This window comes from Pan troglodytes, chromosome 4 (assembly GCF_028858775.2).
Source record: "Pan troglodytes isolate AG18354 chromosome 4, NHGRI_mPanTro3-v2.0_pri, whole genome shotgun sequence".
Classification (NCBI taxonomy): domain Eukaryota; kingdom Metazoa; phylum Chordata; class Mammalia; order Primates; family Hominidae; genus Pan; species Pan troglodytes.
Window position 1 is genome coordinate 108,036,598 of NC_072402.2, and position 576,716 is coordinate 108,613,313.

At 36.1% G+C, this 576,716-nt stretch overlaps 2 protein-coding genes, 1 long non-coding RNA gene and 2 other non-coding genes across 17 annotated transcripts; 2 read left to right on the forward strand and 3 right to left on the reverse strand.

Annotated features, from left to right (window-relative positions):
- The first annotated feature begins 23,870 nt into the window (after positions 1 to 23,870).
- LOC134809967 (uncharacterized) lies at positions 23,871 to 26,640 on the forward strand. Its single transcript, XR_010156966.1, has 3 exons — positions 23,871 to 23,959; positions 24,807 to 24,874; positions 26,600 to 26,640. It is a non-coding gene; the product is annotated as an uncharacterized LOC134809967 (long non-coding RNA).
- Positions 26,641 to 110,328: 83,688 nt separating this feature from the next.
- TMEM232 (transmembrane protein 232) lies at positions 110,329 to 437,030 on the reverse strand. Of its 12 annotated transcripts, none has more exons than XM_054684513.2 (16): positions 436,796 to 437,030; positions 432,976 to 433,088; positions 372,223 to 372,344; positions 365,839 to 365,975; positions 340,862 to 340,973; positions 339,493 to 339,598; positions 336,808 to 336,965; positions 326,375 to 326,474; positions 323,859 to 324,025; positions 317,113 to 317,246; positions 304,791 to 304,914; positions 303,736 to 303,985; positions 267,091 to 267,269; positions 227,215 to 227,462; positions 117,442 to 117,535; positions 110,329 to 113,408 (listed from the first exon to the last, which is right to left on the reverse strand). In XM_054684513.2, the coding sequence occupies exons 4-16, from the start codon at positions 365,961 to 365,963 to the stop codon at positions 113,232 to 113,234; spliced, it is 1,974 nt and encodes a 657-aa protein (XP_054540488.1). In that variant the 5' UTR covers positions 365,964 to 365,975; positions 372,223 to 372,344; positions 432,976 to 433,088; positions 436,796 to 437,030; the 3' UTR covers positions 110,329 to 113,231. The 12 variants fall into 12 exon arrangements, with proteins under 12 accessions (XP_054540488.1, XP_063666599.1, XP_054540490.1 ...); XM_063810529.1 differs by having other exon boundaries at positions 372,198 to 372,344; positions 436,796 to 437,028; XM_054684515.2 differs by lacking the exons at positions 432,976 to 433,088; positions 436,796 to 437,030 and adding exons at positions 378,806 to 378,942; positions 425,124 to 425,170.
- Positions 212,497 to 212,581, reverse strand: MIR548F-2 (microRNA mir-548f-2). Its single transcript, NR_035883.2, has one exon. It is a non-coding gene; the product is annotated as a microRNA mir-548f-2 (primary transcript).
- On the reverse strand, positions 383,294 to 383,426 carry LOC112209349 (small nucleolar RNA SNORA51). Its single transcript, XR_002944090.1, has one exon. It is a non-coding gene; the product is annotated as a small nucleolar RNA SNORA51 (small nucleolar RNA).
- Positions 436,157 to 463,308, forward strand: SLC25A46 (solute carrier family 25 member 46). Of its 2 annotated transcripts, none has more exons than XM_016953610.3 (8): positions 436,157 to 436,322; positions 440,122 to 440,164; positions 441,803 to 441,860; positions 444,337 to 444,414; positions 446,222 to 446,322; positions 453,523 to 453,579; positions 454,753 to 454,810; positions 459,259 to 463,308. In XM_016953610.3, exons 1-8 carry the CDS (start codon positions 436,313 to 436,315, stop codon positions 459,835 to 459,837), a joined length of 984 nt encoding a protein of 327 aa, XP_016809099.1. In that variant the 5' UTR covers positions 436,157 to 436,312; the 3' UTR covers positions 459,838 to 463,308. The 2 variants fall into 2 exon arrangements, with proteins under 2 accessions (XP_016809099.1, XP_517867.2); XM_517867.9 differs by lacking the exon at positions 436,157 to 436,322 and adding an exon at positions 437,041 to 437,476.
- The last annotated feature ends 113,408 nt before the right edge of the window (positions 463,309 to 576,716 follow it).

Here is a 576,716-nt window from a genome sequence, read left to right on the forward strand (position 1 = left end):
GGAAAGGGGTGGCATCAGTGATTCAGGACTGTTTTTATGAGTGCTCAACTGATTTTTGATACTTACGAAGTTTTTTTTCTTTTCTATGTAGATAGCTGTTAACTTGCTGTCCTTGTGATGGTGTGGGGGTGATTGGTGGATCCTATTCTGCCATCTTTCTTTTCCCTCTCTCTCCTAAGGGTTTTCTGTCATTCTAGAGCAATTAAAAATGAGGGGACTTCCAGTTCCAAAATGGCCGCATAGAAGCAGGCTTGAACCGCCCCCATCAATAATCCCAGAAAACAAAAAACAAATATACAGTGCTGAGATTAGTACTTGAAATATCCCCAAACTCAAACATAAATATAAGACAATTCCTGGGGCCACAGAGAAGTGAAAAAACATAGAGATGATTGTATGAGAACCAAAATTCCACATCCATGACACTCCTCCTTCCCATTCTGCCCAGTACCAGATGTACAGAGAATTTTGCCCCAACTCACTGCTCTCACCCTGAAAAAAGTGATATCAAGGTAGACAACAACTTTCTCACCTTCTCGAATTCCCTGGCAGAATATTTGTCCTTGCCTTAACCCATAAGAAACATCTCAGGTGCCAGAAAGGAGAAATATCCCTGAAAACAGGCAGAGAAAAAGCGGGGAGGCAGAAATACCATCCCCAGTCCTGGAAACTCTGCTTTATAACTCAGCCAAAGGGATGCCAAATCAGAGTGGCTGTTTAGCAGCAGCATACTGTAGGAAGTTTGTTTCATAGGTCCCCAGGAGCAACTCCCTCACCAGCCTTTTCACACTGCTGGGACATGCTATTTACAATCCTTCCCCATTTGGAAAGGTTAATGTTCAAATCATTTACCAGAGGCAAAGCAAACCTGGACTTAAGGATCTGGCTGGGGGTGGAGGCAACGACCAAGAGATAAAGGGATCTCTGTGAAAAACATATCCAATAAAAAGCAAAACAAGGCAGACAGAGAAGACTAGAATAAATTCTTTAATACAAAGACATAGACATACATGCACAAGAAACAACAGCAAACAGGAAACCATAATCTCTCCAAATGGGCAAAGCAAAAAACCAGTAACTGACCCTGTTGATATGGCTATATGTGAGCTCTCTGACCATGAATTCAAAGTAGTAGTTTTAAGGAAATTCAGTGACCTCCAAAATAACACAAAAAAAGCAGTTCAGAAATTTATCAGAGAAACTCAACAAAGATATTAAAATAATTTTAAAAACCAAACAGAAATCCTCGGAACTGAGAAACACATTTGCTGTACTGAAAAATTCACTAGAGGCTTTCATCAGCAAAGGAATCAAGCAGAGAAAAGAATCAGTAAAATTGAACACAGGCTACTTGGAAACACACAGTCAGAAGAGAGAGAGAAAAAAAGTAAAAATGAATGAAGACCTCCTGCAAGATACAGAAAATTACCTCAAAGAATTAAATCTAAGAATTATTGATGGTCAAGAGGGAATTGATTAAGAGATGGGGTAGAAAGTTTATTTAAATAAATAATAACAAAAAAATTTTCAACTTGAGAAAGATAAAATATTCAGGTACAGGAAAGTCAGAGAACACCAAACAGATACCCAAACAAGACAATCCCAAGGTATATAATAATCATGTTCTCAAAGGTTCAGGACAAGAGAGAATCCTAAAAGCAGTATGAGAAAAGAAGCAGATAATGAAAAGGAGTTCCAGTTGGTCTGGCAACAGACTTCTCAAAGGAAGCCATACAGGCAAGGGGAAAGTGAAATGACATTTTTAAAGTGCTGAAAGAAAAATACTGTCATTCAAGAATATTGTACCCAGAAAAGTTATCCTTCAAATATGAAGGAGAGATAAAGTCTTTCCCAGACAAACAAAAGCTGAGAGAATTCACCACCATCAGACCTGTCTTACAAGAAATACTAACCGGACTTCTTTAAGCTGAAAGAATAAAACAACTGATATGGTTTGCTCTGTATCCCCACTCAAATTTCATGTCGAGGCCGGGCGCAGTGGCTCATGTCTGTAATCCCAGCACTTTGGGAGGCCAAGGCGGGTGGATCACCTGAGGTCAGGAGCTCGAGACCAGCCTGGCCAACATTGCAAAACCCCGTCTCTACTAAAAATACAAAAATTAGCTGGGAGTGGTGGTGGGCACTTGTAATCCCAGCTACTCGGGAGGCTGAGGCGGGAGAACTGCTTCAACCCAGGAGGCGGAGGTTGCAGTGAGCTGAGATCACTCCATTGCACTCCAGTCTGGGCAACAAGACAGAAACTCTGTCTCAAAAAAAAAAAAAAATTCATGTCAAACTGTAATCCCCACATGTCTTGTCGAGGGAGGGACCTGGTGGGAGGTGATTGGATCATGAAGGTTGTTCCCCCATGCTGTCCTCATGATAGTGAGTTCTCACGAGATCTGATGGTTTAAAAGTGTGGCACTTCACCCCTCTCCCGTGTCCTGCAACCATATGTAAGACATATCTTGCTTCCCCTTAGCCTTCTGCCATGATTGTAATTTTCCCATGGCCTCCCCAGCCATATGGAACTATGAGTCAATTAAACCTCTTTTCTTTATAAATTACCCAGTCTCAGGTAGTTCCTTATAGAATTGTGAAAATGGACTAATACAACACCAATGTTCAAAAATAAAATAATAAAAAACATACAGAACATTTAAAGTTATAAAACCACTGGTAAAATTAAGTAACTGGACAAACCCACAATACTCTAATATTGTAATTGTGGTGTGCAATACACTCATAACTCTAGCCCCAAAGATAAATCCATCGAAACAATAATAGCTACGACAACCTATTAAGAGATAGGTAATATAAAAATATGTAAGTTGAATATAAAAGTAAAATGTTGGGGAGATGGAGTTAAAGTGTAGACTTTTTTTCATTTTCCTTTTGTTTCTATTATTTTTGATCTAAGATAAGTTGTCATCTCTTTAAAATAGCATTATATCTACAAGATGGCTTTTGCAAGCCTCATGGTAACCACAATGCAGAAACCTGTAATAGATTTTCTAAAGAAAAAATGCAACAGTTTAAAACATACTTCCAGAGAAAATCACTTAGCCATTAAGGAAGAGGATAAGAAAGGAGAAAGAAAGAGATAATTTACAAAACAACCAGGAAACAAGCATAGAAATGGCAGTAGTAAGTTTTTACTTATCAGTAATAACATTTTATATAAATGGATGCAATTTTCCAATTAAAAGGCATACAGTGGCTAAATGGATAAATAAGACCATCTATATGCTTCCTATAAGATATCCTCTTTATCTGGACACACAGACTGAAAGTGAAGGACTGGAAAAAGATATTCCATGCAACTGGAAATCAAAAAAGAGCAGGAGTTGCTATACTAATACAAGGTAAAATAGACTACAAATCTAAAATGGTACAAAGAGACAAAGAATTTCACTACATAGTAACAAAGGTGTCAATTCAGTAAGAAGACAAAACAATCCTAAATATTTATGGACTAAAAATTGAGGCATCCAAGTATAAAAAACAAACATTAAAAAGTCTGAGGGGAAAGACAGACTTCAGCATGAGAATAGCAGCGGACTTTAACACCACACTCTTAGTAATGGACAGATCATCCAGATAGCAAATAATAAGGAAACATCAGAGTTAAACTATACAATACATCTAATAGGCCTAACTGACATTTTCAGAACATTTCTCCCAACTACTGCAGAATACACATTCTTTTCTTCAGCACATGGAACATTCTTCAGAAAAGATACCTTAGGCCACAAAACAAGTCTGAAGAAATTCAAAAAGTTAGAAATTATATCAGGTACCTTTTCTGACCAGAATGGAATAAAACTACAAATCAATAACAAGAGAACCTCAGAAATATCACAAACACATGGAAATTAAACATGCTCATGAATTATCAATAGATCAATGAAGAAATTAACAAAATTTTTAAAATTTATTGAAACCAGTGAAAATGAAAATACAAAATATCCAAATCTATAAGTTCCAGTACTAAAAAGGAATTTTATAGCAATAAACATGTATATCAAAATAGTAGAAAGACTTCAAGAAATAAATCTAATGATGCACCTCAGTAAACCACAAAAGCAAGAATAAACTGAACCCAAAATTGGAAGGAAAGAAATAATAAAGATCAGAGCAGAAATTAATAAAATTGAAATTTTTTTAAAGTACAGAAGATCGATGGAACAAAATTTGATTTTCAAAAAGCTAAAAAAAGTACCTTTAGCTAGATTAAGAAAAAAAAGAGAGAAGACTCAGATAAATAACATCAGAGGGAAAAATAACAACTGAGACCATAGAAATACACTAAATCATTAAAAATATTATGAACAGCTATTTGCCAAAAAATTGGAAAACTTAGAATATATGAGTAAATTCCTGGACACATATAACCTACCAAGATTGAACCATGAAGAAATCTAAAACCCCAATAAATCAATAATGAGTAATGAGATAAAAGCTATAATGAAAAATCTCCCATGAAAAAAACAAAACAAAAAGCCCAGGACCTCATGGCTTCACTGCTACTGCAAAATTCTGCCAAATGTGTGAAAAAGAGCTAATACCAATTCTCAATCCTCAATCCTCAAACTCTTCAAAAATATAGAAGAGGAGGAAATACTTACAAACTCATTGTACAAGCCTGGCATTACCCAGAAACCAAACCTGGACAAGGACATGGTGAGAAAAGAAAACTACTAGCCAATATCACTGATGAACATAGAGGCAAAAATCCTCAACAAAATACTAGCAAATCAAATTCAACAATGCAATATAATGATTATTCACCATGATCAATCAGGATTCATCCTAGGGATGCAAGGATGGTTCAACATATGCAAATTGATAAAACTGATACACGACATTGACAGAACCAAGAACAAAAACATGAATACTTCAATAGATGCCAAAAAAGCATTTGATAAAATTCAACATCCCTTTATGATTAAAAACCCTCATCAAACTGGGAATAGAAGCAAGATACTTCAAAATAATAAACTATATGTGACAAACCCACGGATAACATTGCACTGAAGGGGGAAAAATTGAAGACATTTCCTCTAAGATCTGTAACAAAACAGGGATGCCCACTTTCAATGCTTTTATTCAACATAATCGGAAGTTCTTGTCAGAACAAGTAGGCAAGAGAAAGAAATAGTGGGTTTTCAAACTGAAAGAAAGGAGTCGAATTATTCTTGTTCTCAGATGACATAATCTTGTACTTAGAAAAAAATCAAAAAAATCTGGCAAAAAACAGAGCTTATAAATGAATTTGGTAAAGTTGCAGTAATACAAAATCAACATGCAAAAATCAGGAGCATTTATATATGGCAACAGTGAACAATCTGAAAAAGACAGCAAGAAAGCAACCCATTTACAATAGCTACAATGAATATAGATTAATTAGGAGTCAATTTAACCAAAGAAGTAAAACATCTGTACAAGGAAAACTATAAAACACTGATGAAAGTAATTGAAGAGGACATCAAAATAAATACATTGCATATTAATGAACTGGAAGAATGACACTTCTATCAAAAGCAATCTACAGATTCAATGCAACTCCTATCAATGACATTTTTCACAGAAATAGGAAAAAAAATCTAAAATTTATATAGACACCAGTAAGAGCCCAATAACCTAAGCAATCCTAATCAGAGAATTAAACTAGAGGCCTTACACTGCCTACTGTACCTACTGTAAAATTTACTACAAATCTAGAGTAAAAAGATTGATTAGCATGGTACTGGCATAAAAACAGAAACATAGACCCATGGAACAGAGTAGTGAACCCAGATATAAACATGCATTTACAGCTAACTAATCTTTGTGACAAAGGCACCAAGATCATGAAATGGGGAAAGGACAATCTCTTAGATAAATGGTGCTGAGAAAACTGGATGACCATATGCATAAGAATGAAAATAGACTCATAACTCTCACTATACAAAAAAATCAAATCAAAATGGACTAAAGGTTTAAATCAAATACCTAAAGCTATGAAACTACTAGAAGACAACTTTGGAGAAATCCTCCAGGACATTGATCTGGACAAAGATTTCTTGAATAAGATCGCAAAAAAAAAAAAAAAAAACCACCCAGCACTTTGGGAGGCCGAGGCAGGTGAATCATGAGATGACAAGATCAAGAACATCCTGGCCAACATGGTGAAACCCCATCTCTACTAAAATACAAAAAATTAGCCAGACATGGTGGCGCATGCCTGTAGTCCCAGCTGCTTGGGAGGCTGAGGCAGAGGAATTGCTTGAAACCGGGAGGCAGAGGTTGCAGTGAGCCGAGATCATGCCACTGCACTCCAGACTGGTGACAGAGCAAGATTCCGTCTCAAAAAAAAAAAAAAAACAAAACAGGAAACCAAAGCAAACATAGATGCATGGGATTACATCAAGCTAAAAAGCTTCTGCATAGCAAAGGAAACAACTAACAAAGTGAAAAAAAAAAAAACTCAGAATGGGAGAAAATGTTTGCACACTAACCCATCTGACAAGGGACTAATAACCAGAATATATAAGGAGCCCAAACAATTCAATAGCAAAAATTCAAATAATCCAATTTAAAAATGAGCAAAAGAACTGAATAGGTATTTTTTCACAAAAAGACATCCAATGGCCAACATTAATATTTTAAAATGCTCAACATCACTAATCATCAGAGAAATGCAAATCAAAATCACAATGTGATATTATCTGACCACAAAGTGGCTTTTATCAAAAAGACGGGCAATAACAGATGCTGGCAAGGATTCAGAGAAAGGGGAACCCTCATACACTATTGTGGAAATGTAAATTAGTAAAATTACTAATTAGTACAACTACTATGGAGAACAATATACAGCTACCTCAAAAAACTACAAATAGAATTACCATATGATCCATAAATCTTACTGTTGGGTATATACCCCCCAAAAAGAATATATCAAAAGACATTTGCACTCCTGTATTAGTCAGTGTTCTCTAGAGGAACAGAAGTAATGGAATATATATTATATATAACTAATGGAATATATATAACATATATTCCATATAACTAATGGAATATTATATATATATTCCATATAACTAATGGAATATTATATATATATTCCATATAACTAATGGAATATTATATATATATTCCATATAACTAATGGAATATTATATATATATTCCATATAACTAATGGAATATTATATATATATACACACACACACATATATATGAGTTTATTAAGTATTAACTCACATGATCACAAGGTTCCATAATAGGCTGTCTGCAGGCTGAGGAGCAAGGAGAGCCAGTCCAAGTTTCAAAACTGAAGAACTCGGAGTCCAGTGTTTGAGGGCAGGAAGCATCCAGTATAGGAGAAAGATGTAGGTTGGGAGGCTAGGGCAGTCTCTCTTTTCACATTTTTCTGCTTGCTTATATTCTAGCCATGCTGGCAGCTGATTAGATGGTGCCCATCCAGATTAAGGGTGGGTCTGCCTTTCCCAGCCCACTGACTCAAATGTTAAATGTTTGACAGTACCCTCACAGACGCACCCAGGATCAATACTTTGTATCCATCAATCCAATCAAGTTGACTCTCACTATTAACCATCACAAGTCTATCCGTTGTCAACGTGAACCCTTACACATCTTCTGAGATTATACATAATCTTCGAATAAAGACAATAAGCTCATAACTGCGTCTAACATAATACAACTATCCTTCGTACAAGCAGAAATGCACCAATCCCCAACCCAAATACCATTAAATAAAGTTAACAATACTTAAACGCTGAGGTGAAGCCAATAAATCTTATGTCACATGATAAAGGAGAAAGGAAATGAAATGAAGATATTTCTTAGTACAAGCATATGAATGCACAAACATGTTTTTAACAAAAGGAGGAAATATGACAATTACAGTCCTTGTTTCTGCAGTTGACCATGTGGTCATAGCTGGTATTAATGACTACCTTCTTCTAATATCCATCTTTCAATCCATCTTTTAATCCATATTTCAGCTAACCAAGCAAATAAACTATTAGAACCTTTTTTTTTTTTACCTCTCTGAGCTGCAACATTAAATGCAGAATCCCTACTTAGTGGTCCCAAATCAATAAATTCAGCCTAATTCATCCCTATGTTCCTTCCATCATTATCCCACACCCTTAATATCCATTCTGATGCTTGTTATTGGGGAGGAGGGAGGGGGGAGGGATAGCATTGGGAGATATACCTAATGCTAGATGACGAGTTAGTGGGTGCAGCACACCAGCATGGCACATGTATACATATGTAACTAACCTGCACAATGTGCACATGTACCCTAAAACTTAAAGTATAAAAAAAAAAAATTAGAAAACTCAAGCAGTTCTTTTTGAGTGTAGCTCACCTTCTCATGGGTCACATTCTCAACCTCCCCTCTAGGGGCCCACCAGGACTTCAGTGTAGTTATAGGTCTAGAAGTAAACAGGGGTGCTGGGGGTGGCTCCTGAGGAGAATCAACATTATCTTGCCTGGCAACTGCCTAAGGGGAGGCCATCACTGTTCGGCTTCAGGCAGTGCAAGGTTTATCTCCTCAGACAAAGGTGGAAAGGGTGATGGCAGCATGGGTTGGGGAGGGAACGTTACCACTACTGGGGATGGGGAAGCTGTTTCTTCTGGCGAAAAAGTTTCATCAGAGTTTATAAGCTCAGGGTCCCCAGCCTCATCAGGGTCCTTGAATACATCCCCATTCCAAGTTGCAGGGTCCCATTCTTTTCCAATCAATGCCCTGACTTTAACAGTAGACACCTGGTAAGGCTGTGCATGAACCTTTCATTGCAGGTCAGCCACTCTCATGATAAGAGCTTGTGTCTGAATTTCCACAATTTTAGCTCTTTCTCTACAGGAGATAAGATGCTGACTCACGGCAATCTTGGCATATTTGAGGCTCAGTATCTGCTTCTGAAGCCAGGAGATAGAATCCCTGAGTTCATCATTTTCTTTCATCACTTTGTCCACTGAACTTAGGAGCAACCAACCAGCTTCATTATATTCCTTGGTTCTCCACATATGGTCAAAGGTATCATATGTAGAGTCACTAAACTCCTTGTCTCTCATGAGAGGTGAATCAGGAGTGTCAAATGCATTTATTTTGTATAACTCTCTAAATAGTTCATGCCAAAGATCATCAATATTCTCCATACTATTAGAATTAGAGTCCTTAGCATTTTCGGGTCTAATAATATTAAGCAGCCAACTCCAGAAACCCCAAAACCAATAAAAGAACTTCATCCTTAATATTCTGTTCCTCCAGAACCACTCCTGGTACCAAAATCTGTATTAGGGTTTACTAGAGGGACAGAACTAATAGAATATGTGTATATATAAAGGAGGGTTTATTAAGTATTAATTCACATGATCACAAAGTCCCACAGTAGTCTGTCTTCATGCTGAGGAGCAAGAAGAGCCAGTCTGAGTTTCTAAATGGAAGAACCTGGAGTCTGATACTCGAGGGCACAAAGCATCTAGCATGGGGGAAAGATGTAGGCTGGGAGGCTGGGCCAGTCTCTCTTTTCACATTTTTCTGCCTGCTTATATTGCTGCCATGCTCGCAGCTGATTAGATTGTGCCTACCTAGATTAAGGGTGGATCTGCCTTTCCCAGCCCACTGACTCAAATGTTAACTCTCCTTTGGCAACACCCTCACAGACACACCCAGGATCAATACTTTGTATCCATCAATTCAATCAAACTGACATTCAGCATTAACCATCACAACTCCCATGTTTATTGCAGCATTATTCTCAATGACCAAAATGTGGAATCACCGTAAGTGCACATCAACAGATGAATGGATAAAGAAAATGTGATATATCATGAAAAAATGCTCATCATCACTGGCCATCAGAGAAATGCAAATCAAAACCACAATAAGATACCATCTCACACCAGTTAGAATGGCAATCATTAAAAAGTCAAGAAACAACAGGTGCTGGAGAGGATGTGGAGAAATAGGAACACTTTTACACTGTTGGTGGGACTGTAAACTAGTTCGTCCACTGTGGAAGACAGTGTGGCGATTCCTCAAGGATCTAGAACTAGAAATACCATTTGACCCAGCCATCCCATTACTGGGCATATACCCAAAGTATTATAAATCATGCTGCTGTAAAGACACATGCACACGTATGTTTATTGCGGCACTATTCACAATAGTAAAGACTTGGAAACAACCCAAATGTCCATCAATGATAGACTGGATTAAGAAAATGTGGCACATATACACCATGGAATACTATGCAGCCATAAAAAGATGAGTTCATGTCCTTTGTAGGGACATGGATGAAGCTGGAAACCATCATTATCAGCAAACTATCGCAAGGACAGAAAACCAAACACTGCATGTTCTCCCTCATAGGTGGAAACGGAACAATGAGAACACTTGGGCACAGGGTGGGGAACATCACACACTGGGGCCTATCCTGGGGTGGGGGGAGGGGGGAGGGATAGCATTAGGAGATATACCTAATGTAAATGACAAGTTAATGGGTGCAGCACACCAACATGGCACATGTATACATATGTAACAAAGCTGCACGTTGTGCACATGTACCCTAGAACTTAAAGTATAATAAAAATAAAAAATTAAAAAAATAAATTGTGAATATCTTCACAACTTCCAAAAAAAAGAAAATGTGATATATATACACAATGGAATATTATTCAGCCATAAAAAATAGTGAAATCCTGTTATTTGCAGCAACACTGATGGAACATGAGTCATTATGTTAAATGAAACAAACCAAGTAGCCTGTAATCCCAGCATTTCGTTAGGCCAAGGTAGGTGGATTGCTTTTGCCCAGAAGTTACAGACCTGCCTCAGCAACATGGCAAAACTGCATCTCTACAAGAATATACAAAATTTAGCCAGGTGCGATGGCGTGCATCTGTGGTCCCAGCTACTCAGGAGGCTGAGAAGAGGGAGGATTATTTAAGCTTGTGAGGTGGAGCCTGCAGTGAGCTGAGATAGCACCACTGCACTCCACCCTAAGTGACAGAGGGAGACTCTGTCTCAAAAAGAAAAAAAGGAAAGAAAAATACTACAGATTCTTAGTCATATGTGGGAGCTAAAAAGGTGGACCTCATGAAGACAGAGAGTAGCTTAGTGGTTGCCAGAGGCTTGGAAAGGCAGGGAATGGGGGTGATGAAGAGAATTTGATAATTGGATACAAGTATACAACTGATAGAGAAATAAGACCTGGTATTAGAACAGTAGGGGGATTATAGTTTAAAATAATTTATTGTACATTTCAAATTTGCTAGAGGAGAAGAACTTGAATGGTTCCAGCATAGAGAAAAGACAAATATTTAAGGTGATGGATATTCACAGTATACTCATTTGATCTTTATGAATTATATGAGTGTATTAGATTATCACATATACCCTGAAGCTATGTATATCTCTTATACATCAATAAAAAGTTATTTAATTGTTCATAATAGTCATAGTTACAGATTTTTTTAATTTTATTTTTTTATTATTTTATTTATTTAATTTTATTTATTATACTTTAAGTTCTAGGGTACATGTGCACAACGTGCAGGTTTGTTACGTATGTATACATGTGCCATGTTGGTGTGCTCCACCCATTAACTCGTCATTTACATTAGGTATGTCTTCTACTGCTATCCCTCCCCACTCCACCACCCCACAACAGGCCCCGGTGTGTGATGTTCCCCTTGCTGTGTCCAAGTGTTCTCATTGTTCAATTCCCACCTATGAGTGAGAACATGTGGTGCTTGGTTTTTTGTCCTTGCGATAGTTTGCTGATAATGATGGTTTCCAGCTTCATCCATGTCCCTACAAAGGACATGAACTCATCCCTTTTTATGGCTGCATAGTATTCCATGGTGTTTATATTTTTCTCCAGTACAGGCAAAGATTAGGAGAAATCGCTATATTTCAACATCAGTGAGATGTTTAACCAATAGTAGTTACTTAAAAATAGATTTCTACTTATACAATAAAAATAAACTTTTCCTTTAAGCCAATTTTAAAATTTCATGAATCAAAGAGAATTCCCAACTGATATCATTTATTGAACAATTTATTTGTGATAGATATCATGCTAAAACATTATATGTATAAACATACAAACCACAGGCTCATCTTGACAATATATTCATAGAAACATCAATCCAGTGTTCAAAACAATTAGAACATAATTTAAATAAATTATTTCCTCAAAAAAATTCAAAACAGAACTCATGGTCATAAAACACAGTAAAAATTCTTAGAATCATGCTCCTCACTCTCCTTCTAATGTCTTTCCACTGGAGCACCTGCCCCCGAATTGTCTCTGAAGTTTTTCTCTCTCTACATGAAAGTCCTCAGAACTCTTTTATAACTTCAGCCATGTCATCCCTTTTGTCTGTTATTTCCAATTTAATTTCAACTCACTCCCTAGTTTTTATCTTCATGTGTTATCTTGAATAAACACAGAGGCTATGACAAAGTCAAAAATTCACTGTGGTGGGCAATACTAATGTTTACTAATATATGTTTCTCCTCTATTTCCAAGTACGTACAATATTATACTGCGCAGCTCCTGAACTTAGGTGTGGCCATGTGACTGCCGTGACCAATATAGTGAAAACAAAAGAAACATGCATTAATTTTGGGTGGAAATATCAACTATGGGTGCTTGATTCTCTAGCATTCTGTTTTCCTGCTAGCATGTTGTGAAAGCATGTGTTGATATAGAGGTGCCATAAGATCCAGAGAGCAGAAAATGCTGAGCCAACAGTAGAGGACAGCTCCTCAGAGAGTTGTCTGCACACAACTTAGCTGAAGATGGTGGAGGTTGTTTGTTATCACAGAAAACCTAACCTGTTTTTACTTATACATTTATCCCTGGTGGGTAAGGGAAGGGAAGGGGCTCTAACTATTTATATGTTAACATTCTTCACACTTGCATCTTCTCATTGAATCATTAAAGCAAACCTACAAATTTACCACATTTACATCTGTTTTGTAGATAAGGATACAATAGCTCAGGGAAATGAAGTTGTACCAGGGCAGTAGCTTCTAAAATGACAGAGCTGGGGCTTACACCCAGGTCAGAATTCATTCTCCTAGACTTTACACTCTGTTACCTCCAATAGTATTTGTTCATTTGCCAAGGGAAGCACTAAACACTTTTCTAATTGACATCGCAGTCCTCACACATCTGATGAGTACCAGTTGTGTTCACAGCCTCATCCCAGATGGTTGCATAATCATAATAAATTTAATGATAGAAGAGGTGCTTTTTTGATTTCATAGAACTTTTATTATCTTCTGGTTACAATGATGTGAGAAAACTGAATAAAAACAAAAGCAATTAGCCTATACTTGATAATATTTTAGACTTAAAAAATTGTTAAAAGTAGATCTCATGTTAAATGTGCTTACTACAATATAAAAAACAATGTTTATTACACTTATTTATAGCATATCTTATAATTATTTCCAAAGATAATGCTGAGAGGCTACCCAATTTATGAATTAAACATATCGTAGTAGTGGTAGACACATAACTAATCAATGAAAGGCATAGTTAAGCAAATATAAGCAGAATGAGATTGGGTCATTTGGAATGTGGTGCCTTCAAATAACCTGTATCATTTCAATTCCCCATTCTAGTTGACTGATTCAGTAGAAATTTTCAGGTTCTTTGGACAACTTACTCCAATGGTCCATTCTACTGACCTTTCTGTCAGCTGCTTTTAGAAGTCACAAGTTTCTTTCAAACTACTCCAAGTCTTGCAGTAACCACACTTCACAAAGTTTTATGAATCATCAAGTTCTTGTCTCTGAAACAAAAGTCTAGTTACATTCATTGTGAATGCCTTTCTTTAGCTGGGTAAAATTGAAACTTTCTGTTTTTATCTCTTCAAGCATCTACCAGGTTATTTAGAGGCCCAAGAGAAATCAACAGAAATGCTTGCTGCTCTATACTTTGGTGGCTCCAGTTACTGCAGTTAGTGAAAAGGATGCATTTTCCTGATATGCTACCTATTTTTAAGTTTTACCTATGCCTTCCATATTCAATATACAGTGATTAAAAAATAAATGCTATTTATAGATGTATATTGTCTACTCCAAATATTTTCATTCAATATTTTATCTTTTCTAAAGTGTATAAGTTTAGGTAGATGTTATTATAGTCCATGACCTCTGGCATCTAGACTTGGTATTGCATTTGATAAAAATTAGCCAAAAATGTAATCGTTGGAATTGATTGTAGTTTCTGATAAAATAATCCTTTATCAGCTTGAATCATAGTTTAAAGAACATCAGAACAACCAACTCGAATTTACAAATGTTATTAATGTTCTGGGTGTTCTTATAAAACAAGAAGAGACATTTCAAATTTAGTACTTTCACCCTAAAATAGACTCTTTAAGTTGTACTTAAAATATGAAGTGTAGATTGATATGTGAAAACATCTGATTAAATGCTTGCTGGTTCAGGGGTGGTGAGGGCAAAATAAAAAGTCAGCAGAAAGTAGCAATGATGACTGCCTACAAAGACAAACTCAAGTGGTTTTGCATTACAGCCCCACACCAACTTTTTTCTGACTGTGCTTCTTTACAGGATATAGGTTCAGAGTCATTACTTTGCTGAGTGGAGGGGGTCAATATTATGGTAGTAACTGCCACGTAAAAGATCAAGGAATCTAAGCTGGGTGCTGGCTCATGCCTGTAATCCCAGCACTTTGGGAGGCTGAGACAATAGGATCCCTTGAGCTCGGGAGGTATAGACTTCAGTGAGCGATGATCTCACCACTGTACTTCAGCCTGGGTGACAGAGCAAGACTCTGTTGCTAAAAACAAACAAACAAACAAACAAACAAACAAACAAAAACCCAAACAAACAAATAAAACAGCAAAACGCTAGGCAAGGTGGCTTACACCTATAACCCAGCAAACTGGGAGACCGAGGTGGGTGGATCACCTGAGGTCAGGCGTTCAAGACCACCCTGGCCAACATGGTAAAACCCCATCTCAACTAAAAAATACAAAAAAAAATAGCCAGGTGTGGGGGCGCATGCCTGTAGTCCCAGCTACTCGGGAGGCTGAGGCAGGAGAATCGCTTGAATCTGGGAGGCAGTGGTTGCAGTGAGCTGAGATCATGCCATTGCACTCCAGCCTTGGCAACAAGAGTGAAACTCTGTCTCAAAAAAAAAAAAAAAAAAAAAAGTTCAGGGATTCCAAATTCACACAGTGCTATGTTCTCATTTCGCCTATACCACCACAGAAAGCTGGGTGTAGAACATTGTGGTCATAAAAACATGATGAAAACTCTATAAACTTTGCAGTGAAATCTATGTACTTATCAACAGATTATTCAGTTGGCATCATCTGCATATCTGAACATCTCAAAGCTCCCAAGGAATCTAATTTATAAGAAAGATAACTCATGAGACATTCGCAATGAATAGGAATTGAGTATTCTTCATATGATGTTAACAAGCTGTTAATAGGAGTCACATTTTAATTCAGACTTTGATGTGTGCTTTGGTAGTCTATTGCTGCATAAAACTTACTGCAAAACTTAATGATTTAAAATACAAACAATTATTCACTCTGGAGATTGTAATTTGGCCATTTCAGTTTTTCAAACAATGGAAATTGTAAATTGGGCAGGATTAGGTGTGGTCAGTTTGTCTCTATTCTATATGGTGTCACCTGGAGTGGTGCAAATAAGGCTGACAGATCCATGTCTAAGCTCACTTACTCAGTGGCAAACAAATTGTTGATGGCTGCCAGCTGGTAGCTCAGTTGGCTCTGCTGTCTACAGGCCTTGATTCTTCTTCCTATGGACTTTTCCATGAGGTTGCTTGGGCTTCCTCACAGCACAGGGGCTGGGTTCCAAAAGGAAGAAAGCAGAAACTGCTAGTTTTGTTAAAGTCTAGGCCCCAAACTGGCACAATAGAATTTCCACTGAATTTAATGGTCAAAGTAGTCCTAGGCCAGCTCATATGCAAGAGGGTGAAGGAAGGAATAAACTCCACTTGAAAGGAGAGTTGCCTGCCTGTATAAAAAAGCACTAAATTAATAGTGCCATCTTTGCATGTAAATCCCCACAGTGTAAACAGAGGATACTAGATGTGAAAGTAGGAATGAGTAATATTAGAAATTTGATCTTTGGTCAATATAGTCTTCAGTATTTATTTCAGAAAATTGTACAAACTCCTTCTTTGTTGAATAATCAATTTCTTCATCATAAATGTCAGTTACTAGTGATTATTTGAGATAAATAGAAGGCTGAAGCCCATCACAAAAATCTATCAGTTACAGAGAACACAACTAGTTTGAAGAGGAGGAACTTGAAACCATAGTATGACTCTCCACTAATACCTTCTGATATGATAGTGTGCAGGAATGCCTAAGAATCTGACTAGCTTTTTGGATTTTCATATTTCTCAATATAACCATAACTAATATTAGGTACATTTTTTGCTACAGATTGAAAAAGAATCTTTAGAAATCAAGATATGAAATAGCAATATATGAAACACAAAATAGCTGAGTTTGCAGGATTTTTAACTCAGAACAGAAGAATAAATGCCTGCATGCACAAAAGTAATCAGGTTTTTGCCAAACTCTCTTACAGAATTTTATCTGAGAGGATGGTTTCTCTCTAGGCAAATCTAAAATGAACATTTTCTGGTGAGGCTCCTGGTCTCAGTGTCAACTTGGGTATTTCAAGCTTGATATAATGTGGTTAGTGAACTTGAGAGGGTTATATCTGGGTCTCTCAACCTCAGCACTATTAGAATTTTGGGCAGAGAAATTCTTTGTTGTAGGGGGCTGTCCAGTGCGTCGTGGGATGCTTAGCAGCATCCCCGGCCTCTACCCACTAAATGTCAATAGATTTAGTGGGCAACGAAAACATCTCCAGACATTGTCAAGTGTCCCCTGAGGGTAGAATTGTTTCTGGTTAAGAACCACTGGGTTTTAATAAATTTATAACTAAAAAAAGTATTTTTCTCTGAGGCAAGTTTTTTTTGTCGCAATAGTGTTCCTCAGTCCTTTCATAGTTGAAGACATCTTCATGAGATGTATTTGCTTTCATTTAAATAGGAAAAGATTCTTTCAACTTAAAACTTAAGTTGTTATCTCAGGAAGTAGAAATGGATATGTTAGCTTGTTTTAATGCATTTCCCCTCCAAGACTACTTGTGGATACCCCCAATAAGTGATGTTTTAATTCAAAAATTTTAAGAAAGAACTTCATAAAATAGGAAACATAAGGCAAGAATTTATGGACCATACTGTTGTAAAGAGCCTTCACTATCAGCTGTCATCAGACACATACAACAATAGCGCTAAGAGGAGTTTAGATAGCATGTTGTCCAAACCACTTATTTACAAATGAAGAAATTGGGACTTAGGGACATTGTTTGACTTGGTTACATCTTCAGAGTTAATCACAGGCAGAAGCAAAATTAGAAACCAAAGCTCCCAATTTTCAGCTCAGTTCTCTTCTTACTACCCCGCTTTTCAAGGGAGCCCTCTCTTGTTATCTTCATGACATGGTATTTTTACATAAACATGTGCTGCTGTATTTTTAGATAGAAGCATATAACACTGTGGGTGTAAGATTGAGAAATTAGAGGAAGGCATCAGATTGCAAGGAATGCTTATTTTAAGGAAATTCCATGTCTGTGGAGACTGTTATAATGAGGCTTAATAGTAGTAATGAACACTTGTGTGTATGTATATACATGTGTCTATATTTGTATGTGTGTGTGTGTGTGTGTATATATATATATATATATATATATATATATATATATATATATATATGTGCTATATCTACTTACAAAACTATCTCTTCCTCTGTTCTCCTATCCCAGTAACTGCTTTTGACACCAGCAGCATAGTGGAGGTATGATTTACCACCTATTTAAGACACAGTCAAATCTAGTTCCAAAGTTATTTGCTAGCATAACATTTACACCCTAACTTGAATATAGTTTGATGGTTTTCCCAGATAAATTAAGCCTTAGGAGTGAGATGAAAGGAGAGCCAAACAGCAACCTGTCTTGCAGTGATGAGGAGAAGTGTCCAGAGAAAGGCTCCCTTGGGAAGTCTACAAGCCAGCACTTTCTTCTCCAAAGTTCTGCTGTCTCTACTTTCTAGATTCCTCCCAAACCTTTCTGTCACTGTGCTGCCCTTTTGCTATCCCTGATGCTAGAAAACTTTATTCTTTGAGTTCATTCAATCCATTTTGTATTTACTCTTTAAAATTTAGAATACGTCTTTTTTAACTTTTAAAAATATTTAAATAACAGATAAAAATGTGTATTTTCAAAGTGTACAATATGATTTGATGTGTGTGCACATTGTATAATGATTACCATAACAAAATTAAGTTACACATCCATCACCATCCACAGTCACCAGTGTGCATGTGTGTGTGTATGTTGAGGACATTTAATATATGCTTTCCTATCAAATTTCAAGTAGATAGTATATTATTATTAACTATAGTCACCATACTGTATATTAGATCTTCAGAACTCAAAACTAAAACTTTGTATGCTCTGCCCAACATCTCCCCATTTACCTTACACTCTAGCCCCTGGCAAACTCCATTCTACTTTCTTGTGTGCGTTTGACATTTTTAGATCCCACACATAAGTGAGATCATACAGGATTTGTTTTTCTGTGTCTGATGTATTTCACTAAGCATATGTCTTCCAGGTTCATTTATGTTGTTCTAAATGGCAGATTTTTCTTCTTTTCTTTAGCTGAATAAGATATCGTTGTCTGTGTGTATATGAACACATACACACACACACACACACACACACACACACATCAAGGACCTTGATCAATACAGGTTTGAACAGCATGGGTACTTAGATGTGGATTTTCTATCCAATATAGGTTTGAACAGCGTGGGTACAGTTATATGTGGATTTTCTTCTGACTCTGCCATCCGTGAAACAGCAAGACCAACCCCTCTCTTCCTTGTCCTCCTCAGCCCACCCCGCTTGAAGACAGTGACATTGAAGACCTTTATGATGATCCACTTTCACTGGGTGAATAGCAAATATATTTTTTCTTCCTTGTGGTTATCTTAATAATATTTTCTTTGCTCTAGCTTACTTTATTGTAAAAATCCAGTACATTATATATATATATATAACATATAAAATATGTTTTAATTGACTGCCTATGTTATCAGTAAGTCAACAGTAGTCTTTTAGTCTTTAAGTTTTTAGCCAGTCAGAAGTTATACATGGATTTTGGACTACACAGGAGGTTGGTGTCCCAAACCCTGCATTGTTCAGGAATCAACTGTATATATTCTATATTTTCTTTATCCACTCATCTTTCACTGAACAATTAGGTTGTTTCCATATTTTAGCTATTGTGCATAATGCTGCAATGAACATGGAGTGCAGAGATTTTATTTTTATTTTTAAACATTTAATTTAATTTTAATTTTATTTTATTTTTGAAAGAGATGGAGTATTGTTCCATCACCCAGGTGTGATCCTGGTTCACTGCAGCCTTGATCTTCTGCACTCAAGCAATTCTCCCACCTCAGCCTTCTGAGTAGCTGGGACTATAGGTGCGTACCACGACATCCAGCTAATTTTTTTATTTGTTTGTTTTTTGTAAAGATGGTGTCTGGCTACGTTGCCTGGCTGGTCTCAAACTCCTGGCCTCAAGCAATCTTCCTGCCTCAGCCTCCCAAAGTGCTGGGATTACAGGAATGAGCTATCATGCATAGCTCAGATTTTTTTGCATGTATGTGTGTGATACTGATTTCATTTTCTTTGGATATAAACCCAAATGTGTGATTGCTGGATAGTATAATCTTTTTTTTAATTTTTAATTTTTTGAGGAAACCTTCACATTGTTTTTCATAATGACTATACTAATTTACATTTTGACCAAAAGTGGATAAAGGATTCCTCACATCCTTGCCAGCACTTGTCATCTCTCGTCTTTTTGGTAATAGATATCCTAACCAGTGTGAGGTGATAGCCTATGGTGGTTTTGATTTGCTCTTCCCTGATGATTAGTAATGTTGAGCACCTTTTCACATATCTGTTGGACATTCGTATGCCTTTTTGAAAAAAAAAAATATTTGCAGGTCCTTTGCTCATTTTCTAATCAGATTATTTGTTTTTTGCTGAGTTGTGTGAGTTTCTTACATATCTTGGATATTTACCCCTTATTAGATATATGGTTTACAAATATTTTCTATGATTCCATGTTTTATTTTAATTTTGTTTGTTTGCTGTGAAGAAGCTTTGTAGTTTGATGTAATCAAACTGCCCTATTTTCTACTACTTCCTTCCTTCTGCTAACATTGGGCTTACTTTGTTCTTCTTTTCCTAGTTCCTTGGAGTGTGAAGTTAAGTTGTTTATTTGAGATTTTTTTTCTCTTAATGTAGGCATTTATCACTATAAACTTCCCGCTTAGAACTACTTCTTTTTGCATATTGTATGTTGTTGTATGTTGTATTTCTATTTTCATTTGCCTCAAGATACTTTTTGATTTTCATTCATATTTATTCTTTGATCAATTGGTTTCTCAAGATCTGTTCAGTTTGCATGTATTTGTAAATTTTCCAAAATCTATCCTGTTATTAATTTCTAGTTTTATACCATTGTGGTCTGAAAATCTACTTGAGATTATTTCAGTCATCTTAAATTTACGGAGACTTGTTTGTGGCCTAGCATATGACTTATCCTGGAGGCTGTTTTGTGTACACTTGAGAAAAAGAAAAGCACTATATTTTGCTTTGTTGGAGGGAATTTCTGTATATATCTGTTACTTTCATTTGTTCTATAGTATTATTCAAATCTGCTGTTTCATTATTTATTTCTATCTGCATGATCTATCCATTGTTTAAAGTGGGGTATTAAATTCCCCTACTATTATTATATTACCACCTATTTTTTCTTAATTTTGTTATTATTTGCTTTCTATATTTAGGTGTTCCAATGTTGGACATATATCCTTTTAATCAACTAATCCCTTTATCAATATATAGTGACCTTTCTGGCTTTTGTGATACCTCTTGATTGAAAGTCTATTTTGTCTGATATAACTATAGCTATTTCTGCTCTTTCTTTATTAGTATTTTCATGTAATATCTTTCAACAGTCCTTCACTATCAGCCTATATATGTCCTTAAGGCTAAATTGTGTCTCAGGTAGGCAGCATATGGTTGGATCTTGTTTTTATTTATCTATGCAGCCACTCTGTGCCTTTTGATTGAAGAATTTAATTCATTTACACTTAAAGTAATTAATGATAGGCAAGAAGTTACTACTGCCATTTTGTTATTTCTTTTCTAATTGATTTTTAGTTCCTTTGTTCCTTTCTTATTCTCTTGGTGCCTTCCTTTGTGAATGTTTTTTGAAGTAGTATGCATTGATTCATTTCTCTTTCTCTTTTTCTTTTTGTTAAATAGACTTTTGAAATGTTGGGAAAAACATTTTTAGAGAGTAATGTAATAGACATTTAATATGGTCTTACATATAAGGAAAAAATGGAAACAATTAATACTCCATTATAGTAGAAATATGGTACATCCAACTATGTGGAGTGTATGGGACACTCTACAGCCATGAAAAAAAAAGTCTTCAAAGATGTAATTGGTTGAAAAAATGCTAATTAAAAATGGCGTGTACTGATCCCTGTGCATGAGGAAGGGGTTGCAAAGATTATTTTCTATCCTTATAAAAAGAAGTTTTCACATGGGAGAAGGACATTACTAGGTCATTGGCCATTGTGCTAGAGGGTGGAGTTTTTATTATGGAGAAAGAAAAAGACAGTAATTCTGACATTTACAAAGAAAGCATCCTTTAAATTTCTTTGCTCTTGGAATTCTTGTTTCTCTAAATTTTGTCTTTTAAAAGTACATGAGTATAGGAGTTAGGAGCTAGGAAACAACGAAGTCTATTAGTCTAATCCTAAATTAGAGGGACTGACATAGTCCCTTGACGCCTATCAGATATAGTGAAATTCACTGGAGATGGGGTTATACAAAGAGGCTTAAAGTTAAAGCCTAACAGTAATAACAAGAGCAGATGCTCAAGGTTTTGAGAATTTATGGTCCCTGCTGTCTCTCAATCTCATGCATGATATATTTTATATAAAAAAATTAGTCTACTAAACAGCGTGCATGATACAAATAAAATATATCAAAAATGCAATGGATATAATTCAAAGCATTTATAGTGGTAATCTCTGATTGGAGAAAATATAAATAGCTTCTATTTATTTCCTGCATTTTCTATAAGGATTTTTTTTTATCAAGACAATGACATATATGCAGACTAATACACACAAACATACATGCCCACCGAATAAAAAATAAGTGAGGGTGGAGTCTACTTCAAATTATGTGGGTATAAGTTTAGAGGTAAAATCAAAAGCCTTAGCTCAAATATGTTAACTGCTTATCCAAAAAAAAGCATGCTTTGATTCTGCTTGAATATTAGTTTAGAACAGTGTTCGTGTGGTTGTATAATTTTATATAGAGTGTCCATTTCTTTAGAATTTCTGTACAAAGCAAGACTCATTGTTTAGGGTCTGTCCAACATTACACCCTTATTTAAAAAGGTTGCTTGGTTCCTGCTCAAGGGTGAGATAAGCAGCTCACTGAACAAAGATAAAGATCTATTTGCTTGGCTCAGCTCTCTTAGGGCCAGTGATATAGGAACTGGAAGCCAAAATGTCAGGAGAGCCAGGATTTCTCCTAGTTTCACACCTTGGTGAAGCCAAATGGGTTATTTTCAGTCTGATTTGGAGGGGCACAGTCACAGGAAGCAACAGACACATACAATGAAAGCAGATTAGGCTGGTTTATTGTGGGTGACAGATAATCTTCTCTGTATCACCTCCTCCAGGGCCCGGAGGCATTTGTAGCCAGATCCTTAGTGTGTATGGCTTTCCATATCTAAATTTCTATCCAGTAATTCCATCCTTTCTCTCTTTATGGAGGGGTCTCGGTTGAGCTACTGTCATAATTCTGCACAAAATCCTAACCCTTTAGTCTCCAGATGAAAAGCTGAAAATTGAGACAAAGAACAGAAGGAGGGAAATCGAACCTCTTCATGGCTTAACCCTGAAAAATTGTAGTCTATTTCCAGAAATCTTCTAGTACCACACACTGTTCTGGGTGTTCAGCAACTATTCTTTTGGGTCCTCAGAAATTCTGGGGATTCCAAATCATCTCTAGATCCACGATGTTTCGGAGATACCTAGGGAAGCCTGGAGTGCTACAGGCATTGCTCTAAACACTCATATCCCATGCCAACCTCACCAGGAACCTCTGAGGCATCACTAACCTGGAGATGGTCTTATTAACTCAGGACTGAGGCTGATGTCATGTTAAAAATCAGCCCAGGAAGTACACTTTGTCATCCCATGAGATCTTTAATTTAGTGATCATCCATGAATGATTGTGGTGACCTGAATTCTGGCGATGTATATGTGGAAAGCACAATATGGCCGGCAGAATTCTGAGATGGGCCTAGACCCAAGATTCCTGACTTCTAGTATACATGCCTTGTATAATTGTCTTCCATTAAATATGGGTAGAATCTGTGAATATGATGGAATATCACTCCTACGATGACATTACAAATCAGTTGACTTATCTGATTTGGACTGACCTAATAAAGTTAGCCCTTAAAAGGCCATGGTCCCTTCCTGGAGAAAGATTTGAGTGTAAGAATACAGAGGGCCAAAGCGGGGGGCAGAGGAGGGTGGTATGTGGCAAGAAACAAGGAGTAGCCTCTAGTATCTCAGAGAGTCCCCTGTCCAAACAGCAAAACAACAAGGACTTCAATTCAAGAGTTCCAAGAAACTGTGCACCTTGCAACCAACCAGAGTGAGCATGGAAGAGGGCCCCAGGCATTAAGAGGACACCCCAGACCTAGCTGACTCCTTGATTCAAACTGGTGAGCTGCAGATAACACACATCCAGATTCCTGACCCATGGAAACAGTGAGATAAATATGTATTGTTTTAAGCTGCTACTTTTGTGATAGTTTGCTATAGAGTAATAGAAAACTAACACACACCTCATAATTCATTTAATTTATGACCCCAAAACTATACTAACAATGTCCACAAAAATGATTATGCAGCTTCTCCTTATATACTGCTATGGTATCAATGTTTGTGTTCCCTCATCCTCAAATTCCTATATTGAAATCCCAATTCCCAAGGCGACAGTAAGGCTTAGGTCATGAGGGCAGAACTCTCATGAATGGGATTAGTGCCATCCTAAAAGATCCCAGAGAGCTGCCCTTCCCCTTCCACATGTGAGGGCACAGCTAGAAGACATCACTGATGAACCAGAAAGCAGGCCTTTGCCAGACACCAAATCTGCTAGCACCTTGCTCTTGGACTTCCTAGCCTCCAAAACTGTAATGAATAAATTTCTATTATTGATAAGCTACCCAGTTTCTGATATTTTTGTTATAGCAGCCTGAATAGACTAAGACAAATAGCTTCAATAACAGGGAACTCATTCTCTTTCAAAGCAACTCATTCAATTGTTGAAATTTTTAATTATCAGGCATTATGTTTCTTTTCATTCTGAATTGAAATCTGCTCTGTAATGTTTACTCATTGATCTTAGATCTATATTATGAGTAATGTAAGACAAATTCCCAATCTTCCTCTCATATGTTTGTTTTTCAATGATCTAAAGACAGCTATCACAATCAACCTAAATCTAATGTACTTCATTTAAAAATCCAAGCTCCTGACTGATGCTTCCTCATTTGATGCTTTTTATAGCTATTTCACCAGCTTGTGCATTTGAGTTTGTCAGACACTTAAAACATGGACCTACAACACCGCCCAAGGTATGGTCTTATAAGTACAGACCCTGTGCTTTCATCACCTCTCCTTTCTGCGTGTGTAGCAACTAATGATTGTCAGTATTTATCTTAGGGTAGCTGCCCTGGAAAACAGACCTCAACACATAGTTTCACTTGCAAATAATTCAGTGGGGAGTACTCCCAGGGAGAACATCAGTGAGGTCCTGAGGAAAGCAGAGTGAGGCCAAGGAGGCATTGAAGTGTAATGCAGGCACAACAGAGCCTCAACCTGTTACACAGGCAGCTCTGGAGCTCTGATGGCCTTCAAGATTGTCCCAAATTGAAGCATGGGGATTGGACCTTTATATCTCACATCAACTAATAAATCACTGATGAAACTGCTCCCAGAGAGGAGATATAAACTTGCATGATGTTGACAGCTTTTGCTGAGGTCAATTTTTAATCTTTGAGCCCTTGGCTGGCAATACCCCTGGCAGCAGGGGAAGGAGCATCTCAGGGGATCTTGGTGGCACCTGACAGCAGTCTGTAAAGTCCATTTATTATGCTCCTAAGATCCATTGCTTCATATAAAACTTCTCTCCCATTAGAGAAAAAGCTTGTCCAGGGTTCTGGTTGGTTTTCCTTCCTGCAGAAATAAAAAGAAGTTTAGTGGCATGAACCACAGCCTCTTGCCACTAAAGTTCATCTCAGAGGGGCAATGCATTCTCTTTTCTTTCTCTTGTATTACTCAATTTAGATTCTCCCCACCCTCAGTTAGCCCCCCTGTTGGTCTAGGTGAATTATTTGATAAGGTGACTCAAACACTCATCACTGAAGGGTTGGAGTCCCTACTCACCTTACTTCTTTCAGGCTTTGTTTGCTGCAATTGTCTATTTATTGTTGAAATTATGCAGAAGAGTAGCAAGATATGCCCCAATGAATCACCTGAATTCCCAGGTGTTCTTTCTTACCTTCACTTTGAAAGAACAAACCTACCTTTTCCTTATAATTGGGGTAAATTATGCCTGAAAGGATGTTAATTCTTCCTTGCTTATTTGTCTCTTGGCACAAAGAACCTGAGGCAATAGAGTGGCAGACATAGCTTAAAGTTTAACATGATTCCTTCTGCATCCACTGGTAAAAGTATTTCCTCTTAGGAACCAGTACTTCTATAGACGTGAAGCCTAGAATTGTGAAAAAAAAAAAAAAAATTCTCCAAGTAGGTCACTGGGAATAAAAGTAAGCAGGACCACTGCTTTTATCTCTGTTTCACATTCGAGGACATAGCGCCTTCCAGTGGTCGTTCATTTAGAGCATATACTCTGTTCTGGTGGGTGAGTAGCAGAGCACCATAAGCAAGATGGAACCTCAGCTGTGCCTTCTAAAGGCCATTTGATTTCTCTGTCATGTTGCTGGTTTCCAAGGGCTGTTATATGTGATAGGATTAGTGGCTTCTATAGCCATATGCCCATTGCCACATATCTATTTCTATAAAGCAGTATCTTTAGGTAGATGCATGTTGTAAAACATCCTTCTTCAGTGAATTAAAACTCTGTAAATCCTCTGATAAGCTAAACAGATAAGACTCTCTGGGAATACATACCAAGAATATATGTCAATTTTGCTCAAGATAAAATGCTGACCCTTTCAACAATTCCACCAGAATGAAAAAGCTTCAGTATAATAAACCTGCCAACATTAAGGGCTAGTTAGGCTCCTCATGGAATGGTACCATATCAGTGACTCAGCATTGGTCTTTTTTTCTGGCAGGTTGGACATTTGGCAGTGGCAAAAACTAGAATGGCTTTTGTGAGTAGAGTCCTATGCATAGCCTCCACTCCTGCCACCAAAATGACTGCATGAATGTTAATTGCAGATTGAAATTGATTGATTAAGCAGGTTAAAATCAACTGGCTAAGCCACCATGTCAAATTGGTTGGTGGGTCTCTTTCATAGTAGATAAATTCTGGTGTCCGTTAATATGCAATCTGAAGATCTTCACCATTTTGCATGTTTCTGTTGCTGTATTCACATGCTTCTTTTGAGATTTCCTTGTCACAATCTTTTAATCTTCTGTTTCTCCATTCAGCCCCCAGATTAACAAACTAAGCTACTCTTCACTTTCAGTGCATTTTTATATATTATTATACCAGGCTACTTCTCTACCTACGGAATGTAAATGACCAAGTTCACTACTTGAAGTTTTGTCTGTTGAAATTTCCTCTTACTATTGTCTTTCAACACCATATCTGAGTAGGACTATAGTGTAGCTGCAATTCATTTCTGACTTATATCAATGTATTCAACCAACTCATCCATGAACAAGTCTTACATGGCTTTTTCCCCTCCATTTGGTTCCTTTGGCAGAGGATTGAGTGAACTGTAGTCATTGGTATATGATATTGCATAGTCCTTACTGCAGACTGGTCCTCTTCTTTAGAAAATGAATTCTGGGCCCCAGAATGGGCTAACTTCAAGAATCTGAGCAAGGGATCATGACTTTTCATTGAGGTGACTGCCTTCAACTTTCTAATCTTCTACTTTTCTTTTCTTTTGAATATACAAATTAAATAATACTTGTTGAATACCATATATTTTGCTCCTAGCAACCGCATGTTCCATACCTTTCTATGGGTCAAGTTATGCTGGTTCCCACTCTGAGTATGCCACTAATTTAGGTAATTGTGTCTAACTTGCTTCTACTGGATAAATATCATCTGACCTCTATTACTTAGAGGATTTTTTTAAGTTCCCATTGCTCTCAAGGAGTAACAGCTTTTGTTACAGTCAGCCCTGACCTAAAGAAGAAAGGCATGACTGAGCTGCTAAATATTCCCATTCCTTATTGTTTTTAACAAACAGGATGAATATACTTTGGGATCTATTTTTAAGTATAGACAAAATGACTTGCTGATTAATTAGATGTGGGAAATAGGATAAAGAGAGGCAAAATGGATGACTCCTAAATTTTAGGCTCGGGCATGTGGAAAGCTGCAGGAAGAGCAGGCTGGATAGAAGGAGATAGTGGAGGAGCATAGAAACTTGTATATATAACATTTATTTTTTGACTTGAAGATAGAACTTTGCACGTAACCTACTACATTTCATCATTTTATTTTTGTTCTGCCTGGTTGGGCTGGCATATTAGGAAAGTAGTCATCCGCCTTTAATTAAAACTTATATACCAAAGCCTGAGTCAGAATCAAACCAATGTCTGGTATGGTAAAACATGCGATAAAGGAGCAAGTTGTTTGCCTGGCACTCTTTCAGTTCTTCCCATTTCTTAACATTCCATAAGGCTCTGCTTCTTGGGCTGCTGGAAGCAACTGTTTCAGGGGGAGTCATTTTGAGAAGAAGGCAGAGGAAGAAGTGCCACCGTTGACATTGTAAATCATGGATTTTCAAGGAAATTAGATAAGACACAACCGTGAGGAGCACACTCAACTGGAAATGGCTCTAATATTATTCAGGGGCTACAAAATCTGACCTTCTCGGCTTAACTCATTAATGGGGCAGATGATTCTCCTTACTGCACTGCTAAGCTTTCCTGAAAGAATTAACCATCAAATTCACATACTAGCTTGTCAGCAAGCTTTCCTCATACTCTGACTGTGGGGTAGACTGAGCCAGATGCCTCATTAAGAGTCTGGCTTTAAGACAGAGCAGATTATGTTGGAGAACCAGAAATGGTTACACCATTTTACAAATGGAATGATGAGAGGGTGAGGGGAGGTTTTTGTTGTTCTAGTTGTTAAATTCATATTGAAAAATGTCAGCAAGCCTGGAAAAGAGGGGTGCTTGCCAATTTGGGGAATAATTAAAGGGAAATCTGCCCTGTGACAGAAAGATATCGCAAAAAGATTGACTCTGGCAGCACCTGTACCCATTGGCATGCTGATAAAATTATTGCAATCGGATTGAAAATAGATCCTACAGGTGGAGGTGGTTTTTAATGGTCCAGCTTTCCACCTCTAAAAATGTTCATTTGAGCCCATTTATAAAACATTACACAGGAAAGACCCTTTGCTGAAAGCCTTTGCAGCCTCCATCAACCTTCCCTCAGACAAATGTTGACAACTCCCTCAAATTACCAGCTTCCATTCAAAATATACCAATTAAAAATATATTTTTTATTTATATTCATTTATTATTTTTGCATGCAAAGCTCTCTTTTAGGGGGCTGGAGATTTGGATCTCAGACTCTCTGACAACCGAGTCTTTTCACACTTGGCAGTTTCTTACATTATATGATGATACTTTTAATTCAGAAAAATTTTAAATGGAAATTATCCAAAGCAGTCAAACTCACATGTTTAAGTAGCCTGACATGGTTAGTATAAAAGAGCCATTCTCAGAGGACAAAGATCTAAATTAATTCATACACTGGGAAGAAGAACTACAGATAGCAGCTAAATATTAGGAGTTGGGCAGTTAAAATTGGAAGAAACCTTTTCTCATTTCATGCAGTGCTATTTACTTTACATGTATTTTACAAGTCCTGTATTAAATAATTATAGAGCAACTGAGAAGCAGTCAGGTCAAGAAATATATTATTAAAAAGGGTTTATACCTTTGAAGGTGTGGTAGGGAGACGAATCATTCCCCAAAGATGTCCACATCCCAGTCTCCCTAATCTGAATATGATACCTTACATGGCAAAAGGGACACTGCTGATGAGGGTAAGGCAGTGGACCTGGAGATGGGGAGATTATCCTGGATTGTGTGGGTGGGCCCAATCTAATCACCCGAGTCCTTAAAAATCAGAAACCTTTCGGGTTAGGTCAAAGAGAATTGTGAGAGTAGAAGGGTCAGAGAGATGTGATGTTACTGGCTTAGAAGATGGAAGAGGTAGGACATGAGCTAATAAATGCAGGTGGCTTCTAGAACCTGGAAAAGGGAAAGAAATGAATTGTCTTTTAGAACTTCCATAAAGAAACACAGCCTTGCAGTCAGCCAGTGTATATGTGTGTATGTATATATACACACACACAAATACACATACACGCAGAATAATTGGGATTTAATGTGTTTATGTAACAGCAACAACAAAACTTATTTAAAATTCCTACTCTGCTCCAAGAATGGTGGATTGCATTGATTGTAAAGCCTTTTTTTCCCTGGGCTCCTTAATAAACCCATCAAGGAATACATTTACACGCAGTCTTATATAGCTACCAAGCCAGAAACTTGGCAGTCATCCTAAACATCTCTCTCTCCCTCATTCTTACCTCTAATTCATCATCAACCTCTGCCAGTGTTGCCTTAAATATTGTGCTCGACCATTTCTTTCCATTTCTAGTACCACCCCCACATTTGCTTAACCACCATTATAGTCTACCAGGACTATAATTAGCTTCCTGTGCTGTCTGATTTTGCTCCCACAAAGTAGATCTCCACATGTATCACACATGCATTGAGAGTTATCTTTTCAAAATGCATATCAGATATAATCCTAAGTAAAATATTTCAATGATTTTTGTATTGCTTTTAGGATCAGGCTAAAATATCCTGAATTTCTCCAAAAATGATCTGCATCATGTGACGGTTTCCTACTTCTCCGTGTGTGTGTGTGTGTGTGTGTGTGTGTGTGTGTGTGTGTGTGTGAATGAATATTTCGGCTAAAATTTGAAGTGTTGACATTTTGGTCTGGATCACTATATACAGCAAGGAGACAATGCAAGAAAACTTTCCTATGAATTAATTTAGTCAGAGATGCCCCTGATAAAAATGCTTCGTATTTCTCTTTTTTAACTAAATTTTATATGGTATGCATTTTTCTGTTTCATTAGAAGTTTTTCACATGCAGTAAAGGAGAGTAAGAGAGACATTGGAGGTTGGCATGATTCAAGTGAGCCCCCATATGAGATGGTAAATAACAATGGAATCTATAGATCTTATTGTCACTGCCCAATGGGTTTACCTTGCCCGCTGCCTAGACAGAGCCAATTTACCAAGACAGGGGAATTGCAATTGTGAAAGAGTAATTCATTGCAGAACAGGCAGTGTGGGAGACCGGAGTTTTTGAGGGTCTCAAATCAGTCTCCTGGGGCATTTGAGGGTCAGAGTTTTAATGATAATTTGTCTGGGGCTTGGGAAGTAGGGAGTGCTGATTGATTGGGTTGGAGATGAAATCATAGGGGGTCAAAGTGAGTTCTTCTTGCTGACTTCCGTTCCTGGATGGGATCGCAGGACTGGTTGAGCCAGATTGTAGGTCTGGATGGTATCATCTGCTGCATTGGAATGCAGGGTCTGCAAATTATCTCAAGCACTGATCTTAGGTTTTGCAACAGTGATGTTATTCCCAGGAGCAATTTGGGGAAGTTGAAACTCTTGCAGCCAGAGGCTTCATGGCCTCCAAACAGTAATTTCTAATCTTGTAGCTAATTTGCTAGTCCTACAAAGGCAGGTTGGTCCACATTCAAGAAGGGTTTTTTGTTTTGTTTTGTTTTTGGGAAAGGGCTATTTATCAATTTTGTTTCAGAGTTTAAACTATAAATTAAATTCCTTCCCAAGGCTAGTTTGGCCTACACCCATGAATGAACAAAGACAGCTTAGAGGTTAGAAACAAGATCGGGTTGGTTAGGTCTGATCTCTTTCACTGTCATAATTTCCTCAGTTCTGATTTTCGCAAAGGTGATTTCATTGTCAAAACAAACCCTAGGATTCTGCAGCTGCTGTAGTTGCTGGTGTCTATGAAAACCATTTCACTAATTAATCTCATGAAAGTTTTCCTCTTCCTGCCAAAACAAAATGAAGAAAAATAAGCTGCCATTTATTAAAAGCTTGAGTTGTGCCAAGCACTGTGACATTTGAAGACTATCTGAAGTATGTAAGAAAAGATAGTAACTCTAACCTCTGTCATTCTTCAAAAGATGAAGCTAGGTCTGCATTTGTCATTCCTCTTAAGAGGTATAAACCAAAAAAGTATCTGAGACAGGTCTCAATAAATTTAGAAGTTTATTGTGCCATGGTTAAGGACCATGATCCATGACACAGCCTCAGGAGGTTCTGAGAAAATGTGCCCAAGGTGGTTGGGCTACAGCTTGGTTTTATACATTTTTGGGAGACAGAAGGTACAGGCAAAGATGTAAATCAATACATGTAAGGTATACACTGAAAGAAAGGAGCAGTCTGGAAAGAAACAATGTCTCAAAGCTGGGTTGCGGAGGGAGGCGGCCTTCCAGGTCATAGGTAGATTTAAAGATCTCCTGATTGGCAATTGGTTGAAGAGTTAAGTTCTGCCTGAAGAGTTGAAATTAGCTTGAGTTAAGGTAAGGTTGGAAGAAGGTGCTGTGAAAGCCAAGGTTCTTATCATGTAGATGAAGCCTCCAGGTAGCCAGCTTCAGAGAGAATACATGTGTAAGGTTCTCTGGAGAGACCTAGTAAGGGAAGGTGATTCTCTACAGAATGCAAATTTCCCCTATAAGAGAGAGTTTTCAGGGACATTTCAAAATACGTCGAATAATATATTTTGGGGGTAAAATACTTTGATTTCCTTTTAGGGCCTGTTATCTGTCCTGTGTTGCTGTACCCAAATCAGGTCGAAGTTGGTAACTTATTGCTACAAAGAGTCTGTTCTGTCTGTCTTGGGATTTCTATTTTACTGTTAATGCTGGTCAGTTGTGTTACCTGAACTCCAAAAAGAGGAGGGTATAATGAGGCATATGTGGCCCCTGCTCCCTTCCTGTGGTGATGACCTGAACTTGTTTTTTTTTGGTTTGTTTGGGTCCCCTTGGCCAAGCAGGGGGTCCATTCTGTCAGTTGGCAGGAGTTAGAATTTTGTTTTTGGTTTATAGAGGCAAATTCACGGAAAAGCCAAGGGGCTAGGGAAGATTACTAGGGTAAAATTCCACACTCCAAGAGAACTAACTGGCTGCCCTTCTTAATCAGAGACTAGAAGCAAAGGGTAAAGAACTAGAAGCAAGTAGTTGAGAATCTTGTGCTGATGGTCTCGCAGTCCCTTTGTCAATGACACATTGATTTGATGAGTGTGGTCCTTATATTTTCAAATATTAATTGATTTATTCCATCTTGTTTCAGAAAGGTTTTATGGTAGTCTGTAAGCTATGTACATTACAAGATAACATTTATTGAATGCAGGTAAAAAATTAAAAAGAACAAGTTGGGAGGTCATAAAATGAAATGAGGAATAAAGTAGAGAAAAATGATTCCCTAGGACATTTTTAGATTCTAAAGCACCAAACTCTGCCAAGAAATCAAATGTCCCTGGTGGTGATTTAACCCCTGATAACGATAGGCTAGCAGGGTTTAGGCCAGCAGTTGGGACCTCTATTTTTGGAAGGCTCCCAGGTAGACAAATTTCTGTCCTGCTTGCTCCTCAAGCATCTCGCACTATCTCTTTCAAAAAATTCAGCATACTTATGGTTGCCTACATACTGTCTGGTTTTTGTGTGTATTTAACTATGAGTTCCATAAAAATTGGTCAGGAAGTTTACTAGTATATTCTGTCATTTACCACAGAGACAACAACAACAACAAAAAAAAAACCCAGAAATATAGGGGAGTGTTAAAGTGGATTTAATCAGAGCTGGGAATAATATTTCTTCTTCAAAAATGACACTTCATAGCTGTATAATATGCAATCATGTGGATGGTGCCAGGTTGTGTTTAAACAATCTCCTATTGTTGGACATCTTGTTTATTTCCAATAGTGCCATGCTGAATATCCTCACAAATCTTTACTTCCATCACATTTAGACTGGATTTCTAAAGTGAAATCATTGTGTTGAAGGATATGAACTTTTAGAAATGAATTACTGCCTTCTTTCCAATGAGTAACTGCCTTACAATTCTATCTGGCTGTTTACACTCTACTATTTTTTGTTATTCAGCTTCCTGCTTCATGGATATTTTTAATCTAGTGAGCTTCCAGAAGCTTCTGCATATTTAAGAGGCCTCTGACCCTATGCAGTGACCCTCCTGGCTTTGTGTCCACCAACATGACACACTTGAGGTAGACAAAATAATGTTCCCACCCTACCACCTCCACCAAGATGTGCCTGTCCTAATCCCCAGAATCTGTGACTATGTTATGTTGCATGGGAAGGGGAAATTAAGGTTGTAGATAGAATTACATTTGCTAATCAGTTGACTCTAAAATAAGATTATCCAACATTATCCAGGACACAGTGTAATCACAAGAGTACTTATAAATAAAAGAGAAAAGCAGAAATGTTAGTGTCAGAGTCGTGTGATATGAAAAAGATTTGAATGGTCATTGCTGGCTTTGAAAATAAAAGAGGGTCACGAACCAAGGAATATGGGGGCCCTCTAAAAACTGGGGGGAAAAAAGCAAGGAGACAGATTCTCCCCTAGAGACTCTAAAAGGAACCAGGGGTGCCAAAACTTGATTTTATCCCAATGAGACACATGTTGGGCTTATGATCGCTAGAATGTAAGATAATAAAGTTGTGTTGTTTTAAGCCACCAAGTTAGAGGTAATTAGTAACAGCAGCCACAAGAAAGGAATATAACACTCCAGCATCCAAGTCCCCAGCTCTGTTTCACCTCACCGATACCCTCTTTATCTAGGAAAAAAACTTTTTCTATTTCAATAGCAAGTACTCAGCCAATTGTCCATGCTGCTGTACCATCTGTTTTATGGCTGTGTCCCTTAAGACATGAAATAAAAAAACAAATACAGAGGCATAGGATTGTCAGATTTAAGCTCAAAACTCTAATTTGGAATTCACATTTATTGATTTCTGACCAGAAGATCATGCTGATATTGACAGACACCAATCCTTGGCCACAGCCCCATTCCTTTGGCTCTTGTCCAGAGCTGCGCCTGCATTGATAGATGCTAATCAGTACTTATTCTCTCAAGGCGAGAACAATCTATTAGCACATTTTTTTTAAAAAAAACCTGTGTTAGAAGCATGGTTCTTCTCCTTCACAGACTCCAAACTGAAAAATCCTTACACATTTTCAAATACAAGCAGCTGACTTAGGTATAACAGATGACTTTAAACAAGGTGATTGCTTAGCTAATGTTTGTAGCATCCTCTCTGTCAACAAATCTCAAGGAGGGGATCAGGTCTTGTTTGAGTCTCCCTGGGAAATAGATTTTGTTTTACGGGACTCGTTGTTGCAAATCCCTGTGAACTCTAACATCACTTATGGGTAGCAACTAAAGTATAGGAATTTAACTTATGCACACAGTTCTTGCCTATCAGCAATGCTCTTGGTTCCACTGCTCAATCAATAATGCTAGTGTCTGATCCAAATTCAACTCGTGTTTGATGACCACCACAGTGTAACACTGTTACAGGAACTTTCACATTATCTCATTAATTCTCACAATCACCCTCATTTTACAAAGAAGAAATTGTGATTCATACGGGTTAAACAGATTTCTCCAGTTCACATAAGCTAGCAAGGGACAGAGCCAATATTTGAACTTCTGGTCTTTTGATGTGTATTGAGTGCTCTTTTTACTGAACATGGTCCTTACCTCACAACACTTAGACTAGGGAGGCATGAAGCCAGCTCCCCTCTGCAGCCTAGCCCAGATAGCCCTGGCACTATCTAAGTCCTCTTTCTGTTAATTACCCTACTCATGGGGGTCCCATGGGGGTTAACGCAGGGCAGAGATGATTGGTGTACACCACAGGGAAGAAAACAGAAGTCTCAGCAGCTGAGAAGCAGGAGGTATGCCAAGAGAAGGAAAGAACATGATGTTTTGCAAAGGGGAAACTGATTTTTCAAATTCAGCTGCAGAGGGGGAATTGTGCAAGTATTTTACCATCAATAATAGAAACAGTATTTAAATAAGTGGGACTAGAATCACAGTATTACAGAACTGGAGAGGACCTTATACATCATCCAATTCCATTCCTCACTTCAAAGATAAGAGAGCTAGGGATAGGAAATATTAAGATTTGTGGTCATAATTTTACATGACAGAGGCTTGGAAATCAAACAAAGGTCTCCCACATTTTAGGACAATGTTTTTGTTTACATGATGTCATGTCTTCTAAAGAACTACTGTTGTAAATAGTAAAAATACATAATTTATCTATATATCTTGCATGTATTTTAATGAAAAGATATCATTTCTTCATAGTAATATATCCTATTAAAATGACTGAAAGACGTAATAGAGCTCTTTGTGAATTTGCAGCCACTTATTATAAAACCCAGAGTACAATTGTAAAAAACAGACAGACTTGATTTGTCTACATGAATGGAATCCTCTGACTGTATTCTTTCTTCGAAGAAAACAATTTTGTGAAAATACAGTCTGGGTCATATATTTAAAGACAGATATATCTTATCTTTCATTAAGGTAGAAATCACCACTGTTAATGAGGATGAAATGGCAACTAAAAGTATAAACATTTTGTTTCCAAAGCAGCAAAATTACCAATAACTTTCTCTCCAATCTTTATGCTTGCTATATGTAAATGTACAATGAGAAAAATAAGCCAGAATAAAGAACAGGCAATCCTAAAACAGTTTTGAAAAAACTCAATGTGGCCATCTATCTTCTTAAGTTGACTACAAAAACTTCCACTGCGGATTCCATCATTGATCTATATTAAGGACTCTAATGGTTTCTGAGTGGAGGCAGTAAAAATAAAACAAAAACTGTGAATAATGAAGATGAGAACTTTTCATGGTACACTGTATTCTGTTAAATTTAATGTAAATGGCTACTGAATTTTCCTACAATTCTGATTTAAATGCAAATTAGAAATCTTCATCTTCTTCAGGTATACCGTTTGGAGTTTGTAAAACAGAATGTTAATGGTAATTTTCATAAAGCTGATGGTAAAAGCTTGTCCGGGAATATAACTCTTATAACTTTATTTTAATGAGGAAATAAATTTTCAACTCCACATAATTCTAACTTGGAATATTTCACTTTAAGTATATAACTTGCTTTAAGCTTGATGAACATTTGTACCTGGGAACGTTCCAGGTCCCAGTTCACTAGTAAGTGGTTTATTCAGATGTCTATCTCATTGTTGAAGCCCAAGAATTTTTGTTCAGAATTTGCTTTAATCTAGATAATTTTTATAATCAGAACTTCTCCAGGATGGCAACATCCTTTTCCTTTATTCTCTGTGGATAACAGTTTTCAGTCTCTACCCACTGCGATAATTGTCTGCAATGGAGATGAGCAGGGCCCATTTATTAAGACACTGCTGGCCAGGTGCGGTGGCTCACGCCTGTAATCCCAGCACTTTGGGAGGCCAAGGTGGGTGGATCATGAGGTCAGGAGATGGAGACTATCCTGGCCAATATGGTGAAACCCTGTCTTTACTAAAACTACAAAAATTAGCTGGGCGTGGCTGCTGGTGCCTGTAATCCCAGATACTCGGGAGACGGAGGTAGGAGAATTGCTTGAACTGGGAAGTGGAGGTTGCAGTGACCCAAGATCGCGCCACTGCACTCCAGCCTGGCAAAAAAAAAAAAAAGAGACTGCTTGCGGAATTCCTTGGTTTGGAAATAAGCTATCCTAAACTTGATGCAGGTGAGGATTATTCCCTTGTACATGGTGAGCCTAAAATCTATTTTCTTTCATCTGAGCCTATAGAAGATATCGGGCAGTTACTTTCCTTTCAGATCAGGTTAATTCTTTCTAGATGAAATAGGTAACAGTATTTAAATTAATTTAATTAACATATTTACAAGCAGAATCTTACTACCCAGTAAAATGCAGATCAGTTGCAAGGAAAACTGGTCCTATTCAAAGTCCAATATAATTCACTGCAGAGCTCAATGGCATTTTACTTTTTATTCTTAATGAGTCAATGATAACACGCAATTGTATCACCCTCCAATTTGGAATTTACCTGTACGATGTTTGCTATAGTTCGGTGGTATGCATGGATACACGTATATGTGTGGGCCTGCATATCCTGGATATCCAGGATAGTCACAAGTATGTATGTGAGTGCATGTACTTCAAGAAATATATATCTGTGTGTACATTCTTGCATATCTGGTAAACATTAAGTTAAAATGTGAACTTGAAAACATGCTATGGAGTCTTGCTCTGTCATCTCGGCTCACGGCAACCCCTGCCTCCTAGGTTCAAGTGGTCCTCAGGCCTCAGCCTCCTAAGTAGCTGGGATTACAAGTGTGCACCACCACGCCTGGCTAATTTTTATTTTTATTTTTTTGTATTTTTGTACAGATGGGGTTTCACCATATTGGCCAGGCTGGTCTCAAACTCCTGACCTCAAGTAATCCACCTGTCTCAGCCTCCCAAAGTTCTGGGATTACAGGCAAGAGCCACCATACCCGGCCCCCTTATTTATTATTTCCAGAAACCTTGTAATTTTTTTTCAGTTTCTTCAGTATCCTAATGAGGCTGCTGTTGTTTACCATCTCATATAGGAAACAAAGTAAATATGGAGTGCCTAAGGGATGTAATTACATTAAATGAAAGGAAGATGGGATATGAGGAGTCAAGTTGTTTTTGCTGTAAATTCCTGGTAGTGCCAGGCTGAGTCCTAAGTCTTGGTGGAATGGAGACCTGTTTGGCAAGGGTCTGTCCTTATGGTGCCAGAATAGGAGAGCAAAAGAGTGAAAGTAGATAGCAAGCACTCTTCTCTGGGGAGTTCAGCTCACTTCTTTGATTCCTTTTTTTGGCCGGATCTCTTTATTGGCTCAAAATTTTATTTTTATTTTGGCATGAATGATTTATGACTTAGAAATTTTGAAGGTATTATTCTAAATATAAGAAGATAGTTTAAGATGTTTCTACTGTTTGGTTGCAAGAAAACACTAGAAATGTCCATAAATAAAACATAAACAGAAAATGTTCTTCAGTCATTAGAAAGAGAAAACAGATTGTGCTAATATGTATGTATTTATAGTCACTCTATTAATTTATTGCCACACTGAAACCTCAGAGGTACAGGTTACAGATGATAATCCACCCAAATTAGGAAAGTCTGTAACATTCTTATTGGGATAGCATTGAAGTAAGAAGACTAGAACGAAAAAATAGCAGAAAAACATTAATAAAAACTACTCAAAAAACCACATTATAGTAAAAATAAATAAAATCACAGCATTCTGAATTTGCAACACTGTGGGATAAATAACTGGAATATGTTTCCCACAAAAAACATCTAAAATAGCTGGGTATACTATAAAAATATGAATAAAGGATAGTTTGGGTAGTCATACTAATTTCAGACCAAATAGAATGCAATAAAAAAGTCATTAGTAGAGATAGAGTGACACTTCCTAATGATAAAAGGTTTAATTCACTGAGAACATATAACAATCTAAAATTTTTATGCACTTCTTAATGCAGCTTCATATTTTTTAAACCCCAAAGTGTCAGAACTACAAGAATAATCAGACAAGTCCATAATTTAATTTAGAGGTTTTTAACATATCTCTCATCCTGACTGATAGATCAAGCAGAAAAAATAAATCTATTCTAAGAGCATAGAAATTTTAACAGGACAACTAGCAACCTCAAGATAACAGGACATCCCAACCAACAATGACAGAGGCCTCACTATTCTCAACAACAGGTGAAACTTTTATAAGAAATAACCATGTACTGGACTATAGAGTAAGGGTCAACAACTTTCAAATGCTTGGTTAGAAAAAGGATAGCAAAATAAACTCACACAGAGAAGTAAGAAAATAATATGCATAAAAATAGAAGTTTGTAAAGTTAAAAGAGCCATGCAGTTGGAAAGACCAATAAAGCCAAGGTCAGCTCTTTGGAAAACCACCAGCAAAAACAATAAATACCTCTCTTGTCTCTCATTCCTGTAAATGATGCAATTTGGACTCTTGGACCCTTGGCCGGCAATTCCTTTGTCACTGGACCTTCTCCTCCCTACTGGTCCTTCTTATCACTTATGGTCTCATTTACTCTTGGAAATTATTTGGGTAAAATGTCTGTCTTTCACACTGGTCACAAAACTCTTTTGAAAATAGTGATGAAGACATATTTGTCAGAAGACATAATTTTTATACTTGGGTACAAACACTATTAGTCATGGTGGCTTTCAAAGGAACAACTGCCAAAAACCTGTTTCACTTCTTAATTTCTCCTGAACATACTTCTTTGTTTTGTGGCAGGGGATGGTGGTATTGATATCTTAATGTTTACCTCCCATTAAGTGATGCCACACTACATCTGAGAGGCAATGTATAACAATGAAAATAGTTCAGGACTTTGAGCTACTTGGGGTTTGTCACTTAAGGGCTTTCTCCCCTTTGGGGTAATTATAAAGCTCTGTGTCTCAACTTTCTCAACTTTAAAATGATAGTAGTAGCAGTTACCTTGCACAAGGGTATTGTGAATATTATATTAAGCAATGTATGCCTAAGACCTGGAATGTAGAGACTGCTAAAGAAATGGTGTCCATGCATTTTATAAGAAAAAACATTTACCTTGCCCATGTTTCAAAAAAAGCCCTCAAAAAGCTGTTCAAATATATCGAAGATTTGGAACATAAGTTTATATACAATTTATCCCTAATTTTTGTGGTTTTATGTGATTTCAAATTTTTTCTGCTTCTGCCCTGTCCTTTACAGTCTAAATACTACAAATATTTAATACCAAGAGATTCTACTCCTGGTTCTTCAATCATTGTAAATTTCTCTATTTGCATTCTACTTTTTGAGCATGATAATGTCAGTTGCTGCTGGATGGTGAGTTCACTAAAGTTACTGGAGCAGCTTCAAAGTTCAGGAGAAGAGCCAAAGGTCACACAGATTCTTTCCCATATATATTTTAATTTAGGTTTTACAAAATCTCACAGTAGCCAAATGGTAGCCATGTAGTTTGTTCAAATGCTATCACTTTTCAAAAATATTTGTAACAATTGGTTGGTGTTCTGATTATTAAAATCTTCATTATTTATTTATTTATTTTGGGGGTTTGTGGAGTATACTAATATATGTAACTTAGCCAAGTACAAACTCTTCTAGAAAGGCCCACAATTAATATTCCTCCAATATTCATTCACAGTTCCTAGCAAGCATTATATATAATCAGTGCTCAATAAATACATGTTGATTGACAAAGGACTAATCAGACACCTACTAGACTACAGCAAGGCAGGTTAAGAGGAAAGGGTGAGAGCTAGAAGGCAGTATACAGAGGAAAGGAGACTGAAAAAGATTTCAAAGACTGAATGTTTTGGAAAATCCTGCAAATAACTGTGGAAGTGTGTGCTGGTGAGTGATTGTTTGCAGGTTGCTGATGATGTGGAGTGTAGGTACAGTATAATCCAGAGCTGCCATCAGGCTGATTTAATTTTTTTCATTAGCAGTGGCACAGACTATAAAATATTTATATTCAAATTCTAACTATGTATGCCTGGAGTAAATAAATAATTTATTGTATAAGCAATACATTATTTACTACGTTATTCTAAATATATATACTATTTGCATTTTACTGAAAATAAAACAGGTAGACTGATGATCTCTTACGGTTCCAAAATAAAAAATGAGAGAAAAAAAATCAAAACTTCAGCTGTAGTGGGATTTTCTATAAAGCAGGAAGTAATAGCAGAAGGTAGCCCCCAATATATGGAAAAAACAAGTAAATTAGCTTTCTTATAGAAAATACTAATTTTACCTGACACCCCAAATACTCAACCATTAATTATCTGGATTTTCTTGGAAAATTTTGAGTTGGGCTTCTGGATTAGAAAACTCAGCACCACAGACAAAAATGTTTCGAAAATTATTTAATTCCTTAAGAATTGTTGGTGACTTCAAAGAAGTGAGCAAGATAATACCCTATTTGGGTTGGATGCTCAAATAAAGCATGACTATATGGGCTGGTTCATTTTTTGAAATCACTCTGCTGGTTGCAAATCCCCAGCAATGTCTTGGAGGAAAGCTTCTTCCCAAATAAACTTGCTTTCTCCTTAAGCATATTATCTGTTGGCTGACAAAGCAGTTCAGACTCATTTCTTGACAAGCAGAGTTCTGAGTCAGAGCCATTTTTGGTCCCATCTATTCCCAGCATCAAGCATAGAATCATGTCTTCTTGTCTCCACATGCAGGCCTGGGTGTTCCCCCACCATGGCTTTGGGAGTTAAATCTGGTGATTGAGAAGTGGGTCCAGTCCTTGAGATACAACATGGATATTAACTTGGGAATTAGTGATCCTTCCTAATGTGCAGAAAGAGCTTATTTCAGCTGCATAGTAACAAGGACACGGGTTCTAGGGGCAGACATTCCATGTTGCCTCCTCCTGTTTTACCTGTGTGATGGGGGCAAATTAACCTCTATCTGCCTCAATTTCCTCATCTCTAAAATGGTGATAATAATATTACATGCCTCCTAGGTTTGTTATGGGGATTAAATGCGTAAAACTACAAAAAAAAATCACTTAGAGGCTGGGCATGGTGGCTCACACCTGTAATCCCAGCACTTTAGGAGGCAGAGGCAGGCAGATCGCTGGATGTCAGGAGTTTGAGACCAGCTGGGCCAACATCTCTAAGAAAAATTCAAAAATTAGCTGGGCATGGTGGTGTGCCTGTAATCTCAGCTACTTGGGAAGCTGAGGTAGGAGAATTGTTTGACCCCAGGAGGCAAAGGTTGCAGTGAGCCGAGATTGCACTACTGCACCTCAGCCTGGGTGACAGAGAGACTCCACCTCAAAACAAAACAAAGCAAATGAACAACAACAACAAAAACAAACAAACAAACAAAAAACAAGTTCAGCCCCCTCTTGCTCTCTCTAATCCTCTTTGCCATTCTGCCATGTTATGATACATCAAGAAGGCCCGTACAAGATGCTAGGACCTAGGTATTGAGCTTTTCAGCCTGTAGAACTTTGAGACATGAATGTTTTTCCTTATAAATTACCCAGTTCGTGATATTCTGTTATAGCATCACAAAAACATCTTGATAATTTATGTGTCTTTTAGCCAGCTCCCTTTGTCAATATTGAATAGATAAGCAATTAATTTTCTTCCTCCCACTTTGTCTAGAAATTGAAAAAATATTGCTCTGATATCCCTATGCCACAGGCTGATGCATTTACCTAGTAATTTGTAAAAAACAGTGCCCTCTGAAAAGAGAATCTCCTGAACTTCTTGGTAATCTTTCTATGGTACATTCATTTTTGGGTTTTCCTTACAAGCTTCCTACCAGTGAAAGCTTACTACAGACAATAATCCTTGGATGGTAGGATGATTGACAGCAGAGCTCTTTCCTAAGAACGACTATACTCACCTCTTTTTAGGAACTCTAAAATCACTATGGCTTCTCAGTCATTCATGGGACAATAATAACACTGATACCAGAAAACCCTCTGAGAACATAGAATCCGATGGGGGTTGAGCTGGTTAGCCCTTGTGGCAGCCAATGGGGGATAATGGGAGCAGTGGCAATATTTCTCCCTGGGCTTTCCATGGGCAACCCAGGGCCCAGCCTGGGCTTGACCTGCTCCAGTTGCTAACCTATGAGTGGGCAGGGTGAGGGGCTGCCTGCACCACAGGCAGTCATAGGTGCAAAATCTGTGCTGCCAGTTGAGAACCATTAACGGAGGGGAGGGAAGAAGCCCACTTTAACCAAGTTCTGCAGTATCCGCAGCTTGAGTGTAAGAGGTGAGGGTAGATGTCAACAACAAATAACCTGTCCTATTGACAGCTCATACAGAGACTTCCTTGCCCAGTCCAGGCCTCATATCTACAAGTAAAAGGGGATTGCAGAGGAAAAGCTTAATAAAACATTTTGATCTGTTCTAAAAATCACTTTCGGCTTTTAATTTCATTCTCTCCTTGACATTTACCCTATTCTGTGCCTCAACAAGTCACTGATGTCACTTTCATCAGTATAGGACTGGCCAAAAAGGAAAAAGTAATGGATGAAATAAGGAGCGAATGAGGTTCATGGATGGGATGGAGCAGGGAGCTCTGCTGGGTATAATATTTCATGGTACTAACTATGTTGACATTTTGATGTAAATGACTACCATGCCAAAAATCCCTGTCTCAATTATTTTTACTTTTGGTGATTAAGTATCTGAAAAGAATTTATGTAATTTAATATGTATTCATTAGTAGAGATGATGCTTATGTTATTCAATTATTTTCCACCTAATTTAGAAATCAAAGTACTCATAGCTTTTTGCCATCTCTTCTTCTCTTTTTCCCTTTTAAATATTTGATCTGCAAGAGTTAAAATTCTTTAAGGTAGAAATGTTTTTTTAATTTTCTTTTCTGTGCTTTTATATACTTTCTAAATATTATACAAAGGACTTCCATCATTTCAGTAATCAGAAAAAACTATTAAAGTCATAATGAGAGTGCAAAAGAAAAGCTCACAATACTTCCCAGGAGGTCCTCATCTGGCTTTTTTTCATGAAAATATTTTTTCTCTGCATGTAAGTCACAAGAAATTGCTCAATGTTTTGTTATTCTTATTTCTATCAATCTGTCTATTTTGCATAACTCTCACCTCATCCCCTTACCGCTGTTCCTACTGTTGAAATAGGGTAGTTCATGGAGGGGAAAATGAAGATGCTATTTTTTGATGGTGCTATGAAAGACTTCTTCCAGTATTATGGCATTGATTGTTCTTCTGAACACTTACAGCACCTCTTTCCCTTACCCCATCGGCCCAATTCACATTTTGTGGCCGAGCAAGAACTTAAAAAGGAAAGGTATGCACTTTTTTCCCATCTCCCTCACCTTAAGTGGCATCTCTCATCTGGCACAGGATGGGCAGGGTGATGCTCTAAGTCATGCTTAGTATCTTCCTCCCACTGCCACAATACATAGAAAACACATCTCATTCTTGATTGTACTCAGGTCTAGTTGTTAGTTCATGGCAACCTATTTTCTATCTTTTTATTTCTTTCTTAACAGTTAAAGAGAGCAAAGATGCCTTTTTCTATACTTCTTCACCTTTCTTTTTCTGCTGCTGATTTAATGTCTGGGCTAAGAGTTGCTTAGGGGAAGGTTGCTGCCTTGTTAAGTTTCTTTTATTATTATTATTATTATACTTCAAGTTTTAGGGTACATGTGCACAATGTGCAGGTTAGTTACATATGTATACATGTGCCATGCTGGTGTGCTGCACCCATAAACTCGTCATTTAGCATTAGGTATATCTCCTAATGCTATCCCTCCCCCCTCCCCCCACCCCACAACAGTCCCCAGAGGGTGATGTTCCCCTTCCTGTGTCCATGTGTTCTCATTGTTCAATTCCCATCTATAAGTGAGAACATGCAGTGTTTGTTTTTTTGTCCTTGCGATAGTTTACTGAGAATGATGATTTCCAGTTTCATCCATGTCCCTACAAAGTACATGAACTCATCATTTTTTATGGCTGCATAGTATTCCATGGTGTATACGTGCCACATTTTCTTAATCCAGTCTATCATTGTTGGACATTTGGGTTGGTTCCAAGTCTTTGCTATTGTAAATAGTGCCGCAATAAACATACATGTGCATGTGTCTTTATAGCAGCATGATTTATAATCCTTTGGGTATATACCCAGTAATGGGATGGCTGAGTCAGATGGTATTTCTAGTTCTAGATCCCTGAGGAATCGCCACACTGACTTCCAGAATGGTTGAACTAGTTTACAGTCCCACCAACAGTGTAAAAGTGTTCCTATTTCTCCACATCCTCTCCAGCACCTGTTGTTTCCTGACTTTTTAATTTAAGTTTCTTCTCTGCTTTCTCCCTAGTCTTTCTTTTGAGAATCAGTCCTTGACTGGAACCTCACTCCATGGAGCACTCGGGAGGGAGTGGGAGGATCCCAGTTTCTTTGGTTCCTCTCATTCTTTTTTCCTCTACATCTTTTAGAAAGATATATAATGGGTGTGGTGGCAGGTGCCTGTAATCCCAGCTACCTGGGAGGCTGAGGCAAGAGAACCGCTTGAAACCTGAAGGCAGGGTGGCAATGAGCCGAGATTATGCCACTGCACTCCAGCCTGGGCAACAAGAGCGAAACTCCGTCTCAAAAAAAAAAAAAGATATATAACATGTCTGGTTTTTCTCCCATTGAAGAGTTTTCACAGACATTAGGAAGGTATTTCGTAATTACATTTCCTGGGAGGAAAGAGAGAAGAGCTGCATTTAGAAAGGCGTGGTGGTTTACGCCTGTAATCCCAGCACTTTGGGAGGCTGAGGTGGGCGGATCACAAGGTCAGGAGTTCGAGACCAGCCTGACCAACATGATGAAACCCCATCTCTACTAAAAAAAAAAATACAAAAATTAGCTGGGCGTGGTGGCACACACCTGTAATCCCAGCTACTCAGGAGGCTGAGGCAGGAGAATCGCTTGAACTCGGGAGGAGGACGTTGCAGTGAGCCAAGATCACACCATAGAGCAAAACCCTATCTCAAAAAAAAAAAAAGACTGGGAGAGCTACATATACTGGGGACCTAAACATTCCACACTGTAATGCCTGAAAACCCCTCTGAGGGAACAGGGTCCTGATCCTCTGTTTAAGCGACATTTTACCTCGTAGCCATGGCATAATCAGAGTAGAGTGATCTACCTTTCTGTTGGAACACTGTCCTCTCACTGACTTGCCTGGCTAATTTCCACTTATCTTGCAAGAATCAGCTGAAAAACCTACTCTTCTTGGAATTAATCATGCCTTCCTGCCTTAACTCAGGTGAATGCCTTTCTCCATGGTCTACTCCTATTTAGCAAGATGACCATCTTCCAAACACCCACAACACCCTCTTTACCATAGTCCTCGTCTTGGATTGTATGAAATTATTTACTTTTGCCACCAGACTTTGAACACTTTCAGAACTTTTCAGCACTTTATTTTCTTTTCATCCTGGAAACCTAGCATGGAGCTTAGAGGACAGTAGGATCTAGGTATTTGTTGAATGACGATTGAGGCTGTGGTCATTCTCTTGCAGCATAAAAAGACATAGAACCCATGGTAGGGGGCAAACATTATACTGTGTCTTAAAAGTTCCTTCCTATGACTCAAATGGCCAGTGAAATTTTTTTCTTGTTGAAAATGTAAGATGCCAATAGAGTGTAGTTTTCCTGAAAATGAAATCCCCATATAGTGGCTGGACCTCCACAGCAAAGTGCCCATCGTGGAAAAGGCTAAACTGTACCACTGAGCTCTTCATCTTCAGTTGTCAGCCCTCAGCCATCTCATGCAACTTTCATTTTGGTTGTCTTTGTGATTCTTAATCTCTCCTGTTGGCAAGAAGAGGGTGAGCAAGAAAAATGTCTCTGATGTTCCCCCGCAGCTTGGCAGTCAGTTACAGCTTTGGGAATCCGAAGACCGTCCCAGTGTTCTCTGTGCAGTGGCGTAGCTCCAAGTATTTTAGCTCTGAAAAATGAGTGCAGTTTCTGTCTGTGGGCTAACATATGCACTTTACACACACTCTTGCATTAACTATGTGAAGAGAGTGTTCCAGAATAAAAATGCCAGAACTGAACAGACTCCTTGAGTTCATACTCTCATTTTTCAACAGAAGAATGTGAGTCAGAGAGATGGAGTGATTTTCTCAAGGTCACACAGCATTCAGCAATAAAAATGGGAGGAGGAATAGGAGCCACGTCCTGTACCCAGTCTGATGTTTGTTCTAAATACCACACTACTGTCCTTTCTAGTCTAGAGAACAGCTGATGACTTAGAATTTTGTGGGGAGAAGGGAACAAATTTCCCTTTACATAAAGAAGTGGGGTGCCTAATTCTGCAAGGAGTGGTATGTGACCTCGAGCAGCTATGAAACCTCTCTGATCCTTAGTTTCCTTATCTTTAAAGTGGAACTGACAATAGCTACCCTACCAGCTGTTTTGGTGATTCGGTGAAATCATGTCAGCTCAGTGCCTGGCTCAGAGCCTGGCCTTAGGGGATGCTCAGTGAACAAGAGCCGTTATTACAAACAAGCATGTTGTCCAGCCCTTCTCCCATTCCAGATCCAGAAAGCTTCCCAGTGGGCAATCAATGCAGTAAGCCGCTGGCTGAGGGGCAATTGAGCAGGACACGTTTGAGAAAGGATTGAGAGCAAATCTAGTATGTAAGAAAACAACCAAATTCCCATAAAGCCTAATTATTTGTGCTGTTTATTAATAGCCCTGTTCCTCCCCCTCTCCCCCAGCAACAAATTAGGATCTGACTTGAGGTACGGCTCTGATTAGGGAGGGCCTAGTGCATTTCTGCAGGGGGTATCTCCTGCATAATGTATCTTGGCATCCAAAGGGAGCCTGGATGGCTGCCCGCTCTCAGCTTCCCTTTGTATCTCCCATCATTGCCCATAAAAGCCTTCATTATGATCTGGGTCCCCTTTATTGCACATATAAATAAAATCTGACAGAATTGTACGTAAATCCTTTAGTGGCAAAAGCTGATAGAAGAGGGCAAAAAATAATTTTATGCATGAAGAATCTCATTAAGTAGCTTCATGGAAACAAAAGGAGGTGGCATCAGAGACTGGAGGGTGTAGGCTTCTCTAGGCTGCATCTCTCACAGCTTTACCCTGGAAAAGACAGTCCGCTTCTGCTTCTACTGTTGACTCCAAGAGTCACAGGTGGTGGCAGAGCTGCACTTTCTGGGAAAGGCTTAGGTTTCTGAGGCAGGCAAGGCCCAGCTCCCTTGGGAGCTTCTGCCTTCCACTCCTACTCTTAGGAGGGGTTCCAGGCACCCTGAGTGAGGTCCTCATGCAAGGCAGCAGGCATTGTCCCTGGAGAGATTGCATTCCCTGGGCTAAGAAGCCACATGCCTTCAATATACCTGGCACCAGCTTTAGATCCTCCTGTGTAGGACCCTCTGGTTCTAATGTTAACCACCTAGGCTGCTCTCTCCTGAGAATGGGATGAATGAGTTGAGGAATGGAGAAGTGAAATGCAGCAGAGGGCACTTGGAGGATGGCTCCAGCAGAGCCAGGATCCATCTGCTGGGGTAAGGAAATGTACAGTCAGCTCAGATGCTCTGGCAGTAAGGCCCAAGTTTCAATGGTTGATTCTATATTCATTCTTGATTGGTTGATACCATGTTAAATCACTGCATTTTTCTGCTTTTGATTCATATTGTGTGGAATCAATGATCCATTCTACATGGCCTGTTTTCCCTCCTAGAAAAGAAGCTGCTGACATAAAGGCAAAAGTCATCTGTTCAGTCTGTCTTCTCAAAACATCTTTCTGTTTTAAGCCATTGTATGCCCCAGCCTATGCCATCCATCAGTATATGATAGGCTTACATCTAGATGTAAAATAATTCATTAAAAGTTACTTGTGATTTCAGAATACAAAGATCATCTCATACAGAAATAGCTTATTGCAGATAAGTTTGATTGGTCAACTATGAAAGAACAATACATTATAAACACACTGAAATTATGCAGAAAAGATACAGTTTTAAGAAAAGATTACATTCTTAACTGATTTTCCAGCATTGCTGAGTGTCTCATAAGGAAGAAGCAATCAGATACAATGGGAGCTGTATTAGTTATCAGAGAAAACAAGCAACCACAACAATAATAAAAACAAGGAAAATAAAATAACAGGAAAAACATCCCTTCAATAACAGTCCCTTATTGGTGTTAAACTGCTTCATAGTAATTCCATCTGTTATATGGTTTGGTTGTGTCCCCACCCAAATCTCATCTTGAATTGTAGTTCCTGTAATCCCCATGTGTCCTGGGAGGGACTCCGTGGGAGGTAAATGAATCACGGGGGAGGTTACCCCATGCTGTTCTTGTGATAGTGAGTGAGTTCTCATGAGATCTGATGGTTTTATAAGGGGTTTCTCCCCCTTGCTTGGCACTTTTCCTTCCTACCACCCTGTGAAGAACGTGCATTTCTTCCCCTTCACCTTCTGCCATGACTGTAAGTTTCCTGAGGCTTTCCCAGCCGTGTGAAACTGTGGGTCAGTTAAATCTCTTTCTTTATGAATTACCCAGTCTTGGGTATTTTTTCATAGCAGCATGAGAACAGACTAATACAGTAAACTGGTACCACAGAGAGAGGGGTGCTGTTATAAAAATACCCAAAAATGTGGAAGCAACTTTGAAATTGGGTGACAGGCTGAGGTTGAAACAGTTTGAAGGGCTCAGAAGAAGACAGAGATATGTGGGAAAGTTTGGAAGTTCCTAGAGACTTGTTGAATGATTTTGACAAAAATGCTGATAGTGATATGGATGGTGAAGCCCAGGCTGAGATGGTCTTAGATGGAGATGAGGAACTCATAGGAACTGGAGCAAAGGTCACTCTTGCTATGCTTTAGCAAAGAGACTGGTGGCATTTTGCCCCTGCCCTAGAGATCTGTGGAACTTTGAACTTGAGAGAGATGATTTAGGTTATCTGTCAGAAGAAATTTCTAAGCAGCAAAGAGTTCAAGTGGTGGCAGGGCATAGAAATTTGGAAAATTTGCAGCCTGACCATGTGATAAAAAAGGAAATCCTATTTTCTGGGGAGAAATTCAAGTTGGCTGCAGAAATTTGCATAAGTAATGAGGAGCCAAATGCTAATTGCCAAGACATGGGAGAAAATGTCTCCAGGACATGTCAGAGACCTTAGTGGCAAACCCTCCCGTCACAGGCCAGGAGGCCTAGGAGGGAAGAATGGTTTCGTGGGCTGGGCCCAGGGCCCCACTGCTCTGTGCAGCCTAGGGACTTGGGGCCCTGTGTCCTAGCCACTCCAGTCATGGCTAAAAGGGGCCAAGGTACAGCATGGACTGTGGCTTCAGAGAATGCAAGCTCCAAGCCTTGGAACACGGTGTTGAGCCTGAGGGTGCACAGAAGTCAAGAATTGAAGTTTGGGAACCTTCTCCGCTTAGACTTCAGAGGTTGTATGGAAATGCCTAGATCTTCAGGCAGAAGTTTGCTGCAGGTGCTGGGTCCTCATGGAGAACCTCTACTAGGGGAGTGCAGAAGGGAAATGTGTGGTGGCAGCCCCCACACAGAATCCCCACTGAGGTCCTGCCTAGTGGATCTGAGTGAAGAGGGCCACCATCCTCCAGACTCTAGAATGGTAGATCCATTGACAGCCTGCACTGTGTGCCTGGAAAAGTGGCAGATACACTATGCCAGTCCATGAAAGCAGTCAGGAGGGGGCCGTACCCTGCAAAGCCACGGGTGGAACTGTCCAAAGCTGTGGGAGCCTACCTCTTGCATCAGCATGACCTGGATGTAAGACATGGAGTCAAAGGAAATAATTTTGGAGCTTTAAGATTTGACTGCCCTGCTGAATTTCAGACTTAGTCTTGCATGGGGTCTGCAGCCCCTTTGTTTTGGCCAATTTTTTCCATTTGGAACAGGTGTATTTACCCAACGCCTGGACCCTCACTGTACCTTGGAAGTAACTAACTTGCTTTGGATTTTACAGGCTCATAGGAGGAAGGGACTTGCCTTGTTTCAAATAAGACTCTGTACTTGGACTTTTGAGTTAATGGTAGAACAGAATAAGACTTTCAGGGATGGTTGGAAAGGCATGATTGTGTATTGAAATATGAGAACATGAGATTTGGGAGGGGCCAGGGGTGGAATGATATGGTTTGGCTATCTCCCCACCCAAGTTTCATCTTGTAATTTCTAGTTCCCATAATCCTCATGTGTCATGAGAGGGACCCAGTGGGAGGTAATTGAATCATGGGGGCGGTTACCCCATGCTGTTCTCATGAAAATGAGTAAGTTCTCATGACAATGAGTATGTTCTCACGAGATCTGACAGTTTTATAAGGGTCTTCTCCCCCTTTGCTGAGGACTTCTCCTTCCTGTTGCCCTGTAAAGAAGGTGCCTTTCTTCCCCTTCACCTTCTACCATGATTGTAAGTTTCCTGAGGGCTTCCCAGCCATGCAGAACTGTGAGTCAGTTAAACCTCTTTTCTTTGTAAATCACTCATTCTTGGGTATTTCTTCATAGCAGCATGAGAATGGAGTAATACAATATGTATACTACGGAAATACTTTAGAAAATACTAAACATGCTAACATTTCCCTGTACTTGCACGTCAACAGGGCAGAAAGCATGTTAGAAGAATGATCAGAAGGGCATCAATTTCAGAAGCAGCAGGAAGTGACACAACTGAGTTTGAATCCTGGTTTCATCTGTTATCAACTAGGATACCTTGTGTAAAATAGCTAATCTCTCTGGGCATTGGTCTCCTTATAGTTCCTCTGAGGATTGCAGAAAGCTATCCAGTGCAGTTTTAATACAGACTCTCCAAAAATGACAGCTCTTATGAGCCTTTAGGGAGCCGAGATTGGATGTATAAGGTGAGCCAGATTGTAATCTCTGGGACTCTTCCAACTGTGTGCATCTGACTACTCCTTCATCTCACTGAATATTTTTGGTTCCATATGTCATGCCTTCACTTTGATAACAGTACCAAAGGGACTAGAATAAACAGCAAATACATTTTGAAATGTCAGACCAAGAGCATTGTTTGGATATGGTTTCCAAATTTCTTTCAAAGAATTAAATTTTCTTTCTTAACTATGCTTGCTGATCAATGCACCTGCTTCATTGGTTGGGAACGCCTTTGACTTTATAAAACTCCATCTTCATCAAAAGCCCAAACTTAATTGCCTTGTCCTCAATTGCTGGATTTGCCTTTTGTTTTTGTGGTTTCTGAAAAGATAATATTTTAGCTATCAAGACCTTATTTAAAGTGAATTTAAAGTGAAAAATATCTAGCTATTGCCCCTGCAACTTATCAGGGAATTATTCATTTGTCATTAAATAAAGACAGTTTTGCTTAACCCTTTGAAAAATGTGAATTTTTTTTTCCAAGTGCTTTTTCATGGCTCTTCACCTCATCAAATCATTGTTTGACAGAGCTAGAAGGAATGTCATGGTTTTTCGAACTTGCTGTACATCCCACCTCTTGTGGGACCTTAAAAAATATAGAATCTTGAAACTTACCCCTAAATATCTAGGACTAAGACTTAGGGAATTCTTTTAGATTACCTATGTGCAGGTATCCTATAAACTTGTATAGTCCAAATCCCACATTTCACAGTTGAGAATATTAAGGAGCAGAGGAGTTAAGGCAACTGTCAAAGTCACAGAGCTGGATAATGGCAGAAAAGGCTTCTAACTACCAGGGCTGTTCTGAATGCACCACTTGAATACTGTTCCTAGGAACACCTTGTTTGATGCTATCTGTATAAGATTTTGAAAATTATTTATTTAACATATGACTGAAGATTTAGACTATGTAATGCATATCCTCATGGAAAATATATTACAATATCAAAAGGGCAAAATACCTAGGTGATAGTGGAAGATGCCTCCAAAAGAATACAAGTCTGGAAAGGATGGCATGACAGGAAATCTCAGTTTTTCTTTTCTAGCAGTTCCTTAAACGTACCTTCTTTAGCTGACTGACATATTGTGCCTTAGGCAATGTATAGCCAATCAGGATATCTTTGCTTATTTAGCAACCACATCTGACTCCTGCATTGATGATACAAATACCATAGAACTAATTCTGTAATTGACCACCAATGACATGACTGATTTTGCTAGGAAGAGGAACCAGGGATGCTGTCTCTTGGCTCTTTGAGAAGTCAGATCATTCCAGGTGGTAGAATCTGGGCACTTTCCCCACTTCTTCTTCCATTTCTGCCTTCTCTTCTTCTCTTGAGACTGGATCTAGGAGAAGTAGCTGGGATAGATGTAAGTGCCAGAAATTGTTCAATAGCCACGGAATGCCTGGAGTTAGAGCTGATGGCAATCCTTGATCCCATCCTCAGACTCTTTATGCACTCTGAGTTGGCAACTGTAAACTCCTGTACTTTGTTCTTCTCCTCTTTTTCTCAGGTGTCCTTTACCATGATGATGGCAGAAACTAATTCCTTTGTTATGTCTTCAAAGTTTGAATGGTTTGAGTTCCCCTGTAGAAACTCAAAGACAATTTTTATATTAAAAGCTTATTAAATTTGGAGCCTCCATTTCCTCATTGGAAAAATGTGAGAATTCAGCTGTTAGTACAGTGCTTGGATACAAATACAAATAAAAGAAACTTCTAATAACCCTTCATTGTTATTAATTATATTAACAATTTTGATGCAGAATTTTTTCTTATGAAAGATTCTAAATCCTTTCACCATATGCAGAAACAGATATGCTTAGCCTGCAGAGTTAGCAGCTTTTTAATCTACATTCCCAAAGCATCTTGTGTTAAAAGAGCATATTTCCATCGCTATACTTTTCATAATGCATTGTAGTTACTTGTTTTGAGGTCCTCCTGACTTTGAGCTCCTCAAGGGCAAATGCCATACCTTATTCACTTCTGTATCCTTGTCATCTAATGCAGTGCCTGGTACATAGTAGGTGTTCAGGAAATGCTGAACAACATTTCATTCAGGAAATGTTGAATGAATGAAGACGACCTCTCAGGCTCAAGAAGACACTGAGTAGTCATGGCAACCAACAGAAGGCTCCCAGTTTAAGAACCATAAGCACTCTGGACATGGAGTTTTGTTTTTCCAAATTACAAAGGATTGATGATCAGCTTTGTTCTCCTGCCTGCCTTGTGACTCATGCTGCTGTGGGTTAGATGCCTTGGCAGAGATAAGGCAAAAAGCTATTTTGTCAAGCTTGGCAACTTGCTCTAAGTATGGATAATGAGTCCACTCAGGTTTTTTTTTTTTTTTTTTTTTTAATAAGGCAGACTGGGCTTTCTCTTGCTTTCATTGGAGTCAGATAGTTGTAAGTTTTTTTCAGGCTTCATTTTACTCCCTTCTGTTATAAGGGAATAAGGAAATCATTGTAGTGGGAACTTACATTAAGCTGGTCCTCTAAGGCTATGTGGCCACTTCCTACAAAAGGGATTGTTTGCAAGAAAGCTTTTCAGGATTTAGAGCTTTCTACATAGACACACTATATTGGCTCCTTGGTTTAATAGTGATACTAGGAAGGCACAACTGACCTATGCATTTGTTCAATAAATATTTATTACGGTTTCAGTAAATTAGGCCAAGATTTTCCCCTACAGTTACTTTTGAAGATAAAGCACCAGGTAAGTGGAAGAGCCTTAGCAGTTCTCTAGAGATTTAGCAGATATTCAATTCTCTTTTGCCAGTGTAGAATCAGCAAATGTTGCAAAGTAGATTCCTAGAATCCATCAGGGGTCACATCCTAGGGCTTTGGCAGGCAATAGTGGGCTGCACTAGATGATGTGAGGGGAAAAAAGCAAGCAGTGCCCTCTGCCCTGCTCGTGCTCCACCCCAAATGCATTTATGCACGTCTTGCTGACTCAGTATGAGCTCAAACAGAGCCTGCCCATTTTGATTAGCTCTTTTCTGTTAATGATTTCCAAAGGTAACAGGAGAATTGCAAATAAAGGAACAAATGAGGAAAAGAAGATACACTCTAAGTAGTTTTTAAACAATTCATCTGGAAAGCTTATGCACAGCTGCCTATGAGTCTGAAGGCCATTACCTGTTCCTGGAAGGATAATATCTCCACTTCCTGTTCACTGCATTTATCTTCTCTACTTGGCAGGAGAAAACCATTCTGCTTTGCCTTGCAGGAGACCAGGGACCAATTTTCATCTCACCTGCTTTCATCTACCACCTAGTAGGGTGCTGGGCATGTAGTGTTCAGTAAATATTTGTATACTTTACTCAGTGGTGCTATTTTCCCCAGCACTAATCAAAACAAGACAAAGTCATTTGAAACTGAGATATCTGAGGTAGGCTCTATTTAGAAATGGTGGCTTTGAAGATGCTAGGCATCCTTAGTGTAAGGATGTACCCTACTAGCTATGTCATAGTTATCATTTCACATTAGGTGAGTATATTAGGTTGTTCTTGCATTGCTATAAAGAAATATGTGAGACTGAGTAATTTATAAAGAAAAGAAGTTTAATTGGCTCATGGTTCTGCAGGTTTTATAGGAAGCATGGTGCTAACATCTGCCAGGCTTCTGAGGAGGCCCCAGGAAGCTTACAATCATGGTAGAAGGCGAAAGGGTGACAGGCACATCACATGGTAAAAGCAGGAGCAAGGGTGGGTGGTGGGGAGAGGTGCCACACACTTTTAAATAGCCAGATCTCAAGGGAACTCACTGTCACAAAGACTGTGGCAAGCGATGATGGATCTGCCTCCATAATCCAAACACCTCCCACCAGGCCCTACCTCCAGCATTGGGGATTACAATTCAACATGAGATTTGGGTGAGGACAAGTATCCAAACTCTATCAGTGAGATTGTTTATGACCACAAAATTAAAACACTTGAACAGTTGCTCTCTGCTGTTTACAATAGCCTGATTGCCATTTGTGATGATTGGTAAATAACAGAGCATCTGATTAGGCTCCTATCCTGCTGCTACATGACAACAGAGAAATTACTTATCTTAGTTGGATATTTATCTTTTATATGTACACTGAGAAGAAGGTTGTAGTAGATGATCTCTAATACCAGAATGGCTAAGGTTTTCTGTGGGTCCCAACGCCACTCTGTTAGCAAGCCGTGCTTAAAGTGCAGTGCTGTTAAAAGTTGGGAGGCCTCATTCTGGCCCAGAAAATGAATGCCTAGATTGAATACTGATATATGTTGTCCATGGAAGGTTGAGTTTGCAGATTGAGGGCTATGCATATGTCAGCCAACCATGTTTCAATCCTCACTAACTGTGTGGCTGTGGACAAGTTACTTAATTGGTTTTCTCATTTGTAAATGAGCATAATGTTAGAACCTAACTTGTGGAGTTGTTATGAAAATTAAATATGGTGATACATATAAAGCACTGTGACTGAAACTTAAAATGTACTCAGTAAGTGTTAGTCATTTTTTTTGTGGTTGTAATTTTATATTTTGATTATATACCTAATATCTCTTTGAGCTCTGATATTTAATTATGATAAGCCAACACTTGCACTGGATGAAAAGTAGTAGATTGGCCTTATGCTGTGCATTGAAACACTTAATTTTGGATAATCTGTTAAGGAATGTCATTAGTGGTTTGCCACTGGGGCTCAGGAGCAAAGGGATTCAAGGGAGTACAAAAATTAGATATAGAGAATTATTTTCTCCTTGGTGACAAAGGTTCTTTGCTTGGCCACACTTTTGTCAGGCTTTTGAACTTTCCCCCTAGCCCCATCTGTGTACTTGCTTGAAAAATCAAGTTTTAGCAAGAACCCTGCTTAGTTGGTTTAGTGGTTTAGCAAGAACCCCCCTCCTCCATCCTCAGTGTGTTATCTCTCCTGATATCTGATCAGGTCCTCATCCTCTACTATCCCTCCGGTGATGACCAGTTACCCTGGCCTGTCTTCAGCAAGAATCCTGTGAGGTCAGTTTAGCCAGAATCTCCCTTACCCTTGAAGTTTCCTCTTCATAGTTTTCCATCCACTGACCCCTACACTGCTCCTTGGCTATAAATTCCCACTTTCCCCATCCTGTATTTGGAGTTGAGCCCTATCTGTTTCCCCCACTGCAAGACCCCATTGCAGTTGTCCCTATTTCTATCGTGATGGTCCCGAATAAAGTCTTCCTCCCAGTCTCTACTAAAAATACAAACAATTAGCCAGGCGTGGTGGCGGGCGCCTGTAGTCCCAGCTACTCATGACCCTGAGGCAGGAGAACTGCGTGAACGCGGGAGGCGGAGCTTGCAGTGAGCCGAGATCGCGCCACTGCACTCTGAGTGAGACTCCCTCTCAAAAAAAAAAAATAGAAAAAAAAAATCTTCCTTACCATGCTTTAAAAAGTATCATTGATAAGTTTTCCTGAACAATAGGAGGTTGCCAATAAGTAAATACTATTTCTATATCAAGTAAACTTTCAAGTAACTTCTACATCAGGTGAACTTTCAGGAGTTTCAGGACTTTCAGGTAATGGGTTCATTTTCTGCTTCTCATGTATTTAATACATAAAATACATAATTAGTGAATACCTCCTATATTTCAGACACCGTTGTAGTCACTGGAGATGCAGTAACAGTTAAAACAGACAGGATCCCTATCCTCAAAGAGCTTAATTCTAGTGGGAGCGATAGGCAACAAACAAGCAAACAGATGAAAAAAATCAGTCTCAGACAGTAATAAATGCTATGATGACAGTAAAGCAGTCATGTGATAGAGGACACTTTACACTGGTGGTCAGGGAAGGCTTCTCTGGGGACAAATATTTACATTAAATACTGACTTATAAGTAGAAATCAGCTACTTAAGGATATGAGAAAGATGGTTCCAGTCAGAGGGAACAGCATATGCAAAGGTTTTCATCTGAAAGCTTAGTATAATCGAGGAACAGAAAGAAGCCCAGTGTGGCAGGAGCAGAGTTAGCACAGGGAAGACTGGTGAGGGCTGAGATGGGGGGTTAAGTAGGGGCTGAACAGGCTTGCACATTATAAACCCTGGTAAGGAAATTTGATTTTATTCCACAAGTATTGCAAAGACATTTGAATGTTATAAACAGGGAAGTGACACAATCTGATATACATTTCTAAAATATCACTTTCACTTCTTTGTGGGAAATAGATTTTAGTATGCAAGAGTGACATCAGATTAACTAGTTACCACTAATCCAGGCTTGGAAGGTAAAAGAATGGATGGATTTGGGGTATATTTTCACCAGTGGAGGTGAAAAGATTTGCCTCAAACAGTGTTTAACATCTTACCTAATGTGACGTTTGACCCACGTCTGTAGACTTCTCTAAGGCCCTAAGCCCACTGTTTCCTCATGTACTTAAAGTATTTAACTTGGTGGTCTAAAAGCCTGCATGTGTAAATGCAACTTTTCTATTTGTTTGGAAACAAGAAGTTGCTCACCTGCGGCTAGCTCACACACTGAGGAATGGAATCAATAGGTGCTGCCAAAATAAATGTCATTGTTTGGAGTCTTGGAGATGTCACTGTGACTCTTATTGTTCTTACATATGAAATAAATTATTTAATGTTTACAGCATGTAATTAAATGCCTACTAAAATCTTCACTTGTTAGAGAGGGAACATAAAGGAACCTGAGTTCTTAAAGACCTCTGAACACTTATAGCCATCCCCCTGCTTGGCTGTTCCCACATGTGTGCACTCCTTGCTTCCTACATTCCTTCAGCCCAAGAGAGATTAAACTAGTCAACTTGAAACCCGACTTCCCCAAAGGAGACTTTAATCACAATATTCAGTGCTTTTGTCCCTGCTACACTGACTTTAAGATATGTTATCTGGAATTTCTGCCACCCTGGAGGAAGGATTCAGAGCTCCAGTTCTTTTTCTTCCCATTTGAATGTGGGATACAATTCTACTTTTTTTTTTCCTTTTGTATCTTGTTTTATGCTTTGTTAAAAAATTTAAAAAATATTTTTAATTTAATATTTTAATTGACACACAACAATTGTACATATTTATGGTGTACATGGTGATATTTTGATATATATAATGATAGTGGTCACATCAGGGTAATTAGCATACTGTGCTTTTATCTGCCTGTTTTATCTGATTATGTTTACATCTATCTGTAGGCATGTTTCTCCATCATTGTGTGATTTTCATTGTGAACGAAGCTTGGCTGTTCATTTATAAAGTATGGAATGCATAAAATATAGTTGAAGAGTCAACTAATCAGTATATGTATTACTCAGACCTTTAAATTTAGGTTTTAATCCCTAACCTTTCTAATAGAAGAAGACAGACCATTTTGGAAGGATAATGGGTAGTTCTTGGAATAGAAGGAATGACTTGGAAAATGAAAAGCTGAGGTAAGACAGGCGATGAGGACTACTGCTGAGATCACACCTAGGAGGAATCTGGTTGGAATGCCACCACCTGCACTGTCCCTGTATCTTGGCCCCTGTACCCACATTGGCCCCACTGCTGCAGGACTATCAGACAGTAAATACCACTGCTGTCCTGACGCCTCCTCACACAGAGCTGCCACTGCTTTCGTGATGCTACTGTTTCTGTCTCTGCTGCTTCTGGACTATTCTTTGTCTTTTGTGTGTGTGTGTGTGTGTGTGTGTGTGTGTGTGTGTGTGTGGTTTTTGTTGTTGTTGTTGTTTTTGAGACAAAGTCTTGCTCTGTCACCCAGGCTGGAGTACAGTGGTGCAATCTTGGCTCAATGCAACCTCCGCCTCCCGGGTTCAAGTGATTCTTTTGCCTCAGCCTCCCTCGTAGCTGGGATTACAGGTGCGTGCCGCCATGCCCAGCTATTTTTTTTTTTTTTTTTAGTAGAGATCGTGTTTCACCATGTTGACTAGGCTGGTCTCAAACTCCTGACCTCAGGTGATCCACCCACCTTGGCCTCCCAAAGTGTTGGGATTATAGGCATGAGCCACCACGCTTGGCCTGTTCCTAGTTTTTTATGTCACTATATCCACATTGACAGTTCCAGGAGGCAGCACCCCATGCCTCAGATGGCAGGAATCATGAGAACTAAACTGGTATTTTTGGCTTCTGTAGTGTTAGGCAGCACTTTGCATCTCAGTCTTTTTTTCTGGGTTGTTAATATATCTTTTAGATGTTTGGTGAAAGTCTGTTGGGAGTAACTTTTTTAGTTTAACGTTGTCTCTATTTTATATTCTTTATCTAACAGTTGCATAGGAATATAATTGACATAATAAGCTGCATATATAATTTAATACATTAATATATTAATATATATATACATAATTTAATACATTAATATATACAAAATATATAATTTAATACATTTTGAGGTGTGTGTGTATATATATATATGTACATATTTATTACCCTTAAAAGATTCCTTGTGCTTATTTGTATTTCTTCCTTGCTGTCCCTTGTGGCTCCCCAAAGCAACCATACAGATTAGCTTGCATTTTTTAGAACTGTATGAAAGTGTCATCACACACTATCTATTGTTTTATGTATGAATTCTTTTACTCAGCATAATTATTTCAGATTCATCCATGTTGTGTGTATTAATAGTTCTTTCTTATTACTCAAAGGTATTGACTCAAATAAATATACCACAATTTGTTTGTCCATTTATAAGATTATGAACATTTGGGTTGTTTCCAGTTTTTGGCTATAAGAAATAAAATTCTTATGAAGGTTTGCTTTGTAAGCACATATGATTTTATTTTGTTGGCCCAGGAGTAGAATGTCTCAGTCATATGGTGGCAATATGCTTAACTTTTTAAGAAACTACTGAAGCAGGATATTTCCTTGACCCCTTTGCTGGTAGGAACTGGAATGCAGGGGCACTGGAACTAATCAGCTGCTTTGGGGCCAGCAGGAACAAATTCCACTCACTCAAACCCATTGTTCTTCACCCCTCGTGGGAGGGGGAGCACACAGGTGAGTGAGTATAGGAGCTGGGGTGAGCGCTTTTGGGCACTGGCAGGAGAAAACTCCATGTGGACCCCATGACAGCATCTGGGTGAGGGGGATGCCCACTCCTCCTGAAGCCCCGGAAGGAGTGTTACAGTGCCCTTTTAGCTTTGCCATCTCTGGACAGCTTAAGTGTTAGTAGCTCAGTGGAGGCTCACTGTGACAGCCTTTTGCACCTGCGTCTAAGTTCTTGTCTGCCATCCAGAAGGAATGAGGTTGCACAAACGAACTGAAGATGGTAAATGCTGGGGATTTTTTTTTGCCAATGAAAGTGGCTCTCAGTGGAAGGGGGAGCCAAACAGGGGATGGAGTGGGAAAGTAATCTGCTGAAGTGTGGCCATCCCCAGCCAGACTCCTCTCTGAAGCTACGCCATCAAGCTGTCCCTCTGAAGTCAAGCTGCTTCTCTCCAATGTCCAACCATAGTTTCTAACATCCAGCTGCTTCTACTCTCTCTGCTGACTGAGCCTAGGGCTTTTATTGGTACATGATGAGGGTGGGGTAGGCCATGAGTGGTTTTAGAAAAGACAACATTTGAACAGGAAAACAGGGATATAAGTTCTCACTTTGGACCATGGTATCAGGCTTTTTGGCTTAAGGGTGGGGTTCTTGCTGGAGACCAACGCCCACTTCTGCCCAGAATTTCCCAGACTCCTTTCCCTATCACTACCAAATTATTTTCAAAAATATTTATACTATTTTACCACCAATAACAAATGAAAGTTCTAGTTGCTCCATATCCTCCTCAACACTTAGTAATATAAAAAATTGGTGTAGTCAGGCTGTCACAGCTCCGGAAACACTTACTTACAGTTCATGAGCCAGTAGAAAAGATAGATTTCCTTTCTAATACCACATATAAAATATTACAATTCTACTATTGTGCCAGTCACTGTCCCATGATGTTTTTGGTAAAGACAGGAGAGAGACTTTACCTGAATGTTCCATTATGACCACAGAAAATGGGGAAGGAAAGTTCCCCATAAGAATGGAAAACTTGTTACCAGAGGAATGGAGAGAAATTCCAGATAAACCAAACACTAGATGTTTTACTATTCTTTCAAGCTTAAGGAGTGTGAAAACTGAAGGAAACCCTAGTGAGAATATCCAGTAAAGTTTATAAATAATACATAAAGTAGACATAAAGTATTATTTATGTATAAATAATACATAAATTTGGCATTTTATGTTCACAAGGAACACAGCAAGAAGGGGAAGGGTAGTTCACAATAAAAAGCCTACAGTGTATAGTGCCACCTAATATGAATCCTGTGTGCTGACCAGGAAGTGTTCAGTGGGAGGTAAGAAATGAGTCTTGAAATAATTCTCTGAGCCAAGGAAAAAAACAATACAATGGCTTTTAGTGTTCCCTGAAAACTAAAGAGTGCCTGCTGAGAGTCCAAACTTCATTACTTAATTGATCCCTATTAGTAATGATTAAAAGGTTCTGTCAGTGAATCATGTATGTAACATGGAAAACAAAAAGTTTAAGAATGATTTAATTACATCCAAATTAAAGCAGTCCCAGTCTTGGCCTTCAGAAATCTTCTGTGTCATATCTGTATAATTACAACTTTTCTTTCTTTTTTTTTTTTTTTTTTTTTTTAGAGTCTCACTCTGTTGCCAGGCTGGAGTGCTGTGGCATGATCTTGGCTCACTGTAAACTCTAACTCCCTAGTTCAAGCGATTCTCCTGCCTCAACCTCCCAAGTAGCTGGGATTACAGGCATGTGCCACTATGCCCAGATAATTTTTGTATTTTTAGTAAACACAGGGTTTCACCATGTTAGCCAGGATGGTCTTGATCTCCTGACTTCGTGATCCACCCGCTTCAGACTCCCAAAGTGCTGGGATTACAGGCGTCAGCCACTGCACCTGGCCACATCTTTTCATTTAAGTCTAGTGCTTCTTTAAGAATATGCTCAGCTAGGGGGCTATATTGGTTATATAGTTTACTCAGTACAATAGATAACTCTGGTGATTAGGGTAGTATTCAAGTAGAAATATGGACTGTTATTTTGAGGTACTAATTTGTCTTCTGCTTCTGTAAGCCTGATTTTCTTTCTGTATATTTTTATCTTTAATATAGCAGTGACAGGTCTAATGTTGTTGTCGTTATTATGTAATTACAGCTTGCTGATGTTTTGCAGAAATAAAGCCCATTGCATGATGGAGTAGAGATTGGTGTGGGATATTGGTGTCTCTCAAGTGTTTCAGAACTTAAGCCTATTAAATTGTTCCCATTTCTTATGAGGTTTAAGTTATTATCTCATGAAAGTTATATGCAATTGTTGCTGTTGTTAAGAAGTATTTCATTGACAGATATTGTGAGTGTCTGAGTTCTGAAACAAAGGTAGAGAAAACGATTTGACTTACAATGTTTCAAATGAACTGAGTTGACATAGAAATTCTTTAGCTCTGTCTTATCCACCTGATTTCTCTCTATCTCATTAAATTGCTGTGATAGACTTGCTTACTTTTAAAAGTCTTGTCTGAAAATACAAGCATTGCTCCCAGGTTCTCTCAGATATAATCATTCTTTATAGTCAGGCTTAAGGGCCTTGGCTTTCATTGCTTCCTTCATCCAAAATTCCAAGGCCAGTGTTTTGTCACATGACTGAAACAGCCTTCAGTTACAGGGGCTAGATGGCATGGCCATAACCAGATCACAGGGACTGAAAAGACAAAGGTATGTTATTTTATGTGCTCTAACTTGCTTGGTTGATTCTCTTATTCATTGCACACTGAGTGGCTTCTTTGCTTTGAACTTCAGGCTTCAATGAATCAGAACAGAAAGTTAGATCCGACATAGAAAACATTGTGCAAATGACTTCCTAAAGGAAAACTACAACTGCAATTAACACAAGCCTTCCAAGGATTTCAACAATCCCTCTGGAAAGTTATGTCAAACAAAAAAGGTACTTCTAAATAAACCCATTCCAGGAACACTAGTGAGCAAAGTCTTTGAACTGGATGTCTCAGGAGTTGAATTTTCTCAGTAAACGCCATCAGCAGTTCATAGAAAATTTTCATATAAAAGTTGAACATTACAATGATACTTTTCCCCATACATTTCATTGAATGATCGAAGATGCTTGTTACCTTTATCATATGATGACTCAGCTAAATATTTCTCAAGGTCTATGTGCTTAAAATGGATACAATTGAGGGAGTTGAAAAAAGTAGAAATAAAAACTATTCCCTTATAATCTAGTAGTAAAGCTGAAATAAGAACAATCAGAAAAACAAGGAACCAATTATAGTAGTGTAACAGTAAAAGCATGGAACTGGGATTCAAGACCTCTGGGTAGAGCTTCATGCTCTGCCAGTTTCTTGCTGAACAGCTTTGGTCAAACTACGTCATCTTTCTGAACCACAAGTTCCTCATACATAAAATTAGAGTGTTAGATTAACATTATGGGATTGGTTTCCTCATGCAACCATATTTCTTGAGGCACAGACAATAAAAAGTGAGGTCCAACATATTTTTGTTCCCACGTCATTTCTTACGTGGATTACCAATAGCATCCTATAACCTAGGAGCTTAGCTTCATCCAATTAGGTTATATTCTGACATTTCCCAAATGACACTATCAGGACAAGTAACGATCACTGTTGACAAGGCTGACACCATATCCTGAATCTTCTCCATTTCTGCCTTTATTATAGCCTGCTTCTTCCTCAGCTTCCTCCACAGCCAGAGGTGGTCACGTTACTTGTCTAATTACCAGAGATGCCACCAGAAGTTTAGTGGAGTTATCTGGGAAAGTTTTCTTTCCTTCTTGTACTTCCTTCTCCCCTTTCATTGCTGTTTTAAACACTCACATGATGCCTGAATCTGAGGCAACCATCTTGTTTTATATTGAGTCACTAAACCTACCAATGGTCACCTACATCCATACTTGCTGTTGTGTAAAAGAAACAACTCACCTGCTTTTATACCACTGTAAATTGGTTTTTATCTTACTTATATTTTAAACTATGTCTAACTGATATAGCATACTATGAAGTAATATCCATATAAAACTTTTCATTATCTGAGGGTAACTGGTACTTAAAAAAGGACACTTAAGGGGAAGTCATATAAATCAGGGACATAATATCACAGTGAGTAGGGATAAAATGTTTAATTGGGATTCAACCTTGGCAAATGAAACTAAAAAAAATGGTGAAAATAATTAATAATTAACATTTAGGTTATAATTTAACTATAGGCAATGAGACCATTGTGATTTTAAAAACAGCATTATAGGAATATAATTAAACTATCACAAAATTTCTCCATTGTAAATGTACAATTAGATAATTTTTAGTAAGTTTATACTATTGTATAATTATATCCATAATTCTATTTTGGAACATTTCCATCATTCTAAAAAGAAATTTCCTTCATGCATGTTTTCAGTGAGTCTCCACCCTTGCCTCAATTAGCTTTTTGTCTCTACGGATTGGCTTTTAAAATTTTTTTAGAAATTTTATGTAAGTTGAATAATATGTAGTTTCTTATTTGTAGGTTCTTTCATTTAATGTAGAGTTTCTGAGATACATCTATGCTGTTGCATGTATTAGAAATTTGATCTTTTACTGAAGAATAATCCATTGTTTATATGTACTACATTTTGTTTATTCATTCATCACTACACAGGTATTTAGATTGTTTCTATTTTTGAGTTATAAAAAATACTGCTATAAACATTTGTGAACACATCTTTGTGTAGACATGTTTCCATTTCTTTTGGGTAAATACCTAGGAGCAAATTTTCTGGGTTACATGGTTAGTGTATGTTTCAATTTCAGAAACTGCCAAACTGTTTTCTAAAGTGACTGTACCAGTTTGCATTTCTATTAGCAAAACATGTCTTCCAGTTTCTCCACATGCTCCCTAAGGCTTTTGACTGTCTGTCTTTTTGTTTTAGGCCATTTTTATGAGTTTCTAGTTTTGTCTTGTGGTTTTAATTTTTATTTCTCTAATGTCTAATGATGAGAATTTTTTATGTACTTATTGTCCATTTGTATGTAAATTTTGCCCATTTTAAAATTGCTTTTTTAAAATTTTTGAGTTTTTAGAGTTCTTTATATGTTTATACAAGACAAAACATTTAATAGATACATAATTTGCAGATTTTTTTTTCCATTTTGTGGCTTGTCTCTTCATTTGCTTAATGGTATGTTTTTCAGAGGCTATGCTTTAAAACTTTTTTGATAATGTTCAATTACTCAATATTTTCTTTTATGAATTGTTCTTTTGGTGTCCTAACTAAAAAATATTTCTTTAAAGTAATTTCACAACAATTTCCTTCAATATTTTATTCTAAAATATTTATAGTTTTAGCTCTTTCACATAGGCCTATTATCCATTTTGAATTCATTTTGTGTTTTGTATGAGATGAGGGTTTAAGAGGAGTTTAAGTTCTTTTTTTTTTTTTTTTTTTTTTTTTTTTTTTTTTTTGTTCAGATGTGGCTATCCAGTTGTCCCAGCAGTTTGTTGAAAAGAGAATTTTTCCCCATTGAATTTCCTTGGCACCTTTGTCAAAAATAAGTTGTCCATAAATATTAAGGATTTATTTCTGGACCCTCAATTCTGTTTTATTGATGTACATGTCTGTTCTTATGCCAGTGCTACCTGAAATAGACTGTGTGTCCTCCAGTTTTGTTATTTTTCATAATTGTTTTGGCTAACCTAGGTCTTTTGCATTTCCATATAAATTTTAGGACCAGCTTGTCAGTTTCCACAAGAAAGCCTGATGAAGTTTTGATAGAGATTGAATTAAATTATAAAATCAATTTTGGGGAAACTTGTCATTGTAAAAATATTTGGTCTTCCAATATTCTAATATGGTATGTCTATCACTTTTTATGTCTTTAAAAATTACTCTCAGTAATGTTTTGTAGTTTTCAATGTACAGGTTTTATACTTTATTTAACTTTTAAGTTCAGGGGTACATGTGCAGGTTTTTTACATAGATAAATGTGTGTCACGGGGGTTTGCTTTATAGATTATTTCATCACTCAGGTATTAAGCCTAGTATTCATTAGTTATTTTTTCTAATCCTTTCCCTCCTTCCACCCTCCACTGTCTAATAGGCCCCAGTGTGTGCTATTTTCCTCTATGTGTCCACATGTTCTCATCTTTAGCTTCCACTTACAAGTGAGAACATGCAGTATTTGGTTTTCTGTTCCTGAGTTAGTTGGCTAAGGATGATGGCCTCCAGCTGCTCCATCCATGTCCTTGCAAAGGAAATGTTCTCATTCTTTTTTATGCCTGCATAGTATTCCATGGCACATATGTACCACGTTTTCTTTATCCTGTCTATCATTGATGGGCATTTGGGTGGATTCCAAGTCTTTGCTATTGTGAACAGTGCTGCAATGAACATACATGTATCTTTATAACAGAATGATTTATATTCCTTTGGGTATATATCCAGTGATGAGATTGCTACGTTGAATGGTATTTCTGTCTTTAGGTATTTGAGGAATCGCCACGCTGTCTTCCACAATGGTTGAACTAATTTACACTCCAATTCTTTTTTGTTGGAAATTTTCCTAAGCACTTTATTCATTTGGATGTTATTTGAATATAATTTTCTTGATTGAACTTTTGGATGTTTCTTTTGGATTCCTAGGAATGTAATTACATATTACATTCCTAGGAATATAATATGTATCGATTTTGTATCTGGCTACTTCGATTTTGTTATGAACTCTACTAAGGGGTGTGTGTGTGTGTGTGTGTGTGTGTGTGTGTGTGTGTGAATTCTTTAGAATAGTCTACACGCAGGAGGATTATGTTATTTTACATACAGAAAATTTTAATTATTCCTTTTCAAAATATATGCCTACAATGCCTTTATGATCTGACCTGGGAAAACCTACCCCATTGTCTCTGTCCATTATACTCATTAGTCATTACTTTCTGGTCACACTGACCTTTATTTCATAAGGTGTATCTACCCTCATTTCTGTCTTAGGGCATTTGTATATGCTATTCCTTTTTGCCAGCAACACTCTTTACCCAAATATTTTGTAGCTGCCTCCTTTCATCACTTTCATCATTTATGTCTCAAAAATCATTACTTCAAAGTTAAGTTCCCCGGCCACTTTAAGAGAGTTTCACCACTAAAACCGTTCTACATCATTCTGTAAACTATTTTATTTAGAGCATTTACAACCCCCAAATAATTTTATTTATCCTTTTACACATTTATTTTTGATCATATTTATTTTACGCAGAAAATAAATGTGTAAAAAGATAATAACCTTGAACCTGAATATAATTTCCTTTAAGACAGTGACCTCGTCTATTAATTCCACTGTTCAGTCCCAGGGCTTAGAGTAGTGCCTGAATCATATTGGATGTATTTCCCCACTCCATTTTTACTATATGATTGACAGAAGAAGTAAAAAGAGAGAAAACATTAAAGCATACAGATGAAAACTTTTCAAGAGAGTGACGTGCATACTTTTGTTTAGTTGTTAACTGTGAAATTAACTGGAAATTATCACATGAATTAACAATTCTGAAGGGAGAAAATGGCGTCATATAAAGGCAACCTGACACATTTGGATTATGTGTTGGAGCTTAGAAATATGACAGGATTTAATATCTTAGTGTGCTCATGCATGGTCATGGGGATTGTCTGTCACACCTTAGAGTTTTAAGGGAGGAATACACAGTTGCATCTGTGCATCTGTGCAGATTCTTTTTGTGAATAAGTTTAGGAGTTAAGAGTGCAAGCTCTACATCTGGAAGTTTCTGTAAAGCGCAGACCAGCTCATGACATGTGGGCCTGTGGCTTGACTTTTGTTCCTCTGACCTATACCCATCATTTTCTGGCTGCTCAGCCTGAAGCTTAAACAAAGTATCACTGTCCTGGGATGCAAGGCCGCAGGGCTAATGCTGCTGACACAGAGCCTCAGGGACTGCTCTAGCACACCATAGCATCCACTGTCGGGCCCACCAGATTATTTACTAGTTTCCTTGGTGTCATTGTCTTGACAAGTAACTCTGGGAATTCAGTGCATTTTTCCCCTTCAGCTAGATGCCGCCAGAATATTTGACTCTCTGGATGTGTCGGGCAGGCTCTGTAATTAAATGGCTCAGCATTTCTGTTTGTCAGGGTGATATAAAATAAGGGGAAAAAATGTTTGCTTTGTGAAGCTCTGCCATAAAACCTTCAGGAAGGATTATACATCATCAGGCCTTTGGCTCCCAGAGGAAAGTGCTCTGAAAGACAAAACATCTTTAGTGTCAATTTTCAACTAGGAGAAAATTGAATGAAATGAAGTTTGACATATGGAATGGTTTTCATAAGCTGTTTCAAATGTGAGTCACAAGAAAGGTCACTTTGAGGATATGGCAGAAGATCAGCTGAGATGTTTCTAATAATTTGAATAGAGCCTAGAAGCTGACTTCCTATTGTGTGCTCATGGGCCATGCCATGGACCACATTCAGTTAGGAGAGAACTGGACCCATTAATCATTTGTGACAGCAGAGTTTGAACTTGTGTCTTATGGTTGATTCTATAGAACAGGAGGCTGAAACTGGCTTGGAAAACATTCGGGTAGACTATATCTATCTTCATTTACCGAAGGGTATAACTTAAAAATAGCCCTTTCACTGAATACTTCCATCCTTGCATAATTAAAAAATTCTCCTACACCAGCAACTTTTCTATATACGGCTAATACCATAGAATAAAATACAATGACTGCAATTGCATTTTTAAGTCATATTAGAAATTCAGTCTGTTACAGTAATGATGATATGCTATGATGAAACATAGTTACTGCACAAAACCAGATTGTAAGAAAAGTGTATTTTTTTAGGAACTATTGCCATGTATACATTTTGGGGGTATTAATAAATTCATATGATTAAGACACAATTTCATAAGGTGTCTATATTGGCTGTAGCCCCAGATTCATTTTGTAAAGGAATTAGGATTTCCCAAGCCTAGTGCCATGCATTTCTTTGCACAGTTGCAGATCAAACTAATATACCCTCTTCCTCTTTACCTCCTCCCCAATTCCTAACCACCGTTTTCCCCAAACACACACAATAATATGTGGATTAGTTTCTGTTTTCTTGCAGTCCATGGAAAGTTCAATTAAAAGAGATGACATAGCAGCATAATAGCTGTCATTCCCAACTCATGACCTCAGCAAAAGCAAGAAATGAGTGAGTTAATCTTCCCTTGGAGAGGTGTGGGTAGTAGCTGGAAAGGCAGACTTCCTTCCAATAGGCTGGACATAAGAAAATAAAAGGAAGATTTTCATCTGATACTTATAAACATATTTTACTGTCCCCTCTCCTAAGGTCTGAGCCATTATAGTAAGCATAAAAGGAAGAAACTTCCTTTCTGGATTTTTAGAGGCCTTGAGGATAACTTGTTTTCCAGGTGAAAGAAGCCCACCACCACAGGCAGAAGTAAAAACATGCAAAGATACAGAAGTGGATTGGCTACTTATGAGAGCTCCCTGCATCGTATTTCTTGAGGCTGGGCTTTTCCTGTAGTATCTAGAGCAACTCTGTGAGAGCCTCTGTGGTTGTGTTTCAGGCTCTCCCATGGCCCAAATGCTAATCCTCAGTAGATTTAAAGCAGCAGGCCCTTTAGTATTAGTCATGCTGATCACTTTTAATTGAAAAAGAGAAAGCACTCATTTTGCACAGTGTGTCACAGGGTATATCCACTAATGGAGCTGCTAGCAGGGAAGCCAGAGCATTTTCTACATGTTTCTCCCCTAAGAGACCTGTCCTCCTTTGATGGAATCCACATTCTTAGAGGAATACACATAGAGTGGAGAGGAAGAAAATGGGTCACTAGCCTGCTAGCTAGAGCAATCAGATCATCCCTGATTGTCAATGTGCAGAAGGATGTCACAGCCATATGGCACTCACTGCTGCCTCCCTTAAGGGAAATCAAGCTATTGGACAGTGGCTTTATTGTGCTATACTAACAATATGTACCATTTTCTAAACAGGGAGACTAAAGTTTCTCCATATATGATCCCATTTCCTCCTCATGGTGGATCTTAGTCCTAGGCCTATATGGCTTGTGCCTACCTTCAATATTATCCAAAGAGTTTCCCTCACCATGCTCTGGCCAGGTTGATCTTTCTTGAAAAATGCCTCTAGCCCTCTTTTTCCATCTCTTTCCCTCTTTCCCCTCATGGCCTTGGTACTTCCAGTTCTCTTAGCATAGAAATTTTTCTGAATATTTATGCTTAGCTGGTCCCTGCTTTTCTGTCCTTTGCTCACACAGCATCTTCTCAAAGGGCATTTCTGGACCACCTGATCTAAAATCATCTCTTTCCTCACCATCACTCATGACCACCTATTCCTTTTATTTTCCTTTGTTTCACTTTTCATAGACTGAAATTGTCTAGTTTGTTTACTTATTGTCTGCCTTCCTTCTCAGAATGTAAGCTCTGTAAGGGGAGAGAGTTTATCTGTCTTCTACCTCACTAGTGTGGCCCTATTGTCACAACTTTGTCCTGCACATAGTGTTCATCTAACATTTGTGGCAAAACAAATCTGCAAACGGGTATAATTATTATCAGTGAATAAATTAGGAAATTGCATTTTATAGAAGCCAACTGACTTGCTTATTACCACTAAATGGCAGTGAAGGAATTTGAACTGAGGTTTAGCTAGACCAGATTCCAGGTGCATAGGCTGATTGCAGAGCTACGATCCTCTTTTCTCTCAGAATTACCTTGCCATTTCTCCGAGAAATTTAATTCATTCATGTAGCCTATCTGCTGAAAAAAAAATTGGATCAGCAGCCAATTATTTATCTAAACAATTTGTTTTAGAATTCTCAGAGCTCTATCTGAACGGTATTTTTCTCCAGTGACTTGGAATTTTAAAAAATAAATAAGAAATAAGCAAATAAATTTTAAAACATTCTTCTCTCCTGACTTTTGCTTTTGGGATTTGTAAAACCCATAATACTTCTGTTCTTTTTTTATTTTACTGTATTGATACATAATATTTTATATAACATGGGGTACATGTGATTCATAGAATGTATAATGATCAAGTCAGGGTATTTGGGGGTATCCATCACCTCAAGTATTTATTATTTATTTCTATGTGTTGGCAACATTTCAAGTCCTCTCTTCTAGCTGCTTTGAAATATACAATACACTGTTGCTAACAAGTCACCTGGTTGGCTATCAAACATGAGAACTCATTTCTCCTATCTAACTATAAGTTTATACCCATTTACCAACCTTGTTTTGTTTTGAATAACAGCTTTATTGAGATAGAATTCATATACCATAAAATTTATCATTTTAAAATCTTCAATTGAGTAGTTATTAGTATATTTACAGAGTTTTGCAACCATCACCAGTATTTAAAATTTTCATTACCCCTCAAAGAAACTCTGAACTCATTAGCAGTCTTTCCCCATTTGCCTTTCTCTGCAGACCCTGGAATCCACCAATCTACCTTCTGACTCAATTCTGGACATTTAATATAAATGGAATCATGTTATATGGACCTTTTGTATCTAGCTTCTCTCCTGTAGTATATTTCCAAGCTTTATCCATATCAACATATTTCAGTATTTAATTCCTTTTATAAGATCAAATGATATTTTATATGCCACGTTTTGTTTAGCCATTCATCAATTAACACACATTTTGATTGTTTCCACTTCTTGGCTGTCAGGATGTATGGTGCTGTTAACATTTGCATACAAGATTTTGCATGGACATATGTTTACAGTTCTCTTGAGTGTATACCTAAAAGTGATTACTGGTCATATGGTAACTATATGTATTTACATAGCCAATCATTTAAGGAAATGCCAAACAATTTTCTAAAGCAGCTACACCACTTTATATTTCCATTAACAATGTATGAGGGTTCCAATCTCTCCACATCCTCACCAGTGTTTGTTATTGCCGGTTGTTTTGTTTATAGCCATCCTAGTGGGTATGAAGAGTTATTTCATAGTTTTGATTTGCATATCCCTAAAGACTAGCAATGCTGAGCATCTTTTTATGTGTTTGGCCATTTGTATATCTTCTTTAGAGAAATAATTATTCAACTACTTTGCAAGATTTAAAATTGGTTATTTGTCCTTTTTAAGTTTTAAAACTCCTTTATATACTCTGAATACAAGTTCCTTAGCTATACAATTTGTAAGTATTTTCTCCCACTGTGTAGGTTATCTTTTTATTTCTCAAAGAAAGATAATTTTTCAAACAGTTTTAGGTTCACAGTAAAATTGAGCAGAAGATATAAATAATTCCCATATATATACTGTCTTCTTCCACCCTTGCATAGCCTCTCCTGTTATCAACATCCTTCACCAAAGTAGTACATCTTTTACAATTGATGAACCTCCATTAATATATTATAATCACCCAAAGCCCATAGTTTGCACTGGAGTTCACCCTTGGTGTTGTATATTCTACAGGTTTGGCCAAATGTATAATGACGTGTATCCACCATTATAGTATCTTGTAGACTAATTTTACTACCCTAAGAATCTTCTGCTCTCTGCCTATTTATCCTTCCTTTCACACTAACTCCAGGAAACATTTCTTTGTTTACTGGTCCCATACTTTTGCCTTTTCCAATGGGTTTCTTTCACTTAGCAAGTAATATGCTAAGTTTTCTTTATGTCTTTTCTGGCTGATAGCTCGTTTCTTTTTAATGCTGAATAATATTTCATTGTCTGGATTTACCAGCTTATTTATCCATCTGCCTATTGAAAGATATCTTGTTGTTTTCCAAGTTTTGGCAGTTATGAATAAACATCCATGTGCAGGTTTTTCTGTGGAGATGTTTTCAAATCATCTGGGTAAACACAAAGTGGTACAATTCATGGATTGTATGGAAAGAGCATGTTTAGTTTTGTAACAAACTGTCAAACTGTCTTCCCAAGTGGCTAGACCATTTTTCATTCTCACAAGCAATGAATGAGTTCAAATTGCTCCACATCCTTCCCTTGGTGTCAGTGTTCTGGATTTTGGCCATTCTAATAGGTGTGTAGTGGTATATCGTTGTTTTAATTAACATTTCTCTGATGACATATGGAACATTTTTTCATGTTTATTTTCCATCTGTATATGTTATTTGGTGGGATTTCTCTTAAGGTAATTGGCCCATTTTTGAATTCGGTTGTTGGTTTTTTTTTTTACTATTGAGTTTAATGAGTTCTTTTTATATATTTAATAATAGCCCTTTTCCAAATATGTCTTTTGTAAATATTTTCTCCCAGTCTGTGGTTTGTCTCCATTCTCTTGATAGTGTCACAGAGCAGAAGTTTTAAATTTTAACGAACTTCAGTTTATCACTTCCTTCTGTCATGGACTGGGCCTTCAGTGTTGCATCTAAAAATGTCACCATCAAACCCAAGGCCATCTAGATTTTCTCCTATATTATCTTCTAGGAGTTTTTTAGTTTTCCATTTTAGATTTCACTGGTCCATTTTCAGTTAGTTTTTGGAAGGTTTGTGTCCAGATTCATTTTCTTTTTTTTGCATGTGGATAGTCATTTGTTGAAATTACTAATTTTTTTCATAGTATTGCCTTTGTTCCTTTGTCAAATATCATCTGACTATATTTACTTGGGTCTATTTTTGGGCCCTCTATTTTGTTCCATTGATTTATTTGTCTATTTTTTTCACCAATACCGTATTGTTTTGATTACTGTAGCTTTATAGTAAATCTTAAAATATGGTAGTGTAAGTCCTCCAACTTTGTTCTTTTTGTCCCTTCAATATTGTTTAGCTTCTTCACATAAACTTTAGAATAAGTTTGTTAATATCCACAAAATAACTTTCTGAGATTTGGGTTGGAATTATATTAAATCTATAGATCAAGTTGGGAAGAACTGACATCTTGACAATATTGAGTCGTTCCATTCATGAACATGGCATATCTCTCCAATTATTCAGTTCTTCTTTGATTTCTTTTAACAGAGTTTTGTAGTTTTTCTCATGTAGATCTTATATATATTTTATCTGATTTATGCCAAAGATTTATACCAAAGTATCACATTGTCTGGGTTGTATTTTCACTTTTTTTATTGTGTCCTAGGAAGTACAAAAGTTGATTGTTTCTTTTTTCTTAGTGAAGTCCATTTGTCTACATTTTTTTTTTTTTGTCGTTTGCACTTTTGGTACTGTATCTAATAAATTATTGCCTAATCCATTGTTAAAAAGTATGTACATTTATGTTTTCCTATAAGAGTTTTACAATTTTAGCTCTTACATTTAGTTCTGTGATTCATTTTCAATTATTATTTTTAATTAATACAATGAAGAAGTCCAAATTTCTTTTTTTATTTCTTTTTTTGGGGGCATGTAGATATCTAGTTGACTAAGCATCATTTGTTGACTATTTTTCTCCATTGAATTGTCTTAACACCCTTGTCAAGAATCATTTGACTGTAAAAGTAAGGGCTTCTTTTTCTTACATAACTGTTTCTTATCCTTCTATCTTCTCAAACTTTGTTGACTTTAGAGTAACAAGTTTGAGATCTGATATGGTTAGGCTTTGTGTCCCCACCCAAATCTCATCTTGAATTGTAATCCCAGATGTTGGTGGGGAGACCTGGTGGGAGGTGATTGGATCATGTGGGTGGTTTCCCTTATGCTATTCTTGTGATAGTGAGGGAGTTCTCACGAGATCTGATGGTTTTATAAATGGAAGCTTCCCCTGGCCTTTTCACTCTCTCTCCTACCTGCCATCATGTAAGATGTGCCTTTTCCCCTTCTGCCATTATTGTAAATTTTCTGAGGCTGCCCAAGCAATGCAGAACTATGAGTCAGTTAAACCCCTTTTCTTTATAAATTACCCAGTCTTGGGTATGCCTTTATAACAGTGTGAAAATTGACTAATACAAGATCCCTCTCCTGGGAATTTCAAACCACATTCTCTGTACAAAAAATACTTTATTACTAGTTTCTCAAGTTCTACCTTCAGTTGGATTCTCCCCAAAACAGACTCTAAGAACAGGGCCTAAGTCCAAGTTGCTTACTTATGTGGTGTAGAAAAGAACCATTGGTTGAAAGCAGGGAAAGGACACATGGAAGGAAAAGCAAACAATAAAAGGGTATTAGTAAGTCATCTACCAGAGTGGGCAACTGGAGATCAGTATTATGGGGAAACACTGAGAAAAGCCAAAACATATTTTTCCAAGTTATACTACTTAAGAGATGAGGAGGCCAGGCGCGGTGGTTCACACCTGTAATCTCAGCACTTTTGGAGGCCAAGACAGGTGGATCACCTGAGGTCAGGAGTTCAAGACAAGCCTGGCCAACATGGTGAAACCTCATCTCTACTAAAAATACAAACATTAGCCAGGAGTGGTGGTGCACACCTGTAGTCCCGGCTACTTGGGAGGCTGAGGCAAGAGAATCGCTTGAACCTGGGCAGCAGAGGTTGCAGTGAGCTGAGATCACGCCACTGCACTCCAGCCTGGGTGACAGTGAGACTCCATCACCCCCGGCCAAAAAAAAAAAAAAAGAGATGAGGAAAATGGGGGTACTTTATACAATTTCTGATCACCACTGATAGAGGCTTACTCCTGAGGATATTAATTCCCTTACATTTCCAGCCCACTGTGAACAGGAGCAAAGTGGTTCTCTGCACTTCTTGAGGAAACTTTTAGGCCCAGGGATGCAGATATATATTGTCAGTTAGAAGAAGGTTGGAGCACACAAAACAGTAGGGTGAGAGGGATATGAGAAAGGCATTGACAGTGTCTGTCCATGAATAAAGAGGTTTTCTTTCTCACTGAATGCTTAAAACCCAGGCCCTCCCTAAACAAGCACAAACATCAATTTCTGGAGGCAGCCAGAAAGAATGGGAAGAAAGAAAATAATGTCAAGATATTACACTGTAGCAATATACCATTCTGAACTAATTGCTAGAGAAAATAAAGCTTATTTCAAATGCAATGCAGCAAGAGGATAAGATGCCTTTATATTTAAGGTCATTGTTTAGTCAGGATTCTTGGGTTGCAACTGAAAAAAAACTATATTTGCTTAAAGGAAACATAATTGTATTGTCTTATCTAATAGAAGTATGAAAAGAGTAGGGGGAAGCTGGCCTATGAGACATCTGGAACTAAGGCGTCAGATATAATTATAATTTTGTCTGGGCATTGTGATTGTGGCTTTTTAAAATCTTCAGCTCCTCTAAGCAGAAGGAACATGAATTTCTGCTACTTTTGGCTCACATCTTTTTAGCTACCCAATTAGAGAGAAATTAGGACTTTCTTGGCAACTGCAATTTACAACAGTCCCAGGGAATAACCCAACTTGCCTACTTTGATAACATATCCTGTCCTAACTATTCTGTCCATGCTACTTTGACGTGGTTCATGGTCCTATCTCTGTGGCCAGAGAGTAAAACCTGTTACTGGAAGAAGAGAAGAAATAAGACTGGGCAGTTGAATCAACTGATAGGAAAAAAAGTTGTTGATACCTGGAGGCAAAAGATCAAGGGCTACACAAAAACAAAGAAATAAACAAAGACACCTTTCTGTCCCCTGAGTCTTTTGTGCACGACTATTACATCTCAGGAACCTTAGCTTACCATGGGACACTATTTCAAGTACTTATAGAGAGATCCTTCTTCTTACAACTCCGATCTTTCTGTCAAATCACAGCTCTAGCAAGGTTACATCATGCCATGGGACAGCTCATTTATTTGATAGGATTGTAAGGGGGGAATTAAAAATCTTAACAACATGAACCAGTCTCATCTATTTTTACCCTTTTTAAACTCCTCAGATACTGGCTCATTTGAAAAGAAGTTACAAATTTCAATGATGCCTAGTTACCAAGAGCAATTCAGCTGTTTTAGAAGTCAGGGAGTGACATCAAATATCAAATAATCAGTCCTTGAGTAAACATTAGGATGAGAAAGCTAATAATGCTTGGGAAACTCTGGAGGGTTCCTTCATTGTTTCCAGATAATTATCTCTATTCATAAACCTCAGGAATCCACCATACTGCAACAAAATCTACCACCTTTTTTGAGGAAGGGGGAAGTATTATGACCTGAATGTTTGTGTCCCCCGAAAATTCATATGTTAAAACCTAATCCCCAATGTGACCGTATTAAAGGGTGTGTAAACTAAAAATAAAATTCTAAGGCATCCCCCAACCATCTGAATGGACCCCTCCTCTCAGTCAAGGGCATTTCAAAGTTAACCTAGAAAATCTGTTCAGGCCGTAATGGAAGGGGGTGGGGCAGACATGCCTCATTACACCCGCTTCCCTTTTGGAATTTAGGAAAAGCCAACCAGCATTAACATCAGCACAGATCTTAAGTCTGATAAGGAACATTTATAATCTATTGTCTCTGAAGCCTGCCACTTGGAGGTTTCATCTGCATGATAAAACCTAGGTCTCTACAACCCATATCATAACCCATACAGTCCTTTCTATTGATAATAAGTTTTTCAACCAATTGCCAATAAGAAGATTTTTACATCTACCTATTACCTGGAAGCCCCCTGCTTTGAGTTGTCTTGCCCTTTCACATCAAACCAATGTAAATCTTACATGGATTTAATTGATAGGTCATATCTCCCTAAAATGTGCTCTAACTATTATTGCTAACTATTAGCACTAACTAATAGTGCTCCCTAACACTAGGCTGTGCTCTGACCACTTTGGGCACATGTTCTCAGGATCCCTTGAGGGCTGTGTCACAGGCCATTTGGTCACTCATATTTGGCTCAGGGTAAAATCTCTTCAAATATTTTAGAGCATTTGATTCTTTTTGTCAACTGGTGGGACCTTTAGAATGTGATTAGGTCATGAGGGCAGAGCCCTCAGGTATGGTATTAGTGCCATTATAAAATAGACCCAGGGGAGCTTGTTTGCTGCTTCCTATGATTTTGTGAACTAGGAAGTGGGCTCGTGCCAGACACTCAATCTGCTGGCAACTCAATCTTAGAGTTAGTTCCTAGTTTCCAGAACTGAGAAATAAATTTCTCTTGTTTATAAGCCTCCCAGTTTATGGTATTTTGTTAGAGCAGCCCAAATGGACTAAGGCTTTGCTTGTGAGGGAGAAATCTCAAGTAAGAAAAAATAAGAACGTCAAAACTACTTTTACCAGTGATGTGACAAACATAGCAAGTAGTTACATGCTAATTCAGGCTTTCACTTTTAATTAGGACTTGAGGAGGCCGAGTTCTGCTGTCTTCAGTCTTCATAAATGAGCACTCATGATCAAAGAGCTACCTTCTTTAAATAATTTAAATAAATATCCATTTTAATTAAAGTAGATATTCAATATTGGATATGAAAATAGTTTTTAAAAAAATCTTTAGATTTCATGGCTGCTGCTTAAATGAATAGGTCCCTGTATAGAAGAAAATGACATCTGGCATAGTCCCTGTTCAGGGCTAAGGATCAAGTGTGCACTCAGCCAGAAGCCTTCTGTGATCCCAGAATCTCCCTGGGAGAGAGCAGGTGGGAGGGAGTCCCTTCCAGTGTTGCCTGGTGGGTCACTCCACAGATCTTAATAGCTGCCAGAGGACAAACCAATCTGGTTCTGCTCTTCTGAAAAAGGGCTAGTGTTCTCCCTGACCTCAAATGAGAGTGCTTTGGAATGCAGCAAAGCATTTGATGAATCATTAGACAGACCTTCAAAATTGTGTGAAAAGGTCCCTGCTGAAAAGATGACATATTGAAACTATGCAGAGGCCTGGATGTGGCCCACCTATACCATAAGAAGCAATAAGCCTTCCCTACCCTGACTTTTAGGGTGACCAAAGAAGCCTATAAGAAAAGTTTGGCAAAGAACCACTGGGTGCAAGATTTCAGCTATTCTCCACGTTTTCAGTAGTTACCTCTCACTTTGTACTTTATTATTAGCACTCTCTCTCTCAGTTGTCTGGTACTTTCTGTTTTGCTCCCAGATCTCCAGGCCTGTAGGACACAGAAGCTGTAAACAGCAAATCCAATCACAATCACATTCAAAGGGAAGTTCAGAGAGAGAGAATTGTAAAGGAGAGATTAGATATCATAGAGAAAATTTTATTTAGTTATGTTTTCTGATTCCCATATGCCCATAGGCTTCACCGTAGGCTTCTGAAAAAAATAAACTATGACTTTTTTTTCTTCTTCTTTTTGAAAAATGTTTACAGATCCACCTTAAACTCACCAGTCAATGGTGATTTTATTTATCTAACATTCCACTGAGGTGGAAAGAATAGATTAAATATTATTCATTTTATGGATGGCTTCCATTAACCAATGAAAAATATTTATAAAAATCCATAAAAATCAATCCATGAAAATACCCTTCTAGATGTTTATAAAAAAAATTGTACAGCATACTGTGGTCCTTTGAAGATTCTCATTGAGCTCCCATTCACTGGACTGGATTTGCATGTTGTCCTTTTCACGTTCTTTGTCCAACTTCTCCTTGGCTCTATAGGTCAAACTCCTTTTCGCTGATTAATGTTTGGCTATCCATCACCAGCTTTACTCTTGGAAAATTCTCTGAGAAGGGCTTTAACATCTGTTTCCTTGTGAAGTGGCAGCACTGTCTGGGGTAAATACCCAGGGCTCATCATCTAGTGCCAAGAGGATTGAAGACATGAACACATGTGTGTGAGTTAAGGAGCGGGAAGTTTAATATGTAAAAGAAAGGAGAGAGGAGAGCAGCTCTTTCACGGGCGCACAAGAGAGGCGTCTGAAAAGGGAAATGTGGCAGACCGCAGCAGATTTTATTGGCAGGCTTCAGGAGGCTGTGTCTGATTTACATAGGGCCCGCAGGTTGGTCCGACCAGTTGTGACATTTATAGAATGTACTGGGAAGGCTGGTCACCCCATCCTAAGCTTATTATACAAGTGGGCTTTCCACTTGGCCAGCACCATCTTGTCTGTGCCTTACTGTGCACGCGGCTGGCAAAAAAGAGAAGATTGAGCCACCATTTTGAACATATCTAGTCCCAGGTAGTGTATTCCTATCGGCACAACTGCTGGCATTCGCCTGTACAAGCTTCCAGCTTGCTTGTCTATGTCTGAAGCTCAATTTTACAGGCTGCTTTTTGTCAGAAAAGAAAATGATTTTGGGGTTGCTTTTTATTAAAAGGAAAACCTTACCAAGGACTTTCGTACCCTCACTATCTGCCTAAGTAATTTCTTTTTAACTCCTATATCACTTGCTTCATGCACTATGCATATGGGCAAGAGTTGCTACATCTTTCAATCACATCTTCCCAATCCAGGAAGCTTCTTTATTTCCCTGCCTGGCCCTAATCCCATAGAAGGGGGATCTCATACAAAAGGGTTGAAGGCCATATAAATAGCAGTATTGTTCAAGGAAAATAAAAATAAATAGAACCCAAGACCCTTAAGCAGTGACAGGTAAAGCAGTACATGCAGAATCGGGGTGGGGGCAGGCAGAGGCAGAAAACTACTGATGCAGGAAAGATGAGCAAGGTATTTTAAGGATGACAGTCATTTAGGCTGGGTACTTTCATGTGAGTTAGAGGATGGTGCAAGATTACTTGTGTTGGAGGAGAGAAAAATAGTGGAGATGAAAGAAGTTGTCTTGGGGCTGGGTGCAGTGGCTCATGCCTGTAATCCCAGCACTTTGGGAAGTCGAGGCAGGTGGATCACCTGAAGTTAGGAGTTCAAGACCAGCCTGGCCAACATGGTGAAACCCCATCTCTACTAAAAGTACAAAAATTAGCTGGTCATGTTGGCACATGCCTGTTATCACTGCTACTTGGGAGGCTGAGGCAGGAAAATCTCTTGAACCTAGGAGGCGGAGGCTGCAGTGAGCCGAGATCGCACTACTGCACTTCAGCCTGGATGGCAGAGTAAGATTCCATCTCAAACAAACAAACTAACAAAAAACAAAAACAAAAACAAAAACAAAAAAAAGAAAAAGGAAAGAAGTCTCTAAGCAGAGGCGTATTTACCATTGGAAACATTAAACAAAATTTTTAAGAAACCTAGGAGGCCGAGATATGAACAGATAGATTAGGGTTGTATACTTTTCCTAACACTGGCAAAAACCAAATTAATGTGTGGCTGAGCAAAGAACTCACACATTCATGGCCAGAGGATAAAGAATTTGAGAAAATTCTCTTTTGAAACAGATTCAAGACACTTGATAAACCTCGGTGCAAAATTTGTGTTGAAATCAAAGTAAAGTTGTTTGTTCTAACAATTGCATTGGATTCTGACATAAATCTCAGCTGACATAAAAATTCACCATCAATTGCACACAAACTTATTGCATGACCTTGCATTAGAATAAGCCTTTCAAAGGACTGAATATACTGTAAATTGAGCAAGAATCAAGCTCTTTTCTAGATGCCAATATCAGACAGGTATGAAGATTACCATGTTTCCACTGGAGCTTGGGAAAACACAGACACTAGAAATAAATGGCCCATTGGCTGTCACTGCTCAGAGCTCAGATTCATTCGTTTCTTTGCTACAGTGAAATTCTTAATAAAATGTCAACAAACATGAAGAGCAAGAAGTCAGGTCTGCCTATATTATGTGCAGAATAAGAGTCCTCTGTGATGGCACTACTCTCTTCCCCCAAAACATTGACAATTCTGGTACATATGTGTATCTGTCAGAGAATGGATCATCCTGTGAGAGAGAAGGACTGACTTCTGCAGAATTTTACCTCCTGACTTTGGGGTATACCAGGAGATAAAATGTGGCTATATCTTCTCTCACTACACCCATAACCAATTGAGCTTTTTATGTCTAAACCACCCTCTTTCCCTCACTTTCCTAGCTACTGCCCTCTCCCACATTCCATGACTGTTATTTCTCTATCAAACATCAGAAGAGAAGAATGGGAATTATAAGGTTTGACTGATACAATCTCACTGCAGGAGTCGTACCTCACAGAAGAGAATGGTCAGATACTTGGCCAAAACAATTTTCTCTACTCCCTGCCAGTGAAAAGATTTGGAGGACAAGTCACAATCTGCCACTTCTTACACAATATAAAGTGACTCTCTATCACCATCTCTGGAGATAGACCAACCTCGGCATGGTGTCGCAGTCCAGCCGAAAATTAGATCTTTTACATGGGAAAATCTGAGCTGAGTCCAACACATCAGAGGCTATTGATCTCTCTTGCATTCTCTTTACACCTTCAGCTTGTCTTTTTATGGGCACTAAGGAAAATGATGAAGTAGATAGGATTGTATGATGGGTCATCACACAATGATGACCAAGAGTGGCCAAGAGAGTAATTGAAATATTCTCTTGTGAGTGCCTTACCTGTAAGTCATAGAAAAGCCAAAATAAGAATCCATTGAATATCAGAACCTGCTTTTGTATAACATGAAGAAACTTACCTACTCTGTTGGCCTCACAACTCTGAATTCCTTTTAAAATACATGGTTTTGATCATTTGATATTTTGGTAAAAATGGTACTTTGGTGATTATAGCATGATAGCACAAAAAGCCACGTCCCTGACTAAAGCAGAGAACGTGTGCTGACAATGCTCACCTTTGGGAAGATTCATCTATCATTTGCATGTTAACAAGTTTCAAAGAACTGGCACCATTTCCTCCAGTTCCATTATAATACACACACTCTAGGCATTCATTGCCTCTGACAGGAGTTAGAACCAGTGGGGTTTCTTCAAGACACTGCTGTTACAATGATGCCACAGTGGTTTAGACCTTTTGTTTGTTTATTAGTTCGTATATGTGTAGCACTAGCTGCTTGCTTTATTTTAGTCCCTCTGTTTGGCAATAAACTATCATGGCAGGGATGGCCTTTTTGCTGCATAGCTTGTAAGTATGTCCTGAGGCTAATAAGCATGGCATATCTAATGAATAAGATGAGATAACTCTGTCAAACACTGCTGGAGAAATGCTGGTACATGTCTATTAGCAAAGAAGTCTGAGGCTCCCATTTGAATGTGTGTGTGTGTGTGTGTGTGTGAGAGAGAGAGAGAGAGAGAGAGAGAGAGAGAGAGACCTCTGTGGGACGTATCCATATCCTGCATTCATTAATTCATTTCTTCCCTCATGCAATAAATATTTATTGAGCCAATGTGTCAAGAACTGAGGATAAAATGAGAAAAAATGAGTGATTTTCCATATCCTTATAGAATTTATCATGTAACAGAAAATATTACTCAAATAATATAAAAAATAGGTAATATTAATTGGACAGGAAATATAGCATGCTGAAGTAAGATTGGATCATAGGTTAAGTAATAAGAATGAAGTTAGTTAAAGGATTTGGGATGGAAAGTTGTAATTATGGACTAAAGCATATTTAAGAATATTGTACATATCGTATTTTCTTAATAAAAATAGAATCTATTGATTCAGTATAATTAAATTAGATTGTTTCATTCAGAGGAAGAACATGTCTTGTCCATAAAGATATTTAGAGATCAAGTCAAGATAAAAGTGTACAAATAGTACTCCACTTGTAAAAACAAAAGAATGAAAATTACTGAGCTGGACTATACAGCAGTTTGGACAGGGGTAGAGTAATAAATCAAATAGCAAGGCGCTTAGTGAATAGATAAGAAACATGCAGAGTCTGCAGGCTTACTGATAAACTGAGCTTGGTACATGACATTGTGTCTCCTACATATGCATCATATGGCATATGCATTGTTAACCTAACTAGAGAAATGGAGAGCTCATATTTCTTTGTATGTTCTACTAGTTATTTCCACTCTTCTAGACTATTCTAATGGTATTGCTATTGCAGAAGTTTTATTACTTCTGATACTGAAAGGTAGCAGGGACCATTCTTTCCAGGTGGCATTATTAACTTGGGGTTGCTAACAATTTTGTCAATTTGGTGCCTTAATTGCTCTCCCAGTCTCCTGCCCCCCAAAAGAGCACAAGGAGGTATGGGAGGAAGGAGAAGAGTGAATAAATAGACCTGAGTCAAAACCTTAGTAAAAGGAGCCAATGAGCAAAAGGAACAAGGCAAGCCTAAGAAATCAAGCATCTTGGTAAACGGATAAAAATGATTTGGTAGAAGGAAAAAAATTGAGCTGGTGACTCCCTCCAATTTGGTAATATGCACTGATTTGTTAGTTCAGGCTGTTATGACAAAATATCATAGACTGGCTGGTTTAAACAATGGAAATTTATTTCTCACAGTTATGGAGACTGAGAAGTCCAAGATCAAGGTGCCTGACAATTACATTCCTGTGTAAGGCTCTCTTACTGGCTGCAGATAGCTGCATTTTCACTGTGTCCTCACATGATGGAGAGAGAATGACCTCTGGATTTTCTTAATCTTCTTATAAGGATATTAATGACATCATGAGGGCCCTACTTCATGACCTCATATAAACCTATCTCCTGAAGTTTCCACCTCCAAATACCACCATATTGTGGGTTAGGGATTCAAAATATGAATTTCAAGGGACATGAACAGTCAGTCAGTAACAAAAATTTAAACCTTTCAATGACCTAACACGGAGTCCCTTGGTCAGCATAACACTCTATTTGTATGTCTGTATCTAGGAGAGATATTGCTTGTTGTCCCACAATATCTCATTTTCTTTCTGACAATAATAATGCAATACCTAATATTTAAAAGTGAGTCACTTAATGTTCATGAATTTGGTGATTTTCTAGATAGTTCTCTCTCATTGACTACTAATTTAATTCTGTTACTGTGTCAGAACACTGAATAATTTCAATTATTTTAAATTTATTGATGTTTGTCTTATAGTACAGAGTATAATATTTTGGGGGAATAGACATGTACACTTGTGTATTCTGCTGTAATTGAGTAGAATGTTCTAGAAATGTCAGTTAGGTGAAGTTAGTTGATAGTATTGTTCAAGTCTTCCACATCTTTACAGATTTTCTGTCTACTTGTTCTATCAAATGCTGAGAGAAAAGTGTTGATGTATCCAACAATAATTTTAGATTTTTCCTTTAATTTTAGTTTGATCAGATTTTATGCATTTTGTAATTTTGCTATTAGGTGCATAAACATTAAATTGTCCTTGAAGAATTGACCTCTTCATCATCATGTAATATACCTCTCTATCCTGCATAATATTCCTTTCTCTGATGATATTAATATAGCTACTTTAGCTTTCTTTTGCTTAGTATTTGCATAGTATATCCTTTTTCATCTCTTTTATTTTTAGCCTATGTTTTTATAATTAAAATTGACTAACTATAGATAGCATATAATTGAAACTTGCCTTTTAATCCAATACAACTTTTAAAATCCATAACCTCAACCATTTATCCTTTCTTTGTCTTACAAACAATCCAATTATACTGTTAGGTTATTTTAAAATGTAAAATAGGCTGGGTGCAGTGGCTGATGACTGTAATCCTAGCATTTTGAGAGGCCGAGATGGGTGGATCACCTGAGGTCAGGAGTTTCTGACCAGCCTCACAAACATGGTGAAACCCCATCTCTACTAAAAATACAAAAATTAGCCAGGCATGGTAGGCGGGCACCTGTAATCCCAGCTACTCCGGACACTGAGGCAGAAGAATCACTTGAACCCGGGAGGCAGAGGTTGCAGCGGGCCACAATCACGCCATTGCACTCCAGCCTAGGAGACAAGAGTGAAACTTCGTCTCAAAAAAAAAAAAAAAGGAAAATAAATTATTGTTGACTGTAGTCACCATGTGGTCCTATGAAATACTAGATATTATTAATTATATTTAAATATATTTTTGCACTCATTAACCATCTTTATTGCCACTTCCCTCCCCACCCAAAACCTTCCCAGCCTTTGGTAATCATCATTCTACTCTCTTTCTCCATAAATTCAATTGTTTTAACTTTTAGCTTCCACAAATAAATGAGAACATGTGAAGTTTTGTGTGTTTCTGTGTTTGGCTTATTTCACTTAACATAATAACCTCCAATTGCATCGATGCAGTTGCAAATATCAAGGTCTCATTCTTTTTATGTCTACATGGTACTCCATTGTGTATATGCACCAAGTTTCCTTTATGAAATCATCTGTTGTTGACCACTTAGGTTTCCTTCACATCTTGGCTATTGTGAATAGTGCTGCAGTAAACATGAGAGTGCAGATTTCTTATCAGTATACTGATTTCCTTTCCTTTGGTTATATACCTACCAATAGAATTCTGTTTTTAGTTTTTTGAGGAACTTCCAAGCTGTTCTCCATAGTGGTTGTACTAATTTACATTCCCATCAACAGTTTTTGTAGACACTTATAGCTATAAACTTTACTGTTAGTACTGCCTTGACTGTATCCCATAGGTTTGCGTCTGTTGGGTCACAACTGTTTGTTTCAATAAAATTTTTTCATTTCCTATTTTATCTCTTCGTTGACCCACTGGTCATTCAGGAGCATATTGTTTAATTTCCATGTGTTTGTATAATTTCCAAATCATCTAGTGTTACCTTCTATTCATCATGTGTGCTGGTTTGCTAGAGGGCTTTTTCTGAAAGAGGAAGTGTCTGTTCCACCTTCAATTTTGGGCCTTCCCAAAAGGCCCTCTATGCCTCCAATAGGGTCTCTCTGCATGCTCTTGCTCACCTTCAAGCAGTAGTCCACTGTTACTCAAAGCTTTCAGACTGGTGAGGGAAGAAGTGTGGGGGTAGTTTGGGGCATTCTCTGTTGTTTTGCTTAAGTCTCAGTGTTCACCTGGCATTGTTTTTCTGAGTCTTTTGGGTTAGGTAATTCTAAGTGATCTTGTCTCACTCCTAACTGTAGGTCTGAGACCAACAAGTTTTTCTATTCCTCCCTCAGGGGCATAGAGATTTATTGTTGCTGTTGTTCCCCTCCCATTGCATTTTCATTAATGCATTAAAAGCATCAGATTTTGTTGCTCTCTTTCTAGAAGTTTAAGGCCTTTGTTTTACAGAAGAGACAGGGGAGAGTAATCTGTGCTTTCTCCTCAGTGGCCCCACTGCCCCAGGCCTGCATCATCAGGGACACATTTTTCAGGATTTTTACTGATCTTCTGTGTGAACAGAAAAGTCTGTGATGAGTGAATTCTTCTGTCTTTGTGCCTTTCAGGGGTTCTATATTCTCCTTTCAGCCCACAGTTGACCTTTAGCAAGTAATTTAAAAATTAAGCTCGAATCTTCTTACCTGTGATAGTGTCTATCCCAGTTAAGCAAGGTCTCATGTCTCGACTCTTATTTGATGTGCCTGACTTTCCTTAGATTTCATGTTAGTTGGTACTCATCAGTTCTCTGCTGGGTCCAAGAAAACTTACAAATTTTCAGATTGTTTGGTGTTTTTGCTGATGCTGCTGTTGTAGTTGTTACTGAAAGTATGGGAGTGATACTCTTTATAGCATTCTACATCCTGAGTGGAAACTGAAAATCCCAGAATATATAATATTTAGCTGGGCATGTGACAAGTTGAAATCAAGAATCCATTTTCTGGCCTCTCTTATGACTAGATCTGGCCAATTATACATACATGGGAGTTGTCTGTGCAACTTCCGCAAATGTCTTTAAAGGGAGGGAGCACACTTTTCTCTTTCCCTTTCATTGTCCTGCTGACTCAAATTTAGGTGAGAGATCTCGAACTGATGCAACTATCTTACACTATGAAGTAAATTTGGGAAAAGAGGCCACACCTGATAATATAAGATAGAAGGAGCCTCATACAAGCACTGTGTATTAGTCCATTTTCATAGTGCTATAAAGAATACCTGAGACTGGGTAATTTATAAAGAAAAAAGGTTTAACTGACTCCCAGTTCTGCATGGCTGGGGAGGCCTCAGGAAACTTACAATTGTGGCAGAAGGCAAAGTGGAAGCAAGGGCACATCTTATATGGTGGCAGGAGAGAGAGAGAATGCAGGGGAAACTGCTGCTTTTAAACCATCAGATCATGTGAGAACTCCCTCACTATTTTGAGAACAGCATGGGGCAAACCACCCTAATCACCCAATCACCTCCCATCAGGTTCCTACCTGGACATGTGGGGATTACAATTCAACATGAGATTTGGGTGGGGACACAAAACCAAACCATATCACACTGGTTTACCTATATAGATATTCACCTGGGAGGAAAAAAAAAGTTATAATTTGTTTAATTTACTGTCATATTGAATATTCTCTTTAGTTGCTGCAGTAAATCCTAACTGTAAACTGTATACACATTTATACAGTGATGAAGACATGGCATAGAGATGTGAGGTATGTTTTGGGGCATCAAGCTTCTGGTTAGCATTGCTTGTGCAGTAGGCTTTCTCCCTCCTTTACCCACCTTCAGCACCCAGCACCTATCTGAGGAGCTCACAAATCAGTGATATGTGATAAATATTCAATAATAAAAAATGCAGCCATATCATCTGATTGACTTCTCCAGGCTACAAATTTGCAGTGCTGTTTTGTTACATTCTTTTATATAGTGATGATTTCTAAGTACCTCCTTACTTACATTATTTAATCCCACATTGAGTCTTTAGCCAGAGTTACATAGTTAACAGAATGAATTATTTTTCTTTCTTTTTCGGTTTTTGCCTTGCTAGGGATGTAAGGAGAACTAGAAAGACAAAATCATGTCCATAGGAGAGAGGAAGATGAGAAGCAAAGAGCTGAAAAACTCGTAACTGGAAAAAGTGGCCCCTGATAACTGGGAAGAGGCTATAGGTTATCTACTCAGACAACTCTTTATCTCTGATTCTGGCTGAAAGTCAGGTCATGAGAATATTCTTGGAAGAAATATTTCCTTTCCTTTCTCAGAAAGACACTATCTTCCCGTTATTTGTATCCCATGCTGAAGAGGAAAACATTAAGACGGTTCTACAATCTGTCACTGGACCTTGGAGCAAATGCTTAAACCTCCTATGAAGTAGCCAAATATGGCCTTAAAGCACCTGAGTCAACTTGATTAAACTCTTAGTTCCTCAAGACTAGATATATGCCATCTGTTTAAAATTTAAATGTTATACCATGAAAAACATGTATAACATACTTCTTATACCTATGGTAGCTATTACTGCAAAAATACCCCAAACTAATAACTAGAGGGATTTAATAGAGAATGAAGGAAACTGTATAAGAAATATCATCTCCCTATGTAGGGAGCAAAGAAAAAGCATGTTTCTTTTCTTTGTGTATTATTAGAACTTGTATGCCCTCCTCAGTATATTAGCGCTAATAGTGCTGAAGTCTATGAAAGATAATTGCCTTGAGTCATTCTCTAGCCATGGAGAAGGTAAGATTAATAAAGAACACTTGTTATAATTTTGCAACCAATTTATGTAATGGAACTCATAATAAATAACCACATTTAACACAATAATTCATAAAAGCCAATTTACACATCAATTTGTTCACTATGTGTTAAACCACCCATTTATAAGAATAAGTTGGTTTCTTTCTGTGTCCTCTGTTCTTTCTGTTAAAGTAAAAATTATTGTTAGATATGGTAATTTTTTGGCTCTTACAGAGGCAGCATTGATGTGATATATGTTGTCTTCTCAGCTGCTGTAACATGATGTATAATTTTGCACAGCATGTTGCTTCTGTCTGGAGTAAGAGGAAATTATTGTTTTAAAAATATAAAACCATTATTGATAGTCTGTTCTTCTCTCAATAACTTGTCACTCTAGGTGAATACAATTCACCATAGGAGAGGTTGTAGAATTCCATGGACTGTCAACTCTTAATTATTTCCAGAAAAGGGGATACAGAGAACTCAGTAAATTAAAATTCACAAACTATCTTCAAGCATCTTATTAACTCAGTTTTCAAATTACCCTATTACCAACCTTTAGTCAATATCATCATCTCTCCCTTTTTATCTACCCACTATTGCAAGGACATGACAGTTCTCACCTGTGTATATCCTAGAAAATTCTGCATTATACAATAATTTACAAATCTGTGGAGAACGAAAAATGGGTCCACAATCTTATACTGATGGGAAAAATTTGAAGTCAGAATTGTCACTAATGTATATAACAAACCTCTACAAAAGAAAAACCAAGGTATTAAATGGTTGGTAGTTTTCATTTGGGTAGACTGAATAAAGGACAATGGCTCCTAATCTTGAGTCAAAGACTCCGTGAGGTCTATTTAAGTATCACGTGCAGGTTCTGTAGATGCCCAAAAGTGCCCCAGGTTTGAGGATAGGAGCAGAGGCTATGGTTGGTGCCACAGAACCATAGTCTCTATCACTTTTTGCCATGGACAGATCTGCATAGGCCACCCCTTAACCCATCAGCCCTGATGCCACATGCTAGTTATCTTGGTTTACTTTGATTATGTGCTATATGCTCAATGAGATTGTAAAGGGTATAAGAAGATGCAATAGTCTCAGAACATGTCCAGATGCTGAAGAGGTAACATCTCTCTAGCCACATGGCTGCATTAAATCAAGAGATTAAAATTACTTTTTAATTTCTCCTCAGATTTCTTAATACAAAATTTTTTTTCATTCCATAGAATTTCTCCAGTAAACATTAGCTGTAATTACTAGTGGTGTTGTTTGATAATATAGCAAGAATATAAGCTATCTACTTTGTTAAACAAAAACAAATAAATAAGATAGGGGGCAACATGGTTCTGGTGTTGGCAGCTGTTATAGTAGTTTCCAGTGTGGCAGAAGTAGCAGCATCTTTGGGGCCCATTACCCATTGTGGACATCTGAGGGTATTTCTGGAGGCTCAGGCTAGAATCTGTTTTTTCAGCCTTCCACATATTCTGTGAGCCACTTATGTACTTTTAATTAATCCCTTTCTGCGCAAAGTAGCAGGTTCTCTGGTCTGCCACGAAGAACCCTGAATGACACACCATCTAAACTAGAAAAAAAAAAGCTTACACAGCACAAAGAAAGAGAGGACAACTATAAGAAGTAAACTTTTTTTGACAGTTGGTTTTCTTCTGAGCATAGCCATTAATCCTGCTGTCACGAGGAATAAAGATACTTCCTGAGTAAGGTGTAAGGAGTTGAGCTGGATTCTTGTAACACTGAGCAGTGGTGGCATGCAAATGTGCATGAGCCTTCAGAGCTCTCCTCCTATTTGTTAACTCTGCTCCGAAGTTTTTTGAAATCTGTGGTGAAATAGCTCTTTTTTTAAACAAAAACTTTTAACCCAGAGAAAATATGCTTAATCCCTTTGGGAGACAATGAGGGCATCAAATATCTGAGATATTTTTATTGATTGATTTCTTTTTTTAAAAGGCCTTCCTCTCACAATAACTGCTTTATCCTTCTTCTAAAATCAGTCTACACTCCTTACTACACCTCTGAAAACCATCTCCAAATCATCATGTGGCTGTCACCCCTTACCCTTGTCCTGGGATTCTCCCCAGCCAGTGCTCTTTTTTTCAGGTTATTGATGTGGGAAGATAGGTTCTGAAGCTTTTAAGCTCTTCTTGATTTCCATCAGCTTCGAAATGACTTCACATCAACACACAGTAAACACCAGTTCCTTTATGCAAGTTTAGATCCAAGACAAATTCCCTGGTTGCCCTTCCTTACCAGATTGCCCTTCCTTACCAGATTGCCACCTCAGGATCTTCTTTTCTAGATACTCTAAAGCCACTACTGAATTATTGTCGTAGTCTCCCCAAAGTCTTCATATTTCATGGTGCTGATGTTTGACAGGACACCTTCACCAGCCTGCTTCTGTTAAGAGACCACTATGAGGGCTCCATTGCGGGGTGGAGATGGAAGCACACACAGAAAGCACTCCTTGCTCTTAAGTTCCTGGCATGTACATGCTTTTACAGTGGAAATCTCATGACATGGCCTATGGCCTGCTTTCCTTAGCCTTGTGCTACCATAAATGTTTAAACAGTAACTACTATATTTAGAATAATTCCCCTCTTATAGGTCAGGTCTTACTCATTCTGCCTTAGGTTGGTATAGCTAAGTGAAAAATGCACAATTTAGAATCTAGCAGAACTAAAATTCTGACTGTTCCACCTGTAAAACGTGTGATATTGAGCCAATGATTTAAATTATTCATATGACAGTTTTCTCAAATGTAAAAGAAGTGACGTGTCATGATTTCACTGATATTTTGATGTGAGAAATACAATTTAAATAACATAATGAAGAAAATGCCTGCCACATTACAATTATTTGCTCAAATAAATAATGAATCTAATTTTTCTTTATTAATAAGAAATCAGACTTACTCTCATAGAGATGTCATATTTCACCCCAATAATAGAAGCTTGAGAAAATAAGATCAATCCAGATTAAAAAAATATAAGACATACATCAGATGTCATATGTGTATTACACTGCTTCAGTGTCTCAGTGGGCAGGGAAAGTCAAGTTTATAAATGCCTTTATTTCCAGAATCCAAATTAATTACGTTCATTGTAAATGCAGATATGTAGAATACCTGGGGTACAAGAAAGTGATCATGTAGAATTAATAAAATATAAAAACAGTGTAGTGGCATTTATGGGAACAATGATTTTCAAGAATAAGCAGCTTCTACTTAGACACACTAAAAACTAAGTGGTATTATTTTGGGGCGGGGGAACATCCCTGGTTATCATACTGGTTGATTTCTTGCTGTATCCTTTTGTTCTTTCATTGATTTTAATCTAGCTCCTAGGTAAAATTGTTTTTTTCTTCTCTATAATCATTAGGATATAGATATGTATTTTGTCATTTCACCTTTGTATTTTGTCATTTCACCTTCCACTTCCAATCCTTTTCCTAAAAGCAATGTATATCAAAACAACTTTCTGCCTTAGTATCTTTGTACCTTGCATCACAGCAGAAAAATATCCAATGTCTTTTGTTGCTGTTGGGTGTAAATGAGGCTGATGTATTTTGGAAACTACCTGTCCAAAGCCACAGTAGTTTGACTAATGGATCTGAACAGTAATGTCAATCTTATTCTCTTCTAAGTTTGAAGATGCTTAGTGGCAAAGAGCGGTTCATTTTTTTGAGGTAATGCATACAGTAAAACACAATAGCATAAAGGCAACTTGACACAGACACAACATTCTTTTTTTTTTTTTTATTTTGGAGCACTTAAGATCTGAAATGAGTAAGTTGCACAAATTTCAAGTATCAATAATGGATTTTCTTTAGTCCATTTCTACGTATAAGAGGTGACTGGAACAACATATCAAGCCAGGTACGACATGCCTCTCTGGCCAAGCAAAGTGTATCGACATACCCTCCTGAGCTACTGGCAACACAAGAGTTTTCCTTCTCTAACTTATCTTCCATCACTTGCTGGGTCCTGCAGGATCCCATTAGGCCACCCCTGGGAATTTATTTTATGCTGTGGTAGCTTGTTTTGGCTTAAGAGTTTGATTTTTTAAATAAATTTTCCTTTGCTGAAGTGGTGTGCTTAATAAGTGTTTGCCATGCCTCAAATCCATATCAAATATCACAGCCCAGCTTCTCATGTAGGTCAAGAGCAGAATGTATATTTTTTTTCCTGGGCTCACCCAATATATTTTTAATTGAATTAACTGCCAATATGTAATAAATAGATTATTATACATTTAATAAAAACATTAATATTTCTGACTACTTTATAAAACATCAGAAGATACAGGCAATACTGAGCCAGCCGTCTGACAAGCGGTGATTGTCCAGAGCTGAGGAGTGTTGCCTCATTTAAACGGCATATATTCTTCAGCTCTGAGTCCTCATGATTTCTATTGTTTCTTTGAGAACAATGGCGAGTTGCAGTTGTTACCTGTCATTGCACTGGCACTGGTGTTTTCCTTAGTGGAGCAATATGTCTTTGGCACATGTCTCTATCAGAGGTGGAAACCGAAAGGAGAAACCAAAGAGGCTGAAGAAGAAAAATCAGCTAGATATAATTCTTAATGAAAGTGAGAAGTATCCCAGATGACTCATCCGTTTGCATCATTGCTCATTTCCTACAGATATTTCAGTTTGCAATCCCCGTTCTAAACCCATCTGGATTTAGGGACACTAGAATTGCACTGCCTTACTGATCCATCATTTTTTCTGCAAAGAAGATTGCTGTTGTTGCTTAAGATTGTTTCCTGAATAAATCTTTTACATCTTGCTGCAGTCTTACAAAGTATTGACTTATAGAAATGGCTCTTTCAGGACTTCAATCAAAATATTAAGATAAATGTGTATATTATTAGAAACGCAGAAGTATATTATGGAATGGCTAACTACTCATAAAAATCATCTACCATCTGACTAACTTGGAACATTTCTATTAGTTGAATTTCTTTGATTGCAAACAATACAAACAGACCCTGGGTAATTTAACCAAAAGAGAATTTATCAGAAGACTAGGGGATGGCACCACAATCAGTGACAGGACTTGGGAGAACCAGTCTCAGCACGATGGGAACAAGTACAGCTTAGGGAAATTGGATTGCAAAGTAGAGTGACAGTTCTAACAACATGCTGCTGATGACAAGCAACATCTCCAAAAGGTTTTTGTTTTCTTATTCTTTCATCCATTGACTCAAGACTCAAAGTCCAGATGTCCAGATAGCCTACAATGAATGACACTTGTCCCTAGGGGAGGTCAGTGTACCTTGATTGACAGCTTCACAAAGACTACAAAAAGTGGTGGAGAGGTAATTCTTTAAAAGAAAATCCAGATCCCTATGACCAGAAGGAAAAGGAGAAGGTTGCCAAAGAGACAGCAAATGACCACTACAGAAGCTGTTCACTATAATCTAATGTCTTTAATTTCTACAGTGTTTTGCAGAAAACAAAAAGACAAAAATAAGACAACAAGAAATAAGAAACAGAAAAAAAAAGAAGACAACTCACTTTGTACCTTTGACACATTCTCTACAGATTGCCTTTCATGGATATAGGGCCATTTGCAGTCAGCTACATTCCCTACAAAAAGGTTCAAGGCCCTAATATGAATAGGTAAGTCTCAGTCTTGGTATTTCAATTCCAGAGAAAATTTTTAGTAACAAAACACTTAGACTGTGAGCAGAATTGGGAAGCCTACCTAAACTACTATAGGGCAAAGAAATAGATCAAAGTGTTAAAATATATTTGAGCAATACCCCCAATGTGAATGGCTCTATTTACCATCACTCTCAGCTAGATAAAACCTTCTAATCCATTGTGGTGCCTCAGGATAGAACATTCATTTCCCCTTTAGAGTTTGCTGGGATATCTAAGGATGTCCCATATTCTTATTTTGATTTGTGCAGCTTCGGCTATCCATAGATTGTCAGAACTAAAATGATTGTTTGTCAGAGAGTTGCCAGGGACCATTCATAGCTCAGAAGATTTTAAAATTATATCAGAAGATATCTAAAGCTTGTGATGCTGCAGACCTGCTGCAAAGATTTGTTAGAAGCAGGGGAATTCTTTATGCTGGAGGGAAGAATTACAATAGAAACACATAGGGATTTGGGCTGATTAAGTCAAAATCTAGTTGAATTTCATATATATTATGATCTCCTATTTGTTAATATCATCCAAAAACCTTTGAAAATCAGTAAGCCAGAAATATTCAGTATGCAGCTTGGGCCCATCAGGGAGAGTTGAAGAGACCTGTAAATTGATTTTCAGTTGTGTGTGGGGTGGGGTGGGGAGCAATGTGAGGAGTGAAGGTGTGGAAATGAAGAAATGTGCTGAGCAGCATTGGTTATAACTTTAAGCAAATTCTTCATGCTAGGAGATAAGAGAGGCAAAGAATTAGTTATAAGATCAAAATGGTGATGTGGGTGTGGGGTAGGACTTTTCAATGAATCTTCCTTCTTAACTTGCCCCTTTACCACAGTCTTACCTTTCTCTCTTCACTCCTCTTTAATACCAAACTTGCTACAGGATGCCTGCACCCTCTTCCCATCTCGCCATTTTTATTTCAAAATGAAATATGGCCAATTTGATGTATAAATTTAATTTTGACATTTAAATTTTCTAGAGGCTTAACTTATAATGTCAAATATAAATATACTTCAAAATTGTTTTTTCTTTCTCTAATGTCCATCCAAATTTCTTGCCTCCAACATAGTCTCATCCTTGCTTTCTGAGCCTACTGTGTTGTTAGGACATTTTATCCTCATCTCTATTTCTGTTTCCTGTGTAAAGAGAAAGGAATAGAAGGTGGCAAGGAAAAAGTAAAAGATAACGGAGAAAAAAACTATTTTATTCAGATCCCATGTAATATTTATCTTATGTCTATCTTGCTGTCTCCTTGGTTTTAAAAACTCTACTCTGAAAAAAGTGTTTTAGTTTATTCAGGGCAGATCTAGATATGTGAGCCCTAAAGATTAGGCAAATTGGGGGAACTTTTATGGAAAAGAATATAAAACCATGAATAGAAATTTAATGATGAATATTTATCTGGCTTCCACTTCCAGTTTATATGAAGAAGAGCTAAAAAATCTTTTCAAATCATGGTAAAAACAACAAAATTGACAAAATGGATAAGTAAACCTTATTTTCTAAGGGGCGAAAAAGGAATTGTAGATATAATAAAGCCTTGATGAACTGAATTCCAAAGAAAAACAAGTGCTTCCTAGTTAGAGTACCATGGCGACTTCTCTACCTAGGGAACAGCTCCTGGTCTGGATACGAGTGGGTGGAGGTGTAGGCCTGATGTTGATGAAGAGACTCGGCAGGGTTAAAAAGAAAACAGATAAGCTTTAGATGACACAGTGATGGCAGGAGATATTTGAATCTGGAAGATTCCAAGCAAAAAACAAATTTTTCAGCCAATAAGTTTCTCTATCTGAATATTATCAAGAATTCAGCCATGAAAGAGAAGCTGATAAACAGAAAGAAATAACATATTTTTGTGTTGCTTCTATTTTGAAGCCCTGACCAAATTGAATCCAAAGGTGAACTAAAAATATTTTAAATTGCATCTCAACTTTCTCTCATTTGGAATATAAAGCAAGATAAAAAAGAGACTAGTGATACTGAAAAAATGAAGCAGGCTGATCACAGGTAAAGTCAATGCTGTGATGTAGCACAGGCTCAATTTGATTATAAAGATTCTGAATGCCAGTACCTTCCCTTAACTTTCAAACAGGGGCAGTGGCTTGCATTCACTGTCAAAGAACCAAAACAAATTAAATTTTTATAGTATTATTTTATACACCATATTCATAATACAATAAAAGATTAGAAGATATGTGATGAAGCAGGAAAACATGTCCCATCACCAAGAAAAAAAGTCAATATAAATTGAGCTAGAAATTTCCAGGTATTAGATTAGGCAGGTCCACAATTAAACATAACTGTGAAAAATATATTAAGTAATTTATAGGAAAAAATGGATAAAGAGATGAACTATTGTGGGAGAGAATTGGAAGTTGTAAAATAAAAAAAATTGATTAAAATTTTAAAAGTTAAAATTATATTTGAAAACAAAAATTTGTTGAATGGGTCTTCAAGTAAATTGTAAAAGAAAGATTCAATGAACTCAAAGATGGATCAATATAAAACATCAAACTGAAGGACACAGTTTAAAAAAAAAAAAAGGAAAAAGTAAACAGGCCATCTGTAACTTCCTGGAATTATCAAGAAGTTTAGCAAGCTTGTATTTGGAGTTCAATAAAGAAAAAAGAGAAAGAAAAAATAAAACATATTTTAAACATGACAACCAAAATTTCTATTTTACAAATTTTATAAAAAATTATCAATATATTGATCCAAAAGCTTAACAAACTACAAGTAGAAAGAAGAAAAACACACATAGGCATGTTATAGTCAACTGCTGGAAACCAAAAAGAAAGAGAAAATCTTAAAAACAGACAGGGGAAAACAGAAACATTATATACAAAGAAACAGCTACAGGAATTATGACTGACTTCTCATCAGAACACTGCAAACCAGTAGACAGCTGAATGGCTGATTCATCTAAATATTGGTAAAGATATGGACTGAATAGAACTCTCATACATATCTGAGGTAGCTATAAAATGATATGCCAATTATGGAAAACATTTGAATTTTTCTTATATAATTCAACTTTCATCTACCTATGACACAGATATATATATATATATATACACACACACACACACACATATGTGTCTATATATAATATTTTCTGTATCTATTCATCTGTTAATGGACATTTAGGTTGATTCTGTAGCTTTGCTATTGTGAATAGTGCTGCAACAAATATTAGAGTCCAGATATACCTTTAATATATGGATTTCTCTTCCTTTGAATAAATATCCAATTGCTGATTCATATGGTAGTGCTCAAATTAAAAAAACTGCAACCTCAGAACATCGTAGCCAGCAAAACTGTTATTCAAATATGATAGATAAAGTCCTTCACAGACAAACAGAAGCTGAGAGAATTCAGCACCACCAAACTCATCTTGCAAGAAATGCTAAAGGGAGTACGTTTCAAGGTATGAACCCACTGGTAAAATTAAGTACATGAGCAAACCCAAAATACCCTATTACTATATTTATGGTGTATAATCTACCCATAACTCTGGTATTAAGCACAAAAGACAAAATATATTAAAAAAATCATAGTTACAGCAACCTGTTAAGAGGTAATTTTAAGAATGTAAATTGAGAAAACTGAAAATCAAAATGTAGTGGAAATGAGGTTAGATTGTAGATTTTTTGCCTTTGCTTATTTCTATTCTTTGGTGTTCTAAGATAAGTTGCCATCTCTTTAAAATAACTTGTTATGTCTTTAAAATGTTTTTTGTAAGCCCCATCGCAACCACAATGCAAAAATCTGAAATAGATTCACTAAAAATAATAGTAACAATTTAAAACATACTATCAGAGATAATAACTACAAAGGAAGACAATAAGAAAGGGAAGAAGAGGAAAGTCTCAAAACCATCAGAAAACCAGCAACAAAATGATAGTAGTTACTTATTACTTATCAATATAACACATATTGGTATAAGTAATAAGTATATACCTTATATAACTCCTTAATTATCAATAATAACACTGAATGTAAATGTGTCAATTCTCCATTGAAAAAGCAAAGAATGGCTGAATGGATAAAGAAATAAGACCTAACTACATGTTGCCTCAAGAAACCCACATATGTAGACTAAATGTGAAGGATCAGAAAAAGATATTCCCTGCAAATGGAAACCATAAAAGAGTAGGAGTAACTAGATTCATATCATATATATAAACAGATTACAAATCTATGATTATAAAGAGACAAATTTACTATATATTGATAAAGGGGTCAATTTAGCAAGAGAATATCATAATTATATAAATATTTATGCACTCAACACCAAAGATCCCAAATATATAAAGCCAACATTAATAGACCTAAACGGGGAGATAGACTGCAATATAATAGTAGTATAGGGCTTTAACAGCCCACTCTTAGTTACAGGCAGATCATCCAGACAGATAACAAAGAAACAGCAGAGTTAAACTACACATTAGATCTAATAGGCCTAATTGACATTTACAGAACACTTCATGCAACTGCTGCAGAATACGCTTTCTTTTCATCGCCACATGGAACATTTTCCAGAAGAGACCACGTTAAGCCACAAAACAAGCCTGTACAAATTTTTTTAAAAATATATATCAAGTATTATCTCTGACCACAATGGAATAAAATTAGCCATCAAAAAACCAGAGGGACCTTGGAAAATACAGACAAGATTAGATGCGTTTGGGGTGATATGGCTATAGATGGAATCTTGGAAAATACACAACCTTGGAAATTAAACAGCATGCTCCTGAACAGCCAATGGGTCAATGAAATAATTACGAATGAAATTTAAATTTTTTTAAACAAATGAAAATGGAAATATAACACACCAAAATCTATGGGATACAACAAAATCTATGGGATACAACAAAAGATACAACAAAAAGTTGTATCTATGGGATACAACTAAAAAGGAAGTTTATAGCAATAGACACCTATATTAAAAAAGTAGAAAGATTTCAAAATTAACAACCTAATGGTGCACCTCAAGGAATTAGAGAAGCAAGAACAAACCAATTAGTAGAAGGAAAATAATAATAAAGATCAGAGCAGAAATAAATGAAACTGAGACTTTAAAAACAATACAAGGTCAGTGGTGGTGCCTCACGCCTGTAATCCCAGCACTTTGGCAGGCCAAGGTGGGTGGATCACTTGAGGTCAGGAATTCGACACCAGCCTGGCCAATCTGGTGAAACCCAGTCTTTACTAAAAATATAAAAATTAGCTGGGTATGGTGGTGCATGCCTTTAATCCCAGCTACTAGGGAGGCTGAGACAGGAAAATTGCTTGAATCCAGGAGAAAGAGGTTGCAGTGAGCCGAGGCTGTGCCTCTGCACTCCAGCCCGGGTGACAGAGTGAGACTCTGTCTCAAAAAACAAAACAAAACAGAGACCAAAAAAAACAAAAGGTAAAACAAAAAGTTTGTTTATTAAAAATATAGACAAAATTCACAAATTTTTGGTTAGACTTAGAAAAAATAGAAGACCCAAATAAGTAACATCAGGAATAAAAAAGGAGACAACAACCGAGAACACTGAAATACAATGAGTCATTAGAGATTATTATGAACAACAGTATTTCACTTGTTCTTTTTGCACTTTTTTTGCTATCAGCCATCACCAAAAGAACATGCCCACCTAGCCCACCACTCATCACAGGTGGAGGATGAGAGCCATGTATAGCAGAGACATGAGAAGCCAAGCCTTCTGGGTAACTCCTACCTAGACCAGTTGAACCCCAGCTTACCTGGAGACACATGCATGATAATTAGTTGTTTTAAATCATGGAGTTTTGAGATGGTGTTATGCAACATTATTGTAGCAATAGCTAACCAATAAACTCAGTAACAACATGTTACACAGCTTCATCTATTTATGGGTATCTTTAAGTTCCAGAATTTACTTTGTTGTTACTTTGCAAACAAATATGAAGTGGCAGGTATTCTTCCAATAATGAACATTTATTTCATTAATATCCCATTTATGTCCTGCTGTTGGTTTCTATGTCTGTCTGCACACAAACTCTTTTTTCAATGCCAAATCATAGTATAATCTTTTTGGAGACATTTTAAATAGCAATTCAACACAACTTATATGGAGCCAACAATGCACACAACTCATGTTAATTAAGGTTGGTTGTGAATAGCTGTGATCAAGTTCATGCACATACAGGCCCTGACAGTCATGTCACAACTGTCACTTGGCTGAGAGTAATTGTAAAACACTATCAATTATGGGAAACATCTCAATTTTAAGATGCTAAATTTATAATGAATGTGATTCTTAGAAGCATTGGAAAATGATATATCTCTGGTCAGTACATTCACAGTCTGAGTTGCTGTTGCCACAGCTAGTTTTCTCTTTCTGAAAGAGGTTTACTCTTTTCAAAATGCCTGATTTCAAGAAAGCCCTTAGAGATAACTTTCTATGTCATTCCTGTTCCTCCATCTGTTGAGTATCTTTAGCTCTTGCTACATATTCTTTTTTTTTTCAGGGTTGGGATGGTTTCTAACTTTGGATGATTTTGCCCTTTAGCTATAATTGAAAGATTTGGAATCATTTTTTTGTGCACATTGTCACTCATAGAGCAGGCAAGAGGAGCTCTTTCTCTGTGCCCCAAACGCTAGCAAATCCTGCTCTGGTCTTCTAGCCAAGGCCCTCCCTATAAGGCAAAGAGTTTACTATACTAAGGGAACACACCTAACTAAAGCCCCATCCCCTTCCCCAACTGTACCATGCTTCAAGTCCCAAATTGCTGATGTCTGTATCCGTTGGCCTGAGAAGTTGGCAGGGAGTGTCTATTTATAGGAATATAGATAGAGCTTCATCATGGGTAGGGTATGTTGACAAAATGCTTGCACATTACACCTCATGAAGAACAGAGACTGGTGGGAGAAAGGAGGTAGGTCAGAGGCTAGAATACAGCCTGCTTTCCTTTCTCACCAAGTTCCAGCATGGAACTCTGTGTTAATTCTAAATTTGAGTGTGGCCTTCCAATTCATTGTGAAGGTATAATTTTCAAAGTAAAAGGCTAAAACATATTTTATTTAACAGTTTATTATTAGCTTAATGTATGTTTTAAATATTCATGCATACGGTATTTTGGCCTCTAGTTGCATCCTTCTCTCACTTTCCACAAATGTTAGATTCAGGCACACAGCTTGAGGACACTGAAGGAATATCTCTTCTACAGTGGGATCAAAATTTACTTACACTACACTCAATGTACAAAAAACATTTACCTTTATCTTTTTTCACTCCTAAGAAATGATACAATATTTTTTCCTAAGCCACACTCAATTGGATGGCAGAACATACAAGCTATATAGGCTTGCTGTCTAAAGTTGGGCAACTTAGTTTTTTTAGACAATGTTGAGAAATCTATATTTAATAGTTACCATATTCCTTCCCAATAACAATAAAAGCAAAGAATAATGACTGATGTTTATTGAGAACTACGTGACAGGTATTGGGACAGGATTTTCAGATGTATAAACTCATTTAATCCTTAAACAAAAAAGTGAGGTGGTAGTAGTATTACCACATTTCAAGAAGTGAAATTGAGGTACAGAGAGGTGGGTCAACTGGTTTGAGTTTGCATTGCTTGAATGTGGAGAAGACAGAAATCAAATCCCAGGCATTCTGACTTTGGAGCCTATGTTCTGTCTTTATGATCATTCTGTTCTGCTTCTCTAAGATGATGTGTGTAGGTACTATTTGTTTCTCAGGACATTATGTTAAGAATCCTTTCTGAAACCCTCTCAGCCTGTGAGACCTTCTTCATCCCTGGCCCTCTCATACTGGATAGGGGATGAGAAGTATCCTGGACTCATGCAATCAGCCACTTCCTTTGAAAATGCTGCAAAAATATCCCTGCACCATGACGAATAAAAAGGATGTAGAACTATCCTAGAGGCCCATGTTCCTCTAGTTTGCTGTAGGGGCAGCTTGTCTCTGGTCTCCCTGATGCTCCCAGCTCTTCCCATACCCCTCCTGGATGTTTATGTCAGTATATGTTCCTGGAAAGGAAACAAAGATACAGGTATTGGAGCTCTCTCCCATACCAATATTTTATTTTCTGTTTTCCACTCTTTTCCAGGGGTTCAATGGTGTGATGTCTTGGGATGTGTACTTTCTTCATTTTTCCACCAATAAGGATTATTTCCTTTCTTTCTCCTTTTTGATAGGATATTTGTTATCTCTTTTCCTTTTCAAAATATATCTTATTATTTTTAATTGTGGTAGAATACACATAACATAAATTTAGCATTTTAACCATTTAAGGATACAATTCAGTAGTGTCAAGTATATTTACATTGTTGAGCAATCTCTAGAAATTTTCATCATATAAAACTAAAACATTAAAAAACAATTCTCCATTTTTACCTCCCCATATCCTGAAACCACCATTCTACTTTTTGTTTCTATAAATTTGACTACTACAGACATATAAGTGGAATCATACAGTATTTGTCTTTTCATAATAGTCTTATTTCACTGAGAATGGTGCCCTTAAGTTTATTCCATATTGTAGCATGTATCAGAATGTCTTTTTAAAGGCTGAGTAATATTCCATTGTATGTATATATCACATTTGTTTGTCTATTCATCCACTGAGGGACACTTGGGTTGCTTCTACCTTTTGGATATTGTGAATAATGCTGCTATGAATATGGGTGTACCCTCTTCTATTTGAGTACTGTAATATTTAAATTATGATGAAGAAACATGATTTATGAGGGAAAGAATAAAATGCACAATATATATTAGTTTCATATTTTCAAAATAACATTCATGTTACATCCTGTGTCCCATCTTCTTAGTGCTTTGATCTCAGAGCTCTTCAGAGATTTGATCTCAGAGACACAGAAATAAGTTGCCAAACAAATCCACTCAGTTTTCAAGGATATTAGTGTATAGTGAGAAAGGGGGGTATTTGTTCATCCTCCCCAAAAAGGAATATAATTTTAACATTAAAAACATAAGTCAATAGAGCTAATTACATTTGATGCTGAAGGCTTTGTTTTATCCAGCCTCTGACAGCAGGAGATAATTGGGAATTCAACCCTGAACAATCCTATCCCTTGAAAATATCATAAAGGAAAGTTATTGCCAAATCCAATCAAACCTAATTTTCTTGCCATTGATATGCCAACTGTAAAGTAAATGAAAATCATTGAAACACCTGCACATGGGCATTCTGAGAGCTCCATCATGCCTCTATTTCAATTTCCACCTTTCTCGCTTGGGTTGAAGCAATCATGACCATTGATATGTCGAATATGTGACTTAAAAAAAATCAAAACCACTGTATTAACTCCATAGTTGCAAAGAAATAGCCAAACTCTTTTTTTTATCAGAATAACAATGACAAGAAGAGAAATTTTCTGTAGCATAAAACTATGTGTATTTTAATTTATAACCCATCTTTTCCCAAGAAAATTTTAAGACCCCTGACTTGGTTTCAAGGGGTTTTTGTTTTATAAATTTCTAATGTTTCAAATGGAAAGATACTAGGACCCATTGTTATTTGATATTGTAACTTATCCAAGTTGTTGAATTACATTTAAATATTTTCATCTCCTAAAATCAGTTTTATGTAGTAAGTTCTTAGAAAAGCATACTAAGCTTTCAGTATATTAAATATTAATTTTTTAAAAAAGTTTTAAACCATAAGTTTCAAAGCCTTACAGATTAGGCTAAAGTTGCTTGTTTCATCATCCCCTTGCAATAATTTCTACTACTCTTAGTAAAAAATCTAACCTGAAATCCATGTGTGATATTTAATATTGAGTGTCAACTTGATTGGATTGAAGGATGCAACGTATTGTTCCTGGGTGTGGCTGTGAGGATGTTGCCAAAGGAGATTAACATTTGAGTCAGTGGACTGGGAAAGCAGACCCACCCTCAATGGGGGTGGGCATAATCTAATCAGCTGCCAGTGCAGCTAGAAAAAAAAGCAGGCAGAGGAACATGGAAGGACTAGACTGGCTGAGTCTTCTTGCCTCCATGTTTCTCCCGTGCTGGATGCTTCCTGCCCTTGAACATTGGACTCCAAGTTCTTTAGCTTTTGGACTCCTGGACTTACACCAGTGGTTTTCCAGGGGCTCTCAGGCCTTCAGCCACAGACTGAAGGCTGCATTTGGCTTCCCTACTTTTGAGGTTTTGAGACTTGGACTATCTTCCTGGCTCCTTAGCTTGCAGATGGCCTATTGTGGGACTTCACCTTCTGATCGTGTGAGTCAATACTCCTTAATAAACTCCTTTCATATATACATCTATCTTATTAGTCCTGTACCTCTAGAGAACCCTGACACAGGATGGCTTCCCTTGTTGCATAATCTGGACCAAACTTTTATCTTTCTAATTTCATCTCCTCTCCATCCCTATGGGGCCTCTTTTTCAGCTCTGCAGGATTCTTTGCCTTTCTTTGAGCATTCTAAACTCACTCCCATTCCATCAGGATATGTTGGGTTATGTGTAGTACTATGTAACTCCTCAAATCTCAAACACTTAAAACAAAAGATTTTCCTTCTCAGTTCCATCATTTTTATTAAGGGAGCCAAAGGTAAGAGGGGACTCACTATTTTGAACAGAAATTATTGTTCTAAAGGGAATTATTATTCTAAAGGGAAAAAAGACACTGTAAATTGTCAAGCCAACAAGTAAATACTTCAGCCCAGAAGTGACACACATAGCTTCCGTCCATAATCATTGGCCAGAAATAACCATATGACCCACCACAACACAATGGAGCCAGAAAATAGAAAGCACTCCTGTGAATCTCAGAGGAGGGAGAAGCAGAAATATTTAGCAAAAAGCATGAATCATTACTCTATCAATTTTTCACTTGCTACTGATAGTTTGGGGAATGCTCTTTCCTCTGAAAGTCAGATGACTCACTCTTTCGCTTCATTCTGGTCTTTGTCAAAATCCTTAGAAAGGTCATTCCTGCTGTTATTTTTGTTCTTCACTTCTCTCTACCTGAAATTATATCATATTTTTATTTTTTGCTTGTTTTACACACACACATACAAGTGCATTATTTTTAATATGTACAGTATTATATTTTCTGTCCTGTTCATTGATTCATTGATATATCCCCAGTGACTAAAAGTATTTGGAGCTCAGCAGACAATGAACAAATATTTTCTGAATGAGTGATTGCATATATTAGATTGATGCATACATGTTTAGAACATATATCTCTAATTCTATCTCTATCTATATGGTGAAATATCAGTTCATATATATGTTGCAAAGAGGCAAATTTAATTTTATACCACATTTTAACTATAAAGAGAAAATTTAGTTTCTAGAGGTTTAGAAAACCATTCAGTTCTTCCTCATGAGGCTCCCTCTGCTGGTTTTCTTGTAGCCAGGCCAAGATGAAGCTCAGTAAGTCAGTTTCAAAATGACTCCAATCTAGAAAATCAAGAGAGCTTTTAAATATTAACTTGCTTTCTTTAGGATAGCTGTTTTGGTTTTTATATTCCTTTTCCCTCCATTCTCTGTTCCAATACGGCATTTAGATTTATAGGGAGAGGTCTGGTCTGTGTAAGGAAGTAGATGGGAGCCCGTGTCCTTAAATCTTCCCAATGTTCACTTACTCCTCCCTGACCTCAACTGTAGAGTGGATAAACTGGTATGCTTTCTTCAATAATGTGCACTGAAGTAGATCTAATTTCTGTCTATTTGGTCTTAATGTGCTAATACCAGAGACCTGTCTCCTATCATTTGCTTCTTTGCTTCTCTTCTCACCCTGACAATTGCATGTGTCATTGAAAATGTTTGCATACAATATCCCTCCTAGTGACTTAACAGTTCCTCAGTCCTGCAGGAGCTAATGCTACTAACCTGTCAGACTCAGGCTCCTTATCTATTTACATGTTTCTAGCCCACACCCCTTCTCCTGAGGTACAGAGTAAGGACATCAAGCACCCTTAAATCTATCTTTCTCTCCAACTTTTTTTTTTTTTTTTTTTTTGAGATGGAGTCTCACCCTGTCGCCCAGGCCGGAGTGCAGTGGTGCAATCTCGGTTCACTGCAAGCTCTGCCTCCCAGGTTCACGCCATTCTCCCGCCTCAGCCTCCCGAGTAGCTGGGACTACAGGCGCCTGCCACCACACCTGGCTAATTTTTTTGTATTTTTAGTAAAGATGGGGTTTCACTGTGTTAGCCAAGATGGTCTCGATCTCCTGACCTGTGTTCCACCCACTTTGGCCTCCCAAAGTGCTGGGATTACAGGCCTGAGCCACCGTGCCCGACCCCAACTTTTTTTTTTTAACCCTCCACAATGTCTCTGCTTGGAATAGATTGAGTCTTTCCTTCCTTAAGACATGCCTTCCTATGAGGCCATAAGTCTCATGACTTAGTTATCATGATGGAGAATGTATGCTATGGAAGAAATTCTACTGTATGTGTTCTCTAGTCATTGCTTTTTATTGGGAAGCTTTTGATTGGGAAGCCAAGCAAAAAGCTAGAGCTAGAGATTAACCGATTGGTTTGTTCAGATTTTCTATTTCTTCGTGTTTTGAAGCAATATTCAAAGCATTACTGGATTGCTAACAGTCTGGCTATGTATTAAAAAGCTGCACTGGTGATTCTGAGATGTTTGACCTTTACCTTATTCATTAATTTATGAAAGATGATTCACCCCCCTTTCCAAAATAGAGTCAGCTTCGGAAATGTTACTGGAAGGTTGGATATCACAGGGATCTTCCAACTAAAAAATGTTTTGAAAAGACATTTTATTTTTATTTTGGCTTTTCAGTGAAACAGGAAAAAAATAACAAGCCAAATTATCCTTGAAATCTGTGTCACCATGAAAAATGCATGTAGCAGAAAAGTAACTTAAGTCATCAACAGAATTTGTAAAACTATACAAATATATAAATGTATTATAGAAGATAATTTAAAATGCATTTTGCTCTAAGTTTCCAAATGCATTCTGCATGTCAAATTTAATAACTAGAATCAGTACAAGGAGCCTTACAAATACCTAGTCTCCAGTCGCCAACCTGAGGTTGAGAAGTACTGTGTGGACTGAATTTGTTACTACACATGTCTTTTCTACAGAGGCATTGGCACAACAGTTTCATGACTCTACCTTCCTTTGTATTAAATATTTAGCCAACAGAGGAGGTGACAAGTGTCATCGATTAATCACAGATAAAACAAATAGGGGTGTTCTTATTTATTTTACTTCAGCAAATTGAGATGTGAAGAAGAATGAAGAAGCTGGAGGAGACTATGGTGACTTTAATTGAGAGTCACTGGCAGACACAAAGTGAAAACTTAATATGTGAGCAGTTGGATAACGTTTGAAAGCAACCCCAAAGCAATTTCCAATCAGCTAACTTTGAAATTTGGAAGCAAAGTTCAGTGAAACTATAGAACTGCTCTTCTCAACTAGAAGCAATATGAAAAAGGACACTCAGAAAATAATTAACTAATAGACAGTTACAGAGAAGGTTTTTACTGGTAGAAACAAAAGAATCAATTACTTAAATTATAATTGTTAAACATCACTATAGTTTCTAAAACTGTTGGTGTGAGTTATTTTTATCTGTTACCTCTTTATGCTCCCTATCTATCTCCAAACACCCACTCATCAATGCATGAGTCAAGATATTTTAGATATTTTATTCCTTAAATGTCTATTTGGTATACCCCACAAACCACTATAAATCATTTGCTTTCCTTTTTTCAAAAAAAATTCTATCAGGAAAAAAGCTTATGTTCATGCTTCTGTTACTCAGAATTTACTACAGTATTCTAACACTAGTTACCTTAAAAGTTTTATGAGTATTCTCAATGAGGCAGCATGTGTGAAAGAGAAATTGCTTTCGTGGTTACTAAGAGAAACCTATGGAAACTTATGAAACCCATAATAAAACCTATGAAACCCATAATAAATAAATGTAGGGAGTCTTGAGTTTATTCTTTCAAAATAAACGTAAGCATAAATGATAAAACAGCATGGAAAGAAGTTTTAGATAGAACTTTAGACCTGAGATACGTTAACACTTTTTAACAGTAGAGGCATTTAAAGTTGACTAAGAGCCATGCAAGGTAAACAGACATGTAGAATCTTTCTCTTTCTCTATTTTTCTCCTATCAACTCAAAGTGGGAAGAATGGGAAAACAACTAAGGCTGAGAAATCATAAGCTGAACAATAAGACAGTAGTTGAAATAATTTATCTGGTACCCAACCCAGTCTATGACTCAGAATCCTTTGTGAGTTTTGAAGCAAAGTGAATACTAAACATAAATTACAAAGAATCCAATTGAATTTGTGTTAAATGAACTTTTCAGAAGAATTAAGAATTAGTTATTAAAGTATAGTAAAGTTTATTTTTAAGCCATTTATATAAACTTAAAAGGTGATGCTTTCTTTCAAACTTTTTTCTTTTTCTTTTTTTCTTTTTTTTTTTTTCTTTTTTTGTCCTGGGTAAAATAAGCAGAAAACAAGGCCAAAGATGCAAAAGAAAAGAAAGGAGAGTTAACTTTTATTGAATGGTCTGATAACCTTCTAAGCCATACAATGTTCATTTATTTAACTTGTGTCTTTCATCTCCAAGTCCACCCTTGTTTTCTCTGCTTTGTGATGCCTGAGAACAGGAAGCACATCAGGAAGAGTTTCAGGATGAGAGGGAAGAAAATACCTGATTCTTCCAGTTTTCTCCCTCTTTCTGATAGTGTGGTTTCAGCAAGATACAAGTTGTTTCAGTTTTCACTTTTTTCTGCACTCCCAGAACCAGTTGTATTGTGCCCCCTCAAAAGTACCAGCAATAACTGGGCAATGTCTCCCTATCAAGGATCCGAGTCCAGCTGTGTGAAGTGCCTTCTACATCCCTTCAATTTTAACAATGCAAACCTCTTCTCTCTGATTCCATGGCTCCAAATGTGGTAGCAGTTTCCTGCAGCTACTGTTTCAGTGTTATTTCTATGTTCCCTTTCCATTTATTCAGTTTCTAACACCTTTGAAAATAATTTTTTACATTAAATTCTCTCTGTTAAAATGACTGACAGGTTTGTTTACTTTCCTAATTAGCTTCTAAATGATATCACTCTTTTCACTCTTTACATAAATTGTGTCAATTTTATAAATGAGTAAATGGAAATAAAAACAGGTTCAGTAACTTGCCTAATGTTCCCTAGTTGGCAGAAGGCGTAACTAGAGTGTGATTCCAGATCTACACCCCACAGTCTTTGCTAATATTGCAAAAAGAATCAGTGAAATAGGAGAAAGACCATAAGAAATGCATGTTGCCAAATATTAAGAATTTTAAAATAATTTAAGAATAAAGGTGTCAGTATTCTGATTAATCATCTCTCTCTCTCTCCTTTTCTTCCTTTCTCTATATATCTATATATAAATATTTTTTTAGCTCCTTTCCAAATCACCACTAAGACATAAAAAGGGTTACTTTAAAAAAGGCATGAATCCACAAGAAGAAAAGATAATAGCATGTTGGAAGTATTAAGAAAATTGTGGAAGTAAGAAAGAAGGTGAACAGGTAGAAATACGCTAATCAGAGCAGAGAAAACATAAACCTAAGTCTGCAGTGAGGAGGCCTTAAGGACCATGCCTCAGAATGCTAGAAAGTTTCAGAAATTGGAGATAACAGGTTTCTTTTACAAAGATGGTGCTGAAACAGCAGGATTTGTTGAAATTCTTGTAAGTAGCAGTTAGATCTCCAGAGTCCCCTTACTAAACCTTAGAGCTTAGTTGTTATATCTTGCTACAAACCAATAAAAAGATTACAAATTAGAAGGACGTTCAGAGTTTAGTAAGGCTCATGTCACTGATGGCTCTAATGAGAGAGAGGTTTGGATGGAAGGATGGGAGAAAATTGAAACCTTGATGGGTTTAGGAGTGAGTGATGAAGAGGGACTCAGGAGGAGATAGTGAATAGTTGATGGAACAAGATTTTGGAAGAGAGAAGATTTGGAGAAAAGGGACTAGCTGGTCTTCTATAGATTTTTTTTTTTTCTTTTCACAAGGGAAGAAAGCAAAGATGGAGGAAGGTATTTGGAAAGGTATATTGGGAGATATTTCTAGGAACTTGCATAGTCTCCATTTGAGAACACAAGCATAAGATAAAAGGTTTAGAAAGAGAAACATAAGTTTGAATTAGCTATACAGGAAATCAAAACAGCAACCTACATGCAACATTTTTCTGCCATATGTTATTGTTATCTTAAACAAAGAATGATACTTAAATTCACATAATATAGGTCACAAACTTTGGCCCATGGATAAAACTTCTTAACTTGAAAATATGCTATTAAAAAATTAGTTGCCAACATTTGGTTACTTAGCTACTTTTATTTTGAAAAATAATCCCACTTAAAAGCTTCTTGAAAGGCTGGATGATTTTACAATACTGACATACATTTTGGAATGTAACCGAGTGATGGGAAATTTCTCTATATGGGATAGGTATTCCTTAGCCGGCTTCACTAATTTATGTTACCTTTCTGACCTGGTAGTCATTTGAGTTTGACACCCCTGATAAAAGTCTCTGTCTCTTGAGTATCACCAAGTCACCTGTGTGAAATCGAGGTATGAGTATTATCTGTATTTTTCAGTTTTCAGGAAAGGAATATAAGACATCACAAAAACTCCACCGTATTACTCTTACTCATAGGTTCAGAACTTCAGATGAAGTGAAGTTCCATTTCTAAAATAACTCCTATTTGTATGAATGTCTTCAGCAGTTGCTCCTGGACCTTCCAGGTTCATAAGAATTCATTCTCATAAACTCACAGAACAGAGTAAAACCACCATCTCTCAGGAATCCCCTCTGGCATCTGTTAAAGATCAAGCCAATCAATCTAAGATGACCAGCCCTCCCAGATTCAAATCTCTGAAATAGGGTTTGTTTGGTTTGGTATAAATTGACTATAAAATGCCAATCAAATAAGATACCATACTGTTTTTATTTGAATAATAGTAATTACAGGATTGTTAGCTTATGTTCATTCTGTTTTCAAGAAATAATTCTTATCTGGTGACTCATTAATTTGTAATGAATTTCCATCAAACTGTTTGATGAATATCAATGTTCTGAGAATCAGTTATCAAGTATGCTGTACAATCATGAGATAAATGTCAATTGAGAAAAATACTAGATGTAGTCTTGGAAATTTTTGACTAGTGAAATCACTTCATTCAAGTGTGATTAAAAGTTGGTCATTAATTTAGAACTAAGAAATAACTATTAAACAGCTTGTATCAGCATAACAAATTCTTTCTAAACAATACCTCCATTTAATGCCAAGAAAGTTCTCTTACTATGTAGCTATCTTGGTATTTTTCATCCTATGTATTTCTGCCATGTAGTCCTCAATTTTGGGAGGTGGCATTTTCTTTTCTAATTAAATTACTTCCTTCCTATAAGGAAGCTCATAGGGCTTGGTTTGCTTATGTAGTTTCTCTTCTCTTTTCTTCATAACTTCTTGAAAGTGATTTTTCTCTGCTAACTTTTTATCTTTAAGTTCTTGGGCCTTGCATATTGCATCTTCTTTTTCTCGGATCTTTAGCTCTTCCTGCCACTGTTACAGAGAGAAAACGTCATTCACATGATTTTTCCATGAAAAAATGCATATCAGTTTAGCTGCTCAAAATGCAGATTCTTATATCCAATTATCCTTTCAGGTTTTTTCCATGACATTCCTCAAAAATTTTATATCTACCACACTGGCAAAACACATGTGTCACCTATTAGAATGCATGTAAGTCCCACAAAACAGAATTTCCTCAATATATTTAAAGACAAAAAAAAACATTAAAAAAGAAGACATTATAGGTTTTGTATTTCCATATTCCAAATGGTTTTACGTTCTTCATCAATATTGGTATTTACATGACAGCATGGGTTATAAAATGAAGAACGAGATGAAAGCAAAACAGAAAGAAAAAATACAGAAAATACAAATTAAACAGAAAGGCAAAAACTCTAATACTATTCTCTATGAAGTTAAAAATGAAATTAATGGTCAGGTAAATGCATACTATGCAGAAGGCCAGAAAAAAAGCTCTAAAGAATTTATCTTAATTGGCCATGATAATTTTTTTCTTTTTCTTTTGCTTTCACTTAGTTTTTCACTTTATAACCCATGATGTCATGTAAATAGTAGTATATTGGAAGGCAAGAGCCGTAAGAATGAGTAACACGTAAGTAATGATAATCAATCAAACATCATGAAAAAAATATATATATATAATTAGGAGGAACTTTTTTTCTCTTCTAATACATTTGATGAAGGAAATGATAAAAACAGATGGTGAACACTTTATGTTGGGTAAAACATTCGGGGCAGAATGACTCCTAGTATGAAATATTGGACATTCCTAAAGATACTGCCAATGCTGTCTTTTTGTCAGCCTCAGCTCATGCATATACACAAATGATCAGTCTAAGATTATCAACCTATCAATTTATAGATTACTATATATACCAGTACTGTGAATCACAAATAACATTTGTCATCTGGGATAATCAGATAATAAAAAGCAGAGCTAAACATCAGAGTCCATAGCATGTCACTCAGCTTTGACGAATGCATTAAAATTTTGTATAATGTTAATATACTCATATTAAACATTAAAAATAAAAGCATAATAATATCAAATCCATTATTTATTCCCAGTTGAGTTTTAACTACATAAGAAATACAAAAGTTAACTGCACTTATCTTAAGGCTGTATTTCTAAACAGTTATTTCTCATATGTTCGGTTTCTCAGGAACCAGTTTTGCATAAAATGTATGGGAAATTAAGGCAAAACCTCCAGAATAGTCAGGCACAGGCTGAAATTCATGCTATGGTTTAGTCTACAAGTTCTATGATACTCAACTATGACACATTATTTTTCTCATATAATAAACTAATAATCTAGTTGTTTAAGAAAATTACCAATTTTATTAGCATAGAAGTTATAGTTGGTATAACAATGACAGTATCTATAAACAAAGAGCACTAATCTATCCTGTATGAAATATTTCGATAGATCTCATTATTTTGTTTTTTAGGCTCAAACGCCTGTAATCCCAGCACTTTGGGAGGCTGAGGCGGGCGGATCACGAGGTCAGGAGATCGAGACCATCCTGGCTAACACGGTGAAACGCCGTCTCTACTAAACAAAATACAAAAAAAATTAGCCGGGCGTGGTGGCGGGTGCCTGTAGTCCCAGCTACTCGGGAGGCTGAGGCAGGAGAATGGCATGAACCCGGGAGGCAGAGCTTGCAGTGAGCCAAGGTCACACCACTGCACTCCAGCCTGGGCCACAGAGCGAGACTCCGTCTCAAAAAAAAAAAAAAATTGTGAAAAATCAAAAGAGAATTAATTCTTAAGAACTGCCAACAAATTAGAATTCTTGGTTTGCCAAACAGCATGTATAAAAGCATCAGTACATATAAAAGCAGCCAAGAAGGGGTATCACATCCTCACTGTCCAGAAGACAGCTCTTCCCTCTTTCCCCCTTCTTAGAATTTGGAATGGCTGAAATTCACCATAACATCAAAATCCTTCTTTTCATTAGGCTTAGGAAAAAGCATACTTTCTTTTTGTCTCTGGTGACCATGACAACAGATCAATTTGGGTAAATAATTGTATTTTTTGACTTTATATACCATTATTATTGTCTATTGTGGTAGCTAGAAGGAAGCAAAAAAATAGATATGTTTGAAATCTATGGGAAATGGAAGCACCATTTACTGCTTTATTCAACTTATTCACTCAGTGATTCAATGATCATGCTATGGAATACTAGCAATGTATAAGGTACCTTAATTCCTCCTAAGCAATGAGGTATATTTTCTATTCCCTGCATATGATAACCCCTCAACAAAAGTCTGTTGGCTTAGAAGGAGAATTATATCTGTAGCTGAGGGGATGTGTTTTTGTTATTTGTCGATATTGCAGATCCCATCCTCCCACTTCTAATTCTAGTTAGGAATCATAAGCCAAGAACTTCAGCAGCTATGAAAAAGTGGAAGGGAAAGTAGATTTGGAGTAGGGAAATCTGTTTTTGGGCATAGACTCATTTACTTAAAACATTGAGCAAGTAACTGAATTGTAAGCAAGTTTGTTCTTATTTGTAAATGATTTATAGGGTTGTGAGGATTAAATTAACCACTGCAAGAGCATTTTGTAAAGCATAAAGTATAAGTACAAAGCACTATTGCTACACCCATCTGAAAATAAGTGATATATACATGAATACTGAAAAAAATATAATATTTAGAGACAATTCAATAAACCTTCCAAAATCAGTACTATGAATTACTAGTTTATTAGGCTAGCCACACATCAAACAATTTGGATCTATAAGTTTTCAAGCATATTTTTGAAAAAGATTTATTTATCCTTCTTTAGCTACAATATAAGCAGGTTCATGGCAGTGATTACTTCGATAGTGCTTACACCCTTGGAAAAAGGAAAAGATGATGGATGGTTGTTAGGAGCTATCTCTGTATCTCTGTCATTCATAATACTCTCCTCTGTTTCTTTAGCCCTAGACAGACCAAAGTAGTTATTTATGCGTGTGTGTGTGTGTGTGTGTGTGTGTGTGTATGTGTATGTGTGTATGTGATGTTGGCAAATTGCTATTTCATAATCTCTTCTAGATAATTTAGTTGAAGTAATGAGTAGGAAAATATAGATGTTGAAATTTATAAACCATTTGAAATTTTTGAAGATGACCTGTACATATATTGGTTTAACAAAAACTTTATTAGTGAATAATAGAATATTGCAGCTCTCGTTTTGTCATTTAAAGGTATTAGTCAGTCTCCAAAGCCCAATACTTATAGCTGTTGCTAGAGTGGCTTAATTACTAGAGATGTGGTGAAAACTATTTAATGTGATCAGTAAATAAAATAATCTCTTCACAAGATTACTACTTAAAAGTAGTGTGAAAAAATTAATTGTTAATATAATTGCAATCTGAGAGATAATATTGAACTACTGGTGATAAAATTAAGTGCATTATATATGCTATATATTTTATTCAAAGAAAAAACCAGAAAAGCATTTTCTCTCATATTTTAATTCTACTCTTTAAAAGAACGAGGCATAAAATGATGTGTATTTGGTTAAGAAATTATCAACCAAATATAGCACAATGAATTAAAGTATCTTCTGTGAATAGTCTTGTATTGCCACTGCTTTTTAAACTCATACTAAGAACAAAGTGATTAACAGTCTTTCTGATCTGTCAAGGGTAAAGAACGGTCACTGAAAATTGAGCCAAAAGATTTTTGTTCTGTTATTAGAACTACACTGCAGAAGAAATCAGTGTTCAGTGTTCAATATAAGATTCTTGTCACAAGAAATCAGTACTAATTCAGAAAACAGGATTAGGTTAGTATTTTACAAATGACAGAAGGTCAAATTTTCTGCAACCCAATGAAGACACTGGTGTACAGATAACATAGTGAGATATAATTCAGTTTGGCAAACCAATCATGGCTCTACTTTTAAATTTCACATATTAAGGTTTCAGTCTCAGAACTACATTTTATCATTTAAAGTGCTTTTAAAGAACAAAGCTTTTGCTGCTAGTTAAAAAAAAATCAATCTTACGTGATGGTCAATGATTTTTGCCAACTCTTTATCTGCCTTGGTGAAGAAATCTGGATATGGAAACATGGGAATTTCTGATACAGAAGGATGTTCCCTTCAAAAGAGCACAAGAACAAATCCAACATTAGGTATAGGTATTCCTATTCCCCAGAAATAGAATTGTAAGTAAGTCATAATTTATTATTAAGCATTTTGATTCTTCATTGTTAACATAAAGTATTTGTGTAGACTATGGTATGTTAGCTTTTAGGTTTTGTAAGCCATCTTGGGTCACTGAAACTGATAATTTTGAGGGTAGGACATGACATATAGGATGATTAAAGTGCATATCCCCATACACAGCTCCACAACCCTGAAAGTCCTGGTGGAAGCCTAAGCCTAAGAATTTGTTCTAAGATATGCTGAAAAAAATGATGTGATTTCAATACATTTCCAGAGTCTTTGTATTACTAAGGGTGGAATTGTGGTAGACAGATTAGCATAGTTCAGTGAAATTGTTGGCAGTACAAAGCTGGACCTCAAACTAAGGGAGACTTAGTGTTAAATTATCCACATAATTATTGTATTATTAAAGTCATTAAGAAGAAATTGTGTGAATCCAGGAACACTTAAAGTAATACAGTGATAGAAGGTGGTTTTGAGGGTGGGAAAGTGGGGGTAAAGGAGAAAGTCTTAGGGAAGAGCCTAAAAAGAGGCAGCCAGTGAAAAATTTCCATATTCAAAAAAGTCTAGTCAATTTTTAAGACTGGAACTAATTTTTTTCTGGTTTCTGCCTTTCCCATTCCAGTGTACTCTACATTCTTGACACCCGACAGTCCCCTCATTTCATCAGGTTCTGTTTGTCTATTCTGCACTAAAGGCTTCTCAAATCTTCCCAATTACCTTCATCTCCACCATCACTTCCCTAGGCCAAGCCACCATAATCTCTCACCTGGATGAAGGCTTCATGTTCAGAATTCCTGCATCCATCATTCCTTACCCACTTTACTCTTGTCTCTATACAGTAGCCAGAATTGTTTTCAAAATACAAAGTAGATCATGTCAATCTCCTACATCAAACTGTTCATTATTTCTCCATTAGCTTTAAGATTAAGATTACATTTGTTAAGGAAGCCTGAAGTAAACTGTGCATTTGTTAAAGTGGTTTTGCCTGGTTTCTCCAGACTTATTTCTTTCCTTTGCTTGCTTGGGTCTATGCATCCCTAATGCACAGGCTTTCTTGCAGTTGCTGGAATGTAGGTTGTTCCATCCCACTGTTGCCTGTTTTCACATGCTGTCATTTCTTTCTCTTATGCCTTTCTCTTTCTCCTTCTTCTAGCCCTGCTGCAGGGCTGGTTAATGCCTACTCACCCTTCAGCTCTCAGTTCAAGCCCATTACCATAGCTCTCAATCTACCATGGATATTTTCTTCTTTATACTTACTTCAAGTTGTAATTTTACATTTATCATGTCCCTGTGTGAGTTTTATGTTTTCCTGAGTAGAGTATGAGCTACATGATCACGGAGACTTTTGCCTGTTAGCTTACCATTGTTTCCTCAGTGCCCAACACAGTGCCACTAGATATTTAATGAATGTTTGTATGTTTGCTGAATGATTAAATGAATAAATGAGACCTATGACATGCTTTAATACTCCTGATTTTCCAAGCCATCAATAAGAGTCTACCACACAACACTCTTGTGTTAGTGGAGTAGTATCCAGTATTGCAAATGGAGGGCAATCTCAGGAGACATGTTGAGAGTAGAGTTGACAGTAGGAGTTCAAAAGAAAACAATGGAAGTTACAGGCAACCAGGAAAAATGGAACCCTCTCCCAACTTAATTAATATTCAGAAACATTGTGTGGGAGAAAAGCACTGAGCTTCTTAATGCATGCAGAATAGGGCCTTTAGCCATTCTATTAAAGTACTGTATTACAGAAAAATATGATCCTAGAAAGCTGGGGACATGTAGAGGCTGACAATTGGTTTTACTAAATTCATTCAGTGAAATTTGGGCAGTTTTGGTATTCAAAGAATTGTGCCAAATGCTATAAAAAGATAAATAAAACAGAATCTTAAAATCATTTTAAGGTTAAAAGTGTTCAAGCAAATTGCCTAAAATTTTTTCTTGAACAAGAAGTGTTTAAGTAAGTTTTTAAAAATGTAGGCAACATAATATCAAAAGACCTTTAACATGGGAAAAACAAATGAATATGCTTATACATCTGTGATTTCTTAGTTACCTCAGTTGAATTTTGTGCTAGAAAATAAAAATTTATAGAGAACATAATGAAAGATAACACGAGAGAAGTAAACATTCAGGGATAGAAACAGAAAAAATATATAGTAAAATGTCTAAGCATATAGGCTCTCTACTTAGGCAAATCTCAAAGCAAATTCTGGTTTTACCACTTAGTGTTATTTAATCCCTCTGTTCTTCAGTTTCTTCATCCGTAATACTGAAAAATAATAGCACCTGCCTTATTGTTTTCACAAGGAATAAGAAGGAATTAGATATAAATCAAACATTAAACAAGTTTCAGCTGCAATATCTTTATCATCTTCATTGTCAAAAGAATTCAGAGGAAAAAGCCATGGTGTTTAGCTGTATTATCAATTGTAAGAAAAAGGAATGGAGGACTAGACAATTTTGTCGGCATTAAATGAGATGTAGAATTTTGACATTTGAAGTTAAATGAACAGTAGAGAGAGACTTTTCAAGAAAGATGGTATACTAGTTTCCGAGGGCTACTTTAACAAATTACCACAAACTAGGAGGCTTAGATAAACAGAAATTCATTCTCTCATAGTTCTGGAGGAAAAAAAATTCTAAATCAAAGTGTTAGCAGTCTTGGATACTCCAGAAGCTTTGGGGAAAAATTTATTCCTTGCCGCTGTTAGCTTCTAGTGGCTGTTGGTTCTTTGGTATTCCTGGGCTTGTAGATACTTCACTCCTGTCTGTGTCTCTGTCTCCACGTGGCTTTTTCCTTCTGTGACTCTGGGTGTCTTCTACTGTTCTTTTTCATACAATGACATTTAATTTTTTGTTTTTTATTTTTTTGGGTACACAGTAGGTGTATATATTTATGGGGTATATGAGATGTTTTGATACAGGCATGTAATGCATAATAATCACATCATAGAGAATGGGTTATACACACCCTGAAGCATTTATCCCTCATGTTAGAAACAATCCAATTATACTTTTTTAGTTATTTTAAAATGTACAATTAAGTTATTGTTAACTATAGTCACTCCATTGTGCTGTCAAATAGTAGGTCATATTCATTCTTTTGATTTTTTGTACCCATTAACCATTCCTACCTTTCCCCCAACCCCCTACTTTCCTTCCCAGCCCTGGTAACAATCCTACTCTCTATGTCCATGAGTTCAATTGTTTTGATAGCTTAAGGACATGTTTTATAAGGATACTGTCATTGAATTTAAGGTCCACAAAAGCAAGATAGCCTTAACATTCCCCTGTTTCCCTAAACTTTAGACAGGCCTCTGACCTCACTTTCCTTAGCACAATATTCACTTAAGAAAACTTTCAATTGTAAATTTTCTGTCTGCACTCTTGAGATATATTCTCCCATCCTCTTGGTAGTTTTATAACACAGGAATTTCTTTCTCAATGACCTGGAGCCATCTCTTTGAAAGATATCCTCAAGGAAGATAGCCACCATCTGCCCAGTCTCTGTGGGAGGTCTAGGAGCCTAACTTAGGTAAGTGACAACAGCAAACACATCAAATTGACCTAATCACATGAATCAACATACTTTCTAATGTGCTCCAGTATGTTTCCACTAGGTAACCCCAGCACTTACATATCCTCCTGTCTTTTTTTTTTTTTTTCCCAGAAGAGTTGAGTTTAATTTCTCTCCTCCACTGCAATAGTCTTGAATAAACTCCTCTTTGGCTGTTTAATTTGTCCAGTACAACTTTTCTTTGACACATTATAATTCAGGATAATCTCATCTCGAGATCCTTACTTTAATCACATCTACAAAAACTCTCTCTCCAAAGAAGGTCATATTTATAGGTACAAGGGGTTAAGACTTAGTCATATCTTTTGGGGAAAACAAACCTGGTACAGATGACAAAACAGGAACAAAGACTCAGGAAAAGAAAATAAATAACTCATTTCAGAAAATGTATGTAGACTGAGATGGCTGGGACTGAGATTACATTGAAGTGAAGAGGAGCTGACTAATTTATTCATGTATTCAAACATTTATTGCAAGGGGAAGTTGTTATTAGGAGTGGGAAAAAATAATAAGAAGAAAAAGCTTAGATTCTTCTCTCCAGAAACTTGAAGTTCACATGGGGGAAGACATATAAACAGCCATTCACGGTATACTGGGAAAATGGCTGCAAAATATGTTTCTTTCGAGTAGAAAGGTGGGGAGCTGGCATCATTTAACTTAGTCTGAGAGTGGGTAAGAGAGATCTACCTGGATGGATTATGCAAGATTGTCCCAATAGGATGATGATTAGATTCATGAAAAGATACATATAGGACATGTTCAGTTTCTTTAACAGTTCAAGGATGAGAAATGTGCAAAGATATTTACAAGAAAAGGGGGGATAATATATTTCTTTATGCAGAATTATGGTTTTTCAAGTCTCCAAAGCTCTCCTGAAGACATACTGGTAAAAAGTGAGTGTCCCGTTAGGCAGGAGATATTCCCCAGGAGCAGGAGACATGCATAGGTTTCAGGCCTCTTTATTCCTACATCTCACACCCTGACCTAAGATCTGGCTTGGAAGCATCAATTGAGCAGATAAAATATTGTTTTTATCTCAGGAAAACTAAAATAACCATTGGAATTATCCAATGAGGGGAAGATATTTTATCAATTAAACAAACCCTAGAACTCCATTCTTAACAATTGAATGACTTCCCCCCTTATCCCACTTTTTGAGGAAAATTGGGTACCATAGACTCACTGGTTGGTATGGCTTTTCTCAGTATATTTAATCTCCTTTTTGAGATTCATCATAGATTAATGACCTCTCACTGATTTCAAACACAACTTGTTCTAATTAATTGTGTACATTGTTTGGAACCTTACCTTTTAATTATTTGGCTACCATAACCTTTTCTTTAGCTAACTTTCTTGTCTTAGTTCTATTGCAATTTCTTCCGACGAAGGCCTTACTTTCTGAAGGCAAGAAGTCCATGATATAGACACTGTCCATGGAGCCTTGATTTCTTTTAGAAGAGAATGATAGTAGAAACCTCAATCTGGAATATGTGGTGGTATATTGGATGATTCCCCAAAACTTTTGGAGTTAAGAGGGATGATATCAGAAAAAAAAAACTACTTAAATCATTCTATAGCATAAGAAAAATCATCTTATATCAAAATAGCATAAGTTCATGTTACTTTTGATTAAATTAACTTTCTTTTTAACTTTCTCTAAGAGCTTATTGCTCAAAGTTTTCTCTCGTTTAATTAGCTTTGTGGTATTATACTAAAGAGGGTCAATCATATTATGTATTGAAGTTGCACCTACCATCTCCAATACTTAGAGGTTTCCTTTTTTTTTTTGTTCTCAGAGCCCAAATAGGTTAATATTCAGATTGTCACCTTAATACTATCCCTGAAGCAATAATTACTTGAAAGGAAAATAAATTCCTTCCTCTCTTCAAGGTGAATTTAAAATATATGCAGTTTCAAAAGAGCTACTATTTCAGATAGAATAACATAAAATCAGCAAACAATAGCAATAGAACTTAACAATACAGACAAATAAATGCCTTTGAGGGTTTCTAAAAATATGTTTTTGTTTTCCTCTAAAATTTCACTTAGTTTTTTTCCAAAATTTCACTTAGTTTTTTTCCCATGGTCACTAGTGTCATAATCATCGATCATGGGAATTTTTATGTTAAATTCTAATTTATTATAAACATTTGAATAAATACAATCTCAGTATTAAATAAAATTTTCAATAACCTTTAGGATTTCGGTTTGTCACTAAAGTGATAGCTTGCAGCAGATCAATGACCTGACAGATAACAATTGCTATGAGAGCCAAAGATTATTTTTAAAAATCTGTTTAAAAGCATTCATGATACATTAAGCAACAGGATTTGAAAGGCCAATGTATCAGAGAGGAAGGACCTGGAGAAGTAAGTAATGAGCTGCAAAATATACTTCTCCTTAGAGCATTTATCCTTTTATTTTATGGATTGAAAAGTGAAAAATCCAGGCAGAGAAATTTTGATCAGAACTTGAGAAGCCAGGAGAGTACTTGGCAATCTTACAGGGTTGACAAAGCAAAAAAGAGTTTAGAGCTGCCGAGGCAGCCAGGACTTGAAGGATCAAGCTCAAGAGAAGTGAGCACCACACACACCACTAAGTTTCCCCCCAAGAATGTTCTAAAGTATTAAACTGAGAAGGCTAAGAAGCCAAGCAAAGAAGTCACCAACAAGCAGAGTGGAATTTTTCAGAAACTTTACAGTTTCTGAAAATTTGGGGCTCAAACCTACAAAACTAGAGAGGCCTTGATGAACACCTCAGGCTCTCCATTGGGACTCCTGAAAATTTACACTCTGGCGTTATGTTTGAATCACATGTAGATTTAACTTAAAAGTTAGATAATCCTGGAGTCAGTTCAGCTACTGGTTAGATGAAAATGCTCTGCCATCAATCAAGATGCATAGCAGAAGAAGGTGAACTGTCTTTCTGCTGTACATAGTAAGAACCAGGAGTCTTTGTCATTTTTAATACAAAAAACCCAGAATTCAATAAAAAATGATAAGGCATACTGGGCAAATCTCACACACAGAAGGTTTATATTGGAGTTACAAATATGGACTTTAAAATAACTATGATAAATATATTTAAATAAATAAATAGCCAGGTGAAGAATTTTGCTAGAAAACTGGAATCTATCTTAAAATTCACATATTACTTATAGAATTGACAAAAAAAGCAGTAAGTGAAATTAAGAAGTTGGTAGGTGTATATAACAGCAGATTAGACATAGCAGAAAAGAAGATTGGTGAATTGGAAGATAGGGAAACAGAAATATCTAGGCTGAAGCAAGGGAAAAAACAGGCAGAATATATAGAAAAGAACAGCAGAGACATATATGAGAATGTTCCTAGCAGCATTGTTTGTATAATATAAAAAGAGAAATGAATCAAATATTTACCAATAGTTCAAGGGATAAATTTTGGTAGCTTTATAAAATGGAAATACTTTAAGTATTTAAAAACTTTAAATACTTGAGCTACAGTAAGTGAAGTCTAGATGCAACCACATAGAATAGTTTGAACACAAAATTTTTTTAATAGAAGTAGAGAGGTTGACATGCAGATACAAGCAATCCAGAGAACTCTTGTGAGATACTATATAAGGTCACCATCCCCATGGCAAATAGTCATCAGATTATCCAAAGTCAATAAGAAAGAATAATTTTTAAAGGTAGCTAGCAAAAAGGGTCATATTGCCTGTAAAGAGAAACCCATCAGACTAACAGAACACTTATTAGCAGAAGCCTTACAAACCAGAAGATATTGGGGGCCCACATTCAGCATTCTGAAAGAAAATAAATGCCAGTAAAGAATTTCAAATCCTGCCAAACCGAGCTTCATAAATGAAGGAGAATGAAGTTTTTCCCAAACATGCAGTTTCTAAGGGAATTCATCACATCCTAACTGGCCCTCCAAAAAATGCTTAAGAGAGCTCTAAACATGGGAATGAAAGAAGAATACTTGCTCCCACAAAAGCACATGCAAGCACACAACCCACGGTCCCTACAAAGCAAGTACATAATCGAGACTACCACACAACTAGCTAACAACACTATGAAAGGAACAAAACCTAATATTTCAATATTAATCTTGAAGACAAATAGCCTAAATGCTCCACTTACAAGACATAAAGTTGCAAATTGGATTAAAAACAAAACAGACACATTCTTCTGCTGTCTTTAAGAGACAAACCCACCTCACACATAATGATATGCATGGGTTCAAAGTAAAGGGATGAATAAAGACCCACCACACTACTGGAAAACAAAAAGGAGGAAGAGCTACTATTCTTAAATCAGATAAAATTAACTTTAAACCAACAACAGTCAAAAATGACAAAAAAGCATGACATAATGATAAAGGGTTCAATTCAACAAGAAGACTTAACTATCCTAACTATATATGCACTCAATATTGGAGCACCTGGCTTTACAAAACACTTACTTCTAGCCTTAAGAAAATACTTTGATAGCCACAAAATAATAGTGGTGTACTTAAACATCTCACTGATATAATTAGATAGTTCATCAAGGCAGAAAACTAAGAAATTATAAATTTAAATTTGACACTTGACCAATTGGACCTAATAGACAACTACAGATTACTCCACCCAACAACCACAGAATAGACATGCTTCTGATCTGCATATGGAACATACTCTAAGACTGACCACATGCTCAATGATAAAGCAAGTCTCAATAGATTTTAAGCAAAATTATATTAAGCATCCTTCTTGGACCACAGTGGAATAAAAATATATGTCAATACCAAGAAGAACTCTCAAAGCCATAGAAATACATTGAAATTAAACAACTTGCTCCTGAAGAACATTTGGGTAAACAATGAAATCAAAGTAGAAATAAAAAGTTCTTTGAAACAAATGAGAATAGAGGTACAACATACCAAAAACTCAGGGATGCATCCAAAGCAGGAAAGTTTATATTGCTAAATGCCTACATCAAGAAGATAGAAAAATCTCTAACTACCTAACCTCATACCTATAAGAACTAGAAACATAGGAACAAACTAAACCCAATTCCGTTTAGGATTTATGTTTTTCTGTTTAGGATTTATGTTTTAGGTTTTGAAGGATGTTCCTTTGATGCTTAGTTTGTTGAGAGATTTTTCATGAAGAGATGTTGGATTTTATCAAATGCATTTGCTGAATTTATTGTTCAATGGTTATGATCAAATCATTTTTAAATTTAATTCTCTTTATGGATGAATCATATTTATTGACTTGCATATGTTGAACCATCTTAAATCCCAGGAATAAAGCCCACTTGATCATGGTGAATTAACATTTTGATGTGCTGCGGGATTTGGTTTGCTAGTATTTTGCTGAGGATTTTTCTATCTATGTTCGTCAGGGATATTAGCCTGTAGTTTTCTTTTTCTGTGATGTCTTTGCCAGATTTTGGTATCAGGATGATACTAGTATTACAGAATGAGTTAAGGAGGTATCTTTCCTCCTTGATTTTTTGGAAAAGTTTAAAAAGAAACTAAAGTCAGAGCAGAAGAAAATAAAATAAATGAAAGCACAAGAAAAGAAATAACTAAAAATCAGAGCAGAACTAAATGAAATTGAGACCCCCCAAAAACATACAAAGAATAAATGAAAAAAAAAACTTGGTTCTTTGAAAGGATAAATAAGATTATTGATAGACTGCTAACTAGATTAAAAAGGAAAAGAGAGAAGATTCAAATAAGCAAAATCAGAAATGACAAAAGGTGACATTGCAACTGATCCCACAGAAACACAAAAATGCTTAGAAACTACTGTGAATATCTCTATGCACAGAAACTAGATCTAGAGGAAATGAATAAATTCCTAGAAAAAACACAATCTCTCAAGATTAAGCCAGGAATAAACATAAATCCTAAACAGACCATTAAAAAGTTGAATAAGTAATAATAATAATAAACCTACCAACCAAATAGCCCTGGACCAGATGGATTTACAGCCAAGTTCTACCAGATATACAAAGAAACTGGTACAAATGCCATTGAAACTATTCCAAAAAATCGAGGAGGAAGGACACCTCCCTAACTCATTCTATAATACTACTATCATCCTGATACCAAAATCTGGCAAAGAGAGAAAAAGAAAACTACAGACTAATATCTCTGATGAACATAGATAGAAAAATCCTCAGCAAAATACTAGCAAACCAAATGCGGCAGCACATCAAAATGTTAATTCGCCATGATCAAGTGGGCTTTATTCCTGGGATTCAAGATGGTTCAACATATGCAAGTCAATAAATGATTCATCACATAAAGAGAAATTTAAAAACGATTTGATCATAGCCATTCATCAATAAATTCAGCAAATGCATTTGATAAAATCCAACATCCCTTCATGAAAAATCTCTCAACAAACTAGGCATCAAAGGAACATCCCTCAAAACCCCCAGCCAACAACATACTGAATGGGCAAAATTGAAAGCATTATCACTAAGAAGTGGAACAAGACAAGAATGTCCACTCTCAGCACTCCGATTCAACTGGAAGTCTTAGCCAGAGCAATCAGGCAAGAGAAAGAAATAAACATCATTTAAATAAGAAAAGAGAGAGTCAAATTATTTCTCTTCACTTATTGATATGACTCTTCATGTAGAAAACTTTTCTGATTCCACCAGAAGGCTCCTAGACCTATTAAACAACTTCAGGAAAGTCTCAGGATATAAAATCAATGCACAAAAATCAGTAGTGTTTACTTTAAGTTTTTCAATGTTTAAATTAAAAATTTAAACATTTAATGTTTAAATGTTACTTTTCTAATGTTTAAATTTTTATTTTTTGTGGGTATATACTAGGTATATATACCTATATGGTACATGAGATATTTTGGTACAGGCATGCAATATGTAGTAATTACATCATGGAAAATGGATTATACATCCCCTCAAGCATTCCTTGGATTGTGTTAACAATTCAAATATGTAGAATTAAATAATTATTGAGTATATATCTCCTATTGTGCTATCAAGTACTAGGTATTATTCATTCTTTCTAATTTTTGTACCCATTAATCATCCCCACTCCCCTCCCGACTTCCCCTCTACCCTTCACTACCTCTGGTAAACATCCTTCTATTCTTTATCTCCATGGGTTCAATTGTTTTGATTTTTAGATCCCACAAATGAGTGAGAACATGTGATGTTTGTCTTTCTGTGCCTGGCTTATTTCACCTAACATGATGAACTCCAGTTTCATCCATGCTGTGGCAAATGACAGGATCTCATTCTTTCTTATGGCTGAATAGTACTCTATTGTGTATAAGAATGATATTTTCTTTATCCACTCATCTGTTGATGGACACTTGGGTTGCTTCTAAACCTTGGCTATTGTGAACAATGCTGCAACAAATATTGGAGTGTAGATAACTCTTCTATATATGGATTTCCTATTTCTTGAGTATATATCCAAAGTGAGATTGCTGGATCATGTGATAGCTTTACTTTTAGTTTTCAGAGGAAGCTCCATAGTGCTCTCCATAGTGGTTGTATTAATTTACATTCCTACCAATACTTACAAGGGATCCCTTCTCTCCACATCCTCTCTAGCATTTGTTATTGCCTAATTTTTGGATAAAAGCCATTTTAACTGGAGTGAAGGGATATCTCGTTGTAGTTTTGATTTGCATTTCTCGGATGATTAATGGTGTTGATCACCTTTTCATATGCCTCTTTGCTATTTGTATGTCCTCTTTTGAGAAATGTCTATTGAAATATTTTTTCCTATTTTAAATCAGATTATTGGAATTTTTCTATAGAGTTGTTTGAGGTCCTTGTTTATTGTGGTTATTAATGCCGTGCCACATGGTAGTTTGCAAATATTTTTTCTTATTCTGTGAGTTGTCTCTTCACTTTGTTGACTGCTTCATTTGCCGTGCAGAAGTTTTTAAACTTTATATGATCCCATTTGTCCACATTTCCTTTGGTTGCCTGTGCTTGTGAAGTATCACTCAATAAATTTTTCCCTAGACCAATGTACTGGAGAGTTTCCTCAATGTTTTCTGTTAGTAATTTCATAGTTTGAGGTACTAGACTTAAGTCTTTAATCCATTTTGATTTGATTTTTGCATAAGGCAAGAGATAGGGATCAAGTTTCATTCTTCTGTATATGGATATCCAGTTTTCCCAGCACCATTTATTGAAGAGAGTGTCTTTTCCCCCAGTGTATTCCTGGCATCTTTATTGAAAATGAGTTCACTGTAGCTATGTGGATTTGTTTCTGGGCTCTCTACTCTGTTCCATTGGTCCGTTTGTTTTTATGACAGTACCATGCTTTTTTGGTTACTATAGCTCTGTAATATAATTTGAAGTCAGGTAATGTTATTCCTCGAGTTTTGTTCCTTTTGCTCAGGATGGCTTTGGCTATTCTGGGACTTTGTGATTCCATATAAACTTTAGAATTTTTTTTCATATTTCTGTGAAGAATGCCATTGGTATACTCATAGGGATTGCATTGATCTGTAGACTGCTTTGGGTAGTATGGATGTTTTAACAGTATTAATTCTTCCAATCCATGAACATGAAATATCTTTTCATTTTTTGTGTCTTTTTCAATTTCTTTCATCAGTGTTTTATAGTGTTCATTGCAGAGATCTTTTACTTCTTTGGTTAATTCCTATGTATTTAATTTTATTTGTAGCTATTATTAATGGGATTGCTTTATTGATATCTTTTTCAGATTGTTCATTGCTGGCATATAGAAATGCAGTATACCCATGTAACAAGCCTCCACATGTAATCTAAATCTGGATCTAAAACAAAATTATAGAAAAAAACATACAGTGTAATTTTATTTATAAATATTCAAAACAATATAAAAAATACAATTTTAAAGATGCATATATTTATGAAAGGCTATAAAGAAAAGCAACAAAATGAATTAAACATTTCAAGATAGTTGTTCCTTCTGTAAGGAAGGGAGAGCCAAGTGATTAGGGAAGGATATGAAAAGAGTTTCCAGTTTCAGTAATACTTATTTCTTAATCTGAGTGGTGAGAACTTTGGTGCTAGTTTTATTATATTATTATCATTACTACTAGTACATGCATATTATATACTTCATATATATTACACATTTAACAATTAAAAAGAAAAATATAGGTAAGAAGCATATTTTAGTATGAATTAAATGTTATAAAGCACCAGTTTTCTTTCTATAATAACTGCATAATTACCAAGAACAAGAGCTACAAAGGCACTTTTGTATAGGTAATTTGATGAATATGAAGAATAAGATCTTTAAGTGTAAAATACAGTTATGACAAAATCCAATCAGGCTGGCCATATATTGGGCTTGCTTCTTGTACCTAGATAGGGACAATATTAATTGCCTAAGGAATATCTCAGGTGCTATTATTCAAACTATCCCAAAGAATTTAATAAACTATTTACTAAGAGGCTGGTAGTCCTGAAGGTTTTCAGTGGATAAGGTAGCATCTCTGTTTATCCAGGCAGCACTACTATCTGAAGCTACTGTGTGGCCCCATCCTCAGGCTTTCTGACGTTTCTTGTATTAAGGTTTCCGGCCTCACAGGCTGGGGACACCACGGAACTTGATCTCACCTCAGTGTGCCTCAAGGCAGAGGTCTGTTTTTTTCCCTTTTGGGCATTCAGTATTTTGAGTAAATTTTATTCAACTCCAAACCTGCTTTCTCATCTTCCCCTTTCTTAGGCTTTTTTTCTCCTATACCAACTGGGTTTGACACTACATCATATTCCTCTGCCTTCCTTCAGCTTGGTCAGGTTTGGGCTGTGTCTGCTCAGAAATATAGAGGGGCAAAACCTACCTGTGGCTTTAAGGCCTAACTTGGCTCTGCCTCTCCAGGTCCCAGCGAAGGGCCACTTAAATTACCTCTCCATTCTCATGATCTGAGTGCAGAGATCACTAACAAATTGTGATGCTTTTTTTCATTAAGAAAATAGATTTGCCCTCCACTTAACATTGTTCATCTAATGTCACGCTACTTTCTATAAGGTTCTTTTATTTTCTATATTATTTATCCATATTTTACTAGGGTGGTAAGGGAAAAGAAAAACAACCCCTTTCATATCATGCATTTACTTTCCCCAAGCAGAATTTGCAGAAACCAAGACCAGAAGTCAGAATTCAGACTGACCAGATCTATTCCAAGGCTTTCAAAGTCCCTGAATATGTCGTCAGTTCCTCCCCTACAACTCAGTTCAAAAAGGACAGTTTATCATTAACAAAATTAGATCTGAAGTAGAGCCATCTAATTCTTCGGTAGTATTTCTCCCAATTCCATTTCATTTCAGTATTCTTAGAAACCATGGATCATCCTGGAAACTAAAAGTTTTCAAATCCTTAGAGACTCATTTAACTATAACTTTCACACTCAGAACTCCACCTGGTCAGATGTATTCTCTTATGCATCTTAAAGCAGGAGGTTAAAAAATAGATAATTTTCTGGGCACATAAATAAGATATTTTTATCTCAATTGAATAATTCTGATTTTCTGTTTTGGAGGACTGATTGGTACAAGTAATAAGTCATACCTGACTATAGTTCAAACATTAGATTTACTGTCTTTAACCCTCATTAGCTTGCCCAAATCACAAAGCCTCAAGATTACAGCTGCCTATAAAGCACAAGATTTAAAGCACAAATATTTACAAGAAAGTTATACAAAGTTAAAAAAAATCTAACACTGAAACAGTTTCCTTGGCTACTTTTTAAAGGGAAGTTAGTAAAGAACTTGCTCTCAACTTCACTATTATTTTTGCCATTACCTACTCCCACATTAAAAATATATTGTAACTATTTAATTGATCTCGTTTTATAGTTCCTTGTATTTTAAAACATTCTAGAGATGCAGTCTGCTCATTGAGAGTTAAAATATTGTTCTGCTGTCACCCCTCCAACATCTACAGCCTGGGCAATTATCCCATTTCTGCTTGGCATGAAGAACTGCCAGTCAAGGGCAGGCTCCAGGGTCCTTGGGCTTCTGCCATTCCTAGTGATCCCATCCCAAGGGGCTCTGTCTCAGACACTAGCTTATACAGTTTCAGTCTCGCTTTTCCTTGCCAGCCTGTCTTTTGATCTGGTGGTTTCCATATACAGTTCCTGTTGGAAAGTTTCAGGTGTCGCTTTCAGATTGTATAGAGACTGGCAAAGCAACTAAGAAACTCAAAAAGTCAAGACTTTTTGCATTTTAATTCTTTTTCAATTCATGGAGTCAAAATACCCAGTGGCTATGTTCCACCGAAGCAATTCCTCCCCCATTCGCAGACACAAAATTTTATAGTCCTGGGCCAAGAATGATCTGCTGTCACCCTAGCATTACAGAATCATTGTCTACTGCAGTTTATCTAAAATTCTCTATATTAACCTATAAATTAGGATCAACGTCTTTTCATCAATGCCATAGCAGATATTAATCTGTGTGGTTATCACAACAGGACTGTGATGTGACTGATGTAAAAGACATGCCAAATGACACAGTAAAATTTTGTTATGTAAATGGTTTCACAAAGTAGGAGAAAACATAATGTGCCCCCAGGGAGAGGATTGGCTCCAGAATACCTCAGAAATAAATCTGGAAAGATGAGTAGGAGTTAGTATAAAGCTAGTGGGAATAATGATGCATATGACTTAAGTGAGTAGATGTATCAAAGTGTCCTTTAAGAGATAAGGTTAGTGGAGAACAAGTGTAACTTCTATTTTTAATATGTTGCTTAAGTGTCTTCTTACACCAATTGAAACTGGTTGCTCCCTAAGCCTGCTGTGTTGCCATTCTGCTGGAAATACTCCGTTCTCACCTCTGTTCTCTGTTAGGATCACTGCTTTCTGTACCCCACTATGTTCTTTTTCCTTGATTTATCCCCTTCATCTGGGGGCATATATTCTTAAGAAGCTTCTTAAGACATGGTGAATAGACAGTACACAATCTGAAACCTTTTGATATTTGAAATGATATTTCAAATATGGAAAGATATTTGAAAATGTCTTTATTCTACCCTCATATTTGATAGATTGGGGGCAGACATATATTCAAGTATCATTTGTTATCTCAACTCTTACTACTCAATTTGAAGAAGAGAATAGATTCTGAAAAAAATTTTTGTATGAAATGTTTTCTATTTTCCAAATGCTATGAACCAAATATATTTGAAGAACTAGGCATATTTATAATTCTATAGTGGATGTTACTTTTCCTCAGTGTATTGAGGCAACCTACGCACTGTCTTCTTGCCTCTGGCGCTGCTTTTGAGTCCAATGCCATCCTGATTTTCAGGCGTTTATAGTTTCGTCCACTTATTTATTGCTAATTTTCTCAACAGACAAATGCTGAAATCTCAACAAAGCATATGTTTGCTTCTTGCTCACATGTCCGATGCAGTTCAATAGAAGCTTGCCTCCATCTGATGACCTAGGAATCTAGGCTCTTTCCATGTTTTAATACTGCCATCTCAACATGTGGCTTTCAAGGTCATTTTGACTGAGGAAGGAAGATGTGGAGAAGACTCAGTGGCTCCTAACTGCTTTGACGCAGGTATGTCACTTCTGTTCATGGTTCTTGCCAAAAAATGCAAGTTTCTGGATCCAGGGTTTCTGGATCTTGACCATATTGATATTTGGGCTTAGATACTGCTTTGCTGTGGGGGTTGTCCTGTACCTTGTGAGACATTTAGCAACAGCTCTGGCCTCTGCCCACTAGATGTCAGTAACATCCCCTACTATGATAATCGAAGATTTCTATTGACAAGGTCCCTTGAGAGACAAAATTACCCATGGTTGAGAACCACTACCCTAACATAATTGCAAGGAAATCTTCCAGGAAAAGTTAAGAAACACATGAAATGTTATATGATTGCTAATGTTCTCTGTCTCAGGAAGTTTCAAGTTTCCTTTTTCCTAGTTCTTCCATGTTCACAGTGAAGTGTGGGGAGACAGATTTCCATGATGGCACCAATAATCCCTGCCTCCTAGAACTCATGCCCTTGTGTAAGTCCTTTTCCCTGAGTATGGGCTGGCCTAAGGACTTGCTTCTAACCTAATTGTTAGAAGACTACAGACTATGACAAAGATGATGATATAGCGTTTCTATAATTGTGACTTCTGTCTTACTAGCTAACTCTTAATTCTTGGCTTTTATGCTGTGATAAATTGAGTTGCCATACTGGAGAAGCCTACAAGCAATGGAATGAGGATGGACTTTGGCTAACAGCCAGAGAGGTGCTAAGGTTCTCAGTCTAACAGTTTACAAATAACTAAATTTATAACTAAATAAATAACCACCCCAGTTTTACTGGGATGGTCCTCATTTTTCCTCCATGTTTGAAGGATATTTTCACTAGATATACTATTCTAGAGTAAAAGGTTATTATTAGTTTTTTTTTCCTTTAGCACTTTAAACATGTCATGCCACTCTCTCCTGGCCTGTAAGGTTTCCACTGAAAAGTCTGTTGCCAGAGGTATTGGAGCTCCATTGTATGTTGCTTCTTCTCTCCTGGTGCTTTTAGGACACTTTCATTATCCTTGACCTTCAGGAGTTTGTTTATTAAATGCCTTGAGGAAGTCTTCTTTGGGTTAAATCTCTTGGTGCTCTATTACCTTCTTTTACTTGAATGTTGATATCTTCTCTAGGTTTGGGAAGTTCTATGATATATCTCTTTGAATATACTTTCTACTCCTATCTCTTTCTCTACTTTCTCTTTAAGGCCAATAACTCTTAGATTTCCCCTTTCGAGGTTATTTTCTACATCTTGTAGGTAGATACTCATTCCCTTTTATTCTTTTTTTCTTTCGTATCCTCTCATCACTGATTTTCAAATAGTCTGTTTTCAAGCTCACTAATTCTTTCTTCTGCTTGATCAGTTCTGCTATTAAGAGACTCTGATGCATTCTTCAGTATGTGAATTGATCAACTCCAGAATCTCTGCTTGATTTAAAAAAATAATTTCAATCTTTTTGTTAAACTTATCTGATAGAATTCTGAATTCCTTCTCTATGTTATCTTGAATTTCTTTGAGTTCCTCAGCACAGCTATTTTTAGTTCTCTGTCTGAAAGGTCACATACCTCTGTTTCTTCAGAATTTGTCCTTGGTAACTTATTTAGTTTGTTTGCTGAAGTCACAGTTTCCTGGATGGTCTTTATGCTTGTAGGTGTTCACTGGTGTCTAGGCATTGAAAAGTTGGGTATTTATTGTATTCTTCACAGTCTGGGCTTTCTTGTGGTCATCCTTCTGGAGAAGGCTTTCCAGGTATTCAAAGGGATTTGAATCCCAAGCCCAATAGCACTGTGATTTTTCTAGACCTCCTTGATTGTCTTAGATAAAATCCAGATGACCTCTGGATTACCAGCCTGATTCTTGTCTTTTCTCCTTACTTTCTTCCCAACAAATGGAGGCTCTCTCTCTGTGCTAAGGCACCTGGAACCAGGGGTGTGGTAATATAGGCACCCTTGTGTTCACCACCACTGGGACTATGCTGGGTCAACCTGATGTCAGCACAGCACTGGGTCCCACCCAAGGTGTACTATAACCACTGCCTGGCTACCACCTATGTTCATTCAAGGCCGTGGGGCTCTATGATCAGCAAGTGGTAATGCCAGCCAGGTTTGTGTCCTTCCCTTCAGGACATTGTGCTCTACCCGCTCCTGGGAAGGTCCAGAGATGTTCTCTGGAAGCCAGGGATTGCAGCAAAAAACCTTAGAAGTTTACCGATGTTCTATTCTACTGTGGCCAAGCTGGCACTCAAACTACAATGCAAAATCCTTCCTGTTCTTTCCCTCTCTTTCCACAGGCTGAGGAGCCTCTCCTTGTGGCCACCAATACCACTGGCCCATGGGGAATTCTGCCAGGCCACCACTGATGTTGATGTAAAGACCAAGGGCTCTTCAGTCAGCTTGTGGTGAATTATCCCACGCCTAGGACTCACCTCTCAGTGCAGTATTGGGCTCCCCTCTGGCCCAGGACAAGCCCATAAATGCTGTCCAATAGCCTAGGTCTGGACCTGGGGACACCAAGAGCCTGTTTGTTACTCTACACCACTGTTGCCAAGCTGGTACCTAAGGTGCAAAACAAAGTCCTCATCACCTTTCCCTCTGCTTTTCTCAAACAGAAGGAGTCTTTCAGCATAGCCACCACAGCTGGGAATGTTCTGGGTCACATCTGAAGTCAACTTATCTCAGAGCCAACAGCCTATGGTGTACTACCTGGATATCACTACTGGTTATTCAGGCCCCAATGGCTCTTTAGTAAGCAGGTGATTAATCCTGCCAGGACTGGGTCCTTCCTTTCAAGGCAGTGGAGTGACTTTTGGCCAAGGATGTGTGTAGAAATGTCATCATGGGCTAGGGCCTCGAATGGGAGTCTCATGACTCTGCCCAGTACCCTGTGCTACTGTGGCTGAGCTGGTATGCAAGATGCTAGACAAATTCCTCTTTACTTATTGCTCTCTTCTTCTTAAATAGAAGGAAGGAATTGCTTTTGTTTGAGAGATGTGCTGCCTGGGGTTGGGGAAGGGGTGATGCAAGCACTCCCTTCGCTGCCCTGGCTGGTATCTCCTTAGGTCATGTGCCACCCTAGTTCACTGGCTCTGAGCCTAGCCCAGAACTAGGAGATACCTAGGAATTGTAGTCCTTGTGTCCTAGACTGCCTTTCAAGTTTACCTCGAACCCTAGAGCACTTCAGCCCCTGATGACAAGGTTTGTTCTTACCTCTGAGATGAGTGATTTCCCTTTGGCTAGGGCTGATCCAAATTCTCCTTCCATGTGTGGGTGCTGGCTGAGTATGACTTTGCTCTCCACTGTGACAGGGCTGCACCGAGTTCAACCTAAAGTCCCCCAGTCACTGAGCTCTCCCTCCCCCAAGTGCACAGACTCTGTACCATGTAGCCACAGCTGAGGGGTTGGGAAGGGATGCTGTCAGCAATTCAAGACTGTCTCTCCTGCCTTCTTCAATGCCTCTTTCAGTGACAGGAATTTAAAATCAAGTACTATGATTGTTCACCTGGTTTTGGTTCTTGTGATGATGCTTTTCCGTCCGTGACAGTTGTTTAAATTTGGTGTTCCTGTGGGGGATGGTGAACAGTGTAGGCTTCTTTTCTGCCATCTTGCTCTACCCCTTAAATGTTGTTTTTAGTTGCCATGTTTTGTGGTCATTTGTTACATAGCATTGGATAACTAATACAAAGTGCCTTATAGTTGGTCTTTTAAAATTTATTTTTGAGCACAATTTGGACCATTTAAATGTGTAAATTTGTATTTAGTTCTTCAAATTAGAAAATAAATTAATTGATAAGTAAGCCTCTTTGCTTCTTATTTTTTCTGAAATTCCCTTAATTCTAATGTAGATGTCTGGACTATACCTCTCATTTTGTTATCTTCTTTTTCCCATTTTCCTCCTCTTTGTCTTTATTTTACTTGCTGGGAAATTTCTTCAATTTTATCTTCTAAACCTTCTGCTGAATTTTCAACTTCCACTATTGTGTTTTTAATGTCTAGGAACTCTTTCTTTCTTATTCATATACTATTCTTTTCTATAGCCCTCATTTTCCATGGATGAAAATTTTTTCATTTATTTCTTAGAAAATAATAATTTTAGAGTTTTTTTGGACATTTTTTTCCTTCTTTTTCTGCACTGTTTCAAAATTTTCTGATTGCCTTCTACATTTTATTCATTTGGATCCCTGTCTATTATGTTGGAGTCTTTTGTTTTTCAAATATTTGATGAGTCTTATCTCTCTATTAATATTTTAACAGCTTTGTTGAGCTCTAATTAACACATAATAAATTACATATGTTTAAAATATATAACTTAATATTTATGACATATATATGCCTATGAAGCCATTATTACATTCAAGGAAATGAACATAACCATCACATTCCCCACAACCCCACCAAATTTTCCTCATGCTCTTTTTCTCAGTTATTTATGTTTAAGAACAAAATAATACAAAGTCAATTGGAGTCTATGGGTTTCTGGGGCATGTTGAATAATGGCCTTCGTCAGGAGTGGCTGGGTAGTGACTATATTAGTTATATATTGCTGCATAACAAATTACCCCATAATTAACAACTTAAAACAAAAAACATTTACCATTTCAGGTTTTTGGGCCATGGTCTCTGGCACAGGGTCTCTCAAAAGGTTGAAGTCAGGATGTTGTCAGAGGCTTCGGACACATCAAAGTTCAACTATGGGAAGAGTCACTTACAAGCTAATTCACATGATGATTGACATGCCTCATGTTTTTGCTGGCTGGCGATCAAAGACATGACTTTTTTTTCCATTTGAGCTTCTCATCAGAGCAGCTCAACATGACAATTGGTTTATTTCAGAGGAGTGAGTGAATGAGAAAGTTAAAGTCCCTAAGAGAGAAATTACAATCTTTTTGCAACCTAGCTTTGGAAGTGGTATCTCATCACTTCTGCCATATTCTATTCATTAGAAATGAATCACTAAGTCCAGGTCGCATTCAAAGAAAGAGATTACACAGGAACAGAGATATCAGAGGCTAGGATCACCGGAGGCCATCTTAGAGGCTGCCTTCCATAGAGGTGAAGCCATTTCCTTGGCAGAACTCTCTAATGTCAACATCTATAGGCCTTTTTTCTTGTCCAGGACAAAGACATCAGAGAATCTCCTGCCTGGGATGTGTCACTGGCCTCAGACCTTTAAGGAGAGTAGGGCAGGAGTGAATGTGGAAGTGACAGAGACACAGAGTAGGGGCTCTGAATCTGAGTGTTCCATATGAAGTCTTTACCTTCATTCAGTACAACATACTTGCTGACTTTGAAGGTTTTTAAGTAGTAAAATGAAATGATCAGAATTCTGTTTCAAAATTATTCTGACAGCTGTGCAGATTAAACAAGAAATACTTAGAGATATTGGACCATTTCTGGACCTACTGGAATAGAATGGTGGCAGCGATTATGAAAGATTGGAAGAGTTGCCTTACCAGAGAAGCAATTGCTTGCCATAGCAACTATATAGATTTGGGGTTGGGGAAACAGGGGTATATAAGAGACCACATTCTTTTTCCTCTGTTTTCAGCCTCTGAGTGACTCCACTGTTGCTAGTTAGAAGATATAATGGTGTAAGACTTTAGGCTTCAGTCTAAACCACTAAGAATCCCTAAATGTTAATATCCCACCACTGTTTTATTCCATAAGTTCTTAACTGTGAAGTCTTGACAGGCTGGCATATTTCCATAATTGTGAGGTACATTAGAAATTATTTATTGCTAATAATAGATAGGGACAAAGTCTGGAGAATATTCATTCTTTTGAAATCTGCTATGTTGGGTTTGCTGCATCCCTATAATAGCACTCTCATTCTCATTCATTTAAATATGGTTAAGGATCCTGAAAAAATTCTGGGTATAACCCAGAATCTATATGTTCTATGTGGTGATCTTTAGTAACCTGAGTCAGTAAAGCTAGAGTTTAAAATGGAATTGAGGACCCTTGTACTCTTTAAATAAAAATAGGTGAAAATGCTCATATGAAAGCAGGCAGACCTCCCTCTGTAACTGTGCTCCCAAAGTGAGACAGGCACCAGGAACCTAGGTACTAATTTTGCCATATATACACATATATATGCATAAATAAATATATATATATATACACACATACATATATATGTGTATATATATATATTTATAATTAGCTTTTGCAGGTCACGCAAAATGATTTTAAAAGGAAATCAAAGAAAGTTGATTGGTAGACATTATATTGCCTCTTAGAACAAATGAATTTCTACTGAGGGGAAGAGGGAATAGAAACCCGTCTCCTTACATTCCAGCACAGCCACATTGCATAAAAGCCTACCAGAGACTAGGAATCAGGTTAGGCACTGTGCTTATCACTGTGCCACCTAGCTGCACATCTAAGTAGGGGCTTCGACTAGTACACAAATGTATAGAGAGGGACACGAGCACAATTTGTAAATCTTATCTGTTGACAAATGCCAGTCCTATATAGAGATCTTTTCAATACATGGCAAGTAGAAGAAAACCTACAAATAACTTCTAAATTATTGCAAGGCAAGAATGATACATCATTCCATATATCCAGAAGAAAATAAACTTTTAAAAATTATTTGCTGCAGGAACTGGAAAGAAGGTACAGAAAATTACTTGGTATACACAAAAGGATATATGTTATAATATTTATAAAATAGGGGCTGAAAGTCGCAAGAATAGAAAAGTCAGAGGAAAAAAAGATTTGAAATGAAGAAGCATGGCAGAAGTGAAAGTACCATAGTAAAAGCAGTTAAAGACAAACAGAAAACACATTATAAAACATAAATCAGTGCCATGGATTGCCAATTCAAGATAATTTCCAAAGCTCAGAGGAAATTGTAAAGTGAAAATTGAGAGAGGGGAGATTAAAATTGAATAAAAAGATGTTATTAAATCCAATAATTATGAATTTAAAACCCTCAAAAATTGTCATTGAAGAAGTATTCAAAGATACCACAGAAAACTTATAGAGCTGAAAAATGACTTGAATGTATATATTGAAATGACTTACTATACCAGTTCAAAAAAACTGAATACTAAAGAAAAAATAAACTATAAGAACAAAAGCAATATTCTACAAATATTGGGACAGAAAAATGAGCAAATATTAGTTTATGTATATAAAGAGAAGTAAAAGCTGCCTTAGATCTCTCCCTTGCAGTATAAAATCATGAAAGAATTAATTTTTGCTCCCAAGAAATTTTAGATTTTCAAGAACTTAGAATAAATTACCCTCCTTATACTTTGCATAAGTACTTAAACTAAGAGATTAAGAATGGAGGTAACTCAAAGTTTAATACTACTTGTAACCAAAAAAGAGAATAAGAAAGAGTAATAGTAGTGGCAGAAAGCCATTAGACCTTAAGCCCTTTAAGAGCAACAATCTGTTATGTCATTCTAGAAACTAACATCTAGCCAATAGTTCTACAAAGACTAGCAGTGAACACTCAATTACATTAAACATAAATTTCAGTCTAAATGATTGTTTTAAATTTGGTTACAAAATTGAATAAAAACAGAATGTTGCTTAAAGAGAAAATAATAAATGCTTAACATAATTTAATAATATTAATATGGGTCTTAACATATATATTATAGTTTTAAAATACAAGAAGATGAAGTGAAAAAGAAGTAAAAATGTGGTACATTCTCCCTCTCACATGGAATGAGGAAAGTATCAAAAGGAGGAAGGGATGCAAAATACATATTTTATTATTGACTTTTGAAAACTTTTGACATAGAAGGGTTTTCTTTGAGAAATGTAAATATAATCATAAGAATTAAAAACAGAATATATGACCTCCAAATCACTGGGGTACATCAAAATAAGAAAAACTCTTTTAAGTAGAGAAAATACACAGTAAAAACAAGACATAATACAAAACAAAAAGATGGAACACAAGACATATAAAGTGTGACTAAAACTGTGATGAAGTCCATAGAAGGCAAAGGAAAAACTAAAGTAAAATTAAAGCAAATCAAAGTAATATTATGTAGCTTACATGAGACTGTTGAAACAAAATGATATTAAAAAAGGAAATGAAAATGATTGTTAGGAAACTCCAAAAATTAAACTATCAAGAGTTGCAATTCTATTTTCAGACAAAGTGGAATTTAAGGCAAAATCATCAAACAGTTAAAAGAGGGTAATTTTATATTGAAAAATGGTATCTGTTAACAAATCATACATTCTTCATTGACTTTTTCAAATACACACCTAGAATGACATGAAGGAAATATGCCAAATTAACAATGATCTTAAGATGGATTATAGACAATGTGTACTTTCATGGTACAGTCTGTTACATATTCATACCCATAACGATTCAGAAAGAAAAAAAGGTGAATGAATGAAAGAAAACCATCTATGAATAAAAGAAACAAACATATACCATAATTCTGAAATAAAATGGTTGCTTTTTAGCTCTTAAAGTTTCTGTATCAGCTGTCCAATCATCCCTTCAAAAGAATTCCTTCTCTATTTGCTGAGACTTTTTTTTTTCCAGTATATTCTTTCTTGTAATTATGTGGATTTATTTACTACCTTTCTCTGGGAGGTTTTTATTTCTTCTTTAACCTGATTCTACCTTCACAATTACTTTCTGGACATCTCTACACAAGTGTCTTAGTGACACTAAAAACTCAGTGTATCTAAAACTGAAGTAATTTGGTTTCATTAGTCATTAATTAAATGAATAACTATGGAGCACCTACTGTATACTCGGTTCTGTATCAGATTGTGGAGCTACAAAGCAGATGCATGCCTTCCAAAAGCTTAGAATCTAATGGCTTCTTCTAAAATTTGTTCTTTTTCCTTTTTCTCTATTTTGGTAAAAGCACTATGAACCTCTGAATTACCTAGGCTCAACATCTCTGACATTTATTTATTTATCATGATTATTGATACAGCTTGGCTCTGTGTCCCCACTCAAATCTCATGTTAAATTGTAACTCCCAATGTTGGGTGAGGGACGTGGAGGGAGGTGATTGGATCATGAGGCATATTTCCCCCTTGTTATTGTGATAGTGAGTTCTCATGAAATCTGATGGTTAAAAGTGTGTGGCACTTCCCTCTTTCCTCTCTGTCTCCTGCTGCCATGTGAAAACGTGCTTGCTACCCCTTCACACTTCCACCATAATCATGTTTCCTGAGGCCTCACAGCCATACTTCCTGTATAGTCTGTGGAACTGTGAGTCAATTAATCCTCTGAATAAAATACCCAGTCTCAGGTAGTTCTTTATAACAGTGTGAGAATGGACTAATGCAATTATTTTTTAGCTCTTCTCCGTCTCTTGCTTTTCACATCCAAATAGCTGCCTGGAGCAGTTTTTTCAGATTTTGCCTGTTTGTTTGTTTTCTTTTCTTTTCATCTCTACTACCTACTGTCGAGGTTTCATCTCTCTCACCTGTACTTTTGAAATATAACCTCCTAAATTATCTCATTATCTTCAAATCTCCATTTTTTTTCAATCTTATTAACTATTGCGAGTTAATTCATGTCAAAATAGAGCCCCTGGATTCACTCTCCCTGTTGCAGGTTTAGCATGAATGCAGGTAAACTGTGGAAATTAATCAAAATATTTAACAACTGAAGGACATGAATCAAAACAGGTGTCAGGTAGATTCTAATGAATCAGAACAGAGGCTGGATGTAAACAGCCACATACAACTGTACCAGTGCTTTCCAGCACTCCTGGATGTACCCACCCCCACTCCACAGTTAGATGTGTTCTTGGGGCAGAGATTGCAATGAGTTAATCAGAATCTTTATTGTGTCTTTCCTGGACACAAAGCTGGGAAACTTTTCTAGTTCTACTAGTTCTCATCAAAAGAGTTAAGTGTGAAACTTCTGAGTTAAGTTAGTTAGGCATGTATACCTCACCCAGGGAAAAGACTTCGAAGGCCAAGAGGACAGTGGAACTACTCTAGGCCTTCCAAGAGGACAGTGGAGCTACTGTCCTCTAGGTCCTCCAAGGAAAGATCCTGGGTCACTAAGAAAAGAACCTGGGTGACTAAATGACCACATGGTAGGTCATCTCAGAAGGAATACCACATTTGGCTGTGATGGAACACAAAATAAATGCTTATTGTATCAAGACACTGCTAGTTTAGGACTTACTTGTTTCTGGAGCTACTATTACCTCGACATATCATCTTCTCTGTTTCCTCAGCACCCTGTATCCAACTGTGTTACAGAAGCAATTGGCATATAATTCATATGCTTTTTGTTTGTGCATCTATCTCTTTATTTAAATCCCAAATTCCTTGAGAGCAAGAATATTTTCTTTTATCTCCAGAACCTAGAATATATGCCTGAAACTAAATACTCCCCGAAAATATGCCTTTTAGATGTTGCTGTTTTTAATGAATCCTGTTATTCTAGGAAATATTTCAACAGCTCTAAAAACTTTGATGGCATCTCTTTGCTTAAAAAAAGAAAAGCTCAAAGTCTTAGGTTGGTTTGCAAGCGTCATCATTGTCCTGTGAGTCTTCCTATTTCACTTCAACTTTTACATTTAATGCCTTAATCTTCTAGTCATTGTTTTTATAACATTTCCACAATCTTTTGCTTTAATGATTTTGTTTATAGTATTCCTATTAATAGAATGATTTTTTAATGTTTTCATGTTCAAAACCTATTTTCCCCTTAAAGTTTAACTTAGGTGCCTTGCTATCAATTAAACATTTACTAATTTCTTCCAGCAAGAAGCTTTCTTTCTCTCTAAAAACTCTTATAGCCCTTTACTTTTCTTGTAGCATTTATTATTTATTAGTATCATAGGTATTTATGAACATCACTTATTATACATTTGGTATTTCACAAGCTCAATAAATTTAATATATTTTAAGTATGATATCTTTTTTAAATACAAGAAGAAATATAACTATTTTCTTATAGTTCACCGATTTATTTAACAGAAAATCCGTTTAAAAACAAGTGCTAAGATATTGAGAGAAGTTTCAGCTACTATTTTTGTTGACTAGCTAAATAGCTCAACATATTCTAGCAAAGAAAACCACCATAGACCCTTATTCAGTTTAGAATGTTTTTCCCATCTTACTTCTAAAGTAAAGCTGGCTACAGAATCTTGACTTTAAAAGATGCGATCTTTACAATTGTAGTAGAGTAACAATTGTTCATCTTGCCCCAAAAATATTCCATGTCCATAAAATAAATACAAAATGTTATATAAATTGATTTTATAGTAAACAGATAATGAAATAATAATTATATATTGGGTGGGTAAAATGTATTTTGTATACAGACAACTGATACGATTTTTGTCTACCTGGTTGGTTAATCCATTTCAGTGTTTTAGTTTTACCTCAATACTCCTCTCAATTTTGATCAGAAAAACACAGTACAATTTTATTTGAAGAATCCATCCAGATCATTTAAATTTCTTTGGGATTGATTTTGTAGCATGTGAAGAACAGGTCGTTTGTTCTGTGTGCACAAAGGAAAACCCTGAATTGATTTAAAATGAACCAGGTCAGTGTAGATCAATTTAGGCAATGATGACCCATGAGGAGATGCAAATTAGGATTCTCCTGCTGAGACCAAAAATAGATTTCATCAAATTATCTCGGAGCAGATTCTTAAAATGTGTCTAAAAAAAGACAGCCATAAAAATTTCAGTATTCCTATAGCAATATGAATAAGAAGAAATAGAAGAGTCAGGGATAAAAGATATTTCAACAAAATAATTTCTTAATGTATAGCCTAGTGTTTTTATTATCCACATTAGTGAGTTTAGAAGTAAAGACATTATTGGAAGAACAAATAAAAGGGCAGACTACTAATGACTTTATGCCAAACATGTTTGTCATTCATGATTCCTCTTACATAAGTAATGAAAGGTAGGGTTTAGTTCCTATTACAATGTAAAAGTCCTGTGCATTAATGTGTGCACGTACTCCTTACAATGTGTGAGGTGCTTAACAGAACGCTTCTGATTGAAGTACCTGGAAAACTAAGAAATCATAGCTAATTCATGAAGCAACTGCACCAAAAACTGGAGCTATTAGTAGCTTTATCTGAGAGTTACATTGTTATAACAGAGCGATAGTGATACCAGGAAGAATAATTGCTATTCCTTGTTAACAGTTTCATCTTAGAAAGAGAATGTTTTTCTTAGAAAGAAAATGACTTTATAACTTATTTTTGGCCCAATTTGCTGCAGCACAATTACTCGTTCCCTGTAATCTGTTACCAAAGAGAAGTGAATTCTCCATTCTGAGAACCTCAGATACAAGATATCTGACTTTAAATTTCTACCGTATACTTTTTTAAATTTTATTTTATTTTATTTTTTTGAGATGGAGTCTCACTCCATCGCCAGGCTGGAGTGCAGTGGTGCAATCTTGGCTCACTGCAACCTCTGACTCCCTGGTTCAAGTGATTTTCTCACTTCAGCCTCCTAAGTAGCTGGGATTACAGGCATGCTCCACCACGTCCAGCTAATTTTTGTATTTGTAGTAGAGATGGAGTTTCAAAACCACATTGGCCAGGACGGTCTTGATCTCCTGACCTCATGATCCACCTGCCTCTGCCATGCAAAGTGCTGGGATTACAGGCGTGAGCCACGTATACCTTTAAAACTTGATAGTACGGTGCTTATTCAGAGCAAATTTATCAGCAGATGTATTTTAGTTTGGGTGGAACCAGAGATTACCCAGTGTACAAATTTTAGCCCTGACTATGCTGCAGACTAGTTTGGTATAAACCTTGGTTACCTCATCTGAGTTGTCATCTTAGTCAGTCTGCTGAGTTCTTTTATTATTTCACTTATTAAAAACTAAGGTTCAGTTTTAATTCCAGGAGCAAAAAAATAAAGACCAATGTTATAAGACATCAGCACCACAGGCAGTGTGATATAGACAAGGAATATTACCAGGGCTAAAAAAGAACATTACAATGTGATTAATAAAAAAAGTCAATTCACTAAGAAAAGAAAAACATTCTAAGTGTGTGTGAACCTAAAAACTCTTTTTGATAATACATAAAGCAAAAAATAATGTAACTGAATAAAGAAATAGACAAATCTGTAATTATACTTGGGTAGTTCAACAATCCTCTCTTGGCAATTAATATAACAGACAGAAAATCAATAAGGATATAGAAGCCTGAATCAATACTATCCACCAACTTTATGTAATTAACATGTATAGAATATTCTAACAACAGCAGAATACAAACTATTTTCAAGTACACATAAAATATCCACCAAGTTAGACAATTTTCTGGCCATAAATCAAATCATAACAAATTTAAACAAATAAAAAAATCACACCAAGTGAATTATAAGACCATAAAAAAATATTAAACTAAAGAAAAGTAAGTCAGGCACAGTGGCATCTCCCAGGCTACTGATGAGGCTGAGGCAGGAGGAATTTTGGAGCCTAGGAGTTCTGGGCAATAGTGCACTACAATTGCACCTGTGAATAGCCACTGCACTCCAGCCTGGGCAACATAGCAAGACTCTGTCTCTAAGGAAAAAAAAAGTAACAGAAAGATATATGGAAAATGACTAAATATTTGGAAGTAAACAAAACACTTCTAAATAACCTATGAGTCAAAGAGGAAATCACAGGAAATCACATGAAAAATTAGAAAATATTTTAAATTAAAAGAAAATGAAAGCACTGACAAAATTTGGGAGATGCAGTTAAAGCAATACTTAGAGGAAAATGTATAAAGGAAGGTGTGTAACATTAAATGTTTATATTAGAAAAAAAAACCTCTTGAATCAGTGAACTAAGCCTCCACTTTAAGAAACTGGTAAAGAAAAGCAAATTAAACCCTTAGAAGGAAAGGGAGGTATAATAGATAGAGGTGCATTAATCAATGAAAGTGAAAAAAACAATACAGTAATTGAAAACCAAATCCTTGTTCTTCGTAAAGATTAAAAAAAAAAAAAGCTAAACCTCTAGCCAGACTTACCAACCAAAAAAAGGGAGACGATACAAATTATCAATATTAAAATGAAAGACAGAACTTAGACATGAAAATCATCATAATAAAATATTACAAACAATTAGATGCAATAGGCAAATTCCTTGAAAGGTATAAACTACCAAAGTTTACTCAAGAAGAAATGGATAGCATGATTACTTTGATATATGTTAAAGGAACTCAATTCATAGTTAAATCCTTCCAAGAAAAAAAATGCCAAGCACAATGAATATAACAATTAATTCTTCCACACTTTTAAGAAAGATATAATGCCAATTTTACAAAATCTCCATGAAAGTAACATTTCACAATTCATCTCATGAGGCCAGTGCTGCCCTGATATTAAAACAAACAAAAAAGGATGTTACAGGAAAAACCTAGTGAACAATATTTCTCATGAAAGTAGATATAAACTTTTTTTTTTTTTTGAGATGGAGTCTTGCTGTGTTGCCCAGGCTGGAGTGCAGTGGCGCAATCTTGGCTCACTGCAAGCTCCACCTCTTGCATTCAAGCCATTCTCCTGCCTCAGCCTCCCGAGTAGCTGGGACTACAGGCGCCCGCCACCACGCCCGGCTAATTTTTTTGTATTTTTATTAAAGATAGGGTTTCACTGTGTTAGCCAGGATGGTCTCATTCTCCTGACCTCGTTATCCACCCGCCTCGTCCTCCCAAAATGCTGGCATTACAGGCATAAGCCACCGCACCCGGCCCATGTAGATATAAACTTTTAAACAAAATGAGAGCAAATCAAATCTACTAATATATTAACACAAAAAGGATAACAAATTATGAGCAAGTGGGGTTCATCCCAAGACTGCTCTTTCAACATTGAAAAAATCAATCATAATTAACCACATCACTAAAAAAGAAAAACCGTTATAGGTCTCTTTCAACAGATGAAAAACAAGCTTTTAATAAAATTCAATATTCATTCATAATAAAAACTCTTTGAAAATGAAGAATAGAAGAAAACTTCCTCAACCTGATAAAAGGGATCTATGAAAATCTACAGCTTCCATTCTACATAATGATGAAAGCAGAATGCTTTGCCTCTAAGATCAGGAACAATGCAAGGATGTTTGCTCTCAGCACTTCTATTTAACATTAATAAAAATTGTCTTTATTTGAAGTTCATAGGATTATCTTTTAAAAATCATTTGAAATCTATAAAAGAAGAATCTACAGAAGAATAATCTACAAAATGAGGTTAGTTAGGTACATTAGAACTAGTGAGTTTAGCAAGGTTTAGTGATAAAAGGCCAGTATACAAAAATCAATTGTAATTCTATACACTAGCATTTAATAATTAGAAATTACAATAAAAAGATATACAACAACAAAAACATAAAATGTGTTACATATAAATCTGAAAAATATGAAGAATCTATATGCAACAAAGTAAAAAACATTGATAAAAGAAATCAAAACAGATCTAAATAAAAGAAGAGGTGTACAGTGTTCATGAATTGAAGGAGTAAATATTGTGAAGATGTCAATACTTTTTAAACTAATATAGAGATGCAATAATCACAATCAAAATCTTGAAGGATTTTATATAGTAATAGATAAACTGATTATAGAACTTGCTTGGAGAGGCAAAATAACTAGAATAACAAAAGCAATCTTAAAAAATAAAAATACTATCTGGTTTCAAGCCTAAAGAGCTACAAAAAGTCAGAGAGTGTGGTATTGTCCTCAAGACAGACAATTAGATCAATGGAACAGAAAAAGATTTGAGAAACATACCTGCACATACACAGTCAACTGCATTTTGACAAGGTTCAAATGCAATTACAAAGAATGATCTCTTAAATGGTGCTGGGACAATTGGACTCCCATATGTAAAGAAAAAAAGAGGAACTTTGACACATACCTTCCATGAGATTAAAAAAGTAACTAAAACTAGATCATAGACTTAAATAAAACCCCAAAATTATAAAACTTCTACAAGGAAATGGAATAAAATTCTTTTTGGGTTAGGCAAGATTTCTTAGTTACTATACGAAAAGCATGACTTATTAAATTTTTAAAAATTAATAAATTGGACTTCATCAAGAATAAAAACTTTTCCTCTGTGAAATATAATGCTAAGAGACTATAAAGACATACCACAGATAAGAATATTTACAAAACAAATCTCTGACAAAGGATTTATATTCACTATGCAAGAAAAAACACCTATTAAATCACATTAACTTAATAAAAAGCTAGATAAAAGTGAACAAATGATTTCACAAAAGAAGATACCTGAATAAAGATGTATGGATGCTGAGTACAAGAGAATTTGTTCTACATAATTAGTCATTCAGTAAAGATTTAAAACCACAATGAGATACCACTGCAAACCTATAAGAATGGCTACAGTTAACAAACAACCAAAATACTGACAATACCAAGTGCTGACAACTAGAACTCTCTTATGTTTATGATGGGAAAGCAAATGTTACAGCAACTTTAGAAAACAGTTTGGTTATTTTTTATACACATACTTACCATATAATCTAGAATTTCACCCCTAGGTATTTAGCCAGGTGAAATAAAAATCTGTTCAAAAACTTTTACATAAATGTTTATAGTGATATATATGGTCATAAAAAAAAAACTGGAAATCAAATGTCCTTGAATTGATGTATGAATAAAAACCTAGTATATCTATATAATTAAATCTGCAATATAAAGGAATTTACACTAATTGCATTATTACCAGTATGTACAAAAACATATTGGATGAATCTCAGATGCATTATGCTAAGAGAAGGAAGTCACCTAAGAAAGAATGTAGGTGCTATAAGATAAAATGGAATGCAAATAAGATTTTCTGATGGAAATGTTGGTATATATTAGAAGGAATTATTCCAACTTTTAATAAACATGCCTACAAATATCATAGATAATAATATATGATGTATATTCATGTATATGTAATATAATATAGTATCTTTATCATAAACCCCCTAAGGATAGAAATTGTGTTTTTCCACCAATACTTATAATGTATTTAATTAAAAAGTTTTTTCATCAATTATATATTTAAGATCCTATGCACATTTAAGTGCTTTACTTTTTGTTACTTTTATTTCATCTCAAATTAATCTTTCAACTGTTAATTTTGTTCATTAACTAAATGAACAAAAATTGAATACCAAAACTATGGTATTCAATTTTGGAAATTTTGGCTGCAGGCTAATTTTAAGTTGATATTTTTGTTTCTTCCCTCTCTTCTCTACCCCTCACTTGTTGTCCTCCTTCTTCCTTTGCGCAATTTTCTCTTTGTCTTTGTTTTGTAATCTTTTTTTTTTTTTTTTTTCAGGTTGTCTCCAGTGCTCTAGTACAAAACAAGATCATATGTTGGCTTTGAGGAGCTCCTGATCTTTATTTCTATGAGGATACTGCTAATTAACAATCTGGCAGGGGGCTTAACTCAGTTACTAGTTTAGGGATTTATATCTGTGTTCTCTGAATTTTCCAGGAGTGCAGCCTGATACAAGGCATAGGCCCTGGCAGCATGAATAATAGCCGTCTAGTAGCTAAGGCCCCTCTGCAGGAGAGATGGGTGCTGGCTGAAACTACGGCACTAAGCCTAGCTATAATCTAGGGTGCATTTATTCCCTGATACCTCTCCTAGCAACTAATCTCATGGAAGTCTCTACCTGCTTTTAACCACTCAGTTGAAATCCATTCATTAATTTCCATTTATTTTATGGTATTTATATATGGATGTACTTTTATTAGTTTTTAAGACTATACATTTTTAAGCTTAAAAAATATTTTTATATTCCTTCTATGTGTTTGGAGCAGTTAAGGGAGTTGAAATGCTCAGGGGATGAAATAATGAGTTTATCGTTTTTGCTTGGTTGGATGCCCTTGCATATAAAATACTCCACATAAATATTTGCTAAACTAATTGGTGCTAAATTGCACTTAATATCCAACATTATAGTTGTATTCTACTGAGTTATTTTTTTCTTCTTACTTTCAGCTTTATGTAGTATATCAAACAAAAATTAATGTCTCTATTAGGGTAACAAAAATTAATTTGGGGGGATAACCTTCAGGCATCTTTCAGGAGATAAGACCATTTGATGGCATCTTCAGAACTGAGCTATGCACATTTCTTTACCAGCCTTGTTATTTTGTTTACATATTTCCCTGTAGCAAATATAAATATTAGAGATTACATTTTATGCTATTACCTTGGAAATATCAACTTTCTACTATTTTCAACTGTATCAGTAGCAACTCTTGTCTCCTGATGGTAGGCAAGGTAAAACTATCTTTAGACTATGTGGACAAACTCTTATTTGAACTGAGTTTTATTCTTTGATCAATCAACAGATTGATGTCTCTCAATGTCAAAAGTCTCACAAAACTTCAAAGACATATAGCACCGAGTTTGATCTTAAAAATACAAAATAAAAGGTTTTTTAATCTTTCTTAGGAATAAGTCCTGTTTTTTATCTTATATACTAGTGAATTAAAAATATTATGAGATCATGCCTATAGGGCATCCAAATTAAAAAATGAAATTGAAATTAATTAAAAAGTAAAAAGCTCTTTTAGGAGAATGCTAACTCATAAATGTTACAAGGTAGAAAAATAATTTTGTAACCATAATAGTAATGTAAGAAATACCAGACAAGAAACATCAATGGATATTACACTTAGTGGGTAAACGTTTAATGGGAAACAGGCTATTTAGAGTGTGTCAAAATATTTTCTTACAGATTAGTTAATTACTAAGGGAATATAGAGTAACTTTATGATGGGGAAATCTATTAGACACCCCCTTAACCAGGTGGTGAAAATTTAAATCACCAATAAAAGAACAAACGAATGTCATCCCTGATATGATACACTGAGAAGGACATATTGTTTCTGTGCTATTCTTGCTGACATTACATAACCTGCAACTAATCATGAGGAAAAATTAAACTCAAGCTGAGTTTCATTCTACAAACTATTCCCTGTATTCTGTAAAAAATGTCAAGATTACGAGCCACAAAGAAAGGTTGAGAAACAAGTCCAAACAAATGAGACAAAGGTGACATGACAATCAATTGCAGTGTGTGATCCTGGACTGAATCCTGAACCTGGAGGAAAAATAACTATTAAATAATTTGAAGACAATTGAAAAAAACTTAGTATGACTGTGAATTATAAGATAGCATTATACCAATTTTAATTTCCTGATTTTAATCAGTGTTCTGTGTTTATATAAGATAATCTTATTGGTCTGAGGAATACACTGGGGTGTTAAGGGGAAAAAGGTATGATGTCTGAAATTTACAACAGTTTAGTAAAAATGTATAAGTGAGTGTGTGTGTGTGTGTGTATGTGTGTGTAGATGGAAAGGAAATGAATGATAAAGTAAATGAGGCAATATGTAAACATTTGTGAATCTGGGAAAGGGGTATATGGATGCTCTCTATAGTAATCTCACAACTTTTCCTATGCTTGAAATTGTATTAAAGCAATATGTTACCTCAAAAATATTTGCATTAAGATGCTAAACATTTATTCAGAAAATACTGCAAAGAAATTAATACTTTTGCTTAAATCAATTTTAGGACACTAAAAATATTGCCTTTAATTTGCCACTTCAAACACACACACATATACTACTATAGGCATATTTCATTTTCTCGTGCTTTGCTTCATTGAATTGCACAGATATTGCATTTTTTTTTAAATTAAAGTTTTGTGGCAACTTTATATCGAGCAAATCTATTGGTATCATTTTCCAACAGCATGTGCTCACTTGGTGTCTCTGTGTCACATTTTAGTAATTCCCACAATATTTAAAACATTTTCATTATCATATCTGATATGGTGAGCTGTGATTAGTGATCTTTGATGTAACTATTGTAATTGTTTTGGGGTGTCACAAACTCTGTCTATAGAAGATGGCAAACTCAGATACACATTGTATGTGTTCTGACTGCTCAACTGACCAGTTTTTCCCCCATCTCTCCCCCTCTGCTGGGGCTTCCCTATTCCCTGAGGCATAACGATATTTAAATTAGGCCTATTAATAATCCCACAATGGCCTTTAAGTGTTTAAGTGAAAGGAAGAGTCACATCTCTCTCCCTTTCAATCGAAATCTAGAAATGATTCGGCTTAGTAAGAAAGACATATGAAAACTGCAATAGGCCAAAAGCTAGGTCTCTAGTACCAAATAGTTAGTCAAGCTGTGAATGCAAAAAAAAGAATAGTTATTAAAGGAAATTAAAAGTGCTACTCTAGTGAGCACATGAATGATTAAAAAAAAAAAGTAAAACAATTTAATTGCTGATATGGAGAAAGTTTTCATGGTCTGGATAGAGGATGAAGCCAAAGCCTAATCCAGAGCAAGGCCCTGACTCTCTTCAGTTCTATGAAGACTGAGAGAGGTAAAGAAGCTGCAGAAGAAAAGTTGCAATCCAGCAGCGGTTGGTCCATGAAGCTTAAGGAAATAAGTAAGTTGTTCCTATAACATAACAGTGCAAGGTGAAGCGGCAAGTGCTAATGTAGAAACTGCAGCAAGTTATCCAAAGGATATAGCTAATTGATGAAGGTGGCTACACTAAACAAACAACATATGTTCAATGTGGATGAAAAGGTTTTTTATTGGAAGAAGATTTCATCTTGGACTTTCATAGCTAGAAAGAAGTCAATGCTTGGCTTCAAAGTTTCAAAGGACAGGCTGACCATCTTAGGGGATAATGCAGCCAATGAATGTAACTAGAAGCCAATGCTCATTGACCATTCCAAAAGTTCTAGGGCCCTTGAGAATTATGCTAAATCTACTCTGCCTATGCTCTAAATATAGTTTAACAAAGCCTAAATGACAGCACATGTTTTTACAGCATGGTTTGCTGAATATTTTAGGCATATTTTAGGAACTACTGTTCCTAAAAAAAGATGTATTTCAAAATGTTATTGCCCATTGACAATGCACCTAGTTATCCAAAAGCTCTGGTGGAGATGTACAAGGAGATTAATGTTGGTTTCATGTCTTTTAACACAATATCCATTCCAGAGCCCATGAATCAAGGAGCAATTTTGACTTTCAAATCTTCTAATTTAAGAAATACATTTTGTAAGACTGTAGCTGCCAAAGATAGTGATTCTTATAATGGATATGAGCAAGGTAAATTGAAACCCTTCTAAAAGGATTCACCATTCTTGATGTCATTAAGAACATTCATGATTTATGGGAGGAGGTCAAAACATCAACATCAATAGTTTGGAAGAAGTTGATTCCAGCCTTTACGGATAACTTTGAGGAGTTCAAGACTACTGTGATGGTTAATATTGAGTGTCAACTTTGATTGGATTGAAGGATGCAAAGTACTGTTCCTGAGTGTGTCTATGAAGGTGTTGCCAATGGAGATTAATATTCGAGTTAGTGGACTGGAAAAGGCAGACCCCCCTCAATCTGGGTGGGCACCATCTAATCAGCTGCCAGCGCAGCTAGGATAAAAGCAGGCAGAGGAACATGGAAAGACAAGACTGGCTTAGTCTTCCAGCCTCCTCCTTTCTCCCGTGCTGGATGCTTCCTGCCCTCGAACATCAGACTCCAAGTTCTTCAACTCTGGGACTCTTGGACCTTTGGCCACAGACTGAAGGCTGCACTGCTGGCTTCCCTACTTTTGAGGTTTGGGGACTTTGACTGGCTTCCTTGCTCTTCAGCTTGCAGACAGCCTATTGTGGGACTTCATCTTGTGATAATATGAGTCAATACTCCTGAATAAACTCCCCCTTAGATATACATCTATCCTATTAGTTCTGTCCCTCTAGGGTACCCTAATACAATTACAGTGAAGAAAACAACCACAGAGGTGGTGGAAATAGCAGAATTAAAATTAGAAGTGGAGTCTAAAGATGTGACAATTGCAGCAAACTCATGATCAAATTTGAACATATGAGGAGTTGCTTCTTATGGATGAGCAAAAGAAATGGTTTCTTGAGATGGATTCTACTCCTGGTAAAGATGCTGTGAACATTGTTGAAATGCAAAAACGGATTTAAATATCAAATAAACTGAGCTGATAAAGCTGTATCAGGGTTTGAGAGGATTGACTCCATTTTTGAAAAAAAGTTCTACCATGGGTCAAATGCTATCCAACAGTATTTCAGGTTACAGGGAAATCTTTCATTGTGGCGACTTTATTGTTGTCTTATTTTAAGAAATTGCCACAGCCACCCAAATCTTCAACAACCACAACCCTGATCAGTCAGCAGCCATCAACATCAAGGCAAGGCACTCCACCAACAAAAAGACGGTGACTCACTGAAAGCTCAGATGATTGTTAGCATTTTTTAACAACTAAATATCTTCAAATTAAGGTATGTGCATTTTTGAGACACAATGTTATTGCATGCTTCATAGACTACAGTATAGTTTAAACATAACTTTTATATGCACTGGGGAATAACAGAATTGTGTAACTCACTTTATTGTGATATTCTCTTTATTGCAGTAGTCTAGAATCCAACTTGCAATATCTCTGAGTTATGCTTATATACATATCATATTTAGATGTTTATTAGATATTCTAAACTTTATATGCTTCAAACACTAAATATATTATTCTTAATCATTTAATTCCGGCTTTTCTTCTTTTCTCATTCAAAACCATTCCACCTGATTTTAGTTAAATGGTACAATTCTCTCTATTGCTGAGTCTAAAAACATGAGTCTTATTCCTAAGGCCTCTTTTGCCCACCTTTTTGACATATCCAATTTATTGGCAAATATGGTTAGTTCTACCTTCAAAACAGTCTTCTCTAATTCCACTTCTCCTGCCCTACTCCACACCCTCCATTGCATCTCACCTGCCCTACATAAGACCTCCCACCTGATTTCCCTGTATTTCATCTTTCTTCTGTGTTCTCCAGTCACACTGGCCTTATTTCTACCCCTTACACAGGCCAGGCTGAATACTTTTCACCTGGAGGCCTTTGTGCCTCCTATTTGAAATACTCATCTTCCAGGTATTCACATGGCTGTCTCATTTTATCATATGGGTCTTAGCTCAAATGCTACCTCCTCTGAGAGGCCTTTCCTGACCATCCTATATAAAGAAGTCATAATCTAATTTTTCATACCATTACTTGAACTTCTTTCATAGCAGTTCTCACACACCGAAGTTACACATTTGTTGTCCCCATTCAAGAACTATAAGAGGAAGGAATATAGTTCCTTATATAGACACCTATAAGAGGTGTCTGTTCTTTATCAGCAGAACACAGTGGCTGAAAAATTGTAGATACTTAATATTTTTCAAATGAGTGAAAAATGAACAAAAGCTACAAAATAAAGTCTTGTATTGTTTCTACTAGACAATAGCATCTTACTATTCATTTCTTGAGTCAATGAATGAAGACACTGGGGAAGGCAGAACAAGGGAAAAAGTTTCAAATCTGGAATTGCCATCATAGGCCAGAGTAAGTCTAGAATCTAGACTTATGAATGCTTCCAGTTTGTTCAAAATGCCACTAATTGGTAGCTGGTTGCAATTGGAAGAATGCCATAAATGTAAATGGACACCTAGGTGTCCAGCCCTGCTAGCATATGGTGTGACTTTTAAGCTCAAATTTATTCAAGTGTATCACAAAGCATCAGTCAGAGAATTTTAAAATGTCATCTTTATATAACGAGGGAAATTTGACACCACTAAGTTTATGGGAAAAGCTGTTCCATATAACAACTAAGTGGAGAGCATTACATTTTGAACAAAAGAGATAACTAGGATAATACGAATCACCATAGCATTTGGAAAGACCTGGGAGTTAAACTCATATATACCATAAATCTATGATCTAGCTATCAATCTATGTATATATATATGTATCTATCTATCTATCTATCTACCATGAACCTACTCTAAAATTTCATGCTATAGTTCACTAAACTGCATACATTTCTAAGAACCTTGAGACAGTAAATAAGAAGTGGAGCATACTAATGCCCATCATAGTAATGCTTACACAGGAAGCCAGCCAAAGCTAAGGACTGGCTTCCTTAAGGCAGTACATCCTTATAAACAGACACTTTTCCCAAAGAAAGCTGAGATGGTCTAACAAATCGACAAAGGATAGCACTACCAAGTGATCTTCAATGTAGGTGTAGAGTGAAAAGCTGTCTTTACTTTCTGCATTAGCACACTGTCAATGAATATTCTGATAGACAAAGACAGGGAAAACCAGGTTGAGAAGATTAGACTGTTTAGAAAGCTGTCTTGGCAAAATATTATATCTGTGAGGTATCCTCCAGAGCTGAGGCTATGTCTAGCTTTCTATTTGTCACTGGGAAGTTTACCTGACAAAACTGTCATGTTCAACTTCTTAAGCCATTCCATCAATGTCATCTCTGATTGGTGGTTAACATCTTATGAAAAGGCAGCTTCTATAAAAGGGTAGCCTAGAGCTCAGTCACCTTACCAGCCCTGAACTCAGGCTGCATAATATTTTAGTTGGGTCAGGTTTCATTATATGGGTCTGAAAGTACCACAGCATTATTTTCTTTTCTTCTTTGTGTATGTTTATTTGATAAAAATTTTGATTTTCATTGCCTATTTAGACTCAATATTTTGGTATATAAATAGACATTTAAAGTTTGCTTTAGAAATTTGACAATTCCAAAAATCTAACACATATAGACAACTAATCTAGAAATTTGAACTAAATAAATGTGTCCAATGATATATCCTCAAATTCATTTATCATTGCTTTGTTGATAAAAGTAAAAAATTGGGTGTTACTAATGGCCAATAATAGAGAAGTGGTAAAATGAGTTATTGCTCCTACATGGAATATGCTACTCACCACTCCCAATTGGTTAGAAAAATAAGCGTTCATTTATTAAGTTAGTTCTCCAATATTTATTGGGTATCTACCATGCATGAGCTTCTTTCTGCTCTAGTAATGGAATATGGCAATAAACAAGACAGAAAATCTCCACTCTCATAATACATTCATTCTAGATACATTTAATGAGTTGAAAAAAATGATCTTTCATGAGCAACTGAAAATAGCAGATTAAAAATATATATACAAAATAATATTGATTATGTAAATTAGAAAGAAATCTATTTACTAATTGAATATAGCTGTTTGGATAGAAAGGCATTTATGGAGAGATTGGATTGTTTGAGAAAAGCTAATCACAACTTTGAAAAATTCCCAAAATATTACCTTAGTACCGCTAAGGCAAAAGAAAAGAAAGTTTTGTCACCACAGAAAAGTAGATCACTTTCTAATGTAGATTCACATAAACCAAATTTTTGAAAATACATACACAAAAACAGAATATCAAGATAATGAATTACAAAGAGAACTAATTTAAAAGCATAATCTCTCTCTATAGGCAATTCCATGGAGGAAATTATTTTTTTAAAAGTTTGCATATTTGGCAAAAAATCAGAGAATTAGGTATATAGAAGTTGGTTTCTCCAGTATCCACTTTTCTATGCTTCCTCTACCTAGTCGTCTCCTAATTGTGAACATTTTGTTTTCCATGAGTTTATTTACTCAACAGAGTTAAGTAACTTTATTGCACAGGGACTTTTTGGTATTTATAATCTGTCCCCATATCCATTAAAGTATATTTAGTTCTAGATTTTAAGGTTCATAGGACAAGCATAGTTTTTTGTTTTTGTTTTTGTTTTTTTTGAGATGGAGTCTCGCTCTGTTGCCCAGGCTGGAGTGCAGTGGCGCAATCTCGGCTCACGGCAAGCTCTGCCTCCTGGGTTCATGCCATTCTCCTGCCTCAGCCTCCCGAGTAGTTGGGACTACAGGTGCCCACCACCACGCCCGGCTAATTTTTTTTTTGTATTTTTAGTAGAGACGGGGTTTCACTGTATTAGCCAGGATGGTCTCGATCTCCTGACCTCGTGACCTGGCCAAGCACAATATCTTAATGTTGCTTGAACTATAGTATTTGTGCGTGTGTGTGTGTGTGTGTGTGTGTGTGTGTGTGTGTGGTGTGTCGGCTGGATAAGCCACCTCCAAAAAATAGATCTGGAAGGAGCACACTAAAATATTACAATGATTATCATTATCTAAGGTTGATAGAAAAAGGGATCATTGATGGCATTTCTTTTACTCAATATTTTATGAAATATATATATTATGGTTATAATCAGAAAAAAAATTTAAAGAAGATGGACGGCAGACCAATATGTCTACCAATAAAGTTGGAAAAATAAGCTTACATAATTCATCTGGCTAAAGACATCATTGTGATGCTGAAATCATGAAGACTGGATAAAAAAGGTTTTCAAAGGAACAGAACCATAGAGAGGTAGGCTAACCGTCCCCTAGGATACTTTTCTCCATTTAATTTGTCAGTTCTGCCTGCAGAATATGTGACTAAAAATCTAGGCTTTTCCCAGGTAGGAGCCTACTGGTGGAGAACAGAGAAATTAGGAGAGATGGTGGTGTTCTAAGGCTGATGAGATAAAACTGAATAATGGATGAGTTTCAAAATTCAGCCAGTTTTTCTTTGAAGGTATTGTAAAATTCTAAAGCTTATGCAGTTGGGCAGCTAATACACTAACAGAAAGCCACTAAGAATAAAAACTGCATTTGCAGAATAGCTTCAAAACTATGAAAGCCATCATATCCAGAACTCATGAAATATTTCAGAAAGCTTTGCAAACAAAAGATACAACAAATACATAAAAATTTATGCCTATATACATCATATTAAGACTACTGAAAGTGAAAGATAAAAATATTCAAATAATATTTATATTAGTTTGCTAGGACTGCCATTAAAAAGTACCACAAATTGGGTAGATTCAAAAATAAATAAAAATATATTTTCCCACAGTTCTGGAAGCTAGAATTCCATGATCAATGTGTCCACATGGCTCCTTCTGTGAGCTATAAGAGAGAAACACATCCCAAGGTTCTTCTTTCCAAGATTCTAGTCTAGCAGGGTTCTTTTGTTGTTTGTTTTGGGATTCTTCTATACTCTTTGGCTTTGGGTGCATCACCCTGATATGTGGATTTACCTTTACATGACATTCTCCCTGTGTGCATATTTGTGGCCAATCCCCACTTTTTGTAAGGACACCAGTCATATGGGAATAGGGGCCCACTCCAATTCAGCATAATTTCAGGGGAACACAATTCAACCCACAACAAGGGATCTTCATTGGAAGGAAAAAAAAGATACATTACTTTAAAATAAAAAAAAAAGATATATTACAGTTAACTTCTCAACAGGAATAATGGAACCCAGAATACAATGAAATAACATCTTTTAAATTTTGAAAGAAAATAATCACCAATCCAAAATTATTTTCCCAGTGAAAATATATTTCATATAAGAGCATAAAATAATGTTTTTTTAACATAAAAAGTTTAAAGAATTTATTACTAGCAGACCTTGATTAAATGCTTAAAAACATTACATGAAAATTTTGAAACTATTTTAAACTGAGAGTATAGACATACTACTATAAAATGATGAACTAAGGTTGTTAGAGGGAAATTTATAGCCCTAAATAAAAGCTTGCCTTAAATAAATTTATAACTTTAAATATCAATGTAAAAGGAAAGGCTAATAATTAATTATATTTCTTATAAACAGGGATGTGATAACGTTAAATGAAACTTTGGAAATTCTATTCGAATGATATATAAAAACCACAATATGTCATGATTATATAAGTATAATCCCAGGAAAGCAAGGTTAATTTGTGATGAAAAATTTACCAGTTTAATAAAAGAAAATCATATAATCATCTTAATGGATGAATGAACATATTTGCTCAAATCCCAGATCCTTTCATAATAATAAAAAAATCTTAGGAATAATGCCAGTAAGATGGCTGTCTAGAAGCCCTTAGTGCTTGTAACTACCACAAAGTCAGCAGAAACAATAAACAACTATATTTGGATAAAAATAACTAAAGGAGAGTACTGGAATATGTCAAAGGAGTACCAGAAACCATGTAGAGCACAAAAACTCTAGAAACATAGAGAACAAAAGAAAATACCTGGCCTTCACTAATTCATCCCTAAACCAGAATAAGCTTGAAACCAGGAGGAACTTCTCTCTGTGGGGAAAAAGTAAGCAATAGGATCCCAGCAGCCCCAATCAACATTTTGGAACCTAAAGTTCTCACCACTGGGGTCTTCAGCAATCCTCATGAGAATGAAGTCCAGCTAAGGGAGCTGTCTGGAGTCCATACATTTGTGCTTCCCCCATAAAAACAGCCAATACTGTGCCCCTCGCTCAGTGGCCTGCAGAGCTTTTACACCATACCATTTTGGAACTGGAACTATGGCTGGCATGTGTCTTGCTACAGATTGAGTAGCCATGGAAATCTCCCATCCCTGAGGCTTAGCAGCCACTAAATCATGCTTGTCTGGTAGTCCAATATCTCTGAGCTGGGCTGTGAACTGCTGTTATACCCTACCAAATGCAGCCAAGCACCCCTGAAGCCATGCCACCTACCCATGCCAGTCATGGCTGTGCCCTGCCTCCTCAGAGACCAAGCTGAAGTTACACATTCCTCCTGGGGAAATGGTGCCTTGGTGAAGCCACCCCATCTACCCCTCCAAGCCACTGCTGCACCCTGAACCATGGAACCTGAGCTAAAGCTGTGCACTCCCTCCTAGGGAAATGGTGCCTTGGTGGAGCTGATTGATATATCCCTCCTAGTTGCTGCTGCACCCTGTTCCCGTGTCAGCATTGAGGTGATGCTCTGTGTCCAGGGGAAACAGTGCCTTAGCCACCCAGAGCTGTCAATCCCCTCAGCCTGAGCTGAAATGACACATTGCCTTCCAGGGAATCAGTGCGTTGGCTAAGCTGAGCAGCTATGTACACGACGATTGCACTGATAGAGCATTCTATGTCCCAAGGGAAAAAAATGTAGTGGCTGAGCTGAGACACCCTGCCTTACAGTCCATAAAACTCTAACAAACACTCTGCTTCCCTGAAGTTGGAATAGTCCCCTAAAATTTGAGCTGCTGGACATTTTCTTTGCCAAAGAGTGGAGTCATTCCTGTGATGCTCCCTGCCCCCCCGGAACCCCAGCAACAGCCATGCTCTACCATGTTGGAGTTCGTACTGCTGCTGCATCTGGCTTCACAGAGTTTGGGATACTGCCAAGTCCAACTATCCCAGGGTCCAGAGTCACCGCTACACAGTGCCTCATCCCCTGAGACCTGAGTTTCTAATGAACCTTGTTGGTTATGTTTCATGCAGTGCAGCTGTACCGTGCTCCCTGGACCCAAACATCTAGAAAACCTTCTCTTCCCCAGGGATGGGCCTGTGCTGTGCCCTTCCCGCGGGGTCAGAGTTATAGCTACAACCTTGTTCCCTGGGCACAAGTGCTAGAAGATGCCTCACAGTCACAGACCATGGTTCTGTGAGGAATCCACATTCTACCCGACCACAGAGAATGAACTTGTATGTAAAAGCCCAGGTGCCACAAAAAGTTCACAAGACACTGACCTGGAACCCCTGCTTCACAGCCACTGTAAACATCTGTGCCCTGGAACCCAGCATGCTGCAGCTGCTTAGGAACCAAGTCAGACACAGCACCAAGGGGAATTTCCTTGGCTTAGTCTCCCCATTGTGGGAAATAAAAAAATAAGAGGACCATATAAACTCTTGCCACTGAGGGCCCTAATAACTTGTGCTGCCACCATCACTCCTACAAACTCCTACAGCATAGGCCACTGAGGTACCCAGTTATTGCTGATGTTGATTGCAACTTAGAACCAGAGTCAGCACACCCTTCCTAACCAGGACATTAAGACCCATTTTCAGGTGAAAGTATTTCTCTATGAAAGCCACTTTCTAAAGTTTAGAAGAGGTGATTGTTACACCAGATGCACAGACATCAACACAGTGACACAAAAAAGCAATGAAAAATCAAGAAAATCTGACACCACCAAAGGAGCACAATAGTAGTCCAGTAACAGGTCCCAAAGAATTGAAAATCTACAAATTGCCAGAAAAGAAATTCAAAATAATGACCTTAGGGAAACTCAGTGAGATACAAGATAATACAGATGATAGACAATTCGATTAAACCAGGAAAACTATTCATGATCTAAATGATAACCTTACCAAAGAGATAGACATCATAAAAACAACCACACAGAAATATTGGAGTTGAAGAATTCAATGAATAAAATAAAAAAGTACAATAGAGAGCTTCAAAAAATACAGTTGTGACTAAATAAAGCAAAAGAAAGAATCTCTGAACTTGAAGACTAGTCATTTGAAATTACCAAGTCAGAAGAAAGAAAAACATAAGAATGAAAAACAGTGAAGACAGTATACAAGACTTATGGGACAGCATTAAATGAACAAACATTTGTATTATGGGAATTCCAGAAGGAAAAGAGAGAAAGATACAGACAGAAAACTTACTTAATAAAATAATTGGTGAAAACTTCCCAAGTGTTTGAAGAGATATGGAAATCCAGATAGATGAAGCTCAAAGGTCCCCAAGCAGATTAAAACCAAAAAGGACTTCACTGAGAGACATTAATTAAACCCTCAAAAGTCAAAGACAAGGAGAGGATTTTAAAGACAGCAAGAAAAAAGCACTGAGTCACATATAAAGGAATTCCATTATGGTATCAGTGAACTTCACAGCAGACACTGTGTAGTCCAGGAGAGAATGGGATGACATATTCCAAGTGCTGAAAGAAAAAAAAAAGAAGACAAAAAACCTGGCAGCCAAGAATTCTATACCTAGCAGACCTGTCCTTCATTAATGAGAAAGGAGAAATAAAATATTTTCCAGACAAGCAAAAGTTGAGGAAATTTATCACTACTAGAGCTAACCTACGAAACATGACTATGACAGTCCTTTGAGTAGAAACAAAGTTGTTTTTCAGAAAAGATAAACAAACCAACAAACTTTAAGCCAGACTAAGAAGACAAAAAAGAAGACTCAAAGAAATCAAATCAAAGGTGAAAAAGAAGACATTACAACATATAACACAGAAATGGAAAGGATCATAAAAGACTACTACTATGAACAACTATACACCTACAAATTGGGAAACCTAGAAGAAAGAGATAAGTTCCTAGACACTTCTATTCAACATATTACAGGAAGTTTTAGCCAGAACAGTTAGACTAAAGAAGGAAAGAAAATGCATCCACATAGGAATGGAGGAAGTCGAACTGTCCTGATCTGCAGGAGATGTGATCTTATATAGAAAAGCCAAAGACTCCACAAAAAACTATTATAACTAATAAACAAATTCAGTAAAGTTTCAGGATACAAAATCAACATAAAAAATTGGTAGCATTTTTACATGCTAATGATGAACTATCTGAAAAAGAAATAAAAGCAAACAACTCCATTCACAATAACTACAAAAAATAAGATACCTTGGAATAAATTTAACTAAGGAGGTAAAAAATCTCCAAAACAAAAACTATAAAACACTGATTATAAAAATTGAAGTGGACATAAATAAATGGAAAAAATATCCTGTGTATATGCAGTGGAAGAATTAGTATTGTTAAAATGTCCATACTCCCAAAATTGTTCTGCAGAGTGAGTCAATGCAATACCTATCAAAATACCAATGAATTCTTTACAGAAATAGAAAAAATAGGGATCCTAAAATTTTTATTGAACCACAAAAGACTCTGTAAATCAAAGCACTCTTGAGCAAACAAAACCAAAACCAAATAAACACAACAACACAGCTGAAGGCATCTCACTACCTAACTTCAAAATATACTACAAAGCTATAATAACAAAAAAAGCATGGTGTTGGCATAAAAATGAATACATAGACCAATGGGACAGTATAGAGAGCCCAGAAATAAACCCATAGCTGTTAAGCCAACTTATTTTTGCCAAACAGGCCAAAAACTCATACTGGGGTAAGGACAGTCTTTCCAATAAATGATGGTTGGAAAACAATGTCTACATTCAGAAGAATAAAATTTGTCCCCTATCTCTCATATGTAAAGAATTAACTCAAAATGCATTACAGAGTTAAATGTAAGACCTCCAAACTATGAAAAAACCAGAATAAAACATAGAGTAAATGCTATATAATATTGGTCTGGGCAAAGATTTTTTTGGATAAAACCTAAAAAGCACAGGCAACAAATGCAAAAATAAAAAAAAAAGGACAAATAAGATTATATCAAACATATCAAACTAAGAAACTTCTACACAGCTAAGAAAACCACCAACAGTGTGAAGAGACAACCTGTTGAATGGGAGAAAATTTTTGCAAACTATACTTCTGACAAGAGGTTAATAACCAGAATATACAAGAAACTGAAACAACTCAATAACAAACAAAATGGATTAAAAATGGGCAAAATATGTGAATGGATATTTTTCAAAAGAAGACATACAAATGCCCAAAAGTTACATAAAAATACTCAACATCACTGATCATCAGGAAAATGCAACTCAAAACCACAGTGAGATATCACCGCCCTCCAGATAAAATGCAAAGTTATCTAAAAAAACAAAAGATAAGTGTTGCCAAGGATGTGAAGAAAAGGGAACCCTTATGCACCGTTGGTAGGAATATAAATTCGTACAGTCATTATGTTAAATATTATGGAGGTTTCTAAAATATTGAAAATAATAAATGTATACACCTACTATGTACTCTCAAAAATTAAAAATTAAAAAATTAAAAAAAATTGAAGTACCACATGATCTAGCAATCTCACTACTGGGTATACATTCAAAGGAAATCAATCATTATGTCAAATAGATATCTGCACTCCCATGTTTATTGCAGCACTATTCACCATAGCTGAGATATAGAATCAATGTAAGTGTCCATCAATGGAAAAAATGAATAAAGAAAATATAATATATATACCCAATGGAATACTAGTCAAACTTAAAAAAAAAGAAGAAATTCTATGATATTCAATAACATAGATAAACCTGGAGGACATTCTGTTAAGTGAAATAAGCCAGACACCAAAAAAAAAAAAAAAAAAAAAAAAAAACCCGCAAAATAACTTACTCCTGTGTGAAATCAAAAGTGGTTCCTATCATAGGCTGGGGGTGGGGGAGAGTAGGGGGTAGAGAGAAATGGGGAGAGGTTGATCAATAGGTATACAAAATTACAGCTAGATAAAATAAGTAAATTGTGGTGTTCCATTGCACAATATAGTGACTATAGTTAACAAAAATACATTGTACATTTCAAAATAGCTATAAGAACGGATTCTGAATGTTCTCATCACAAATAAATGTTTGAGATAAATGATTTGCTAATTACCCTGATTTGATCATTATATAACATGTACTTACACTGAAATGTCACATGGTACCCCATAAATATGTACAATTATTATATGTCAATTAAAAATACAATGAAACTTTTAAAATATTAGCAAATTATGGCTAGAAGTTACTTCTTAACCTGGTAAAGATTTTTTAAAACCTACAGCTAATTGTTTAATGTATCCCTGTTCTGTTTTTAATTAAACTCCAATTCTCATTTTACATATTCTTGGGAAAAAAAACCTATAGCTAATATCACCTTTAATGGTGATTTACTCAGACCTTTACCCATGATATTGGGAATGATTCAAGAAATGTACACTATGATCACTTCTATCTAACTATAAATTAGAAGTTCTAGCTAGCACAATGAGGAAAGGCAAGGACATAAAAGGCATACATATTGGAATTTTAAAGAACAGAAAAAATTGTTATCCTTAGTGACTTTTATACTTAGAAAATAAAGATACCCACTTATAAATAATTAGACTTAATATGCATATTTAATAAGTTGCTATAGAAACAGTTAATATACAAAATCATTGCTATTTCTTTGTATTAGCAAGAAATAAATAGCAAATAAGAATTTAAAAGATGTCATTTGAAAAACATCAAGAAAAAACAAATAATGCTAATGAAAAATTATTATAATTTCTATACTGAATATCATCAGAAATAAAAGAACACTTCAGTGAACTGAGGACTATACTATGATGATAGACCAAAAGATACATATTTTTCAATACAGTATTGAAACAATTTTTCAGTGCAGTATTTTTCCCAAATTAGTTCCTAGATTCAACATTTAAATATTAGATGCTAATATTTGTGTAAAAATTCAAAAGTCCTAAAGAGCCCTAAAACAATCTTGAAGTAGAAGCCCAAATATTTTATTAAGATTCATCACACAGTCACATAAATTAAAATGATGGTATTAGTGTAAGGAAGTAGACCAATGGAACAATAGAGAGTCCAGCAACAGACCCAAATATATACAGTTATGCCAATTCTTGATTTATGACAAAAGTGATCCTGCAGTGCTATGAGGAAAGCCTGTATTTTTTTTCTGAAAAGGAAAGGCTATATTTTTAGTGAAAGTAACTGAGGCTGGATGCACTGGATATCTATTAGGAAGAAAACTTTTGATGCCTATGGAACACCATATATAAAATTTCATCCCTGACAGATTGTACTTTTAAATATGAATGATAGCTTTTAGTCAAGAGGGAGTAACAGATTTCTATTTATACTTTGATTTTTTTTTTTTTTTTTTACAAAAACCAGTTCTCTATATATTGGACATCAAACAGTGAAGGATAAAAATCTCCAAAAATGGCAAACAAATGAGGTCCAATTGTCTCAGCTTACTAACCAGGGAAAACTGCCAATCGCCAAAGCTAGGAGAGAGAATCTAGATGGAGCTCAGCAAATTCCCTGAAGTGAAGAGATAGAGCTATAAGTACAAGGAGGCCAAAGTGGCTAGTTTGTTTGCAAGGTAGTAGAGAGTTCAGGTGAAAGCCTCCCAGAGAAAGAACTCTGCAGATATCCAGAGTTCCCCACTCAGCTGAGTACTCATCAATTGCAGCACAAGCACTTGAGGACACTACCAGGGTCTGGGGAAAGAACCACTAAAAAAAAGTACAGCAAACAATCCTTCAGGTTCACACAGGGCTGGAAAAATCAATTTCTAACCAAAGTGGAAAATTTCATAGTTCACAGACATCAGGTAGAGTACTTAGATTTTTCCTTAGTAATGGGACAAAAGAATAAAATTGATAGAACACTTTCAACACAGAATCGTTTTTGTTGTCTTTGATAAAGACCATATATTAATATGGCTTTATTACTAACTCTGTAGGTATTGTTGGGCAACCCATTTCACCACTGAATTCTTTAGTTTTTTAAATATATAATGTCATAATTGAAAGGAAATATTACTAGTATATGTTATGGGCTGCTTTTTGTTCCCCTATAATTAATATTCTGCAGCCCTAATTCACAGTATCTTATGCAGTGACTCTACCTGGAGATGGGGCTTTTAAAAGGTAGTTAATGTTAAATGAAGTCATATGGATGGGGTCTCATCCAACTTGACTGGTGTCCTTAAAAGGAAATTTTGATACAAAAATACAACAGGTGTGTGAGCACAGAGAAAAGGACCTGTGAGGGGTACAGCCAGAAGGCAGCTATTTTACAAGTCAAAGAAAAGGACTCCAGAGGAAAACAAACCTGCCAACCCCTTTATCTTGAACTTCCAGCCTCTGGAACCATGAGTAAATAAATTTCTCTTGTTTCAGTATCCCAAACTGATTTTGTTATGGTATCCTTAGCAAACTAATGTATGTGATCCTGAAATATAGAGTTCATAATAAAATTCCAAAAAAATGGATTTGTGATTAATATAGAAAAATGTTATTGTAATGATTCTAGATCTTCTATTCATACAAAGAATTAAGTTGACAGTGGATTGCCTATGAATAATCATGGTAATGAACAACCTAATGACAAACAGTACCTCAAGTCTGCTAGCATTTCCCAGATGTAATTATTACAGCACGTTTGGACATTCTAATGTTTTTATGAATGGTGGGAGGAATGTGTGTGCTTGATTTGCATTTTTGTGAAAAATAACAGCTTTATTAGTTACCTTATTTCTTGTATTTTGAAAAAGGTTACGATTTTAATTTTCAGATTTCTTGGCCCTTATAACACCAACAGACAGAGGATGATAACGTAGATGGTGTTTAGAAACATGAAATTCCCTTAGTATTAAGACAGCCAGCAAATGGGACAAAAACGGTATGTGAAATCAGATCTCCTTTTGGGAATAAATTAACTGTATGACTGGGCTCTATTTTAATATTTAGACAAGGTTTTTCAAAACAAACCTGAGGCCTGTTTCAGATGTTAAAGAACTGGCATTGCTAAATGAAACACATTATTTTAAACATATTCAACTAAATACATACCACTATTTTGGCATTAATGTAACTTCTACAGAAAATAGAAATAAATGGTTTCCATTTCCCACTGGGAAAAATGCTTGGTTAACCGTAGATGGTTGCACTTCCATAAAAAGCACCAAACTATCTTTAACCATGGATCTTTTTCATATTATGGTAGTACCTAGAAATAAGAAATGATGCCCTAGATTACTGATATCAACTACTATTCAGCAATTATTATTCAAAGTAACAAATCTAGTTTTGTAAATGCCTTAGTAAAGCATTCTGAGAAGCAGTCCAGCTTTCTTTGTATTATTGTGGTTTTTTAGTCAAATAATTATATGTAATTATTATGTTTTATCTGTCAGCAAGTTGAAATATGAAAGTATAATATTAAAAATAATATTACACAAACTGCTGTAAATACATCAATCACACCATCCTTTCATGGTTGTGTTAACTATTACTCTCTTAAGCCTCCATCTATTCAAAAACCTCTATTCCCCATACCTCCAAGTTCAGTTTCCTAAAACATCTGTATTTTCTTTTATAAACTGCTTACAAAAAAAATTCATAATGATGATAAACCATTGTCAACTTACTACATCAACATCCATCAAATGAATTGATTACATCTACATGCTCATTTTGTATAATAGAAATACAATCAATCACTGCAGTAAAATACTATCATGGGATTAATGTCTTCTACTCTGAAAATGTAAGTTTTGCCTTTGGCTTGGTATTTTATGAAGCAGCAAGAGACCATTATCCTGTGACAACATTTTATTTCATTGACATCTCAAATATATTCTTAATATCTTTTATATTTATGTTCAGTTTAGAATGAGAGGATTAGAATAGGTGTTATTATAGTGGAAAGGCATTCATTACTACATTCTGAATAGCATTACCATGTGACATGTCTCAGCCATAAGAATCTCTTGGCAAGAATTGCATCTTTTATTCTTATGTATTCACAGCAAAGCTGTCTGTATCCCACGCTATGAATTTTTCCTGCGTTAATCATCAACATCGACCCAGTTTTGCTGCTATATGGTTCTCACTTTAAGTTATATACTATGTAAATCAATCTGATCACTAAAATGTTAATGAAATATTAAAAAGATAAAGTTTTTAAACCTTAAGCCAGATAATAACCATAAATTTAAATTCTTACTCTACTTTAAAATAGATTTCTTCCTTTCCTTTTGAAATCACTGTCCTCAGCAGTTTTCCACACTCTAAATACTAAGGATTTGCCTATGCATGTAAAATGGAGAATTGCGATAATTGTCTCTATAACTCAAACTAAGGGAAACACAACTTCATGTGAAATGTCTAAGCAACTGAGGCCATTTTTTGGCTTGGATTATCTAGAAAATGACTTCAGTTTTCCAACATATTTTGCATGAGTATATATAAAAACAGATACAGGGTAAATTATACAAAATAAGATTCAGAGTGTTAAACGTGAAGTGGAAGATAGAATAAGAAACTATGAAAATTCATTTATGGGCATTGATGTTGAAATTCTGTATGTACAGCAAAGGGAATTAACACAATTTTCAAGATGTTAATATCATAAGGCAATGTTTTGAGTTTACTGAGCCTTTAAGGTGCCAATGTTGCCTGTTTGTGTTAGACCACTGCTGTAATTACATTTCAGCTAGCTAATGAAATGCTAAGCAGTGTTTTGTCTATGCATTGTTGTGAGAGAAGTAGAAGTGTTTTGATTACGAGCAGATGGAGAAATTGATTTTTTTTTTTTTTTGCTCTTTCTTTGTGGGTTAAGAATAAGGTAGTGAAAAGCCATGGATAGGTATCCTTGATTGGGACTTAAAGTGTTATTGAGTCTGCGGTTAGGTCTACATTACTGTGGTAGAACTAGAAATTCCTGAAAAAGTTGTTGGCTGCTTCTAATATACCACATCTAGTCTATATATAGCTTCATGACTTCCCTTTCCCCCTAAAATATTCAAGCACAACTCATGACTCATAGTAAGTGATGTTTTTAAGGGCTGAGGTATTAATTGATTTGTTTGCTTTTTGCCTACTTGCCCCTGCCAAAATACATGTAGATAGAACATATAAAAACATAGAAAAAATTTGTTTTAATCATTTGACTTAGATATTTTTCTCCATGTAGAACCAACTGAATTATAAGATAAATATTTAGGTCATAAAACATACATACACAACTTGATGAATTATCACAAAGTAATGCATTCTATTAAACAACAACCAGATAAGGAAATAAAAAAAATTACCAAAATAACAGAAAGCCCTTCATGTCTCTCTAGTCACTAACACCTTCTCAAATATAACCTCTATGCTGCCTTATAACACTAGAGATTACCTGTGATGGTTTTTTAACTTTATACAAACTGTATTATAAAGTATATATCATTTTTATTTGATTCTTTGGATCAACAGTATTTTGCATGTAATTATAGTCTGATCATTCTCATTTTATTAATGAATTTACCACAACTTACTTATTTTACTATCAACTGATATTTTGGGTTTTTTTAGTTGACCACTAATTTTTACTTAATAGTCTCTGTTTTGTGGTGGTTATTCATTAAATGCATCATTTTCAAAATACAGCTGTTGTTAGTGTCTGATGAGACACTACTGAATACAAGTTCCATTCTACATGTAGTCAATTGATGTATCCCCAAATCCAGTACATTTCTGTAAAGAAGTCACTTAAATTCACACCCACATGTTTTTGGTGTGTATTATACTGTTATTGAAATACAATATAATTTTTTTAACATACGACTTTTGATTCAGCAGAGAAAAAATACATAATTTCATTTTTTTCCTCCTGTAAATATGTTCAGTTAATGGTATTAACACTAGTTCTTTATCATATATAACTTTCAGCATTTGTCTTTGAAATAACTACTCATTATTTCTGCATCCTTTTTCTTTTAATTCTCAGTGATATTTAAAGCTCATTTTATATGCTATAGGAATAAAAAGGGAAAGCTAATGTTAAGTAAGCATAGCAGTCTACTTCAGTGTTACTTAAATAAATAGCGGTGGGAGAAAAAGAAGCTTCTATATTCTCCATGCAAAAAAAAAATGATCTTCAGAGATTGAAAAAATAACCATTTTATTTTTTATATTCATCTTTTACTAAAATAGTTAAATGGTATATTTTCATTTATCCTTTATTTATATACAAATGTCAGCCTTTTGAACAACTCACCTCACTAGTGTGAAGAAGTTACAGATGTTTCTTCTCTAAAGAAATTAATGACAGATAATGTAAACAATAAACAGAGAGTTCATATTAAGTTATTGACCATACCTGAGTAAAAGATTTAGATTTTGTTTGGTTTGGTTGGTTGTTTTTTAAGATATTGCTTGAGAAAGGATTCTGCTAGATTTCTATTTTTTCCTAAAGTTTATGGTACACTTCTTGCAATGGAAATGGTTTCCCACCCATTCCTTTTGATACTGATGGGAACTGTGTGTTTGAACTGGTTCTCTATAGTATTGCCCAAGATGCAAAAATGGCAGGCAGATTTCAAAGATGATTCTATTTTATACTATAGGAATGAGATGTGAATAGTGAGGGCATAAAAGACCAACTCTTCCTGATGTCATTCAAAAAAGTATCGGTCAAAATAAATACTCCATTTATACTTGTATTTATACAAGAAACATAAATATCAACCTATTCCATGATAGCATATACACTAAGGAGTGGTCAGTAGTAACAAATAATAAACAGCCTACATTGAATTCAAATAACTGCTTCATTGACTTGTATTCATTTTATACTATAAATTATATGATTAATGTATACAATTTTGTTTTCTGTATCTAGTTAATAGGCTTGATTAGTTGCTATTTGCTATTTTAATTACTCATACATAATTCATAATGATTTGATAAACAGATATTTTTAAATTTGCCATGTGAATCAACTGAAGTGATGCTAATAGTCAATCTTAGACCTGGTATTTCTAGGCAGAATATAATATATTCCTTAATGTTTATAGATTTAAAGTATACGTTACTTTCTCTAAACATTCATTATGATGTTAAAATTGTACTTGTAAGCTGTTCAATGTTAAATTACACTGTTATATAGATATAGGTGCTAAAATGACTTTTCAGATTATTATTTCATTAAAAAGACAAATATGACAAAAGGAAAAGCAACATAAGTCAGCAAATCAAATATCCATTCCTAGATCTGTTGTTGAAGAGCTAAATATCTTTCTTTGGAAAAAACTTTGTCTTTGGGCAACAGATTTTATATTTAAAATGAATAAATTGGCCACTGGGTTATGACAATAGAAAAAAATGCTCTCTCTCTTCCCCCTTTTATTAGCAAATCCCTGAAAATATGTACCTCTCCCCTCTGCACACACACATAAACCACAAATATCTAATATCAAAGCTGGAAAAAAGAGGTAGTGCCATTAAATGCTCATCATGTGCAACATTTTCACTCTGAGAAATAGATATTGGCAGGTTAAAGCAGAAAATCACAGTTTCAAAATATAAAAGCATACTACTTCAGAACATGGGAAAGCACTTAGAGCTAGTGTTTGAGACAAGAGTAGACTTTGAAGCAAACATTTGGGTGACTCGTTGGTCTTTTACATCCAGGTTCTTCTATCATTCTATCCACCAAATACTGCTAAGCTGTGGAACCAGTAAGTATAAGAACACAAGCTAGAAAACTAAGGCTGTTCCCTGGGATTCTGGTGAAAGCTAATAAGAATAGGCTCTCAAAAAGAGACAACTGGCTCTTAGTGCACACTAGCTAGCAATATTTCTCATTCTTATCCCAAAATAATAAGAAACAAGATTTATTACAGAAACCAAATATTCTAAACAAACTAAAAATTTTTTTAATTAAAAGGTAAACATTAAACCAAGAATCATAATATATTTGAGTCAAAGAACCAAAGCTCCAAACAAAATCTAACACACTAGGAAGTAAAATTAATAGAATAGACAAATGAGACAGGATATCACATCCACACAACAAGAGCAGACATTTATAATAAAGCTCCAATTAGAGATATCAGTTCCCAGAAATACAAAGTAACCTTAATACCATCCAGAAAGAAAATTTATTGAAACATGAAAGAAAATTTTTTGAAACATTAAAAAAAATTTAATTTGGCCTGGCTTCGTGGCTCACTGCTGTAATCCCAGCAGTTTGGGAGGCCAAGACAGGCAGATAACCTGAGGTCAGGAGTTTGAGATGAGCCTGGCCAACATGGCAAAACCCCGTCTCTACTAAAAATACAAAAATTAGCCAGCCGTGGTGGTGGGTGCCTATAATCCCAGCTACTCGGGAGGCTGAGGCAGGAGAATCACTTGAACCCAGGAGGCGGATGTTGCAGTGAGCCGAGATTGCGGCATTGCACTCCAGCCTGGGCGACAAGAGTGAAACTCCATCTCAAAAAAAATTTTTATATATATATTATTTTTAATTAATGATGAGCTTACATAACCAAAAGCAGAGAGAAGCAAATGAATTTAGCATACAGTTTAGAAGTAGTTTTCTGCAACTAAACCCGTAAACATGAATGAGTAAAAATAAATAAAAGAAGCATCTAGCTAAATCATTAGAAAAGGAACAACAAAACAAGTAGGTAGTGGGATTATATATTTAAAGTGCTAAAACAAAAAAATTATCAACCAAGAATTCTATATCCAGAAAAAACTTTCTTCAAATGCTAAAGAGAAGTAGACAAAAATGTAGAGAATTTTCCCATGGCACACTTTCCCACAAGAAATACTAACAAGAGTCCAGGATGAAAATGAGCAGACACTAATTTGAATCAACATGAAGAAATAAAGTACACTGCTAAAGGCTGTATAGTACTACATAAATATAAAAGTATAAATGTATTTTTGTTGATAATACCTTTTTTTTCTATCTTAGTTTAAAAGCCCTGCATAAAGCAGTAATTATAAATCTATGTTGTTGGGCATACAATGTATAAAGATGAAATTTACATGATAATAACAGCACAGAAGAGTAGGGAGCAAATAGAGCTAGCAAAGAGCAAAGAATCTGTGCACTGTTGAAATTAAATTGGTATCAATAAGAACTAATTTTTTATAAGTTATAATATAAATTGTAACCCCCAGGGCAGCTGCTTAAAAAAAACCTTGAAAATGGTAAAATGAGATAACATCTCACACAACTCTGAATAGCTAATATTAAAAAGCCAAAAAATAATAGATGTTGACAAAGTTACAGGGTAAAGGGAGTGCTTATATACACTGTTGGTGGGAATGTAAATATGTTCAACCATTTTGGAAATAAGTTTGAAGATTACATCATTCTCAGCAAACTATCACAAGGACAAAAAACCAAACACCGCATGTTCTCACTCATAGGTGGGAATTGAACAATGAGAACACATGGACACAGGGAGGGGAACATCACACACCGGGGCCTGTTGTGGGGTGGGGGGAGGGGGGAGGGATAGCACTAGGAGATATACCTAATGTTAAATGATGAGTTAATGGGTGCAGCACACCAACATGGCACATGTATACATATGTAACTAACCTGCACGTTGTGCACATGTACCCTAAAACTTAAAGTATAATTAAAAAAAAAAAAGAATGTAAAACAGAACTCCCATTTGACCCAGCAATTTCATTACTGGGTATATACCCCAAAGGAAAATTGATATTGTTCTACCAAAAAGACACATGCACTTGCATGTTCATTATAGCACTATTCACAATAGTAAAGGCATGGAATCAACCTAAATGTTCATTAACGATGGATTCAGTAAAGAAAGTGTGGTATATATACAGTATGGAATACTATGCAACTACAATAAGGAACAAAATCATGTCCTCTGCAGCAACATGGATGCAGCTGGAGGCCATCATTCTAAGTGAATTAACACAGGAACAGAAAACCAAATACTACATGTTCTCACATATATAAGTGGGAGCTAAACATTAAGTACACATGGATATAAAGATGAAAACAATAGATACTGGGGATTACTGGGGGGAAGGGGACTGAGTGTTGAAAAACTAATGATTAGGACTATGCTCACTACCCAAATGACAGAATCGTTTGTATGCCAAACCCCATCAACACACAATTTACCCATTAAACAAACCTGCACACATAGCCCCTGAACCTAAGAGTAAGAAAATAAAGTTTAAAAAGTGAAAAATCAAAAAAATAAAATGTTTAAAGAGTTTAATGCACTAAAAAAATATCTATTTAACAAGAAAGGAGGCAGCAATACAAAGAGGAACAAAAAGACATACAACATATAGAAAAAAATTGAAAAATGGCAGATATAAATTCTGCCTTATCAGTCATATTAAATATAAATGGATTCAACATTCCAATTAAAGGCAGAGACTGGAAGAAATAATTTTTAAAAATATTCCCAATACATGCTATTAACAAGAGACACACTGTAGATTCAAAGACACATATAGGCCGAAAGTAAAAAGATAAAATACACAAACAGCAATCAAAATAGAGCGGGAGTGTCTAAACTAATATAAAACAGACTATAAGACAAAAATTGCTACTAGAGGAAAAAAAGATATTTAATAATAATAAAGTGGTGAACTCGTCAATATAACAGCAAGTGTTATATATTCTCATAAAAATATATAACAGTTATAAATATGTGTACGTCTAATAATAGCCTCAAAATATATGAAGCAAAAGTTGACAGAATTAAAAGAGTAACTGACAATTCAACAACGGTCAAGACCTCAACACCCTACTTTTAGCATTATATAAAACAACCACAATGGGATACCATCTTACTCCTGCAAGAATAGCCTTAATAAAAAAAAAAATTGAAAAACAGTAGATATTAGCATGGATGCAGTGATCAGGAAACACTTCTACACTGTTGGTGGGAATGTAAACAAGTACAGCCACTATGGAAACAGTGTGGAGATTCCTTAAAGAACTAAAACTAGAACTACCATTTGATCCAGGAATCCTACTACTGGGTATCCACCCAGAAGAAAAGAAGTCATTTTCCAAAAAAGATATTTGCACAAATATGCAGATAACAAGATAAAACAACCATGCAGCTAAATAACAAGGAATAGAAGACTTGAAAAATACCTACTAGGCATAACAATGTATACAGAATATTCCACCATCAACAGCAGAATATACATTCTTCTCAAGTGCTTTATTTTTTTCCATAAGTTATTGGTGTACAGGTGGTATTTGGTTACATGAGTAAGTTGATGATTTGTGAGATTTTGGTGCACCCATCACCTGAGAAGTATACACTGCACCATATTTGTAGTCTTTTAATCCCTCACCCACCACACCCCCAACTCTTGCAGGCCAAGTCCCCAAAGTCCATTGTATCATTCTTATGCTTTTGCATCCTCATAGCTTAGCTCCCACATATCAGTGAGAACATACAATGTTTGGTTTTTACATTCCTGAGTTGCTTCACTTAGAATAATAGTCTCCAATCTTATCCAGGTCACCGCAAATGCTGTTAATTCATTCCTTTTTATAGTTGAGTAGTATTCCATCGTATATTATATACACTACAGTTTCCTTATCCACTTGTTGATTGATGGGCACTTGGGTTGGTTCCAAAATTCCAATTTTGCAATTTGAATTGTGCTGCTATAAATATGCGTGTGCAAGTATCTTTTTTAGAAAATGACTTATTTTCCTCTGGGTAGATACCCAGTAGTGAGATTGTTGGATCAAATGGTAGTTCTAATTTTAGTTCTTTAAGGAATCTCCACACTGTTTCCATAGTAGCTGTATTAGTTTACATTCCCACCTAGCCGTGTAGATCACTGCATCCATGCCAATATCTACAGTTTTTCAATTTTTTTTTATTATGGCCATTCTTGCAGGAGTAAGGTGATATCACTTTGTGGTTTTGATTTGCATTTCCCTGATCATTAGAGATGTTGAGCATTTTTTTCATACATTTGTTGGCCATTTGTATATCTTCTTTTGAGAACTGTCTATTCATGTCCTTAGCCCACTTTTTGATGGGAGTTTTTTTTTTTTCCATACTGATTTGAGTTCATTGTAGATTCTGGATATTAGTCCTTTGTCAGATGTATAGATTGTGAAGATTTCCTCCCACTCTGTGGGTTGTCTATTTACTCTGCTGAATGTTCCTTTTGCCATGCAAAAGCTCTTTAGTTTAATTAGGTCCCAGCTATTTATCTTTGTTTTTATTGCATTTGCCTTTGGGTTCTTGGTCATGAAATCCTTGCTTAAGCCAATGTCTAGAAGGGTTTTTCCAGTGTTATCTCCTAGAATTTTTATTTTCAAGTTTTAGGGTTAAGTCCTCAATTCATCTTGAGTTGATTTTTGTATAAGGTGAGAGATGAGGATCCAGTTTCATTCTCCTACATGTGGCTAAGCAATTATCCCAGCACCATTTGTTGAAAAGGGTATCCTTTCCCCACTTTATGTTTTTGTTTGCTTTGTCAAAGATCAGTTGGCTCTAAGTAGTTGGGTTTATTTCTGCATTCTCTATTCTGTTCCATTGGTCTATGTGCCTATTTTTACACCAGTGCCATGCTGTTAATGTGACTATGGCCTTATAGTATAGTTTGAAATCAGGTAGTGTGATGCCTCCAGATTTGTTCTTTTTGTTTAGTCTTGCTTTGGCTATGCAGGCTCTTTTTTGGTTCCATATGAATTTTAGAATTTTTTTTTCTAATTCTGTTTAGAATGATGGTGGTATTTTGATGGGGAATGCATTGAATTTGTAGATTGCTTTTGGCAGTCTGGTCGTTTTCATAATGATTCTACCCATTAATGAGCACGGGATGTGTTTCCATTTGTTTGTGTCATCTATGACTTCTTTCGGCAGTGTTTTGTAGTTTTCCTTCTAGAGGTCTTTCACCTCCTTGGTTAGGTATATTCCTAAGAATTTTTTTCTTTTTGTAGCTATTGTAAAGAAGATTGAGTTCTTGATTTGATTCTCCACTTGGTCTCTGTAGGTGTATAGAAGAGCTACTGATTCGTGTACATTAATCTTGTATCCAGAAACTTTGCTGAATTCTTTTCTCAGTTCTAGGAGCTTTCTGGAGGAGTCTTTAGGGTTTTCAAGGTAAATGATCACATCGTCAGCAAACAGTGACAGTTTGACTTCCTGTTTAGGATTTGGATGCCCTTTATTTCTTTCTCTTGTCTGACTGCTCTGGCTAGGACTTCCAGTAATATGTTGAAGAAGAGTGGTGAGAGTGGGCATCCTTGTCTTGTTCCAGTTCTCAGAGGGAATGCTTTCAACTTTTCCCCATTCGGTATTATGTTGGATGTGGGTTTGTCATAGATGGCTTTTATTACATTGAGGTAGGTCCCTTGTATGCCAATTTTGCTGAAGAGTTTTCATTGCAAAGCGCTGCTGGATTTTGTCGAATGCTTTTTCTGCATCTATTGAGATGATTATGTGATTTTTGTGTTTAATTCTGTTTATGTGGTGTATCACATTTACTAACTTGCATGTTAAACCATCCCTGCATCACTGGTATAAAACCCACTTGATGATGGTGGATTATCTTTTTGATATGTTGTTGGATTCAGTTGGCTAGTATTTTAAGAATCTTAGCATCTATATTCAAAGATACTGATCTGTAGTTTTCTTTTTTGGTTATTTCCTTTCCTGGTTTTGGTATTAGGGTGATTCTGACTTCATAGAATGAATTAGGGAGGGTTCCTTCTTTCTCTATCTTGTGGAATAGCGTCAAAAGGATTGGTTCCTTCTTTCTCTATCTTGTGGAATAGTGTCAAAAGGATTGCAACCCCCATCAAAATACCACCATTCTTCTTTGAATGTCTGGTAGAATTCTGCTGTGAATCCATCTGGTCCTTTTTGTTGGTAATTTTTTAATTACCATTTCAGTCTTGCTGCTTGTTATTGGTCTGTTCAGGGTATCTAATTCTTCCTGATTTAAGCTAGGAGGGTTGTATTTTTCCAAGAATTTATCCATATCTTCTAGTTTTTCTAGTTTATGTGCATAAAGGTGTTCATTGCAGCCTTGAATGATCTTTTGTATTGCAGTGGTGTCCGTTTTAATATCTCCTGTTTTGTTTCTCAGTGAGGTTATTTGGATTTTTCTCTCTTCTTTTCTTGGTTAATCTTGCTAGTGGGCTATCAATTTTATTTATCTTTTCAAAGAACCAGCATTCTCCAGGATAAACCATATGGCAGGCAACAAAACAGGCTACAATACATTTAAAAGGATTAAAGCACAGAGCATCTTTTTAACATACAACAGAATAAAATTAGCAATAAATAAAAAAAGGAAATTTAGAATTCATACGTATGGAGAATTAAGCAATACTTTACTAAATAAGCAATTGGTTCAAGAAGAAATAACAATGAAAATTGGAAAATACTTTGAAATAAATTGAAATTAAAACACAACAGACCAGAATTTTAGTGTTTTTATTTGCTAACCCTTGGAAGAAAACATAACAAAATTATTAAACAGTAAAGTTCAAGTCAATGACTTAACCTTCCACCATTTATGAAACTAAGAAAAGTAGAGCAAGATAAACCTAAAGCCAGAAGCAATGAAATAAGCTTAGAGTGGAGATAAATAAAATAGAAAATAGTAAACAATAGAGAAAATCAATAGAACCAAAAGTTGGTTCTTTGAAAGATCAACAAAAATGACAATCCTTTAGCTACATTAACCTAGCATAAAAAATAGAAGTTTCAAAATTTTTAAATGAGAATGAAAGAGGAAACATTACTACTAACTTGCATAAATCAAAAAGTTTATAAGGGAACAGTATGAACAATCATATGGCAACAAAACACATAACCTGATTGAAATAGATGAATACCTAGAAACCAAAAACTAGAGAAAATGACACGAAAAGAAATAGAAAACCTGAATAGACTTATAACAAGTAAAGACACCAAATGAGTAACAAAAAAGAAAGTCTCAAAAACAAAAGTGCAGCATAGGATGGCTTTATGAGTAAATTCTACCAGATAGTTAAAGAATTAACATCATTCTTTCATAAATGTCTCACTTAATTCTATGAGGCTAGTATTTTCCGGATACCAAAGCCAGGTAAATAACTAATTTTTCAAAAGATCTATATATATTATAAATATAGAAATAAAAATCTTAAGTAAAATACAAGCAAACCAAATCTGGCAACATATTAAAAGAATTATACAGCATGATCAAATTGAGTTTATCCCAGGAATGAAAGGTGGTCTAACATCTGGAAATTAATGTAATAAAACATACCAACAGAACAATGAACTAAATGACATGATCTCAACAGACACAGAAAAAGCATTTGACAAAATCAACACACTTTATAATAAGAGAACACTTATCAAAATAGGAATGTAAGGCACGTCTTCAACCTGATAAACAGTATATGTGAAAAAGCCAAAAGATAACATCACATGTAATGGTCAAAGACTGAAAGCTTTCCCATTAAAATCAGGAATAAGGAAAATATATCTATTCTTGCTACTTCTATTCAATATTGTACTGGAGGTTCTAGCCTGGCAATCAGGCAATAAATAAATGGTATTTAGATTAGAAATGAGGAAGTTAAACTATTTTTGTTTGCAGATGGTATGATCTCGTATATAAAAAATCCTAATATGCACAGATAGAAAAATGTTAGCACTAATAAATGAATTCATCAAGGTCACAGTAAACAAGGTCAATATATAAAAATTAATTGTATTGGCTGGGTTCTGTGGCTCACGCCTGTAATCCTAGCACTTTGGAAGGCCGAGGCGGGCGGATCACAAGGTCAAGAGATTGAGACCATCCTGGCCAACATGGTGAAATCCTGTCTCTACTAAAAATAGAAAAATTAGCTGGGTGTGGTGGCGCGTGCCTATAGTCTCAGCTACTCGGGAGGCTGAGGCAGGAGAATCGCTTGAACCCAGGAGGCAGAGGTTGCAGTGAGCTGAGATCACACCATTGCACTCCAGCCTGACGACTGAGTGAAACTCCATTTCAAAAAAAAAAGAAAGAAAGAAAGAAAAAATTAATTGTATTGCTATACACTATCAATCACCATCAATGAACAGTATGACAAAGAAAATTCATAATGTTCCATTTGCCATAGTATCAAAAATAATACTTGGAAGTAAGATTAACAAGAGAAGTACAAGACTTATACACGAAAAATTACAGAATATCATTGAAAGGGATTAAAGACCAAAATGTATGAAAAGACATTCTGTATTTATGAATTAGAACACTTGATGTTAAGATAATAATACTCTGTGAATTAATCAACCTATTCCACACAAACCTTTTCAAAACACAAGCCTTCTATTTTGGAGAAACTGGCAAGTTGATTCTAATATCATATGGAAATGCAGTAGAACAAGAATAGCCAAAACAGTCTTTAAAAAGAATAATAAAACTTTGAAGACTCTACACTTCTTTAATTTCAAACTGTGGGACTGACATAAGCATAGAGGCAGATCAATTGAATAGAATTGAGAGTCCAGAAATAAACCATCCATTTATGAGCAATTGATTTTCAACAAAGGTGCCAAGACAATTGAAAGGAGTATAAAATTCTTTTCAATAAATAGTGCAAGGACAACTTGATATCCACTTACAAAAAAATGAATGTGGACTCTTATCTCACATCATATCAGAAGTTAACTAAACTGCATCAAAGACCTCAGTGTAAAACTAAAACTATAGCTAAAACTATACATCTCTCAGAAGAAAAATAGGCGTAAACCTTTGTTACCTTGGATTAGGCAATAGTTACCTAGATACATCACCAAAAGCAAAAACAGACAAAATAAATAAATTTCACTTCATCAAAACTAAAAACTTTTGTACTTAAGATAAACCCTATCAAGAAAGTGAAAATCCACACAATGGAAAATAGTATTTGCAAATCATATATCTGATAGGGGACTTGTGACCAGAATATACAAAGACTTTTTATGACTCAGTGATAACAGACAACTAACCCAATTAAAAAGTGGACAAAGGATTTAAATAGATTTTTTTAAAGAAGGTAAACACATGGTCAATATGAACATAAAAAGACATTCAACATCATTCATCATTAGGGAAATGAACATTAAAAACACAGCAATATACCTTTCACATTCTTTTTGGTAAAAGCTTTAATTAAAAAGACCGATAATAACAACTTTTAACATGCATGTGGAGAATTGGAATTATACATTGCTGATGGGTATATAAAATGGTGCAGTTGGTTTGAGAAAATTTAACAGTTTCTCAAAAAGTTAAACTCTATGTAAAATGTCCAGAATAGGCAAATCCACAGAAAATAAAGTAGATGAGTGGCTGCCAGGGACTGGGGGAAGAGAAGAATTGGAGAATATTTCCTAATGGTAAAAGATTTCATTGTAGATTAATCAAAATAATCTGAAATTAGGTAGAGGTAGTAGTTATACAATTGTTTTAATATACTAAAAAAGTACTGAATTGAGATATATTTTGTGGTACATGAATTATATTTTATCTTTTTAGAAACCTTCCATTAATTCAAATTAGATGGAAGGAGGTCGTAAAAGTGAGAGCAGAAATTAAATAAACTAAAAAACAAGGTTAAAGACGAGGAATAAAATCAAAATTTGGTCCTCTGCAAAGATTTAAAATATTATTTTGGTGAGATTTTTAAAGTAAACAAATTTGAAATATGGGAAAAGTAAGTAATACTATGAAGGAAAAAAGTAATAGAGATTAAAATAAATTATAAATAGAGATTATTATAACCATTATATATCAATAAATTTCAGTCTAAACAAAATAGACAAATGACTTAAAAATTAAGAAGCAATTTATAATATTCCTATTAAGTAAAAATACTTCAGTGCAATCATACAGACAATTGCCAGCAAACATGCAAAAAAACAGATCATTCCAATTGTACAAAAACCTTGAGAGAATAATACCTAATGCTAAATGACGAGTTAATGGGTGCAGCACACCAACATGGCACATGTATACACATGTAACAAACCCGCACATTGTGCACATGTACCCTAAAACTTAAAGTATAATAATAATAAAATTAAAAAAAAGAATATCTTGGATAATAAAAGCAGATATTATTAACAAAGGAAAATTACAGGGTAATCTTATACATGCACATAAATGCAAAATGTAACAAAACATAAGTAAACTGAATATGGTAACAATTAGGAAAATAAAACATCTTTACCAATTTGGAGTTTTACCAGGAGTGTTAGTGTCATCAAATGTTACATAACGAATCAAAAATTTTAAAAATATATCTTATTAATGGATAATATGATTTGATAAAATTAAATCACTATTCATGATAAGACATCATAGTTAACTAAAAACTAAAGATTACTTCATATTCTGACAAATCACATCTACCAAAATACTACAACTATTCTTATGTCAAAAGGTTCAAACCATTCTGTTTACATTAGGAAAAAAGACACTATTATTGCTTCCATTCAAAATTTAATATAGTACCCAAATATGTGGTGAGTCAAGAAAAACATGTTCTAAGTATTTGAAAGGAAGAATAACACATTCTCATTAGTCACAAATTTCACTAAGAACCAATACTCTACAGAGATATTAGAGATTCTAGAAAATTGATTATATATAAGATAATTAGACCAAAATATATTATCTTTTATGCATTTGCAACTCTTAGAAGACACTTAAAAATTTTTGAAGCCACATTTACTGATTATAAGTTAAATGATATAATGTCAGGGATTTGCCTCAAAATAATGTAGGGGTTGGTGAGAGAGAATGAGAGGCAGTATACATAAAACAAGATGTGCTATGATTGATAACTATTAAAGCCAGAAGTCATAGAAAAGGGGACAAATTATAATACATTCTCTACTTTTCTACCTGTCCTAAATTTTTTATAATGACAATTTGTAAACAACAACAACAAAACACCCATACAAGAAAAAAAATTAGAATTAAATCCCCCCAGCATAAGCTAATCCTTATGAAGGAAATCTTAAAACTTTTTTAAAAAATTATTTTGAAATTTATAATTGGATGAAAAATACACTATGTTCCTAGAGATGAAAACTTAGTATCATAAAGGAGCGAATTTTCCAAAATTAATTAATAAATTTAATGCAATTTAAATCAGAATCCTTAAAAGCTATTTCAAGAAACACCAGTCTAATTCCAAAATGTGTACAGAAGATTACACGGGTCAATAGCCAAGACATTGAAAAAAAACAAGTAAAATTGTCTTACAAATTATAAATACTTAATATAAAATTGAAGTAAATAACTAAAATGACATGATATTAACATAGAAATTAATACATTCACAAATGGGACAAAGCAGAGAGTCCCTATGAAGGCCATTACCTACATGGAAATTTGATATGCAATATATATGGTATTGGCTGATCAATGTGAATGAACAATTGTCAATAAATGGTGTGTAAATATTGGCTACTCTTATGGAAAAAATAACCTTAGATTTCTATGGAAATGCCATGACTTCAAATCTTTTAATGGCTTAAATATGAGCAGCAAACTTTTTAAGCTCTTGGGAAAAAGTACAGACACATTTTTTATGATATAGGCATGGGGAAGGATTGCTTAATTGTGCCAAATATCTTTTTTTTTTAATACTTTTAAGTTCTGGGGTGCATGTGCAGAACATGCAGGTTTGTTACATAGGTATACACGTGCCATGGTGGTTTGCTGCACCCATCAACCTGTCATCTACATTAGGTATTTCTCCTAATGCTATCCCTTCCCTAGCCCCCCACCCACAACAGGCCCCAGTGTGTGATGTTCCCCTGCCTGTGTCCATATGTTCTCATTGTCCAACTCAGAACATGCGGTGTTGGTTTTCTGTTCTTGTGTTAGTTTGCTGAGAATGATGGTTTCCAGTTTCATCCATGTCCCTGCTAAGGACATGAACTCACCCTTTTTATGGCTGCATAGTATTCCATGGTATATACGTGCTACATTTTCTTTATCCAGTCTGTCATTCATGGGCATTGTGCCAATAAGTATTAAGTTCAACCTTATTAAAACCATAAAACTTCATAAATGATCATAAAACAGCATAACAAATATAAAAAGCCAAATTATAATTCAATCAATAAAATAAATAAGCCAAAAATATGTGCAAATGAAAAGAATAGATATTCCAGAAGTTATACAATAGGGAAATAAGTATATGAAAATAATGGAACCCATTAAAAAATCATTACACTGAACTATTTTTGTTTACCCACTAGATTGCCAAAAATAACCAGTTCTATAGTACTACATGTTGATGAGTATGTGGAACAATGGGAAGTCTTATAAATGCTGATGAGAGTATAAATCAATACAACCATTCAGAGTGCAGGGAGGGAAATAGCATTACCTTTAAATTTATACATGCATATATCCTGTGACCCAGACATTCTACTCCTAGGTATAGTCTAGAAAAACAGTGCCATATGTCACCAGGAGTCTGTATAAAAGCATTCATCACAACTTTGTTTCAATAACAAAAACTAAAAAGAAATCCTGAATGTCCATTGACAGAGACACTGAAAAATACCTTATAGCATATTCACACAATAAAATATACCTCTGTGAAAATAATTTATTTACTATAACTATGTATAACATGGGAGAATACCTGAACCATAATATTGATTAATCAAAAATAATTAGAACTTCTGAATACTACATATGGTATTATTTATATAAAGCATATTATCAAGCTAGACTAGATAATAAGCTACTCATGGAAACATACACTTATTATAAGTACTCTTACAAAAATAAGTGAAAGATAAACAAATTTGGGATAATGGAATTAGAACTATGAAAGCAGTAGGAGAATGGAATTGTGGATAATTTTTAGTTTTGAAGTTATATGGTAGGCTTCTAAGTATTTGTTATTTTAATTAAACTTCATAACTTCATTTTATGTTGCACATATTTTTATATATTAAATATTATATAAAATAAATTGAAGCCTCAAAAATTGAGTAATTTTAGAAGATTGCAGCAAATAAAAGGAGAGATCTGTGGTTTAAAGTAGCTCCACCTTATCTATATATGTTAACATTCTCCTTTCCTCTATTCCAGTGGTTCTCAATCTTGGCTGTATACTGGAATCACCTAAGGGAGTTTTAAAATAATGATGCCAAGATTACACTTCCAGGGTGTCTGACTTAATTGGACTGGGGAAGGATCTCAACATCAGGATTTTTTAAAGTTATCCCAGGTAATTCTAATGTGCAATAAAGTATAATAACAGTTGATCTATTTTAAAATAATGTTTCAGAGACGATCTGTCTTGGTTGAAAGAACAAAATGAAAACATACATTTTGATTAAATGAAATATTATATTTACCCCAAATGTCCTATTTTGTACTATGGGAATGTTGAAATGAAAACATAAGGCTTTACAGATATAAAAATTATGATTCTCTAGTCCAAAAAAACTAGACTAGGTCAGAACACATATTAGTATAACAATAAATACAAACCAAAATTGAATAAAATATTTTCTTTGACTCCAGGAAATAAACACAGACATTGCTGAGATACTATGAAAATAAACAAAATGAATGTCATTAACTTAATGTCACATTTGTAAACTTTATAGTTACTAGAACTAAAATGAAAGTGATCTTCTGGTATTTTTTTTTAATAATGATAATTCTATTATTAAATATCAATTGAATAATACAAATATTCATTAAATAAAAAAGAAGAAATGTTCACTTGCTTTGCTAGTAAAAAAGAACCATTCAGCGTGAGCGACGCAGAAGACGGGTGATTTCTGCATTTCCATCTGAGGTACCGGGTTTATCTCACTAGCGAGTGCCAGACAGTGGGCACAGGCCAGTGGGTGCGCGCACCATGCGCAAGTCGAAGCAGGGTGAGGCATTGCATCACCTGGGAAGCGCAAAGGGTCAGGGAGTTCCCTTTCCGAGTCAAAGAAAGGGGTGAGGGACGCACCTGGAAAATCGGGTCACTCCCACCCGAACATTGCGCTTCTCAGACCAGCTTAAAAAACGGCGAACCACGAGATTATATCCCACATCTGGCTCGGAGGGTCCTACGCCCACGGAGTCTCGCTGATTGCTAGCACAGCAGTCTGAGATCAAACTGCAAGGCGGCAGCGAGGCTGGGGGAGGGGCGCCCACCATTGCCTAGGCTTGCTTAGGTAAACAAAGCAGCCCGGACCCACCACAGCTCCAGGAGGCCTGCTTGCCTCTGTAGGCTCCACCTCTGGGGGCAGGGCACAAACAAACAAAAAGACAGCAGTAACCTCTGCAGACTTAAGTGTCCCTGTCTGACAGCTTTGAAGAGAGCAGTGGTTCTCCCAGCACGCAGCTGGAGATCTGAGAACCAGCAGACTGCCTCCTCAAGTGGGTCCCTGACCCCTGACCCCCGAGCAGCCTAACTGGGAGGCACCCCCCAGCAGGGGCACACTGACACCTCACATGGCAGGGTATTCCAACAGACCTGCAGCTGAGGGTCCTGTCTGTTAGAAGGAAAACTAACAAACAGAAAGGACATCCACACCGAAAACCCATCTGTACATCACCATCATCAAAGACCAAAAGTAGATAAAACCACAAAGATGGGGAAAAAACAGAACAGAAAAGCTGGAAACTCTAAAACGCAGAGCGCCTCTCCTCCTCCAAAGGAACGCAGTTCCTCACCAGCAACGGAACAAAGCTGGATGGAGAACGACTTTGACGAGCTGAGAGAAGAAGGCTTCAGATGATCAAATTACTCTGAGCTATGGGAGGACATTCAAACCAAAGGCAAAGAAGTTGAAAACTTTGAAAAAAATTTAGAAGAATGTATAACTAGAATAACCAATACAGAGAAGTGCTTAAAGGAGCTGATGGAGCTGAAAACCAAGGCTCGAGAACTACGTGAAGAATGCAGAAGCCTCAGGAGCCGATGCGATCAACTGGAAGAAAGGGTATCAGCAATGGAAGATAAAATGAATGAAATGAAGCGAGAAAGGAAGTTTAGAGAAAAAAGAATAAAAAGAAATGAGCAAAGCCTCCAAGAAATATGGGACTATGTGAAAAGACCAAATCTAGGTCTGATTGGTGTACCTGAAAGTGATGGGGAGAATGGAACCAAGTTGGAAAACACTCTGCAGGATATTATCCAGGAGAACTTCCCCAGTCTAGCAAGGCAGGCCAACGTTCAGATTCAGGAAATACAGAGAACGCCACAAAGATACTCCTCGAGAAGAGCAACTCCAAGACACATAATTGTCAGATTCACCAAAGTTGAAATGAAGGAAAAAATGTTAAGGGCAGCCAGAGAGAAAGGTCGGGTTACCCTCCAAGGGAAGCCCATCAGACTAACAGCGGATCTCTCGGCAGAAACCCTACAAGCCAGAAGAGAGCAGGGGCCGATATTCAACATTCTTAAAGAAAAGAATTTTCAACCCAGAATTTCATATCAAGCCACACTAAGCTTCATAAGTGAAGGAGAAATAAAATACTTTACAGACAAGCAAATGCTGAGAGATTTTGTTTTGTCACCACCAGGCCTGCCCTAAAAGAGCTCCTGAAGGAAGCGCTAAACATGGAAAGGAACAACCGGTACCAGCCGCTGCAAAATCATGCCAAAATGTAAAGACCATCGAGACTAGGAAGAAACTGCGTGAACTAACGAGCAAAATCACCAGCTAACATCATAATGACAGGATCAAATTCACACGTAACAATGTTAACTTTAAATGTAAATGGACTAAATTCTCCAATTAAAAGACACAGACTGGCAAATTGGATAAAGAGTCAACACCCATCAGTGTGCTGTATTCAGGAAACCCATCTCACGTGCAGAGACACACATAGGCTCAAAATAAAAGGATGGAGGAAGATCTACCAAGCCAATGGAAAACAAAAAAAGGCAGGGGTTGCAATGCTAGTCTCTGATAAAACAGACTTTAAACCAACAAAGATCAAAAGAGACAAAGAAGGCCATTACATAATGGTAAAGGGATCAATTCAACAAGAAGAGCTAACTATCCTAAATATGTATGCACCCAATACAGGAGCACCAAGATTCACAAAGCAAGTCCTGAGTGACCTACAAAGAGACTTAGACTCCCACACATTAATAATGGGAGACTTTAACACCCCACTGTCAACATTAGACAGATCAATGAGACAGAAAGTCAACAAGGATACCCAGTAATTGAACTCAGCTCTGCACCAAGTGGACCTAATAGACATCTACAGAACTCTCCACCCCAAATCAACAGAATATACATTTTTGTCAGCACCACACCACACCTATTCCAAAATTGACCACATAGTTGGAAGTAAAGCTCTCCTCAGCAAATGTAAAAGAACAGAAGTTATAACAAACTATCTCTCAGACCACAGTGCAATCAAACTAGAACTCAGGATTAAGAATCTCACTCAAAGCCACTCAACTACATGGAAACTGAACAACCTGCCCCTGAATGACTACTGGGTACATAACAAAATGAAGGCAGAAATAAAGATGTTCTTTGAAACCAACGAGAACAAAGACACAACATACCAGAATCTCTGGGACGCATTCAAAGCAGTGTGTGGAGGGAAATTTATAGCACTAAATGCCCACAAGAGAAAGCAGGAAAGATCCAAAATTGACACCCTAACATCACAATTAAAAGAACTAGAAAAGCAAGAGCAAACACATTCAAAAGCTAGCAGAAGGCAAGAAATGACCAAAATCAGAGCAGAACTGAAGGAAATAGAGACACAAAAAACCCTTCAAAAAATCAATGAATCCAGGAGCTGGTTTTTTGAAAGGATCAACAAAATTGATAGACCACTAGCAAGACTAATAAAGAAAAAAAGAGAGAAGAATCAAATAGACACAATAAAAAATGATAAAGGGGATATCACCACCAATCCCACAGAAATACAAACTACCATCAGAGAATACTACAAACACCTCTACGCAAATAAACTAGAAAATCTAGAAGAAATGGATACATTCCTCAACACATACACTCTCCCAAGACTAAACCAGGAAGAAGTTGAATCTCTGAATAGACCAATAACAGGAGCTGAAATTGTGGCAATAATCAATAGTTTACCAACCAAAAAGAGTCCAGGACCAGATGGATTCACAGCTGAATTCTACCAGAGGTACAAGGAGGAACTGGTACCATTCCTTCTGAAACTATTCCAATCAATAGAAAAAGAGGGAATCCTCCCTAACTCATTTTATGAGGCCAGCATCATTCTGATACCAAAGCCTGGCAGAGACACAACCAAAAAAGAGAATTTTAGACTAATATCCTTGATGAACATTGATGCAAAAATCCTCAATAAAATACTGGCAAACCGAATCCAGCAGCACATCAAAAAGCTTATCCACCATGATCAAGTGGGCTTCATCCCTGGGATGCAAGGCTGGTTCAATATACGCAAATCAATAAATGTAATCCAGCATATAAACAGAGCCAAAGACAAAAACCACATGATTATCTCAATAGATGCAGAAAAAGCCTTTGACAAAATTCAACAACCCTTCATGCTAAAAACTCTCAATAAATTAGGTATTGATGGGATGTATTTCAAAATAATAAGAGCTATCTATGACAAACCCACAGCCAATATCATACTGAATGGGCAAAAACTGGAAGCATTCCCTTTGAAAACTGGCACAAGACAGGGATGCCCTCTCTCACCACTCCTATTCAACATAGTGTTGGAAGTTCTGGCCAGGGCAATTAGGCAGGAGAAGGAAATAAAGGGTATTCAATTAGGAAAAGAGGAAGTCAAATTGTCCCTGTTTGCAGACAACATGATTGTATATCTAGAAAACCCCATTGTCTCAGCCCAAAATCTCCTTAAGCTGATAAGCAACTTCAGCAAAGTCTCAGGATACAAAATCAATGTACAAAAATCACAAGCATTCTTATACACCAACAACAGACAAACAGAGAGCCAAATCATGAGTGAACTCCCATTCACAATTGCTTCAAAGAGAATAAAATACCTAGGAATCCAACTTACAAGGGATGTGAAGGACCTCTTCAAGGAGAACTACAAACCACTGCTCAAGGAAATAAAAGAGGATACAAACAAATGGAAGAACATTCCATGCTCATGGGTAGGAAGAATCAATATCGTGAAAATGGCCATACTGCCCAAGGTAATTTACAGATTCAATGCCATCCCCATCAAGCTACCAATGACTTTCTTCACAGAATTGGAAAAAACTACTTTAAAGTTCATATGGAACCAAAAAAGAGCCCGCATCGCCAAGGCAATCCTAAGCCAAAAGAACAAAGCTGGAGGCATCACACTACCTGATTTCAAACTATACTACAAGGCTACAGTAACCAAAACAGCATGGTACTGGTACCAAAACAGAGATATAGATCAATGGAACAGAACAGAGCCCTCAGAAATAACGCCGCATACCTACAACTATCTGATCTTTGACAAACCTGAGAAAAACAAGCAATGGGGAAAGGATTCCCTATTTAATAAGTGGTGCTGGGAAAACTGGCTAGCCATATGTAGAAAGCTGAAACTGGATAACTTCCTTACCCCTTATACAAAAATCAATTCAAGATGGATTAAAGATTTAAACGTTAGACCTAAAACCATAAAAACCCTAGAAGAAAACCTAGGCATTACCATTCAGGACATAGGCATAGGCAAGGACTTCATGTCTAACACACCAAAAGCAATGGCAACAAAAGCCAAAATTGACAAATGGGATCTAATTAAACTAAAGAGCTTCTGCACAGCAAAAGAAACTACCATCAGAGTGAACAGGCAACCTACAAAATGGGAGAAAATTTTCGCAACCTACTCATCTGACAAAGGGCTAATATCCAGAATCTACAATGAACTCAAACAAATTTACAAGAAAAAAACAAACAACCCCATCAAAAAGTGGGCAAAGGACATGAACAGACACTTCTCAAAAGAAGACATTTATGCAGCCAAAAGACACATGAAAAAATGCTCATCATCACTGGCCATCAGAGAAATGCAAATCAAAACCACAATGAGATACCATCTCACACCAGTTAGAATGGCAATCATTAAAAAGTCAGGAAACAACAGGTGCTGGAGAGGATGTGGAGAAATAGGAACACTTTTACACTGTTGGTGGGACTGTAAACTAGTTCAACCATTGTGGAAGTCAGTGTGGCGATTCCTCAGGGATCTAGAACTAGAAATACCATTTGACCCAGTCATCCCATTACTGGGTATATACCCAAAGGACTATAAATCATGCTGCTATAAAGACACATGCACACATATGTTTATTGCGGCATTATTCACAATAGCAAAGACTTGGAACCAACCCAAATGTCCAACAGTGATAGACTGGATTAAGAAAATGTGGCACATATACACCATGGAATACTATGCAGCCATAAAAAATGATGAGTTCGTGTCCTTTGTAGGGACATGGATGAAATTGGAAATCATCATTCTCAGTAAACTATCGCAAGAACAAAAAGCCAAACACCACATATTCTCCCTCATAGGTGGGAATTGAACAATGAGATCACATGGACACAGGAAGGGGAATATCACACTCTGGGAACGGAATTGAACAATGAGATCACATGGACACAGGAAGGGGAATATCACACTCTGGGGACTGTGGTGGGGTGGGCGGAGGGGGGGAGGGATAGCATTGGGAGATATACCTAATGCTAGATGACTAGTTAGTGGGTGCAGCGCACCAGCATGGCACATGTACACATATGTAACTAACCTGCACAATGTGCACATGTACCCTAAAACTTAAAGTATAATAAAAAAAAAAAAAAAGAAAAAGAAAAAATAGAAAAAAAAAAAAAAGAAGAACCATTCATACTGACAAAGAAAGAGTAAAACAAAATAAGCATTTCATGCATAGAGGCATTATTATTATTACTTTTTGCATTATTTTTCAAGTTAGATATAGTTATTTATAATTCAATCCTGTAACTTCTTGGGAAAATTGCATTCAAATCACAAAATTATAACAAAAATTTTCACTCACAAATTATTGAAAATGTAGAGGTTTTGTTAATGAATTTTACAATTATTGTGATAGTTTTATTTTGTAGGTTATTTCAAGAAGATTTTCATTGTACATGTGCTGAAAGTTAGGTATACTGAATTTACTTGTACAATATCTAAGCTCTTTAATAACTTAAAATGATCATTAATGCAGTTTTATTTCATAAAAACAATTGCTACTTTTTCATATCAAGCTCCTTGCATAGAAGCTGCATAATTTTAATGTAATGAAGCTCATGAACACTATTGCTCATCTAGATTTTGAGATTAGAAGAATGTAATTTTCATATCTGTAATGCCTTACATTTTTAATTCAATGTTGCCTTTATAGAAATTGTTTTAGGATGCCATCATGTGGTATAATGACTACATTCAAAAGGTAAATGCAGACAAATGTGGAATATATGCCAATTATAGCAATGCTATAATTTTCTTAATAAAATTTCATTCTGTTTAAGAATTTATGAGAGAATGAGAGAACAGATGTCTCAGATGAGAGGACACATGCGGTTCTTTCATAACCAGGATACCTCTTTGTCTGCAAGGCTCATAAGGAGAAACAGATACCATAAAATCAAAATCTTGGAAACAACAGAGTTAGGCTGATTTATAAATCTTTCCCTTTACCAAATTTAAGTAATTGGATGAGGCCATCTGATACTGCCAATTTTTGAGAAAAAAATATTTTACTTTATCTGTGTGATCCTAAAGAATATAATTCTATATCACTCAGCTACACTAAGAAGAGAGAACACAGAGGAAGAAACAAAATAAATCCATATTTTGATATTGAATGAAAAAGTACTTTTTCTTAAATCTACAGAGTGCTGTATTTGGTGGAAACAAACAGAAAAAGGAATTAAATTCCTAGGATCTGGTGATTTACTTTCTGACTGATCAATAGTAAATCAATTGACTTAGTGGGTCTTAGTTTCTTTATCTGTCAAATAAGGAATTTGGATCAGATATATCTACGGTCTCCTCCAAATCAATAAATGTTCCATACTTTCATGTTCCCTGACACTTTAAAAAAACCTTATGAGCAATACCAACCATACATTAATAAATGAGTATTGAAAACCTATGGCAGAAATAAAGAAAAGATGTTGGGAACTGAAGCACAACTCAGTATAAAAAGGCAATAAAATTACATGATAAAATGTTTTCTAATCTATAATTATTATAGATCTCACAGAAGGCAAAGATGAACAATGAGGACTAGAAGACTCAGCAGCTTTGTGGAGACATGGAACTTGAATTGAATATAGATAATAGGATTTGGGTAGACTTGCGTAAAAGAGCATTCAAAGTGAATAAGAGAGAATATACAAATGGAAGACTAACCAGTGATGGAAACAAACAAACAAATAGAGACAGGGGCTTTGTATACTAATCAAACATGTTCTATTTGACCTGAAGGATATTTTAATAAGGAAATTTCACACAAAAATCCATATTTTCAGCTTCTCTTGGAAGAGCAGATCTGACAACAATGGCTCATAGCACCTAAATGGCAAAAGCTAGTGAGGTTGACCCTTGATATACCCCATGCTTTCTCCAGTCTACCTCAATATGTAGAACTTTCTGATGTTTCCCCCACCTGGCCTGCTTTACACACTTATGGTATTTTTCTATGCCCCCAGGTATTAATTTGAATATGCAACCCTTGGATATGGGTCATATAAGACAAAGTGAAGGGAATGAGAACAAATTTAAATGATTGGATGAGGCCGTCTGATACTCCCAATTTTAGAGAAAAAATATTTTACTTCATCTTTTTGACTCTAAAGAATCTAATTCTATGTCACTCAAGTATTAATTTGAATATGCAGCCCTTGGATATGGGTCGTACAAGACAAAGTGGAGGGAATTATAACAGAAGATAGAAAATAAATGAAGACAGTTAGTACTTTTAATGCCTCATAACAGTTTAAATGCATTTATTTTATCAAACCTAAGTTAAAGACTCTTGAAATAAGCATGCGAAATCATGTAATGTATATGTAAAATAAAGTATCCCAAATCTGGAAGCATTTATACTCCCTAATATTATAAAATGAACTTTGTATTAAAGCAAGAAGAAAATTACAATGTCTACTTTAATCAATAAACTATTCCCTGTAGCTGCCTCATTTAATTCAAAATAAGAATAAAGAAACTGAGGATGGAATTGATCAAAATAAAAACAAAAACAAACTAATCATCTCACTGAACAGAGGCTGTGCATATTTAGACTATATGACTTGCTAAGCCCTATCTGGATCAGAATCTTCCTCAGCTATTTTCACATGGGAGCCTTAACATTAAAAATAATCATTTTCCCAATTCTAGTACTGAGAATGAAAGTAGCTTAATTTGAATTACCCTCCCAGAGGTGACAAACTCTGGATAAAATATAAAAGCTAACTATTTAAGGCACTGGAGAGCAACCAAAAGTAGGCAGAAATTGAAGGGGATTGAATTATTGAAAGAAAGGGAATGCAACTGGGTGATAATATAAACATTTATGTGACTTCACTTAAGGGAACGCTAAAGTCTTCCCATATGCAGAATGGCTAATACTCAAGGGGAAACTTACAAGTGTATTGCTTTAGGTGTCAGAGAAGTTTGTGTCTTCTAGAGCAGATGGAAATTAACAGAGAAAGTCCCAGAAAGCAGGACTTTCTATAACTAAGGGATTTTTCCTAAGACTAAAAGCTAAACTAAAAAGACCCTCCTAATGAAGTGAAAATAAAAGCTCTGTAAGTTCAAGGAGATCAGCCAAAAATTAAATTGCTAGCTATAACTAAAGTCATAACTCTTCACAGAAAGTTACTGGAATCCAAAGTCTCTACAATGTTCTTACATATGATATGATATAATAATAAGGAGGCTTTGATATGTTGAGGATGCTTACAGTAATACCTTAAACAACCGCTAAATATAAAATAAAATAGAGGTATGACCAAAAAGGGGGGCAATAAAGAAAATAAAATGGAATAGCAAAACATTTCATTAATGCAAAGTAAGACAGAAAAGGAGAAAAAGCAGGGGATGAAGAGATGCAACACATAGGAAAAAAATAGAAAAATTTATATAAGCTCAATCATAGTAAATTTTACATTAAGGATTCCAATGAAAACAGAATGTCAAACTAGACTTTTAATAAAGCCTGTTGTCTACAAGATATACTTTTTGTTTTCTTTGAGATAGAGTCTCATTCTGACACCCCGGCTGAGTGCAGAGGCCTGATCCTCGCACCTGAGCCTCACGAGTAGCAGGGACTACAGGCACATGCAACCATGCCTGGCTAATTTTTTAAAAATTTTATTTGTAGAGACAGGTTCTTGCTATGTTGCCAGGCTGGTCTAGAACTCCTAGGCTCAAGTGATCCTCTTGCCTCAGCCTTCCAAAGTGCCAGGATTACAGGCATGAGCCATCACGCCTGGCCAAGAGATACATTTTAAATTAAAAGACATAGATAAGGTGAAAGGAAAAGAGAGGGGAAAAATATATGTATACACACACACACACACACACACACACACACATATATATAAAGATAAGCATTAAAAATTAGTATGGAAATATTAATATCAGACCAAGTAGAGTTTCAGACAAGGGATATTACCAGAATTAAAAAGATGTATTTCAAGTGTTTGACAGAACAAAAAGGTGATAGTCAAATCTACAACTATAGTTCAACATTTGTATAATCCTCTTTAATAGATAAAATTTTAAAATATAGTCAATATAGAGAATATTTAATTATACTATCAACTACTTTGTCCTAATTTGACATATAGAACAACACACAAAACTGCAGAATGCATAGCCTTTGCAAAGTGTACCTAGAGCATTTACTAATATAGGCCAAATGCTAGAACATTTTAAAGGTTTAATTATTGGCCGGGCGCGGTGGCTCACGCCTGTAATCCCAGCACTTTGGGAGGCTGAGGCGGGTGGGACACCTAAGGTCAGGAGTTCAAGACCAGCCTGGCCGACTTAGTGAAACCCTGTCTCTAGTAAAAATACAAAAATTAGCCAGGTGTGGTGGTGGGCGCCTGTAATCCCAGGTACTTGGGAGGCTGAGGCAGAAGAATCATTTGAACACAGGTGGAGGTTGCAGTGAGCCGAGACTGCGCCACTACACTCTAGCCTGGGTGACAGAGCAAGACTCTGTCTCAAAAAAAAAAAAAAAAAAAAAAGAAAAACTGAAAAAGTTTAATTTTTTAATTGAAATTTTACAAAGTATAACCTCTAATAAGAATGGAATTAAATTTGATGTGAATAAAATGACAGCTTAAAATGTCCAAATATTTGGAAAGTTAAAACACATACTTTTCAATGACCATGAGTCAAATAAGAAACTACAAAGAAAATAAAATATTTTACTGAGTTACGATAAAAATACAACATCTCAAAGCAGAGTTTAGAGGGAAATTTATAGCAGTGAAGATGTATATGAGGAAATGAATAAGTTTTTAATTCAATGATCTAAGTTTCCACCTTAAAAAGCTAGAAAAGGAAACAAAGTATATCCAAACTAAATGGAAGGAAAAATAAATAAAAGACAATAATATAAGGGAAAAAAGCAATAACTATGGAATAATGACAGCAAATTTTCACAATAAATATTTTCAAGGTCTAAGGGTTAGGCTAGGTTAAAATCTACGTTTACAATTCAGTATAGCAGACTTGTTACATCATCATGGGTCTGGAACAGCCACTTACAGAGCTGAAATGACAAGAAAATTTGTGTTGTGAAAATGTAAAGCTTTAGGTTTTCATCTAGATATATAAATAGTTCTTCCACTATGCAAAAAGCTTTGACCACCTTTCTATACCTTTATGAACTGGTCAAAATGCAAGATACAAAATGATGTGGTTTGTTTGCAAAATCTTCTTCACTTTTTTTAAGGAATGTGCATTTTATTTCTAGAATAAATTTATTCATGACACTCCACTAAAATGTTTTCCCTAAAGAAAGTGACATTCTTCCCATTGTTTCCATGGCTCCAGCAAGCAAAAATGGGTGTAACAAGTGGTCCAAACACTTTTTACTTTCTTATACAACAACAGAAAAGAAAAATAACTGCCTTCCCTGGTACTAAGCTGCACCAAATACAAATGCTGAAGAAGCACTTGGGCTAAAAACAAATTCTAATCTGATGCATTAACCTCTTTGAAGAGATAATATTGGCATCTAAGCTATTAATTAACTTCTGTTTATAAAGGAATTGTAAGAGAAAAGTAGAATGTAAATACTAATTAGTCTTATTATAATAATTATATTTTATCCTTATAATGTTATATAACCCTTAAGAAGAAATTAAGTTGTCATTTTAAGTATAATAAAGAATAAAAACTTCTGAGTGCCTACATTACAAAGTTACAAGATAACTTTTCAGGAGACAAATTTATTGCACTCAAGTGTAGCCTTAAGATGAATGCAGCATAGGTGACCATTTTAAAGGTTCTCATAGGTTGGTAGAATTTAAGAAAAGGAGAAATAACTCGCAGGTCCCAAATAACCCCACATTAACTGGCTATATTCCTGGAATTTTCCCATTCAAATTTATTCTGTTGGGTTAATAGCTTTTGGGCCTTCAAGAGATCTCCACAAAATGTTCACTATGGAAATAACCCCTAAGACATTTTAAACAAATACCTCAAAAATCACTGGTTGAAGCTATGAAAGTGTAAAAGAGGTGGTTTGTGGAAAACAAGCACCATCAGAAGTGGGAAAGAGCTCTCCCATGATTACCTAATTCACTTAGGTTTAATCTTGTAGGGAAGTAAAATGTTGCTTAGTTTTGCCGAGTTTTTAATATAATTATATTGAATTGTTTGTTACTAGAAATTTTGTGATAATAAGGAAAAGAGATGATTATCACAGAAATATTGTTATTTTGGGGATAGCAAATATCTTTTTTCTAAGTGTTTCTGTCTGTTTTTGGTTTTGTTTTGTTTGTTATAAACTCCTCCGTAGAGTATGTGTGTGATTATTAAAGGGCAACTTCAAGAGTCTGATCTTTTAGGAATGTTGTAATTTAAAAATATGGATGTCATTTCATAAATGTTCCTCAAGTCTTATGATGCCAATCCCATCAAATGCATTGGTCAAGTGTTGTCCTCAAGAGGCTAGTAATGGTTTGCCAGGGAATTTCTGCAGTTCCAGGGGCTGAAACTAGGGCTGACAAATCACAGGGCTAAAGATGCAAACTGAAATTTCAGTCACCGAGTGGGAAGGACAAATTTTTCAGTCACTGAGTAGAAGGACAAGTTTTAGCAAAGGAATTTTCAATAATTAGTATAAACCTAGGTCATTTTCAAGACCAGTTTTAAATCTTGAAGGGGAAATAAAAGGAATAAAAGAAACATCAGTTTAGCTCAGCCTTCACCTTTAGACCATGATCCTTTCTCTTTAATAGGCAAATTGGCTCTTGTCACTCCTCCTGGTTAAAACCCTCCAGTGACTTCCCTTTGCACTTAGAATATAACTGGAACTCCTCATTTGGATGTATGAGCCCTACATGGTCTGGCTTCAATATGCGAACCTCACCTCCTTCCACTTTCCCCTCACTCACTACCCAGTAGCCACATTGCCCACCTTTTTAGAACTGCCCATGGCAAGTGAGCCCCTTCCTTCATTTGGGCATTGTACTCACTGTTCCCTCTGCCTGTACCGTATGTCTACACTCTTTTTCACAAAGCAAGTTCATTCTCTTCCAGCAGGCCTCCACTTAAAAATCCTTTCCTCAAAGAGATCTTTCCTGGCTATCTGAAGTAGAATTCTTCAATTACTTTCATTATTATCATCTGGTTAATTTCAATCATGGGACTTAAAACAATCTGTAATTACTTCTGTTGCTTATTGATTTATCTGTTACCTTTTTTAGGTTATAAGCTATGTAAAGTTGGGGAGCATATTTTTCTTGTTCATCACCATATCTCTAGTTAGCATGGTGCCTAGCCTACAGAAGAGATTTCAGTTATGTTTAGCTTATTATTTTTACTATGATCCCAAAGCTTAACAGAAGCCACTCTGACAGCTAGACTGTCTTGTCTCCAATGTCAATTTGTTTTCTTCTTTTTCAAATCATGTGAAAACAGTGGAAGTAGTGAAAAGTGACCTGATTTTAGAAATATTTGGAAAGTAACAACTACATGATTGTCTGATAGACTGAATGTGTAATATAGGTGATATAGAGTCAAAGATGATTTTAATATCTGAGTTAATGCAAGAATGAATTTTCAATTTACTGAGAAAATAACGAGGTGGGCAGTTTTGGGTGAGAGGAAGGGAGATGAGTTCAATTTCAGATATGTTAAATTTGAAGTATTTATAAATCCACTTAAATTAAAACAAATGTAGATAGTTGCATACCTGAGTATAGTACTGAAGGGAAGATCAGGGTGCTGAGGGACCACCAGAGACCAACATAAAATGTTTATCATTATGAACCTCACTAACTGGATTAAGGAATGATTGATTCCACTTTTCATCCAGATGCTGCAGCGATGTGCATCCAGAGCCTCCTCTACTCAGGTTTGCCTAGGTTGAAATTCCATGGGATTAATTTAAACAAGATCTTTGTTTTCCATAAGCCCATTACTATCCCTGTTATACACAGCAAGTCTTAAACATTTGCTGAATTTGTAGTAAATGTTTCTCCTTCACCTTACCTTCTGCTTTAAAAACACTAATTTGAGTGGTTATGAAATGACTGTGCATAAAATGGAGCTGTGTGACTTTTTTAGAGGACAATGATGCCTTGACTTTTCTGTCCCCAAGGATCTGACCCTTAAAATTCTATAAGGACATGGAATAATTGGTTATTTGCATATGTCTCTTTTTTCTTTCTTCCCTTTGCGTGTTGTTCAGAATCAGACAATGTATTCCTTGGACTATCTTGGCAGTTTATGAGCCTGAATCAATCAGTTAATTTGTAAGCATGGCACAGGATTTATGTGTACAGCTATAAATGAACATAGTTATTTCTCTATTTTAAATATAATAATCACTTTAGACAGTATACTTTTAATTAATTACTGCAGATTTTTGTACTAGTTTTCATCTTAAATATGAGCATTTCACAATCCTCTATTAAAACTCTGCTTTGAGATGTAGAGCTGTGGAACACCAATCAGGAAAAACATAAATATAGAGGACATATTTTAATATAGCTACTTGAGCAGAGGAAAGTGGTTTTCTTGTAAATTTTAAATATCGTGCTTTCAAAGAGAGATGCTGATACGGGAATAGAAGACAGCAAAGCTGCAGAATTGAAAATAATATAACAATTGCCTTTATTATTCAGAATTCCCCAAAGAAACAAAACCAACAGGATATGAGTAGGTGTAAACAAACATGTATATACATAGAGAGAGGAATTGACTCATGTGATTGTAGAGGCTGCTGCTAATTCCCAAGATCTGCAGTTGGCAAGCTAGAGACCCAGGATTGCCAATGTATAGTTCCAGTCTGAAAGCTCACAGGCTGAAGACCCAAGAGTCTGTTTCAATTCGAGTCTGAAGACAAGAAAAGACTGATGTCCCAGCTTACCCAGTCAGGCAGAGGAGTTCTGCTTTACTCACAGAAGGGTTAGCCTTTTTGTTCTATTCAGACCTTCAACTGATTGGACAAGGTCCACCCAAATTAGGAAGGGCAACTTGCTTTACTCAGTCTACTAATTCAAATGTTGATCTCATCTAACAGCACTCTCACAGACACACCCATAGTAATGTTTGACCAAATACTTGTATGCCCTAATGCCCAGGCAAGTTGACACATAAAATTAGCCATCACATTGTCACATAAATATGACAGGGCACTTATTTTCATACAAGAAACTATTTTTCCTCAAAAAAATTAACAATGAAGTTAATTATTATTCATGTATACCTTCTTTCCTCCCAGGAGTGTCGCTTTTAACCATTAGAGTGTTGCTACATCTCTTTGAAAATTATGGGAGTTTTCCATAACCAAACTGGAAGAGAAGACATCTTGAGTTCTTATACTAACTCTGATTCCCAGCTCCCTAACTCCTGAGTGATCTTAGGAAAGTCAGTTAAACTTGTGAAATCTTAATTCCTCAAATACAAGAAGGACACTGGACCAAAGGGCTCCTATGGCTCTTCCGTGGGAATGACTCTTTAACTGGTGATAGCTCCCTTCTCTACTACTGTATCTGTTTGGACCCATCATAGGTGGAAGTGAACTCCCCAGCTTGTAGCCTAAGAACAAGTCCTTGTGGTGATCATGATGGTTAGGGGAGCAGAGGAGAAAAAGCAACACCATCTGCTACCTGAATTGTTTGCACTGACCATAGTAGGAAGAAAAATCATTCTAAAGTACCCAACATGTCCGAAATACACATTGTTTTTCTTTTCTTTTCCTTTTTTCTTTTTGAAACAGAGTCTTGATATGTCACCCAGGCTGAAATGCAGTGGCATGATCTCAGCTCACTGCAACCTCCACCTCCTGGGTTCAAGCAATTCTCATGCCTCAGCCTCCCGAGCAGCTGGAACTACAGAAGTGCACAACCACGCCCTAATTTTTTTTGTGTATTTTTTTGGTAGAGATGGGGCTTCACCATGTTGGCCAGGCTGGCCTGGAACTCCTGTCCTCAAGTGATCTGCCCTTCTCAGCCTCCCAAAGTGTTGGGATTACAGGCGTGAGCCACTGTGCCCTGTCCTAAATAGGCATTCCTATACTCACATAATTATACAAAACGAAACCATCCTTCTTTATTTCCTTTCTTTTTTGTTATTTTATTCAAATGTCTACTCAGAATTTTGTCAAGGGGAGGAGAAGGAAGTATGAAAAGTGAAGGAACCTGGTCAGTTCAACAGTGCTATCCACAGGTGTGGCCCAAATCAGACTCGCATATCTAATTCTTTGAATTTTCTTTTCACTAAAATATAGAGGGTGTCTATTGCCCTGAGCTAGTTTCACCATCCATAACTCTCTAAGTTTTCTTCCAAGACTGTGATAACCACAGTAATATTCTGTGGTACCAGTTATACAAAAGACTAGAAGTTAACTGTCTAGCATACCTTACGGATAAAAGTGGATGTTAAACTGACCTATTTTTTTCCACCAACCTTAAATTTTTGTTATTTTTGTTGGCTTTGTGTGTTTTGTTTTACGGGGTTGTTTTTGTTTGTTTTGTTTGTTTTGGAGGCAAGTCTGTTTTCCTCAGATGGTTAAATCTAGTATTTTTAAAATCTACTTGAGTTCAAACAGATTAATATATTTTACGGTTAATTTCACCCTTCACCATTTTACTCCCCAATAGAATCTAAATGCAAACGGACTGAGAAAACAGTATTAGAAGTAGTTGTCCACACACTGGAGTAAAAATATGGTAATTATCCCACTGTTGTGACTCCCCAAGACAGCCAAATAGGATCATTCAAATCCTAAAGGAAGTTTCAGGGGTCTCAATTACCCACTTTGGCTGTCTACATCAATCAAAATAACTACCCTCTTTTCCAATTCTCATTCATGCTGTAACATATAGCTACAATTACAGGTGAAATATAAGGAATCACTTTGTGACAGTGAGGCTTGTTCAGCAACAGAGCATATAAACACTGAATCATTTCCATTTCTGATAATTGGAAACCCCATTGAGTCAGGGTTGGATTAGATGCATCTCTGACTGTGGGAAGGAGAGAAAGTTCCTTATTGAAAACTCTTTTAGTACTTTCATTTATTTAAGTATATTATTTCCTAAATATGTAGTGTTCTGTCTATATATTCTCCAAAAAAAGCAATTATATTTTTCTTTTTTTTTATCTTCCAGCCAAATTACCACTCTCTTGGGCCTATAACTTTATCATACTCCTGAACATATTTGACCAAGTGGTAATAAAACTTTGAAATACAAGGCTAAAGTTACTGCTTACTAAGCCAGGGGTGGAAGAATTTACAGTACTACTACTCACTGGGTCTATCTTGGCTCATGTGTAATAGTGATGGATTTCTAGCATGCAGAATTTAGAGATTTTTCACTATTTTCACAACATTGGGATTATTAATAGAGTAGTATCTGAAACTGAACAATATAGGGGAAGGGGAAAGAGAGGTTGTGAATTATTTTGTGTGACTTTTTAATTCTTTTGATATGCATGCACTTGTCACAACCTCTCCTTGCTTCATAACAGTATGCATAACGTGTGGTTGATTCTTTGGCCATCTCTATGCAGAATTCTGTGTGACAGCAAGTGCTACATGATGACTGGGAATGTGATGATGATTGCTGCTGCCACTTCCACAACTACTCTACCTCCGCCATCTTCACCACCACTACTGCAATATACTGTTAGGCTGATAATAAATCTGGAAAGTTTGCCCTGGGTTAATCCAACTCATACTTGGCTAAAATGCCTCAGAAGCAAATATGCAGAATATGAACACAGAATTGGTGACTCAGGTTCTCAGGTTCTCAGAGTGGAGTTAATTGCCCCTCCTAAGCTCATGGGCCATATCACCTTGCTGACTGTTAACAGGCTTGACTCTCCCAGCCAGAAATAGTTCCATCATGGAAGTTGTCCGAGTGCCAAGTAGATTTGCCATGTATTGTTCTTCTTTCTGTATTTAATTTATAGACAGATAGTGAGCATTATTGGAATAAGACCCTCAGGCATTTGAGAACTTGTGAGGATGAGTATGTCAGATTTCTATTTTTTTTAAATGCACAGCCTTTAGAGAGAGACCTGGAAAATCATTGCTGCCTGCATAGCATGCAATGCCATTTCTAATCCAGCAAGAAAAGAGGCAAAGAAAAATTACTATATGTGACTTTTTTTCTATGATTTACTTATCACAAGCTCTCTTTGCTTGATATCTGTATGCTAATAGGTGGTTGACTTGTCAGCCAACTGTGTTCAGAATTCTCTGTGACAATGTTGGCTTGCTTACATAAATGGTTTAGTAAAATTTCCACGCTTAAGATAGGCATTTTTCTTTAAGCAAATAGTTTCATGAAGGAAAAAAAACCCCAAGGGGATCACTTGACATTAGTTCTGGCTCAACAAGACTCAGGTTAGTGAACTATTGTGAACAGCCAAGAATTTAGTGACATATCACTTCAGATATGATGGATGCTTAGCAATTACTGATCATATATTGCACTGACAGAGTTGGCATTGAAAGTGGAAGCTGTTCAGAATGGATATGACAATTTATTAAAGATAGAAGGCATGATTAGTGTTGGATGTAGATGTACTCTTTAAAAAACGAGGTAGGAAATGAAATAAAAACAAAATTTTATATATATATAAAATACATATTATATATATACATACACACACATATATATCTCGGGGGGTAATAAAGATATTCTTGAACATAAATGTCACACAATTTTTATACAGTCATGGTGTCTCCACTTCTCCTGACTAGTACCTTTCTCATGCCCTCCTTCTGGTCATTAGTATTCCTCATGGAGTCCATATTGCAGAGTGCCTCAAGCCTGCTTAGAGGATCTTTTGAGTCTGTTCTAACACTTCTGATTTCATTGTAGCCCTTGACATGAACATTTTCATGTAAAGTTTCTGGTCAAGCTGTTTGTGCTGTTTCCCTTTCACAAATGAAAAGGAAGTACTAGGACTAAACGTGCTATGGAAAGAGAGTAATCCCCTAAATATGCATATATGCTTTGTTTATTGGATAAACTGATTGAGGAGATACACAATGCCACTGCTAATTATATATATATATAATTATATATATATACACACACACATATATGTTTATATATGTGTATATATAATTATATATATGTATATATGTGTATATATGTATATATGTATATATAATTATATATGTATATATACAATTATATATATACACACACACACGTGTATATATATGTATATATAATTATATATATTTTGCATATATATATGTATACACACACATATATATGCAAAAATAATTCATAAATCTTATTTAAAAAAATTTTTTTGGCTAGTCATGGTGGTTCATGCCTGTAATCCAAGACTTTGGGAGGCTGAGGTGGGACGACCAGTTGAGGCCAGGAGTTTGAGATCAGCCAGGGCAACACAGCAACACTTTGTCTGTACAAAAATAAAAATAAAAAAATTAGCTAGGTGTGGTGGTGTGTGCCTGTACTCCTAGCTACTCAGGAGGCTGAGAGGCAGGAGGATCTCATGGGCCCAGGAGTTTGAGTCTGCTGAGTTATGTTTGTGCCACTGCACTCCAGCCTGGGCAATAGAGCAAGACCATACCTCCAAAACAAAGTCTGATAGACTAGTAAAATTTTACAAACAGCTGTAAACCTGTCAATTAATCAGAAAAGCCATTAAATTTTGCTTCTAAGTAATAATCTGCCTTCACGATTTCTTGGTATTTTGATATGTGTAAATGTTTTATTAGAGAATATAAATTCATTTCTGTTGTATATACATAAATATACATTATATATGGTATACAATATTACCACCCTTCCCATGTAATGCATTTAATAAAACACTTTACAAAAATGTTTTATTAGGTTTCTACTATAAGTTCTTTAGAAATATCGTACACACATATGGGAATGACTCCTGTTGTCACCTACATTCAGTGAACACAATGTATGCTCAGGGATAATGAAAAATGAAGATTCTATCACTATCTGAATGGGTAGATTTTAGGAAAGCCTTTATCTGTCCTTGAAATCAACATCTCCATACACTTAAAATATTTAAAGCATTACTATATCATATTTTAAGGTTATCACAATCTTTTATAAATTTTTCTTAAGTTTTTATAAATCCTCTTTTATTTTCTTCTAACTCTCTGGCTGTTCCTAAGGCTTGGTTTGTTTTTTGCTTTTATGTCCTTCTCCTTTTTCCATACATTGAATGGTGACATTCCTCAAAATTCTACCAGAGGCCTGTTTCTCATGTTACTGTGTTCCTTCCCAAGGAAATGTTGCTTGTGCCCATGACTTTAATCGTCACATTTATTCAAATGACTCACAGCCCAGGCTTCTTTCCTGAACTACAAAACTTTGAAACTCACTGCCTACTTAATATCTCCACTGAAAGAACTCAAAAGCAGTACCACAAATTCAACATGTCCAAAGCCAAACCCACAATCTTTTCCTACCCCCAACTCTGCCTTGTCCTCTTCCATCATTCTTTGTCTTAGTGAATGACACAACTATTCAACCAGTTGCTCGGCCTGGAAAAAAAAGAAGCACCTTTGGTATTTTCATCTCCTTCCTGTCACCCTTTCATATGTAATGATCACCAAATGCTATTGCTCTTTATTCTAAGTATTATGCAGTTTATTCATCTCCTTTCCATTTCTATTGCCACTAATCTAGTGCAGGCTATATTGAATGGCATATTTCATGTTCTCCCTACCTAACAAAGCCAACAATGGCAATAACAAAACAAATTTACAAGAAAACACCAAACAACCCTATCAAAAGGTGGGAAAAGGATATGAACAGACACTTCTCAAAAGAAGACATTTATGTGGCCAGCAAACATATGAAAAAAAGCTCATCATCACTGGTCACAGAGAAATGCAAATCAAAACCACAATAATATACCATCTCATGCCAGTTAGAACGGCGATCATTAAAAAGTCAGGAAACAACAGGTGCTGGAGAGAAGGTGGAAAAATAGGAACACTTTTACACTGTTGGTGAGAGTGTAAATTAGTTCAACCATTGTAGAAGACAGTGTGGAGATTCCTCAAGGATCTAGAATCAGAAATACCATTTGACCCAGCAATCTCATTACTGGGTATATACGCAAAGGATTATAAATCATTCTACTATAAAGACACATGCACGTGTATGTTTATTGCAGCACTATTCACAATAGCAAAGACTTGGAGACAACCCAAATGCCCATCAATGACAGACTAGGTAAAGAAAATTTGGCACATATACACCATGGACTACTATGCCGCCACAAAAGGGAATGAGTTCATGTCCTTTGCAGGGACATGGATGAAGCTGGAAACCATCATTCTCAGCAAACTAACAAAGGAACAGAAAACCAAATACCGCATGTTCTCACTCGTAAGTGGGAGTTGAACAATGAGAGCACATGGGCACAAGGAGGGGAACACCACACACCAGGGCCTGGTGGGGGTGGGGAGTAAGGAGAGGGATAGCATTAGGAGAAATACCTAATGTAGATGATGGGTTGATGGGTACAGCAAACCACCATGGCACATGTATACCTATGTAACAAACCTGCACGCTCTGTGCATGTACCCCAGAACTTAAAGTATAATTTAAAAAAAAAGAAAAAGAAAAATGATATTAAGTAATAATTATTATACCAACTTATAATACTACATTAATATATTGGAATATTTATAGATTATTTTATACTATATTCATTTATGTAATAATAATAACCTTTTTGTGCTTACAGTGCCAGGTACTGTAATAAACACATTTACTTGACTACCTAATTTCTCATAAGCAACCAAAAACGAAGGTGTTATCATTACATCACTTTCCATATGAAGACATTTAGGTTTAGAGAAGTTAACTTACCAAAGTCACTTAGCTATAGTACTTCACGTCTCTGATTATGTCACAACCTCAAACACAAACACATACTCATTACCTTCCAGTCCTCACTCTCCCACATAAAACACATTTAATGCTTATTGCGGTTCCTAAGATAAAATGGAAAATCCTAGTCACCTCTCCCTCTGTAGTCTTCATGAGCCAGCCATACCACTGGTTTTTAGTTCCTTAAGTGCTCCATGGTCCCTTGCACCATAGGAACTTGCACATTCTGTCCCTTCTGTTTGGCATATAGCCTCCCTTCCCTGAACCCTCCCTACCAGTACATGCCTTCATACATCATGTACCTCTCCCTCAGGACACATCACTATTCATAACACAATGTAGTTCTCCTCCATCATACTCATCATTACAGAGATTTAATACATTTTTTGTGTAATTTTACATGAATATGTGTGGTTTTAATTAACATCTATCTCCTATATTTTATTGAAAGCTCCATTGTGGAAGAAGTATAATTTTTATTAAGTACTATATCTGAGACATTTGCTTTCATAGTATCTGGCCTATATTAGGCATTCAATAAATAATTATTGAATAAATAAACTTACGGAAAAGTAAACTATTTGGGTGCAAAGTTCCAAATAACTTTTGGTGGACAACCAACATGCTAGAGTCACGAGCAGTAGTTCTAGACAAGAATCCAATCAATCATGCAGTTGGGCATGGTTTATTTTTCTTTATATTCCCAGAGCCTACCACAATGACTTCACACAGAAGTATTCAATTAATGCTTACTGAAGGAACACATCACCTCTATTAGGTCTGTTTCTTGCTTACATTTAAATCCATAGCAAGAGACCACTATAAGAAGGCTGAGTTACTTGGAAACATCAATTTCCCTGACAGGCAGACAGAAATCTGAAAACATCTGTCCTGGATACGAACGCTTCAGAGAGTTTACATTCTAATTAAGCAGTTAATGCATGTTTATTAACTACTGTAAAAATATTTCATCATAAGCTCAACAATCCCCCTTTCTTTGAAAGAGCAAAGAGCACATAAAAAACAAAACACAAAACAAAAACATGTAGATCTTGTTTTTGTTTTCTGTTGTATTATTTTTATCTTCCCAAAGTGCTGTCATTTTAATTCTAATTGATCTGTATTTGAAATATAGAATGCTTTTAAATCTCACCAAGATCATTTTAATACCTGTGTTATTTTTAAGATTCTTTATCACATCATGTTACTATGAATGGAGAAGTCCTAGGGTTGATGATTGTATTAAAGAAAGACACTCGTCATATAAGCATAAAGCTATGGCAGTGAAAGTGGAAGCTAAAGCTATTGCCCCATTGATGACACCCATAATTCCTGCTCAGACCAAGGTTCTGTTTCACCAATGGAAAGACAGGAAAGGAGGGAAGATGTAACAGATAGATAGATGGAAATTGATTTATCTCCAAGGCAAGTTTGCAGATAAACTGAGTTATATATTACAAACAGATGTATGAAGCATAGTTCTGGCATTAAGAGTTGGATTCAACCTCTAAGCTTCCAATAGCACTTCAATGTCAACAAAAGCAAAAATGAACAAGTGGAATTACATTAAACTAAAAACAAAACTTCTGCAAAGTCAAGGAAACAATCAACAGAGTGAAGAGATAAGCTATGGAATGGCAGAAAATAACTGGAAACCATATATTCAGTAAGTGGTTAATATTTAAAATATGTAAGAAACTCATACAACTTAATAGCAAATAAAACCAAACAAGAACAAAACACAAGAACACCAAAAAAGGGGAAAAAACCCAAGTAACCCAAGTAAAAAGTCAACAAAGGAACTGAATAGACATTTTTCCAAGGAAATCACACAAATGGCCAACAGACAAGTATACGAAAATGTTCACAACATCACTAATCATCAGGGAAATGCAAATCAAAACTACAGGTATTAACTCATACTTGTCAAGATGCATATTAAAAAAGACAAAATACAAAAGATAAGTGTTGATGGGGATATGGAGAAAAGGGAATGCTTATACATTATTGGTGAAAATGTAACTTGGTATGTCTACTATGAAAAATAGTATGGAAGTTCCTCAATAAATTAGAAATAGAACTACCATATGATATGGCAATTGTATTAGGTTGGTGCAAAAGTAATTACAGTTTTTGCAATTACTTAAAAAACTGCAAAAATTGCAATTAGGTTTGCACCAACCTAATATTTTGAGTACATATTCAGAAGAAATAAAATCAGTATGCCAAAAATATCTGCACTCCCAATCTCTGGGCATTTTAACACTTTAAGTAACTGATCTAAGCCAATGATCCAACCCATTTATTTAAACTCAATTATTTCACAAAGGCTCAATAAATAGAAGCCCATCTCTGAAGAACCATTCAATGTTCTTTATTTCTCTGCAGCTAACAACTGTGACCAGCAATGCTGACAATCAACATTTTCTTTCATACTATGTCTTATCACCATACCCCCGAAATACATGTCTGGCATAGTCAAAACCAGAAATGAATTGCTTTTAAATTAAATAACTAGAAGCAGGAAGGGAAACATAAAATAACCAAAAAGGAAATCATCATGAACCCGTATGTTCTCTTGAAAAGTTGCCAGCAGAAATTCATAGCTTTAAAAGAAGCACAAAAATGTAAACCTTCCACTTATTATTTATCACAATCTTACTAAGGTAAGAATTAAATATTATATTCTAAAGAAAATAAATATTTTAGAACATCTAGTAAATTATGGAACAAAAGGATAAGGAACTGACATGTCCAGGCTCTTTATCTACCTTCTTTTTCTATATCCTCAGGACAAAGCTTAGAGCAATGTATAGCTTTTTAATTTTTAAAGATCAGAAGCCTAAGGCTCAGAGAAGTTAAGTAACTTACTTTAAATCAATCAGAAAAAAAAACCTATAAAATAAGCATATTTCACAAAGTCTGAAGGAGGCACAGACTTTTTACATTTTTTTTCCTTCATGAAACAGAACAAGACAGATTGGTTTAAGGCATTTTACTTAGGCATCCAAGGGGCACGGTCAAGCCCAGACAATATTAAATAAGAGGCCAAGTCTATTTTGGGAGCCCTCTTCTATTTAAACTCTCTCTATATGTACTTACTAGACTTACTAGAAAGTGACTCTTCTTTGATATAAATTTCCTAAAATTAAGTAGAGAGGTTCAAGGCCTAGAAAAAATAAGTTCCCGAATGAAAATCAAGTTCTAAAAATCATAAGGCAGAAATTGAAAAAGAATTGTTTGTTTGAACATATTTTTAAACAATTGCTCAAGGCTTAGGTATCAGATAAAGTTCATATGAGGGAGAAGAAAACAGCACAGTGAACACAAGAGTCAGAATGCCTTTGTTTAAATTCAAATTTCTGAACTTATGGTTGCAAATCCTTGGACTAATTAACCTCATCAAAACTCAATATCCATGTCTATAAATGAAGGAAATAATCATAACTCCATCTAAGGGTAGTGCTTCACATAGTGCCTTGCTTATAAAATGCACTCATGTGGTGTGGCAAACAAAATTGATCATCTTGGATTGTCTGGCAAAGTGCTACCTAGAACTGAGGGTCTTAAGAATCTCCCACTTTGTGGAGTTTCTTCTCCTAAAACCAACTTCCCAATGATTCAATGCTTTCTTTACAACCATTAACAGCACCTCTTAAGGCCTCCAGGTTCTGGGCAGCTGGCATTTCCATCATCCCTTCCCTTAGATGATACCTAACTGATTCATGATGGTTTGATAACTGAGCCAAAAACATTTATTTCTCCACTGAAAAGGAGTTTACACTCTTATAAGAAGGTAGAGTAGCAGTCAGGCACTCTCCCTTTGAAATACAAACCCAATGAACGTCCAAATGCTTCCCCAAACTCCAGCACCCCTAATCAATGGGATAATTCAAAATGTAAACCATGTACTTCTTTCTGCTAACGGTTGACTTCTAAGCCTCTCCAGTAAAGCCTATTCTTAACCTATTTCATGGGGCATTATAGCACTTACCTTTCCCATCTTTGCACCATTCAGTAAATGTTAGCTACTCCTGCTTCTACTACTACGGCACCAGCTCCTTTTATAAAGGAAGCTGCAGAGGAGGAGCACTAGCCTTGGGTATGCCCTTCCTGTAAAGTCAGCTGTGTAAAATCTTCTGCCTAAATGACAACAAATGTTCTCAGTTCATTCTTACTAGCGCTACCTGGGCTTTCTTCCAGGTGCTAGTTTGATGAATATTCTTTAACATAAAAATTTGAGGCCGGGCACGGTGGCTCACGCCTGTAATCCCAGCACTTTGGGAGGCCAGGGCCCGCGGATCACGAGGTCAGGAGGTCGAGACCATCCTGGCTAACACGGTGAAACCCAGTCCCTACTAAAAACACAAAAAATTACCCGGGCGTGGTGGCAGGCGCCTGTAGTCCCGGCTACTCAGGAGGCTGACGCAGGAGAACGGCGTGAACCTGGGAGGCGGAGCTTGCAGTGAGCCGAGATCGCGCCACTGCACTTCAGCCTGGGCAACAGAGCAAGACTCTGTCCCCCGCAGCCCAAAAAAAAAAATTTTTTTTTGAACAAACTAAGCATGAATAAAGTTTTGTTAATGTTCTCCTAGTCTTTATACATATGCAAATAATTAGTTGTTTATAAGATTTTAGAGATTCGAGGCATAAGCTTAGAAAATACACTTATGAGAAACCTCAGAAGTAACAAAGTATAGATGTGGGAATTGGGTTTTTAAAATTTGATCTTCATAGTTCTAAATTCTCAGCCTTAAGGTAAACTTGAGATCGTTTTACTGACAAATAGAGAAAAGAGAAATACTATGCTTTGAAGTAGAACTATTATATACCTATTTTTTTGGTCTACAACTTTTATGATAAAGAACCATAATGATTTTTTCATATTTTTAAAAAAATGCTGAGGGGCAAAAAAAGCATGCATCCAACAACATGTTCCAGTAGCTTAAAGAAAAGTAAAAAAAATTCAACATACAAAAGCAAAATGATCAATTTTCTTCTGAAAAATTACATAAAGAAAAAAAGTCAAACCTGCAAGCCATTCAGAGCAAAACATGTGTTCATAGACAAATTAAAGACAAAATTATTTTTAAAAATAATCTATAGGCTAAAAACACAAGGAAATTTTTTTTGGAAAAAATTATGGGTCATAAGATGTAGCAGATACTTCATTAACAAGGAAGTTCTCATCTTCTCCTTTCTAGAAAATTTTCAGATTTTCACACTGAAACAAGCACGCTCTAGTCCTCCCAGACAATAAAGAAACATTGTCTTAATTTTCCTGTTCTCTGCCCTTTTAAATGTGCCCCACCTTCTATAGGAGTCCTTATATGTTGGCTTCTTGCCATCTTTCACATTTCCACTTGTTGAAAACACAAAATGGAGATATCTAGGCACGCTAAATGAGGAATCGGTGATGTGGTACTATGAATAAAGACCTTTCAGGGATGAAAAAGAACTGTATGATTTAAATTACGTCTTTGTATTTAGACCTGTGGGGTTTCAGCATGCTCAGGTGTTGATTCACTCTATTAATTCAATTTGGGAGCCTAGAAGCTGGAGGAGAAGAACTAACAAAAGGAGCTAGCTATGGAACTTTTCTTTAGACGGAGAATCAAGCAAAAGGATGAAACACAATTTCCTGAAGTTAATGTTTAGTCAACCAGAGAAATTTCTTCAATGCATAGCTTAGATTTAAATTTGCTTTTACATAACTTATAAAAAAGCAGGTATAATCCATACTCCTAATAAGACAGTAAATACTGTTTAGCCAGGCCTGATCTAGGCTTGCCTTGTTGTCACCAAGCTGTAGCTCCATTCCACTCACCTCTGTTTTACCCAGAGATTAGCCCCTAACTGGAGCTGACAGTATGCACAACTGCAGGGAGTCACATTCACATAGACTATGTGAATGGTGCAGTGGGAATGCTGCTCCATGAAACAACACTGAGGTAACTCTTGCTAGAGGAAGTCTCAGCTTGCTGTGCTGCTGAAACATTCTCATTTGGGGAGGAGACATTCTAAATTTAATTGCTGGAGTCTGCAATGAACTGTGAAAAACTGGATAAGCAGATAGCATTTTTTCTAAGACCAGTGATGTATGATTGCCATTTATTTAATGAACTGCAGGCTCTGAAAGAGAAGTTTAATTTACTAATCCCTCAAAGCCTACAGGACTTTTTGGGTCTTAACCCCACCTGCTCCTTTTTTGTCTCACTCTTCTCTAACTTTGCATATTGTCTTTCCCTTCTCCCTAACCCTGTGCACATCCTTTTATTTGTACCTTTCATCCTCAGTATGTCTCTTCCCTCATATCTTTTCTCTTTCCTTTTGTTATCTTTCAACTTTATTTCTGCTTATTGCTCTTATTTCTCCATTTGCTATTTTTTTCACATATTTCCTCTATGTCTACTCTCTCTCTCTCTCTCTCTTTCTCTGTCTCTCTTTCATCTCTTGTGTCCCAGCAGGCACTATTGATCTCCATCTGGCTTTTTATCATCATCTGTATACACTTTCCCTTGCTTTTTCTTAATCTGCTTTTGTTAACATTGATTTTTTTTCTATTTTTCCAGTTTATTTTTTGCTATTCCTTTCTTCAACTGTCCATGACACAAAACCAAAGTACACTTCAATATCCTCTCTGTGGCTCCAGACGAATTATTCTTCCATGTCTGTCCTTCAGAATATACAGAATACATCTGGAGACTCTACATTCCAATACCCAGGCCACTTAGAACTGCCATTTTCATTGTATCTTGATTGTGTTACAATTTAACAAAAATGTATGAAATACACTAAAGTATTTTTGCAATATTTATTTCTGCACACAAGACTACTAAAGCCAGCCTGTGTGATCCTTAACCCCAAATCTATATGTCTTCCTCACTGATTTTAGAATTCTTGAAAAAAAAATGCTTAAAACGATTTCAAAACTCAAGCATTTTTCTGTTGACTGTTTGTGTACACAAAGGAAAGCCTGCCCACCAGCCTTGCTGCACTCAATTATTACAGCTGCAATAAAGTTTGCCTTTTGGCAGCAACACTCATATGATTTTGGAACTTAAATAATGATTTAGACAAATGCCAAGGAAGAAACTTTCCCACATGATTTAGCACCTTCTTCAAGAAATTAGAAAATGAACCACAAAATAGACCAAAGAAGTAACAAACTCATATAAATAAGCACAAAAATATATGAGTTAGAATCTAGAAGCTGGTGCATTGAAAAAAAAAAACACATAAAATAGATTTAGCATCTAGCTAAACTAGCTAAGGTGAATAAAAAGAAAAAAATTCAAATACACAAAATAAGAATTGGTTAAGGGCAGAATAATACAGAAACAGAAATAATTACAGGACCACAATGGACTACGTTGTTCAATTATGGCCAAATAAATTCTGAAAAATGGGATGAAATAAATAATATTCAAAGAATATATAATTTTTAAAAACTGACTTAAGAAAGAGAAAGATCTAAATAGATTGATATTCAGGATTGATATTCTAGATGATTTTAAGGCAGGACTTCCAACAATCAAAACAGAATGTAGCCGTACATGAGCATTTGGGCTGAATATCAATCTTGTCAACAGCCATGGGAAAAATAAAAATTTGACAAAGAATTACCTCAGAAGAAGCATAAGGTACTGATGATTAATGTTCAACATCACTAATCATCAGAGAAATTCAAATTAAAATGACAATGAGATATCATCTCATCCCACGTAAAATGGCTTCTATTCAAAAGACAGGTAATGATGAATGTTGGTGAGGATGTGGAGAAAGGGGAACACTTGTGGATTGTTGGAAGAAATATAAATTAGTACAGCCACTATGGAGAACAGTATGGAGGTTCCTCAAAAAAACAAAAACAAAACCACTGTATGTTTCATCAATCCCACTGTTGGGCATATACTCCAAAGAAAGAAAATCAGTATATCAAAGGAATATTGCACTCCCATGTTTATCACAGCACTGTTACAATAGCCAAAATTTGGAATCAACCCAAATGTCCATCAATAGGTGAACAAATAAAGGAAATGTGGTATATATACACAATGTAATATTATTCACCTATAAAAATGAATGAAATCCTATCATTTGCAACAACATGGAGGGAACCAGAGGACATTATGTTAAATTAAGTAAGCCAGGCCAGAAAGACAAATACTACATGTTCTCATTCATATTCAGAAGCTGAATAAATATTGAACTCATGGAGATGGAGAATAGAATGATGGCTACTAGAAGTCAGGAGGAGTAGTGAAGAGTGAAGAGGGAGGGAGGGATAAAGAGAAGAGGGTTAATGGTTTTATATATTTATGTATATACATATATATATATAGAGAGAGAGAGAGAGAGGATTAGGTAGGAGGAGTAAGATCTGATGTTCAGTAGCACAATAGGGTAACTACAGTTAATAATTTATTGTATATTTCAAAATAAAAGGGTGGAGTTGGAATGTTCCTAACACAAAGAAATGACACATTATTAGAGTGACAGATACTCTAATTACTCTGATTTGATCATTACATATTGTATGCTTGTTTTAAAATATCACACATACTCCATTAATTATGTACAGCTAGTATGTATTCATAATAATTAAAAATTTAAAAAGAGGGAATTCTACCATAGCTTCAAAGAGTAGATCATTCTGAACTTCTGAAATTATTTTAGAACACAGAAAAAAAAGAAAACTTCCAAAGAATAACAATGATAGCAAAACTTGACAAAGATTAAAAAAGACATACACAATTATAAACAAATATTACTTAAGACTACTGATGAAAAATTTTTAGATCAATCATTAACAAGAGGATCTAATAGGACACTATCAGATAATAGTGTCCTGTAATTAAGAAGAGTTTTGTTTCATCCTGTATTGCTGCTTGAGAAACATCCCAAAATTTAGTGACTTAAAATAATAATGGGCTGGGCATGGTGGCTCATGCCTGTAATCCCAGCACTTTGGGAGGCCGAGGCGGGTGGATCACCTGAGATTGGTAGTCGAGACCAACTTGACCAACATGGAGAAACCCCATCTCTACTAAAAATACAAAATTAGCCAGGCATGGTGTCGTATGCTTATAATCCCAGCTGCTCAGGAGGCTGAGGCAGGAGAATCTCTTGAACCCAAGAGGCAGAGGTTGTGGTAAGCCAAGATCGCACCATTGCACTACAACCTGGGTAACAAGTGCAAAACTCCATTTCAAAAAATAATAAGAATAATGATCTGCTGTTCCAATTCTGTGGGTGAGGAATTTGGGTAGGGCTCACTGGGGATTGCTAATCTACACACTAAACAGTATTGGCTGAGCTCATTCATGCGGGTGCATTAAGCTGAGAGCTGGGCTGGGCTGTATGGTCCAAGACGGCGTCCTAGTATGTCTAAGGCCTTGTTGTGGGCTGCCAGCTGGGGCACTGATTCTTTTCTATGTGGCCTTTCTCTTCAGGTGACCTCTCATCCCCCAAGACCTTTCTCTCTCATGGAATACCCTGATGATTACTGACATTGAACATTGTCATATACACTTACTGCCAATTGTATGTCTTCTTTAGAAAAGTATCTATTCAAGTTTTTAACCTATTTTTAGTAGACCTGAGAGTTTTTTTGGCTATGGAATTGAAGGAATTCCTTATATATTTGGAAATTAAACCTTTGTCATATATATGGTTTGCAAATATTTTCTCCTAATCTGTAGGATGACTTTTAACTTTGTTGATTGTTTATTTTGCTTTGCATTAGACTTTCAGTTTGATGTAGTCTAATTGTTTTTGTCACCCGCAGTTTTGGTGTCATATTCAAGAAAACATTGTAAAGATCAATGTCAAGAAGTTTTCCTCCTTTGCTGCTTTCTAGGATTTTTAGAGTTTCATGTCTTACATTTAAGTCTTTAATCCATTTGGATCTGCTTTTTGTGCTTGGTGTAAGAGTTCAATTTCATTCTTACACATGTGGATATCCAGCTTTCCTAGCACCATTTATTGAAGAGAATCTTCTTTCTCTGTTATATATTCTTGGAAACCTTGTCAATGGTCAATTGACCATTTATTTCTGGTCATGAATTTATTTCTGGTCTCTCTATTCTGTTTCATTTAGCCTATACATCTGTCTTTATGCTAATACCATACTCTTTTAATTGTGGTAGCTTTGTAATGTATTTTGAAATCAGAAAGTGTGATGCCTACAGGTATATTCTTCCTTCTCAAGATTGATTTGGCTATTCACAATCTTTTGTGTTGCCATATGAATTTCAGAATTGTTATTTCTATTTATTTAGAAAATGCCATTGTGATTTTGATTGCATTGAATCTGTGAACATTTTAGCAAGATTCTTTCAACACATGAATACAAAATGCCATTCATTTATGTATTCTTTATTTCACCAAGGTTTTGTAGTTTTCAATCTAGAAGTCTTTTACATCCTTATTTAAGTTTATTTCCAAGTATTTTATTCTTTTTCATACTATTGTAAATGTAACTGTTTTCCTAATTTATCTATCGTATAGCTCACTGTTAGTGTACAGATATGTAACAGATTTTATTTGTTGACTCTGTATCCTGCAACTTTACTGAATTCATTTATTACTTCTAACAGCTTTTTGGTGGAGTCTCTAGGGTTACACATATATAAGGTCATATAACCTGAAAACAGGGACAGTTTTACTTCTTACGTTCTGATATGGATGCCTTTTATTTTTTCTTGTCTAATTATTCAAGCTAGGACTTCTTGTTTTGAACAGAAATAGCAAGAATGGAATCCTTGTATTATTTCTGATCTTAGGGGGAAAACATTCAGTTTTTCACTATCGAGTATGATGTTAGCTGTGGACTTTACATATATGGCCTTTATTATGTCGAGGTATATTCCTTTTATTTCTAAAATTGGTGACAGTTTTTATCATAAAACAGTGTTGAATATTGTCAAATGCCTTTTCAGCACCTGTTGAGATTATTACATAACTTTTATTTTTCATTCTGTAAATGTAGTATATAACATTAATTGATTTTTGTATGTTGAACCGTCCTCCTTGCATCGCAGGGATAAAACCCCTTTAGTCATGATGTATGATTATTTTAAGATGCTTCTGGATTCTGTTTGTTACTGTTTTGTTGAGGATTTTTGCATCTATATTCATAAAAGTTATTGGTGTATAATTTTCCTGTGGTGTCTTTGTCTGGCTTTGGTATCAGGATAAAGCTGGTCACTTAAACTAGTTGGAAGCTTTCCCTCCTCTTCAATTTTTGGAGGAGCTTGAGAAATGTTGGCTTTAATTGTTCAGATGTTTAGTAGGATTCACCAATGAAGCCACTGGGCAAGGGCTTTTCATCACTGGGAAGTTTTTTATTTACTGATTCAATCTCCATAGTAGTTATAACTATGTTCAGACTTTGTATTACTATATGATTTAGACTTGGTAGGTTTTATGTTTCTAGGAATGTATCCATTTCTTCTGGGTTTTCCAGTTTATTGGCATGTAATTGTTCATAGGTGTCTCTTATGATCCTTATATTTCTGTGGCATCAACTGTAGTGTCTCTTCTTTCATTTCTGATTCATTTTCATCTTCTCTCCCTTTTCTTAGAATACCAAGAGGTTGACAATTTCACCTTTTAAAAAAACTAACTCTTTTGACTTTTTCTTTGTTTTGAAAATCATCTATTTCCTTTATTTCTGCTCTAATCTTGTTATTTCTTTCCTTCTGCTAACTTTGAGCTTAATTTTTTCTTCTTTTTCTAGGTCCTTGAGGTGTAAATTTAGGTTGTTTATTTGAGATTTTTCTTTTTTAATGCATTTAACAAAAATAAATGTCCCTCTTAGTACTGCTTTTGCTCCATCCATAAGTTTTAGTATGTTTTGTTTTCATTTTCATTTTACTCAAGGTATTGCCTAATTTTAAAAAATTTATTCTTTGAAACAAGGGCTTCTGAAAAGTGTGTTGTTTACTTTCTACATAAAGACCTGGAATGGCGAATCATGCTTATAATCCCAGCAGTTTGGGAGGTAAAAGGAGAACTGCTTGAGCCAGGAGTTTGAGACTACCCTGGGCAATATAAGTAGGCCCTGTCTCTACAAAAATAAATTTTTTAAAAAACCTAGCTGAGTGTATTGTCATGCACCTGTGGTCCCAGCTACTCAGGAGGTTGAGGTGGGAATATTGCTTGAGCCCAAGAGGTCAAGGCTGCAGTGAGTCATGTCTGCCACAGAACTCTAGCCTGGGCGACAAAGACCTGGTTTAAAAAAAAAAAAAAAGGGTGGGGGAGCGGAGGGGCTGGGCCTGGTGGCTCACGCCTGTAATCCCAACAGTTTGGGAGGCTGAGGCGGGTGGATCACGAGTTCAGGAGTTCGCGACCAGCCTGACCAATATGGTGAAACACTGTCTCTACTGAAAATACAAAAATTAGCCAGGCATGGTGGTGCGTGCCTGTAGTCCCAGCTATTCGGGAGGCTGAGGCATAAGAATCGCTTGAACCAGGAGGTGGAGGTTGCAGTAAGCTGAGATCCACCACTGCACTCCAGCTTGGGTGTCAGAATGAGACTCAGTCTCAAAAAAAAAAAAAGGAAAAGAGAGAGAGGGAGAAAGAAATAAAAAGAAAGAAAGAAGGAAGGAAGGAAGGGAGAGAGAAAGAAAGAAAGAGAAAGAAAGAAAAAAAGAAAAGAAAGGAAAGAAAAGAAAGAAAGAAAGAAAAAGAAAGAAAGAAATTCTACATATTTGTGAATGTTTTTGATTGGAAGATAAACTTGATATAATTCTATCTTTTTGAATTTGTTAAGACTTGCTTGTGACCTAACATGTGATCTATGCTGGAGAAAGTTCTGTGGCACGTGAGATGAGTGTGTATGCTGCTGCTGTTGGGTCGAAGGAATATCCTTTATGTCCATTAGGTCCATTTGGTCTATACTGTTGTTCAAGCTCAATGTTTGCTTATTGTTCTTCTATCTGCTTGTTTTATCCATTATTGAATGTGGGGTATTGATATCTTCTATTATTTTGTATTGCCGTCTATTTCTCCAATTCTGTCAATATTGATTTATATATTTAGATGCTCTTATGTTGGGTACATATATATTTATAATTGTTATATCTTTCTAGTTAATTGATCCTTTTATCATTATATAATGATCTCTGTTTTTTGCAACACTTTCTCACCTAATGTCTATTTTATCTAATGTAAAAGTATAGCCACCCCTGCTCTCCTTTGGTTAGCATTTGCAAGAAATGTCATTTTCCATATCTTCAATTTTAGCCTACATGTCCTTAAATCTAAAATGAGTTTCTTATAAACAGCCCAATTTTTTAATATAAAACTGCTTAATAATAAAATACATCTTTCTCATTCCTAAAGCCGGCATCATGATTAACTGGAAAACACTAGAAGATTTCTTCGTAACAATAAGAAAAAAAAAAAAAAGCCCATCCTCACTATTTTTAATCAATATTTTACTAGGCATACTCAGCTGATAAAATACATAAAAGGAAAAGGGCTAAAGTATAAAAATCAGGAAAGAGAAAATAAATTATTTATATCTGACAGAATTGCAAATCTAGAAAACTTAAATTCAATGAGTGAATTTACCAAGTTAGTAGAGTGCAAAATTAATCCACAGAAAGCAATAGCTTTGAAAATATATAAGGGCAACCTATGAGAAGCTACATTTGGAGCAAAAATTAATTTATATTAGCAACAAAAGAGATAAAGTACCTATAAATAAACATAACAAAAATGCAAGGCATATATGAAAACATTTTAACACTACTGAAGAACTCAAAAGAAATACTGAATAAATGGAAATACATGCCATATTGTTAGAGATACTATATCTCAACATTATGGAGTGTTAATTTTTCTAAAGTTAATTTTTTTAAGTGATGCAAGTAAATTTACAACTAGATTGTTAGAAGTAGACAAGCTAATTCTAAATTTGATATAAAAATGAATAAACAAAACAGCTAGGAAAACATTGAAAAGCACTGGCAATATAGAACTAGCCCAATTACATAAATATATAAGAAAATAATTAAAACTATATATTAAAATGTATTATACAGTCCAAATATAGGCTTATGGTTAGAATAGCTTAGAATAAAGGACTAGAATAAAAAATTCAGAATTAGACACAAAAAGAAATGGGAATTTAGTATTTGAAAAAGTTGGCAATTAAAATCAGGAAAATTGTTAAGGGAAGATGGATGACGCAATAAATATTTTTGAGACAAGTGAATAGGCAGATGGATCTACACCTCACACCATACACCAAAAAAAAAAAAAAAAAAAAAAAAAGTTCAAACAGACCAATACTTACAATGTACATAACAAATCCTTAAAAATAGTAAAAGATAATGTTGGTCACATTTTGTCAAATTCTGTCATTTTTAATCTTAGGGTGAAAAAGACTTTTCATAAATAGAACAAAAAAATCCATAAACCACAGAGGAAAATTAATAAATACAATCTATTACAAAGAAAAATGACTATACGGCAAAAAAATGCTATAAGCAAAATTAAAAAAAAAAGATGAGAAACAATAAGTATTTGTAGCTCTTACCATAGACAGAGAGTCGCATAGATTAATAGATATATAGTCCCAGGTTTTTGTATAGACAAAAATCCAGTAAAAAATGGGCAAAAAAAATAATTTCCAAATAAAGAAAAAACAAAAGGCTCTGTAAACATATGAAAGGTGTTCAAACTACTTACCTTAAGAAAATTAAAATGCTAAAAATTACACTGTATTTAGAAACCATATTTTACCTCTCAGATTGTTAAAACCCAAATGTTGTCAACACCCTCTGTTGGGAAGACTAAAGAAAAACAGGCACTCATATATTGCTGGTGAGGATATAAACTTGCACAACTCCTCTGAAAGGCATTGGAAATATGTAACAACATTACAAAGGCATATATACTTTGACCCAGAAATTACACTTCTGAGAATTTATCCTGCAAGTATTCTTCCACATGTTAAAAGACATATGTAAATGGTTATTCTTTGTGGCATTGTGTCTAGTACACAGGAAATCTAAAACAACCCAAAGGCCAACCAATAGAAAACTGGTTAAATAAATTATGATATATCCATAATAAGGAAAACTTGTTTAAAAAATAATAACTTAGAAAATTCTCCATGTACTGGAATGGAAAAATTTATCTGAAATGAGGCTAAATGACAAATGCAAGATGCCAAATATTATGTTTACTATGCTAATTTTCATTTTAAAATGAAGGGGGGAAAAATTAAAAACACTAATAATGTATTATATTTGCATTTTATAGACCCTGAAAGGATACACAAGAAATTACTGATGTTATTACCAAGGATAGGGAGGGATGGGGGGTAAATCAGGGAAAGAAGGGTCTATAATCTAAAGAAAGTTAACTTTCTAACTTTAATGTATAGAAATTTGGAGGATTTTTTGTGAAAGATAATATGTACAAGATTTCTTAAAGTGGAGAGATCATACAAAGGAAAGAGAATCACATATGATACTAGACTTTGCAAACACAGTAATATACTGTGGCAATAGTTATAAAGGATAAGTGAGTTTACATATTAATCCAAATTACTTCTCATTTGTGGAGGCAAATACAACATATTTTCAAATATGGAGCAGGTATTTAAAACACTTGATAATACCTTAGTCAAGTGAAAAATAAATAAATATATAAGAAAGTATATATTCAGGAATTGAATAAAATTTACAGTTAAGTTTAAATTTACAGATGCATTTTCAGCAACTATTTAGTCCAGGTAAGTTTATCCACTGGGTTAAATTCCTCTAAGCCAGGAACAAAAGGCTCTTACATTAGATTGTAAAAAGACACAAAGGCAAAGCCAATCAGATGTAATGTATAAAACAATATATAGCAGGTACAATGAACAACAACAACAAAAATCCAGAATGGCAAAATCAAAATCAGTGTGCAATCTATTAATCAATCAATCACAGCCTATCAGGAATGAATTGCTCAATAGAGCACTGAACATATCAAAAAATGAATTATGAAAAATACAAGGAAAGCTGACTTTATAGTAAATGTATTAAAATTACTAGAAAAAATATAACAATATACTCTTCAAATGACTTGGGTTAAAAAGTAAATAAAAGTTTCTGTCTTGATTAAAGCTTTACTAAGAGATCTACAATGTAAAATAGGGCCTGTGTTATATATCAGGAGTGATTTTTCGTCTACTTTTAAAATCTGTCTAAAACTGACTTTTAACATCTTAACATTCTGTGTATGTTAAAATGGTAACAGGGACCCTAAGAATCTGAAAGAAATCTACCATTGAAGAAATGGTAAATAAATCTGAAAATTATTCACTTTAATAAATCGTTCCTAAGTCCAATGTTTCCTGGAGTCCTTTGAAATAAATTTATAGGAGTTGAAACATAAAATCTAATTAGCCTCATAACTACCAGTTTTTGAAGTCTTACTATGTTCAAGACTCTAACTTAGATATGTAAACTACATATCAAGTATGTATATATATGTATGTATATAAACATAAAATAGGGTCTTAAAATTTTGAATATTGAATGATTTGGTTTCTGTTTTAAGTTAGTATTTACCTCACAAGAATTACATTAATATTGATTTATATTATGTAATAATACCTATTATAAATATGAAAAAAGAGTTTCTGAGAAGGGAGGAACTTGCTCAATGATAGATCATCTAAGAGGTGATCAAGCCAAAATTTGAATTGAAGAAGAGAAACTGAGTTAAATGATATGGCACATAATTATCTATAATTTCTGTGATTTTGAATTGTAATGTATTAGAATAATAAAACCAATAGTACTTCTCTTTACCTTACAGTGAAATGTAGAACTTGCTTTTTCACAGACTCCAGCTTTTTATTTGGATATTTTGTTTGATCCTGTTTTATTGATGGTTTCTTCAAAGGAAGAAAATGGGCCTCAATGGGGGGAAAGAATAGTTTGGAAAGAGTGTTGGCAATTCTCCACCCAATATATTTGGAGAAAACTTCTTCTCCTACATTTGATGAAATATTTGTACTATATCTAGTGAAAGGATCAGTTGGGTCATTTAACTCAGCCTGTTGAAAGAAAAGAGAAAGGAATCAGTTGAAACAGGATTAAATGGGAGAAAAAAATCGTGTATTATTAAATTTTTAAAAGTATCTTTATTTTCTTTGACTAATATTACATTTTTCCTGTTAAGTAAAAATAATCTTTATAAAAAAATTGCAGTTTTCCAAAAGATTTCAAAAAGCAAAACAGCAAATTTCAGTGAAATAAACATTAACGCATCCAGTCTTGAAATTTTGAAAATTTAGTTAGGTAATTTTTATTTTAAATTTGATAAACATGCCATGTAAGAATTTCATAAGCATTCTGAAATTTTATTTAATAAGAAATTAAGCAATCAGTTGAAGTAATGTACATTTTATTAAATCAGACTTTTTTTTATGCACAATCTAAACTGTTCTTGATATCAACAGAGCATTTTTTTTTTTCTTTTTTGAGAAAGAGTCTTGCTCTGTCTCCCAGACTGGAGTGCAGTGGCACAGTCTTGGCTCACTGCAACCTCCATCTCCTGGGTTCAAGCGATTCTCCTGCCTCAGCCTCCCAAGTAGCTAGGACTACAGGCATGGACCATCACTCCTGGCTAATTTTTGTTATTTTTAGTAGAGATGGGGTTTCATCATGTTGGACAGGCTGGTCTCGAACTCCTGACCTCAGGTAATCCACCTGCCTCAGCTTCCCAAAGTGCTGGGATTACAGGCGTGAGCCACCATGCCCGGCCAAACAGAACATTTTTATAGAGCAAAAATTTTAAGTGAAAAGCAAATAAGAGCTTTGTATTTAGCTTAAATTGACGATGTTTAAGATTTTGATTTTGATTAAATTGAATATGTTCTAAAATCAAAAAGTAAAAAAAATACCAAAATTTCCCATTATTTAAGCAATATTTATTCAGGAAAAGGCTATTTTCTGAAATTTCCTTTTCCTGTTTGATAATGTCCAGGATTGCTTCTTCGTTACTTCTTTTAAAGTGGCCAGAGGCATATTTTCTCTGGCAGGAATCAGCAATAATAAATGAAAATGTAAGTAAAAGGGCATATGTTACAACTTTTTTATGTTCATGATATGTACATACTATTAATTCCTTTTCTTGTAAATAAGTCGGATACTGCCTTTTATCATTTGTTTTTACATTTTCATTGAGTATTATCTGTCTTCAGGCAGCTCATTACTAGTCACTCAGGATTCATTTTAGATGCATATCAATCTTGCGATAGGAAAGACAGAAATAGAAAATGTTTTTCTGTACATGAACATCTAACTTAACCTCTTTCAGGTTCCAAAATTAGGCCTGGCTAAATTACTCAGGAAAGACTGATTATTGAATTATTTAGACAAAAGTATAGTAGAGAAAATGAGTACAGTCTCAGGATATAGACTGAACGAAAAACAGTTAAAGTAATGAGAAAAATAGCAAAAGGCAGGTATGCAAATATGTGTCACTGTGAAAGTCATAGAGGATGGGAAAGAATAACATGAAAAAAACATTTACAAAGGATAAGGTGAAAATCATGCAAGTAAGCAAGCATGTGATTCAGTAATCCCACTACTGGGTATATCCAAAAGAAAATCAGTATGTCAAAGAGAGAGCTGCCCTGCCATGTTTATTGCAACATTACTCTCAATAGCCAAGCTACGAAATCAAGCTAAGTGTCCATCAACAGATGAATGGATAAATAAAATGTGGTATATATACACAATGGGATAGTATTAAGCCATAAAAATAGAAGAAAATTCTACCATTTGTAACAACATGGATGAACCTGGGGGACATCATGTTAAGTGAAATAAACCAGGCACAGAAAGACAAATACCACATGATCTCACTTACATGTAAAATCTAAAATGTTGATCTCATATAAGTAGAGTAGGATGGTGTTTACCAGGGGCTGACAGGTGAAGGGCTGGGGAGATGTTGGTCAAAAGATTTCAGTTAGAAGAAATAAATTCAAGAGCTCTAATGTACAACATGGTGACTGTAGTTAATACAAATACATCCTATCTTGAAAAATGCTGAGAGTAGATGTTAAATGTTCTCAAAAAAGAAATAATAACTATATGAGGTTATTTGTTAATTAGCTCAATTTGACCATTTCACAACGTATGTATTGTCAGGCCTCTGAGCCTAAGCTAAGCCATCATATCCCCTGTGACCTCCCCGTACACATCCAGATGGCCGGTTCCAGCCTTAACTGATGACATTCCACCACAAAAGTGAAAATGACCTGTTCCTGCCTTAACTGATGACATTCTCTTGTGAAATTCCTTCTCCTGGCTCATCCTGGCTCAAAAGCTCCCCTACTGAGCATCCTGTGACTCCCACTTCTGCCCTCCAGAGAACAACCCCCCTTTTTCCTTTACCTACCCAAATCCTATAAAATGGCCCCACCCCATCTCCCTTCACTGACTCTCTTTTTAGACTCAGCCCGCCTGCACCCAGGTGATTAAAAGCTTTATTGCTCACACAAAGCCTGTTTAGTAGTCTCTTCACACGGACGCACATGAAATTTGGTGCTGTGACTCGGATTGGGGGACCTCCCTTGGGAGATCAATCCCCTGTCCTCCTGCTCTTTGCTCCGTGAGAAAGATCCACCTATCAGGTCCTCATACCGACCAGCCCAAGAAACATCTCACCAATTTCAAATCCGGTAAGTGGCCTCTTTTTACTCTCCTCTCCAACCTCTCTCACTATCCCTCAATCTCTTTCGCCTTTCAATCTTGGCGCCACACTTCAATCTCTCCCTTCTCTTAATTTCAATTACTTTCATTTTCTGGCAGAGACAAAGGAGACATGTTTTATTCGTCTCCTTTTAGCCCTCCCCCACCTGCCCAGCAATTTACTCTTAAAAAGGTGGCTGGAGCCAAAGGCATAGTCAAGGTTAATGCTCCTTTTTCTTTATCCCAAATCAGATAGCGTTTAGGCTCTTTATCATCAAATATAAAAACGCAGCCCAGTTCATGGCTCGTTTGGCAGCAACCCTGAGATGCTTTACAGCCCTAGACCCTAAGAAGTCAAAAGGCCGTCTTATTCTCAATATACATTTTATTACCCAATCTGCTCCCGACATTAAACTCCAAAAATTAAATTCTGACCCTCAAACTCCACAACAGGACTTAATTAACCTTGCCTTCAAAGTGTACAATCATAGAAAAAAGTTGCAATTCCTTGCCTCCACTGTGAGACAAACCCCAGCCATATCTCCAGCACACAAGAACTTCCAAACGCCTGAACCGCAGCGGCCAGGCATTCCTCCAGAACCTCCTCCCCCAGGAGCTTGCTACACGTGCCGGAAATCTGGCCACCAAGCCGAAGAATAGCCGCAGCCCAGGATTCCTCCTAAGCCGTATCCCATCTGTGCAGGATCCCACTAGAAATCGGACTGTTCAACTCACCTGGCAGCCACTCCCAGAGCCCCTGGAACTCTGGCCCAAGGCTCTCTGACTGACTCCTTCCCAGATCTTCTCGGCTTAGCGGCTGAAGACTGACACTGCCCGATCGCCTCAGAAGCCCCCTAGACCATCACGGATGCCGAGCTTCAGGTAACTCTCACAGTGGAAGGTAAGTCCGTCCCCTTCTTAATCAATACGGAGGCTACCCACTCCACATTACCTTCTTTTCAAAGGCATGTTTCCCTTGCCTCCATAACTGTTGTGGGTATTGATGGCCAGGCTTCCAAACCTCTTAAAACTCCCCAACTCTGGTGCCAACTTACACAATACTCTTTTAAGCACTCCTTTTTAGTATCCCCACCTGCCCAGTTCCCTTATTAGGCCGAGACACTTTAACTAAATTATCTGCTTCCCTGACTATTCCTAGACTACAGCTACATCTCATTGCCGCCCTTCTTCCCAATCCAAAGCCTCCTTTGCATCCTCCTCTTGTATCCCCCCACCTTAACACACAAATATAAGATAACTCTACCCCCTCCTTGGCGACCGATCATGCACTCCTTACCATCTCATTAAAACCTAATCACCCTTACCCCGCTCAATGCCAATATCCCATCCCACAGCATGCTTTGAAAGGATTAAAGCCTGTTATCACTCGCCTGCTACAGCATGGCCTTTTAAAGCCTAAAAACTCTCCTTACAATTCCCCCATTTTACCTGTCCTAAAACCAGACAAGGTTTACAACTTAGTTCAGGATCTGCGCCTTATAAACCAAACTGTTTTGCCTATCCACCCTGTGGTGCCCAACCCGTACACTCTATTGTCCTCAATACCTTCCTCCACAACCCACTATTCCGTTCTTAATCTTAAAGATGCTTTTTTCACTATTCCCCTGCACCCCTCGTCCCAGCCTCTCTTTGCTTTCACCTGGACTGACCCTGACATCCATCAGTCCCAGCAGCTTACCTAGGCTGTACTGCCACAAGGCTTCACAGACAGCCCCCATTACTTCAGTCAAGCCCAAATTTCATCCTCATCTGTTACCTATCTCGGCATAATTCTCATAAAAGCACACATGCTCTCCCTGCTGATCGTGTCCGATTAATCTCCCAAACCTCAATCCCTTACAAAACAACAACTCTTTTCCTTCCTAGACATAGTTACTGCAGTCAGAATTCTTACACAAGAGCCAGGACCGCACCCTGTAGCCTGTCCAAACAACTTGGACTTACTGTTTTAGCCTAGCCCTCATGTCTGCGTGCAGCAGCTGCCGCTGCTTTAATACTTTTAGACGCCCTAAAAATCACAAACTATGCTCAACTCACTCTACATTTCTCATAACTTCCAAAATCTGTTTTCTTCCTCACACCTGATGCATATACTTTCTGCTCCCCGGCTCCTTCAGCTGTACTCACTCTTTGTTAAGTCTCCCACAATTACCATTGTTCCTGGCCCGGACTTCAATCTGGCCTCCCACATTATTCCTGATACCACACCTGAACCTCATGACTGCATCTCTCTGGTCTCCTGACGTTCACCCCATTTCCCCACATTTCCTTCTTCCCTGTTCCTCACCCTGATCACACTTAGTTTATTAATGGCAGTTCCACCAGGCCTAATCGCCACACACCAGCAAAGGCAGGCTACGCTATAGTACAAGCCACTAGCCCGCCTCTTAGAACCTCTCATTTCCTATCCATCGTAGAAATCTATCCTCAAAGATATAACTTCTCAGTGTTCCATCTGCTATTCTACTACTTCTCAAGGATTACTGAGGCCCTCTCCCTTCCCTACACATCAAGCTCCAGGATTTGCCCCCACCCAGGACTGGCAAATTAGCTTTACTCAACATGCCCCAAGTCAGGAAACTAAAATATCTCTTAGTCTAAGTAGACACTTTCACTAGATAAGTAGAGGCTTTTCCCACAAAGGCTAAGAAGGCCACCACAGTCATTTCTTCCCTTCTGTCAGACATAATTCCTCAGTTTGGCCTTCTCACCTCTATACAGTCTGATAGCAGACCAGCCTTTATTAGTCAAATCAGCCAAGCATTTTTTCAGGCTCTTAGTATTCAGTGAAACCTTTATATCCCTTACAGTCCTCAGTCTTCAAGAAAAGTAGAACAGACTAATAGTCTTTCAAAAACACACCTCACCAAGCTCAGCTACCAACTTAAAAAAGACTAGACAATACTTTTATCACTTTCCCTTCTCAGAATTCAGGCCTGTCCTCAGAATGCTACAAAGTACAGCCCATTTAAGCTCCTGTATAGACTCTCCTTTTTATTAGGCCCCAGTCTCATTCCAGACACCAGACCAACTTAGACTGTGCCCCAAAAAAACTTGTCATCCCTACTATCTTCTGTCTAGTCATACTCCTATTCACCGTTCTCAACTACTCATACATGCCCTGCTCTTGTTTACACTGCTGGTTTACACTGTTTCTCCAAGCCATCACAGCTGATATCTCCTGGTGCTATCCCCAAACTATCACTCTTAACTCTTAAAGTAAATAAATAATCTTTGCTGGCAAGACTATGCTGAATCTCCTTAGGCACTCTCTAATCAGATGTTCTAGGTCATCCCAATTCTTAGACCTTTTATACCTGTTTTTCTCCTTGTCTTATTCCATTTTTCAATTCATACAAAACCATATCCAGGCCATCACCAATAATTCTAAATGACAAATATTTCTTCTAACAACCCCACAATATCACCCCTTACCACAAAATCTTCCTTCAGCTTAATCTCTCCCACTATAAGTTCCCACACCGCCCCAATCCCGCTCAAAGCAGCCCTGAGAAACATCGCCCATTATCTCTCCATACCACCCCCCAAAAATTTTTACCGTCCCAACACTTTACCACTATTTCGTTTTTTCTTATTAATATAAGAAGACAGGAATGTCAGGCCTCTGAGCCCAAGCTAAGCCATCATATCCCCTGTGACCTGCCTGTACACATCCAGATGGCCGGTTCCTGCCTTAACTGATGACATTCCACCACAAAAGAAGTGAAAATGGCCTGTTCCTGCCTTACCTGATGACATTATCTTGTGAAATTCCTTCTCCTGGCTCATCCTGACTCGAAAGCTCCCCTACTGAGCACCTTGTGACCCCCACTCCTGCCCGCCAGAGAACAACCCCCGTTTTTCCTTTACCTACCCAAATCCTATAAAACGGCCCCACCCCTATCTCTCTTCGCTGACTCTTTAGACTCAGCCCGCCTGCACCCAGGTGATTAAAAGCTTTATTGCTCACACAAAGCCTGTTTAGTAGTCTCTTCACATGGACGCGCATGAAGTGTATATTTTAAAACATCATGTTTTACACAATAAATGTATACAATTTTATTCTTCAGTGTAGAAAAATAAAATAAAATGTTAAAAATTAATGACACCACCAAAAAAGAGCTCCTCCTTTTTTTACTCAAAATATAGTACAGTATTGCACAAATGAAGATATTATGGTGAACTCTGGAATTACTAAGAGAGTTATGAACGAATAAATGAACGAGTAAACAAATGGACCAAAAAAATGATGTCTTCTCATGATATAATTTTTGGTAAAATACACTGTAATCAAAGATAACATTAATCTGTGAGGCAGGAGAATAGGGTCTGGAGAAAGGGAACCTAAAGCCGATTCTCACTGGCTTCCTAGAACTAAATCAAAATCAAAACCCTAACTTTCCACACCCAAATTATAAAAGGACCAGAGGCTACTCTCCTTGCAACCCCCACTTTCCTGTGTGGCAGATGAAAAACTGAAAGTACCTGTGGTTGATCCTTTCCTGCAACCAATCAGACTGATCGTGGGTTAAGTCTTTACTTGCATAGGATTTGGGATTTATTTTTCTCCTTTCCCCTTTTCCTATCTGCTCCATACAGGGGAGTCTTTTGTTCTCTCTTTTTCTGTCTTTTCCTTTCCAACTTGGGACCCTTGGTGGGCAGTGTCTAAACACAGAGGCAACTGCAGGTTTCCGGCTGGGGCCAATCTCTGGAGAAATGGAAAGGTTTCCATGTGGAAGCCCTTGACTGCCACCACCCAGTTCTAGTAAGGGAACTGAGCCCTTTGCCTTTTTTTCTTTTTCAGTATTTCAGCAGCTGTTTCCTAGCAGCTCCTTGGTATTTGAGGGCAACTGGCCAGGGCCACTCTCTGGTGTTGCCTGAAGGCCAAGGAGTGAATGGGGATAGCTGCCTTGCCTGGAAGGAGGATGGACTCTTTTCTATCTTTTCTGATTATAGTCCCTGATCTCTACGTGTGACACAATTGGCAGTGGTACAGGGTGAACTCACGTTTCAGGCCACTTAAACCTTCTTTTCTTATAGTCACTGATTCCTACATGTGACACAATTGGCAGCAACAGCTCCTCCAGAGTGAACTCACACACATTTCAGGTGACTTGAGCCTTCTTTTTTCATGCTAAATTCTTCTCTTCCCGTACTTGACAGGTCAAAGACAAAAGGAACCCACCTAGCTATGCAAAGAATGTTACAAAAAAAAGAGATGACTGGTTGTTTAAAAAGAGGGATGGGATGTTTAGGACAAGTCAGAGGGTCTGGGAATGTTGTAGATGGTCTGTGTGGGGCATGGGGGGCATTCATGAAAAGGAATTTATGCAGGAACTGATGTACAATCTAATGTGGATTTCTTGCCTAAATTTAGAGAGTAAAAGGGTTGCTTTAAGTGGGATAGGAAGCCCTTAAGAAACACTCATAATGGGTCATCAGTGGTGGAGGGAACCATTCCAAAGCAGTGCCAGCACCCATCTAACTAACGTCAGAGACGTCTGACAGACTAAGACAGGGCTCAAAAGGTGAATGCCCCTGGGGACTCCAGTCAGGACCTAGAATTTTTCCAGGATGCCTCAAGCATCACTCGGGTCACTTGATAAACCTTCCACTATTCAAAGTCCTCCTCTCTTTTCCAGACCACTATGGGCAACTCTTCATCTATTCCACCTGATTCCACTATGGACAACCCTCCATCTATTCCACCTGATTCCCTGCTTGGCTGCATCCTCCACCACTGGAATCAATTTGACCCTGATAATCTAAAGAGAAAACATATATATATATTTTTTTTTCTGCAATGCTGTTTGGCCCAATTATGAGCTGCCCAGCCTGGAACAATGAGCAGTCAATGGTAGCCTTACTTATGACACCATCCTGCAATCAGACCTATTTTGCAAGATGCACAGCAAAGGGTCCGAAATCCCATATGTACAGACCTTCATGGCCCTATACCAAAACCTAACAATCTGCAAAACTCCCAGAACCAGCCCCCCAAGGGAAAGTCCTAAGGCAGAACTAGATATTACAGATGACCTCCTTTTACAAGGGCTACCTGTCTCTCAGGGTGAACAGCATCTGCCTCCATACAGCCCCTTGCCAAGTGCTCTTGAGGCTAAACCCCAAACAGTGGGAACGCTACTAAGTCCCCCTCACACTCGAAGGAGAACATCGTATTAACTCTCCCTGCAGCCCTGTTACTCCTTGGGAAGTAGCAGGATCTGAGGGGCCAGTCCTAGTGCAGGTCCCTTCTCTATAACTGATATACAACAATGTAAGGAAAAGCTAGAAAGCTATCTCAAGAATCCCAGGAAATTTGCGGAAGCTTTCCAAACTTTGGCCTTAGCCTTTGCTCTCTCATGGAGAGATGTTCAATTCATTCTAGCAACCTGTTGCACCCCCTTGGAAAAAAAGATGAAATCTTTGAGGCCGCCCATGGGGAAGCAGATAATTTATTCATCTGAATCCTTTAGGGCAATCACTTGGGCCCAAACACAGTCTCCACTATTGATCCTAATTGGGACTATAATACCCCCATGGGAATGAACAACCAGACTAAATTTCTTGAGGCTTTCCTTGGAGGAATGAGAAAGGGAATAACTAAGGCAGTAAATAATGTAAATTAAGGGGGGTTACACAAGCCAAGGAGGACAATCCAGCCATGGATTTATGGCAGGCTGGAGGAAGTCTTTACAAAATATACTACTCTGGACTCTTCTTTTTCCAAAGGCAAAATATTAATGGCACAGCATTTCATTAGCCAATCCACCACGGACATTAGACTTAAGCTCCAAAAGCTACTGATGGGGCCACGCAGTAATCAAAATCAGGTTTTTGATACTGCTGTTACGGTGTATAACAATTGTGACCTGGAGGAAGGAAAACAGGAACAGAGTGAAGAAAAATGGCAGGCAAAAATTATGGCAGCCATCATTGGCAATACCCTGAATGCCCAAAGAGCAGCTAAGGGAAACCTGAAGGGCCATAATGATAATGCCATCAAAGGCTCTTGCTTCAAATGCAAGAACAATGAGCATTGGGCAAAGGACTGTACTAAGCCCTCACCAGGCCCCTGTCAAAAATGTGAGGGCACCAGTTACAAACCCTGTCACTGGAGGATTGACTGCCCCTGCTCCCACCAAGGGGTTCAGTCAGGCAAAACTCTAGCAGTGCAAAAGCAGGAATTAGATGAAGACTGAAGACCGAAGGGGCCTGGGGTCTTCCTCACTGCCCCTGTCCAGGAACATTGTAATTACTACTGAGGAGCCCCAGGTAATTCTGGATGTCATGGGTACCCAAATTCAGTTTTGTTTTTTTTTTTTTGATACAGAAGCAAATTACTCTGTTTTCACTGCTTTTGCAGAAAGCTTTCCTCCCAGTTCATGACCATTATAGGAATGGAAGGAAAGCCGCAAACAAGATTCTTTACTCCTCCTTTGATTTGTCAATTTGAGAAACAAATCTTACAACAGGAATTTCTAGTAGTACCAAACTCTCCAATCCCCCTGTTGGGAAGAGAGATTATGGTTAAAATAGGGGCACTGCTACAATGTAAGCATCACCTGGCAGAATTGCTAACAGGCAAAATACAGCCAAAGTCCCAGATTACATTAGTAAACAGGCTAACCCACTGGCATGGTATACTGGAAATCTAGGGAAGCCTAAAATAGCAGTGCCAGTCAAAATACGCTTAAAGACCCCAGCTATTTTCCCAATCAAAAACAATACCTAATTAAGCTGGAAGCAAGAAAAGGCCTAGCACCCAGAGGTGAGGTATTACTTACCCATCGGCTCTTAAAACCCTGCAATTCTCCTTGCAAGGCCCCCATCTTGCCCATTCTAAAGCCTTTGGAAGAATATTGAAGGCTTATTACATGTTAGTACAGGACCTCAGAATAATTAATGAGGCTGTTATCCCTGTACACACATTGGTGGCAAATCCATATACCCTCCTGGCTCAGGTGCCAAAAGGTTCTCAGTTCTAGACCTAAAAGATGCTTTCTTCTCCATTCCCTCTGGCACCAGAGTCCTAATACCTTTTCACCTTTGAATGGAAAAATCCTAATACTGGAGGAAAACAACAATACACTTGGACAGTGCTCCCTCAAGGTTTTTGGGACAGGCCCCCTTTCTATGCTTGGGCCTTAGAGAGGGATCTAAGGGATCTGCAATTGGAGAATGGGAGTATATTCCAGTACATGGATGACCTTCTTGTGTGTAGCCCAACCAAGGAAGCTTCTGAACAAAATACTACAAAAACTTTTAATTTCCTGGCAGACAGGGGATACAAAGTGTCCAAAAGGAAGGCTTAGAATAACCTTCAACAGGCCCAATATTTAAGGTATGTCTTAACACCCAGAGCCTGGCAAATATCCCCAAAACGAGTGCAAGCCATATGTGGTTTGGGACCTCCCCATACCAAGCAACAGCTTTGTTCTTTTGGGGGAATAGCCAGGTTTTGCAGAATATGGGCACCAAATTTTGGGATCATAGTAAAGCCCCTGTATGAAGCAACAAGGGGGCCTGAAAATGAGCTAATGGAATGGACCTCGGAAATGAGAGAAACCTTTGCCAAGTTAAAATAGGCTCTCACCCAGCTTCCGCTCTTGGCATCCAAGGCCTAACTAAGCCCTTCTCCTTGTATGTAGCAGAGAGGAAAGGCATAGCTGTAGTAGTACTAGCCCAGAAATTAGGATCAGAACACAGATCAACTGCCTACTTTTCAAAAAAGCTGGATGGAGTGGCCTCGGGATGGCCAAGTTTCCCGTGGGCAATCCCAGCCACTGGTATTTTAGTGGAAGGAGCCACTGAAGTCACCCTAGGTCAACTACCAGAAGTTCTAACCCCTCATCAGGTGAAGTCAGTCTTAGAAATAAAAGGATACCTCTAGATGATGGAGGGAAGTTTAACCTAATACCACGCCACACTCTTAGAAAACCCAGATGTAACCCTTGAAACCTGTAGCACCTTGAATCCAGCTCTGTTTCTGCCCACAGGCCCAGTAACTGATCATTCCTGCGAGCAGGTCATTGCACATACATTCATATGTTAGCCAGCCTAATTTAAAAGACCAACCTCTCCCAGATTCTGAGGATAACTGGTTTACGGACGGCAGTAGTTTCATGTCAAATAGGGAGCACTGGAGCTGGATACACAACAGTAAATCATAGTACAATTGAAGCCCAGACACTGCCCCCTGGCACATTAGCACAAAAGGCTGAAATCATTACTCTTACCTGAGCATTAATGTTGGGACAAGGTAAAAAGCTTAACATCTATACAGATTCTAAATATACATTCCCTGCGGTTCATGCTCATGCTACAATCTGTAAGGAAAGGGGACTACTAACTAGCAAACACTCTCCTATAAAGCATGGGCCTGAAATTCTTCAGCTATTAAAAGCAGTACACCTGCCAAAGGCCATAGCTATAATTCATTGTAGGGGGCACCAAAGGGACTTAACGCCTATAGCACAAGGGAATAGCAAGTCTGACAGAGAAGCCAAAGGCACAACCTTCAGGGTGCAATCCCAACAGGAACAGCTAATACAGGAGCAAGGGGAACAAAAACAAGGATCCTGGTGGTACATGGGATCACAAGTATATCTCCCTCAAACAGCCCAATGGAGAATTATAAAAACCCTGCATGACTCTTTCCATATAGGGAGAGATGCTACCTTGGCCATGGTTAACAGACTCTTCACTGGGCCTAACTTAGCTTCGGTGGTTAAGCAGGTCTGTCAAGCCTGCTCATTGTGTGCACTTAACAACTTAGGAAACAAAATGCCTCCTCTAATAGAACCAGTCCAGAGGAGAGGAGCTTATCCAGGGGAATATTGGAAATTAGACTTCACCCATATGCCAGCTTTCAGAGGATATGTTTTTGTTAGTGCTAATAGATACCTTTACTGGTTGGGTCAAAGTTTACTCTAACAGAACAGAGAAGGTAATGAGGTTATAAAGGTCCTCTTAAGAGAAATAACCCCCAGTTTGGATTAACTCAGAGACTCCAAAGTGATAAAGGCATGTCCTTTATCTCCCAAATGACTCACGGGGTTGCTAAGGCTCTCAGAATCAAATACTATTTACATTCAGCATGGAGGCTTCAATCCTCTGGAAAAGTAGAAAGGACTATCCAAACTCTAAAGTGAGTGTTAGCTAAGCATTGTCAGGAAACATAAAAAACGTGGTTCAGCTTACTGTCTGTAGCCCTCTTAAGGATCCATAATACCCATAGAGCAAAAATTAATATAAGCCTATAAGAAATGTTATCTGAAGCCCTTTCTAAATTAATGATTCAATTACTGATCCAGAAACAGCCAGTTTAGTAAAATACCTAGTTAACCTAGGAAAATTTCAGCAGGTTTTACAAAAGTTTGAAACTCAAAGGCTCTCCACACCAGGAACTAACCAGCAACCCTAAATCAGGCCAAGAGATGAAAACATGGAAAAAGAGATCACCTGCTCAACAATTACAACCCAAATGGAAGGCACCATTTTCAGTAATATTGGCCATGCCTTCTGCAAAGTACTAAGGTTAGATGGTTGGATACACCTTTCAAGGATCATGTCTGTGACACCTGAAGCCCCGGACCTGGAACCTGAAGCTCCCATCAGCCACTACACCTGTGAACTTGTGAAAGACCCGAAGTTCCTGTTTAGAAGACAGCCAAAAGATAAGTAAATGCCTACCAACTTTCCTTGGTGTCTTTGTTGCATAGTTACTGTAGGCTGGATAATAGTAGCCATTTTTTTTGTATTTTTTATAGTTCATTGCCTTTTCCAGATGGATGGAACCACTTCCTTTGTACTAACTAAGCAGAATGTTTTAATTCATTTATATAACAAACATTCCTTACAGCATAAGTATCCAGCCCATGAAGTTCCCATTAAATCTTTTAACCAAATTTATTTCCTCTCACCTAGAGACCATCAAGCTTCAGATTATCATGTGACAGGGCTTCCAGCCAGTTTCAGGTGCACAGACACCATCTTAGCCATCAAGAAGCTACCCTGTCTTCATTAGACAGAGCAGAATGAGAATTCCATGATCCCCAATAGGTAGGGACTAAGCCCCAAGTCAGCATGAAGCAGTTACAGAAGAAAGACCATCGGTCCTTCTGCTCCCCATAAAGATTTATGGGGATTGTGTCTCTCAGGGGAGAAATGAGGCAAGAGAATAAGGTCTGGAGGCAGGGAACCTAAGGCCAATTCACAATGACTTCCTGGAACTAAATCAAAAGGAAAACCCCAACTTCTCATGCCCAAGGAACATGAGGACCTGTGGCTACTTACTCCCTTTGCAACCTCCCTCGCTTTCTGCATGGCAGATGAAAAATTGAAAGTACCTCTGATTTGTCCCCTCCCACAACCAATCAGACTGATCGTGGGCCACTACTTCATTTACATAGGGTGTACACCAAGTAACCCATGGAAAACCTTTAGAGGGTATTTAAACCCTAGAAAATTCTGTAACCAGGGCTCTTGAGCCACTTGCTCAAGCCCGCTCCCACCCTGGGAAGTGTACTTTCATTTTCAATAAATTTCTGCTTTTGTTGTTTCATTCCTTCCTTGCTTTGTTTGTGCATTTTGTCCAATTCTTTGTTCAAAACACCAAGAACCTGGACAACTTGTAGTCAAGACCCTCCACCGGTAACATCTATATTACAGAATCCTGATGCTCATTTCATCATGTCTCATTTGACTACTCCTCACTTACTTCCCTCTAAGACAGGAGAGGCTATAGATACAGATGCCGCCTCTTTCTCGGTAAAATGAAGATATTCCCACATCTTTCTCTATGATTCTCTTGTGGGGAGCCCAGGTAAATTTCTATGCTTCATTGATGTCCATGCCCTTTGTCTAATAGAAATGTAGTCTCAAATTTCAGTCAAATGTATACTTTCCTTATTTATGAAAGGCTTTGTCTGTGTTTTCTTGCAAGAAGTTGCCAGGAAGGAATATGGGCTGTGCACTATGAAAGATCTGAAATCAGGTGTGTCTCTACCACTTGCTAGTCATCAATGTAAACTTGAAAAATTTTAGTTAACTTCTCCAGGACTGTTTTGTGTTTAGTTTTGTTCTGTCTTGTTTTTCATCTATGTTATTGGGATAATAAATACCTTTTAGTTTTATGGAGGTTAACGCAGATCATATAGGATGATCTGCCTTGTAGACAGTGAGAAGGTCAACAGATATTAGTGCCTTTCAGGTCTTCCCTAGGACAGAGCACTAGAGCTCTGGCCTTCACAGCAACTCCCACCATCAACCCAGGAAGACTCTACCTAACCTCTGCCATGCCAAAACAGTTTGGTTATAACATAACTTTTACATTAGCAAATGTATCAAATAAGATCATGATTATACTTCTAGAGTCGTCTTCTATAGTTATCTTCCTTCTTCTCTTAAAGCCATTATTCTAATATATTTCAATATTAAGAGACTTGAATGCCATCTATGCATAAATTTGTCTATACTTCTTGAGAGTAGACTTAAACAAAATACTAATGAACATCTTTTACAATAGATTCCAAATTTATAAATTTACTACTATTTAGCCTGGCAATGAACATTATCTCAAACACCAACTTTAACCATTTATTTACATTTTAATTATGTGTTCTTAATTTTTAGTGATGCCTATGAAGATTATAAAAATTCAGGGTTTCCTTTTATTAGTACATTATTAGAACATGACTTCTTTATTAAGAAACAAATGGGAATTTAAAAAATATCTATGTTAACTTTATTGATTTACTATTAAAATTGGAAAAGTAGTATTCTTGAAGACAATTTCCTTCACATACATATTTTAACCAAAGGCAGGAACAGAAGCTTACCCTTTGCCTTTGTGTTGGGCATAAAGATGGCAAAGGCTGCATTAATGCAGGAAGAAAATGCATAAATCAGCCCAAAGGAATTAGGATGTAGTAGCAATACACACATATCAAAAAAAAAAAGCCTTTACAAAGTTCTGAATTTACCACCAATAATTAGAGAAATGTAGCAAACACAACAAAATTTGAGCTAACTCACATTATTTTTGACATAAGAGAAAAAAGGAAAAAATAATTTCAAACCATTGCAGCAGTTTGCTACAAATTCTCTTCCCTTCTCTCACAGTCTCTCTCCTTTTTAACATGTCTTTACCTTTCCTTAAGTAATCTTGCTGAGATATTTAACTTGTTTTTGAAAATATTTTTTTTCTTAAATGTTTTTCAAAGTTTAAGTGACTCAAAATAGTCTCATAAGATTATTTTCTATAGGAGTTGTAAAAGCTCACAAAGGAGAACAGCATGAGTAATTCCTTGCTACTAAAATTATAGTCACTGGACCATTTTTATTGCCAGTAACTGGGAGCATGTTATCAATGTGGTATCTCAGGCCCTATCTTTGTCTGCACTTTATGGTTTTAAGAAGGACTGATATAGTAGCAAAAGAAGGGACTAAATGGAAATATCAATTTTCCTTCTTACTAGTTACGTGATCTTCCACAAGGTACTTAACCTCTCTGAGCATGATTCCTTATCCCTGAAGTGGAATGATGAAAATATTTTGCTTCACAAGGTTATGGTAAAGATTAAACAAAAAGCATATATTTTATAGTACAGTCTCTAGCACATGGAAGTGTTTCAATAAATGTTAGTTCCTTGTTTATATTTAATTTTAGAGAAAGCATGAAATAGTAGAAATGTTAGAGCCTTTGAGTTAAGCTCACTCACAGTGCACCCACCACCAGCACGTCATTTTATTCTGTTTAAAACTCAAATGCTTAATCTGCATGGATGATGATGGTGGTAGGAGAGCTGTGGGGCTCAAATGGGTTAATATACATTATATATATGTATATAACAGATACTTTGTACAGTGCCTGGTGCATGATAAAGGCACTACAAAAACTATTTGTGTTTATTATTTTGTTATATAAAATATTACAATATTATAGTTTCTTTTCTTAAAACAATGTATTTGTTACATTGGCATTCTATTGATAAGTATTTAAGGATCTATACTTATCCAAAAATACAGCTCACTTTCCAAACTATTGCTATTTATGTCAAAAGTAAAGCCACATGTGGAGAAGGAGAGAAATAGGCACTGGGAAAATAGGGACTAATACTGTTGTTTCTTCTGTTTTGCTGCTCTATAGAGCACATTAGGGATATGGAAATATCATTAAGAATAAAAACAAATTTTGTTTTAAAGATTGCACCATAAAATGTTAACCACAAAGTGCTTTACCTGATGAGTCAAAGGTACTCTGAATAAATTCACATATTCATTTTAGCTGTACATATTTCTTTTTGATATTTTAGGTCATATACCAGATGGCAGAAAACACTTATACACGATGACTTTTCCTAGATGTGCCAGCATATGCTGCTGAATTGCCTATACAGAAAAACCTTGCTCATTGCAAGTATCCCTGGAAGTATTTCAAACAAAGCACATCAATTAACGTTTGTTTATTATGCCACTGTGAGTATATGACAGTTTTTTTATTTCTTTCCCAAATACTCAGGCAACAGTTGGGTTTATATTGAATTTGTCATATGAAGGGCTCATATTTCAGGATCTATTCACAATTGTTTTTCATTTCAAATATGCTTATTAAATATTTCACCTCTCCTCCAACCTCCAAGAGGCATCAAATTTTATGAACAAATATAATAAGAGTTATAGATGATAAAATGTTATCATGGATAAAAAAACATATGAGATGAGAGTAGATAATGTAAAGAAAGTCGATAATGTAGAGATAGTAGATAATTTAGTTAGGAATGGATTTACCAGTGTTGTAGATAAATTGAAGTATTAAATTTAAAATTGTATTTATGAAATTCAGTTATCATATAAATTGCATATTTATTTTAAAGCATAAAAAGAGAAAATTTCTACTTAATTCCATAAACACTGCATTATATTCAATCCTTATGAAATAATTCCTTCCCCTTAGAATGTACAGTAGTTTATAAACAAAGTTATGTTTCACTCTATGTAGGTAATAATATTATTGTATAACAAAAGGTTTTTGAAGCAAAGAATTAGGAAAGGAGAGAAAGAACAAAGGTTGTGCCATAAACATAGTCATTTGCAATAACTTAAATAAGAGTAGAATACGTATTTTCTTTTAGATCTAAGTGTCTGAGGCACAAGCCCTCACTGTATAGGTGTTTGATAGATGTTCCCTAATTCACATGGAGTAGTGAGAGAGTGTCTGAAGACTAATTTTTTAAATCCTTGTGACATGAAAGGTTTTATATAGTTTATACCACAGAACTTGTTCAAAGAGGTACTACAGGAAAATATTATAAGTTGGTTTAAGGGATTTCGGGAATTAGCAAGTTATTAAGGAAATATAAGAACATTTAGAAATAAATAACCAACCTTTGGAGTTTTATTACTGAAAATAAGTGTTGCCACGATATTACCAAAAAAAAAAAAAAAAAGAAAGAGAAAAAAAAACACCTCAAATGTATTATGCTCAAGTTTTACTTGTAAAATTAAGCACAACTGTAAGATGTGCTTAATTCAACTTAAATAGAACATATTCTGACTGTTTTAGGTAAGAAAATATAATTTCAATAAATTCAAAATAATTTTTCTAAAACTTTTTACCTATAGAGCAAAGGTGATCATTTTGTCTTGTTTTGTCTTATTTGTATATGTGGCATTAGGCTGTTTAACTTAGTCCAAGTTTCCATTATTAACTTCCTTAAGAAAGCAGCTTTAAAAAATGTAAATAGATGTTTGTTCTTTTACTCAGCAAAATTACGCATGAGAGGGAAGAAATTTTAGCTGTGAAACTCAGTAAAGTTAGAAAATCACATAGGCCTAACAACTGAGTCACAAGTACAAGGAAGACAGAAAGAAAAACTGAGACCCACACAGGTGCTAATCACTTTAGCCTTTTGAATAATTAGGTATGGAATATTTGAGGAAGTTAGTTTAGACATTAGCACTCCTAAGATCTAGTGCAGACATGCTAATACTGCATTTGATACCATCTAATAATAAAATGAAAAAAATCTTTTATAACCTAAGTCATAAAAATGATGCAACCCAAAATACTGGCGAGGAGTAAAATAAACACAGCAATTGGACACCTAAATTTATGTTTCATCTATGACAAGATATTATTCTTAGTCAATGAAATCATCCTTCAAAATCAAATTAAATAAAAAGCTTCTCAGCCAGGCACGATGGCTCACACCTGTAATCCTAGAACTTTGGGAGGCTGAGATGGGCAGATCACTTGAGGTCAGGAGCTCGAGACCAGCCTGTCCGGCATGGTGAAATCCAGTCTCTACTAAAAATACAAAAATTAGCCAGGCATGGTGGTGCATGCCTGTAGTCCCGGCTACTCAGGAGTCTGAGGCAGGAGAATAGCTTGAACCCGGGAGGCGAAGGTTGCAGTGAGCTGAGATCACGCCACTGCACTCCAGCCTGGGTGACAAAGCTAGACTCCATCTCCAAAAAAAAAAAAAAAAAAAAAAAGCAAAAAGCAAATAAATGAATACTCACAGAATTCAACATCAGCAGAGGCTCACTGAAAGGCTACAAAAGTGTTTTCCTCGAGCAGAAGAAAAATAATACCACACAGAAGGCCACAGATTCAAGGATTCAAGGAAGAAGAATAAGGAAAGAAACTTTTAAATATGTGGGTAAGCTTGAAGAATATTGATTACATAAAGCAATAATAATATACTGGTGCCTATAAACACACACACACATACACGATCATACACATAATTAAAATGCTAAACAGAATTGCATAAGAAAGTGGGTATAAATATTAAATATTATTAATCATTAATTATAATATTTGATAATATTTAATAATTAATCTTAAATATTAAAATATTATAAGACATTTTCATGGTCCAGGAAAATATAAAATTTATTTACATTAAATTTTAATAATTCAAGAATTTATTTTGTAAAATCAGAGGTAACCAGTAACAGTAAAATAATGTGTAAGCACCAAATGAGTAAAGGGGGCGGGGTGGAATGGTATAATTAAAAAAACAAAATCTTTTCCCAAAAGGCAAATATGAGACTATTTTAAAAGAACAAGAAACAGGTGTCATCTATAGAATAGTAAATAACAAAACATAGAAATATATACAAATATATTGCAGTGACAGTAAATGTAAATAAACTGTTTCAATTTGAAGACAGTCATTTTCAGGTTAAAAAAATACCACTTCTCCTTAGAGACATACATATAAGAATTCAGGGAGCATAAAATTAAAAGATGGAAATAGATATACCATATTAACATGAACCCTAATCAAAAGAGATCTGTTGTAGTTATATTTATTCACAACAGAAAATGTTGACTTTTAATTTAAAAATCATAATGATTATAAAATGTAGTGATTGATCATAATAAAATTGAACTAAAATCAAACAATATAAATGTAACAATAAAAGTCTCAATATATGTAACACTAAGCCATAGGTTATCTTCTAAACAATGTATGGTTTAAATAGAGATAACAGAAATTAGAAAAGTTTTTGAACTAAATGATAATTAAAATATTGCTTATCACACTTTTTAGGATATTACTAAAATTACATGTGAAAGTAAATTAATAGTGTACAAAACACATATTAGAAAAGGAAAATACATAAATCTATGACAAGGAATAAAGTTCAATAATTTTAGAAAAATAATAATCTATTAAATGCAAGGAAATTAGCAGAAGAAAATAATAAACCTAATATCACATATGAAAAAAAGAGAGAAAACACAGTATCAAGAGAATCAAAAGTTGATTTTTAAGACTGAGAGGCCAAGCAGAGTGGCTCAGGCCTGTAATCCCAGCGTTTTGAGGGGCTGAGGTGGGATGGTGGCTTGAGCTCAGAAATGTGAGACCAGCCTGGGCAATACAGTGAGATCCAATCTCTACAAAAAGTTAACAAATAAGCTGGGCATGATGGCCTGCATGTGCAGTCTCAGCTACTCGGGAGGCTGAGACAGTAGAGTCGCTTGAGCACAGGGTATAGTGAGTCAGGATCACACCACTGCACTCTAGCATAGGCAACAGCACAAGTCCCTGTCTCAAAAAAAAAAAAAAAAAAAAAAAGACTGAGAAGTTCATAAGGCCTTGGAATGACAGATTAAAATAAGAACAAAGATGAAAATAAGAAGAGTTAGGAATTAGCCAGTGGATATCACACCAGATTTTAAAGACATTAAAAAGATCACAGAAAAATAGAAGCAATTTTAGAAAACATCTTTCCGAATTTAATTCCTAGAAAGAAAACATACCAATACAAAATTAGTCCACAATTTAAAATCTTCCCCAAAATATCCATAACCAAATAGCTTCACTTGTGAATTCTACAAAACTTATAAGAAGAAATAATGACAAAAATAGAAACCTCTTCCAGAGTATTAAAAAAATATAATTTCCCAATTCACTTCATTAGCCAAGAATAACTTTCATACAAAACCTTAACAATATAGGAAAGAAATATTATGGAACAATCACATGCATGAATACAAATGCAAAATCTTAAAGTATTATTAAAGCAAATAGAGCAATATTTACATCTTCACCAAGTTATTTTTATTCCAGGAATGCAATGATCAGTCAACAAAAGAAAATCAAACAATATAGTTTACAACAGTAACAGAATTATGGAAAAATCTGTCAATCATACCAAATGATGCATGAAATGTATTTGGTAAAATTCAATATCAATTCATGATAAAAGTTCTTGTTAAACTTGGAAAAATTGAGTTTTAATTTATGGGAGGTATTTCTAAAAATATGCAATGTGAAAATGTTGAAAGCTGTCCCTTATGAGACTCACGTAAAACATACATGTCCAGCATCATCATTCAGTCCTGTACTAAAAGTGGCTAAACAGTAAAATAAGATAAGAAAATGTAAAAAAGTTTATGATGCTCACAAAAAAACATGAATTTTTATGTAAAAAATAAACTTTTGAACAATAAAAACAATGTAATAAGATTGGTGGGTAAAAAATTAACACACAAAACTAAATTATGTTTATATAAACCAGAACAAATTCTATATATGCATATATTTTTAAGCATATGATATATATTTTATAATAAAATAGATATATCAAACAGCTAGAAATATACAAAACATTATTGATAGAAATTGGGAAATACCTTAAAAAGTGGCAGGATGTAAATATCCATGAATTACCTATTATATATTATAATGATATGTATCAATTACCGCCAAATAGCTCTCTAGATTCAATGAAAACCCAATAAAAATCCAAGTGGACTTGCTTTTTAAAAAATGGAACTTGACAAGTTGTTTTTAAAATATATATATGGAAATGTTACAGTAAAAAAAAAAAAAGTTCAGATAATCTAGAACAGGGTTTGGCAAACTACCACCCACAGACCAAATCCAGCCATTTTTTTTTTTTTCACAGCCTAAGAGCTAAGAATCATTTTTACATTTATAAATGGTTACATTTTAAATGGTTTTAAAAGTACCAACATAATAACTTGGATTTTGCCTCTGAGCCCACAATGCCTAAAACATTTACTATTTTGCCTCTTAAGAAAAAGCTTGCCAGCCCCTAATCTAGAATATGAATAAGCCTTGAACACTTACTCAGTGAAATGTTTTTTTCAAGCATAAAAGGCAGAGTGTAAAGTCTAACTTTTTGTTTGTTTGTTTGTTTTTGTTTGTTTGTTTTTTTTTGAGACAGTGTCTCACTCTGTTGGCCAGGCTGGAGTGCAGTGGCCCAATCTTGGCTCACTGCAACCTCTGCCCTCCGAGTTCAAGCAATTCTCTTGCCTCAGCCTCCCAGTAGCTGGGATTACAGGCACTTGCCACCGCGCCTGGCTAATTTTTTCTTTTTTTTAGTAGAGATGGGGTTTCACCATCTTGGCCAGGATGGTCTTGAACTCCTGACCTCGTGATCCACCCGCCTCAGCCTCCCAAAGTGCTGGGATTATAGGCATGAGCAACCGCGCCAGGACACGTCTAACATTTTTGTAATAGAAATCTCAGAGAAAATAAGAGACAATGGAGTAGAAGTAGTATTTGAAAACTTCATTGCAAAGAATTTTCCAGAACTGATGGAAAAATATCAACCCACAGTATTCACATACCCTGCAAATGTTGAGCAAGAAAAATACAAGGGGAACTACATCGGATTTATCTTATTAACATTTCTAAAAGCCGAATAGAGAAATCCTAAAACCAGAGACATGAAAAAATACAGTAATTTAAAATGAAGAACTATTGGGCTGACAACTGATTTCTCAACAGAAATGATAGAAGCCAAATAAATGACTTTACATTTATAAATACTAAAAATATGTCAACCTAGAATTCTATATGCATAAGTATGCATATAGAAATAAACACAATTTTTTCAGCAAACCAAAAATAAAAGTTTAATGGCCAGGCTACCTGCACAGATTAAAAAACAAAAGTACTGAATTAGGTTCATCACATAGAAGGAAACTGAGCATACATAGTGGCAAAAAAATACAGAAAGAAATGAAGAATAAGATAATAACAAAATATATTTTGACTTGTCTAAAACAATAATAATGTTTAGAGTAGTAAAAATACAAGTAGAATTAAAATGCATAAGACAATAAATGTTCTAAAGTTCCAGAATTTTCAAGTAAGTGGTAAAAGTAATAATTTAGGTTAGCCTCTAATAAATTAAGGAGGCATATTGCAATTCTGAAAATAGCCACAATATGTATTTAGAGTAATGTATTACTAACTAATAGAGGAAAAGATACAATGATAAAAATATTTGATTAATACAAGAAAATAAGGCTTTCTGGAAAATGCCCTAGATAAAATAAAATAGGTTGGTTAAATAATAAGACGTAATATGCATCAAAAAATTACATTACATGTAAATATACAAGTAAAAGGTGAAGATTGTCTTTCAACTATTGTGGTTAAAAATATCATGCTTAAAAGAAGCATACCTTATATAAAGACACAAAAAGTTTAAGATCAAACAATGCAAAAATACATTACATGGAAATGTTAATCCACAGGCAGCTAATGTACATATACTAATATGAAAAAGATCAGGCTTTAATATAAGAAGCATTGGTAGAAATAATAAGGAACATTTCATAATAATAAGGACTCAAGCTTATTCAAGCTTATATATTCATATTCAAGAGAAATATGAAACCTATTTTAAATCTTCATACACTTAATGTATATCTGCAAATATATAATTTATCATTAAACATAATTAAGAGAATGAAAACCTATTCATGCATAAATCTTTGCCAGAGCCTATGTCCAGAATGGTATTCCCTAGGCTTTCCGCTAGGGTTTTTATAGCTTTTGGTCTCACATTTAAGTCTCTAATTAATCTTGAGTTAATTTTTGTGTATGGTATAAGGAAGGGGTCCATTTTCAGTCTTCTGCATATAGCTAGCCAGTGATCCCAGCACCACTTATTGAATAGGGAACCCCTTCCTCATTGTTATTGTCAACTTTATCAAAGATCAGATGGTTGTAGGTATGCAGTTTTATTTCTAGGTTCTCTATGTTGTTCCACTGGTCTATGTGTCTGTTTTTGTACCAGTACCATGCTGTTTTGGTTACTGTAGCCTTGTAGTATAGTTTATAGTTGGGTAGTGTAATCCCTCTGGCTTTGTTTTCTTTAGGATTGCTTTGGCTATTCTGGCTCTTTTATGGTTCCATATGAATTTGAGAACTTTTTTTTCTAATTCTGTGAAAAAATATTGGTAGTTCAATAGGAATAACATTCAATATGCATATTGCTTTGGGCAGTATGGCCATTTAAACATTATTGATTCATTGTATCCATGAGTGTGAAATGCTTTGCCATTCATCTCATTTCTGATTTCTTTCAGCAGTCTTTTGTAATTCTTGTTGTAGATATCTTTTTTTCCCTGTTGAGCTGCATTCCTTTTCATTTTATTCTTTTTGTGACTATTGTGAATGGTATTGCATACTCATTTGTCTTTTAGCTTAGATATTATTGGTGTTCAGGAATGCTAGTGATTTTTGTACACTGATTTTCTATCCTGAAACTTTGCTGAAGTACTTTATGAGATCTAAAAGTCCTTGGAAATAGACTATGGGGTTTTCTAGATATAGAGTCATATCATCTTATAAGTAATTTAACTTTTTCTTTTCCTATTTGGATGGCTTTATTTCATGTCTTGCCTGATTGCTCTGGTTAGGACTTCCAGTATGATGTTGCATAGCAGTAGTGACAGTGGGCATCCTTGTCTTGTTTTGTTTCTCAAGGGGAATGCTTTCAGGTAAATTGTTCAATATAATGTTAGCTGTGGGTTTGTCATAGATGACTCTTATTTTGAGGTATGTGCTTCAATTCCTTGTTTGTTGAGGGTTCCTAACATGAAGAGATGTTGAATTTTATTGAATGTCTTTTCTGCATCTATTAAGATGATAATGTGGTTTTTGTTTTTAGTTCTGTTTATGTGATGAATCACATTTATTGTTTTGCATATGTTGAATCAATCTTCCATCCCAGGAATAAAGCTGCAATGGTTAATACTGAGTGTCAACTTGATTGGATTGAAGGATACAAAGTATTGATCCTGGGTGTGTCTGTGAGGGTGTTGCCAAAGGAGATTAACATTTGAGTCAGTGGGCTGAGAAAGGCAGACCCACCCTTAATCTGGGTGAGCACAATCTAATCAGCTGCCAACACGGCTAGAATATAAGCAGGCAGAAAAATGTGAAAAGAGAGACTGGCCTAGCCTCCCAGACTACATCTTTCTCCTGTGCTGGATGCTTTCTGCCCCCGACCCCCTGCTACTCCAAGTTCTTCAGTTTTGGAACTCAGACTGACTCTCCTTGTTCCTCAGCCTACAGGTGGCCTGTTGTGGGACCTTGTGATCATGTGAGTTAATACTTAATAAACTGCCTTTTAGATACATATATATGTATTCCATTAGGTCTTTCCCTCTAGAGAACCCTCACTAATACAAAAACCTACTTGATCATAGTGTGTTGTCTTTTTGATGTGCTAGGATTGTATTTTGTTGAAGACTTTGGGTCAATGTTTATCCGGGATATTGGCCTGAGGTTTTCTTTTTCTGTTTGTTTTTGCCAGGTTTTGGTATCAGAATGATGCTGGCCTCATAGAATGAGGTAAAGAGGAGTACTTCCTCCTCCTCAATTTTTTGGAATAGTTTCAGTATGATTGATACCTGCTCTTCTTTATACATCTGGTATAATTAGGCTGTGAATCCATCTGGTCTAAGGCTTTTTGTAGTTGTCAGGTTATTTATTACTGATTCAATTTTATAACTTATTATTGGTCTCTGTAGGGTTTTGATTTCTTCCTGGTTCAACCTTGGGAGGTTATGTGTTTCCAGGAATTTATCTATTCCTTCTAGGTTTTCTAGTTTGTGCGCATAGAGGTTTTGTTGATCATTTGTATGGATTTTTGAGGTTTTATTTGGGGAGGGCTTGCATCTTCATTTCATTCAGTTCAGCTCTTATTTTGGTTATTTTCTTCTACTAGCTTTAAGGTTGGTTTGCTCTTGTTTTTCTAGTTCCTCTTGGCGTAATGTTAGCTTGTTAATTTGAGATCTTTTAAACATTTTCATGTGGGTGTTTAGTGCTATAAACTTTCCTGTTAACACTGCTTTAGCTATGTTCTAGAGATTCTGGTATGTTGTATCTTTGTTTTCATAAGTTTTGAAAAATTTATTGATATCTGCTTTAATTTCATTGTTCACCCAAAAATCATTTAGGAGCAGGTTGCTTAATTTACATGTAATTGTATGGTTTTGAGAGATTTTCTTGGTATTGATATCCATTTTTATTGTCCAAGAGTATAATTGGTATGATTTTGTACTTTTTCTTTTAATTTGTTGAGAATTGCTTTATGGCCAAGCATCTTGTCTATTTTAGAATATGTGCAATATGCAGATAAGAAGAATGTATATTCTGGTGTTGTTTGAGGGAGTGTTCTGTAGATTTCTGTTAGGTCCTTTTGGTAAAGTGTCAAGTTTAGGTCCTGAATATTTTTGTTAGTTTCCTGCCTTGATGATCTCTCTGTCAGTGGAGTGTTGAAGTCTCTCACTATTATTATGTGGTTATCTAAGTCTTTTTGTAGGTCTTTAAGAACTTGTTTTATGAATCTGGGTGCAAGAGTGTTGGGTAAATAGGTATTTAGGATGGTTAAGTCTTCTTGTTGAATTGATCCCTTTATAATTACATAATGCCCTTCTTTTCCTTTTTATCAGTGTTGGTTTAAAATCCGTTTTGCCTGAAATGAGAATAGCAACCCCTGCTCTTTTTATTTTCCAATTGCTTCATAGGCCTTCCTCCATCCTTTCACTTTGAACCTATAGGTATCCTTGCACGTGAGATCGGTCTGTTGAAGACAGGTCTTTCTTCTTTATCCAACCTGCCACTTTGTACTTTTTAAGTGGGGTAGTTAGTCCATTTAAATTCAAGATTAATATTGATATATGTGGATTTGATCCTGTCATTGTGTGTTAGCCAGTTGTTCTGTAGTCTTGATAGTGTTGTTGCTTTATGGCGTAAATGATCTAAGTACTTAAGTGCATTTTTGTAGTGCCCAGTAACAGTCTTTCATTTCCATGTTTAGCACTCCCTTAAGGACTTCTTGTAAGGCAGGTCTGGTGGCAACAAATTCCCTTAGTATTCGCTTGTTTGAAAATGATTTTATTTCTCCTTCACTTATGAAGATTAGTTTGGTTAGATATGAAACTCTTGGTTGGAATTTCCTTCCTTCCCTTCCTTCTCTTCCTTCCTTCCTTCTTTCCTTCCTCCCTTCCCTTCCCTTCCCTTTCCTTCCTTTCTTTCTTTCCTTCCTTCCTTTCTTTCTTTCCTTCTTTCTTTCTTTCTTTCAGGAGGGCATCCCAATCTGTCACTCAGGCTGGAGTGCAGTAGTACAATCTTGGCTCACTGCAACCTCTGCCTCCCAGAATCAAGCAATCCTCCCACCATAGCCTCCTGAGCAGTTCAGACCACAGGCATGCACCACCACGCCCAGCTAATATTTTGTATTTGGAGTAGAGACAGAGTTTTGCATTGTTGCCCAGGCTGGTCTTGAACTCAAGCTCCGGTGATCCACCCAACTCAGCCTCCCACAGTGCTGGGATTACAAGCCCGACAGAATTTTGTTTCCTTTAGGATGCAGAATATAGGTCCCCAATTTCTTCTGGCTTGTAGGGTTTCTGCTGAAAGGTCTGCTGTTAGTCTGATGAGGTTCCCTTTGTAAGTGACCTGACTCTTCTTTCCTGCTGCCTTTAACATTTTTTCTTTCACATTGATCTTGGAGAATCTGATAACTATGAGTCTTGATGATGGTCATCTTGTATAGCATCTCACATAGTTGCTCTGAATTTGAATATCATCCTCTCCAGTGAGGTTAAGGACATTTTCATTGGCAATATCTTCAAATATGTTTTCCAAGTTGTTTGTTTGTCTCCCTCTCTTTCAGGGATGCCAATAAGTCACAGATTTGTTCTCTTTACATAATTCCATATTTCTTGGAGGTTTTGTTCATTCTTTGTATTCTCTTTTATATATTTTTGTCTGACTGAGTTGACTTGAAGAACTCGTCTTTGAGATCCAAGATTCTTTTCTCAGCTTGATCTGTTTTGCTGTTAATATTTCTGATTATGTTATGAAATTTTTCTAGTGAGTATCTCAGCTCTATCAGATCAGTTTTGTTCTTTCTTAAAACGGCTATTTCCTCTTTCAGCTCATATATGATTTTACTGAATTCCTTAGATTTCTTAGATAGGATTTCAACTTTCTCCTGAATCTTATTGATCTCCTTGGCCATTCAGATTCTGAATTCTATCTCTGACATTCCAGCCATTTCAGTCTGGTTAAGAACCATTGCTGGAGAGCTAGTGTGGTAATTTGGAGGTAAGAAGACTAATGTTGATCCATTCTCATACTGCTATAACGAAATACCTGAGCTGGATAATTTATAAGGAAAAGAGGTTCAATGGGCTCATGGTTAAGCAGCCTATACAGGAAGCATAGCAGCTTCTGCTTAGACCCTTGGGAGGCTTCAGGCAATTCACAATCATGGTGGAAGGGAAAGGGGAAGCAGGTATATCTTACATGGCTGGAGAAGGAGGAAGAGAGAAAGAGGGGAGGTTCTACACACTTTTAAACAACCAGATCTTGTAAGAACTCTGTCACAAGAACAATACTAGGGGGATGGTGTTAAACTATTTGAAATCTCTTCCATTATCCAATCACCTCCCCCCAGGCCCCATATCTAGCACTGAGGATTACAATTGAACATGAGACTTGGGTGAGGACATAGATCCAAACTATATCAAAGACACTCTGGCTTTTTGAGTTGCCAGAGTTCTTGTACAGGTTCTTTCTTATTTGTGTGGTGTGATGTTTCTTTAATCTTTGAAGTTGCTGTGCTTTGGATGGGCTTTTGCTTTTATATTTTGATTTCCTTGAAGGTTTAACTGTGGTATATGTTTGGTCTCATTAACTGGTTTTGTTTCTGAATTATTTCAGGTAGCCAAAGTACAGATCAGCAATTGTGGGCTGCATGCTCTAACCCTAGGTGGTTGGGACCATGCTCATGCCTTTGTTCTCTAGCTACTTGAAGTTGGGTACCTGCTGTGTTGGAGTGGCCAAGGTGTTTCTGGTCTGGTCTGCTGGCAACATCATTCTGATGGGGTATGCCAGCAGAAGTGCTTCATTGGGGTGGTAGCAGTGGGGCCCACTCTTATGTACCAGTAGCATCAGGGCAGTGATATGGCAAGGTCTGTACATGTACATGTGCACCAATGGTTGTGTGACAGTACGCATGCCAGAAAATCAGTAGGGAAAAGCTGTAGGTGACAGCATAACCAGCAGAGCAGTAGGGGAAGGCTATAAGTGGGTGTTACTGGAAGCCCATCTGCAGAACTCTCCAATTATTAGGCAGGGTCTTCAGGCAAAGGAGCTATGGTGGTGCCTCAGGGAAGCACCTCAGTTGAGCATCTGAGGCTGCACTGCAAGTGAGTGTGGTAAGGCAGGGACCTGGGGAGAGGCCAGCAGACAAGGGGGTGCTCAGATAAGACTAGCCTCATCCCACAGGTAAGATAGCCCTGTTCTGTACAAGTCCAACAGTCAATAAAGGCCAAAGACACCTAGAGAAGCATGGTAAACTTTGGAGGATGGACAACCCTGGCCATTTTCCACTACAGCCATTCCCACACCAAATCCACTGCCGAATCCCTTCCAACTCTCCAAGCAACTATCTCTGCCAGCTCAAATGTCCGTGGGGATTATGGGGTCTCCTGCAGCTAGGATTCTACAGGTCCATGGCAAGAGTGGGCTATCCCATGCCTGTTTAACTCACCCCACCTCTAGGGGCCGTCTGGGGCCAGGAATGAGTCCTGTTTCTTAGCAACCCCATGCAGGGTTCCCAGCTTCCTCCCAGCTGCTCAAGGTCTGCATTCTTCCTCTGTCCACTCTTAGATTTTCCAGGGATCTGCTCAGAGTATGCCAACCTTCTCAATGGTCTAGTAACTTGGTGAAAGAAGGTCTTCCTAGCTACATCTAGTCAGCCATTGTGGTTCTTCCCCTTTTCAGACTTTTCTGGGTCAATTGGATAATCACAAAGAAAAAAATATATAGAGTTTTACTTTACATTATACAAAAAAAATCAGTTTCAGATGAATTGTAAACCTAATTCTAATCTTAACCATTTTTCCCAGCAGATAATATAGAAAGATATCTTTCTGACCATGGGGTAGGAAAATAGTTCTTAAATAGTATACAAGTAAACCCTAATAATAAGGGATAAATTTGATAAAATGAATGGCGTTACAATTTTAAAGCTCTATTCATGAAATTAAATTATTAACAGCATGAAAAGCAACTAAAAAGTAGAAGAAAATATTTTAAAACCAACAAAGAGCTGGTTTATTTTATATATATATAAATTCCCACAAATTAAAAAGTAAAAAATTCCAATTAAAAATGGGACAAAATTTCTAGCAGGCAATTTATACCAAGAGAATATCAAAATGGCCGATAAGCAAACAAAAGGATGCTCAGCTTCATTAGTCACAAGTGAATGCAAATTAAAACTACAATGAAAGCTATTATACATCCATCAGAAAGTCTACATTAAAAAGGCTGAAAATTTTTCAGTATTGGTAAGGATTATGTATTAGTTCCTGGTGTTATGAGAACAAAGTACCACAAAATTTGTGACTTAAAAAACAGAAGTTTATCATGTCACAGTTCTGAGGTTAGGAGTCTGAAATGAAGGTGTCAGTAAGGCTGGTTCTTTCAGAGGGCTTTGAGGAAGAATCATGCCTCTCTTCTAGCTTCTAGTGATGGCTGGCAATACTTGAAATTTCTTGGCTTGTAAATGAATCACTCCAGTCTTTACCTCTGTCTCCACATGGCTCTATCCCTGTGTCTTTGTTTTCACATGATTGCCTTCTTATAAAGACACCAATCTTATTGGATTAGGGGCCCATCTACTCCAGTATGACCTTGCCTTAACTAATTACAACTACAATGGCCTTATTTCCAAATATGATTCATATTCTGAAATAGTAGGATTAGGACTATAACATCTCTTTTTGGGAGCTACACAAGTCAACACATAACAGTTGTGAAGCAACTAGAACTTTCAAACACTTTAAAAAGCTATTTGGCATGATCTATTAAGGTTGAATATAGACCTTCCATATGATCCAGTCATTCTCCTCTTCCATACCCAATACTAGATTGAACCATATAAATTACAGTTTTGGACAACAAAAGCCATTTGAATATCAGCCATTTCATATGGGCCAACCAGAAATACATAAACATTTGCATCAGAAGATATTACAAAAATGCTTATAGAATAATTATTCATAATAGCTTGAAATTGAATATATCTTACACGTCTATCAACACAATGATTAGGATAATGTGAAAGGTTCACAGGGAACAAACTGAAAATTTTTCCAATGGCCAGAGCTGGAACAATTTGAGCAACAGCAACAGAAGTAGTGTTGACTAATCATTAAAGAAAGAAGTTATATCCAGAATTTACAAAGATCTCCAAACAACTGATAAAATAGAAAACCCAAGAGAAAAAAAATAATTTTTGAGCTGACAATTCACTAAAGGAGAAAATTTAAATGGTGAATAAAAAGTGAAAATATACTCAACTATATTTGTATTACTGAGAAAATGCAAATTTAAACCACAGTGACTTTTTCACATTATACCAATGAGACTGGCTGTCCAGCAATCCATGCTGAGCCCAGATCTACAGTCAGGTGAGCGCTATGCTACCCAGCTCCAGCCAATAAATCTGAAAAACTAATTTAGCCCTTCAAATCTTCTCATATTTTCATAGCTGGTTATAATCCCAACTTTAATCATCCATTATTTTATTTGTGCATGTGTATTTACCATTTTATTAAAATTATAAAACAACTTATAGAGTGCCATAGGTACTATAGCAGAATAAAACGTAAATGAAGAATCAGAACAAAGAAAAAGTGGTAAGGAAGTATAATGAAGCCAGAAGCAAAATTATTACATAAAATTTATGTAGTAAGAAATGTTAACAATCCTTTTTATCTTCTTGTTACCCTTATTAATATTCATTTTTTGCTTTTGTAGATTTTCTTAAAATAACTCAAGAATTTCATACAGGGAATAACTCACTGGGAAGAATGTTTAAGAGCACTGGCTATCAAATTGGCACAAAAGAGTTTGAATTCAAGCACTGCAGATAGCTAGCTATGTATCCATAGTCAAGTTACTTCACCTTGCAAAAACAAAACAAAACTGTTCTCATTTAAAGTTTCAATTTCCTCATCTGTAAAATCAAGACCATAATGTGTGTGTGTGTGTATATGTGTGGGTATATATATATATATATATATATATATATATATATATATATATATAAAAATACGGTTTTATGAGAATTAAATAATTAATGCACATAAAGTGTTTATCAGATGACATACAGTAAATATCAAATCTTAGCAATCATAAGTGTCTTTTTAAACATGATACATAAAAGAAACAATATTCATATTGAAGAATATAGCAGACTGAAATTCCATTTATGCAGCTTTCTATCAAAAACCCTTTCGTATGTAAAAATATCACCAAAAACTAAGAGGCTTAACACAACCACTTATTTAGCATATAGTTCCCCAGGTCAGCAATTTGAGCTGGGAACAGAGAATGGTTCTACTGGTCTGAGCTGAGTTTATTTTTGTGTCTGTGGTCAGAGTTTAGGTCAGCTGGGGACTGGCTTGGGAGTAAATCAGTTAAAATGGCATGTCTGTTCCACGTTGTCTGTCATCTTCCCCTGGATAATGCACTTATTGACATGGCAGTTACTGGGTTCCAAGAGAATAAGAGAGGGAAGACCCCAATGTGTAAATATTTTTAAAATATCTCCTTGTATAAGATTTGCCATTGCCTATTATCTAAATCAAGTAATATAGTCAAGCCAAGAATTTGAGTGTAGAGACAATGAGCAAGGTGTGGTCGTACAGAGCACTGAATAAATTGGAAATAATTACTCTAACAACCTACCATGAGTTCCAAAGCAATAATTCATTATTTAAAAAAGTTATAGGAAGTCGTACACTTAAGTTTTACCCAACATGAATTACCAAACAAATAAATTCAATTAGAACCAACAATTTTCCCCTACAACTAATTCCTCCACTTAGCATCTCTGTTTCCATGAAACCACCTAAGTCTCCATCACCTTAGCCTGGTAATGCAAACAAACCTTCCAGATTTAATGCCCATGAATGCTCAATCCAAGCTATTTTCCCAACTTGGCAAGTCAACCTACAATGTTCTTTTCACAGTGTTCTTATCTCTGCATGGCTCATGACATTTTCTTATCTGCAAGATGCTCTTTGACCCTGCCACTTTGCACCATGTAATGCAACTTATAATTTAAATTTCCACCTCAAGTACTATTTAATACTTGAAGAGGACAATAATACACTCCTGCTAATATTAAAAAAAAGTTAGGGATCAAACATTTATCTGGGCTTCTACTGAGTGCCATGAACTTTATGAACTTTGATGTAGCTAGCCACATATATTATGTCCTTTTGTATTAGTCTTTGTCTATTTCTGGAGAACGTGCTTTCTGGATGAGACAATAAAGCTTATGTGTAAAGGTTATGTTTTACACTTCTTTGCATCTTGCACAGAATTCAGCTAGGCTGAACAGACACAGTAAATACTTAATAAATATTTATTTCATTTTTTTCTGATTTTGGTGAAAAATTTTATATAATTTTGTACTTTATATATCTGTAGTGTCTTAATATTAAATAAGGGAATTCAAACTAAATTAAGTGATTTTGATTTTTCAAAGTCAGTAGGTTAAATACTTCATCATTTATGTCCATAAATCATATAGTCTATTGTTTAATAATCCAAATGTCTCTATCTCTAGCTAACTTTTAAATAAAATAGATATAGAGTTAACTGTGTGTTTTAGTTAAGATATTCAATGCAAATTAAACACATTTCTTAAACATATACTATGCCTAAATCAATATAACTGCTTTTAGAAATTTCTGATTTAGATTTGTCTTGAGAAAAGCTAACTTTCCGCCTTCATTTAATATTTAAAATAAATGAAAACACCCTTTAAATGTCTTCTAAGCATTGAAAACAAATTAGCACAGGTAGTGGTTATGTGTTTGTTTATTCATTAATTCTCAGTGCTGACTACTCAAGTAATGAGGTCTTTGCTTGTATCTAATATCTAAAATATATTTGCTATGTCTGATTGACTTATGAATTTCAAATGTAATTATCTATAGATATTTACTAAAATTTTGAAGAAAAAATAATATCTTATATCAAATGATTGGCTCTGAAAATGGCATATAAATAGAATTCTAATTATAGAAATGATAAATTTGAGTTGACTTAGTTATAGTATAATCCATTTGTGATTTGACAGTAGCATATAAAAATAGTTATAAGACTAGAGAGTAAAACAAATAATTGAAAGAATCATGGAAACAGAACAAAAAGAAAAGAATAAGGTTGGGTGAGGTGACTATACACCATTTTCTATTTCTGTTAGAACTGTTAAAAAATTAGGCTGTAATTTTTTTAAGGTCCAACAAACAGTTTATACAAAATTAGTAATAAGGTTCATAGAGTGCATAAGACTAAAGAGGATTTATTTCCTAAATCCCAATAATGGGGATATTGGGTGATACAGTGACCATCACTGAAACAAATATATTAATTTTCTTTGTTTTTCTTTTACTTTGGGGCTCCTAATCCAAAACCAAGGATAAAGCTGAAGCACAGTTGCATAAAAGCACGTCCATGAAATTCAAGACAATATAATTCAAGTGGGCAGCTCTGTGATTGTCTTTTTCCAAGAAAAAAATAAAATATCTGGAGAAAATGATGAACTTCTTGTGTTTAGATAGTACTCTTTAAGGATTATTATTCCAAATTGTACTTATGGTTAAAAAGCAAAGAGTTTAAGGTTTTATTTTCTATGAAGTATCTAGAGTATAGATACTTGGGGTTGCCAGTAATGGCCCACCCATATGCTTTGATAATAAACTGGGCAGATTAAATTTATTAATTGCCCTTCCTACCTATTAACATTAATTTGTATCCATAATTATTATCTAAAAACAGGACATTAGGAATATTAGGATAATTGCTCCTGTGAAAGCTAGAAATAACCAGAAATTTTCAATGACAGAAAAAAAATATGTATTTCCTGATTACAAACAGATTAACTTGCCTCAAAATAAGACATAAGAAAAAAAAGTGTTTGTTGGCACTTTGGAATATCATAGGATGCCATATGGATAAAGCATCAATGGAAAAATCATGTGTATTTTATGAAGAATGAATGGCCTATTTCAAAATGGTTTTCTTTGAATATGAAGAAAAATATATATGTTCACTCAATCAGAGCTAGAAAAACCAAGAAGCTGTAAATATTTAAACTTTAACAAAAAGAGTTTAGTATTGGCAAGTGCAGATTTGCAACATACTGTGTAATGGAAAACTTAAAAGTAAGATAGACCAATAATTTGCCATCCAAATTGAGAAACTTTTGAAAGTGAATTAATTTACGACCAGTAAGAAAGTTGGGACAATAGGCGTGAACCCATGCTAACCTAGGCAAATTGGAATGCTTGGTCAGCATACTCATAAATGTCTCCAAAAGGTATAAACCCAAAACAGAACAATTACTCTTCCCAAAAATCAACTCTTCTCTTCAGGTTGCTTAGTCAGGGGAATGCCAAGTGCTGGACCTGTAGAGATCAGGGTGGCCACCTATTCTCATTGCCTGAAGAGAAAATACCAACCCAATTTTTCCCCACCTATTTTGGAAACAGATAAATAAAGCCATTAGTGAAATCCCTAAACCAGGTCTACTCCATCAATGTTGCAAACTTTTTTCAAGCCTGCTATCTCATAGTTTCATGAAGATTTGCAGCTTGCCTCAGTTAGCACACCTGTAAGAAACCACCACAATAAAATAATTTCATCGGTTTACTTCATAGCTTACTTATCCTCTACTTCCTCCAAATATTTTGCTAAGTTATTTTCACTTTCTTCATCTGAAATTCATCAACATTTGGTGTTGAATTTTTTCTATTAAAAGCAAATGTTCTCCTCTTATAGTTCTAACAGCACAATAATAAATCATAATCTCTAGAGATATTGAGAAGTAATATAACTTAGAGTATAACAAATAACTTTTATCTCAGTATATTTTATTTATTTACCAAAAACTTTAAATGTTTTATAACATGAATTAATTTAGTCATCATAACAAGCCTATGCATTAGATACTATTCTTAGCCCCATTTTCAGAGAAGGAAACTGAAGTAAAAATATGCCCAAGGTCACTTAGATACTCTGTGGTAGAACAGCCATTTGAACCCAGGCAACCTTTGCTGTAGGTTCTGTGCTCTCAAAATCACTCAGCTTTCCTGTCTCTTATGTGATTTTCACTTACTATCCCTGTCTGTGAGCATTAGAAATATCCCTTGGCATAAAGTTTTCAAAAATAAGAAAACTAAGGCTGAGGAATAACTTGTTCCAAGTCCCATCTGTATAAAGAGATTGTGTGGAGTTGGAATTTAAACGGAATTATTTTTTCTCTGTTCCCAAGTGTTTAGCTACTCTCACCTACTGCTTTGGTATGACAAACTTGGTTTAAACATTCTCCAGTTATGACCCAACATATATTCAGTTACCTGCTAAATATGAGTGCACAGGTTAGTGTGTCAATAACAATGTTAAATATTAGCAATACTAATGAATATATTAGTCTTGTCCTTGATATTCATATGAACAAATCTAGTAGGTCACTTGCAAATTTCTCTAAATCTTGTTTGTTAAGATTTTTATATCCTTTCTACAGTTAATTTTCATCATTTATATTTTCTTAGAAAATCATTTATTGCACTATATTTTCATATATATTAGCAAACAGTTGTAAATTGATCCTTTTATAATCATTTTCCAATTACTTTCTTATAATCACATTCCCTTTACCCTTCCAGATTTTGTGATTAATAAAAGTTTCCCTCATTTTTCCATTATATTAGCTAGTCTAAAATAGTTTATGTATTATTTTTATTTTACCCAAGGAAACAATTTTAGGATTTATCAGTTCTATGCTTTTTATAGTCTGCTTTTATTTTTCTAAATGTACTTTCAACTTAAACTTTTTCTTATTTTTTACAAACATTTAAAAAATTATTCCCAGAGCTCCTAGGCCTCCAAGACTGTGATGGGAGGGGCTGCTGGGAATGTCTCTGACATGTCCTGGACACATTTTCCCTTTTGTCTTGGTCATTGGCATTTGGCATCTTGTTACTTATGCAAATTTCTGCTGCAGGCTTGAATTCCTTCCCAAAAAATGGGATGCAGGCTGCAAATTTTTCAAACTTTTATGCTCTGCTTCCTCTTGAAGATTCTGTCACTTAGAATTTTCTTCTGCCAGATGCCCTAAATTATCTCTCTCAAGTTCAAAGTTCCACAGATCTCTAGAGCAGGGGCAAAATGCTGCCAGTCTCTTTGCATAGCAAGAGTGACCTTTACTCCAGTTCCCAACAAGTTCCTCACCTTCATCGGAGACCACCTCAGTCTGGACTTCATTGTCCACATCACTATCAGCATTTTGGTGAAAGCCATTCAACACATCTCTAGAAGTTCCAAACTTTCCCACATTTTTCTATCTTCTTCAGAGCTCTTCTTACTGTTCCAACTTCTGCCTGTTACTCAGTTCCAAAGTTGTATCCACATTTTCAGGTATCTTTACAGCAGCACCCCACTCTACCAATCCCAATTTACTGTATCAGTCCATTTTCATACTGCTACAAAGAAATACCCAAGACTGGGTAATTTATAAAGAAAAAGAGGTTTAATGGACTCACATTTCCACATGGCTAGAGAGGCCACAAAATCATGGTGGAAGGTGAAGGAGGAACAAAGGCATGTTTTACATGGCAGCAGGCAAGAGAGCATGTGCAGGGAAACTGTCTTTATAAAACCATCAGATCTCATGAGACTTATTTACTATTATGAGAACAACATGGGAAAAAACCCACTCCCATGATTCAATTAACTCCCACCAGGTACCTTCCATAACACGTGGGGTTGATGGGAACTATAATTCAAGATGAGATTGGGTGGGGTCACAGCCAAACCATATCATTTATCAAGGCATGTTTAATTTCCAAAGAATTGTAGATGTTACTCTTTAATTTTGTTATTTTTAATAACAAAATTATTTTTATTTTTATCTTAAAAATAATTTTACCATTAATTTAATCAATATTAAATTTAATTATTAAAAATGGTTATAGCATGTATGTTAATATTTAAAGGGAACCCATTTGGACTGTTCATTCAACATATATTTATTGAGCACTTATTGTGTGTACTGGGATACAGCATTGAAAAAAACAGATGTTTCTGTGTGTTTTTCCTTTAATATGGTAGTTGTTTAATGTGTTATTACCAAAATTATAAAAATAAAATGTTCTTGTGTCCTCTCACTAACTATAGGATGCCCTTTAAGCTTCTAAATTATAATTTAGAAGGCTAGGAGATATAAGTTGATTTACAAATATAGTAGTCAAGCAGGCTGAGAGGAGAGGGAAGAGTCTTGGAGCTAGTGGGTAACCCAACAAAGGAACTTTTACCTTTACCTATTTATTTTCTATGTGTGTTGAAATCACTGAAGTTAAGACCACCTTTACCCTTTCTCTAGTCCAGTGTCATGATATGGCTGTGTTCAGCCTTCTTCCTGGTATTTCTGGTCACTGAACTAGACAAGGGAGGAAATGCTCAAGTGAGAGAATAGGTCTCTGGATTCCTAACATCATAAAAAGCTACATCATAAAAATGCCCCTTGCCCCTCCTATTTGAATCTTACCCACAGCCTGCCTCTTTTGGCAGCCCTTGCTATGAGGTAGTGAAAGTGCCCCTATGCAGCTCTTTCACAGCTCATCCTAACATAGCCCTCAAATTAGAGGATTGTGTTATGCTCCTTAAAACTTCCATTACTTTCTAAATGTCTTCATTAAGAAAAGAGAAAAAGAATCCTGGCTTAACATGCTACTTCAATCTAGTGTACCTAACATGTCTATCAGAATTTCCCACCAAGTTAGAGTTCTATGGTGGAATCACCCCTTACTGAGGTGTACTTTTCCCTAGATGTGTTAAATGAATTTAATTCTGTTTCTATTACAGATTTTGGCAGCCTTTACACTACCATCTAGAGCTCAACCCTCCTATCTTTAATCAAAAATAGATCAGTGTTAAGTTTTAAAAATATTATTCTCACCTGTAAGTCATTAATACTCACTGAATGTAGACATTCCTTTTACCATGGAGAGAAATGACAACCGTGCTTCCTAATGATAGATGTACATATTTATTGCCCAGTGTTTTACCTTACCTGAGCTATATTGATTGCATTTTGGATTCGTACATCTTCCTCATAATCCTTTGTTTTCTGCAATGTTTGCCATATCATGTTTCTAAGTCCATCCTGTTCTTCGTCTCCTTGAAGTTCCCATGAAATTTTCACCAGGTTATACACTAAGCCATAGTAACCAGTCCAGACTACTTGATCACCTGTTTAAAAAGAAAAAGTCTTTGGGAATTATCATTTTATTCACCTTGCTAAAGTATGATTGTGTGAAACAGAATAAACCAATTTTACTATAATTCATAATAATATTCTAAAGTCTGAAATTCTAAGCTGTGGAAATTTCTGACCCTTCACTGCTTTCTCTCCTTTACATTTAAAACAGATCACAGATCATTTTAAAATTTCTAACCACATGAAAAGAAAAACTGCACCTAACTGGTATACTTCATAAATTTAAAAGTTAAATGGGTAAACTGTAAACTACATACACAAAATAAATTCTTAGAATTCAAGTAAAGAGGAATCTGTTCAAAGGAATATGAACACAGACCACCATGGTGAATTTTTATAATAAAGTAGAGAAACCAGAAAAATACTTCCTGTTATTAAAAAAGTCAAACATTATGAAACATGGTATTTGAACCAAGAAGAAAATGTGCAAATCATGTGAAAAGCATACAAAAACTACTGTTATAATTATAAGGTGAAAAATTCATTTCAATAATAGTGAAATAAATCAGTTGGAATATAGGAAAAAGTAATGAAAACAGAGATTTAAAAACTCTAAGACACTCCTCTTCTAGAACTTATATAGCAATTAGCAATTTATATATATTACCAAGTTCCACTTTCAAAATATGTATTTTCCTTAGAGAAAGGAGAAAGACATTCCTATTTACTCTTTATAGTAATTATTTCTTACCTAGATATTGTATATTGCTATGCAGTAATAGGAAGAAAGAATTCCAATTTAGGTAGATTTGGGAGAAATAAATTTGGGGAATAAAATAATACAGTTATTATAGAAGAGATGAACTTAGCCAAAAACCAACATGAAAATACTGAGTATGTGAAGCAGATAAGAAGAATAAGAAGAGGAAATGGTTCAGAAAGGGAACTGGAAGAGTTTTAAAGCCCTTTAAATTCCATATTGCACTTTTCTCCAAAACCCTGGTGACAGTCCATTGATGATTATTGCCCTTCTTGAATAAAGATAGAAGAACAACATGAAAAGTCACAATCCTCAACTTTTCCAAATGAATCTAGTTTTCATAATGCAGGTTAATAACAATCATCATTATTATTATAGCTAGTACCGGAGGGGGTACTAACTATGTGGTCCAATTTTAGTTCTCACTACAATCCTGCTATGTAGATGTTATTATATATACTTAGAATAATAAAAGGGAACACATAAACTTGAACTTGCTTAGAAAGCTCCCTGGCATCAGACAGCTGTTGAATGAATGATAGAGCAGGTAAAGGCTGGTCTAATCCTGTCCCATGCAGCACAGTCTCTCCAATTTACACAAGTACTTTTCTTTCTAGTCATGACCTTCCATTCCATTCATAGGAAAGAAAGATTTTGAAAGAAAGAGGAGGCAGAAGAGAAAGTACATACATGTTTTACAAGTAATAGGAGGAAGGCATATATCCAGTTTCCAATTTTAAGGTATCATCTACCTTTTCTATTATTGGAACTTTAGGAGAGAAAGTATAAGCTGGAAGTAGGAAGCTACAGTTAAGCAGCCAATTATTTTTGAAACGTCATTTTCTCCTTATAGGAACTTTACTAATTTAAATTGAGACATCACAATATTTGAAATAACATATAATATAAAACAAGTTTTTTGAATGAATGGCATTAATATTTTTGCACTGAACGTTTGGACTATAATAAAAAAGCCCAAATTTAAGGTTTTGGGGTTTTCTTAAACCATTTTCTTTGTGAATAGTCTTGACTAAAGTGAGAAAAAGATAATCTGTATCTTCAAGTAATTGGCAAGTCTGCGACATGAGAATAATTTATAAGAGAAATTAGAGGGTAACTGTTAAATGAAAAGATGATGGTCATTGATATAACAATCACAAAAGCAAGAGATCAATGAGGGCTAGAAGAGTAAGGAAAGGGCTGGAGAAAGTATGAGTTTACAAGACTTGTCCAATAGGTAAATTTGGGAAAAGTGCAGATGAAGATATTGGGTGAGTATTTCAAATGGAAGGATATCTGAAAAAAGGTTAGCTCTGAGAATAAATACTGTAATAGCTTCCTAGTTCTTTCATCTTCCTGTCTTATTATTTACTGCTTCACCATTACTAATCCACGTTGTGGAAACTGACCTTTCTAAATCTCATTATGTTACTTCTCTACTCACAACTCAGCAAAGGATTGCCATTTGTCCCTATGTAAATTCCAAATCGCATGGCCAGGCAATTACTGTCTGTCTTTCTAATATGACATCATTTTGGAACACATCTATCACCACTCCTTTAATCCCACCCCTCTTGCTAATACACTACAAACAGACAAAACTACTTGAAGTTCTAGAATACACATCTCATTTAATCTTCTAGCTCTTGTATAAACTTTTCACTTAACCAGAAATTATCCTGTCCAAAATTAACTCCACACTACACCTGGCTTCTATGGAGACTCCTGCATTCTTTCTACTAGGAATCCTTCTCTGAATCTCCATGGCTAGCTAGGTGCCCTTGTGCCTGATGTATTGTATCATATTGTACTTGCATATCTCACCTATGGATTATAAACTACTGGAGAAGAGAGAATATCTTTTATTCGCTCAGATATTCCTAGCATATAGCAAAGTGCCTACAACAAAGTACCTACAACATAGTAGATCTAATTTATAAAAATCTGTTAATTGAATTAGGGAAGTAGGTAGAGAGAACAACTATGTCCCTTTGCCTGGGGCTGAAGGGTTTCTTGGAACACAAGCTTTCAAGGACAAAACTGGGAAAGTCCACAGCAAATCAAGACATTTAGGTCAGGAATATGGCCCCCAGTAGTGAGGTAGTTAAACAGACAGAGAAGGGAAGAGATGATAGTAAGGATCTCAAATGAAGCTAAGGTGGGCAGTTTATACTAAAAATAAATAAGAGGCCAGTCATGGTGGCTCACATTTGTAATCCCAGCACTTGGAGAGGCTGAGACAGGAGGATTGCTTGAGGCAGGCCAGGAGATCAAGACTAGCTTGGGCAAAATACCGAGACCCTATCTCTATAGTTGTTTTTTTTTTGTTTTGTTTTGTTTTGTTTTGTTTTTTGTTTTTTTTTAATTAGCTGGGCATAGTGGTGCACATCTGTAGTCCCAGGTACTCAGGAGGCTGTGTTGGGAAGATCACTTCACCCACAGAGTTTGAGGCTACCGTGAGCTACGGTTAAAAAAAAAATAGATAAGGTACCAAAGCTAGCTAAAGATAAAGGGGATCAGATTAAATGGTAGATGTTTGAGGAAGGGAGTAACGTTATGTCTGCTCAATGCAATGTCATGTTTATTCAAGCAATAAACTGGGAAACCAATACAGAAGTTTTATGAGGTAATCTAGGTCTTTACCGCAATGGGCAGCAGGAGATTGGCAAGGAAGGGGCAGAAACTTAAGACAGTGTGGAGAAGATCTAATTGGACTTCTTAGCTATGGGGAAACAGTCAGAAATACAGGGGAAAGGAGAAGTACATTTTTAAGCTCAGGAGACTGAAACAATAATAAAACCACTTGAAGAAATGAGAAGAGTGTATAGAAGAGTCACTTTTAAGAAAAAGAAGATAAATACTATTTGGAAAATGTGGCATGGGAAGGGAGACTCTAATGTTCAATGTCCTGTAGTTTGTTGTAAAAATATGGCTAGAATGCAAGTAAAATAGCAAGACTGAGATTGCTGATTTGTGGGTCACTAGCTTGAAGTCAATATAAGTAAGGAAACACATTATTTTTTAAGTTAATAATTCTGGATTGTAAGCCTCTGAGAAAAAATAAGTTTTTGAACAATATTACAAATAAAACATACAGTGAATTTTAACTAATTTTTACGTTTACTTACAGACTCTCAACATTAACACAAATGACTGACAAAAACACATACAAACCACTTTCCTCTATGTATTTTAAATTATTACTTATTGAAGGTCAATATTTTATAAAACTACAATAGTTGAATTATCAAAATGAATACACTTTGGTTTTAGAATCCACAAGATCAATGATAAACCATAAAATATATTCTGATAGTTATGTTTTAGTAAGTCACAATTCCTTTTAAATTCCATTCATATTTTTAAAAGTGAGCTGTTCACCTGTTGATTTAAACTCAATTGAAGTGCTGCTGATGAATAATATTCACAGGGAGAATCTATTACATCCAACTGACTGACAGTTAATGAAGAAAAAAAACCTTATAAAGACAGATGGTATGTGTTACAACTGTCCTAAAAAGTAGACCACATTCTAATTTGCACATCTAGACATTTGCTGAGAAGCATGCCTGCTATGAAATGTTTCAACAAGGGACCAAGCTGTAGCATAAGGCACTCTTCTGTTCTGCTTTGAGTGACCCTGTGGCAGCTATCAAAGATGTCACTTTAAATATACTGAGAGAAAATATGTCTGTGTCTGCAGCTAAGCAGACAGTATCCTAGGATATAAAAAAGCCAAACCAAAACAAGTTCTTAATAAATTCAAAAATTTTATTAAGAAACCACCACTGTACTTGAAAATCAATATTATGCCTTTTCTTTTTATTAGTAATGCCTTATTCCAGTGTTTGAACCCTTTGATAGCCTTTAATTGCCACTGAAGAGACTTACATTTCATATATTTAGTGAAAGCGAAATATGAATATTTCTACTTATATGAATGAGTGTAAATGAGTATAGCCTTTGCAATTCTGTCAAATATAATATGACACTACAAAATCAAATGTGCCACTTAAAGGTAATTCAAATGTAGAATGTGGTTCAAAACACTGATGTTATGCAATGCCATGTAGAGTTGAAGGAACTAGATCAACGCCAAGAAACTAATGGTTGGACAAGAACCAGTCAGCCAGCCATGCATTTAACTAATATTTACTGAGTGAATGCTAGATGCCAGCCACTGTTCTCTGTACTAAAGAAAAAGACAAACTGCTTCTCTTGGTATACTTAATTCCAATGGACAGAGACAGATATAAAGAAAGTAAATATAACAGTATCAGTTTATTATGAATGTTATGAGAATAATAGAAGATGGTAATATGACCAACAATGACTAGAAGAAGAAAACTACTGTAGACAGAATGAGAGCAAAACTTCCATGAGGAGGTGATATTCAAGCTAAGATCTAGCTGATAAAGAAGAGTTAATCATTGAAGGAACAAGGGAAAAGCATTTCCAAGAGTGGAGGATGAAAAATGCAAAGGCTTTGAACCTAGAATATCTTGCTAGTTTAGAGAAAGAGGAGAAAATACAGAACAAATGTATTACAAGACACCTGAGGGTCATGGGACAAGACTATGTCAGGTAGGTATGACCTTTACTTAGATACACTCTGAATGGTCACAGCCAATTTGTGGGCCATGGAAAAGAGTTTAGATTTTATTCTTAGTATAACAAATAACTATCATGGCTTTTTTTTTTCACTAATTCAAAATCATAAGATGCTTGTTAAATATTAGTCAACAACTCATTCCTCTCTCAATAGAATACTAGTAAAAGGTACATTTTCCCTGGATACAATTTTATTACCTATAAGCTTCATGTTCTACATTAGCTCTCTAGACTTGTTCATCCTATATGTCTGCTACTTTGTATTATAGCTTTTTAAATGAGAAAAGGAACTGTCACATTTTACCTTTTCACTTCTTGGTAGAAAATGGACTCTATGGAATATAAGAGGGAAGCAGGAAGACATTTAACTCTTTGAAGTAATCTAGAAGCAAAGTGATGATAGTTTGGACTTGGAAAAGGTACACTAAAGAATTAACCACGCTCAAAGAGAGGGTTGGCCTTTGTCCTTGGCTCTGGGCAGTAATCTCATAGGCCTTGGAATGTCCTGACTAATAAAAATGACATTATTTACCTGGGGTCCTTGGGTATGTTAAATAGTTTATGCTATAAGATTTGATTCATGGTGGGGTGGCTTGGGCCACACTGTATCAGTTTGAACATTGGTGGGGCCAGATACTAGAGACAGCCATGCTGCAGGCAGTTAACCAAGTGTATGTGACCAAGCCCCCCCAAAAACTGTAAATTGCAAAGCTTGGGTGAACTTCCATAGTTTACCATACTCTATGTATATTGTCACACATCATTGCTAGAAGTAAATGTTCTTCACACAACTTCTCTGGGAGAGGATAATGGGAAGCTCTGTACTTGAGTCTTTCCTGGACTCTGCTCTATGTACCTCTTCCTTTGGCTGATTTTAATTTATATCCTTTCACATATAAACCATAACCCTGAGTAAAATGACCTTGCTGAATTCTGTGAGTCCTTCTAGCAAATTATCAAACATGAGTGATGTCTTAGGGATCTCCAGACTTGTAGTTGGTGTTAGAAGGGAGGGTGGTTCTGGAGACTCCCAAACTTGCAGCTGGTGTCAAAAGAGAGGGTAGTCATGAGGACTCTTGAACTTCAGAGGAGACAACAATAGAGATAGGGGTAGAAAAATTAGGAATATACTTTTGGATAGCAGGATACAAAGAATTCTAGGACACTATTTTCAGAATATTGTTATACTATAGTAATACAAATAATGATAATGATGATATATGTATCACCATATATGTACATAATATATATTAGTGAAATTGTTATTTTGCATATATCATCATTATTGATCATTACATATATTAAACAAATATTCAACAGAATAAACTGAAGAGAACTGAGGTATTATATGCCCATATTTTGTTGTAGGTAATATGGAAAACCAAACTTTAAAAGTTAGCTGATTCTTTTATTAGAATGTGGTAGTTGATTGAAGCACAATTGCAAATAGGATGCCAAAAGGTAGATGAATAATGAAGACACTGAGTAGAATTTGCTTAACTTGAAATTTCATGGTCTTTTCTAATTGTCAATTATGAAAATGTATTAACTAAAAATAATTATTGTGGCCAAGATGGCTGACTAGAAGCAGCTAAGGTGTGTGGCTCTTGTGGAGAGAAATGGAAGGGGCGAGTAAATACAGCACCTTCAAGTGAAACATTCAGGTACTACAGTTGAGACTAATCAAAAAACAACTCAACCCACGGAGAATGGAGAAAAGCAAGGCAGAATGGTGGCCAACCCGGGAGCAACATGGAGCCAAGCAAACCTCCCTCATTCAGAGAAGCAGTGAGTGAATGTGTGACCCTGGGAAACCATACTTCTCCCACAGATCTTTGCAACCCTCAGGTCAGGAGATACATCATGAATCCTCTCCACCAGGGCCTGCAGTCTGACACAGGGTTATGTAGAGTTTCAGCAGAGCAGCTGCTCAGGCATACAAGGGGACCTGGGAGCTTAGATGTTCTTGCTTTCTGGGCTTCCTGGCAAAAGTTGCCACAACTCCAGCAAAAAAGGAGGTTAGGTCCCTGTACATACTCCTAGGAAAGAGGCTGAATCCAGGGGGCCGCGCAGTGATGGTCCGCAGACTTCAATTCCACAGCACCTTGCAGGCCACCTAAATAGGAAGAGAGGAAGTCAAACTATCTCTGTTTGCAGATGGCATGATCCTACTTTTAGAAAACCCCATTGTCTTAGCCCAAAAGCTTCTTAAGCTGATTAATAACTTCAGCAAAGTCTCAGCATGCAAAATCGATGCGCAAAAATTGTTAGCATTCCTATACACCAAAAGCGGTCCAGCCTAAGGCCAAATTTGGAATGAACTCCCATTCACAAGTGTCACAAAAAGAATGAAATACCAAGGAATACAGCTAACTATGGCAGTGAAAGATCTCTACAAGGAGAACTACAAACCACTGCTCAAAGGAATCAAAGACAATACAAACAAATGGAAAAACATTCCATGCTTATAGATAAGAAGAATCAATATTGTTAAAATGGCCATACTGCCTAAAGCAATTTATAGATTCAGTGCTATTCCTATTAAACTATCACTGACATTCTTGACAGAACTAGAAAATACTGAAAATCTATATGGAATAACAACAAAAAAAGCCTGAATAGCCATGGCAATTCTAAGCAAAAAGAACAAAGCTGGAGGCATTATGCCACCCGACTTCAAACTATACTGCGGGGCTACATTAGCCAAAACAGCATGATACTGATACAAAAACAGATACATAGACCAATGGAACAGAATAGAGAACCCAGAAATAAGACCACACACCTACAATTATCTTATCTTCAGTAAACCTAACAAAAACAAGCACTGGGGAAAGGATTTCCTATTCAATAAATGGTGCTGAGATAACTGGCTAGCCACATGCAGGAGATTGAAACTGGACCACTTCCTAACACTATGTACAAAAATTCACTCGACATCAATTAAAAACTTAACTATAAGACCCAAAACTATGAAAATCCTGGGAGACAACCTAGGCAATACTATCCAGGACACACACACAAGCGAATAAGTCATGACGAAGATACCAAAAGCATTGCAACAAAGCAAAACTTGACAAATGGAATATAACTAAACTAAACGGCTACTGCACAGCAAAAGAAACTATGAACAGAGTAGACAATCTAGGGAATGGGAGAAAATTTTTGCACATTATGTATCTGACAAATATCCAACATGCAGCAACTATAAGAAAATTAAACAAATTTACAGGAAAAAAAATCCCATAAAAAGTAGGCAAAAGATAGGAACAGACACATCTCAAAAGAAGACACACATGTGGCTAACAATCATATTTTAAAAAAGCTCAACATTACTGATCAGTATGGAAATGCAAATCAAAACCACAATGAGATACCATCTTACACCAGTCAGAATGGCAATTGTTAAAAGTAAAAAAATAACAGGTGCTGGTGAAGTTGTGGAGGAAAAGAAATGCTTATACACTGTTGGTGGGAGTAAATTAGTTCAGCTATTGTGGAAGACAGTGTGGCAATTCCTCAAAGACCTAAGGACAGAAATACCATTCTACCCAGCAATCTCATTACTGAGTATATACCCAAAGGACTATAAATCATTTTATTATGAAGACACATGCATGTGTATATTCACTGCAGCACTATTCACAGCAGCAAAGACATAGAATCAACCTAAATGCTTATGAATAGTAGACTGGATAAAGAAAATGTGGTACACACATGCCATGGAATACTATGCAGCCATAAAAAATAATGAGATCATGTCTTTTGCAGGGACATGGGTGGAGCTTAAGGCCATTATCCTTAGAAACTAATACAAGAACAGAAAACCAAATACTGCATGTTCTTACTTATAAGTGGGAGCTAAATGATGACAACACATGGAGACACAGAGAGGAACAACATACACTGGGGCCTTTTTGGAGGGTGGAGGGTGGGAGGAGGGAGAAGATCAGGATACATAACTAATGGGTACTAGGCTTAGTGATAGTGACCTGGGTGATAAAATAATCTGTACAACCAATCCCCATGACACAAGTTTACCTATGTAACAAAACTGTACTTGTATCTCTGAACTTAAAATAGAAGTTAAAAAATTAAAATTAAAAATTAAAAAAATGAAATTACAAAAACATATAAAAATAATTAACTTCTGGAATTCTAACTGGAAACCAAGGATAAAAGTAGTTGATTCTCTTTTCAATAATAATTGTGATTCTAATAAATAAACTACAGGAATATCAGACTTCTGACTTTTGGATTTATTTTAAATTTCACTAAGCTAAATTTATTCTACCAAGAGATGGAATAATAATTATAAGTAGATAATTCTCACAGATTTCTGTATTCCAGGGGCAACAAGGAAATAAAGAAGAAAATAACAAAAATGTTCTTGGAAATTGTAAAAAAGAATATGAATATTTTACCTTTATAACCACATTATGTTACATGCAAAACCTTTTTAAAACCCATAATCTTGAAGAAACTAAGATTCCGAGAGATATAACAAGTTGCCTTAAGTAATCTAAAACTGAGCTGTGACTCATCCAAAATTGCTGACATCCAAAATTGGTGACACCAAATCTAGTCCAGTGAAAATTTATTCACCTATAACTGCCTTTCTTGAAACCGTATTGGTGTTATTTCTCCTCCTCCTCTTACCTAAATATCTCCTACTTCATCCCATTTGAGGACTTTTATTAATTCTTCTACTCAGTAACCACTGATTAGAAGGGATCTCTTTAAAAAGTGAAAAAATTCTCGTGACATCAGCAAGATGGCATAATAGAAAACACTGGACTCTCTTTTCTATCGTGGAAACATCAATTCGATAGGAACAAATGGATCAATTCTCATTATGAAAAATCCAGAAACTAGTAGAAGGGCTTAGATTTAGTGTGTAAATCTAGCCACACTAAAACCAGTAGTAAAAGCAGAAACACCCTTGTGCCATAACCCCTACCATTTGCACAGTGCTATACAATTTAGAAAACACAATTGGCTGGACACTTCGCAAATCTAGGAAGAAAAATGTACATCCAGATCCAGGAGGCCCAAAAGATCTCAAATAAAATTAACTCAAAGAAATTCACACTGAGACACATTATATTCAAGATATCAAAAGTATAGGAGATAATTTTGAAAGCAGTGAGAGAAAAACAACTTGTCATGTCAAGGGGATGATTGTAAGACTACCCAAAGATTTTTTTAAGCAGGAATTTTGCCTGCCAGAAGGGAGTGAGATGATATGTTCAAAGGGATGGAAGAAAAAAAATCTGCCAGGAAGATACTATACCTGGAAAACTGCAGTTCAAAAAAAAAAAACCGAAATACTTTCTCAGACAAACAAAAGTTGAGGGAACACATTATAACTAGAATTGCCTTACAACAAATCCTAAAGGGAGTTCTTCAACTTGAAAAAAAGGGATGCTAAACTACAATATGATAGCATAAGAAAATATAAAACTCATTGGTAAAGATCTTGATACTTAATACTACACTTAATACTATATTAGTATAACAATGGTAAGTAAATCAATTTAAAAATATGTTAATGTATACACAATATAAATAGATGTTAATTGTGACATCATAAGCATAAAATGTTTATTAGAGCTTTGAGAAGTGTAGAGTTTTGTATAAGATTGATGTTGTTTTCAACACAAAATAGATTGTTGTATTTTAGGTAAGACCCATATTAATCTCAAAGGAAATACCTACAGAAGTTACACGAAAGAAAAAGAGAAAGGAATCAAGGCATGCAAATAACAAACACAAACACATACACACACACACAAAAGAAGACAGAGCAGGAAAAGAGAGACAAAAATAAAACATGTAACAAAATGGCAATAATAAATCCTTATATATCAATAATTACTTTAAATGTAGATTAATTAAACTTCCCAATCAAAAGACATAAAGTGGCTAAGTGTATAAAAAAATAGGACCCAAACATAAAGTATCTATAAGGGGGTCACTTTATATTTAAGGATACACATAGGCTGAAAGTAAGGCATGGAAAAGACATTCTACGCAAATGATAATGAAAAGAAGCCGGAGTGGCTATACTTATACAGAAAAAAGAAACAGGCTTTAAGTCAAAAAATGGTCACAATAGACTAAGAAAAATATTATGTAATATAAAAGGATCAATCCACTAAAAAGATATAACAATTATAAATATATATGCAACCAAGATAAGAGCAGCTAAATACAGACATTTGCCACATAACAGTGTTTCAGTCAACAACAGACTGCATATATGACAGTTGTCCCATAAGATTATAGTGGATAGAGTTGAAAAAAATTATATTAGCTGGTGACATTTAGCTGTTGTAATGTTGTAGTGCAATGCATTACCTTTTCTATGTTTAGAGGCACAAACAGTTAGCATTGTGTTGCAATTGCCTATAGTATTCAGTACATTAACATACTGTATATGTTTGTAGCCTAGGAGCAATAGGCTATACCAGGTACCCTAGGTATTTAGTAGGCTATACCATCTAGGTGTGTGTAAGTATACTCTATTATGCTTGCATAGTGGTAAAATTGCCTAATGATGCATTTTTAAGAACATATCCTTATTCTTAAGCAATGCATAACTATATATGAGGCAAACATTGACAGAACTAAAGGGAGAAATACAGCAATACAATAATAGTAGGAAATTTCAATAATAAGGATGACAACCAGACAGAAAATTAATGAAGAAACAGCCAACTTGCACAATACTAAAGACTAAATAGACCTAAAAGGCATATACAGATCACATAACCCCAAACAGGATAATTTTTTTTTTCAAGTACACATAAAAAATTCTCCAGAACAGATCACTTAACAGGTCACAATGAACGTCTTCACAAATTCAAGAAGATTGAAACTATGCTAAATGTTTTTCAACCACAGTGGAATGAAACTACCAACTAATAGTGGATGAGAGCCAAATCAAGAATGCAATCCCATTTACAATAGCCACAAAGAAATAAAATACCTAGGAATAGATCTAACCAAGGAGGTGGTTAGATCTCTATAAGGAGAACTATAAAACACTGCTGAAAGAAGTCAGAGGTGATACAAACAAATGGAAAAACATTCTATGGTCATGGACAGAATAATTAATATCATAAAATGGCTATACTGCCCAAAGCAATATACAGAGTCAACACAATTCTTACCAAACTACCAGTATTATTTTTTACAGAAATAGAAAAAAAACACAATTCTAAAATTCATATGAAATTGAAAAATAGCCCAAATTGCCAAAGCAATCCTAAGCAAAGAGAACAAAGCCAGAGGCATTACATTAACCAACTTCAAGCTATACAACAAGGCTACAGTAGCCAAAACAGCATGGTACTAGTACAAAAACAGACACACAGATCAGTGGAACAGTATAGAGAACCGAGAAATGAAGCCACATACTTACAACCATCTGATCTTTGACAAAGTCAACAATAACAAGAAGTGAGAAAGTACTCCCTATTCAATAAGTGGTGCTGGGATAACTTGCTAGCTATAGGCAGAAGATTGAAACTGGGACCCCTTCCTTAAACTATATACAAAAATTAATTCAGACTTAATTAAAGACTTAAATGTGAGACTACAAACTATAAAAATCCTAGAAGAAAACCTAAGAAATGCCATTCTTGACACAGGCTCTGAGAAAGAATTCATGATGAAGACACCAATAGCAATTAAAACAAAACCAAAAATTGACAAGTGGGAACTAATTAAAGAGCTTCTGCACAGTCAAAGGAACCATCAACAGAGTAAACAGACAACCTACAAAATGAGAGAAAATATTTGCAAAGTATGCATCCAACAAAGGTCTGATGAATCTATAAGGAACTTAAACAAATTAAAAAGGAAAAACCAAACAACTCCATTAAAAAAAATGGGCAGGGAAATGAACAGACACTTCTCAAAAGAAGACATACATGCATCCAAAAAGCATATAAAAAAGTCCAACATCTCTAATCATTAGAGAAATGCAAATTAAAACTACAATGAGATACCATCTCACACCAAACAGAGTGACTGTTATTTAAAAATCAAAAAATAACAGATTCCGGCAAAAGTTGCAGAGAAAAGGGAATGCTTATACACTGTTGATGGGAATGTAAATTAGTTCAGCCACAGTGGAAAGCAGTTTGGAGATTTCTCAAAGTTCTTAAAACAGAACTATGATTCGACTCAGCAATCTCATTACTGCGTATATACCCAGAAGAAAATAAATTATTCTACCAAAAAGACAACATGCACTTGTACATTCATTGTAGCACTATCCATAATAGCAAAGACATGGAATCAACCTAGATGTCCATCAACAGTGAACTGGATAAAAAACATATGGTACATATACACCATGGCATACTACACAGCCATAAAAAGAATGAAATAATATCGTTTGTGGCAACATGTATGCAACTGAAAACCATTATCCCAAGCAAATTAATATAGGAACAGAAAACCAAATACCACATGTTCTCACTTATAAGGGGGAGCTAAACATTGAGTACACACGGACATAAAGACGGCAATAATAGACACTGGGACTACTAGAGGTGGAAACGAGGGGAAGAGGCAGTGGCTGAAATACTAATTATTGGGTACTATGTTCACTAACCTGGAGCTCACTACCTGGACCAGGAACAAGCCAAGGTTGTCTACTCTGGTGATGTCTATTTAACAGAGTCCTGAAAGTGCTAGCCAGAGCAATTAGGCAAGATAAACAAATAAAAGGCATCCAAATAAGACAGGAAGAAGTGAAAGTATCTCTGTTTGCAGATGACATAATCTTATATGAAGAAAATCCTAAAGACTCCACAAAATCAAGTGCGTTAAAACCAATAAAGTAAACTAATTTAGTAAACTTGAATGGTACAAAATCAACACACAAAAATTGTTTCTATACACTAATAACAAACTATACAAAAAGGAAATTAGTAAAACATTACATTTATGATAGCAACAAAAAGAATAAAATACTTAGGAATAAATTTAAGCAAATTAGTTAGACTTCTGCATTAAAAGCCACAAAACATTGTTTAAAAACTTAAATGAGACACAAATGAAAAGACATCCTTTGTTCCTAGATTGAAATACTTAATATTTTAAAAATGTTTACACTACCTAACGTAATCTACAAATTCAATACTGTCTCCATCAAAATCTCAATGGCATTTTAGACAGAAATAGAAAAAGAAACTCAAACATTTCAATGGCCTAAAAAGATCCCAACTAGCCAAAACAATCTTGAAAAAGAACAAAGTCAAAGGCATCACATTTACTGATTTCAAAGTATACTTCAAGGCTACATAAATTAAAACAGTACTAGCCTAAAGACTGATATATAGACTAATGGAACAGAATAGAGATCCCAGAAATAAATCCACACATATACGGCCAACTGATATTCTACATGAGTACCATGAATATATAATGGGAAAAGGATAGTCTCTTCAACAAATGGTGTTGGGGAAACTGGATATCCATATATAAATAATAAAATTAGACCCTTATACCATACACAAAAATCAACTCAAAATTGATTAGAGACAAACAGAAGACATGAAACTAAAACTCATAGAAGAAAATATGGGGAAAATACTCTTAAAATTGGTTTTAGCAATGATTTTTTGGAAATAACACCAAAAGCACAGGCAACAAAAACAAAAATAAGTTCAAGTGGAACTGCATCAAATAAAAAAGCTTCTGTACAACAAAAGAAAAAATCAACAGAGTAAAATGACATCTTACAGAATGGGGGGATTATATTTGCAGACATCTATATGTTGAAACATTAATCTTGAAAATAAGAAACTCTTAAAACTCAATAGTAAAATAAAACTAATAACTTGATTACAAAATGGGCAAAGGACTTAAATAGACATTTCTCCAAAGAAACATAGAAGTAGCCAAATGGTATGTGAAAATATGCTCAATATCACTAATTATCAAGGAAATATGAATCAAAAGCACAATTAAATATCACTTCACAACTGTTAGAATATCTATTATCAAAAAAAAAAAAAAAAGAAGAAGAAAAAGACAAGTGTCGGCAGGGTTGTGAGGAAATTGGAATCCCTGCAGTACACTACTGGTAGGAATGCAAAGTGGTATTACTGCTACAGAAAACAGCATACAATTTCCTCTAAAAATTAAAAATGGAAGGGCTATATGATCTGGCAATTCCACTTCTGGATATTGATCCAAAGGAATTAAAATCAGGATCTCAAAGAGATATTAGCATTACCATATTCATTGCAGCACTGTTCATAATAGTCAAGATACGGAAACAACCTAAATGTCTGTTGACAGATGAATGGATAAGGAAAATGTCATATATATATATAATGAAATATATCACACCAAGAAAAAAAAGACAATCCTGCAATATGCAACAACATGGATGAAGCCTGAAAACATTATGCTAAGTGAATTAAGCCAATCACAGAAGGGTAACTACTACATGATTCCACTAAATGAGGTATCTAAAATAGTTAAGCTGCCAGAGGCAAAGAATAGAATGGCAGTTACCAGAGGTTGGTGGAGGGAATAAGAGAATTGCGAATCAATGGGTATAACATTTCAGTAATACAAGATGAATAAGTTCTAGAGATCTGCTGTAAAACATTGTGTCTCTAGATGCAGGATTCATGTGTTTGATTAAATTAGTGATGTCTCTGTGAACATATTATGTTACTCTTGATGGATGGGAGGAGTGAAGTGTAAAGTGACACTATAATTTTAGCATTCATTTCTGGACCATATTAAATGACAGAAAAAACATTCTGAAGCATGCTGAAGGATCTTAATATAATTCTTACTACTGTAACAAAGAAATTTACAAGCACTTAGCGAGTTATTTTCATTAATGAATATATATCACCATAATTAATTAAGATAGGAAGCCTAAATCTATCTTATTTTTTCTTCTCTGCTATGATATATTATTATAAAAATTAATTTTTAAAGTGACAAGTTGGAATGTACTTTAGCACCATAAATACTTTGGCAACACTGCATTATTTCTGGTTCATGGGTCTTTTCCCTCCGTGTTCAGCTACAGGTGGATTTTAGACCACTGGATCTGAATGGAATACTTTGTATTGTTTATTCTTCAAATATGTAAGGAGGATTCCCATAAGATTCCCAGCTCCTTCTTCTTAAGTAGGTGAAGACCTTTACGTGGTAAAAAGCTTTGGATTGAAAGTTCCAGCGTGTGTTTTTAGCCCATCCCAACAAAAGGAACAGTTACCAACCATACAAGGGAATAAACAGAATGGGAGATAATAGGAAACTTTTAGTTTGAACATGTACAGGGCTAGATTAAAATTATTTAGTAGGAATGATAGCAAATCTTCTAGAGAAGAGTAGCAATGTTTTCGCTTCATCCTGGTTATGTGGGGCTTTGTGAAGATGATGAAGTAAATTTAGAGGGTGAAGTCTCACCTCTATGGTTAATAACTATTTTCCACAGGCTCCATAGATTAAGCTTTAATTGTTGAAGCAGTGTTGACAGGGTAGAAAATTGTCAGGTTTTCACAGTTTGTTGGGAAAAAGCATTCTTAGACCGCAAAATACAGCTTCTATTCAAGATTTGGAAAATGGAGTAAAAGTGGGCAGTCTTAGAATATTTGGCCACAGGGATTCTTCTTCCCTCACCTCATATTTAAAATTTCTAGCTTTTCTTCTCACATATTCTAAACTGAAACTCTTCTCCTCTGCCCTCCCTGCAGTTCCAAGAGCTCTGGGTGACAGCTCAACCCAAGGCTGCAGTGAGCATGAGGGAGGAAAGAGTGCCTGCAGCAGTTTCTCATCCAGCTCCCTGCGGTCTCTGAAGTCCCTGATTTAGGGCTATTTTCCTGACATGTCCAGTTCCAGGCCCTTCTCACCCTTACCTTGAAGTACTAATGCAAACAAAAAGGGCAAAAGCATACTGCTGCAACCTAGGGATTTAACAAACTCATCCCAAACTAGTCACTACATACATTTTCTCACAGAAGTTTGCAGGTTTGGAAAGAATATGTTAGATTTTTCGAACTTCTGACTTACAGGTCAACTTGTGGCATACAGCTTAATCACAGGGAAGGGGGACAGTGGAGAGAAAGAGATACAGGTCAAGTTAAGATTTAAAATTGGTCCATTTATGGCCATCTAGCAAGTTTAGAAACCGCAGTAAAGGCATGTCAATAGTAACAAGTGGTATTTCTTTTATTATTATTTCTATTTTATAATAGATACATATATTTCCAAAATTTCACTTTTAACTTATTGTAATTTTCTCTCATTTTTTTCCTGCCCAGATATTTTACATTTTTGTATAAATTTTCCAATCATATCTTTTACAATTTGTGATTTTTCTGTTTTGTTTATGAAACCCTTCCTTGTTTGATGGTCATAAAGGTACTGTGCTCTATTTTCTCCTAGTTATTTTAAAAGTTTTAATTTATGAGAAATTTTTAGAACTTATGTGTGATTATGGTACTTAATAATCACTTTTAAAAAGTCAAATAGATAATTAATTATCAAAACTATTGGTAATTCTTTCCCCCATGAAAGTGCTACATTTATGAAATATCAGCATAGAAGGCATATTTCCATACACACCCTTACACACACACACACACACACACACACAATTACACATACAAATGTATCTCAAGATTTTTTTTTACATCAAAAACATTCTTAATATGAATGGGACATAGACATCCAAAGCCCAGAGCTGCTTAGCAATGCTTCCCTGAAAGATGGAGCACAGTAACACAAAACAGCACAGCAAGGAAAGACTTTCACATCCTATTGGTAGACTTACAAAAATAATAAGCCATAGGTAATCAGAGGGTGAGTTTATGTTACTCCTCATAAATTTTTAGATTTAAGTTTATTACTACTATAGTTAAATGCCCAGATGCTCTAGAATCAAGTGTAATCTTATAACATTCTCAAAAGAACACAGTAATTGAGCTGCTGAGTGTTATTTTATTTCAAAAACCAACCAATAAAATAAAAACTTGGATGACATAAAAGAGCAACACAATTTCAGTGGGAAAATCGCAAGTTATAAAAAGAGAAATTAATAATAAAGCAGTATTAGACAAATGTAACTAAAATCATTTAGTATCCAAAAAGTGACAATTCATCCATTTTAAATAAGGACAGAAGTTATCAATTATTTTAGCAGATCAACATAATGAGGCATTATATATGTATGTGTGTGTGTATCTATGCAGACACATATATACATATACACCCAGAGACACACACACACAATAAATTCAGGTTAACACAAAAACAGCACAAAATACACCAGGTGAATATTAAAATAAAACATTTTACAGGTGTCTCACTAAGCTTATAAAATAAACTGTTAGACTTCATGAATCTCCAGCATATGATATTTGCTATGTTATCAAACAAGACGGCAAACTCCAAATGTGTAAATACTGTGGCTGTTCAAATTGCTAGTACCGTGACTATTAAAACTTGCAGACATTAAAACATATAACTAAGTTATGTTAGTTTGTTGTGCACAAACCTGACATTTTCTCTGTTAAAGGAAAGTCATTACTACATTTAGTTGCCAACACACCAGCCATACCCTACTCTTTCCTTGAAAATAGAAGCCACTTTTGTACCCAGATCCTAGGAAATAATTCTTATGGGTCATCTTTTATTATGATGATGGTTTCATGGGTACATGTATATATATATATATGTGTGTGTGTGTGTGTGTGTGTGTGTGTGTGTCAAACTTGTCAGGCTGTACAGTTTAAATATGTACATTGTATTGTCTGTCAATTATACCTCAATAAAATTATTTTAGGAATCTAAAAAATAGATACATTTGGTTAACTTCTGTATATGTATATAATATGATCAGTGATATTATACTTTTAGATGTGTCAGCACACAGAACAGTGAATGATTAAGATTGTCTCAATTCTATTGCTAACACATATATATATATTTTTTAAGAGTAAAATATTTTCCATGTATAGAAACCACAACCTTAGTACTGAATACTTTCTTGAATAACCTTCACCAAGGTAAGAGATATATGAAAGATCTAATAGAATATCATTAAAAGATTCAATTGGTTCTAAGATTCCAATTAACTCTCCTTTACTTTCTAAAAAGAAATTATTGCTCTGTGCTAATGATTTTTCTAAGTTAAAATGAATCAAAATGAAACATACAAAGCTATTTCACAACTGTGACATATATTTCATTCACTACTGTCATTGGAGAACCGGCTTAGAAAATCATTCTCAACAAACAAATGAAAGGAAGAATGCCATATTTTACTTTTTCCATTTTGAGACAACACTGAATGGAAAAGCACTTGGGTCCTATGCACATGTCTTCACATCATATTATATTATTGGAATAAATTATTGTAAATCCAGGCAAAGATGACAACACAACAAACTCCCAGCAAACTGAAGAAGTTAATTATAAGCCATATGGAAAACATGTTTTTCATGTACTACAAAAAATTACCACAAGAACTTGGCAGTAAGCAAAGAGATGAGAGATGACAGCAGGGTGGAGAGGTGGTGAGGGAAACCAATGCAATTATCTTCACATACTGGAAGGACTAGAACGCGAGAAAATGAATCGATTTATTTTGGTTGCCTCCAGGGCACAAAATTTAAGCCCAGGTTTGGAAAATATGGAAAGAAAAATTTCATTGTAGTATAAGGACAGATCTTTCAGAGTCCAAAAGTGGAAAGACCTGCTTTGGGAGACTGGGAGTCCTACCTCTCTGTTGACTTTTAAGCAGACTTTGTTCACCGTTTGCAAACATCTGGAAGAGATTTGTGCATTAGATGAGTGCTGTATGATTGAGAAGACTTAGTACTCTGAGATATTTTGGGGTCTATCATTCATTATCTATTTCTAAATATTTCACCCTCTTATACAAGACACACTAACTCAGTGTGTGTTAGTTTCCCACAGAAGACATCATTTCCAAGTTTTATTATTACAACACAGACTCCAGATAATTCAGGCTTTTAAAAAAATCTATCATTTTTTCACTGTGAAACCAAAGTAGGAACATAGGAAGACGGCATTTCAAATTTGAAAGATAGAACACAAAGCTGTGCTTCCCTGTTAGTAAAGATATATATTATAAGTCATCAAAAATAAATACTAACAGTCTGGATGCATACGGGTCTGTAACAGGAATTAAGAAAAATATTTTCTTCTGTAATGAGAACATTTTACTATCATGTTTAACAGCTAAATGTATAGGCTAGGTTTTCTCAATCTATAACATGGGAAGTGTTTTAATGACACAGACCCCTGGACCCCACCTTTTAAAAAGTCTGATGCAAAGTTCTAGAAAACACCCAGGAACTTACGTTAAAAATATGGGCCACACATGATATAGGGTCTGTGGCAAATAATGCTATAGGATAATGACTGTCTGAGAGAATTTCTCAACGTCATCTTTTGCACATTCTTCAACATGCAGATGGACGTTTGTTAAAATTTCATTGAATGGACCATCTAGTCTAGTTAGTTCAGTATAGGGAGGCAGTTATTAGTATGGACTCCAAAATGAGAATGCCTTCATTCAGTCTCAAATGCACCATTTATTAATTATACTTCTTTGGACAAATAAACTTTTATTGCCTCAGTTTTCTCGCTCGAAAATGGGGATAATATGGGTATCTGTGTCATAATCTTGTTGTAATGATTAATGAGTTAAATGATGCATGTCAAGTGCCTAGAAAAATGCCTGGAACATTCAAAGAGCTCAATAAATACATAAAATAAAGTTAATTATTAATATCCTTTATGACCCATAAGGGCAAAATGTTTTTCAAAATCAGAATCTCAATAGGTATCAAGCAAAAATTCTGTATGTTTAAATAAATTAATTTTCTTCACATTCCCTCATAGTTTTCCAGCTCAAAATAATCTCTTCTTTGAGACTATGCTGAAAAAATTTGTATTTCAAATAAGGGCTTATTTAGGCACTTGAACATATTCAAACTTTCCTGTAGCTTAACTCCATTAAGACATGTGTAGGATGGTTCTCCATAAAAGGAATAATAAAAGTCAGAGTCTGAATTTCAACCAAATGTTAAATGCATAAGAAATATTTGTAAGCATATAAAAAATTTTCTATTCAATAAAAAACCACCACTCAGCACTTCAGTTACTAGCCAGAGACCCCAACTTGAATTAATAGCCATTTGACTCTGTGAAAAGCTTGTTTCACACAAACCTCAGAGTGGGAAATGGACATGTTAAGTAGCCTTCTTGTCCTCTAGATTCTTCAAGTTCTACTCCTGTATCAGATAAACAGGGGTCCCCAAACCTACCAGTCCGTGTCCTGTTAGGAACTGGGCCATACAATAGGAGATGAATGGCCAGTCAGTGAACATTATCACCTGAACTCCACCTCCTGTCAGATCAGTAGTATTACATTCTCATAGGAACATGAACCCTATTGTGAACAGTGCATGAGTGGGATCTAAGTTGCTGCTCCTTATGAAAATTTAACTAATGCCTGATGATCTGAGATGAAGCAGTTGCATCAAAACCATCCCCCACCCCACTCCACTCCACCGTCAGGGGAAAAACTGCCTTCCAGGAAACTGGTCTCTGGTGCCAAAAAAGTTGGGGACCACTGAGATAAGATCAAAGGAAAACATCTTCATATTATCTTAATGGGGGTTGTATTCATCTGTTTTCACACTGCTATAAAGAACTTCCCTGAGACTGAGTAATTTATAAATAAAAGAGGTTTTAATTGACTTACAGTTCCACATGGCTAGGGAAGCCTCAGGAAACTCATAATCATGGTGGAAGGGGAAGCAAGCACCTTCTTCACAAGGCAGCAGGAGAGAGAAGAGCAAAGAAGAAACTTCCAAACACATATAAAACCATCAGATCTCGTGAGAACTCACTCACTATCACGAGAACAGCATGAGGGAAACCGTCCTCATGATCTAGTCACCTCCCTCCCTAGACACATGGAGATTATAGGTCTCTCCCTCAACGTGTGGGGATTACAATCGGAGGAGATTTGGGTGGGAACACAGAGCTAAACCATATCAGGAGTCATTATTTTAATTTCTTAGAATAATGCCTTCACAAAACCATGATTTAAATTGTTTCTTTGTAATAAAGGCTTTATGTAAAAATGGTCCATAAGAACATTATTTGAGGCCAAGTGTGGTGTCTCACGCCTATAATCTCAGTACTCTGAGAGGCCCAAGTGAGTGGATCACTTACCGCCGGGAGTTTGAGACCAGCCTGGGCAACATGGCAAAACCTGGTCTCTACTAAAAATACAAAAATTAGTCAAGCATGGTGGCACACACCTGTAATCCCAGGTACTTGGGAGGCTGTGGAATGAGAATCGCTTGATACTATTTTAAATGATTTTCAGTGTCATATGTACTTTATACATAAATAAAGTAAGATTCCTCCAGATATATAATGTATATAGGAATAAGCATTACAAAAAGAAATACTTCCTCACCTATAGTTTCTCACTATAATAATATTAAACTACAATAACCACCATAACATCTATTAACCTTTACTGGGCCTTTACCATGCACTAGGTAATATGCCAAGCGTCTGTATGTTTCCATAGTTTTTTCTCACCCAAAGTCCTATCCCATGGACAGTATTCTTATCATAATTATTAGGTAATGAAAATAAGTTTTAGAAAAATTAAATGCTTTGATCTAGGATTCTGATATTCAAGTGACAAAATTAAAATACGGTATGAGTTCGTTTGACTCCAGATCTGGATTTTTTTCACTCTAAACAAAAAACTTACTAATGTTAAAGGTATTATTATGAGAAAAAATAATTTTCAGTTAAATAAAGAAGAAGCTCCAGATTATTTATATCACTTTTCAGAAAGACAGATCCTTATCTCCCAATAAGTATTTTGAAAAAGCCCACACAGATGATACTACCTTTGGAACCCTCCATTTTCTGTGGTCCTGTGGAACTGGGCTTTATTACTAATGATCATGCATGCAGGACACCCAGAAAAAATCATTTTCTCTATGTGGAAAAATTACTCAGTAATGCTACAAAGGATCATGTTACAATGGACCACATCAGTACAGTTTTCAATTCCTATCATTTGACTGGTGAGATACTTGACAATGTATTTGTCAAGTAATGGCTTTTCTTGGTAGTGACTTATATAAAAGCCAAAGATCCAGTAGAAACATGAAGCGGAGATCAAAAGTTTACGTCTAGAGGTGTTATATTCTCTGGTTATGACAGAGATGAAGAAAATTGTCGAATATATCCTTGGGACATCTTTACCTAAATTTTCAACATGTTATCAACTTATTTCAATCATTTCTCACGAGAAACCACAAAGCTTTGGTAAGAATTGAGCATTTCAAAATAGAATCATCAGTGAGACAAATGCCACTAGTACTATTTATGGCTTCTACAAGAAGTTAGATGTCATAGAAAAATGTACTGACTTTGACTATGAAGAGGCACTTTTCATATGTCTATCCTCTTTAATGCAGATCAAACCTTTAAAAGCATTCAACATTACAACATCTATTTGTCCACCGTGTTGAGAAAACATTGATAAAATATGGGTTATTCATTTCATTTCTTAGTTCAAGTGCGAACATAAGAAAGACATCAGTGAAAGCAAAGAAAATGAAAACAAAAACAAAAACAAAAAACAAACAAAAAAAGCTATCCATTTCCTCTAAACCACTTGTGAATGTACAAAGGGCAATTTCTTCAATAATCTAGTCTGTTAGGGATTACCTTCCGCCTCTCTATCACTGTGCCACTTTAAAGATTGAAATGCTGATAGCATGTGACCTTTAGAGATAGCTCTTTGATTCGTAACATTGTCTGGCTGTTGACACAATGGTATTCAGAATCTCCTAGTTTATTCAATGAAAAATAATTATACAAAAGTAGTACCAACTTTGATGAAACTGTTGCTCACCATACAAGTATCTAGGTGGCTAGCTCATCTAGGAACACAGGTGACAAAAATCAGAATTGATTGTTCTTGGATGTCATACCAAACAGAAACAAGTGTGTTTATTCAAATTTATAAAGATGAGAAAACAATGACCAAGAATGACTATATTCTTAGCAAGTGTGAGCTCACATAGTTGTCCATAATGTATGGCACTGCTCAGAAGGAAGAAAGCTCACATAATACCAAAAAGATTCTCAGTAGGTCTGCTTTGATGCCATTATAGGTAAAAAGAACAATATTTGAGCTAGGAAGATTTTGGATGTGTTTTCCAGAAAACTGGGAATTATTAAGCTGTAGATGATTAGCAGAAAGACAAAATGTCTTCCAAGAATTCGCCCAAATTCTAGGCCATCAAAATAAAGTCTTCAGGAAAAGATTTGAAAACTTCAAAATAAAAGAATAACAATGAGTAAATGAATTCAATAAAATTATGAACTTCCTGGGGGAAAATATCAGATTTTCTTTATCCATTCATCTGTTGAGAGACACTTGTAAAAAATTATGAGACTCTGTCTTCTGCAACCACATATATGGAACTAGAGGTCATTATGTTAAATGAAATAAGCCAGGCACAGTAGGACAACCTGCATATTCTTGCTTATTTGTGGGAGCTAAAAATTAAAACAATTGAACTCATGGAGATACAGAGTAGAATGATGGTTACTAGAGGCTTGAAAGGGCAATAGGGTGATGAGGAGGAAATAGGGGTTGTCAATGGGTACAAAAAATGGAAAGAATGAATAAGTTCTGGTATTTGATGGCACGACAGAGTGCCTATAGTCAATAATAATTTACTGTACATTTACAAATAACTAAATGGTATAACTGGATTGTTTGTAACACAAAAGTTAAATGCTTGAGGTATTCAATACCTCATTTACCCTGATGTAATTATTACACATTGAATGCCTGTATCAAAATATCCCACATACCTGATAAATATATACACCTACTATGTATACTCAAAAGTTGACATTGTAAAATTTTTTAAAAATCACACTGTTGGGGGGAGTCTGGCAAGATGGCCAAATAGGAACAGCTCTGGTCTGCAGCTCCCAGTGAAACCAACGCAGATGGTGGGTGATTTCTACATTTCTAACTGAAGTATCCAGTTCATCTCATTGGGACTGGTTAGACAGTGGGTGCAGCCCACGGAGGGCAAGCAGAAGCATGGTGGGGCATTGCCTCACCCGGGAAGAGCAATGGGCTGGGGAACTACCTTCCCTAGCCAGGAGAAGCCCCGAGGGACTGTACCATGAGAAACTGTGCTATCCAGCCCAGATACTACACTTTTCCCACAGTTTTTGCAACCCACAGACCAGCAGATTCCCTCCTGTGCCTATACCACCAGGGCCCCAGGTTTCAGGCACAAAACTAGGTGGCTCTTTGGGCAGACAATGAGCTAGCTGCAGGAGTTTTTTTTCATACCCCAGTGGTGCCTGGAACCCCAGCAAGACAGAACTGTTCACTAACCTGGAAAGGGGGCTGAAACCAGGGAGCCAAGTGGTCTTGTTCAGCAGGTCCCACCTTTATGGAGCCCAGCAAGCCAAGAACTACTGTCTTGAAATTCTTGCTGCCAGCACAGCAGTCTGAAGGCAGCCTGGGAGGATCGAGCTTTGTGCGGGAAGGGGCTTCCGTCATTACTGCAACTCCAGTAGGCAGTTTTCCCCTCACAGTCTTAAGGGAGCCAAACTCACTGCAGCACGGCAAAGCAGCTGTGGCCAGACTGCCTCTCTAGATTCCTCCTCACTGGGCAGGGAATCTCTGAAAGAAAGGCAGCAGCCCCAGTCAGGGGCTTATAGATAAAACTCCCATCTCCCTGGGACAGAGCACCTGGGAGAAAGGGTAGCTATTGGCGCAGCTTCAGCAGACTTAAACTTTCCTGCTGCCAGCTCTGAATAGAGCAGCGGATCTCTCAGCACAGTGCTTAAGCTCTGCTAAAGGGCAGACTGCCCCCTCAAATGGGTCGCTGACCCCTGTGCCTCCTGACTGGGAGATGCCTCCCAGCAGGGGTCAACAGACACCTCACACAGGAGAGCTCCGGCTGGCATCAGGCAGGTACCCCTCTGGGATGAAGCTACCAGAGGAAGGAACAGGCAGCAATCTTTGCCATACTGCAGCTTCTGCTGGTGATACCCAGGCATACAGGGTCTGGAGTGGACCTCCAGCAAACTCCAGCAGACCTGCAGAAGAGGGGCCTGACTGTTAGAAGGAAAACTAGAAACAAAAAGCAATAACATCAATATCAACTAAAAGGACACCCACTCAAAAACACTATCCAAAAGGCATCAGCATCAAAGATCAAAGGTAGATAAATTCACAAAGATGAGGGAAAACCAGTGCAAAAATGCTGAAAATTCTAAAAACCAGAATGCCTTTTCTCCTCCAAATGATCGCAACTCCTTTCCAACAAGGGCACAAAACTGTATGAAGAAAGAGTTTGATGGGTTGACAGAAGTAGGCTTCAAAAGGTGGGTAATAACAAACTCCTCTGAGCTAAAGGAGCATGTTCTAACCCAATACAAGGAAACTAAGAATTTTGATAAAAGGTTACAGGAACTGCTAACTAGAATATCCAGTTTAGAAAAGAACATAAATGACCTGATGGAGCTGAAAAACACAGCATGAGAACTTTGTGAAGCATACACAAGTATTAATAGCTGAATCGATCAAGTGGAAGAAAAGATATCAGAGATTGAAGATCAACTTAATGAAACAAAGCATAAAGACAAAATCAGAGAAAAAAGAATGAAAAGGAATGAACAAAACCTCCAAGAGATGTGGGACCATGTGGAAAGACCAAACTACAACTGATTGGTGTACCTGAAAGTGATGGGGAGAATGGAACCAAGTTGGAAAACACACTTCAGGATATTATCCAGAAGAACTTCCCCAACCTAGTAAGAGAGGCCAACATGCAAATTCAGGAAATACAGAGAACACCACTAAGATACTCCTCGAGAAGAGTAACCCCAAGACACATAATTGTCTGATTCTCCAAGGATGAAATGAAGGAAAAATTGTTAAGGGCAGCCAGAGAGAAAGATCAGGTTACCTACGAAGGGAAGCCCATCAGACTAACGGCAGATCTCTCAGCAGAAACCCTACAAGCCAGAAGAGAGTTGGGGCCAATATTCAACATTCTTAAAGAAAAGATAAGAATCAAATAGACACAATAAAAATGATAAAGGGGATATCACCACCGATCCCACAGAAATACAAACTAACATCAGAGAATACTACAAACACCTCTATGCAAATAAACTAGAAAATCCAGAAAAAATGGATAAATTCCTTGACACATACACTCTCCCAAGACTAAACCAGGAAGAAGTTGAATCCCTGAATAGACCAATAACAGGCTCTGAAAGTGTGGCAATAATCAATAGCTTACCAACTAAAAAGAGTCCAGGACCAGATGGATTCACAGCCGAATTCTACCAGAGGTACAAAGAGGAACTGGTACCATTCCTTCTGAAACTATTCCAATCAATAGAAAAAGAGGGAATCCTCCCTAACTCATTTTATGAGGCCAGCATCATCCTGATACCAAAACTGGGCAGAGACACCATAAATAAAGAGAATTTTAGACCAATATCCTTGATGAACATTGATGCAAAAATCCTCAATAAAATACTGGCAAACCGAATCCAGCAGCACATCAAAAAGCTTATCCACCATGATCAAGTGGGCTTCATCCCTGGGATGAAAGGCTGGTTCAATATACACTAATCAATAAATGTAATCCAGCATATAAACAGAGCCAAAGAAAAAACCACATGATTATCTCAATAGATGCAGAAAAGGCCTTTGACAAAATTCAACAACCCTTCATGCTAAAAACTCTCAATAAATTAGGTATTGATGGGACGTATCTCAAAATAATAAGAGCTATCTATGACAAACCCACAGCCAATATCATACTGAATGGGCAAAAACTGGAAGCATTCCCTTTGAAAACTGGCACAAGATAGGGATGACCTCTCTCACCCCTCCTATTCAACATAGTGTTGGAAGTTCTGGCCAGGGCAATTAGGCAGGAGAAGGAAATAAAGGGTATTCAATTAGGAAAAGAGGAAGTCAAATTGTCCCTGTTTGCAGACGACATGATTGTATATCTAGAAAACCCCATTGTCTCAGACCAAAATCTCCTTAAGCTGATAAGCAACTTCAGCAAAGTCTCAGGATACAAAATCAATGTACAAAAATCACAAGCATTCTTATACACCAATAACAGATGAACAGAGCCAAATCATGAGTGAACTCCCATTCACGATTGCTTCAAAGCAAATAAAATACTTAGGAATCCAACTTACAAGGGACGTGAAGCACCTCTTCAAGGAGAACTACAAACCACTGCTCAAGGAAATAAAAGAGGATACAAACAAATGGAAGAATATTCCATGCTCATGGGTAGGAAGAATCAATATCATGAAAATGGCCATACTGCCCAAGGTAATTTATAGATTCAATGCCATCCCCATCAAGCTACCAGTGACTTTCTTCACAGAATTGGAAAAAACTACTTTAAAGTTCATATGGAACCAAAAAAGAGCCCGCATCGCCAAGGCAATCCTAAGCCAAAAGAACAAAGCTGGAGGCATCACGCTACCTGACTTCAAACTATACTACAAGGCTACAGTAACCAAAACAGCATGGTACTGGTACCAAAACAGAGATATAGATCAATGGAACAGAAGAGAGCCCTCAGAAATAACACCGCATATCTACAACTATCTGATCTTTGACAAACCTGAGAAAAACAAGCAATGGGGAAAGGATTCCCTATTTAATAAATGGTGCTGGCAAAACTGGCTAGCCATAAGTAGAAAGCTGAAACTGGATCCCTTCCTTACACCTTATACAAAAATTAATTCAAGATGGATCAAAGAGTTACATGTTAGACCTAAAACCATAAAAACCCTAGAAGAAAACCTAGGCATTACCATTCAGGACATAGGCATGGGCAAGGACTTCATGTCTAAAACACCAAAAGCAATGGCAACAGAAGCCAAAATTGACAAATGGGATCTAATTAAACTAAAGAGCTTCTGCACAGCAAAAGAAACTACCATCAGAGCGTACAGGCAACCTACAAAATGGGAGAAAATTTTTGCAACCTACTCATCTGACAAAGGGCTAATATCCACAATCTACAATGAACTCAAATTTACAAGAAAAAAACAAACAACCCCATCAAAAAGTGGGCAAAGGATATGAATAGACATTTCTCAAAAGAAGACATCTATGCAGCCAAAAGACACATGAAAAAATGCTCATCATCACTGGCCATCAGAGAAATGCAAATCAAAACCATAATGAGATACCATCTCACACCATTAGAATGGCAATCATTAAAAAGTCAGGAAACAACAGGTGCTAGAGAGGCTGTGAAGAAATAGGAACACTTTTACACTGTTGGTGGGACTGTAAACTAGTTCAACCATTGTGGAAGTCAGTGTGGTGATTCCTCAGGGATCTAGAACTAGAAATACCATTTGACCCAGCCATCCCATTACTGGGTATATACCCAAAGGACTATAAATCATGCTGCTATAAAGACATATGCACATGTATGTTTATTGCGGCACTATTCACAATGGCAAAGACTTAGAACCAACCCAAATGTCCAACGATAGACTGGATTAAGAAAATGTGGCACATATACACTATGGAATACTGTGCAGCCATAAAAAATGAGGAGTTCATGTCCTCTGTAGGGACATGGATGAAATTGGAAATTATCATTCTCAGGAAACTATCGCAAGGACAAAAAACCAAACACCGCATGTTCTCACTCATAGATGGGAATTGAACAATAAGAACACATGGACACAGGAAGAGGAACATCACACTCTGGGGACTGTTGTGGGGTAGGGGGAAGGGGGCGGGATAGCATTAGGAGATATACCTAATGCTAAATGACGAGTTAATGGGTGCAGCACACCAGCATGGCACATGTATACATATGTAACTAACCTGCACATTGTGCACATGTACCCTAAAACTGAAAGTATAATAATAATAAAAAAAAGAAAAGAATTTTCAACCCAGAATTTCATATCAAGCCAAACTAATTTGCTTCATACGTGAAGGAGAAATAAAATCCTTTAGAGACAAGGAAATGCTAAAGGATTTTGTCACCACCAGGCCTGCCTTACAAGAGCTCCTGAAAGAGGCACTAAATATGGAAAGGAAAGACCAGTACCAGCCCCTGCAAAAACATGCCAAAATATAAAGACCAATGACACTATGAAGAAACTGCATCAACTACTGTGCAAAATAACCAGCTAGCATCATGAAGACAGGATCAAATTCACACATAACAATATTAACCTTCAATGTTAATAGGTTAAATGTCCCAATTAAAAGACACCGACTAGAAAACTGGATAAAGAGTCAAGATCCATCAGTGTGCTGTATTCACGAGACCCATCTCACATGCAAAGACACACATAGGCTCAAAATAAAGGAATGGAGGAACATTTACCAAGCAAATGGAAAGCAAAAATGCAGGGGTTGCAATCCTAGTCTCTGATGAAACAGACTTTAAGCCAACAAAGATAAAAAAAGACAAAGAATGGCATTACATAATGGTAAAGGGATCCATGCAACAAGAAGAGCTATCTTAAACATATATGCACCCAATACAGGAGCCCTCAGATTCATAAAGCAAGTTCTTAGACACCTACAAAGAGATATAGACTCCCACACAATAATAGTGGGAGACTTTAATACCCCACTGTCGATATTAGACAGATCAACGAGACAGGAAATTAACAAGGATATTCAGGAATTGAACTCATCTCTGGACCAAGTGGACCTAACAGACATCTACAAAACTCTCCACCACAAATCAACAGAATATACACTCTTCTCAGCACCACATCACACCTATTCTAAAATTGACCACATAATTGGAAGTAAAACGCTCTTCAGCAAATGAAAAGAACGGAAATCATAACAGTCTCTCAGACCACAGTGCAATCAAACTAGAACTCAGGATTAAGAAACTCACTGAAAACCACAAAACTACATGAAAACTCAACAACCTGCTCCTGGATGACTACTGTGTAAATGATGAAATTAAGGCAGAAACAAATAAGTTCTTTGAAACCAGTGACAACAAAGGAACAATGTACCAGAATCTCTGGGACACAGCTAAAGCAGTTTTAAAAGGGAAATTTATAGTACTAAATGCCCACATCAGAAAGTGGGGAAGATCTAAAATCGACACCCTAACATCACAGTTAAAAGAAGTAGAGAAGCAAGAATAAATAAATTCAAAAGTGAGCAGAAGGCAAGAAATAACTAAGATCAGAGCAGAACTGAAGGAGATAGAGACACAAAAAGTCCTTCAAAAAAATCAATGAATCCAGGAGCTGGTTTTTGGAAAAGAATAACAAAATAGATAGAACGCTAGCCAGACTATTACAGAAGAAAAGAGAGAAGAATCAAATACATGCAATAAAAAATGATAAAGGGGACATCACCACTGATCCCACAGAAATACAAACTACCATCAGAGAATACTATAAACACCTTTATGCAAATAAACTAGAAAACCTAGAAGAAATGGATAAATTCCTGGACCCATACACCCTCCCAAGACTAAATCAGGAAGAAGTTGGATCTCTGAAGGGACAAATAACAAGTTCTGAAATTGAGGCAGTAATAGCCTACCAACCAAAAAAAAAAGACCAGAACCAGATGGAATCACAGCCGAATTCTACCAGAGGTACAAAGAGGAGCCGGTACCATTCCTTCTGAAACGATTCCAAACAATAGAAAAATGGGGACTCCTCCCTAACATATTTTATGAGGCCAGCATCATCCTGATAGCAAAACCTGGCAGAGACACAACAAAAAAAGGTTTCAGGCCAATATCCCTGATGAACACCGATGTGAAAATCCTCAGTAAAACACTAGCAAACCAAAGCTGGCAGCACATAAAAAGCTTATCCACCACGATCAAGTCAGCTTCATCCCTGAGATGCAAGGCTGGTTCAACATATGCAAATCAATAAACATAATCCATCATATGAACAGAACCAATGACAAAAGCCACATGATTATCTCAATAGATGCAGAAAAGGCCTTTGATAAAATTCAACACCCCTTAATGCTAAAAGCAATCAATAAACTGGGTATTGATGAACATATCTCAAAACAATAAGAGCCATCAGTAACAAACTCATAGCCAATATCATACTGAATAGGCAAAAGCTAGAAGTATTCCCTTCGACAAGTGACACCAAAGATGCCCTCTTTTACCACTCCTATTCAACATAGTATTGGAAGTTCTGGCCAGGGAAATCAGGCAAGAGAAAGAAATGAAGGGCATTCAAATAGGAATAGAGGAAGTCAACTTCTCTCTGTTCGCAGATGACATGATTGCATATTTAGAAAACCCCACTGGCTCAGCCCAAAAACTCCTCAAGCTGATAAACAACTTCAGCAAAATCTCAGAATATAAAATTAATTTGCAAAAATCACAAGCATTCCTATACACCAGTGATAGACAGCACAAATCATGAATGTACTCCCATTCACAACTGCTACAAAGAAAATAAAATACCTAGGAATCAAACTTAAAAAGGATGTGAAGGACCTCTTCAAGGAGAACTACAAACCAGTGCTCAAGGAAATAAGAGAGGACACAAACAAATGGAAAAACATTCCATGCTCAGGGATAGGCAGAATCAATATCGTAAAAATGGCAATACTGCGCAAATTAATTTATAGATTCAATACTATTCCCATCAAGCTACCACTGACTTTCCTCACAGAACTATAAAAAACTACATTAAATTTCATATGGAACCAAAAAAGAGTTTGTATAGCCAAGAAAATCCTAAGCAAAGAGAACAAAGCTGGAGGCATCACGCTACCTGACTTCAAACTATACTACAAGGCTATAGTAACCACAACAGCATGGTACTGGTACCAAAACAGATATATAAACCAGTGGAACAGAACAGAGGCTTCAGAAATAACACAACACACTTACAATCATCTGATCTTCGACAAACCTGACAAAAACAAGCAATGGGGAAAGGATTTCCTATTTAATAAATGGTGCTGGGAAAACTGGCTAGCCATATGCAGAAAAGTGAAACTGGACCCCTTACTTAAACCTTATACAAAAATTAACTCAAGATGAGTTAAAGACTTAAACGGAAGATCTAAAACCACAAAAACCCTAGAAGAAAACCTAAGCAATACTATTCAGGACACAGGCATGGGCAAAGACTTCATGACTAAAACACCGAAAGCAATGGCAACAAAAGCCAAAATTGACAAATGGGATCTAATTAAACTAAAGAGCTTCTGCGCGGCAAAAGAAACTATCATCAGAGTGAACAGGCAACCTACAGAATGGAAGAAAATTTTTTCAATCTGTCTTTCTGACAAAGGTCTAATATCCAGAATCTACAAGGAACTGGAACAAATTTACAAGAAAAAAAACCCCCATCAACAAGTGGGCAAAGGATATGAACAGACACTATTTAAAAGAAAAACATTTATGTGGCCAAAACAAGCATATGAAAAAAAGCTCATCATCACTGGTCAAAAGAGAAGTATAAATCAAAACCACAATGAGATACTATCTCATACCACTTAGAATGGCGATCATTAAAAAGTCAGGAAACAACAGATGCTGGAGAGGATCTGGAGAAATAGGAACGCTTTTACACTGTTGGTGGGAGTGTAAATTAGTTCAACCATTGTGGAAGACAGTGTGGAGATTCCTCAAGGATCTAGAACCAGAAATACCATTTGACCCAGCAATTACATTACTGGGTATATACCCAAAGGATTATAAATCATTCTACTATAAACACATGCACACGTATGTTTATTGCAGCACTATTCACAATAGCGAAGAGTTGGAACCAACCCAAATGCCCATCAATAATTGACTGGATAAAGAAAATGTGGCACATATACACCATGGAATACTATAAAGCCATAATAAGGCATGAGTTCATGTCCTTTGTGGGGACATGGATGAAGCTGGAAACCATCATTCTTAGCAAACTCACACAGGAACAGAAAACCAAACATTGCATGTTCTCACTCATAAGTGGGAGTTGAACAATGGGAACCCATGGACACAGGGAGGGGAATATCACACACCCGGGCCTGTCAGGGGTTGGGGGCAAGGGAAGGGAGAGCATTAGGACAAATACCTAATGCATGAGGGGCTTAAATCGAAGAAGATGGGTTTTAAAACCACCACGGCACATGTATACCTATGTAACAAGCCTGCAAGTTCTACACACGTATCCCAGAACTTAAAGTATAATAATACATAAATTTAAAAATATCAGACTGTTGAGGAGGAAAAAAATGTGAGTTTTGTGAGTATCCACAGAAACGTGCAATCCCATCATCATAAGATTATGCCAGAGTACAGGGGGTCATGACCAAAGGGAGGCCAAGAGGTTTCTGGGAGTAAAGATTCTTCCCATGGAGGGCCTTTTCTGGACCTACCACTAGAAGTCAGGAAAAATTAACCTACATAGCCAGACAAGAATTGAAGGCCAAAATTGTAGATGAGTCTGCTTAGTGGTGGTTTAAAAATCATGTATTGAGCTGCTATGTAGGAAAATTTCTGACATTCTGAATAACTAAGATTGCGAACAGCAAAAGAAATGAATACCTTCATTTATCTTCATTTTATTAATAATATAAACATGGAAGAAATACATTTTTTGTACTTAAGAATAAAGATCTGTTTAAAATTGGCACCAATAAAAAAAGCTGGAAAAGTGGGAAAAGGTCACACTAATTACACTCAGAAGCTGGGTTTCAATCTATTGATTAAGCCAAAAATATATTGAAGGCAATTTAAAAATAGTGAGCAAGTTTTTGAGACTGAAATGTGTATCTATTTCTAAAGTCTTACTATTTAAAATTATATTCAATCATAATTTCCCCCAAATCAGTGAATTATGGTTTTGGCTAAAGACAATATCTTACTTCTTTAAATCCTTCCAAAATCTTGCAATTATATCTGAAATTTAATGATTTATTTAATTACATTATAAATCCACTATCATAATTGCTTACCTATTATGTATTATTATGCGAGATGCTGGGTTACTAGAAATATAATTCAGACATGATTCTTCAGTATCAATTATCTCAGCATTTAATGGAAGTGAGAATCACATACACAATAGACTATAATAATATATAAATTGCAATTATTTTTCACAATAAATCTGTAAAGTTTTTTTCAACCACAAAAGACTACTTTGAGTTAACATTGTCCCCATAGTACTCTTGGAAAAATCAAAATATTTTATTCTATTATCTCTCATAAATACAGTAGCAAAATGACCTTTAGTCCTGAGACATAAGACAGCTACTATTTGATGGACTATAAGATGTCAGGTGTGAATATTATACTAGAATATTTGAGTGAAGTAATTGTAGAGAAATCCTCTGGGCAGGAAAGGAGCAAGAGGGAAACAGTAAATGCCTAGAGAAAATGGAGGAAAGAAGATAAATCCTATGGGGAACAAAATAAAAATAAAGAGGAAATAAACTTCATATACACCACCCAGGTTTGCCTAAATCCATCTTTTGTTTTCAAGGAATATAATTTGAATCATCAGTCAACTGAATCTAACTTTTATTTCAGTTGTTTTAAAATTATTGATAAAAATTTTCTGGCTGGGCGCAGTGGTTCACGAATGCAATCCCAGCACTTTGGAAGGCAAACGTGGTGGATCACTTGAGGTCAGGAGTTTGAGACCAGCCTGGCCAACATGGCAAAACCCCAGCTCTACTAAAAATACAAAACTTAGCCAGGCATGGTGGCAAGTGCCTGTAGTCCCAGCTACTCAGGAGGCTGAGGCAGGAGAAAGGCTTGAAGCAGAAGAGGAGGTTACAGTGAGCAGGGATCACGCCACTGCACCGCAGCCTGGGTGACAGAGTGACACCTGGCCTCAAAAAATAAATCATGTTATATTCTTCCAAAATTTGTAAAATTTAAAATTATTTGCTATTTCTAAATATTAACTTTGTGTAGAATGCTTATTACTATATGTAGACAGTGACACTTAAAAATATTACTCATCAAAGTAAAAAACAATCTACTTACAGTTCTCTGACATTTTTGAAGATAAATATTCCAAAAGACTTAAAATACTTGTTTCCTTTAATTCTGGAGGTACTGATTTGTCCAAGTATAAAATATTTTTTTGTGAACTTTTACAGTGACAGAAACCAATTAAAGCAGTTTTTCGCAAATCAGAAGTGGCTGCATACAAGCAAATTTCTGCAAGAATTACTGTATATATGTAGACTACATTCCAGGCCCAGGAAAAATCATCTACCTTGCAACTTTCTTCCTGAAATGAGAAAATAGATATTTGATCATCAAAGTATATCTTTGCATATCAATAACTACACAGTGTACTTATAATAATTGTTAAAAGACCATAATAAACTAATATATCTAAATGTGTTCATTAAAAAATGGGTTTACCATGAGTAGACTGCATAAAATACAGTTCAAAGAATAAAAAATATAGATAGCTAATAATTATATATAGAACAACTTTGCAATTTACTTAGCAGTCAATGGAATGTAAATTAATTCAATGAGATACTATTTTCCATATCATATTCAAAAGGAACCTTTTGATATACAACTCCATTCTAGTGTGTGACACTTTCATTTATTGTTCATAGGAATCCAAGAAAGTTATTAATATATCTTATGGAGAATAATTTGGACATCTGTCCCAAAAACTTTGAAAGAAACTTCACAGTCTTTCACTTGGTAATTTAATTTCATTAGCCTACTCTAAAGAAACAGAAGTGTTGATAGAGATTTTATGTATGAGAATAACAATTCAACATTACTTATAATTAACTGTGAACAATTAGAAACAAATTTAATAACCAACAATACAGAAATGTTTCAATAAGTGAACTTACCCCAACCAAAATATAAATTTTAATATTATGTAATGAAAATGAAAAATGTTTATGATAAATGGTAACTGTGAATTTGCTTTTATATTTAATTAAATTTATTATTATAAAGTTATGCATATTATATGCGCTAATACAATATACAATGTAAATAGTGGCAAAAATAAAATCTGTTTCTCTTCGGTTCTCTTTTCACATATAAATTAGCAATGTTACCTGATTTTGAACAGACATAATGCTTGAAACAAAATCTCGCACTACGTCCATTAAAGCTTTCAAGCAGGCCATGTTTAATTTGGCAGCCTCCCCAAGGACCAGTAAAGCCAGTACTGAATCCAACCTGAAAATTTTATGGATGAAAGGATAAAGATTGTAATGGAAAATAATAATAATAATCAACTTTTTATGTGAAAAAATGAAATAGGTCAGAGGAAATGCATGTCTGCATTACCAGATACATTTATTTTCAATAAAGATTAGTATTGCTTCTCATTATGGTAAAAATCTGCAAAGAAGAGACACATTTTGGTAATATGTTTGAGTTCAGAGTAGTGCTCTGACAAATCTGAGTAATAAATATCACATATAATCACATTTCTTCATAGATCCTGAACAACAAGCAATCAGGGGCTCTGGTTCTAGAGTACCCCCAAAAACTCACAATAGGTTTTAATGTTTAACCTCTTGCAACTGATTCCACAAGGTGAATTTCAAGAGAGTGTTTTCTTCTCAAAACACAGCAATTTTTTAAAAACGGCCTTCTTCTAAGATACTCCAAAGATTCAACACTCTTTGATTCTGGAAAAAGTAAAATTTCTCAAAATAAAATTTATATTTCACATGAATGAAAGACTAGTTTTTTTTAATATTATAAAAACTGGGAAATCACACAAGAATTTGTTAGTTATAAATGTACATATATTTTGAAGGTTTTGAAAATTACATATTTGTGATACTTTTACTAAATGAAAAATAGTTTGAAAGAGAACTAATAAGAGAACAAATTAAAAATTACTTTGGTCATAGCTGTTTATTGCCTTGATTTGTAGACCATTAATAAATTTAAAAGTTAGTATATTTTACAAGATTATTTGAATTTCACAACTGTGATATTTCAGGCCCATAAGTTCAAGGTCATCATCATTTTCTAAATCAAACCGTTCTTATTATGAAAATTAAAGACAATTCTTCATATTAAATAGGACTTTACAGAGGTCAATGTGCTTTCACATAAATTATTTCATTTGATTTGAAAAACAATTTTTGACACATTTAAGATTTTTCAAGACCTTTTTTCATACTAGAAAACTGAGACATAAATAGGTCAGAGGGACTTGTCCAAGTTCCCTTTTTAAGCTAGATTAGTTGTAACTCAAGTTTTCTCCCACCAAGAAGTATTTTCTGTCTTGCAATTCTGCTTTTCTAAACCATTACATAAATGTCAATATTTAAGCTTAGTGTGGCAGGTGCTGCCTATTGCCTACCTAATACTATTTGTCTCCTTTTCTAATGGAACATGAATTTTGTTCAAAATGGCAATATGCTCAATTAAGTTAGCCCCCTCAAGATGGAATTCTCTGTATCTTGATTGGAGTAGTGATTACATGAGTGTATACATTTGCCCAAGGTCATAGACCTGTGTACATTAATGTATGAAGTTCATTGTATCTAATTTATATTTCAGTAAGTTTGATTTAAAATTGACTGCCTAGACTCCCTTGAAGCTTGGAATAGCCATACAGTGCAGAGTTGGTTAATGAGCTAGAAAAGGAAGCATATTATGAAGACTTCCAGGTAAGCTATTATTTTTCTGGTTAAGAAAAAATTTTAAAATTAAATAACAGGTGTTATTTTTCTCCTTTGCGCATCCTCTTCCTCCTGCTTGTAATGCATATATTCCATGATACCATAAGGCACAGCAGCCTTCTTTCAACAAGGAGGATAAAAATCACCTGCTATACATGACAGAAAAGGAAGCTAGAAGAAGCTTGGACCTTGAAGATTTCCTTAAGTACTCACATCAGCACTGCACTACTTGTCATGTGCAATAAAGAAAGCTGTTTGGTTATGCAATTGTAGTCAGGTTTCTGCCAAATAAGACAAAATCCTAATTGATGCACTTAACATGATGCTTATGAACATGAACTTTAGAGTCGGAAACATCAAGATGAAATCTTAGCTCTGCCACTAGTTAGGCATATGTTATAGGGCAATTTATGTACCCTACCTCAGTCTTAATTTACTTGTCTATAAAGAAAATACAGCAAAACTCACTTTTTAGAGATTATTGTGAGATTTGAATGAAATACTCTCTGTAAAATGACAAGGTTCAGAATGCTAAACTGAATTCCAAACATACTATTTCTTTGACATAAAAAAGATATGAGTTTGATAACGTCTTCATTAAAGTCATAGAGTGACTGGAAGGAGAAGTCTATCCAGATGACCATCAAGATGGAGAATAAGTCATTCCCCAGACTACTTATCATTTATACTTCATATTACGGTCAATTAAAAGAGAGGATACTCATAGAGTTTGTAAAACTTCTTTTCCCCTGAATATATTTCATAATCGGAAGGTTTTGATTCTTCTTTTCTCTTTCAAGTCTGGAAAACTGTAGCTAACCTAGGATAGTCTCACTGAACTATGGATTGAAAAAGATCCATCAGTGTTAGCCACCTATGGTAGAGAAATGCTTCACCAGCAACACACTATTTTCAATTAATGCTGCTGATCACAAAATTGTCTGTGAATGAAAATGCTTTCGTCAAAAACAGAAACATCAATACTTATAAACTGGAGTTTGTCGAAAACAAAAGTAAAATTGAAAATCAATGCACATAGAAAGGAATTCAAATTGGATTAGGCTAGAAATTTTCATACAGCACTAGCTTCTTTGTGAACTCATTATAATTCAGAAAGTCTCAAGTATCAGCATATTGACTTGGTTTTACATTGCCATGAAATTAAAGTTGTACAAAATAATATGCAACTATTATAGATTTGCTCTAATTTTATAAATAAAGAAACTGAGCCAGAGTTTTACTGGCTTGTCTAAAATAACAATATATACATACACACATGCACACATTTATAGAAGTTAGGAACATCAGCATTTAAAAGTTTTCCTAGGTTCTTCTTACTCCTCTATATCCATTTCCTCAATTAGTGGATTTTAATTTTTAAATGGAATTAAAATGTCTCTAAGTAGCAACCCTTGCCAACTTATTTCAACATTGCAACAAATATTCCAGAAAGCACTGACAATGTCAAAAATCCACACGATCCCGAAAACAGAAAGAGACATCACTAATAACAGCAACTTAAAGGGAATTTCCATAAACCATAAAGTTGATAAAGCTGAAAGCAATAAGGAGCACCCACATGCCACTTCTTGAAACACAGCAGCCTTGTTTTCCCAAAAAAAAGTAAAAGAAAAAACTTTTTAAAAAAATAATAATCTCTACTGTTTACCCTATTTTGCATAGAATCAGAGAAAGTGCAGCTAATCCTTTATCTTAAGGTACTGATTTTTTTTAAGTAGTGAGAGTATTATTTGAGTTCATTCTCATCTCTCCATATTTATTCAGAGATGATAATATCCTGGTAATGAAAAGGGTAGTATACAGTGTCTATAGGCATGTGGGATGGGAGAAGGCGGGAAGAGGGATGATAAAATTGGAATACAGAAGTGCATTTTTTCCTCACAGGTAAACTATCCAAGAGTAAGGAGAACACAGGAAGCTGCCTGATAATTTTACACATTGAGTGTTGTAATTTTTACCAATTTTGTTATGAATTCTGTGAACACAAACCTCTTATTTAAAAATATCGTTTTTATATATTTCTCCTGGTTCTAGAATAAGTAACTGGAAAATGAAGAAGAGGGACCTATATAAGACTGAGGAAAATAGATTACAGCAAAGGCTAAAGAGAGTATCAGTCTCAGTACTCAGAGAGGGTCATAATTCTGAAAATGATTTCTTACAGGAACCAGAAGTTATTTTTACAAGACATTTATGCATCTTTAATAAAGCCCAGGAATAATAAACCACAAAGAAAAGCCTTGATGCTGAGATGAAAGGTAATAGAGTAAGGTAGGAGATTGCAAAGAAATTAAAATGTAAAAATATAATTAAAATCCATAGTTGAGGAAGTTAACTACAGAAATAACAGAGAAAAGTCTTTCATAATTTAGAGGAAAATGCAGAAAGCATACCCATTCCTATCTAATTACAGAAGGAAGGAAGGAAGGAAGGGAGGGAGGGAAAAAGAAAGGAAGGAAGGGAGGAAGGGAGGAAGGAGGGAAGGGAGGGAGGGAATGAGGGAAGAAGGAAAGGAAGGAAGGAAGGAAGGAAGGAAGGAAGGAAGGAAGGAAGGTGGGTGGGTGAAGGGAGGGAGAAAAATTTAAAGTTATGAAGTAAATGGGGCCCTACTAAAGAAAAATATTTCTAATAACAAAAAGCCCAAAATTTAATGCAAGTATTCATGAGAAATATATGGGTTTTCCCACCATAATGTAAAAAATAAAATAAAAATAAATAAAAAACCCCTAAGCACAGAGAGGCAGAAGTTGGGAACACATATGAACTATGAGTAGTCAATACAAGACCTTGAAAAAATGTAGACCAGCAGCCATAGTATTTGTGCAGAGCTTCTCAAAGTGAAGTTTCTCTCTAGGTAAAGCACAGGATTTGCCTCAATAGGCTCCTAACATGGACAAGAAAGGGTGCCAGTTAACTCCTGCCTACTAAATCACAAAGATGTTCCTAAAAAATTCCAGACTGACAATTAAACAGATAAAAACAAGAGGACTGACGACTTTGAACATCTCATCATAACTGTGTTAGAAAACAACATACCAACATTTAGAAATTTGAAGGGGGAATTAAACAAAAAATAAACACTGTAATCATAGAAGTCTATTACCAGACAAAATGTACATCATACTTTTTAGAGAAAAAATAAATGGTGATAAATGTTATAGCCAGCGAAGGTTCGTATATAATCTTGGCCTTACCTAAGTAATCATAAAACATACTTAGAAACTTATTCAAGCTAAGAAAGAAATTAATAGTATTGAACAGTTTAAGAAAGGAAAATCCTAGTGTTAAATGGCTGCAGGTGAGTAGAAGAAAAATAGGTAAGTTTTAATAAACAAAAATAATTTTATAAATATGACCAAATAATTAAATGCAGATATATAAATAATTATTTAAGGAGAAGACAGAACATTTGAAATAATTACTTAACTATAATGTTATCAGAACTCAAGATTATATTAACAGACTAGGAAGGGGAGAATTAGTGTAAATAAATTTGTCTCAGTCATTACTGCACATGGAGAAGAGGGCCGTTAGTATTTCATTCTTGATTTTTACTACTTAGGGAAACTATTTTAAAGAATAAATTTACCTTGCCATTGCCTGATTTTTGTTACTCAGAAAAGATGGATGACAAAAATGTAGGCTTTAGCCTGTCTGTTAAAAGGCTTTTTCTCCTGCTTACAGGACTTCATTCTTTGAGTTCCAGGGAAGCTGGTGTGGGAGAGTGAAGGGATGGAGCCTCAGACAAGCAATGACTGCCCTCTCATCAGGGAAGGCAGAGATGGGGCACTAACTGTTTCCCTCCACCCAGACCTATCAGGTGTTTCTGGCTATTGATTGGTTGGTGGTAATTAATCCTACCAGCAGAATCTTTCAGTCATCATTTTTGTTTTTATTTTTTTCAATATAATGGCAATTTATGAGACACTGATTGGGGCTGCAGCTTCCGTATCACATAAAACAGTTCTTACTGAATAATTTTAAGCTGGAGAGTGTTCTAGTCACAGTTATGCTATAGCCCTGGCAGCATAGTGTATGACAGATTGTTGAGGGGACGAACGCAAAGCAAGGAGACAAGTTAAAAAGCTACAATCGTCAAGAGACAATAAGAGCCCAAACCAAGGTTATGACATTGGGAACAGAGAGGAGGGGAACAGTTTCGAAGGGTAATTAATGTACATACAACACCGTCAGATCCTGAATTGGATGGAGAAAGTGAGATGGAGAAGATAAGATGTCTGATTTGGTTAGCTGGAGGAAAGGACACGACGACGTGTACTGAGGTAGAAATTCAAGAGGCAGGAGCCTGACAGGGGGAAAAATTAGTCCAAATATGAACTGGCAGGACATGTAGTATCCAGGGAAGATCTACAGTCTAATAGATGTTTTTCATATTACTTATCTCATTTAAATTTTTCAAAAGCTCTTTGAGGTTGCTGTTATCTCGATATAACTGCTAAACAGACCCTGGGGTTCATAGGGGTTAAGCGACATTCAAAATTACACAGGTAGCAAAAGACAAGACTAAAATTCATGTCTTCTGGTTTCAGGTTGCATTGCTTTTTCGCTGTATGATAATGTAGCAGCATATATAGTGGGTATTTACCCTTGATACAGACTAAGTTATAATTGGCTCCAGGGATCAAAGGATCAATAAGAAATCCAAGAAATGAATCAAGAAGCATCAAGGAAATAAACAAACAATGAAAACCTACATTGACATTTCAGTTCATAAGAAATGAAGGAGTACTGATGCAAACTTTTGTTGGAATGCTCTAGGTTAGACCATCACATGGACATCATAATTAGTAGGATCAAGGATATAAATAATGTGGATATCAGTGATCTAGCTGAAAAGGAAGTGCCTTGCCGCCCATACAGTTAATTCCTTGTTTCATTCATTTCGATGCAAACACAAACAGTATGTCTGGAAAACACTTGCCATGTTCAAGACAGTTTTAAATTGTCAAGCTTTTTTTTTTGGAATACACTTATGGAGCACATTAAATCAGTTATTTTGTGTTGGAAGATATAATTTTATGTCATACTGCTCGAATGAAATGCCATACTGCCTTTCTCAGCAGTCTTCATTGGCTAATAATTCAATTATAAACACAATTCATTATTTTCATGTTAGATTAGAAAGTCTTTTGCGTTGACTTGAGCTATCTCCCCAGAGCAAATGGTGCCGTTTATAAAAGGCCAAACCACAGGGTGGAGCATTGAGAGTATGAAGCATCATATAAAATTTAACTGCGTTAAGTGGAAATCTGCCTTCCAGCAAGCTGCTTATCTCCAGCTATGGGTAGATAAAGGCCAATGCATGGCAGCTGGGAGGGGACTCCTGCAGTCCCTTTTTCTTTACTTCATTGGGTTTTATAATTTATTGTCTTCAGTGTATTCTTTCCCCAGTTTTTCCCTGTCCCCCAGCGAGGCTGCTCTAATTCTGTGATTGCCTTCCTTGAGCCCTTTTGAGGATCCTGAACCTGCTGTTTTCCAAGCTCAGCTGAAACCATTTGCTTCTATTTGTTTCTTTTTGTACTGTAGGATCTTTATGAAAGGGGTTACAAGAAGTCATGCAGGGAGATACATGATGAATTATCTACTGACCAATAGCATCAGAAATGGGCATATGAGTACATTTCACTTTCATGGGCACAAGCACAAGCAATTTTTGCCACTATAAATAAAATTTCTTCTGATATTTCAGTTGAATGGTCTCTCTTTGCTTTTAAATCTCGGAACATTTGTTCAACATTATGTTACTTTCCTGAAATGTACAGCAAATGAAATTGCTAAAGTTACTCCTGCTAATGGTCACTGGCATTGAATTTTAGGTGTTAAACCAAAGGTGTCTTCCACCAAGTGTCACAATTTTAAGACTATTTAGTCCAGCAAATCCTGATGAAGTCTTAATGCATCATCAGGGCCTGGTGCCTCAATATTTCTTTTTCATTCTGAATACATGCAGTTCATTTTCTTAATTTTTTGCATGTACCCAGTAGTATCTTAGGAGTACATAAGACCAATATTAAAGATTCTCTAGAAATATAAAATCATTTCTGGTTTTATTTTGGTAATTATATTACAGTGTATATTGTTTATCTGGAGTAATGGCCTCTTGAAACCTATACAGGCCTTTATATAAATAAATATTTTGTAAGGAGAAAAGTTGATTTTAAAATATTTGGTATAATGTTATTATTAACAGAATAGTTAGTCAAATTGCTAACCTAAAAACACAAATTATTCTTTTAATGTCAATAGTTTTTGTTTGCTAGAGCCAACTAATCTTTTTTTTAAAAAAAGATTAAATCTTTTCCTTAAAATAAAAAAAGTAAATATAAAAAATAGAATCAAAACTATTTGGCAGTACTGTTTTAAGCAATTATTGTTTTCCTTTCTATTATGAGCAGTCATTGTATTTTTCACTTTAGTCTTCTGATCATTGAGCATTGTCTAAACACTGCTATCCCCTTCTTCACTTGATAATTTCCAAAATATCCTCCCAGAAAAAGTCAGGATTCAGTGACAGGCTGTCTCAAAGCAGTTATCTGCTTAACAATGCAACTAGAATGACAGGTGAATGATGCATTGGAGAGAGTGCTATATCGAAACTCTTAAAATCTGGTTCCACTCATCAATAAGCCTAATAAACTTGGCCTCAGTTTCTTTATTTTTAAAATAAGAAGAGTTTTGTATTGTCTCTAACGCCCTATATTTATAAAATACTAAGTATTTAAAAAAAACTGGTTCATTAATGTTTGCAACCTTAAACACAAATCATTAGTAAGTTAAATTGAATAGACGTGGATGCAATACAGCAAAATCTAAAAATCGGTTAAAGAAAGAATTGAATTCCACCATTCAATATTCTTAATCAGCTACATTTACTGTTTCTGCAATCATTTATACTTTTTATCTGGTAATTATTAGAGTACTTTTTAAATAAATTTGACAAAGTCACACAATATTTATTTTTAGATGTTAAAATACAATTTCGGTTATGTTCTAAATCCAGTTAGAGTTTTCCAAGGGCTTCCGTAGTTCTAGTTGTTTGTCATTTTTAAAAAGAAATTAAATATTTGAATCTCCTACAACTTACTTTCTATCTGAAAGAATCACCACAACTTCCAGAATAACCTAATTTGCATCAATGAGAACCTCTAAATTTTGTTTTTAGGAGCTCTGTATTAAAATATACTAAGTAAAATTATATGAAGTGCTATTTATAGTAAATATAATCTATTTGCATTTTAGTTTCATATTTATAAGTACTATTCTTTATTTTTAAAATGTAAAAAATATTGCAATCTTTGTCAAACTGCAATACTCAGTAGGTGTCTCCGATCACACTGTGACACAGAACAAATTATTGATGAACTCTAATCTAAAGTATTTTTAGGGAAATTAGGTAAACTTTAAGCCATCCTCCAAAAATCTTTACTTAATCTGGAGTCCCACAAACTTCCAAATACAAGTGGGAAAATAACTTTTGTTCATAAAGAATGGTGCAGACTTTTAGAAGGGTCTACAGTTGATTCTGAGGGACTTAGAATTTACATATACAAAGGCCTTTGGTGTAGAATGGGCTGCCAGAGACTGAAAACCAGCAACTAATTAAATAAATATATGTGGCAATTGCATTTTCAACTTGTTATGGCATTACAAGTTATTATTATTTTTATATTCATTGAAAAATAATTCAAAACTGTGATCCTCTTTAAATATTGGAAAAGAGTGCTCTCTGATCAGTTTCCTCAGAAATACTCCTCAACACAAAAAAGGTCATACATGACAAGCCTACAACTGACATTATCCTCAATGGTGAAAAGTTGAAAGCGTCCCTCTAAAATCAGGAACAAGACAAGAATGCTCACTCTCACCACTTTTATGTAACATAATACTAAAAGGCCTAGCCAGAGCAATTAGGCAAGAAAAAGAAAAAAAAGTCATCTAAACAGGAATGGAAAAAGTAAAACTATCTTTGTTTGCTGACCAAATGATCTTATATATAGAAAACCCTAAAATGTCTATAAAAGCTAACCAAAAGACTGTTAGACATTAAATGAATTCAGTAAAATTGAAATTTTCAGGTGATAAAATCAACATATTAAAATCAATAGCACTGCTATATACTAATGACAGAATATCTGAAGAAGATATTATGAAAACAATCTCATTTACAATAGCAAAAAATAAAAAAAATATAAAGCCTAAGCAATTAAGTGGGAAGATATTCCATGTTCATGGATAGGAAAAATTGATATTGATAAAATGTCCATACTACCCAAAGTAATTTACAGATTCAATGCAATTCCTATCAAAATTTTAATGTTATTCTTCACAAAAACAGACAAAAAATTTAGAATTTGTATGAAACCACAAAATTCCCTGAATATCCAAAGCAATCCTGAGCAAAAAGAAAAAAAGCTGGAAACATCGCAATACCGGATTTTAAAGTGTATTACAAAGCTATAGTAATCAAAACAGCATGGCAATTGCATACAGACACATTTGCCAAATGGACAGAATAGAAAGACCAGAAGTAAATCCATGCATTTATGGTCAATTCATTTTTGACAGTTACCAAGAATACACAATAGAGAAAGAATAATCTCTTCAATACATGGTATTGGGAGAACTGAACATCCACAAGCAGAATTAAATTAGCCCCTTCTCTCACACTATATAGAAAAGTTAACTCAAAATGGATTAAAGTCTACTTTAATTATAAAATGAAAAATTAACCAAGTAAAGAGACAACCCACATATTTAAAGAAAATATGTGCAAACCATACATTTTTAACCCATATATTTAAAGAAAATATGTGAAAACCATACATTTGGTAAAGAGTTAATATATAAAATATAGAAGGAACTGAAACAACTTAATAACAAGAAAACAAATAGCCCAATGAAAAAATGGGTAAAAGACCTAAACAGACATTTCTCAAAAGAAGACATACTAATGGCCAACAGACATATGAAAATGTGCTCAACATCACTAATCATAAGGGAAAGGCAAAGTAAAACCACAATGACATATCACCTCACACCTGTTAGAATGGCTATTATCAAAAAGATGAAAGATAACAGATGTTGATGAGGATGTTCAGAAAAGGGAATCCTTTTACATTATTGATGTAATAACAGTATGGAGATTCCTCGAAAATTGAAAATAGAACTACCATATGATCTAACAATCCCACTTCTATGTACATATCCCAAAAAAGCAAAATCAGTATGTTGAAGAGATAACTGAACTACGTTCATTGCAGCATTATTCACAATAGCCAAGATGTGTAATCAACCTACGTGTCACACTGACTGATGAATAAATAAAGTGTGGTATGTATACACAATGGAATACTATCCAGTCTTTAAGAAGAAGGAAATTCTGTCATTCATAAAAACATGAATGGACATCGAGGCATTATGCTAAATGAAATAAGCATAGTACAGAAAAATAAATACTGCATAACCTCACTTGTATGTGGAATCTATAAAAGCCAAACTTGTAGAACTAGGTAGTAGAATGGTGTAAGGCTTGGGATGGGGAGTAAGGAAGATGGGGAAAAGAGGAGATGCCAGTCAAAGAGTGCAAAGTTTCAGTTAGACAGGAGGAATGAGTTCTAGTGATCTATTGTGCAGCATTGTGACTATGGTAAAAAAATATATATATATTTTGAAATTGCTAATAGAGTAAATTTTAATTGTTCTTACCACCAAAAAATGATAAGGATGTGAGGTGATGGATATGTTAATAAGCTTGACTTACTCATTCCACAAGATATACATATATCCTAACATATCATTATACCCCATAAATATATACAATTATTATCTGTCAATTTAAAAAAATCTTTCCTCCATTGAACTCATGCTGAAACTATGACTCTTCTTTTTCTCATCTTAAATTAACATATGTACAGGAGGAAACTAATATTTGTCAGTCAAGATTTATTTTTGGCTGGGAGCAGTGGCTCACTCCTGTAATCCCAGAACTTTGGGAGGCCGAGGTAGGCAGATCACTTGAACTCAGAAGTTGGAGACCGGAGACCAGGCTAGGCAACATGGCAAGACCCTGTCTCTACTAAAAAATCAACAAACAAACAAACAAACAAAACACCTACAAAAATAGCCAGTGTGGTGGTGTACGCCTGTGGTGCCAGCTACTTGGGAGGCTGAGCCGGGAGGATCACTTGAGCCCCAGGGATGGAGGTTGCAGTAAGCCGAGATCACGGCACTGCAACACTGCATTCCAGCCTGGGTGACAGAGTGAGACCAAAAAAAATTTTTTTTTAAGATTCATTTTTGTTATACATTACAAGTAAGGCATAAAGAAATACAGTATCAGTATATTTTATCTAACAATATATTGTGTTTCACTGCTTTTGTTTAACAACTTGGAATATAAAGGCTGTTTGCAATGCAGGAATAAACTTTTTGTCAATAAAAAACTGCATTTAATAAAAAAACTATGCAGTGCCTGCGTGCACATCTAGCAAAACAGAAAAAGAGAGAAACGATGTATTGATGAAATGAATTAATACTAAACATGTAAATTGCCATTGCCTTTGGAACTGAGATTATAAATTTGTTTCATAGTCAACTGAGGTGTGATTAACATTTAGGTACAAGGGTTATTTAACATTTAAGCACAAAGATTTCTCCATGAGTTACTTTGGATTTATAGGATCACTCTTACCAGCATTTCTTTTGAAGCTGTGTCTTATGGAAGACGAGATGTTCAAGCACGTTATTCAACTGAGGACTGTTATTCTGAACACAAGACCAAGCAGCAACACAGTGCCAGAGCAGGTGGTTAATTTCATATCCTCCCTGATTAAATTGCAAATGTTTCAGGAATTAAAATATAAAAATATATGAGAAAGAGTACTCTGACTTGAACAAACATGAAAATAAATTTTAAATATACAAATGAAAATGCATATTCTCTTACACTTTATATTTCACCAAGTGGACCAATTTACATAAGCATATTTTTGAAGTACATACAGTTAACCTGAACCTAATGTATGTATTTTTCACATAGGTCTCTTGTGTTCAATGATATCAGCTCTACAATACAGCAAAAATTCTGGATCACATAAGGGATAGCTATTAGACACAATTGTGGTTCGTAGATTCTATGTGACTTAGTTCTCCCTGACACTTGAGAAAGAAGGAATGGGGAAAGTTTGAACCAAATGCTAACAGCAAATTATGTTTTAAAATGTGGATTTCTACGTTAAGGACCAAAATGTATGCCTAGCAAGTCATCGTCAATGTCTGTTAAGTAACTGTTCTTAAAGCCTAAAAATTCAGATAACAAATAAGCTGTTGTTTAGTTTTTCCTTAGAGTGCTTCCCAACAGTTTTATATATTTAATTGGTCTACTAAAGTAATTGGTAGAAAATGATGACATAGCACTCTCTGAATTTTTGCCAACAGCGAAGAGTCAAATACACATCCTGTGATAGGTACTCAAATTGTTAACTTAGTTGATATTTTGTGATTTTTATGTTAAAATGAAACACTTAGAATCTATAGGGCTTCATAATTCTTATTTATTATATAAAACAACATCAGGACTACAATTTCAAGATAATTTTTATGTTGAGTACTTTTCAGATAGAAGGCAAGAAGTTCATACATAAATTTTAAGCTAAGATATTTTAAGTTTCTAATAAAGTGTTTAGTTAAGTCCCATAGTTGTGTATTTATCTACTTTATGTCAGGAATTCTGTTAGATTCTGGAGATAAAGACATGAGGAAGACAACATCTTTACAAAGCTACTGACTCTGGGGAACAATAATTCAGAAAAGCAAATGAAAACAATTCAGTGTTGACAGTGTTAGAACACACCACAGAAAAGCACTATTCTAAAATAATGTAAAGCATTAGTCTGAGACATACTGACTTCAGTAAGTCCACATGTAACTCAATTTTCTGCTTTATGGTAGGGTCTACCTCAAAACTGGAACCCATATAAATGAAATTCTTTTCTCAAATTGCTCTAGTTGTCTCAGCCTGGATGCCTGACAATCCTCAGATTGCAAACTTATTTTGAATAAATAGGTAAATAAATATGTTTGACAAGTTAATGGGTGCAGCACACCAACATGGCACATGTATACATATGTAACAAACCTGCACGTTGTGCACATGTACCCTAGAACTTAAAGTATAATATTAAAAAAATAAAAATAAAACAAGAATAAAAAAAACTTCGGAGTGACTCGAATGGTTAATTTATAATAAATATTATTTTAATCATAGATATTGCAGGACTACATAAACTATTCAATTAGGTCAACCATTCTTGCATTAATGTATTTATGTACCATCATCAGAGAAAATTCAGAAAGCATTTGGTAAAGAAAAAAATCAGGATTTAGACAACGAACAAGATTTGAGTTTTATCTTCAATTTTATATTATGCCAATTTTACACATCGTGGAGAAATAAAAAGCATCCTCTCATGTCTGGGATTGATTTGACATACTATTACAAGCCGGTCTGACACAGCCAGGTTATTTTGATCTCCTATTGGGCATAAACTCACAAGATAGCAATTTTGGACAATATTACTCTGAGACCATAAGAAATAAACAAAGCCACTTGACAATTTGTTTCTAAGCACAGATATAAACAAAGTCACTCTGCCACCCACAAAATACCTAATCACAGAATTGCCCCAACTTTTTGACAGCATCAAACCTCTAGAGAGAACCCTTACTTCCTTAGACTCTTCCCAAGATCATCCAAATAAAGTCCAAATCCTCTAGTAGATTCCTTCTAACACTCTCTTATTAAGACATCCCATAGTTCCTTGTGGTATGTATCTCTCTCTCTCTCTCTCTCTCTCTCTCTCTCTCTCTCTCTCTCTCCCTCTCTCGGCAACAAGTAATAAACCCAATATGTCTAATTGCAGATGTGCTCCTAGTGGCCTTTGGCAGTAGAACATTGACATCATCAAGAGGAAAGGAACCTGCCACACCTGCGAATTTTCCAGATAGGTAGGGCTTATTAGTTAGTCTCAGGAATTTTATGTATTTCAAGCATTTTTTTTTTTTTTTGAGACAGAGTCTTGTTCTGTTACCCAGGCTGGAGTGCGATGGCATGATCTTGGCTCACTGCAACCTCTGCCTCCCGGGTTCTGGCAATTCTCCTGTCTCAGCCTGCCAAGTAGCTGGGATTACAGGTGCCTGCCACCACACCTAGGTAATTTTTATATTTTTAGTACAGACAGGGTTTCACCATTTTGGTCAGTCTGGTCTTGAACTCCTGACCTCAAGTGATGCACCCGCCTCTGCCTCCCAAAGTGCTGGGATTACAGGCATGAGCCACCATGCCCGGCCCATCAAGCAATCTTCAGCAAGAAACATTTTTCCAAAAAAAAAAAAAAATTTATCAAACTTCAATGAATTAATGTAATGATGATGACTATGTGATTTAATACAATCATCACATATATCATCAGTGCAGAAGACCAAGAGTGAGCAATGTTGCTTACTCTTGAGTTCTGGGCCTTTACCCTAAATCAGTCCTGCTCAAGGTGTGGTTGGCAGATAACTGCCATTTGCAAACTGTTAATGAGAGCACAAAAAATGAAAAATACGTATTTAGAAACTTTCATAACAATTTGAAAAATAATTATATATATTCAGTCTATTAAAAATTAAAGCTTGTGTTTTTTGGTCTTTTCTATTTTAGTTTTCAGTAATTTGTTGTCATTATTATTATATTTTACAAAATTATCCATCTGTAATGGTTTGGAAATTTAAAAATAAATTAGGAGAGATCTTTTACCACAGATAGTTTGAAAAGCACTGAGCACTGCCTTAAATGACACCCAGGGAAATTTTTTCCCCTCCCTTTCTTCCTTCTTTCTCTCCTTCCCTCCCTCTCTTTGTTCTCTCCCTCCTTACTTCCCTTCCTTCCTTTCTTTTTTGGCTTTTATAACCACTTCCCACAGTTCTTTCATCTCCCTCCCTTGCTGTCCAGCTTTGGGCTATCATTTGTAGCTGGAACAATGCCTACTTTGAGAAGCCCACCTACAAAAGTGTTGTTAATCTACAGTTGGCTGAAAATTCAGATAACAACACCAGTTTAGATTTTATGCAAATTTAAGTACATAAATTATGAGTGTCTGACTAGGCTCTCTTTTATAATAGAAATGAGCTTTGAAGCATGGGCTCTATTTTGGCTGCTCAGGGACAGCTTTCTGGGTTTCATGGCAATGGTTGACATTGCCATGAAAGGATCTTCCAATACAAAGTGTTACCTGGATAATTTGACGTGAATCATAGGATAATGCTCCTAATTTTAAGGAGTTTATGTCTCAGTCTAATAATTCCTAGTAACCATTTACAATTACAGGACAGCACAAAATGTCCCAAACTTAGGTAATGCCTTTGGCTTATCAAAAAGTATTAGAGAATGAGACTGCTAATCATACTAGAACGTAAACTCTGTCTTTGCTAGTTTTCAGAGAACTATTTGTACTTCAGAACAGATGAAACTATTTAATAAAAGGTCTACTGCATTGTAGCAGGGTTTAAATCTACCTTTTCCAAAGAACTATTATTACTACCAAGTGACAACTGTGCTTAGAAAATTTAGCTTTTGTTCTTGCGATAGTTTACTGAGAATGATGATTTCCAATTTCATCCATGTCCCTACAAAGGACATGAACTCATCATTTTTTATGGCTGCATAGTATTCCATGGTGTATATGTGCCACATTTTCTTAATCCAGTCTATCATTGTTGGACATTTGGGTTGGTTCCAAGTCTTTGCTATTGTGAATAATGCCGCAATAAACATACGTGTGCATGTGTCTTTATAGCAGCATGATTTACAGTCCTTTGGGTATATACCCAGTAATGGGATGGCTGGGTCAAATGGTATTTCTAGTTCTAGATCCCTGAGGAATCGCCACACTGACTTCCACAATGGTTGAACAATGAGAACACATGGACACAGGAAGGGGAACATCACACTCTGGGGAATGTTGTGGGGTGGGGGGAGGGGGGAGGGATAGCATTGGGAGATATACCTAATGCTAGATGACGAGTTAGTGGGTGCAGCACACCAGCATGGCACATGTATACATATGTAACTAACCTGCACATTGTGCACATGTACCCTAAAACTTAAAGTATAATAATAAATAAATAAATAAATAAATAAATAAATAAAAAGAAAATTTAGCTTTGCTAGTGAGCAAAGGACAGAGTGGAAAACTCAATCCAGCGTTCTGGCTCTGCTATCCAAAGAGCTAATTAAGTGTACCATTTGTCAAAGTCAATGGAAACCCTGTGTCTGGATCACTTAAAAAGACATTAAAAAGAGAAATGGGGTCCAAGAGCAGAGGAAAGGAAATTTCCTATTCTTAAGTGGAACCCATGCTCATGTGGCATGTATCCTAATGTATCGTAATATCCTATAAAACTTTCAATGCAATTTTGGTAGCACTTTGACAACAAATTGAGTAATTATGCCTTTATTCCAATGCATATAAGAACACTAAAAATCAAATACTTTACAGTGGCCAAAGTATAGTGCTATGGACCTTTTAGCTTTATCAAATGATAAGGGCTACAGGAATAAATTCACAAATCCTCTGCTATAATATACTAAAACAATCATAAGGAAAGGAGACGAGATTAATGCAAATGTATCTATTTCCATTTCTATCACTTTTATGTCTTTTTTCCTCTTTCCTTTCCCAGGTGAGAGAGATGGGTATTGAATGAGTAAATAGTCAACTGACCTGGAAAAGCTAGCTGTACTGGAGAAACTGGGCTGAAACTGGGGAACTTTAAGATATGCAGTCCAGCACTGACTGAGTGCTGATTAGCCAAATCAGTAATTTTAGTAGCACTGTGGCTATGCTATCCTATATTTATAGTCTTTACATTATGAGATAAGAGGAGGAGAAAAAGAAGGGCAATAAACCTGATAGGTCAAACTCTGTTATAATCCCCTTACAGGATCACATAGATAGAGCTGAAATAGAATTTAGAAGAGATTGAATCTAAGCTTTGTTCTACAAAGTGGAAAAAGGCACAGAGAGATTTAGTGACTTGTCCCACTCTAAGCTGATATGTCCCTTTCATGTATTGACAATTTTGCCCCTTCTAATTCAGGCTGAGCTGTACAGCAGTAAGCTTCCATTTGCTTGCTGTGTGTGTGTGCACCAAGAGTGACAAAATGGATTCATTCTTAAAGAGAATCAGAATCAACATTGACAGTTGCCTACCTCACAACCAGACCATTCACATTGCCAAGATTTCATAGAATCCTATTTGTTTAAAGGAAGAACATTCCAATCACAACAGTAAGCCAACATAGTTACATCCTTAGATGAAAATATTATAGGTCACAGTTTAGGGTAAAGTGAGGTCCTAAATATATATTTTCAGTAATTATTATTCATGTTTGCATGGCATTTAATAATTTTATAAGGCACATGCTGGTTTTTTTTTTCTGCAATCTTTATAACAACCCTGTAAAAGAGTTAGGGCAGACTGATGACGGTGATGATGATGATGATGACTATGACAATAATGACGACTTTTTAAAGATATGCAAATGGAAGTTTGGCGAGATTGGTGGGCCTCTCGTAGATCACAGAACCAGTTCATAAGCATGTCTGTTCTCTTCATGATCAGTGCTCTTTCTGTTGCTCGATATCTTTCATTATCTATTTACTGCTAAAACATTTTTTTATACTTAAAAACAGATCCCTTTCTCACATGAGGCATTTTGTGCTCATTAGTAATTATAACCAGAAGGCTCAATTTACTCGGTAAATGTCACTTGTTATATAAATGGTGAACTAGTAATTTGCCAAAGAGAAAACACTTAGGCCCAGAAAGGTTACAAATAGATGTGTTGGAATGTTTTTTCTTATATATTTCATTTATAGCCAATTTTAGAAAGGGCTTACAGGAAACGAGGGAAAATTATAAGGTAACACATAACATTATCTAAAAACAGACTCTTCCTCAAATTTCCTTAGGTGTTTCAACTCGCATAATGTTAAATGTTTTTTTCCTTTTTTAGAAGTTGTAAGAAAAACAAATTTTCTATTTATAAACTGTAAAATAATAAATAAGTTTAACAAAAAAATAAAAGAAGTTTTTGAAATGCTTACTGGTCTTTTTTGGAAAATATGTGAGGAAAGAAGAAGGTATTATGGCATTACCCCATTTAAAGTAGTAGAGTTATATATTGATACCTCCTACTCATCCTATTAACTACTCTCCAGGAACTGTGCAAATGGTTGCATGAAATTCGTGTCTTTGCTGTTCACCCCTCCTCCACAGCTAAACTCATCATTCTTCAATGTCTACTGTATTGATAAGCACCATTACTTAATCATAGTAATGATATCTGATGCATCAGGCAACAGGATATACCCACCATACCAGATTACTCACCATATCAGAATCTGTGTTCTCATATCTTTTCTTATCTTCCACAGGGCTAAAAATGGATTCAGAACAGAGTTCTCTTTTACCTATAATTTCCGAGGCTTTCAGGATGAATTGCACATTTGAAAAGATGTTTGGATACTTGTGATATGATGCTCCAGAGAAAGAAAGTGCTATTGTAAGAAAAATCATCTGTGAGAAATAATTTATTAATATTTTGCACTGTGTTTCATTTGTCTTTTAGCTATTAAACTATAATTAAATTCAGTACTTAGATGCAGAAACTGCTAGTTTCCTATTTAAGATTTATAATGTTATGTATGCCCCCTGGTGGTATAATAGAATACTAGACGGTAAATAATTTATACGTAAGAGTTTATATAATTCAGAACAGCAATTTCATAATCATTGAATGCCCAATTAAATATAGTTACTGTTCAACAATGCTTGGAAACTTCCAGATGAAAATAAATCAAGCTATAATAGATGCTGTATTCATAATGGATACTTTGACATTGTAATTCTACAAAGAAATCAATGTCATTGATTCTAGACAAACATTCTCCAGTTTTATTCCTTCTCAAGATGTTATTATTTACAACAATATGTTGTAAATAATAAAAACAAGATGTTATTATTTACAACAATTAGATAATTTAACATAACACCACATTATATTTAACAGAATCATCTCAGTGCTGCTCTTTGTATAAACTTTTAGACAAACTTCGGGTTTTAGTCCATCCACATAATGGAAAAATTAATAATGACCATTCTACTGGACAGCTATGTGGAGAGGTAGCAGCTGCTGATAGCTTCAGGTAGAAACAGCCTATTGTTAAAGGTAGAGCTGTAACCTAAGGCTCTATTATATTTGGTAAGAGGGCACAATTTGGGGATTTTATTCTTGTATATGAAAGAAAGATTTTTTTTTTGAGGAGGGTATATCCTCAGCAACAATCTAATATGAGAACTTGAGCTTTTTACTCAAATAATTTTTCAAAGTTGATCAGCCATAATCATCTGAATATTTGGTAAGTCACTATGCTGAACACTGTGAGGAGTTAAGAAGTGGTTCTATAATTTAATGAAGATATAAAAACAAGTGAAATGTTAGACAAGAATTCCTATTCTATCAGTCTACAGCCACATCTGATTAGGACTTATGCTAATGGTACTAACTGATTAGTCTCCATAACACTTCTGCTATTACCTTCTGTTCCCACCTCCATGACTTTTTTCATCAAATATAATTCCCTTTCTTTATCTTGAGCCTCTCCTTCCCTTATCCTACAACATATTAATATTTTGACTTTGTTTTATCCATCTAAATAAACTATTGACATATTTACATATCAGCATAAATACTTATAGCTAAGCTTTTTTTTGAAATAGTTCACAATTTTTGCCTTATGCTTAAATTTTCCCTCGCTGTTTGTTTACCTCCAATCTGAATTCTGCTTCCACCTCTCCACTGGGTATGCTCCCAAGATCAGCAGTGATTTTCTGATTGTAGAAACTCATCATTTTTCAGACCTTCTACTATTTAATACTTCTATGACAATGTTGATCTTGAATTTCTCTCCTTAAACATAATCACTTCCTCTTACCTCCCTTATTTCCCTTTTCCTGGGCCCTGTTACACCAATAATCCATTAAATGTATGTTCCCCAAGATTTCATTCCCGGAATTAGTTTCTCCCTGCCCCTCGCCCTCGGCCACATTAACATGGATGACTGTCAATTCTATATCCCAGGCAGGCTTCACTTATTTCCCTAGTTCCAAACCTATGTTTTCAACTGCTTGGTGGGTATATATACCTGAGTGACCTTCAAATTCAATATATCCAATATTTCTCCAAATTTTTCCTAGTTCAGAACATCATTATCTCAATTCTATTACTCAACATGCAAAACTTCAGCTCCCGCTTGAATTTCTCACTCTTCTTCACATATAGCTTAGATTCAGTGGATCACCAAGTCCAGAACCTTACTAAAATATGAATTTAACTTTCCTGAAATTCAGGGAGGTAGATACTATTACAAATAAGAAAACTGAGTCACAAAAAAGCTCATAAACTTAAGTGGCAAAGTGAAAAAGCAGAATACAGAATGAGGATTACCAGCATCTGGAACAGGGAGTAGGTTGTGGGAACGGATGGGGAAGGGGGAGATATCAGGGTGTAAAGCTTAAGTTAGACAGAAGGAATAAGGTCTAGTGATCTATTTCACAACATGATAAATATAGTTAATAATAATGTATTGCATTTTTCAAAATTGCCAGAAAAAAAAGTAGAGTCAGATTTTAAATGTTCTCACCACAAAGAAACAACAAAAGTATGGGGGTTGGAAGGGCAGTGAGCTGAACAAATGCAATCTGGCCCTGAAGCTGTGCTCTTCAACACTGCACCTATTATCTTTTATGAAAAATAAAATGCAGCTTACGTTCTTTATAGTGACAGTCTGAGCTTCTCAAAATATAACATAAAACATTTATAAGTGTAAAAATAAAAGATATTCTACCGTATAAATATGGTTGAAGCCTAAGTAAATGTTGTTTAAAACTTTCTAGATGACCATGCAGGAAAAATATAAAAAGTCGTAAGAAGACCAAATAGCCAATCTGTCAAAAGAGAAAAGAAAAATACATTTTTGTGTTGCATCAATAAATGTTTAAAAACCATAAGAAAAATCAACCATTATATTATTACATTTTCTTTTGAGAAAACAATTTTAAACTTACTCAATATTATGTGGTTTTTAAATAACATTAAAACATTTATATCAAGATTGAAATGCTAGTTCAGCCAAAAAACTTTTATAAATCATCTCTACACTACATATAATGACCAACACTAAATGCTATTTTGCTCTATGCCCTTTAGAACAGTGTTTTTCAAATTACAAGTCATGCCCCTTAAGTGAGTCATGAAATCAATTGAGAGGAGATTTTTAAATAAAATAAAAGAGAAGAAAAAATATATTTTACCGTACAATTCCTTGTTTCAGTATATAAATGAGTGTATATTATGTTATCTGAATTGCAAAGCAAAACGTATTTATTTCTATGCGTCTCTGTCAAAACAGTTTGAGAACCATTGCATTAGATAGTGTTGAGAACTATCCTACTTCTGCATAGCATGCTGTGCTAAGCTCCCTATTCCCTCATGAAAAAAGACCTCTCACAGGGTCATTATTAAATAAGCAATGCAAAATCTTACTTCTGTAAGATTAGTAAAAATATAGTTTGTTTTACACAGATTACATAAAATGGAATGTCTGAAAAAATATATAATCTGCAACATTTTACAGAAAATTATAAAAAACACATTAACTATAGAAATGGAATACAAGTTACTAAATTGTGGAGAAGACCCAAATAACAGCAATAGCTGTCAGTAACGTGTGTGTGTGTGTGTGTGTGTGTGTGTGTGTGTGTGTGTGTATGTCAAAATCCTCTTAACAGCAATGCAGGGTATCATGTAATGATATACATGTAAAAATAAAATAAAATTAAAAAGATAAATCTAATGAAATCTCAGTGCATCATCCAAGACTATAAAGTAAATAAGTAACATTACTGGAATTTCAACCCAGGAATGTATGTATTGCTCCAAAAGCCATGAGCTTTCTACTATGGCAGTGATTTCCAAATATTTTTTATTACAAACCTCTATCATTACTAATAAATTTTGAGAATGCATCATTAATATTTATAAATGTATTTATAAAGTATAAACATACACCATTTGTAGACTTATGAAGTATGTAAAAATAACATGTTTATAAGGCAACAACTTTGTTGTAGTACTGTGTTTCTCTAAGAGACCGAAGTTAAATGTGAAAAAAATATTTAAAAGAATACTGAAATACTCTAGATGACAGAATTAAAGGAAACTACTCTCATAGATATAGACAATGAGTGAATAACTAATCAGAAGGAGGATAATTTAATATTTTTCAAGGACTAGAGATAAATACTGAAAAAAATATAATATTCAAAAATGTAATAGGGGACAAAACAGAAAATACATGACAAGCATGTCAGCATGAATAACATCTGTATTTATATCTCAATTTGGTCATGGATTTCACCTGACCCAGAGACTATCTTTAGTTATAGCTATACTTGAAAAATGATTTTAAAAGCTTTCATCTTAATATTCTTGAAGGCCAAATTTTTATTGACAAATCTACCTTTCCATATTGTATACTGGACTTTCTATGTATTGTTCTTCATGTATTATTTGTGTACATATTTCTCTTTGTTGTTTGACAACTCAAGCTTTGCCTCCTACATTTAATTTCTGCTTGTCAGTTTCTCTTTCTCAGCTCTCCCACATTTCCTTCATTCGACCTTTACCTCCTTCTTGTCTCTTTCTATTTCCATCTCTTCTTCTCTTTTTTTCTGATCCTTTTATCTGGCTGTAAAATTGAAGGCTGGATAATATTTATCATGTGTTGTATTTTAATAGTTACATGTTTTTGGTTCTTGCATAGAATCTTGACGATCACTGCATATGTTTCTATCTAATACATATAAAACTGTTGCTGCTTATATGTTATTCTCTATACTTCAGTAAGCAGAATTCTATCATTAAGAATATTGTACACTTAGAGCTAGATAGAAAGGAAAGACTGTAAACAAAATATAAAAGAAAATATATTCGGGGATCATATGTTTCTGGATCTATTCAACCCTGAGTTACTTCTCCAAAGGAGAAACAAAACTGCATAAAGAGCGGGTGATGCATCTTTGATAATACCCTTTAATAAAGCATTCTGTCAAAAAGAAAAGAACAAAAGGGAGGTTTCCAATAGTCTTTCAGATATGTAATGAAAACCCTACAAAGGCAAGGAGGACAATTAAAATGGTTTCTTGCCTGGATTCAAAGTACTTGTAGATATAGAGCATGCTTATTTCCAACAGATAGTTATATTAGCTAGAATAATAAAGAGCAAGCTTTATAAATAGTACATCTTGGGATTCCAGTTGAAGACGGCTGACTAGAGACACTGCATACTCATTCTCTCCAGAAAGAAGAACCAAAATTATGAAGCAATAATCATGCCTCAGATGGAACAACTAGGAGAGAACACTGGAGTCCAACAGAGAAGTTATGGGAAATACCTGAGACACAGAAGGTGATATGGTTTGGCTCTGTGTTCCCACCCAAATCTCATCTGGAACTATAATCTCACATGTCAGGGGAGGGGCCAGTGAGAGGTGACTGGATCACGAAGGTGGACTTCTCCCTTGCACTTCTTGTGATAGTGAGTTCTGGTTGTATGTTGTGTGCGGCACTTCCCCTTTCACTCTCTCTCTCCTTCTCTAACATGTGAAGATATGCTTGCTTCTCCTTCACTTTCCACCATGATTATAAGCTCCCTGAGGCCTCCCAGTCATGCTTCCTGTCAAGCCTGTGGAACTGTGAGAATATTAAACCCCTTTTCTTCATAAATTACCCAGTCTCAGGTACTTCTTTATAACAGTGTGAGAATGAACTAATACAGAAGGGAAGCAAAATCGGCTGGGAACACATAGGGGCTTGCTATTGGGGGAAAGTGTGTAAGAACTTCAGTGGTCTATGTCCCTACCATGGACTGCGGCAATCTGAACCATGGCAGAGCTCGTCTACCCACATATTTCCTGACGCTAACATGGACAGTGAGCTAGAGACCCCTGAAGGACATTGCACCAGACACAGAACTTATGCTGGTTCACTCACACCCCTGAGACCTAAGCAACTACAGCAGTGTACCATGTGAGAGTACAGCCATCATGGGGCTGCATCCTCCCTTTAGAAACATAGCCTTCATATCTCCATATCCCAGGAGCCCCAACTGACATTCCCCAGTGTCTACCCAGCAGCCTACAGTGGCACAGCATTGCTGGACACAAAGGTGCTACGGCGGCCCAGTACTGTGGCCCCCGAGTAGTATTACTTTCCAGAAAAGAGATGGTGCAGCGCATTAACATGGCAGTCCCTGGGACAAAGGAAACCAAGGCACACACTTTCCAGAGCCTGAGAGCTTCCTGTCTGAGGCTATGAGAAGAAACACTGCCTCAGCAGTAGCACAAATTCTGTGTTCAGGCTTGCAAGCAGAGAGAGAGATCCCATTCACACCCCCGACCCAACACTGCAGCAGCAGTTGCTGCCACTGGGAACCCAAATGAGAGCCAGCTATCTGGGGCTGAGGGCAGTGACCCCACTTCCACTGGTGGAGTGGCCTCTGTGTTCAGGCTCATGCATAGGGATTCTCTCTCCCCCTCTGCATACCTCTGCAGGCCCAGCCACTGCTGCTGCCACTGGAGGCTAGGGCAGGTGAACCAGATGGCTCCTTGTCTGGGCCTGGATAGTGACCACAGTCCCACTGGTAGAATGACTACCATGATCAAGCTCATGTGCAAAGGGCAGGGCTCCTTACCTTTATGTGTACCACTACAGTGCTGCTACAACTGAGAACAGGCAAGCTTGAGAGCTGCATGACTGGGGATGTAGGTGAAGACTGCATTGTAGCCATCTCCAACATCAGCATGCACTGCTCAGGACCCAGAAGGTTGTCCCACAACTGCTACTGCCACTACCTACACCATGCCACCTACCCAGGGAACCAAGAACTCACTCACCTGCCTGGTCCACCACCGTCACTATCAGGATCTAAGCAAACTACCTAGAGGCGCGAGAATTGGCCCACCTGGTCCTGCTAATACCAGAGCAAGTATCTTGTATGCTGGGGTACAAGAACAGGCATACTCATCCCACTGTTGCCACCACTGGGGACCAAAGACGAACCCATCTGGAATCCCTGTCCTCAAGCAAAACTTCACCGTAGCCTCCACTCTTAACCACACTCTAAACCACTGGGAAATCATAGATACCACTGATGCTGTTTACAGCCAAAGAAATCATATAGGGACTGCACTATTGCATGTACTCAGAACCAAATACAAAGGGCTCTACTAACCAACACTATGATACATTTTCAGGAAAAAATCCTCCACTGTGAAAGCAAATTCAAAAAATGGGAATAAGTGAATATTACATGAGATAAACAGTTTGCACAGTTATCAATGTAAGGAAACATGAAAAAAAACAGGGAAAGATGATACTTCCAAAGGAACACAATAATTCCCCAGCAATATATTCCAATCAAAAAGAAATGTGTGACATCACAGGGAAAAAAATCAAATTATGACACTAAAGAAACACAGTTAGATACAAGAGAATTTCAAAAAATAATACAAAAAGTCAGAAAAAAACAATTTAAGATATGAATGAGAAATGTATCAGAGATACGTATCATACAAAAGAACCAAACAAAATCTGGAATTGAAGAACTTCTTTAATTAAATAAAAAGTACAATTAAGTGTTTAAACAATAAACTAAAACAACAACACAAAAGAATCTCAGAACCTGAAGACATGTCCTTTGATATAACTTGGAGAAAAATAAAGAAAAAGTAATGAAAAAGAAAAAACAAAGTCTCTGTGATATGTGTGACATGATAAAGTGACCAAATACATGAATTATTGGTATCCCTAAAGGAGAAAAGTGAATGAAAGGGTTCAAAAACTTATTTAACAAAATTTAACTTGAAATCTTCACAAGTCTACCAAGAGATTTAGACATCCAGATCGAGAAGACCCCACAAAACCAAAATACTTTTCCATGGTACATAACAGTCAAACTGTCTAAAGTCAAAGATAAAGAAAAAATTCTAAAAGAAACAGAAAAATCATCTACGCAGCCTTGAGCAGACTAAAAGTGGATTTCTCAGCAGAAACCTACAGGCCAAGAGAGAATGGAATGATATATTCAAATTGCTGCAAGAAAAAAAACTTGACACTTGAAAAACCCAAAGATACTATATCCAGCAAAATTATCCTTCATACATGAAGAAGAAATAAAGTCTTTTACAGACAAGCAAAGGGTAAGAACATTCATTATCAATAGACTAGGCTTACAAAAAATGTTCAAGGGAGTTCTAAACCTGGAAGAGGAAAGATGATAGTTATTATCATGAAAACATACGAAAGTATAAAACTCATGGGTAAAGCAAAGACACAAAAGAGGAAAAGAAAAGACTCAAATGGTACCACAACAGAAAATTAGCAAACCACAGGGACAAACAACAAGAGGAAAAGAAGACAAGAATACACAAAACAACCATGATATGGTTTGGCTCTGTGTTCCTACCCAAATCTCATCTCAAATTGTAATCTCTACGTGTCAAGGAAGGGCCACGTGTTGAGGGAGGGAGGTGACTGAATCATGGGGGTGGTTTCCCCCATGCTCTTCTGGTGATAATGAGTGAGTTCTCATGACATCTGATGGTATTATAAGTCTTTGGAAGTTCACCCTTTGCTCTCTCTTTCCTGCTGCCTTGTAAAGAAGGCCCTTGCTTCTTCTTCACCTTTTGCCATGATTGTTAAGTTTCCTGAGGCCTCCCAGCCATGCAGAACTGTGAGTCAATTAAACCTCTTTTCTTTATAAATTTCCCAGTCTCAGGTGTTTCTTTATAGCAGTGTGAAAATGGACTAATACAAACCAGAAAACAATTAACAATATGACAGGAACAAAACTTCACATATCAATAATAACGTAAATGTAAACAGAATAAATTCTTCACTTAAAAGATATAGACTGGCTTAATACATTTTTTACAAACATAATCTAATCGTATGCTGCCTATAAGAAATGCACCTTACCTGTAAAGACACAGACTGAGAGTAAAGAGATGGAAAAACATACTCCACACAAATTGAAATCAAAAGCAAGTAGGAGTAGCTATGCTTCTATTGGATAAAACAGACTTTAAGTCAAAAAAGGTTTTAAAAAAAGGCAAGAACATTAAATAATGACAAAGGAATCAATCCAGGAAGAGGATATTATAATTCTAAATATATATGCACCCAACAGGGAGCACCCAGATTCACAAAACAAATACTACTAGATCTAAAGAGAAATATAGACTCCAGTACATTAATAGTGGAGAACTTCAACACTCGTCCCTTAGCATAGGACATATTATTTAGATAGAATATCAACAAAGAAACATTGTATTTAACTTGGACTTTAGACCAAATGGACATTAAAGATATTCACAGAATATTTTTCCCAACACAACAATAGGATGCACATTCTTCTCATTAGCACTTGGAATATTCTCCAGGTTAGATCATATGCTAGGCAAAAAATAAGTCTCAACAAATTTTTAAAATCAAAATCATACCAAGTATCTTCTCAGACTATAATGAAACACAACTAGAAATCAATACCAAGAGGAACTTTGAAAACTATAAAAATACATGGAAATTAAACAACATGTTTCTGAACAACCACTGGGTCAATGAAGAGGTTAAAATGGAAATTAAACAAAAAAGTTTTGAAACAAATGAAAATGAAAGCACAATATACTGAAACCTGAGAGACAGAGCAAAAGCAGTGTTAAGAAGGGTGTTTATAGCAATAAATTCCTGCATCAAAAAAACAGAAAGATTTCAAATAATCTAATGATGCACTTCAAGGAACTAGTAAAGCAAGGACAAACCAAACTCAAAATTAGTAGAAGATGATAAATAATAAAGATCAAAGAAGAAATAAATGAAATTGAGACTAAAAAAGCAACACAAAAGATCAACAAAATGAAAAAGTTTTTTAAAAGATAAAATTGATCAACTGCTAGCTAAACTAACCAAGGAAAGAAGAGAGAAGGCCACTCAAACATAATCAAAAGTGAAAAAGTAGATATTACAATTAATACCACAGAAGTACAAAAGATCATCAGAGACTATTGTAAACAACTATACACTAACAAACTGGAAACTAGAGGAAACGGATAAATTCCTGAAAACATACAACCTACCAAGATTGACTCAGGAAGAAATACAGAACCTGACAATACCAATGAGTAGCAAGATTGAATCATTAACAAAAAGATTCCCCCAAAAAAGAAAAGTCCAGTACTAGATGGGTTCACTGCTGAATTCTACCAAATAGATAAGGAAAAACTAATACCAACCCTCCTCAAACTATTCCCAAAAGTAAAAGGCGAGGGAACTCTCCCTAACACATTTCCCAAGGCCAGCGTTACCCTAATACCAAAACCAGAAAAGGTGCAACAAAGAAAGAAAACTACAGGCTAATATCCCTAATGCACATAGACTCAAAAAACCTCAACAAAATACTAGCAAACTGAATCCAACAGCACATCAAAAAGATAATACAACACGATCAAATTGGATTTATACCAGGGAATCAAGAATGATTCAACATATGCAAATCAATAAACATGATACATCACAACAGAATGAAGAACAAAAACCATATGATCATCTCAGATGCAGAAAAAGCATTTGAAAAAATTAAGCATCCCTTTATGATAAAAAGTCTCCAGACTAGGCACAGAAGGAACATGCCTCAAAATAATAAAGACCATATACCACAATTAAATATTATTTCACTCCAGTTAGAATGGCTATTATTAAAAAGACAAAAAAAAATACACATGACGGCGAGGATACAGAGAAAAGAGAATGCATACGCTATTGGTGGAAATGTAAATTAGTACAGCCACTATGGAAAACAGTGTTTAGGTTTCTAAGAAACTAAAAATAGAACTACCATATTATCCAGCAATTCCACTAGTGGGCATTTATCTTTTAGGAAGATAAAGAAAATCAGTGTATTATAGGAATACCTGCACTCTCGTGTTTACTGAAGCACTCTTCACAATAGTAAAGATATGGAATTAACGTAAGTATCCATTAATGGGTGATTAGATAAAGAAAATGTGGTGTATATACACAATGCAATACAATTTGGCAATAAAATAATGAAATGTCATTTGCAGTAATATGGATGGAACTGGGAGTCACTATGTTAAATGAAATAAGCTAGTCACAGAAATACAAATACCACAAGTTCTCACTCACGTGTGGAAGCTAAAAGACTTGATCTCATGGACAAAGAGAACAGAATAATATTATAGATATCAGAGACTAAAAAGGGTGGGTAAATGGGAGGGGAAAATAAAGAGAAGTTGGTTAATGGGTACAAATATAGCATTAGATAGAATGTTTGATACTAGAGTAGGGTGACTATACTTACCAATAATGCTTTGTATATTTCAAAGTAACTAGAAGAGAGGATTTGAAATGATGCAAACACATAGAAATAATAAATACTCAAAGCGATGGATACCCTAAATATCCTGACTTGATCATTACACATGCTAGTCATGTAACAAACACTAACATGTACTTCATAAATATTTAAAGTGTTATTTATATACCAATAGAAGAAAAAATAAGGTAAAAATTAGTAAATCTGAGAACCAAGGTAGATGTGTAGCATCATAGCTGAGAGCTCACTGGACTCTGTAGCCACATTGAATATCAAAACTCTCTCTGCTTAGACTTTGGGCAAGTCACTTAAAACTCTCTATGCCACAGTGAGATGTAGAATATGTGAAATCATGAATAATCCTCTTAGGATAGTTGTGAGAATAAAATAAGTTAATGTGTCTAATATATTTAAAGCACTTATCATTGTGTAAGGCACATAGTTAAGTAAGGTTTAAGTGTTTGCACCTGCTATCAGAACTGGTAAAAATTATCTGGCTTTGCAGATAACAGGGCATGTGCAAAGTATAAGCAATATGCTCCATGCATAAAACTATATTTTGTAGCTATTTTTTTCTTGCTAGCAGAAATACAAAAGGCAAGAAATGGAGAAAGGTCACTGAAGGAGATGACAAAGAAAGGAGATAAAAGCCAGACTTGCTCCATGTTTTTCTATTCCATTTTAAAAATTTTATTACATTTATTTTTTCATTATAAATATGTATACTTACATTTTATTTTTATATATTTTATTTTTACTTATATATATTGTTTTCATTATAAATATAAATACATATTTTAGTGGACAGTTTTGGAAATACAGAAAAAGAAAAAAAATCATCATAAGCTCACCATCCCAAAACAGTTATTGGTAATATCTTGACTATTTTCTTCAATCCTCCATCTATGCAAAGCTCAGTTTTTTGCATGGTAAATTTCTATTATGTATTCTCTGTATCTACTTTTGCTTGGTCTCCACAAGTCTTTTACTACCAAATGTGTCAGAGAGCATCTAAGCTTGATTTACAATGACTGAAATGTGGTTGTCTCCCCAAAATGTTCAACTGATGGACTGATTCATCAATGTTCTCTCATGCTCGATTTCTAACAGTTTATAATCAAAATTTAATTTAAAAAACCATTTCTGCATAATCAATTTAATTTGTTTCATTCATATATATATGAACATATATGTGTGTGTGTATATATATATATATATATACATAAAACCATCTTAAAAATACTTTTAGCCTTTCTTTTCTTTCTTTGCAGTAAAACCATTAGTTAAACTACATTTGTTTGACTAATAATATATTTTACAGCAGTCAACCATGATCATCACTGAGAGTGAAACAATATGATCTCAAGGACATTATAAAATATGAGTTACCTGAAAAGAGTTTTTCATTTTTATAGATCTAAAGTGACATAGAATATTAGAAGAACAACTAAGCTTCCCAAATTGGGCAGCTATTTAAGGTTATTTGTCAGCATTTTTAAATGGCAAAGAAGGTGGCATTTAAAAGTCCTTAAAATAGAAAAGAAAAACTCTATATATACTTAGAGAAACAGTTAAGTAGAAGTATATTTTTTAATGAAATGTTATTTTCTTATATAGTTTGTGACATTATATTGTCTCAAACTATCTCCATTTAGATATTAAGCAATAATAACGTACTACTCACAATTAGAGAAGATTAAACTACCAAACAAAAGAATATTCTATAATAAAACTAAATGTTCTGTTTTGATCCTAAAACAGATGTCATGTTGTTACATGTAGTATCTGAAATATTTAAAAACATTAAGAAGTTTTTCAAAACATACCTTTGCTAGCTTTATTTCAACTGAATATAAATATGTTTTGAGGGATGCATCACAACACAGTCTGTATAAAACCGATTCCGCAACAAAAAATAAGGCAGGCAGATGATCATAATCAAAGGAAGCATGGTCCAGAGATGCATAAAGCATATTTAAAGCTTCTGAAATATTAAAAATATAGAAACTGCATCATTTGAAAATCATCCTGTTTTTCTACATGCTATAATTACTTTTTGTAATTATTTCCTGTCATTAAGACCAAATTGCAGTTTTAAAATATATTTACAAATTCTTTGACACCTTTCTCATCAAGAGGTGATGTCTATATGCCCTTCTCCCTAAACTTTAGCAGGCCCTGTGACAGTTTCAACCAATAGAATGTGGCAGAAATGACACTATGTGACTTCTAAGACTGAATCAGAAAAGGCACCACTGCTTCCACCTGGATCTCTCTCTCTCTCAAGATACTAGCTTTGGAACCCTAAGCTGCCATGTAGGAAGTTCAACTCCATGGCATGAAGCAACTGAAACAGAAGTCACCAAGGTCGAGAGGCTAGAGGAAGGAAGAAATGTCCAAGGGGGCTCAGCTCTTATAGATCCAACACTATACAGGCTAAATAAATCACCAGGCCACACACATCGTGGTAGAGAAATAGGACAGAACCAGATGATAAAAGGCAGTGCTAAAGATAAAAAGGGAATAGCAGAAGACTAGAGAATCAAGGTAGAGGAAACAGGGCCACCCGGTGAAGCTGAAGGAAGAAGAATATAGAGCTAAGAGCCTAGAGAAAACAGCTTCTCAAATCATTACAAAAGTTTTGAGGAGCTTCCATGTAAATATATGAGGATGAACAGCAAATACAGGGACTTGAGGAAAGAAGAACCCTGACATGCTCAAGGGACAGGAAGGAGGTCAGTAGGGCTGAACATAATGAGTAAGTAGGGAGGTAGCCAGGAGCCAGCACATGCAGAGCCTTGTAGGCCATGATATGGAGTTACACTCATTTGAGTGTAATCAGAAGCTGTTGAGTGGAGGGTGGACTACAGAATGAGGAGCAGACAAAAGTACAGGTAAAACACTCATTCAGTTATTTTAGTTGTGAAGAGAGTAAGAAGCCATATTCAGAGTATTACTTAGAATTAAATATGTGAATGCATTAAAATCCTTTTGCTGTATGTAACAGAAAATGCAACAAAAATGTCTTGAAAATAAGGAGGTTTATTTCACAAGATTAGAATTGGAAAGGTTCCAGGGACAGCTAAGATAGCTGCCCTCTATATGCACATTTCTTTCATCTAGTTCCCTCTCATGTGCATGAGGACTGTGATGACTACACAAGCTCCAGGCATCATGTTCTTACCAAGCAAACTAGACAGGAACAAACAAGAGTATAGGAAGGAAAGGCATGTCTTTTTCAAAAGCAAGTCAACAAAAAGTACAGGAAATGTAGCTGTCTTTACATCACTTTGCTCAGGACCAGGTCATGTGACTACCCCTAATCAAATCACTAGCAAGTGAAAAGGAATTACCATAATTGATTTAGACCAGCAGTCCCCAACCTTTTTGGCACCAGGGACTGGTTTTGTCTCACAAGGAGCACCGCAGCCTAGATCCCTCACATGTGCAGTTCACCATAGGCTTCACACACCTATGAGGATCCAATGTCACTGCTGATCTGACAGGAGGTGGAGCTCAGGCAGTAATGCTCGCTCCCTGGCTGCTCACAGCCTGTTGTGCGGCCCAATTCCTAACAGACCACAGACTGGTACCAGTTCATGGTCTGGGGTTTTGAGACCCCTGATTTAGACCATCCATGATTCACCCGCCTCGGGTTGGGCAAGGGCCAGCCCTCTTCTAAATCACATGACTAATTAAAACTGAAATGTAATTGTCAATGAAGAGCAAACAGCCTCTTCTTGCTGGTAAACCAAGAGTGTTTACCTCAATATCATTTAAATTCTTAATAGAGGTCAGGCTGTGGATGGCACTGTGATGAAGGACCATAAAGGCAAGTTAAATACAAAATAATTCTTACTCTTCCTGTTGCTTGAAAATTCCCAGATAGCACTACAAAACCTAATTTACATGGGGGAAATTCTCTCTGAGCTCATGTGGTTAACATTCTAAAACTACTTTAAAAGGCATATATATACAATTAAATGATAGTGATGGAAAGAATTTTACCCCCTTAGAAATAACGTCGTTTAATTTTTTTTTTAGATTAGTTAGAGGATGTTTTAAAGGAGGCATAAATGAGGATAAATGAAAAGGTAATGAGTAAAGCTTGCTATTTAAAATAAGTGGAAAACAAATGGTCATTTGATTAATGTTTTATAAGTAATAATTATAAAACGAAGAAGCAAATTTCTCTAAAGTCTAGTGCCTATTGTAATTGGAAATCACTAAATGACATTTTATATTAGTTTTTAATTAGTTGCTAATTTTGGCAAAAAAGTAATAAAGACTATGCTGAGTAAAGTTTTTAAAATAGTTTTATCACTAAAAAACTTAGTTAAAATCATAAATTCAAAATTACAAAATGAATTTTCATAATAAAATGTATTTTGATAGAGCAGAAAAATTTCTTGTCTTCTGCACAATTTTTAAAAATTAAAGTTCTCAAATTATGCCTTCACTGATGATATAGAAAATACTTAGGATACCTAATAAGAATTTAAAGTACGTACCATCTTGGATTTCCCCTTTGCATTGAGCCAGATATATTACTTCAGTCCATGCAGCAGGAAGATGCACATGCTTTCCAGAGCCCAGGGTTTTGAGACCCAATTTTCTCTGTTATGAGGAAGCATGAAAAAGACAAATCAAAATGTACATATTTTTATATATATATTTATTTTTAACTCTTAATTGTGCTCCAAAAGTCATTCTATGAAGCTAATGCTTGGTGGCCAGAGTTGTACACAATTTTATATTTTTGCTTTTATTACTCAAATTTTTGGAGATTTTATGCAAACTGTATTAGTGTTAAGATGTAAAAAAGTTGATATTACAAGTAATATCATTAGCTATTTGCTGAAAATAATTCTCATTTTTTACTTTCTAGTGAGTACTTCCAATTTTCCCCCAAGGGAATGCATTTTTTTTATTGTATAAGGAAAAACATTGAAGAAATGTGATAAAACAGAAGTGAGTTTGATGCTAGTTTGCTGGAAAACCCTGGCTACTTCATTGTTGATATACGGAAGTTAATGAACTTGAGGGAGATGATCAAGATTGTTCCACTTCCCTTATTGTGCCCACTCCTGGGACTGTTGCAGGGAACACTTGCACAATTAGAGAAAAGTTCACTGATGAATGCACCTCCTGGCACCTGTCTGCATACACACTTATCAAAAGTATACTCTTTTTCTAATCAAATTTTTTTCAAAATTTTCAAATATATGGGCAGCCATGAACTGGAAAATAACACCACTACCACACCACAAAAAAGGTGGCTTAATTTATGCACCAGTTTTGTGCAGCTTTTATTTAATGAATTATTCATATCAAAGCAAAATATGTATGTTATTTCTCTGTAAAACTTAAACTGAATCCAATGTAAAAAAGGCAAAGCAAGGACTTACTTTACTTCCTGTTCTGTTTTGATATCTATTTGTAAATTTGGGGATTCATGTCATATTCTTAAAGAATGTATTTTTCACAAGTTAGGTGAAGAATAGTTTGTTACAGAGAAAGAACAGAGTACTTTGTGCATGTATATAAAGGTTTAGAAAGGCCTTTTTCTCCTTTGAGACACAGCATATCTCAATTAACTTTTTTTAAAAAAATATAATTTTCATAATCAAAAATTTATTTGCCAGACTTAATGTTTTGCTATGGGCTGCTGGACTGGTATATTTCCACAAAAATTTACAGGGAGCTTTTATTATTTGGTTATAAGCTTTAATTTTAATTTGCATTAATATTTTAACTATCCCTACTTATAATAAAAGACAGATATATTCTTATTTTTTCTTACAATATTTTAGAATGTGTAATCATGTACCAACTAGAAAGGAAGTTAACATGCTCAACAATCAAATGATATGCCATTACCTTACATCTGAGAATGATTTTTCTAGCTAGTTCCAACAATTCTTCCTTCTCTTTGGAATTTTGTGTTTGATTGAATCTCAAGATGAATTCTTTTGTGATTGAAAATGTTGGCCTAAATAACACATTGAAAAATTAACATTTAAAAATTATAGCTATCACTTCCAAATTTCAATTAATCAACTTCCAGTGGCTATGTATAACTATATTCTAGCAAAAATACTTTCTTAATAAAACTGTCTCACACAAAAAAAATCAGTAAAAGATACATGCAAGCCTCCTGGACTGATCCTGTCATACTCTTAGATTGAGAAACATAATTCCCATTGTCAAAGACCTTTGTGGCCCCTGAGAAAAAGTTTCTGAGATGACTGCTAGAAGTCTTGTTGGTATAAGCCTTCTTCAGATAAAATCCAGCACGGCTTCAATTATGTTGAAGGCTGATTTATCTCCTCACATAAATCAGCATTGATTCATTTAAGCTAAACTTTTACTCCTTCTATGCAAGTGGAATCAGCCCAAACATGGTTGGATTTGAGGGAGCAAGGGAAGAAAGAAGTATAAGTATGAAGCAAGGTCAAAGAGGTAGCAAGTAGCCATATTAACTACATGAGATGGGAGGCTACTGCAGGGTTTGAGAAGAGGCGTGGCATGATTTAACTTGAGCTTTAACCAAATTTCTCCAATGCTATACTGAGAATTAGCATGTAGGGAGGTGGGATGTAGCAAAAGGGGGAGCTTACATGTAGTTAGGTGGGACGTAATAGTGGCTTGGATCAGGATTACAGAATATAAATAAGGAGAAGAGTTTGGATAATGGATATGTCTTGACTTCAGCTCCAACCAGACTTGCCAATGAATTAGAAATTAGGCAGGAGAGAAAGAAAGAAGTCGTGACTCAACTGAGGAACTAGAAGGACTGAATTGCTATTCACTAAGATGGGGAAAATTGTTAGAGGAGCGGATGTGGGGTGAAGATAGAGAATAATTTTAGTATTGGACATGTTATGTTTGAGATGATCATGGCCATCCAAGTGGAGATGGAGTGTAAGCAGTTGGATATATGAGTATGAATTTCAGGGAAAAATTCAGACAAGATATACCGATATTCGAGTCATCAGCATAGATATGGAATTTAAAGTCTTATGAATTAAATGGATCCCATAGGGAAAATGTAGAGAGAGTATATGAGAATTTCAAAGAAAAGTAGGACAAGTAAGTTGAAGGTGTATGCAAGAGAACAAGTGAAGTGACAATAAGGATGTACCACAAAATTGAAGATGGGCATGGGACCAAAGTGATATCAAAGGAATAGTGAACAGTAGAATCAATGAACTGTGTTTTTGTGAAGTAAAATTATTGTTGGAGTCATGCTATTAGAAAGAATAATCTGAAAAAAAAACATTTTAAATTACTGTATTTACTGAAATAGAATTTACTGAATTTGTTGCTCTGTGAGATAAATAAAAAAAGGAATAGAAATCAGATTTTGTACCTGAGTAATTCACAGTCCTACTGGGGAGACAGATCTACTAAAAATAACAGTGCCACATGATTACAGGCTGAACACAGGTAATGATAAGGTGTTCTGTAAACTGGAATCAAATATAAGATATCCCAGAACAGAGCAATTAATGAAATAATCAACCCTTTAACTGCTAAAATGGGCAGTTAAATAGCAATCTTAACATAAGCATTTATTAATTCATTTACTAAGAATTTACTGACTGTCTTCTATATATCAGGCACTAAGTTTTGCATTGCGGATACAGTAGCAAAAAAGACAAATAATCCAGCCTTAGTGGAGCTTGCAGTACAATAGAGGAAGAGTTGAGGTGTTAGAACATACAAAGTCTGTGATAATTGGGCATTTTGAAATAAGCAACCTCATCTTTGATTTCCTGATTTTCATTCCATTCTTGCTTTTGAAGATATTTGGTGAACACTGGCTGAAAATTGTTTCTCAATAGTCATCTGGGATAACATATTTTTGATCTATGTGAACCTACGCTACATAAAGTGTACAAAATAACTTTAATCTTCTCATTTGTATGAAGAGTTTGGAAGTTAAAAAAGCCCCTTCATCCATTTAATTTTTATAATATCATTAGGAATTATGTTTTTAAAAATATGAAAATAACAGTGCTGTTTTTAATAACCCAAAGATTCAGAGATGCATGATGAAAAAGTTAATAGATTGCTTCCCAACACTACTGCCTCCAATTCGAACTGTCAAGATTAACAGCCAAGATTAATGACTTATTGTGTATCTTTACATACCTTTCTCAGTGCTCACAAACCAACCAACCTATATACACACTTTACCAAAACTTCTGGGATGCAGCAAAAGCAGTAATAACAGAAAAGCTTATAATAATAAATACTCACATTACATGAAGAAATATCTGGAAAAAGACAGCTTAACTTTATACCTCAAGGAACTATAAAAAGAATAATCCTAAAGTTTGCAGAAAGAAGGAAATAATAAATATAAGAAGTAGAAATAAATTAAAGAATAAAAAACTAAAAACATCAAAACTAAGAGTTGTTTTCTTGAAAAATAAACAAAATTGAAAAACCATTAGCTAGAATAATCAAGAAAAAAGAGAGAAATCAAATAAATAAAATCAGAAATGAAAGTGAAAACATTATAACAGATGCCTCAGAAACATAAGAAACTATTATGACCAATTATATACCAACAAATTGGATAATCTAGAAGAAATGAATAAATTCCTAGAAATTTACAAGCTACCAAATCTGAATCAAGATGAAACAGAAAGCCTAAACACACCAACAGAAAAAAAAGATTAGATTAGTAATGAAAAACCTCCCAACAAAGAAAAGCCCAGGACCAGGTGGTTTCATGGTTGAATTCGAGCAAACATTCAAAGATGAATTACTACCAACTCTCTTAAACTCTTGCAAAAAATACAAGAAGGAACACTTCCAAACTCATTTTATGAGGCCAGCATCAACTTGATACTCAAACTGTACAAAGACACTAGGAGTAAAGAAAACTATAGGCCAAAATCCCTAGTGAACGTCAATGCAAAAATCATAAATAAAATACTAGCAAAGCAAATATAATAACACATTAAAACAATTATACACCATGACCAAGTGAGATTTATCCCTGGAGTACAAGGATGGTTCAACATACAAAAATAAATCAGTGTAATATACCATATTACCAAAAAAAAATAAAAGGTCAACTCAACAGAGAAAAAAACATTTGCCAAAGTTTAACTTCCATTCATGATTAAAATTCTCAAGAAAATAGGTGTAAAAAGAATTTACTTCAATTTACTTTACAGAATAAAGACCATCATATCAAAAACCACAGCCAATATCATAATCAATGAAAGAAAACAGAAAACTTTGCCTCTAAGACACTATACAAGACAAGGATGCCCATTTCTACCACTTATTTTCATCACAGTACTGCAAGTCTTAGCCAGAGCAATTAAATAAGAATAAATAAATAAAAGGCATCCAAATTGCAAAAGAAGAAAATTATCTCTTCTTGCAAATGACATATATGTAGACATTCCTAGATAATCCACAAAAATCTCTTAGAACTAATAAATGAATTCAATAAAGTTACAGGATAAAAAGGGAACATACAATAATCAGTAACATTTCTATATATAAACAATGAACTATCCAAAAAAGGAAATGGAGAAAACAATCCTATTTATAATAGCAACAAAAATAATAAAATACTAAGGAATACATTTATCAAAGAGGTGAAAGACCTGTACACTGAAAATTATAAAACATTTATAAAGGAATTTACAGAAAACACAGAAAAAAAGACCTGTAAAAAACAAAGAAGACATAGAAAGACATCCTGTGTTCATGGATTGGAAAACTCAGTATTGTTAAAATGTCCATATTACCCAAAGAGATCTACAGACTCAATTCAATTGCTATCAAATCCCAATAGCATTCTTTACAGAAATAATAATAACATTCATATGGAACCACAAAGACCTTGAATAGCCAAAACAATCTTGTGCAAGATGAACAAAGATGGAGGAATCACATTTCCTGACTTCAAAATATTACAAAGCCACAGTAATTAAACCAGCATGGTACCAGCATAAAAAAAGACCTAAAAGCCAATGGAGGAGAATCAAAAATCCAGAAATAAATCCATATATCTACAGTCAACTGATCTTTGACATGGGTTGAAAGAATACACAATGCAGAAAGGACAGTCTCTGAATATCTACATGCAGAAGAACGTAATTAGACCCTTATCCCACACCACGTTCAAAAATCAGTTCAAAATGATTTAAAGACTTAAATGTAAGGCCTGAAACTGTAAAACTACTAAAAGAATGCGTAGGGAATATACTTCTTGATATTGGTCTTTGCAATAATTTCTCCGCTATGAACCCAAAAGCAAAACTAGACAAGTGGGATTGCAACAAACTAAAAATCTTGTGCACAGTATAAAAACAATCAACAGAGTGAACAGGCAATCTACGAATTGAAAGAAAACACTTGCAAACCATGTATCTGAGAAGGTGCTAATATCCAAAATATTTAAGAAACTAAAATAAATCAATAGCCAAAAAGAAATGACCTGATTAAAAAATGTACAGAGGACCTGAATCGATATTTCCCAAAAGACCACATACAGATGGCCAACAGGCATGTGAAAAGGTTTTGTTTTTTTTTCTTCTTCTTCTTCTTTTTTCAACTATTTTAAATTATCAGAATTTAAAAAAATATATTACTATGGTATACTGGAAGTATAAGTTGTATAGAGACTTCCAGAGAGTTATAATTCATTTTATGCATTTTTTGCAAATTTGCCTACACGAAAGTGCACTATCACAACACTGGCTTTGTGTGCAAGCATTGTATGTGTACAAAAAAATGTTGAAACTTTCTCAGAAAATGAAGAGATGTCCTTTTTGTACAGCTGCATTTGTGAAAAATAAAATTTATTGAGATCTTGGTTCTTTTAGGTGACTGTGCATGTGGTATTGACCCATCATAGTTTGTGCCAATCTTGTGAAGACTTACAGTGTTCATCAAAGAATGTCAGATGACCACAGTTACAAATTTGGGTGGACACAATTACCAACCATAGTAATATGCACTTACACATTTCCTTTTGTCCAATTTTTATGAATATGGTTTATCACTCACAACTGTTATACCTATGCAATGTCCATTAATATACCTCTTTATGTTTGCAAAAATAGGTATGTTATTATTGCTTATTTTATTGTGTAAACTGGCCAATGAAGTTTTTTGTCATGTTTTTATGTGTTTCACAAATAAATCTCCTTTTAAAAATGTAAATAAATATCACTTAAAGAATTTTTAAAATATTTCCCAGAATTATATTTTTGGGATTTTCATCCTTCCAGATTATAGCAGTCAGCTCCTAAAGTTCAATTGATCTTAATATGCAGAATATAGATGTACTTCAACAAATCCAATAATTCCTTTATTGATTGACATTTCACATTACTTCCTATAAAATGTTGGTTGTGCTAACCAATGCAGTAATAGTAATCATCATCATAAAAACAGCCTTATACGCTGATCTAACATTCAACAGGTGCACACTATTCTGGTTTATCAGCCCACACACTATATCTATAGTTAAATATTTTGGTTACCACCTCTGCTTATAAATACATTTATACATATGATTATTTTATTACTATAAGACTGTTTTCCAAAAAATGAATTAGAAAGTATAAGAGAATGAAAAGGCAAAATTTTAAGTGGTAGAACATATTTTCAACATGTAGTTGATAAAGGACTCATATACAGAAGATACAAAGAACTCCCAATAAATAGAAACATGGAGAAAAGCCTTAAAAAGGGAAGACACAAAGGAAGAAATCCAAGTGGCCAATAAATATGGAAATAATCATCAAGATAATAGGGAAATTCAAATTAAAACCAAAATTAAATGCTACTTCACATTCACCAGAAGGGTTAACACTTAAAAGAATGCCAATACCAGAAATTGAAGAGAATATGGAGTAATAGAAATTCTCACAAACTGCGTGTGGTTGTGTAAATTGGTAAAACCACCAACCGGAAAACACTTGGATGTTTTCTATCAAGATTCAAGACAGACATACACACTGACTTAGCAATATCACAACTTTATATATATCCAATAGAAATATGTCCTATGTACCAGGGAACATGTATAAGAATGGTCACAGCAACATTTTTCATAAGGGATAAAATATGGAATCAAACAACATTCTATCTTGTGAACCAAAAAGTATGGTATGTTTGTGAATAAAGGGTGAAGCAAAATGTTCTTTCTTTTTATAATGCATAAATTTGAGCTTGGGTTATTTTCTAATTCCATTCCCCTAAAAACATAGCAAAAGTGGATGTCAGCTGTGTTACTGGGACCACCGCTTATGGTAAAACAAACAAACAAACAAACAAACAAAACTCCTGATTGACACATTATACCTAGACTGTGAATAAACTATAAATACCTTATTAGGAGAATCTTTGGGCTCTCCTAAACGCATGTTCTTTGCAGGACTTTTTAAGTCATTGATTCCACTTTGGGACACAGGATTTTAAGGTTATCTATCTATTACACTCAGCTCTCTAAGTCTCACATTCTTACATGCACAGTCATTTGGAGTAGCTACAGAAGACTAGCTCCCATTTCTGTTCTGTTGAGAACTCTTTCAGAAGGTAAACAGTTGCTGGTGTGCTGGCATGCTGTTCCCTGCGCTGTATCCTGCTAAGTGAGGTCAGTGGTTAGTGTGGCCTATAATAATCATATTAGTCTGTCTAGTTGAGCTTGAAGACCCAAAGGTAAGTATTCAATGTCAAGGGAATGAAAAAATAAACAAACTGCAACTATACAAACAATATAGACGATCTTACAAACATATAGTTAATCCAGACACAAAAGAATATACACTACAATATTACATTTATATAAAGCATAAAACTGTAAAGAAAAAGAAAATTTGGGAGAGTAAAAACAGTTAAGGAAAGAAGGATATTTTAAATTGGTTTATATGTTGAAGACAGCACTAGGATTTCTTTATTTAAAAGGGTTACACAAAAGTTTTCTGAAAATGATTTTATGTCTTCACCTGGTGAATACACAAGTATTTGATTTATAATAATTCATTAATCATTATATTTATATTCATATAGTCTTCTGTATGTGTGTTAGCATTTCACAGCAAAAAAATATACAAGTGTTTATACTTTTAATTACAAGAGTATGTATACTTTTAATTATAGCAGATTAAAAAAATACCTTCCAAAAATATTCTAGTCGTTCATATTCTAGTAAAGCATATACTAGTAAAGCACAACAACTCTCATTTTCCCACATCCTCACCAGAATGATATCAGTTGTTTTGATAATTGCATTTGATTGATGCAGGTATTTCCTTATGGTTTAAAGTTTGTGTTTCCCTAACTACTAGCATTCCTGAGAATCTTTTCCAGTATGAAGGGCCTTACATTCATTTTTATAATGCCTATTCTGTGGCATGCATTTTTATATATTTGTTCACTTTTTACTTATTAAGCTTTTTTGTCTTTTTATTAAAAAATCAATGTATGGCAATATAGTTATAGTGGTTATGTGCACCATCCCAGGAGCCAGACTTCCTATGGTTTGAATCTGACTTTGTCCTTTAACATATTTTTAAACTTCAGTAGTTTATTATGCCTTAATTTCTTTGCCTGTAAAATGGAAAAATAAATAGAAATATTTCATGAGTTGCTTTGAAAGTTAAATGAAATAATGCATCTACTGTACTTAGAGGAGTGCCTGGTACATGCTAAATATTTAATTAATGGTAACTGGTACTATTATCATTAAAATTTTGCAAATGTATGTTGTAGGTATTTCTATCTCAGTATAACATTTATCTTTGTTCATTGTTATGATAACTTTAGTCATAAATTAAAATTTTATATTTAGATATGATTTTATTTTCCTTTATAATGTCTGGGATTTCTCACTTAGATGATTTCCCTCTCTCCAATAGTATACAAACAGAAATCTAAATTTTCTTCTAATAAATTTTTATACTTCTATTTTTAACATTTTCAGAATTTCAAAATGTTGAGAAGTAGAAATTGATTCAAATGAACTGCTTACAGTGACCTCCTTCCAAAGAGTACAGTAAGCCAAAGGGAGGAGGAAAAATAGTCACTCTCAGTAAAAAAACAAGGAACACTGCTCCAGCCAGGTGATCAAAATCAACATCAGCAGTGATAAATTGTTTTGATTGTATGTACCCCTGATGTGATGTGATGAGAATGGTGCTTAACCTCAGGTCTCTCTCACAGAAACTGGTAAACCCAGTATAATCATGAGAAAAACATCAGAAAAATTCCAACAGGAGATCATTCTACAAAATGCCTGACTAGTACTCTTCAAAATTGTCATGGTCGTTAAAAACAAAGTCTGAGAAACTGTCCCAGCCTAGAAGAGCCAAAGGAGACATTATAACTAAATGTAATGTAGTGTCCTGTATGGGATCCTGGAACAGAAAAAAGGAAATTAGGTAAAAACTAGAAAAATATGAATAAAATATGGCCCTTAATAGTCATGTATTAACATGGTTCAATATTGCGACAAACGTACCATACTAATGTAGGATGTTAGCAATAGGAGAAACTGAGTGCAGGGTATAGGGAAACTCTCTGTACTATCTTCTTACATTTCTAAAACTGTTCTAAATAATAAATGTATTTTACAAAAATAAATGTTGACAAATAAAAAATGGAAGGTGATAAAAAATCACTTCAAGATACAGCTTACCAGTCATTTTCTAATTTATTGATTCATTCTATATTAATTAAATATCTGCTGTGAATCAAGCACTCTGCTAGGCAAGAGGACACAAAACGGAAGTGAATCAAAACCTGATAGGCAGTCACTTGTCTCATGGGTCTTATACTCTTTTGGGAGAGAATATACATCCAATAAACAAGAACACCATATATCAACATGGTGTTTTCTGAAAGTGATCCGTGCTGTGAATATTTAACTAGAGTGATGTGGAAGAGACTATCGGGAAAGGTGAGACTTTGCACAAGGCAGTCATGAGGGAGAGACATTTGAGTTGAAATGAGAAAGATACAGAAAGCAAGAGACAAAGAAAACAAAAGACTTAGAAAAAGAAGAGTGGGGGAAGGAAGGAAGGGAAGGGGAGGAAAAGGGAAAGGGAAAGAGGGAAGGAGGGAGGGAGGGAAAGAACATAAAGGAAAGAGGTTAAGAGATCAAGGAGTGGGCTGGGGACTAGTTCTCTCAGGGTATTTAAACCATAGGGTAGAGTCTGTATTTTCCTCTGGATGTAATGGAAAGACATTACAGGGTTAAAATTAGAGCAAGACAAAATTTTATTAACATTCTTAAAACATTACTGAGACTGCTGTTCAGAGAACAAGGGGGTGAGAGCAGAAACAGGGGCACCAGCAGGAATGTGTGGCAAAATGACAGGAATTAGAGCATGTTGACTTGGTTATGGGGTGGGGCAAGGGATGAAGGCAGTGGACATGAAGAAACTGTGCTTCAGGTCGCATAATTACAAAGGGCCAGAAACTCACCTCAAGTCTACCTCTAAAGCCTATAAAAATCTGCCCTATAATGTAATATTAATGTACCTGCCTTATATTCCCTGATGTAACTTCAGGTGCTTACGTTTCTTTTTACTGTTGTACATAGAATTTGCTTAACAAACATCTGGTGTTTGCTTTATATATACTGCTTGAAATGTATAAAATGTACTTTGTTTTACAAGAAGAAATAGGAGGCTGACAGAGGTTAAGTATCACACTCAAGGTTATATCTTGAAAGTAAACTGAGCCAAATGTGAAATGAACTGTCTGGCTCAAAGTCTTTGCATTTAGCTGTTTTTCTAAGATCCCTAAGAATGATTTATAGTATAATGTGCAATTCATTCTTCTTTTAAAATAATAGTAAATTCAATTCAATTAGATTTCCCCATTACCAACCACAGACAACCCCCAAGCACACAAAAGCGCGCGCGCATGCGCGCGCGCACACACACACACACACACACACACACACACTATCCAGGGTTTCAAATACAAATTAAAATTACATTTTCTGAAATTAGTTTATCTCAGCTTTTTCATAGGCTCTAGGGAAAATATAGTTATGTCATTTTATTTCTAAAGCAAGATAACAGGCTTAGGATGAAAATAATATCTAATTCAATTTCTATGTTCAAACTACATTGTATAATAATTTTAGTTTTGTCCAACATTTTTCAATATGGATTATGGCTTGTAATACATCATTGAAAACATGGAAAGCTAATTATTTTTAACTTTCTATGTAAATCCTGAGTCCTTTAATTGGTCTCCTACAGATCATGTTAATAAATATTCAGTGAGAGATAAACATAGCTATTTTAACCAATTCCTGCCCATCCCAATAGACATTATTGTAAAAATTAAAACTTATTTAGTGACATATATAACACATGGGAAGAAGGAAAAGGAAACTTTTAAAAAGTAAATACAGGCATTTCAAAAAACAGACTTAGGCTTCACGCATTCCAATTTCTCTGAAATATCAAAGGATTTCACGAAGATAATCTAGTCTAAATATGTAAGAGCAGTCCTGTGGAACACACAGTAAATAAAGATCATTCTAATTTTATTTATAAAATATTTATACTGAAGTCTCCTGGTTAAATAGGCACGCCATCCAAACTGACTGTATTTACATTATCTGTTAATTCTGTGATAACGTGAATATCTGTGAACTTTTTAAGCTGACAATTCATTTGTTCAATAACTATTTAATGAAAGCCTCCTACATACAAAATATTTTGCTAGATAGCATGAGTGCTAGAAGATAAATCAGGCCTGGCCTCAGGAAGTTCCCATTCTGGGAGGGAAGTGAGACACTTCACAGTGATGAAACATAAGGAGATGTTCCTTTAAAAAGAAATAAAATTCTGTGGGAGTTTAGAAGCAGAGATCATGATTCCAACACTTCCATGTCCTATAATCTTTGCTGAATCACTTAATCTGCAGGAGCTATAATCTTCCATCTGTAGAAACAGTGAAAAAATCTTGCAGAATTTTGGAAAGCATCAAATCAAGCCACACAGCCTAGTTCCTGGCATATATTCAGTGCTGGAAAACGTTAGTTATAAGCATTACTCTTTTTGGTGAGATTCAGAAAAAGCTTCTTTGTGGAAATAGCATGTGATCCTTGAAGGCTTGGCAGGAACTCGAAAGGACAGAATAGCAGTTGTCCTTTCAAAGTTCTTTCTCTGCTTTTTCCTGGGCACATGATCACCCAGAATTTAGAGATTAGGTGGAGGTCAAGCTAAATCAAGTTAAAATTGATCTAGCTAAATCAATAGGGCATGATGAATAATGGGATATGAGAAAAGAAATCATGATGCCAAGCATACAGATAAACTCAATGTTTTTGGCCCACATGACTGGAAGTAGAAAGATGACATCAAGATAATTGGACGGGAGGAATCTGAGCAGATGATCTGTGCCATTCTGGGCATAGAGAGGATGATTTACCTATGAGACATTCAAGTGGAAAGGTTTATAATCCAACAGGACTTGTAAGTCAAGCATGAGGAAATGGATAAGATCTAGAAATAAAGATTTCAGATTCACCGACATATCAGTGATGATCAAAGCCTTAAAATTTCAAGAGGAAGAATACTAAGAAAAAAAATAATTAATCAAAGGAAAGTTTTTGTTTGATGAATCCCAGAGTTAGGAAACAAGAGGGAAAGAAGAAACAGTAAATATGAGAGGAGATTCAGGAAAGTACTACAATGGAATTGAGATGTATATATAATACGGGGTGCAAATTCCTTCTCTGAAAAGTGTTCGTTATTAACAGTCCCTGCTGCACTGGGGCCTAAGTTCTGTATTAGTCCATATGACTTCATGCCCCCTGGCCATTGCTGATTTTGTCACAGTACACATCTGATGCCAGCTGGGCCAATTCAGGTCTCTTTCTAAGGATTTTAAATAAAATGATACTTTAGGTCTAACGTTTTAAGTCTTTAATCCATTTTGAATTAATTTTTATATAAGGTGTAAGGAAGGGATCCAGTTTCAGCTTTCTACTTATGGCTAGCCAGTTTTCCCAGCACCATTTATTAAATAGGGAATCCTTTCCCCATTGCTTGTTTTTCTCAGGTTTGTCAAAGATCAGATAGTTGTAGATATGCGGTGTTATTTCTGAGGGCTCTGTTCTGTTCCATTGATCTATATCTGTTTTGGTACCAGTACCATGCTGTTTTGGTTACTGTAGCCTTGTAGTATAGTTTGAAGTCAGGTAGCGTGATGCCTCCAGCTTTGTTCTTTTGGCTTAGGATTGACTTGGTGATGCGGGCTCTTTTTTGGTTCCATATGAACTTCAAAGTAGTTTTTTCCAATTCTGTGAAGAAAGTCACTGGTAGCTTGATGGGGATGGCATTGAATCTATAAATTACCTTGGGCAGTATGGCCATTTTCATGATATTGATTCTTCCTACCCATGAGCATGGAATGTTCTTCCATTTGTTTGTGTCCTCTTTCATTTCATTGGGCAGTGGTTTGTAGTTCTCCTTGAAGAGGCCCTTCACGTCCCTTGTAAGTTGGATTCCTAAATATTTTATTCTCTTTGAAGCAATTGTGAATGGGAGTTCACTCACCTAAAACCATAAAATCCCTAGAAGAAAACCTAGGCATTATGATTCAGGACATAGGCATGGGTAAGGACTTCATGTCTAAAACACCAAAAGCAATGGCAACAAAAGACAAAATTGACAAATGGGATCTAATTAAACTAAAGAGCTTCTGCACAGCAAAAGAAACTACCATCAGAGTGAACAGGCAACCTACAAAATGGGAGAAAATTTTTGCAACCTACTCATCTGACAAAGGGCTATTATCCAGAATCTACAATGAACTCAAACAAATTTACAAGAAAAAAAACAAACAACCCCATCAAAAAGTGGGCAAAGGATATGAACAGACACTTCTCAAAAGAAGACATTTATGCAGCCAAAAGACACATGAAAAAATGCTCATCATCACTGGCTATCAGAGAAATGCAAATCAAAACCACAATGAGATACCATCTCACACCAGTTAGAATGGCGATCATTAAAAAGTCAGGAAACAACAGGTGCTGGAGAGGATGTGGAGAAATAGGAACACTTTTACACTGTTGGTGGGACTGTAAACTAGTTCAACCATTGTGGAAGTCAGTGTGGCGATTCCTCAGGGATCTAGAACTAGAAATACCATTTGACCCAGCCATCCCATTACTGGGTATATACCCAAAGGATTATAAATCATGCTGTTATAAAGACACATGCACACGTATGTTTATTGCGGCACTATTCACAATAGCAAAGACTTGGAACCAACCCAAATGTCCAACAATGATAGATTGGATTAAGAAAATGTGGCACATATACACCATGGAATACTACGCAGCCATAAAAAATGATGAGTTCATGTCCTCTGTAGGGACATGGATGAAATTGGAAATCATCATTCTCAGTAAACTATCGCAAGGACAAAAAACCAAACACTGCATGTTCTCACTCATAGATGGGAATTGAACAATGAGAACACATGGACACAGGAAGGGGAACATCACATTCTGGGGACTGTTGTGCGGTGGGGGGAGGGGGGAGGGATAGCATTAGGAGATATACCTAATGCTAAATGAGGAGTTAGTGGGTGCAGCACACCAGCACGGCACATGTATACATATGCAACTAACCTGCACATTGTGCACATGTACCCTAAAACTTAAAGTATAATAAAAAAGAAAAACGACACTTTAATTGGCTGAGGTTAGAACTGAAAGGTTATGTAGAGCCAAAACCTATGGCTGTTGCTGACAACTTTTTCAAGACAACAAATAACAAAGCACCTTCAATTTCAGAAAGCTGCATGTTCACCATTGTAGCCCCCAATCAACGTTTGCCAAATGATTTACTGATGTAAATCTACAGTTTTTATCCTTTTCAAGTTTATCATAGTGTACATGCAGACTATATCTGCCAAGCTGGCCATTTTATCTCCACGTGTGTTGAGTACTGAAAGACGGAAAAAGCCCTAGCTATAGCTTCTGCTCTCAAGTTCCACAACACAGCCTTATATCCTTATGTTATTTTTTTTTGTTTGAGTTAGTTTGAACGTGTGCCTGTTTCATACAAACAAGCATCCTAGACTGAGATATCACAGAATACATTAAAGATAAAGACAATGATAGAAAATGTACATCCACAGAAATATCAAGACTAAATACAAAAAGAAAGTCAGGCCAGGCGCAGTGGCTCACGCCTATAATCCCAGCACTTTGGGAGGCTGAGGCGGGAGGATCACGAGGTCAGGAGATGGAGACCATCCTGGCTAACAAGTGAAACCACGTCTCTACTAAAAATACAAAAATTAGCTGGGCGTGGTGGCAGGGCACTGGTAGTCCCAGCTACTCAGGAGGCTGAGGCAGGAGAATGGCATGAACCCAGGAGGCGGAGCTTGCAGTGAGCCAACATTGCACCGCTGCACTCCAGACTGGGCAACAGAGCAAGACTCTGTCTCTAAAAAAAAAAAAAGAAAAAAAAGAAAGAAAATCATTAGAGTTAATATTTTAAAAGTCAGTGGAGATATTTTTAATTCAATTTTTTATTTATAACCAAAACATAATAATTGTACATATTTATGGGATAAAATGTGATGTTTCAATGCATGTGTTCATAGCTTAATGATAAAATTGGGGTAATTGCCATATCCATCACTTTCAATATTTATCATTTCTTTGTGGTCACGACATTGAAAGCCACCTCATCCCAGCTAGAATGGCTATTATCAAAAGTAACAAATAGAAGAAAAGAAAACTCATACATTGTTGGTAGGAATGTAAGTTAGTATAATCAATAACACTATGGAGGTTCCTCAAAAAACTAAAAATAGAACTGCCATATAATCCAGCAATCCCATTACTGGATATATATCCAAAGAAAATATAATCAGTATGTGAAAGAGACATCTGCACATCCATGTTTATTGTAGCACTATTCACAGTAGCCAAGATACAGAATCAACCTATATGTGCATCTAATGATGAATGGATATCTATCTGAGTGTGTGTGTGTGTGTGTCTGTGTGTGTGTGTGTAGTAGAATACTATAAAGCCATAAAACAGAATGAAATCCTGTCATTTGCAGTAACATGAATGAACCTGGATAACACTATGTTAAAGCACAGAAGGATAAACACCACATGATCTCACTCATATGTGGAATCTTAAAAAGCTTATTTCATAGAATTAGAGGGTAGAATTGTTGTTACCAGAGGCTGGGGAGGGTTGAGGTTGGGGGGAACTGGGAGAGGTTGGTCAATGGGTACAAAGTTACAGTTAAGAAGAATTTGTTTTTGTGTTCTATTACACAGTAGGGTGACTATAGTAAATAACAATGTATTGAATATTTCAAGATAGCCAGAAGAAGAGATTTTGAATGTTGTCACCACAAAGAAATAATACATGTTTAAAGTGGTGGAGATCTTTAAAACAGCAGTTTCATTAGAGAAAAACAGAACCCAGATTTTAGGGTGCTAATCAATATATAGAGAAACAAAAATATTAAATATTGACTACTCTTTTGATAAGTTTGGTACTATGAAAAGAAAAAAATGAAATTGAGATAGAAATTTCAAATAACAATTAATATGGCTTCTCCTAAGTATCAGAAGTACCAGTAGAATGAAAGAAAGGTCTGCTCCTTTTGGTGTGTATATTACCTTTGAATGTTTGAGGAATTCAGGGACAGATTTAATAATCTGAAGGGAATAAATAAAGAGCAGGTGATATGAACACCTGCAGAAATTCATTCTATGAATACCTCCCTTGAATTTGTCATTTCTGACTCACTGATTTGGGGTCTGGGCTTTTGAAGTCAGACACTGGAAATATCCTCTGTCATCCTGACACCCGTGTGATTGATTACAGCATCATCACATTATAGATATCCAAAGGCTTTATGATATGAAACCAGAAATACAGTCCTCATTTCATTTCTAAAAATATCTATGGTTTTATATGTTCTTTTATTGCCTTTGTGTTTCTTTAGATTTTACGTTTCTGTTTCAATCTTAGCAAATGGAATACCGTCTTAAGCTTTGAAAATGCAAGCCCTCCTTGGTAGTTATGAATAAAGAGAACCCTAAACAGATTAGGGGAGAGGGGACTGTTGACACCCACTGAATTTTGAGCAGAGAGCCATTTAGAAGAAAATTGAAGGCTGAAAATATTTTCAAGAATAAAAACCTACTTCCTTTTCTAAATGATTGCTGTTATACTTAGAAACATTCTATACTGCATTTGGTAACAGTCATGATCTTTTCAAGGTTGTCTGTAAGAAGCCCACTTAGAAACAACTAAGCTTCTAAACTGTAATGTCATCTCTTGTGAAATGTAATTATTAATCCCAAAGAGGGTTAATTGGGAGGCACAGGCAACAATAACCAAATTGATGTATTTAACTACCAAAGATGGACAAATTGCCTGCATTCTTTGGCTTAAGAAAAGACCTTCAAAGTTTATCTTCATCATTAGCCAATGAAAAGAAAAGTAAATTAGTCTGACAGATTCATCTTAAAACCATGCATATAAATTTCTTTTTGACAATGGGTTAATCTTCCACTGAAGCCACAAAGAAAGGTTTGATGAAAGCAAGGACATCCCTTCTTGGGGAAGAGCTCACCTGAAATGTAAGGGCAACAATACCTCAAAAAAGGAAATGGAATAGAACCCTCAACATGCTTATTTTCTTCCCATAATATGCGTCTTTTGCCAGAGAACTCTGTAAATCAGCTAGTTCAAGTAGAGATGCAGGTGTTAGGAAAGGAGTCAAGTCTGAGTGACCAAAGTAGGTGTCAGTGGATAAATTAATAATCATAATAATTGTAGTGTAGTTTCCTTTAGGATTATCTGTATAAAGTATGTAGTGTCTTGCAAGATCCCCTCTTCCTAACCTCAGGAAGCCACATAGAAGGCTACCTTGGTGTCCAGCAGAAAAAGAATGAGAATGGAAAAGAAAAAAGAACTATTACTGAGAAGATTGGTCCCAACCCAGATTTACACCCTAGACAAACATAGATTGTTGGCCAAGAAAACTCAGGCAGTGAATTTAGTTTCAGTTGTCCCAGGCTGGTACACTTACAGGTTCCTGGCAGAGAAGCTAATGCAAAGATTCTCTGGAGGAGGATGCATTTCTCCTAGTTCTCAAAAAACATGCAGAAATATTTTCCATCCAAAGGAAAATGAGTAATGACAAGATACAAGGGAAAATATGGCAGAAATGAGAACAAGCAGAAACAACAAACCTACTAAGACTCCAGTCACTGAAATAATCAGACACATATTATAAAATTATCATGCTCATCCCGCCACATGCTTAAAAAGATCTGCAGAGAACCAGAAACGTTAAGTCTACATAACAGATTTGAAGAAAACTAAATAAATTAATAGAATGTAAGATATAATTTTTTAATTCAATGGATACATTTGAGAATGGGAAAATTAGTCACATCAAAGACAAATCACAGATCAGAATAAATTGTTCAAAATACAGTAGAAAGTGACAAAAATTTGGAAAATGGAGAATAAAGAGTAAAAGACATAACAGATTTAATGAGATGATCTCATACACATTTATTCAATAGTCTCAGAAGGAGAGAAAAGAAAAAAAGGGGTTGTCAATGCAATATATGTATAAATAATACCCAATAATTTTTCAGGAATGATGAAAGAAAGATACATCCATAGATTCAAAAAGTTCCATCAAATCTAAGTAAGATAATTTTTAAAATTATATTCTGACACATCATAGTAAAACTGAAGAAAACAGAAGACAATAAGAAACTTAAAATTACCAGGTTTGGGAGAAGGAAGCCAAAATAATCTTAAATAAATGACATTACAATTTCAGCTAACTTCTCAACAGCAATAATGAAAACTGTAAGACAGTGAAATGATACCAACAATATTCTAGAGGAAAAAAGAATAAAAGTAATAATTGCTCAAAGATAATTTATGTTCAGTTTTAAACATTTTTCTAGAATAAGAATAAAAAATATATTCAGACAAACAAAACCTGGTATTTTTGTCAACAACAAAAATCTCAGTAAGGAAAATTCAAAAAATCTTACAGCAGGCAAATGATAAACAAGTCCAGAAAGGAGGCCTAAGAAGAAAGAAGAGTAAAAAAGCAATGAAAATGGCAAACAGGAAATAAAATAAAAAGAAACACTGATTACTTAAAATGGTAATAAAGTTTAGTGGAGATAAATTATAAAACACGTAAGGTAGAATACCAGATAGTTTGACAAAAGATATTATACTTTTTAAAAAACAAGCATGCTTAGATTTACCTTTTGCTTTATTATTTTTTATTTTTCATGATTGTGGATACATAGATAGTTGTACATATTTATGGGATACATGTGATATTTTGATACAAACATATAATATTTAATGATCAAATCAGGGTAATTATAATATCCATCAATCACCTCAAGCATTTATCATTTATTTGTGTTAGGAACATTGCAACACCACTCTTTTAGTAATTTTGAAATATACAATAAATTGTTGTTAAGTTTAGTCACCCTATTATGCTCTTAAACACTAGATCTTATTCCTTCTGTTTACCTGTATGTCGTCCCCATTAACCAACCTCTCTTCTTCCCCACCTCTTCACCCTTCCCAGCTTCTGGTAACCATCATTCTACTCTCTACCTTTATGAGATCAATTTATTTTAGCACACACATGTGAGTGACAATAGCGGTATTTGTCTTTCTGTGCCTGAATTATTTTACTTAACATAATGTCTTCCAGTTCCACCAATGTTGTTACAAGTGACAGGATTTGATTCTTTTATGGTTTAGTAATATTCCATTGTGTATATATATCACATTTTCTTTATTCATTTATCATGCATGGACACTTAGATTGATTCCATATCTTGGCTATTGTGAATAATGTTACAATTAACATGAGAGGACAGGTATCTCTTTTATTGTTTCTTCTCTTGAGGTAGGGTCTCGCTCTGTGGCCCAGGCTGAAGTGCAGTGGTGCAATCTTTGCTCACGGCAATCTCTACCTCCAGGTCTCAAGTAATCCCCCCACCTCACCTTCCTGGGTAGCTGGGACTACAGGTGTACACCACCATGCCTGGCTGATTTTTGTAATTTTTGTAGAGGCGGGTTTTGCCATGTTACCCAGGCTGGTCTCAAACTCCTGGGCTCAAGCAATCCACTCAACTGGGCCTCCCAAAATGCTGGGATAACAGGTGCCCAGCACACCACCATGCCTAGCCCAGATAGCTCTTTAATCTGCCCATTTCCCTTCTTTTGGGCACATATCCAGCAGTGGGATTATGGGATGATATGACAATTCTATTTTTGGCTTTCTGAGGAAACTCCATACTGTTTTCCATAATGGCTATGCTAATTTACATTCCCACCAACAGTGTAGGAGCATTCCTCTTTCTCCACATCCTCACCAGCATCCATTACTGTCTTTCTAATAAACGCCAGTTTAGTTGGGGTGAGATAATGTATCATTGTGGGTTTAATTTACATTTATCTGATGATTAGTGATGTTGAGAATTTTTTCATATATCTGTTGGCCATTTGTATGTCTTTTTTTGAGAAATGTCTATTTAGATCTTTTGCCCATATTTCAATTAGATAATTTGGGATTTTGTTATTAGGGTGTTTGAGTTCTTTATATATTCTGGTTAATAGTCCCTTGTCAGTCAAATGTTTAGAATATTCCTTTTAAGTCAATATTGAGACAAAGATATTCAGAATTAATAAGAAAATTTAGCAATATTTGTGTATGTAAAATCAATATATAAAAATTAACTTCTCTTTTCTGGTAAAAGTTAGAAAATACAAAGTTTAGAAATCTATATATGCATATAATTTATAAATGGCATGAAAAATAATACATAGAAATAAATCTAACAATGCCTCTGTGAACAATACTGCTATGAGAATGCTGGACAATACCTATATGAAAAAAGCAGTAAAACTGTATTGAGAAAATTTCATAAATAACTAAATAAATGAAGAGATATACCACGTTTATAAATTAGAATATGGTTATGATAAAGATGTTGTCTCTCCAAATTGATCTATAGATTCTGAAAAATCCAATTAAAAACTCCATTTAATTATTCAAAAACATAAATTATGACAAGCTGGTTTCAAAATTAATATGCAAGATACCACTGAGAAAAACAAGTTTGGAAAAATCTATCATCTTGACTATTACATGCTATTACCAAACCATAGTAATTAAGGCAGTGTGGCGTTGGTGTGGAATTAGACAAATGGGCCAGTGAAGCAGAATATAGAGCAGATAAGCATATCAATTACATGTGAATGCATGAGTTATACAATAATTGTACTACAGAAATAGTAGAGAAAGGATTTTTTCCATATGTCGTATTGATGAATTGAGTATGCACATTTTAAAAAGAAAATCAGACTTGTGCTTAATATTATTTACAAAAATTTCCACATAGATTATAGACACGAAAGATAAAACAATAAGGTTTTTAGAAAATAATATACAAGACTATCTACATGATCTTGTGGTTGGGAAAGATTTTTTTAACCAAAATACAAAAAAAAGGCTAATCATAAAAGATTGATATATCTGACTTTATAAAAATTAATAAGTTCTAGTCACTAAATTTTATATACATATCCTCTGACCCGGCAATTCCACTCATAAGTTTGTACATTAAGATGTATGCCATGATGCCCATACAGCAATGTATGAAACGTTTTCATAATAACCATAAATTGAAAATAATTGAAATGTCCAAAATTAACAGAATTAATGGATAATTTGCAGTATGTTAATAAAATGCAACAGTGAAATGAAAAACAACAAGAATGATATAGCTACACTCAACATTAATGAATCTTAAAGACATAGTAACTATAACAATTTTTAAGACTTCCATATAATTAAAGGCACAACAAAAACAAAGTTAAAGGATAAGGCATACCTTGGGAGAATTTATAATAAATATTTAATAATACCAACATATTAATAAGAATAAGAAAACACATGGAAGTAATTCTAACAGCAACAAACATAAAAAGATATTTAGTAGCATAGTTATTAGGGAATCTTAAAAAATTCATTGTAAGTGTCACTTTTGATCTATTATATTGGCAAAAATTAATAAATCTAAGACAATACCCATATGAAAAAAAACACTAAAACTGTATTAAGAAAATTTTATAAATAACTAAATAAATGGAGCGATATACCATGTTTCTAAATTATCATATGATTATGATGATTATGATAAAGATGTTAAGTCTCCCCAAATTGATCTGTTAGGTGTTGGTGAAGATAAGAGGAAGTGATACTCTCATACTCTTATAGACTGGGGAAGGAAATGTGTGTGTGTGTGTGTATGTGTGTGTGTGTGTGTGTGTGTGTATATATATATATAATATTCAGATACTTTTGGAGACCCATAGAAAGCATCAAGCAAATTTTTAAAAATAATAAATCATAAATTATACTTAGCTGGGCACAATGGCTCACGTCTATAACCCCAGAATTTTTGGAGGGTCAGGTGAGAAGACCATTTGAGGTCGAGAGTTTGAAACCAGCCTCAGCAACAAAGCAAATTCCATCTCTACAAAAAAAATTTTTTATTTATCCGTGTATGGTGACATGTGCCTGTGATTCTAGCTACTCCAGAGGCTGAAGCAGGAGGCTCTCTTGAGCCCAGGAATTCCAGGCTGCAGTGAGCTACGATTGTGCCACTGCACTCCAGCCTGGGAGATAGAGTAAGACCCTGTCTGTAAAAATAAAAATATAAAAAAAGGACACACCTGCACAGATACACAAGGAGAAATATGCAATTTCACTATGGCATTGATTTTATTGTCAAAAATTTGGAAAATAATAAATAAGGAAAATTCATTATATTAGAATTTTTCAGCCATTAAAATGAAGAATATACATAATTACCAATATGGATTAAAGTTAAAATGTAGCATTGATTTTTTAAAAAAACAAGTCACAGATAAATGTATTGGGTAGAATTACATTAACAAATGTGAAAAATACAATTTCATATTCATGTATATTAAAGTAGAAAAATGAACTGGAATGATATCTGCCACAATTACTATAGTTGAAAGCACATATGGTTAAACAGCTGAAACTGTATCTCTTGAAGTATTCTTTATTCAAGAAAAGTATTGGAAACAAACATAACAATATGTGTCACAGGCTACTGAGGCTTCTATAACAAAACAGTGTAAACTGGGTGACTTAAACATTTTATTTCTCCTAGTTCCAGAAGCTGGGAAATCCAAGATAGGGTGCCAGCATGGGCTGGTTTTGGTGAGGGCTGTGCTCTTGGCTTGCAGACAGCTGCCTTCTTGCTGCATCCCCACACAGAGGAGAGACTAAGTGCTGGTAGCTCTTCCACTTCTTGTAAGGACACTAATCCCATCATGAGAGCTCCACCAACGTGACCTCATCTATGCCCAATTACCTCCCAAAGGCCACACTTCCTAATACCATCACACTGGGTTACAATTTCACTTTGTTAACTCCAGGGCTTTTCAAATTTGTTTAAACGAAGAACCTAACCCCCTCCTTTTTAGCATAATATATGTTACTATCTGGTTTGCTATGAGATTACACTCTATTCTTTGTGAATTGTAGTGGCCATAATACACATTGAGGTTGGGACTTCAACAAACGAATTTTGCAGGGACACTCACATTCAGCCCATAACAATATGCCAACATCTTAAATTCTATTGTATGTATACCATTATACTTTTCTAAGTTTTCAGCAATTTCTTAAAATTTAAAAATCACACACAATTTTTAAATTATCAAGAAATTTTGATCTAGTAACAACACATTTTGATCTAGCAAGTTATTTTTCTTAATAAAAATTATGGACATTGAACAGAAATTAATATTACTTAAAATGTGTTCCATGAGTTCATTCTGATGAAGCGGGCTGTATAGGTAGTGGTGGCAGGCCAGCTCTGTCTCTGTATTAGTCCGTTCTCACACTGCTATAAAGATACGACTTGAGACTGGGTAATTTACAAACAAAAGAGGTTTAATTGACTCACATTTCCACATGGCTGGGGAAGCCTCAGAAAATTTACAATCATGGCAGAAGGGGAAGGGGAAGCAAGGCACCTCTTAACATGGTGGCAGGAGAGAGTGAGAAGGGGGAAGCACCAGACACCTATCAAACAACCAGATTGCATGAGGACTCACTCACTATCATGAGAACAGCAAGGGGAAATCCATCCCGGTGATTCAATCACCTCCCACCAGGTCCCTCATTTGACACATGGGGATTATAATTCAAGATGATATTTGAATGGGGACATAGAGCCAACCTGTATCAGTCCCCCCTAATGCAGACTTATACTACACATGAGCATATTTTAAAACTGAGCCAGGCACAGTGGCTCATTCCTGTAATTCCAACTTTTTGGGACGAAAAGGAGTGCCGATCACTTGAGGCCAGGAGTTCAAGACCAGCCTGGGCAACAAAGCATGACCCCATCTCCACACACACACACACAAAATTTAAAATTAGCCAGGCATACTGGCATGTGCCCGTGGTGCCAGCTGCTCAGGAGGCTGAGACATAAGGATCATTTGAGCCCAGGATTATAGTAAGCTATAGGTTATAGCAAGGTTATAATAAGCTATAATCACACCACTGCACTCCAGCCTGGATGACCCTGTCTCTAAAAATAAATTAATTAATTAACAAATAAAAAAGCTGAGAACTTTTGGAGCAAAGAAAACAATTGCATTTTGTTAAATACAGGGCTTTTGAAATTTGTTTAAATGCATAATCTGACCTGCTCCTTTTTAGCATAGTATCTATTACTATCTGGTAGGCTGAAAAAGACTATACTCCATTCTTGATGAATTGTCATATCCACAATACACATTTGATATCATCAGTTTAATCATTGTATACATAATTTGTTTCAATTTTTTTCTTTTAAACATTTATATTGTATTCTACTATTCAGATACATTTAATTGACTTGGTCATTCTATTATAAAGCATTTGCTATTTTCAATTTTTAAATGCAATTAAAACTACTCTGAACATTTTTATACAAATTATTTTTCCTCTGTTTACCTATATCCTATTAGTAACAGGATTATCTAGTCATGGTTTGTATATTTAGGTCCTGTTGCTTTTTATTTGTAGCATCCTTGACCATTTAGATGCGCTGACTAGGTTTATTTATTTCTTCAGCATATTATGTTTATATGAATAATAGCAAAACCATTCAGTTTTTTAATGATATATTTTGAATTTTATTTTCTTCTCTGTAGGATTCTAGGTGGATAACAACTTTTCCTGCTACTTTTTTTTACAATATGGATCACTATGGTATTGGCACAAGGATAGCACAGAAAACAACTAGAAAAAGTATAATATTTGTGACTGTAAAGTCTTTGTGAAAGTTCTTTTCAATTGCTCTTGCACTCATTGTAGAAACTTTATCCCAAGGAAATAATCTGAAATATTTCAAAATAGAAAAACATTCTATTTTGGCTAAATTTGAAATAGCAAAGGTCTTAGAACTAAATAAAATGCTTCATGATACAGGAGTTATCAAATATTTTCTCATGCAATCTATGCATTATTATGACAAATTAAGAAAACATATGAGTATAGGTAATTATTTCAAACAAAACATGTAGAATTCAAAATTTTAGAAAGCACATAATTACAATAAACAAGGCTATTAAACAAATAGTAAACTTTAAAATTTTAATCTTTGGTTAGAGAACTATGAGTGAATTTTTTTTTTCAGTTTTCTGTATTTTCTAAATTCTCTACAATACATATGGGTCCTATAATTATTTTCTAGCTTACCTTGATTTATGACCCCTTTCTCCACTTAAATGTTGAAAATTTAATTTCCAGAGCTCTTCATGATAAGGGGAAGATATGCCTCCACATGTATTAATCATAGGTGATTTGTTAACAGGCATATTCATAAATCATAAATTCTAAAAGGAATATTAAATGTATGTTAGCATACAAATGCACTCGTAGTATCAAACAACATGTTATGCAAATTCATTATTTTTGGAAAAGAATAGCAAGAACTAAAGTTAGGCTTAAGAATAATTCTATATTAAGGAAGAATTTAAATAAATAAGTAAACTATAAGGATATGGAAATAAGTACAAAAAGTTACTATTATAAGTATATATATCCAGTCTTTATTATGCTTTAGCAGTTTTATCAGCAAAACCATTGAAAGAGCAGCATGGCATGGTAGCTAAGAGGACAGCCCATACAACCAGACTAAGTGCTCTGTGCCTCAGCTTCCTCACCTGTAAAATGAGAATGGTATTTCCTCATAGAGTTCCTGTGAGAAATAAATAGTTCAATATACGTAAATTGCTTAGAATGAGCCTAGTATATAGGAAACTTTATGTAATCACTTGTGATCATATCACTGGTGTCTGTTCTTTAAAGTTTCTTGTAAATTCCTTTTCATGTCTCCTGTCTTTTCATCATTTAGATAGTGCTTTCTCTGCTTGTTTTTACGCCCAGAATTTTTTTCCTTTTGATTCATATCTGAGTATATTCTATGAGTGTATGACCAAAACTAAGACATCCTATTTGTGTTTAGTGGAGTTTTAGTCAGCAAAATGAAGTAATGAAATGGGTAGCCATATCTACACTGCATTATTTTGTCTTTCATTTTTTAAATAGCTAAATTTAAAAATTGATCATTAGATTAGTCAAAGTTTTGCAGGAAATGCAGGGCACACTCAAATATGGTACCTGAATGAAAGAATTCTTCCCAAATACATGGGCAGAGCTATAAAACAAGATGGTTGTATTCTCAGAGACTAGAAAGAACAAAATAAACTGTTATCACTCTTAGGGCTAAAAAGGAAGATAGACCAAGACAGAACAGCTATTAAGGAGTTGTGCTTAATAAAAAGCTTTGGCCTTTAAGTGAGAAATGCAGCTAATCTGAGGTTGCCCTCTAAGAGGGAGCCTGGAGGATAGAAACTCCAATCTCACTCTCCTTGCGTGCTCCATTCCAGTCATCCGCCTGTGCTACTCATTTGCCAAACCAAACTAGAAGCCAGAAAGTACAGGGGCAAAGTGAAGAAGAATGGAAAGCAGATCTGAGTGGCAATGGGAAAATATCCAGCAAAATATGGATCACAGACACAAAATATCATTGTCTATTGCTATTGATGTATAGCAAGCTCTCCAGGAATTGAACTCAGCTCTGCACCAAGCAGACCTAATAGACATCTACAGAACTCTCCACCCCAAATCAACAGAATATACATTCTTCTCAGCACCACATCGCACTTATTCCAAAATTGACCACATAGTTGGAAGTAAAGCACTTCTCAGCAAGTGTAAAAGAAGAGAAATTATAACAAACTGTCTCGCAGACCACAGTGCAATCAAACTAGAACTCAGGATTAAGAAACTCACTCAGAACCGCTCAACTGCCTGGAAACTGAACAACCTGCTCCTTAATGATTACTGGGTACATAACGAAATGAAGGCAGAAATAAAGATGTTCTTTAAAACCAATGAGAACAAAGACACAACATACCAGAATCTCTGGGACACATTTAAAGCAGTGTGTAGAGGGAAATTTATAGCACTAAATGCCCACAAGAGAAAGCAGGAAAGATCTACAATTGAAACCCTAACATCACAATTAAAAGAACTAGAGAAGCAAGAGCAAACACATTCAAAAGCTAGCAGAAGGCAAGAAATAACTAAAATCAGAGCAGAACTGAAGGAAATAGAGACACAAAAAACCCTTCAAAAAATCAATGAATCCAGGAGCTGGTTTTTAGAAAAGATCAACAAAATTGATAGACCACTAGCAAGACGAATAAAGAAGAAAAGAGAGAAGAATCAAATAGACGCAATAAAAAATGATAAAGGGGATATCACCACCGATCCCACAGAAATACAAACTACCATCAGAGAATACTATAAACACCTCTATGCAAATAAACTAGAAAATCTAGAAGAAATAGATAAATTCCTGGACACATACACCCTCCCAAGACTAAACCAGGAAGAAGCTGAATCCCTGAATAGACCAATAACAGGCTCTGAAATTGAGGCAATAATTAATAGCTCACCAACCAAAAAAAAGTCCAGGACCAGATGGATTCACAGCCGAATTCTACCAGAGGTACAAGGAGGAACTAGTACCATTCCTTCTGAAACTATTCCAATCAATAGAAAAAGAGGGAATCCTCCCTAACTCATTTTATGAGGCCAGCATCATTCTGATACCAAAGCCTGGCAGAGACACAACAAAAAAAGAGAATTTGAGACCAAGATCCCTGATGAACATCAATGCAAAAATCCTCAATAAAGTACTGGCAAACCGAATCCAGCAGCACATCAAAAAGTTTATCCACCATGATCAAGTGGGCTTCATCCCTGGGATGCAAGGCTGGTTCAATATACGCAAATCAATAAACATAACCCAGCATATAAACAGAACCAAAGACAAAAACCACATGATTATCTCAATAGATGTAGAAAAGGCCTTTGACAAAATTCAACAACCGTTCATGCTAAAAACTCTCAATAAATTAGGTATTGATGGGACATATCTCAAAATAATAAGAGCTGTCTATGACAAACCCACAGCCAATATCATACTGAATGGGCAAAAACTGGAAGCATTCCCTTTGAAAACTGGCACAAGACAGGGACGCCCTCTCTCACCACTCTTATCCAATATAGTGTTGGAAGTTCTGGCCAGGGCAATTAGGCAGGAGAAAGAAATAAAGGGTATTCAATTAGGAAAAGAGGAAGTCAAATTGTCCCTGTTTGCAGATGACATGATTGTATATTTAGAAAACCCCATTGTCTCAGCCCAAAATCTCCTTAAGCTGATAAGCAACTTCAGCAAAGTCTCAGGATACAAAATCAATGTGCACAAATCACAAGCATTCTTATACACCAATAACAGACAAACAGAGAGCCAAATCATGAGTGAACTCCCATTCACAATTGCTTGAAGGAGAATAAAATACCTAGAAATCCAACTTACAAGGGATGTGAAGGACCTCTTCAATGAGAACTACAAACCACTGCTCAACAAAATAAAAGAGGACACAAACAAATGGAAGAACATTCCATGCTCATGGATAGGAAGAATCAATATCATGAAAATGGCCATATTGTCCAATGTAATTTATAGATTCAATGCTTCTAATAATCCACATGCATCAGAATGTAAAGCAAATGGGATTTTTTTTAAGTCAGCAGCTGTGCTGAGCTGCATACAGGAGTGCCATCCAGACTGGGTCTAACTTTAATGTAAAACAAATGTTATTCCCAAGCAGGATTAATATTTTCAGGCATTTATTTTTCTTTAACAGCTAACAACATCACTGGGCATTTCTACCTTAAAATGCACTCAGGAAAATAACAAATTCATATTACCAATAAAAATGCATCATAAGGTATAGCTAAGCACATGCAGCCTAAAAGAACAATACTCAATAAGTAGGAATGTGCAAAGGAGATAATTTGGTATATCTAGTAGTAAATGTTGCAAATTTGACAAGTGCTTATTGTGAATTATAAAAAAATATGAAGGTAAGATGTTTAGCTAAACTAGGAAAAGAAAACATCTTCAAAAGAAAACCAAAAGAAACTCATGAGGCTATAAAAGCAAACCCATGAAAGACTTCATGACTAAAACACCAAAAGCTATGAACAGACACTCCTCAAAAGAAGACATATATGAGGCCAACAAACATATGATAAAAAGCTCATCATCACTGGTCATTAGAGAAATGCAAACCAAAGCCACAATGAGATACAATCTCACACCAGTTAGAATGGCGATCATTAAAAAGTCTGGAAACAACAGATGCTGGAGAGGATGTGGAGAAATAGAAATGCTTTTACCCGTTGGTGGGAGTGTAAATTAGGTCAACCATTGTGGAAGACAGTGTGGCGATTCCTCAAGGATCTAGAACCAGAAATACCATTTGACCCAGCAATCCCATTACTGGGTATATAACCAAAGGATTATAAATCATTCTACTATAAAGACACATGCACACGTATGTTTATTGCAGCACTATTCACAATAGCACAGACTTGGAACCAACCCAAATGCCCATCAATGATAGATTGGATAAAGAAAATGTGACACATATACACCATGGAATACTATGCAGACATAAAAAGGATGAGTTCATGTCCTTTGCAGGGACATGGATGAAGCTGGAAACCATCATTCTCAGCAAACTAACACAGGAACAGAACCAAACATTGCATATTCTCACTCATAAGTGGGAGTTGAACACTGAGAACACATAGATACAGGGAGGGGAACATCACACACCAGGGTCAGTCAGTGGGTTGGGGGCCAGAGGAGGGATAGCATTAAGAGAAATACTTAATGTAGATGATGGGTTGATGGGTGCAGCAAACCACCATGGCATATACATACCTATGTAACAAACTTGCATGATCTGCACATGTATCCCAAAACTTAAAATATAATTTTTAAAAGCCCACTATTCACAAAATATTGCATATATCAGAAATATCTAGAAATATAAAATTGAGTTAGAAATACTCTTAGATAAATTAGTTTAAAGCATTTAATGCCAAATGGATGGAAAAGAAAAAAATACAGGCCATCCAGAAAGAAAAAAAGTAATTGAAGGGAAATTGAAGGCTAAAACTGGTTTTCATGTACATTATGTTAGGCAAATTGACCTGAAGCTTTTGGCTATTTCTTGAGATATTTCACAGAGTTGGCTATAATTAGTCATATTTTTTGAGTTTCAAGAAGTTAGAGACTATTTTAAACATTATCTTTTAATCACTGAACTTATTGTCCAAAGATTCCTCACATCTGCTGCTAATAGTGGTAGATATTTGCACTTTCTTCTCAACATGCAAGTTCCACAATGCCCTGTTAAAGAAACTTCTCCAGTGGGATGGAATAAAACATCAAAAATACAAGTTTCTAAATGCTTACTCTAAATTTCTGGCTTATTTTAGCAGTAATGGTAAAAGTGTTTAACAAGTTTGTAAACCATTATTTGAGTAGAGTTGTGATATACAAGAGAGACAATTTGTGCCCTCTAATATATTTTATTACTTAGGACTGCTTTTGACTAAGAGTAATGGGAAAAAATAGCCAAACAACTTCAAATTTCCAAAAAGAAAAAAAAAGTAATGCCTCCATAAATATTTAGCATAGAGATGTTGGAATTAAATCCCCAATAAAGTAAATAAACAAATAAACAAAAAGGTTCAAAATAATCCTCTCTCCCCCAAAAATAAACATAGAGAATCTGAAAATGTCATCAACTTTCAGAAAAAAATATTAGTTCTTTTCTAAAGATATTATTCATCAAATTCCCAGTAGATCCCAAAGCTTGGAGCTATCAACAAAAGAATTTAGTACTGTTATTTTTATTGTTATTATTATTATTATTGCATGTACAATAGGACCACATTGCATTGTGCATTATTTTAAGATTCGTTTTCCAGGTATCTAGAACTAGAAATACCATTTGACCCAGCCATCCCATTACTGGGTATATACCCAAAGGATTGTAAATCATGCTGCTATAAAGAGACATGCACACGCATGTTTATTGTGGCACTATTCAAAATAGCAAAGACTTGGAACCAACCCAAATGTCCAACAACGATAGACTGGATTAAGCAAATGTGGCACATATACACCATGGAATACTATGCAGCCATAAAAAATGATGAGTTCATGTCCTTTGTAGGGACATGGGTGAAGCTGGAAACCATCATTCTCAGCAAACTATTGCAAGGACAAAAAACCAAACACCACATGTTCTTACTCATAGGTGGGAACTGAACAATGAGAACACATGGACACAGGAAGGGGAACATCACACACCACAGCCTGTTGTGGGGTGGGGGGAGGGGGGAGGGATAGTATTAGGAGATAAACCTAATGTTAAATGACAAGTTAATGGGTGCAGCACACCAACATGGCACATGTATACATATGTAACAAACCTGCATGTTGTGCACATGTACCCTAAAACTTAAAGTATAATTTAAAAAAAACAGGTAGAGTTAAATAGAATAAATGCTTTAGAAGGTCACGTAAGGTCGATTGGAAAATTCTTTGTAATTTTTTAAACATCTACTAGGAAAAACTGATGTAAAAAATTTTTCCACTGGCATGGAGCAATTCAATTCACCTAGTAGAACCCAGCAGATCCCAACCTGTGTGTGGATTATCAGGTAGAAGGTGGGCTGCTTTTTGATTTGGCTCACTGTTGATTGCACTGGGCTGGCCTGGATCATTGGATTCTGAAGTTTTCGTGGATGGAAGCAGTGAAGATGTCCTAATAAATGAAGAAAAGCATATGCCTATCAGTTAACAACCTTCTTTCTTCCCAAAGTGAAACAGTATGGCCATAAGAATGGGGTTTTATTATTAACCCTTTAATTCAGATTGTATACTTTTTGCCAGTTTATACATTTTACTTTTGCTTTTTGTGATTTAGTGATAAAGGAATGATTTCTATAAAGGCCTAATTATCTTCTTACACTGAAACTTGTTAAGATCAAAATAAAGAGGTAACATGAAAAAAAAAAAAAGCAGTCTGAGGAAAAAAAAATTCGTTTTCCAACTCCAACACAAACTACAAAATATCTGAGAAAATGTAAGCATTTAATTTTTACGTTATTTTGCAATTATTCTAATTTACATCAAGTCTGGTTTTTAACCCATTTTTAACATAATTAGCTAAACTAGCAAAGTAAAAATTCATCATTTTATTCTAATTCACTGATGACAAAATAAACTTTACTAGACCTTTCTTGGTCAAGAAAAAACAATAATCAAGAATCAGGAATGTGCAAAGGAGTTAATTTGATAAATGTAGTAATAAATGTAAATTTGACAAGTATTTACTGTGAATCATATAAAATTATGAAGGTAAAAATGTTTAATTTGCATGAATGTGAAAAAAGTAATGAAGCAAATAATGACGATGTTATTCCAAAGAAATAAGAAACCAAGAATTTCTATTAGTCTTTTACGTATTGAGTTTGATTTTGTGAGGTGCTAAAACCAAAGTATGTTATTTCTGAATATGTATGTCTAATGAAGCAATAAACATCACCTTTTAAATGCCATTTATGTAAACCATAAAGAAGTTCAAACTAAAAAATGTTTGGAAGTATTACAAGAACCTGAAAAGTACTAATATTTCATCTGTTGGCTGTAGCCAATAGCACTTTGTATTGCTAAGACTAAAAAAATATAGTTAATTGACAAAAAAGAGTCACAGACTACACATCAGAGATTTCTAATGAATCTTTGCCATGTATTCAGCACTGGTCGACCACATCGTGCAATGTACTCAGCACTGGTTGACAATATGGAGACAAACTTAGAGAACAAATAAATCTAGTAAACTATTTTTCATTGTAACTTGAGAAACGCACAGACATTGCAAACTTCAGCAATTGCTTTACCACAAGTGCAATTTGGACATATTAGTGACATAAAGGTAGAACTGTTGGATTAGCACCATTATTTACAAGTATAATTAGCTCTGAAGGGAATAAAACTAGAAAAGCTTGCATTTGTTATTATTCTATCTATTTATTTATTTATTTTGAGACAGAGTCTTCCTCTGTCACCCAGGCTGGATGGAGTGTATTGGTGCAATCTCGGCTCACTGCAACCTCCACCTCACAGGGTCAAGCGATTCTCTGCCTCAGCCTCCTGGGTAGCTGGGATTACAGGCGCACGTCACCATGCCCAGCTAGTTTTTTTTATTTTTAGTAGAGACGGGGTTTCACTATGTTGGTCAGGCTGGTCTCGACCTCTTGACCTCAAGTGATCTGCCTGCCTCAGCCTCCCAAAGTGCTGGGATTACAGGCATGAGCCACCGTGCCTGGCCTTAAAAATTCTTACAAGTAAGCTTTGTGTAGGACTGCTGCAATGGTAGGTAATCGCTTGGAGTAGTTATTCAAATGGAGGAGTTTACACCAGATACCTAGAAGCTGGGAAATACTGACTCCAGCCAAATAATGACAAAGAAGAAATTAAAACAAAAGAAAAACGGGGACTTCATTTCTACAACTGCATGGAGCTGTATTCTGCCAACCATCTGGATGATCTTAGAAGTACATTCTTTACCAGAGCCTCCAGGTAACAGACTAGCTCAGCTGGCACCTTTTCTCCACCCCCAGCATTACTGAGCAAATGTGAGTGACAAATAAGAATTGTATATATTTATGTTGTATAATGTGATGTTTTCATATATGCATACATTGTGAAATGATTACTACAATCAGGCTAATTAATATCTCCATTACTTCACAGTTATCTTTTTTTGTGTGTAGTGAGAAAATTTAAGGTCAACCCGCTGAGCCACTTTCAAGTATGTATTAACTATAGTCACCATGCTGTACAACAGATCTCCAGAATTTATTGATTTTAACTGAAACTTGTTACCCTTTGACCAACATCCCCCATTTCTACCTCCCACTCCTAGCTGTTGGCAACCATCATCCTACTCTCTGCTTCTATGAGTTTGATAGTTTTAGATTCTACGTATAAGTGAAAACATGGCATATTTTTCTTTCCATGTTGGGCTTATTTCACTTAGCACAATGTCCTCCAAGTTCATCCATGTCATCTCAAATGACAGAATTTCCTTATTTTTAAAAGCTAAATTACATATCATTAGTTATATATACTACATTTTTGTTATGCATTCCTCCATCAATGGACACTTAGATTAATTTTATATCTTGGCTATTGTGAATAGTGCTGCAATGAACATGGGAGTGCAGATGTCTCTTTGACATGCTGATTTCATTTCCATTGAAAACATACCCAGTAGTGGGATGGTTGGTTCCTATGGTAGTTCTATTTTCAATTTTTTTTTAAGGAACTTCTACAATGGCTATACTAATTTACATTGACACCAGCAGTGTACAGGGTTCCCTTTTCTTTTTTTTTTTTTTAGACAGGGTCTCACTCTGTCACCCAGGCTGGAGGGCACTGGCCGCGATCTTGGGGCTCACTGCAATCTGCAACTTCCGCCTCCTGGGCTTAAGCGACCTTCCCGCTTTGGCCGCTCAAATAACTGGGACTACAGGTGTGAGCCACCACGCCCATCTAATGTTTGTATGTATGTATGTATGTATGTATTTATTTAGTAGAGATGAGTTTTCACCATGTTGCCCAGGCTGATCTCAAACTCCTGAGCTCAAGAGATCCACTCCCTGCAGCCTCTGAAAGTGCTAGGATTATGGGAGTAAGCCACCATGCCGGACCCTTCATCTTTTATTTATTTATTTATTTATTTAATATACGGAGTTTCACTCTGTTGCCCAGGCTGGAGTGCAGTGGAGCAATTTCGGCTCATCGCAACCTCCACCTCCCGGGTTCGAGCGATTCTCCTGCCTCAGTTTCCCGAGTAGCTGGGATTACAGGCACCTGCCACCATGCCGGGCCAATATTTTGTATTTTTTAGTAGAGACGAGGATTCACCATGTTGGTCAGGCTGGTCTTGAACTCCTGAACTCAGGTGATCTGCCTGCCATAGCCTCCCAAAATGCTGGGATTACAGGCGTGAGCCACCGCGCCCTGCCTCATTGCTTGTGTAATAGCCATTCTAACAGATATAAGGTGATATCTCATTGTGGTCTCAATTTGCATTTCTCTGATGATTAGTGATGCAGAGCATCTTTTCATATATCTATTGGCCATTTGTGTATCTTCTTTTGAGAAATGTCTATCCAGGTTCTATGTTCATTTTTTTTAATTGTCTGCTTTTTTTTTCTATTGAGTTGTTTGAGTCCCTTAAATATATTGGATATTAATCTTTTTTTGGATGTGTGGTGTGCAAATATTTTTTTTCCATCTGCTATCTTAGTTTCAATTTGTGAGACACCAAGCAGAGAACCCAGCTGAATCTGCCTGGATTTGTGACCAAAAGAACTGTGAGATAGTAAATGAAAGTTATTTTAAACCTCTAAGTTGTTGTAATTTGTTTCGGTAGCAATAGAAAACTAAAACAAGATATCTCATAATTTAGCAATTATCATTGAAGTAGGTGATAATCTTTATATTGCAGTCTGTAAAAAGTTATCACTAAGCATCGTATTATTTGATGGAATGTTTAGATTTTATTTTCTAAAGAAGATTCACACATAAGGAGTTCATGAATCCAGAATCCATTTCTTTCTTTAAAATATAATTTGTTTGGGTGTAGAGTAATAGGAGAACTTATAGGAACTGGCTGCTGGTAAAACGTTTGACATTAAATTTTGAAAATACAGCATAATTTTATGTTAGGCAAAAAATTTAACATTCTTAAATTGATGATATTTGAAAAAAATTTCTTCTTTGATTCCCATCATCATACTTAGGTGAGACTCATTTTTCTACTATGAATATTATTCAAACAAAATACAGAAACAGTGGAGAGATACATTAGTTCATGCAAAGAATACTATTGAAATTCAATCCAAATTGGATAAAATTAAGAAGCATCAGAAAGATCACTGGTCACATTAAAAATTTTGATATTGATATACGTAATGTGTGTTCCCTATGTGCACATGGGTTGTTTTCTTGTTTGTTTAAAGACTTTACTTATTTATTTGTTTAGAGACAGAGTCTCACTCTGTCGCCCAGGCTAGAGTGCAATGGTGCAGTCTCTGCCCACTGTAACCTCCACCTCCCAGGTTCAAGCAATTCTCCTGCCTGAGCTACCTGAGTAGCTGGAATTACAGGCACCCAACACGAAGCCCGGCTAATTTTTGTATTTTTAGTAGAGATGGGGTTTCACCATGTTGCCTAGGATGGTCTCCAACTCCTGACCTCAGGTGATTCCCCTGCCTCAGCCTCCCAAAACATTGGGATTACAGGTGTGAGCCACCATGCCTAGCCTGACTTTACTTTTTTAGAGCGGTTTTAGAGCAAAATTGGAGAGGAAAGCACAGAAATTTCCCATATACCTCCAACTCCCATACATGCTCAGCCTGTCCTATTATCAACATCTGGACCAGAATGGTACATGTGTTATAATTGGTAAATCTACATCAACACATCATAATTACCCAAAGTCCATAGTTCACATTAGGGTTCACTCGGTGTTGCACATTCTATGGGTTTGGACAAATGTATAATGTCATGTATGCATTATAGTATCATACAGAGTGTTTCTGATGCCTTAAAAATCCTCTATGCTCTGTCTATTCATCAGCCCCACCACCCCGACCCCCCACCATGCCTGGCAACTAGCTTTTTAATGTCTGTAGTTTTGCCTTTTCCAGAATGTCTTATAGTTTGAATTAAACACTATGTAGCCTTTTCAGATTGGCTTATTTCATCTAGCGATATGCATTTAAGGTTCCTCCATGTCTTTTTATGACTTAATAGCACATTCATTTTTAGTGTTAAATAATATTCTACCATATTGATGTACCACTGTTTTCCATTTATCTACTGAAGGACATCTTAGTTGCTTTCAAGTTTTGAGAATTATAAAGCTGCTAAAACATTCATGTGCAGGTTTTTCTCTGGACTTAAGTTTTCAACTCCTCTTGGTAAGTAACAAGCAGCATGATTGCTGTACCTTATGGTAAGAGTATTTCTTACAAAGTAAGCTTTGTAAGAAACCACCAAATTGTCTTCCAAAGTGGCCGTACCATTTTTTATTCCCACCAGCATCAAATGACAGCACCTGTTGTTCCATGTCCTTGCCAGGACGTGGTGTTGTCAGTGTTCTGACTTTTGGCCATTCTAATAGTGTGTGTGGTATCTCATTATTGCTTTAATTTGCATTTCTCTGATGACTTATGATATAGAGTATCTTTTCACATGTTTATTTGCCATCTATATTTCATCTTTGTTGAGGTGCTGTTAAGGTTTTTGGTCCATTTTTAATCATGTTGCTTGTTTTTTTCTTTTCGAGTTTCTAAGAGCTCCGTGTATATTTTGAATAACATCTTTTATCGAATGAGTCTTTTGCAAATGATTCCTCACAGTCTGTGCCTGCCTTCTCATTTTATTGGGATTGTCTTTAACAGGACAGAAGTTGAAATTTAATGAAGTTGACCTTATCAATTTTTTTTCATAGATCATGTATTTGGTGTCATATCTAAAAAGTCATCACCATATTCCAGGTCATCTAGATTTTTATCTGCATATAGATTTTTAACATATAAAATTATTCTTTCACTAATATCTTTGTTTTGTTATGATTGAGGAATGACAAAAAGTTATGAGCATAATATTTATCTCCATATTAATTAGTTACATGTATTTTCACTCATTAATATATATAATTTTGCAATTGTTTTCCTTTCCACTGTGTTATATTTGTGTAGATTATATTTACTCAAAAGCAATTTTATGTCTGTTGATTCTAAGTATTTACATTTGATTTTTGGGTGTCTTTTTATTTTTCATTTTATGGTAATTATCTTTCATTTTAATTTTTCCATGACAATTTGGAAGTTTTAAAATTGGTACTCTACAGAGAGTTGGAAAAGCATCTTTAAAAAGTAATCATATGTCTGCTGATTCCTTACATCCTAACTCCAGACCTATTACATTTAGTCTCTGGAGTTGTCCAGGAATGTGTGTTTGTCCTGTTTTGTTTCAAGCTCCCCAGGTGAGTTTAATATGCAACCCAAGGCCTGGTGCAGTGGCTCACGTCTGTAATCCCAGCACTTTGGGAGGCTGAGGCAGGAGGATCATCTGAGGTAGGGAGTTCAAGACCAGCCTGGCCAACATGGTGAAACCCCTTCTCTACTAAAAATAAAAAATTACCTGGGTGTGGTGGCACATGTCTGTAATCCAGCTACTCGGGAGGCTGAGGCATGAGAATCACTTGAACCCGGGAGGTGGAGGCTGCGGTGAGCCGATGCTGTGCCATTGCACTCCAGCCTAGGCAACAGAGTGAGACTCTATCTCAAAAAAAAAAAAAAAAAAAAAGCAACCTAAGTAGCTTAAAGTCATTGTGTAACAAAATCAGAGCTTTGACATAAACATGAAAAGTATAAGGTTTGCAGAGATGTAGGAAGTAGAATAATCTTTTTCTTGATCTTCTTTTATTTTGTTCTTTAGCTTTGGTCAAGTACAATCCCTTACTCTAACATAAACATTTTTCTATTATTGAGTAAAACCATATTCTAAAGCAGAAAACCTTCTCTAAAAAGAAGCTATGTCTTTTTTTTGGAAAAAAATAGAAAATAATTAGAATCAGAAAATCTGTGTTAAAATAACTGCACTGACATTAACATATTTTTCATATTTGAGGAAGGGGGTTCAGAAGGTCACAGGAGTTAGGGAAGGAGGGAAAAAGAAAGTAAAATCACCTAAGGAGTTTTTAAATTAACCCATCTAATCTGATTTGCCTTAAAGGAGAGAGGAAAAGGAGGTGTGGGTAGCGGTAGAGAAGAATCTGCAAAGAGAAAGGAGGAAGAAAAGGGGTAAAGAGAGAGGGAAAAGAGAAGGGTGAGGGCAGAGTGAAATGGGGATTGTTTCAAACTATACACAACGACACTCCAACACCAGGATTCTGCCAATACCGTTCTAGACGCTCTAAGAGCTCCAGCAAAGAGGTTGAGGAGGAAGGAAATGTGCAGTTCATAAAAGCCAGGGGAGGTAGTTCTTCATGGGCTCACTGGTTGAAAACCACTTGTACGTGACAATTTCTCAGGTAGTGTCGATAGCCATAAAAAGACTAGAAATTTGGCCGAGGGGTGAGACTCCCAGTGATGCCTGCAAGGATTAACTGAGGACCAGGGAGGAATGTAAACAGCCACATCTGTATCTTCTATGGCAATTGCTTCCGGGAGGAGCAGGGCAGCAGGAAGGTGGGCAGGAATGCTAGGTACTTGGCTTCTGGATCCCTCTTCCCTAATTATTCAATAAGCACTCCCTACCTGTTCAAGTTTCAGTTTCTCACCTGTAAAACAGAAATAATATCTAAGCAGAGTTGCCTGAGGATTAAGTAAGATAAAATATTCCCCATATTGTAGGGTGTCAGTGAATGATAGCCATTTAATAGTTGAATGCGCGAGAGAGATTAAATATCTATCTTCATCCGAAAAAGGGGGGTTTGTGTTATTCATTGTTGGACCTAAATTCTCAAAGACACTTTGAAGTAGAGTGGCATATTTAAATGGTTGAGAACCATTTGCCAGAAGAGATTAGCAAAAACAAGTTACAGTTACAAGTTTAAGTGGAGTTGAATAATAGAACTTGGTCACAAATACTAATCAGTAATGGAGTTCAAACATTCAGCTTCTAAAATGCTATTTGCTAAAAAGAAAGTCTTGAACCATCTATTAAAACCTACTGCAGAAATAATTCATAACATTTCATTCCTTCTCGGGACAGTTATATGCATAGAGCATGTTGACTTGTGAATTGTACAAAAAGGAGCCAACAGGAGCATATTTCATGATATTTCATAGTCTTTAGTAACCCCCAGACCATTTTACAACAGAAATAAAAAAATAAAATGAGGCTAAAAATTTTAACTTCTTCTGCTATTAAGACACATTTTTTTTACTTTGCAGGAAAATCACAATTAAATGTAAAGAAACTAAAATGAACTTGTTAAATTGGATTATTTCACTTTTACATCACTGTCAAGAAGTAGCTATAATTTTTCCTGAATCAGCAAAAGATGATGTAAAAGGAAATAATAGCTTTAAGTAAATTAAAATTATCCTTAAGATTAAAATATCCTTTTTATTTTCTACAGTCCCAAAACACAGGGTACTCATTGAATTTGTGGGTAGAAATGGAAATAAAACATTAAGTGAATAAAAATGATCTGAATGATTGAATTGCTCTCCCTTTAAAATAAGCAAAACCTTCCCTAAATAATGAAATGAAAGGTTAAAAAAAAACAACAACAATTATTTTAGACACCAACTATTTCTAGGACCCAGCTCTCTGCTTGCTCTAATGTTCTTGGCTTATAAAGCATCCCACTGTGGAAGATGGTCTAAAGTAGCTGCCACATTTTCTTTACTACTTCCCAGGGGTAAATTCTGATAATTTAAATAGATTTCAAAAATTTACCTTGCATATTTATCTGAAATGGCCAAAAAAATGGCTTGATTTCAGGCTTTAATTATATCAGATATGGTTTTTATATTAAATGATATTTACTCTTAAATTTATTCTAGTACAAAAAATGTAGTATCTGGAATATAGTTTCTGCTATGACCTCAGCTTTGAGATGATCTCTCCAAGGCTGACAAGAATATCCCAGTAGACAAATCCACTATGAGCTTTTCAGTACTGATCTTACCTGATCCCTCCATGGTATCTGACCCTGCCAACCACCCCTTCTGGAATTAAGTGTCTTCTTTCTCATTCATCATTACACTCCTAGGACATTTGGCTTTTCTCCCTCTCAGACTTCTGTGTGGTATGGTGGGTAAGTGTGCAATGCAGGAATCAGCAGCTTACTTTAATCCTTGCTCCAGAACAGACTATGTCTGTTTCACTGTGCAGATTACTTTAACTGCAGGTGCCTCAGTTATCTCATCTACAAATAGGGATTATATTGGTCTTGCTTGTTAATGGGATCTTACTATCCAAGTGGAAAGGAACACTTATTACTTATTATGTGTTTTTTTGTATAATACCCTTTTAATTAATTATATAAATGGACTAAGCAATAAATACTTTAAACATGAAAATATTCCAAAATTAGTACATCAAAATGTGTGGGTTTAATTGATAACTATAAAATATAGGTTAAAAATAAATGGAGATTTATTAACCTTTGTGCATAGCTGGCCTTTTATAATAAAATACTGAAAGTACTGATTCACAATTACATAGATGTAACAATTTTAAGCATTAAATTATAAATTACAAAGAGATACACACACACACACATATATATGTTGTGGCCTTGTAATATATATATAGTACTTGTGATTCTCTTAGATGTTTAAACAACCAAAAAAATACAATATCTAATATTATAATAATCAAAAGAATAACCAGCATGCTTAAACAAAAACTGCTTTTAAAATTGTTAATAAAATCATTTTAATTATTTTTATCATTATCTATTTTTATTATGCTCATTCTTTCTTTCCAGAATATCTTCCTAAGGCTTTTAGTAATTTTATTATTATTATGCCTTTTTAGAGTTTCAACAATCTTATTATATTCTATACAAAAATATACAAAATTTTGAGCCACTCAAGGTTATATAATCTGTGGCATTATGGGAAAGGGTACTTATTGGGAAATATTACCTATTAACCTAGCTGCAAAAATTTCTAAACAAAACATAAGAAAACCATACCTAGGGATATCAATAAAAAAGAATCCATTATAACGGAGATGGGTTTAGTCTCAGAAGAGCAAGGATGATTTAATACTGTAAAATCTATTTTTACAGACCATAACATTGGTGTATTGATGTACTTAAAGCAAAATAGTAGGAAATATTTTGATATATGCCAAAGAATAATTCCATTAAATTCAGTTTCCATTCATAATTCTAAAAACAAATAAAAAAACTTTCCAAGCTAAGAATAGTTCTCCTTATTTTAATTAAATGTATCTAGGAAAAACTAAAACAAACATGATAATTAACCATAAATCATTGGAAGCTTTATCTTAAAAGCCAGAAACCACAAAAGGGTGTCTATATCATTACTACTACTCAAAATGTAATAGTCAGTTGCAGTCAAGAATAACCTTAAAAAGAAAAAGAATAAAGAATATAAATATGTGAAAAGAAGAGGGACCATATTTATTTTTTAAATATTTACAGTAAAATCTCTGAAGAATCTGTATATACAAAAAATAGATTATATCCAATTAAGAAGAGATTTCTGGATAAACAATTAATACAGAAAAGTTAGTGACATGAGTTTTAGTGCCAGTAAAGATGGCTTTTGGCTCCTGTCTCTAAAAGCAACTTTGAAGGACTAAAGAAGGAAACGTGAAATCCAAGATATTATAGATTAAAAGAAAAAAAAAAACACTTGAGCTAAGCCCCTGGAGAAATGAAAAGCTATTTTAAACATGTTAGAGAAAGAGGTTTGTAAGTGCAGCTCTGTGAGAATAAATTAGTAAACAGGAGTTCGAGTTATTCTTTTTAACTACTGATAAGTATGCAACAACAAACAACAAAAATTTAGCAAAGTTATAGAAGCAATATAATTACTATGCTTGACCAAATGGACATATAGAGAATTCTATATTTATTTATTAGAGAATATACATTTTTCCCAAACACACAAGAACAATTTATCTCTCTCTTGTTTTTTTCTATGTCCCCCCTATTCACAATATAGACAAGGCACAGGACCTGGGCTGAGTTGTATATGGGGTGTGTTTACTCTATCTCTTTTTTCTGTACAGTCAATGCAAGCACACAGCTAGTTGTAAGCACCAGGAGGCCAACAATTTCTAAAACTTGATCACATGCTAGCTTAGAAAGTATGTCTTAACGAATTGCAAAATGTAGGTAATCTACATGAGTAGATTATATTCCCTGACATCAAAACACAATTGAGTTAAAAAATTATAACAAAAGGATAAATTAACTCTACATATATTGGGAAATAAAAAACACTAATTCTAGGTCAACTACGGCTCAAAAAAAGAAATAACAATGAAATTTGAAAAATATTTAGAATTAAATGATAGTAAAATACTACATATAAAAACTTATGATGTGCAAGAAAATGGCACTTCAGAGGAAATGTTACATAAACATTCATCTAACAGCAAGGGAAAGCTAAAAATTAATTAACCAACATTACAAATGGAAAAAATAACAGCAAAGTAGACCCCAAAAAAGTAGAAGTGAAGTTTTAAGAGCAGATATTGGTGATATACAGAACAAAATCTGAGAAAGATCAACAAAGCCAATATGATCAAAATCATTAGTCTTTGGAAAAATTCACATTAAAAGCATAATGAACTTCTATTTCATACTAACTAGAATTGCTAACATTAAAAAAACTGACATTACCAAATTCTGAGGAATATAGAACAATGAAACTCTAATACGTTGCTGATGGAAGTGAAAATAAGCTATAACAATGTAGGAAATCTATTTGTCTGTGCCTTTGTAAGTTAACTGTACACCTACACCCTGAGCTAGAAATTCCATTCCCAAAGCAATGAAAACACTGTCATAAAAAGACTTGTACAAGAATGCCTATAGTACTGTTATTCGCAATAGTCCCAAACCAGAAACAACTCAACCATCTGTCAGTGGGAAAATGGATAAACAATTTGTGGTATGTTTATATAATAGGATTATTCTCAGTAACAACAAAGAACAAATTAATGCTACAAGCAACGACATGCATAAATCTCAAAAATACTACATTGAGTGAAAAAAGCCAAACACAAAAGTGTACATACTATGTGATTTCATATATGAGAAATTCAAGCACAGACAAAACTACTGCATGGTGATGGTCTCTGGGAGGTGTAAGGATTGAATGGAAGGTGGCATGATGGAAATATTATATATTAGGGATGGTAACATGGGTATATGTATGTATCAAAACTCAATGAAACAGATTAAATTTTTAAAGATGACCACAGCAGTATCTCCCATACTGTATGTTGTGCAATGTGACCTTGCCACTCCCCCAAACAAGAGATAGAGTCTAATCCCAAGACTTGTGAATCTGGGCTTAATTTAGTGACTTAGTTGACTAACAGAATGTGGCAGAAGTGACACTCTAGGACTTCAGAGGCCAAACTACTAAAAAAGCCTTACAGTTTGCTCCTGGGTCTCTTGGGACATGCAGAATCCAGCCACCATGCTATGAGAAGGCAATGTCACATGGAGAGCCATGTATAGAGGATCAGGTTTATAGTTCTAACCAAGTGCGCAAGTAACAGCAAGCAGAAACTGCCAGGCATGTGAGAGAGCCATTTTGGTTGTCTAACCCAATCAAGTCTTCAGATGACTAGAGACTCAGGTGACATCAAACCACATCCTGTGGTTTAAGGAGATACCCCAAATGATAATTATCCAGACAAGACAGTCAACTCCAAAACTGTGTGAGTTGATAAAAAAAAAATTGTTTTAAGCCACTAAGTTATAGATAACCAGAACCCTTATTGAGTTGTATGAACATTTGTACATTTCACTATATGCAAATTTTACCTCAGTACAAATAAGATTATAAGAGAAAATACCGTATTTGAATTAGGTTTAGCGACATATAACAGAAATAAAAATAACGGCTCAAACAGTATAGAAGCATATTTCTCTCTGATGTACGAAAATAAAAAATAAAAGAATGTAAAAGTTCAAAAACAATGTAGGGTGTATTGGGCAGCTTCACAGTCATGAGACCAAGGCTCTGTCTAAATCTTCCTTTCATGGTCATTGTTAGGCCTCCCCTGACTTCAGGTTGTTCACAGGCTCATGTAGCATCAAATCACTGGGGAGCTACTATTGGTCATTATGTATTATTGATCCTCATCTTCAAAGGAGCACTGTTAATCAAGTCTGCTTTTCATCCCTTTTTCATTCTCCCAAGTCAGGATGCCATTATCTCTGTCCTAGATTAATACAATAACTGCTTATCTACCATTCTCCTTCTGACCTTTCTTCCCCCTGAGAAAAGAAAAATAACTCAGGGGAGTTTGAATAGTGCTGCCTCACCCATTATCTTCATGTTCTTGGAATTTGTGGCACAAGAACCAGGCACAGCTAATCAACACTTTATGTTATTTTAATGTAAGTGATTGGTAAACAGCTTAGGAACTGCCTCTTCTTTCCTTTAAAAACCCACATGTAACTGCTGCTAATCGGAGCATATATTCAGGGCAACTTGAATCTGTCTCTTGGGTTGCAGTCCTCAAATCTGACCCAAAATAAACTCTCTATATTAATTTTCTCTCCATTTTTTTCCTTTAGGTTGATATTCTAGTCTCATCTTTTACATGACTCCCAAACATAAATCTCCTAATCATTTCACTCTTCTACCAGCCTTTCAGACCCTTTAATTTCAGACCCTGTAATACAACCTTATTGCCAATAAAATAAAATCCAAACTCATAGGGACTATCCAGATTCCTGGAGCATAAGGTTTGAGTATATGCTTTATATTTATATCTATTGTTTTGGGAAAAAAAGGTAGTTTTGGTTTCTATTACAAAGTCAAATTTTCTCTTTCTCTTTGTCTCTCTCTCTCTCTGTCTCTCCCTCTCTCTCATGTGTGTGTATATACACACACACACATATTCACATATATATACATACATATTATAAATCCTAATTGCAAACCTTTGGTGCAAAATATGTTGGAAAATGGATTATCTTATTCATTTTGGGGTCCCACACTTACATTAGAAAACACCATTTGGAAATTTGCAGGTAGTGTGAAGGGAAAGGTGAGGCAATGTAACACAATGTCCCTTCTGGAAATAGTTAAAAAAATAAAAATGTTTGGTTTGTAAAAGAGAAGTAGAGACATATAGGTGATGGGACATCATTGATGTCTCTTAAGTATGAAGGCTTTGCATATTTTGTTTAGTAACTCCTCTCTCTTCATGGTTTGTACTTCTCTACTCTGAGGGTGTGTGTGTGTGTGTGTGTGTGTGTGTAATTTTTAATAGTCTTGCTTTGACAATTAAGTTATTAATTTATCCACAAATGAGTTCTGGCAGAAGATAAATGTAGAATTTCATTTCTTTATGGATAACCATATAGATACATAGAGACATAGGTAGTTGGATAGATGAAGATTTTCTTCCATTCATGCCTGAACTTCAAGGCAGAAAGCTGAAGCTGCCTTATATTATGATTTCAGAAGACAAAAGTAAAAAGCTAAGCTTGTTGAAGAGATGACAGTAAGTGTCATATGGGGAGAAACAAAATTCTTGGGATTGTGGAGAGAGAGAGATGTCTCCTGAGACTGGAATGTAACAGAAGTCATTCAGATACATTCCTCTGTTGGAGTAGCATTCCCAGAAGGTGACAGCACCTCAAAAGAAATGGCTGGGCCTTGTGCCTTAGGAGACTGGACCCCACAGCCTAGTAGAGGCATAAAAATCTTCCCTGGGCCTAACTGTGGCCCATAAGAGGTATGACAAACCAAAGGAGCCCATATAGATGGGACAATTGACCCAATACCCTGAGGTACCTCTCCAGTGCTTTGTTGATGCATGAGCACTGTGAAAGGAAATTAAATTTTGGGACCCCAAACTCATTTAGCCAAAAGGAAAAGTCAAGCTGGGAACTGGGTCACGCAAACCTGCCTCCACCTTTTGGCTGCTAAATAAGATGGCTACACAATGAAAACGTACTTGCCTCCCCCATGTTTTGCCCACAGGGAAATTCCTGGTGAGCTGTTAAAACTTCACTATGGCAATGCAAATTGATAGCTTTATAAAAATGCAGTCAACCCAGCTCTCCAGACACAAATGCATATCTTGTTGTTCCCCTACCCCATTTGTCGGTGTTATGTAAAATGAAGATTCTCCCCATTTTTCCTTTGACCCTTTTGTTTTTGTGAAAACTGTATGCTTCTCAATAGACCACCCTTTCCCTTTTAAATTTGGACCCCTCAAAATCATCTTGAGAGAAAGGCATAGACCTGTCTCCCAGGCGCATCCTTAACTTTGGCAAATAAATCTCCAAAAATGATTGAGACTTGTCTTCCATTGACAGTACCCAGGACCTTTGTAAACCCTGGGGCAAGGGCAGGCCTAATAACAATTGAGAGGAAATATTCAACCAATCAAGCAAAACAGAGTCTTGGAGTAGCCAATTTAAAGAAAGTATAGAAATACTATTTATTGCATACATATATATGTTCATCAACTGATTCATAACTACTATTTAAATTTAAACTTTATAGTACTAAATTTAAAAATTGGCAATTTTTTTTCAGAAATAGTAAGTATAAATATAATCTGTAATCAACACAAAACAGTAATATTCAAAATACTGAAAACTGAAGCATTTAAAGTGTTTACAGGTGCTTTAGAAACCCTTGGACAAGATAGGAAGAATCAATATCGTGAAAATGGCCATACTGCTCAAAGTAATTAATAGATTCAATGCTATCCCCATCAAGCTACCATTGACTTTCTTCACAGAATTAGGAAAAAACTTCTTTAAATTTCATATGGAACCAAAAAAAGGGCCCATATAGCCAAGACAATCCTAAGCAAAAAGAACAAACCTGGAGGCATCACACTACCTGACTTCAAACGATACTACAAGGCTACAGTAACCAAAACAGCATGGTACTGGTACCAAAACAGATATATAGACCAATGAAACAGAATAGAGGCCACAGAAATAATGTCACACATCTACAACCATCTGATCTTTGACAAACCTGACAAAAACAAACAATGGGGAAAGGATTCCCCATTTAATAAATGGTATTGGGAAAACTGGCTAGCCATATGCAGAAAACTGAAACTGGACCCCTTCCTTACACCTTATACAAAAATTAACTCAAGATGGTTTAAAAACTTAAATGTAAAACCTAAAACCATAAAAACCTTAGAAGAAAACCTAGGCAATACCATTCAGGACATAGGCATGGGCAAAGACTTCATGACTAAAACACCAAAAGCAATGGCAACAAAAGCCAAAATTGACAAATGGGATCTAATTAAACTAAAGAGCTTCTAGACAGCAAAAGGAAGTATCATCAGAGTGAACAGGCAACCTACAGTATGGAATAAAATTTTTTTCAGTCTATCCATCTGACAAAGGGCTAATATCCAGAATCTAAAATGAATTTAAACAAATTTACAAGAAATAAACAACCCCTTCAAAAAGTGGGTAAACAGACACTTCTCAAAAGAAGACATTTATGTGGTCAAAAAACATATGAAAAAAGGCTCATCATCACTGGTCATTAGAGAAATGCAAATCAAAACCACAATGAGATACCATATCATACCACTTAGAATGGCGATCATTAAAAAGTCAGGAAACAATGCATGCTATAGAGGATGTGGAGAAATAGGAATGCTTTTACACTGTTAGTGGGAGTGTAAATTAGTTCAACCATTGTGGAAGACAGTGTAGTGATTCCTCAATGATCTAGAACCAGAAATACTATTTGACCCAGCAATCCCATTACTGGGTATATACCCAAAGGATTATAAATCATCCTACTATAAACACACATGCACACATATGCTTATTGCAGCACTATTCACAGTAGCAAAGACTTGGAACCAGCCCAAATACTCATCAATGATAGACTGGATAAAGAAAATGTAGCACATACACACCATGGAATACTATGCAGCCATTAAAAAGGATGAATTCATGTCCTTTGAAGGTACATGGATGAAGCTGGAAACCATCATTCTCAGCAAACTAACACAGGAACAGAAAACCAAACACCACATGTTCTCACTCATAAGTGGGAGTTGAACAATGAGAACATGTGGACATAGGGAGGGGAACGTCAAACACTAGGGACTGTTGGGGGTGTGGGGGTAGGGGAGGGATAGCAATAGGAGAAATACCTAAGGTAGATGACAGGTTGATGGGTGCAGCAAACCACCATGGCAAGTGTAGCAAACCACCATGGCATGTGTAGAAAACCACCATGACACGTGCATACCTATGTAACAAACCTACATGTTCTGCACATGTATCCCAGAACTCAAAGTATAAGGAAAAAAAAAAAAGAAAGAAAGAAAGAAAGGAAGCTTTGGACAATGAGGAAAATGAATTAAAAAGCATCATTAAAGTTTAAACAGGAAATATTTCCATTCCTATCAATCACTTATTTACTAATTTATTCAGGAAAATCACAATGAGCTGATACTGAAATTATAAAGTCCTGTTCTGGCATACTTAGTTAAATATTTCAAATCTCCTTTATTCACCATAGGAAGCCCTTTGTCTTTGATGCAAACTGCTAACGTGATGAATGGTTTAGGAAGGAGCTACAAAAGGTGTAATTGTCCATGAATTCTTATATTGGATTTATGTTGTATGCCAGTACTTTTTATTTATTTGCAACTATCAGAAAAAGAAAAATGGAAATAAAATTCTAAAAGTGGGCCAAGATGGCTTCAGGTTAGCCATATGCATAATAAAAAATAGGCCTACATACTAAAGCTGAACTCTCCTCTGCAGGGCTGGATTCTGTCAAATATTTCATCAATGTTTACTGATTACAACTTTGTCTATCAGATAAAACACAAAGGCAAGATATAATAAGTCATCACTTTCCAGACCATAAGAAACCTACATGCTCATTAACATTTTACCCTACATACCGTAACCACATATTTGCTTTATCTTACATGTAATGTAAATGAGCATCACTCAAAATTATAAGAATGTCACTTTCACTTCACTGCTCCCCTTCTTCTATTTCCTATGTAACAGAATGTATAAATACAGTGTTTTGTGTAGCTCATTTGGGAACACATTCTCAATTCTTTTGTTTGTTTTTTGTTTTTTTGAGATGGAGTCTCGCTCTGTCGCCCAGGCTGGAGTGCAGTGGCGCGATCTCGGCTCACTGCAAGCCCCGCCTCCTGGGTTCATGCCATTCTCTTGCCTCAGCCTCCTGAGTAGCTGGGACTACAGGCGCCCGCCACCATGCCCGGCTAATTTTTTTGTATTTTTAGTGGAGACGGGGTTTCACCCTGTTAGCCAGGATGCTCTGGTACTCCTGACTCAAGATCTGCCCGCCTCGGCCTCCGAAAGCGCTGGCATTACTGTTGTGAGCCACCACGCCCGGCCACATTCTCAGTTTGCACTGACTGAGTCTGTGTTTCCCAAGCTATTAGTCCTCAAACTTGGATCAGAATAAAATTAACTTAAAATTTCTTTAAGGTGAGGGTGGAGCCAAGATGGCCGAATAGCAGCAGCTCCAGGCTACAGCTCCCAACGTGAGCAATGCAGAAGATGGGTGATTTCTGCATATCCAACTGAGGTACCGGGTTCATCTCACTGGGGAGTGCCGGACAGTGGGTGCAGGAGAGTGGGTGCAGCGCACTGTGTGTGAGCTGAAGCAGGGCGAGACGTCGCCTCACACAGGAAGCGCAAGGAGTCAGGGAATTCCCTTTCCTAGTCAAAGAAAGGGGTGACAGACGGCACATGGAATATCGGGTCACTCCCACCCTAATACTGCGCTTTTCCAACGGGCTTAACAAACGGCACACCAGGAGATTATATCTCACACCTGGCTCAGAGGGTCTTACACCCATGGAGCATCACTCATTGCTAGCACAGCAGTCTGAGATCAAACTGCAAGGCAGCAGCAAGGCTGGGGGAGGGGTGCCCGCCATTGCCAAGGCTTGAGTAGGTAAACAAAGTGGCCAAGAAGCTCGAACTGGGTAGAGCCCATCACAGCTCAAGGAGGCCTGCCTGCCTCTGTAGGCTCCACCTCTAGGGGCAGGGCACAGACAAAGAAAAGGCAGCAGTAACCTCTGCAGACTTAAATGTCCCTGTCTGACAGCTTTGAAGAGAGTAGCAGTTCTCCCAGCACGCAGTTTGAGATCTGAGAACAGGCAGACTGCCTCCTCAAGTGGGTCCCTGACCCCCGAGTAGCCTAACTGGGAAGCACCCCCCAGTAGGGGCAGTCTGACACCTCACATGGCTGGGTACTCCTCTGAGACAAAACAACCAGAGGAACAATCAGGCAGCAGCATTTGCGGTTCACCAATATCCACTGTTCCGCAGCCACTGCTGCTGATACCCAGGCAAACAGCGTCTGGAACGGACCTCCAGCAAACTCCAACAGACCTGCAGCTGAGGGTACTGACTGTTAGAAGGAAAACTAACAAACAGAAAGGACATCCACACCAAAAACCCATCTGTACGTCACTATCATCAAAGACCAAAGGTAGATAAAACCACAAAGATGGGGAAAAAACAGAGCAGAAAAACCGGAAATTCTAAAAATCAGAGCGCCTCTCCTCCTCCAAAGGAATGCAGCTCTTCACCAGCAACAGAAGAAAGCTGGATAGAGAATGACTTTGACAAGTTGAGAGAAGAAGGCTTCAGAAGATCAAACTACTCCGAGCTAAAGGAGGAAGTTCCAACCAATGGCAAAGAAGTTAAAAACCCTGAAAAACAATTAGATGAATGGCTAACTAGAATAACCAATGCAGAGAAGTCCTTAAAGGACCTGATGGAGCTGAAAACCATGGCACAAGAACTACGTGACGAATCCACAAGCCTCAGTAGCCGATGTGATCAACTGGAAGAAAGGGTAACAATGATGGAAGACGAAATGAATGAAATGAAGCAAGAAGAGAAGTTTAGAGAAAAAAGAATAAAAAGAAACAAACAAAGCCTCCAAGAAATATGGGACTATGTGAAAAGACCAAATCTACGTCTGACTGGTGTACCTGAAAGTGACGGGGAGAATGGAACCAAGTTGGAAAACACTCTGTAGGATATTATCCAGGAGAACTTCCCCAATCTACCAAGGCAGGCCAACATTCAAATTCAGGAAATACAGAGAATGCCACAAAGATACTCCTCGAGAAGAGCAACTCCAAGACACATAATTGGCAGATTCACCAAAGTTGAAATGAAGGAAAAAATGTTAAGCGCAACCAGAGAGAAAGGTCGGGATACCCACAAAGGGAAGCCCATCAGACTAACAGCGGATCTCTCGGCAGCAACTCTACAAGCCAGAAGAGAGTGGGGGCCAATATTCAACATTCTTAAGGAAAAGAATTTTCAATCCAGAATTTCATATCCAGCCAAACTAAGCTTCATAAGTGAAGGAGAAATAAAATACTTTACAGACAAGCAAATGCTGAGAGATTCTGTCACCACCAGGCCTGCCCTAAAAGAGCTCCTGAAGGAAGCACTCAACATGGAAAGGAACAACCAGTACCAGCCACTGCAAAAACATGCCAAATTGTAAAGACCATCAAGGCTAGGAAGAAACTGCATCAACTAACGAGCAAAATAACCAGCTAACATCATAATGACAGGATCAAATTCACACATAACAATATTAACCTTAAATGGAAATGGGCTAAATGCTACAATTAAAAGACACAGACAGGCAAACTGGATAAAGAGTCAAGACCCATCAGTGTGCTGTATTCAGGAAACCCATCTCACGTGCAGAGATACACATAGGCTCAAAATAAAGGGATGGAGGAAGATCTACCAAGCAAATGGAAAACAAAAAAAGGCAGGGGTTGCAATCCTAGTCTTGGATAAAACAGACTTTAAACCAACAAAGATCAACAGAGACAAAGAAGGCCATTACATAATGGTAAAGGGATCAATTCAGCAAGAAGAACTAACTATCCTAAATATATACGCACCCAATACAGGAGCACCAAGATTCATAGAGCAAGTCCTTAGTGACCTACAAAGAGACTTAGACTCCCACACAATAATAATGGGAGACTTTAACACCCCACTGTCAACATTAGACAGATCAAAGAGACAGAAAGTTCACAAGGATATCCTGGAATTGAACACAGCTCTGCACCAAGAGGACTTAATAGACATCTACAGAACTCTCCACCCCAAATCAACAGAATATACATTCTTTTCAGCACCACACCACACCTATTCCAAAATTGAACACATAGTTGGAAGTAAAGCTCTCCTCAGCAAATGTAAAAGAATAGAAATTATAACAAACTGTCTCTCAGACCACAGTGCAATCAAACTAGAACTCAGGATTCAGAAACTCACTCAAAACCACTCAACTACATGGAAACTGAACAACCTGCTCCTGAATGACTACTGGGTACATAAAGAAATGAAGGCAGAAATAAAGATGTTCTTTGAAACCAATGAGAACAAAGACACAACATACCAGAATCTCTGGGACACATTCAAAGCAGTGTGTAGAGGGAAATTTATAGCACTAAATGCCCACAAGAGAAAGCAGGAAAGATCTAAAATTGACACACTAACATCACAATTAAAAGAACTAGAGAAGCAAGAGCAAACACATTCAAAAGCTAGCAGAAGGCAAGAAATAACTAAGATCAGAGCAGAACTGAAGGAAATAGAGACACAAAAAACCCTTCAAAAAATCAATGAATCCAGGAGCTGGTTTTTTGAAAAGATCAACAAAATGGATAGACTGCTAGCAAGACTAATAAAGAAGAAAAGAGAGAAGAATCAAATAGACACAATAAAAAATGATAAAGGGGTAACACCACCGATCCCACAGAAATACAAACTACCATCAGAGAATACTATAAACACCTCTATGCAAATAAACAAGAAAATCTAGAAGAAATGGATAAATTCCTTGACACATACACCCTCCAAAAACTAAACCAGCAAGAAGTTGAATCTCTGAATAGACCAATAACAGGATCTGAAATTGAGGCAATAATTAATAGCTTACCAACCAAAAAAAGTCCAGGACAAGATGGATTCACAGCCGAATTCTACCAGAGGTACAAGGAAAAGCTGGTACCATTCCTTCTGAAACTATTCCAATTGATAGAAAAAAGAGGGAATCCTCCCTAACTCATTTTATGAGGCCAGCATCATCCTGATACCAAAGCCTAGCAGAGACACAACAAAAAAAGAGAATTTTAGACCAATATCCTTGATGAACATTGATGCAAAAATCCTCAATAAAATACTGGCAAACCAAATCCAGCAGCACATCAAAAAGCTTATCCACCATGATCAAGTGGGCTTCATCCCTGGGATGCAAGGCTGGTTCAACATACAAAAATCAATAAACGTAATCCAGCATATAAAAAGAACCAAAGACAAAAACCACATGATTATCTCAATAGATGTAGAAAAGGCCTTTAACAAAATTCAACAAGCTTCATGCTAAAAACTCTCAATAAATTAGGTATTGATGGGACGTATCTCAAAATAATAAGAGCTATCTATGACAAACCCACAGCGAATATCATACTGAATGGACAAAAACTGGAAGCATTCCCTTTGAAAACGGGCACAAGACAGAGATGCCCTCTCTCACCACTCCTATTCAACATAGTGTTGGAAGTTCTGGCCAGGGCAATTAGGCAGGAGAAGGAAATAAATGGCATTCAATTAGGAAAAGAGGAAGTCAAATTGTCCCTGTTTGCAGATGACATGATTGTATATCTAGAAAACCCCATTGTCTCAGCCCAAAATCTCCTTAAGCTGATAAGCAACTTCAGCAAAGTCTCAGGATACAAAATCAATGTACAAAAATCACAAGGATTCTTATACACCAATAACAAATGGAGAGCCAAATCATGAGTGAACTCCCATTCACAAGTGCTTCAAAGAGAATAAAATACCTAGGAATCCAACTTATAAGGGATGGGAAGGACCTCTTCAAGGAGAACTACAAACCACTGCTCAATGAAATAAAAGAGGATACAAAGAAATGGAAGAACATTCCATGCTCATGGGTAGGAAGAATCAATATCGTGAAGATGGCCATACTGCCCAAGGTAATTTATAGATACAATGCCATCCCCATCAAGCTACCAATGAGTTTCTTCACGGAATTGGAAAAAACTACTTTAAAGTTCATATGGAACCAAAAAAGAGCCCGCATTGCCAAGTCAATTCTGAGCCAAAAGAACAAAGCTGGAGGCATCACGCTACCTGACTTCAAACTATACTACAAGGCTACAGTAACCAAAACAGCATGGTACTGGTACCAAAACAGAGATACAGACCAACGGAACACAACAGAGCCCTCAGAAATAATGCCCCATATCTACAACCATCTGATCTTTGACAAACCTGACAAAAACAAGAAATGGGGAAAGGATTCCCTATTTAAGAAATGGTGCTGGGAAAACTGGCTAGCCACACATAGAAAGATGAAACTGGATCCCTTCCTTACACCTTATACAAAAATTAATTCAATATGGATTAAAGACTTACATGTTAGACTTAAAACCATGAAAACTCTAGAAGAAAACCTAGGCAATACCATTCAGGACACAGGCATGGGCAAGGACTTCATGTCTAAAACACCGAAAGCAATGGCAACAAAAGCCAAACTGACAAATGGGATCTAATTAAACTGAAGAGCTTCTGCACAGCAGAAGAAACTACCATCAGAGTGAACAGGCAACCTACAGAATGGGAGAAAATTTTTGCAATCTACTCATCTGACAAAGGGCTAATATCCAGAATCTACAATGAACTTAAACAAATCTACAAGAAAAAAACAAACAACCCCATCAACAAGTAGGCAAAGGATATGAACAGACACTTCTCAAAAGAAGACATTTATGCAGCAACAGACACATAAAAAAATGCTCATCATCACTGGCCATCAGAGAAATGCAAATTCAAACCACAATGAGATACCATCTCACACCAGAAAATGGCGATCATTAAAAAGTCAGGAAACAACAGGTCCTGGAGAAATAGGAACACTTTTACACTGTTGGTGGGACTGTAAACGAGTTCAACCATTTTGGAAGTCAGTGTGCCGATTCCTCGGGGATCTAGAACTAGAAATACCATTTGACCCAGCCATCCCATCACTGGGTATATACCCAAAGAATTATAAATCATGCTGCTATAAAGACACATGCACACGTATGTTTATTGTGGCACTATTCACAATAGCAAAGACTTGGAACAAACCCAAATGTCCAACAATGATAGACTGGATTAAGAAAATGTGGCACATATATACCATGGAATACTATCCAGCCATAAAAAAGGATGAGTTCATGTCCTTTGTAAGGACAGGGATGAAACTAGAAACCATCATTCTCAGCAAACTATCGCAAGGAAAAAAAACCAAACACCGCATGTTCTCACTCATAGGTGGGAATTGAACAATGAGAACACATGGACACAGGAAGGGGAACATCACACACCAGGGACTGTTGTGGGGTGGGTGGAGGGGGAGGGATAGCATTAGGAGATACATCTAATGCTAAATGTAATGGGTGCAACACACCAACATGTCACATGTATATATATGTAACGAATCTGCACATTGTGCACACGTACCCTAAAACTTAAAGTATAATAATAAAATTTTTAAAAAATGTCTTTAAGGTATAATGTCTTTTACTTAACCTTTAGGTTGACAGATGGCATAGTTGGCAGAATTCCAGCCAGATTCAGGGACACACAGGACTCATCTTAAGGAACTCAGTTCTTGGTACCAGCACAAAAGCATTGTGTTTGAACCAACTCTAGGGGAACCATTGGGTTTACATGGTGGGTTACCTGGAATCCAGTCGTCCTTCTCTTTTGCTAGAGGTCTAAATTAGCTTTATTTAGGACCTCTAAGAGGAGTAGTATATCATCTGTTTGCTAAGTTCTCCCTAGGGTTATCCCTTTGTTCTAAATTGCTACGAAGAAAGGAAAGAAAAGTAAGGTCAACCAAGCATCGCTGCAGTTAAAATGGTGGTTTCTTTGATCAGCTGAATGTTTCTCTTTTCAAACCTCTTTTGTCTGTACCAACCCTTTTATATTCCTTCTGAGAGCAATTGTGATAAAATTGCTCCAAAGTTATGAGACATTTGCTCCCTCCAGCCCAAATCTCAGATATTCTTAGGTAACTAAATCTCTTAGAGGTGTTGGAAGGGGATCTCTCCTGATGGGCAGTCCCATAGGGTTACCCCAGAAGGACAAAAACAAACAAAACAAAACAAAAACAAACAAACAAACAAAAAAAGCAGGTAAAATACTTAAGGTCCTCTGGGAAATGCTCACAAATGGGTGGTCACCTAGCATTTGGAGTACTGCACTGCCTCGCATGAAGCTGAGCTTTCTTGAGACACCTGAGGGTAACCTACTTGGGGTTGAGAGCCTGAGGAGTGTACCTCTTAGCAATACACCTTTGACCCTAAATACATCCTTGGCTTGGTGTAGACAAAGGAGAGAAGAGAGGAAAACATAAGAAATAATACATCTAACCGAAAGTATAAGGAAAACACCTCCTAAGACACCAGCTGGATTTATGACTAAAAATTATAATGCTTCTTGTAAATTTTTGACTCATTAGACCAACATCATTAAAAATGAAATTAGTTTAATTGGGCCAAAATGGGACTCTTTTGAGATCCCGAAACTGGCTTACTTATGGGCACAATTGCAAAGAGCTGGCTCAAGAATTAAGCAGAAAGAATGGGATAGAATTTCAAATGGCATTTAGAAACTTTACAAAGGGGAATGATAAAATTGCTTCTATACATGAAGTGAACCACAATATCATGGAAATCATTTCTCGACTGAAAAAATTATACAAAGTTTCCACTGTTTCGCCTTCTCTTGCTACCACTCCTTCCCCTCTGCTTCTTGAACCTTCCTCTCACTTGCTTTCAGAACTGCCTTGTCCAGATTTTCTTCACTCCCTCCTCCACCACCCTCTGAGGTTTTAGCAGCACTCTTTAGAGAAAAAACTAAACCAAGTGGGGAACCTTCAATAACCTATATCTCCGGGACTAAGGCATAATTCAGAGATAGTGCTAAGGAGTTTCCTGATCCTACCCAAGATCCTGTAGGTGTCACTAAGAAATTCAATCTAACCACCAGGACTTATGAACCTGACTATTGAGATTTATAACAATTAATTTATATGCTGGTATCTGAAAGAAAAAGCTGAAGAATGGCTATCAAAAGGTTGACTAGAAAAATCCACTAAGCAATTTTCATAAGCAGACAGCTGAAGACAGGGAGAAGGCCCAAGAACCAGTAAATTGTTTCGCACAAATAATTCCCCATATATTTTCTAAGATTGCTTGCTGGTCAGTCTAAAGTCCAGCACTGTAAACAGGACCAAATGAAACTATGCTAGACTATTATATTGAAAGATTTGAAAAGGTTTTCAAACAATATTTGGGAATGAATGAAGACAGTCTAAGGAATTGTCAAAATGATTCTTTATTAAATTCAACCTTTCTTAACAGATTGAATGAGCAATTGGCCAATGTGGTCAAACTGCACCAAATAAATTTGGATTGTGTACACACTTCGGAATTAGGGAAACTGATAAACTGACCAAAGTTATACAGCCAAAGAAGGATAACAAGGTCACTAAAATCACGAACTTACAACTCCAACAACTCACTGGTCAGATATGCAGATCAAAATAGAGGACTCCCTTTCCAAAGGGAACCTCAGAAACATCTAAATGTGTCTGTTATTATTGCAAGGAACCAGGACATCTGAAGAAAGATTGCAAAAAGTTGAAACGGGCACAGAAATTAACAAGAATAAATATAAAAGAAAGAAGAGGTATGGGAGGCTCTGAGGAAATAAAGAGGGCCTTTCCCTTGCTTTTAAGTCATAATCTGGGGGAAGTGAAGATAGATAAATAGGTAGATAGGTAGGTAGGTAGGTAGATAGATAGATAGATAGATAGATAGATAGATAGATAGACAGACAGATAGATAGATAGATATAATAGAGAACAAATTAAAGCATTAATTGACACAAGAGCTACCTTTTCTATCCTCAACCCCACCTCTCCTAAAGAGCCTTCTTCCTCAGAGTAATCAAACTATTCAAATATTAGGGGTATCTAATCAACCAATGACACTATATAAATCAAAACTTTTGCCTTTACAATTAGGAAATTTAGATGAATACCATTCTTTCCTTTTGGTGCCTTCCACACCAAAACATTTGATAGGAAGAGATTTTCTGGAACTTTATAATGATCATATTTTCTTCTCAAAAAGAAGGAAAACGATTTTGGAAATGACTGAAAAAGAATTGACTAAAAATGACAGATCTGAAATTTTGAATCAGATTAAAATTAAAATTCAAACACCAAGTATTAAAACAGAAAAAGAACTTGATGATTTGCTAACACATATTCCTAACTATGGTTCCAATCATCTACTGATATAGAAGGAATTTTAGTGGCCAATACAAGTACAGGTGGATCCAAATAAGCCACTTCTGAATATTAAACAATATCCATCAAAACAGGAAGCTGTAATAGGAATAAAACCAACAATCAAAGATTTCATTGATAAAGGATTATCTCTTATTTCAGTCTTTGTAATAGCCCCATGCTCCCAGTAAGAAAATCTTATAGGAAAGGATAGAGATTTGTACAAGGTTTGAGCATTATTAACAATATTATGATTCCCCATCATCCAGCAGTCCCAAGCTCTCATACTCTTTTGTCCAATATACTTGTAAGCAATTAATATTTTACTGTAATTAATTTATATGTGTTTCTTTAGCATACCAATAGACCCTGTCAGTAAATATTTGTTTGCCTTTACCTGAGATGGCTTTCAATATACCTAGAATGTTATGCCTCAAGTTATACCAAAAGTCCAACTTATCTTTTGTAAATATTAAGGGCTGACCATGCTGAGCTAAATTTTGAAGGAAATTCCATTCTACTTAAGTATATGGATGATCCCTTGTTATGCTCCACAAATCTGCTATATTGTAAAACCTATTCCCTGTACTTGCTGGAACAGTTAGCAAAGAGAAGTCATGAGGTATCCAAAGAAAAACTCAAATTTTGCTTAACAGAAGTAAAATATTTGGAACATTTAATTTCTAAGGGGGGACTACACATAAATCCAAATTGAGTAACTAGAATTCTTGTATACCCCACTCCAAAAACTAGACAGCTAAGGGGGGTTTTAGGTTTAGCTGGCTACCCTAGCTGGATCTCCAATTTTACTCTCATGGTACAGCAGTTATATACATTGTTGAAAGAAGATCAACTTAAGCCCATGTACTGAACATCAGAAGAACAAAGAGCTTTACAAGAAAAAAAAGAAAATCTTACAATAGCCCCTGTTTTGGGCCATATTTGGGCTGCTGCTTTTCCTTTTTTTTTCATGAGAGCCATGGCAGCATGCTGAGTGTTCTAACCCAAAACCATGGAGGACAGTATAGTCCTATTTTCTTATAATAATCTATTGGCTCTGATAGTCAGCAATTATGCCCTGTAGCATACCCCCTTGTCTGAGGGCCACTTTAGCCATTGCCATGCTCCTTAAGGCCACTCAGGAAATTGTAACGGATGCTCTGTTGACTTTATATGTATCTCACTCTGTAGAAGCTCTCTGGAATTCACATATCATACTCAGCATTTTTCTGTTAGCAGACTGGATTCTTAAGTACTCTTACTCTCTCATCCACATGTTACTATCTCTCCCTGTAATATTATTCATTGCCTCTGTTTTTGCTGCCTGAAACAGTTGATGAGATAACTCATTAGTGTATTTTTCTCACAGAACAGCTTTTGATGTCCAGACAGGATTTACAGGAGACACTCCCAGAAAATGCTGATGTTATCTGATTCACTGATGGATCATACCTAAGGGATGGATTTGGGAAATAACGGGTAGGCTATGCCATTGTGTCCCTTGTGGACATCATAGAAAGCAATCCCTTACCTAAAGAAAAATCAACATAGTTAGCTTAGTTAACAGCACTCATCAGAGCTTGTCATTTGGCCAAAAAACAAATGGCTAATATTTACACTGACAGATGTTACATGTAGCTCATGACCTTGGAATGTTATGAAAGCAAAAAGAACATTTAAACTACTCTGGACAATCTAGCAAACATAGCTGTCAGGTTTCTGACCTCCTCCTAGAAGCCATCCAATTACAAAAAAATAAATGGCTATTACAATTCCTGGACATCCCAAACTTGACTCTCCGGAGGGTAAAGGAAATCATTTTGCTGATGAAGCAGCCAAAAAGGCTACTATAACACAAATAGCAGATGAAACTACAAAGGTAGCTATGTTTAAAAGAAACTCTATCAAAAAGGAGCTCCGTGAAACTCAAGAAAAGGCTTTAGAGAGAAAAAGGCAGATATAGCTAATCAAGGGGGAGTGCTACCTCCTAACAAAAGCCCCCCACCCTTGCTTGTAATTTATGGTATGGACCCAATGACAGACCTATTTTGCTGATGGGATTTCAGTTTGCTATGCTACAACATGTTTATAAGCTTACTCACTGGGGACTTAAGAAAATGACTGCCTGGGGAAACCAATATTATGGGAAACCCTTACCAGCATAGCTTATAAGGTTTATGCAAAATATCCAATTTGTTCAAAGCATAATCCAGGGAAGCCTTTTCACAGATCTCAAGGTTGTTTCTCTTTGCCCATCAGAGCTTTTGAAATTTGGCAAATGGATTTTATCCAATTACCTCCAGACCAAGGTTATAAATACGTATTAGTTAAGATGTGCATGTTTTATCATTATGTTGAAGCATTTTCTTGTAGAACAGCCACTGCACAAGAAGTAGGAAAATATTTATTTTGGAACAGGTAACTCCCTCTTGGGGAATTCCTTCCAAATTACACAGTGATAGGAAACTCATTTTGTGGGACAGATAGTTCTCTCAGTTTGTAAAATCAGGCCCATTTTCCAATATTTTTATTGTGTAAACCATCCACAGTCCTCTGCATTGGTGGAATGAACAAACAGAATAATAAAAACCCAACTGGCAAAATTAACTAAAGCTTTTTAAATTACTTGGCCCAAGTCTCTTCCATTGGTTTTAGTTAACCTAAGAGCAACTCCTTTTGGAAAACATCAATTATCCCCACGCAAGATAATTACAGGTTAATCTGGATGAGACTGGATAGAGGATTTCTCCATCCTCATTCAATAAGAAACCAACTTATTGAAAGGGGATATGCTCCATTTCTGTCAAGGCTTAACCAAACTTCTCTCCCAAAAAGCTAAATTGATAAAACTCTTTTTACAGTGCACTGCTGAGCGATAAAGCTCTTAAGTATCATGATCACTAGACATAGGACTATGTTTATTGGAAGAGACATCAACTAAAGGGTTCACCTGAACTTTGTTGGAGAGAACCTTATCAAGTATTATTGACATACCATACCTGTGCAGCTATAATCACTGTGCAACTAAACTTGATATGGTTGACTCCTGGTGTTACATTTCTCATTTAAAGAAAACTCCAACACCTGAATGGACTTCTGAGTCTACCAGAGATCTCCAGTTAAAGACCTCTAAGATTCCTGAGCCCTTCAAGGATGGAAAGTAGATGACATCTGAGTAAACAGTATTTTCCAAAATACTGGACCAGGTCTGTACTCATGTCAATTTTTTTAACATATACCTTTTGTTTTTGTATTTTTGTTATGATGACTGAATGTCTGGTAATTCCCCCTCCTTTGCTTGATTCCCGTTCCTCTTACTAGAAAACCACTAATCTAATATGGAAGTAGGGCAAACCTTTATTTTTCATTATCAAGTGGACATTGAAACCCTGATGTCAAGTTTTTGTAACTAGCCCAGTGCTCCTACAGCATCTTCTTTTTAGGATTAAGATACTACCAGGGCCCCCGTTTAAGGAAACACATCCAGGAAGTTCTTCCCAATTCCATGCCTGATTGGGCAGTTTTTAATACTTTGCAAGTAGATCACTGTATTACTATGAATATAGTTAATCAGTTAGTATCCAAAAGCCCTGATAAAATGGAAGACAGCTTCAGCTAGTGTGCCTTGTCATAGTATTTCTTGTTCTGGGGGCTAGGGACCTTATTTTTGTGACTGGAGGTCTATGAAACATTCTAATGAAACTGGGATTCATACAATGGGGATTACTTGGTGAACAAGGATATCACTGAAGGACAATTTGAGGATCCAACCAGAGAGAATGTGGAAAGCCTTTTGGCATATCCAAACTAAACTATATCTACAGGTAACTACTACCCATCTCACCTTAACTTGGAACACCCAACATTTTGGGTTGTCAACCTGTACCCAAACTGCACTCCTGCTATAAATGCCCAATGGCAACAACATGTTTGCTGTCTTATCAAACATGTCTTATCAACAACCCAAACATGTTTGATAACACAGCACTGGCCAACTAAGGTCAAAACAGCATTAGGTGCTATAGGGGCAGGACTTAGGATATTAGGACAAGTTGGGAATGTATTTAATAAAGAAATATATTGACAAGAAGAGTCAATACTTACCAATCTAAATAGAAGGAATACTCTTTCAGAAGGAATATAAGGGTTGGGAAGCTGTATGGAAAGATAATGATGCTGCTGCTAAGTGGGTAAATCAAACTGCTCAAGTAATGAGGAACTATGCCAAAACTCAGCAATGGGAAAAGGCATGTGTCCAAACTCAACAAGGTTTGCTGACCATGCTAATTCAAATGGAAGCAGAGTGCCTCTAAAACATGACCAGCCATTTTGGATGCAGAAGCAGAAGGTATACATTTGTGGAAAAAATATAGACCCTCTTTTTTCTGAAAAATTACTACCAGGGTTAAGCACCCTGCATATACAGTATGTGTGTGTGTGTGTGTGTATATATATATATATATGTGTGTGTGTGTGTGCGCGCGCGCGCGCGCGTGTGTGTGTGTATGTGTGTGTATAAAATACTTCAATTTCAGTTCTACATAGTAAAGACATTCAGGAAGAATGGTACTGTCCCCAAAATGTGTGGAATCCTGAAATCACGGACCCTAATTTCAACCCCCCTCCAAAATAATATATGCTATATAGGAAAAGGATGCTTCTGTTGGGAAGGGAAAAGGAATGAGACTATAACTGTTTCAGATCTTGCTTGCAATCAGATAATATTTGATTTAAATTAAACTGCTATTTGGTGTAATACTGGCTTCATAGGGAAGTTACTTCTATGAAAAAATAACACTTATAATAATGAAGACATTGATAACCAAGTATTTTGGGAATTTGAACTCGATCCTTCTCAAGCTGTACTCCCAGCAGCAAAAGATTGTCCAAACCAGAGATGAGATATTATAAATGATCAGTTAATTACAGTTCTAAATGAAATCAAAGATATTTTGAGGTACAAATACAAAGAAAAAGGAAAAATTTATCTGATTATTCACAGACTACCAAAATGTATGCTCAGGTGATGTATGTTCCAACTATCAAAATGTATGTTCTTTTCTATAATATGTTGTTTCTTTTCTATTGTCTTTACCACAGTGGACCTCTCAGTTACTCACTGTATTATTGATTATTTTTCTAATGTTTCTATGTTACAAATGTTATAAATGCTGCAAAGGTTATAAATGTCACAAAAGGAATACAACTCTAACCAAAATTGTAGTTCATCAATTTGAACCCGAGGACACAGAATGCGTATAAAGGTGGTCTTCCAATGCCCATTTTGCCTCTTTCCTCTATTTCTGACTGACTGAGGGCTTTTCATTTTTATTTTTAATCTCAAATTCTCAAGAATTATTAAAAGTACATCACATTGAATATTCTTCCACCCAGCTCCTCAAGGCATCTCAGCAATACTGCAGACAATGCAACACATCATCACATCTCAAGAGCTCCTAAAGAAATAATCCCAATGCAGTGATTATCTCATTTCTCTGTGAAATGAAAAGACAACAGCATAGGATAAGAGCCTTTTCACATAATGAAAAGAAATACAGTAGCTTTTGCATTCTCATTGACATAGCAGAGGATGGTGTTTCACATAGGAATTAAAAAGAGAACAAGGGCATTTCAGAATTCCAATTTGATCCCCTAAATGCTATAATTTTAAAAAAATGAGACCTGTCCTCTTCAAATCTCTAAATTATTTTATGTAGTCTTCAAAGTCCTCCCTTGGATGATATCAACCAAAAGGGAGAAATTTTCAGAAAAAGGAATATCCAAATAAAATTGTAAAAGTGGAAGCAAGATGGCAGAATAGAAGCCTACACCACTTGGCACCTCCTCCCTTGCAGGAACACCAAATTTTAACATGTGCACACAGAAAAGCACTATCACAAGAACCAAAAATCAGATGAACAATTACAGTACCTGATTTTAACTTCATATTACTGAAAGAGGCATTGAAGAGGGTCAGAGAGACAGTCATGAATCATCAAAACCACACCTACCCCATTCCCCAGCCGATGGCACCATGGCACAGAAAAAGAATGTGTGTAATTGGAGAAGGGAGAGTGCAGTGACTGCAGGACTTAACGTTGAACTCAATGCTGCCCTGTCACAGTGGATAACAAAGCTCTGCTGGGCACAGCCAGCACCTGTGCATGAAAGTAGCAGTTGGACCAGACTTAGCTAGAAGGGAATCACCCATCCCAGCAGTTGGAATTTGAGTTTCTTCGCAAGCCTTGGCACCACAGGCCAAAGTGCTCTGCAGTCCTAGACAAACTTGAAAGGTAGTCATGGACACAAAGACTGCAATTCCCAGGCAACAACTAGTGTTGGGTTGGACTCAGAGCCAGTGGACTACAGTGGCACCAGCCTAGAGAGGCAACAGCCAGGGCAGCTAAAAGGAATGCTTGCTTCATCCCTCTTCCAACCCCAGGCAGTGCAGCTTGCAGCAATGAAAGAGACTCCTTCCTTCTGCTTAAGAACAGGAGAGTGAAGAGTAAAGGGGACTTTGTCTTACATCTTGGATACCAGCTCAGCCACAATAGGTTAGGCACCATGCAGAGTCATGAGGCTCCTGTTCCAGACCCCAGCTTATGAAGACATTTTTAGACACACCCCAGGCCAAAAGGAAACCTGCTGCCTTGAAGGGAAGAACTCAGTCCTGGGAAGATTCATCACCTGCTGACTAAAGAGCCCTTGGGTTCTAAATAACCAACAGAAATATCCAGGTATTAGGCCATGAGCCTTGGGTGAGAATCTAATACATGCTGACTCCAGGTGAGATCCAGTACACTTGCAGTTATGGTGGCTACAGTAAAAGACTCTTTCTCTCTGCAAAAAAGCAGAGGGGCAGGTAAAGGTGACATTGTCTTGCACTTTAGGTCCCAGCTTGGTCATAGTAGGGATAGAGCAACAAGCAGGCTCTTGGAATCCTGAATAGTATATATCTGGTGAAAATATCCTTCAAGTATGAAGAAGAAAAAAGACTTTCCAAGGCAAACACAAGTTAAGGGATTTCATCAACACCAGTCCTTTCCTACAAGAAATGCTAAAGGGACTTCTTCACAGAAAGAAAAGGACATTAATGAGAAATAAGAAATCATGTGAAGGCACAAAATTCACTGGAAATAGTAGGCATGCAGAAAACTTCAGAATATTATAGCATTGTAATCATGGTATGTAAACTACTCTTAAGTAGAAAAACTAAAAAATGAACCAATCAAAAACAATAACTACAAAACTTTTTGAGACATAGACAGTATAGTAAGACATAAAGTTAAAAAACAGGTGGATGAAGTTAAAAAGTAGAGTTTTTATTAGTTTTCTTTTTGTATGTTTATTTCATTATGCAATCAGCACTGTTGTCATCAGTTTAAAATAATGGGTTATAAGATAGTATTTGCAAGCCTAATGGTAAGTGCAAATTGAAAAATATGCAACAGATTCACAAAAAATAAAAAGCAAGAAATTAAGTCATACCACCAGAGAAAATCAATTTCACTTAAATAAATAAAAACAAAGACAGGAAGAAAGGAAAGAGGGAACAGAAGACCGCAAAACAAATAACAAAATGGCAGGAGTAAGTCCCTACTTTTCCACAATAACATTGAATGTAAATGGGGTGAACTCTTCAATAAAAAAAAATATAGTGGCCAAATGGATGAAAAAACAAGACCTAATGATCTCTCCTTTACAAGAAACATACTTCACCCGTAAAGATACAAATAGACTCAAAATAAAGAGATGGAAAAAAAGATATTCCACGTGAATGAAAACCAAAACACAGAAGGAGTTGCTATACTTATTTAAACAAAATAGAGTTCAAGACAAAAACCGTAAGAAGAGAGAAACAAGGTCATTATTAAATGATAAAGCGGTCAATCCAGCGAGATGATATAAAAATTGGAAATATATATGCACCTAAAACTGGAGCACACAGATACATAAGGCAAATGTTATTAGAGCTAAAGAGAGAAATAGATCTCAGTGAATGAATAGCTGGAGACTTGAATACCCCACTTTCAGCATTAGACAGATCTTCCAAACAGAAAATCGACACAGAAACATCAAATTTAATTAGCACTATAGGACAAATGGACCTAATAAATATTTACAGAACATTTCATCCAACAGCTGCAGAATACACATTCTTCTCTTCAGCACATGGATCATTCTCTAGAATAGACCATATGTTAGGTCACAGAATTGGGTCCAAAAAATTTTTAAAAAGTGAAATTGTAATCAGGCATCTTCTCTGAACACAATGCAATCCAACTAGAAACCAACAGAAGAGGAATTTTGGAAACTATACAAACACGTGAAAATTAAACGATGTGCACCTGAATAACAAGTGGGTCAATGAAGAAATTAAGGTGGAAATTTAAAAATTTATTGAAACAAATGTTAATGGAAACACAACATACCAAAATCTATGGGATATAATGAGAGCAGTACTAAGAGGAGAATTTATTGCTATAAATGTCTACATCAAAAAAGAAGAAAAACTTCAAATAAGTAACCTAATGATGCATCTTAAAGAACTAGAAAAGCAAGAGCCAATCAAACCCAAAATTAGTAGAAGAAAAGAAATGAGACATGCTGACCCCAGGTGAGACCCAGTCTAATCTAAAGATTACAGCAAAAATAAGTGACTTTGAAATGAAGAAAAAAATCAAAAAAATCAATTACCATGAAAGCCAGTTTTTTGAAAAGATAAACAAACTTGGAAAACCTTTAGTTAGACAAATTAAGAAAAAAAAAGGTAGATGACTCAAATAAAATCAGAGATGAAAAAAGAGACATTGCAATAGATACCGCAGAAATTCAAAGGACCATTAACGGCTACTATGAGCAACTCTACGCCAAAAAATCGGAAAATTTAGAGGAAGTAAATTGCTAAACACATACAACCTACCAAGATTGAACCATGAAGAAATTCTTAATCTGAACAGACCAATGACAAGCAATAATATCAAATCCATAATAAAATGTCTTCCAGTGCACGACTCAATGGTTTCACTGCTGAATTCTATCAAACATTTAAAGAAGAATACCACTGTACTCAAACTATTCCAAAAAATATAGGAGGAAGGAATATCTCTAAACTCATTCTATGAGGCCAGTATTACTCTCACAGCAAAATGAGACAAAGACATATTAAAAACAAAAAACTACAGGCCAATATTTCTGATGTATATTGATGCAAAAATCCTCAACAATATCTAGCAAACCAATGTCAATGATACATTAGAAAGATTATTCGTCATGACGAAGAGAAATTTATCCCAGGGATGCAAAGATGCTTCCATGTATGCAAATCAATCAATGTGACACAATATATCAACACAATAAAGGACAAAAACAATACAATTATTTCAATTGGTGAGATGATTGATAAAAATCAACATCCTTTTATGATAAAATTCAACATCCCCTCATGATAAAAACCCTTGAAAAAACTGGGTATAGAAGGAACATACCTCAACATAATAAAAGCCATATATTTCAGACTTGCAGCTAGTATCACACTGAATGGGGAAAAATGGAAAGAGCCTTTCCTCTAAAATCTGGGACATGACAAGGATGCCCACTTTCACCATTGTTATTCAACATAGTACTGGAAGTCTTAGCTAGAGCAATCAGACAAGAGAAAGAAACAAAGGGCATCCAAATTGGAAAGAAAGAAATCAAATTATCCTTGTTTGCAAATGATATGACCTTGTATTTGGAAGAATCTAAAGACTTCACCAAAAAACGATTAGAACTGACGAACAAATTCAGTAAAGTTGCAGAATACAAATAAATACACAAAAATCAGTAGCATTTCAATATGCCAACAGTGAAGAATGTGAAAGAGAAATCATGAAGCAATTCCATTTACAAGAGGTACAAATAAAATTAAATACCTAGGTATTAACCAAAGAAATGAAAGATCTCTCTAATGAAAATTACAAAACATTGGTGAAAGAAATTGAAGAGGAGACACAAAAAAACGGAAATATATTTCATGTTCATGGATTGGAAGAATCAATATTGTTAAAATGTCCACAGTACCCAAGACAATCTACAGATTCAATGCAATCCCTATCAAAATACCAATGAAATTCTTCAGAGTAATAGAAAAAAACTATCCTAAAATTTATATGAAACCACAAAAGACCCAGAATGGCCAAAGCTATTCCTAGAAAAAAGAACAAAATTGGAGGAATCACATTAACTGACTTCAAATTATACTACAGAGCTTCAAATATACTTCAAATTATACTATAGGAACCAAAACGGCATGGTATTGGCATAAAAACAGACACATAGACCAATGAAGCAAAAGTGAGAATCCAGAAACAAGTCCACACACCTACAATGAACTCATTTTTGACACAGGTGCCAAGAATATACACTGGGTAAAAGACAGTCTCTTCAATAAGTAGTGCTGGGAAAACTGGATATCCATAAGCAAAAGAATGAAACAAGACCCTTGTCTCTTGAAATATACAAAAGTCAAACCAAAATGGATTAAAGAGTTACATTTAAGAATCAAACACTGGGCCAGGTGTGGTGGCTCACGCCTGTAATCCCAGCACTTTGGGAGGCCGAGGTGGGCAGATCACGAAGTCAGGAGAACAAGACCATACCGGCTAACACAGTAAAAACCTGTCTCTACTAAAAATACAAAAAATTAGCCAGGCGTGGTGGCACCTGTAGTCCCAGCTACTCGGGAGGCTGAGGCAGGAGAATGGCGTGAACCCGGGAGGCAGAGCTTGCAGTGAGCAGAGATCGTGACACTGCACTCCAGCCTGGGCGACAGACAGAGCGAGACTCCTTCTCAAAAAAAAAAAAAAAAAATCAAACTCTGAAACTACTACCAGAAAACCTTGAAGAAACTCTCCAGGACATTGGTCTGGGCAAAAATTTATTGAGTAATACCCCATGAACACAGGCAACCAAAGCAAAAGTAGACATAGTGATCACATCAAGTTAAAAAGCTTCTGCACAGCAAAGAAAACAATCAACAAAGAGACCACCCAAAGAATAAGAGAAAATAGTTGCCAACTATCCATCTGACAAGGGTTTAATAACCAGAATATATAAGGAGCTCAAACAACTCTATAGGAAAAAAAATCTAATAATCTAATCAAAAAGTGGGCAAAATATCTGAACAGATATTTTTCAAAAGAAGTCACACAAAAGGCAAAAAGTCATATAAAAAGGTGTTCAACATCATTGATCATCAGAGAAATGCAAATCAAAACCTTTTACCCTATATACAGTGGTAACCACATATTTGCTTTACCTTGTGTAAAAAGTCCCTGACCACCGATCAAAATGGAAAGAACGTCCCCTTTGTTTCACTGCTCCCCTTCTCCAATTTTCTATGTATCAGAATATATAAATATTGTGTTTTGTATAGCCCACTGGAGGAGATACAATGTCAGCCATTTAAAATGGCTTTTGTCCAAAAGACATGCAATAACAAATGCTGGAGAGAATGTGGAGAAAAGGGAGCCCACCATACCTTCTTGGTGGGAATACAAATTAGTACAACTACTATGGAGAACATTTTGGAGGTTCCTCAAAAAACTAAAAATAGAGCTACCATAACATCTAGCAATATAACTGCTGTGTATATACCCCAAAGAAGGGAAATTAGTATATCAAAAATATATCTGCACTCTCATGTTTGTTATAACACTGTCCACAAAGCCAAGATTTGGAAGCAACCTAAGCGTCCATCAACAGATGAGTGGATAGAGAAAATGTTTTTACACACAATGGAGTACTAATCAGCCATAAAAAGGAATAAGATTCTCTAATTTGCAACAATATGGATAGTCATTATGTTAAGCGGAAAAAAAAAAACAGGCACAGAAAGACAAACATCACAGGTTTTCACTTATTTGTGGGATCTAAGATTCAAAACAGTTGAACTCATGGAGATAGTACAAGGATTGTTAGTACAGGCTGGGAAAGGTGGTAAGTGGTGGGACAGAAGTGAGGATGGTTAATAAGTGCAAAATATATATATATAAAGAATGAGTAAGACCTAGTATTTGATAGTACAATGGGCCTACTATAGTCAATAATAATTTAATTATAAATTTAAAAATAACTAAAGGAGTATAATTGGATTGTTTATAACTCAAAGTATAAATGCTGAGGAGATAGATTCCCCATTTAGCATACTGTGATTATTATGCATTGCAAGCCTGTATCAAAATACAATGTGTCCCATAAATATATACACCTACTATGCACCCACAAGAAAAAAAAATAAGACAAGTTTATGAGCTAAAGCAATAAAGCTATTCATTTCAAAATTTGAAAAACAAAATATAAGTGACCCAAGATCTCTGCTGATTTGACATACAGATAACAAAAACTAGGCCTATAAACTAAAGCTTGTTAACAAAAGACCAGGAGATCTATGGAGAAAAAAGACAGCTTTATCTTCTTAAAAAAAAATCAATCTTCAGATAGGGAAGATGCAGCCTTCTGTAAAACAGAAGTGCACTCCCAAGCTGGGTGGCAGAGAGTTAGAAATTATAAAGGCAAACTGCAGTGCAAAGAACTGTAGTCAGGGCAGTGAGGAACAGTCTTGATGGGAAGACTTAAACCCCAAATCACCAGCCTCTCTTAGTTGGCTGGTTCCAGGTGGTTGGTGGGTTGGCATCAGGTGGTCTTTAATGGTCAGTTGAAGAATTCCCAGCTGCAATTGTTTTTCAGGAACTATTCCTTGACTTGGTTGCAGAAAAACAAATTTTGCAATACTTTCTAAGGACAGAGAGTGTGACTACACCCCTTACCCTGCCATGGACTCTTGGGTCTCCTTTTACTTTTGAGCCACAGGAAGTTTATCTTGTCTGTTAACTGAGAGTATAATTTGGCAAGTTGGAACTCCCTGCTGCAGGGCTGGAGGCTGTCAAACATTTCATTGACACGTACTGATTACAACCTTGTCCATCAGATAAAACAGGATATAATCAATCATCTCCCTCCAGAGACTAGAACACCTATATGCTCATTAACCCTACATACAGTGGTAACCACATATTTGCTTTATCTTGTGTATAAAGTCTCTGAGCACCAATCAAAATAGAAAGAATGTCACCTTTGTTTCACTGCTCCCCTTCTCCTATTTTCTGTGTAATAGAACTGTGCCTTGTATAGCCCACTCGAGGACATATTCTCAGTTTGGGGTAAGTTTGTGTTTCCCAGGCTATTAATCCTCGAAATTGGCTTAGAATAAAATTAACTTAAAATTTCTTTAAGGTGTAATGTCTGTTATTTAACCTTTTAGTTGACACAATGTCCAATACACAATGTGAAATACACACACACACACAAACTAAAAATAAAGATTTTTGACCAGTTTATATTTAGCACTACCAAATAGAATTCAAATTATTCATTTTAAGTGACTGTCATTTAGAAAACTCAATTTGATTCAGTTTTCACAAAACATAAAAGTGATAATAATGTTTGAGATTTCTTTATTTGAGAGATACAAATACAATTAAAATATGGTGCCTTTCCTTAGGAAATTAAATCTAGAGAAAAAGGACTGACCTATAAACTAACATTATCACATCTGAAGATCCTAAATTCCATGATAATGCTGGGGTGATTTTAGGAGAATTACCCAAGAAAAAAGTTGGATTAATATCACATTCTGTAAAAGTATGACAAGAGCTAGAGAATAGACAAATATAAATTTAAATATGAATAAGACATATTTTACACATATCTGTCTCTTAACAGGGTTCCTTGTCTATTTTGTCCCTTCATTCAAAGAATATAAATAACTTTATCCAATAAACAATATACCTAAAATTTGAAAGTAGCTAAAAATACAATTCTTTCTCTTCAAAACCATAAAAGAACATGAAGGCTTTTAATTGTTTTGTAATCTAACCAGCCTAAATCAATGTCATTTAGGTCATTCATGAAGGAGCGAAGGAATCAATAGAGATGAAACAGTAATTAAAGAAATTATGAAAAAAAATCCATAGGCTGAAGAAATAAATTTTGTAATTAAAAGGACTAAGAAAAGCAAGCAAAAGTATAGAGACTAAATGTAAATGACCAGTGAACATAAGAAATAATACTAAACTGAATAGAGGAAATGATTGATTTGTGGCTCACTAAACAAGACAGAATTGATCATGAAGAACTGAACACTGAATGTCAGTGTAAATATTCAAAAGATTGGCTGTAGAAAGTTAGGAAGCTTCTTGATATAAAATATCTGAATATCTTTATGAAAATACATTCTGCTGACAATTACATTAATACATTTTCTAAGGTGATACCTGATGAAAGCTGCAAACCAAAAATAAAATTCTAAGCCCGCTTCGACCCTAACCATCTGAATGGACTCCTTCCTCTCAGCCAGGGCACTCCAGAGTTAACCTAAAAGACTGGTTCAGGCCATGATGGAAAGCAGGGGGTGGTCAGACATGCCTCATTATACCCTCCTCCCTTTTGGAATGCAGGGAAAGCTGGCCAGCATTTAACATCAACACAGACCTTAAGTCTGATAAGAAATATTTACAATCTATTCTCTCTGAAGCCTGCTACCTGGAGAATTCATCTACATGATAAAACTTTGGTCGCTATAACCTCTTATTATAAACCAGACATTCCTTTCTACTGATAATAACTCTTTCAACCAATTGCCAATCAGAAAATTTTTAAATCTACCTATGTCCTGGAACCCACCACTCCCAGCTTTGAGTTGTCCCACCTTTCTAGACCAAGCCAATGTATATCTTAATTGTATTTGATTAATGCCTCATGTCTCCCTAAAATGTATAAAACCAAGCTGTACCCTGACCACCTTGGGCACATATTCTTAGGGTCTCCTGAGGACTGTGTCATGGGCCATGGGCACTCATATTTGGCTCAGAATACATTTCCTCAAATATTTTACAGCAGGGGGCCCCGATCTTTTTGGCACCAGAGACCAGTTTGGTGGAAGAAAATTTTTCCATAGATGGGGTGGGAGAATTATTTTCAGATGATTCAAGTGCATTCCATTTACGATGCACTTTATTTCTATTATTGTTACATTGTAAATAATAATGAAATAATTATACAACTCCCCATAATGTAGAATCAGTGGGAGCCCTAAGCTTGTTTTCCTGCAACCAGACAGTTCCATCTGTTGGCGATGGGAGACAGTGACAGATCATCAGTCATTAGATTCTCATAAGGAGCTCACAACCAAGATCTCTTGCATGCACAGTTCACAATAGAGTTTGCACTCCTATGAGAATCTAATGCTGCTGCTGATCTGACAGGAGGTAGAGGTCAAGTGGTAATGTAAGCAAAGGGGAGTGGCTATAAATACAGATGAAACTTCATTTGCTCACTCACCACTCACCTCTTGCTGTGGTTACTAAGAGGCCACAGCATTAGTCTGTGGCCAGGGTTATGGGGATCCCTGTTTTACAGATTGTCACTCTTTTTGCCAACTAACCTTAGTCCTAAACTTGAAGAAACAGTTCTGTACTGGTGCTATGTTTTAGAAGAACATTAACCATGACTGAGGAAGGAAAGCTACAGGTTTTAAGGACACTAAGCACTGGTTGGCTTCTTTTGTGTGTGTAGCAATGGTACAGGATAAACTGGACAGTAATTACAAAAAGCCAATGCACACAGTGTATGAAGTATACAGCAATTTGTCTATCCATCACTAAGCAGACAATAAAGTAGGGATAATCAGAGTATTTCTAGACTACTTGAAAGACCACTTTGTACCAGGGACATGAGGTCATTATAGGCAATCTGGACTAGAACAAAAACTGTAAAATTTATTCTTCTCAGACAACTGCTCTTTATATCCTCTCCTGGTCCTCTTGTAAAAAGTAACATTTTCAGTATTTGTTACCCCACCCCCCGCCACACACACACACACACAATGTAACATCTGTGACAAAGACATATGGCCATGAAATTTTATATTCTATTAATAAAAGTATAAAGTTTTCTTTAACTGTGGGCTAGCTGTAGTTAACAGAGGTCCAAGAATCCAAGATCTGAATGAGTTCAGTATTAATGACGCCATTTACTCTGTTGCTAATACTTGGACCCATGCTGATTTGACATGATCCTTGAAAAAGTCATTTAAAAGGCCAACTATCAAAGTATTAACTCATTACTCAGTAATTCTGCTTCCAGCCCATCATAAGTTGCTCAAATCCCATCTGACAACAAAGATAGCAAAACTGATGTGTCCTCTTGCCCAATGTCCTTAAGCAACCTAAGGTACGATTTAAGTCATTGTGTTTATATACAGGTCTGATATGATTTGGCTCTGTCCCCACCCAAATCTCATCTTGAATTGTAACCTCCATAATCCTCACATGTTGAGAGAGGAACTTGGTGGGAGGTGACTGGATCATGGGGTGGTTTCTTCCATGCTGTTCTCATGATAATGAGGGAGTTATCAGGAGATTTGATGGTTTTATAAGGGGCTCTCCCCCTTTCACTCCTCACTCTTCTCTCTCCTGACACCATGTGAAGGTCCTTGCTTCCCCTTTGCTTTCTGCCACAATTGCATGTTTCCTGAGGCCTCCCCAGCTATGTGGAACTGTGAGTCAATTAAACCTCTTTCCTTTATAAATTACCCAGTCTCAGGTAGTATGTGTATAGCAGTGAGAATGGACTAATACAAGGTCTTTAACTTAGTCCAAATCAGTATGTGTTTAAAAGTATATTGAATATTTTTCTTAGAACTAAGAAGGATCTGAATATTTTTGGTCTTTAATTATCCAATTATTTCACTTGTCAGTTTATTTCTATATAAACTGTAATATTAAAATTATATACATATTTGTCAAATTTAGTATAAATCTACATATATTTGTTTGCAAATATGTTTATGTATTTGATTATAGAATGCCGTGCTAGATAGACTTCATTGGGGATATTCTGTGTTATCATTTTAAAAATCAGAAAAAATCTGAATTCCAAAAGTCTACCTCCAAGGCTTTCAGATAGGTGATTAAGAACGGTATCCATACCAGGATTATTATGAAGTTTTCAAAACAGAATACATCTTAAGGTAAAAATATTAAATTGCAAAATTATATTGATGAGAAGCATTTCTGGATAGCTGTTAATCTTATTTATGTTCTTTGTATGTGATGAGTGAGAAGCATTTCTGGATAGCTGTTAATCTTATTTATGTTCTTTGTATGTGATGAGTCATTTTCTCTTGCTGCTTTCCAGATTTTCTCTTTGCAGTTAGCTTCCAGCATTTTTCCTATGAAACGTCTGAGAGTGGATTTCTTCTGTATTTATCCTAATTGGAGTTCACTGAGCTTCTTAGGTGTGAAGATTAATATTTTTTAGTGTTTGTGAAGTTTTTTTGCCATTATCTCCTTGAATATTTTTTATACTCCTTTCTCTTTCTCTTCTCCTTCTAACACTCCCATTACATGAAAGTTGGTGTGCTTAAGGGTTACCATATTTCTCTAAGGGTTCTATTCATTTTTTTCATTTTGTTTCTTCTCTTTTCTTTGAATGCACTCAACTCTATTATTGTATCTTCAAGTACACTGATTATTTAGCCTGCCAGTTCAAATCTATGATTGAGACCCTCTAATAAATTTCAACTCCAGAATTTCCATTTATTTCATGGAATATAGTTCATTTATATAGTTATATGTCACTTAATGATGGAGATATGTTCTGAGAAATGAGTTGTAAGGCGATTTTGCCATTGTGCAAACATCAAAGAGTCTACTTACACAAACCTGGATAGTAGCACCTACTACACACCTAGGCCTTATGGTTTGCCATGATAGTCTTATGGGACCACTGTCATATATGCAATCATCTTTGACTGAAATACTATGAAGTACATGGCTGCGTGTGTGTATATACATATGTATATGTGTATATATGTATATATATGTATATATGTGTATATATACACACAGTCATGTGCTGCATATATATGTGCTATATATACATACACACACACACATATATAATTATGCACGTGTGTAAAATTTCAATCTTTTCTCTTTACTGACATTCTCCATTTGAGACATTCTGTTCATATCTTCCTTTACCTCTTTAAACATGGTTTCCTTTAGTTCTCTGGACGTATTTATAATGGCTATTTCAAAGTCTTTAATAAATCTGACATCTGGTCCTCTTTCCAGGCAGTTTTTGCAGCTTTTTCCCCCTCCTGTATATGAGTCACACTTTCTCGCTTCTTTAGATGTCTTAAATTTTTTTGTTGGAAATTGGTTATTTTAGGGAATATATTGTAGCAATTCTGGGTACAGATTTGCTTCCTCCCTCTTCTGAGCTTGTTTTTGTTATTGTTTGCTTATTTTGTGACTTGGCTAGGATATTTTAGTAAATTATATTTGTTCCACTCTGTGAAGCTTTTGATGCCACTCTTCAGAGGGTACAGCCTTGGGCATTCACACTGTCACCCTGGGATGACAGTGAATTTGGCAAGGCTCTCTGTCTTTTTCTCTACTCTGTCTGTTAAACTGTGTGCCTCATTCTGTGTTACATGCCAGCCCATTAGCCTCCAGTAATTATCAACTAATTACTCTATTGTTTTAAAAAATGCTCTAGAGTATAAATTGCTCAGCAGTCTGATCCAATTAAATTCAGGCAGAGATAGTTTTAAGGGCTCTTCTTACTTGTCCCTTGTTCTGGTTCTCGCTGGTGAACTAGATGTCCTGAAGTTCAGCTTGTTGCTCTTAATTTAGAGAAGAAATTATTTTCAAGAGCAGCATTAGGCTTGAACCTTATGTTTCAAATAAAGTTAGTTTCTTTGGGGAAGATTTCAGAGTTTTTTCTTACAGACTGCCTTTTCCCCTGGGCAGTCTCCAAGCCACTATTCTAGGAGCTGAGCAGAGCAGTAGCTTCCAGTCTTCTTGGCTTGCCTCTTCTCTTGTGAAACCTCTCCCCTATAATAAGTTGCAACGAGGGAAATTAGGGTATCAATATTCTTGTCTTGCTGAACCTAATATAAAGCCTCTTTCTTATGCATGAAGAAGACTGGGTGAAGTAAGGGAGCCCCCAGCCTCTCAGCCACAATCACCAGGAAATTAGTCTTTTAAATTTGAGTTGAAGGGGATTAGAAATGCTGGCAGACTGCCCCTACTAATAAGATACAGTAACCCTTGATTGGAAGCTTAGGGGAGAGGGAGACCCATCATCTTGGCCACATCTGCACAAAGTTCAGCTTACCTTATGTTGCACTTGAGGGGAAGATGGCATGAGTCATGACTCAAGTGGAAATCTCTGTAATAGTTCATTGTTTAAGAGTTATTTTGATGCCAGCCTTCAGGATTTTTTTCCCATTTTACTACATTCACTTTTGTCCAAATCAACATTTGGCCCAACTTCTCATATAGAATAGCTTGCTTTCAAGTAAATTTATTCGAAATTACTTCAGATAAAATCATACGCTTTCTGGACTAGAAGCTTGACTGAGTGCTTTGTGCTATATTATGCTTCTTTCTATTAATATACCACTCCACGTTAACACATGCTCAACTGTTGATGCACTGTCATTTATAAAAAATCTTTCAGATGAGTTCTAAAAATAAATATAAGAGAAAATTAAATTTTAAACTGGAAAAAAATAGGTAAGAACAAAATAGGGTAAGAAAGTGAGATATAGTGAGATGAACATACAAAATCTATGCCACAAATTCATATATACTCACTTGCTAAAGGTATAGTATACATTCATCTTAAAATAATGCTCAAAGCCACAATTTACTGCTTAAAAACAAACTAGTTGCAGGGGAAAAAGTTATTCCCGGTAAAGTTATAAGACAATTTTTCTAAAGCCATCATAAAGAAGATAGAATATAATGTAATGAATAACCTCCTGAATGTAAAAATAATAAACAGTTTCATGGGGCAGTCTTTTACACTCAATATAAACATATGACATTACAACAAACACTGATAGATTTTGTGTGACACCAATAAAATGTAGCCCTGACATTCAGCTTTCTAATGGTCTGGCTGCTACAGAAACAAGTTTTTTGTGCGTCTTTTAAGAAGTGGTTCTATCATGGGCAATACTACCTTCTAGGTAACATCTAGAAATGCATGGATGTGCTTCTGTTTGTCATAATGTCTAGGGTTCTGATAACGGACATTCAGTGCCCAGGGTCCAGGGTTGCTAAATATATTCCTCAATTCCGAGAGAGTACCTCCATAAGAAAGAACTGTTGTTCTCAAGATAACAGTATCACAACCTCTCCTGCCTTGAGAAATACTGATCTAGAATTTTGAATTTCAAGCTATGTTCCGCAGAAATGACTCATAAGCTATCATATGTGTGATGTGTGAGTCTGCGTATCATGTGTGTGTATATATATATATATCTGTGTGTGTTAGTGTTTGGGAAGTAAGAGGGGGTGCGTCTGCCTCCCTAGACTGACCAGAGCAGCTCCATTTTTACCTGTTTTGTATATTAGACATCCGAATAAGAAAGACATCGTTTAAACAAGAAGGAAAAATATAATTTTATTCATCAGAATCCCAGGGTGGCTTAGAAAAAGGAATCTCAGAAGAGGCAGCTATGGGAGAGAAGCAGAAGCACATCCATGCATTTATGTTGCCTAGCAGGTGGCACTGCCCCTGATAGTTAGAATCACTTCTTAAAACACATAAAAATATTATTTCTGCAGCAGCCAAACCATTAGAGTGCTGAATTCCAGGGCAGTATTTTATTGATATCACATAAAACATTGTCAGGGGTTGGAGGTTAAGTGGGAGGCTGCAGAAGATAGAGATGTGGTAGGGTGGAAATGGAAGACAGAATGAGAGAAGAAAGGACATGGCAGAAATAAAGTTCTTACAATGAAATCACCTTTTCCCCTACATCTTTAGAAAAATAAACTCACAAAAGGCTTGGCTGTTGTATTAATTATCTAATTTGTATAACAAATCACTCCAAAACTCACTGCCATTTATTATCTCTCACAGTTCCTCTGGGTTAGGAATTTGTTAGTGGCATGGCTGGGTATAACTGGCTCATGGTTTCTCATGAAGTTGCAGTCAAATGGCAGCTGCAGGTTCAGTCAGTCAGTCAGCTAGTCATCTAAGTTCAGTCAGTCCAGTCATCTAAAGAGTTGACTAGGATTGTAGGATCCACTTCCAGGGTGGTTTGTTCACTACATGGCTGTCAAGTAAACACTGGCTGTTGAAGCAGGCCTCAGTTCCTCTTCATGTGGACGTCTCCTCAGAGCTTCCTGTGTGCTCTCATGGAGGCTGGCTTCCCCCAGAGAGAACAATCCAAGAAACCAAGATGAAAGCTTAAATACCTTTATACCTAGCCTTGCAAAGCCTGTATCATTACTTTACTGCCACCACATTTTATTGGTCATACAGAAGGGCCATGATTCAATGTGAGTAGGAGCTACAAAAGGGTGTGAATGTCAAGAGGCAAAGATTATTGGGAGCATCTTAGAGGCTGGCTACCACAGCCATAGTACTTTTTATATGCTTGTTTGTGTATCTGTCTGTATGTTAGTGGAAGTGAACAAATCCAGGAGCAGAAGTAGACACAGAGTTAATTCTTTGTATTTACTGTTGAATTCAATTTTCTAATATTTTGTTGAGGCTATTTGGATATATTTTCATGAGAGATACTGGTCTGTAGTTTTCTTTTCTTATAATGTCCTTGTCTTATTTTGGCATTAGGGTAATGCTGGCCTGAAAGAATGAGTTAGGAAGTATTTCCTCTGCTTCTATCTTCTGAAAGAAACTTGCAGATAATTGATATAATTTCTTCCTTAAATGTTTGGTAAAATTCACCAGTGAACCTATCTGGGCCTGGTACTTTCTGTTTTGGAAGGCTATTAATTATTGATTCCATTTCTTTAATAGTTATAGGTCTATTCAGATTATCTATTTTCTCCTTTGTGAGTTTTGGCAGTGGTTATTGTTTTTAATTGAAATTCCTTTAAGGCATTAGACCAGTTGACACATAACCTGAAGTCTATGTGTTCAATCAGAAACATACCTCAAATGTAAGAGACAGGTGGGGCTGTGTGTTTTCCTGTTTGGCAAAATATCTATTATATTTTTGTATCAATGTAATAGAGTTCAAATATAATAAATCATGGCTACTTCTTGGCTAGTACATTGATCACAAGTTGTTTATATTTGGGGGCCTACTGAGATTATTATCCATGGGTACCATTATGTTTAAATTAGACTCTAAATGAGTATCCTGAAAATTTCAAAATCTGTATAGACTGTTAGCTATTAGCAAAGCATTACTTCTGTTTACACAACTCTCCCTATATACATTATCATCTATACTCCTAGGGACTGCTATATCTCTTGGTACCACTATCTTCCTATCCAATATTCACTCTTCCATTGTTTTATTAAAGCAACCCTAATTTTGTTTGGAGCAGCAAAGTCTCTGGCTAAAAAACATTTCTCCTGAAGCTTTCTTTGCAACTATGAGTTCTAGCTAAAGCTTAGTAGGGGATGTTGGTAAAGTTCACTTTCATGATAGAGGCACAGTACCTTCTTCCTTGTCCCTTCCCAATTTCTTTTACCTCCCTGGATGATAGACATAAGAATGGTGATAGAACAGTCACCTTGCTATCAAGAGATGACCAGGAAGATGAAAACCACATACAAAGATGATGGGACACAAAGACAGAAGCCTGGAACATTTATGGCATTAGAGATGAACCACAAAAACTCTGAGATTCCTACTTTTTGACTTCTTGTTATTTGAGAAAATAAATCCCTATTTAGTCAAGTTGTTGGAGACGAGTTTCTGTTATATTCCATCAAATACAATCCTAGGATATCTCACACCTTCCTGAAAACCCTAGTTCAAACCTATTTCTTCAGTAAGCCTTCTGGAATGTAATAATAATAACTCTTGCATGGGACTTTATTGTTTGCAAAGTACTTTCACATACTTTATATCTTTCAATATTCATATCAGTCCTGTGGCCAGAATACCCTTCTCTTCATGTTCTCACCTCTCTGGAGTCGATGCCATCCATTCCTATGCTGTAAACCACACTGTAGAACAATGACTCCCAAGCACCTGCCTCCAATCTTGACCTCTCTTGAGCTCTAGATTTGTTTTCCAACTGAATTCTGGGCACCCAGCTCAAAGACGAGTACTTGAAACATCTAAACTGTCTATAACTTAAACTGTTATTTTCTCATTTCAGGTCCCTAAACACTGCTCTTAATCCAGTATTATTTTAATAAATCTCAGTTAATATAATCACTCAAACTGACAAGCTAGAAATTTCAGAGTTATCCTCAATTCCATGCTCTCTATAACTTCCCAAAACAATCAGGAATCAAATCCTAGATCACGGCCACTGCCATGAGATTAGGTTCTCATCATTTTTCTGATGGACTACTGTTAAGATCATTTAACTGGCCTTCTGCAGAAAGGCATCCTAAAAGATAAATCAACTATTTTTATTTATTCATTCACCAAATAGTTAAATGACTAGTCTTCTGCAGAAAGGAACTCTAAAAGAGAAATCAATTATCTTTTATTTATTCATTCACCAGATAGGTATAGAGCACCTGCTACATAATAAATATTATAAAGTTAAAAATATGGTTTCAACAAAAAAACTTGCCATGTTACAGTAAGAAGCTAGTAATCCTAAAGTCGATATAGATTTAGCAAGTGATTTATTATATTACTGTTGAAAATGCAATGAAAGTAATAGGAATAAAATAATTTACTAAGGTGGTATATTTTTTAAAGAGATTTGTTTTCTTTGGTATTGTAATGAATCAGCAGGAAACATTTTAAAGAAATGAATTCATTTGGTTTTATGGAAATATAAGCAAAAATAAGAAGTGTGATATATAGTTTAGAACATTAATTTCTAAAATACATTCTGTAAAATACTGCTTCTTGGGATGAAACTACCTCGAAAAGCTTTCTGTTGTGAAATGTTTGAGAAACCACTGGATTAGACAAAAATAAGTAGGTTTGCATATACTAAGATTTCTCAGTGTTAATATGCTCATATATACTTTACATCTCTCTGAGTAGCAGTGTGACATGTAGTATTTTAAAATTTATTGACTAAAGAAATCTTTAGAACATCATCTCCTAGAACTACATACAGGACACATTTTGGAAAATGTTAAGCATTTGTGAGCAGACACTTTACCAGGAGCTCTGGACGGACAATGAACTTCAAGACAGGAACATTTATCAAATTTATCATAACAATGAATGATTCTGATAATGAATCAGACGTTCAGCAAGAATATAGCACTACTCATTAAGATCATAAGGGTTCGTGCAGAATAGGTCTTAGTGAAATAAAAATCTGCTACCTTCAATCAAGTATGTATGTGGATTACCCAAACCAAGAATATTTATACTTTAAAGAGAAATGTTTCAGCTCATGAAATGGCTCCAGCAGTCTGCCTGGGTGCTTGGCAGTTCATCTGCAACCTGGCACAGACCCAGATTTCTTTTTTTAGTTTTACTAGTAATTCTTCATGTATTTTTTTAAAGTTCCAATAAAAATGAGGTTGAAAATGTATACTTTAAAAGACAATTTCTGAAAAACAGATAATATTAAAATTATATCAAGACTTTGGAAAGGTAACATGCATTAGAGAATACAAGATTTAGACTCTAACCTGAAGAAGCAAATTATTTGACCAACCAAATGATAGAATTTGTTCAGACATACTGTTAAGATGGTAAGGTAAATAAGAGACTCTTACTGCAGTCTTATCCCCTCCTAGAAATTTTTCTAATAGACAACTTGGATATTTTTCTCAAGATTAACGGCTTTTAAAAATTGTTTTATTACACATCTCCAATATACCCTCCTCTCTCTTTCACACACACACACACACACACACACAGAGCGCCAAATTTTTGAACCTTCTCTTTTGAAGTCCAAAAGAGTCTTCATACTAAATAAATAATAAATAAATAAAAATCAAAAAGGTGCAATTTCACCAACCACAGAGGATGTGTGAAGACTGGTCTTCTGAATTCAAGGTTGCCCCAGGATAAGCGAGTCCAGGGGAGATTAAATGAATTTCCCTATTCATAGCAATAAGAAAGTTCCCACCTCCTTTATTCTCCCCAACAAAAAAGCTTCCCCTATCAAACGACCTGGTGGCTTTTCCAGGATGGACTGCTTAGACTCTTAGGAGGGGCCCAGATAGCAGGCCCAGCCTGGGGTTGCGAGCAGTGTTTCTTCTAACAAAGCTATGGGACCCTGAGAAAGGAGGCTCAGTATTCCCCTGTGAGGATCTTTGTGGGTCTTTCAGTTGCCCTAGGATGGTGAATATGACAATAACCTGAGCTCCCAAATCATCTGAAGCAGGACCTCTTAATCACTCACCGCTGCGCTCTGAGCCGCTGGGAACCAAGGCTGGTTGCTAAGGACGCTGTGGGAGTCGCTCTGAGAGACAGACGTTGCTCTTTTACGGTCTCGTGACCAGGGCTTAGCCAATCAGGACTTCTAAGTGAATTTCCACCTGCCCTGTCCCGTCTCCACCACATTTGTGTTCAATTTCGAAAGAATAAATGCAATGTTGTGTGAAAGACCTTTATTCGTTTTTAAAGAACATAGTAATGATTTGTTTCGAATATTGTACATACTTGCATATCCTGCAAGAAGCCACGGCAAGAAGTGGCTTCACAGTGCTTTAATGTCTCCTCAGTGTCTTAATGCTGCTCCCCCAAAACAAATCAGCACTCCTATCATACCAAAAGTAGCTATGTCTTTAAATTAAATTGCCGTTCGTAAGTTCTTTTTACATAGAAAATTTGGAGCAGCCAGTGTCCTCAGCACCCGTCAGTGAGTAAACAAAGCACCTAGAATGTTCTGCTATGTACTAACCACCAGAGGGCGAATTTAAACACAAAAGAACGCCTATTTTTAAAGGTAGTATGCAATAGAATTATCTAATATAAGTCCTTTAAAAATCCTTGTAGAATTCCTATGTCTACTAACGAGCAACTGTATATATTTTACAAAGGTTCACCAGTGTAAAATACTATATGGAAGAATGGGGAAGGGCATTTATGATTAAATTCATACGTAGGCCGGGCGCGGTGGCTCATGCCTGTAATCCCAGCACTTTGGGAGGCCAAGGTGGGAGGATCACGAGGTCAGGAGTTCGAGACCATCCTGGCTAACATGGTGAAACCCGTCTCTACTAAAAATACAAAAGTTAGCCGGGCGTGGTGGCACGCACCTATAATCCCAGCTACTCAGGAGGCTGAGGCAGGAGAATTGCTTGAACCCAGGAGGTGGAGGTTGCAGTGAGCCGAGATCATGCCACTGCACCCCAGCCTGGGAAACACAGCGAGATTCCATCTAAAAAAAAAAAAATACTAAAATGTAATATACAGGGATTGTCCTGTGAAATGACCTGCCTTAAAAAATTAAAACTTTGAAAGAAAATTTAACTTGAAATACTTTGATTCAGAATTAAGTTTTTTTTGTTTTTTGAGTGCATTTTTATATTTAAAACAGAAATTACAATATGTGATCTCAGGCTTCTCTGACGTATCACTCCTAGAAGATCAGTAAGTTAAAGGTAATAATGAAAAGTGAAATTGACAAAGACTTTAAACTACATATGTGAGAGAACAAATCCTAGAATATCAACAGTGCTTACCATAATCCAGATAAAATAAAAATGAAAAGACTGTGGTATTTAATAATAGCCTGGGGGCTTGCTTGTTTTAATTTCAAGAGGTCTAGATGAACTACTATCTCATACCATAGCAAGAATAAATCTCAGAGGAATGAAACTTAAAACAGGAAATAATTTTAAATAATTTTAAGATAATATTGGTATAACCTTAGAGTCACAATAATATTAAGCTAATAGGAGACCCACAATGATTTTTAAAAATGACAAGAATATTTAGAAAATTTATGTAAGAAAAATAAATCTAATAAAGTCATACCTCCCCTTTCTCCCTTTAATTAGTCATCTACATTGAAGTTTTGACAAGACAAATCTAATTTTTTTCAAATTATTATATATATACATATATATATATATAATCCTAAAATGGCCATTAATTAGCAATTAGGAAAATAAGCATGTCAAAACCATCCTAACCCCTTAGTATGGCACAATTATGCTTTCAGAAACTATATCATTGCCTACTTGCCCAGTTTTTTCTTTTTTTTTTTTTTTTTTTTACCAGTCTTCTTTATTTTATTTTATTATTATTTTTTGAGATGAAGTCTCGCTTTTGTCCCCCAGGCTGGAGTGCAATGGAGCGATCTCGGCTCATTGCAACCTCCACCTCCTCGGTTCAAGCGATTCTCCCGCCTCAGCCTCCCGAGTACCTGGGATTACAGGTGCCTGCCACCACGCCTGGCTAATTTTTGTATTTTTGGTAGAGACAGGGTTTCACCATGTTGGCCAGGCTGATCTCGAACTCCTGACCTCAGGTGATCCACCCACCTCGGCCTCCCAAAGTGCTGGGATTAAAGGCATGAGCCACCGTGCCTGGCCCAGTCTTCTTTAGTTTTAAAAATTTTCCACTGCTATGTAATCAATTAAAAAATATTTTAAGTTTCCTAAACATATCATGAGCTCTCGTTTCTTAATAACCTCATGCATGCTCTTCCTCTGTCTGAAAATACACTTGCCCACTCACTCCTCAACTGCTGCCACAAACTCACACAAACACATACCACCCCCTGCTCCCTAATACCAGACACCAGGTAAATGCTTACTCTCGTATCAAGACTCGGATGTTAGATATTTGTCAACATTTTGGATCTGGAGAATCCAATCACCCTTCCATGCTACCTGGGGAATTCTTCATGTAATATGAATGGGAAGTGGTGTTTCATCATCCACTACAAAAGCCAAAAACGGCAGATTATATTTTCTCAGAACTCTGTGTTGGAATATGACAGAAGTTTGGCCAAGTATGTGTTCTAGTTTAAGATTTTGAATTTTTAGCAGATAATATCAAGATGAAAGTAGCAATAACTGTGCCTTGGGCCATGATAGCAGCACCCTTACATATTTTCCTGCCAAAAGATAGTTGTGGTACCTCCTGCTTCTTGGTCCTCTAGAACAGCACTTTTTTTTTCCTGTCCATTTCAATCCTCGACTTACAGCCTTCCATCAATTCTATAAACCCTGATTATCCTGTCAAATCTTCTGTTTAAAGTAACAAGTTGAGTTTCTGTTATCTTCAACCAAAGTGACACATTCACCTTGGAAGACACCTCATTTTAGAAGCCTTCCAACACAACGACTGTTCTCTCAGGATAACTTAGAAGACATCCTTCAATGTTTCCTTAGCATTCTGAGTGCTCTTATATAGCACTTATCAAAATTTTACCTAGAGAAATCTACCTAGTGAGTACTCATTAAAAAGTCAGGAAAGAGATGAAACTATTAGTAAGTTACACAATTTAAAATATGCATTATATTTTCTTCAATCATATTTCTCAAACCTTAAGCTTCAGTCCTCCAGTTGCTTGGAATCAAGGCTATTAGCATCTTCACTGCCACGATTCAAATTAGTCCATAATACTGCAATTACCCTCCTAGATTAGAATTGATTTTCCAGGGAAAACAATCTGACATCAAAAGTGAATCACAGGAAAAAACTATAGCCATGAAAAAATATTTATTAGTTTGAACTGTTGCATTAGAATTAATATTGATTTTGTAATTTAACAACTTTCTAGATGACAATTTCTTAACTATTTTTGATATTATGTGATATCAGTTTAGTTTTGCCATGGAGTGTATAACTTAATTGTAAATAATTTCTATTTGATACTGTATTAGTTTGTTTTCATGCTGCTGATAAATACATACCCAAAACTGGGAACAAAATGGGGTTTAATTGGACTTACAGTTCCACAGGGCTAGGGAGGCCTCAGAATCATGGCGGGAGGTGAAAGGCACTTCTTACATGGTGAAAGCAAGATAAAAATGAGGAGGAAGTAAAAGCAGAAACCCCTGATAAACCCATTAGATCTTGTGAGACTTATTCACCATCACGAGAATAGCACAGGAAAGACTGGCCCCCATGATTCAATTACTTCCCCCAGGTCCCTCCTACAATACATGGGAATTTTGGGAGATATAATTCAAGTTAAGATTTGCGTGGAGACACAGCCAAACCAGATCATTCTGCCAAATCTCATGTCCTCACATTTAAAAACCAATCACGCCTTCCCAACAGTACCCTAAAGTCTTAACTCATTTCAGCATTAACCAAAATGTCCACAGTCCAAAGTCTCATCTGCAACAAGCCAAGTCCCTTATGCCTATGAGCCTGTAAAATCAAAAGCAAGCTAGTTACTTCCTAGATACAAAGGGGGTTCAGGTATTGAGTAAATACAGCCATTCCAAATGGAAGAAATTGGCCAAAAACAAAGGGGTTACAGGGCCCATGCAAGTCTGAAATCCACTGGGGCAGTCAAATTTTAAAGCTCCAAAATGATCTCCTTTGATTCCAGGTCTCACCTCCAGGTCATGGTCTTCGGCAGCTCCACCCCTGTGGCTGTGCAGGTTATAGCCTCCCTCCTGGCTGCTTTCACGGGCTAGCATTGAATGTCTGCAGCTTCTCCAGGTGCACAGTGCAAGCTGTTGGTGGACCTACCATTCTGGGGTCTGGAGGATGGTGGCCCTCTTCTCATAGCTCCAATAGTCAGTACCCCAGTAGGGACTCTGTGTGGGGGCTCTTGCCCCACCTTTCCCTTCCACACTGCCCTAGCAGGGGTTCTCCATGAGGGCCCCACCCCTGCAGCAGACTTTTGCCTGGGCATCCAGGTGTTTCCATACATCTTCAGAAATCTAGGCAGAGGTTGCCAAACCTCAATTCTTGACTTCTGTGCACCTGCAGGCTCAACACCACATGGAAGCTGCTAAGGCTTAGGGTTTCCACCCTCTGAAGCCACAGCCCAAGCTCTACACTGGCCCCTTTCAGCCATGGCCGGAGCAGCTGGGACACAGGACACCAAGTCCCTAGGCTGCACATAGCATGGGGACTCTGGGGCCAGCCCACAAAACCACTTTTTCCTCCTGGGCCTCTAGGCCTGTGATGGAAGGATGCCGTGAAAGTCTCCAACATGGCCTGGAGACATTTTCCCCATGGTCTGGGGATTAACATTAGGCTCCTTGCTTCTTATGCAAATTTCTGTGGCCGGCTTGAATTTCTCCTCAAAAAATAGGTTTTTCTTTTCTACTGCATCATCAGGCTGCAAATTTTCTGAACTTTTATGCTCTGTTTCCCTTTTAAAATTGAATGCTTTTAACAGCACCCAAGTCACCTTTTGAATGCCTCGCTGCTTAGAAATTTCTTCCACTAGATACTGTAAATCATCTCTCTCAAGTTCAAAGTTCCACAAATCTCTAGGGCAAAGGCAAAATGCCACTAGTCTCTTTGCTGAAAGATAACAAGAGTCACCTTTGTCCCAGTTCCGAAGAAGTTCCTCATATTCATCTGAGACCACCTCAGCCTGGACCTTATTATTCATATCATTATCAGCATTTTGTCAAAGCCATTGACAAGTCTCTAAGAGGTCCAAACTTTCTCATATTTTCCTGTCTTCTTCTGAGCCCTCCAAACTATTCCAACTTCTGCCTATTACCCAGTTCCAAAGTCGCTTCCACATTTTTGGTTATCTTTTCAGCAACGTCCTACTCTATTGGTACCAACTCACTGTATTAGCGCATTTTCATGCTGCTGATAAAGACATACCCAAAACTGGGAACAAAAAGAGGTTTAATTGAACTTACAGTTCCACATGGCTGCAGAGGCCTCAGAATCATGGCAGGAGGTGAAAGGCACTTCTTACATGACAGTGGCAAGAGAAAAATGAGGAATAAGAAAAAGCGGAAACCCCTGATAAGCCCATCAGATTTTGTGAGACTTATTCACTATCAAGAGAATAGCATGGGAACGACCAGCTCCCATGATTCAATTACCTCCCCCTGGGTCCCTCCCACAACATGTGTGAATTCTGGGAGATACAATTCAAGTTGAGATTTGGGTGGGGACACAACGAAACCATATCAGATACCTCTCTTCATGTTGCCAAATATTTAGAGTTCTCATTAGGATTTTTAAATGCTACTAGGAATAAATGGAACAGTATCTGAAATTTTTATTTGTCAAAAAGAGAAAGGAAAGCTAATCAAATGTAAAATAATAGCAGAGAAAACAGACAACATACAGAATGAGAGAAAATATTTGCAAACTGTGTACCTGACAAAAGTCTAATATCCAGTATCTACAAGGAACTTAAACAAATATATATGAAAACAACAAACAATTTCACTAAATAATAGGCAAAGGACATGAACAGAAACTTTTCAAAAGAAGACATACATGTGGCCAACATGTATATGAAAAAAAGCTCAACATCACTGATCATCAGCGAAATGCAAATCAAAAGCACAATGAGTTCCCATCTCATGCCAGTCAGAATGGCTATTATTAAAAAGTAAAAAAATAATAATAATAATAACAACAGATGCTGGTGAGGTTTGCAGTGAAAAGGGAACAAACTCTTACATACTGTTGGGTGGGAGTGTAAATTAGTTCAACCACTGTGGACAGCAGTGTGGTGGTTCCTCAAAGAGCCAAAATCAGAACTACCGTTTGACCCAGAAATCCCATTACTAGGTATATAACCAAAGGAATATAAATCATTCTACAATAAAGACACATGCACATGTATGTTCATTGCACCACTATTCACAATAGCAAAGACACGGAATCAACCTAAATGCCCATCACTGCCCATAAATATGGTACATGTACATCATGGAATACTATGCAGCCATAAAAAAGAACAAGATCATGTCCTTTGCAGGAACATGGATGGAGCTGGAGGCCATTATCCTTAGCAAACTAACGCAGGAACAGAAAACAAAATACCGCATGTTCTCACTTATAAGTGGAAGCTAAATGATGAGAACACAGAGACACAAAGAGGGGACCAACAGACATTGGGGCCTACTTGAGGGTGAAGGGTGGGAGGAGAGAGAGGATCAGAAAAAAAACCTATTGGGTGCTAGGCTTAGTACCTGGGTGATGAAATAACCTGTACAACAAACCCCTGTGACATAAATTTAGCTACATAATAAACCTACACATGTACCCTTGAACCTAAAATAAACTTTTTTAAAAAGTCAAATGATATTAAAATGGTCATTCAACTTATAAAAATCCAGTAGAGGTTAAAGAAGATAAAGCAAGATTTTAAGAAATTTATATTGCATTTACTCAGATTATTTCTTGTACCAATGGGTTAATTTTCACAGCATTTTTAAACTTACTAAAAGATAAAATTTCTCTTACACAGTTAGTTGACATGTTTGTGATGATTAATCCTACAGTGGACATTTTAAAAATAAAATTCAATTAAAATTCTGCATAAGCATCATGTTAGTCACCTATCACCAAAGTAATCTTAGTGGTTTAAAATACAAGTATTTATTTTTCTCATTCACTCCTCTGCGTGCAGGTTGGCTAGATTTTGGTGATGTTGGCTGGGTTCACCTGGGATTGTCCCAAGAATTCCAGCTGGGTTCAGGTCTGCTCCAAATATCTCCTTCTGGAGCCCAGAGTGAAGGGGCAGTGGTTATTCAGGAGGTGCTTCTCATGGTTATGGCAGAAGCCCAAGAGGGCAAGCCAACTGAGCAAAGCCTCTGTTTGGGTCACACCTGCTAACACCTTTTTGCCCAAGGATATCACTCTACCAACTCCCCAAAGGGCAGGAAAGTCCACTCTGCCCATCATGAGGCTATGACAAGGGTATGGACATACAGTATAATACTATGGTAGAGGGATGAAAAATTAAGTCCAATAATTTGGGAATCACCATCTTCTGAACATAAATGCTATAGCCTATCAAGTAGAAAAAGAATAAACTCGGCAATTAAGAAAATTTATACCCAATTCACAATTTAAAATATTCTTGGTTGCTTCCATTTACTGTGTGTGTCCCATTAAGTGTGTAGATGTTAAATATGCTTTGCCTAACTTCCCTAACAATGTAATCAGGATCAAATGCACCATAGTGGATTGTTATATCACATCATTTTACAAAAACAAAAGAAAACAAAAACACCTCTATTGTTTGAAAGATATTTTTAAAATTGCTTATTTCAAGTTATTTTACATGTAAAATATTTAAAATATTACTAAATTTCACCTTTTAAAATACTTACCAGGCAGGGCGCAGTGGCTCACTCCTGCAATCCCAGCACTTTGGGAGACCAAGGTGGGCAGATTGCTTGAGCCAGTTCAAGACCAGCCTTGGCAACACAGTGATGCCCTGTCTCTAAAAAAGATATAAATAAAATAGTGTATAGTTGCATCACAGTACCCAATACAGTGGCTTACACATAGTAGGTGCTTAATATATGTTGCTGAGTGAATTCTTGAATAAAAAATATAGGTGATTTTTATTTTATCCTGTGAGCTGAATTTATTTAGCATCAGAATTTTTGAGCAAAATGTTAACATAAATGAATGACTTGCTTGCTCTGCACAGGCACTTTTGTTTGGTAGGACCATAGCATTCTGTGCCAACTCTTGAAAACTGTTGAAACAATCTGCAACTTTTCATTTGTATTTCAACTCAACAATAATAATGACTGGACTTTCGAAAATATGTATTAAGCCCGTTGGGGGGTGGTTACATGTATTTCTATCATATTATTTTCAAGGAAAATTAATCCTTTATTTACTAAGGAACAAAGTAAAAAACTATATTATTCTGTTAATATTTGGGCTAAAAATTTCCTTATTATTAGTTTTGGTGCCTAATAATATCCTCCACCCATTAATTGTTATATAGTGATTTAATATTTTAGTCATTTTAATGATATAAATGCTATTGTTTGATAATCCTCCCTTTAAAAGATAGAGTCAAATCCTCTTCCCCTTTAAGTGCAGGGTTGGACTTAGTGACTCTCTTCCAAAAAAATCGAACATGGCAGAAGTGATGAGGTGTAATTAGGTCATAAACGACATTGTGTTTCCTCCTTGCTGTCTGTCTCCCAGCTGTTAAGTCATAAGGACATTCAAGATGTTCTATGAACTTCATGTGGCAAGGAATTGAAACCTCATTAACAGCAATCAGCAAGAAATAAAGACATTCTTTCTATAGCTGTCTGAGTAAGAGATCTTAGAAGGGGATCCTCCAGCCCTAATCAAACTCAGTCATGTCTAAAATGACTGCATTCCAAGTAGAAGTCTTAACTAGAACCTCATGGGAAACCTAAGGCAGAACTATCCAGCGAAGCCACTCTGAAATTTTTAAATTACAGAAACTGTGACATATTAAATGTTGTTTTAAGCTGCCCAATTTGTTATGGGGGTAATTCATTGTGCCACAATAGAAACTAACACAAACATTCTGTTGTTTTCATAAAATGCATTGGCCACTTTATAAATTCATGTTTTAATTCCTGTGTTATGAGTTTCTCAAACTAATTTGAAGCAATAAACTCTGGACGATTTCAGCATAATTATTTTAGAAATATTTTGGAGAAATACAGGACGATAGAGCTTTCATAGTGCTCTAGAGACTACTGATTAAATGATATGAACAGATTTAGTAATGTAGAAAGATCTTTATTGCTGTGTCTGCCCATAACCAAATTTGCTCTAATTTTTTTCTAAAATAATTTTTCTTCTTACGAAAAAAAGCTAAGTTTTTTAGAGCAATTAAATAAAAAGTGAAACTATGCAAGCCCGTGCTCAGACATAATACTATCATTTTAGCACATTCTTCTATGTGTATCTTTAGTAGCATTTTTAAAAGGTAAGATCATACTGTACATGTTTTAAATAGAACATGAATATTTTCATGTCATTTAATATTCATCTCTAATGTAATCTATAAACATCTTCACTCTAAACCCTTCTCATCTCCATTACACTATCACTCGAGATGAAATTATTACTATTTTTTGCCTCAGCTGCTTGCCTTTAGTAGGTGGAAGCCTTTACTCTTCCCCATACAGAGCCAGGTGGATTCCTATAAAACATCAATACAGTCACATTACTCCTCTACTCTCAAAAAACCTAAATTTTGTTCACCACCGACAAGGCTTTGCAAGATCTGGCACCTAGCCTCCTTTCAGCTCTCATTTCCTATCACTTTCACCCTTTCTCACTGGCTACCTAGTTTGCTATCGGGGCGTTTCTCTTGCTCAGCTCTGCCTGGAAAACTTCTCCCACATATTCACAAATGGCTCATTCCCTCACTTCATTCAGTTCTCTGCTCAAAGATCACTTCTTCAGAGAGGACTTCCTTATTCTAAAAAAAAAAAAAAAAGCTTCCTTTATTGCTCACTTAGGCTTTTTTAATACAATCATGTCATTATTTGACATTGCACTATATTTGACAGGATATATTTATCTGTTCTTTGTCTCCCTAAACTAGAATGTCAGTTCTAACAATGCAAGCACCTTGTCTGGCTTATTTATCATTCTATCCTTATTGCTTAAAATAGTATCTGACACGAGATAGGTGCTTAATAAATATATTTTTGTTAAACAACTGTATGGATATACACTTTAAATAATAAATTATTAATCAATAATAAGTAATTGATATTTGCATTCCTGCTTATTTTTTCCTATTATGAGCAAGCATGCCATAAACATATGTATGTTATTCATGCCAGAAACATGTAAAAAACCCCTATATTTGTTTTCTAAGATTTTGGAGTCAAAAAATATGGTTATTTTTACAGTTTTTGATACATAGTGCCAAACTGCTCTCCATCAGAAAGTTATGTTTTATATCACTTCAGAAATTAATGAAAGCTACTTTCTTCTCACCTGGAAAGACAATGTGCATTTTCCCTTTTAAACACCTTAATACGTGAAAGATAATTAAGATTTACCTTTTTTCAATTAGTAAAGGACTTTTCATATGATATTATCTATTTACACTTCCTTTTTTTGTATGAATTGCCTCTACATGTCCTTTGCTCATATTTCTGATTTGCCTTTATTCATTGGTATGAACTCTTTGTAAATTAAAGCTACTGTTTCATTGTTTAAACCATGTTAAAATGTCATTTTTCTCAGTTTGTGATTTGCCTTTCAATTGTGATTACTATATATTTTAAAATTTACTATATGGACATTTAAATTTTATACAGTCAAGAGACTCAACACCTTTGCCCAAGCTGCATCGCAATCAAATTTAAGAATGTCAATTCGTTATTTAAAAATGTTAATTGTACATTTTTAATGTACGGTATCAAAATATCTCATGTAACCCATAAATATATACACCTACTATACACCCACAAAAAATAAGAAGTGATAAAACCGCAGAAAAAAATGTCAGTTCAATCAAAACAAACTTGATTATCACTCTCAATCAAGGTTCGCATCTGGAAGATCGAGAACTGCACGTCAGAGTTCTCTTGGAAAAGCTCAAGGAATCCTGGGCTTCCATCGAGTTGAAGGAACATAGGATGAAACCATGGAAGTCTTCCTCAGATCTGGGGAGGGAGCCTGGCCCAAGAGCCCGTGGAGCTAATGAAAACAGGTAGTAGGGGACCCTCTACAGTAGTCCTCTCAGTTATTCAATTAGAGGTCCCAATTTTGAACGATATAACTGGGATTTCAATACCTTGAGTGATTTAGACACATCAGGAAAAAATACGACAGAAAACTATAGTTTCTTTACAGCCTTAGAAAAGGAAAACGCGTAATTTCTAACTCCAGGAGGGCAGTATTCGAGTATGTGGGTTTCTTTCACCCCCGACGTTCACTTCAACTTTTAAAATGCTTGCTCTGGTGGTCCACAGTACTTTCGCGTTCACTGGGCGGTACCATATCTCTCAATAGATTTGATCAAAACCCCAAGTGCGGGAGACAAAGCTAGGTGGAACGTTATTAACCCTCCACAACTCCAACCTCTACTAGCTTCCTCGCAGCAGGCGAGGCACCAGGCCCGTGAGAAAACACTGAGATCTGGGGCGTAGCTGTGACATGGGGTATTTCTGGCCGGGATCTCACCGGGTAAGCTCCACCCGCCGGTCATCGGCTCCCTCCAAGAAGCATCTTTGAACTCCTCCCATGCGGGCCCTATTCCTACACCAGTTCTCTTTCCGGAATCTCTTTGGTACTGTGTTTCATTAATCCCACAACCATATTCCCACCTATTCCCTAACGACAACAAACTTTTAAGGTCTAGGTTACCGCCGCGTCTCCCTAGCAACCGTGCCCTTTAATGGTTGCCGGAAGAGGCTATAATCACGTGCTCCGAAGACGTCCGGGTTTCCAACGTGACTTCCGGTTGTCAGAATTTCCCCCAGACGCGGCGGCGGCCGACGGGAAGCTGTGTGGGCTTAGGTCGTGGTGGCCCGGGTGGTGGTGGGCTCCGGGCGGGCTCGCGTCATCCTGCCCCCGCTGCGATGCATCCGCGGCGCCCGGACGGATTTGATGGCTTGGGCTACCGGGGTGGTGCCCGGGACGAGCAGGGCTTTGGCGGCGCCTTCCCTGCAAGGTCCTTCAGCACCGGGTCGGACCTGGGCCACTGGGTGACGACTCCCCCAGACATCCCCGGCAGCCGCAACCTGCACTGGGGCGAGAAGAGCCCGCCCTACGGCGTGCCCACCACCTCCACCCCGTACGAAGGCCCCACGGAGGAACCCTTTTCCAGTGGCGGCGGCGGCAGTGTGCAGGGGCAGAGCAGTGGTGAGAAGCATGGGGACCGACACAGGGATGATGGGTTACTGGGGCCGCGGCTTGCGGCCTGCAGACCCCGGAAGCGGCGCAGAGGATCCCGCCTCCTGTTCCTTCTCATCCTATCGCGCGCCACACCCTTTGCCCTCCTTTCGTCCTCTGCCCCTGAGGCTGGCCTCCTCTTCCTCACAAACGAATTCTCCTGGATCAACTCCAAAAAAGACATCTGCCTTAGCTATGGGGTGCATAGCAGGAATTTTTAGAGGTTTTGGTGTCTCAACTGATGGTCTGAGTCAAAAAGGAGATTGGATTATTTACTGTTACCTGATTCACTTTGGCAGCTCTATTTTCTTGATTTAATTAATTAATTAATGTGTTTACTTGTAGTTTTGTGTTCTGAAAAGAGAAGCCTTTCAGCATAAGCATACTTGGGTTCATACTTGGTTGTGCCACTCGTAATCTGAACAACTTAACCTCTGTGAGCCCTCAGTTTTCTCATCTTTAAGATGTGTAGAAGAATCCTGTATGGGACACATAGGCTAAAAAAAAAAAAAAGTTTCCTTCCTTTTCCTTTTTGAACACAGGAGTTTTGCCTGCTTTTCAGATCCCCAGTCTAGAAAGTTTCCTTCCTATAATTTTCCTTTCTGCTTTCCTTCTGCTGACCTACAAACTACATATAAAAGTTAGAAACACTGATACAATTTCAAGATAGGACTTCGGAATCATGACATAATTATTCTCCATGGGATGTCAGAAAAGCTGCAACACTGCATGATGTAGATATTTTCAACATCCTTTTTTATTCATAAAATGTGAATAATAGCTACCTCTTTCTATTCTCCTGTAATTGTTAGAATAATAGATTAATGGTATTAATATTAAATTTATTGTAGAAATCAGCTTTATTCTTATTTCCTCGACTTTGACTTGGAAGTACAATAATATTTAACTAAGAAGAATAGACTAACGAATGTCTAGTGAGTAAATGAGGATGTGAAGAAAGATAGATGACTTACCTAGCTAATTGTCATACAATTAGCTTTTTGACTCTTCCCGGTTTAAAGTTACGCTTTGGTGGTTACAATGAGGAGGAGTTCCTTGACACAAGCAGGGCTTTATTTTGCAGCCTTAACAGGTGGGTGAATGTAAATTTTGCAACAAAGATAGACAGCTAAGAGACTTACACAGTAAACAAGAGTAAACCTTCCTAACACCTTCCAGAAAATGCTAGTAGCATTTTCTGTTGCTATTTGGGGATGATCTATACATACAAAATGGGTAAGGCCGGGCGCGGTGGCTCACGCCTGTAATCCCAGCACTTTGGGAGGCCAAGGGGGGCGGATCACGAGGTCAGGAGATCGAGACCATCCTGGCTAACACGATGAAACCCCGTCTCTACTAAAAAATAGAAAAAATTAGCCGGGCGTGGTGGCGGGTGCCTGTAGTCCCAGCTACTCGGGAGGCTGAGGCAGGAGAATGGCGTGAACCCGGGAGGCGGAGCTTGCAGTGAGCCGAGATCGCGCCACTGTACTCCAGCCCGGGCGGCAGAGCGAGACTCCGTCTCAAAACAAACAAAAAAGTAAAATCTAAGGTAAAAGTACCGTAGGTGGGTAAAAGAAGCTTTCTATTTAGCTTATACATTTTTCTAGGGTAAACTGCGTAATTTCCCAGGAACATGCTTAGGTGGCCTTGTTCTGATTGAAAGGGAATAGTGAGGGCAGTTGCTTCACTTGAAAGAGAAGAGGAGAGAAAGAATTGTAACTTGTGAATATTGTATTATAGTTAGAATTTGATGTCTGGTCCCCAGGGGTTGTAATAGTTCACCACTATGACTTGGAGTTTAGTCAAGAAGAAAGGCTTTTCTCTTTTGACATATGCATAGGAATGTTTCCAGCTGTGAACTTTTCCAGTAACATAACAGACATACCATCTGTAGTAGCATTTAGGTATCCAGTAACCTACTCCAATTAATTAAACAGCTAGCCTCAAACTATTTAAAACTTGAAGAGATGGGGGAGAGCTGTATTTACCCATTTTGGTTATCCCTAAGTACCCTTTCAAGTTAATAATTTAGAGGTGCTTTACTTGTAGTTATTGGTTTAATAAAGTGCTCTCCGTCAGTAACAGTGACTAACTAGTTTTACAGCATAAGAGGTAAAGTCGCAGGTGGAATATCAGCTGCGGCCAACCATGGAAAATTTTTTATTTGATTGGAATCAGAAGCTGAAAACTGGTAGCCCTTAGGTTCTGTCTGGATATTTGTTTCATTAGGCCAAGACAATGTGTTAACAGTTTTTGAAATAGTTGTCCAGGACTTTAAAATTGGAAGCTTTTATATAAAATGAGAATATCTTTTTTTGAAAAAATTACAGCTTCAAAACCCTGGGCCCACACTCTAATGTGGCAACAATGAATTGGAGTGAAAGCGTAATTGTGCTTTAAACACTCTACACCTTGCAATTTGCCACAGACCCCAGCAGAGTCCTTCATTCATTTAAATTATTTCCCTGGCCCCTATCAGAATTTGACTTTGAGGTTTAAATGAACAGCAGGTTAATAAAATAAATTTTTAAAAATTGTTTTGAGACTAAACCTAAATTGTCAGTAATTGGTTATCAGTAATCTTATTTTTTTATTTCTATTTTTTTTTACTTTAGAACAGCTGAATAGATTTGCTGGATTTGGTATTGGACTTGCAAGGTAATGTTTTATCTAAAGACGTTTACAGCTTTTATTTATTGAATTTAGAGTTTTTCTTTAATTTATAATATTAAATGATTATTATTGCTTCTTTTAGGTTGTTTCTTTGAAGCAGCAGCTTAAATTTTGAATAATATTTTGCAGAAAAAAACATGATCATTATTTAAAATATATAATTTGATAGTTTTTCCAGTAAGGATAGACTAGTCATCCAATTTTATAAACACAAAGTAATTTTGTAATGAGTATTGTAACTGTTTTCATGGGTCTATCCAAAAAATAAAATGAAGTGTAATCTTATCTCTCTCCCATCAAAATAATAATTTAGAATGGAATTCATGAAGATCAAATGGCTCTGCTGATAAGAACTTTTTTCATAGGACATTTTCTGAAAGAAAAATTACATGGCATTTAATGATGCCATATAACTGACGTGTCATTTCCCACATCAAACATACAGAGATCTAGTTTCATTTTATACTGTAGATATTAATATTATGTATTATATATTGTTTCCCTTACTTACCTGTTTGCAGATCTGGTTTTCATTCTTTTCATGGGTCTATCCAAAGAATAAAATGAAATGTAATCTGTCTGTCTCCCATCAAAAAAGTAATTGTGCATGGAGGCTTCTTTCTAAACACTCTAATGCTTACAAGATATTTAGCAGCATAGCATCTAGATTTTGTTTATAATCAGCGTTTGGTGATAGCATTACTTTTTTTTATATCTAACGATCATTTTAAGAAAATCCTTTAGTCTTGATTATTGTGATCCTTAGTGAATACCATTTTCAAAAATATTGGAATTGCACAAAGCTTACATTTCATGCCATAATGATCATTATTTTAAACATTTTAACGAAGAAAAACACCTTATTTGCATAATTAAACCCGAGGGTGTTAATGTCAATATAAATAAAATCTGTGTTTTCCATTCTGCTGGAGTTGTTTTTTGCTTCAATATTTATACTTAAAGCTTTGATTCATTTGATAGACTATTACATATAAATATGTGTGCACATGTATGTATATGTCACTCTGAGACCTGAAACCCACAGCTGTAATTGTTTTGTGGGGCACATTCTCAAAATAAATATTTGATACATAAATATTAGTCAATTAACATGGTCATTAAGAATCTTATAATTTAAGATTTATACTTAAATTTATACTTAAACCTTATAATTTAAGTGCACCAAAACCAAACATTTTTAGAATGGGGTTCATGAAGATCAAATGACTCTTCTGATAGGAATTCTGTTCATAGGACATTTTCTGAAAGAAATAATTTGCAGCATTAAATGCCATTTAATTGATGTGCCATTTCCCACATTAAACATTCAGAGATCTAGTTTCATCTTATACTATAGACATTAATATTATGTATTATGTATTGTTTCCCTTATTTACTAGTATGCAGATCTGGTTTTCATTCTTTTCATATTGAATTTCGTTATGGGTAGAATCATTTGCAAACATTTCTAGACATTTTTAAAGATCTATTTAATTTTTTTAAGAATGGAAAACATAAAATAATGCATGATTCTTCAGGCAAGAATAATTTCAGAAAGATACATGTTGTAAATTTAATTTATCTCTATGTAGACATACATATACATAAATTATTTTTATATAGTCTCTTTACAGAAAATGTATTGGCACATCCTTGCATTGTTCTACGCCGCCAATGTCAGGTAAATGTAATTTCTGTGATCTTTTGAAGCAATACTTCTGACCCTAATATGAAGGGCAGAACTCACATAAAGGACATGAAACCAGGTAATTGTTACTTCATGTGAAATGTTCCAAACTTTTTGTTCTCAAAACCTCTTTAAAGTCTTAAAAAAATATTGAGGATCCTAAATAACTTTGGTTTATGTTGGTCATATCTATTGATATTTACCATTTCAGAAATTAAAATTGGGAAAATTTCAATGCATCTATATAATTCATTAAAATAATAACACCTGTTAGTAAGATATTTTTATGAAAGTAACTATTTTGCATTTTTGCAAATATCTTTAATATCTGACATAATAGGAGAGAGCCAGTTTCTCTTGTATGCTTCTGCAGTCAATCTGTTGCGTCACGTGGTTTTTGAAAGAAGCAAGGAAGTTTAGTCTTGTACACATGTATAGTTGAAAGCAGGAGAGGAGTATATTATATTCTTTTGAGATAATTGTGGGTATTCTTTGCAATTGCACCGAAACTCACTGTGTGGTAGTTTCTTAAAGGTTATTTGCAATGTGAAATCAGAAATTATTTTAGTGAACTTTTTATACTTTGTCACATTAAAAAATCCATTTAACTATACTGCATCTTGAATAGATATTTTTACTTATGCCTGATTCCATGTAATTGTGCATAAGTTATTTGAAAAATATTGACCAATTGAGTTACATAGATCTTCCTGTTGTTAAAACATTTGATTATAAAATATCAAAAAATCATCTTCATTAAAAATACTACTGATCTCACTAGAAAAGTCTTTAAGTATTGTCAGCTCTTGACGATGCATATAGATTTTCCACAATTCTGAGTTTTACTTGAAAATTCAAACTTATCATTGACAGTAAATACTGTTATTTATTTTTGTTTTAATCAACAATCTCACTTTGTTTATTTTTTAAAATATGTCTGTCCTGAAAGTGAATAGGTATAGTCCGTCAATGAGTTTTTCTAAGTAAAAATGATGTTCCGTGAAAAAAGTGGCTAGTTTAGCTTGCAGTTCTATCATACAAGTGCTTTCCTCATGACAGCAATCTTACTTCCTTATGTAACACACAGGATATTAATTAGAAAGAGGATGTGTACTCAAAGGTCAAGGATTCATAAAATTAACATTTTGTTACTTCATTGTCAAGGATATTCCTATATGAAGGTTGCTTTTTTCTCCCTATGGGTAAATGAGGTGAAAAATTACTGTAAGTACGAAAATACAGTTTGATGGTGCTGCCTCAATTTGTGCTAATGAGCTGGGAGTTTTACCTACCATTGCTTTTGTACCATTAGTGAAAATGTCAAGACAGTGAAAAAAGGAAATTATATCTTAGTAATCACTAGGAAAATAATTTTGAACTTGTCAAGCCCCTGAAAGGGTAATGGGGCCCTCAGGAGTCAGTGGACCCCACTTGCAAACTCTGTTATAACCCACTTTTTTTTGTTTGTTTGTTTGAGACGGAGTCTCGCTCTGTTGCCCAAACTGGAGTGCAGTGGCATGATCTCGGCTCACTGCAAACTCCGCCTCCTGGGTTCACGCCATTCTCCTGCCTCAGCCTCCCGAGTAGCTGGGACTACAGGCGCCCGCCACCGTGCCCAGCTAATTTTTTGTATTTTTAGTAGAGACGGGGTTTCATCGTGTTAGCCAGGATGGTCTCGATCTCCTGACCTCGTGATCCGCCCGCCTCAGCCTCCCAAAGTGGTGGGATTACAGGCATGAGCCACTGCGCCCATCCTGTTTTAACCCACTTTCTCTGTAAAGTAATGCTTCCTATATTTGTTAGCTGTTAGAGTTCAAAACAGTATAAATCATTATAAATTAATCTGTTCATGCTTAGCACTGAAAAGTATGTATACAGAAATACCATTAAAATAGCATTGACTGTATGTGCCACAGAACAGTGTATTTCAGATATATATTTTACATTGTAGTAATATTAACATGGAGATCCAATGGATACATTACATATAAGTAACAAATATATTATTTTTAAATGTTTTATGAAATAATACCATTAGAATGTAATACATTCTAATATTTTATTGTTTCACATAATAAATATTGTTTTGACACTCCCCCAATTGATTTCATATACCAGTCAGTTGCCACATATAGTTTGAAAAATGCTTGCCTAAAATGAACATGAGTTGGGAGATGTAATTCAGTTGTTTAAGGCAAAACAAATATCAAATAAGACCTCTTTATTATATAGTCTACAGTACTGTGTGTATTATGCATTGGTCTTCAGATTGTATTTATATAACCATACATACTGTACTTTTAATAGGTTATTTAAAGCACTTTTAAGAGTAATTTTGCTTATGTGTAATTTATGTTGACTTTGGAATTAACTTTTGTTTATACTGCAATTCCACCATATTTCTTTCATGGCTCTGTTATTTCTTGACAAAACATTAACAGAAAAAAATAATGAAATATCTTTTTTACAGGTTAATTACCATGCTCAGCATTACCATCTCACTCCATTTACAGTCATCAATATTATGTACAGTTTCAACAAAACTCAGGTGAGAATTTTGTCTGGATTCTATTAAAGGTTTATATAAGTGTCATTTGGGTTTAGTAATCATTAAAGCAAGAATAATTACTTTCAATTTGGTCAATAAAACATCTTAACTGTTGTAGTAAAACTAAAGTAGCACAACGATATGTTTTTGAATCTTTCAAAATGTAATTTAGCAAAAGTACAATTTAATTTAGCAAAACCACAAAGAGCTGTGCTAAGATGATGTCTCTGCTATCAAGAGGCTCATATTTACTCATGGAGACAAAATCTTTGAAGATTGTGCTGCAGTAAGATAAAGGCAATATTAGAAGTACAGAATGCTGTCAGAATACAAAAGAGAAGTACCTTATCAAAACTGGGCTTGGGCACAGTGTATGGCTGGGAAAAACTTTGGGAAAAGAAAGGCCCGAATTGTGTGCTTCTTGTTGAGAAGTCTAACTCTTCATGATGAGGATAGAGAAAAGGTTTTTAAAGTAGACGTGTGAAGGCAGAAGACAAAGAGAGATCATAATGTTTGGGAATGGATTTAATAGAGTACAATGGGAGCTTGAAGTGGGGGTTGAAGAGTAAGAGAAAGATGAAAAAGTAGCCAGAGAAGTAAGCAGGATCCAGATTCTAAAGCACCTTCTAAGAACTGCACACTACTAGATCTTAAAAGCTACAAGAGTACTGTTGAAGGTGTTTTAGCCATGACCAAAGTATCTTGAAGACCTTTGGATTGTTTGGCAATATCTATTAAAATTTTAAATGTACATGTTCTTTCACTTCCAGGAACTTATCCCACATAGATGTGCACATATATATGCAAAAATATATATACAAGGATGTCCTATGACATTGCATATAATAGACTGGAAATGATTAAATGTCCATCACTAGGGTACCAGTGAAATAATTATGGTATATTATGGTGAAACACCTTGTAACCTTTAAAAATAAGAGGGTAGCTCTGTGTATACTAATGTGGAATGATCTCCAGGATATTTTTTAGGTTTCAAGATAATACTACCTGTTAAAAATAAGCAAAACAAAAATATTTCTATAACATACACACACAGATATACTTGTATATGCATGGATTATCTCGATAAATTTTAAAACTGCTGCTGAGGACTGGGATGAAAAGGAGACAGACTTTTCAGCTGATACCCTATTGCTTCTTTTTAATTCTATCATGTATATCTATTAATAATATAGATAAATAATAGGAGTATTACTGATGGTATCATGCAAAGGGGCAAAACCAGAGACAGTGAAACTTGTAGTCAAATTGATATAAAGTAATAGTGTTAAGTATGGAGAAGAGCATGGATTTGTAAGATACTAAGGGAGTAGAATTTGTAGAACCTGAGGACTGATTAGATAGGAAGAGTGAGATAAAAATGTTTTCTAGATATATTGTTTGGACACTAGGATGATGAAGCTGCTATCTAGGGAAATAGGAAATACAGCAGAGAAGGAAAGAATTGGTGTGGTATGAGTGAGTATGATTGGGTTAAGTTGTGGATATGTAAGTTTCAAGTTACCTTGTGTCATCCACAGGACAGGACTAGTAGGGAGTTGAATATATAGATATTAGGGATATTTAATAAATTAGTTAATCATTAGGGGCTTTAATTAATAGGAATGTTCTTCTTGGCCTAAGTATAACTTTAAAATGATATAAAATTAATTGTAGTTCTCTACTAATATTTCTATTAGAATAATGTTTTATTGGAAAATGTCTACACAATATCAAGTTTTATTAAGATCTTTTGTGTTTCAGATGTAGGTATTAACAGAAATAACATGAATTTTGTTCAATTTAGGGACCTAGAGCCCTGTGGAAAGGAATGGGAAGTACATTTATTGTCCAGGGAGTCACACTTGGAGCAGAAGGCATAATTAGTGAATTTACACCTTTGCCAAGGTACCTTTTTTAGCATTTCTTCAGTATTAGTTTCATGTGGTGATGTGTTTTTAGATGCAGGCGGTACATGTGCAGGCTTGTTACATGGGTATATTGTGTGATGGTAAAGTTTGGACTTCTAATGATCCTCTCATCCAACAATTCTCAATTGTGTAAACATCATACCCAATAGGTAGCTTTCAACCCTTGTCCCCATCCCTCCCCTATTATATTGTTTTAATAATAAATAAAAAATACCTTGAATCTGAAAACTTGTCTGAAGTAACTAAAAGAAAAAACAAAGAATAAAATTAATTATATATTATTAAATTAGTATGTGATAAAGAAAATGTGTCTTGGCTTAGTATCTATTGAGATGTATCTTTCAGCTTCTACTGCTATGTGCCAGCAACTGCCAGCTGAGGAACAGATGTGGGTATGTGAGCAATTCCCGCTCTTTAAGTATTCATTTAATGAAGGAGACACATGTAAGCAAGAAGAGGTAACATGTCCAATGTCATGGCGTTGGACAGTCTAGGTAATAAAAGAAGTGTCTTATGTTTGGAATATTGGGTATGTATGAAATTGAATATCAGGAAAAGAAGCTGAGGTGCTACATTAAAATACGATTGTGCCTTTTTAAGTTTATTCTCTATGGGTTTGGAATGTGTTTCTTTTTTTAATATATAGATGTTCTGATCAAGATATATTCAAATGGCAGTGTAAAATAAATGGAGTTGTATAGACAGATTTATGGAGATCTATTGTAATAATCTAGGCGAGGCTGAGAAGGTTCTGAACTGTGGAACAGAACAGAAAGGGATGAGCTGGCTAGACATTTCTGAAGTATAGTCGATGGTCATTATGTTAGCTTAGTAATTGGAGATAGGAGAGAATGAGTTGTCAGTAGTGACTGAGATTTCTAGATTGGAAAATGTTAACCAAGATGGAGAATTCAAGAAGAAGAAAAAGTTGGAGTAGGGAAGAAGATAAAGAATTTATCTTTCAATAAATGAAGTTTGAGATTCTTGCAAGACATTGAGGGAGAGGGACATGTCTCGTATTTGGTTGGAACCATGGATCAGAGTAAAAAAAAAAAAAAATAGAAAATTGAAGCACAGGGAGAGCTTTGGGTATTGTGGCATAAAAGTAGCAGTTGAAGCTTAGGATAGTTGAAATCACCTAAGGAGAAAGCATAGATTAAATGAATAAAATGGACCAAGGACAGAATCCTAGGCATACTTGTGTGCCGTGTGTGTGTGGGAGCGGTGGGAGGGGGGGTAGTTGGGGGAGATAATGAGAGAAATTAGAGAGGGCCTCAGACAAATTGGAAATAGCATAAGATGTAGGACAATCATGTTCTAGAAACCAAAAATGGGAGAATTAGAAGTGTAGATACATTTGAGAGAGAGGGTAGAGAAATTAGGGAAATTTGCTATTGGGTCTCTCTTTTCTCTGTGAAGCAGGATACAGGGTTATTTGGTGAAAAAATGATAAGCATTGGGGTTGTAGTAGAAAAGCATGAGAGGAATGATACACATTTGGGACAGTCACAATGATGGGTAACAAAGGAATCTTACAAAGAGTATATGAAAGGAATGTTAATAGGTAATATTGGAAATTAGAAATTTTTAAGGTGCTATTTGGCATTACTCTGATTTTCTATATCAGCACTATATTTTTGTATATCATCCTATCGATAATGTTAAAGGCTTTGGAATGGTTTGTTAATCCAAATTTATTCTCTGGCAAGGTGAATTTTTTGGATTGTTAAAGAAGTGAGATAGTTGAAGGCATAGCTACTAGTGTAACGCATATGCCCAATGTTGGGATTTAGTCCTTACAGGGAAGGAAATGAAAGCAAGAGAAACTGATATTAAGCTTTTTTCCAATGTGATTGCTTTTGAAGGACCTCGTAGTCTTGAAGTGCCTTAAATAAACTTTGCTAAAACGTTTGAAACAAAACAAAGATTAGAAAGGTCAGCAACATTTGGGCAGCTCAGAGTTTCTTGTTTTATTCTTTAAAAATCTGTATTTCGTTGTTTGGCTAACTATTCACTTTATTGCTTTTATATCACTAGATAAGATCCCAAATTGGTACTTATAGTCAAATATTCTTGAAATTCTCTAACAAACAATTCTGTAAAAAAATAACAAAATGCAGGAAATTCCATTTGGTAGAGTGAAAAAAATTCAATGCAGTTGTTCCTCATATCTGTAGGGGATTGATTCCAGGACCCCCAGTGGATACCAAAATCCAGAGATGCTGAAGTCCCTTTTATAAAATGGTGTTGTATTTGCATACAACCTGTACATAACCTCCTGTATACTTTAAATCATTTCTTGATTCCTTGTAATACCAAATACAATGTAAATGCTATGTAAATAGTTGTTATTCTATATTGTTTAGGGAATAATGACAAGAAAGAAAAAAACTCTGTACACATTCAGTACAGATGCAACTATCCCTTTTTTAAATAAATATTGTAAATCCGTAGTTGCCTGAATCCATGTATGTGGAACCCATGGATATGGAGGGTTGACTATATTTGCAACCAGAACACTATTGGTTCAGGTCCTGGCTATTCCACTTTTTATTTCTGGGACCTTATGCAAGTAATGTTGCCTCTCTAAAGCAGAGATGAAGGAATAACATTAATTTCAGGCTACAGGGAAGAAAAAAGAAAAATAGGAATGGGAAGGCATAGGACTTTATAAAATTTTATCATCTAACTTTCTTACTCAGTAGACAGACATGTCAACTGAGTGGGAATATATTTTCATCATTTTGAATCTTTCCAAAGAAGACAAAATAGTAACCTCTATTGCATTGTTCTACTTGGATAATTTTGGTGATAAGGCCCACTCATTAATTCATTCATTTGCTTGGCTAACATTTCCTGAGTACTTACTATGTGCCAGGTTCTGTGCTAAAAACCGGGTTTACAGTGAGGAAAATAAACAAAAGGTAACTGTTGCCAGGAAGCTCAGAATCTAATAAAAGTACATTCACTAAGAACAATAATTCCATTAATGAATAATTGCAAATTGAAATTTGTTTTCTGAAGCAAAAGAATATAGTTCCATGAAAGTATTAAAGGGCTAGAAACAGTGTCCCTAGTAACATGACACTTAAGGTAGATCAGAGTGGTAATTAGGAGGTACATACCAGTTTGTACAAAAATGCTGTTGCAGTGGGGAGCCTAGAGAATTCAGGTGTAACTGAGAGAAGGCTCACATGGCTGGAGCTCTGGCCAAGGGTAAGGGTACAGAGCAGGTGGGAGCCAGAACATGTGTGGCCCTGTAGGCCATTTTAAGAATATTGAAGAGGTTCAGTAAGGTCAGTGACATCAGATTTGTTTTCAAAGGGTCATTGTAACTGTAGATGAAAAGGTTGTATGAGGACCAAAGTGAATAAAAGGAGACATCTTAGTATTCTATTACAATAATAAAGGTGAGAAAAGATAGTGGCTAAGATCAGGGTGGTATCTTTTGAGATAGAGGTAAGTGGACAGTTTTGAAATATACTTAGGTCAAACTGAGGGAATTTGGTGATGCTTTAGGAATGGTAGATCAAAGAGAAGGCAGTATCAAGAATGACTTCTTGTATTTGGGCTTGTGTAACTAGTTGTCAAATGAAGCTGTTTTTTTGAAGTATAGTGTGAATATCTTTTAAAAAATTATTTATTCTTCTTTGGGCAGATTTGACCTTTCCTATTAATGGGAAGAAGGCAGAGTTTGTTTCTGTATCCTATTAATGGGAAGAAGGAGCAAACAAGGTCACAAAACATTAAAAGCAGTTCACAGAAGCTACTACATGAGGAGGATGAGCTCTGAGGTCTCCTAGCCTGGGGTTTTTTAATTGCGTAACATTTACTAGGTAGAACAGGGGAGATAGTACAGATTTGCCAATATTTAGGGGTTTTTAAATACAGTTTATGATCAAATCAAAGAGAAAAACAGCAGATCTCTAGTGTTCATTAAGTCAGCAAATTTATAATTTCTCAGTAGTATTACTTTTTAACAAATTATATATTACCCAGGATCGTCATGTGTGATTTCTTTATCTACTGCTAAACCCTTCCCTGTTCTCTCTCCCAGTTGCAGTGAGTTAAACCATGTGTCGTTCTACCCCCACAGTACCCTTTACTTAATTTACATGTGGCTTTTTTCAGACTGTTAACGCGAGGTAGGAGTTCCTGTAACCAAGGCTACCTGTGTGGTTCAGTCTCTCACAAAACCCATTTGGTTCAACTCCAACTTAGTTTTGACTCATCACACATCTGTGGTTATACCACTGTAAACATCTTGTAGTTTTCCTCCAAGAGTTCCCTCTGAATTTGCTTATTTTAAACACACGTTATTTTAAACACAATGAAATCTTCCTCAAATTCAATAGATTTCCTTTCTGATTAATAGTTCCTGAGTAGGGAACACTGGAAGAGTTTAAGTAGAAAAGAAAGATTTTAAGTTGGACTTTAGTACAAGTGCATTTTCAGATCTTTTATCATATCCAGATGGAGTTGTCTGTAGGCACATGATATGGGGCTGGCATATAAAGAATTCTTAACTGAAGGTAAATTAATTTGGGAGATTTTGAAGCTCTAACCCTAGATATGAGTGTCGCTAGGGAAGAAGGATACACTATGGTAGAAGAATAGAGTCTGAACCTTAGGAACTCCAACCAAGGGGTGGCTGGGTTAAGAAAGGTGGTCCTGAAAAGGAGTCAGGAGAGACCAGAAGGCAGGATAAAAACCAACAGAATGGGCTAGTGGAGCACAGGGGCAAAGAGTGCTTCAAGGAGAGAAGAGGCTCTGATGGCTGCTGAAATGTCAAATAAGGTAGAGACTTAAAAATGTCCATCAGATTTAATGACATGCAGATTATTGGAGACTTTGGTAAGAGCTGTTTTTGTTCGAAACCAATTTGAAGTGGGTTCAGAGGTGAGTGGGAAAGTACAGACGTGGAAACAGAAAGTTTAGATGGTTGACTCTGACTAGGATTGATGAAGAGAGGTAACTGGAAGATGAGGGGTTTAGAGTAGGTTGGGGTAAGTTTTTTTTTTTTTTTAAATTAGGATAGCTATTTGACCATTTGAAAATTAAAGACTGCTGAGACAGAGTTATTTTAGAATTTTATTGCCTTTTTTGTGTTGATTATGCATAGGAGTATGTGTTTTGATCTGTTAAATGAAAAACTAGACTGTTTTGAGAAAAGCAAGGTACTCGAATAAATTTTATTAATTTTTCCGTTCATTAGGGAGGGCATTTTTTGCTTGGAAATAGATAATTTAGATATATTTACATGTTTGGTATTTGATAATGAATTATAAAAAGGTTTAGTGACTGAAGCTTTTAAGTATGCTTATTTAAATTTCTAGAGTTGTAACAGTAAATTTTACCCATTTTATAAAGTAGTAGAGAACAGATACAAGGAAGAGTCCCAAAAGCATTTTTTTAAATACTTGGTTTTAAGTCTCCTTTTATCTTAATGATCTTAAGAATTGGCAGTAGTCATCAAAGGGGAGGTAACTCAGAATTGACATTGTATTTAAAGGGGAGGCTACCCAGTCCTAAGTGTTTACCACAGTTTCATACTTAAAATTGGTGTCGTCATAAACTGTGGTAATACTTTGTGAGGCCATGAGTATTAGCTGTGCCAAGATGATTTACAAAGCATGTAACGTATTTTGTTTTATAATCATAAAGTAACTTTCAGTAAGATGGGAGGCCTAATCTATTTTTTATATTTTTCGACTTAATCATTGAATAATATGATTTCAGCTACATTGTGTCGTTCAGGCCAAATAAATATCCTAATAGTAATTTAATCAGAGTTCGGCCCAGAAGGTGCTCTAAGGTCTTAGAAATCGGGGGTAGTTGCTCTATTGTCTGAAAGTCTCTGATGTATGTATATGCTGTTGTTTTTCAAATTCAGTCATGTGAAATAGAAAATGTTTTTCTAGATTCCTGCTGTAGCCATAGCCATGATGGAATGAGTACCCATTCCATCAGAGGAACTGGTGGTAGCAAGTCTTATCTTTATTTTGCACTTCCCTTTCTGTTTTTTTTTTTTGTCTCTTTTTCTTTTCATTTTTCTTCTATCTCCCCTGCCTTTTCATTTTTTTCTTCTTATTTACTTTCTTTTTTTTTCTTTTCTTTTTTTTTACCCTCTATAATCTTGACTCTTTTGGGACTTTTCTCTTGATAGAACTTACTCCCTTTTTTCACCTTTGGTTCTATTTCATTTCAGCTTGCCTCCCTCCCTCCCTTCCTTCTTTCTTTCTTTTTTTTTTTTCTTCCTTCCTTTTTTTTCTTTCTTTTCTTGTTTTCCAAAGGTAACCAAACTAGCAGACAGAATGCACACAATCCTAGACCTTGGTTCCAGACCTGGCATTTTTGCCTGTTTCCTTTGAACATTTTCCTGTGATCTTTTTGACCCTGATTTTTCTCATCAGTAAGACAAGTGTGACAATATCTGCTCTGCTTATCTCACAAGATTCTTCTTTGTATCAAATAAGATGAGAGGCAGTACAGGCAGAGAGTACCGGGGTTTAGAACACAGTTCCACACTAACTGGTTACTTGGCTTTGGATAAGTTATTAATCCCCTCTGATCCTATCTCCTTATCTATGAAATGGAGAAAATAGGGTTATTATGAAGATTAGAAATAGTTCATGCAAAGCACTTTGCATAGTCATGGCTTTTAGTAGGTGCTCACAAAGATAATAGAATATAATGGTCACAAAATTATGTAATTGTACTAAGTAAAGATAATTCAGAAATTAGGTACTACATAAATGTAATGTGTCAGCCTGCATTAGAGTTACTTAACTTTTTTTAAAAATTCTCATTCTTATATACTTTGTAAAGCCTTTTTTAATCCTGTTCTTTGTTTCCATATCTATTCTCTTTCTTTTAACCAATCATCTTAATTTTCTTCCTTTAATTTCTCATGTTTACTTTCATAATCAGTTGTGCCTCTTGCTTCTCTGCCAGCCCCTTCTATCAGCACATATGAAAACACCTTGTATTTTTTTCTCTCAAACCATCACAGTTGTTTACACTGTGTTCTAGAAAAGAAAATGTTCACCATTAGAATATATTTCTCCTACAGATTGAAAAAAATTAGAAGTTGATTACTGTTTTGAAAATTGGGCTAATTCCAGATGTTTTAAATAACATGGCTTTTGTTTTATTTAAGTTTATTTTTATGTTTTAGGGAGGTTTTACATAAATGGAGTCCTAAACAAATAGGAGAACACCTTCTACTGAAATCGTAAGTATCAAAAAATGGCATTTTTATTGGGCATTCTCACTAATTTTTATAGTCTTAGAACTGGAAACAAATCTTATTAAATAACTGTAGAGAAGGAAATTAGAGCAGTGAAATGTTGGTGGGACTATAACTTCAAAGGACAAAGTAACACAGAGTTTAGGAATAAATCCTGAAATATATATTATCTTTAAAATAAATTCCTAATTTGAAAGGCTGGAATGACAGACTAATTTTGTGTGTGTTTTCTTAGGAAGTTAGCATAGGTCTTCAATTTATTTAACCCAGATTTTCAAAGAAAGTATAACTATTTTATTGTTAATCAGAGATGCAAATGTATTTGTATGGTGATGAGCAAACCCAAAAAACCTTAGTGACATTGAAATGTAGTCCTAAAGGCACTTAGTGATTTTACAACGGTAACCATTTTTGTAGATTAGAATTTTATTCTTCACTTTTTAATTTTTTTTTGAAGATTGTGAATTGGAAATCCCCCAGCTTGCTGGCTCCCTCAGTGGGACATTCCAGCACATTATTACTTAGTGATGTTCCATTCACCTTGAAAACCACTACTTGCCAGGACCTGGCCCATAAGGGTTAGGTAAGTCCCACCTTGATATTATTTTGAATAACTATATTTTGCAGGCTTGCAAAGTTGTAATATTACTATGTCTAAATATTGGTGATAGGAAACAACTTTGCAAAGCTGTATAATGTTTTTTTTTTAATAATAAAAGGGACTTCACTCACCATTGAAGACTGGCCTAACTCTGCTGGATGGGAAATCTGGGAATTGATATAAGAGGATAGTAACAGAAAAGTTACTTGCTCAAATATCACTAAAAAGGCAAACTATGGAATGGATCCCTCATCCTCAATTTTAAGTTTTAGATTTATAGGCTGCATTAGCTATGTGTAGGTAGATGTCCAATCTATTTTCTTTGCAGGCTGTCCTTGTTTTATCATTTGATTTTTTCATCTCTGTTGAATAAAGCATCCTATGTTACAGATTTCTGAAGTTAATATTTTTAGGCTGTAGGTATTAATAGTTGAAAACCTTAAAAAGATTATTCTAGCTTGACTATAAATTATGTTGACATATTAAAGCAGATATTAAAAAATTTAGTATAAGCATCTTGTTTCAGTATACTGATAAATTTGTTTTAATTTCTATAGCCTAACTTACGTGGTGGCAATGCCTTTTTATTCAGCAAGTCTGATTGAAACAGTGCAGGTGAGCTTTTTTTTACTGTCATTTTTTTAAATTTAAGAATAGTTTTTTGACTATTCAGTATATTGTAGATATCTAACATTTCAGCAGAAAATTTTAAGACTGTCTTAAAATATTTATTTTATAAATATCACAGTTATATCACACGTTGCTTGTCTGTATATTTCCATTGCTATCTTAAGTCACACTTCTAGTTTTAATTATTTTTGTCCTTTCCATAGGCAACTATACTCTTCATTTAGACATCTCAGAACACAGCCTATAACTTGCTCTGAAAACAAAGAATCTATAAACTTTTTAAGGCCCTTACATACAACTCAGATGGTTATGGCTTATCATTGGACAGTAAATTAATAATTACCTGAGAATAAACATGATGGATAATCATCCGAACAGGAAGCAGGTTGTCCCCACAGGTAGTTTACTGACAGGATTCTTTTAAAACATGCCTTTAAGTAACATTTGATACTATTGGGTGTGGTAAATACTACAAAGCTGAAGCAATTTTCTGCTAGCACTTTAAATTCTGTTTGCTTGTGTTACTATTCCTAACCACATGGTGGCGCTTCAAGTACATTTAATTAAATGTCTTACCCTACTTCCTACACTTAAAACTGTAAGATGAAGGTAGTTTTTACTTCACCTGTATACAAAATCCAACTATTTGTACACCTGTCTTCTATTTCCACATCAGATCCTCTAGCATATTCTTTTCTCTAGTATATGTGAGTGCCCTGTCTGTAAAAACTCCCACTGGATCAGCCTTTGCTCTTCTAATTACTCTTTTCTACCTTGTTTCTTTTCTGGCTGTATCATTCATCTTTGATTTATGATTATTATTATTATTATTATTTCTGTTAGAACTAACTTCAGTTAACTGAAGTTAATGTCTTGCGACCCAAATAATACTTTCCCTTCCCCTTGCATTTGGCATTGTGTTAAATAAATGATGAATTTTTGTATGGTGCTATAGAATTTACAGAGTTGTCACTTGTATGAGATAGCCTCATTTTAAAGATAAGGGAAAAATGTCAGGAAGGTAATTATTTAAGGAAAAACAACTAAGCAGAATGATTCATTGGGGAAAACAATTTTTAGCTTGAGACAGACCCATTATCACATTTCTCTGCTTAAATTAGACCTGGGACTTTAGACAGATTTCTTAACCTTTATAATTTTCTTATCCATAAATTGTGAATAGTATTTTAATAACTGACGTGTAACATTGAATGAGTTATTTATATAAGTGCCCGGCTCACTATGTGATAGGGTTTTTTCTGTGTATGTGTTTTTTTTAACCCAGTATTTACTCCTTGTTTCCTGCTTCAAGTTCCACTTGCTAACTCCTTTTGATTTCTTTTGTCTGCTTTTCTAGAACTCTTTTTTCTTTAGATTTCTCTCTCTTGAACATCTTTTTTCAATAATGCCTTTGCCATCTCTTGTCTTATACCTTAAGGCTCAATCCTTGACCCTCTGTTTTTTATCCTATACTCATTATTCTGAAAGAGCTAATTTATTCACAGGAATCATTAGCTCTAATCTCATGTGAGTTAAATCTTCAGACTCAACTTATAAAAACAATCTCATCTATCCCTCTAAAAATTAGCTTCCTTTAGAACCTCTTCTCCTTGGCAATATATTAGTGATACTATTGTTATCTTCACACTAAAGATTCAAAACTTTAGTTTTTGTTTTAGGAAAGTTTTTTATTTTTACATTTCTTTCATCCTTCATAATTACCCAGTCATCATGAACTTTGTAGTTATCTATTTCTTCATTAAGAATCCTTGAGGCCTAGGTGGGCGGATCATGAGGTCAGGAGTTCGAGACCAGCCTGGCCAACAGTGAAATCCCATCTCTACTAAAAATACAAAAATTAGCCGGGCGTGGTAGTGGGCGCCTGTTGTCCCAGCTATTCAGGAGGCTGAGATGGAAGAATCGCTTGAACCCGGGAGGCAGAGGTTGCAGTGAGCTGAGATCACGCCACTGTACTCCAGGCTCGGTGACAGAGTAAGACTCTGTCTTAAAAAAAAAAAAAAGAAAGAAAGAAAGAAAGAAATCCTTGTACTAGTCTCCACATTTTAGAAGTCAATACTCATACAAGATTGTTTTCAAGTTGCAATACTTATATATATCCTTTTACTGATTAAGGATTCATATTGACTCATATTCCCCAAAATCAACTTCAGACTTCTTATTATAGTTTTAAACCAAGGTTTTAATTACATCACTTTACCTTTCAGATTTGCAGATTATCTTAACTGCTAAACTTTTTTAAAAAAATGTATCAATTGTTTATTGAGTACTTGCCTATATCAGGTACTGTTATAGACCCTGGGGATACAACAGCAAACAAAACCAAAATGCTCTGTTCTCATAGCACTTATATTCTTATGGGGAAAGTAGACATAAACAACTAAATAAAAGGTATATTTCATGGCGATTAACTGCTAAAGAAAGCAAAAATAAAGCAAGGAAGGCAAATAGGATGTGTAATGGGTAGGGAGGGGCGGTTAATATTTTTTTAAGAAGATAAGTAAAGGTCTCACTGAGAAGGTGACATTTGTGTAAAGATCAACATGGATATTTGGGAGAATATTCTAAGTAGAGGGAAGGCAAGTGCAAATGCCCTTACATGGGACTGTGTCATGTGTGTTGTATCATACATGCTTGAGAAGTAGGAAGGATGCCGATGTGGCTGGTGCTAACTAAGCACAAAATAAGCAAATGTTGAATTGTATTTAGAGGGAAAGCAGGTGCAAAAACTCTTAAGTGGGACTGTGTCATGTGTGTTGTATCATACATGCTTAAGAAGTAGAAAGGAAGCTGTTATGGTTGGTGCTAAGTAAGCAAGGGGGAATACAGGAGATGAGGCCTGAGTGGTAAGAGGGGACCAGATTACATAGGACATTGTAAATCATTGTAATAATTGGGCTTTTGTTTGAGAAGGATGGAAAGTCTTTGATAGGTTTGAGCAGAGCGGTGGTGTGATCTGACTTACATCTTTATTAGGATCTCTTTGACTGTTGCATTAAAAATAAACTGGAGTGGGAAGGATGTCAGGGTCAGAAGTAGGAAGATGGATTAGAAGGCTAGGCAAGCTCATTGTCGTCTCATAGTTTTAAATATCATCTATTTACTAAAGACTCCCACATTTATAATACAATGCTCCTCCACTTACAATGGGATTACATCCCAATAAACCTGTCATAAATTCAAAAAATCTTAAGTTGAGACATCGTAAGTTGGAAACCATCTGTAGGTCCATTGTGTACCTTTTTCTGTAATTTCTATTGTGAACTCCATTTGGAGTTAATTTACTTAACATTTCTGAACTCTTGATCTTCACCAAATTGCTACTCTGGCAATTTTTCATCTCAAATAAAAGGCAGTGCTATTCCCCCAGTTCCTCTGGACAGCAACCTTGGGGTTATCCTTGACCCTTCTCTTGCATACCCCAAATGCAATTCACCAGTAATTCCCATAGACTTTGATTTTAGGATAAAAGCACAATTGAACCACTTTACTTCTGTTGCCACCTTCTAGCCCAAGCCACCATCATCTCTTTGTTACTGGAATCATTCCAGTAACTTTTGAACTGGTTTCTCAACTGATCTTGTCCTCCTTTGCACAACAGCCAGTGTTCTTTCAAAATACAAATTATGTCATGTCCGTCTTCTGCTTAAAATCAACCAGTTATTTCCCATCTGACTAGAAGCCAAAGTCTACAGATTAGTCTCTAAGGCATGATATAGCCCCTGGCTACCTTATAAATTTCATCTGCTACTTTTCTGCAGTCATTGCTGCAGCCAAAGTGCCTTTTGGCAAGTTCTTTTCTATCTATCTATACCTCGGTAATCCATATCAAACTTTCTTATTCATATCTCCAAAATTCTACAAAAGCAGACATTGCAGGTGGTAATAAGACTAACATTTATTGAGTGACTCTTGAGTGCCAAGCCTTTTTTCATTTAATATTCACAACAACCCTGTGCATAAAAAGTAGACAGTGCTCATTTCCATTTTTGTAGAATGGGAAACTGTGCTTAGGAGAAGTTAAGTAACTTGACAATGGTTACATAGCCAGTAAGTAATGGAGCCAGGATTTAAACATGTTTAAGAACTATAAGCACTATATTGTCTCCTTAAGCATTACATAGTTATTGCCTTTCCATGTGAGTTCTAAGAAGTTTCTTGAGATGTATCCACCTACACATCTCCCCAGTCTCCCTACCCCAATAAGATTAGCTCCCAACTTCACTGCTAGCAATTTTATGAGATTTCATTTGAAAAAAAATCTGATGCCTAGATAACAGTTAAAGTCTGCAAATCATGGATGTTTCCCTCTTCAGTCACTATGTTAGGATTTAAAAGGAACCTAAAAAGAGTCCTTTTTCTGTGGCAAAATAAGCAAATGTTAAGTTTTACTTATTTCACCATTTTTATTTCAGAGTGAGATAATTCGAGATAATACTGGCATTTTGGAATGTGTTAAAGAAGGAATTGGAAGAGTGATAGGCATGGGAGTGCCTCATAGCAAACGACTTCTTCCGCTTCTTTCCTTGATCTTCCCTACGGTGCTTCATGGAGTTCTTCATTACATCATCAGCTCAGTTATTCAGAAGTTTGTCCTACTAATTCTAAAGAGAAAGACTTACAATAGCCACCTAGCTGAGAGCACTAGCCCTGTGCAGAGTATGTTGGATGCTTATTTTCCAGAACTTATTGCTAACTTTGCTGCCAGTCTTTGTTCTGACGTTATACTTTACCCATTGGAAACAGTTTTGCACCGCCTTCACATTCAAGGAACACGCACAATAATTGACAATACAGACCTTGGCTATGAAGTGCTTCCAATTAATACACAATATGAGGGAATGAGAGACTGTATCAATACCATAAGGCAGGAAGAAGGAGTGTTTGGTTTTTATAAAGGGTTTGGTGCTGTTATAATACAGTACACACTGCATGCAGCTGTTTTACAGATTACCAAAATTATTTACTCTACACTTCTTCAAAATAACATTTGAGATTTAGGTTCCTTCACTGAGTAGTCTGGAAGATATAATCTGGATAATTTGCTATGAAGTTATGAGGGATAAAAGTGAAATACTGGGGAAGAAAATGGATTGGAAAGTAAAATTGGTACTAAAGCCCATACTGATTATCTTGACTTTGTTTTTTAAGGCATAGGTATATATTTTGGATCAAAATTCTTCCAAATTTGAAAACTCAATAAAAATAACACTTATTAAATTCTAGTTAGTGTAGCACTCATGCTGAAGTAAACATGATCGTAGGCAGAAGCAAAATTTTATTATAAAATCTAAAACAAAACTTTATAGAGTTGAATCTATTCCATCTGACTTCAATATTTGCCAAACGTTTATTTTACCTCCTAGATTGATGTTGGTATAGTATCCTTAATACAGTGTAGTATATTAATGTCCTTAATACAATCAGGAGGTTTTTACCTTTAAGCAAATAAATTATGTCATTATTGAAAAAGACTTAAGGGATGATTAGACTTGGCAATCTGTAAGCAGGTGTATAAATGTTTTAAATTGCATTGTCCCTATGTAACTATCCTAATGGCTATATATATGTATTTTATAAAGCCATTTATGTATACACATGTAACTTGGAATTTCCTTCATCCCTACACATTTTCTACACTTACATCACCTTATTGCATAAAACAAAGTCATGCGCTTTCTGCTTGAACATCAAAATATCAAAAGCCAAGGTACCCAAAAGATACAAGTCAGAGACAACATCCTTGTCCATATCCAAACCCAGTGTTTCAGTGCTAGCAACTTAATTTCTCATACATTTATAGAGTTTGGTTTGCTTTGCTAGTTGTGTGAATCATTGGGCTGTTTTTAGAGCCACTGTTAAGAGAGAATATAAAATAATCATGACAATTACTACTGTTTCCACATTTACAAATTGTGTACTTAAATGAACCTCATTTCCCTTTTATTTCTGAATGGCTTGTCTGAGAGGAAACAAAATTAAAATTCATCTGGGAATTTGTGCCTCTTATCTACTATATAGTCACCACTAAATAATGGCTTCCGTTTTTATTTTCTTTCAGGTTTTGCTTTAAATTTTGTTTTCCAAAATAGATGTACGTGGAGGGAAAAGCAATTATTCTTATCACCTTTTATTTAAACTTCTTTAGATGAATACTGAAGAAAAATCCAAACCTTAAAGGAAATGTGCCCTTGTATTTTATGGGTGAGGGGAAAAAGTACATTTGTACATTTCAACATATAATAAGCAAAAAAATTACTAACCAGTTTAATAAAAACATTTTGTCTATTCCTAAATGTAATTTGGTGGGTTAAGCACTTTGTGTAGTAAAATGATATGTGTCTGCTCTATCATTAGACATTTTAAAGTTTCATGTCTTCACATGAATAATCACAGTTGTATCATGAACCATTTAGCACTCTGAAGCACAGTGACTTTGCACTGATATTGTCCAACCAAGAATGCATACGAATAGAAATTCATTTTACTTGCTAAATGTCACAGAAATGGTTACTTTTTGCAAATAGTAGTGTTGGAACAAAAAAGTGATATCCAAAAAGTGTAAAAACAGTAATAAGTAGCAAATCTCTCGTGTGTGTGGGTGTAGTTACTGAAACACCTACATTTTCCATTTTTAAATTCCACCAAAAGGGGGAAAACAAAATTAAACACCACTGATCACATTTTATATTTTATGGTGACTATTTTAGATTAAGGTTTACTTTGTCCAACCAATAGCATTTAAATTGTTTTCAATTAGGATAGTTTCAGATAAGAGTAAACCAGAAAATTTCAAGTTTGAAAAATTTCTAGAAAAGAATCTGAATAGAATCAAGTATTTACTAGTGAAAATCTGTAGGATCCTTTGTTTAGCTAAAAATTAAATATTTCAGGATATTTTTTGGAAGTTAGCATGAAAATAGTTAGTTACATAAATTCATTTTATTGTAGAATAATTATAAGACCGATAGGCTGAACCACACACAAATAAGGTTGATCTTGTTTTCCTTTTTGGAGAAAGAGAATACAAATTAACATTAAAATTGAAATGTAGAAAGTAAAATATGAATAATTTTTTACAACCACTCCAAATTAGTTGAAACAAAATCTTGAACAGTCACGCACTTAAATTTAAGCTAGCCAAATATGTTGCACTGAATTTTGAAAAGAATGAGTGAGATAACTGTAAGATACGCTCGTTCCCTTTTAAAAATTGTTGTTTTTCTTTAACATGGGTGCCAAATATGTTGCACTGAATTTTGAAAAGAATGAGTGAGATAACTGTAAGATACGCTCGTTCCCTTTTAAAAATTGTTGTTTTTCTTTAACATGGGTGCCAAATCAAATATCCATGGGCTATACTTCTTAAGATAATAACAGCTCAAAATAATATTTTTTAATTCAGTAGAACTAATAGCTTTATGGAAAAGATTCTATTAAATGTTCCACAGGCCCACTGGTCCTCTTATATAAGCCAAATTTTGGCCATGGAGCTTGTGATACACTTGCCTTACATTGTAGGGTTTCTTAATTTGAGTCAAGTACACTGAAAGCAATTAAAAACTGGTAAATATTAATTTACTATGTAAAGTGAACTTACGAATTAACTTACTAAATACATATATGTAGACCTTCCCGAAATGCCATTCTCAATTTTATTTTATGGGCTCTAAAAAAAATTATCTGGGTTAATAAGGTTATCTATTAAAGCCCCCAGAATCTCAGCACTAGATGTTATAAATATGAAATGGTAAAAACAAGGTCACTTGAAAATGGGTATTTGATACCTTAGCTGGTGTTTTCAGAAGCATACAGAACTGGAAAGGTAAGAACTTGCTTACTATTGCAGATATACCTGACCACTCACAACTGTCTTTTTAGCAGCGGCTTTCTTAAAACTGCACAAAGCATTCACTTTATTGATTGAGTACAAATGCTTTAGTGTTTCTACCTAAGTATTAGTACATCTGTTCAGGAAATGAAAAAAAAATGCTGCTTAAATTTGTTTTATCAACTGAGGTTGTGGAGGATTTTTGTCCACTGATCTTTTGCAACAGAAAAGCATACTTTGTCAGCTTCTAATAAGATAGCCAGGTTTGAATTATTTGCAAAATTTATATAAGCAAATAAGATCTCTTGGTAACAATTCACATTGCACTAGAATTTGAATGATACTGTTGTTGGCATTTCTGTTTCTCTTTCAAGTAGTTGTAAATAATCTCTTTTTCTCATATAAACGGAATGCATAATGTCTTACTCTTGAGTCATTTAGTATCATTGATATGGTACCAAGTTGTATAGCAGAGTAACAAAATCATGATTTGACAATGAAATTTACATATTGCCTCACCTAGAGATGTTTTGTCTGTATGACTTTTTTTTTTTTTAAAGTTTGTCTTACTGTTACTTTAAATGTTTTGGGTAAATTGTGTAAAATGAAAAGTTCAATAAAATGTTGAAATAAAGCCACTGTTTTTCTCCTACTGATGTGAGAGAACTATTCAGGCTGGTGGTTAAAGATGAAGTATATTTTTTTAGGTAGAAATGAAGATCAACAAAATATGTGAAGTTAAACTTTTTTGCACACTATTTTTTAAAATCTCTATAGCCTCCTCACCACATCCCTATGACATTTTTGGAGTTGTGCTGTTTGATTAAGAATAAAATAGATACAGAGAGGAGGTGATTTGTCCTGCATTTCACAACTAGGAGAGTAACAACAGAAAAATGACAAATAGGCAGCTCCAGACTCCCATCCCTCCATGGAAAGAGAAGAAAACAACCAGAAACTGTCAGAACCAACTTTGTCAGACTCTGGAAAACAGTCAAAAGTTTACAGCAACTATGTGAATGTTAAATCAAGAAAAAGGCAACTTATTGTTAGGAAAGCTTTGTGGCTTTGACTTACCTTGGCTCCTGTCTTCTCTGTGGTTCAGTGGCATGGCAGTCTTAAAAATGGCAGCTTGGGTGCCCAGTGTGGGACCTGACCCTTGGTTCTAGAAGGAATAGAACAGACATAACTTGCTGGAAGGGAGTAAAACGATGTATTTATAATGCTGGAAATAAGTAATTTCTTTAAAAGGTTAAATAATGTTATATCTAGCAAAACTACCCTTCAAGAATGAAGGCGAAATTAAGACATTCCCAGATAAACAAAACCTAATGAAGTTTGTTATTAGTAGAACTTTCTTACGACAAATAAAGGGAGTACATCAGGCTGCAAAGAAAAGACAATAGATAGTAACTTGAAGTCATATAAAGAAATAACACAGGTAAATGTAATTATATAGGTAAGTATAAAAGCCAGTATCACTGTACTTTTAGTTTGTAACTCCACTCTTTCCTGTATAATTAAAAAGGCAAGTACATAAAAGTGAATATTTTAATGGTCACACAATATATAAAAATATATCTATGACAAGAACAATATAAAGTGAGAGAGATGGAGATGTATAGGAGCAGAGTGTTTGTATACTACTGAAATTAAGTTGATATTCAACTTGTTGTTACATGTTTAAGATGTTGTAGCCCTTGAGGTAAACACCAAGAAAATGACTTTAAAAACATACAGAGAAGGGAAGAAGGAAAACAAAATGGTATACTATTAGGAAGGCTGAGGCATGACAATCACTTGAACCCAGGAGGCAGAGGTTGCAGTCAGCCAAGATTGCACTCCATTGCACTCCAGCCTGGACAACAAGAGCAAAACTATCTCACAAAAACAAAACAAAACAAAACAAAAGCTCTACTACCAAACAAATCAGTTAATACCAAAAAAGACAGTGATATAGGAATTGAGAAGTAAAAAGCATAAAGTTAGAAAACAAATAGCTAAATGGCAGAAGTCTATCATCTGCAGTTACTTTAAATGTAAATAAAAGGCGAGTGGCAAAATTGACTTTTTTAAATGACATATCTGTACTATGTCTACAAGAGACTTATTTTAGATATAAAGACACAAAGAGTTTGAAAGAAAAAGAAAAGCATTTTCCGTGTAAATTACGAAAAGAAAGGGGTGGCTGTATTATCAAAGACAATAGATTTTTAAGTCAAAGTGGTTAACGAGACAAGGACATCCAACAGAAGGGCTAGGGGCACCATGTTCTCACTAACTGATGAATTGCTTCTTAGCTTAATTTCTACTGGAGCCAACAATGGAAGGCTTCTGAGAGCTTTTGGTAGGTCTTTCCACAGTCCTCTGCATTCCTTTCCCTTCTCCAAGTTGGTAACAACCTGTCTCAATTCTTTGTAATATAGGGACCTTGTAGTTTGTGAGGATCACTCAAGCTCTCTAAATTTTACACTAGAGATCATGTTTTCTCTCCCACTTCCACTATACAATACATAGACATAGAAAAATAAATTACATGGACATAATAAATGTGGAATACATGAATGAACCATAAAATTGTGCACTCATTCTTGTCTACGTATTTTCAAACTTGTTCCCTTTTAGCTAAGGATTTCAACACTTTCAAGTGTCAAGTGACCTTTAGAAGTCATCTCCCATTAAACCTCTCATTTCATAAATGTGTAAACTGAATCCTAAATATGTTTGGTGATTTTACTAAGGTCACAGAATAACAGAGCTGCTACTGCAACCCAGTTCTTCCCACTCCCAGACTAGTCGTCTTCCCCATTACATCACCCTGCCTTTTCTCTTTTATTTACCACTGAGTCTCTCCTTTCTATCTATACATATCTATACATAGAAACACCTGAAACTCTGAACTCCTTGATACTTAATAAACTCTATTTCAAAAAACAAACAAAAAACTATTTATACTTTCCTTATCTCACTTGTTTTCTGTTTTCATTCTATCTTTTGTCTTCCTCACTGGCTTCAGTTTTTAATTGTCCTTAGCATTTTCCAAACTCTGTTATAAGTCTTTATTATTTTGTATCTAGAACATGTCTTCCCACTATGTACTACTTCAATTGGCTCCCCAATATTTATCTTCAGTCTTGATCTCACCTCTAAGCTCCAGACCCATATCCCTATTTCATTTGCATTGGTACTGTGTTCCCCACTGCTGCCTCAAATTCAATGTATTAAAAGCTACATTTATTATTTTTCTCATAAACTGGTTCTTCCTTTCCCACAGTGTTATAATTTTCCAGTCATATACAATCAAAATTTAAAATCATCTTCAGTTTCTCCCTAGATCTTTCATAGTCAATTATCTAAGTCCTATTATAAAAGCAGACCATGCCTTCGGAGCCTGGAAAACCTGGCTTCGAATTCTAGTTACATGCCACACTAATGAGAGCTCTGATACTCAGTTTTCTCATCTATAAAATGAGGATAAAGCCTTCTTCACTGAAGGTTACATGAGAGTGTCTTTTAAAAACCTGCAATACTGAAAATGTTCACCTTTCCAATCTCCTTTCTACCATAAGTTGTTATTATCTCACATGTAAGTAATAGGTCTTCCCTACAGCCTTACCTTTTAATGATTCTACACTACAATAATATTATTCTTTTTAATTATCATTTCGTTAACATTGCTTCCCTGCTCAGTTACTTTCAGTGACCACCCAATGCCCATAAAATAGTTGTTAAGTTCGTAATATCCCTCCAGGTTCTTATGCTTTCCTCAAGTCTTGTTGTCTCTTCCCAGCCTTTCTCTGACTACTCTCACTGCTGCCCTACATAAGCAGTGGCTGGTGCTGCTACCTCAGTACTTACACCACTCCTTTCCTACCTTTACATCTTTGTCAAAATTCTGCTCCTACCCGGAATGTATCTGCTCATCTTACCTGTACAAGTCCTACCCATCTTTGGGGTTCGCAACTCAAATCTTAAGTCGCTCAAACAGCAAATGTTTTTTGAGCACTTTTTATATTCTAAACACTCTGATGAAATAGCAGGAGGGAGCTATGAATAAGACACCATCACATGCACAAAGGGCTTTTAGCCAAGCTTTCCCAAGCTACTTCTATTCACATCAATATTTTCTTCTTCGAAGTCTTATTGATCACATCTGTTGGCAAGTATCATGGATTTCTTATTTAACAACTATGTTTATTATTGTTTCAACAAGACTGTAATCTCCAACATAATGATGGCTAAATTTTATGGAATGTCAGATGTGTGCCAAACACTGTACTAAATGCTTTACAAATATTATAAGTATTATGTCATTTAATCCTCACTGGGACCCCATGAGGTAGACATTATTATTCTTATTTTATATATTATTACATGTAAATATAACTTAATGATATATATAACTTAAAAATATAACAATATTATAACAACAATTTACCACCCCATCTCACTCCAGCATTTAGGACATTTCTTGGTACATATAAATATTCAAAAGTACAAATTGAGTTTACTTACTATAAGCAAGTAGCTTAAGAGTAGATTATAATTTTACAATGTAGAAGAGGTCCTTTTGATAATCACATTCTCATATTTATAAAATGAGTTCAGAACTCCTAGAATTGTCAGCCTGAAATTTAACCTGAGGCTAGGAACCATCCAGGGATCTGTCTCGAGGGATGGCTGACAGCCTCAAAATAAACCTACATTTGTAAGACTATTCAGAGAATCTCTCTGCCCCCAAATCAGATTTTACTGGAATCTGATTGAAACTATTTTAAAACAAATGTATAAAGTGTGTCAAGCAAACTGTTTTTGGCTGTTGTAAAATCTAATTCATCTGATCTAACCTGTTGATAAAGGGAAACTTTCCATGTCTCCCTCTAACACACAGTGCCCAGGGAAAATAGGTGTTTGAAATAATGCCTTCTTTAATTACTGGTTTAGTCACAAGATTTCTGCATCCAACAATGGAAACATAGGGCCCAGCTGCATTTCATTTTTTTAAAAGGGCTTATGATGTGATGCAACTGGTGAGCACATGACTTCTTTGGGCTAGCTGAATTAGTTCTGAGCCAGACAGAAAAGAAAGATGTATGGCCTGGATCTTGGGGAAAGGATAAACTTGGTATGCTCGCGCATTGAATAATGAAAGAGGTTCATTCTCATTTACAAAGTTTGCCATAATTGCTACAGAAAAATCCACAACACTGACATCATTCTCAACCTTTAATAAACCAAAGAGAAGGTAAATAGAAAACTATATCTATTGCTTATTTTTGATGGTAGCATTTTCTTTAATTAGATCCTGAAGGTTAGGTTCTTTCCTAGTACAACAAAAAGGCTCTATTTATGATGAATCTGTAAAAATATCTGACCCCACTTAAAATAAAACTGGAATATTTATAGTGACATACATCTATGTACACAGTATAGCCAAATAAGGCAACATTTGGTAATTCTTCCGATCTCTGATCTCTATTAAAAATACTCACTTTCAAAATGTAAGGTGATGAGCCACAGACTGGGAGAAAATATTTGCCAAACATAAATCTGATTAAGGTCATGTATCTAAAATATACAAAAAAACTTCTAAGACTCAATAACAAGAAAATAAACAGTGCGCAAAAGATATGAGCCTACAGACACCCAGACATCTCAACAAAGAAGACACACAGATGACAAATAAGCACAAGAGAAGATGTTCAACATTACACATGATTAAAAATTGCAAATTAAAATAACAGTGAAATGACACTACATACCTAGCAGAATGGCTAAAATCCCAAACACTGACAACACCAAATGCTATTAAGGTTGTGGAGCAATAGAAACTCTCACTCATTACTAGTGGGAATGTAAATGGTACAGCCATTTTAGAAGACAGTTTAACAGTTTCTTTCAAAACTCAACATGTCTTATCACACAATTAAGCAATCATGCTTCTAAATATTTACCCGAGTACAAAACATGTCCACACAAAAGCCTGCACATGAGCATGTGTAGCAGCTTTATTCATAACTGCCAAAACTTGAATGGATAAATAAACTATGGTACATATGTGCAATAGGATACTATTCAGTGATGAAAAATAAATTGTTGTCACAAAAGACATGGAAGAACCTTAAATGTACATACTAAAAGAAAAAAGTCAGTCTGAAAGGTAATACGCCATATGATTGCAACTATATGATATCCTAGAAAAGGCAAAAGTGTAGAGACAGTAAAATGGTCAATAGTTGCCATGGGTTCAAAAGTAAGGAAGAGAGAAAGGGATGGATAGGTAAAACATAGTGGATTTTTAGGGCAGTGAAAATATTCTGTATAATACTATAATGGTGGATATATGACATTATACATTTATTGAAACCCATAGAATGCATAAGGCAAACAGTAAAAGTTAATGTACAGTACAGACTTCAGTTAATAATAATACATTAATACCAGTTCACTAATTGTAGCAAATGTATCATATAAATGCAAAATAGAGGAAACTGTGGCAGGCAGCAGGGCAGTATATGGGAACACTCTGTACTACCTGCTCAATTTTTCTGTAAATTTAAAACTGCTCTAAAAAACGAAGTCTCTTAATTTAAAAAACTTTTTAATCTCTAAACTCATTTTCTTTAATGTTAAATAGCATATATAATCATAGTAAAATAAACAAGAACAGAAAATTAACACTAGAATTATTAACCAGAAACTTTGTTTAAATTTCACCTTTTCTCACCTTTTTTGGTGTCCTTTTTCTGTTCCAGGACTCTATCTAGGATCTCACATTACATTTAATAGTCAAAGTTCCACAGTCTATCTTTGTCTTTCATAATCTTGAGAATTTGAAGAGTACTAATCAGTTATTTCACAGTTTACCCTTCAATTTGGATTTGTCTAATGTTTTCCTATGCTTGAAATGAGATTGTGTGTTTTTTGCAAAATTGCCACAGAAATAGTATTGTGGTTTTTTTTCTCATCAAGGGATTCATATGTTGCTACGTCTTATGACCTTGTTCATATGTTGCTACGTCTTATAACCTTGAATACTCGGGTAAGCTGGTGTCTGTTGAGTTTCTTCTCTGTAAAGTTACTGTCTTTTCCTTTGTAGTTAATATAAATATCTTAAAAGAGATAATTTGAAGCTGCAAATTCTATTTATCTTCAAATTTTACCCACTAACTTTAGTATCCCTTCGTGGATCTTGCCTGAAAAAATTATTACTGTGGTGTTAGCCCAATGTTAAATCTCTATGCCTATCTTTTAAATTTACTAGTTGGAAAATTGTAAGAAACAACTTTCCCTTTTCTGCAGTTTATTCAATTGTTTACATATACCAGTATAAACTCATAGATAGAAGAGTTCATTTAAATATTGAATCACAATTTATGAAAAGGATATGATACCTGTGAATATCCATGCACCAAATAACACAGCAACCACTTATGAAGCAAAAGTACTCAGGGTGTAAGGAAGCAGATGGAAGCCAATGATAGAATATTTTAATATGCTATTCTCAGGAGGACAGATAAAATAGATAAAAATAAGTGTTGATATTAAAGAACTAAACAACATGAACAATCATTTAGACTTCATGAATATAGATCAAATGTTATATCTTAATAGCATATCATTGAAATACCTTGTATTAACAGAATGCTCACAAATGTTGATCATATGTTAGGTTACAAAGTCAGTATCAGTAAGTTCCATTAAGTAGAAATATAACAATTATTCTCTAACTACCATTAATTAAAAAAAAACTAGAAATGATTAACAAAATTTTTTAAAATGTCCTTTTCCCTAAAAATTGATAAATATCTTTACTAAATAGCTCTTGGGTACAGAAAATATAAAAACTGGAAATATTGATAATAAGGCTACATATTACAATCTATGGAATACCTTTAAAGCATGATCAAAGAAAAACTCATAGTACTAGAAAATTTTATCAATAAAATAAAATATTTAAAATAAATTAATTCAATTCTAAGCTTTAAAAAAGAAAAATTATAACAAAATAAACAGAAAGCAAAATTAAATATATGCCTCAGACTATATTCAAGAATAAACTCTAAATGAATCAAGAAACTACATGTGAAAAAAAACAAGAAAGGAAAAGGGAAAAACAAACAACATAAGTACTAAAAGAAAATGCAGGTGAATTTCTTTAACCCTCATGTGAGAAATGTATTCTAACTGTGATTGGAAATCTAGAGACCATAAAATATAAAATTAATAAATGTGGCTATATAACATTTGAAAAATCTAAATGTCAAAAAACCTATAAACATATTCAAAATACAACTGACACTAGAAGAAGCTATTTGCAACATAGTAAAGAGCTATTATTCCTAATATGTAAAAAACTTAAAAATGGATGGAAGAAAGTTAAAAAAAGAATTTCATAGGAAAATGTACAAAAGATATAGCACAGAAAATTTATTTAAAATATATAAAAATGGCCTATAAGTATAGAATAAAGTTGTCAACCTCACTCATAATTAGATATGTAAATTAAAACTACACTGATACCATTTCTCAAATATGAGATTAAATAAAATGTAAAAGTGTGACAACATCTTTTGGCTAGGTAATGGAGAAATAGACAGTCTCATGCATTACTGGTAGAAATACAACTAATAAAACTCTTTTGGGGGAGAATTTAGCAACGTCTAACAAAAAATAAATCCACAATTACTATTGACCAAGCAATCTCTTATGTTGTAATTTACCTTAAAGATACACCTTGAACAAGATTAAAATATGTATTTCCGTGATTATTTATTTCAGTTTTGTTTGTGATTGTAAAATATTGAAAACCACAAAAGTGCTTTTACAAAGAAGTATGATTGAATATACCATAGTATGTCCATATGAGTTCTATACAGCTATAAAAAAATGAGAATGTTCTCCATATGGTGTGATTTCTGTTATATAAAAGTACAAATGTCTCAGTTATAAAAGGAAAAGAAAGTAAATAAACAGACATTTAGGGAAAGAGAAAATATTTGTCATTGAAATGATTTGAGATATAATATGTTAGCTATTACGCAAAGGCTCAATCCATATTTGTTCCATCCCTCCAGAGCTATTAGGCCTGCTTTGGGTACCTTCAGGTAATAAGCTGATGCCCTCCCATGCCTCCTTTAGAGATATGCAGATGGGAACACCTTAATATTTCCACTGCATCTCAATAACCTGTCTGGAAATTAAGAAATTGAAAGGTAACCAGACTAGATCTCATCAGTGATCAAGAGGAAGGAGATCATCAACTCATCTGTTCACTTTATCTGAACCCAGCTTCTGAAGATAATGATGTGTCAAGAAAAATCTTTAAAGCATTATATAATGAAGTCCAACAGAATTAACCAATTCAATGAGAAATATTTATCGAGCACCAACCCTGTGTCAATAACTGTTCCAGATGACTAACAGATATCACTAAACAAAACAGACAAAACCCCTGTCTTCAGGGAGCTTATCTTCTCACTACATATGTGTTTGTATCAATCTCTCTATCGATCTTTATGTCTCTATAGCTACATTTATCTATATGAATAATAATGTGCATTAGGGTTTTGTTGGGCTGCCATAATAATGCATTATAGACTGACTGTCTTAAACAGTAGAAATGTATTTCCTCTCAGTTCTGGAGGCTAGAAGTCTGAGATCAAGGTGTCAGCAGGGTTGGTTTCTTTTGAAACCTCTCTCTTTTGGCTTGCAGAAGGGATAGCTGCCTTCTTGCTGCCTCCTCATATGGCCTTCTGTCTGTGCATGCACTTCACTGGTGTCTCTGTCTGTCCCAATCTCCTCTGACAAGGCTATCAGTCAGATTGCACTAGGGCCCATCCCAATGGCCTTCTTTTAACTTAATTTCCTCTTTAGAGGTCCTATCACCAAGGACAGACACATTCTAAGGTACTGGGGTTAGAGCTTCAATATATGAATTTAAGGGGGAACACAATCCAGTCCATTAACACAATATAAGTCAGGCTATAATTCAAAAGAGTGCATTCCACATGCTCCACTGAAATTTCTACATACATATAATATTAAGGCAAACTAGAATGTAAAGACCATCGAGATTACGAAGAAACTGCATCAACTAATGAGGAAAATAACCAGGTAACATAATGACAGGACCAAATTCACACATAACAATATTAACTTTAAATGTAAATGGACTAAATGCTCCAATTAAAAGACACAGACTGGCAAATTGGATAAAGAGTCAACACCCATCAGTGTGCTGTGTTCAGGAAACCCATCTCACGTGCAGAGACACACATAGGCTCAAAATAAAAGGATGGAGGAAGATCTACCAAGCAAATGGAAAACAAAAAAAGGCAGGGGTTGCAATCCTAGTCTCTGATAAAACAGACTTTAAACCAACAAAGATCAAAAGAGACAAAGAAGGCCATTACATAATGGTAAAGGGATCAATTCAACAAGAAGAGCTAACTATCCTAAATATATATGTACCCAATACAGGAGCACCAAGATTCATAAAGCAAGTCCTGAGTGACCTACAAAGAGACTTAGACTCCCACACATTAATAATGGGAGACTTTAACACCCCACTGTCAACATTAGACAGATCAACGAGACAGAGAGTCAATAAGGATACCCAGGAATTGAACTCAGCTCTGCACCAAGCAGACCTAATAGACATCTACAGAACTCTCCACCCCAAATCAACAGAATATACATTTTTTTCAGCACCACACCACACCTATTCCAAAATTGACCACATACTTGGAAGTAAAGCTCTCCTCAGCAAATGTAAAAGAACAGAAATTATAACAAACTATCTCTCAGACCACAGTGCAATCGAACTAGAACTCAGGATTAAGAATCTCACCCAAAATCGCTCAACTACATGGAGACTGAAGAACCTGCTCCTGAATGACTACTGGGTACATAACGAAATGAAGGCAGAAATAAAGATGTTCTTTGAAACCAATGAGAACAAAGACACAACATACCAGAATCTCTGGGATGCATTCAAAGCAGTGTGTAGAGGGAAATTTATAGCACTAAATGCCCATAAGAGAAAGCAGGAAAGATCCAAAATTGACACCCTAACATCACAATTAAAAGAACTAGAAAAGCAAGAGCAAACACATTCAAAAGCCAGCAGAAGACAAGAAATAACTAAAATCCAAGCAGAACTGAAGGAAATAGAGACACAAATAACCCTTCAAAAAATTAATGAATCCAGGAGCTGGTTTTTTGAAAGGATCAACAAAATTGATAGACCGCTAGCAAGAATAATAAAGAAAAAAAGAGAAGAATCAAACAGATGCAATAAAAAATGACAAAGGGGATATTACCACCGATCCCACAGAAATACAAACTACCATCAGAGAATACTACAAACACCTCTATGCAAATAAACTAGAAAATCTAGATGAAATGGATAAATTCCTTGACACATACACTCTCCCAAGACTAAACCAGGAAGAAGTTGAATCTCTGAATAGACCAATAACAGGATCTGAAATTGTGGCAATAATCAATAGCTTACCAACGAAAAAGAGTCCAGGACCAGATGGATTCACAGCCGAATTCTACCAGAGGTAAAAGGAGGAACTGGTACCATTCCTTCTGAAACTATTCCAATCAATAGAAAAAGAGGGAATCCTCCCTAACTCATTTTATGAGGCCAGCATCATTCTGATACCAAAGCTGGGCAGAGACACAACCATAAAAGAGAGTTTTAGACCAATATCCTTGATGAACATTGATGCAAAAATCCTCAATAAAGTACTGGCAAAACAAATCCAGCAGCACATCAAAAAGCTTATCCACCATGATCAAGTGGGCTTCATCCCTGGGATGCAAGGCTGGTTCAATATATGCAAATCAATAAATGTAATCCAGCATATAAACAGAGCCAAAGAAAAAACCACATGATTATCTCAATAGATGCAGAAAAAGCCTTTGACAAAATTCAACAACCCTTCATGCTAAAAACTCTCAATAAATTAGGTATTGATGGGACGTATTTCAAAATAATAAGAGCTATCTATGACAATCCCACAGCCAATATCATACTAAATGGGCAAAAACTGGAAGCATTCCCTTTGAAAATGGGCACAAGACAGGGATGCCCTCTCTCACCTCTCCTATTCAACATAGTGTTGGAAGTTCTGGCCAGGGCAATTAGGCAGGAGAAGGGAATAAAGGGTATTCAATTAGGAAAAGAGGAAATCAAATTGTCCCTGTTTGCAGACAACATGATTGTATATCTAGAAAACCCCATTGTTTCAGCCCCAAATCTCCTTAAGCTGATAAGCAACTTCAGCAAAGTCTCAGGATACAAAATCAATGTACAAAAATCACAAGCATTCTAATACACCAACAACAGACAAACAGAGAGCCAAATCATGAGTGAACTCCCATTCACAATTGCTTCAAAGAGAATAAAATACCTAGGAATCCAACTTACAAGGGATGTGAAGGACCTCTTCAAGGAGAACTACAAACCACTGCTCAAGGAAATAAAAGAGGATATAAACAAATGGAAGAACATTCCATGCTCATGGGTAGGAAGAATCAATATCGTGAAAATGGCCATACTGCCCAAGGTAATTTATAGATTCAATGCCATACCCATCAAGCTACCAATGACTTTCTTCACAGAATTGGAAAAAACTACTTTAAAGTTCATATGGAACCAAAAAAGAGCCCGCATCGCCAAGTCAATCCTAAGCCAAAAGAACAAAGCTGGAAGCATCACACTACCTGACTTCCAACTATACTACAAGGTTACAGTAACCAAAACAGCATGGTACTGGTACCAAAACAGAGATATAGATCAATGGAACAGAACAGAGCCCTCAGAAATAATGCCGCATATCTACAACTATCTGATCTTTGACAAACCTGAGAAAAACAAGCAATGGGGAAAGGATTCCCTATTTAATAAATGGTGCTGGGAAAACTGGCTAGCCATATGTAGAAAGCTGAAACTGGATCCCTTCCTTACACCTTATACAAAAATCAATTCAAGATGGATTGAAGACTTAAACATTAGACCTAAAACCATAAAAACCCTAGAAGAAAACCTAGGCATTACCATTCAGGACATAGGCATGGGCAAGGACTTCATGTCTAAAACACCAAAAGCAATGGCAACAAAAGACAAAATTGACAAATGGGATCTAATGAAACTAAAGAGCTTCTGCACAGCAAAAGAAACTACCATCAGAGTGAACAGGCAACCTACAAAATGGGAGAAAATTTTTGCAACCTACTCATCTGACAAAGGGCTAATATCCAGAATCTACAATGAACTCAAACAAATTTACAAGAAAAAAACAAACAACCCCATCAAAAAGTGGGCGATGGACATAAACACACACTTCTCAAAAGAAGACATTTATGCAGCCAAAAAACACATGAAAAAATGCTCATCATCACTGGCCATCAGAGGAATGCAAATCAAAACCACAATGAGATACCATCTCACACCAGTTAGAATGGTGATCATTCAAAAGTCAGGAAACAACAGGTGCTGGAGAGGATGTGGAGAAATAGGAACACTTTTACACTGTTGGTGGGACTGTAAACTAGTTCAACCATTGTGGAAGTCAGTGTGGCGATTCCTCAGGGATCTAGAACTGGAAATACCATTTGACCTAGCCATCCCATTACTGGGTATATACCCAAAGGACTATAAATCATGCTGCTATAAAGACACATGCACACGTATGTTTATTGTGGCATTATTCACAATAGCAAAGACTTGGAACCAACCCAAATGTCCAACAACGATAGACTGGATTAAGAAAATGTGGCACATATACACCATGGAATACTATGCAGCCATAAAAAATGATGAGTTCATGTCCTTTGTAGGGACATGGATGAAATTGGAAATCATCATTCTCAGTAAACTATCGCAAGAACAAAAAACCAAACACTGCATATTCTCACTCATAGGTGGGAATTGAACAATGAGATCACATGGACACAGGAACGGGAATATCACAATCTGGGGACTGTTGTGGGGCGGGGGGAGGGGGGAGGGATAACATTGGGAGATATACCTAATGCTAGATGACGAGTTAGTTGGTGCAGTGCACCAGCATGGCACATGTGTACATATGTAACTAACCTGCACAATGTGCACATGTACACTAAAACTTAAAGTATGATAAAAAAAAAAAAAGAAATTTGTTGGTTTAATTAAAAAAAAAATTGTCCCTGAAAAGGACATGAACTCATCCTTTTTTATGGCTGCCTACTATTCCATGGTGTATATGTGCCACATTTTCTTTATCCAGTCTGTTATTGATGGACATTTGGGTTGGTTCCAACTCTTTGCTATTGTGAATAGTGCTGCAATAAACACACGTGTGCATGTGTCTTTATAGTAGAATTATTTATAATCTCATAGGTATATGCCTACTAATGGGATTGCTGGGTCAGATGCTATTTCTACTTCTAGTTCCTTGAATAATCACCAAGCTGTCTTCCACAATGGTTTAACTAATTTACACTCCCAGGAACAGTGTAAAAGCGTTCCTATTTCTCCATGTCCTCTCCAGCATCTGTTGTTTCCTGACTTTTTAATGATCACCATTCTAACTGGCATGAGATTGTATCTCAGTGTGGTTTTGATTTGCATTACTCTAATGACCAGTGATGATGAGCATTTTTTCATATGTCTGTTGGCTGCCTAAATGTCTTCTTCTGAGATGTGTCTTTTCATATCCTTTGCTCACTTTTTGATGGGGTTGTTTTTTTCTTGTTAATTTGTTTAGGTTCTTTGTAGATTCTGGATATTAGCCCTTTGTCATGTGGATAGATTGCAAAAATTCTCCCCTTCTATAGGTTGCCTGTTCACTCTGATGATAGTTTCTTTTGCTGTGCAGAAGCTCTTTAGTTTAATTCAATCCCATTTGTCAATTTTGGCTTTTGATGCAATTGCTTTTGGTGTTTCAGTCATGAAGTCTTTGCCCACACCTATGTCCTGAATAGTATTGCCCAGGTTTTCTTCTAGGATTTTTATGGTCCTAGGTCTTATGTTTAAGTATTTGATCCAACTTGAGTTGGCTTTTGTATAAGGTGTAAGGAAGGGTTCCAGTTTCAGTTTTCTGCATATGGCTAGCCAGTTTTCCCAACACCATTTATTAAATAGGGAATCCTTTCCCCATTGCTATGATTTCCATTCTTTTGCATTTGCTGAGGAATGTTTTACTTCCAAATATATGGTCAATTTAGAATAAGTGTGATGCGGTGCTGAGAAGAATGTATATTCTCTTGATTTGGGGTGGAGAGTTCTGTAGACGTCTATTAAGTCCACTTGGTCCAGAGCTGAGTTCAAGTCCTGAATATTCTAGTTAATTTTCTGTCTCGTTGATCAGTCTAACATTAACAGTGGGGTGTTAAAGTCTCCCACTATTATTGTGTGGGAGTCTAAGTCTCTTTGTAGGTCTCTGAGAACTTGCTTTATGAATCTGGGTTCTCCTGTAGTGGATGCATATATATTTAGAATAGTTAGCTCTTCTTGCTGCATTGATCCCTTTACCATTATGTAATGCCCTTCTTTATCTTTTTTGATCTTTGTTGGTTTAAAGTCTGTTTTATCAGAGATTAGGATTGCAACTCCTGCTCTTTTTGCTTTCCATTTGCTTGATAAATATTCCTCCATCCCTTTATTTTTAGCCTATGTGTGTCTTCGCATGTGAAATGTGTTTCCTGAATACAGCACACTGATGGATCTTGACTCTTTATCCAATTTGCCAGTCTGTGTCTTTTAGTTGGGCATTTAGTTCATTTACACTTAAGGTTAATATTGTTATGTGTGAATTTGATCCTGTCATTATGATGCTAGCTGGTTGTTTTGCCCATTAGTTGATGCAGTTTCTATATAGTGTATATGTTCTTTACAATTTGGTATGTTTTTGCAGTGGCTGATACTGGTTATTCCTTTCCATGTTTAGTGCTTCCTTAAGGTGTCCTTGTAAGGCAGGCCTGGTGGTGCCAATATCTCTCAGCATTTGCTTGTCTGTAATGGATTTTATTTCTCCTTCGCTTATGAAGCTTAGTTTGGCTGGATATGAAATTCTGGGTTGAAAATTCTTTTCTTTAAGAATGTTGAATATTGGCCCCCATTCCCTTCTGGCTTGTAAGGTTTCTGCAGGAGAGGCTAACATTCAAATTCAGGAAATACAGAGAACACCACAAAGATACTCCTCGAGAAGAGCAACCCCAAGACACATAATCATCAGATTCACCAAGGTTGAAATGAAGGAAAAAATGTTAAGGGCAGCCAGAGAAAAGTCAGATTACCCATAAAGGGAAGCCCATCAGACCAATATGTTTTTATTTCTGGGATTAGTAATGATGGGGCAAAATCATTTTTATGAACTATGGTGTCTGTTTTCATTGGTCGCATATTAGGATCATTGGCAAAATCATGGTATGACGTGGCTTGTGTGTTATTTCTCCTGCAGGCCCACAAACATTGGCTCCTTGGCTCACTAAGATATTCTGCAAAGTACGTAATTAATGTAATGGATTATTTTTCTTCTTAAACTATTTAGAGAGATTTTGTCGGCAGCTAGAAACACTAACACAGAAATTGATGCTAGGAGAATTAATCCTAAACAAAATAATTTCCTGAACTAAATTTGCTCTCCATCACATTCTCTATCACAGATCTTTGTTTCTTTTTTTCTTAGCAGAAATCCCAACTGATAAAATATTATGTATTTCTTTGTTCACTATGCCCTCTTACAGAATGTGTGTCCAAATGGACAGGGCAGGGATCCTGTCTGTCTTCTTATTTTCTCTCTAAAGTTCAGCATATTTCCTGTCATGGACTCAAATATTTAATGAGAGAAGACATTAGGAAGAAACTCTTTCCTTTGATACTGTAGAAAAGAGTAAGGGCACAAACCTAAATGTTTGAGGTGCGATGGAAGGAAATTGAAGAAATTATATAAGACGTTCTAAAATGTATTTTATATTCCTTAGATAGTAGAGAATATAAATCAAAACAGCTTTTTTATGGTTTGGGATTATCATTATAACCATCAATTCCTGTCTGTGTCTCAATAAGACTAGGAAAGGACTGAAATGCCATATACCTGAACATGGGTTGTGATGGTTAGTATTACATATCAACTTGATTGGGCTGAGAGATGCCTAGATGGCTGGTAAAGTATTCTTTCTCGATATAACTGTGAGGGTATATCCAGAGGGGATCGACATCTGAGTCAGTGAACTAGGAGAGGAAAACCCACTCTCAATGTAGGTGGGTACCATCCAATTGCCTGCCAGCACAGCTAGAACAGTGCAGATGGAAGAAGCGGGGATAAACTTGCTTGCTGAATCTTCCAGTTCTCTTTCTTCCCTTGTTGGACACTTGCTTCCTCTCTTTCTGCCCTTGGACATCAGGCTCCAGGTTCTTTGGCCTTTGGACTCTAGAACTTGTACCAGTGGCCTCCTTCTCAGATCTTCAGCTGCAGACTGAAGTTTATACTGTCATCTTCCCTGGTTTTGAAGCTTTTTGACTTGGACTGAGCCCCTACTACCTCTGTCTTTCCCCATCTTGCAGTTGGCCTGTCTTGGGACTTTGCTGTGTAATTGTGTGAGCCAATTCTCTCTATGAAACTTCCTTTGTATGTTCATATATCCTATTGGTTCTGCTCCCCTAGAGAACTTGGACTACTACACTGGAGTTCCCATGCTGCCTTAGTCTGTTTGTGTTGCTGTAAAGGAATACCTGAGGCCGGGTAATTTATAAAGAAAAAGGCTTATTTGGTTCATGATGCTGAAGGCTGTACAAGAAGCATGGTGAGGGCCTCAGGTTGCTTCCACACATGGAGAAAGGTGAAGGGAATCACGTGCGCAGTGATTGCGTGGTGAGAGAGGAAGCAAGAGGGGGTGGGGGAGGTGCCAAGCTCTTTTTAACTAATAGAATGAGAACTCACTCACCTCCCCCACCACAAAAAGGCGGGGCATTAATCTATTCATGAACGATCTGCCCTATGACCCAAACACCTCCCCATTAGGCCTCACCTCCAACAATGGGGATCAAAATTCAAGAAGAGATTTTGAATGCACCAACCATCCAAATTATAACACTTTCCCGTTCTCATTTTTCTTAGTTCCTTCTCAGCTATCCTCATGATCACTTCTTGTATTATTTGTAAATTGCCTGGTGCCTGACTTCGAGAAGTTTGTAATAAGAAGAAAATGAATTTTGGAATTAAATAAATCTGGTTGTGAATGCCACCTGTACTCTTCATGACTGATCTGTTCTTGGGACAGTCATTTAAATACTGATCTTCAGTTTTCCTTTTTAAAATTATTTTATTTTATTTTATTATTATTATACTTTAAGTTTTAGGGTACATGTGCACAATATGCAGGTTTGTTACATATGTATAAATGTGCCATGTTGGTGTGCTGCACCCAGTAACTCGTCATTTAGCATTAGGTATATCTCCTAATGCTATCCCTCCCCCCACCCCCACCCCAAAACAGTCCCCAGAGTGTGATGTTCCCCTTCCTGTGTCCATGTGTTCTCATTGTTCAGTTCCCACCTCTGAGCGAGAACATGCGGTGTTTGGTTTTTTGTCCTTGCGATAGTTTGCTGAGAATGGTGGTTTCCAGTTTCATCCATGTCCCTACAAAGGACATGAACTCATCATTTTTTATGGCTGCATAGTATTCCATGGTGTATATGTGCCACATTTTCTTAATCCAGTCTATCGTTGTTGGACATTTGGGTTGGTTCCAAGTCTTTGCTATTGTGAATAGTACCACAATAAACATACATATGCATGTGTCTTTATAGCAGCATGATTTATAATCCTTTGAGTATATACCCAGTAATGGGATGGCTGGGTCAAAAGGTATTTCTAGTTCTAGATCCCTGAGGAATCGCCACACCAACTTCCACAATGGTTGAACTAGTTTACAGTCCCACCAACAGTGTAAAAGTGTTCCTATTTCTCCACATCCTCTCCAGCACCTGTTGTTTCCTGACTTTTGAATGATCGCCATTTTAACTGGTGTGAGATGGTATCTCATTGTGGTTTTGATTTGCATTTCTCTGATGGCCAGTGATGATGAGCATTTTTTCATATGTCTTTGGCTGCATAAATGTCTTCTTTTGAGAAGTGTCTGTTCATATCCTTCACCCACTTTTTGATGGGGTTGTTTTATTTTTCTTGTAAATTTGTTTGAGTTCATTGTACATTCTGGATATTAGCCCTTTGTCAGATGAGTAGGTTGCAAAAATTTTCCCCAATTTTGTAGGCTGCCTGTTCACTCTGATGGTAGTTTCTTTTGCTGTGCAGAAGCTCTTTAGTTTCATTAGATCCCATTTGTCAGTTTTGGCTTTTGTTGCCATTGCTTTTGGTGTTTTAGACATGAAGTCCTTGCCCATGCCTATGTCCTGAATGATATTGCCTAGGTTTTCTTCTAGGGTTTTTATCGTTTTAGGTCTAACATTTAAGTCTTGAATCCATCTTGAATTAATTTTTGTATAAGGTGTAAGGCAGGGATCCATTTTCAGCTTTCTACACATGGCTAGCCAGTTTTCCCAGCACCATTTATTAAATAGGGAATCCTTTCCCCATTGCTTGTTTTTGTCAGGTTTGTCAAAGATCAGATGGTTTTAGATATGCAGCATTATTTCTGAGGGCTCTGTTCTGTTCCATTGGTCTGTATCTCTGTTTTGGTACCAGTACCATGCTGTTTTGGTTACTGTAGCTTTGCAGTTTTCTTTTTAATAAAATAAAAATAGTAATACACCTAACCTAACAGAAATAGTAATATACCAACCTGACAAAAATGTTGAAAAATGTAATAAAATGTGTGTAAGGTTGTGATATATAGTAGGTTCTCAATAAAAGGCAACTGTTATAAGAAAATTGATCTTATTAATTTTAGAACTTGGCATTTTGTCCATTTCTTTGCTTTAAGAGGTGCCTGATAAGTGTTTGACAAATTGAATTCTCTTTGTTCATTAATCTATTTTCTTATTATTTTATTACAACTTCTTTCCTGTTAATGCTATCACTTCTAAACATTATAAACTCTCTCTTCTCTCTTTTGTTTCTTTTTGGATTTTCTCTTTCCAATTACAGACATTTCTTCATGGCATAGTTACAGTAAAATTTGATTTGTGTATATATCTCATGAGACAGTACTTGTCCTAGATGAAAAATCATGCAGCTATTTTCTCTCTTCTCCCCTCTCCGAATGTCATTTTAGTTTTGTTTCCCTGGTCTCTCTCCTCAAGCAAATACAGTTTTAATTCTTTTTGCTTCTGTGGTTAAAGGGATCAGCTGAGGGTACTTATTTTCAATATGCCTTGCTGATTAAGGAGGATATCTATAAGACAGCCTCTTTTAATATTCCTATTGAAGTACCTCCCAGATAAATTTTTTTTCAAAAAGGAAAACTCAAGCACTAAAAACCAAGATTGTCAGTCAACATACTGCCAGAACCTTGGAGGTTTTCACACTTAGTAAATACGCTGAAACTTCACTGTAACTTGCTACCTAAGGGTGACTCACAGGGAATAAAGCATTTCTGAATTTTCAAATGTGGGTAGAGATGCTATCTATCTTTTTACACCTATTGGCTTCCAATCATTATTTCTGTAGGTTAGTCAAAGTAGAAAACTTTATAATTATTTGTTGACAGAGTACTAATGCTAACAAATGGCTTGAATCGCCAGGAAAAACTCCCATACAAGACTCTCATAGGGTTCAATAACTAAGTCCTTAGGCTTTATAGACATAAGGAGCTCCTCAATTAGCTTGAAAAGCCCAGAGTTTTGTAATTGTCTTCTCTGTGACCCAACCCTATGATTTTAGACTTAGACTGACAAACTTTAGAGTTTGGCAACATAACCTCCTTAGAGATAAGTCATCTTTTTGGCTGTCTTAGGGTAGATGTGGGTTTATTTTGTTTTTACAAGTGTTTGCTCTTCCTCCCACTCACTCTACCACATGCAAGCCTATTAGCACAAGTACAAAAGGTTGGATGTGGTGTCAAAGACTATATCTGACTAATGGTAATGATGTGTATCAATTGCTTAACCTTGCCTTGTACTAATAGCTGTTGCACCAGTGGCTGGCAAAGATGGGCATTCATTTGATTTGACTTTTGTAGTTTGTAGTGGTCCACCTTGTCACTTGTGGTGACTTTGAATTTAGTTAATTGTAACTTTTCTGTGGATTACTTGGATCAAGATAAACAGTATTTGATGACTTTGATAAATTTATTTCTAGTGATATAATTTGGGGAGAGAAACTTAAAAAGATAAAAATCTACTTTTGAGGGAAGCCAGCATATAGAAACAGAAAACTATAGAGTTTTATAGAATTGATAAAGAGACATGAGTCACAGATATAATATTTTAGAGAAAGTAAGCAAAAAGTATGCACAGCAAACTTCGGTGGGAAAATATGACCTCTCTGCACAACATGTTTTGAATTGGAAATTAAGGATCTCTATTCAAAGGAGAAATCAAAGTCTAGTCTGTTCTCCCATTCCTTGTATAGGTGCATTTACTTGTCAACTTTTACATAAGACATATTAGAGATGGTTCTTTTATGGTGGTGTTATTTCCCTACCCATCACGGTTTTAACAAGAGGCTTTTTGCTAGGGTTTCACAGTCTGCATGTAGATAGGGTATGGCCTGTTGCTAGACTTGAGTTCTAGAATAACCTAGTTCTAGATCATTCTCATATTTTCCCTTTACTCTTGTACCTTGTCTTGAAATCCAATACCCTGCCATATCTTTGCTTTTACACATCCCATAATGTAGACTGATAAAATACCTAACCTGACTTGGATTTCTAAAGCAACAAAGCTGACAATGAATAAATGTCCTGAAATTTAAAACAGCAAAGAGATGCATTCTTTTACTCATATTGGTAAAAAAATTTAAAAATTCATAATAAAAAGTATTGGCAGTTTGCAGGAGGAAAGGGATTCTTACACACTTCTGGAGATGGGACCAACTGGTACAATATATAAAGAAAATATTGGCAATACCCATTGAAATTTTTAAATGCACTGATCTGAAAGCCTAGGAATTCTTTTTCTAGGTATCTACAGACTGGAAAAAGCACTTACGCATATTTACAAAGAGACATATATAAGAATAATTTTGCAATACTAAAATAATATTTAATACTGAATAATTGGAAGTTTCCAAAATTATAACTAATTTACATCCAGATTATCAAATACAATGCAGCAGGGAGAAGAAAAGCAATTTAAAAAGTGGGATACACCAATTACTAGCATTTATAAAGAAAATAGGAATAAACCCACTCTAAAACACACACATGCAAATATAAATGTAACTATATTATATATATACATATATGTTTATATTTATATATTGCCCAAGAAACTATACTTTTGCATACAAATGCATAGAAAATGTTTGGAGGAATATACAACAGAGGCAACCCCTATACTTTTCAAATATAACTTTATATTTCATGAAGAAAATATTTTCATATATTGCTAGTATGATTGAATGTTTATAATAAAAGTTACTAAACATGCTTCCTCCTTTCCCCCCAACACATACCACATGTCCTGAAAGAAGTTTGGATTTTTAAGCAAGTTGCAGGGTAAGTTAAAACTAATTCAATCAAAACCTGGCAGAAAACCCAGTTAGATTAAGTTATTTTAATAAGATATTAAAAAGGGATACTTGTCTCAGTTTTGGCCAAGTTGATAAATATCTTGGGATCACAGATAAGAAGTATCTGTACTTCTTTCCACTGAAGTTAGAACAAAGAAATATGCATATACAGTCATGCATTACTTAACTACAGGGATGTGTTCTGAGAAACACATCCTTAGGTGATTTCAACCATGTGCAAACATCATGGAGTGTTCTTACACAAACCTAGATGATATACCCTGCTACACTCCTAGGCTATATGGTATAGCCTATTGTTCCTAGGCTACAAACCTGCACAGTGTGTTACCGTACTGAATACTGTAGGCATTATAATGCAATGGTAAGTGTTTAGGTATCTAAACATATCTAAACATAGAAAAGACACAGGAAAAATATGGTATGAAAGATTAAAAATAGTATACCTGTATATAGTACTTACCATAGATGGAGCTTGCAGGACTGGAAGTTGGTCTGGATAAATCAGTATGTGAGTAGTGAGTGAATATGAAGGCCTAGGACATTACTGGGTGCTACTGTGGATTTCATAACAGTGTACACTTGGTTCACTTAGGCTATATTCAATTTATTTTAAAAGTAATTCTTTACCAATACTTTTCTCTTAGCTTTCTGTAATATTTTTGCTTTATAAACTTTTTAAAATTATATTTAAAGTTCTGAGATACATGTGCAGAACATGCAGGTTTGTTACACAGGCATACACATGCCATGGTGGTTTGCTGCACCCATTAACCCATCATTTACATTAGGTATTTCTCCTAATGCTATCCCCTAGCCCCACACCCTGTGACAGGGCCCAGTTTATGATGTTCCCCTCCCCGTGTCTACGTGTTCTCATTGTTCAACTCCCACTTATGAGTGAGAACATGAGATGTTCAGTTTTCTGTTCCTGTGTTAGTTTGCTGAGAATGATGATTTCCAGCTTCATCCATGTCCCTGCAAAGCACATGAACTCATTCTTTTTCATGGCTGCATAGTATTCCATGGTGTATATGTGCCACATTTTCTTTATACAGTCTATCATTGATGGGCATTTGGGTTGGTTCCAACTGTTTGCTATTGTGAATAGTGCTGCAATAAACATACCTGTGCATGTGTTTATAGTAGAATGATTCATAATCCTTTGGGTATATACCCAGTAATGCAATTATTGGGTCAAATGGTATTTCTGGTTCTAGATCCTTGAGGAATTGCCACACTGTTTTCCACAATGGTTGAACTAATTTACACTCCCACCAACAGTGTAAACACTTCCGTATTTCTCCACATCCTCTCCAGCATCTGTTGTTTCCTGACTTTTTAATGATCACCATTCTAACTGGCAAGAGATGGTATCTCACTGTGGTTTTGATTTGCATTTCTCTAATGACCAGTGATGATGAGCTTTTTTTTTTTTTTGAGATGGAGTCTCACTCTGTCGCCCAGGCTGGAGTGCAGTGGCATGATCTTGGCTCACTGCAAGCTCCGCCTCCCGAGTTCACACCATTTTCCTGCCTCAGCCTCCCCAGCAGCTGGGACTACAGGCGCACGCCGCCACACCTGGCTAATTTTTGTATTTTTTAGTAGAGATGGGGTTTCACTGTGTTAGCCAGGATGGTCTCAATCTCTTGACCTTGTGATCCACCCACCTCGGCCTTCCAAAGTGCTGGGGTTACAGGCGTGAGCCACCACGCCCAGTGATGAGCTTTTTTTCATACGTTTGTTGGCCGCATACATTTCTTCTTTTGAGAACTGTCTGTTTATATCCTTTGCCACTTTTTGATGGTTTTTTTTTCTTGTAAATTTGCTTAAGTTCCTTGTAGATTCTGGATATTAGCCCTTTGTCAGATGGGTAGATTGCAAAAATTTTATTCCATTCTGTAGGTTGCCTGTTCACTCTGATGATAGTTTCTTTTGCTGTGCAGAAGCTCTTTAGTTTAATTCGATCTCATTTGTCAATTTTGGGTTTTGTTACTATTGCTTTTGGTATTTTAGTCATGAAGTCTTTGCCCATGCCTACGTCCTGAATGGTATTGCCTAGATTTTCTTCTGGGGATTTTATAGTTTTACATTTTCCATTTAAGTCTTTAATCTATCTTGAATTAATTTTTGTATGAGGTGTAAGGAAGGGTTCCAGTTTCAGTTTTCTGCATATGGCTAGCCAGTTTTCCCAACACCATTTATTAAATAGGAAATCTTTTCCCTATTGCTTCTTTTTGTTAAGTTTGTCAAAGATCAGATGGTTGTAGATGTGTGGCATTCTTTCTGAGGACTCTGTTTTGTTCCATTGGTCTACATATCTGTTTTGGTACCAGTACCATGCTGTTTTGATTACTGTAGGCTTGTAGTATACTTTGAAGTCAGGTAGCGTGATGCATCCAACTTTGTTCTTTTTGCTTAGAATTATCTTGGCTATATGGACTCTTTTTTGGTTCCATATGAAATTTAAAGTAGCTTTTTCTAATTCTGTGAAGAAAGTCAATGGTAGCTTGATGGATAGCATTGAATCTATAAATCACTTTGGGAAGTATGGCCATTTTCACAATATTGATTCTTCCTATCCATGAGTATGGTACGTTAATCCAGCAGCACATCAAAAAGCTTATCCAACATGATCAAGTCAGCTCCATCCCTGGGATGTAAGGCTGGTTCAACATACGCAAATCAATAAACCTAATCCATCACATAAACAAAACCAATGACAAAAACCACGTGATTATCTCAATAGATGCAGAAAAGGCCTTCGATAAAATTCAACACCACTGCATGCTAAAAACTCTCAATAAATTTGGTATCGACGGAACGTATCTCAAAATAATAAGAACTATTTATGACAAACCCACAGCCAATATCATACTGAATAGGCAAAAGCTGGAAGCATTCCCTTTGAAAACTGGCACAAGACAAGGATGCCCTCTCTCACCACTCCTATTCAACATAGTATTGGAAATTCTGGCCAGGGCAATCAGGCAACAGAAATAAATAAAGCGTATTCATATAGGAAGAGAGGAAGTCAAATTGTCTCTGTTTGCAGATGACATGATTGTATATTCAGAAAACCCCATCATCTCAGCCCCAAATCTCCTTAAACTGATAAACACCTTCAGCAAATTCTCAGGATACAAAATCAATGTGCAAAAATCACAATCATTCCTATACACCAATAACAGACAGAGATCAAAATCATGAGTCAACTCCCATTCGCAGTTGCTACAAAGAGAATAACATACTTAAGAATAAAACTTACAAGGGATGTGAAGGACCTCTTCGAGGAGAACTACAAACCACTGCTCACGGAAATAAGAGAGGATACTTTGGAAACTTTTTAAAAATTTTGATTCTTTTGTAATAACAGAGCTTAAAACACAAACACACTTTATAGCTGTACAAAAATATTTTCTTTCTTTATATCTTCATTCTATAAGCTTTTTTCCTATTTTTAATTTTTTTTTTACTTTTGAACTTTCTTCTTAAAAACTAAGACACAAACATTAGTCTAGAATTATATCTATTATTCTCTGTTCCATTTCAATATCTAAAATATACAGATATTCTTTGCAGTATTTTCAGCTCTCTGCCTAAAGAGGGAGTTTTTGGCCACATGAATGGCTTTGCTTCTTAATAATTAGGAACTCTAGCAATGAGAGGGAACGCTGCCTGGGGTAGAAATCTTGAACTGATGATGTAAGCAAATTCCAATTTCCTTTTGCCTTATGAACACATAGTAACAAAGTATTGGCTAACATCTCTTTTAGCCATGTATATGAAAAAGAGAAAATAATATTCCTAATTTTAAAGGATTTTAATTGAAGAGTAATTGGCTATTACTCATTTCCTTGTGATATAAACTTTAAAAAGTATAAGACTATTTAGTCCACCTTGCTTCAAGCATAATTTACTAATTGTCTCTCTTCCTATAAGAAGAAATTTTTATTGATTTATATGGCTGTGCCAAGAGATGTATTACAGGGAATTTTTTTTCTTTTTCAATTTATTTTAGATTAGAGGGTATGTGTGCAACTTTGTTACCTTGATACATTGTATGAGGCTGAGGTTTGCGATATGAATAATCCCATCATTGTGCTACTGAGCATAGTACTCAACAATTAGTTTCGCAACCCTTGCCCCCCTCCCGCCCTCCCTACTCTAGTAGTTCCCAGTGTCTACTGTTGCCATATTTATGTACATAAGTACCCAATGTTTAGCTCCCACTCATAAATGAGAACATGCAGTATTTGTTTCTGTTCATGCATTAATTCACTTAGGATAATGGTCTCCAGCTGCATTCACATTCCTGCAAAGGACGTGATTTTGTTCTTTTTATGGCTACATAGTGTTCCATAGTGTATGTATACCACATTTTCTTTATCCAATCCACCATTGATGGGCACCTAGATTGATTCCATGTCTTTGCTATTCTGCATAGTGCTGCTATGAACATGCAAATGCATGTATCTTTTTGGTAGATTTGTATTCTTTTGGATATACACCTAGAAATGGAATTACTGATTCAAATGGTAGTTCTGTTTTAAGTTTTTTTGGGAAATCTCCAAACTACTTTCCACAGTGGCTGAACTAATTTACATTCCCACCAGCAGTGTATAAGCATCCTCTTTTCTCTACAGCCTCACCAGTGTCTATTACGTTTTGACTCTTTAGTGATAGCCATTCTAACTGTTGTAAGATGGTATCTCATTGTGGTTTTGATTTGCATTCTCTGATAATTAGTGATGTTGAGCTTTTTTTTTTTTTATGGTGACTTGTGGAATTGTGCCACCTGGCCTCCTGTGCCTGCTAGCAGTATTCCTTTAAGGGTATGGTGACCTTGGGAAAATCCTTCACAGCACCCCTTCCGCCTCAAGATTACCCTGGAAGATATATTTTATTTCCATAGGTTATTGGGGTATTTTTTTTCCATAGGTTATTGGTTACATGAGTAAGTTCTTTAGTGGCGATTTGTGAGATTTTGGTGCACCCATCACCCGAACAGTATACACTGCACCCTCTTTGTAGCCTTTATCTCTCAACCCCTCCCACCCTTCCCCCGAAGCCCCTAAAATCCATTGTATCATTCTTTTGCCTTTGCGTCCTCATAGCTTAGCTCGCACATATCAGTGATAACATACAATGTTTAGTTTTCCCTTGCTGTGTTACTTCACTTAGAATAATAGTCTCTAATCTCATCCAGTTTGCTACGAATGCCATTAATTCATTCCTTTTTATGGCTGAGCAATATTTCATTGTATTTATATACCACAGTTTCTTTGTCCACTGGCTGATTGATGGGCATTTGGGTTGGTTCCACAATTTTGCAATCGCAAATTGTGCTACTATAAACATATGTGTGCAAGTATATTTTTCATATAATGACACTTTTCCCCTGAGTAGATACCCAGTAGTGAGATTGCTGGACCAAATGGTAGTGCTACTTTTAGTTCTTTAAGGAATCTCCACACTGTTTTCCATAGTGGCTGTACTAGTTTACATTCCCACCAGCAGTGTAGTAGTGTTCTCTGATCACCACTTCCATGCCAACATCTACTGTTTTTTGATTTTTTTACTGTGGCCATTCTTGCAGGAATAAGGTAGTATCACATTGTGGTTTTCATTTGCCTTTCCCTGATAATTAGTGCTGTTGAGCATTCTTTTCATTTGTTTGTTGGCCATTTGTATATCTTCTTTTGAGAATTATCTATTCATATATTTAGCTCACCTTTTGATGAGATTGTTTGTTTTGTTCTTACTGATTTGTTTGAGTTCATTGTAGACTCTGAATGTTGTCATTCAGACTCTGAATGTTGTCATTCAGACTCTGAATGTTGTCTTACATCTGTTGTCAGATGTAAGATTGTGAAGATTTTCTCCCACTCTATGGGTTGTTTGTTTACTCTGCTGACTTTTCCTTTTTCCATGCAAAACCTCTTTAGTTTAATTAGGTCCCAGCTATTTATCTTTGTTTTTATTGCATTCACTTTTTGGTTATTGATCATAAAGTCTTTGCCTAAGCCAATGTCTAGAATGGTTTTTCCAATGTTATCTTCTAGAATTTTTATAGTTTCAGGTCTTAGATTTAAGTCCTTAATCCATCTTGAGTTGATTTTTGTATAAGGTGAGAGACAAGAATCCAGTTTCATTATTCTACATGTGGCTTGCCAATTATCACAGCACCATTTGTTGAAAGGGGTGCCCTTTCCCAACTTTATGTTTTTGTTTGCTTTGTCGAAGATCATTTGGTTGTAGGTATTTGGGTTTATTTCTGGGATCTCTATTGTATTCCATTGGTCTATGTGCCTATTTTTATACCAGTACCATGATGTTTTGGAGACTATGGCCTTATAGTATAGTTTGAAATCAGGTAGTGTGATGCCTCCAGATTTGTTCTTTTGGCTGAGTCTTGCTTTGGCTATACAGCCTCTTTTTTGGTTTCATATGAATTTTAGAATTGTTTTTTCTAATTCTGTGAAGAATGATAGTAGTATTTTCATGGGGATTGTGTTGAATTTGTAGATTGCTTTTGGCAGTTTGGTAAGAGTTTTAATCATAAAGTGATGCTGGGTTTTGTCAAATGCTTTATCTGCATCTATCGAGATGATCATGTGACTTTTGTCTTTAATTCTGTTTATGTGGTATATCACATTTATTGACTTGTGTTACATTAAACCATCCTTTCATCCCTAGTATGAAACCCACCTGATCATGGTGGATTATCTTTTGATATGTTGTTGGATTCAGTTTGCTGGTATTTTGTTAAGAATTTTAGCATCTATGTTCATCAGGGATATTGGTCTGCAGTTTTCTTTTTTGGTTATGTCCTGTCCTGGTTTTGGTATTAGGGTGATGCTGGCTCCATAGGATGAATTAGAGAGGGTTCCCTCTTTTTCTATTTTGTGGAATAGTGTCAATAGGATTGGTATCAATTCTTCTTTAAATGTCTGGTAGAATTCTGCTGTGAATCCGCGTGGTCCTGGATTTATTTTTGCTGGTAAAGTTTTAATTACCATTTTAAACTTGCTGCTTGTTACTGGTCTGTTCAGGGTATCTATTCTTCCTAACTTAAGCTAGAAGGGTTGTATTTTTCCGGGAATTTATTCTTCTCCTCTAGGTTTTCTAGGTTAGGTGCGTAAAGGTGTTCATAGCAGCCTTGAATGATCTTTTGTATTTCTGTAGTGTCAATTGTAATATCTCTCATTTTATTTTTATTTTTTTATTACACTTTAAGTTTTAGGATACATGTACATGACAAACACCGCATGTTCTCTCATTTTATTTTTATTGAGGTTATTTGGATTTTCTCTCTTCTTTTCTTTGCTAATCTTGCTAATGGTCAATCAAATTTATTTGTCTTTTCAAAGAACCAGTTTTTCATTTCATTTTTGTATTTCTTTTGTTTCAATTTGATTTAATTCTGCTCTGATCTTGGTCATTTCCTTTCTTCTGCAGGGTTTGGGTTTGGTTTGTTCTTATTTCTTTAGTTTTTTGAGAAGTGACTTTAGAATGTCAGTTTGTGCTCTTTGAGTGTTTCTGATGTAGACATTTAGGGCTATGAACTTTCCTCTTAACACCGCCTTTGCTGTATCCCAGAGGTTTTGATAGATTGTTACTATTGTCACTCAGTTTGAATAATTTTTTAATTTTCGTCTTGATTTCATTTTTGACCCAATGATCATTCAAGAGCATGTTATTTAATTTCCATGTATTTGCATGGTTTTGAAGGTTCTTTTTGAAGTTGATTTCCAATTTTATTCCACTGTGGTGTGACAGAGTGCTTGATATAATTTCAATCTTCTTAAATTTATTGAGGCTTGTTTTGTGGCCTATCACATGGTCTATCTTGGAGAAAGTTCCATGCACTATTCAATAGAATGTGTATTCTGTGACTGTTGGATGAAATGTTCTTTATATAACTGTTAAGTCCATTTGTTTCAAGGTATAGTTTAAATCCATTGTTTCTTTATTGACTTTCTGTCTTTATGAACTGTCTTGTGCTGTCAGTGGACTACTGAAGTCCCCCACTATTATTGTGTTGCTGTCTATCTCTTTTCTTAGGTCTGTTAGTGATTGTTTTAGATATTTGAGAGCTCCCATATTAGGTGCATATATGTTTAGCATTGTGATATTTTCCTATTAGACAAGGCCTTTTACAATTATATAATGCCTCTCTGTCTCTTTTAACTGCTGTTGCTTTACAGTTTGTTTTCTCTGATATAAGAATAGCTACATATGCTTGCTTTTGAAGTCTATTTGCATGAAATGACCTTTTCCACCCCTTTACTTTAAGTTTCTTTGAGTCCTTAAGTGTTAGGTTAGTCTCTTGAAGGCAGCAGATGGTTGGTGGAGTTCTTATCCATTCTGCAGGTCTGTATCTGTTAAGTGGAGCATTTAGGCCATTTAAATTCAATTTTAGTATTGTAATGTGAGATACCATTCTATTCACTGTGCTATTTGTTGCCCATGTACCTTGGTTGTTTTTTGTTTTTGCTTTTTAACTTGTAATTTTGTTGTATAGGTCCTGTGAAATTTATGCTTTAAAGAGGTTCTGTTTTGATGTGTTTCCAGGATTTGTTTCAAGATTTAGTACTCCTTTTAGCAGTTCTTGTAGTGGTGGCTTGCTGGTGGTGAATTCTCTCAGCATTTGTTTGTCTGAAAAAGACTGTATCTTTCTTTCATATATGCTGCTTAGTTTCACTGGATACAAAATTATTGGCTGATAATTGTTTTATTTGAGGAGGTTGAGGACAGGGCCCCAATTCCTTCTAGCTTGTAGGGTTTCTGCTGAGAAATCTGCTGTTATAGGTTACCGGGTGCTTTTGTCTCACAGCTCTCAAGATTCTTTCCTTCATCGTAACATTAAATAGCCTGATGACAATGTGCCTAGGCAATGATCTTTTTGCAATGAATTTCCCAGGTGTTCTTTGTGCTTCTTGGATTTGGATGTCTAGGTCTCTGGCAAGGTTGGGGAAGTTTTCCCTGATTAATCCCCTAAATATATTTTCCAGACTTTTAGATTTCTCTTCTTTCTCAGGAACACAGATTATTCTTAGGTTTAGTCATTTAACATAATCCCAGACTTCTTGGAGGCTTTGTTCATATTTTCTTATTTTTTTCTCTTTGTCTTTATTGCTTTGGGCTAATTTGAAGAAGTTGTTTTCAAGCTATGAATTTCTTTCTTCTACTTGTTCAATTCTATTGCTGAGACTTTCCAGAGCATTTTGTATTTCTATTAGTGTGTCCAATGTTTCCTGAAGTTTTGATTGATTGATTCTTTATGCTATCTATCTCCTTGAATATTTCTCCCTTCACTTCTTGTATCATTTTTTTTGGATTTCCTTGTATTGGGCTTTGCCTTTCTCTCATGCCTCCCTGATTAGCCTAATAACTAACCTTCTAAATTCTTTTACCGGTAAATCAGGGATTTCTTCCTGGTTCTGATCCATTGCTGATGAGCTAGTGTGATTTTGGGGGGGTTTATAAGAGCCTTGTTTTGTCATATTATGAGAGTTGGTTTTCTGGTTTCTTCTCATTTGGGTAGCCTCTATCAGAGGGAAGGTCTAGGGCTGAAGGATGTTGTTCAAGTTCTTTTGTCCTTTGGGGGGGTTCCCTTGATGGAGCACTCTCTCCCTTTTCCTATGGATGTGGCTTCCCAAGAGCTGCATTGCGGTGATTGTTGTCTCTCTTCTAAGTCTAGCCACCCAGCAAATCTACCAGGCTCTGGGCTGGTACTGGAGGTTGTCTTCACCAACTCCTTTGATGTGAATAGTCTATGGGTCTCTCAGCCATGGATACCAGCACTTGTTCTGGTGGAGGAGGCAGGGGAGTGAAATGGACTCTATGAAGGTTCTTAGCTTTGGTGGTTTTAATGCTCTATTTTTTTTTTTTTTTTTTTTTTTTTTTGCTTGTTGGCCTCCTGCCAGGAGGTAACACTTTACAGAAAGCATCAGCAGTGGTAGTATGCAGAGGAACTGGTGATGGGTGGGGCCCTAGAACTCCCAAGAGTATATACCCTTTGTCTTCAGCTACCAGGGTGGGTAGGGAAGGACCATCAGATGGGGACAGGGCTAGGTGTGTCTGAGCTCAGACTCTCCTTAAGTGGGTCTTGCTGCAGCTGCTTTAAAGGGTGGGGGTGAGGTTCCCAGGTCAATGGAGTTATGTACCTAGCAGGATTATGGCTGCCTCTGCTGAGTCATGCAGGTTGTCAGGGAAATGAAGGAAGGCCAGCAGTCACAGGCCTCATCAGCTCTCATGAAATCTGAAGGGCCAGTCTCACTCCCATTGTGCCCCCACTAACAGCACCAAGTCTGTTTCCAGGTAGTGGGCAAGCAGGGCTGAGAACATAACCAGGCTACCCGCCTCCCAGCTGTGAAAGTAAAGGGCTGTAGTTCCTCCCCACCTATGTAGGCTGCACACCAGATTCACACCCTCTCGTGAGTTCTGACTAGCAGGCTTCTCACCTGGTTCAAATTGTTACAAAGTTCAGCTGGAGACATCCTTCTCCATGTGGCATTTTCCCTGCACTTCCGGCCACCCTCCGGAAGGATCCCTGTGGTGCCAGGCAGGAATGGCCTGCTGGGGGACCCAGTGAGCTCCCAGGGCCTTTCCCGTTGCTTCCTCTACCCTTGTATTTCGCTTGGCTCTCCTAAATTGACTCAGCTCCAGGTAAGGTCAGAAACTTCTCCTGCAAACTAGACCTTCAGTTTCCAAGCATTTTTTCATACTTTGTTGACCACATGTAAGTCTTCTTTTGAGAAGTGTCTTTTGCCCATTTTTTAAATGGGGTTCTTTGTTTTTTACCTCTTCAATTGTTCAAGTTCCTTATAGATTCTGGATATTAGACCTTTGTTAGATGCATATTTTGTAAATATTTTCTCCAATTCTGTAGGTTGTGTTTAATCTGTTGATAGTTTCTTTTGCTGTGAAAAAGCTCTTTAGTTTAATTAGGTTTCACTTGTTAATTTTTGTTTTTGTTGCAATTGTATTTTAGGACTTACTTATAAATTATTTCCCTAGGCACATGTCCAGTATGGTGTTTCTGAGTTTTTCTTCTAGGATTCTTAAAGTTTGAGGTTTTACATTAAAATTTTTAATCCACTTTGCATCAATTTTTCTATATGGTGAAAGGTAGAGGTGCAGTTTTATTCTTCTGCACATGTTATAGCTAGCCAGCTACCCCAATATTGTTTATTGAATAGGGAGTTCTTTCCCCTTTGCTTATTTTTGCCAACTCTGTCAAAGATGAGATGGCTGTTGCTGTGAAGCCTTATTTATGGGGTGTCTATTCTGTTCCATTAGTCTATATGTCTGTTTTTGCACCAGTATCACACTGTTTGGTTACTGTAGCCTTATATTAATAGTATAGATGGAAGTCAGGTAATGTGATGCCTCCATCTTTGTTTTTGCTTAGAAATGCTTTGGCTATTTGGGATTTTTTATGATTCCATATGAATTTTAGAATAGTTTTTTTTCTAATTCCGCAAAATATGATAGTAGTTTGATAGAAATACCATTGATTCCGTAGATTGTTTTAGACAGTATGGCCATTTTACTGATACTGAGTTTTCCAATCCATGAGGATTGTTTGTGTCATCTCTGATTTCTTTTAGCAGTGTTTTGTAGTTCTTCTTGTAGAGATCCTTCACTTCATTGGTTGAATGTATTGCTAGGTATTTTGTACTTGTTTGTGGCTATTGTAAATGGGATTGCATTCTTCATTTGGCTCTCAGTTATTGATATATAAAAATGCTACTGATTTTTGTACATTGATTTTATATCCTAAAACTTTGTTGAAGTCATTTATCAGTTCCAGGACCCATTTGACAGACTCTTTGGGGTTTTCTAGGAATAAAATCAAATTGTCCATGAAGAGAGATAGTTTAACTTCTTCTTTTCCTATCTGGATGACTTTTATTTCTTTCTCTTGCTTGATTGCCCTGGCTAGCACTTCCAGTACTATGTTGACAGAGAGGTGACAATAAGCATCCTTGTCTTGTTCCAGTTCTCAGAAGGAAAGCTTCTAGTTTTTGCCCATTCATTATGATATTGACAGTGGATTTCTCATGGGTGGCTCTTATTATTTTGAGGTATGTTCTTTTGATGCCTAGTTTCTTGAAGCTTTTTATCATGAAGGGATGTTAAATTTTATCAAAAAGGTTTTTCCATGTCTGTAGAGATAATCATATGGTTTTTGCTTTTAATTCTATTTATGTTGTAAATCACATTTATTGATTTGCATAGGTTAAATGAACTTTGCATCCCAGGAATAAAGCCTACTTGATCATTGTGAGTTAACTTTTTGATGTGTTGTTGTATTTTGCTGAGGATTTTTTCATCTATACTCATAAGGGATATTGGCCTGTAGTTTTCTTTTTTCATTGTGTCTTCACCAGATTTGGTATCAGCGTGATGCTGGCTTCATGGAATGAGTTGAGGAGGAGTGCCTCCTCCTTGATTTTTTGAAATAGTTTCAGTGAAATTGTTACCAGCTCCCCTTGTACATTTGGTAGAATTTGGCTGTCAATCCATTTGGTCTGGTACATTTTTTGATTGCTAGATTTTTTATTACTGATTTAATTTTGGAACTTGATATTGGTCTGTTCAGTGTTTCCATTTCTTACTGATTTAACATTGGGAGAGGGTGTGTTTCCAGGAATGTATCCATTTCCTCTAGATTTTCTAATTTGTGTGTACAGAGTTGTTAATAATAGTCTCTGAGGACCTTTTGTATTTCTGTGGGACTGGTTGTATTGTAACCATTGTAATTTCTGATTGTGCTTATTAGAATCTTCTCTCTTTGTTAATCTAGCTAGCAGCATATTGATCTTGTTTATCCTTTCAAAAAACAACTTTTTGTTTCATTGATTCTTCGTATGAATTTTTGAGTCTCAATTTCCTTCAGTTCCTCTCTGTATTAGTCCATTTTCATGCTGCTGATAAAGACATACTCAAGACTGGCCAATTTACAAAAGAAAGATACTTAATTGCACTCACAGTTCCACGTGGCTAGGGAGGCCTCACAATCATCGTGAAAGGCAAGGAGGAGCAAGTCACATCTCACATGGATGGTGGCAGACAAGGAGAGAGCTTGTGCAGAGAAACTCCTGTTTTTAAAACCATCAGATCTCATGAGACTCATTCACTATCTCAAGAAGAGTGCAGGAAAGACCTGCCCCATGATTCAATTATCTCCAACTGGGTTCCTCCCACAACACGTGGGAATTGTGGGAGTTACAATTCAAGATGAGATTTGGGTGGGGACACAGACACACCATATCACACTCTGATTTTAGTTATTGCTTTTCTCCTGCAAGCTTTAGAATTAGTTTTTTCTTGGTCTTTTGTTTTTTGTTTTTTGTTTGTTTTTTTTTTTTTTTAGTTCTCATAGGTGTGATGTTAGATCATTAATTTGAGATCTTTCTAACTTTTTTAGGTAGGCAGTTAGTGCTGTAAACTTCCCTTTTAACAATGCTTTAGCTGCATCCTAGAGTTTTGGTATTGATATAGTTTGGACCTGCGTCCCCACACAAATCTCATGTTAAATTCTAATCCCCAATGTTGGAGGTCAGGCTGGGGCAGGAGAATAGAGTCTGGGGGCAGGGAACATAAGGCCTATTCACACTGACTTCCTAGAACTAAATCAAATGGAAACATGCTTCCTCTCCATTTACATAGGGCATACATCAAGTAAATGGCTTTGTAACTTTACTTCATCCCTTCATTTACACAGGGCATGTACCAAGTAACCAGTGGAGACCTCTAGAGAGTATTTAACCTCCAGAAAATTCTGTAACCAGGCCCTTGAGCCCCTATGCTTAAACCTGCTCCTACCCTGTGAAGTGTACTTTCATTTTCAATAAATCTCTGCTTTTGTTGCTTCATTCTTTTCTTGCTTTGTTTGTGAATTTTGCCCATTCTCTGTTCAAGACACCAAGAAGCTAGACACCCTCCACTAGTAACAGGGCCTGGTGGTAGGTAACTGAATCACTGGGGTGGTTTTTCTTGAGTGGTTTAGCACCATCCCCCTAGTGTTGTTCTTGTGATAGAGTTCTTATGAGATCTGGTTAAGTGTAGCACCTCTCTTCCCTCCTTGGTCCAGCTCCTGCCATATAAGACATCTTCTCCCACTTTGCCTTCTGTCATGAGTAAAAGCTCCCTGAGGCTTCCCCAGAAGCAGATGCCACTATGCTTCCCATTTAGCCTGTGGAACCAGGAGCCAATTAAACTTATTTTCTTTATATATTACCCAGTCTCAGGTATTTTTTTATAGCATTATGAGAACAGACTAACATAGGGATGTTTTGTGTCTGTTTTCAGTTATTTCAAAAAAATTTTTGATTTCTGACATGATTTTGTTGTTTGCGCAAAAGTCATTCAGGAGCAAGCTGTCTAATTTCCATGTAATTGTGTAGTTTTAAGAGATCTTCTTGTTATTGATTTCTATTTTTATTCCAGTACAGTCTGAGAGTATGTTTGGTATGATTTTGATTTTTTTGAATTTATTGAGACTTGTTTTATGGCTAAACATGTGGTCAATCTTGGAGTATATTCAATCTGCGGATGAGAAGAATATATACTCTGTGGTTGATGGGTGGAGGATTCTGTAGATGCCTATTAAGTCTAATTAGTTAAGGGTCAAGTTTAAGTCCAGAATTTCTGTTAGTTTTCTGCCTTAATGATCTGTCTAATGCTTTCCATGAGGTGTTAAAGTTTCCCACTATTATTGTGCGGCTGTCTAAGTCTTTTCATAGGTCTAGATGTACTTGTTTTATGATTCTGGGTACCAGTGCACCAATGTTGGGTGCATATATGTTTAGGGTAGTTAAGTCTTCTTGTTGAATTGAACACTGTCATTAGGTAATGCCCTTCTTAATTTTTTTTTTTTTTTTTTTTTACTGTTGTGGATTTAAAGTCTGTTTTATCTGATGTAAGAATAGTGACCCCTGCTCTTTTTTGGTTTCTGTTTGCTGAATAGATCTTTTTCCAACCCTTTACTTTGAGCCTATGGGTATCACTATATGTGAGATGGGTCTCTTAAAGACAACAGACAGATGGGTCTTATTTTTATGTCCAACTTGCCACTCTGTGCCTTTTAAGTGGGGTGCATAGGTCATTTACATTCAAAGTTAATATTCATATGAGAGGTTTTGATCCTACCATAAAATTGGAAGCTGGTTGCTTTGTAGTTTATATTGTATTTTATCTTTATACAGTCTGCAAGTGATGTACTTGTGTGTTTTTTGTGGTAGCATTGTAGTGTCTATTGTACTTTTTCTTTATAGGGTCTGCAGGCTATGTACATAAGTGTGATTTTGTGGTAGGAGGTATCACTCTCTTTTTTTCCTGTTTAGAACTCACATAAGAATCTCTTGTAAGGCTTATCTAATGGTAATAAAATTCCTTACCACTTACTTGTCTAGAAAAGATTTTATTTCCCCCTTGCTTATAAAGCTTAGTTAGGGGGGATATGAAATTATTGAATTTTTTTTTCCTTATGATGCTGAACATAGGCCCCCAATGTCTCCTGACATGTAAAGTTTCTGCTGAGAAATCCCTTGTTAACCTGATGGGGTTCCTTTTGTATGTGATATGCCCTTTTTCTCCAGCTGCTTTTGAGGTTTTTTCTTTAGCATTGACTTTGGACAGTGTGGTGATGATACACCTTGATAAGTATTGTTTTGTGTAGTATCTTTCAGGTGTTCTTTGGATTTCTTGTATCCGGATGTCTGTCTCTAACAAGATTAGGGATGTTTTCTTGAATTATTTCCTCAAATATATGTTTTAGATGCTTTGCTTTTTCTCCTTCTATTTTAGAAATGCCACTAATTTGTAGGTTTGGTCACTTTACAAAATCTCATATTTCTTGAAGATGTTGCTCATTTTTTAAAAAATTATTTTTTCTTTATTTCTGAAATTCTTTCTTCTGCTTGGGCCAATCTGTTGATAAAGCTTTCAACTGTATTTTGAAATTCCTTCAGTTAGTTTTTCAATTCCAGAAGCTGTGACTGATTTCTTTTTAAGATGTTATCTCTTCCTTCATTTCCTGGATTGCTTTAGAAGTTATTTTCTGTTGACTTTCAACCCTGTCTTGGATCTCAGTGAGCTACCTTGCAATCCATGCTTTGAATTCTTTATGTATCATTTCTGAATTTCCATTTCAGTTAGGAACCATTGCTGGAGAGCTAGTGCAATCCTTTGGTGGTGTCACTACATTCGTATTTTTTGTGGTGCAAGAATTATTGCACTGGCTCCCTCTTATCTGGAGACACTAACACTTCTAATTTTTGTAATTATTTTTGTGTGGGTAGAATATTTTCTTTTTCTTTCTTTCCCTATTATGTTAGTATACCATCATTTTTCTTTCCCTTTCCTTCCTAAGGGGTGTGACTGTAGAGAATGCTCAGCAAGGTCTTTAGGCTCTGCTTCTTTAACCCTGTGTACTTCTTTCAGAAGATTTTACATTGGGTTGTGCAATTTGGCCCACAAGCCCATAGATTACACTTATAGGTAAGAGCCAGCTGCAGCCAACGTGGTTGGGTATATACTTGATTTTTTTTTTTTTACTTGCAACAGCACTCTGTTGCTTCAGGCAATGGGTTAATTTGTAGAATGCACAGTTGTCTAAGCTCCCTGCTTAGCCCTGGGGAGCTGGAATCACAAAGGGTGGGGCCAGACAAAGCAGGTCCACCTATGTCCAGGAAGGGTGGGGAGGCTCAGGCTGCTGAACCAAGTGAATGGGGACTCCAAATGCCTGGAGATCTTTCTGGGAGTGGAACAGAGAGAACCCTGCTGTACCACAATCTATGTACAGGAATGGTGGGGTAGCTCAGTCTGCTGAACCAGGTGAACAGCTTCTCTGAGTGCCTAGTGATCTGACTGGGCATGGAGCAGAGGAAGTCTTGCTGCACCAAGATCTGTGTCCAGGAAAGGTAAGGTGACTCAGGATGCTGGTTCAGGCAAGTAGGTGCTCCAAATGCCTGCATTTCTGCCTGAATGTGGAGCATAGAGGGCCTTGTTACACCACAATCTCATGGGAGCATGGTATGCCACTTCTGAAATTAGGTTAGCAAGGACTGTGGCTTCCACCATGAGTGCATGTTTTCCATCTGTCTGCCTTTCAGTCTCTCTCTCTTTCTGTCTCTCTGTATCATTCTTTCCAGGGGAAGTAAGTGGCCATGTTACAAGGCATAGTATAGAAGGGCTTATATGGTGAGAAACTGAGTGTCTGGCCAACAGCTATTGAAGATACAAGGCCTGCTAACTACTATATGAGTGAGTTTGAAAGCAGACCCTTCATCTCAAACTGAACATTAAAATGACACAGCCCTGCCTATTTTCACTGCAGCTTAACTGCAACTTCATAAGAGATCTCGAGCCAGAACCTCCCAACTAAGCCACACTCAGAATCCTGACCCTCAGAAACTATGTGAGCTAATACACCTTTTTTGTTCCTTTAAGCTGCTAAATATTGAGGTAATTTGTTACACAATATTCGGTAACTAATACTGTTAGTTACTAATTTTACAATACCATTTTGGAGAGTCTGCACTGATTGAAAGAGAAGGGTAAATTGTAGTTATTTGTGGCCAGTTGGACATGAAAAAAAATGAACATCTTTTAACTGTAATGTTTTCTCACTTTTATCATCATACTCATAAGAGATATGGATAGAGAAATCATTTTCCACTGGGTGCAGTGGCTCACGCCTGTAATCCCAGCACTTTGGGAGGCCAAGGCGGGCAGATCATGAGGTCAGGAGATCGAGACCATCCTGGCTAACGTGGTGAAACCCCATCTCTACTAAAAATACAAAAAATTAGCTGGGCGTGGTGGCGGGTGCCTGTAGTCCCAGCTACTCGGGAGGCTGAGGCAGGAGAATGCCGTGAACCTGGGAGGCAGAGCTTGCAGTGAGCCAAGATTGCACCACTGCACTGCAACCTGAGCGACAGAGCAAGACTCCATCTCAAAAAAAAAAACAAAAAAACAAAAGAAGTCATTTTCCTTTTACAAATTTGGAGTCTGATAGGTCTAGAGAGGCTCACTGTCTATCCAATATAATACAGCAGGCAAGTCAGTAAAGCCTGAACGGCACCTCCACTTTTCATATTTCTACCCCCATGGTCCTTGTCATGAGACTACCTTGCCTCTGCTTCCCACTTCTATCCAACAGTTTGTTGGTAGTCAACTAAAAAAGGAGGTTGAAAAACATTCAAGAGTTTAGCTTTAGGCTATAATACCTAATATAAGAATGGGAATTGTAATGAAAGTTACCAGCTACATCACTTATGCCATTATTATTTTATAAAATAGTTTATTAAACCAGATAAACTGACACATTATGTATATTATCGTATTATGTATAGCCAAATTGGCGTGTTAGACCAAATTGGCAGGTATTCCATCAACTCTTCATGTATCAGCTGCTTGTTAAAAACTGTGTCCAATTTTATTGTATGTTGAAAGAAGCACTTAAGAGTGAGATGAGATTCCATCTTTACAGTTTCTTCAGTGTTTTTGAAGGACCCAGATACAGCTTACAAAACTTTTGAGTTTGGAGATCATCTTGAAGAGATGGGCTTTGAAAAGATTTATAAATGACCAACAAAGATGGTGTGGCTTCCACATTCAAAAATGTACCTCTTCTGTTGGAGGATGACTTTGAATTTGGTTACCTTGGATCTATTTTGATTTTTGAGTCCCTAAAAGTATTTCTGCATTATCTTAGTTTCAGGTGCTTAGACGTTTGGGGATTTAAAAAAATGCATGAGGCTTAACGATGATGTTGAGGCAATTGGCTTCATTTTATGAATTGGAAAAAATATTTGGGAGAACAAAATTATTCCTCTTGAGCTAAGAAAGTATTAAAATGGTATTACAATCTTAAAACAAGCATTCTTAGAGTGATTTATACTGTGATTTTTAATTCCTTTACTTCAGTGTTGAAATCACTTGAAATTAGAGAGCATGGCTAGAGTCCCAGCATCACCATGCACTAGCTATGTGGAACTGATTAAAGATGCTAAGCCTCAGTCACTTTACTGTAAAATGAGATTACTAATGCTACATTCCTTATAGTGTTTTAAGGAGAATTAACTAACTTAATTCCTGTACATTATATCATATAGTGCCTATGATATAACAAACTTTCAGCAGATGCTGTCCATTATTATTTAATAATAGTTTATTGAATGATAACAACCAGGTAATTAGGCCATGTTTCTCCTGGTTGCTATAATCTTCTGGAGAAGCAATCAATCTATAAAAATGATGGAAACTGAGAAGGAAAAGGGGCTAGAAAAGTAAAAGATAAAAATCAACTAAATTTACTAATTTTAACTCGCATTACTGGGGAACAGATCACATCAAACTTTGAGGTAAAACTGTATGTATTATGAAGTAAATACCAAACACATTCTAATATTCTTTTAGTCCACTATATTTATTTTCACAAACATTTACTTGGTACCTAACCTATACAGTTTTAAGAGCTTGTTACCTAATTATTTAAGTTGTAATGTACTGAAGTATCTTTCCCTATAAAGGCTGATTACCATTTTATAGCAGGTTTATACTGCTGTTAGAATTTCTGGGTCTTCCTTTCAGTAACGACCGGATAAAATGTGACATCTTCAGCAAAGTCTTACTCAAGACATTCAAGCAAAGGCAGCTTTTTCTTCTATTCTGCTCCCCTAGATACTATTTCACAATTATTCCCACCAGAATGTATTCTAAACATTTATTTATATACTTCTTTCCTCCACTAGATAGCAATCACATCAGAAGTATGAAGTTAAAATTTTTCTTTTCATTTTATGTTTTGCAGAATGGAGGTACATAAACATTACCTGAATGAATGAGGAAGGAATTTGATTCTTTACTGTGGAGCAGAGTACATAGAATACTAAGATATATATGTATTTAGTGATATTGATATAGATTTAGATATACATATGGACGATATATAGATATATGGTATTTAGTAAGAACAACAATCTTACTCTTACATCCGACCTCTGAGGTCACTTACGATAGCATAGTGAAGAGGGCTGAGACTACTGACAGTTCTTTCTTTTCCCAAAGTGGATTCCCAGCAGCTTTTTTTTTTTCTGTCAATTTCTCTTGGCAGTGGCTTCTGGCACAGGCTCCCAACAGCTGCTCCCATCTGTAATGGCTCTTCTCTCAAATAGCTCCCGTTGTCAGTGAGTCTCATTGCTACAATTCTAGGACAACAGTAGTGCTTCCTATTTTGAAGCCCTCTTGCCTCCTTTATTATTCCTTTGGTAATTGGTTCCTGCTTTCTTTGCACCATTTCTGGGTGGGTAGTTTACAACAGTCTACACAGAGCCCTCCAGGTAGTTACAGAATAAACCCACTCTTTTTCATTGGTCCTTTAATGTAATCCTCATAATAACCCTCGTGAATGGGTTTCAGAGATATTGATCCTCTCAGTCTCAGAGTTGAATAAACCCACTCTTTTTAAGGGATCAGTTCAAAGATATTAAGACAAAAAATCCTAAGTTATAAATAGTGTTATAGTCTCAGTAACTTTCTATGGTCTACCTAATGTGTTCTGAGGTTTGGGATCCCCCAGTGGAGTTATAACTGCTTCAGGACATTATACCCTCAGCGATTAACTGAACACATGTCTAGTGGAGATTTTACTTTATTTTATTTTACAATGCATAACTGCCCTTTCTTCTGGTATAAGCAGTCAAATGTTATTTTGGGAATGCTTCCCTCACCTAGTTCCAGTGCATATGGCTGAGGTGGAGATACAGAGAACCCACAAACCCATTTGTTTAAGAGATTATGCCGTGTTCTGTGTTGCACAGGTTCTATGTTAATCCAAACAACAGAATATCCGGAATTTTATTTGTCTATCTATGTATTAAAAGAGCTAAATTATTTTTCCAATGTCTTTGATAAAGATAAAGAATTACGTGAGCTTCAGCTGCTGGTGGCAGCTACAGGAAGATGGCCTGTCTGAGAGTGTGTGTGCATGCATGCGTGTGTGTGTGTGCCTGTGGGTGCGTAAGAGAAAGAGAGAATTCTGAAAGTAATATTTGAGTGCTTGGACTTAGACTTCTTGTCCACCTCTACCCGCGAACTTCTCTATGTGATTAAATAACATTATTATTATTATTATTATTAATGCAATCTAGGTTGAATTAGGTTTCTGCAACTTGTAACAAATATGGCTCAACTACTGAATGAAGAAATGAAGAGACTTGATGGAAGCTCCAGATCCCACTTGCCCATTTTTACCTAGGTAGTAATCATATAATCAGGGAACCAGGATTCTCAGAACAGTTTTTATTTCAAATATTTCCTCCTATTTTCCCTATCAATATATGTTCAATTGTTACATTTTATTATTTTTCCCCAGAAATAAATGGTAATTATACTCATAGAGCATAGGGACACCAATGAAAACCAAGTTTTTCCATAGCTACTTTGGGACTTTCCATGTTCTTTTGTAAATGTCAAATTACAAAAAGAGTTAATTGTAACTACTCTTCCAGCTCTTCCACACAGAACTGTGAATATTTGTAAATATATATATGTGTGTGTGTGTATATATATATATATACACACACACACACATATACACACACACACACACATATATATAATGGTATATTAGTTCACAGAGTATATAAAATAGAAAGAGTACATAAATGTATGGTTTAAATGCTATTAATACTGTGAATAACTTTGCAGTAATAATGAAGTACCCAGGAATGACCATCTTCCCTAGTGCAGCATAAATCTTGGAAATAATACCAAGGTCCTGATAACATCTAGCACAGTTTTTATTGTGTGTATAATGCCCTTTTTGACTACTTAATATGAAAATATTTCTCAGGAATTTTCTAGTTGAAAGCACTTGTATACATCTATTTTCTCATCACCTAGTATTTAAAGGTTTCGAAAAGGCACAGTGGAGTCATTTCCTTACTCATATATGAGTTGTAGTGCCAGGAAGCAAGTTTCAGTCTTTCCTGGGAAGTCTTCCTAGATCCAGTCATCATTCTTAGAAGAAAAATAGGCTAAGAGAAGGACACTGAGAATGTAGAGACAACCCATTTCACCTTCTTATCTTTCACATGAATAAATCAAACTTCAGAGAGCTGTACTGTTGCACTGATGTTAACTTGCTGCTGTAGTCCATTGCCCTATTTTCCATTATTTAGTCTGTTTCCATTATTAATGCTGTTGCACTGGGGATATTATAACCTGAATACATCAGATAATTCCTACATGGAAGAAAGAAATAAAAGGTGGTCATCTAGATAATTCAAGCCCCCCAAAAAGTAAAAGAAAATTTTCAGAGGAATGAGTATAATGCAGCAGTGACCATTTTAGACAAAAAATATCTCTGCTCTAATGGGCCTTACATTCTAGTAGGGTGAAAGAGTCAATAAATATGATAAATTACTGAAATACGTGTTAAATGATGATAAGTACCAAATACACAATAGATTGTGTATATACCATGTAACAACACATTATATTTTTAATGTTTTAGAAATAAAATAATGGAAATATGTGACCTGGGTAAAACTCACTTCTCTACTTTCAAGTCTGAGCTAAAAGGCTACTATGGGCTGTAGGTATTTTTGTCCAAAAGAGGACTATACTAACAAAAAAGTGTCAATATATACGTTTGGAATCTGGAGTTGAAAGGGATATAAAGAAAATTCTAATATAGTCCAAATTATCTAGAATAAAATTAGTTAAAAACTACCGCAGCAAAACATAGAAAGTGGGGATAAGGGTGGGTGGACAGAAAAGTAAAACATCCAATGGACTTGGGCAGGGGTAGGGAAGAAGAAGGAGAGCAGGGAAAATTAGAAGTATTCCACAGGTCTCTCATCTTTTTTAGATTGAAAAGAAATAGAGGGGATAGTTTCTATTTGTATTTTATATTCAAACAATATTATAGAAATTTGCATGATTATGAAAATAGAGAAAGGAAAAGTAGACATTAAGAGAAGAGCAAAGTAAAACTTCCATAAGGAATAAGGAATTCATGAGGAATTCATGAAATAATAACAACCTGATCAAACTAGCAGAAAAATAGAACTGGAAAATATAAGAGTAATATGAAATGTGTAATACTAAAAAAGCATCAATTCATATGGAATTAATAAGCATAATTCATTATACTGAGAGAAAACTGACTGATTTATCCAATCAGGTGAAAAGAGATAGTCAAATTGGCTGTTAAAATAAAAGATGCATGCTTTATATAAAAAACACACTTAAAGTCCACTGATAAAGATGGGTTAGAAAGTAAGCAGATAGACAAAAAAAGGTACCAGGTAATGCAAAGCAAAAAACAAAAATCCACAGTAAAAATATTAGTAACAAACTATTTGTAATTTAAGATTAAAAGAATTTAAAAAGATAAAGATGAGTATTATATAATAAAAGACATCTCTTATGAAGAAGACATATTAATAGTAGATACAACCCTACAGCTCCAAAACATAGCATATAAATACATAAAATCTTTTAGAAGGAGACAGGTTAAAAATCAAATTTTAGAGGAAGTCTTCAACACACTAATCAGAATTGGAAAATTCTATAGAACCCTTTACACCTTGACAAAGACTGACAGAATCTATTTTATCAGAACTCTGGAATTGAATCCAAAATTTGCAATAACCCAGAGGATTACTTAATGAAAAAAAAAGGCAGCTGACATTTGGTAAGAGAATGTTGTGGTGCTTTTACACATATGACTCCGATTTACCATTTTCCAGCATGGTGGGCAGGGGGAGGTAGCTGTGGGGAGGGCAGCTCATATTCTTGGTGTGGCTTGCTATTGCCAGAATGATAATATACACCTTGTTATTAAAATACTGTAGTTGTACATTTGGACCTGACTGGTGGTTCCCTTAGGGACCAGTTCAGAGCCTGAATTTTGTTCTGCCACCCTCCCATCCTAGACTGGAGCAGCTTTCTGGGTTGTGGTGATATCTATTGAAATATTTAATGACATACCCTACCTATGCCCACCTGAGGCAGGAGGTGATAGACAGGACAAGTAGCAGGCAGAAAAAAAGTTCAGAAAGAAGAAGCCTAGTGATAAAGTTTTTTGAAGAAACAAAGTCTTGGAAGGGCCACTTCATTTATTGGGGAAGATGAAGTGCAAAACACATGCTTAGAACCAAACATCGAGAGTACCTTAGCACTGCACCTCTGACAGATCTGTGAGCTCTGGGCTTTATGAAAGCAGGAGCTGAAAGTTAAGGCATAATTTTAAGCAATCTGGTTTATGATTTATTTTATTCTTGGCTCTTGGCTAACCACTAAGATAATGGGCAGAGACTTTAGAGTGCCCACATGACAAGGAATGCAATTTTTGCAAAAAATAGTTTTGGAAACATTACCAAACAATTGGATGACTGAAGCTTTCAATGATTAGCATTAGAAAACTTTGGAGAAAAGGAATTATTTGATTTCTGAAGTTAACACATGATAATATTCAAAACGCCTAATTTTCAACCCCAGATCAGAAGGCATTAAAAAAAAAACAGAAAATACTTGCAAACTATGCATGTGACAAAGGTCTCATATCCAGAATCTATAAAGAATTTAAACAAATCCACAAGCAAAAATAAATAAATAAACCTCATTTAAAAATGGGCAAAAGATATGAACAGACACTTCTTAAAAGACATACACATGGCCAACATGCATATGAAAAAATGCTCAATATCACTAATTATCAGAGAAATGCAAATTACAACCACAATGAGACGCTAGTCAGAATGGCTATTAATAAAAAGGAATAAAAGAACAGATGCTGGTGAGGCTACAGAGAAAAGGGAATGCTTACACACTGTTGGTGGGAATGCAAATTAGTTTGGCCACTGGGGAAAGTAGTTTGGAAATTTCTCAATGAACTTAAAATGGAATTACCATTTGACATGGCAATCCCATTACTGGATACCCAAAGAAATATAAATCATTCTACCATAAAGACATATGTACTTGTATGCTCATTGCAGCACTATGCACAATAGCAAAGACGTGTAATCAACGTAGATGCCCATCAATGGTGCATTGGATAAAGAAAATGTGGTACATATACTCCATGGGATACTATGCCGCCATAAAAAATGAAATCATGTCTTTTACAGCAACATAGATGCAGCTGGAGGACAGTATCCTAAGTAAATTAACGCAGAAACAGAAAACAAATTTCACACGTTCTCACTTATAAGTAGGAGCTAAACATTGAGTACACATGGACACAAACAGGGGAAAAATAGACATCAGGACCTACTTAGGGCGAAGGATGGAGGAGAATGAGGGTTGAAAAACTACTTATCAGGTACTATGCTCGCTACCTCTGTGACAAAATCATTTGTGTACCAAACCCCAGAAACTCACAATTTACCCGTGTAACAAACCTGCACATGTACCCTCTGAAACTAAAATAAAAGTTGAAAATGGAAAAAAATAAACAAAAAGGAAAAAAATGAGAAAAATCATATATTATGGGAGTCTTAGAAGAAAAAGAGAATGAAAAAAGGGCAGAAAGAATAGTTAAAGAAATAATGGCTGAAAACTTCCCATATTTGATGAAAGATATAATCTACACATACAAAAAACTCAACAAATGCAAAGTAGAAAAAATGCAAAGAAATCAACACCCAGACATTTAATCAAATAAAAGACAAAGAGAGAATCTTGAAGAAGCAAGAGAGAAGCGAACTCGTCATGTACAAGAGATTCTCAATAAAATTAAAGCCTATGTCTTTCTCATCAGAAACTGTGGAGGCTAAAAGGCAATGGAATGACATATTTAAATTTCTGAAAGAAAAAGAACAACCCATAAAGCAAGAATTCTGTCTCTGGCAAAATTATTCTTCAAAAATGAAGAAGAAATATAAACATCCCTAGGTAAATAAAAGCTGAGGGAGTTCTTTTCTTGTAGACCGGCCCTACAAGAAATGCTAAAGAAAGTCTTTCAGGTTGAAATAAAAAGACACAGGGCAATATCTCAAAGCCATATGAAGAAATAAAGAATATTGGTAAGGGTAACCACGTAGATAAATATAAAAGCCAGTGCTAATATTTTTTGTTTGCAATACCACTTTTTATATTCTACATGATTTAAAAGACAAGTGTATAAAATGATAATTATAATCTCTGTTAATAAGCAAACAGTGTATAAATATGTAATCGTGACTACAACAACTTAAAAGGGGAATTAAGTGATGAAGCTGTTTTATTCCCTGGTTCTCTCCGAAAAAACTGATCAATCTATAGTTTAGCATGTATCTTTAATTGCTTCCCTATTGCCTTTCACTACAACTTTCACTATTCTCCCTTTAGGCTCGAATGTCTCCAGGTTCTGTTGCAAGTCAAGTCAATTTCTTTAGTGCAAGATTATGAACTGTTTTATGACCTGATTCTCCACCCAGGGAAATTTCTGAGACAGATATCTAAGACTAGGGATGGAGACAATGGCACCCTCTCTCTGAGGGACACTTTCATTCTAGGAGCTGAATGGTGGGTGTTTGAAGGGAAGTAGCCTGATATTCTCTTGGTTTGCCTCTCCTGATGTGGAAACACTGCTTTCTGAGCTGAAGCAAAGTAATCGGAGCCCAAATATTTTCAGAATGTTGTGCTCATGTTATGCTTCCATCCCTCAAATGGGAGCTGCGTGGAAGAAGAGGGGCTTTACCTCTCAACTGCACTCACCTGGAGCTTAGTCTAAGTAAAAGGTAACTGTTTTTCAAAGATGAATTATTAATTAAATAGAATACGGCATTACACTCTGGGATTTATATGTGAGAAGGTAAAATAAATATAAAGAGCATGAAAAATAGGGGACTTTAATGTAATTTTAATATAACATGTAATTTTAATTACATAACATTATTATGTAATGCAATGTAAGTTTCTTTAGTCTTGTAATATTGATTCTAAGTAGGGTGTGGTAAAATAATAGATATTGCAATCCATAAGCAATTAAAAACATATACAAAAAAAGTTTAGCTAAAATGTCACTAGAGAAACTGAAATGGGATGTAAATAGGAAAAAGGCAACACAATGCAAATGAAAGCTACATAAAATAAATAGCAAGATGGTAAACTCAAACATATTAATACATATATTAAATATAAATGGATTAAACACACCTATTAAAATGAGAAGATTGACAGACTGGATAAAAAATATCAACAGCCAACTATATGCTTTCTACACTACATATACTTCAGCATGAAAACATAGACATGAAAGGCAAAAATATGAAAAAGGCATACCATGTAAACAGTAAGCATTAAGTCAGCTGGTATGGCTGTATCAATATCAGATAAACGCGACTTTGAAATGAAGACAATTACCAAGGATAGAATAAAGCACTCCATAATGTCAAATGGGTGAATTTCTCAGGAAGCAATAAAAATTCTAAACTTGTATAGACCTAATAACAAAACTTCAAAACTAAAAATAGGAAAAAAAATTTTGAAATTTTTTTTTTTGAAACAGGGTCTCACTCTGTCACCCAGGCTGGAGTGCTGGGGCATGACCTCAGCTCACTGCAGCGACCACCTCCCAGGCTCAAGCAATCCTCCCAACTCACCCTCCTGAGTAGCTGGGACCACAGGCACATACCACTGTGCCTGGCCAACTTTTGATATTTTGATGAAGATTCAGACACAATTCAATGGAGGAAGTATATTCTTTACAAAAAATGGTTCAGGAACAATTGGACATCCACAGGCAATAAGAAACTATTTATATATAATATAAAAATTAATTCCAAATGGTTTATGAACTTAAGTGTAAAATATAAAACTTTTAGATGAAAACATGGGAGACCATCTTTGGGATCAAGAATTAGGCAAAAAGTACTTAGATATGAAAATAACTGAATGATCCATAAAAGGAAATCATCAATAAGTTGGAATTCATCAAAATGAAAAAATTGTACTATGAAAGACTATTAAAAGGATGAAAATACAAACTATAGCTCTAAGAAGAAATATCTGCAAGTCACATATACAAAATATTTTTATATGCCTAGACCATATAAAGAACTCTCAAAACATAACAGTGAAAAAACAACAATCCAATTTAACAGGCAAATTACATGAACAGCTATTTCCTCAAAGGGTAAATAGAGATGGCAAGTAACCACATAAAATGATGCTCAACATCCTTAGCCAAATCTGTAGACATGGAGAACGCATTAGTTGTTGCTAGAGGACAGGGACTTAGTGGATGGGAGGTGTCTACAATTGCAAGGAAATAGCACAAAGGAGTTCTTTTGTAGTGGTGGCAGATGAGGTTTTTAAAAAATCTTTGCTGTGTTGGTTACATTAATCTATATGTGGGATAAAATTGCATGTACACAAATGCAGAAAATGATTATAGGCTTAAAAAATAGTGAAAACTGAAGAAGGTCTAAAGCCTAGTTAACAGTGATGTACCAATATCAAATTCCTTGTTTTTATATGGTGCTACACCTATACGGTAAGCCTATAATTATTTCAAAATAAAAATTCAAAAAATTTACATCTCCCCCATGAAGAACACAGACCCATTTCCTGTAGTAAAAGAAAACAAACTACAATAAATGCGGGAATGTGATGAGCCCACCGAATGCTTAAAACATAAGGAAATAAACAAGTGGGTGAATCTAATGTGGGAAGTAGCATTTGAATTTAATTCCTGATTCTGTTAAAACTGGAAATAACTGAAGAGTAACTTCAAGGAATTATTAACAGGATGCTTCCTTCTTATCTTTTAGCTCTATGAGAATATTCTAAGTGTTTCAGATAGGCCTCTTCCAACAGTTATCAAGCCCTTATGAAATATTTTGAGCTACTGATACGCATTATGCACAGTGGCAGCACAATGACATAGTGTCTGGTGAATGCAGGAAATTACTAGTCACAGAAACAATTCTGACCTAACAAGTGAGATTTTAAAATTATATATATATATATATACACACACACACATAGGAAAACTTAGCTAAGTAATACAGCTTTGAATAGTTGTGAAAAGTATACCTGCATATTCCTGACTACACAATTGGCCAAAAAAAAAAAAAGTGGGGGTTCCCAGGAAAAGATCACACAATTCAGTTTTCAAGTGATCCTTAAGTGACATCACTTCATTGCTTAAGCCAGCACTAGAAACAGAATTGTTAATACTCACTTCCTGATTCTCCTCAACTCATTTCTGGTCTGCATGCTGTCACTAACTCATGTCCTTTAATTCTTCCTTATACAGAATTGTCCCTTTGCTTTCTCATGCTATGTATATTTTATTTACCTTTTCTTATCATCCCTTCAAGGTGTTTTAATCATTTTTAGCACTTCCTTGGGGCTCAAGTATAAGTTATTTATTAAGTATTTTGTTAAGATTTTATTAACTGATGTCTTGCTGTTATACAAGGGAAATGAGACAAAGATATAAAACAAAGCAAAAGGGTCACAGAGAGAAGGCAAAGTATAATTAAGCTCATGAAATTTTTAGCTATTTTATGGATACCCTGCTAGTGGCCCCATAGGATTAAAACAAGTTCAAAAATATTAACATGTTCAATAGATAAGGAAATACAGATGACAAAATCATAAACTTGCTAACTTATAGAGAACAAAAAGGAAAACAGAAAATTTGCATTAGATAGCCACTTTTTAAGCTGGAATCCCAAAAGACACTTCTCCTAATTCAATTAGAATTATCCTAACACACATATGTCTCATACAGTAATGTAAATAAAGGTACATTGTGAGGTCAATGTAGATATAAATGTATGAATAAAAATAGATCAAGATGACAAAATTTATACAGATTTGCAAAACATGCATGTAGTATCATTTGTTTCTACATCCTATTTATGTAATAGCTTTCATAGAAAGCAAACATTTTAATTAATCCCTAATAAAATGAGCAGAATGACATTCATTTTTGCTTCTAAATATTTTTTTCTATTTCTCTTGCTTCTCTATTGCCTTGTTTATCATTATCTAAATTATTAAAATTCTAATAGTCCCCTCAATGCCTAGCATGGTTTGGTGCTAAAAACAGCACTTTTCAATGTATTCATGTTAACAGAACTATATTAAAACATCAATTACACATATCAGAAATGTCTTATTCAAAAAGCTCATAAATAAAAAGTTGGGCAAGCCAAGATAGGTCCAATAATGAGGTGCCCCTGGTGAAGGTGGAAGTTGTGAAAGTGTTTGCGAAGAGTGAGAACATGAAAAAGTTTAGCAAATTAAGGTGGGGCCAAGTCATAAATTCCCTAAAACTCAGGTTAAGGAGGTGTGTGTTTCTTCCTGAATTATTCAGAGGTGATGAAAGATGAAGTGAAAACACTTATCAAGTGAAAACACATTTCTTTTTAATCGGGAGTCTTACATCTCATTGTACAGATGCACATGACTCACTTGGCCTACCTCGCAATTGATGTGAAGTCAAGAAAAATTGTTTCACTTTCCACTTTCACTTTTCCTGATGAGGAGAAGCCAATGTGGTGAAATGCAGGAATGAAATTATGATATCAGAATACTTTCCCTGGAAAGACAAGTGCAGGCGCACATCTGAGGTGCACATAGGAAATTTTACGCTGTATTTCTGGCTCTTAGCTTATGTGAATGCTGAAAATTTTGGTAGGTGCGTGATTGGAGCCTGAGTGGGAGTCTCATTCAGGAATTGCAGAAAATACCAAGGAGACATAACTTTTCAAGCTATGTCTCCACATGGTGTAGGAATGTCAGTTGCTTCTTTTGTTGAATAGTGATGATTTTATTATCCAAAATGCAGAGAGCCTCAGAAATAATACAAGCAATCTCTCACAGGTTTGTGCTTTCCAAAGCCCACAGCACTCTGCAAATCTCAAACTCTTTCCTACCCTTCATCTCCTAGGTTTACTTTCTCACAAGCTTGAAGCTCCACCATCATCTTGATTAATTTCAGTGCACATGATCAAAATGTGCTTTAGCTGGGCTCAACATTCTCTGATGTATTTGAGTTTAAGAGACTTTGCCTCTATTCCACAGTTCACTCTAAATACTATTCCCTGGATTTTGCTATCATCTAGAACTGCCCCACATTTGAAATCTTGTTTTGGAATTTTTTTTTTCTAAAGGAAAGTAATTATTGCTCATTATAGAGATTTTGGAAAAATTACCCATAAACTCGTAATCTAAAATTATATCAGAGTCATTCAGTGCTGTCTCTATCTCTTTTTATTTTAAATTTTTTAAAAATTTAATTGGCAAGTAATAATTATATGTGTTTATGAGGTACAATGGGATGTTTCAATATATGTTTACCTTGCAGAGTGATTAAATCAAGATAATTAACACATCCATTACCTTACATACTCATGATTGTGTTTGTGTGTGTGCACGTGCATGTGTGTATGTTAAAATCCATCTCCTTAAATCAGGGAATCCAGTGGTGGGGATGGGTTTACTTCTTGTTGGCTTCTCCTATCCTCCTCTAGGGACTTATGTTTGACTTTGTCTGGCTTTACTACGTCAATTCCAACTTCCTAACCATTTTTCGTCTTCCCAAATTTTTGACATTACTTTTTCTGCTGTTTCTTGTTCTCTCTGTGCTTATAGGGTTATACCTTTTATTACTTTTAGTGGTTTTCAGAGGGAGCAGAGATAAACAATTGTGTTCAGTCTGCCATGTTTAGCATGTTAAACTTCCCAGCTATAGCCAGTCCTTTTGCACAGCAACCAGCCTCTCCTATTTGCTCCATCTCGGCAGCATTGTTCTTTCCACTTTAAGCCCCTAGTGCCCTTCTGCCTCCTGTATCTTATCTTGTTACTAAAAGCTAGAAATGAACTAACCACAATTTACATATGTTTTTCTTAATATCTCCAGCTTTTCATGACATGACACTTCTACTACCATTTTTCAGTTGCCATAATCCTCTTTCTTAAAAGAAGATTTTAAGAAAATCTTCATCTCGTGGTCAAACAGAAAATGATGATAGTAATATAAGCTGGTTACACATAATGGGGTTTGACTAATTATATATACATGTGAACACATTTGAGTCAATATGTTTTTTCAAGCAGGGCTTACATTTTGCTTTTTTCTCTGAGAATAAACTAGAAACTTGTATGACTATTTAAGGAATTCTGGATTTTTGCCTACAAGTGAAGAAATGTGTGCTTTGTCTAGTTCTGGGATGTTCTGACATTATATTGAAGCATGTACCTTTATCCAGTCAGAATAATGCTTTGATAAGTTGGAATTTTGTAAATATCCTGCTCATCTGGTTTTATCCCATATAGGCACCCAAATCCTGACCAGAGTGGTCAGATAGCATGTTCACTACAGGTACTTAAGAGAAATTATCTTAGATATTATGAAAAGGGAAAATATATATTTGTCAATATAATTGGTCCACTTTTTTGAATGCCCTGATAAAAGCATAAAAATGCAAGAGGTTCAAACCAGCTCTTCCTGGCTTAGTCGCCTATTGAATTCTGCAAATAGTCTTTGGGTTATCTATCATACTTTACCCATGGCTTCAATTTTTTGCTTTCTTGTGACATTTTTTTCAAACTAGTTACAGATTTTTCTTAGTTTCTGCTGATTGTCAAATATTACTTTAAATACAATCTTTATCAATTAATATACAGGCAATCCTTCTTTAACTCAACTTCCTTCTGAAAATTCTGGTTGTTTACTTAATTTTGCAATGGCACTTGTAGTAGCTCCACTCTGTAGTCTAAGTAGCCTCTGGTTCCCCATAAGCTCCTCAGGACCATTTGTGTTCCATGCTGGGACAATAAAAGAAGAATTTAAGCCTCCTTTTAGCAGCAAGAGCCTATTTCTTGACTAGGAACTGGGTGGAAAGAAAATGAGTCCTCCACTAAATAGGAATGAGGACATCATGGCATTTCCAATGTTATCCATTAAACATTGCCCTATAATGTCCCACTTCTCTGGAAAACCAGTCTTTAAATATATAAAATCCAGGGTTGTATAAGGTTTTATAATTCATCTACTCAAAAGTTTGAACTTAAAGATGAAATATCATGTCATTTACAGGCAATTGGTGTAAGGTGGCAGCTGTGGCCTGCAGGGATAGTATATTCTTCCCATGTGGCACCTCTTTTGACCAGAACAGGCTGGAAATAAGCAGCTTATTGCTATTGGAAAACTACTTTCAGGACTACTGTGGACGAGAAGTAAATGTCCCAGTATCATGGCTTCTTCTTGGAACTATAGTTTTCTCTAAGCCATATTCATATGGCTGATGGGTTTCCTGAGCATTACTGCTTGCCCTTCCCTTCCGCTTTGTTCAGATAATGGGTCAGTAAATATTCTCCCCTGTCTCTATGACTTAGATGTTGCCTTTGTCCCAAGACACAAAGCTCCGTATTTTACAAATCATTCTATAGTTGGCATTATATCAGCAATATTTAGTGGTAGGTTTTGTTTCACAATTTTTTTTCTGATAACAGCTCTCTGTTTTAGAAAGTTCTGGGACCAGGTAATAGTACTAATGGGAGCCAAGCAATATTCTCTGTTTTTTCTTCTGCTTGCATATCTTACTAATTATTCTTTCCATACACAGGATAGTTTTGTTTACTCTCCTATTTGCATAGTAGAAAATGGTGGCTCCTGTTACCTGACTTCATGATGTAGACAGCCAAACAAAAGGTTAAGTTTAAAACCCTTTGGTCCAAATTTGTTATTCCCTAAAAGAGACTATTACTAGCTTATCTTAATTCTTTTTTTTTTCTACTAGCTCATCTTGAGATGAGGGATCCTCATAGCTGAAGAACAAGATCCATGTTATACAGATAAGACTGAAAAAATGTGGATCACTTCGAATTTGGGGCCTGCTATCAGAGAAGGGGAGTCATCAGAGTATCACAGATTATCCAAAAAATGTTCACTTCTAAAGCAATGGAAGTAGACAAGTACATTTAGAGAGTATACACATACTCTGAAGAACTGACATTTAAGGGTAGTGAAAGAGATCTACCAGGGAGTTTGAAAGAAAACCAGGTGTCTGATATTATACATGTGAAAGAATGCTTTGAGACAAAAATGATGATGGAAAGTACCAAAGGCTGTTAAAAGATTAAAAGAAAATGTCAGCCATGGATTTAGTGTCACCAGTTTCATGGCTTCCCCCAAATCGTGCCGTAGTTGAAGACAGTGCCAGGAGAATAAATGAGATTATTTGGGGATATTGTTTATAATTATGGAAAATGTGCTTTTTGGTTGAACAGATGGGTAGCGTGGGAAAGAATTTAAGTAACTGCTCCAAATCTCAACCTTAATCAAAATAATGTTAAAGACACAATGTAATTATAGTCATAGAAGAGTTAAAGCTGTTAGAAAGGAAAACAAATATAGAATTATCAAAAACATGTTAGTTAAAAAAAGATCTGTGAAATATATATAAATATATTGGATATATTGAGTTATATAGTCTTCCAAATAATCACATAAGTTAAATACAGTTCATAACAACTTCCACCATGAAATGTATGTCACCAGCAGCTCAAAAATACTAGGACTGGTTGTTCAATTCAAATATTGAAAATACCTTAATGTGATGTCTATAAAATTTCATGCCTTATCCTTTAAAATGCTCCAGAGAATTAGAAAATTAAAAAAAATATTGTTTTCCTGTCAATATAATTTATTTGGACATAGGTTCCTAGCCAGATATAATGAAACAAAACATTGTTTGAAATATTATTTTTTCTTATGCAATATTGTTTTATTAATTGAATCACAATTTTTATATTGCTCACTAAAATCTCTCTAGTACTTAAAAAATAGTGCAAACAGCAAAACCCCACAAATAATTTTTAATAATTTATATATTATTATGTTTATTTATATGAAGTTTTGCTTTTTTTTCCTTAAAGTTGAATACTTTCAAAACACTATTAAACCAAAGGCTAAAAGAAAATTCTGTCAGAATAATTTTAACTAGAGAGTCAGTTTAGTTGTAAATTTTAATCTGGAAAACTTTTCAAAATTAGGAGATTTTAGTAAATTACATACCTACAGTCACCAATGATCTGCAGAAAATAAGGCAATGCCCATAAATGCAATGGGAAAGCATGGAAATTTTAAGTATCGAAGTTGTAAGACATTTAACACCACATAGTCTCTACTCTTTGAAGTGGAAGCTAGGTCTATCCCAGTACAATTTGATGGTGAGGTATACATTGGTGTCTTTTTCATACAGAAATTATTTTTAATTCCAAAGTTAACATGTGAAAACATTAATAGTCTGGGTGAGATCCAATTGTCTGGACCAAAATGAAACTTGGTGTTAATTCCAAAATCTGATATGCTTATATTTGTTTAGTAGTTAGCTCACAATTACCCAAACTGTCCCATGTTTAACTGGAATAAATATGCTAAAGACATCAAGAGATCTTTAAGGTAGATAGTATTATCATATTCAATATTTTTATCAAATAGACTTTAATTTTTAGGTTGGGTTTCAATGTTTTCCGTAAGTGTCACTATGGCCATTGGACCATTGTACTGTCTAATGACAAAACTTGGTAAAATTTTCAGCTCATTGACTTCACATTTTAAAGTACCTTGTTCAGACTTTGTGTATTTACACAAAATAAATAGCAGACACTTAAATATTTCTTCAAGATTCAGATTCAAGTCTGTTAAAATCAGCAGTTATTATACTGAAATGATTAAATTTATTTGTCTGATTTTTCTTCCCCTGCATTCGTTGGTTTTTTAGAAATCTGTGATAGATTCTGTTTTTTATTTTGTAAACATAGCTTTCACTTGGCTTTGCATTATAAAATATCATGAATGTTTTGTAATTATTTAAGCATACTATCATCAATAGAGAGCAATTTTCATATGATTGTCAGGATATTCTGGTAATGTTGCCACACAAATTTAACTGGAAACATTTCTCAAAAGTCAACAATAATGCTCTTGATAAAGGCAGGAGGCAGACAAATGCCTAGTCAGATATGGGTGGGTCCCTGGTGAAATCCCACCTCCAAGCCAAAGACAGTTTAAAGCCTGAATGCCAAGCTACAAGTCAAATCCATGGACCAGATTGAGAATCTGTCTTCTCATTTGGTGTGTTTTCCTCTGGATTCCCGTCCTTCACTTATTTTACATATACCTACCTTTCTGTAATTGGTTTTTTACACTATTGTACGCATCTTTGGTGCTTTGTTTTAACCTTTTTTGCATACTCACAAATCAATCACCATGCACTCCCCATTCTGAGCCTATAAAAGCCCTGGACCCAGCCACAGTGAGAAAGAAATCACCTGATGCATGGGGGGCCACCCTCACATCCCTTTTCTGCTGAAAGCTGTTTCACCGCTTAATAAAATTATTCTCTGCCCTCCTCACTCTCATTGTCAGCCTATCCTCATTCTTCTTGGATGCAGGACAAGAATTCAGGACCTACTGAACATGGGTACAGAGAAGGCTATAACATCATGGCCATCTTCCCTCCACTGGCAGACAGCAGCTGCTCCATGTGACAGAAGTGGCTGTAAAGCCAAGCCAGCCGCGAAGCTGCAGGCCAAGGCAGGGCAAGGGCATTGCCAGCTGGGTGTCTCCAGCTGGCTAGTAATCGAGAAAAATCCTGTGTCATTTTCTGGGGGCTCATCTGGGATCTGAGGCAGGGTGAGTAAATGTAAACTCCAAACTTCTTTTACTTTTGTTTCTGAGCCTTCTCCTCAGACCTTTTCCGAGAACAGATGGCACACTGAGTCTCTGTTAGCCAATTAAGAATGAATGGCATGGCTGCAGAGGAGGCTGCCACCCACCCCCTAGTCACTCTCAGGGGTTGGGAATGTCAGTCTTGTTCCAATCCAGTCCTTCCTTCCTTCCTTCCTTCCTTCCTTCCTTCCTTCCTTCCTTCCTTCCTTCCTTCCTTCCTTTCTCTCTCTCTCTCTCTCCCCACCCCCCCCTTTCTTTCTTTCCTTTTTTCTTTCTGTTGTTGACAAGGTCTCATTCTGTTGCCCAGGCTGGAGTGCAGTGGCACAATCTCGGCTCACTGTAGTCTTCACCTCCCAAGTTCAAGTAACTCTCCTGCCTCAGCCTCCCAAGTAGCCTGGATTACAGGTGTGAGGTACCCCACCTGGCCTCCAATCCAGTCTTTTCTTTCGCATTTTCCTTCTCTCTTTCATGGCACCTATCTCTTCTTCATATATAATATTAAGGGTGTTGTTGCTAACTACAGAGATATTACTGGGTAGAATGAGCATCTGACCCAGCAATCAGCTATGCAATTTAGAACAATGTGGTTTCTGTCTATTCTTAGAGGCAAAGAGGATGCAGTGATTAAGAGTTTTTTTTTTCTGTTGAAGAAACCCATTTGCATAGAGCAAGACACCAGACACCTTCCCCTCCCTGCACTTAAGCTGTTTTTTTTTTCCCTCTTTTCTACCATGTCAGGAGTTCACATAGTCCTGCAAATACAGGGAGATTTTCTATGAGAGGTCCCCAATTCTCAGGACTCCCTTTCTTTCCCTTGTTTTAAGAGGACCTGGTTCCACAGCTTCACCTTAGCATTCTGATTATGATAGGGAGAAAGTGTCAGCTGGACCTCAGCAGGGGGCACCACTGGTCACTTACTGGAGTTTGATGAGGGCCACCTGGAACTTAATGAGTTTATGAACCCTCCTGAGGCAGCTTTTTGTCCCAAACTCAATTCCAGGCTTTGGGTTGAAACCCTAGAAAGGAAAACTAGGTCTCAGGGATCCAAAGGCAGGCAACAACAGAAGTCAAGGGGCACAGTGCAGATGATAGTCACTAATTCTTGCTGATTAGCCACCTTCCTGCTACCCCCATTTCATAGACAGAGTTCATGCTAGTATCCAAGGCATAGATGAGGTCTAGCGAACTCATAGGACACTGACAGTAGGGAGGATAGGTCAGCGCATAGGTAAGTGTGGGTATTCCTACCCTCTAACCCTCCCTACTACATAGGTGAAGGCCACAGTGGCACCCATGGGTAGCACTTACCAAGGTCACGGGGGCTTGGAATAAAAAGATGGAAGAAAGGTTTCACCTTTTCTTTTTCTCTCTCACATGCCCCAGGTATTTGCTGGGAAGAGAAAGGAACTAAGGGATGCCTTTTTTCCTCTTTCCACATGGGTAACCAGTCATCTTTATATATTTTCTATACCACAGGACACTTCCCTCAGATGCATTCCCCAAATGGGGAAAAGTTTAATTTCCCCAAAACTTAAACTGCTTGGCTTATTAAGAAAATGAACTGGGAAGAAATTACAATTCACACTGAGAATCTCTTGAGGAAGGAAAACTTTTACAGTATGCAAATAGCCTTTTGTCTGCTCCCCCTTCAAAGGACTTCAGGGCAGATAGGGCTCCACAGCCTGGGGAAGGGAACCCAGAAGGCTGACTTGCTGGAAAAAGGGTAAAGTTTTACCAGTCATACTTCTGGCCTCTCTCTCTCTCTGTCTGTGAAAACCAGTTGAATGAATGACAAAAATATCACCATTTATATGCTCTTCAAAGTTTTGATTAATGGAAAAATGTATTTATGAGGCTAGTCTTAAGCTGTATCCAATCTGTTGTGCTTTGTGTGTCTTTCTGTATGGTTCTGTATTAAGGAGGGAATACCTTAGAATAGAACATGGGCTTAGAACCCCCATAAACCTGCTGTTCAAGCCAGCCCAGAAAACTGGTTAGTTACAAATTTTGCTACAGGTCTCTGAAAAAACAAACAAACAAAACAAAAAAATGGGATGAGGTCTCCATCTTGTTTATGTCCTTGGGAGCTTGACCTTGTTTAACCACATGGCAGTACTTGTTTTTTGGTCTCAGCCATTTTACAATGGTGGCCCAGGTTCCATTTTGGCTTAGGGAATGAGTACTTTCTGGTTAATATCTGCGTCACTTTTGCCATTTGCTGATTCTCTTCCCCTCCATGAGCAACTTCTAGCTTCTCTTCTTAAATCTTTCTTTCTCTAGGCTACCTTTAAAGATTCTAGATTTTGTAAAAACTGCTTACCACCTCTTGGAAAATACCTTGTATAGTCGTGGCTAAGTTATAACCTTAGTTGAGGTTTGTTGGTTTCACCTGCGAGGTTAATTTTGGTAAAGTTTAAAAGTGAGAACTATTGACCATTTGCCATGGCTAAAGTCAGGTAATAAGAAATTTAGGAAGATTTTTTAAAAGAGCACTATGGTTAAAAGTCAGCTAAATTAAAAGTTGATATTCAAGCTATAGATGTATTTTAAAGTCCTTTGTTCTCCTCTTGGATCTTGTTTTTCTGGAAAGAGGATTTTTTTCTTCTCAATTGAATTATTTTTTTCCATTTTGTCTTGCCACTCGTACTGCACACCAGAGGCCCTAAGATAATTAATGATAGCCTGGGACTGCTTGCAAAAAAAAAGAGAAGACACCACGGACCCTGTTTTGGGAAAAACAAAAATCTCTGTTTTCCTTATGGAACCCCAATAATTAAAAGTGGGTAGATCCCTCTCAAAATTAAGGCTCTGTTAAAGTGCATAATTTCCTAGCCCTGTTTTTTGAAGGGCTTTGCCCTGAGGCCAATGATCCAATTAGGATATTGTCAAATGAAAAATCTTACAACTACTGGATATTTTCTGTCTGTCTGTATAGTTATATATGTGTTGTGTGTGTGATGTTTATATAAAAAAAGAGCTCTAATTAATTGGCTTAAAGAAAAATAAGAGCTTAGATCAAATATTTTTAAAATAAAAGTAGAAGCTGTAATGACTTTTAGTTCATGTGACTTTTTTGGTAAATTAAAAATGTCATCAAAGTATAAACATGAGGTCTAAATTATACAGGTCAGATATTGGGTTTTCTATATGGTTTAAGGGCATAAACTGCTTCTTTGGCTTTTGAAAATAGTTCGACTTGCCTGCTTTACAGTTTGGTAAGGACTGGGGACATATGGAGTTAACCATACCCCTAACTGTGCTTAAAAGAGTCAGACCTTATCTGCGCCTAGTACATAATCAAAATAACTTAGAAGACTTTACATCAAAATTAAAAATTGCTAAGAGTTACCATTATAACATGTAATTGAGACTACTGAAAAAAGATTTACATGCAAGGTGTGTAAGGAAAATAAAATATGTTTTTAGTAAGAGATTATAGGAAGGCATGGGAATGTAAATTTTTGCCTAGTTTAGAGAATTAAGGATTATTTTAAGTTAGATAAGATAAAGCTAAAGGTTTAAACAGTTTTGGAAGGATTATAAAAATTAATCTTGGCCAGGCACTGTGGCTGATGCCTGTAATTCCAGCACTTTGGGAGGCCAAGGTGGGTAGATCACCTGAAGTGAGGATTTTGAGACCAGTCTGGCCAACATGCAGAAACCCTGTCTCTACTAAAAAAAATACAAAAATTAGCGAAGAGTGGTGTTGCATGCCTGTAGTCACAGCTACCTGGGAGGCTGAGGCAGGGGAATCACTTGAACCTGAGAGGTGGAGGTTGCAGTGAGCCAATATCATGCCATTGCACTCCAGCCTAGGTGACAGAGTGAGACTCCATCTCAAAAACAATAATAATCTTGTAAAAGAAATTCTGTGTGTGAACATAAATTCAAAAGGATATTATTATTTTTTTTTCCATAAATCGAGCATTGAAATAAAAGCACAAAGTTTTCTTAAGTCACTGATCTGCTCTTTAACAAAAAATTGTAAAGGATTATGAAAGGTTTATAAGAATCTTGCATCATGGTCAAACTGACTAAAACTGGGTATATTTGTGTATAAGGTTTCGTTTTAAAAATGGGGGTTAATGTTAACAGTAAACTAATGTAAGGGTGAAATCTGGCTTTGTCTCTCTTGAACAAAATTTGTATGTAACATTAAAGGATAATGAAAGATTCTTGTTTGCCTTGCAAATAAACTACCCCCCCCCCAAAAAAAAAGAGAGAGAAGGAAAATACAAGAGATAAATTGGAAAGCTACATCTTCCCTCTTAATGAGTAAAGGTTTTTGCCTTTTTAAAAAATTTTAAGTCATTATTTTGGCCAAATAAGTAAATTATGGTAATCTGGAATTCCATTTAATAATATCAAAGTGTTTTAAATCTTTAACATATTTGATAGATTTCCTAAAATCAAATTTCAGCTTCAAAAATGTCATTTCTGTCCCCTAACTTCTAGGTGCTACAGAGGGCCCCTAAATCATCCAAAACAGAGCTAAACAGAATTATTTGACATGTTTAGTTACATGGGATTGCCAAAATAAAAATAATCTTCAACCTTCTTATGGTTATAATTTTCATAGATAATATATGACCCAAAATTGTATGGGAGTCACAAAATTCTAATGTCTGAGTATATGCTATTAATCATAATTTGGGTTATTATGTTAAATTATTACAAACCATAGAAATAACCAAATTTCTTTGTCAATTGTGTTTTTGACTGTAACTACCCTGAACATGTTGTCATTCACAGACAGTTGTTGTCTTGTTTTAATCTTTTTCAAATGATGGTTAATAATAAGCTATAGAACTTTGCCAGGTGCTCTTAAATGCAGGTTTCTGATAACTTTGGAATAAAACTTGGAATAAAAAAAACTTTCAGGACTCATAAAGAGCTGAAATGTTCATGAATATCAAGCAGGACAAGAGTTAACTGAATGGACTGAATGAATAGAAAAATGAAGTAATCTTTTTTAACTTTGTGCTTAAAATGTGCCAATCCTTTGTTTTTCGAAGTCAGGAAACTTTTATTTTGAGCTATTTACAGCTTCTAACAATTGAGTAAGGTGTACAACTGCTAACAAAATTTGGAGCCTATTTGTTTCTCTCTGCCTGGTTTCTCCAAAATTTGGAAGCTATTTGTAAGTATTCTTAACTTATGGCAATATAGTTTCTTGTTTTTGTTTTTTGTTTTTTTTTTTTGCATAAACGCAATAAGAATCCATTTTCTTCTGCAACAAGATGCAATTGGAGAAACTGGTTGTTTTACCAACACTTCGACTGGAAGGGTATGCTTCTCTTTAAGGAATCCAGCTTGACTTGCATAGCCAATAAAAGCCCCTTGGGAAAACTGGCCTTATACCTTGTCTACATACTCCCTGTACAGGGTTCCTAACCTGTGGTGCATAAGGAATGTCACTTTCTAATAGGCCCGTGGCTCCAACTTATCTTGGGACCTCAAGAGAGGAATTTACTCAACTCATACATTTTTGAGGGTAAAAACCCATGTCTGGGCTTGGCTTTAAAAGGCCTTATCTCAGATTCATTGTGGAACAGTGTTCCATCAGAGCCAATTTAAAAAACCTTTGTGAAAATAATTATTCTTGCTGCACTTTATGCAAATAATCAGGCAAAGTATAAGACTAAAGTTTATTTTGCAAAGAACTCAGTCCTATCATGATTTGTTTTTAACAAAAATGAGGACTGGAGAGAGAAAAAATATGTTTCAAAACGTATCATACACTTGTCATTAAATTCTAGTCTCATTAGTTGTTTTTAAGTATTTGTCTACATTTCAGACTAACCCTGCTTATTTCTGTGAACCAATCAGTGATCTCTGGCTGCAGCTCAGTAGAAACAAAAGGAATGGGTAATGTAAAAATCTGGATCAATATTGTAATTTTGGGCAATTATCCTGCAAATCCTGCCAGGTGATTAGGTAAATGGGATGCCCATAATCTGGAGGTTTCTGTTTAAGAAAATAAGACCAAGGAAGCTAACAAAAGGCAAGCACCAAACACCCAAATCTTAGCAGGCATAACTATAGCCACTAGTTACCTTGGCATGTTGGCAGTCTAAGGATTTTTGAGCTGTCTTTAGCCCCATGTTCTGTTTTAATTCATGTCTTCTAATAACACAGTTTGTTTTTCTCACCTTCAGGCCATCAAACTCCAAATGATAATGCAACTTGATTTTCAGTTGATGGCTCCCTTTTCCTGGAGACCCTTAGATAGGCCTGTAAGAAAAATCTGCCATCTTCCCAAAACAGCACTGCCTGTAAGCAGGAAAGGGTTAAGATGGGTCATCATCGTTATCCTAATGGTAGTTAGATGTACCTCTTCAGAGCAGGGAATGATAGAGGCAGGAGGCAGACAAGTGCCTAGGCAGATAGGGGTGGGTCCCCAGTAAAACCCCACCTCCACGCAAAGGACAGTTTAAAGCCCAAAAGCCAAGCTGCAAGTCAAATCTATGGACCAGATTGATAATTTGTCTTCCCATTTGGCATGTCTTTCTCTGATTGATTCCCAACTTTCACCTATTTTATATATATCTACCCTTCCCTAATTGGTTTTTTACACTGCCATGCCCACCTTTGAGTGGTATCTTTGTTTTAACCTTTTTTGAATACTCACAAACCAATCAGTGTGCCCTCCCCATTCTGAGCCTATAAATGCCCTGGACCCAACCACACTGAGATAGAAACCACCCAATGTCGGTGCAGCCCCTCTCTGCTGAGAGCTGTTTCGTCACTCAACAAAATTATTTTCTGGCCCCCTCAGTCTTTGGTTAGAAGCGTATCCTCATTCTTAGACATGAGAGAAGAGCTTGGAACCCACTGAATGTGGGTACAGAGGAGGCTGTAACATCGTGGCCCTCTTCTCTCTGCTGATGGAGGGCAGCTGCCGCACATGACAGAAATAGTGGGGGAGTTGAGCCAGCCCCAAAGCTGCAGATCGAGGAGAGGCAAGGGTCTTGCCAGCTGGGTATCTCCAGCTGACAAAAGTGATCAAGAAAAATCCTGCATCACTCTGATGCCAGACTCATTTCAACTTAACAGAACTCAGGTGCTCCTTCTTTTCTTTGCCCACCTCTCAAACACATACGTACTTCAGTTTGAATACCCTCAGTTTATTTCTCAATCATCTCAAATTCTCATATCTATTCTGTTAATCTCTTCTTATTCTCAGCTCTATCAATTTCCTCACTTTCAGGTTTATAATAGCATATTTCACCTTGCTCCCTTAAACTTCTATTTTAAGCAAATGCCCACATTGTTAATTAATCCTTTCTCTTCCTTACTTTAATATTTATATTCCATCAATGATATCACTTTTACAGTCCTTTCAAAAGAAGGTCACTTTTTCCATTTTTTAGTCTCATTGCCCCTTTCTATTTCCACATTACACTTGTACTAAACTCCCTTGACTTTGAGGTGTCTTTACTCCAAGATTATTCCATTATTTCAACTCTCAGTTATTACCCTACCAAAAGAAATCATCACCTTCTTTAATGACTTTATTATTTGGGTCATTCACTACTCCTTTCTCTGTCTTGTAACTTCAGGATCCACATCAATGATCTTTATAAAATCCTCTTTTCACAGATTTACTTGATGTCTTCAAACCATGAAGTTTGTCTTCATTTTTCAGCTATTAGCAAACATGGCTACAATTTGGATTGTCATCCCATGAAGCACATCTACAAAAATAGGCTGAATTTTCATTCTTAAATACATTTAGTCATTCCAGATTTTTTATCTACTCATTCCTGATAAGCTTGATGTTGGCCTTTATGCTAACCCCTATTCCGCTGACTGCTCTCTAATTTCCAAGTCCATATCTCTCTCCTAGCCTTGTAGCCTCTTTTCCAAGCTCACACCCATGATCAACAATTTCAACTTTCCCTCCAATAGTGCCCTACAATTCCTTATTAATCCATTACAAATCTGTAGTGACCACATTGCCATTGCCAACCCCAATTAAAGCTGAAACTACCTTTGCAAAACTTACATCAGTGAGAAAAATTATAATACTAGGCTGACCTATCTTGCTTTTCCCTTAATTATTCCCCAAATTAACTTTGGAAGACATTTAGGCTGTAGTTTAAATGATAATAGGCCTTGCCCAAAGACTCGACCACTTTTGTAAAGTTAATGAGAGGCCATCAAGCTCGGCGGAGGAGAGAAGTCTGAGTCCTGCTAAGGTGTAGACATAAAGGATTATCAGCCATTATTCTGGAGGTCATAAGAGATGCATCTACCCCAATTAATCTTGCAAATAACGCTACTATTGTAGATTTGCCTTTTGAGAAATCTTTCCAGGTTTTTGGCATGTCTGATACCCATGGCTCCACCTGGACTCTGCTCCTGTGGCCCCACCCAGAGGCGATTCAGCCCACAGGAGGACAGCTTTCACCCTCTATGATTTTATCTCCACCCAACCAATCAGCAGCAAGCATCTGTTATCTGGCCACCCGACCCCGTCCTCCAAACTGCCTTTGAAAAACCCCTAACCTAGGAGCTTCTGAGATGATTTGAGTACAAACTTCGTCTCCCACACGACTTGTCCATCCGAGTGTCTACTAAACTCTTTCTCCACTACAATGCTGTAGTTTTTCATTATGCATGGGCAGGAAGAACTCCTCAGGCAGTTACAAATTCAGTACTGTATTTTCTTTTCTCTCCCCTGGAGTACCAATGATTCCTGGAGACACTTCAGTTTTATTCAATTACTTCCTCTTCAAAACTAAATGTACTCAATATGAGCTAGGACCTCAATATTCTTCAATAGGTTTTTTCATTATTCATGCAAAACTGATTCTATGTGGATTTTTGCGTCATGGCTATTACAAACTTACTCCTTGTTTCACTCTCACAACGCTCTAAATTTCACTTCCTTATCCCTAGTGACCTTCATTACATTTCAACCATTTAGTTTCATGGCTGTGCCCTAAATCTAATAGTCACTGAGAACTGCTCTACTTCTGAAATCATGAATTCAGACATCCTCCTTTCTAACTGCAAACCCCTAACCCTTCAGCTCATTCCCTTTATTATTTCACTACATGGTGCAGATCAGGTGATTATGTAGCATAGTAGTTAATGGCATAGGCTCTGTAGCCAGATTTCCTGAGTTCTAAATCACATCCCTACCACTTACTATATATTTTGGGTCCTCAATTGGCTCATCTATACACAAGGAGGAAATAACATCTGACTCACAGAGATTTGGAAATCTCTGACAGGTGGAAAATAACATTCATTGAATATATATTATATGTCAGGCACTATTTTACAAGCTTTAAAAATATGAATTAATTTAATTTCAAATAATCCTGTGAGTTAGATGGTATGTACTAACTTTCTGACTATCTATAAGCTCCATTATCCATGTTTCTGTCATTTTCTTTTCAGTATTGTTTTCATGGCATTTAAATGTCTTGGTAATCATCTCAACTATCTTTTTATTGCACCAATCTGGCAATATCACAGTTCTGGATCAATCCAAGAATTTACATTGTCCATTACAACATGTAAGTGACTAGATTTTGTAGAAGAGTTACATTAGCATACATATTGCTAAAACTATAAATTCATATGATATACTCAGACTTCACCAAAGTCCTGTGCCAATGACTTCTCCTATTTAATTTATAAAATAGAAACATAAGAATTCCTGATCTATAACCTGAAAAAATATTTTCATCCTCAGTTAAAAAGTTAAAAAAAGAGGAGAATAATCTTGCTTAGACTTAATTCCTTTACATGCTATTTGGATGTCATCTCTTCCATCTACTCAGGATCTCCTCTCACACCTAAAATTTACCATTTCCCTCCACAGGCACTTTTGAACTAGTATTTAAATATACTCTGTGTCTCCCATCATAAAAGTATAAAACAGAAAACTTCTCCAGATTCCATGTCTTCCTTCAGCTCCCAGTCTATGTCTCTCCATGTGTCTTCCCCTTCAGAAACACACTTCCTGCAGTTCTTGTGTCAAGATATTCTTCTCCCCATAATTCATTTAAAAACCCATCACAATCTGGCTTCGACCCCAACTCCACCAAAATCATCTCCATAATTTTTTCATGATTAGAAAGAGCAACTTTATATGAAATTCAAGTGACACTTTTCAATATTGACCTTGGCTACAGTTGATCCTATTAACTTCACATTCTTTCTTCCAAGGCTTTCTTCTCTTGCCTCTAAACATACTCCTCTCTTCAGGTTTCCAATTACTACTCCGACTTCTCTCATTCAATATTTTTTGTGAAGTTTTCTTTTGACTTTCTCTAAAATGTTGGTATTCCTAAGGATTCTGTCCTAGACCCTCTTCTCTTCTTTCTCTACACAGTTGTATTCAGTAATCTCATCTACTCCTATGACTTCAATTCCACCCTATACAGCAAGTCCTTGAATAGCATTGTTGCATTCAATGTTGTTTGGTTATATGTTGATGAGAAAAAAAAATCAGTTTCTGGCTAGATCCACCATCTGTATGGAGTTTGCACATTCTCCCCATGTCTGCATGGGTTTTCTTCAGGTACACTTGTACCTTCCAAAAATGTGTATGTCATGTGAACTGGCATGTCTAAATTGTCCCAATCTGAGCGAGTGTGTGTGTGTGTACCTTGCAATAGGATGGGTCCTGTCCAGGATTGGTGGCCACCTTGCACCCTGAGCTATCAGGATAGGCTATAGCCACCCTCAATTCTGGGTAATTATCTTTCCTGTTTTTATTAATCATTCTTAAGCATGTATAGCTCACATTTATTTCAATGTTTACTATTAGTGTTTTGGTCTTCATTGAGAAGTTTGGTAAAGTTTTTGTGACTAGAATTATACCATAGGAACTTTTGTTTATATAAATTTGCTTGTGGTAAAATGGGTTTTGTTACACATTGTTTTCCTTAAAGTTGCAGTTTTCAGTAACCTGTCAACAATATTGTGAGAACTTGCTGTTGTCTGATTAATCTAAACTTATCTCCCTCTCATTTATCTTTCCTGAGCTTTATTCATTAGTAAATAGGCTTACTCAATGGCTCACTCAATACCTCTGAATTTCCTACATGCACATGAAACTGAACATAGAAAAAAATAAAAAAACAGATCCTTATCGTCTTGTGCAAATCTGCTCCTCCCCAGTACTCTATAACGTAAGTTGCCACTTGTTTAAATTAGAAACCAAGAGAAATGCAAATCAAAACCACAATGAGATACCATCTCACACCAGTTAGAATGGCAATCATTAAAAAGTCAGGAAACAACCGGTGCTGGAGAGGATGTGGAGAAATAGGAACACTTTTACACTGTTGGTGGGACTATAAACTAGTTCAACCATTGTGGAAGTCAGTGTGGTGATTCCTCAGGGATCTAGAACTAGAAATACCCTTTGACCCAGCCATCCCATTACTGGGTATATACCCAAAGGACTATAAATCATGCTGCTATAAAGATACATGCACACGTATGTTTATTGCGGCACTAGTCACAATGGCAAAGACTTAGAACCAACCCAAATGTCCAACAATGATAGACTGGATTAAGAAAATGTGGCACATATACACCATGGAATACTATGCAGCAATAAAAAATGATGAGTTCATGTCCTTTGTAGGGACATGGGTGAAGCTGGAAACCATCATTTTCAGCAAACTATCTCAAGGACTTCAATTATTTCCTCTACCCCTTTCCCATCTTTTCTTTTCTCTTCTTTTCTTCCCTTTCTTCCTTTCCTACCTTGTTCACTCTCTCCCTCCCTCCACCTGTCTCTTTCTTTCTTGTATTTTCTTTATGCCTATGTTACATATTTTATAACTGTCTATTCCATTTTGAGAAGTTTATATTTTTTATATCTTTAAGTTCATTAATTCTTTCCTCAGCAATGTCTGGTGTCACATTCAGCCCACCAACAGCATTCTTCATTTCTATTACAGTGCTTTTTCTTTTGTTTTTTTCTTAGAGTTTTCATCTCCCTTATTACATTACCCATCTGTTCTTACATGTTGTCCACTTTTTACATTAGAGACTTTAGCACACTAATCAGTTACTTTAAATTCTTGGTCTGATAATTCCAAAGTCCTTAATGTCTGACTCTAGTTCTTATGTTTGCTTTGTCTGTTCAGACTATGATATTTTGTTTGTTTTTGCCTCTCACAGCCTTGAAAATGTTTTCTGAAAGATGTACAGAATGTATTGGGTAAAAAAAAAAATGATGTGAATAGTCCTTTAGTGTGAGATTTTATATTTATTTGGCTGAGTTTGACATTGTTTACTGTTTGGTATAGCTGTGGTGTCAGGGGTTAAAATTTCCTCTAGTGTCCTTATTTTTGTCTCCTCTGTAGTCTTTGGTTTTTCTAATGATTCTTTCTGGCTGGGCTCAGTGGCTGATGGCTGTAATGCCAGCACTTCAGGAGGCTGAGCGGGGAGGATTGCTTCAGCCTAGGATATTGAGACTAGCCTGGGCAACATGGTGAAACTCTGTTTTTACAAAAAAATGCAAAGGTTAGCCAGGTATGGTGGTATGCACCTGTGGCCCTTTTCCTGGACAGAATGAGGTATGTCTGCTTAGTCTCATGGTCCAATAACAAGATGCAGATGGACTGGGAAAGAAGAGAATTTATTTCTGTAACCCACCACAGGGAAAAGGTGGAAGAAATTCACCAGACTAACTCAAAGTTACAAGTTTTTCTTCAGTGCTTATATACATTTTAAGCTCTATGCATATGGATGGGAGTGCACCCACAGGCAGTATTGTTTTACTTGATCTATATCTAATCTTTAACTAGGGTCTAGGGTCTGGAATGTTTTCTCTAAAACCTTGGAAAGGGTAATCTTAAGTGGACCCTAGTACAAGGTGTATGTGTAAAAATGCTTTTATCATTAAATCAGGCTATAGGGTCTGATAAAACCCAGGCAGGATCTTAATGGATTTGTTTTTATATTCCAGCCCTCATATTCAGGCACAGCTTCAACAGTTCTCTAATGTTTAACTTATGCATTCATCAGAATTACAGCCAAGGGTTAGTGGACGCTGGATGCTCTGACTGCTAATGGAAATCTGGCTTGCCACAGTCCCAGCTGTAGCAGGAGAATCCCTTGAGCCCAGGAGGCCAAGGTTGTAGTGAACTGTGATCATGCCACTGCACTACAGCCTGGATGTGACTGTGCCACTGCACTCCAGCCTGAATTTATTATTATTAAGTAATAATAAAATAAATAAATATTCCTTCTTAAATAGAGCCAGAGTCTTACAGCTCTTTCAGCTATACCTCCTATTATTCCACAAAAGTCCTATTGATATGGTGGTAGAATATGAGGAAATGAGAAGCATTTTATAATCCTATGATTATATCTCAGTCTTTTAGAAAACCTGTGTCCCTGGGCTGTGACCTTCACAAGGGCTTCTCAGCTTTTTAAAAAAATTCATTACTTAGGTGAGACAGCAAGGCCAGAGAGGACTTTATTTGGGTGTTTCCCTTCCCCAAAGAAGGGAAAAATTACCAAATCCAAGTCCTCTAGGACCCACTCAGGTCAGTTAGGCTCTGGCAAAACTCAAGTTTGTTAGGTTCTGATAAAATATTTTTCTAAGGGTAGACCTTTGTTAAGGAGAACAGAGAGCTCTGGATATATTTTTAAATGGTTATAGTTTCCCTTCCCCTGCCAGAAGCATGAATAGATTTTTCTTCAGTCTTCACAATAAGAACCAGGCGGGGATCCTATAGGCAAAGCTCATAAAAGTTTGGGGACTTCCAAAAATACCTCTTCCAGAATTTTTAATTCTCAAGCTAGTCTACACTGAGCCTCTAGAATTTATCAAATAAAGTTCAAGTATTCCTACTGATGCTGGCTCCATCTGAAAGCTTTTTCTCCTGGGCTGCTGCTTCCAGTAAGGTAAGTTAGGGTTCTTTGTATCCCCCTTCCCTCCAGTTTTCAGGGCAGCAGTTTGTCCTGTGACCTCAATTCTTTGTGGGCCTAAAAATGGATCTTGATTTTCAGTTTGTTCAATTTTCTTTTTGTGGTGAGGACAGGAATGATGACTTTCAAGCTCTTTTCATGTCAGACTAGAACCTGGAAAAGAAAGACTCATATGCTTCCTTTTAATCAATGTATTTACTTCACTTTGGTTCATTCCTTCTTATTGCCTGTATTAGTCAGGGTTATCTAGAGGGACAGAACTAGTAGGATATATGTATATATGAAAGGGAATTTATTAAGGAGAGTTGACTTACATGATCACAAGGTAAAGTCCCACAATAGGCCATCTGAAAGTTGAGCAGCAAGGAAGCCAGTGGTGAATCAGTCCAAGCCCCAAAACTTCAAAAGTAGGAAAACTGACAGTCTGTAGCCAAAGACCCAAGAGCCCCTGGCAAACCACAGGTGTAATTTCCAAGAGTCCAAAAGTTAAAGAACTTGGAGTCCGATATTCAAAGGCAGGAAGCATCCAGCACAGGAGAAAGATGAAGACCAGAAGACTCAGCAAGTCAAGTTCTTCCACGTTGTTCTGTCTGCTTTATTCTAGCCATACTGGCAGCTGATTAGCTGATGTCCACCCAGATTGAGGGTGGGTCTGACTCTCCCAGTCCACTGACTCAAATGTTAATCTCCTTTGGCAACACCCTCACAGACACACTCAGGAATAATACTTTGCATCCTTCAATACAATCAAGTTGACACTCAATATTAACTATTGCATCACTCAACATTTCATTTTTTTCCATATTCAAACATATCTTCATTCACAAGCTATGCCTTCAAATGCAATGATTCTCTGTAATTATGGAGTCATGAGGTAAGTAGAGATCAATAGAAAAATTCATAAAAAGGAAACATTCACTGAAGAATCACTTCTTGCTTTTGTGAAAAGAGCATTTAGGGAAGACTCTTCTTCAGTTCTTTTTTAAAAAACTATCATTTTGTATATTTTGTTGTTAGAATTATCTAGCCTTATTTTTAGTGGCATGATAAATTTAAATGCTCGGCATTAACTATAAACACTATGGGGAAAACTTACAAGCAGAGAAGTTGCAGAGTGCACAGGTCCCTGAACTCTCATTACACTGACAGACAGAGAGCATCACCCTACTCTTCTTCTGCAGCTTGGACATAATTTTATTTTTGGCAATATGTGGTCATATACATTTTGAATTTTTTTAATCTGCTATAAAATTTGGAAATTCCTAAGAAAATGAACTGTATTTTAACCACGCACCTGGCACGCAGCCAGCAGGCAGTTGCATTCAGTTATTGTTTCTTGAATAGACGGATGAAAATAGCAAATGCATTTCCTATGTTACAATATGTCACTTCCATATTTTTCCATTAATATAACATTTTATCCTTTACATAAAAGTATTACAAATATCATTACCTGATCATTCTTCTTGAGTGATTTTAATATTTTTCATTTTATTTTTCTTTTTGCATGATTTTAGGATATTACATTTGCATTTGAAAATCTGATGTTGTGCTTCTTCTTCCTCAGAAATGCTCATAAAACTACACACATGGTGTTTTATTTATAGTTGCAAGGTCAAAACTCCTTCCAGCCCTAAAATATTTTTCAACTCTGGACAAAGGACTTTGGTTCTAAAAGTACTGTTAGCATATTCCATGATCATTTTTCCTCCTCTCCTGTTCCTTCCCTTCCTCTTCCTTCTTTCCCTTCTATTCCAAGTATATAATAAAGTGTACAAATCTTGTTTACAGCATAATGGTATTTTTCATATTGGTGCATTCATGTAACTATCACTCAAATAAAATATAGCTTTGCCAGTACCCTCGAAAAACCTCTTGTCCCCCTAACTGTCAATACCCTCATTTGGAATTAAAAACTATTCTAAGATCACTGATGGATTTTATCTATTTTTGAATTTCATATAGATTGAATTATGCAGTATATATTCTTATATCTGGCTTTTCTTCCTTACCTTTATGTCATTTAATAAACTAGTAAGAGTAAATAAACTAGTGATACACAGGTCACCTATGTTACTTGTGTATCACTAGTTTATTCATTTTTACTTCTCTGTACTATTTCATTACGATATGAGTATACAACCAGTTATTTATCAGTTTATTTTTTGATGTGAGTTTGGATTGTGTTCATCTGTTGACTATTATTTGCTGTTATGAACATGCGTGTCTTGGTTGAAATGCACACTCTTTCTCCTAAGTTTGCACCTACAAGTGGAATTGCTAAGACAGGCCAAGCTTTATGACCATGCCACCAGTCTAGCAGAGTCCTGAGCTTAGAAGAGCTCCTTGCTTGGAGCTTAATGCTTTGCAATTGCCATCTTGAATTCCTTAATAATTTTATCTTTGAATTTGTGGAAGTAAAGTCTGTTAGAACAATAAAGAGTGTGCTGAGGCCTGGAGCCTTGGCTCCTGCCCTGTCCTGCCTCACATAATCTTTTTGTTTGTCCCCCCGAAATGGATTCTCAGCTGTTCCCCAAACATTTCATCTTAGCGTTCCAGGTTTGAACTCGCCCTCACTGCCTCACCCAGAAACTGCTGCTTTTCCTCTCCTGTGTTGTGACGGAGCCAGGAGCGGTGGGCCAGAGCCAGCAGTGCTTGCAACATGGCCTCTCTAAACATGGAATGGTGGCGGCACTCCTAGTCCAGGACTGGAGGTGACTCTGCGAGAATGAGCCCCTTGCCTAAAGTCAATTCAGGAACCTAGCATGCCTCTGCACAGGGGTTAAAATAGCCTTGGAGGTTGCCCTTCTTCTATTGTGGTAGTGGTGGGGTGGTGGCCTGTGGTTAGGGTAGATGTCTGGCTCAATTTCCTTGCTCTGGGTGGGACACAGCATGTTGGTTTCCTGGTTAAGCATGGGACTTGGCAGGGGTGGACTTTAGTGGGCTGGGCGCATGTGCTGAGTAGTGGTGTGGGACCCTCAGGCACCTACTAGGGTTTGCACTTACCCTACTATTATCCCCATGCCCAGGAGAGTGCAATATTAAATAGCAAGTAAAAACACAAAACACATGACAAGTCAAGAAAGAAAGATCACAGAAGAAAGAAAACAGTTTCATATTTTTAATAACTGCAATAGTGCTTTTCCCCTGTTACTTCTTATTTAATTTTACAGGGAGCTGCCCAAACATGTATCCAATGCTATGTTGTGTCATAGAGTACATGTATGTTTATCTTTTGTAAATAATACCAGTTTTCCAAAGCAATTTTGCCATTTTCTATTTCCATCAGGAATATCTGAGTTACAGATGTTCCAAATCCTTGCTGATGCTTGATGTTTTCAGGGTTTTAAATTGTAGCATAATGACTACATACAATGAGTTGGTTTTCAGAGTTATCTTAGTCTATTTACAATTAGCATTTCCTTGATGACTAATGATGTTGAATACTTTTCCATATGCTTTGTTGCCATTTAGACTTCATCTGATAAGTACCTTCCCAACGCCTGTGATTGATGACTAATTTTTATGAATTTTTTTCTATATGCCACCCAGTTGATCCGGTATCATTTTTGAAAAGACTCTCTTTTCTCCACTGAATTGAAGTGACATGTGGATCTGCTTTTAAGTCCTTTCTTTTCTTTGATCCATATATCTATTCCTTCATCAATATGCCTTAATTGCTGACAATTTATAGTAAAACATGGCATCTGTTAGTGCAGCTCCTCAATTTTGTTCTTACTCTTTCAGATATTTTTGTATTCTCGATTCCTTATATTTTCATATAAAATTTAAAATCATCCTATCAATTACACCAAGGAAAAAAGCTCCTGGGATTTTTTATTGGGATCATATTTTATTTTTAGGTTATTTAAGGGTAAAAGACATCTTCACAAAATAAGTATCCTAATCTGTGATCATGACAGAATTCTCCATTTATTTTGGCCCTCTGGAATTTCTGTCAGCAATGTTTGGTAATTTTAGTATATAGGTCATTGACACTTTCATTCCAAATACTCCTTAAGTTAAACTTTGATATATACATTTTATATTTCTCTTTCCTAAATAAAATTTACATGTGACTCATTGCACTTGGTAAATATGTTACAGTACTAATGGTGATATACAAATTCAGTTTCTAAAAGCATTACAAGTTGTATTTCTTGCTATAAATTGAGATTTGAGGCTGTATCTGCATGTAAGACCAATTAATCATGTCAAATTATTATTATAAGTCAGTGAACATATGACTTGAAACAAAGACCCAGAAGGGGCAATGACTTTCTTTCAAAGATCTTTTGTATAGTCTCAGGTAGGAAACTATTAGTAACAGACAGATGTTGAGCTAGTTCTATTTAGATATGAAATGAGCGCACACACACACTCACACACAAACACACACACACAGCAATTCTCAAAAATCATCTCCAGCAAAGTTGAAATAGAATTAATTTTTGCCAAACCAACCCTAAGAGTAAATATCTCTCAACAAGTTGCAATGCATGCGTATACGACACCTGAAACCAGGCTGAGGTAAGAGCTACTAGACTTGAGGTGAACAAAAATAAGGAGACCTTGCCAGAGAAACAGGGAAAAATTCTTTTTGCACACCAAAGGAAAGCAAGCTAATCATATAATTTTTGTCACATTGTATTTGGATTATGGAAAAGTGGATAACTAGACTCAATTCAAATAAAAGACCAAGAATGAAAAAATGAATTCTTTGAGTTGCCTAATAGTAATAATAAGAATACAGTTGGCCCTCTGTATCCACAGGTCCCACATCTGTGGATTCACCCAACTGCAAATCAAAAGTATTTGAAAAATCCTTGAACTTAGGGGCAAAGGAAAAAAAAGTATTGAAAAAAAATAAAGAAACAAAACCACAACAATAAAAAATAATATTTTAACAACCAATACAGTATAACAACTATTTATATAGCATTTATATTTTTAGGTACTGTTAGTAATCTAGAAATAATTAAAATATATGGAGGGATTTGTATAGGTATATGCAAATACTATGCCATTTTTTTCAAGGGACTTGAGCATCGATAGATTTTGGTATCCTTAGGGGTCCATACACACCAAGGGACAACTGCAATTTTATTATTTTTCCAGGCAGTATTCTAAATATTTGACATACATTAGCTCATTTAATCTTCACAGTATCTGCATGAGGCATGTGTTATTATCATTACAGTGCTCGAGATATGATTGAAACCAGAAAGTTGACTTCAGATACCATGCTCTGAAAAGGGGAGAGTACCTCAAATGTAAGGTGAGAAGCCGCAAAGTTTAAAGATTAACTAAATTATGCAAAATTAAACAAAGAGAAACAATGCATACATAGCCCATTCTTTCCTTTTCTTTCTTTTTCTTTTCCTTTTTTTTTTTTTTTTTTTTTTTTTTTTTGAGACAGGGTCTCCCTCTGTCACCCAGGCTGGAGTGCAGAGATGCGAACATGGCTCGCTGTAGCCTCAACCTCCTGGGCTCAAGTGATCCTCCTGCCTCAGCCTCCTGAGAAACTAGGACCACAGGCACATGCCACCACACCTGGTTAACTTTTAAATTTTTTTCTAGAGATGAGGTCTCACCATCTTGTCCAGGATGGTCTTGAACTTCTGGACCTCTGCCTTAGCCTCTCAAAGTGCTGGGATTACAGGCATGAGCCACCACACTCAACCTACATCCCATTCTTTCTTACAACCAGACTTTTTTGGTATTGTCCTCTTACCCCTCAATTGTCCAAATCTTTGCACATACCTTATAATGTATATTTAAGTCAAACATTCTCTACAAAACCTTACCTCACATTGATATTCACTGTTAACCTCCTCCCTCCAAAATGTTTGTGTGGCATTTAAGGCCATAGCCCTTAAATGAACTAGAAACTTGCTTTCAGAATAATCTACTTAGTAACAAAGAAAAATCCCATTTGCATTTTTATTAAGAATGAACATTATCTTCAGGGATACTGTGGCAAAGTTTTATGGCTAATAAAAGAAAGCAGCTTCAGACAAGAAGGAATTCCATTTAGATAAGAATGTTTTGCATTGCTCCTTTGATGGTTTCAAGAAGAGGAGACAAAACTAAACAAAGTATAAATACCTAAAACTTCCTTTCTTCCTCGATAGTAAGCAGACATACTGTATGAAGTCTATCTAAAAATCTGACTTTAGAATTGCTTTGATAAACAAAATTACTCAAGTCATATCTGTGCCTTTCCATTCATTAAGAGAAGGATAAGGTGGGCAAAATATTAAAAGATGGAACAAGTAAGAGATTTGACTATTGGGTAAATGTTATTAAAGGAAAAATGAAGTCTGAATTTTTGTCCAGTGAACACCAAACATCAAGCATCTCTTGAAAAGCTACCCAAAGCACCATAATATCAAAGATAAGAGTGAATTGTATCATGAAAAGTAAAAATATGGCCCCACCTTTGTCATCACCTCTCCTTCTTGTTCCTCATCATCCCCACTACAATAAAAGGAACAATTTAAATATAAGTCTGAGGCTGGACTTGGCTAGCTTTTCCTGTGTTTACACTAAGACTATAAACATGGTCCACAGTGAATCAGCCCTCACCAAGACTCTAGTAAAACCAGCATTGTATCAGCTCTGGTCAGGGTATGAAGTATTGGTTATTATGGGATGAATTGTGTTTCCCTAAATTAATATTTTGCTTTTGTAACTATCAGCCTCAAAATTTGACTTTATTTGGAGATAGATTCTTTAAAGAGGTAATTAAATTAATATGGAGTCATTAGGGTGGTCCCTAATCCAATATGACCTATATTCTTACAAGAAGAGGACATCTGGTTGCAGACCCACAGAGATGGAAGAGCCCAGGAAGACAAGGTAGAAGATAGCCATCTACAAGCCAAGGAGGGAGACTTCAGAAGAAATCAACTCTGCCATCACCTTGATCTCAGACGTTTATCCTCTAGAACTGTGGTGTACTATGCTATGGCATCCCTAGCAAACTAATACATAGGTGTTGGTATAAAGAGAGCCAGGAGAAGAAGGTTTTAAATAAAGAGGAGAAGTAGGTTTTAAATAAAAAGTGGGTTCCAAAATTCAGAAGAAAAACATTGAACAAAATAATTCTAAGATTAGCAACATTCCAGTGGACCAAGGTTGTCAGGAAAAGCTGTCTGAAGGGCTTGAGTACAGGTTTATGACCTAGGCAGATGACCATGTGCTAAAGCACAGATAGTAATTTTTTTCCTAATGAAGATGAGGAAGCAGAAAAATACATCAATATCTATCTCTCTTACTCTTAGCTCACTGAATTAGCCCTTGTTGCCCTTTATTGTTTAAAAAGGTATTGAATATACACCTAGATATTGGTATAAAACATATGATCAAACTGCCAATCTTAAGTCATAAGGCTTAATCATTTAAAATTTGAAAGTACATAGTTTTGGCTGACATTCAGTTGATTTGAATCCTGAATCTGAAACCTTTACCAATCAGTTGGTTTTTCTTGTTGTTTAAGATTCCCAAAGTAGAGAGGAACGTAAAGTCCTGTTGTCTTATCTCTTCTCAGGAACTTTACTGGCAGTATTTGTGGCTTTTCCTTCTCTTCCGTATCCAGCCTATTGATTGTTTAATTTGACAAGTATTGACTGATGCCTGAGAAAGACTGGCTAGTGTTATTGATAGAGCAGGAGCAGACATGCACTCATGCTCATGGGCACACACTCACTCCTCGTGATTGTCAAGTTTTCAGGGAAAGTCAAGAACACTCACAAGAACATAAGGCATCTACTGAGGATTCCTGGAATCAAAGTCACCTCCTAGTTATGACCTTTAGTCACATTTCAGGAGTTATATTCCTGCTTGTCATTCATAGTTGAGCTTCCCATAACAAAGAAACGTATCCTTTTTTGAACAAGCTGCCATATTGTTCAATAATTTAACATTTCTTTTAAGACTGAATTGAGCTGAAATAAATACCTGCTGGATTTAATGTGATTGGAATTCACTGAAATCACCTATCAACAAAATCTAAATTTAGCTTTTGTTTCAGTGTAATAGCTTTTACTAAGATTTCTCCACTAAAGCTGTGTTGGTTATTTTGTTTCACTTTTTTTGTGTGTAAATCACAGTCATTTTGATTTGATGTTTTCTCTCAGTAACTGTTTATGTTACTGAGAGAAAGGGCATGCTTTTCCCCAAAGAATTTTCATATTACAGGGTTAAAATTAAATAGACTGGACTATCAGCTAATCAACCACTACTTAAGCTGTATAATAAGAAAATATATAATTATTATTTCACCCAGCAAACACTTAATGAGAACCTACCATACACCAAGTATTGTGCTAGGCTCTAGGGATTCAACAGTTTACTAACAGACATATATTAGCATTCATGGAGTTTAAATATTGTTGAGAATCCAGAAAGAAGTAAAATATTCCAAAAAATGTGGAATATATGTTATAAAACAAAAGTATAAATTCATAAAGCCAAATATGATGTTTATTGTAAAACTAGTTGCACTATCAAAACAAATATGATGACAAATTAAATGACCATCAATTATGAAAGAGTTAAACAAATTTTGGAATATCCAAACTGTGGTATATTCTGCAGCCAATAAAAACATGATCTAAATGTCATGACTTGAAAAGATGTTCTGAGTATATTCATACATTAAATAATAAAGTAAGTTGAAATCACAATGATCATGTAAGAGTTGCCTTGCCTCAGTCAGTCAAGCTATATATCATGAAAAATCCCGTGGAAATAGGAGGAAAATATATGAATACGAATCCTTGGGAATCACTCATAATGTGACTAAGGTGAGGAAAAGCATTGAAATGAGCGGTCAGGTGACTGGAAAAACATCAGCTGTTTTACTTTAAAACAGCTGCCGTTCCAGTGATGCTTCGTAAAAGAGAGCTGGTTTCCTCTGGAACTGATCATGTTAGAGTAACATTAAGAGGTTTTCCTATGTATTCATACTCTCAAAACTTTGAAGTGAGCATAAGCCCCCATGATTTTATTTGAATTGAAGTAATATGTACATACAACAGGATGAATCTTAAATAAATATGTACACTCATGTAACCAACACCCCAGTCAAGCTCAGAACATTTTTTTCACCTCAGACAATTCTTTCACAATCCCTTCTAGTCAAAATGAACTTCTAGAGGCAACCATTGTTCTACTCTATCACCATATGTTGGTTTTATTTGTTCATAAGCTTCACATAAATTGAATCCGCTGGTTTGTACTTTTTTTCTGTCTGCTTGTTTCCCTCAACATAGAATTTTTGGCATTCTTCTATGTTGTGTGTATACATAGCTCACTTTCTTTATTGCTGAAGAACATTCTATTACATAATTATAGCAGAATTAATTTACTCATTCTTTTTTAAATTTTTAATTATTGTGGGTACATAATAGGTGTATATACTTATGGGGAACATGAAATACTTTGATACAGACATGCAATGTGTAATTATCACATCATGGTAAATGGGGTACCCATCCCATCAAGTACTGATTCTTTGTGTTGCAAACAATCAAATTATACTCTTCTAGTTATTTTAAAATGTACAATTAAACTACTACTGACTATAGTCACACTGTTGTGCTGCCAAATACCAGGTCTTATTTATTCTTTCTAACTTCTTTTTGTACCCACTAACCATCCCCACTTCCCGCCCACTACTTACTACCCTTGCCAGCCTCTGGTAACCAACCTTCTACTCTCTATCTCCATGAGTTCATTTATTTTAATTTTTAGCTCCCACAAGTAAGTGAAAACAGGATACATTCATCTTTTTGTGCTTGGCTTATTTCCCTTAACAAAATGATCTCCAGTTCCATCCATGTTCTTGTAAAAGACAGAATTTCATTCTTTCTATGGCTGAATAGCACTTCATTGTGTATAATAACACATTTTCTTAATCAATTCATCTGTTGATGGATGCTAAGGTTGCTTCCAAATCTTGGCTATTATTAATAGTGCTGCAACAAACATGGGAATGCAGATATCACTTCAATATACTGATTTCCTTTCTTTTGGGTATATACCTAGCAGTGGGATTGTTGGATCATATGGTAACTTTATTTTTAGTTATTTGAGAAACCTCCAAACTGTTCTTCATAATGGTTGTACTAATTTGCATTCCCACCAACAGCATACAAGAGTTCCCTTTTCTCCACATCTTTACCAACATTTGCTATTTCTTGTTTTTGGATCAAAGCCATTTTAACTGGGGTTAAATGATATCTCATTGTAGTTTTGATTTGCATTTCCCTGATGATCAATGATGTTGAGCAACTTTTCACCTACATGTTGTATGTCTTCTTTTGAGGAATGTCTATTCAGATTTTTGCCCATTTTAAATTGGATTATTAGATTTTCTCCTAAATTGTTGTTAACTCCTTATATATTCTGGTTATTAATCCTTTGTCAGATGAATAGTTGGCAAATATTTTCTCCCATTCTGTGGGTTGTCTCTTCACTTTGTGATTGTTTACTTTGCTGTACAGAAGTTTTTTAATTTGATGTGATCCCATTTGTCCACTTTTTGCTTTCATTGCCTCTGCTTGTGGGGTATTGCTTAAGAAATTATTGCCCAAATAAATACACTGGAGAATTTCCCCAGAATTTTCTTGTAATAGTTTCATAGTTTGAGGTCTTAGGTTTAAGTCTTTAATACATTTTGTTTTGATTTTTTGTGTATGCTGAGAGATAGGAGTCGAGTTTCATTCTTCTGCATATGAATATCCAGTTTCCTCAGCACCATTTATTGAAGAGACTGTCTTTTACTCAATGTATGTTATTGGCATCTTTGTCTAAAATGAGTTTATTGTAGGTGTATAGGCATATAGATTTGTTTCTGGGTTGTCTATTCTTTTCCATTGATCTATGTGTCTTTTTTTTTAATGCAAGTGCCATGCTGTTTTGGTTATAATAGCTCTGTAGTATAATTTGAAGTCAGGTAATGTGATTCCTCCAGTTTTGTTCTTCTTGTTCAGGATGGCTTTGGCAATTCTGGGTCCTCTGTGGTTCCATATAAACTTTTGGATTTTATTTTCTACTTCTAGTATCTTGATAGGGATTGCATTGGATCTTTACATTGCTTTGAGTAGTTTGAACATTTTAACAATATTGATTCTTCCAATCCATGAAAAGGGAACGTCTCTCCATTTTTTGTGTGTCCTTATCAATTTATAGTTTTTATTGTAGAGCTCTTTCACTTCTTTGGTTAAGTTAATTCCTAAGTATTTAATTTTATTTGTGGCTATTGAAAATGGGATTACTTTTTTGACTTTTTTTCAGATTGTTCACTGTTGGCATATAGAAATGCTAATAATTTTTGTATGTTGATTATGTATCCTGCAATTTTACTGAACTTGTGTGTCAGTTCTAATAGTTTTTTGGTGAATTCTTTAGGTTTTTCCAAATATAAAATCATATCATTTGCAAACAAAGATAATTTGACTTCTTTCTTTCCAATCAGGATGCTCTCTATTGCTCTTTATTTCTTTCTCTTGTCTGATTGCTCTAGCTAGGACTTCAAGTACTATGTTGAATAACAATGGTGAAAGTGGGCATTCTTGTCATGTCCCAGATCTTAGAAAACAGGTTGTCTTTCAGTTTTTCTCCATTCAGTATGATACTAACTGTGTTTCTATTATATATGGCTTTTATTATGTTGAGGTATGTTCCTTCTGTACTCAGACTTTTGAGAGCTTTTACCATGAAAGGATGTTGAATTTTATCAATGCTTTTCAGCATCAGTTGAAATGATCATATGGTTTTTGTTCTTCATTCTGTTGATATGATGTATCACGTTGATTGATTTATGTATGTTGAACCATCCTTGCATCCCTGGGATAAATCCCACTTGGTCATGATGAATGATTTTTGTAATGTATTGTTGAATTTGGTTTGCTAGTATTTTGTTGGTTATTTTTGCATCAATATTCATCGGAGATATTGGCCTGTAGGGGGTTTTTTATGTGTCATTGTCTGGTTTTTTTATGAGGCTAATACTGGGTAGAATGAGTATGGAAGTATTCCATCCTCCTCCATTTCTCAGAATAGTTTAAGTAGGATTGATACTAGTTCTTCTTTAAATGTTTCATAGGATTCAGCAGTGAAGACATCAGGTCCCAGGCTGTTCTTTGCCAGGAGTCTTTTTATTAGAGCTTCAATCTCATTACTTGTTCTTGGTCTGTTAAGGTTTTGGATTTTTTCCCAGTTCAATTTTGGTAGGTTGTATGTGTCTAGTAATTTATCCATTTCCTTTAGATTTTCCAATTTATTGGCATATTATTGCTCATAGTACCGCTTATGATCCTTTGAATTTCTGTGGTACCAGTTGTAGTATCTCTTTATTTATCTCTGATTTTTTTATTTTATTTTATTTTATTTATTTATTTTTTGAGTCGGAATCTCACTCTGTCACCCAGGCTGGAGTGCAGTGGTGCGATCTCAGCTCACTGCAAGCTCCACCTCCCAGGTTCATGCCATTCTCCTGCCTCGGCCTCCAGAGTAGTTGGGACTACAGGTGCCCGCCACCACGCCCAGCTAATTTTTTGTATTTTTAGTACAGACGGGGTTTCACCGTGTTAGCCAAGGTGGTCTCAATCTCCTGACCTCCATCTCTGATTTATTTGAGTCTTATTTCTTTTTCACTTAGTCAATCTGGCTAAAGCTTTGTCAATTTTATTTATCTTTTCAAGAAACCAACTACTCATTTTGTTAATTTTTTGTACTGTTTACTTTGTCTCAATTTCCTTTATTTCCTCTCTGATCTTTTATTATTTCTTTTCTTCTAATTTTGGGTTTGGTTTGCTCTTGCTTTTCTCATTATTTCAGATGCATTGTTAGGTTGTTTATTTGAAGTTTTTCTTCTTGTTTGATATAGGCATTTATGGTTACACATTTCATTTTTAGTAGTGCTTTTACTATATCCTATAGGTTTCAGTATATTGTGTTTCACTTAACATTTTCTTCAAGAAATTTTTTAATTTTCTTAATTTCTTCATTTACCCACTAGTCATTTGGGAACTTATTGTTTAATTGTGATGTGTTTTTGGTTTCCAAAATTCCTCTTGTTGTTGATTTCTAGTTTTATTCCACTGTAGTCAGAGAAGATGCTTAACATTATTTCAATTTTTGTGAATGTTTTAAGGCTTGTTTGTGACATAATATATAATCTATCATTGAGAATGATCCATGTGCTCAGGAGAAGAATGTGTATGCTGCAGTTGCTGGATGAAATGTTCTGTCAATATCTATTAGGTCAATTTGTTCTATAGTGCATGATAAAATAGTTTATCTTGAAATACTATTAAAAGTGTTCTGGCATATTTCAAAACGGTTAGTTTCCACTTTTTCTGCTGCAAACACAAGGGAATTTTTCTCCAATATTCATTTTAAGAACCTGGTTGAGTTTCTGGAGGTAAAATTCACAAAAGTGAGGGTCACTTTTCAGTAAATGGCCCCTGAAATTTTTAATTCACAGATTTGTCCACACTGAGCTTCCAGCAATTCATCAACTACTATTTAGGCTTTTTTACTCAGGCATTTTTTTTCATGGAGTTTTCTTCTTATAGATTTCTGTTCCAGTAAGTTGTGATTCTCTGTATTTGCCTGTCTACCCCTCCAATTTTGGGGGAAGTATTTTGTCTTGTGACCTCACCTCTGTGAAAGATCAAAGAAGAGTTGTTGATTCTTCAGTTTGTATAGCTTTTTATTTTGTTATGGTAGAGTGATGACTTCCAAGCTCCTTACATGCTGGACCTGAAACAAGAAACTTCCTCTCACTGTATTTTGGAAGCATATAACTTCTCTAGTTTCATGAGCTCACAGCTGGAGATGAATGTTTTCTCAGGATGAATCATACCTTGATATCTTAAATGGCATATAGTACAGACTTTGAAGTTGGAGTTTATGCTGGAATAGGTTAAGGCTTTGGCAGGTGTTGGCATAGGGTACATTATTTTGCATGTGGGAAAGAAATGAATTTGGGGGCACCAGAGGGCAGAATGGTATGGGCTGAATTGTGTTCTTCCAAAATACATATGTTGAAACTCTAACCCCCAATATGACTGTATTTGGTGATAGGGTTTTAAGGAGGTAATGAAGGTTAAATAAGATTATAAGAGAGGCCGTAATACAATAGGGCTGGTATCCTTACAAGAATAGTAAGAGACACCAAGAGTGTCCACGCACAGAGGGAAGGCCATGTGAGGACACAGGGAAAAGGCAGCCATCTGCAAACCAGAAGGAGAAACCTCACCAGAAATCAACCCTGTCAGCAGCTCGGTCTTGGACTTCATAGTTTCCAGAACTATCAGAAAATAAATTTCTGTTGTTTATGCCATCCAGTCTGTAGCATCCCTATAGTTTTGTATGGCATCCTTAGCAATCAAAGACAAGTCTCAACTGAATGTTTAATGTATTCAGTGAGGTCTATTTTCCCAAGCATTGTATGACCACTGGCATTTCTTTTCAGTTCTCTGCCTATTATTAGCCACTTCCTGCTAGACCTTATGTAGTCTTATGTGCATGCAAAATTCAGCTCTCATCAGACCTCTAGAACTCCCCTCTTCAGAGTTTCCTGTTTTGAGGTACCTTGCTATTTCAGCTTGACTGAACTCCAACCTCTGCCATTTCAACTCAATGGGACAACCACTCTGCAATTGGCTTCTACCTTCCTGAACTCTGGTTTGAAAACTGTGTTTAGGCAGAAAGCTAGAGAAAATATGGAGCTCACCTTGTATGTTGCTCTTGTCTCAAGGATCATAGCTCTGTACTGTCTGAAAACAGTTGTCACCCATATTTTGCCCAGTTTTAGGATTGCTTATGGTGGGAGGGTTATGCTCAATACCAGTTATTCTAGCATGTCTAGAAACAAAGATTTTTCATAAGAACTTTCCCACTTAAAGGTCATATCAAAGAAGATGTGAGATAGTTTGTGTTCTTGCTATTCCTAACACCTCATCATCATACCCGGAATTTGAGCAATAGGTCAGGATTACTTGGCAGCCCTCACACACCTGTACACAAAAAATCTCCCAAATATTACACACATAAATCAGCATGGTACTACATGTAGAAACAGTAAAATTGTGAGTAATATAGTATCCTCCATATGTTTTCAATTTTAAGTAAATGTCACAGTCCTTTAAGGTAAAAACATAGTAATGAAGAAGCAATCAGAACTGAATTTAGTTCTCCAATCATAATTCAGCCATAATCCAGCATTATTAAAATCTTATTTTAAAACTTATGCAGACAGTAGTATTTAATTTATGAAGGAAAGGCATAGTTAAGGTGTTGTATAACTTGTTGTCAGAAGACATGAGTTCAAATCCTCTTTCTTCTCTAACTTTGTGACCTTGGGAAAGTTACTTGACCTCACTGCATCATACTTGCTTTATTTCTGAAATGGGCTAATGAACCTAAAAGGGCTGCTTTGATGCTAAGTAACATAGGTAAAGAAGTTGGTGCAAGACAGGCACTCAATAAATAAACCTTAAATCTTATAATGATAAGATAAAACTGTACTTTTTGAATATTTTCAAGATTTTAAATTGAAAAAAAAAAAAAGCTAACCAGCATCTGTTTACAGTGAATTCCAATGAAGCAATTAAGTTAACTAAGAAAAGTGAAACTGATGACTCATGTCAAAGATAGGTGATTCCTATTTTCCTCTCAAAAAGGAAGTTTAATAATGGTGAGGTAAGGAATACATTGAAACGCTTATAGAAGTCTCAACAAGTCTCTATCAGCGGTTGAGATATGTGTTTAATTTTCTCATGTGGTAGCTGTGGAGAAAGGCACAAGAACCCTAGTACTCCTACTGTTTGGCTTGAGACACGGCACTGTGTCATAACCAGTTTGTTCCTTAGGAGTTATCAGATCCAGTCCTTCACAGTGCCTCTAGGTTTGTGGCTTCAATACTGCGTTCTGAAAGATCCTTGAGCTCTGGGTCATATTAGAGTTCTACACATGACTGCAACTAAAAAAAGAGAGAAGGAAGGAAGAAGAGAGGAATGGAGAAGAAGAAGGAGACAGGGAAGAAGGGAGAGCAGAAGAAAAAGAAAGATAGGGAGAATTACTGTTCTTCCTGAATTCTGTGATGTTACCTGATATTAATAACAATTATCAAAATCATTCATCATCATCATTGCTATAGTTAAGAACTTGCATACATTCTCAAAAAAAAACTTTATGAAGAAAGAATTATCCTTATTTTACACATAAGGATATTAAGATTCAGGCAGCCCAAGTTGCAGAATTGTTGCAGCGCTAGTACTAAGACACGCATATACCTGAGTTCATTATCTATTCCTTTCCGACATGATACATTGCCTCTTTTCATAGCTTCGCTTCCATGGGAATCTGATTACATGACGTAGATTAGCAAGAAAGACATTTATTAAGGAATGTTCTGGGCGTCATTACCTGTGTGGGGTGAAGAATGAAGCAGGATTGGGCAGCAGGGAGAAGTTAAGTGTGGCACATTCACAACAATGCTTCAGCCAACCTCACAGGGAACTATGAAGCCAAAATGGCCCAAGAGAGTTGTTTGAATTATGATAAGGAAACCAAACCTCCATATTCATGTCATTGAATGTGAGCTAGTTTCAGAAGGGAATTTGAAATTGGACAAGGCAGCTCTCTTTAGCAGAAGCAATTCTCCAACAGGGCTGAAGGCTGAGTGTTGTCATTCAGCAACATTTCTAGAAGCTTGGAAGAAGTCCTTTAGTCCTGATAAGGGAACTTGACAGAGCAAAGCAGTACTGCACGATATCTCTTCAAGATACAACACTAATCACTGACAAATACTGAGTCATCAGAAAGAAAACTGGCCCAGAAAAAAAAAGATTTATTAAGAGAAATAAATATGTGAAATCTAAGAGAAATAAATTTAATTTCATTTCATCATCTCTATATGAGGAAATAAAACATCAGACAACATAAGCATAGGGAAGGCATCAGCTCATGTGTAATCAGTCAAGAAAAGAAACATCCCTAGTAGAGGAAGCTCATTAAAAAAAAATTATACCTAGACATTTTTTCAAGTACAACAATAAAAAAGAAGTACAACTAACACTTATGTACTCATCACCCAACCTTGGTAACTCTAAATATTTCATTATGTTTCAGATTTAAACCAAACACTCAAACAATATAAACAGTTGAATCAACTTGTATGTCCTTCCAAAATTTCATCTTACTCTTTGCTTTAGCCCAGTTTTTCTATAAAACAAAGGCCACAGTGAAGCCTCTGTGCTGAGGCTTTTGAGGGGGGCTGTATTTCCAGGCAGCAAGAATAAGGAAAAAAGGGTTTTGGTGCTGGAATAGAGGAAAAGCAAATGTAAAATATTTTCATATTATTCTCTATTTTAAAATCTGTAGTTATGTTCCTTATCTATTTATTTTCTTATGTTTTACTTTATTTTATTTATTTATTTATTTTATTTTATTTTATTTTATTTTATTTTATTTTTAAGATAGAGTTTCACTCTCATTGCCTAGGCTGGAGTGCAGTGGAATGATCTTGGCTCACTGCAACTTCCACCTCCTCAATTCAAGCAATTCTCCTGCCTCAGCCTCCCCAGTAGCTGGGATTACAGGCACCTGTCACCATACCCGGCTAATTTTTTGTATTTTTAGTAGAAACGGGGTTTCATCATGTTGGCCATGCTGGTCTCGAACTCCTGACCTCAGGTGATCCACCCACTTCAGCCTCCCAAAGTGCTGAGATTATAGGCATGAGCCACCGCACCCAGCCCCATTTTTATTTCTATAATTGTTTGTTTGTGCCTTCTTTCTTTTTAAAACTTTCTTAGTCCACAGAATGGAAAATCTGTTCATTTTCTTATATCTCATTATCTCTTTGTCTCTCTTTTTTGTCTTTAAATTCTCACACTTTGTCTTTAAATTATCTCTGTGGTGGTATATGTGTGTCTAGTTTATTTTTTCTCCCATGAAATGCATCTAGTACATATTACTTAATTATTTCCCCCAAAATGGAGACAGCTAGGTTTCTTTTAATTCCTCCTCCTGCCATTGTGTATAGATGCCCCAGAACAGTAAGACTAATGTGATGATTAAAATAAATAATATACATAAAATGCTTTGAGAGTTACCTTACACCTCACGGAAAGCTAAGTAAGTGGTAATTATTAATATTATTTTTTAATCCAAAAGACATTTTTCCTATAATTTCCAAGCTCATATGACCAAATGTGCCTTCCAAATCCACTTGGAACAAAGGCATCAGAGCCACATGTCACTCCCTGCAAGGGGAGAACACAACAGCCTCTCTGCCATCTTCCTCCATCTTTTTCCACTCTGCTAATGCTCTTATCACACAAGTTTGACTCCAGAAGAGAGAGAATTAGAGTCTCTTCAAACAGGGTGCTACCAATCATCTCCTGGCACTCATATTGTTGGCATCCAGGCAGCTGCTAAACTGGCCACATATCTAACCAAAAGAAGCCAGGGAACCCGTGAGAAACAATCTGAGGGAAATGAACAGGTTTTACTTAGAGGAAAGTCAATTTAATATAACCAATGAAAGAACAACTCCTGATAGGTTACTACTTGCTTCAAAAAATCCTTTAGAAACCCAGCTTCCTACAAATATTTGCCACAAAATATGGGCTAGTGAAGAAGTAGTGGACAAAAAATGGGGTATGCTGAGTTCTCTCTAGGGACTGGAACCCTCTGGCGCTATGATCCCACTTTCCCTCTCTTGGCTTATGGTACAGTTTCTTCATCTGGAGCATGAGATCTTTGCTGAGATTTTCCTTACATCTTCTTTATAGTCTCAGCTTTTTTTTAAAAAAAAAAGAATAAATGTTTACTGATTTATACCTTTGCAAAAATTTTCTCCCATTAAACTAAAGAGCTTCTGCACAGCAAAAGAAACTATCACCAGAGTAAACAGGCCATCTACAGAATGGGAGAAAATTTTTGCAATCTATCCATCTAACAAAGGGCTAATACCCAGAATCTATGAAGAACTTAAACAAATTTACAAGAAAAAAAACAAACAATCCCATCAAAAAGTGGGTGAAGGATATGAACAGACACTTCCCAAAAGAAATTTATGTGGCCAAGAAACATGAAAAAAGGCTCATCATCACTGGTCATTAGAGAAATGCAAATCAAAACCACAATGAGATACCATCTCACACCAGTTAGAATGGTGATCATTAAAAAGTCAGGGAACAACAGATGCTGGAGAGGATGTGGAGAAATACGAACCCTTTTACATTGTTGGTGGGAGTGTAAATTAGTTCAACCATTGTGGAAGACAGTGTGGTGATTCCTCAAGGATCTAGAACCGGAAATACCATTCGACCCAGCAATATCATTGCTGGGTATATACCCAAAGGATTATAAATCATTATACTATAAAGACCACAGGCACACATATGTTTATTGCGGTACTGTTCACAATAGCAAAGACTTGGAACCAATCCAAATGCCCATCAATGATAGACTAGATAAAGAAAATGTGGCACATATACACCATGGAATACTATGCAGCCATAAAAAGGATGAGTTCATGCCCTTTGCAGGGACATGGATGAAGCTGGAAACCATCATTCTCAGTAAACTAACACAAGAATGGAAAACTGAACACCACATGTTCTCACTCATAAGTAGGAGCTGAACAATGAGAACACATGGACACAGGGAGGGGAACATCACACACCGGGGCCTGTAGGGGATAGGGGAGGGTTAGCATTAGGAGAAATACCTAATGTAGATGACAAGTTGGTGGGTGCAGCAAACCACCATGACACATGTATACCTATGTAACAAACCTGCACATTATGCACATGTACCCCAGAACTTAAAGTATAATTAAAAAAATAATATCCCTCTTTCTATTGTTAGCTAATTTTTTAAATTAAATTGAGAATAGAAGGATGGTAGCATAATATATGGGTGTAGAAAAATTGCTGTCAGCTAACATATAGTAAAGAACCAGTTGATTGAAAAACATTTATTCTGAAGAATTTAAATCTTAGAAGGTGGTGCTGGTAAAAATAATTTAGATCATCTAGTTCAACCACTTCATCTTACAGGTGAAGAAAATACGTGTCACAAAGCAGTGAAGAGATTTGCCCAATGATGACTAGCTAGTTAAATAAGGAATCAGGACAAAAGCCCAGGATATCTGAATGCATAGTTATTGTGGTTCCTTTATTATCTCTGGGAAAGACAATATCATCACAAAGATGAATCAGGCATCTACTCTGTAGAATAATCTACAGAGCAAAATAATTGGACCAAAAAAGTAAGGGAGAATAAAGCAGATTGTAAAAAATGGCACAATTATGGTATACAGTTGCTGTGGAAGCACAATGGTGAGAGAGATTTATTGTCTTTGTCAAAGGCCTAGAATTTCATGTCCCTGAATAAACCCAGAGGAATTATACAGAGGATTCAACTGCTATTTATACTATTTTAATCACATAGTTTCTCAAGTCAGTGCTAACAGACTGATTCACATTTCTTCCAGAGTTCTCTCAAGCCTTGGTGGTAATTCCTGCTGGGACTAGCAGGGAAAACTAGTCTTTATGGAGGAATTAAAATGTCGGCTGTACTACAGGAAGAGGAGGTAGTATATAAAGAGAATACTGATAATGATGGGAACTGGGAAATAGTACTTCATTTGATGTGGTATTCTAGGTATTCTATGGAGCAGTGCTTGAAATGATGTTCATTTTGCTAACAGAAAAATTTAATATCTTGTGGTCCTATATGTTGGCTTTTTCTCTTTTGGCAGACCTCTGGAACTATCCTACTTGTCTGTAATTTCCCTGGGCAAATCCAATGAATCATGGCTAGAGTTCTATATTGCTCTAAGACAGGCTTATGAAACAAGGAAGACTCCTTAACTTCAGGGCCACAAGATTGTTTCAGGGTCACTTGGCATTTGATTAGATAGATTTAGGTAGGTTGTATCCTGATTTATCCAGGACATTATACTTCGTGGTATGGCCAGGACTGGTTTGGAGCTCATATACCTGAAGATAGCTGTATATAGGGACATATAGTTTGTCTTTTGGCACTTGCATTTAGTCAGGCTCGAACCTGCAGTAGTTTGTCCTTTCTAAGGTGTTTTACCATTGCTAAGGCCTAGCTTAGCACAGGATGGGATGATCTAGTTACTTCCCAATAGGTAGCTTACAGTCTATCGTTTGCAGTCTTCATATTTGATCCAAATGGGAATCTTCACCCACAGCATAACATATAATATATATTTTAAAATGTATTAAACAAGTAAGAACTCAGTTATAATATTTCTGCTACCCCCTCCCCACTGCCCAAATATCTCATTTCCTTCCCTCTACTCATTTGGATTTTGTTCAGGGAATCTCTACTATTTAAACTTGGAGGAGGAGAGAGATATATTGTATTAGTCACATGATGACCTGTTCTGGCTCTTCTCTCTGGCATGAAAGGCCAGTAGTTTCCCTTATACTGGCTTACCAAAAGAACCAAAGACCAAGCCAGAGCTAGGTCTCAAGACAGTGCATGAGCATTGTCTCTTTGTTTTTCAGTCTTAGTGGAGCCTTTGATACTTCTTTTTTCCCCACTCCTGATAAGGCACACTCTCTGATTAATATTTTCTTAAGAAGCATATCAGGTATGCTACATTCACCCTCTACATTTCCCCTCTCTAACATGAATATGTTCACCACATGGGTACATTCTTACTTCCAAACCAGAACATTTCAGGATATACTGTATTTCTATATATAATTACCTTCAAGATTAAATGCAATAAACATTAAATATATGCCTTAGGGGTAGGGCAGATTGGCAACATTAATTCTGTAAGGTCATGATTAAAATAAGTGAATTGTATACCTATGGTCAGGAGGATAATGATTATGATGATCTTATTTATTCTATTGGGTAAGCCATTTATTCTCCACTAAATTACTTCTAACAACCTCTTTTTCTCTTACTGATGATAGCCTAGAAATGTCTTGGTAATATTTTTAAATCTATATGCAGGCAAAACTTTTGCACTCAACTTGACCATACAGCTTGCCTGTCTAATAAATTATAAGTGATGGAGCAAATTATTACTGGGGTACATTTTTTCATGCTTGAAATGTTTTATTGATTATTATTTTTATAATTGAAATGTATTTTTAAATTATACTTTAAGTTCTAGGGTATGTGTGCACAACATGCAGGTTTGATACATAGGTATACATGGGCCATGTTGGTTTGCTGCATCCATCAACTCATCATTTACATTAGGTATTTCTCCTAATGCTATCCCTCCCCCAACTCCCCACCCCCCAACAGGCCCTGGTGTAAATGGGGTACATTTTAACAGGCCCTGGTGTAAATGGGGTACATTTTAACCTACAATATCAGATATAGGTGAAAGCACAAAACATATCCAAATCTAAGTAGGTCTTGGAAATGCCTCTGGTTGAAACATCTTGGAAACCAATCCTTTCTCCATTTCTATCCATGATAGTTTTTATCTTCCACATCCAGCACCTCATTATGTATTGAAGAATGACAGTCTTTGATCTCAAAATAACATCAGATTTCTATTCTACTCCTACCCATTTTTCTAGTCTAACATTCTCCCCATTCCCTTTTCTGCTTTCACCCATCTTAGGAGAACAGGAAGATATTTTAACATTAGTCTTTTCCCACATACCCCTGGACAGTGTGCAAATTGTATAAACTTTCTAAAGGGCAATCATACCACATCTATTTAAATAAGGTATTTACCCTACTAGTTACTTACCTCAGAGAAACACCAGTGTATGTGGACGGAGCCTTGTTCAAGAGTGTTTCATTATAGCTTTGTTTGTAACAGCAAAAATTGGAAGGAACCTTGCCTTATCCGTGGGTAATATCAGCGAAGGTGGTAAGAAGTGAAGGAATTAGAAATATGTTTTGATGGGCATAGTTAACAGGATGTGCTGATTGATTAGATAAGGGTGGGAGATAAAGTGCAGAGGCCTGGATGTCCCAAGCATCTTTGGTGTAAGAAACATGGGAGGATAGAGTTTCTATTAAATGAGATGGAGAAATATGTAGTAAGAATTTATTTGAGAGTAGTGGTGGTGGAAGAGAGGAGTCAAAAGCTAATTTCTGGACAAGTTTGGGGTGCCTGTCAGACATATATGTAGAGGTGTCAAGTACATAATTGGATATATGAGTTTGAACTCAAAAGAGAAGTCTAGGCTAAAGGTATAAATTGGGAGTAAACAGCAAATAGATGATATCTTTATAGCCATGAAATTGGAAGAGTTCCCCTAGGTAGTAAATGCAGAAAAAGTATCCAGATGTAGAGGACAGGAAGATAAGCAGAATCAAACTAAGAAAAGAAAAACAGCCAAGTAGAAGGAATCTATAAGTGGTTATCTTGGAAGCCAAGTGAACAATGACGTGCAAGGAAGGAGTGAGTAACCGTGTTAAGTATTGAAAATACTGGCTGGCCGCGGTGGCTCATGCCTGTAATCCCAGCACTTTGGGGGCTGAGGTGTGCGGATAGCGAGATCAGGAGTTCGAGACCAGCCTGACCAACATGGTGAAACCCCGTCTCTACTAAAAATACAAAAGTTAACCAGGCATGGTGGCAGGCACCAGTAATCTCAGCTACTCTGGAGGCTGAGGCAGGAGTATCATTGGAACCCAGGAGGCAGAGGTTGCAGTGAGCCAAGATTGTGCCACTGCACTCCAGCCTGGGCAACAGAGCGAGACTCCATCTAAAAAAAAAAATTAAAAATACTAACATGGTGTTAAATGTTGTGTTAAATTTTGAACACAACTTTTTTGTTTGTTTTAGGTCAAATTTTAAATTTTAAAAAGTGTTGGCATATGTAAATCTGAAAAATCTAAAGCATTAAGGAGTGGAACCAATTAATGTGGCCCATAGCTTTAGCAACTTTCCTACTTCCAAAAGCGCAGTGCTTTGCCAGAATTTTCACAGCACATTTACAAAATTAATCCTTCATTATGAAGAAAGACAAGTTTTCTTTTCATAGGTGCCATGTGATTGTAGAATCAGTCTGGTAGCTATAGATTTTAGTTTCTAATTCAGTTGCTCAGAATGGTTATATAAATGGAATTCCAATAGCTTAGGGCATGCCTGACATGACTAAACCTATTTCTTAGGTAGTAACCCCAAAGTTTAGTGTTAGGAGCTATGGAGATACTTTTGAAAGCCTTCCAATTATCTTGAATTTCATATGTGTTTGCACATGTCAATAGGCAGTCCATTTTCTGTGTGTGCTTTTATTTATTTTAAAGATTCTGATCCTGTACCAACTACATACTTGCTTATTGCTGCCGGAGAAAATCACAAAACTATGCAGCTTAAGACTCTATAAATTCATGGTCTCCAGCTTTAGCTGGATTGTTGATGCTGCCTGGGACTTCTTCTAGGTTTCCCAAGTAAGTTATTGTTTTCATGTTCTGTGGTCTCCATTTGATTCAAATTGTTAGTCCCTTTACATCTTCTCTGTTATTTCTCAAAATTAATAAAAGTCATCTGATGCAAACTCTTCTCCCCACCAAACTTACACGTTCACCTGGATCCATACTATCCTTTCTTCCTTCCCTCTTGTTGGTAGAAGTGAGACACTCCTTTATAAAAGATGTACTCCTAACTACATTCTCAATGCCCTCACCCAGATACCTCAGTCGCTGACTGTAACCTTTCTTTACCGTCTCCAACTTCTTCCTGTTTGCTAGTTTCTTCTTATCAACACTTAAACATGTTTGTTTTTACTATTTTATAATAAAACACAAAAACAAATCTTTCCATGACCCTACATTCTCCTCTAGCTACTTCCCGCATCATTTCCCTTTCTTCAAAGACAAAATTCTTATCAACAATAACTCTTCAAACCATGTCCTCTTCAAACCACTCTTCAATTCACTGAAGTCCACCACTGCTTCTGCCAGCTCACTGAAGTTTCTTTTTTTGCCAAAATCACCAATGATCTACTTGTTCCTAAATCAAATGGACATTTTTCTTTTAACATAATTGAACCCTTTGGATCACTTAATTGTTTTAATAAAATGGTCCCATCCTTTGGCTTCTGTGACATTTCACTCACTCCCCTGGTATGTTTTCTACTTCATCAGCCACTTCTTCATAATTTTCAGGTTGTTCTGCCTCTCCTTATATGTTTGCCTTCCTGAAGATCATGTTTTGGGTCTTCTTTTTGTCTCATTTTATACATTCACCCTGTGCAGTCTCATTCACTATCATGGCTTCAGTTATAAAGCCATAACATTTATCTTTTATGCAATAACCACATTAAAACCATAACTAGTACTACTAATAAAGCACAAACTTTATGAGAAATTATAATTAGGAGTCTGAAAATCATGGTTCAAATTTTGTGTTTACTATTATTAATAAAAACGTGACCTTAGACAAGTAATAAGCCTTCCCTTTAAGATTCAATTTCTTTTTTATAAAAAAGCAATTAAATGCCCTCTGTAGCAATACACAAACTGGTTTTGGACATACAGTAAGATGACAAAAGGATATAGAGGTAAGTGCATTTAAATAATTTTTATGATTATATATAATACGTATATGATTTTTATATATTTATATAAAGCTATAAAACATGATTCATTATATGGAGCATTACTGTGCTGCTTAGACTTTTGAAATACGTATTTTTTTCTAACATGATTGGTTTTATTTTATTCCCCATGTGCTTAGAACATAATACATTTTGGAGCACAATGAAGTAGATATTAGAATACCTGTTGACTTTCCATTAGAAATTATGAAATGTTTTAGCTTCCATTTTTTTAAAGAGATAGGGCCTCACTCTGTTTCCCAAGCTGGAATACAGTGCTGTAATCATAGCTCACTGAAGCCTCAACCTCCTGGGCTCAAGAAATCTTCCCACCTCAGCCTCTCAGGTAGCTGAGAAAGTCGTTTTATTCACTGGCATAGTAAATTAAAAGTTATTTATTGCTTTTGCGGCTCTGTCTTCCTGGAGATCTTTACTATCCTCTGCATCTAGCTAGTAGAAGGAAATATAGAGTGTAAAAAGAGCCACATCCACCTCTTAAAACCCTTGGCATGGAAGTATAATAACACACACATCACTCTCCACATTCCACTGGCAGGTGCTAGTGGCACAGCCATACTTAGAGGCAGAAAATGGGAGCATATTTATCTTCAGCTTTAGAGTAGCTCTTAAATTTACAGTGTGTAAGAGAATGACAATCATGTAATCTTCTCCCACCTTTTCCTCTTTGCCTTGCACCTTATAACTGTTGCCAAACCTAGAATTACTTTTATATTTTCAAGATGTATAAAATTTACCTTATGTCTTGTAGCTATATTTACATTTACTATGCTTGTCTAGGTGGATTCTAAAACCTATAAACCAATAACTTAAGAAGAAAATATGTGATTGTATTTAACAAAACAACAACAACAAAAAATCACAGTATTAACCCCGTGCACCTCAAGGAAAAAGCTGCAAGCCTGTGGTCTGCTGATTCCACCTTCACTCTGGTGATCAACTACTCAAAACCAGACCACATTTAAATTTGCTTCATATTGGGAGCATGGCTTTCTTATATTAGCTTTTAGTATACTTTGTATTTATTTGATTTCTATTTTCTTGTTAAGAAAAATCTGACTTCATTTGAATGCTGAGATCCTTCAGCTTCCTATTCACAAAATGTGTGTAACGGGATCCATTTTCTTAGACAATCTTCTTGGAACTCTGTGGCCTTCTTATAACTCTAGGATAGCTCCCTTAGACTTCTCTAAAGCTTTCTAAACTTTCTTTTGCTTTTATTTACAATTTAGTTTTATCTTTCCTTAGATTTCTTCTTTCTTTTAAATGCCTCTTTTTCATTTTACCTCAATAATCCTTAAGAGTTTTTTAAGAAAGGTGCGTTGTAGAAAACTTTCTCACTTTCTTACACATCTGGAAAAGCTTTATTTTACCTTGACAATCTGTTGACTTTTTGATTAAGTAGAAAATTCAAAGTTGATTTTTTTCTTTCCATCTTTGAAGGCAGTTATCTATTTTCTTGTAGCATTCATGTTGAGGAAAAGTCCAATTCTTATTACTTTTCAGATGATTTTTTTTGCTCTGACGGAGTTTGAGATTATCTTATTTTGCCTTTGGTGTTCTGAAAGTCTATAAAGTTTTAAAATTTAAATAAGTGTATTCTGAGTGTTGATGACTTTTAAAATATTACACTTACATGTACTTTCCATCTTCAAAAATGCTTTATTTTCTTCTTTTTCTAGTGGCTTTTTTATATGGCTGTAATATCTTTGCACATATTTTATACGGTACAAAACATATATAACTATTTTAAGCATTCTCTTCTATTTCAATATATCTCCACTTTCCCAAGTGTTACTTAATCTATCTGTTTATCTTGAATTTTATATTTTGTGCTGCATTTTTTCCCAGATGACGCATGGTTCTTGTTTTTTGTTTTATTGATGAATGAATGATTAGGCTTCTTAGTGTTGTTTCCTCCACAATTATATATGCCTGCTTTGCCAGCGAGCTTCCACCCTGTTTGGGAGCATTGGCTTTGAAATTAGTTTCCCAGGTAGAGTTTATTTCAATACTAGTCAGGGTCAAATCAGGAGACGATAACAGCCTCATTTATTTTAACAAAGAGTATTTAACATCAAGAATTATTAACTAGGTATTAGAGAACTAAGAAGGTAAAAAGGTAATAATGTCACTAGCAGTTATGACAAGTAGGGTGGCAGGGATAAAGGGGGAAAAGTTGGAATAGTTACAACTTAGAAGTTTGGAGGGTGGGTCCTGTGGCACTAAGGCATACACTTCTGAGGAACAAGCACTGCTCAGCTGGCACAGATGCCTTAGGAGGATGGAAGGACCTGTGGAGCTGGGACTCAGACCTTTGAGGAGGAACATTCCTCGGCTTGTTCTGGTGCTTTAGAACTCAGAGGAAAGGCCACGCAAAGCCAAGACCCAAAATCTGCGAGGATGAGATTCAGCACAGCTGGTGTTAAAGGTTGAGGGGACACAATAAAGCTAATTCTGTGTTGGAAAAACTACAAACTAGAATCAACAGCTACTACTGGAATAAAATGCTGCTGCTGTCCAGGTAAAGAAGTGCTGCTCTGATGATACTGCCAAGAAGAGCCATGGAATCTCCCTTTTGTGCCCCCTACTGGCTGAGCCTATAGGGAATATGACAACAAAGGAGAAATGTGGATTGCAGAGTCCTAGTTCTATGACAGCACAACAGGGTATAGATTGGTAAATTTGAAGCCAAGAGATAATAGCATAATAACATGGACAGTTTAGAGCAGCTATTTCTTAGCAATCTTCATCTATTTTCATGCTAAAATTAAAGGAGTTCGTTTGGGATCACTATTGCTCACATTTGGGAGTCTAGCCCTCCTTAGAGTATAGATGTATCTCCACTTCTATGTTATTGCCACATCTGTCTTCTCTTTATACACACAAGGATGGGAGTGGTGGACTGGATTCAGGATGCCATAGTTCAGCATATGGTCTTTTAAATAATTACTTTCACTGTCACAAAGCACAATCCTACTCATCACATTTGTCAATTGTTTGTGATCCCTCCACGACACAGATTGGTTTTCATCTCTGCTCATACAAGGAACATCCGCCCAATTGGCTTTATGCCTTCAACTTCTTTAGACTATTGATGCTCTATGTTTTGTTTTTGATTATTTTATGGATTTATTCCCTTCAGAGCATTTTCATGCTCATTGCAGTGGGATTCAAGAGGGATGATTAATAAATGTGCTTCATTTGGCCGGGCGCAGTGGCTTACGCCTGTAATCCCAGCACTTTGGGTGGCCGAGGCGGGCAGATCACGAGGTCAGGAGATCGAGACCATCCTGGCTAAAACGGTGAAACCCCGTCTCTACCAAAAATAGTAAAAATTAGCCGGGCGCGGTGGCGGGCGCCTGTAGTCCCAGCTATTCGGGAGGCTGGGGCAGGAGAATGGCGTGAACCCGGGAGGCGGAGCTTGCAGTGAGCCGAGATCGCGCCACTGCACTCCATCCTGGGCGACAGAACAAGACTCTGTCTCAAAAAAAAAAAAAAAAAAAAAAAAAAGTGCTTCATTTGTCATGGAGCATGAAAATCTGAATCAATGTCTTTTCAAGAACATAGATTCTTAATTTTTTCATAAAAATATTTGCTAGTGGTTGCTTATTTCATTATTTGTCATTTAAACTAGGTTAAGTACATATTGAAGTGCTATTTAAATCCTGAAAACTGGTATCACATAACACTATATCTTATGGTAATAAGGCAAGCAGGACCATAAAAGACAGCAAAATAATATTTAGCTTCTGCCTTTATCATTACAAATATAAAGAGTAGCAAGAGCACATAGCTCTATAATTATCAACTTTCATTTTGTATATTTTATTTGGAGGTTATATCAAAATGTTATCAATTTCAAGTCTTTTACTAGATTCTAATGTAATTTAGACAAATGAGTTCAAACTAGAAAAATGAGCCTGCTAAGTGTCTCATATTAAATGGCTCACATTCCACTCAATTCCCTATAGGAATGTAGAATGGAGCAAAAAGTAAAGGTATGATTGCTTAACAGAATACAATACAAGATGCATTTTTAATCTGCTTATGGCAGAGACATCATTTGGAACTTTTTTTCTGAATACTAGAGAAATAAGTCTGACTAGAATTTATTAATACTATTAATTGACCTTTCTGTTACTCAGGCCCTTTCAAAGAACTATCAAGGACTTATAATTAACCCATAAGAGGAATATGGGAATGAAGTATTTCAATAGATAATTTTCACTGTGGTCTATAAAATGGAGCCTACATCTCTGTAGTCTCAGACATTCTAACTTATTTGCCCATAATAACATGAAAGTTCTATAAAGTTATTTCTTTCCTTCTGCCTTAATCAACCTAATTTTAAACATTAAATACAGCTTCATCCTTCAACAAAAATATAACATCTTTAAGCAATCCAATTTGCCATAAAAGAATATAAGTGACTGCCTCCAACTTTTCCCTAGTAAGACAAAGGCAAAATGAATGTTACGAAGTAAAGACTACGATGAGCAACAATGTAATATAATTAGAGACCAATGATTTTTTACTAAACAAATAGAATATTTATTTTGAATTATTCTAGAGTCATCGAAGTTACTGAATCAATTCATTAAACTGCTCGATTTTCAATCCCAACTTTTCCATTACTAGCTGTGTGACCTTAGGCAAAAATTTAAGGCCTCTCTGCCTCCAGCATTCTCATCTTTAAAATGAGGACAATAATAAAAACACTTAAATTGTAGGACTATTGTGATAACTGCATGAGTTAATAAAAATAAGCACTTAAAAGAATGTCTGGAAAATGGTGAGTGCACAATTAATATTAGCTGAATATTTTCACTACTATGTTATTAAATATTTAACCCACTAAGAGACAAAGACAGTTCTAAATGTTAAATATACTCGTGAAGTCTTAGAGATTTGAGTATCTTTGTTGAGCTTAATGTTCAAGTGTTTAGAAAAAAAGTTGATGATTGTAATACAAGTGATCATAAATTCTGTGGTAGACCATGGGTACTATGTAGTCAACCACTGATCATTCATTCATTACAAGGATTACAATTTGGTCTGGAAAATACTAGCTTTTTTTTAATTCCTCCAAAATGCCTCACCCTATTTGGTTATATGGCTGCCATTGTAGTTTGGAAAAAATGATAAAAAAGAATCGTACACAGATTGCAAATAAGAAAAGTGAGATTTAAGATAAGTTTGTTGGATTATTTGAGATGCTAAAAAAAAATTTCAATGTTATGTAAATAAGTTGAGGCTGTGAATTATACTGATCCTACTCTGAGTATTAATATTCATTCAGATTATCCTTATCTGGAAATTATTTTTTAAATTGGTGCTTTACTTAAAGATTTATAGACCATGAACTACTTGTGTTTAGGGACTGGGTAGTACTCATTTAATATGTATTAAGTAACCAATTTAAATGGTTGTCTAGACATAGAGAGATAATCTAACTGATATAGATTCAGAGAAGAACAAAATAGACATGGACTGGTGAGATTAGAAAAAAAATGAATAATGAGGCTACAGTTGTGCTCTAGAAGATGAGTAGGATTCAGATAGTTGTAGAGAGGTGAAGATAGAATTTGAGATCTGGAAACCAGAATGAGCAAAAGACCTATAGCTGAGGGAATAGAAGGAACAGAAAGGAGCCTCGGGAGAGTTTGGGATGAGATAGAGATGAGGTGATGAGCAGACACTGAGATTCTGGATCTAACGCCATAGGCAAGTCAGAGGTGCTGAAACAATGGAATAATATGAAATAAACCATTAACGATAATTCATCTGGTAGATTGGGTAAGATGGAATTGAAGACAAGAAGTCCAAGAATGAGAGTCTCAACATAGACGTGATGTTTTAAAACTTACGGATAGGGTAGAAAGAGAAGGATAGAGAGTTTGGAGGAGAAAAGAGACAAATATGTTAACTAAATAAAGACTAGGAAGGAGAAGGAAGAAATAAAGCAATCACTGAGATTTGAGCCCTTTTGCTATTGACAGAACTGAGACAATTCGGAAATACGGCAAATTTGTTTGTTTAGGCAGCAAGGTTCCTCTAGAATTTGGTAAATTTTAGGTGATACATGCCTGTTGAAACATGAATGTGCTGGAGATAAATGATATATTTTTCTTATGCTTCTCAGCACCTAGTTTAATACTACAAGAATAAAGAGTATTTTGACCAAGTTTATTAAACTAATTTGAAGATTTTAATTTAAATTGTAGCATTCTGTTATGTGTATAATTTCTATCACAAAACAAGAATTTTATTTTGTATAATAATAAAGTAGCTTGTAAGATAATATACCACTAAAGAGTCATACATTTAATTCTATATTTTAAAGAATTAAAATATTTTAACGAAAGCCCATTGAACGTTTTCTACATTCTTAAAAGGAAATAATTTCCAGAGACATTACAATGTAACCCTATATTCGATGTTCAAAGATTCTACTCCAATCATTTTATTTTTGACCATGAAGGAGTAGCTGGTGCTGAGACTTAACTACCTTACATAAACAACTGTAAGAATCTACTAAATAATTTATGACATGTCTTAATTGTCTAGACAGAGAATTGTGGGAGACTTTTCCTCACATTTGGTGATAGTGTTTGGATGCTATCTTATTTTTATCTAACACTTATCAGGACATGATCTTTAATCCTGTCTCATAACAAACTTCTGATGGGATAGAAATTGAACTGTGAAGAGGTTCCAGTGATGTCACTGTCAGACAGTATATGGCATTAGAACGCTACTTAAAATTTCTTCTGTAAGAAAATTCCTTGGAGACGCATTCTATCATCTTGCCAATATGGTGATGTCATATATTACTAGTAGTCTAACCTTCTTATAAGACATGACTCCTTTGATTTTCTTAAAGGCACTTAGCATTGGTAGTGCCAAAGAATATTACTGCCATGCAAAAAACGCAATCTAGAATCCAAAACCTGTTACTACATGTGATGAAAACTCTCCAACAATTCCACGTTTAGACCATTAAGACATGTCGTAAATTGTTCAGTTAAACTGGCATAAAGCTCACAGTGGCACATGGGATAGCATGCTATATGAAGAAAAAACTGGCAAATATATTAAATGAATGGCATTAAGGAATTGATGAGTTACACTAATACATCTGGAATTAAAGGTTTAAATACAAGCTAATTAAACTATTGCTTAAAAAATATCTCATTAGCACATTTAATCTGATCTTACATAAATGTCCTAGAGTATGATTCAAATCCACGGATGTTCAGACCAATGATCTATGGCCAATACTAAGCCCAAGGACATGAATGTACTTCTTGGTGACAATTTTGAATGTGATTTATTCTGATTCTTTTAAGAAGGTAGTTTTCCCATTTGTAAATTTAGTAAGATTTCATTGATGCATATTTCCTGCCTACAGTAATTCTCAGTTAACTCTCAAATGCTGTTTTTTTGAGACATTAAAAAAATTCTGTTCACCTTATCCATCCTATTAATTGGGGTGTGTCTAAGTCCCTGCTATAACATCCTTCTCGGGCTGTGACTACTGCACTTGCCTGTTTACCATCAAAATCGAGCATGGGAGTATAAAGAGGAACCCAAGTAGATTATGTGGTCACACAAAACATATTCTTTCTCATTCCCATTATGTAAAAGCAGCCTACTTCAGGGTCAGTTACCCCATCAGCATGGGGACTTCTTTAATTGTCAGCATTCTTGGTCAGTAGCCTGAAGTCTGTGGGACATCAGGTCTGTATCTTATTCTCAAATAATTCAGGAAAAAAAGTTATTTTTTCTTCTTTTCTCTTTTATAAATATACTATATACACTATAAAATTAATGTGCAAGTTTTGCAACCTACTCTATTTTCTGAGAGTTTAAGTAACACTGTTATTATTTGTTTCTCAATATTTGTGTTAGGTTGTTATTGTGTGACAGAATTCACCAGTAAAACTGTCTGATCCTGGAGGTTACTTCCAGGCATGGTTTTGAGTTCAATTTATTTAGCAGATATAGGGATGTTCAGATTGTTTATTTCTTATTGTAGCAGTTTCAGTAGTTGCACTTCTCAAGGAATTTGTCCATTTAATTTACGTTTTCAAGTATATTGGTAGAATGTTGTTTACAACATTTTCTTACTATCTTTTTAATGTTTGTAAACTCTTCAGTGATGTCCCTTCATTCATTCCTGATGTTTCTAATTTGTAGCTTTTCTCTGTGTTAGAGTTTAATCACAAAGCAATATCACAATAAATGTTATAGAATCAATGAGTTATTCCCTAATACAATTGTAAGAAAAGCTGGAGAAATAAGAGTACAGAAGTGTCTGTTGCTGGGCCAGTGAAAACTTATTAAACAGCTGTCCAGCCTCCTAAAGCTCTGTCATTCACTAATACATTGTAACGTCGGAAAACCGAATTATTGTTACTGTTGTATATTTTAATAGGAGTAAACAGCATAGTGGTGTTGGTTGTTTCTAAATGCACTTGAGAACTTGGAGAAAGAAAATTATGTTATCAGGACTTCATGTCTCCAGATGCTACCCTGCTGCTTGACTCCTCTCATACTTTTCCTTTCTCTTTTTATTTTCTTTTCTTATTCCTTTCTTTCTTTTTTTAATACACCTTCCTGCCCTGAGCCAGGGAGCCTGGTGGTGACCCTATCTGGCCCCTTCACAGCTTCCTCTCAAGACAAGGAAGGGCTGTCTTCCTGCTCTTCTGTCTGTCTCTCCAGTGCTGACCAACAGTATTTGTGATCTCAGTGCTTAAATATTCCCAAGGGCAGGTACCTTTGCCCCCACCTTGCAGCACAGCTGCCACCCTTTGGGTCTCAGTTTCCCCCTTGTCACACCCACAAGGACAGCCTGCCCTCTGACCTCGTGAAACCCCAACAGGCTCCCGACTCTCTGTGACCTGCGAGGCGGGAAGATCTTGCTGGGGCCAGATCGCTGAGCCTCCACCCTTCTGTGGCCCAGTGGCCTTGGCAGGGGTCTTCCACTTGGACCACATCTGCCAAGAGAAAACAACTGAGTCTGTGCTGGGGACTGCATGGCCGGGATGAGGTGACGCCCTGAGGACGCCGTGATGCCGCTGGTGTGGGGCCTGGCCCAGGGCAAGTGCAAGGCGCTCCTACTTGGGCCTGGCCCTGCGAGGCAGCTGGCCACACATCTTCAGTTACCACCACGCTGAGGCCTGGTCCCAGCCTGCCCTTGCCGGGCCTCAGTTTCCTCACATATGACCGGGGAAGCCCCTGCTTCCTGGGACTATGTGCCCCACAGAGGGCAGAGCTGCAGGACCCAGGGTGGCCCGTTTTGCTGCAAGGTGACGTCCTCCAGCCACCTCCAGCCACTGCCTCCTTGGAGATGCAGCAAAGCAGGCTAAGGGAGAGCCCTGAGTGGTCAGTGACAGTGTGACCCAGGAAGGTCAGAACCACAGCCAAAAGGGAGCCCATGCTGCCAAGTGGCACCTGCTGGGAGGAGGGAGCCCTGTAGATCTCCCACGTGCTCCAGGAGAAGGAGAAGGTGGGCTCTGGACACAGCCCACCTCCCCCTTCGCCAGAGTGTGCCCAGGTGTCCCGGGCATGTGGGCCACTGTCACATTGGCTGACCAGGGGCCTTCAAGGCAAGATGAAACCCACCCTCCCTTCCCCATCCCTGGAGGCAACCACTGGCCTCCGGAAGGACATATGAGTGTCTGCCCAAGAGGGGCCCATAGATGGCAGGACGGCTGCCCTGCGCCAGGAAGCACCACCCCTGCACCTCGAGCACCCACCTCTGAACAGCCCATAAGGGCAGCTGCTCTAGGAGGGCCATTTGGATGAAGGCGATGGCCTTGGAGCTGGCATAGGACAAGCAGGTAGTGCCAGATGGAGAGGGCAGGCCCTGGTGCATGGGGAGTGCCAGGTAGGGAGACAGGCCTTGGCACGTGGGGGACCTGTGCCAGCCACTGCTGCGCATAGGCCCAGGGACATTGTTGTTGGCCCTGTCAGCCTGTTGAGAGGAGGAAGATGACTTCGATGTTATCAGAGCAGGTTTGCAGGAGCTGCCAAAGCTGGCTGGACCACTAAGTAACCTCTAGAGCCTTAGTGTAAAAGGGGAGCTCTCAATGATAGGAAAAAGAAAAATATTGGAAAAGGCTTATAGATGTTGGTGGATTCTATTCTGGCATCTGCTGAAATTTGCCATTGTGGTATATAGTCTCTTTCATGGGTGGCCCTGAAAGACAGTGATAAAGGGAAGTCCTCTCCTCCCACTGGTTAATCTGTTTTATCTGAAAAGAGAGATGATCAGAGTTGTCTTTTCATTTATACTGATTGGCTCATGAGCAGTGGCTAATGGTAAGAAGGTCACTGATTAAATGATGAAAGGAGATTTGAAGAAATACCATGTGAAAGAAATGTTTCAAATGAGCACAGAATATGAAGATATTTGTCTCATGTAAATGCTCACCAAGTAGTAACCTGAACAAAGGTTTAGCTTAATAATCAGGTGGACAAGATGTCTATCATGTGGACATCAGTCAGCCACCTGGGTCTTGATAAATGGGCTTACAAACAAACTGGCCTTGTAGGCAAGGTTAGAAACCATGTATGGACTAGTCAAATGATTTTCTACTTACAAAGGGTGATTTGGCTGAGCTGCTGCTGAGTGCCTAATCTGCCAACAGCCAAGACCAACAATGAGCTCTTGATATGGTGCCATTCACCAGGGGTACCAGTCAGCCACCAATGGCAGACTGATTACACTAGACAATTTCCATCATAAAAGGAGCAGCCTTTGCTCTCATTGGAATAAATATTTACTCCAGAAATGACTTGCCTTCCTTGACCACATTATTTCTGCCAAAACCATTATCTATAGTCTTATAGAATATCTTATTTCTTCTAACCATCAAACTCATATTTCAGCAATTGCAATTTGGCAATCGGCCCATGCTCGTGGGATTAATTTATCTTATCATGTTCCTTGTCACTCTATAGCAGATAACCTGAGATAAAATCAAAATACTATATCATTTTAAAAGCTCAATTATGGTGTTAAGCTTGGAGAAAACTCTTTGAGGAGCTGGGGCTATATCCTCCATAATAAAGTATATTTTCTGAGTTAGTGACTATTTTTGTCCTACTTCTCCCATGACAAGGATTTAAGGATCTTGGAGTTAAGGACTAGACATTGCAGTGGTTTTTTGTCCTGGAACAACTTTAGACTCTGCTGGTTTGGAGCTCTGAGTTTCCAAGAAAGTAATGTTTCCATCAAGAAATATAATGTTGATTCCACTAAAATAGAAAGTGACTATTCCACTAAAATAAGAAGCACCACTTGACCAATTTGGACTACTCATGATAGTGAAGCAATATGCAAAGAAGCAGTTATTCACTGACTGGGGTAATTAACCCTAACTGCAAAAAGTATACTAGATTGCTGTTACACAACAAGGGCAGGAAGAAATATGTCTGGATTGCATAAATTATCTGGACCACCGCTTATTACTTCCATGTTTTGTGAGAAAAATTAAGAAAAAACTGAAACACCTATGAATTAAAAATGCTAATGTAGCAATCCTTTAGGGATGAAAGTTTGTGTTACCCCACCAGGCAATGAACTGCAACCAACTAAGATGACAATAATGAGGACTTGAGAAGTTTTGAGTATTTCTGAAAATGTCTTTATTTTAATTTTTGAAGAATAATTTCACTGCATATAATTTCAGTGTTCACTTTTTTTTTCATGTAGCATTTTAAAGATGCTCCATTTTCTGGCCTCTGCTATTTCTGGCTAGAACTTAACTCTCCTTCATATCAACTTTCTCCTGTATGTAATGTGTTCAAATGTTAATCTCCTTCCTTCCTTCCTTCCTTCTTTCCTTCCCTTCCTTCCTTCCCTCCCTCCCTCCTTTCCTTCCTTCCTCCTTCCCTCTCTCCCTCCCTCTTTCTTTTTGTGTTTTCCTTCCTTTCCTTCCTTCCTTCTTTCCTTGCTTCCTTCCTTCCTTCTTTCCTTTCTTCCTTTTTCCTTCCTTCCTTCCTTTTTCCTTCCTTCCTTCCTCCTTCCCTCCCTCCTTTCCCTTCCCTTCCCTTTGCTTCCTTCCTTCCTTCCTTGCTTCCTTCCTTCCTTCCTTCCCTCCTTCCCTCCTTCCTTCCTGCCTCCCTCCCTCCCTCCCTTCCTTCCTTGACAGTCTCACTCTGTCACCCAGGCTGGAGTACAGTGGTGTAATCTCAGCCTCCTGGGTTCAAGCGATTCTTGTGACTTAGCCTCCCAAGTAAGGGGGTGTATTAGGGTTCTCTAGAGGGACAAAACTAATAAGATAGATGTATATATAAAAGGGAGCTTATTAAGGAATACTGACTCACACAATCACGAGGTGAGTTCCCACAACAGGCCGTCTGCAATCTGAGGAGCAAGGAACCAGTTCGAGTCCCAAAACCTCAAAGGCAGGGAAGCTGACAAGGCAGCTTTTGGTCTGTGGTCAAAGGTCCGAGAGTCCCAAAGCCGAAGAACTTGGAATCCGATGCTTGAGGGCAGGAAGCATCTCACACGGGAGAAAGATGTAGGCTGGAAGACTAAGCCAGTCTAGTCTTCACACGTTCTTCTGCCTGCTTTTATTCTTGCCATGTTGGCAGCTGATTAGATGATATCCTCTCAGATTGAGGGTGGGTCTGCCTTTCCCAGTTCACTGATTCAAATGTTACTCTCCTTTGGCAACATCCTCACAGACACACCCAGAAGCAATGCTTTGCATCCTTCAATCCAATCAAGTTGACATTTAAAATCAACCATCACAGGGGGATTAGAGGTGTAAGTCACCATGCCTGGTTTTTTTTTTTTTTTTTTTAATTTTTTGTAGAGACAGAGTTTCATCATGCTGGTCTCAAGCTCCTGGCCTCAACTGATCTGCCCGCCTACGCCTCTCAAAGTGCTGGGATTATAGCTGTGAGCCACCACACCCAGCCCTTTTTCTTTTTTTCTGTAGACCTCCTCAGTGGACATCTTTTCAACAATTTGTGAAGATCATAAGCACATGATCTTCTTTGTATTTATCCTGCCTGAAATGAGCTTGGTATTATTACATATGTAAGTTTATGTTTTTTTATGAAATTTTGGGATATTCCAGCCATTATTTGTCCAGTATTCTTCTTATTATTTGCCTATAATATTATTTGCCTTGTGCTTTAAGTCCAAAAGTTGTATATTTTAGAATCTCACCCAGAATAGTTACCTCCTTTCAAGGGTCAAAGCTTCTCAATTTTGGCTTGATTTGGGTCAAATCAAATAACACAAAATTGATTTAGTGTTATCAATTTTTGTCTTAAATTTTGTGTACAGTTCATAAATGTTATCTGTGTCAGGATTAGCCTAATGCAAGCTGCACCCCCATTACCAAAATCTTTGGTTTTATTTTAAAATTCTTTTTATAATTTTTTCAGATGGAGGCATTTCTCAGTTTCTTCTAACACATATATTTAAAGTTATGGATATCATTCTAAGTGCTGCCTTAGCTCATGCCCATAAGCATTAATATACAATATTTTTATTAAATTAAAAGTACATTTTTATTTCTGTCAGTATTTTCAAATTGTTTTTTATTTTTAATTTTTTTTGTGAGTACGTAGTAGGTGTATGTATTTATGGGGTACGTGAGATGTTTTAAAACAGGAATGCAATGTGAAATAATCACATCATGGAGAATGGGGTATCTATCCCTGTAAGCACTTATCCTTCATGTTACAAACAGTCCAAGTACACTCTTTTAGTCATTTTAAAATGTACAATTAAGTTATTATTGACTATAGTCACCCTGTTGTGTGATCAAATAATAAGGCTTATTCATTCTTTCTATTATTTTTTGTACCCACTAACTATCCTCACCTTACTGTCTTTCCAGGCCCCAATACCCTTTCCAGCCTTTGTTAACCATCCTCTAGTCTCTAGGTTCATGAGCTCAATTGTTTTTATTTTTAGTTCCCACAAATAAGTAAAAACAGGAAAATTTTGTCTCTCTGTGCCTGGCTTATTTCACTTAACATAATGATCTCCAGTTCTATTAATGTTGTTGCAAATGACAGGACATCATTTTTATGGCTGAATAGTACTCCATTGTGTGTATGTACCACATTTTCTTTATCCATTCATCTAGACTGATGGATGCTTAGGTTGCTTCCAAATCTTAGCCATTGTAAACAGTGCTGCAACAAACATGGGGGTGCAGATATCTCTTTGATATACTGATTTCCTTTTTTAGGGTATGTACCCAGCAGGGGGATTGCTGTATTGCATGGTAGCTGTATTTTTAGTTTCCTGAGGAACCTCCAAACTGTTCCCCATAGTAATTGTACTAATTAACATTCCATCAACACTGTAAAAGGCTTCCCTTTTATCTACAGCCTCACCAGCATTTGTTATCGTCTGTCTTTCAGAGATAAACCATTTTAACTAGGATAAGATGATATCTCATTGTAGTTTTGATTTGCATTTCTCTGTTGATAAGTGCTGTTGAGCACCTTTTCACATACCTGTTTCCCATTTGTATGTCTTTTTTTGGGAAATGTCTATTCCAATCTTTTGCCCATTTTGATTAGATTATTAAATTTTTTCCTGCATTAGGAGTTTGAGCTCCTTATATACTCAGATTATTATTCATTTGTCAGATAGGTACTTGGCAAATGTTTTCTCCCATTCAGTGGGTTGTCTCTTCACTTCATTGATTGCTTCCTACACAGTACAGGTTTTTAACTTGATGTGATTCCATTTGTCCATTTTTGCTTTGATTGCCAGTGCTTATGGGGTATTGCTCAAGAAATTTTTGCCCAGACCAACTTTCTGGAAATTTTCTCCAATGTTTTCCTGTAGTAATTTCATAGTTTGAGGTCTTAGATTAAGCCTTTAATCCATTTTGATTTGAGTTTTGTATATGGTGATTCATTATTTGAGTTTTGCATATGGTGATGCATTATTTGCATATGGATATTTTCCCAGCACCATTTATTGAACAGACTTGTCTTCTCCTCAGGGTATGTTCTTGGCCCTTCTGTCTAAAATGAGTTCACTCTAAGTTTATGGATTTGTTTCTGGGCTCTCTATTCTGTTCCATTGATCTATGTGTCTGTTTTTATGCCAGTAATATGTTGTTTTGGTTGCTGTTGCCCTGTAGTATAATTTGAAGTCAGGTAATGT

What these genes read in the sequence shown, in the direction of transcription:
- TMEM232 (XM_054684513.2), bottom strand. Translation starts at nt 365,963, where the DNA reads ATGAATATGCCTGTTAACAAATCACCTATGATTAATACATGTGGAGGC. An exon ending in GCTTCAACCATATTTATACG is followed by an intron (nt 324,026 to 326,374) that starts GTAGAATATCTT and finishes TTCTTACAATAG; the next exon opens with CACTTTCTTTCTCTGGAGCA. An exon ending in TTATGTCTGTTCAAAATCAG is followed by an intron (nt 303,986 to 304,790) that starts GTAACATTGCTA and finishes TTCTCATTTCAG; the next exon opens with GAAGAAAGTTGCAAGGTAGA.
- SLC25A46 (XM_517867.9), top strand. Translation starts at nt 437,194, where the DNA reads ATGCATCCGCGGCGCCCGGACGGATTTGATGGCTTGGGCTACCGGGGT. An exon ending in TGTGCAGGGGCAGAGCAGTG is followed by an intron (nt 437,477 to 440,121) that starts GTGAGAAGCATG and finishes TTTTTACTTTAG; the next exon opens with AACAGCTGAATAGATTTGCT. An exon ending in TTCTACGCCGCCAATGTCAG is followed by an intron (nt 441,861 to 444,336) that starts GTAAATGTAATT and finishes TCTTTTTTACAG; the next exon opens with GTTAATTACCATGCTCAGCA.